The sequence below is a fragment of the Pseudorca crassidens genome, chromosome 2, assembly GCF_039906515.1.
Source record: "Pseudorca crassidens isolate mPseCra1 chromosome 2, mPseCra1.hap1, whole genome shotgun sequence".
NCBI classification, from domain to species: Eukaryota; Metazoa; Chordata; class Mammalia; order Artiodactyla; family Delphinidae; genus Pseudorca; species Pseudorca crassidens.
The window spans coordinates 168,436,940-169,013,655 of record NC_090297.1 but is presented as its reverse complement, the minus strand read 5'-3'; the positions used below and the strand labels follow the sequence as shown (position 1 = coordinate 169,013,655).

At 37.7% G+C, this 576,716-nt stretch overlaps 1 protein-coding gene and 2 long non-coding RNA genes across 6 annotated transcripts; 1 reads left to right on the top strand and 2 right to left on the bottom strand.

Annotated features, from left to right (window-relative positions):
- Nucleotides 1-24,667: 24,667 nt before the first annotated feature.
- LOC137212182 (uncharacterized) lies at nucleotides 24,668-28,176 on the bottom strand. The gene is made up of 3 exons (XR_010937386.1): nucleotides 28,048-28,176; nucleotides 27,550-27,726; nucleotides 24,668-24,820 (listed from the first exon to the last, which is right to left on the bottom strand). It is a non-coding gene; the product is annotated as an uncharacterized lncRNA (long non-coding RNA).
- Nucleotides 28,177-137,874: 109,698 nt separating this feature from the next.
- Nucleotides 137,875-487,967, bottom strand: LOC137220110 (uncharacterized). Of its 2 annotated transcripts, XR_010941473.1 has the most exons (11): nucleotides 487,662-487,967; nucleotides 484,495-484,588; nucleotides 476,101-476,162; nucleotides 354,581-354,772; nucleotides 273,444-273,526; nucleotides 175,342-175,521; nucleotides 171,131-171,192; nucleotides 170,046-170,106; nucleotides 162,100-162,170; nucleotides 140,994-141,034; nucleotides 137,875-138,677 (listed from the first exon to the last, which is right to left on the bottom strand). It is a non-coding gene; the product is annotated as an uncharacterized lncRNA (long non-coding RNA). The 2 variants fall into 2 exon arrangements; XR_010941474.1 differs by lacking the exons at nucleotides 354,581-354,772; nucleotides 476,101-476,162 and having other exon boundaries at nucleotides 137,876-138,677; nucleotides 487,662-487,965.
- Nucleotides 486,825-523,403, top strand: LYPLAL1 (lysophospholipase like 1). Of its 3 annotated transcripts, XM_067729727.1 has the most exons (6): nucleotides 486,825-486,981; nucleotides 491,454-491,553; nucleotides 505,689-505,858; nucleotides 514,960-515,075; nucleotides 515,879-515,927; nucleotides 522,494-523,403. In XM_067729727.1, the coding sequence occupies exons 1-6, from the start codon at nucleotides 486,888-486,890 to the stop codon at nucleotides 522,547-522,549; spliced, it is 585 nt and encodes a 194-aa protein (XP_067585828.1). In that variant the 5' UTR covers nucleotides 486,825-486,887; the 3' UTR covers nucleotides 522,550-523,403. The 3 variants fall into 3 exon arrangements, with proteins under 3 accessions (XP_067585828.1, XP_067585826.1, XP_067585829.1); XM_067729725.1 differs by having other exon boundaries at nucleotides 515,879-523,403; XM_067729728.1 differs by lacking the exon at nucleotides 486,825-486,981 and adding an exon at nucleotides 487,459-487,749 and having other exon boundaries at nucleotides 515,879-523,403.
- Nucleotides 523,404-576,716: the final 53,313 nt, after the last annotated feature.

Sequence of the window (576,716 nt, the reverse complement as noted above, 5' to 3'; positions counted from 1 at the left end):
TCATCATAATTAGAATTCAAATGTTTTGTCAGTTAGCTGGAAGGATTTGTCTGGTAAATGAAGGGAGAAAACGCAGTGGCAGAAGCAATTTGGATAACTTTTTGAGTATCTCATACGTGTGAAGGGGAAGAATCAAAGTGTTCTAAGAAAGAAAGAACAAATTTCTCCCCCTTTCTCCTTTGTTTGTTCTGAGTTTAAGCCTGAATCTGAAATTCTTTAAACCAGCATGAATAGCCTTTCCTTATTTCTAGTGGGACATATTTCCAAAATTTTCTTTACATCCTTGAACTTAGCTTCTTTTGTTTACATTTTTAACACACCCACTTGCTTATGAGCATATCAGGCTAGAGACCCGCAGCCTCAGAATACCTAATGATTTCATTTGACTTGATCACGTTAGTTATCAGTACCTTCTCCATTTCCATTCATATTCATGTAATAGTAAGGCCAAAATTCAGTGACATATTACGTAATTGCACAAGCTGCTATACAGTCAGCGAGAATTGGGCTTTTTCCCAGGCAGATGATAAAATCTTCTATGCAATAGCTCAAAATGTTTGATGATGGATGAATGCAAGTCCATATTTGGCACAGCAAAGGCTGGTTATAATGTCTAGAAGAGAGTGTGGGATGTGCAGTGCTAAGTGTATGAAAGCCCACCTATACATACACACCTGCACTTTTACGCACATCTACACACCTCTATGCATATACGCATGAGGCTCCACAGGTGCTCGGGAAGGATTTCATGACTCAGCTTTCAGGACCCTCTTTCCCACAATGGACATAGCGAGCACTTAGCCACCATTATTAAAGAAGAACTGATCTATAAGGATAGCTTCCCTTCAAAAGGAAAACATAACAAACCAACATAGAAAACGGCAAACGCAGTGCTCCACAGAATAATTCAGCCATCCTTCTGTTTCCTTTCAACTTCCTTTCCCCTTCTCCACAGTGGCCATTTCAAGTCTCCATGTTCCTCAAATGTCTTTTTTTCTTCTTCTTCTTCTTCTTTTTTTTTTTTGCGGTACGCGGGCCTCTCACCGCTGTGGCCTCTCCCGTTGCGGAGCACAGGCTCCGGACGCGCAGGCTCAGTGGCCATGGCTCACGGGCCCAGCCACTCCGCGGCATGTGGTATTTTCCCGGACCGGGGCACGAACCCGCGTCCCCTGCATCGGCAGGCGGACTCTCAACCACTGCGCCACCAGGAAAGCCCTTCCTCAAATTTCTTAAGCCATCATCTCCCCTTTTCAAAAGGTAATCTAACTTACCAATTTCCAACTTCACAGAGTAGGTAAACGTGGTAGGATGGGTTCTCCATCAACCTCTGCCCACCAGTCTAGGGCCTCACTGGAACCACTCCCATCATTTCTTTCTCCATCTAATTATGATGGACAGGATGTCCCTCCTCCCATCTAAGATGAATAACTTTCTGTATTCTCTCTTGCCTTCCTAGAGCCACTCTGCCCCTCTTATTTCCTCATTCACTTTATTGGAGCTCTTCACTGTAGCATTAGAGCACTTGATAGGCCCTTTCTTCCGGTCTGCAGAAATATCCTGCAAGAAAAAGACAAGCCTAGGCTGCAGGCAGCATGTCTGAAAGAGTAGTTACTGACTGTCTACTCTATCAAGCACTGTGCTCACCAGGGCACATATGGCCAACAAGTGCCTGCCCACATGAATCTTACATTCTAATTCACAGAGAGATGCTTTTAGAAAAAATTACCAAAAAGAAAGTTAGGTAGTGACAAGTTATTAAAAAAAAATAAAGCAGGATAAGGGGATAGGAAATGATATGTGCTGTTATTATAGGATGATCAGGACATCTGAGGCAAAGTTCCTGGGCAGAGATTTCAGCATGCCTCAAAGCAGAAGCATGCCCGATATTTCAAGGAATAACAAGCTAAGTGGCCAGGGTGACTTCTGTGCACAGTGAGACGGGGCGGGGTGGGGGGTAGGAATAGAGGAGGTGGACTAGATCACATGAGACATTGTAAATAAACTTAGGTCAGGAGACAATCATGATATCTGCAGAGAAGATGGTGGTGAAATAATTGGACCATCTAGAAGCTGGTAGTAGATGGGGTGAGAAGCTTTCCAAATTGGGATATGTTTTTAAGGTAGAACTGACAAATTGCCTTATGAATTAGGTGTGAAATGTAAGAGAAAAAGAAAAGTTAAGGAGACATATTGCCAGAATTTCCACCAATCTAATCTGGAATCTTGCAAGGACAGAAATGCCACCATTTCCACCTCAAGTCAAGGATGGTGACAACAGAGGTAGGGAGCTGGGGAAATTTAGGAGGAAATAAGAGTGAGACCAGGATTCTTCCAAGCCCCTCCTGCTAAGCAGTCTTTGCTAGACAGAGGGAAGAGTCATGCTGTGAAGATACAGATATGGAGTAGCCTAAATATAAGAAATATATATAGGACCTCCATCCATAAAAGTAGTTTTTCAAATCGCTTCAAAGCACAGGTCAAGAGTATGGTTGTAGCCATTAAATAAGGGACTGTGAGATGGGAAGAGAAGAGAGATATGTTTTTAGGAGATAAAGTTGCCTGGATTCATATAGCTATGAACTGACAAGGGAGTTGGCTTTGATACTAGCCCATGGAATTTATCACAAGCACATAGACCCAAAGCAAATAGACCAAGAGCCTACTAAATTTTTAAGTGAGCTGTACTGCCAAAAAAACCCTATGACTGGCCAAAAGAGCCTGTATTTCTCAAACCCTGAGATAATCCCAAGGGTCCAGGAATAACATCAACAGGAAGTGGGCTGCTCAAGTGGTCAGGCCCCAGAAATTGCATCCTTTCCAAAATCTATCTCCATGGAAGACAATGGACAAGGGAAATCCATTCACAGGTTAGAACCAGGGGTGCTCTGATTAGTTGACCAAGGAATGCCTTCCAATTGCCAGGGCAGGTTGTCCTTGTTATTTATGGCCAGGAGATGATGATATGTGCCATGTACCAGTGATTTCTGCATGTTTCACACTGCCCTCTTTTCCAAATGGAAGTTTTATTTCATGTATCCAGTTCTCTGCTAACCTTTGTTAGTGAAAGTGCCCAGATCTATTACATATTATCTTGGCCTGTATTTTCCAGAAGGCTGAACCTGAAACAAAGGCATATGTACTATCACTTTAGCAAGATGTGCAAACCTTGGGAACAGGGTTGAGAGCAAAGGAATTCAGTCAAGTAAGAAGGAAGAGCCAATGTAGGCTCTTTCAGTCGGCTGCAACTAAGTGCTTGTACGTATTTTGTCACACAGAGTTTTCCTCAGGGAATCCATATAAAGTATGTCTTATAGGTGTACATAGGTGAGGTGTTGGGATGGAGAGAGACAGAAAGAAAAGTTTTCCATTAGTTCCTGTCTCCCAGCAGTCAAAAGTTTACCCTTTGGAGTTCAACAATTTTGTATTCTAAGTTGCGTATACATGGGCACCAAGTAAAGACCCATGGTCTCCAATATCTCAGTATCAACAAGGAAGCCACAGGGCAGGGGGGAGGTGAGGTGGTGCCAGGTTGCACCTGCATGATGTTGATGGAATCCCACTTACGGTATGGTGTGATGATAGAAGGACAAAAATAGGCAAGTGAAACTGAGTGTAGTTGAAGTGCTATGTAAGAGGGGTCTGAAATACTTTAGGACTAGTTTTCAGGATTGTGAGGAACATACATGGGTCTGATGAACGGGGCTACCTATCCGTCACTGGTCCTAGACTCAGAATTGGGTTCACTAACTAGATGAGAACTTACTTGTCTCTCTTTTTTGGAGGGACGTCATGTAATGTATGTAAGTGAGAATTTTTGGAAGAGTATATACAGAAACTGGGTGTAAATGAATGCTGTGTAACCGAGAAGTAGACAGAAGTTGTCTCCCCAGCAACCATTATACTGACCCCCACGATCATGTAGTACCCATATAATTTCTGTGGCCTTGACCCTATACCCTCTTCCAGTGGTGAGTTCCAGTTGGGGTGAGCTCACCAACATTGTCTCAACCCCTATGGGCTACAGTGATTGGCTCAGGAATCCAAGCCCAAGTCAATCCAACTTACCAACAAATGTACAAGACTTTTGTTTAGTGGAGAATTTTTCCAGACTGTACGCTTTGCAGATGTGAAGCCTGGAATTACTGCAGCCATTTTGTTAATCATGAAGGAAGACAGTCTGAGGGTGAGGCCAGCTCATGGAGAAGCACAACAGTGAGAATACAACAGAAAAATATGGTTGATGCCCTGAACCAACTGCCTGCAAACTAGCCTACAGTTTACACAAAGTGATAAGTTCTCTTTATTGTTCAGACTACTTTGATGTGGGTTTTTCTTCCCTGGTACCTGAGAACACCCTAGATGATATACTAATTGGTGGGTCAAGCTGAGGATAATTTTGCCTGGGTTATAAACTACTAAATGGTGCATTTACAGAGTCACAGTAGTAACTCAGGAGATTGTAAATGTGTGGTGAAAGACGTCTGCAAACCACCAAGTTCAGTTAGGGAGACTAGGTTATAGGTTCCTGATATAGTTGCAACCAGAATATGGACTTAACTAGCTGAGTTAAAAATGAGTCAACCGGGCTTCCCTGGTGGCGCAGTGGTTGGGAATCTGCCTGCTAATGCAGGGGACACGGGTTCGAGCCCTGGTCTGGGAGGATCCCACATGCTGCGGAGCAACTGGGCCCGTGAGCCACAACTACTGAGCCTGCACGTCTGGAGCCCGTGCTCTGCAACAAGAGAGGCCGTGACAGTGAGAGGCCCGCGCACCGCGATGAAGAGTGGCCCCCGCTTGCCGCAACTAGAGAAAGCCCTCGCACAGAAACGAAGACCCAACACAGCAAAAATAAATAAAATAAATTAAAAAAGAATGAGTCAACCAAATTGCACATATACAAAGAGAGAATGTGTTATCAGAGGGATATGAGCATCACGGGACCTAGAATTGGTGTTTCTTAAGGAAAAAGGATTTTTAGTGGTTACCCAGTATTATCCATGGATCTGAAATACTGGATTTAGGGTCATAAGCACCCTCATCCCCCAGATAGTATATTAGGAATTCCAAATAGTCATCAAGCCAATCTCTCTCTCTTTGCTTGGATTCTATGCTTTCCAAACAATTTTTAGGAAAATAAGACTAGTATAACCTCACTAAAAAGAAATATCTTCCAGTGTAAATTTTTCTTTTGGAAGAGTAACTATAAAATTAATGCTAAAACTTAGGCATAATGAAACAAAGTCAGCTATTACTTTTTCAACTGAGTATTTTCACATATACCAACTAGTTACAGTGCCTTCGAGGAATGGTCATATTTTGGCATCAACTAACAAGTTAGTACTTCTAAACATTTATCGTATCCCTGTGAAATGTGAACTTCCATAATTTTAATAATGATTTGGTAAATAGGGCTCACATTGTTATGACTCTGACTTGGTAATAAATATATTCATCATCATAATCATCACCATTACCACCATTTTGAAGCTGGGAAAGGGGTTATAGTGGTGGTAGAAAAGACATACATAATTGTCTTCTCTGTTATATATGCCTCATGCATTTATGCATCGTATCACAATATACTGCATCTATTGTGCTCAATAAATATTTGAAAATTATTTGGATGCATAGGTTAATGGATGAGTGATCAAAATGAATGCATGGTTAAACCAGGATCAAACAAAAGCACTGCAAAATCGTAATATATAGAATTATAAAACTTACAAAATGCCTTTATATATATCATCAGGTTTAATCTGCACAACATGTAAGGTTATTATTATCCACATTTTATAGTTGACAGTTAGGTCTGATGAGATTGACACAAGGACACAAACTGCTGGTTAAGAAAGTGGACCCAATGAACTACTTTCATTGAAATCTAGTCCCCTCCCTTACTATCAATAATTGGACCAATGCCACAGCTCTCTCATCTATAAACGGGGAAAAATAATGAAATCTACCTCATAATTCTGTTTGAGAGGTAAAGGAGAAAATTCATGTAAATGCTTAGAACAATGTCAAAGATGTAATAAACATTAAAAAATATTAGCTATCGTTTTTGCTGCTGAGTGCCTTGTGTTATGTTGCAAGCTAGAGTTCTAATCAAGGCTTCAATAAAGAGGGATATGTTGAAAACTAAAATAGTGTCTCATGGAAATAAAGTGGACCTGAAATAAGAAAGCCATCGGGGTCTTCTGCAACTCTCTCTCATTGTGGCCACGTATTCTCTAATTTTTGGTTCTCTCTGTATGTTTATTCCATTGCTTCTTTCTGCAAAAGGAATCTTTCTTCATGCTCATCAGTAGCAAATAGCCAAAGTGGTGGTCTCAGCATTACTTTTATGTTTTCTTTCAGTTTAAGCACCTACCAATGTCTAGCTACAATTTCTGTGTCTCTAGGCTGAATTTTTCAACTTGAGAACCCCACTGGCTTTCACCACTTAAACTCTCTACTTATACTAATCAGAAATGTCTGAAGATCACAAGGTCCCAACATGAACACAAAGACCTACTCCTTCTGTGGAGCCTTTTTTTTTTTTGTCTTAGGGAAGGCAGTAACAGAGAGCTGGACAGTCCTCCCTAAAACATGACCTCAGTGAATGATTGGGTTCCGAAAACCAGATTGTCTTCCTCTTCACCATTCTGATTCCAAGACTCCTGTCATTTGACTCCATTCTGACTCCAAATACTCCTGTCTAACCTTCTAGAATGCATTTTTAAAAACTGAAGTATAGTTATTTACAAAGCTGTGCTAGTTTCAGGTGTACAGCACAGTGATTGTAATATATATATTCTTTTTCAGATTCTTTTCTCTTATAGGTTATTACAAAATATTGAGTATAGTTCTCTGTGCTATACAGTAGGTCTTATTGGTTATCTATTTTATATGTAGTAGTGTGTATATGGTAATCCCACACTCCTAATTTATCCCTTCCCCCCTTTCCCTTTTGGTAACCATAAGTTTGTTTTCTATGTCTATGGGTCTATTTCAGTTTTGTAAATAAGTTCATTTGTATCTTTTTTGTTTAGATTCCACATACAAATGATATCATATGATATTTGTCTTTATCTTGCTTACTTAGTATGATAATCTCTAGGTCCATCCATGTTGATGCAAATGGCATTATTTCATTCTTTTTTATGGCTGAGTTATATTCCATTGTATATATACACCACATCTTCTTTATCCATTCATCTGTCGATGGACATTTAGGTTGCTTCCATGTCTTGGCTATTGTGAATAGTGCTACTATGAACATTGGGGTGCATGTATCTTTTGGAATTAGAGCTTTCTCCAGGTATATACCCAGGAATGGGATTGTTGGATCATATGGCAACTCTATTTTCAGCTTTTGGAACTCCTTTTTTTGATGGAACATAGACACAGTAAAAAATCACCAGTTCCTTCAGTGGTTCAGATGTGATCCTGTGCTTCTGACAGAGAGCTCAGATCTTAGCCTCCTGCATCGGTCACCTCCTGAATTGGTGCTGAATCAAGGCAACATCTTGAAAAGCTGGTTTCTGCCTTTCCTGGACTCGTCTTCAGGCAAGCACCACCATTGTTCCTGTAGTTACACTGATACCCCTTGTAAAAGTGACAGGGCTGGTCTATCATTATTCATGAACATGCTGTAGTAGCAACACAGTTTTCTCCACCTATGAATAACTTTAATTTTCTTTTTACTTTCATAGATTTCTACATTGTTAATGTGTTCATTTACATTGAAGAACACGAAGTCAAGACTTGGACCTGTTATTATTATCATTCTAAAGTAAACATACCTTCTGTCAACACTTCAGTAAAAATAAGTGTGACACCCACATAGACTGCATATTTTAATTTCATTGGAAAAAGAAGACATTAAAATCTATCTGTTAGACTCTTTAACCATGTATCATGAAGACCTACGCTATGGATTTTATTCGGATCCTAGAGAGTTATCTCTATCTAGGAACCAGCACCATCTTTCTGAACTATTCTGACTGATGATGATTATTATTATTATCTGATTATTCTTTAATTCAAATGACTTACATACCTGTGAATGTTACTGGTTTAGTGATTTTTTTTCTCTGTGTTAACCAACTGTTCCAACAAACTGCTTGAAATGTGTTACTCTTTCAGTGTTGTGTAGGGAAAAACAATGTGAAATCTTTCAGCACCTACTCTGCTGGAGGAGTGAATCATCCCCTTAATCATAAACACCAGGATGTTCATTGAGACAGTAAGGAAATAAAAGAGCTTAAGAGGAGAAAATAAGAAAAAAAATCTCCTTAAAACTGTTTACTTGATCGAACTAGAAATGGCAAAATAAATCAACTCATATTTTAAAAGGAAAATATACCCGAGTCCTTCTATCTAAGGCTCCGAACTTAGAAAAACTGGGCAAAAGGAATGTACATCAATAGGTCCAGTGTTTGAGATAGTTAAATATGTGAGCAACTAGAAAGGCAAAAGGACAAATGAGATGTCAAGCTTTTGGCTCCAGTTTTTATAGCCCATTTATGTGTTTCCTGATTTTGATTCCTATGTAGCCTCCAATCATAGCTTATCTCAGACATAGCCTTTAGTAAAATGACATACTTGGAGTTGCTTAAATATATTATCTCTTCTCACTGCTTTCAGGCTCTTGGTACAGTCACTGTACTTGTTGCATTATTAAACCTGATGGACATTTTTTATTCCTCTCATTACTTGATCTCTCAATACTATTTGACACTGTTGTTGACATGGTTGTACAATACATGCCTTCCTTCTTGAAACACTCCTCTTCCCCAGCTTCTGTGCCTCACTACTCTTTCATTTTCCCTCCTACTCTGGCTTCTCTCTCTTGGCATCCTACCTCAACCAACCAACTTTGATCAGATCTTTAAACGTTGGAATTCCTCAAGGCCAAATCCTGGGTCTTCTTTTCTTCTCACCCTATACTGTACCCCCCAGATGAATCTATGACTCCAATTATCATGAATTCTCTCAAATTTATAGCTTTCCGCCAGATCTCTCAACTAAGCCCTAATGCCTCAATCAGTCAGACTGCCATAACAAATGCCATAGACTGTGTGGCTTAAACAATAGACATTTATTTCTCATGGTTTTGGAGGCTGGAAAGTCTAAGATCAAGGTGCCCACAGATCTGGTGTCTGATGTGGGTCTGCTTCCTGGCTTATAGATGGATGTCTTTCTACTGTATCCTTGCATGGCAGGAGAGAGGGAGGAAGCAGGTGCTCTTGTATCTTCTTATAAGGTGGCTAATACTATCATGAAGGCTCCAACTTCATACCTAATTTCTTCTGAAAGGCCTCACCTCCAAATAACATTGCACTGAGGATTAGGTTTCAACATAAGAATGTGGGGGGTGGGTGCACACAAATATTCAGTCCATATCACCTAGTATATCCAGTTGCCTCCTCAAAATCTCCACTGTGATGTCTGTCATGCACTTTTTTTTTTTTTTTGGTTGTACTGAGCAATACTTTATTAAGAACTTTGTTTTGTTTCCTAGTAGTTACATTTTTTTAAATTGAAGTACCATTGATTTACAATGTTGTGTTAATTTCTGCTATACAGCAAAGTGATTCAGTTATACATATATACATTCTTTTTCAATACAGTTTATCACAGAATACTGAGTATAGTTCCCTGTGCTATACAGTAGGACCTTGTTGTTTATCCATCCTATATATAATATTTTGCATCTGCTAATCCCAGACTCCCAATCCGTCCCTCCCCGCTGACCCCTTGGCAACCACACATCTGTTCTCTAGGTCTGTGAGTCTGTTTCTGTTTCATATATGTTTGTTTGAGTCATATTTTAGATTGTACATATACGTGATATCATGTGGTATTTGTCTTTCTGAAACTTAGTATGATAACCTCTAGGTCCATCCATGTTGCTGCAAATGTCATTATTTCATTCTTTTTAATGGCTGTGGAGTAGTCCATTGTATGTGTGTACCATATCTTCTTTTTTGTCAGGCACTTTCAACATAACTTTATGAGCCTAAACTCCCTAGTTGGAATTCAGGGAAGATCAGGGCTTAAATAAGTCTCAACTCTTCTTTACTTTCGTCACCACCCACGTGTTCATACCTAATGTACATACCTAATCCATGTGTAGCAGATTGGCAGATGTTGGGGGAGAGAATGGTTTCAGAGTCAGCCAGGCTCACAGGAATCTTGAAAAAGAGATCTGATACTTTATCCCCTTTGGTCTGGACAAGAGCTGGGGGCTTTCTTCAGAGAACCTTGCAGTAAGGATCAAAAGGTGATGGGTATAAAACATGATGAGAACTCACTCGAATGCAGAGATCTTGGGAGGAGAGACAAAAATGGCTTATAGGGGTGTAAGCGTACACCTCTCTGTTCCCCAGAAGAACCAAGGAGGACCTGAAAGGAGTGTGAAGTCCTTGAGACCTCACAAGGTGTGGGAGCAGGAGGTCTTCATCTGAGGAGGCTGGCAAACAGATAGGATTTTACACAGCCAACAAGAGTTGATGACCTGCTTGATGCAATGGCACCTACCCACCGGAGAGGTAATAATCACCATCTCCAGGTCTAACCCCAGTATTCCAACAAAGGTTCTGTCTCTGAAGGAATCCAGAGATTAGAGACAGGGAGGAAAAAAAAAAATCAACATGAAGCACATGGTTGAACTAGAGTCGCTGGGAGAAATTTAAAATGAACCGTTAGAGATGAATATTCAGGAAAAGTACAAAACAATTTTCAGGAACTAAAAAAAAAATAGGATTTTTGAACTCAAATAATACAGTCCTTGACAATGAAGATGATGACTACTAGACCTGAATTTGTAGCCTGAAAAAATACAGAAGATAGAAATATTGACAGAAAAGGTAAGAGATTTGGAAGCTAGATCCCGAGACCTAAATGTATAAATTAAAAGAATGTCAGAAGCAGAAAGAGAAAGAAGCACTTTAAAATTTTAGTAAATAACTTGACATGTTAAGCTATCTGTATATTTTGCTCTATATTTTAATTAAGTTAATATTATATTAAGATTATACTGATATAGGAAAAGAAACATAAATCTGAGGAAGAGTGAGAAGCCCCAAATGGCTGGAAGACAGTGAGGGAATGGTGTGAAAAGATGGAGTTGTAGAGGCAGTGTAGTTTGGGGTCACTTAGGACTTCATGGGTTATTATATAGACTTCCACTCAGAGTGATGAGGCAGCCACTGGAGGATTTTAAGAAGGGGGATGATGTAGTCTAACTGATGTTTTAACAGGCTCACTCTTGGTGCTTGGCTGAGAATAAACTGTGGGGAGACAAGGGCAGAAGCAAGGAAACTAGGGAGAAGGCTATTGAAATAATTCAGGAAAGAGACAAAAGGCGACCGTCATCATTCAGGCTTGAATAACTATTTGGAGTTGGCAAAAATCTAGTCAGATGCTGAAGGGAGAATTGGAAGGGTAATCTGATTGATTGGATATGGGATGGGAGTTAAAGACAAATATTCAAAGGACTCCAAGTTCTTTCCCCAGAAGAGACTATGGGAAGAACAAGTTGGTGGAAAAATCAGGGGCTAACTTATGGATTATTCATTTTTAGGTGTCTAGTAGAATTTTCCAGTGCTGCCAGAACACCAACCCTGGGTTTTCATGGGCCCAGAATCTGCCACAGTCTCTCCTATCTTCCTTTTATGTCTTCCCACCACCTACCCCTCTAGTTCAGGTATTCTTCCTCTATCGGAGGAAGGCAGGGAAGACAAAACCTATTCTCTCCCTTGCTCCTCCAATACATTCTGTCTCTCCTCACAAATTTCCCACTTATCTCCCCACAAATCATCCAAGATCTCCTAAGAACTTAAATCTCTGGGGAGAAAAATCCACAAAGACATTCAGGTACTTTGGCTAGTGTCTCACAGCTTACTTCTCTGGAGGAAATGAAGTATATCACTCAGAATATTCTCTAGACACATTAATAGTACTTAGCATGCATTAAGGGTATACTCTATTCCAGCCCTGTGAGTTATTTTATTTAATTATCTCTGTAAATCCTTGATTGAATTCTGGTAGTGGCACTTACTACTGCTCTGTGAGTTTTGGAAATTTTCCTGTTTGTTAATACTCAGCTTCCTGGATTGTTCAGTAGATGGAATATTTATCTTCTTAGCACTGGCATGAGAATGATATGTGAGCTGGGTCTAAAGCACCTAGCAGAGAACCTGGCACTTAGTAGATGCTCCTCAAATGTTAATTCTCTAGCTTATTTCTCTCAAAGTTTATGTTTCTTAAATGAAGTATTACATAGATATAGATAACACTTTTAATTAGTAGAGAGGTGATTATAGAAAATGAATTGTCAACATCCTTATTAGTTCAGAATAGTTTGAGAAACAAAAGATGGACAACATTAGAAAAGGTCATGTGATAAGTGACAGTTCAATGCAATAGTCCAGAGAAGGTGGCAGTCAGGCTTAGACAGACAAAATGGGTAGGACTGAGGTATGTGAACAGATCATGAAGGACTTTTGGACATCGGGCATTGAGTGAACCAAGATGTGGGGAGAGAATTGTGGATGATTTCTTGGGGAACAATGGATAGATAATTTGACTCGAGTGGTGTTTTCAAAGAAGGGAGCAGTGGCACTTGAGGTTTGGAAATAGTAAGAGGGACCAGATAATTAGCATCTAATTTTGGATGAAAAGTTTGGGACTTTCCTTAGTGGGAAATAGAGTAGTTATCAAAGGCTCTTGAAGCAAAGATTAATAATCATTTATAGAACACATATGTATGAAATAATTATCATGCTCAAAACTCTGCATTAATCATGAAAGTTTAATTTGGCTCTGATATTTCAGTTTGCTTGGATGGAGAAAAGAATGGAAACAGGGATCCCAGTCAGGAAACGAATACAAGAGGTGAGGTTTGAGATGCTTAGGGCTGGGCTAGGATGCTGACAATGGCCTAAAAAGGGAAGAGTAGCTGTTAGAGGCACCAAAGAGCAAGAAGTGCCAGCGCCTGGGCGGTGAACGGATGTGGGGGGAGAGAAAGGGGAAGAGGATTGTGGGAGGTTATTTCAAGGTGTTCAGTTTGAGTGATCGAGAGGATCATGATGCCATGGAAAGAAAAAGGGAAGTTAGAAGGAAATGTTGGCTTGGAGAGGGAGATAATGGACTCTTTTTGAGGTAATAGCTGTTTGTTATAGATGATAATTCGGAATAGAAAGAAAGAGTTCTTTTTCTATCCCTACACTGGATGCTTTCAATCAGATAGGAAAGAATGGTTTATAAATTAACAAGGAAAACAACGTTTATATTATTTGGTTTGCTTATAAGTTAAAATCAGGATTTGTATTACTACCTAAATTCATGAATTTTTTTAAAAAATTATTTATTTATTTATTTAATTTTGGCTGCGTTGCATCTTCCTTCCTGTGCGTGGGCTTTCTCTTGTTGCGGCAAGCAGGGGCTACTCTTCGTTGAGGTGCGCGGGCTTCTCATTGCGGTGGCTTCTCTTGTTGCGGAGCATGGGCTCTAGGCGTGTGGACTTCACTACTTGTGGCACGCGGGCTCAGCAGTTGTGGCTCATGGGCTCTAGAGCGCAGGCTCAGTAGTTGTGGTGCACGGGCTTAGTTGCTCCACCGCATGTGGGATCTTCCCGGACCAGGGCTCGAACCCGTGTCCCCTGCATCGGCAGGCAGATTCTTAACCACTGCACCACCAGGGAAGCCCCTAAATTTATGATTTTAAAACAATACATTTATTTTCAAAGCACATTTCACCACCTCCTAAATTTTAGCTAATCATACTAATCCCAGATGATGGTTTGTAGGGTCTAAGAAATGCCACTGCAATATTGATCATCCTTCCTGCCCACCATCACCTCCATATTTCAGATCTGCCCAGGCGGTATATACTTGGTTAAACATGCAGACATTTAATGAAACAATAAAAATCTCTGGAAAGGCAGTCTGAGGATCATGTGGGACCTGGAGAGAACCTTAGTGATTATCAAGTGTTGGTCCATACCAGTGGCTTTGTGTTTTTGTTTCCTAAGTTCATGTTTTTGTTTTGGGTCTAGATGGGCTTCAAAGATAAAATTTCCTTCTAAGCAGATCCTATTTGACTGATTACAGCTTACCCTCCTGTGAGTTTTTCCCTCCTCATTCATTGCCTCTGTCTGTTCTTCTCTGCCAGACTGCAGGGTTTTTATTAGCCCACAGTCCCCCGACTGCAATTCCCCCTCTACACATGCCTGGTGAACTGTTCAGTTATTACTGTTCCAGTAGAGAAACAGCCTTGTCTGAGACGATTGTGCCTCTTTCAAAGGGAGAGAGGAAAAATAAGATAAAGGGAATAAAAATTTTTACCCCTTTCAGAGGCATTTTAACAGCTTTTTAATAGTCTCTTCTTGATGTATGTGTAGCATTCAATTTTGTCCTTACTTACATTTAGAGAAGGAGGAAAACACTTCCTGTTTGTGAAAAAACCACAAAGAGCAAAATATATTTGCATCCTGTTATCTGGCCTCTTTAGCTTCTCCAAGAAGACGGGGTATAAATAACTCAATAATTTTGGTACTGGGAGTGTATTGAGTTTAATATAAGTGGCAACAGGTGGAAACATGCTGTAGCAATTGAACTGGGTATAACCATGCCCCTTAAATTTCTAATGAAAATTCCATATGCATATGTGATCACTTTAAATGTGGTGGAATTTTTGAATGTCTCTGAGACAGCTTGAGAGAAGAGATAGGTTACGTGTGTTATGATTTTTTTAAAAAGATAACATTTAGTATTCATTTGATTTGGAATGAAGATGGAGAAAATACTGTGTTTCAGCTTCACGGTCATATTATTTAGAAATGCCATACAACGTGGATCTAAAATCTTTACCAAAATGATTATTTCACTTTTTCACGTTGGTTACCTCAGGCTGAAGAGCTTTTTTGTTGGATTCTGCCTTCCCCCTTTTCCTGGGATTCCAGGGCCAAATGTAAAAAAAAAAAAACCTAAGTTCCAAATTAGGATATAAAAGGGAAAAAATGCAGATAGGTTTCTGGCACCAGCTGCCTCAGAAATTCAGGCCAGGGAGTGCTTTGCATTTTGTTCAGAATATTTGGAAGTGGACCTAAATTTCAGAGATGCCTACCTCTGGGAACCAAAGCACCAGGCAAAGGAATCTGCCAATAGTTGGGAAAGATTCTGCTTGGAGCCAACAGTGCTTCTCCTGTGGAATGGTGCAGGGTTGCTCAGAGTTGCCCACACACATTGCCATCTCCCACGCACACCACTGCAAACTCTTCTGAGACCTGAACAGAATCAAAACTGGGCAGGGCCCTTTTTCTTTGGCAGAGCTGAAAACACATGATGAGGTGCTTTCTGCCTTTTGGAAGCAGCAGGGCTTGGTGATTTACAGCTGATCTAAGATTTGGAACAGGCTCATCTTTTAAATGGAGGACATAAACTGTGTGTCCTGTCTGTAACTGGGAGGGCTGATGGCTGAGGATAAGGGCCTAAGACAGCAGGCAAGAAGAGTGCTATCTTGGTTGGTTGGTGTGGATGGAATTGGCACTGGGACCCGGAGAGAAATTCGTCTTCCAGTGCCTTGGTTTCCCGGTGCATAATGTCCCTGGTTTCTCTGAAACATGCCTGGGTATAAAGCATGGCTTAAATGTCACCTCCATTCGTTGTTTAGTTTTGCTTCCCGTTTGCTCTTTTCCCCTGCATCCTAGTCTGGCTTTAGGGGTTTATTTTCAGGAGGAAAACAATGAACCACATGAAACAAAAGGATGGGGAAAGGTGTGGTGCTAAATTTCGAACCCACTCAACCTTGTGAGTTTGGAGTTTTCAAACAACCTCCTGCCTCTTGAGATTTCAGTTTGTTTATTCTTGGTAAAATGCAGCTTACTGTTTTTAAGAAAAACAGCTTATAAAAATGCTTGAAAAGTCTTCTTGGACATCAAAACACCCTTCCCAAACAATATTGTGATGATTTATCATGTAAATGAGTCAAAACAATGTGAGCGACATTTCCTATAAAGTATGTGTGGGTTTTAAAAACTAAGGGGCTAGTGCTTGGCTAAACATACTTGGGTTATAGAAGTTCAAAAGCATCAGAAAATCAGCTTGAGATGTTTGCTGAGTCTAAAATGAGGCCAATCCAACCACTCTCAGCTGAAATGCAAGCAATTTATTAGTAAAAGAGCTCATGGATGTGATTACTCTTCAATCTCTGAGCTGTGACTCTTGTAGCCAAAGTAATCTCCAGGAAGTGATTGTAATATTGCTCTCAAGTAAGCTTGGGACCAGAGCTCCCAGCCTATCTATGAAGGTGGATCAGTGACTCAGGACCGGGCACCTCAGCCTCTAGCCTCACTCGTTCTCAGGCTCAAGGGCTCATCTCTGGTGACGTGATATTCCCATCACTGCTATTTGGAAGTGTGTTGTTTTTGTCAGATGGGAAGAACTTATTTGTCAGCTCTCAGACCCCTAATTCAAATCTCTAAGTCTACTTCTAGACACAGAAGGTGAGAAAGCTAATATCCTACTGGGATGGAGTGTTCCTCAGATGTGTAATTTCACCCATTCAGGATTCTGCATATCCATGGATGTATTGGGAAGTACCCCAAATCCATGTTATCTCCAAGAACATCTCCTATAAAGCACCCATATTGACAACTGCAGAGGTCAATAGATTTAGGTTCTGAACCAATCCACAGATTTTATTAAGTATCTCCTACAGATAAGTTATTATAATAGGTGAAATTCTTAATAAAACATGAAGGAGAGAGTCTTTTGACCTTAAAGAACCTTGAATCTAGCTGAGGGAATTCTGTGACAGTAACAATCTGAGGCTCTGTGTGATAGAACCTCATGGAGAATATCCAGGAAAATCTAGATTTTTCAGATAGGAGAGAAATTCCTCTTTTGAGGATAATTGTAATCCTTTTGGAATATATGGCATTGAAAATAGGAAGGAGGGTTAGAGTTTATAGACATAAATGTGGGAGGAGATGGAAGCATTTATGTGGAATAGATAATTGTAGTCAAAGTCCTAAAGAAATGAGGCACATGGCAAGTTAGTGAAAAGGTCTAGAAAAGCTGGACTGAAAGGTCAGTACAATGATTTCTGTGTTCCTCTGAATAATGTATGATGCCGGAGGAAAGGAGTTATATGATTTAATTTGTCTGGGAAGTTTGTGTCAAAAATGCTAACATCCAAAACATTGCAGGATTTTGGGGGAACATTTAACAGGCTTCTCTCCAAGAGAAGGCATAAAAATACAATCCATTGGGGCTTCCCTGGTGGCGCAGTGGTTAAGAGTCCGCCTGCCGATGCAGGGGACACAGGTTCGTGCCCCGGTCTGGGAAGATCCCACATGCCGTGGAGAGGCTGGGTCCGTGAGTCACGGCCATTGGGCCTGCGCGTCCGGAGCCTGTGCTCCGCAACGGGAGAGGCCACAACAGTGAGAGGCCCGCGTACCGCAAAAAAAAAAAAAAAAAAACAAACAATCCATTGGACAGAAATATGTAGTGAAAAGACAGTATTACTAGATTGGCAGATTAGAAAAATCCAGTAGCTGTAGGAGTTATTGTAAAGACTTAATGAGCTTTAATATGTAATTTGCCATTATTTGTTCTTAAGCATAGTGCCTGTGCCTAGCACATATGCAATAAATGTTTGTTTCTGTTATAATAGTCATGTTACTTGGACAAGGAGTTTGACAAAGACTTTCATGATATCTTTGTAGACAAAGTGAAAACACATCATTTGAGTGATCTGAACAATTAAGGGGCATTGTAATGAGTTGAATGGCCAGGCTTGGAGAGCACTCACAACACATGTTGTGAACCCAAAGGGGAGCCTTTAATCTTCTGCCAAAGGCTTCACTCATCATCTTTAACCTGGTCAACATATTAATTGATGACAACGTATAAAGTGTGTTAATCAAATTTGCAGATCATAGGAAGTTGGGAAAGTGAGTTATATTGGTTCACAGGATCTTAATACAATAGTCTCAACAGACTGAATACTGTTGAAAAAAAATATATAGAAAGGAAAAATATTCAGTCTTATGTTTGAACCTCAAAATCAACCCACATAGAAAACAGCAGAGAGGGACTTTGCCAGGAATAAATTAGAAAAAGACTTAAGGATTTATAGAAGACTATAGGCTAAATATGTGAAAACAGGAAAAGGTGGTTTATGGAAAGTATAATGTGATTTCAGATTGTACCAACAGATACTTGGTATCTAGATTAAGGGAGGGGAAAGTCCTATTTGATCTGCACAGGTCATACCACACATTGTAACATTTAATATAGTGCTTGAGAGAGATGAAGACTAACTAGAGCTAACTGAAGGTCTATGACCCAAAAGGGGAGTAGACTTTAATAAAATGACCCACCCACAAATAATAGGTGCATTGGGAATTTTTCATCTAGTGAAGAGTAGTTTCAAGAGAGGGTAAGGCAACTGTATTCAAATATTTGGTAGTCTTTCATTTGAAAGAGAACTTAGACTTGGTTTCTATAACACCATATGGGAGAATTAGGGCCAATAGTTCTATCAAATTCTTGTCATCAATGTGTATTGAATGCCAATTCTGTTTCAGGTATCATGCGAAGCATGGAAGCAAACACAAATAAGAGGGGCTCTTGCCCTAAAAGAACTCACAACCCATTGGATGACAGAAGCACAGGCAACTATGCATAACACAGCACGATGTCTGGGACCCTGGTCCAGCAGTGCAATTAACTTTGCCAGACAGTGATTTTTTTTGACCAGTATTATACAGCACATAATTTAAACACTAACATCATTTTTAAAAATTCATAAAAATATATTTTTTAAAGTCCAGCATTTTGTACCTCTTGTCCTGCAGTTTTCCTTTCCCCGGAGGCAACCACTGTCACCTCTTTTAACTGATTATTGTATTATTTATCTCCATGTCTTAAGTGGCATGGTTGTACCGTTACTTCTTGATTTTTCAGTTGTAGGCTTTATCTGTTGACATTCCCTTATGCAAGATGAGGGTTTAGCTCTCTCCTTCCACCATACATGGGCACCCTTACAACCTCCATCCCCTCAGTATAATTATGTTGTGTTTTGGTTAAAGCCAAAATTCTGTTATCAAGGCTATGAAAACTATTAATAGCTGTGTCGTGTAAAATGTGGTTACTCTTCTTTTCCTGCAACATTTTTTATTTTCCCTAGAATTCATATTTCTCTCATTGTTAAATTTAATTCATTTTATATGTATTTATCACTAATTCAACCCCAAACACTTCATCATTTGTCTAAACCTTTTCTTAAGACATTCAGGGTCATTTGATTGCCATTCATGTTCATCTTCCAGAATTTCTCCCAAAGCCTTCTCAGTTACTCAACCTGGCCTGGTTGCTCTATGCCTGGGGCTCCATCCTGCAGATTCTCTTTGCCTTTCTCCTCTGTTGGGACTCTTCATGGCCAGCATCCCATGTCTTCTCTTAGATAACAATCTTTTCTGGATAAGCACATGCTCTAGTAATTTTCCATGTGCAAGAAATTGAGAGATAAGCTTTTGAGACATGGAAGATTTGATAACATCTTTATTTTACCCTCATATTTGATTGTTTATCAGGGTCTATTCATCTATATTGGAAATCATTTTCCTTTAGAATTTCGAAGACATTGCTTTATTGCCTTTTACCTTTCAGGGTTCCTGAGAAGTCCAAAGTTATTGTGATTCCTGATTCTTTGCATATAATTTTTTTTTTTTTTGTCTTTGGAAACTTTCAGGATTTTCTCTTTGTTGAAATTTCACAATCTTGTGCCTTCAGATGGGTGTATTTTTGTTTATCTCACTGGGAAATTTGTAGGCTGTTTCAATCTTTTCCTTCCATTTGGGGAACTTTTCTTGAGTAATTTTCTTGATATTTTCCTCCTCTCCATTTCTCTATTCTTTCTGGAACTCCTCCTTTTTGGATTTTGGAGAACTTGTACGGGTCCTATTATGTTCATATTTTTCTCTTTTATTCACAACTTCTTTATTTTATTTTTTTAAATCTATGATTCTTATTACATAGTTGCATTTATATTTTATCTCCTTGATTATGTTAATGAAAACTTGTAGATATTGAAATTTTCTTCTCTCTGCAAACCATTGTCTCAGCGAAGTTGCTTTGTGTGTTGGGATGAGGGAGTATATTCCATACTGGAGGCTTTTCTCAAAGGTCTAGTCATTTTTAGATTTAGGAGTAGGGCACTCACAAGCTGATTTGCTACTTTGAGTGTATGAATGGGGACTGTTAACTATCAGTTTCACTGTAGAGTGATTTGGCTGAACTATTTTAATAGAGAATCGCCACTGTCAATATCTTTATATCCTTCTTTTTGGCAAAGAAATATTTCCCATGGAAGATTTGTCCAATGTCCCGCCTGGCAGTCAGTGTCTGGGAGCCAAGTGGACACAGAGAACACAGGGTGTTAGTTTTCAGTGTGCTGGGGATTACTTTTTTCAGTAAGACACCTGCACCATCCACTGTGCCTGCTGCTACTTAAGGTCCTGAGTTTTGTGCTCTATAGACGAGAAACTGACAAGGGACAGTCTGCCATAGTGAACTAGGGAACTGAAGATCTGCCCATTTCTCAAAAGATACTTTCAACCATGTTTTAAAAATCTACTACCCTTTACTCCTACTTCGCAAGGTACTTGACAAGGCCAAATTTTCAGCCTTTGGGGATTACGTAGTATAAATCTGGGTTTGTTTTCAGTTTCCCGTACTGCTGGCTTAGTACTTCTATTCCTTGGGTGTCTAAGTCAGTTACCATTCACCCATCTGATTTCTAGCTTCCAAAATTATTTTTTCCCTCTTATGTGTGATCTGGGATATTTGCAGGAAAAGTGACATTGGTGAAGATTTTTTTTTTTTTTTTGACAAGATGTCAGACTTTTTCCAAGCAGTGGAAGCAGAAAGGGAGAACAGCACAAACAACAGAAGAGATTGTGAGAACTTGATTGGAGAATTCAGGAACTGATGAGTGAGGCTAGACCATCAGGTGTTTGGGGTAGGATGAGGCAGTAATCAGGAAGACTGGAAATAAAGAGAAAGGGCACTCCATGACTGCACAGAGATGAGGGGAGAATAGAGAAGTCTAAGATATTCTGTAGCTTCTAGATTGAAAAAGTGGGTGTCCAGCAATTAAGGAAACTTATGGGGGCCATATTCTAGCCACACACTATTGGCCATATGTATCTCACAATGGACTAGGTTCCCTCAAGTAGCTGTTATGCCCTTAGGTGTAGGTGTTAAGCCCTTTGGTGGACAGAGGTAGGAAAGATTCCAGATTGCTCGTCCTATGAAAAATGCCAACAAATTTCCAATGTATGCATGCACCTCTTTTAAGCTCCTGGCCTCAGCTAAGTTTTGAGAAGTGCAGGAAGGCCGTGAAGGAGAGGGGAAGGAGAAATAAAGGGGCTGAGAAAAAAGAGACACAAAGAAAAAAAACACATGGTGATGACATCATTGCCGTGTTATAAAACTGAGCCTTAAATCTGCAAGAGTCATTTCTGTTCTATCTCAATAGGGAGAAATGTGCTGAGCTCTTGGGGTCATTGACTAACATGTCTGCCAGATGGATCCTGGGTTTGGCTGCTGGACCAGAGCATTCCGTCTCAGGGTTTAAGATACAACAATGCATTATTAAACCTGTTTGTAACACAATGTGCAAGATGACATCATATCCCTGGGTGTGTGTGACCTCACCAAAAATGTGTGCCCTGCTGTGTAAGAAAAGTGAAACTCTGGGTTACAGACAGTTAGGTAGAAGTTATTATGGAGACTTTTAAAGAGCTGCCCTTTCCCCAGTCTTGTTCTCTTTTCTCTCAAATCCAAAATATTCTTTAAAAGAGGAAGAACAAATATTTTATGCAATCCTTCATCAAAAAGATGTAATAAAAAATGTTGAGAAAAAAACCATCTGAAATGAAGGAAAAATGGAGATAGCCTCAGGAGATTGTGATTTTTAGTCTGGGATCTCAGTCCTGGTCGTTCAGGAAATAAAAACCACTGCATAGAGAGAGTGCATGGACATATATACACTACCAAATGTAAAATAGATAGCTAGTGGGAAGCAGCCACACAGCACAGGGAGATCAGTTCCGTGCTTTGTGACCACCTAGAGGGGTGGGATAGGGAGGGTGGGAGGGGGACGCAAGAGGGAGGAAATATGTGGCTATATGTATACGTATAGCTGATTCGCTTTGTTATATAGCAGAAACTAACACACAATTGTAAAGCCATTATACTCCAATAAAGATGTTTAAAAAAAAAAAACCACTGAATATTTAGAACAGTAAGACCTTAATGCAGGGAACAGGTTATAGTGGAGATAGACGAGCTATGAAGTCTAATGGGGCAGTGAGACCATTCTGATCGGTAAAGGCAAGAAGATGCTGCGTCCTGTGAGCTGGATGCGGGGAGTATGGGGAGCCTGTTAGGTGGGCAGTGGAGCTGCAGCTGCTGCCAGAGGTACTCCTGGAGGCAGAGAAAGAGGTGCTCTGGTCTCCCCTCCCCTCCTTGGACCCTCTAATCTCCCACTAGTGTTTCTTTCTTAAGGGTTGAGTCCAGAGGGAAACTGGGAGCCTGGGAAACCCGGCCTGTAGGGGTCAGTCCCCCCGAAAGCAAAGCAGAGCAGAGGAGCATGAAGAATAGATCTAAGGGCTTCCCTGGTGGCACAGTGGTTAAGAATCCGCCTGCCAATGCAGGGAACACGGGTTCGAGCTCTGGTCTGTGAAGATCCCCCATGCCGCGGAGCAACTAAACCCGTGCACCACAACTACTGAGCCTGCATTGTAGAGCCCACAGGCCACAACTACTGAGCCCGCATGCCTAGAGCCTGTGAGCTACAACTACAGAGCCTGCACTCTAGAGCCCGCATGCTGCAACTACTGAACCCTGTGCACCTAGAGCCCATGCTTGGCAACAAGAGAAGCCACCGCAATGAGAAGCCCGTGCACTGCAACGAAGAGTAGCCCCCACTCTCCGCAACTAGAGAAAGCCCACACTCAGCAACAAAAACCCAATGCAGCCAAAAATAAATAAATTAAAATAAATAAAATTTAAAAGAAAAGAATAGATCTAAAAGCAAAGAGGTCCAGAATCAGCACATCTGGAAAGACAAATGCTGCCTTCAAAGGAAGATGATCATAGTCTGCAAAATCATTAGGGATGTGGGCACAGTGAGGGCATGATTATCCATCAGATCCAAAACCAGATGTGGAAGAATTAGGAGCTGAGTTTAGCTGAACAGCACAGAGGGCAACCACCTCTACTGCCTCCACAGCCAGAACTTTGGATTGGATTTCATCCTTGGGCCTAACCAGTGTGACTCACTATATTTCATTAGTATTCACTGGTAAAACTAAGCATGGACCACAGTAACGGAAAACATTATTTTGGTAGGAAAAATTTAAATTTGTGTTTTATAGGTGTGGTTTTTGTTGTTGATGTTGTTATTGCTAATAACACTGATATCCAATACACATGCATTTATTTATAATTTGGGAACTCACTGCTGGGTGATTACCTTGTTTTCACAGGTCAATTCCATTCCCAGACATTCCTACTTCAAGATTGAAGTAATTTCTTTAAAAGTGATGTTCGACCGTTGACTGTTGATGCAATGTTCTATTATTAACTAACATGTAATTAGTTCATTAAAAAACTACCTCAACTGAATAGCATGTAACTTAATACAACCTATCAAAGTGGAGAAATCCACAGTTTCTCACAAATGGGAGCAAAATTACAGTGCAGGGAAACTGGAAACGAGAAGATGCCAGCTGGCAGGACACTAAGTGTTTCGGATTACCGTGTGTTTATGACCTCTGTGTTCTAGAAAAAAAATTAATTAGATTATGCTATTTGAGAATCTTGGAATGCCATGGCTCTGTGCCAGGCTTATCAGAACCACACATCTGAAGTTTAATTAAGCTGTTTTAAATTTCACCTGTATTTCTAAGCTTTGAAAAAGCAATAAATGTAGGAACTAATAAATAACGGTGGAAGAATGCTAAGATTCCCTCAGATGACAGCATTCAGTGTAAAATCATGGGCTGTTCCAAAGTCTACTATACACTTGTTTTCTTGAACACGAACGTGATACGAAGCAGTGCTCTTTCTTTAAGAGTATTTGGAAAGTAAACATATGCAACGTGGGAACTCTAATTATAGAAACTTAGCAAGTTGTTTTTGAAAATACAAATCATTCTTTAATAGTGTGTCTGTATCTCAGGTTGGGGTCAAGATGGAGAAAGGCAAGTGAGTTCCAGCACAGGGAAAGGGAAGAGAAGAGAAATTTACTTCTTGTTCACCTTGATGAGGGAGTCTTACTGACTGACCTTCCAGCCTGTCATCATATGAGTAGGTGTCATTTTTTTATTATTTACTTTTTCTTTATGTATTTATTTTTATTGATGTATAGTTGATTTACAATGTTGTGTTAGTTTCAGGTATACAGCAAAGTAATTCAGTTATACACACACACACACACACACACACACACACATATATATTTCTCTTTTTCAGATTCTTTTCCCTTATAGATATTGAGTATAGTTCCCTGTGCTATACAGTAGGTCCTCACGGGTTATCTATTTTATATATAGTACATAGGGTGTATATGTTAATCCCAAACTCTTAATTTGTTTACTTTTTAATTGTGGTAAAATATACATAACATAAAATTTACCATTTTTACTATCTTTAGGTTTACAGCTCAGCAGCATTTAATATATTCACACCGTGGTAATTCTTGCCACCATCCAATCCACCTGCAGAACTTGGCTTAAAGTTCTTTCATTAATCATTTTCTAAAAATTAAAAAAAAAAAAGAAACTTTAAAAAATGCTCTAGGACTATTTGGTCAAGGGCTGAAAATGTGTGGGACAGTATATCTGTGTCTGCATGTGTGGGACAGTACATCTGTGTCTGCAAGTGTGGGAGCCCGATGGTCCTGCCTCATGGTCCTACAGCTGAAGAATCTAAGGGGTTTGACTGTGTTATCAGATAAGTTAGTTGTGATTGAGTAAAATGACTGTCCAAACAGACTTAATGGAAGGAGAATATTGGCTCCTTTTGAGAAAACAAACATGACAGTACAGAAACTGATACCACTTTAAAGAAGCTATTTCATTAAATTATTAATTATTAATGAATATTCAACAAATGCTTACTTACTGAACACCTACTTGTACTAGATATTGTTTTAGGCTGTGAGGGATTCATGGTAAGCCCTGAAATTCAAGGGATTTCAATAATTCAAGACTAAGTCCTCACTCCCATAGACCTTATATTCCAGTAGGGGAGTTTCTAGATACACAGATAAGTATGCAATAAATTACGAAATGTTAAGTATGGATAAGAGAAATGAAAGCCAGTTAGGTTTCCCTTTTCCCATTTATTCCCACTTACAATATTCCAGAGACAAAAAAGAATCATGAGAGTTAAGAGAAGAGAAAGTCTCAACACAAAAGAGGTGACCAATATGTTCACCGCTGCAGAAGTATTTGGGAGGAAATAGACTGAAAAAGTCTGATCACAAGTCAGTGCCCTTTGAAACGGTAACTATATGGGTGGAAAATACCTGGCAGAAAATTAAAATTCAGTAAATAAACTGTTTTATCTAATAACATCAACTCACATATTTGGCTGATTTCACTACCTGGATTAAGCTCATCCATTCATTCAACAGATATTAACAGATTGCTTAATTTGTGTCTATCCTGGTGATACATATAACAGTGAACAAAACAGAAAAAGCACTGCTCTCATGGAGCTTTACGCGCTGGAGGAGATAGATTTTGAACATAGCAGTAAATATGGAACCTGTTAAGTAGTTACGAGCTCTATGAAGAAAGGAAAGTCAAGTACCAGGGAATGGAACCTTGGCCCTGAATTTGGAGTGTGCCTGGCATCCGTGAGGAACAGAAAAGCCCAATGTGACCAGAGCACAGAAACAAGAGGGTGAGGACAGATGATGTGGTCCAGGGAAGTAGGGATCAGATCTCGTAGAGCCCTGTAGGCTGATGTAAAGACCTTGATACTGACTGTGTGTGGGAGCAGAAATCAGTGAGAGTTTTAAACGGTAGAGTGGAATGATCTAACTTATGTCTTTGTAAGATAGCTCTGCCTTGTGTTGTGAACAAATTGAACATTTTGTATAGTTGTGGTGCAGACATACCCTGAAGGCCGTTGCTAATTTTACATACTATCTTTTGCTACTTGATTCAATAAAAAAAAAAAATCAGCCTGGCTACTTATTACCTCTAGGTCAATGATGGATGAGATGATGTATTGGTATCAGTCAGGGTAACAACCAGTAGGCTATATATTAATACAAATCTATACATTAATAATATGAATAATATTAATTATACATTAACTATATGTCATAATACACACACACACACATGAGAGAGAGAGAGAGAGAGAGCAAGGAAATGGCTTTTGTGAGTTGAGCTGTCTAGACAAGCCCCAAATCCCTAGGACAGGCTGTCAGGATGGGCAGGGTAGAAACTCGTAAGCAGGAACTGATGCTCCAATTCACAAGTAGAGTTTCTTCTTCCAGAGGGAAACCTCAGTTCTGTTCTTAAGGCCTTTCAGTGGATTGGATGAGATCCACTCAGATTATCCAGGAATCTCCTTTTTGTAAAGTCAACTGATTGTAGGTGTTAATCATACTTACTACACACCTTCACAGCAATACTGAGATGAGTATTTGATTGAATAACTGGGTACCAGAACATAGCCAGGTTGTCACATGAGGGATCATCACAGAGGACTAAGCAATTTTTACCCAGTAATAAGTGGAATGGCTTTGTGTAGACTGTGAGAACTCTTTCCTCTACCCTCTGCTTTGTAACTGGCTCTTTTGAATTATGCAGACAGCCTCAGATGTGGATTTCCTGTCTGATAGGCTACAGTCAGGTTCCAAATGACAGAACATTAATTAGGAGGATTGGTCTTGTTTGTGAACTCATTAGCACTCGGAGCCTGGCTTCTGCAGCTGGATGTTCCAGTGCCAACCGGGTAAATGTCAGCCCCAAATGGCAGCCATCTGGCTCTTGTGTCCAACTTTGTCGCCCCTCCATTCATCAACTCTTTAATAGAAGAAGAGTGGTATTGCCTGCACTGCTGTCCATATTCAGTATTCAAATGCCTCTTTTAGGAACAAAATAGTGCCTGTGTGATTTTGCGTAGGTCGCCGGTAAATTCTAAGGATGAGGAAAAACAACGCTCCAGTTCATCCTATTGACCCCAGTGAACTCCGCTCAATAAATATTTGCAGAGTGACTGAAGGCCAAAGCATGCCTTGAGTTTATGCAATTTGGTGACATTTCTACTGCGAAAACTGTGTTACTACAAACTTTATCTTGGAAAACTCCTGATAGGTGGTAAAGTTGCTCTGAACCTAGGAAGCTGCTATTGGCCAAATTATGTGCTTTCAGAGAGAAACATTTCCTGTGAATTAAAAAAAAAAGAAAAGAAAAGAGAAAAAAAGAAGGCCCCAGCATGACTAATACAGTAAGAATGTTCTCACCTTCTCCAGGAGAAGAAAGGAGTCAGGTAGAGCTTTGCAGCAATCAGTGGTCACAAACCTCAGTAGACACTCCAGTCATTAACTAACCACATGCATGTGGCACATGGAATGGAACATCCCGGGGCTCTGAAACCACAGGCATCTATCTGCTGGATGAAAGGAAGCAGTTTCACAGGCCTGGACAGAAAAAGGATGTGGTGAATTTTCAAACAGTTCTGATTTATAGGCAAGAAGGTGCAAGGTTATGGTATGCAGAGAAATGAACCATTATATTTCTCGTCACCCCACACCCCCTTCCAGAAACCCTGGCTGCTGTGGTTTCTAGACCAAGACTGTCACCATGACAATCACCAAGCCTGGTCCTTGTTCCCGTTGTCCAGCCACACATCTGTGCAGTGATCCTTCAGGAATAGCTATGAAGCCCCTGCCTTTGGTTACCAGCCAAACCAGGGTGTGATATTTTTTCCTGTTTAATTAAAAAGAAAAAAAAAGGCTTACCCATTTGCTTTTGCCAGCTATCTGAAAGTTCAAAAGGTAAAGAACATTTCCCTCCACAAATAAGCCGTGGAATGTATTTGGAAGTTGAGTTTTCATCAGCAGTTGCTGTTTTTGATCCATTTATTCCACTGCTAAGGAAGGAAAAACAAAAAAAGCAACTTTGTATTTATAATTTGACATCAGTGGGAGGGGCTCTAGTAATTTCAGGTCATCTTTCAGACATTAATAGAGGTCAGTAACACCCTCAGGTGGGAGGGACTTGTCACTCCCCCTTGGCACAGGAAGAGTTCAAGTTTCCCTTTACAGGAAATAATAAAATGAATCCTTGCTCACTTCGAGCCCTTCTGATGATGGGCTAGGATGGCACTTTATAAACCCACCTATCCTTGTGAGATACTCTTTTCGTAAAATTATATTCTTCATTTATTATCATGCAAAGCTGAATGTCCTATTTACTGCATCGGGCTGCCAACAAGGTCCCATGAAGGACCAAGGCTTCTGTCCGTGGAACTTTGCAGGATACCCTCCTAAGGATTCCCTTTCATGCTGACCCAAGGGCAGACAGGAGCTTATGGAGGAAGTGACATTTGGATGGGGGCTTGAAAGGCAGAGGATTTGCACAATAGAAAAGGACATAGCCTAAGTGTCTGCTGCCTGCCCCACCTCATCTTCTAACATGCTGGGGTTGTTTTTCAGTTGCTGAAGAAAATTGGCTTAAATCTCCATCCTCCATCCATACTGTGGAGCGTCAGCACCCTCCTCAGTATACCTCACAGGTCTTTAGGGGTTGACTTTCTCATGGTCATTTTCCTACAGTTTCTTGCTTCACTGAATTCTCAATCTCTTCTCTGCCTCTCATCTTCTCAAGCTATTTTTTTCTCTCTCTGCCCTACATCACTCCTACCCTTAGCTTCTCAAAACATCACTGACATAAGGTTGCTCCATGCCTAGATTTTAAGATAACCAAGAAGAATCACAGCCCAGCACACAGTTGGCAACATCTTAAATTTTGTATCAGATATCCCTCACCAATCTCCCTGGTCCTGTTAGATAGGAGATATCTTAATAACCATCCTATTTGGGGTGTCACTTGTCATTAATCTGGGTCCACAGCTAGAGTAAGGCAAAACTAATATATCAAGAGATCCCCTGATATTACAACTTGAAGAACCAACAAACTTTCTTTTTTCATAGCAGGATGGAGTCAGATTTCCAGGCTCGCCTTTGGCCCTGCTGCATGGGATCATTCGGGGACCCGGTTGGGAACGAGTTTATGCTTCCTTGTCCTCCAGGCCTTGTATTCACGTGGCTAAGACTGACAAACCCCAGTTGTCACAGCCACAGGAAAGGGGAAGAGAGTGGGAAGGAACACGTACCGCCCATGGCTCTCAGCCAGGACTGGCACCTACCACTTCCGCTCAACGCCATGTGTAGGAATTCAGCCTTAAGAGCAAACTAAGTGCGGGGAGCTGAGAAGTGTAGTTACTACTCAGGTAGCTCCGTGCCGGGCCCCATCTCCTTTACTACAAAAGGAGGTGAGAACCACTGTGGGTGGAAACCTGGCAGTCTCTGCCACATCCTCCTTCCACTCTTTCCCTTACACCCATCTTTCCTTCTCCACTTCTCAGCAGCCAACATTTAGATTCCTGCCACATTTTTAAGGAAAAACGATGGATGACACAGACAGATGGAAAGATATACCGTGTTCTTGGATTGGAAGAATCAATATTGTCAAAATGACTATACTACAGATTCAATGCAATCCCTATCAAACTACCACTGGCATTTTTCACAGAACTAGAACAAAAAATTTCACAATTTGTATGGAAACACAAAAGACCCCGAATAGCCAAAGCAATCTTGAGAACGAAAAATGGAGCTGGAGGAATCAGGCTCCCTGACTTCAGACTATACTACAAAGCTACAGTAATCAAGACAGTATGGTACTGGCACAAAAACAGAAAGATAGATCAATGGAACAGGATAGAAAGCCCAGAGATAAACCCACACACATACGGTCACCTTATCTTTGATAAAGCCAAAGCAATCTTAAGAGAGAGAGAGAAAAAAAAAAATGGAACTGGAGGACTCGATTCTTCATGGTTTAATGTTCTTCTCCCAGAAAAGACTCAGTGGCTGCAACTTCCATCACTAAAACAACCCGTTAAGCTCTGCACTGAAGAATCTGATGCCTCTGAGGTAAGTGCTCCCTGTTCCTACAATGCAGTCACCAAGCAGTTGTTTCACTCTGTGTGTGCATGTGCATGCCCACTTATGTGTAAGCATGTAAATGAGAATTTCTTCTTTCTGGTACCTGAGGGACTGAGGGCAAGATGGGGGGAGGGGGAAGTATTCCCTAAGAAGGAAACGCTGAAGCAAAGTAAAGGAAAGAGGAAAAGGTGGTTGCTTCCGGGTAATGGATGGTCAAATTTACTTGGCTCATAGGTTACAGGAAAAGGGATGGGGGTCTTAGTGTGGAATCTTTCCAGTCGCAAGTAAACAGAAACCAAATGCAAACCAGCAGAGGCTAAAAACGGTGATATGCGAGGTTGTAGAGGTAGGTCTGGTTCCAAGTCTGTCTTGATCCAGGGCTCCGGAAAGTGTCATCAAGTCTTCGTCTCTATCTCTGAGCTGTTTGGCCTCTGTCTTCCCAGATAGGCCCTCTCCAGAGGGGCCCTGATATCTCTAGGCCATGTGTTATCTGGAAAATGTTTAAGTTGATGTTTCCAGCCAGTCGCTAAGGTAAAATAAAGGCAAAATTCCAAAGCCAGGTCATCCGGTTCAGAACTTGCAAGGTAAGGATGGAGAGCTAGTTCTACTGCTCCTGGGTTGTCCTGACAGAATGAAGATTTTAAAAAAGGGCAGAAGTAGTGGTTGGGGGACATTTCTGAAAGTAGAGAGGGGAAGGATTTTTTTAAAGAAATTTCTCTGGAGAGAGCTCTTCTCCAAAGCCTTCTCCATGCCATGAGCGCCTCATGCGGGCTAACTCTTATGCATCAAGTTTACTGAGGACAAATCTGTGGACTGCTCTGAGTTGGGACACACAAACAATGGATGCCTGAGTCATAGACCATGAGAGCAGGATGGAGGATCTATCTTGGGATCAGCCAACCAGTCCAGAATTTGTTGAGACAAGTGATGCCTGAGTGTCTTTGAAAGACTAGGGATTGGCCAGATGGGAGAAGAGCCAGTGTGGGCTTAGCCTGGGTCCTGCCCAATAAGGCCACTAAAAGGCATGGAGGGAACTTTAGTAACATGAAACTGAAAATGAACAGTGTATTCTTGGGGGCTGCAGAAGGACTTACTTACAGGAAATCCATCATTATGGGTCAGGGGAGCTGCAGGAAGTAGGTCTCCACTAATGGGAATTTCCAAAAAACCAATGAAAGTACCTACAACAGGTAAGGATGGTTTTACACATTTGCCACCCAGAGAGCATGAAGCCAGCTCAGGAGAGGACCATTTTAAGTACGAATTTTCCTTACTTCTTAACATTCCTCCTTCTCCACCCATAACTCTGATCACAAAGGGATCAGAAACTAGTTAGCAAGTGGACAGTTAGGAGAGGTATAAGGTAGAGAAATATAGAATAAGTCAACCATATCATTTCTATTTCCCCCAGCTGCCTCCCAGCCTGAAGCAGCCCTGAGTCAGGGGATGGGAAGATATTTGACTTAAATCAAGTTCAAAGTTTTCAGGACTTCCCTGGAGGTCCAGTGGCTAGGACTCCGTGCTCCCAGTGCAGGGAGCCTGGGTTCGATCCCTGGTCAGGGAACTAGATCCCACATGCCACAACTAAAACCCGGCGCAACCAAAAAAAAAAGTTCAAACTTTTCACTAATATCTTGGACTCCACATTGCAATTTCTAAAGTGGACTCTATTTGTGACTTAAAGTGACTTTAGGATCTAAGTATGATCAGAAAATTGGCTATAGGAATTTTTATCTAGGTAGGAAAAACTTTAAAAGGATAGTGGAAAACAAAAAAATAATTTTATTTGATTGCCTTATAAATTCTGCTTGTTCAGTGTTTACATCTTCCTACAAATCATGATCCAGAGGGGGAAAAATATCTTCGCTCCTCCAGAAACCATAAAATTCCCTAAAAACACTCTTAGCGTTACTTCTTGACTCACTGCCCCACCTGCCAAACCTGAGACAAAAGAGTCAGGTTTTGTCTGACCAGAAGTAAGTTCCACCAGAGCAGGGGTCTTCTCTGCCTTGTTCACTTCCTGAGTCTCCAGGGTCTGAAAAAAATATATGTATAGTAGGAGCTTAATAAATATTTCTGGATTGGATAAAGCAGTATAATCATTGCCTTCAAGAAGCTTAAAGTCCAGTGGATGAGAAAGGCATGTAAGCACAAGAGGGTAGAGAAAGTTCAATGACACAGGAAATCATAAAGCTGTCTAAGAGAAAACAGAGGGCTGGCAGGGTCGGGGAGGTGGGGTGAAGGAGGGGTGCCTAAGACTTCCAAGATATGATGCAATGTGGGATAGTAAAGGATAAACAGAACATGGCCCCTTTAGGCCGTTGTTTTCCTGCCCTCCCCTTCTCTTTGAGGGTTTTCATTTTTTGTCTCCTCTTTTGATGGGGAGGAACAATGGGCAAAGGGTGAGTACTCTGGACCTGCTCCTTCCTGGGTGTGGTCTTTTCTGTGACTACACCAGTGGTATGACTTTACAGGATCTCAGCACGAAGCCTGTGGGACTGTAGCTCTGTGGGATCTTGTCAGATCCTACCCCAGCACTAAGGTCAGAACTGGGGAAAGATGTAGTAATCACCACAAAGGCACATGGGCTCAAAGGCAAAGCTGGCATTGAACAGAACCCTTCCTGCAAACTGCACCTGCAGGAAGCAACCGGGAGCTTTTCCTGTGTGCAGCCAGCTCAGTGGGGTTAAAATATGATTAAGCCTAAACATATAAACAGCAAATTCCCAAGTTAGTGATGATATAACATTCTGTTAGGGTTAGGCTGGATTAGAGCTGATTGTGTTGCCTCATATTGGAATCTGGCCCAAAATGTTGATTCCTTTTATAAATCCTGTAGTCATCCCCAGGAATAGCATGACCACCAAAGAGAAGCCTTTCTAAAATTTCTGGTTTTAGTGAGACATTCCTTAGCATCACCCGGGAACACCCCAAGCATCACAGACTGGCTCTTAGGGCCTCGGGAAAATCGCACACATCTAGAGAGGAGGACCTGTGGTACCCTGGTCAGGAACACGGATGGCGCAGACCCAGGTGGAGTGTGCTCTAAATCACACCCTAACAGAGAAGGAACGTGAAAGGCAGTTCAACATAAAGGAAAAATAATACCACACTTGGTTGACATCACATCCAACTGCAGCCAGGGCCCGATTTGTAATCCTTCATCCTTTCTGGTATTCATTCAGCTGCTATCGACGCCCCACAGGAAGGATTCTTCTTCCAGGGCAAATGCTCAATTCATCAGGGAACAGAAGCCCTGCTCCTGTGCTATTTCCCCAGGATCTTCAAAAGGTTTGAATATAAATAGAAACCAGAGACATATTATTTTCAGAAATGAATGTATTTTCACTCTAGTTTAAGGATGTGGATCCTTATCGCTCCCTTCCACATGGAGAGCATCCCTGCTCTGCACCATGTTCCTGGTGATGTTAAAGAGAGCCTGCAAGAAGCCCCAGAAGGTGGGCTACCCTGCTCTATTCCAACCACAGCCTTTCTGAAAGCACTTAATGCAAAAGCAAATGTTTCAACTGGGTAAGGAGCTAAAATAATGAAGCTCTTTTTTGTTTTCTCTTCTTTTCTTTCTTCCTTCCCTCTTTCCTTCCTTCTTTCCTTTCTTTCTTTCTTTCTTTCTTTCTTCTTTTCCTTTCTTTCTTTCTTTCTTCCTTCCTTCCTTCCTTCTTTCCTTCCTTCCTTCCTTCCTTCCTTCCTTTCTTTCTTTCTTTCTTTCTTTCTTCTTTTCCTTTCTTTCTTTCTTCCCTTTCTTTCTTCCTTCCTTCCTTCCTTCCTTCCTTTCTTTCTTTCTTTCTTTCTTTCTTCTTTTCCTTTCTTTCTTTCTTCTCTTTCTTTCTTCCTTCCTTCCTTCTTTCCTTCCTTCCTTCCTTCCTACCTTCCTTTCTTCCTTTCTTTCTTTCTTTCTTTCTTTCTTTCTTTCTTTCTTTCTTTCTTTCTTTCTTTCTTTCTTTCTTTCTTTCTTTCTTTCTTTCTTTCTTTCTTCTAATATTAGCTCCAAGAAAGAAATGCTGCAGGAAGTCATAACCATAATAGTTATCATGATATTAATATGCAACATCTGGGTGTCTAGGGATGATAACAGTAGGCACAGCAGTCCTCCTAAGGCCCTAGAGACAATTCCATCTCAACTCTGGGTTAATGAAAAAATGGAACACAGTTCTTTAAGTTTGAATTGGAGTCTACTTTGTAACACTGCTGGGATTGAACCAAAGCTGGTGAACCATCTCACGTTAAAAAGTGAGCTGTTTTCCTATTTGATAAAATTAGGGAGTAGACTCTAAACACTTGAATTCAATACAAGAAAGACTTCAGAATGAAATGCTTGGTGTTATCGACATCGTTCCCAGACTCATCTGGGAAATTCCCACCCACAAACTTTCTCCGGTGACCCTGATCTTGTGACTAACGTGTTTCCTGGCTTCTCCAAAGCCATCGTCTTCCTGGCCTGCTGTCAATGGAATAATGAAAAAAACAGGGATCTGAAGAATGGAACTCGAGTCACTCTCTCCCCACTGCTGATTACCCAGTGACAGGTTCGTTGGCCCTTTCAACCTCAGTGATTTCATGGTAATAATAATATTTTGCCTGTCTGAAGGCAGGAGGCTAGGCAAGATGGATGATGTATCTCAACTTGATGTATATTTTATCTACTTTACCTTAAACTAGTGCCATGAATCAACCAAATGACTATGCTCTGAACACAGAACTTACGTACACACACAAAAAGAATGAAACAAAGTTTAGAACTCATGTGACTTTGCTTATACCCACTTATTTTCATTTGAGCAACTTGGTATTTTCTCGATTGATGGTGAGGTTTTTATATCATCAAATGATTCCTTGAGGTTTCATCCAGGTGGAAGGTCCACAATTCTATTGTTTTTTTCAGAGGAATTTAAAATAAATGTGAGAACAAATGGGCCATGTATGGTCAGGCCACTCAAGATGGCTGTCCTCTTGCTTTCTGTACATTCCCTGCTGGACCAGTGCCTGCTTCACCTACACCCCACTCACATACCTGACCTTCCTACACACTTGTCCCCACCCCAGGTAGTGATTGCTCTTATCAAAAGGGTAATGAGGAATATGCACTACTGCTAGTTTTCATGGTAGCGGAGGAGACAACCTGAGTCAAATTCCGCTATAACTGGTAACCTCCCCCCTGACCCCTGGGGGTGAAGACTGTCACCATGTCCTGCCCACCATCTGCTGCACATGGTGGGGTGTCACTCCAGGACCTTGCTTCAGATGTGTAAGTTCCCCCATCCATTAAATCATTGATGTCTCTGTCGCTGACTCCTGGCTCTTTCTTTGATCTTAACGCTGGGCAAGCACAGGCTTCATAGGCCTGTGGGGTGCAGCCCAACAGGCCAAAAACTCAGTCTGGTCACTAAGATGTCTCTGGGAGCCACCACCTCTCTTTCATTTTTGCAGCACTTCTTGCCTTATTACAATAGCTCTCTTGTCAGTCTTGCTGTTTAGGGGACCACCCCCCTCTAGTTCATTGCCTGCTTCTATTATGTACTTTTCTAGACCTAGATCTAATGAATCACCTGTGCTTCACCCTGCCTCCCGCACCTGAGTGCTGGCCTTTCAGAAAGCTTCTCCAACTTGACTTTCTCACCTCACTTCCTGTCGTTCCTCAACATGAGACGTCTCACTGGCCACAGGTGACACTGGCCATCCCACCATATTCCACCAGGGAAAGACCTGCTTTCAAGCTCCTTCAGGTTGTTGGCAGAATTAATTTCCCTGTAGCTGGAGGACTCAGGTCTCCCCAGTCTCGCTAGCTGTTGTCTGGGGGTGCTGCATGCAGTTTCCAGAGGCTGCTCTCAGGTTTTATTCCATGGTCCCCTTCACACACTTCCAAAGTCTTTGACTTCAGAAAGAACCCGGTCCATTTCCAGACAAAGAAAGACAACTACTGTATGCTATCACTTACATGTGGAATTGAAAAAATACAACATACTAGTGAATATAACAGAAAATAAGCAGACTTAATGATATGGAGAACAAACTATTGGTTACCAGTGGGGAGAGGGAAGGGGGGAGGGGAAAGACAGGGGTGAGAAAGTAAGAGGTACAAACTATTAGGTGTAAAATAAGCTACAAGAATATTTTGTACACCATGCAGAATATCACCAATATTTTATAATAACTATAAGTGGAGTATAACCTTTCAAAATTGTGAATCACTATATTGTACACCTGTGACATGTAGTATTGTACAGCGACGATACTTCAGCTTAAAAAAAAAAAAGGCTCACCTGATTAGATCAGACCCACCCTCGTAGTCTCCTTTGGATCAACACAACTGACAGGGACCTTGATTACACCTGCAAAATCCTTTTTGCCATATAATACAATTATAGGGGTAATATCTTATTCTAGTAACAAGTTCTACCCACACTTAATGGGAGGGAAGTATATAAGGTCAAAGATCACAGGGGTCATCTTCAAATTCTGCCATAACGTCCTTTCCTCTTCCGCCCGACAAACTATTTATCATCCAGGAGCTAGATTAAATGCACCTCCTGTGTTAAGGAATCCTGACATCCTCAGGCTGAGGTGCTGGCCCTGTGGGTCCCTATTTGTCACAATACTATTATATGTATCACATCGTATTATGCCTAGCTGTGTGTATCTGTCTGAATTAAGATGTAAGAAATTGGGATATTGTGGGATTCTCAGTTTCATATTGTATACTGTGAATCCCATGTTTTTTGATACTGAGTTTGCTGTGTTAAACCCCTTTCTGGACACTGTACACCCTACTTGAAAGGGAGGTGTGTCAGGTTGTCTAGTAGGAAGTATTTTCCCAGGTGAGGGTGGAGGCTTCATGTCAGGTGATGCATGGGTCCTCTTTACTTCACACACTAGTCTTGCACGTTCAATAGCTCAAGCCCTTAGCGCCAGCAGTACAGACATAAGGATTCAAATGTAAGATTGGAACTGCTATTCGCATCCGTGATACATTCACGTTTGGTCATAAAAGACTAGCTTGTATGAGAAAGTAGTCTTAGCAAACTGAACGCAAAGATGATGAAAAAGAGATGTAATTTTTAAAATTTAAAATTGGACAGTTATTTTGCATCTTTTATCCGAATGAATAAAGCTGGTGGTGATTAAAAATGGAATAAAATAATTAAGCAAGACCACCTCTGGCATCCATATAAGAACTTCAGAATGGCTGTTAGTTACACTGCATTCATTTTTCCCCTGGGAAATTTTCTTTCATAAAGGAAATGGAAGGAATTCACATTTACTGTGTTTGATTCTTCCACCTGGGAGCCAGTTCGGGTCTCATCCAGTCTTTCTAGGACAAGTGAATTCAGTTTTTTGGTACCATTTCCCTAAGGTGCACACAGCAGAGATGAAAACCACATGAGATTATTGGATGGTACATAGACACCAATGTGTATTCAAGATTTGGAGGAGGTAACTGCTTTTGCCTATTTAGCAATGCAAAATATAGCCTCTCTGTCAATTTTCTGGAAAGAAAACTGGAATTTGAGTAATTTTATACTATAGGCTGAATTTCAGGATTCTTCATTTTGAAAAGAATGAGCATGGGAAATCATCCAGAACCACAGCTCTTTGCTATGACTCCCTGAAAAAAGAAGCTGGAACTTACCTCCCTATATTCTTTCAGGCAGGGTAACCTCACTCAGCAACCACTCTGCCTTCAGAATACACCCAGGAGAAAGAATAAAGAATAACACCTTACCTTGAACCATGTTTGCAGAGAATTAAACTCTCTGCCAGTGGAACGCTAGCCACAAAGGCACCCGTTAGGACAATATTTAACGAAGCATCTTGACCTGGCACCAAGCTTCCATTAATGGAATCAAGAAAGATCTGCCAGTGTTCTGGGGAAGATGATTCCTACACTTCCCCTCCAAAATGTTTTCAAATATGCAGAAGAAAAAAAGAAAAAGATGAATCAAGTAGAATACCTCGTGGACAATTTTTCTAAGCTGGGATGAATTATGTTAGCTTCTGTTCCCTGATCATTCCCTTCCCCAAGAAATGTATGGCTATTTCCACTGCCCTAATCAGCAGAGACAGTTTAAAAATTGATCTGGAAAATCGGCAGTTGACCCTGTGATCCTGCACTTTGTCGACACGTTCGATCACATCTGGTCTTGAACTGTAAAATTGTTGGCCTATTCCCCAGCATACGGCTCTGACAGCTGCAGGCATTTTGTCCACAGAATAACTCCTCTCCCAGAGACTTAGGAAACCAGGACAACACAGCTTTCATTGCTAGATCCCTTAACCACAAAGAGAATTCTAATAAGCTTCTACGGAAAGGCCCTTCGGCTTAAGATTTTCAAAAAGAAGAAGCATTAGGAAAGAGCACGGGCAATAGCGTATATTTGGGTGTGGGGAGATCTTGATTTAAATTCTGACTCTATCTTTGACCCTTGGTTATCCAAAAGGGAGTAAGAGATTCACGTTCTGTTCTCTGAAAAAGAAAATATTGTAGGGATTGAATTAAAGTGCCAGGATTTTAAAAACATTAAAAAAATAATTATGTAAGTTACATGATTTAACTCAGCAGCATCATATTGCCCCCCTAGTCTAGAACAACTTGATATTTTATAGTAAAAGACATGTGTTCACTAAGTCGACAAGAGTTTACTGAGTATCTTCCCTGTATCAAACTCCTTTCTAAAAAATATGTGATATGCTTATATGTAGAATCTAAATTATGACACAAATGAACTTATCTACGAAACAGAAACAGACTCACAGACATAAAGAACAGACTTGTGGTTGCCGAAAGGGAGGGGAGTGGAGGAGGGAAAGATTGGGAGTTTGGGATTAGTAGATGTAAACTATTATATACAGAATGGATAAACAACAAGGTCCTACTGTATAGCACAGAGAACTATGTTCAATATCCTGTGATAAACCATAATGGAAAAGAATATGAAAAAGAATGTATGTATAACTGTATCACTTTGCTGGACACCAGAAACTAACACATCATTATAAATCAACTATACTTCAATAAAATACATTTTTAAAAAAAAGAGAAAATGAGAAAAAGCCATGGAAGCTTTGATGGCTTGAAAGAGCGCACGTCGATTCTATTAATATTTCATTGGCAGGAATTCCATCCTATGGCCCCACTGAGACAAGGAGGCTGAAGATCTCTATCAGCCTCTGCTGCTCATTTATAGAATGCTTGTCATTTTCAGATCTTCCATTTTTCCTTCTTGTACCAACCTTCAACCTGTAAGGACTGAAAATTCCACCTGCATTACAGATTTTAAAAGATTAAAAATAAAAATATGTGCTACAAATCACCTCTATAGAAGGGACTAAAGACATAATTTAGCTGACTAGGAAATCAACCTTTTGATTTTAAACTATCATTTTATGATATAAATAGTTTACTAAAGGATTATCTCTTTAAAATGTTTACACTTATTGAACATATATTGAACTATCTCATTTAAATCACATAACAGGGGCATGAGATAAAATATCACTGCATAAGTAACAGACTCAGAGGTCTATAACCACATGTCCAAAGTTACACAGCTTGTTGAGTAGGTGAATCTGCCAGGATTCAAACCCCAGTTCTATGTGACAGCACAGGGTATGTTGATAGCACGCCACCATGATAACTTCTTCAGGTCTCTGACTGCTTCAAGGAGTTCCTCACAGACTTTCAAAGAGATTGACCCATTGGCAGCATTAGAATAAGCTGGCATATTTAGGTCATCTAAAAGAGGTTGTCTTAAAACAATATTAAGGCTTCCTGTAACTTAAGCTAGAAGTTCCATTTGAATTCCTTATGATGGCATCTAAGTTTGTCCTTTGACTCCAGTCTAAGTCTCCAGCTTCCCGAGGAGCTGTTTCTCCCACCCTCCTGGCCTCCATGCACTCTGCACTTTGGCCATATCATGTGACTTACTCTTCCCTGTATGGCCTGAGCTCTCATATGGCTCCATGACCCTCTTTCCAGAGAACCATTTCAACTGCTTTGTGACTTCCAGAGCAGGAATTGGGGACTCTTTTTAATTTGCTCTCATAGCATTCTGTGCCTATCTTTATTATTATACAAATTACATTTATTTTAATTATAGATTCATAGTAAACTATAAATTCACTATATTTTACCTATGTTTGTCATCCTAGTATCAAGTATAGCGTTAGCATTTGACTTAATACATGTTCCTTAAATGAACGAAATGTAACCTCTTCATGTATCCCATCACTCTTCTCTTATGTTCCTTCCAAATGATACTGAAAGTTAAATGACTTCTTATTGTATAAATATAGCTGATTCACTTCATTGTACAGCAGAAACTAACACAACATTGTAAGGGAACTACACCACAATTAAATACATAAATGACTTGTAGTTTGAATGATATTTTCAAAGCAATACTTAGGGGGATTTTCTCAGCACCCCTTGTGGTCACTCATGGAATTGCCCAATCATAGCTCCCTAAGTATAAGAAAGAAGGTAACACGAGCACTTGCAGAAAAACTCACACCCCACACACCAAGGCAAAAGACCAAACAAGCACACAATTCATCCATTTATTCAACTAATATTTGTCATTTAATTTCTAAGGCATCTCAGTCACATAGGACATCCAAACATTCATTTTCCTAAATGAAGATTTAGTACTCTCGATTCCCATGACTATGATTAATAGCTCTGATTTTTGATATTTCTAAGATACCTCTCATCTAAAAGTGTTATGGAGACTTTCTATTCCTGACAAGATGTCAAAATAACACAGGTTTTCTCCTCCATTCCCAAGTCCAATCCTGAATACGCCAAACGTGGGAGAGACGTGAGATTGATTGGTCTGGGAAAACAATGCCACAAATTTGAGAAACTCCTGAAAGACAGATGAATGGATTTTGATGTAGGAGAAAATGGTGGTTCAGAGATGACGGCTATGTACAATCAGGGGATAGGTTGGGGAAAATCTTTCCACTGTTCTCTTTTCTCACTACAGCCTTGCCCCACCAGGATTGTTGCCCATTCCATCACCACTGCAAAGCCAACACTGAGCAGTTCCATACCAGGTCTGCCCAGCTGGAGGCAGCATGCAAGTGCATCTAGTGGTGCAAGAGGTGGGGAGCCAATGGTTGCAGGAAGGTGAGCTAAAACATTACTTTCCTCTCCCTCCTTAGTTCCTAAACTCGTTTATTACAATCATGGAAAAGATCTCTTAGATAAGAGTAGTACTAAGGGTGATGGAACAGGGAGTTTTACTGAGGGGCAGGATTAACTGGTTGGGAGTGTGCCAAATGGACAATGGTTCAGCCTAGATTTAATACCAATGTTTTCCATTCTGAGCCATATCTCCCTACCTCCATTAAATGTTTCAGTAAAGGCATCAGGATTTAGGATTTAGTTTCTCTCATTGGGCATCTTATTAACCAAAGTAGCTGATACATTCAGAGAAATATGAGCTTTAGTGAATAATAAGAAATTTTATAAGTTACCTGCTATAAAAGAAAGGTAATACTTTGAATGATCTATACTGGAGGACCAGATTAATGTATTAGATCAAAAATGAATTAAAACCAAGTGTAAAAATATTCTCAAAGAGTTATGGAAAGATATGATAATTTGAAATAGGGTCAAGAAGTTTTAAAAAATAACTAATTGAATAATTGCCAAAACTTGAAAGCAACAAAGATAGCCTTCAATAGGTGAATGAATAAAATGTGGAACATTCAGATAATGATATATTATTCAGCATTAAAAGGAAATGAGCTATCAAGCCATGACAAGCTTCAAATGCATATTACTAAGTGAAAGAAGCCAATCTGAAAGGGCGACATACTACATGATTTCAACTATTTGACATCCTGGAAAAGGCAAAACTATGGAAACAGTAAAAAAATCAGTGGTTGCCAGGGGTTCTGTTTAAGGCAAGAATACAAAGTAAAATTAAAAAAATGAAACCTTACTGAATATAAATAATACCACAAAGGAACAAGAATCAGATCTGACACCAGACTTTTCTACTGATTTACAGATTTTCCTTACCACAAACTGATGTAACAAAACAACAAATTATGTTTCAAAATGTTTAAGAAAAATAATCTGAAACTATAATTTTGTACACAGAAAAGCTATTTTTAGATACAGGCATGAAATAAAGAGCTTCTCAAATATATATAAATTTAGAGTATTTCTTGCACAAAGATGTTCTTTAAGAACATTTTAGAGAAAGTAGTTTGACGAAAAGATGACATAAATCCAGGAAGATACCACAAGAAAAGGAATGAAAATATTATTAAAATTAGTAAAATTTAATGCTGACTATAATAATTCGAACTAAAATTCAAGGTGACGGGAACTGAGGGAATGTTATATATTATGCTAGTCTACTTGTCTTCTTTAGAGGGAAGATAGAGCTATCCATAAGCTTAAGAAATTGAAAAAGAAAATAATTATAACTAAGGGCCTTAATATATTTGGAGTAACTATGAGAATAATTAAACAGCAATCCCACTACTGGGCATATACCCTGAGAAAACCATAATTAAAAAAGAGTCATGTACCAAAATATTCATTGCAGCTCTATTTACAATAGCCCGGAGATGGAAACAACCTAAATGTCCATCGACAGATGAATGGATAAAGAAGATGTGGCACATATATACAATGGAATATTACTCAGCCATAAAAAGAAACGAAATTGAGCTCTTTGTAATGAGGTGGATAAACCTACAGTCTGTCATGCAGAGTGAAGTAAGTCAGAAAGAGAAAGACAAATACGGTATGCTAACACATATATATGGAATTTAAGAAAAAAAATGTCATGAAGAACCTAGGGGTAAGACAGGAATAAAGACACAGACCTACTGGAGAATGGACTTTAGGATATGGGGAGGGGGAAGGGTGAGCTGTGACAAAGCGAGAGAGAGGCATGGACATATATACACTACCAAACGTAAGGTAGATAGCTAGTGGGAAGCAGCCGCAAAGCACAGGGAGATCAGCTCGGTGCTTTGTGATCACCTGGAGGGGTGGGATAGGGAGGATGGGAGGGAGGGAGACGCAAGGGGGAAGAGATATGGGAACATATGTATATATATAACTGATTCATTTTGTTGTAAACCAGAAACTAACACACCATTGTAAAGCAATTATACTCCAATAAAGATGTTAAAAAAATAAAATAAACTGTAAAAGAAATAAGAGAGAGAGAACTAAAGAAAACCAAGTGCTTCAATTTTAAAGATAGGACTAAAATAGTAAGGTTTATTTAAATGTCTGAATGCTGGATTTGGTATCTGATAAGCAGATGATTATTTAGAGCACATTAAAATAAAAGTTAAAACTTATCTGAGCAAATTTAACTAGAGCAGCAGGGTTTGCACATAGTACAAAAATGTAGCCCAAGAGGGAAGAGATATGGGAACATATGTATATGTATAACTGATTCACTTTGTTATAAAGCAGAAACTAACCCATCATTGTAAAGCAATTATACTCCAATAAAGATGTAAATATAAAAAAAAGAAAAATAATTATAACTAAGGGTCTTAATATATTTGGAGTAACTATGAGAATAATTAAACTGTTTGTAATAAAACCTTCAGACAAAAAGAAATTCAATATTTCCAATGGAAGGCAAGACAGAAGAAAATAGAATATAAAATGGGTGATAAATAGAAAATACTAAATATGAGTGTAGAAATAATATAATGTCTATTTTAATATATATAAGGGAATCAAAATAACCAATCAAAAGATAGATTGCAATACCTGGCAATTACAATATTATAATATTAGATTATAATATTTTCATTACTAAAGATACACTTAAAATACAAGGATATAAAAAGACTAGAAATAAAGAAATGAGAAATCATAACTAGGCAAAAAGAAAAATCCAAAAAATCCAGATAATTTTAATATTGGGAAAAAATAGAATTAAAGGTGAAAAAATAACAAAGGATAAGTAGGAACTACATACAAGTAAAAATTACAACTAAGAGGTTACAACTATAGGGACCATATATTCACCAAACAATGTAGCCTCAAAATAAATAAAGCAACAACTGACAGAATTAAGTAAGAAGTAAAAAATTCAATAAAGTGGCAGATTTAAATATAACTGCTTCAGATTTAAATAATCAGCAGATGAGTAAAAATATAGAAAATTTGAAAAATATGACTAATAGGCTCATTAAGAGAGCGAGAAAAAAGTTTACACACAACAAGTGGTAAATATGCATTCTTTTAAGTGTATAAGCCTAAAATTGGCCAGGTACTAACCACAAATAAAGCTTCAACAAATTCCAAGGCTCAAACTTCATAAACACTATGTTCTCTGAACATAATACACTAAAACTGGATTAAAAACCAATACAAAAGTTTGGAGGACCTTTTTTAAATTTTGGCCACACCTCACGGCTTGTGGGATCTTAGTTCCCCGACCAGGGATCGAACCTGGGCTCTGGCAGCGAAAGCACAGAGTCCTAACAACTGGACCACCAGGGAATTCCCAGAGGACTTCTGTTTAAAATAAATGTTGACTGTATCCCTAGACCCATTAAATTAGCAGTAAAGTTTGCTTTGTTGTAGTATGTGTGTGTGTCTGTGTGTGTGTGTCCATGTATATACATATGTGTATTAAGATCTAAACCTACAAGAACAAGAAGAATGGACAAAAGTCAACAGCAAGAGACACCCCAAAAGCATATGAACTGTTGACACCAGGCACCTCTGAAAGATGATGTAAAGGTGAGATTCTGTTTAAAAGCAGGTAGATTCACCAATATCCTCTGTCACTATGTGCCATAAAGCAATGGGTTCCCTTCAACCAAGAAGAAGAAAATACGTCAATGATCTGAAGAGAGAAAATGGACTTAGGAACACTAAGCTAAGTGAGGGCTAGTATACTACACTAAAACCATGGGAACTAATTCAAAATCTACATTCAAATTTTTGGGAATTTCAAACTTCCACCCAGATCTCAAAACCAACAGCCAGGATTATACCCTCCAGGCAGACAGTTGATAGAATCTTCCTGATGAAACTGACAATCCCAAGAGGAAAACTAATGGCACTCAATTGTAGGTTGTGTAGCAAAGTGCATCAGAAAGACTAACCTACATGAAGTCCCCAACTGACAAGCCCTAACCACGTTTCAATCAACTTTTTAGTGGTTGTTTCAAAACACACCAGAAAGTCAATGACCAACAGATATTTGGAGATTCCTAAAATTAAAAATAGAGGTTAAAAAATGCTAACAAAAACCCAGCAATTTGGTACAACCTAAGATCATGAAGGGAGGAGAAAGTTTTACATAAACTATTATACCAGTAAAGAGATAAGATATTGCTTTCATAAACCAATAGGATGCTATAATACAAATAGAACACAACACAGGAACAAAACAAAAAGGGCCCATAGCAATTAAAAACACTGTAAAAGAAATAAAAGCTTAATAAAAGAGTTGAGAGATAAAACTTCTCCAAAAACACAACACAAACAAACAAAAAGCAAAGCAACAAACAAAGAATAGGTTACAGGTGAACCTCAAAATATTGATTTCTTGTCAGTCTGGAACAGCTGAAGCCCTGCTTGGTTAACTCCTAAAGGACTGGTTAGCTCCCCCAGGCTATTCAGAGAATGGTCTTAGAAGAGTAGGGTTCAATAGCATACACAGCATGAAAGACGTTGGGAATAGTTGATCTGGATTAAAAAAATGTAAACAACAATAATCAGCAAACGGAGTTAAAAATGTTTACCTGAGTAGAGGGAGTGGAACCAGGGATATGACACTTTTATAGAATTGTTTCATTTTCTATATGATGTGCTGGTGCAGAAACAGATTAAGGCAGTGCCTAGACTATGAGGTCAGCACAAACATCCCCTAGCAGATGCAATATTGTCTGAGGACAGTTCACAGCTGATTAACTTTTGGGGAATTGCCCTCAGCTGTGGGGAACTGTCCTGCCCAAGACTATGCTCTACTAAAGTGGCCAGTAGCCAGTGGCCAGTACTGGCTGGTGTGGAAACACAAAGGCCTGACCACTTCCTTCCATTTAAGACAACAGTGAACTGCCATCTCAGCTCCAGAACTCCCAGAGAATCCACTGAGGCATCAACTGCAAGTGCACTGAGGGTCAACTTCTCCCTCTGTCCAGTGTCACCTTATTCATTTTCTAACAGGTAGGTTTCTCAAGAGCACTCTCTGAAAAAGGAACTGCACACAACTTTCGGTGTCAGAATTTCTTTCCCGAGAACCTAACCTAAGACAACATCTAATGAGTATATGGAAGGAGGTCCAATCTTACTACTAATTAGAAAATACAGATTAAAAACAATGAGTTATCAATTTATACTTATCAATGGGCAAAATTAGATAGATAATACCAATATAAGTTCAGGCAAGGACAGTTCTGCCTTTTAATTGGGGTATTTAGACCATTTACATTTGGTATAATTATTGGTATGGTTAGGTTTTAACCTATCATCTTGTTATTTGTTTCTATTGTCCCAAGTATTCTTTGTTCTCTCTATCTTATACTTTGGATGGATCTTTTACTCATGCATATTTTTGTAACATGATGCACTGGCCTTTGGAAAATATTGGTTCACTAAATTATGCAGAACTTCCAAATGTTGACACATATCATTATATAATATCAAAACAATCACATTTATCAAAATTACCACCAGTCTCATCAGGAAAATCCTTAAGCAATGGGAAACTGTCAAGTTCACAGTAGTGGATACAGGTCTTTCATAATCTAATTTTCACTGGAAATCTCAAATTTTATCATTGGCAACAAATATCATCAGTTGTTCTCCTTGATGCGACAAATTCACTTTGTTCAATTTCAAGAAAATGTTTCCTAAATGACCATTATTTGAGTCTTTCTTATAAGTAAAAATTGTGTTCCATGAAAAAAGTGACTAGTTCCACTCAAACAACAACGTGAGCTTTCCCTGGAGACAACATTGCATTTCAAATGTGCAGCAGAAATGATTTATGCATAATTTTCCTTTTGTCACACAGAATGTTAAAAAGACACGTACTCAAGGGTTGGCATGTAGTACAATTAATAATTTTTATTGCTTCATCAAGGATATTGCAAAGCGAAATTTGATTTTTTTTTAAACTACAGTTAATGGCAGTAAAGAATACGACTACTAGTATGGTTTGTCACCATGAACTTGATTTGTGCTAAGGTGCCAGCAATTTGCCCACCCTGGGTTTTGCACCAGCAGTGCAAATTCCAACCTGGTGAAAAAGGCAAATAACATCTTAATACTGTGTACCTAGACCAAGTGTACCAAGTTCCACTGTGATGCCATAGTAAACTCACAGGGTGCTGTGAGAGATTTTTAAATTTCAAGGGAAACCTAGCAGTACTCAATATCTGTTGCATACTGCACAAAGTACTAGCTCCAGCTAGTTCAGTTTCAAGGTAGATTCCACTATATTCCTTTTTATGATAGTGTATTTTTGAGATTTGATTTTTCAGTGCTTCCTGTGATAAAAATTAATGTGGAATAGTAAATGAGGATAACAGTATTCCATCTGATTCCAAGGTTTGAAAAGTTGTGCCCATCTGGTACACATATCTTATTAATAAATAACTGTAGTTATTCAAGAGTAAAATAAAAATACACCATTTATTTGCATTATTTTTTCATTTATTAAGATTTTAGAACATGAATACTTATTGAGTTCTTTCAGCCTAGCTACTTAGTATACAGAAATGCTGTGGATAAATTATTGAGACACTAAGAGGGCCATGGACTGGGAACTTTTGGTTACCTCTGTCTCTGTACCATTATGAAAAAAGAATTTGAACTTTCAGTCACTCTGAAAGGGTTTCAGGAACTCTCAGTGATGTATAGACTACACTTTGAGAACCACTGTATTTGCTAAGTTCTCTAGTTCTTGAGTGTCAAAAGAAATTTTTAATAGTTATATGAATTACATGTCATCAGAAAATGTGCCCTCTCTCTATCCTGGCTTATTTTGGTGTATGCCTATCTGTTTGTCCAGGGCCTGGCACAGGCTGCCAGCTTAAGGTGAATTGATTAATTGAACTAGCATCAATTGAGTCCAAGCCTCATGCCAGACTCACTACTTTGGTTTGGAGATTTTTATCACATGAGATCTTTCCTCTGCCTTCAGGTAGCTTAAAATCTTGTGGGTGAAATTGGGAAAATATAGATTATCAACAATATATTTTTTAATTTTTTTAACAACTTTATTGGAGTATAATTGCTTTACAGTGGTGTGCTGGTTTCTGCTTTATAACAAAGGGAATCATCTATACATAGGGATGGACCTAGAGACTGTCATACAGAGTGAAGTAAGTCAGAAAGAGAAAAATAAATACCATATGCTAACACATATATATGGAATCTAAAAACAATACTTTTTAAATACTATCATAGAGGCAAAAAGAGTGCTTTGGAAACACATAAACAGGTTTTCTAGTTTAGCTTTTGTGGCTCATGGAAGATTCTCCCAAGACATACGTTGACTATGTCTCAAAGAATAAGTGGATGAGAGAGAGAGAAAGGATAGAGAGAGAGGAAATAAATGAATGAATGAGAAGGACTATATTGGTATGAATCAGGGGATAGTGATAAATGAAGCTACAGATGGAGGCAGGGCTGTACCATTGTCAAGCTGTGAAGTTAGGACTTTATTATTAACGGGGTAGTGAGAAGTCATTGAAGGATTTCAAGGAGATAGCTGACAGATTTGTTGTAAAAATCTTCCTCTGAGAGCCATTGAAGAATGGGTTAGAAGACGGCAAGCTTAGAAGGAGACCAGTTAGGAGCTGGTGGCAAAATTAAAGTGAGAAATGATGAATGCCTGAACTAAAATTTGGGTGGAGGTGGTCAGTGAAGAGGAGGGTGCATTGATTTGGCAGGATGGTGAGTGGAAGCCAGTGAGCATGGGAATGAATGACCAGCAAGGGTCCTTTTACTTTTTTTTTTTTAAGAGGGAGGAAGTGCAGGTTTGCAAAGGGAAGATAGTAAGTTCATTTAGGTCATTTTGAAGTGTCTATTGAATATCCAGCAAATAGGTACTTATGCCAGAGTAGAGCTAACATTGTTCTGGCAACACTGCCAAGTTTCATGCTATTAAGTTCATTAAGGAATTATTGCCTAAGGTAGATATACAGTATGCTTCCCAACCACTGAGCAAAGAACAGGAAGAAAGAAAACAGGAAGGACAGGCAGGGACTCTATTTTATATAGTAAACCTGAGTTCATAATCATAGTAGGATCCAATGATGCCCATAGGACTCTCCCACAGTACCTCTACTGGCAACCTCTTGTCTTATTTTTAAACACAGTACCTAAGAAGGGAGACTGCTCATTTATTTTCTTATTGAAATTGTACTCACTTCTCACTTTGTAACAAGGAAAGGGCAACATGGTTTTGCTTAGTTTCACAAAATAAATTAAATTTAGAAGTTCACATTTATCTAGTGCCAATTCAAAGTATCAGTAGGTTCTGTGAAGTAGAGAACTTCTCCAGCATCTGGAGTTCTGTTTCCTTTCCCAGAAGGGATTATGTGCAGCCTATCCCTTTTCCTTCCCATACAGATTCTCTTCTCCCAGACCAGCTCTGTGTATAACAATGAGGCAGAATGCAGGTTATTACACCTGGATGACTCAGACGAAGAAGCACTGACAATGGAGAGGCAGCCACTTGACCATTCGTCACGTGAACTGAACAATCCCCTCACCCTTAGGCTTAACCCACACTGCGCAATATGACTCAAAGTTATCCAGTCACGTGTGTCTTTGAAAAGAGCCCGGGGCTCTCTAGTTTGAATTGATCCTTGAGCCAAAGATCCAGGCCATTTGCAGAGATCTTGGCAATAGGCTCCGTAGCTGTCAACAAGCAGAAACACTGAGTTAACACGAACACTTTCAGTGAAGTGAAGTTAGGGGCAAGTCCATTTTCTAAATCCTACAGCAAGACGTCTGACATACTTGATGGTGCTTTGGACAGAATCTGGCTCTCTCAAGGATAAATCTCCCTAAAGAGTAAAACATCGTTGTCTTGGAATCCACCGATGAGAAATTCAGAAAGGAGAGTGACAGAAGTTTACTTTTGTATTATCTAAGAAAAAATACTTTGCTAAAAAAAAGAGTCATGTGGTAAAAGGACCATTGGGACTTACAATCAGAAGACAGGGGTTCTGGTGTACATTCTACCATCTGCTACTGAGACAGGACACTTTCATAAGCTGCTATAGTTTACTGACTTCATTGTCTTCCTTGTTTCCGCTTTCCAAGCTGTTTCCTAGGCCCTTGTTATTTCTTTGCCTCCAGGAATTTTGCAGGACAGAAAACAGGAGCTACACAATGTCAATGGAAACTTTTTGTAAAAGCTCAAAGTGACTGAAGAGAGGTCAGTCACAAATTCTAAAGTGCTGAAGTTTTGCCTTAAATTTCCTATCTGTCTTATTCCCTAGCACTTCCCAATAAACCAGCGCTGAGCACAGAGGGGAAGCACATTGATGTATGTTGGTAAATGTGAGAAAGTCCTATGAACATGATGGCAGACGGTGTTGGCAGAAATCTAACTTCTTTCTCTAAAAGAAACAAAACAAAATAACAGATTCCATAAATAATAATCATGTAGCATTGAGACTGACTATTAACATTGAAGACTCCTGAGCATCACAGAATGTCAGCAGTTAATGCTATTACTCCTGCAACTAGTTCTTGGTAGCTATGAACCTGTGACTGGACGCTGGAACGCTGACCACTGATTACCTCATGAATGGCCTCTTGAAAGATATGAAGCTAAGGGCTGGGCATTGGAACTCTGCTGTAGAAAACACCCACATGTCCATGACCATGCTTGGTAGCAGAAATGAACCAAAGCACGAAGAAGATGCTGTTGGTCTCAGTTCTGCATGCCAAATTTTACGTCACTGCAACTCACTGGTGAAAACAAGTCTGCAACTAACCTCCTAACTGCAAGTCAGTATGTTATTTCTAGCTTGGTAGCTTCTAAAGTACAGGAAGACTGACTAAAAAGGAGTGGAAATGGATGCTAACAACCACCATAGTATTCAACTGCTATGTAGATGTCTACTTCAGACAACATTACATATCTCAACTTATTATCTTTCTTTTCAAATATGCTTTTCCTCCTGTGTTCTATCTCAGTGGCACTAATTCCATCCAGTTTTCAAGTCAAAAACCTTGAGGTTATTTTCCATTTCTACTCCCTCTCTCCACATATCACCTGGTATGACACAAAATCTTCCTAAGCCTTTCTCACATGTGCCCCTTCTGTTTTGATTTCATGTCCTCATTATTTTTCTCCTAGATTATTCCAATAATCTCTTTTATTTTAATCCACTCTCATGGATCACCCACTCTGTAGTCAGAGAAATCTCTCCCAATGCAAATATGATCATTTATATTTCCCCTGTTCAGAACTTTGCAGTGGCTCCATGTCCAAATTTCCAGCAAGGCAATATTTCCCTTCCTTCCTTTCAAAATTTATTGGTGATACTCACCCTTCTTCATACTTTACCCTCAGTCTTTCTGGATTAATTGGAATTCCTTGAAAATGTCTTCCATCAATTCATCCATTTACCCATTTATTAAATATCTATTAAAATCCCCTACTTATTAAAAATATAATATGGTCAAAGATATAAAGAATATGATTGATAATTGTCCATAAGGAGTTTACAGTTATAGTCTAAAGTGAACAGGTGGCTACAATACAGTGTGACAAAGAATTTCCCTATACAGAAGAGTTGGATGGGGTATTCAGAGAAATTTTCCTCACATTGTGACCCCTGAGCTGAGTATTGAGGGATGAGTAGCACTAACTAGATGAAGACATAGGAAAAGAAGAAATGAAAAGCACTTCCAGATAGAAGAAGAAGTATACATGCAAAGGCCAGAGAAAGCAAGGTGTTTCAGGGTTCAGATTGTTGAATGAGTTGAAGATTGTACTTTTAGGGCTCTCCAGAAAAACAGAACCAATAGGAGGTAAATAAAAAGAAATTTATTTTAAGGAACTGGCTCAAGTTTAAAATCTACAGGGTGGGCTGGTTGGCTGGAGACCCAAAAAAAGCTAATGCTGCGGTTCAAGTCCAAAGGCTGTTGACCTGAAGAAGAGTCAATGTTGCATTTCAAATCCAAAGGCTAAAACTAGAGAGACAGCCTGGGTAGAGCTGAGCCAATGTTGGAGTTGAAGTCTGAATGCCGTCTGCTGGCCGACTTTCCTCTTGCTTGGGAAAGGTCAATCTTTTGTTGCATTCAGCCCTTGAACTGATTGGATGTGGCCCACCTACATTATAGAGAGCAAGCTACTTTACTCAACCTCTACCAGTTTAAATGTAAATCTTTCTTTTTTGGCCAAGATGCACGGCATTTGGGGTGTTAGTTCCCCAACTAGGGGTTGAACCCGTGCCCCCTGCATTGGAAGTGCAGAGTCTTAACCACTGGACCACCAGGGAATTTCCCCTAAATGTAAATCTTACTTAGTGAAATAAGCCAGATATATAAAGATAAATACTACATAATACCACTTATATGGGGAATCTAAAAGAGTCAAACACATAGAGAGAAGAATAGTGATTGTTAGGGGCTGGCAGAGGGGAAATGGGAGTTAGTCAAATAATACTGTTTCATTATACAATATGAATAAGCCCTAGAGATCTACTGTATAGCATAGCTTTGATAGTTACCAATTCTGTATTGTATACATAAAATTTTGCAGAGCGTAGATCCTAGGTTAAGTATTCCTATCACACAAAAAATAATAAAGAGTACAGTAGGAAACTTTTGGAGGTGATGCATACATTTATGGCATAGATTGTGGTGATAGTTTTATGGATATACTTATCTCTAAACTCATCAGGTTCTATACATTAAACATGTACAGCTTTTTGTATGTCAATCATGTCTCAATAAGTGGTTTAAAAATGTAAATCTCATTCAAAACATTCCTCATGGAAACATCTAGATCATTGTTTGTCTAAATGTCTAGATACTTAGGGACCACTCAAATTGACACATAAACTTCCCCATCTTGGGATAAAACTGAACCCAAGATTAGAAGGGCCAAATCATGAATGTCATGCTTCGGAATTTGAACTTCAATTTGGAGATCAGATGGAATCATTAAAGAGTTGTAAGCAGAAAGTCCCTTGAGAAGATTCATGTTTATGAAACATAATTCTGCTAAGAGAGAAGAAAACAGAATGGATCAATGACAAGAATTAAGGGAGGAGTTGTGGAGAAGGAGGGAGATAAATTGGAATCTGGTGAATTAAACACAGGAAGCTCTTGAAGCCATATAAGAATAATAATCTTCATATACCTCTGTTGTTTCAGGCTGTAATGTGTTTTCACCCATTGTCTACTTGGAAAAATCCTATTTGTCTGTCAAAACCCACTTGTAGTAAGCAGAATTTTAAGATTATTCCAAAGAATTCCACCTCATATAATCTCCTCCCCTTGAGTGCTTGTAGAACCTATGTATCTGATGGAGTATTATTCCTGTGATTAGATTAGACTAGATGGCTGAGGTGAAGGTCTTTGTTTTGTTTTTTTAACATCTTTGTTGGAGTATAATTGCTTTACAATGTTGTGTTAGTCTCTGCTGTATAACAAAGTGAATCAGCTATACGTATACATATATCCCCATATCCCCTCCCTATTGCGTCTCCCTCTCACCCTCCCTATCCGACCCTTCTAGGTGGTCACAAAGCATGAGCTAATCTCCCCGTGTGAGGAAGCTGCTTCCCACTTTCTATTTTACATTTGGTAGTGTATATATGTAAATACTATCTTCTCACTTCATCCCAGCTTACCCTTCCCCCTCCCCGTGTCCTCAAGTCCATTATCTACGTCTGCATCTTTATTCTTGTCCCGTTCCTAGGTTCATCAGAACGTTTTTTTGTTTTTGTTTTACATTCAATAAATATGTGTTTGCATACTGTATTTGTTTTTCTCTTTCTGACTTACTTCACTCTGTATGACAAACTCTAGGTCCATCCACCTCACTACAAATAACACAATTTCGTTTCATTTTATGGCTGAGTAATATTCCATTGTATATATGTGTCACATTTTCTTTATCCATTCATCTGTCGATGGACACTTAGGTTGCTTCCATGTCCTGGCTATTGTAGATAGAGCTGCAATGAACGTTGTAGTACATGTCTCTTTTTGAATTATGGCTTTCTCAGGGTATATGGCCAGTAATGGGATTGCTGGGTCATATGGTAGTTCTACTTTTAGTTTTATAAGGAATCTCCATACTGTTTTCCATAGTGGCTGTATCAGTTTACATTCCCACCAACAGTGCAAGTGGGTTCTCTTTTCTCCACACCCTCTCCAGCATTTGTTGTTTGTAGATTTTTTGGTGATGGCCACTCTGACCGGTGTGAGGTGATACCTCATTGTAGTTTTGATTTGCATTTCTCTAACGATTAGTAATGTTGAGCATCCTTTCATGTGTTTGTTGGCCATCTGTATATCTTCTTTGGAGAAATGTCTATTTAGGTCTTCTGTCCATTTTTGGATTGGGTTGTTTGTTTTTTTTGATATTGAGCTGCATGAGCTGCTTGTATATTTTGGAGATTAATCCTTTGTCAGTTGATTTGTTTGCAAATATTTTCTCCCATTCTGAGGGTTGTCTTTTCATCTTTTTTATGGTTTCCTTTGCTGTGAAAAGGATTTTAAGTTTCAGTAGGCCTCATTTGTTTATTTTTGTTTTTATTTCCATTTCTCTAGGAGGTGGGTCAAAAAAGGATCTTGCTGTGATTTATGTCATAGAGTGTTTTGCCTATGTTTTCCTCTAAGAGTTTTAAAGTGACTGGCTTTACATTTAGGTTTTTAATCCATTTTCTGTTTATTTTTGTGTATGGTGTTAGGGAGTGTTCTAATTTCATTCTTTTACAATTAGCTGTCCAGTTTTCCAGGCATCACTTATTGAAGAGGCTGTCTTTTCTCCATTGTATATTCTTGCTTCCTTTATCAAAGATAAGGTGATTACATGTGCATGGGTTTATCTCTGGGCTTTCTATCCTGTTCCATTGATCTATATTTCTGTTTTAGTGCCTGTACCATACTGTCTTGATTACTGTAGTTTTGTAGTGTAGTCTGAAGTCCAGGAGCCTGATTCCTCCAGCTCCGTTTTTCTTTCTCAAGATTGCTTTGGCTAATCGGGGTCTTTTGTGTTTCCATACAAATTGTGAAAGTTTTTGTTCTAGTTCTATGAAAAATGCCATTGGTAGTTTGATATGGACTGCATTGAATCTGTTGATTACTTTAGGTATTATAGTCATTTTCACAATGTTGATTCTTCCAACCCAAGAACATGGTATATCTCATTATTTTTTGTCTCTTGTAATAATCTTTAAAGTCTATTTTGTCTGTTATGAAAATTGCTACTCCAACTTTCTTTTGATTTCCATTTGCATGGAATACCTTTTTCCATCCCCTAACTTAAGTCTGTATGTGCCCTTAGGTCTGAAGTGGGTCTCTTGTAGACAGCATATATACGGGTCTTGTTTTTGTGTCCATTCAGCCAGTCTAGGTCTTTTGGTTGGGACATTTAATCCATTTACGTTTAAGGTAATTATCAATTTGTATGTTGCTATTACCATTTTCTTAATTGTTTTGGGTTTGTTTTTGTAGGTCTTTTCCTTCTCTTGTGTTTCCTGCCTATAGACGTTCTTATAGCATTTGTTGTAAAGCTGGTTTGGTGGTGTTGAATTCTCTTAACTTTTGCTCATCTGTAAAGTTTTAAATTTCTCCATCAAATCTGAATGAGATACTATCTGGGTACAGTAATCTTGGTTGTAGGTTTTCCCTTTCATCACTTTAAATATGTCTTGCCACTCCCTTCTGGCTTGCAGAGTTTCTGCTGAAAGATCAGCTGATTACCTTGTGGGGATTCCCTTGTATGTTATTTGTTGCTTTTCCCTTGTTGCTTTTAATATTTTCTCATTGTATTTAATTTTTGATAGTTTAATTAATATGTGTCTTGGTGTGTTTCTCCTTGGATTTATCCTTTATGGGACTCTCTATGCTTCCTAGAATTGATTGACTATTTCCTTTCCCATATTAGGGAAGTTTTCAACTATAATATCTTCAAATATTTTCTCAGTCCCTTTCTTTTTCTCTTCTTCTAGGACCCCTATAATTCGAACGTTTGTGAATTTAATTTTGTCCCAGAGCTCTCTGAGACTGTCCTCAATTCTTTTCATTCTTTTATTCTTTATTCTGCTCTGCGGTAATTATTTCCACTATTTTATCTTCCAGGTCACTTATCCATTCTTCTGCCTCAGTTATTCTGCTATTGATTCCTTCTAGAGAATTCTTAGTTTCATTTATTGTGTTGTTCATCACTGTTTGTTTGCTCTTTAGTTCTTCCAGGTTCTTGTTAAATGTTTCTTGTATTTTCTCCATTCTATTTCCAAGATTTTGGATCATCTTTACTATTATTATTCTGAATTCTTTTTCAGGTAGACTGCCTATTTCCTCATCATTTGTTTGTTCTGGTGGGTTTTTACCTTGCTCCTTCATCTGTTATGTATTTCTCTGTTTTCTCATTTTGCTTAACTTACTGTGTTTGGGGTCTCTGTTGTTTTTGGTGTCTGCCCCAATGGGTAAGTTTGGTTTAGTGGATTGTTTAGGCTTCCTGGTTGAGGGGACTGGTGCCTGTGTTCTGGTGGATGAGTCTGGATCTTGTCTTTCTGGTGGGCCGAACCACATCCAGTGGTGTGTTTTGGGGTGTCTGTGAACTTATTTTTATTTTAGGCACCCTCTCTGCTAATGGGTGGGGTTGTGTTCCTGTCTTGCTAGTTGTTTGGCATTGGGCATCCATCACTGGAGCTTGCTGGTCATTGAGTGGAGCTGGGTCTCTGCATTGGGATGGAGATCTCTGGGAGAGCTCTCACCAATTGATATTATGTGGGGCTGTGTGGTCTCTGGTGGTCCAATGTCCTGAACTTGGCTCTCCCACCTCAGAGGCTCAGGCCTGACACCCGGCCAGAGCACCAAGACCTTGTCAGCCACACGGCTCAGAAGAAAAGGGAGAAAAAAAAGAAATAAAAATAAAATTTAAAAGTTATTAAAATAAAAAAATTACTAAAATAAAAATGTATTAAAAAATAGGAGAGCAGGGCTTCCCTGGTGGCGCAGTGGTTGAGAGTCCGCCTGCCGATGCAGAGGACGTGGGTTCGTGCCCCGGTCTGGGAGGATCCCACATGCCGCGGAGCAGCTGGGCCCGTGAGCCATGGCTGCTAAGCCTGCGCATCCGGAGCCTGTGCTCCACAACGGGAGAGGCCACAACAGTGAGAGGCCCACATAACGCAAAAAAAAAAATAGGAGAGCAACCCAGCCAATAAACAAATCCACCAATGATAACAAGCGCTAAAACTATACTAAGATAAACATAAAAATCAGAAACTAGTCAGTCGCATACAGCAAACCCGAAGTCCACAGTTGCTCCCAAAGTCCACCACCTCAATTTTGTGATGATTCATTGTGTCTTCAGTTATTCCACAGCTGCAGGGTACATCAAGTTGACTGTGGAGATTTAATCTGCTGCTCCTGAGCCTGCATGGAGAGATTTCCCTTTCTCTCTTTGTTCGCACAGCTGCTGGACTTCACCTTTGGATTTGGCCTTGCCTCTGCATGTAGGTCATTCTCTGGCGTCTGTTCTTTGCCCAGATAGCATGGGTTTAAAGGAGCAGCTGCTTACGGGATTCCGGCTTGCTCAGGCCCAGGGGGAGGGAGGGGTACAGAATGCAGTGTGAACCTGCGACAGCAGAGGCTGGTGTGACATCGCAACAGCCTGTGTTCTCCTGGGGAAATTGTCCCTGGATCACAGGACCCTGGCAGTGGCGGGCTGCACAGCCTCCCAGGAGGGGCATGTGGATAGTGACCTGTGCTCGCACACAGGCTTCTTGCTGGCTGCAGCAGCAGCGTTAGCATTTCATGCCCGTCTCTGGTGTCCACGCTGATAGCTGTGGCTCGCGCCTGTCTCTGGAGCTCATTTAGGCAGTGCTCTGAATCCCCTCTCCTCACAAACCCCGAAACAATGGTCTCTTGCCTCTTAGGCAGGTCCAGACGTTTTCCTGGACTCCCTCCCGGCTAGCTGTGGCACACTAGCCCCCTTCAGGGTGTGTTCACGCCACCAACCCTAGTCCTCTCCCTGGGGTCTGACCTCCGAATCCCGAGCCTCAGCTCCCAGCCCCGCCCGCCCCGGCGGGTGAGCAGACAAGCCTCTCGGGCTGGTGAGTGCCGGTCGGCACCGATCCTCTGTGTGGGCATCTCTCCACTTTGCCCTCTGCACCCCTGTTGCTGTGCTCTCCTCCGTGGCTCTGAAGCTTCCCCCCCGTCCACCCCCAACCCCGTCTGCACCAGTGAAGGGGCTTCCTAGTGTGTGGAAACTTTCGTCCATCACAGCTCCCTCCCAGAGGTGCAGGCCCCGTCCGTATTCTTTTGTCTCTGTTTTTTCTTTTTCTTTTGCCCCACTCAGGTACGTGGGGAGTTTCTTGCCTTTTGGGAGATCTGAGGTCTTCTGCCAGCGTTCATTAGGTGTTCTGTAGGAGTCATTCCACATGTAGATGTATTTCTGATGTATTTGTGGGGAGGAAGGTGATCTCCACGTCTTACTCCTCCGCCATCTTGAAGGTCCCCCTGAAGAGGTTTTATAGATGTAACTGAATGCCCATCAGCTGACTGTTAATGGAAATTTAACAGAAGGAGAGATCTTTCTGGATGAGCCTCATCTAATTAGATGAGCTTTTTTTTTTTTTTTTTTTTTTTTTTTTTTTTTTGCGGTATGCGGGCCTCTCATTGTGTCCTCTCCCGTTGCAGAGCACAGGCTCCGGATGCGCAGGCTCAGCGGCCATGGCTCATGGGCCCAGCCGCTCCGCAGTATGTGGGATCTTCCCGGACCGGGGCACGAACCCGTGTCCCCTGCATCGGCAGGCGGACTCTCAACCACTGTGCCACCAGGGAAGCCCTAGATGAGCTCTTTAATAAAAGGTCGAAATGTCAGAGATGGGAGGAGTAGCAAATGTTATCCAGTTGGCTTTGAAGAAGCAAACTGCCATTTTTTGGAGGGGTTATGTGACAAGGAATAGCAGGTGACTCTAGTAGACAAGAGCTTCAGTCTTCTAACCACAAAGAACAGAATTCTGCCAATAAATCTCAGGTAAGATTTCAGCCCCAGCCAACACCATGGCATTCGCCTTCTGCAACCCTGAACTGAGGATGTAGTTGGGCCATGCCTGAACTTCTGACCTACAGAAAATAGCTTCTTAAGCTAGGAATGTAAGCTTTCTCCCATTTGGTAGCAGTTTATAGAGACATTTCCCCTTTTGAATGAGATGAGATAGGTGGTGATAGGAATAGTGTCTGAGCAGAGTCTGGAAGAATGTGAATAGTTGGATTTAATCCGAACAACAGATAATTGTTTGCATCCAACATTTGGACTAGAAAACGAGAGGTGTAAGCACCGACTGCCAAAAGCCATCATCTGGGGTCTGGAACTTTTTCCAGCTCCTTGAGATATCATTCAAAACTATTTGAGTTCTTTGAAGGCAGGTCAAGATGGATACATTCAGTATGCTGACTCTCAAGTCAAATGAGGGCGAAAAGTTGAAGATGTCATCCCATTAACTCACACGAATTCTAATAGTGATAATAGTAGTAAAAACAATGGTTTCTGGTACTGAAGGAAAAGAATTGGGTCATAAATGAGTTAAATGAAAAAAATAACTATTCAGACTTTATCTCCCCACTACACAACCCTGCGTATTAGATCACAAATATGAAGGGGAAAAAAGATTCTGTATTATATTCAGTGGCAAGATATTTGAATAAATGAATCTAAGTACATTTACACATTAAATTAGGCGGGTGTTTGAACTTTTCTAGCAACTCCAGGAGAGCAGCATTCGGCTTTATATGCCTCACCCTCTGTTCCCAGGGCCAAGAACAGTGCTTGGCAGATAATAGGCACTCAATAAATATTTGATGGCTGACTGACTTTCTGGGGAAACACATCCTAAAGCTGAAAATAATAACAAACTCTTCACCAAATGAAATCACTGAAATCTACAGCTGGCAAACCTCTTCCCCCTCTCTTTTTCAGGAGATTAATTACAGTACTTAACATTTGTAAAGCATTTCTGACACATCAAAATGGCCAGAGGGGAATTTGTACTGAAAATCTAATCTATTATTACTAATAAATTGCCTTGTGGTCCCAACTATCCCCTAGGGATTTGGAGATGGGAGAGAAAGGGAAAGTCACTTTCAATGTTTTTCTCAATGTCTTAATTTGGGAAAACTCAGAAGTTTTTTCAGTGGTTCATTCTGAGGTCTGGGCAAAGGTTCAAGCCCATTCCTGAGTTATCTCAACTGATTCATCCTCCCCCATCCAAAGCCAACAGTTGGGAAGGTTTGCAGCAGTACTCTGCCCTAACTGTACTTAGTGCTGAGAGATTTTTAATCTTTTTCTTGTTGGTCTCCTTATCTTCTGGTGCTTCTCTGTCTCATCCCCTTTTCCAGAGGCTCCCAACATAATCAGCATCTCCTGCAGCTGATGACAGACACAAGAAGCAGATGGACTAAAAGGTTAATGGAAGGGGAATGGTAAGTCCAGATACAGAGAAAGAAAAGGCAACTGGAAGTTAAGCTGGGTTATACACAAGCAGAGATAGCTAGTAAAGGCTTCAAAGAGCTCAGAAACAGGGTCGGAAAAAGGCTTTCTATAGGTCAGCGGGGCAGTCTCTCCACCCAAAGAAAAATTATTGTCTCAGCAAATTAAAACAAAATTATACTAAAATTTCCCAAAGTGCTATTGGGTCTTTCTTTTTGTCAATGCATTTCTAGTAATTTGTCAGCTCCATCAGTTAGAAATCTTTTCCAAGTTGTGATTATCATTTGTTAGTGTAATGTTTCCCGCCCAGTATCCATTCTTTCTTATTCTAACAAGAGAACCCAGATTTGATTTTGGAGAATGATTTCTCTGCCATTGAGTGGATTCTTGCTGAGACTGTCAATCAGAATATTCAGAGCCAAGTATGTGATCTATGGTGAACAAATTGGACTCTTTCTCTTTGGTGTTGGACAATGGAGTGAAACAAGGATTAAATTAAAAAATGATTGGAGCTATCTCAACACAGTGGTGGTACTCAGAGAAGACCAACAAAAGTTTTTGCCATGTAGAAGGAATCTCAGAATATCAAGTAGAGTTCCCTGTGCAGTACAGTAGCTCCTTGTTGATTATGACCTAAACAGGAAAACAATATGAAAAAGAATGGATATGTGTATATATATAACTGAATCACTTTGTGGTACACCTGAAACTAACACAACATGGTAAATCAACTATACTCCAATATAAAATAAAAATTAAGTTAAAAAAGAAAGAAAGAGAGAGGGAGAATCTCAGAGTTGCCCTGGTTTCTTTTCAAGTTTGTTATCTCTCCAGGTATGTGCCCTACTCCCTATCCTTCTGACAAATTTTCTTTCACTTAAGTTGGATGGAGTTAGTCCCTGTTGCTTACCACCAAAGACCCCTAACAGATGTATCCAGCTTATTCTTGTTATGTGACATTCTTGCAAGGAAATATGTAATGACTGATAACATGGGTGTATAAGATTTTAGACAATAGGATGAAGAAGACAAAAGATACTAAACTGATGAAAGTTATGGTGGCCCAAACTTTGTTTACTTGTGCCATCCTGTATCATCACAAAACTTTCAAAGTGGCATGATTACAGCAGTTAAAACACCCCCATTCTACACAAGTATTACTTGTGGTTCTAGTTCGTAAGTTGAGCCTATATAGATTAGTATCAAGCATAATTTCAGTACACATTTCCTTTTTACAGAGGGAACAACAGGCTTACTTCTGAAAGAAAACTGAGTTCAAATGTTTTCGTCGAGACACAAGTTCTAGTTGCGAGGGACATGGATTTTTATGCCTAGGTCTCTAACTACTCAGTTTTTGTCATCCCCCCAGAGTCAGTGCCTAAGGCAACCGTGGAACTTCCTGCATCCTTGTAAAAATGGCATGAAAAAAATTATGGGTAAACAATTAGCATATCTAATATTGTGAGAGAAATCTTTGTGCCTTGTGATGTCCTAGGAAGGCTTTGTGATCAAGGTGGGACTTGATTTGGAATTTAAGTGATGGATGGCATTTGAAAAGAAAGAAGTAGGAAGGCCTTCTAGGTATAATGAATGGAGTTGGCAAAAGAATTTAGGTAGAAAAATAAAAGACACATCTGGAAGACAGTGTATAAGACAGCAGAAAGAGCCAAGGTAGAGGAATTTTTAGAGGAAAAACAGAGAAGAGTATGTTCAGGTTGTATGGCCTTGAAAGTAAGGCTAAGAAGTTTGGATTTTATCTACAACTAGGCTCTTGTAAGTTTTAGAGCATAGAACTGAGGAGGTAGAATGATGTTTACAAAGGTCAATTTGTTGTGGGATATAGATGAAGAAAGCTTAGAGGAACTCACGTTAGAGATATTCTGGAAATGTTGGTAGAGGGTAAAGGTTGGAGGAAAAATATTATAACCCCAGGATATAATTTATGATTATCATTTGTTTTGTTACCAAATTCCTCCCACCAATTGATTTTCTGATGGTTCTCCCATTTCTTCTTGAAGCAAAGGGTGGGAACATTTCAATTAATAGAGGATTGTAATGGCTTAGGATCCAAATATTCAAGGTTTTACTTTACTTTTGTTGATTGACCTATGTTGAATCAAGATGGACCCCAGGTGCTACAGTGGACCTAAGCTAGCCCAGTGGACAAATTCCTGCCCTTCTTCATTACTCTTTCCTTTCAGCATTTGAAAGAAAATTCAGTAAAGTTACTAAATCTCCTTGGGTGCTATCTTAGGTTTTCTTGGCCAGATGTCAGAAATTTAGACCAATTATTCTTACTAGTTCTTACCCTTCCAATGAAGAGGAAAATAAATTTTGCCTTGCTTGTAATCCTCAGTCAGTCAGTAGTACTGACCTGAGCACTGTATCAACAGGAATTCTAAGGGTGTGTCTGGGCTCAGTGGGGAAGCACCATGTCTAAGAGCATTGTCAGCCGTATGTGAGGAGATGGGGCCTCTCTGACTTAGGAACTCTGTTAGACTAGCAGGGCTGGTCTTACACTAAGTAAAGCATTATTTTCTTCACAATGTAAGTAGTAGGTTCCAGGAAAGTCCTAACATCCCCAAATATCCATTCAAATATTCCTGGGAGAACTTAAAGTTGAACTAATTCATCTAAAGCTTAGAAAACTTACACCTTCTCTCTTATGTGCATGGGGTGGGAGGTTAAGATCTCTGGGTCTGAGGAAGAAGAGGGATCTTCATCCTGGAAATTAAAATGGAGTTGGACTTGCTTTGCAAACAAGTTTTTAATATGATGATTTTCTTTTCTAGATCAAAATGTGGGGACACTACTTGACAGGGAATTTTTTTAACTCAAAAATTAACTTACATTAACAATTTAAAAAATTATAGTGATTAAGTACCATTTAGTAATTAAAATAATTGAATAATAGGCAGTTGAGACTGTCCATGAAAATCAAAACATCTGTTTAACAAATGAGAAAGACAAACAAGATTTGTTTGACACATACAAGAGATCATGAATATTATTTGACTTGGATTTCTGAGGCATATAATGATTTTCCTGCCCATTGTTTGTTATTTTGTTGGATAGCCTTGTTCATACTTTAGAATTCTGAGATCAACAAGGAAAACCTATAGTTTAAGTGAAACTGCACGTGGCCAGATGTAAGTACTCAGTGATACAAATGGTTAAACTTTATCAAAAGCCAATATTATAAATCTTTCTAAAACAGACTGATTGGAATTGGAGATTTATATTATGAAAAGTACAAACTGTTACGAAAAGAATATTTTCATTTTTGAAGGTTAAGTTACATTCAAATGATTATTTTTTTGATATAGGACTTGGAATGAGCCAGAGACATGAGAAGGACATGATGCACATTGAAATCCATCAGAAACAAGGAAAAAACATGATCTTTATGAAGATAAAATAATTCTTTGTAAACTCGGGTTCAAGTTACAAATATTTGACTAATACAGAACATGTGTCTGTTCTAATAGTTCAACCACAGTCTAATAATTCAACCACAAATCACAGGTATTGTCATTGTAGCAATATGGTTCTTAGACGCCTACTCCATAAGCAGCACCAAATTTGGAGACTTTCATCATCGTAATTGCCTGGATTAATAAAATATTTCACAAAGTCAGTTGTCATCATCATCATCATCATCAAGAAACTTTAAAGACCACCTACAATAGACAAGAAACTCCATTTATACTCACTTTAACAAGAGCCTATATACCTAAATGCCTTGTTTAGATAATGGCAAACATGTTTTTAAAATAAATCAGTTTGCAGATAATAGGAAGGGGAGCAATACCATAACATCCAAACCAAGATTAGCTCACCAGAGTGTTCATAGAAATGCTTGTTTTAAAACGATAAATACTGTTCAGTCACGTTAAAGGCAATCCAAAATGTTTTTTTCCTAGGGTACAGTGGTGGGGCCACTTGGTTTTGTTATTTGACACCCTCTTGGCCTGGGTTCCATACCCCACACCCTCTTCCCACTCCTCCCCGTGACCAGCTGGTGTCTGGGTGTGGGGCTGAGGAGAGGCGATTGCACAACACACAGCAAGAAAGGGACAGGCTTTGGCAACAGGGCCCCCAGAGATCCAATCCAGCTGCTGTAAAAGGAATCTTATGGCATGTCCCCACCCCACCCCTGACGAAATCACAAGTGATCTTGGAAAAGTTACAAGACCAACTTGCTGATTTGTGCAGATGTAGTGAATGCAGACAGCACAGCTTGCAGCATAAAGGGGGAACAAGGAGCTCTTAGGACCAGCTCCACCGTTACAGTGTCTCCATGACCATGGGCAAGGAGTGAAACCCCTTCCGCTCAGTCTTAACTCAGAAATAGACACAAAAGTAACTCTTCACATTTCTAGAGGACATTGTGAGAACACTCCAGAAATACAAAGGGAGTACCAAAATGTTGAACATTGTCATGAAGGAAAAATGAGAAACAAGAAGAGTTATGCATACTTCAAATAGATATATTTTAAAATCAAGGAAACTTTAAAAATAAAGTATTATAGGATGAATGTGGTATTGGAAATGTGACAGTGTAAAATGAGAAACTCTGCCTATTATTATTAAGGCATCTGATTCAGTTATAATTCAATGTGTGTGTATCTGGTAGATTTCAGATCACAGTCTCAGGCATCTCATTTGATCAATTGTAGCCACGTGAGGTGAGCATGGCAGTCAACATTATTGCCACCTTGTAAATAAAAATACTGAGGTCCAGAGAGTCTTGGTGATGCAGCACAGCCAAGTAATACCAGGTTTAGAATTAAAAGTATTTAAGATATTATTGGGAAAGCTGCATTAAGAATAGATTTGTGTCCTGAGGAATATTTTTAAAGATTCTATCTGGCATTTCACTCTAAGATGTGGATCTGTAAGTAAGCCAGAGCAAGGAGGCTCATTGTAGAATTGGTCAATTGCTCCTTACAATGCTTATTAGATTGTCAGGTTGAAATATATGTCTATAAAAATGGACTTTTTAAGGATATTTACTTAAGAAGAACCCACAAGAACAGAAACTACACAGCCAATCTTAGTGTTTTATGTAAATCATTAAGATGCTAAATGTCTCCTCTAGGAGAGTTTAGATGAGATGAAAATGAACGTGTGCCCCACAGAAAAGTAAATAGGAACATTCTCTGATTGCAGGCACTCTTTTTTCCTTTGCCTTACTCCCCCTTCTCCCTGCACAACCTTTTACTTTGAAATCATTGTCAAAGGTACAGAGAGTTGAAAAAAACCCAAACTGCTGTAATAGCCTGTATCCCAACCCATTTGTGAACTATTTGTAAATTTGTTGCAGATAGTATAACATTTCACTTCTAAACATGTCAGTTTGTATCTCCAAAAAACAAGACACTTTTCTATATAACCTCAATACTCTTATCACATCTAAGAAAAATAACCATATATCCTTAGTATCATCCAATATCCTCCATATTCAAAAATTTCAGATTGTCAACAAAACCTTGTTTGTAGCATTTTTTCTGAAATACAATCCAATCAAATTTTACACATTGCATTTGGTTATGTTTCTTTAGCTCTTTTATATTGGACTATAAGGTATAGTCCCCCTACCTTCTTTTTCTGAACTTTGACTTTTTGAAGAGACAACACCGATTTTCTTACAGAATGTCCCACATTCTAGATTTGTCTGCTTATTTCTTTGTGGTGAAGTTTAACTTGTAACTCTCCCCTTTGTTTCCATTAACTGGATGTGAGGTCCAAGGGCTTGTTTATGTTTCAGTTAAACATTTTCAGCAAAATAATCCACAGATGATGCTATACCCTTTATATTGCACAATGCCAAGGGGTCCTATTAGTGATGCTAAATGGTCCAATGGGACCATGAGATATTTCTATAGTAAAGATACGTTTTTCCCTTTGGATTGGCAAGTCATGTGTGAAATGATATATTTTTTAAAAATTTTTATTGGCATATAGTTGCTTTACAATATTGTATTAGTTTCTACTGTACAGCAAAGTGAATCAGTTATATGTACACATATATCCCCTCATTTTTAGATTTCCTTCCCATTTAGATCATCACAGAGCACTGAGTAGAGTTCCCTGTGCTATACAGTAGGTTTTCATTAGTTATCTATTTTATACATAGTAGTATATATATGTCAATTCCAATCTCCCAATTCATCCCACTCACTCTTCCCTCCTTGGTATCCGTAAATTTGTTTTCTACATCTGTGTCTCTAGTTCCACTCTACAAATAAGTTCATCTGTACCATTTTTCTAGATTCCACATATAAGCAATATTATACGATATTTGTTTTTCTCTTTCTGACTTACTTCACTCTGTATGACTGGCTCTAGGTCTATCCACGTCTCTGCAAATGGCACAATTTTGTTCCTTTTTATGGCTGCATAATATTCCATTATATATCTACATATCTATATATCACATCATATATATATACACATCACATCTTCTTTATCTATTCCTCTGTTGGTGGACTTTTAGATTGCTTCCATGTCCTGGCTATTGTAAATAGTGTTGCAATGAACACTGGGGTGTAGGTATCTTTTTGAATTATGGTTTTCTCTGGGTACATGCCCAGTAGTGGGATTGCTGGGTCATATGGTAGTTCTATTTTTAGTTTTTTGAGGAACCTCCATACAGTTCTCTATAGTGGCTGTATCAATTTATATTCCCACCAACAGTGCAGGAGAGCTCCCTTTTCTCCACATCCTCTCCAGCATTTATTGTTTATAGATTTTTGGTGATGGCCATTCTGACTGGTATGAGGTGATACCTCATTGTAGTTTTGATTTGCATTTCTCTAATAATTAGTGATGTTGAGCATCTTTTTATGTGTTTGTTGGCCATCTGTATGTCTTCTTTGGAGAAATGTCTATTTAGGTCTTCTGCCCATTTTTTCATTGGGTTTTTTTTTGATATTGAGCGCATGAGCTGTTTGTATATTTTGGAGATTAATCCCGTGTAATGATATTGACATTATGAGACCATTTGGTTCCCTAGCAACATTCAATCTAATAGTTTTAGTAGCCTTTCTTGATCCTTGCACAATGGTGATTTTCTAATTCCGTCATTCCACCTACATTTTGAAGCTCACATTATTCTTTGTAAAGAAGCGCTTTCTTTAATCTTTATTTTATAAAAAAGAAAATGACAGAATAAATGCTTGATTCTCTCCTTTAGCTTTTGACCTTCAAGAAGGGGTATAATAAATTGAATCACTTTGCTGTATACCTGAAACTAACACAACGTGGTTAATCAACTATACTCCAGTATAAAATAAAAAGTTAAAAAAAAGAAGGGGTATAATAAGGAAATGTTAAAAGTTGAAAAACACCTCTAAAGTGTTCAGAAATCCGGGATTTTTTCATAATCTGCAATTAGGTCAAAACAGCAGTGTTATTGTGGGCAAAGTTTAGAGATGCTCCATTAGAGATGCATAAAAGCCATCCAGAAGAGGGTTATTAACTACAGTCTACTTGCTTTAGAGGCCATTTGGATCTAGGCAATCAAATAGTTTATCTTCCATTTGGGAAGATATTAAGGAGATGTGAAATCTAACATTATCCTTAAAAATAGAGAGACTAAAACTGTTTAAACATTGTAGAGAAATTCGGCCAAAAGTCACCGCTAAGTACAACTGGACCAGGTGGTGAGAACGTTTCCCCCATAGCTGGGTACTGGGGAAGGGACAGGAGAAGTAGCATCTGATGTAACAAGAAATAAAGTGACTTGAGATCTCTCTTACTCTCCACTGGACTCTGTCCTCACCATCTCCTTTTTTACTATTTAAGTAATTTTGATTCATGAAAAAAAACAGTACGAAGGTTCCCAAAGAATAAAATAACTACAGATTTAATCTTCCTCTTTTTAATTTATTTGCTTTTACTGTAGGACATAAAAGGCCTTTATTTCAATGCAACCCACAATCCAATGAGTAATTTCCCAGGCCAGGGCAAAGTCATCGAAAGTTCTGCGATGTCTTAGAAGATATTTCAAGGCTTTCCTTGCCTTCTCTGCCCATCCCACTCCCCGTTGCTTCCTCCCCCTGAAGACTTGTACTCAAAGCTTAGAGAGCTAATAAAACCTACTGAACATTCTGTCTTCCTTTGGAAAGTGCCAGGCACTGATTTTGTTCAAAACACCATAGGTGGTGGCTACTTATTCCATGCTATTTGCCAGTCACTGGAATGCAAACCAGTGTGAGAAGAGAAAAACCCAAGAGACTACAGCGTAGGGCAGGCAGAAGGAGGTACAGCTGGTCCCTTGGCTATCACAGTCTGCTCCATCACACAAAGGCAGCCAGAACTGTGGTTTTCAAACTTACAGTTAAAACACACACACACACACACATACTGTAGAGAGAGTGCTATAACATTCTCTCCCTCCCTGTCTCATTTCTTTCACCCTTTTTTCCCCCCAAAGAAATGGTGAGTTGAAAATATCACACTGTGTCAGACCAAAGAGTCCAATCAAACTTAACTTCCATGGATGTGGGAAAGAGGCAGTGGAGGGGCAGTCCAGGCGAGGCTGAAGGGGGGCAGTTTGACCAAGGAAAGACCACCTCAAGGTTTCACTGTGGCAACCCCACTTTGGAGAACAAGCAACAAATGAGAGCCAGCGCAAATGTTAATGTAACGGGATAAGTGGAGGGATGCTGCCCTTGGCAAGAGAACTAAGCCTGTTCATTTTTATAATATAAGAGAAAGCAGGAGAGGGAGATTGTGGGCTCGCTCACCAGGTGCATTTTGCAAGCTTTCCCAGTTCCCTTTTCATTAGTTCCTCTCATATTATTGCCAGAGGCTTCCAAGCTATATGGAACAAGGCTTGCCATCTTGCTGAACTCATTCTGACTTCTATTTGTATTGCATGGTTTGCCTACTTAAAAAAAAATTTTTTTTTTATCAGTGGAAAATAAGAAGCATCTCAGAAATTAGTGAGTTTCAGTTGACAGGGGCTAGATTCAATAGAAAAGTTCTGACGATATTTTTGAGAACCTCTGTGTGCTTGCATGCCTAATGGTCAAGTGTAATGTATTGAATCTGTGTGCTGTCAGCTTTTATTTACTATTGTTTAGAAAATTAAATAAAAGTTCCTTGGGAAGATGTTTAGAAGCACTTCACAGTTTCTCTTCATATCAATGTAGTGAGATAAGTTTTTTTTTTTTTTTTTAATTTTTGGCCTTTGTCCTAAAGAATGTGGTTTCTCTCCAATATTTTTTGACACTTGCACCTTCGAACCTCACCGCATCCACAGACTGCTCCCTAACTGTCAACTTTACCCCAAATCAGGAATTAATCATTCTGCCTTCATTTCCTCAGGGAAGCCATGACACAAAAGAAATGTAAAAAGAAAGTCAGCCTATGGCTTTGGAGCCTAAAAATAAAGATTTCAAGTTCATGGAAAAAAAATGTATGATGTGAAAGTTCTAAAAGTTTGGCTTTGGGAGATATCTAAAGCATTTGCCCAAGGGTAATTGGGTATTAAATGATCAGAGTTTTAAAATCATCCTTTTTTTTTTTGGTTCTTAGCGTATATAAAGTTTCCATGAGAAAAAGGACAGATGCAAGGAGTCATTAACAGAGTTGGAAGTTGGGATGGGTCCCTGAGAAGTAGACTTGTGTCCTGCTTTTCCCTCTTCTCCAGCAGTCCCCAGCTGGGGGAAATGAGAGTAGAGGCATGACTCTGCTCCATCTTCAGGTAAAGACAAAAGAGGCATCGAGACTCTAGCATCTCCCTGGTACACAGTTGTTCAGGAAGAGCAGATATATGCGGTAGGTCTGGTCAGAGAGGACTCAGGTAGCATGATATAGTTCCTTTCAAAAAATTATGGCCCAGACAGAGACCAGTGTTCTCTACAAACTCCACATGAGCACAGAATCAGCTGAGACAGTCAAGGTCAAGGACCTAGTAGTGAATTCTGTAGACCCAGAACTGAAGTCAGATGGTACCTAATTATATCAGCAACCTGTGAAGACCAGTGATTTGTAGGAATGTGTGTATCCTGATAAGAATTCCACAGTCATCTATGGGATTTAAAAGTCAATTGGATAGCAAAGAAAAAAGCACTCTCAAATACTCTTTAAAATTTCAAGAGCTCTAAAAACGATGGTACATTTTAGTTACACACACAAACACACACACACATACGTTGGTTGGGATGAGAAGCTACTAAACAAGTAAATACAACTGGAAATTTCCATCCATTCCATCCTTACCCTCACCTACCCTGTTTTCATTTTCAGGACACGTAGCTTTTGTGACAAGCAATTATACAGTTGATATTTACATGTTCTTGTATTACCTAGTCCAGTACTTATCCTAAACTAGGCTTTGCTGCTTCTAAGCTAAGACACAAAAACTCATGCCTGGGCTTAGCAGAGGTAGACCACTAAGAGGACAATAAAAACATTTCTTCTGGAAGACAAAAACTGAGGGAGAAAACAGGTGATGAGTTGATGAGAAGTAACTCTGAGTTTGGGAGAACACATAGTCAGCCTCCTAGTAAAGGTACCTAGAAATTTATTTTCATCCTGAACTTTAATTCAAAACAGAACAAACTATGTGTCTATATCTATATCTATATCTATGTCTATATCTATATCTATCTATCTCCATCTGCCGATCATCTATCCATCTATTTAATAGAGTGTTAAACCAGGTTACATTCCCTGTGAATCTGCAAACTTGGAACTGGCTTTCTCCACTATTAGTTGATGACCACACAGGAAAACTTATTTAATTTCAGAAACCTATAATTTTGAATGTAAACCTACTACCAAATGAGGGGGAGAAAACAATGCATTCTAAGGAAAAATAGTAAGTTTTTTGTTTTTAAAATCATCTCCTGTATCAGATTTACTGGACTGTCACTTGATTTTAATAGAGTATATAATAAAGTTGTATATTTCTTAAACTCTCTGAGTGTATAGGGTGATATAATGTGAGTGACAAAATGTTATTTTTCTAATTGCATTTTGAACCAGGAACACGAAATGAGATTACATTACATTAAGATAGTTCTAGAATAGACTTTAGGATAGTTTGTAAAACCTATTGGAAAGTGTTTTCAAACGAGGTCATGGGAATCATCAAGAAGGTAAATCCCTGAGATGGCAACAAAAATAGTAAAACTGAATAAACGTTAGATACACAACTTTCTGGGGGGATTAGAAAATCATTATCCTGGACGAAGAGAATTGAACAAATAACACCTCAAGACTCTAAGACTCCAGAATTTCCCAGAACTAGTCTTTGATGTGTTAGACCAGCCTTAATGGACAGAAGCCAATGACCTGGTGAGCCTGTGAAATCTTTTCTATCATCAAATCTGTGATTTATAAGATAATCCCAAATATTCTGAAAATATTTGCAATATTTGGCTATTTTTCCATCAATGAAACTTATGGTTGATCTTTTCACTAAATGAATGCCAAATAAGTTTAAAATAATGGAGATGTTAATGTTTTTACTCACTGTGTTCATAGAACCTCTTTTAATCTTAATTCTAAAACTTCCTTGTTCTTTGTAGAAAAATATGGTCGAGTAAAAATTTCAAAAACTAATATTCAATATCAAGCTGACTTGAGAGAGTGAAATTCTTGTCCAACAACAATTTACTTTGCCTTTTTTTTTTCCTGCAGACACGTTGCTAGAAATGAGAAAGTTCAAATTGGCTGAAATTTATCATCAGACAAGAGTGCCAAACCTTGTGTTTCTAACTTCTGTGATCAGAATTACCTGGGGAGCTTTTTAAAAACTCAGATTCCTGGACCTCAATCCAGACCTCCAATCTGAATCTCTAGAGGGCTCAAAGCTCAATAATCCGCATTTAGAAAAAGATTGCCAGATGGTTTTGCATATATTACATTTATGAAAAAAATATCTAATAAAAATCAGGTTACAAAATTTTTAGTCGGTCTCAGATCACATTTTAAGTGAAACATGGAGGTGATAAAATTCTCTTTAATGTTTCAAGTCACATTACAAACACTAGGGAGAGATGGGATCATAGAATGGACTTTAGGATGGGATCATAGGTATTTGTATAAATGCAGAGTTGTCTTCAAACTATGTCTATTGTGTAAGAGTTTTACAATTTGTGCCCCAATCTTTAGAATTATCTTGCCCCCCTCTAATTTGTCAGGCTTTTCTTCTTCTTTTTCTTCACTCTATTTTTCTTACCGACTCACCTTTATAGTGTTTCCAAAGTATTCAATTTAAATTTCAAAAGTGTACAGTCTTAAATTATACTTATATTTTATTGGTTTATATAATAGTTAAAATACATAAATACCTTAAAAACACAATGGGCATAACTGAGTTTGGAAACAAATACAACCGACCCTTGACAACTAAACTGGCAATACAGTAAGTCCCGTACATACAAACGAGTTCCATTCTGAGAGCATGTTCGTAAGTCCCATTTGTTTGTAAGTTCAACAAAGTTAGCCTAGGTACCCAACTAACACAATCAGCTATATAGTACTGTACTGCAATAGGTTTATAATACTTTTCACACAAATAATACTTAAAAAACAAAACAAACACAAAAAATAAAGAAAACATTTTTAATCATACAGTACCTTGAAAAGTACAGTAGTACATACAGTACAGCAGCTGGCATACAGGGGCTGGAATCGAGTGAACAGGCAAGAAGAGTTACTGACTGGAGGAGGGAGAGGAGGTGGGAGGTGGGAGATGGTAGAGCTGAAGGATCCTCAGCAATAGAAGACGGAGGGCGAGCTGCAGTTTCACTCACTCCTGACATGGATGGAACGCAGGTTTGCATCTTTGAAAGTTTGAAACTTGAAGGTTTGTATGTAGGGGACTTACTGTAATGGAAATGTATGAGAAGTTGACCTTCAGGTGAAAAGCATTCACCCTACCAGTGAGTGTAGTTTGTAGAGACAATCCTTAGAGAATTGGTTGACCTGATCATTTAAGAGCCTATTGTATTATGATGCCCATTTAATACATGAGCATACCATGGCACTTAGAATAATCATTAGGACACACATTCTCTGTGTGACAGAGACAGTTAACCAAGTCACTCTAAGAGCAAGATCGTGCCCCTTTCCAATGCTCCTTCACATGATGTTTTCTCTAGCATTGGCTTTAGTGGTAGTTGGAATAAGACACTTGGAGCCTCTTGGGATCGGAGGCATCTTGCAATCCTTCCATCCATTATGTACCTTGTCCCGTGGGTTCTACAGGGCCTAAAATATTCACTTTCACTCAGTTGTCTGGTTCTGTGACCGAGTGTCTCAAATGAAGTGCAAAATACATTAGCTGAGAGGGTAAGCATACTAAATCTTCAAACATAAAATGCTTGACCAATCCACTAGGAGAAAGCAGAGTTCTATGAAAAAGGAAATAAATTGTCAGCATATTTTGGTCACATGCAGCAGGCCTGGAAGCACAAGTGGTTGAAACCCTGAGCTAAGAGACATAAAAAGGAACCCAGGGGCCCAAGGAGGCGGGTGAGAAAGGGAGGTAAAGGAACAAAATCTCTTTTCTCCATTTCATGCTGAAAGTAGGGCCTGACCTTTCCAGCCTCAACAAGACCTGATGTCTAAGGATCCAAAACTTCTGCCATGAATTGGCCAAATTAAAGAAATATCTCTTGGCATAAAAACTCCATTGACTTTTTTTTTTAATTAATTTTTATTGGAGTATAGTTACTTTACAATGTTGTGTTAGTTTCTACTGCGCCGCAAAGCAAATCAGCTATACATATACATATATCCCCTCTTTTTTTGGATTTTCTTCCCATTTAGGTCACCACAGAGCATTGAGTAGTGTTCCCTGAGCTATACTGTAGGTTCTCATTATCTGTTGACTTTAGGATAAGTCTAATCCTTTTGAACTGACCGAAAGTCTGCAGCATCATCTAATGCTGTCTACCTCTTCAGCATCATCCTTCCCCAAATTCTCACCATTTCAGACATAAAACTGACCAAATAGTCCATAGATCTCAAGGAGTCTTCAAAAGAACTTGTTATAACTTCTACTAAAGAGCTGTTATCTTTGTAACTAAAGTCAGAAGTTCTTCTGGAAATCTTTTTTTTTTTTTTTCCTGGATGCCCAGAACTTAAACTTAGGACATTCTAAGATATTATCAACTGTTCTTCCTAGAAATTTAGCATCAGGTTAAAGAAGGATAAGAGCATATAAGTTCCTAGGTTTTGCTCTGTGCAAGGCACCTTTGTAAGCATTTTGCATACTCAATCCTCAGAATCACCCCAATGAAGAAAGTACTGGTATTATCCCCATTCTACAGATGAGATCAAAGAGGTTAAGCAAATCACTTAAGGCTACATAGTGGGTAAGTGGCAAAGATGGGCTCCAGATGGGCTATTCAGTATGCTAATAATTCAACGTGGCATTATTTACAAGACTTCTTATAACTTAGATTTTCAACAAGAGAGGATGGAGTTGGTAGATGATAAACTGAGGCATATTAAAAATTTTAAGAGTTTATCTGAGCAAAAATTGATTTGAGTCGGGCAGTGCCAAACCAAAAGTGATTAGGAGAACTCAGCCTACAGGAGCCAGGGGAAAAAAATTACACAGAGAAGGTACAAAAGCAAAGAAAGGAAATTACTTGATTGGCTGTTATAAAGCCTAGTTGTCTGTTTGTGACTGGTTGTCCTTAGCTATTGATTTCTGTAACCTTGAGGCATCTATAGGCTTAGATTTTGGTTTGCTTATGTAGGTTACCAGGACATTAGTGCCACCCCAGTCGAATGGGCTACTTGTTTAATTAATGTAACTGGGTACGTAAATTATGGCTCATCTATACAGTTGAAAACCATATAGCCTGCCATCAAATAATGTAGAAGTGTTTTAGTTGACATGGAAAGATAAAAATAAGTTTCAAAGCCATAGAACAGTATGCATCGATCTTTATTAAAAAAGACACATAACATTGTGTAATGTATATATTTTTAAGTGAAAATGTAAACATATAATCAATTTATAAATATTAATAAAATCTAAAAGCACATACACCTAAACGTTAACGGTGGTTATATGTAAATGATGGGAGAATGAGTATTTTTTACCTTTTTGTTTAACTGTATTTCCCATTTGATTACAATAATCACAAAGTGTTTAATTGCAAAAGTTAAATAAAGTAAAAATAGAAAGGGCATCGCTAAAAATAAGTGGGTTTGTATTAAAAATGGAGTTCATTTGTGTTAAGGTGGCAATAAACTCGGAGTTTATATTACAGAATTGCAGACTAACAACCTTGACAGAAAATGCTCTTTATGTGCTCATGGGAAACCCCAGAGAGAGGCCTGGGAGTTGGGTGATATCCCCAGCTATGACTGAGTTTTACAGACTTGCTGGACCCTGGTATCCCATGTAGGCATTCACTTTCCTAGACATCATATCTCATAAGAGATGGAAACAATCGTTCTAAATTTAACTGATTGGAAAACAGGAAGAAACTTAGACAAGTCCATTGTATAAAGAACTGTAATCTATGAAAAGCACAAAAGCCCATTTTATTATGGAATGCCCACAGTGGAATTCTTTTAGGGCACAAAAGTATCCTTGTCACTGACCCTTTACAATACTCTGAAAAAAGTTTTTAATTTTCTCAACATTAAAAAAATAGAATCATGTGTTTTTTGTCTTGATACTTAAAGAGGGAAAAAATAATTAGAAAACATGGAAGAACCATTTATTTTTGTAGTATGTGAAAGGGTTGTTATTGTTTGGCTGCAGTTGTGATGTGGTCTTTGACTTTATAAGGAAACTTGGATATCCGTAGGGTCAAAAGAAATCCTCAGTGAGAGAACAATGAATAAGGGTTCTAGACTGAGTTTGAATCTAATCCCAGTTCCATTTGTAAATACCTTCCTTGAAAATGCTCATCCCTTTTAGATTTCCAGACATGGCACCATCCTGGTCTGATCCATTTTTGCCTGTTTTATTTTCTCTTTTTGCCCCATCCTCAACATGTCAGAATATCCCAAGGCCCTCTCCTCAGCCCCCTATTCCTTTAACTCCTCTGGATTATATCTCACCTATGCTTTTGCCTTCACATGTGCACAAGTAATTGCCAAATTGATGTTGTTAGTCCTGAGACAGTCAAGGAAGACTTCCTGGAGGAGGCAGGTTTTCAGAGATAGGAAGGATTTCAGTTGGGAGGACATGGACAGGGGAAAGGAACCTCAGATAAGGGGAACACTATTAACTGAAGCACAGAAGGAAAGAAATTCCAGGCGTGTGAGGGGGACTGCTAGTTTGATAGGAAACTCATTCATTGACTCCTGGAAACATCACATTTTATTTTTTATTTATTTATCTTTTAAAATTTACTTTACTGTAGTATAGTTTATTTACAATGTTGTGTTAATTTCTACTGCACAGCAAAGTGATTCAGTTATAATATATACACATTCTTTTTCATATTCTTTTCCATTATGGTTTATCACAGCCTATTGAATATAGTTCCCTGTGCTATAAATAAATAACAGTAGGACCTTGTTATTTACCCATTCTATATATACCAGTTTACATCTGCTAATCCAAAACTCCCAATCTATCCCTCCCCCAGGCCCACTCATCCTTGGCAACCACAAATTTGTTCTCTATGTCTCTGAGTCTGTTTCTGGGTAATATCACATTTTAGGGCAAGGATTTTATTTCCTTTTATACCTCCTTATTCCTTTCCTTGTTTCTTTGTCTCCAAGCACCTGCCTGGATAAATAAATGTTCCTGACCAATTTGAACTTCTTTTACACATCGGTTGTCTCTCTCACTTCTATGCACCTGAGGCTGGGCCATCAAGGACAAATCCTGATCTTTCCCTGCTGACTGTTCAGACAGAGCTCATTTCTTTTCCTGGTCCCTAATTAACCATTAGGATTAATTCACCATTTAGAGTCATTTGCTCTTATAACATGTTTTTTGTTTTGTTTTGTTTTTGTATAACGTGCTCTTTTACTCACAATTTTTAAAACACAAAATTTAAAAATTTTTAAAAGAATAGATACATGCATATGTATAGCTGAATCACTTTGCTATACCCCTGAAACTAACACATTGTTAATCAACTATACTCCAATATAAAATAAAAATTAAAAAATAAGAATCTTACACATGGTTTTCTAGGCAATGGGAATGCCATTAATGCTGGTGAAGTGAATGAATGAATGGACACGGTTGTCCTTTGTAGCCCTGGTACTTTGTCTCAGGATCTAGGGATGATGGAAGATGTGCTTATGGGACAATTACTGCAAGTGATTCCCAGCATCCCAGGAGACCCAGAGCAGATCTCTGAAGAAACCTGCTAGGATTAGTAAAAGAAAAGAAAGGCTGATGGAAAATTTCCCTGTTGAATGAATTTATAAACAGAATATACATTAAAAACTCTCAATATTTCTGTGTCTGGGCATCACATACCATCCCCGCCCCATTACACTGAATAAATCTGTGGATGAAAAAAATTGAATGAATCTTAAAAAAAAAACCCTGGAGCTAGCAATGCCCCAGTGACACATCATATATGGCCTTATATATAGTACTTACTTAGCTTATTTTAGCCCGTAGTTGAACCAACAGGATGCTTACATATTTCTCTTATTGTGTTGTTTTAGAACATAACAGTCAAAGGCCAAGTCAGTTTAACTTGCTTGGTGCAGTGTTCTATCTCAGTATATCTATATCAGGCTGAAATAGATACCTCATAGATGCTTTTTGACAATTTTGATAATGTATGATCAAATCTGCATAAAGAACTTTCAGTTTCATGGGGAAAAAAATATCATTTAACCTTGGAATCTCACACTTGGGAACTTATTTTAAGGACTTTTTTGGAGGGGGAGGGAGGAAGGAGGAGGGGGCGGGTGGGAAGGGGCTGGGATGGGAGGGGAGGAGAGGGAGATAAATTTCTTGAATGAAGATGTTCACTAAGGAGTTATACATTTTCCAAAAAAAATAATTGTTGAAAGCTAATATATATTGAGCTCTTCTTAAGTTCCAGACACTGTTTTAAATGCTTTATATGCATTAGCTCATTTAGTCTTCCACAATAACTGCGTGACGTCAGTATTATTAGTACCACTTTACAGATGAGGTAACTGGGGCACATAAAGTTAATGCAACATGCCCAGGGTCACACAGCTGGTAAATGTCCAACAATAGTTAAGTACATTGTTACATCAACTCGATGGAACTATTTTTAATGATCATTATAAAAACTAAAGAAACATTTAAAAATTCTCATAAGTTTAGTGAAAAATTCAACTATGATATTATATATACATAATGAGTTGTGACATTTAAAAATTGTAGACCTAAACTATGTGAGTCTAGGAAGGAGAAAAAAAATGATTGATGTATTAGGATGATGGATTTGGTGTTGTTTAGTTCTTTCAGTCCAAGTTATTTTTAATGTAACTTTGTGAGTTTTAAAAAGTAATTACAGGGCTTCCCTGGTGGCGCAGTGGTTGACAGTCCACCTGCCGATGCAGGGGACGTGGGTTCGTGTCCCAGTCCGGGAAGATCCCACATGCCGCGGAGCGGCTGGGCCTGTGAGCCATGGCCGCTGAGCCTGCGCGTCCGGAGCCTGTGCTCCGCAACGGAAGAGGCCACAACGGTGAGAGGCCCGCGTACCGCAAAAAATTAAAAAAAAAAAAAAGTAATTACATAGAAGTAGGATAAATGTAAAGGGCAGTTAGCTTATTCTATGGGAGAATACCTTGTGCTTCTGTAACAGTTCTTGAGAATGGTATGATAGCATTAGATCTATCTCTTCTTAATCACTATGTTTATCCACTATGCACTCCTCTAGATATCTATTCTCTCTTGGAAAATGGAAAAAAGAGATTGAAAAGACAAAAGTTTGATCCCAAATTTCATTTTTGTCTTTCTAATGTCTCTGAAAACTGTGTTGCTTACTGCTTTGTTTATTTGTTAGGAGATACAAGAACTTAGGCTATTACCTAAGGAACCAGGTTGAGGTAGCTAGCCGATGTAGGTCTTTGTCTAAAATGGACAGAAATACTGCTTCTATCAGCCACTTCGTTTTGCTCTGTGGATGCTTTGTTTGTTGTGAAAGGAGGAGGGAGAAACAACTTAGCTGTTGAAGCTTCATTGCCTGCCTGTTGGGAAGTTTGCTATGTAATATATCTGACATTCTTTGGGGCAGAGACAATTATGGCTTTCGTTCCCCTCCCCACACACACAAAGGGAAAAGTACCAACAAACAACAGGAAATAGATTTTATATGATGCCAGAAGGAAAGTCTTCACTTATTTGTATTACAACAAGGCATAATCCAAAATAACAGAAAAGCAACATCCATCAATTGAAATGGGCAAAGACTCTTAAAAAGATAACAGCCATTTAATAATAGCCTTTAAAATAATTCAAGGGAACCAGGGTGCAAAAACAAACTCTACACCCACGGTTGCAAACCTCTGGTTCCACAGGAGAGGCAAACACATCTGTCTCCCCACACATCTGGACCTCTCTTACCCACGCCTCCATGCCTTAGACCAACACTCACAAAAGCTATGGGAATAACCTACCATCTAATAGGAGGCTTTCCCACTTGCAAGTCGTATGAAATCATAAATCCTCCATTATTTCAGATGAACAGTGAAAATGGAAACCTTTAAAGTTTGTACTTTCCACAGGAAGTCTCAATCCTCCGTGAACAGATGATTTTGATTTTGGAGTACACAATGGGCCTTTAACTTCAGCTTCAGGGAGATGTTAAATTCCAAGACTCCTTCACTATCCTAAAGAAACAGCAATAAAATGTGTTTTGGGATTCAATTCCTTCAGCTTCAGAGGCTGAGATGGATGAACTAGTTTGGGAGAAATGAGACATGACCCAACCCCTTGCCTAAACAAAAATGACTCCACATTGAACTTTTCACAAAGTTCACAATACCTTGCAATAGAAACTTTCTTAAAAAAGACATCTTGATTTTATGTTATACATTATCCTATTCCAATGGCGACTTGAAGTAGAAGACCTGAATTGAAGTTGAGAGAATGTTTGGATTCTTTTCCTCTTTCTTATACTGGTCAACGGTCCTGGAAGACCAATGAAGGACAACTACTGAAGTTGTGAGCTCTGAAATGTTGAACCAAACTGTTCATAAGCATTAATTCAGTTAAAAATGAATCATCAGAGATGTGTTTAAGCCTTTGTCTTAATAGATCCAAGATATGTTCTGACTCAAGCTATCTTAACATCAACTCACCTTAAAATTTCTTTTAATCTATAAAGTAACTCTTCAAGCCATGGGCATTGACCATATATGAATTGGAACTGACAACATAGAAGAAGTGGTCATTATCAAAATAAAGAAATGAAAACCTGCATAGATTATGCCCCCTTTTTAAATTTAATTAATTAATTATTTTATTTATTTATTTATTATTTTTTGGCTGCGTTGGGTCTTCGTTGCTGCGCGCAGGCTTTCTCTAGTTGTGGCAGGCTCTCTCTAGTCGCAGCGAGCCGGGGCTAGTCTTCATTGTGGTGTGTGGGCTTCTCATTGTGATGGCTTCTCTCATTGTGGAGCACGAGCTCTAGGCAAGCAGGTTTCAGTAGATGTGGCTCGCGGGCTCTAGAGCGCAGGCTCTTTTTCAAGGAGTGGGTGATTATTTCATCATCCCTGCAGTCTGGTCTATGAGCAAGAGCCTGAACTATAAGACAAGTGACCTCTGTTATTGTCTGTGACCATGGAAGAGATTTAACCCTTTCATTGAGGCAAAGACCACAGAACTGCCAGCTACTTGGGAACTATCATTACACAGGAGAGAGCACACTTGGAGGCAGCTAGACTGGAGGTCAATTTCCAATGCCATTTATATGAATCTGGTCAAGCTGCTTAATTTTTGAACCAATTTTCTCTCTCTCTCTTTAATCCATAGAAGTGTCAGGTATCTACTTCATTCTCTTTTAAAATGCCTACACACAATAGGTACTCAATACAGTACATGATAGCTCCATCAGATCCTGGTGGGCTAAATCAGCCAGACATTGACAGAAACAAGCAACCATTCCGGAATGGTAGTGTGAATTTTTAAGAGGATGTTTGAGCTTCATTCAAGAAAGACCTTACTCCCCTCGGTTGTTTTTAAAGGTCTGTCTCGTATATTCTTTGGCAAAAAAGAATTCAAAGCGTGCTCAGAAATGGTGGAGATAAGAAGAAAAATGGAGCCAGGGAGTGAAAGGGAGACACTCTTCAGGAATTGATGGGCTCACTGACAATGAGAATCTGTTTGTGGGTTACAATTAGAGGGAGGAGAGGATGATTGAGTGCCTGTGAAGGGGAGACAGCAAAGGAAAGCCAGGGAGGATAGGGACAATTCTTTGTAGGCGTCAGCATGGGTTAGGATGTATTATGGCTCTTAGTAGTCTTAGCGGTGACTATCTCATTATGAGGGAAGGACGGTGTGGGAGAAGATGAGTGATTCATTGTAAGTAAGAGAAGATAGTGTTTGATGTAGAGAGGATCAGAGAGACAAAGATGTAATACTGAGTTTCTAATTCAAAGAGATCATGTTATAGAAATCCCTAGTAAAGCTTCTCTTCCTTTCTTTTTAGAAAACAGAATGAGCTCACAGTGATTCCTCTAGAAAGAGGGAATCACAGAGAGGACAAAGGTATGCTGAACCCAAACCTGTAAATTCTATACTTTTTTTTTAATATAAAATTAACTTGTCTATTCAATGTCTGGGACCAACCCGATACCTTCATCAATTCTTATGTCAGATGATCTGATAACAAATTTGACAAAAAGTAAATTTTAATAAAGCTGTGTAGTAGTTACAGTGCTGTTCAATAATTATTCTCTGGACTTTTCTAAAAGTTTGAGCTATTTCAGATGTTTTTAAATATAAAGAAGAAAAGAAATGGTAAGTCTAAAAGACACACATGTTCTTGCAAGTTCAGATAATCCCACTGGGGAAGTGTTTAAGTAATTGATTTTGAGTAACTTTGGCCTGAAAGTGAAATCTTGCTGCTTTCCCAAGTAATCTGGGGACTGAATGGGAATGCAGATGGTGGGATGGAAAATTTTAAAGACTTCACCCAAAATGCTCTATTCTTTTATTTCACCTTGTTGACTTGAACAAAATAAATCTCCATGCCTGTAATTCCAAGAAGCATCTGTTTCTTGTGGATATACAAGGTCTAAAAATGTAGAGCATATGTTTGAGTTGCACCAAGAAATATGCCCACATGAACTCAGGTAAACCTCAGACCTATCTACCTCCAAGGGCTTATGCCTGCAAGTCTGCCTGTAAAGTGCTTAGGAAAGACCACGCTCATGCCAGATGTCATTAGTGTCGTAATTTCTACTCTATTGGATTTGGTTATGTTGTCCTTTCTCATTTTCATGAGGGAGTGAGGAAGGAAGAACTCATAGTTTGCTCTCAGTCAACGCTGCTTTCTCAACCTCCAACCAAGATTTTCACTGCGTTTCAAGTAATTGTTTTGCTGCTTTGCAGACAGTATATAGCAGCTTGTTTACTGTAACTCATACCTTCTTTTCCTTAATAAGTGACTTCTTGGTTCCCCCATTTCTGCACCTCGTAAGAGATGACTCATAGTCTCCACTGGCCACATCATAAAAAATTGTAATCAAAACCATATTATTGCAATGTGAGTCTTCTGGGTTAGTTAACTTTCTCAGCTTTATGTATCCCATTGGATGTAATTCTTACCTAAGTAACCTACTCTCTGTACATGTAGAGCTAACTGTGCATTTACTCTGCATGACGGTAGTCATCTTCCTTACACCAGTTATATTTTACATCCAGAAAAAAAACATACTCCCTTTCAATCCCTATGTTATGAAAGGCTGTTTTATTTTTTTTCAGAGGAAGTTCTTATCTCCCTCAAACTATTGAATGATGTCTTCAGAGAAAACTTTAGAAATGTATTCTAGTAGAATCTTCGCTGATGTCAGATGGATACAGGATTCAATACAACTCAGTTGAAATACATTTTCCATGTTGTACATCTCACGTTACTATCTGAGTTTTTAATGGTAGCCATCCTTCAAAATGTGGAACCACAGCAATAACACTGTTTATTTAATCTGTCCTGGGATTATTTAACAATTCCCAAAGTGGATTTTTAGGAATTCTTTTTTAAATTTTTTAATGTATTGATCCTTGATCTACTTAATGAACCATCTTTGAGAGAGATTCAGGGTAGAGGTGGGCATGTAGTTCTCCTTTTATTCTCTACTTCCCACTCCCAAATGAAGATTTTCCAGCTTTATGTTCCAATCAGAACTGAAATTTCCCCAAGAACGGAGGCTGATGACCTCACTTGTGTCACTTTACGGAAAGAAAAAAGTGCTTAGTGGAAATATTAGTCTATTGCTGTTGTAAAAAAAAAAAACAAATCACCATTTTAGTAGCTTAAAACAATACAAACTTAGTATCTTATTCTGTGGGTCAGAAGTCTGAGTGTCCTTGACTGATTTCTCTGCTCAAGTTCTCCCAAGGCCAAAATCAAGATGTTAGCTGGCTACTCTCTTACTAGGAGGTTCTGGGAAGAATCCACTTCCAAGATCATTCATATTGTTGGAAGAATTCAGTTGTAAGTGTTTGTAGTACTGAGGTCCCTATTTCCTAGCTGAATGTCATGCAGGAGTCATTCTAGAGAACAGCCATACCCTTGGTTTATGGCCCCCTTCTTCCATCTTCAAAGTCAGCAACAGTGGATGGAGACCTTCTCATACTCAATCTCTGTGACCTCCCCAGAGCTCCATCTCTCCTGCTTTGGCTGAGGCTGCATCTCTCAGATCCCAGCACAAGAAATCTCTTTGTCTGAAGGACTCATATGATTGCTTACATCCACCTGGATAATCCAGGATAATCTCCTTATTTTAGGTCCATACACTGACGAAGTCCCTTTGGCCATGTAAGATAACATATTCCGAGGTTCCAGGTTTTAGGGAGTGGACATTTGGAAGGGGGTGTTATCTGCCCAACACATTGGGATAGTTTTCTCTTTCTGTGAGTAGTGTTGGCATCAGGATATGAGAACTTGAGAAAAATAGAATATTTTCTTTTGCTACTTTAGATGCCAAGAAAAACACCACCTAGGTAAACTCGTGAGTCTGAAGGTCCTGGGGAAATTCTCATGATGACATTTTAAGACACAGAAGTTCAAACTTGTGATTTTTTTGAAATCAAAATAATTTTCATGATGCCTTTCTTAATAATACCTCTTCATAAGATACTGTGTTAAGACATAGACATTTTCTGAGGTGTTAAGAGGGATTTGAATCAGGTGTGTGAGACCTTGGTAAATAACATACATTCTTTGTGTGAGGGGGTACTTTTTGATTCAAGAAAAGTCATTTTTAGGCACCAGATTTGGGACTGGAAGATGGTGGTATGTGTGTCTGAAGCTGAGATCTGAGAAAATTCGAACTGGTATTGAAGATGATGGAAAGGAAACAGGCACACTGGTCAGTTCTCCCTCAACTCGTATCAAGTTTCAGAAGATATGAGTGTGGCTTAGCTGAAGGCAATAGCTGAGTGAACACTGGCCTGGTGTCCCTTGCATGGATGCATCAAGGGTGGAGATAAAGAACAGCAGACCTGAGGTCAGGCATTGGCCAGTTTTGAGGAGGAGTTTGGAGCTAGGAGTTACTTGCCTTTTTTTTTTCTTTAGGCAATATCCAACTGACTTTTATTGACCCTTAAAAACAATGGTGGGCAATGAGAATATTGATGGAAATGCATTCCCTTCATAATTCTCAACTTCAAACATTTTGATATCCTACCACCGTCTCCTATTTGTCAGGCTCACTCCCTCCAGTAGTCGGACTGCAATAAGAGCTCCTTGGCCTTTATCTTCCCCCAAACATCCCCTTCCCCCCATAGTAGTTGGATGCATGTTCAGGGTCTACATGTTGACATTCTTATTGTTCATACTTAGGTAACTCCCCTTTATCTACTCCTGTACTGCAGGACCTAAGACTTTTCTATCCGTGTTCACTATGGGCTTCCCATGGACATGGTCTATGAGAAATCCCATTAGGGAACAGAAGTAACGATTATGTAGAACCTACCATAACACATGAATTGTTAACATACATTATGAAACTTTGTTTAGTTTTAAAAATCCTCCTATAAGGCTATGAGAAAGGAATTTTTAATTTCCTCACGATGAAATTGAAATTCAGAGAGGATCAATGTCTTGTTCAAAGGCACATACATGTCAAATAGAACTGGTATGATTTGAACTCAGAAATGTAAATGGTATGAGATTGTCTGGCATCCTTTCACATAAGTAATGTCCGAGTAAACCACAAGCTCTAGCTAGGTAAAGGAGCATTAATGACATTGTCTGTCTCATGCATAATTGACTTTTTTGTTCACTGGGAACATCACAGCAGATCACTTCCTCCTTACTAATTAGCTCCTTAGACTTTGTTCTTTGAGGCCTTTCTAAGATTCTGAGTTCTTTGTCCCCATAAGTGCTAAGATACTGGTTCTAGTTGAGGTCTATTCCTGGACACCTTTGGATCACCAGGGGTTAATCCAGTCCTTCGCTGGCCTGCACACCTTCCTGCAGGGCAGTGAGCTTCTGTCCCCTCCCCCACTAGGGCCCCCCTCCCCCCAGGAGAGAGACTCAGCAACCTTGAGATTAACTGGGAGCTAAATGCAGGCAAGTAGCCAAACCAAAGTGATAAGCATCCTGGTTTTGATGGAATACTTAGAAATCATTTCAACTTTTCCAGACCTAATGCAGTTAAAGGATGCGGGGGTGGAGGTCTTGTGGGTCATACAAATAGCTTCACTCCAGCAACTCCTTTTAAGCTAAGATTAGAAAGAGTTGCCCTAATTGGGGGAAGGGGTCCCAGTCATATCCAACTGACTATGAAATGAGCTGTCTTTACTCTTAAACTTGGTATCTTGTATTGGTTTGTTTTGGTCCTTATACAAACTGGCTTATTTCTGTTACTCTATTAGAAGAGACCCCATTTCTCACAGAAAGGCTACGTGGGCACAGTCTTTCCTGGTTTACTGTATGATCTTTGGCTGCTTTGTTGGGATACCGCCTTACATTTGTCTGTCCGTTTACGGACCGTGATAAGAAGTGAGGCTGACAGACTCCAGTCCATTTCCGCAGGTACGGAGGCTGAGGAGGAAACACTTTTGGAGAGGTCTTCATGACAAGAGTTTTCTGAGAAAGCTAAACTGATTGTGTCTTTTTTTTTTTTTTAAGGATTATTAGCTTTGATTGCTGTTGTGGGTGGAATGAGCCTTAGCTAATGATGTCTGAAGGTACAAGGCTACTAGAAATCTGTGAAGGAGATCTGGAAGAGGGTGGTGGACCCAAGCCCTCATTTAAAAATAATTACTCAAGTTTCAGCCATTACTTTGAAGAAAACTATGAAATTCTTCACACACAGGCAAAGTCCGGGCATGACTGTGATCAAAGCAACACTAACAGTGCTTGGTATCCCCAGATTTCTACAGTGCCTAGTAGCACAGGCATTTCTAGGAGACTGGATAAGGCAGGGAGGAAGGTGGAACTGGTATTTGGCTTACATCCTAGTACAGCCACAAGGCTTGTTAAAGCATTGTAGCTGGTCAACAGTTTCTGTGATGGGCCTTCTAAGTATCTTCCCTGAGCATCTGCATCCTCCCATCATTACCCAGCACTGGTGTCAACTATTTTAAATGTTGTCACTGGAGAAGGGAAGGCCTTTCAAGGTCTGTGTGTACTCACTGAGTTAGAAACAGAATTCAAGAGGAGCAGGGCATGTCCACAAAGTGCTTTAAACCTGAGCTCTTCTCACCACTCTGAAGTGGTTGCAGAATTCTGAGAATCCTTATATCTTACTAGCAGTTGGAAAGGCCCAGTAGGTGGATAAGTCAGGTTTCAAAGAAAATTCCATTATGAAATTTAACCAGGTGGCCCAATATTAGGCCAACAATTCACATGTGAGTGCCTGAAGTCAGGTGCCTGGTTCAAACGTCAGAAGGACTGCATAGAGTTATTCTCTTGAGTGGAAGAGTATCTGCTTTGGAATCAGGCAGATTTTGGTTGGAAGTCTGGCCCTCTCCATCACTAGCTCTGGGACCTCAGTCAGATTACAAAACTTCTCTGCGTCTTAGTCTCATTATATATATGAGAGAATAATACGTAGCTTGTAGGATTGTTTTAACGTGGCTGGGTTTTTGTTTTCTGTTTAAAATGGAAGAATCATAGAGAATTGGGCCATGCAACGCGCTGGTACTTCCGCATCGCACAGCTCAAGTGACAGTAGCGAACGTAACTGGCCCATGAGTCTTCCTCCTAACTCACAGTCTTGCCCATTTTAGACCAGTCCCATGTGGGTCAGATCGTTCCATCACTCCCACCTTCTTCTTGGCATGTATGTGTTTAGCTCCACAGTTAAGTTAGTTATTCTACTTGAGCATATATCTCTTTAGTTCTTCTCTAACCTTTCATGTGATTGAGTTTCTTGCCTTTATGTTGGGAATTACCTAGGGCTGGGAGCATGAGGCTTCTACAGAGCTCAGAGTGCCCTTGGTCCTCAGTGTTGGTGACCGACAGAGCGATCCGTGTGCTCTGGTCTGAATGTTTGTGTCCCACGCCCCACCCCCCAAATTCATATGTTGAAATCTTAACCTCCAACATGATGGTTTTAGGAGTTAGGGCCTTGGAGGTGCTTAGGTCATGAGGGTGGAGCCCTCATGAATGGGACTAGTGCCCTTATAAAAGAGGTGCCAGAGAGATCCCTTGCCTCTTCCATCATGTGAGGATACGGTGAAAAGCCAGCAGTCCGCCACCCAGAAGAAGGCCTTCTCCAGAGCTCAACCTTGCTGGCACCCTGATCTTGAACTTCCAGTCTCCAGAACTGTGAGAAATAAATTTCTGTTGCTTATAAACTACCCAGTCTATGGTATTTCTGTTACAGCATCCCGAATGGACCAAAGCACTGTATATTCTGCCCAGCCTAGATACAGTTCACCATCCTCTCCCCAGAGAGCATTGGGCTGAGTACTAATATTGATCAGAGATGCCATTTATGGAACACCTCCCAGAGCCGGAACTCTGTTTACTCCATCTCATGCCCAACAGTGGAAGATGCTTCACAGATAGGAAACCTGAGCTCTGTGAGATTTGTCTCACTCAGCTAAGGACAGAAGACAGAGGTTTGGCCCCTGTTTCTCTTGTCTCCAAACACCAGGCTCATTTGAATGTGCATCTTGTGATCCCTAGAACCCCTAACACGCCCTTGTTCTCAAGTTGTCCAGATAAACCCTTGTTATTGGGGTCAAGCTCCAATGGATGAAATTGAAGCCAATTGTTAGGACAGCACAAAATCCCTCCTAGTCCAATCCTGAACAACTTGTTACCCAGAGTATTGCAAAAGATACCCTTGAGAAGGATAGTGATTAATGCACAGAGAGTATATGTGTAATGACACCCAGTGGGTGCAGCTGGGAAATGGGGAGGAATAAGGTGTTTCCAGGAAAACTTCAGATCACTTACATGTTATCAAATGATGGTTTTGTTTAAGAGTAGAATCTAACTGAGACACGAGAGTAACCGATTTTTGTAACAGATCTTTAAGCTCCCCAGCGAGGGTCCCATGTGTGTCAGGTCCACACAGACAGACACAGACGGCAGTGAGGCAAGGAAAGCAGACGGAATGACCGTGCTCTATTCTCCGTATGGATCAGTGAAATGTCTGAAACTAAAGCAGTGACGTCTGAGGGAGGAGACAACCTGTGACCGAATCCCAGCCAGTCATTCTTTAGGTGATGATCTTGACAGCGTTGCTTAAACGATCTGAGCCTCAGGGTTACTCATCTGTAAAATGGAACTAATAATAGCCACCACCTCCCTGAGTTATTATGAGTATTAAATGAGGTCCTATTTATAGAGCATGGTACATACTCTGCATGACTCAGGTGGTTCACCTCCCCTGCCCTTTATTCACACCCAGAGGCAAAAATGGACCGACCAAAGGCTCCATGGAAAATGAATTGGAACCAAACTCAGGACGATTGGTATGATTTCCTTAAACATGCATACAGACAGATACTACACAGAGTGTATGACAGGATGGAGAGCTGAGAATCTGAATGAGATTTTGTCCAAGGATAACAAGCCCATTGTGAGCATGGATACAAAAAAGTGTGACAAACCTACATTGTTTACTTCAGAAAGTCACTTAGGGCTTAAGTGTCACCACTACGGTCATAAATTTGTCTTGGGTCGTGAAGATCTGTACATGTGTATCTGAGGGGTCGAATTTTCCCTAGCAATGTTGGAAAAAAGATGCACAAATAAACGTGTTTCTCTGTTGCAGGCTGCAGCCGTCTCTGTTCAACAGAGCAAGAACGGTAAGCTTTAAATCTATATGTATATTACAGCTATTTTTCAGGAATAAGTGGTGAGGCGTTGGGGCCCAAAGCTGGCCTGCCTGCCAGACCTAGATCCTTCTCCCCACACCCGGCATTATAGGATTCTGCTTGAGTTAAAAATTTACATAACAGAAGAGGAAAACTAAACCTTAGCCAAAAACAGCCCCCCAAATCGACCCCACCTCTGCTGCCATAAAGCTGATATAGCAACTGGGATTAAAATGTAACTTGAACCAAGAGAGTTTTTGCAAATAAGCTGAAAGCTGCCATTTAAGGTTTTTCAATGGCACCAACCGGATTAGATCTGCTCCGGAGACAGGCGTCTTTTGACAATCCCTGGGAACTGTGTCCGCTTACTGGAAGGCAGAGCTGATGCATGCAAAGTCAATTAAAAAGCTAAATGCGTAAAAAGACAGTGGCTTGACACGATTCATGCTAGGCATTTTCCAAACAACCCAGGCTTTATTTATCAGGGTTTTATGCAGAGAAGTGGAGCTCCAGTAGTGGTTTGAAACTGAAGTCTGAAAAAGCAAGAAATAAAAACAACCAAATTAATGCCTGACTGTAGAAGAAGAGAAATTCTATACCTGCTATAGATGTTTCTATGAATAATAATTCAATCTTATGCAGGACTTCTTTTTTTTTTTTAAATGAAGTACTTTATGTATTGACATTTGAGTGTGTGTGTGTATGTGTGTGTGTTAAATTTAGGTGCTTACAATCTTACAACTTGTGTCATTTCTCACAAGATACATCCCTTTTTCACAAATGCCAGGCAAGTAATACCTTTGTTGTCGGGGGAAACAGTGATGTTTGAGTTGAAGTTTCTAGCCACGACACTGACGAGTTTTGTTTTTGAGGCTCTGATGCCTGCCTCTAGTCATCCATAGATTTAAGCCCGCAGACCATTTGTTCCCCAGTATTCCACACTTTTAGAGAATCCTCATAGGTAAAGCTTATTTAGCAGGAGCTGTAACATACTGCCCTTAAAAAGATGCCATTAGCTTTGTGGAAAGAAGAAAGTCTAGAATAAGTCAATTATTTACTGAGTGCTTTTTAAGTATCACGGAGGTAGGCCACTGCTAGTTCGTTTTCACATCTATTTCACAAATATCCTAGGGATAAACCATTACCTCTGTGTGACTAAGAACTTAAAATGATCTTAATTAGTTGTTTTGCTTTCAAAGGATAATTTGGCAATGTTTTCGCTAGCATATTCAATTCATTTTTTAATTTATAATCTTCTACTTCTTACAATACTTCATATGCCATCTGAAGTAGATTATAAAGTGTTTCTTCTAAAATCTCATCCTCCATTCTAAACTAAAATAAAACTTTGTAAACTGCAACATTGCCTGAAACACTCCAATAAATCTTTTGGCTGATGTTTTATGATATTCCTGGTCATCTGTGATTTTCTGTCAATTAGTTCTCTTATCTCAGAGCCCACAGCTCACCTTTGTACCTCTAAGCCGATGTAACAGTCTCAGGAAGAAGATGATATTTCTATTCAGTTCCGTTTTTCCTGAGTTAGAGTCAGTTCACATTTTCTAGTTAGTTCTTTTCCTATCACTCAACATGGTTAGCAAATCGGAGACTACACAGTCATGTGGACTATATTATTTGGAAAGCTTTTTAGAATTCCTTCAGCAGATCTAACTTCATGTACCATTGGTCAAACGTGTGTCGTATATTCATGTCTTAACCAATGTCTGGTAAAGAGAATGAGATCACCATGATTGGCTTAGACTGAGGTACTGTTACAGGGAAGGTGGGCATTTGATCAGACTCAGAGTTCTTTCAACAAGGAGGAAGGGGCCAGATGTGTGTTGTATAAATGACCAACAGTGTCTGCTACAGGTTGCATATGACCTGCCCAGGTCTGGCCAATCAATATCTAATATTCAGGGGTATGTATAAGTTCCTTCAGGGTCTGGAGATGCCGTAAAAATGTGCTCAGATTTCTGGGACCGGAAGTGGCCATTCTACTCTGTTAGGCAGGAATCTGAAAGGATCTAAGTTCTAAAGCTGCTGCCATCAACTTGCCTCAGGTGGTGCCTAAGGCCAAATAATACTACTGGCTCCCCCTCACTGAGCACAGAATATGTATTAAGGCAGAGTTCTAAGTGCTTTATGTGTCTTAACTCATTTAATCTTCATGATGCTCTATAAAGTATGTTCCTACTGCTGCAGCTCTCATGCTGTGGCGGCTTTCTGAACCTGTACAGTGAAAGGAAGAATGGAGACAGAAACCAGGTCCTGATGCCATTATTTGAGCCCTAAACTTGCCTTCAGCAAGCACTTAGACTTTTCCATTACATGTGGCAATAAATATTCTTTCCTTTGGGTAGGTTTTGGTTGATTTTTATGTCACTTGCAGCTGCAAAAGTCCTAAATGACACAGAAACCACTAACACAAGCCTTTCAACATGAAGCTAAGATAACTGAGTTGCACAAAGTTTAATTCACTTGCTCCAAATAACACACCTAATTTGTGAGATGGGAATACAAGTTCCAGACTTCTAGTCAAATGTTCTTTCCCTCTAAAAATGATAACTGGTATTTAACATTGATCACTTCCTATGGGCCACATATGTGGACATGCCATTACTTATTCCATCCTCAGCAAGCCTGAGAAGAAGGGATCATTAGTGTCTCCATTTAACAGATAAGTAATTTGAGACTAACCAGGATACAAAACTTGCCTATGGTTACACAGAATCCAAGTGGAAGAGCTGGGAATCAGACCCAGCCGTGTGACCTGAGAGTCTGAGAGCTTCGTAGGGGCTCTCCAGCGTCTGACTACACCACACTGCCCACTATTGGTCCCTACATTTGGGGCATAAAGCAATGACCTTGACATTGATTTCATGGGCTTGTCTGGAAGCATCCAGCCCTCTTTGGTCCTTTATTTGCATTTAGCAGATGGGCTTTACATTCTAACCTAATTTTATTTTTTTAATTTATTATAACCCCTCTAAAGGGTGCCTAATTTTGCATTCCTTGGATGTCTGGTCATAAGTGTTAATATAGTCTTTCCTGCAAGATTTTACTTAATTTTGACTCCTATTTTGCCAGAAACCAAACGCTTGAGAAGATAGCTGATGATACTGTTAGTCAGAACATATGGGCTTTAGTCTTCGTTTTCCCAATTAACACCATTTTGATTTTCAGTTGCTACTGAAGTACTAAGACCTCTGAATAATGTGAATAATACAATGGTCTTATCGACTTCAGAGTTGTTGTAAGGTTATATGAAAGCCTCACAGTGAGTTAATGTAAGAGATTATATTTTACTGGAAAATTGTTTTTCTATTTTCAGTTTTTACATTGGCATGTAAAGAGATTAATGCCTTATAGTTGTTTATGGAATGCCTATGATTTGGGAAGTAGAGAAAATTACATAAAAGAAAAAGGAAAAAAAGCATTTAATTTTTCCTAAGTTTAATGAATTACTAGAGCTCAGGCTTAGCATGTAACCTTATTCATGCCAAATTGGTGCAAAGAGACTAAACATAATCATTTGACATTTCTCATTGGCACCAACTGGATTCAAGCAACTCATCCAGCCCTAGATTTTTTTTTTTTTCCAGGATTGGGGTCTGCCTCTTTTAAACAAAACATGCAAATATAGAAAGTTTCAAATGACAGGGAGAAGCAAGTCGGGAGATAATCAAAATGTCATTGATTAGCAACTCTGGAAGCTGTAGTTTCTCTTCATTCGCAGAAGGAAAACAAGTACCAGCTGGCAAGTGCCCTCCATTGGTGTCCTCACCAGACACGGTGTCCTTGCCAGACATGGTGTCCTGGCAGAGACCCAACTGCGTAAATAACGGTAATGACAGCACAGTCTAGGGGCTCATAGTCGTGAAAACCTTTTTAATAGCATCGTCATCAGTGTGCTCATTGTAATCACATTTATCACCAGCCCATTCGTCATCATCGTTACCCCAGTATTTCCATAGTAGTCCTTGCTAGTTTAGGAAGTGTTTTCCTATGGAATGCTTACAACAAACTTGCATGGTGAGTAATGTTATTATCCCTGGTTTCATGCAAAGAGGCAAGAATTTCTTGTTAAAAGACCTTAGCTCAAGCTCTGGCTCAGCTCCGTTCAGTACATGTGAATTAACCACCTCTTTGTAACAGGAACCATGCTTGGTGCTGGGACTTCTCTGACCTGAAAAGCAGCTCCTGTCCCCGGAGAGTCCGTGAGCTGCCTCTCCTTCCTGTCACAAAGCTAATGGTCTTTGTGGTTAAACCAATGGTTTTCACCCTTGTGTCCCAGAACCTCAAGGTATTCACAGAGGTAGAAATAGGGTCCTTCAGGTTACTGTCATATTTCAAAATTATAAGCTTTACCCTGGAAATTGAACCTTAACTCTGGAAAAGACTGTCCAGGCTAACTCACATATGGAAAAGATTGCAGAGGCGAACTCACATGTGAAATCAACTTCTCTGAAGTCTGACTTTGCAGGGAGAACTTCTATTTGGCCAGAGTAAAGAGCACTTCACGTATCACAGGGCATAAGTTCGGAGCTCCCTTTAACATGCCTGTCTGATCTTTTGCTGCTGTTCCAACCAGCTCATTGCATCCATAGTGCTAAGATTCCCCAGGCAGCATTTTCCCAAACTGCCCCAAATCTTGGTGGTGTCATAAGTCTGCTTGCCGCAAACACACACCAGCTACATCATTCTCAATTTTGTTTTCAATTCCAACACAAACGTGTTTGCAGAGCTGAACACTAGCTCTTCAGAGCCTGCCAGGGATTTCTATTTAGGGAACATGAGAGGCTTCTGTAAACTGAAGAGTTAGTGAAAAAATTTCCTGGGAAGTCCACAAATACCCATTCTACAATGTCTCTTTAAGTGAGCAGTATGTTATTTGCAGAAATCTATAGTGTGATTGGTGGAGTACGGGGTGGGGATGGAATGGAGCATTTGGTCCAGGTTAAAAGAGCGGGACCGACTCAAGTACATCTGTGACTCTGGGGTGGAAAACGGCCCCACTGCACCCCAGGTCCTAGCCCCCACTACAAACCTGGGTGAGCTCCAGCCATAGCACATGTGGTGGTCAAAAGAGATCACCTGCCCTTCCCCTGGGTTCCACGGCATGTCTTAACACTTAGTCACAGAGGTGAAGGATCCAGGTCCTGTGGACTCAAATTCCTTGCTCATTGGAGTAAAAAATTATTTCAGCCACAATTAAGTAAATTCCTTGTCAACTCTTAGTTAGTGGTTCACATAACTTGCAGTACAGTGCACCAGCGGAAAAAGAGATTCACCCCGAGGGTGGCCTCGTCCCACCAATCCCAGGGTACTTATAACAGTTAATATAAGGCAGTGACAGCAAAGCTGGCTCACAAAGGACCCCACAAGGGGCTTTCTTCACTGCCTAGGCTGGTGGCCTGTGGGAGCTACCTCAGTGGCTGGACTTAGCTGGCTGCCTAAAGGTTTCTGAGTTCAGTACCTGACCCCTCATTGGCCGCCCTAGTGCTCACTGCAGAACAAGATGCCAAGAAAAATGGTACAGGAGGGCTTTCTGTGTCCCCAGGGCCTTGTGCAGTCTGATGACATTACTAGGCCCTTAATGTACAGTGTCATACACTCTTTAATATTAAATGTTGTCTATTGTTGGACTAAATAATAAATAATTTTCCAGAGGCCTAATGAATTCCTGTGTCACTCTCTTATATAAGGCCAGAAAAAATAACACTTGCTCTCATTGATATGTAGGATGTTTTTGCTTCTGTTTCTTTAAAATATTAGAAAAATCCAAAATTTCATGAAAAATAGAATAATATCCTGCAAGGAAAATAGTGCCCTTAATAACTTTTATTATTGACTTTTAAGATCTACTCTCTTAGAGGCTTTCAAATATACAATACGGTATTATTAACCATAGTCACCATGCTATACGTTACATTCCCATGACTTATTTTATTTTATAACTGAGAGTTTGTACCTTTTGACTACCTTTGCCCATTTTACCCACCACTCATCCCCCTGTCTCTAAGCAACCACCAATGTGTGTTCTCTGTACCTATGAGTTCAGATTTCTTGTTGTTCTTTTGTTTTTCTTTCTTGTTTTTTTTCAATTCCATATGACAATGAGATCATATGGTGTTTTTCTCTGACTTTTCACATTGCATAATGCCTTCAAGTTTTTGTAGAAATGAAAACAATCTAAGTGTCCATCCATGTTGTCATAAATGATGAGATTTCCTTCTTTTTTATGGCTGGATATTTCATTGTGTATATATATATATACATACATATATATATATACACATATATATACATATATATATAGATGTATATATGTGTGTGTGTGTGTGTATATATATATATATATATAAATACATACAGATTTTCTGTATCCATTCAACCATCAAAGGTCACTTAGGTTGCTTCTGTTTCTTGGCTATGGTAAATAATGCTGCAATGAACATGGAGCTGCATGTATCTTTTCGAGTTAGTGTTCTCATTTCCTTTGGATCAATACCAAGAAGTGGAATTGCTGGATCATACGGTAGTTCTATTTTTAATTTTTTGAGGGACTTCCACACTGGGTACTTTTTTAATAAGCAGAGAATTTTATAGATTTTTTAAAATTAATTAATTAATTAATTAATTTTTGGCTGCATTGGGTCTTCCTTGCTGTGTGCGGGCTTTCTCTAGTTGCAGTGAGCGGGGGCCACTCTTCGTTGCAGTGCACGGGCTTCTCATTGTGGTGGCTTCTCTTGTTGCAGAGCACAGGCTCTAGGTGCACAGGCTTCAGTAGTTGTGGCACGCGGGCTCAGTAGTTGTGGCTCGCAGGCTCTAGAGCACAGGCTCAGTAGTTGTGGTGCACAGGCTTAGGTGCTCCAGGCATGTGGGATCTTCCCAGACCAGGGCTCGAACCCATGTCCCCTGCATTGACAGGCAGATTCTTAACCACTGCACCACCAGGGAAGTCCAAGAATTTTATAGCTTTTGATGAATGTTAATTTACTAATTATTTGTTCTAGAAATCTTTGCCTAGATAAGTTTTCAAAGATACTTTCCTATTTTTTTCTAGAAGCTTCCAGAAATATTTAAATAACTAACCCCCCAAATTCAAGTCCAGAATACAGCCTCTTCTAACGCCTGAGATGCCAAGTGAAGTTTTAATGCACAAAGAGAATGTGGAGGGTTCAGTAGCTTTGTATGTCCTGAGAACCAGTCTCATCATTCCCAGCATGACCAGTGAGTGTGAGGAGTTTCAAGGCCCTAATTTTGGTGTTATTTTTGGAGATGACTTGGGTTTCTGTAGTTTTGGCTTCCTTGAGGATCAGAGTCATGCTTTGTAGCAAAGGCTGCCAAGCTAAACTTTTCTCTGGGTGAGAAAGCACGTGTTTACCCACGTGCAAACCTGAGCTTTAGTGTCTTGCTGTAATTGCATCTGTAAAACCTCTTCCTCAAATATTACTCTTTGCCTCCGTGGAAAAACAGCATCTTTAGCAAAAAAAGACAAGTGGGCAAAGGTTTCCCCCACACCACCAGCAAGGTAACATTTAAAAATGGAAGTGGCTTGTGTAACCTACTTTTCTTTGGTTTTAAAATAACAGCTCCTAGATTTGCATTTGTTTTTAATTCTTGGCCCTGTGACCCCTGCTCCTGTTTCACTTGATAAATTCCATCTCGCCTTCCACAGGCAACAGGTCAACCCTGAGCTTTTTCTAACTGTTTCATCAAAATGGTTTTAGGTAAGTTACCACTTCTCCAGACTGCAAACTTTGTATTGAGAAAAAGAAAAGTATCTCCCAGTAATACTTTACCACTTGGATTTCCCAGTTTAAATTATGTTTATTGCTGTCTAATGTTAATTACTATCCACAATTAGGTAGTATGTAGAATATAACACAAAACAGAGGCTCTGGAGATTCACCTATTTTGTCCCTGTAAACATACGTGTGTACACATGTATATATATGCATGCAGAAATCTCACAAGAATATAGAGAAAAGTCACTGTTTGAAAACAAAGAAGTGATTATGTACATTGAGAATCACTGCCAGAAACACAAGAAGAGACATTGTTATGTTATTTGCATTAATGAGAAGAAGAACAACTCCATAGAAAGATTCTGGATCCCTGACAATGTACAGGTGGATACATGACAGATAGAAATTAATATGCATATATCACACAGACACTAATTAAACACATCTTATGTTATTTTTGAACACATGAGTTTTCATTAGTCCTATTTTTTCTTAATTACAAAAGTATGCATGCTTATTGTAACGGTTCAAGCAATATAGAAATGTATAAATTCAAACAATTGGTGGCTCTTTTCCCCAGAAGTTCCATTCCTGAAGAAAACAATGTCAATAGTCTGGTATGTATCACTTTATACAAACACATAAAAAGATGTACACACAGAACTTATTATGTTTTGCTTTTTCTTTAAAATAGAAATTGAATCATACCATACATGTATTACACCAAAATTTGCTTTTGTCATTTATTAATCTACCAAAGACATTTTGTATGTGTGTGTGTCTATACATTATATAATATATATTTATATTTATATATATATTTGAATTGTTCTTTTTAATAGCAGCATAAAAAATGATTTACTTGGGCTTCCCTGGTGGCACAGTGGTTGAGAGTCTGCCTGCCGATGCAGGGGTCACAGGTTCGTGTCCCGGTCTGGGAAGATCCCACATGCCGCGGAGTGGCTGGGCCCGTGAGCCATGGCTGCTGAGCCTGTGCGTCTGGAGCCTGTGCTCCGCAATGGGAGAGGCCACAACAGTGAGAGGCCTGCGTACCAAAAAAAAATGATTTACTCACTGTGTTAGTCTGTTAGGGTTGCCATAACAAAGTACCACAAATTGGATAGCTTAAACAACAGAATTTTATTTTTTCACAGTCCTGGAGGCTGAAAGTCCAAGATCAAAGTACTTGTAGGGTTGGGGTCTAGTAAGACCTCTCATTATATCCTCACATGGCCTTTCCTCTGAGCACTCCTATTCCTGGTATCTCTTCCTCTTCATATAAGGACACTAATCTTATTGGATTAGGGCCCCACACTTATGACCTTATTTAACCTGAATTACCTCTTTCAAGTCCCTATCTCTACAGTCACATTGGGAGTTATGAATGTTGAAGGGCACAATTCAGTTCATAATACTCACAAATTCCTCTACTGCTTGGCACATTTGGTTGGGGTTTTAATCAATTTAACTGCACTTTTCAAAACCATAATTTTTATAAAAATGGTTCACATTCATCATACAAATATATAACACAAAAAATACAATGGATAGAGGAGAAATGCAATTACCCAAATTCCTTCATGACAGAATAATCACTGTTAATCCCTGGTAAACATCATCCTAGATAGATACATGCAAATAGATAAAAGAACAGGTGGGTAGGTAGGTAGATAAATAATTGGATAGATAGAAAGATAGGCAGTTCTACACAAAAGCACATGTACTCTATTTTCATTGAAAAATGCTAAATTTACTATTATTCAAAGTTAATGAAAAAAGAAACATGAAAATAAAGATATCAATGAAATTTGGAATGTTGTTTCTTCACATCAGGAATTAAGAGTTTCTAAAAATTTACTCAGATTTTTTACACTCTCTGAAAAACATTAAATGGCTATGGCCATTATGTTTAAGTACATATTTCAGCCTTACATGATATTTATCAATCTCCTATGAAAGAAAAAGAGAAAGTTCATGCTCTCTGACTTCCAACATTCATGTTCATTTAATGATATCATTAGATTTTCCTTATCAAAATTTATATAATTGATATCCATTTCTGAATCTATATTTCCCACATTCATTAAGGTCCAAAATAAAAACATTCATCATTGCTCACTAGCAATATTTTTGTTAGGGCGTCTCCAATCCTGAATTCTTTACTTGATTAACCTTTGAGAGCAGGAATTTATCTTCAAGTATGTTTATCAAGACATGCTCTGCATTCACTGAGTTCCTGCATGTCTGAGAATCTATGTCTTTTGATGAAAACTTGACTTGAGGTAAAAATTTCTGGGTCACACTTTCTTTCTTTATAAATTTGTAAATATTGTTCCCATATCTCTTGGCATCCAAAAGTCTGGTGAAGAATTTTTTCCTCCTTTTTACATACCCAGTTTGCTCTGCCTTGTTACTCACATGCCTGCTTCAATGTTTACTCTTAAGATTTGTTAACTATACAAGCATATACATGTGTCAGGAAATATTTATTTTTCTCAGCTCATACTCCCTCCATAGTTTTTTTTTAACATCTTTATTGGAGTATAATTGTTTTACAATGGTGTGTTAGTTTCTGCTGTATAACAAAGTGAATCAGCTATAGATATACATATATTCCCATATATCCGCCCTCTTGAGTCTCCCTCCCATGCTCCCTATCTCACCTCTCTGGTGGACACAAAGCACAAAACTGATCTCTCTGTGCTATGCAACTGCTTCCCGCTAGCTATCTATTTTACGTTTGATAGTATATATATGTCCATGACACTCTCTCACTTGTCTCAGCTTACCCTTCCCCCTCCCCGTGTCCTCAAGTCCATTCTCTATGTCTGCATCTTTATTCCTGTCCTGCCCCTAGTTCTTCAGAAACTTTTTTTCTTTTTAATTTCATATATATGTGTTAGCATACAGTATTTGTTTTCCTCTTTCTGACTTACTTCACTCTGTATGACAGTCGCTAGTTCCATCCACCTCACTACAAATAACTCAATTTTGTTTCTTTTTATGGTGGAGTAATATTCCATTGTATATATGTGCCACATCTTCTTTATCCATTCATCTGTCAATGGACACTTAGGTTGCTTCCATGTCCTGGCTATTGTAAATAGAGTTGCAATGAACATTGTGGTACATGACTCTTTTTGAATTATGGTTTTCTCAGAGTATATGCCCAATAGTGGGATTTCTGGGTCATATGGTAGTTCTATTTTTAGTTTTTTAAGGAAATTCCATACTGTTCTCCACAGTGGCTGTATCAATTTACAATCCCACCACCAGTGAAAGAAGGTTCCCTTTTCTCCACACCCTTTCCAGCATTTAAGGCTTATAGATTTTTTGATGATAGCCATTCTGACTGGTGTGAGGTGATATCTCACTGTAGGTTTGATTTGCATTTCTCTAACAATTAGTGATGTTAAGCATCCTTTCATGTGTTTGTTGGCAATGTGTATATCTTCTTCAGAGAAATGTCTATTTAGGTCTTCTGCCCATTCTTGTATTGGATTGTTGCTTTTTTTTGATATTGAGCTGCAAGAGCTGCTTGTATATTTTGCAGATTAATCCTTTGTCAGTTGATTCATTTGCAAATATTTTCTCCCATTCTGAGGGTTGTCCTTTCATCTTTTTTATGGTCTCCTTTGCTGTGCAAAAGCTTTTAAGTTTCATTAGGTCCCATTTGTTTATTTTTGTTTTTATTTCCATTTCTCTAGGAGGTGGGTCAAAACAGGATCTTGCTGTGATTTATGTCATAGAGTGTTCTGCCTATGTTTTCCTCTAAGAATTTTATAAAGACTAGCTTTACATTTAGGTCTTTAATCCATTTTGAGTTTATTTTTGTGTATGGTCTTAGGGAGTGTTCTAATTTCATTCTTTTACAATTAGCTGTCCAGTTTTCCAGGCATCACTTATTGAAGAGGCTGTCTTTTCTCCACTGTATATTCTTGCCTCCTTTATCAAAGATAAGGTGACTATATGTGTGTGGGTTTATCTCTGGGCTTTCTATCCTCTTCCATTGATCTATATTTCTATTTTTGTGCCTGTACCATACTGTCTTGATTACTTTAGCTTTGTTGTATAGTCTGAAGACATGGAGTCTGATTCCTCCAGCTCTGCTTTGTTTTCTCAAAATTGCTTTAGCTATTCGAGGTCTTTTGTGTTTCCATACAAATTGTGAAATTTTTGTTCTAGTTTTGTGAAAAATGCCTTTGGTAATTTGATAGAGATTGCACTGAATCTGTAGGTTGCCTTGGGTAGTATAGTCATTTTCACATTGTTGATTCTTCCGATCCAAGAACATGGTATATCTCTCCATCTGTTTGTATCATCTTTAACTTCTTTCATCAGTGTCTTATAGTTTTCTGCACACAGGTCTTTTGTCTTGCTAGGTAGGTTTGTTCCTAGGTATTTTATTCTTTTTGTTGCAATGGTAAATGGGAGTGGTTCCTTAATTTCTCTTTCAGATTTTTCATCATTAGTGTAGAGGAATGCAAGAGATTTCTGTGCATTAATTTTGTACCCTGCTACTTTACCAAATTCATTGATTAGCTCTAGTAGTTTTCTGGTAGAATTTTTAGGGCTCTCTATATATAGTACCATGTCATCTGTAAACAGTGACAGTTTTACTTCTTTGCCAATTTGGATTCCTTTTATTTCGTTTTCTTCTCTGATTGCTGTGGCTAGAACTTCCAAAACAATGTTGAATAATAGTGGCGAGAGTGGGCAACCTTCTCTTGTTCCTGAACTTAGTGGAAATGCTTTCAGTTTTTCACCATTGAGAAGCATGTTGGCTGTGGGTTTGTCATATATGGCCTTTATTATGTTGAGGTAAGTTCCCTCTATGCCTACTTTCTCAAGGGTCTTTTTTATCATAAGTGGGTGTTGAATTTTTTCAAAAGCTTTTTCTGCATCTATTGAGATGATCATATGGTTTTTCTCCTTCAATTTGTTAATATCGTGTATCACATTGATTGTTTTGCATATATTGGATAATCCTTGCATTTCTGGGATAAGCCCCACTTGATCATGGTGTATGATCCTTTTCATGTGCTGTTGGATTCTTTTTGCTAGTATTCTGTTGAGGACTTTTGCCTCTTGTTTGTGATATTGGCCTCTAGTTTTCTTTTTTTTTGTGACATCTTTGTCTGGTTTTAGTATCAGGTGATGGTGGCCTCGTAGAATGAGTTTGGGTGTGTTCCTCCCTCTGCTATATTTTGGAAGAGTTTGAGAAGGATGGTTGTTAGCTCTTCTCTAAATGTTTGATAGAATTTGTCTGTGAAGCCATGTGGTCCTGGGCTTTTGTTTGTTGGAAGCTTTTTAATCACAGTCTCAATTTCAGTTCTTGTGATTGGCCTGTTTATATTTTCTATTTCTTCCTGGTTCAGTCTCGGAAGGTTGTGCTTTTCTAAGAATTTGTCCATTTTTTCTGGGTTGTCCATTTTATTGGCATATAGTTGCTTCTAATAATCTCTCATGATCCTTTGTATTTCTGCACAGAAGTCAGTTGTTACTTCTCCTTTTTCATTTCTAATTCTATTGATTTGAGTCTTCTCCCTTTTTTTCTTGTTGAGTCTGGCTCACAGTTTATCAATTTTGTTTATCTTCTCAAAGAACCAGGCTTTTATTTTTATTGATCTTTGCTATCATTTCCTTCATTTCTTTTTCATTTTTTTCTGATTTGATCTTTATGATTTCTTTCCTTCTGCTAAATTTGGGGGTTTTTTGTTCTTCTTTCTCTAATTGCTTTAGGTGTAAGGTTTATTTGAGATGTTGCTTGTTTCTTGAGGTAGGACTGTATTGCTATAAACTTCCCTCTTAGAACTGCTTTTGCTGCATCGCATAGGTTTTGGGTTGCCGTGTTTTCATTGTCATTTATTTCTAGGCATTTTTTGATTTCCTCTTTTTTCCTTCAGTGATGTCTTGGTTATTAAGTAGTGTGTTGGTTAGCCTCCATGTGTATGTATTTTTTACAGATTTTTTTCCTGTAATTGATACCTAGTCTCATAGCGTTGTGGTTGGAAAAGATACTTGATTTGATTTCAATTTTCTTAAATTTACTAAGCTTGATTTGTGACCCAAGATATCATCTATCCTGGAGAATGTTCTATGAGCACTTGAGAAGAAAGTGTATTGTGTTGTTTTTGGATGGAATGTCCTATAAATATCAATTAAGTCCATTGTGTTTAATAGGTCATTTAAAGCTTGTGTCTCCTTATTAATTTTCCTTTTGGATGATCTGTCCATTGGTGAAAGTGGGGTTTTAAAGTCCCCTACTATGATTGTGTTACTGTCGATTTCCCCTTTTATGGCTGTTAGCATTTGCCTTATATATTGAGGTGCTCCTACTTTGGGTACATAAATATTTGCAATGGTTTTATCTTCTTCTTGGATTGATCCATAGATCATTATGTAGTGCCCTTCTTTGTCTCTTGTAAAAGTCTTTAGTTTAAAGTCTATTTTGTCTGATATGAGAATTGCTACTCTAGCTTTCTTTTTATTTCTATTTGCATGGAATATCTTTTTCCATCCCCTCACTTTAAGTCTGTATGTGTCCCTAGGTCTGAAGTGGGCCTCTTGTTGACAGCATATATATGGGTCTTGTTTTTTTGTCCATTCAGCTGGTCTATGTCTTTTGGTTGGGACATTTAATCCATTTACATTTAAGGTAGTTATCGATATGTATTTCCTATTATCATTTTCTTAATTGTTTTGGGTGTGTTTTTGTAGGTCTTTTCCTTCTCTTGTATTGCCTAGGTAGAGACATTCTTTTGGCATTTGTTGTAAAGCTGGTTTGGTGGTGCTGAATTCTTTTAACTTTTGCTGTCTGTAAAGGTTTTAATTTCTCCATTCAATATGAATGAGATCCTTGCTGGGTAGAGTAATCCTGATTGTAGGTTTTCCCCTTTCATCATTTTAAATATGTCTTGCCACTCCCTTCTGGCTTGCAGTTTCTGCTGAAAGATCAGCTGTTAACCTTATGGGGATTGCCTTGTATGTTATTTGTTGCTTTTCCCTTGCTGCTTTTAATATTTTTTCTTTGCATTTACCTTTTGATAGTTTGATTAATACGTGTCTTTGCGTGTGTCTCATTGGATTTATCCTGTATGGGACTCTCTGTGCTTCTTGGACTTGATTGAATATTTCCTTTCCTTTCCTTTCAACTATAACCTCTTCGAATATTTTCTCAGTCCCTTTCTTTTTCTGTTCTTCTTCTGGGACCCCTATAATTTAAATATTTGTACATTTAATGTTGTCCCAGAGGTGTCTGATAGTGTCCTCAATTCTTTTCATTCTTTTTTCTTTATTCTGCTCTGTGGTAGTTTTTCCACTATTTTATCTTCCAGGTCACTTATCTGTTCTTCTGCCTCAGTTATTCTGTTATTGATTCCTTCTAGAGAATTTTTAATTTCATTTATGTGTTGTTCATCATTGTTTGTTTGCTCTTTAGTTCTTCTAGGTCCTTGTTAAACGTTTCTTTTATTTTCTCCATTCTATTTCCGGGATTTTTGATCATCTTTACTATCATTACTCTGAATTCTTTTTCAGGTAGACTGCCTATTTCCTCTTCATTTTTTGTTCTGGTGGGTTTTTACCTTGTTCCTTCATCCGCTGTGTATTTCTCTGTCTTCTCATTTTCCTTAACTTACTGTGTTTGGGATCTCCTTTTCGCAGGCTGCAGGTTTGTAGTTCCTGTTGTTTTTGGTGTCTGCCCCCAGTGGGTAAGATTGGCTTAGTGGGTTGTATATGCTTCCTGGTGGAGGGGACTGGTGCCTGTGTTCTGGTGGATGAGGCTGGATCTTGTCTTCCTGGTGGGTAGGACCACGTCCGGAGGTGTGTTTTGGGGTGTCTGTGAACTTATGATTTTAGGCAGCCTCTCTGCTAATGGGTGGGGTTGTGTTCCTGTCTTGCTATTTGTTTGGCATAAGGTGTCTAGGACTGTAACTTGCTGGTTGTTGAGTGGATCCGGTCTTAGCGTTGGGATGGAGATCTCTGGGAGAGCTTTCGCCATTTGATAGTACATGGGGCTGGGAGGTGTCTGGTCAACCAATGTCCTGAACTCAGCTCTCTCACATCAGAGGCACAGCTCTGACATGTGGCTGGAGCACCAAGACCCTGTCAGCCACACAGATTCTGTCCTAAAAGAATAAGTTCAGGGAGGCAGTGGAGCACTTGGCCCACAGAGTTTTCTCTTGCTGTCATCCGACCCCTGATAAACACATGTCGTTCTACAAGAATGAAGTCACTAGCATCTGTAGTCACTGTCCTTCAACACACTCTGAAAGAGTTTCAGGGCAGAGATCAGGAATGAGACACTCTGTGCTCTGGGAAAACCTCACAGCTCAAAGGCATGACAGCTCTGGGAATTTCTTTCCTGTGGAGCTTCACCATTAACTGTTTGCCGCATCGCCAAGGGAGTCCCGGAGGCAACGGGCCTGAGGCAGTGGAGGTGGGGCCTGCGGCAGAGGGCACTGCAGATTCCGGCCCTGGGAGGGCAGACCCCAGACTCCGTGTGCACCCTCCAGTTCCACCTGGCTCCACTGACAGCCCTCGGACAACGTGCTTTAAAAATTAAAAATAAGAGTTTTCAGTGGGGGAAGTGTTCTCAGCCATCAGAAGGTTTTTGCGAACTCTCTCTTTGCATAGCTCCCTACAACCTTCGAGAGATATGGAGTATAAATTTGTCTGTTGGACATGAGTGAACTGGAGGAAAAGAATGCAAACAGATTAATCAGGAACCTTCTGCATTATCGTACACATAAGAAGAGAAGAATTGAAATTTCATAATGGCAGTAAACATGGAAATGAAGGGAGAAACAATCTGGAGAAGAAATTATTATTTTCTTGTCTGAGATAAATTTTAAGAATCTAATAAAGGATTTTATAGGGATATTTATTTATATTTTTGACTTTGAGTTTTTTCTTTTGCATGGCTCACTTTATTTCACATTCTCCAAATGGATCCTTCATTTGATATTTCTCTGACAAAAATTTAATAAAAGTCAAGTCCTTTTAAATAGATAGTCTTATGTAAATAAGGAGTTCACTATTAAAGGAGAGGGACCAGTTGTCATTATCTTTGTTATACTTTGCTCAAAAGAATAGCTTGTTCTCTTACCTCCTTGTTGCCTCTAAAAATGCTAGTGTGTGTGTGTGTGTGTGTGTGTGTGTGTGTGTGTGTGTGTGTGTCAGCCCTGGGGGTCAGAGTTGAAAGTTCCAAGCTTCTAATCATGGCTTGGTCTTTCTGGTGACCAACCCCCATTCAGGAGCCTACCAAGGATCACCTTATTAGAACAAAAAACACTCCCATCACCCAGAAAATTCCAAAGGATTTAGGAACTCTTTGTCAGACACCAGGGTCAAAGACCAAATATTTGAACAAAATGTTCTCCTAGTGTTCTTATCACTTAAGAAATTACAAGGGTTTTAGGAGCTCTGTGCAAGGGACCAGGGGTAGAGACCAATATATATATTTCCTATTATTTCACAGGATCCTCTATATTCAGTTACTGTGCGTTTTCTCTAATAATTCTCTGCATATTTTAAAATAAGTTTTTTATTTTAGAACAGTTTTAGATTTATAGAAAAATTATGAAAGTACCAAGAGTTCTCATGTAGCCCATACACCCAGTTTCAACTATGATTAGCATCTAACATTGGTATGGTACATTTGTCACAACTAATGAATAAGCAGTGATCCATTATTATTAACCAAAGTCCATACTTGATTCGGATTTCCTTATTTGTTACCTAAAGTCCTCTTTCTGTTTTGGGATCCCATCCTGGACACCACATTACCTGTAGTTGTCCTGTCTCCTTAGGCTCCTCTTGGCTATGACAGTTTCTTACTTTTTTTTTTTTTTTTTTTGCGGTGCGTGAGCCTCTCACTGTTGTGGCCTCTCCCGTTGTGGAGCACAGGCTCTGGACGCGCAGCCTCAGCGGCTATGGCTCACGGGCCCAGCCGCTCCGCGGCATGCAGGATCTTCCCGGACCGGGGCACGAACCTGTGTCCCCTGCAGCGGCAGGAGGACTCTCAACCACTGCGCCACCAGGGAAACCCTCTTACTTGTTTTTGATGAACTTGACAGTTTTGAAGAGCACTGGTCAGGTATTTTGCAGAATGTTCCCAGTTGAGATTTGTCTGATATTTTTCTCATGATTAGATTGGAGTTAAGACTGGAGAGGAAAAGTTCCATTTTCATCACACTACATCAGGAACATATACTATCAACATGACTTATCACTGTTGATATCACTTGATCACCTGGCTGAGGTAGTGTTTGTCAGATTTCTCCAAGTAAAGTTATTTTTCCCTTCCTCTCATACTGTCTTCTCTGGGAGGAAATCATTATGTACAGGCCACAATTAAGGAGTAAGGACTTATTCCCCACCTCCCTGAGGGCCAAGTACCTACATAAATTATTTGGAATTCTTCTGCATAGGAGATATTTCTATGTTCCCTATTTATTTTTTCAAGCATTTATTTATATCAGTATGGACTCATGGACATTTATACTTTTGGTTATGACTATACATTTTGTTTTTCTTAGTTAATTTTTTATTGGAATATAGTTGCTTTACAATGTTGCGTTAATTTCTGCTGTATACCAAAGTGAATCAGTTATACGTATGCATATATCCACCCTTTTTTAGATGATTTTCCCATATAGGTCATGACAGAGTATTGAGTAGAATTCCCTGTGTGATTCAGTAGGTTCTTATTAATTATCTATTTATATATAGTAGTGTGTATATGTCAATCCCAATCTCCCAATTTATCCCTCCCCCCTTTCTTCACTGGTAACCATAAGATTGTTTTCTACATCTGTGACTCTACTTCTGTTTTGTAAATAAGTTCATTGGTGCCATTTTTTTTAGATTCCACATATGAGCGATATCATATGATACTTGTCTTTGTCTGACTTACTTCACTCAGTATGACAATCTCTAGGTCCATCCATGTTGCTGCAAATGGCATTATTTCATTCATTTTTAATGGCTGAGTAGTATTCCATTGTATGTTTGTACCACATCTTTATCCATTCATCTGTCAATGGACATTTAGGTTGCTATGCATTTTGAATCAAGCCAGTTGTTTTGCCCATGAGTCCTACATCATTCAGATTGAAGACCCTTGTCCCTTCTAGAAAATCTCAACTTACATATGACTCTAGGAGAAAAACTTGAACAACTCAGAAAGCAGCATATTACCCTAAAGGAAAACCCAGTCAGGGAGGGCAGATGAAGCTGAAGGACTTGTTATTTATGTGGGTGCTTGGCATCAAATTATTATTTGCCCCCATGGACTTTGTTGCTTCAGCTATAAAAACAATTGCTTTGTATTCTAATACAAAGTATTAGAATTTGCTATTTGGTATTTCTTTTGAGTAAGTGATTCCATTTTTAGAAAGTTCACCGTATTCTGTAATGATTTTTGTGCTTATATTTTCCCAAGAACACATTTGCCCCAGCTCTATAAAGAAAATGTTCAGTTCTTAGGAGAGTGAGACATAACAGCATTCAAAAGTACATCCATAGATATGCTAGTAGTAATGTTCACATTTATGCACCCACAATTATTTTGAATTTTTGTGCACGTATAAGAAATATGCTAGGCGAGGGCTTCTTTAGGCTTCCAATGGCATATGTTTAGAGTCCTGTTACCCTTAAAATAAAAGATACTCTTGGTATTTATTCTTAAGTATACCACATTGTGTTGATGTGTATGGCTATCTGCCAGGCTACTAGAAAAAAAAAGTGCCAAGAGTTAAATTAATAGCTTTGTCATTGTTGAATTTATAACAATGAATATATTTGCTTAATGCTTGTAGAGTACCTGGGTTAATTAGGGCCTAGTAACCTTAATTCTGGTAGAAGAGGCACCTAAGGCTATACCAGGGAAGTGGGCACAGCATCGGAAGGCAGTAGCACACCCAGGGCAGCCATGCCTGCTGCCCTTGCCTTTCATTCTTGACCTTCTGGATGCTCAAGTATACCATCCTGCCTTTCCTCTCCATCCAGTACATGTCCTCATCTCTGACATTAAGCTCTTGGCTACTATCTTGGCTACTACTCCACTTCTTTACGAAGGTAACATCTTTAGGGACTACGGTGAGAATATCAAGATCGGCCAGGGAGCATCTTCCTTCATGCCTCCCACATCCCAACCTGTCTAAGCTGTGTGGGTGTAATCCACACAGGGCCCTCTTAATCTGATCTAGTATTACTGCTCATACTAATGAACCAAAGGTTGGCCCATCGTATCTTTTGTTCATCATTATGGTACCTGCAAAAAACGGATTTCTGGGAACAGCTCACGCCACAAGCTTTATTAGGTGATCCGATTCAGACTTTTCTCTCTCTCTTTTGTTTACTGTCATTCTGTGGACTTGCCTCTGATCTCTCTCTCTCCCTCTCTCTCTCTCTCTCTCTCTCACACACACACACACACACACACACACACACACACACACACACACACATTCTTCCTTGGTTCACTAGGATGTGATCTTCAATAACAATGCTGATGGAAGTGGAAAAAAAAAATGGAAAGAAATGGAGTGAACTGGCACATGTGCTCATTCTTCTCATCCCTCAGCCTGGGAACTGGTTTCTCAGGTAACCTCTCTGGTCTTGGGCCCATTTCTTCCAACTCAAGTATTTTGGAAATTAAACTCAATCTTCCTTTATTCTTCATTCACTAAAAGACTACCCTAAAACAAATATAGACCTTTATCTTTCCCTACCAGATTTCAAACAGTGAAAGTAGAGAGGTGAGAGGAACAGAGGAGAAAGTCTATCAAGTCTAAAAAACTTTATCAAGAAAACAACAAAAACCTTCTAAAAGTTAAGTACAAGAAACCTTTATAAAACACCTGTATGTGACTGTCAATGTTTGCCATGGAGTTTGTGAAGATGAACAAAACATAGAATTTACTTTCAAGGTGCTCCTCGTCTACTGGGAGAGATGGTCCCATAAAACTAAAACACAAGTACTCATATTAAGGGGTGTAGCTTGAAGAACATATGTGATTCTGTAGAAATTCATGGGTCTGAAGCAAAAATTCTTTGTCCAACTGCCAGGGCTGTGTGTGTATTTGTGTGTTTTCAGGAAAAAGAGACCACAAAGTATCATGGAAAAAAAATTGGGGTTTTGGTTTGAATCTTAGCTTTGCTATAATCTGTAACTGTGGGAAAGTTACTTAAATTTTCTTAACTTCCATTTTCTTATATGTGAAATTAGGATAATAATACCCCATTTACATCTTACATAGTTATTACAAAAATATAAACAAATCATCTGAAACCATTTCTGAGACAAAGTTGGAGCTTCACACATATTTGTTCAATTTAAAGGGATCATTTAAGTTAATGCTCAAGATGAATTTTCTCATAGAAACATTGATATATTTTGTGGTTGGTTAAAAAGGACAATTACTATGGCATATGTATGCCCATTAACTATGTCTTACATAGGCTTATAGAATGGATTAAGTACAATTAAAACTATTTTAACATTTTGGAAGGTTACTGTGTGTCCAATTTCTAAACACACAACTTAGAAATAAGTTTTTGAAAAATAAAATATCTCTGACTTGCATATATTTAAAGATTGCCTTGAAGTGTGATGTCTTCCTTTTTGGCAATATTATCTCTTTCAAAAGAAATTGGTTCTACATTTTTTTAAAAGACATATAGTCCGTAGAAAAATAGGAAAAAAAAATCTGTTGAAAGTTTCAGAAGATTAAATTAATTCTTACTATAGGATATAACTAAGCCTTCAAACTAGAAGCATATATTTTTTAATTTTTATAATTAATTATTCCTTCTATAATCCTAGTGCCAGACACCAATTCTCAATTTAAATGTGAAATTGGTGCTGTTATCATTCCTATTTTACAGATGAGAAAACTGAGACCCATAGAGATAACTTGCCCTAAGAATCAATACTATTTAGGAAAAGATTTGAGATGCTAAACTCAAGTATGTTATCAGAGTTTATGTTGTTCATCACTATCGTGAATAGCCCAGAAGATGGAAAGTTTGAATTACAGTTGCTGCTCTCTCATTATTTTCTAGAACCTTATACATACAACCAAAGAAGAAAGTGGGATAAAATGTATTGTTTCTTCAAGTTTATAATTTTGTTAGCTTTATAAAACAAATGATAGGATAGATGCTTTCCACCAAGAATTGTGTTTAGAAAATTATCTATAATATGAGCAAAATATGTAGATTATATTTAGTTTTTCAGCCTGCACCTCAGGCTCCTTGTTGGTATTCTGTACCCAATGATTAGACTGGTTGACCAGTTTGTTACTTAAGATCTGGCACCAGGACTTACTTCTTTTTGCTTCCCACACCTAGCACAATTCTTGAGCTATTATAGACATTTATTCTATAACACATTTAATGTGCCTTATAAATAGAAGATGGACAATAAGTATAGGCTTAAGTTAAAAAACCCGGCAAAGGGCAAAGCATCCTATAAGCTGTATCACTTTCTGCCAGAACCTGGCCCTTCCACCTTACCTTGTGCCATCTGCTGGCACTGTTCCCTTCACAAACCACCATCCTGCCTTTGCTCTTCTCAGACAGCCTGTGTATTAGTTTCTTTTTGATGTCATAACAAATTACCACCAACTTCGTGGCTTGAAACAACAAAACTTTATTACCTTACAGTTCCCTGGTTGGGAAGTCCGAAATGGGTCTCACTGGGCTAAAGTCAAGATGTTGGCAGAACTCTGTTCCTCTTGGAGACTGTGGCAGAGAATCCAACTCTTTGCCTTTTGCAGCTTCTAAAGGTGGCTCACATACCTTGGTGCTTGGCCCCTTTCCTCCATCTTCGAAGCCAACAACCACATCACTCTGACTTTGCTTCTGTTATCGCATCTCCTCTGATTCTGACTCTGCCTGTCTCTTCCCCTTTGAGTGACTCTTGTAATGAGGATGTGTGAGGACCACTGCCTCAGAGATAGAAGGTAACTTCTTTTATATCTAGGTGGAGTTTTCAGTAGTCCAGGGGAAAATTGATGACTAAAGAGACACATCTGGGGAGTCATCAGCAAGCAAATGACAACTGAAGCCATGACAAAGATATTACTTAAACCCAGGAATTTATACACTAACATTGAGTATGCCCACATACTCTAGAACTGATACTTTTTGTACACTATAGTACTTCTTGAAAAAGGCTGACTACAGCCTGAAATGATGGTCCTGTCTATTATTCATCTATGCTGATTTTTCTTTTCTCCAGGAATAATTTAGTGTGGAGAAAAGAAACACTGGGCAGAAAGAAGTGAAGGACGAGGCATAAGAAGGAAAACTTAGATTATTCTGTGTACATTTCTAATCTTTGATGATGCCTGTGTAGAGAGAAACTTTTACTTTGTCCACTAAATCATTTCCAGCATTAAAATAAATACCCGGCAGGTAGTGGCCTGTTTATGCAGTATTCCCAAATCCTTGTGATCCTATGCTCCAGTATCCCAAAAAGAAAATAAATTAACTGCCTCCTAAATGCAAAGAGGGAGAATTTAACACTTTGCTTTATCCCTCTTTCAGGCTATAAGTATATTTTAAGCTTGTGAGCATCTAAAGGTCAGAGATGGCCTTTCATTCTTATCCGTATTTTACAGTCACCCTAGCCTTCCACTTTGCACACAGCGATGGTATCGTATGCCTGAATGAATGAATTGATAGTTTTTATCTGGATGCTGTGTTACAACTAGTTTGTTACCTTGGTAGATAAATAATTCCCTTTTTGTGGATTTTTAACTTTTCTGTTTTTTTTTTCACAAACAATATAATATAATCTTCCATATCATTAAAACAATTCCTTTTTAATCTTTTATTCTGCCATTTAGATAGTCTCTCCTCCCATGTGTCTTACTTTCTTATAAAGATAAATAGTAACTAAATACCTATGTGCCTGGGTCTTCATTCCCAAACATTAGCATCTCCTATTCACTTCTCAGTCTCTTATGTTCCACCATTCCTTGGTCCAAGTCTCAATTATTTTTTTTTAAAGAATTTCTTCTGGCCTTCCCTGGTGGCGCAGTGGTTGGGAGTCCGCCTGCCAATGCAGGGGACACGGGTTCGTGCCCTGGTCCGGGAAGATCCCACATGCCGCGGAGCGGCTGGGCCCGTGAGCCATGGCCGCTGAGCCTGCGCATCCGGAGCCTGTGCTCTGCAACGGGAGAGGCCACAACAGTGAGAGACCTGCGTACCGCAAAAAAAAAAAAAAAAAAAGAATTTCTTCCTCCTCTTTCATATTGATTATATTCTTTCTTCAATTCTTTCTTTTTCAGTTTTTTGTTATTTATGAAATGCAAATTTATGGCATTAACTCAAAAAATCAAAAGTTTATTTTATCAAAGTTATATTTATATATAGGTTAAGAAAAGAAAAATAGTTTTAAAGGTCTTATAATGTAAAACAGTGTTTTTCTATGTCCCTCCAGATCCTGGATATTTACTGCTCGTCAGAGGCAACCACTGTTGACTATTTTAGATGTTTCCTTTGATACTTTTCTTTATATTTCTAAACGATATGCATATTTGTTTATATGGCCATTTAATTTTTTAAAGTTTTTGATATCATCTTTTGGATCTCCAACTCTGAAAAAGGAGGGATTAACTCTCTTATCCCATTTACACTCATATTTTCTCACCTATCATCTTCCCAAAAGTTACATGACAAATTTTATTATATGAATATTTGTGTTTACATTGAGTACCTAAATATTATTTACAGCTGATACGAGAGGTGTATTCTGATTGTATACCCTTAGCAATGTATCTTATTTTTTCTTGGAGTTAATAATTGCCTCTCGTTTTGGCTCGCTTACTGTTTTGTGTTCTACTCACTAATTTAATACCACACTTCCTGCCAGAAATTTAAATCTTCTTTCAAGATCTTCAAACAACTCAAGAAACCTTTCAGTTGCATTATTTTTCTCAAAAGACATACATCTCAGAGCCCTCAGTCCTTCTGTTCTAATTTGTACTGGTTATTCTCTAGGCTGCCTGGGAAGGAAAGTGTTAACAGCCAGTTTATAACTTTCATTTCCCTCCTAGGGACACCTAAGGCAAGCCTGACCTTTGTCAGGTCGGAAAGACCTTGAAATAATGCCTGAAATATAAATGTAGCTAAAAGATATATGAGTGTTCTTCAAGAACCACCATATATATTGATTATCAATCTAGGAATGCTTTCAACAGGATATACCTAGAATTTTTATTGTAAATAAACCTGCAATTTATAAATTAATGGGCTACAGCTGCATTGAGGAATGGAAATTAATGTAATCATGTAATCAAAGTACAACTTTGTGATAAACAAGGTTTATAAACAGAGAAGACCCTGAAACCTGGCAGCTTGCCTGTGCTCAGAAGTTCCTTGTTACTATAAAACCAAAATGGAAAAGGAGCACAGGAATTTGTGTCTCAAAGATTTAGGGACTCCCAGATAAGGATACGATAAACCCCGTGAGTCCCTTTTTGGTGTTCCTTGCCAATCATTACTAATACTTGTTGCTGGGTAGTGCTCATGTTTCCTCTGAGTCTCATTAGCAATTCTGTTCTTTTTGATCACACACTGTTACACAGCCACTATCCTGTTCATTCTATCAATGGGAATTCTCCTCATCTTTCTGTTGTGCTGAATTCCAGTTTCCTGATTCTTGTGTCTTTCTCTTGCTGATTACTCCCTCATTCTGGAAATAGATTTCCTGGGCTTGAGTCTTGCTATGTTCACTTAATAGGTGTTTGATCTTGGGCATGCTTCTTAATTTCTCTAGTCTCAAATTCCCTCATGTGTAAAATGGGGATAGTCATATTTTCTATCATAACAGACAGGTTGTGATAAATAAATGAAATATGTAAAGCACTGAGAAAAGTGCATGGAAAAATCGACCTGTATAAGTGGTGGCTATTATTATTATTGATGGCACATATCCTGGAAAAAGGCATGTGGGAGGGCCATTTTTTAAACCATCATACTGAAAACTTTATTCTTCCTACTTGACATGGTGATTTAGTGGAGTAGGGAACTTCCAGTTGGAAAATATTTTCCCTCAGGTTTTTGAAGGTGTTTCTCCATTATTTCTAATTTCTGTTGATGCTTTTGAGAAGACTGAACCCATTTTGAACCTAAAAACCTAAAAAGATGAAAACTTTTTTAAAAAAATTTTAAAAAAATTTCTCTAGATACAGTAAAAAGTCTCTTTGTGTGCAGTGTTAGTGAATTTTGCAATGGTGTACCTTACTATGAATTTTTCTCTTTCATCTTTTGAGCATTTGGACAGAATTTTTTAATCTAGAACTTCATATTCTTCAATTTTAGAAAAATTTTTTGAATTATTCTTGAATTATTCCTGCTTCTCTTTTTGAATATTTCTTAAATTTGAATTAGTCGTATATTGGCTTCCTAAACTGATCTCATTTTCTTCTCTGCCTTTTGTATTTTTCATCTGTTGTTTTCCTTTCTTACAGTTCTACTTTAATTTCTTCGTCTTTTTTTACAATTTTTATTTCTCCTAATATATTTTTAATTTCCAAGGGCTCCTTTTTAATTCTCTGAACGTTTTCTTAATTGCATCCTGTTCTTGCTTCATAGTTGCATAAAAAGTATGTGCTTGTATATATGTATATTTGTGTGTATATAATAAAATCCTCTGTATAAATACCTACACAAACATAGATTTTCAGGTTAAATGTTCTCCTCAAATATCTAATAATCTTTGGCCATCCATTTATATTTAAGAGGTAGGTGCTAAAAAACCAATTGGAACCTATGGCAATCAACCAATTGTGAGGATAGTAGCACCTCTGGGTTGGAAGTGGTTGGAAGAGGGCCTGCAGGAGCTTCTGAGATGCTGTTAATGCTTTATTATTTTTTGACCTGAGTGATAGTTGTATTAGTTTTTCCTTTGTTATAACTGCAAACTCATTTTGTGGGGTTTTTTTTCTGTATTATATTTCAATATTAAAAAACAAACAAACAAACAAACAAAAAACTTCTACCTGTTCTGGGTTTTGACCTCCCACTTTTCCCAGACTTCCATGACTCCATTCACAGTGCTGACTCCAGATTCCAGTCCTTTAGCTTGATCTCTCCAGAATCTCTGATTTGATGCTTCAACTTCCTTAGGCAGGGCTCTACATAAGTGAAACATGGTGCCATAAGTTCATCTTGACCAAAATAGAATCTATTATTTTACTTTTCCACTGCAAATGATTAACAGATATTTCACTTTTTCAACTCCCACATTTCTTCCCATTTTAATCCATTACCAAACCCTATTAACTTGGCCGTCATGATTTCTGGAAATTTTGACTTCTTTCTTGCTACTTCTATTGTTCTGCCTTAGATCTGGGCAATCAAAATGGCCTCCTAACCTTCCAGACTATTCTAAATATATCTATCATGTTTTGATTACTTTAACTTTATCATTATGGGTAGAATCAAATCCAAACATCCTGATAAACTGAGATCCTTTAGGATTTCACCCTAGTACACTTTTCTGATCTTATATTTTATGATACCTCTCTTAACTGACCCACAAGCTAGCTCTCACCATAGAACTTCTGTATCCACTGTAGTGGGTGTAACACTTACCCTCTGTTTTCTTAGTTGACTTCTGTTTTTCCTTCAGAGTGTACCTCAGTTGTCTAGGTCAGTTTGTTTTTTTTTTTCAGTTTGTTTGTGTATTTTTGTTTTGTTTTGTTTTATGTTGATACAGGTTCTCCTAGAGATGGTTATTTCCTTTCCTTGAGAATACCTGTCTCCATTTGCCTTTTGAATACGCTAATTGTTGATACTCTGTTGGGGGTGAGGATTGAAGAGACAGTGATTACTGTTAAGTTATGATAACATTCCTCTAGCAGTAAATTTTTCTTCAGAGAAACAAGGTTTGTTGAACAATAAGGAGATACCTTACATTTAAACTTCAGATTTATGGGAGGGGGAAGGGTAAGCTGGGACGAAGTGAGAGAGTGGCATTGACATATATACACTACCAAATGTAAAATAGAGAGCTAGTGGGAAGCAGCCGCATAGCACAGGGAGATCAGCTCTGTGCTTTGTGACCACCTAGAGGGGGTGGGATAGGGAAGGTGGGAGGGAGACGCAAGAAGGAGGAGATATGGGAATATATGTATATGTATAGCTGATTCACTGTGTTATATAGCAGAAACTAACACACCATTGTAAAGCAATTATACTCCAATAAAGATGTTAAAAAAAAACCCAAAAAACTTCAGATTTATAAGTATCAGTGGTTAAAGAAGAGCGGTTGAAGAGAATGGCAAGTAACTAGTAAATGCTGTGATTAGAAATCTCCAGCTGGTTGTAGCCTTTTAAAGTGATGTAAAAACTCAGCATCTAAATCGTATGGCTAAGAAATTACCATGAAAAAAATCTTCTGATGTCAAATCAAAAATACTCATACCTGAGTGGGATGAAAGTTTCTGAGAGAATAATCAAAACACGACTGGAAAATACCATACCACAAACTTGGTGTCATGATGCCTTTACAATTCTTTATAACTATAAACCATTTAACGTTGTCCAATACAAGCTCAGAAAAGGCTGAATAACATGCAATTTTCTTTGGCAAAAATAAAAGCCTGGTTTAAACACAGTGAAAAGGTTTGTATGGGTTCAAAAGGGGTGACAAAGACACTGTTTTTTGCTATCATTGGCCTGCTATCAACTTTTGTGTCCAAAACAAATGAATCTGTATGGAAGTAGTTAAAAGACTGAAGTGAACTAGTCCAATTCCTTTTAAGATATTATTGCTACACTATCCTCCCCCATTTGAAATCTGTGTTGGGAGATAGAGACCACTTCAACTCAATGAGTCATTTCTACTTCCTAGCCAGAACAATTAAACTTCTTGTATAAAACATGACCTGAAGCCTGCCCTTCACCACATCATCCCACCTCAGAAATCCCAGGGGTCATCTCTGACATTTAACAGCTCGCAAATTCAATTTCTTAGCTGATGAGGCCAACTTCATGCTTTTACGAATGAATATTAGGTTATTGCAAATTTTCTTCTTCAACATTTTAAGTAATATATAAAATGTGTTGTCAGTTCGACTGCCAGCCTGAATAACATTACACACGCCTCTTTATCATGATGGAGATAGTATTTGTAAGTCAGCTGCATGGAGAATAAGAAAAATCTTCCATCCTCCACTCCCCCTTCTACATCCATCGACTCCCAAGGAAAGAAAGAAAGAAAGGAAAAAAGGAAGAAAAACATAACCCAGTAAGTACAGCTGTATGGTCAATCTAGCCAGTATTCCTGCACTATCTTACCAGTTACTGAAACAGTTAATGCATTTTGCAAATTTGTTGCTTCTTTATTGTTAGCAGCTGAGCAGCTTTTTCCCTCCTTCTCTCAATTGTTATTGATCTTGTGCCATAGTTTGCCTACAGTCCCCTAACAGCATTAGCTCATTTTTACTCCAGTTTTGCAGATTAGCTCATCTGGGTTATGTTCTTTGGTATGTTGGTGTTGAGTGTTGAATACATCTTAATTTTTCATTTGTAAAGGCATTCTCAAGCATAACAGGTATTTAGTGAGTTTGATCTTCTTGTACATCATGTGTTTGACCTTCATACCAGAAGGGACTCCCAGATTTTCATTTATTCATTTTTTGATATCTAGAGCAGATGGATTTATATGGAAAGGGAGAGGGGATTGTATATTACTTTCCTTTATTTCTCAATTGCTTCTGAAGGCCATTCTCTCCTGGAATGTATAGTTGACATTATTGTAATGAAGGTTCTATTTCCATCCAGTTTCCATGGAAACAATGCAGCTTCCTACCCGCAACCCATACCAATGTACACGGTGTTAATGTAGTCTAATTGCAATTTTAGTTGCCACTCCTTTTTCCCACTTATCTCAGTTTTAGATCTCAGAGTAAATAAGAAGTCTAGTGCCATCCTGTTTTTGAGCTTTTTCTTTTAGGTACTTGAAGCATCATCTCTAGATTTCTATCACTATTTCTATTTGTATCTTTGTCTTTATGTCTTTATCTCCATCTGCAACTACATCTACATTACTATCTTTTATCTATCTACCTGCAGTATGGGCGTACAAGTTTACTAGCTACCTGTAAGGGACTAGGCAAAAAAAACTGGAGCAGGACTCAGATCCTTTCCCTCAAGAAAAGCCGAGAGTAAGAGGCAGAGTTGTTAAAAAAAAAGACACATTTCAATCAAATGGAGTAAGAGTGGGAATAAACAAAGTGGTATGAGAGCCCATAGGAAAGACTGATTAGCTCTGCTTACGAATTGGGGAAGGTTTCAGAGTGGGTGAAACTTCCTGACAGATGAGTAGGAGTTTGCAAAACAAAAATAGGGGTGGTGGTATTAGAGGTAGAACAGTATGTGCAAAGGCGCACTTAGTTAAATGTTTGGTGTGTTTGGGGAACAGCAAGAGAGCTGGGGGGGCTGGAATTTGGGTTGTGTGGGATGTAATGGCACCAGCCCAGGCTACAGGGATGGAAAAGACCTATGAGCTCATAGGCCCTTTTCTCCATCTCTTCCTTCTCTATCTCAAAGCCAAAGTGTCTATGGTGTTCTCATCCATGGCTGGCCCAGGAAAATGGATTTAATCTCTTTGAACTAAAAGAAAGGAGGTCAAGAATGGAGACAGGCTAGAAGCCAGGTCACAACCTTTCTTCTCAATAGCCAAAAACACTGGTTTTACATGTGAAGGCCTGTGTGCTTTTTAAATTTGAGTTACTCAACGTTTAGGTAATGTGCTATTTTTAATCTGTTTCTTAAAGTCAGCCATTCCTCGTCCTTAAATCCATTTCTCTAGATCTAAAAAAGGATAAAATGTCATTTGATGCACCTTCATGAAATTGCACTTGACTTATTTGAGATTCAGTTCTAGCATTAAGATGAGTGATGAAAAACAAATTATTTATTGAGTCTTTCCTCTTTCCCCATGCACACAGTCAAAACATTTTTCCCTCCCCCAGAGCAACTAAACAAGCTCTATTATACCTCCACTAGGGGACAATTTAATTTCTTATTCCATTTTGCCCAAGCATGACTGCATGCCTTTTAATTATAAAAGGTATTCCATTGCAGTGATGGCAGTGGAAATTACATAATTGGAATTCCAGATAATATTCACTAGATTTCTTGTTTACAAAAATATTAAAATTGTGCTTCAAGAGATAGCAAGAGATTAGTTCATGAGATTCTTTTACCAAGAGTCCTAGAAACTTTCAAGAGCCAAATACATTTTTTCTCTATTTGTAAATACTAAGTTAATTACTAAGTAGGTATTATACTTCGTGAGATATCAAAAAATGAAAGCCAAGTTACCCTTAAGAATTAAGAGCCACAGTTAGATTTCAAAGGTATGACAAAGAGTGTCACAGGAATAATCTAGTAATATGTAATGAAATAAGAAATCCAAAAGGAAAACTGGATTTTCGTTTCATTTTCTAATGAAAGCAAAATTAAAGATAACTTTTGGATTTCCAATTTCCTAGAAAGAGCATTTAAAATTATATAGTCTTTTCTCTTTTTCTAAGGAGATAAGAATAGAAAATTACTATACTCTTAGGCCATCAATTTGATTTTTTCTGTTTCTTACTACCCTGGCTTCTACTGCTGATAACCCACTTAATATTGCCTATTTTTATTTTAAAATAAAAAACAAATTAAGACTACTGTGTGTATCAACTAAGGATTAAACTCCCGTCCCCTCAATGGCAGAGAGGTAATACACAGCAGTGATTAAGAGTTACAAACATTAACAGATATGTTCAGATTCAAACTTTGCTGCTTTGAACTTCAGCCGATTACTTAAAACTTTCTCTGGCTCAATTTCTCTTCTCTCTTATAAAATAGGATTAATGTTGCCTATCTCCTGGAGCTGTTTTAAAGCTTATATTGAATGTATGCAATTGAAAAAGTGCCTGGCACAAAGTAGTAACTCAGTAAATGATTGTAACATAAGTTATTACACACACACAAATATGTATATGTGTATTAAATCTCATACTATGAGGGACTAACAATGAATGAATCTATGTTTATTATGTTTTGTTTTTTCTTCTTTTTCTTCGTTATATAATTATATAAAATCTCTAAGGGAAAATGAACACAGGATAAGTAAAACATAATCCTTTAATAGAGTGTTATGAGCACTAATAATGATGAATTGCACTGTGTGTTACAATAATTTTGAATAGACAATTATATATCATGAAAAATACTTTTAAGATTTATATCTTCATCTTGATGTGAAAAATAAATTTTTATTTAAAAATAAATTTTATATTAAAATAAATATCAAGTCATAGAAGATTGTGAGAACACTTTAAAAGTTATATTTAAAAAAACTATATTCTGTTTCATATTTCTAGTTTTCTGCACTATATTATCTTATTTGGCTAGATATGCTTTATAAGAAGAATTTTGCTTCATGCCATGTGCATGAAACTCATTAGTGTTTCAGCTGATTAGCCATCTATTTCATACATAAAAGCCGAAAAATCGTCAATATTTTGTTGAAAACTTCAAGTGGATTACATATTTCCCCATCTTCAGAAAGATAATATTTTGAACTTCATTGAATTCTTTTGTGATTCAGAGCCATTGCAATAATATGCGATGATGACATCAGAAACGGACTATTTCGCATGCTCTGATAGTCCTAGATTTTTATACTTTTAAAATTTTAGTGTCTCCCTTTCACCATGTTTCTCTGTTCCTATCACTCCGTAGCCATGAACACTCTGTCTTGCTGTCATTGAGTATAAGAGATGAATTGCCCCATTTCTACTTCCAAAAGTTCTATTACCTATTTTATCTACTTATGCATCAACAAATTATTAGAAAAGAAAGGAATTAACCCTCAATAAATACCCCACATGTGTTATTCCATAGAATCCTAATTACCTACCTATGAAGTAGGGGTAATTAGCACTAATTTTCAGATGAGCAGAGACTGAAGTGGCTCAATCATCTGCATATGCGCATTTATGACCCTGTGAGAATGGTGTCTAAAGCCAATGTGTATGTGCTTCTCCTCTGTGTCAAGTATATGAGTACCACTAATTTCCTCAAGACCATTATTTTGCATTCTTCATGCTTCTGCTATGACCGAGATTGTTGATGTTGCTAGATGTGTAAATATTTCTCCCATAATGTGGTATATACAGTTCAGAACTCACCCTCATGTTTTATGAAACTGCTCCCTTTTTGAGAAAATAGGGATGGGCAGTGAAAACCTGTGTACTTTTTTAATAGATTACTAACAAAAATAATAATGATACTAATAAAAATATAAGCACAGTATAAAAATAAATTTATATTAAATAAATGTCATGGAAAATATTGAACTTTAGAAATAAGATAAGAGGGAGCTTGATGGAGGGAATACTAAGGAAAAGATTGTAAAGAAGAAGCTGCTGGGTTATAGAGACAAGGCTAAAAGGCATAAAAATCAGGGAGAACCACGCAATAAGCACTTCTTAGAGCATAGCCAAACTGAGCCAGGAGAAAATAAATGGGGGTGACTGGGCTTTGGGGATCATGCTCTATTCCTTCATGCATTCAGCTGGGTTGGTGTGCTTTGCATTCTGTTGCTGTAACTATATGGCATGAAATATTAACACATTGGGAACAAATTGTACATGGACAGCAAAATTTCCACAGTATCCTGATATCATTCCCTTACTTCCTAATACTCTATCACTAAGTTATGTATCAGAAACATTTATCGTACTAGAGTTGACTGTAATGCTTTCATAAGTGAATGACATGGTATTGTCTTTTTTATATCAAATATCTGGTAGTATGACTGTGTGACCACCAAAAATATAAAAAGGCAATGCATTGGGAGAGTAAATTGGAAAGTCCTATGATTTGACAAAATACATACATCTTTCAAACAATCGTATTGATAGTGTTTTGCCCCAAATGGTTAGATTTACAAAAGTATTCCTGGGATGCTAAAAACAAAAATCCTGTGTGCGCCACATGCCAATTCCTTGGGCTTTCAGGAGTGTGAAGGGATCAGTGCATGGCATAGTCTCTCAGGAGGGGATTTCATTCAACACCTACCATTAGAAAAGAAACTCCATGCTGTGCTCCAGCATTTACTAAGCCTTACTGAACATTCATTGCATTGAAGGCCCTTCTTGCTGCTGCCCGGTGCTCTAATCACGTTGGCACCATGTTTTAGTGGAGATCAGGTGTGCTGAATAGAGTAGAACACATTTCTGTCCTCCAATGGGGATGGTAAGAGCATGGCTAGTTTTTTAAGACTGTGTGATTTTAAGCAAGTTATTTTATATCTCCAAGCCTTACTTTCCTCAACTGCAATATGGGGACTAATAATTCCCTGTAATCCCTCATAGTTATTTCAAAGTTAATTTGTAAAAATGAATATGAAGTGCTTAGTGGAAAAATTCAAAACCACAACTTAATGAAAGGTGATGGTGGTGATTACTATTACTACCGTTAGAGTTACTGATTATTACTTGGATTTTGATATGCCAGCTGTCAAATGATGTGCCCTGTATCAGAACTAATCCTCCCAAACCCTATGGCATCCTGTTTAGCTAAAGCAGACTTGTTCAACTAGTTTACAACTCCAAGGTCATAAACTTATCTCAACAAATTTATCGAATATTTACTAGTTGTGAGGCATTTTTGCTAATGCTGCATAGAGAATAATAAAACTTGTTTTTTACTCTGAATGAGCTGACTAATGAGTGGAGAATACTAAGTAGAAATTCATGCTAGAGAGCTACAAAAGTGAACATGGTAGAGAGAGCATGGATTGTAGAAGTTGATATATCTAGACTCAAAAATCTGCTCCATCGTTGACCCCTGAGAAAGTTGACTAAACTCTAGGCCTCAGTTTCTCTCACCTCAGGTAACATGGACCTACCTTTGGAGAATTAAAAGTAAAGTGTGTAAGGGGTAGGCACTTTTGCCACATCTGACATGTAGTGTCACTCAACGAATGTAACAATTCCATAAAGAAGAAGCAGATAACTTTGATGGGAACAGATTAAGGAAGGATTTTTATGCAGAAGATGGGATTTGAAATTGGTCTTTAGCTGAAAGATCATTCTAGTGTCCTCTATATGTTAATGTTTCATTTTTTTTTCTTATTTCAGTGATTAGTTTTAAATAATTCAAGATTATTTAAGAGGTCAAAAGTAAGTCCATTCAAATTCAAAAAGTTCAGATCAAAAATTTAAGGTTGACTTCAAAAAAGAATCAAATAAATCTGAGATGTATACAGTCAGTGTAGATCCCTGTAGCCCTAACGTGCATTTAGGAGGTCTTAGCTCCTACCTGCGGGAGCTCCGTGCTCAGCTCACTGGGAACCACATGTTTGCCCAGCTCCCTCTGGCTGTGTTAAGAGCATTTGGCCCTAGTCAGAGAACAGCTCTGCACTCCACGGAAAACAGACTGCAGGACAGGAGTTACAGGAGTACTGTGATTGATTTCTCCGTTTTCTTTGTTTCTTTTTTTCTTAAAGGGAGAAAAAAAAAGTGTTCTAAGAGAGACACAAGGCTCAACAAGTTGCGTCTGGGATTTATTCCCGGTATTACTTGGATTTTCAAGAATTTTTGGAAATCTTGCCTTTCAGCCACAGCACTCCTCAGCAGTATGGATTATTTGCCAAATTCATTTGAAGCTCTTGAATTTACAGTTAAAAGAGAAATAAAAAAGTCTTTCATTTGTTCCTAAGCTGTTTATTTTGCTTGTAAAACCAATCATAATGTCTACCCAATAAAAAGAGAAATGCATGAAAGTTATAACTCCAGAAAAGTTAATGTTGAAGCCTGAAATTCCCCCAGGCAAAGCCAGAAGTCATTTTACTGAGACAGAGTTTTCTCTTTGAACTTGGGAGGGCACAAGCAACACGCTCGCTGAGAAAATTCTCCCTTTATCCTTCTTTAGAATTCTCCTCTTTAAGAAAGAGTGCGGTTAACCTCGGGATTGGAGTGGCTGGGCTTTTAGGGCTTGAGCCGTAGAAAACTGTTAGCAACTTTCTGTTACTTCCTAGCACCAGGAAACAACTTAGAGCCTAGCTTGGTGTGATGCTCTGTGGTGTGTCCCGGCCAGCGTGGTGGCTGGGTATCCACTGTGACTATGGCTGTGCTCTGGGCCCTTCCCCCTCTACCCCTCTGTCCCTGCCCTGTCCCACGATCACCCATCACCACCTTTCGGCGTGGCTCATACACACACCGCTACATGGCAGGCTGGCCAGCTGCGAGTTTGGAACCAGAGATACTAAAAATGTTATAAAATGGACTTTTTCCCCTACGAAACACCCAGAGCAAGGCTGATATACACGCTGAGAAGTAAAATCCTAAAGGAAATGAGGCAAAACACAAAAGCCAAACCTAAAAACTACACCATCCAATTCGTTTCAGACCTACTAAGACCAGCACTGGCCATTTGGGATCCTGTTTTGCAGAAAATCTGGACACAAATCAGGGTTTTTGTTTCTTGGGTTTAAAAACTTTTCATCACTTTTTCCTTCTAGCATTGAAAATACAACACTAACTACTTTACCAGGAGAAGCAAAAGTGTTGGAAAAATAATTTCACCCCTGCCAGCGCCTGCTATTGAGATCAGTGCCCGTTCCAATTTGTTCCTGACTCTCCGAATATATATTGTTTTCTCATTGGGAATTTTCTCCTTATGTGAAGATGAAGACAGAGCATCTGTGACAAAAACAAATCGGTAAATAAATTAACTTTACACGTGGAAGCTCTGCTCTTGAGGACTGCTTTCCCTCCTGACTTTCTAGTATCCTCTGTGGTTCCGGCGACCATTTCCCTGGTGGGAGAGCCCCTGGGGAAGGGGCTGGAGACTCCACGCCATCCCCTCCCTCAGATGGGGCCGAGCCCATACTTCTGACTTTATCATGAAATAAAACATTAAGTACATTCTTTTCATCTTCAAAACACATCTTTAAGTCTTCATCCCTTAATTCTTCTTGTGGGGTGGGTCACTGTTTTTACAGCTCCAACCCCTCTCTCTGTAACTCTTTTTACTACCTACCCTTCACTTGTCTCACCTCCCCTTTTACTGAAGCTGAGGCATCAACTTGCAAAAAACAGAACACAACAAAAACTAAAAGACAGTCAAAAGGAAAATGCTCTCAATGCTGTCAGACACGTTCCTCTCGGCCCTTGTGTGTTGTGGAGATGTCTGGACCCCTCAACTTCTCTCTCACTGGTGGAAAGTGTGATCCTCACAGCACAGCAGAGGCATCAGAATGGAAATATGCTCTTGGAATGAGGAGGATGTATTTCTTCAGAAAAGAATTTGGGGAAATATTTCAGGGCAGGACTGTGACCCCAGAAGGACCAATGTCCTATAATAGCAGAGGGCATCCAAGTCCAGACCTTGGTGCTTTTCACACCTGACTCAACCACTTGTTCAAGTGTGTCCTTGAGAAAGTTACTTAACTGCTCTAAGTCATAGTTTCCTCATGTGCAAAGTGAGCATAATAACACCCCCCTTACCTCATGGGTTTGTTGAAAAGATTTAGCGAGATCAAGGATGTAGAATGCTTGGCACCATGCCTGGCAGAGAGAAAGAGTCCAATAGATGTGAGCTGAGGTTGGACTATGGTGCTGAATTCATATGCTGGTTGGTGCCTTTTTGCAAGATAACCCTGGAATTCCTGAAGATTTATTTGCACTTTAACACAAGGCGGTGGGACAGAGTGCACTTAGCTTACGTTTCACAGAAGTCGATTTAATATCATTCCTTCATACATAGCAGGTCTACTGCCATGAACCAATATGGTTTTTGAGCTCTATCCCTCTCAGGGTTATTTGGGGACTGAATGAGATAACATAATCAAATTGTTCAGCTGATAGTAGGCTCTCAGGAAATGTGACTTTCTACCCTACAGTTTTTGTCCCGATAAGCAGGGATAACTTAGAAAATCCCATGATTGAGAAAGTTCTTTTCTGTATTTGCTTCATGTCCTCTTTTTAAGAAACCTTTTTGATAAACCAGAGTATCAATGACAGAAATCAATCACTTGGTCAGTAACAGTGACAGATGTATCAGCACTCTGAAGCCTGAAATTCCCCAATTCCCCAATGTGTCAATGTGATTTGCAAGGTGGGGACAACAAGGTTTACACATCATATTATTGTGATAACTGAATGGGACAATATGTGACAGAAGCATAGAACAGCGCTTGATACATATTAAATTTTATCATAAGTGCTATTATTTTTATGATTAAACTAGTATATTAAAATTTTTAAAACTGTATTTCATTGCCTTGTTCAACCACATTATTCTTCTATAAAGTATTTTAGCACTTATTAGACAGTTTCTGATACATAATTATGTGATTTCTCCATCTACACTTGTTTTACCATATATGGTGTGATAGTTAATTTTATGTTACCTCGGCTAGGCTATGGTACCCACATATTTGCCCAAATGATAATCTAGACGTTGATGTCAAGGTACTTTTTAGATGTGATTAACATTTACCAACAGTCGACTTTAAGTAACGCATATTATCCTCCATAATGGGTGGGCCTCAACCAATGCATTAAAGACCTTAAGAGCAATAACTGAGGTTTCCCCAGCGTAGAAGGAATTCTGCCTCAAGACTGTAGCATCACTTACCACTGGAGTTTCCAGCCCGCTGGCCTGCTGTTTGAATTTTGGACTGAAGACTGAGACACCAACTAATTACCTAAACTTCAAGCCTGCCAGACAGCTAATACATACCAAACCCCACAGTCGTGTGAGCCAATTCCTTAAAATCTCTCTATTTTTATAACTATCTCTCTATCTCTTTTTTTTTAACATCTTTATTGGAGTATAATTCCTTTACAATGGTGTGTTAGTTTCTGCTTTATAAAAAAGTGAATCAGCTATACATATACATATATCCCCATATTTCCTCCCTCTTGCGTCTCCCTCCCACCCTCCCTAACCCATCCCTCTAGGTGGTCACAAAGCACTGAGCTGATCTCCCTGTGCTATGTGGCTGCTTCCCACTAGCTATCTATTTTACATATGGTAGTATTTATAAGTCCATGCTACTCTCTCATTTCGTCCCAGCTTACCTTTCCCCCTGCCTGGGTCCTCAAGTCCATTCTCTACGTCTGTGTCTTTATTCCTGTCCTGCCCACAGGTTTTACAGAACATTTTTTTTAGATTCCATATATATGTGTTAGCATACTGTATTTGTTTTTCTCTTTCAACTAACTTCACTCTGTATGACAGACTCTAGGTCCATCCGCCTCACTAGAATAACTCAATTTCGTTTCTTTGTATGGCTGAGTAATATTCTGTGTATCTATGTGCCACATCTTCTTTACCCACTCATCTGTTGATGGACACAGGTTGCTTCCATGTCCTGGCTATTGTAAACAGAGCTGCAATGAACATTGCGGAACATGTCTCTTTGGGAATTATGGTTTTCTCAGGGTATATGCCCAGTAGTGGGATTGCTGGGTCGTATGGTAGTTCTATGTTTAGATTTTAAGGAACCTCCATACTGTTCTGCATAGTGGCTGTATCAATTTACATTCCCACCAACAGTGCAAGAGTGTTCTCTTTTCTCCACACCCTCTCCAGCATTTATTGCTTGGAGATTTTTTGACGATGGTCATTCTGAATGATGTGAAGTGATACCTCATTGTAGTTTTGACTTGCATTTCTCTAATGATAAGTGATGTTGAGCATCCTTTCATGTGTTTGTTGGCAATCTGTATATCTTCTTTGGAGAAATGTCTATTTAGGTCTTCTGCCCATTTCTGGATTAGGTTGTTTGTTTTTTTGATATTGAGCTGCATGAGCTGCTTGTATATTTTGGAGATTAATCCTTTGTCAGTTGCTTCAATTGCAAATATTTCTCCCATTCTGAGGGTTGCCTTTTTGTCTTGTTTCTGCTTTCCTTTGCTGTGGAAAAGCTTTTAAGTTTCATTAGGCCCCATTTGTTTATTTCTGTTTTTATTTCCATTTCTCTAGGAGGTGGGTCAAAAAGTATCTTGCTGTGATTTATGTCATAGAGTGCTCTGCCTATGTTTTCCTCTAAGAGTTTTATAGTGTCTGGCCTTACATTTAGGTCTTTAATCCATTTTGAGTTTACTTTTGTATATGGTGTTAGGGAATGTTCTAATTTCATTCTTTTACAATTAGCTGTCCAGTTTTCCCAGCACCACTTATTGAAGAGGTTGTCTTTTCTCCATTGTATATTCTTGCCTCCTTTATCAAAGATAAGGTGACTGCATGTGCATGGGTTTATCCCTGAGCTTTCTATCCTGTTCCATTGATCTATATTTCTGTTTCTGTGCTTGTACCATACTGTTATGATTACTGTAGCTTTGTAGTATAGTCTGAAGACATGGAGCCTGATTCCTCCAGCTCTCCTTTTCGTTCTCAAGATTGCTGTGGCTATTCAAGGTCTTTTGTGTTTCCACACAAATTGTGGAATTTTTTGCTCTAGTTCTGTGAAAAATGCCAGTGGTAGTTTGATAGGGATTGCATTGAATCTGTAGGTTGCCTTGGGTAGTATAGTCATTTTCACATTGTTGATTCTTCCAAGCCAAGAACATGGTATATCTCTCCATCTGTTTGTATCATCTTTAATTTATTTCATCAGTGTCTTATAGTTTTCTGCATACAGGTCTTTTATCTCCCTAGGTAAGTTTATTCCTAGGTATTTTATTCTTTCTGTTGCAATGGTAAATGGGAATGTTTCCTTAATTTCTCTATCAGATTTTTCATCATTACTGTATAGGAATGCAAGAGATTTCTGTGCATTAATTTTTTTATCCTGCTACATTACCAAACTCATTGATTAGCTCTAGTAGTTTTATGGTAGCATCTTTAGGATTCTCTATGTAGAGCATCATGTCATCGGCAAACACTGACCGCTTTACTTCTTCTTTTCTGATTTGGATTCCTTTTATTTCCTTTTCTTCTCTGATTGTTGTGGCTAAAACTTCCAAAACAATGCTGAATAATAGTGGTGAGAGTGGACAACCTTGTCTGGTTCCTGATCTTAGAGGAAATGCTTTCAGTTTTTCACCATTGAGGATGATGTTTGCTGTGGGCTTGTCATATATGGCCTTTATTATGTTGAGGAAAGTTCCCTCTATGCCTACTTTCTGCAGGGTTTTTATCATAAATGGGTGTTGAATTTTGTCAAAAGCTTTTTCTGCATCTACTGAGATGATCATATTTTTTTTCCTTCAGTTTGCTAATATGCTTTATCATATTGATTGATTTGTATATATTGAAGAATCCTTGCATTTCTGGGATAAACCCCACTTGATCATGGTGTATGATCCTTTTCATGTGCTGTTGGATTCTGTTTGCTAGTATTTTGTTGACGATTTTTACATCTACGTTCATCAGTGATATTGACCTGTAGTTTTCTTTCTTGGTGACATCTCTGTCTGCTGGTATCAGGGTGATGGTGGCCTTGTAGAATGAGTTTGGGAGTGTTCCTCCCTCTGTTATATTTTGGAAGAGTTTGAGAAGGATAGGTGTTAGCTCTTCTCTAAATGTTTGATAGAATTCACCTGTGAAGCCATGTGGTCCTGGGCTTTTGTTTGTGGAAGATTTTTAATCACATTTTCAACTTCAGTGCTTGTGATTGGTCTGTTCATATTTTCTATTTCTTCCTGGTTCAGTCTCAGAAGGTTGTGCTTTTCTAAGAATTTGTCCATTTCTTCTGGGTTGTCCATGTTATTGGCATATAGTTGCTTCTAGTAATCTCTCATGATCCTTTGTATTTCTGCACTGTCAGTTGTTACTTCTTTTTCATTTCTAATTCTATTCATTTGAGTCTTCTCCCTTTTAATCTTGATGAGTCTGGCTAACGGTTTATCAATTTTTTTTATCTTCTCAGAGAACCCACTTTCAGTTTTATTGATCTTTGCTATCATTTCCTTCATTTCTTTTTCATTTATTTCTGATCTGATCTTTATGATTTCTTTCCTTTGGCTAACTTTGGGGATTTTTTGTTCTTCTTTCTCTAATTGCTTTAGGTGTAAGGTTAGGTTGTTTATTTGAGATGTTTCTTGTTTCTTGAGGGAGGATTGTATTGCTATAAACTTCCCTCTTAGAACTGCTTTTGTTGCATCCCATAGATTTTGGGTCATCGTGTTTTCATTGTCATTTGTCTCTAGGTATTCTTTGATTTCCTCTTTGATTTGTTCAGTGATCTCTTGGTTATTAAGTAGTTTATTGTTTAGTCTCCATGTGTTTGTACTTTTTTCAGATTTTTTCCTGTTATTGATATCTAGTCCCATAGCGCTGTGGTCAGAAAAGATACTTGATACGATTTCAATTTTCTTAAATTTACCAAGGCTTGATTTGTGAACCAAGATATGATCTATCTTGGAGAAATTCATGAGCAATTGAAAAGAAAGTGTATTGTGTTGTTTTTCGATGGAATGTCCTAAAATATCAATTAAGTCCATCCTGTTTAATGGGCCATTTAAAGCTTGTGTTTCCTTATTAATTCTCCTTTTGGATGATCTGTCCATTAGTGAAATTGGGGTGTTAAAGTCCCCTACTAAGATGTGTTACTGTTGATTTCCTCTTTTATGGCTGTTAGTATTTGCCTTATATTTTGAGGTGCTCCTATGTTGGGTCCATAAATATTTACACTTGTTATATCTTCTTCTTGAATTGATCTCTTGATCATTATGTAGTATCCTTCTTTGTCTCTTGTTACAGTTTTTATTTTAAAGTCTATTTTGTCTGGTATGAGAATTGCTACTCCAGCTCTCTTTTGATTTCCATTTTCATGGAATAGCTTTTTCCATCCCCTCACTTTCAGTTTGTATGTGTCCCCAGGTCTGAAGTGGGTCTCTTGTTGACAGCATATATACAGATCTTGTTTTTGTATCCACTCAGCCAGTCTATATCTTTTGGTGGGAGCATTTAATCCATTTACATTTAAGGTAACTATCAATATGTATGCTCCTATTAGCATTTTCTTAATTGTTTTGAGTTTGTTTCTCTAGCACTTTTCCTTCTCTTGCATTTCCTGCCTTAAAAAGTCCCTTTAGCATTTGTTATAAAGCTGGTTTGGTGGTGCTGAATTCTCTTAACTTTTGCTCGTCTGTAAAGTTTTTAATTTCTCCGTCAAATCTGAAGGAGATCCTTGCTGGGTAGAGTAATCTTCATTGTAGGTTTTTCCCTTTCATCACTTTAAATATGTCTTGACACTCCCTTCTGGCTTGCAGAGTTTCTGCTTTAAGTTCAGCTGTTAACCTTATGGGGATTCCCTTGTATATTATTTGTTACTTTCCCCTTGCTGCTTTTAATACTTTTTCTTTGTATTTAATTTTTGATATTTTGATTTATATATGTCTTGGAGTGTTTCTCCTTGGATTTATCCTGTATGGGACTCTCTGTGCTTCCTGGACTTGACTATTTCCTTTCCCATATTAGGGAAGTTTTCAACTATAATCCCTTCAGATTTTTTTGCAGTCCCTTTCTTTTTCTCTTCTTCTTCTGGGGCCCGTATAATTCGAATGTTGGTGCATTTAATGTTGTCCCAGTGGTCTCTGAGACTGTCCTCAATTCTTTTTATCCTTTTTTCTTTATTCTGCTCTGTGGTAGTTTTTCCAATATTTTATCTTCCAGTCAGTTATTCGTTCTTCTGCCTCAGTTATTCTGCTATTGATTCCTTCTAGAGAATTTTTAATTTCATTTATTGTGTTGTTCATCATTGTTTGTTTGCTCTTTAGTTCTTCTAGGTCCTTGTTAAATGTTTCTTGTATTTTCCCCATTCTATTTCAAAGATTTTGGATGATCTTTACTTTCATTACTCTGAATTCTTTTTCATTCTCATTACTCTGAATTCTCTGAAATAGGAAAATTCTGCCTATTTCCTCTTCATTTGTTTGGTTTGGTGGGTTTTTACCTTGCTCCTTCATCTGCTCTGTGTTTCTCTGTCTTCTCATTTTGCTTAACTTACTGTGTTTAGGGTCTCCTTTTCAGAGGCTGCAGGTTTGTAATTCCTGTTGTTTTTGGTGTCTGCCTCCAGTTGGTAAGTTTGGTTCAGTGGGTTGTGTAGGCTCTCTGGTGGAGGGGACTGTTCCCTGTGTTCTGGTGGATGAGGCTGGATATTGTCTTTCTGGTGAGCAGGTCGATGCCCAATGGTGTGTTTTGGGGTATCTGTGAACTTTTTATGATTTTAGGCAGCCTCTCTGTTAATGGGTGGGGTTGCTTTCCTGTCTTGCTAGTTGTTTGGCATAGGGTGTCAAGCACTGTAGCTTGCTGGTTGTTGAGTGGAGCTGGGTCTTAGTGCTGTGATGGAGATCTCTGGGAGAGCTTTCATCATTTGATATTACATGGAGCCAGGAGGTCTCTGGTGGACCAATGTCCTGAACTCAGCTCTCCCACGTCAGAGGCAGAGGCCTGACACCTGGCTGGAGCACCAGGACCCTGTCAGCCACATGACTCAGAAGAAAAGGGAGAAATAAATAAAGAAAAAAAGAAATAAAATAAAAAGAAATAGTTATTAAAATAAAAAATAGAAATTATTAAAAGTAAAGAAATTAAAAAATAATAAAAAAAGAAAAAAGAAAGAAAGAAGAGAGCATCCAAACCAAAAAACAAATCCACCAGTGATAACAAGTGCTAAAACTATATTAAAAAAAAAAAAAAAAAAAAAGGATAGACAGAACCCTGGGACAAATGCTAAAAGCAAAGCTATACTGACAAAAATCACACAAAGAAGCTTACACACAGGTGCTCACAAAAGGAGAAGAAGGAAAAAAAAATCTATATATATATAAAAAAAAGAGCAACCAAATCAATAAACAAATCTACCAATGATAATAAACTCTAAATAGTAAACTAAGATAAACATAAAACCAGAAACCAGTCAGTTGCATACAGCAAACCCCAAGCCTACAGTTGCTCCCAAAGTCCACCGTCTTAATTTTGGGATGATTTGTTGTCTATTCAGGTATTCGACAGATGCAGGGTACATCAAGTTGATTGTGGAGATTTAATCTGCTGCTCCTGAGGCTACTGGGAGAGATTTCCCTTTCTCTTCTTTGTTCACACGGCTCCTGGGGTTCAGCTTTGGATTTGGCTCCACCTCTGAATGTAGTTCACCTGAGGGCGTCTGTTCCTGCTCACACAGGAAGGGGTTAAAGCAGCAGCTGATTAGGGGGTCTGGCTCACTCAGGCCAGGGGGAGGGTGGGGTATGGAATGTCGGGCGAGTCTGCAGCTGCAGAACCTGGCATGATGTTGCAACAGCCTGAGGTGCGCTATGTGTTCTCCCAGGAAAGCTGTCCTTGGATCACAGGACCCTGGCAGTGGCGGGCTGCACATGCTCCCAGGAGGGGCGGTGTGGATAGTGACCTGTGCTTGCACACAGGATTCTTGGTGGCTGCAGCAGCAGCCTTAGTGTTTGATGCCTTCTCTGGTGTCCACACTGATAGCCGTGGCTCACACCCATCTCTGGAGCTCATTTAGGTGGTGCTCTGAATCCACTCTCCTCGCGCACCTGGAAACAATGGTCTCTTGTCTCTTAGGCAGGTCCAGACTTTTTCCCGGACTCCCTTCCGGCTAGCAGTGGCACACTAACCCCTTCAGGCTGTGTTCACGCAGCCAACCCTAGTCCTCTCCCTGGGATCTGACCTCCGAAGCCCGAGCGTCAGCTCCCAGCCCCCGCCCGCCCCAACAGGGGAGCAGACAAGCCTCTCAGGCTGGTGAGTGCTGGTCGGCACCGATCCTCTGTGTGGGAATCTCTCCGTTTTGCCCTCTGCACCCCTGTTGCTGTGCTCTCCTCTGTGGTGCTGAAGCTTCACCCCAACCCCCACTCCTCCAGTGAAGGGGCTTCCTAGTGTGTGCAAACTTTTTCTCCTTCACAGCTCCCTCCCAGTGGTGCAGGTCCCATCCCTATTCTTTTGTCTCTGTTTTTTCTTTTTTCTTTTGCCCTACCCAGGTACGTGGGGAGTTTTTTGCCTTTTGGGAAGTCTGAGGTCTTCTGCCAGCATTCATTAGGTGTTCTGTAGGAGTTGTTCCACATGTAGATGTATTGCTGAAGTATTTGTGGGGAGGAAGGTGATCTCCACATCTTACTCCTCTGCCATCTTGAAGGTCTCCCCCTCTCTATCTATCTCTTATTGGTTCTGCTTCTCTGAAGAGCTCTAATTCATATATATGCCGTTTCCTTATTTCTTCAATTACGCAGGGTTGGCAAACTATGGCCCATCTGCTCCCTGACACCTGTGTTTGTACATAAGGTTTTACTGGAACATAGCGATGTCCATTCATTTACATATTGTCTGTGGATGATTTTGTACTATAATTGAATAGCAGAATTAAGTAGTTGCAACAGGTAATAATGACCTACAAAGCTAAAATATTTACTATCTGGACCTTATAGAAAATGTTTACTGACACCCGAATTAGAGTGAAAGCTGCATGACATGAGGGGGTATGTCATCTTTTTGTAAGAAAAACTTTGTAGGTCTCAAGTATTGATATGATACCATAAGAACAACTAAGAAAATTATGGGATTTTGTTTCTGGAGAGAAAATGATAAAAAGGTTGATTTCTTTTCAATACTGATCAAGATGTTTACCTGTTTATGGGCAAGTCAGCTAAAGAAAATATTCTGTTGAATGGATAATCCTATTATTTTTCTTGTCATATATCTCCTTCAGGAAACTACAATATTCTATACTACTCAAAATGTAACTTCCATTTAACCTTGTGTTGTTGTCCTTCTAGGAAATAATCCTAAGGCAATAAGCCTAAAATAAACCTTAATATTTCCAATCAGTATGGCAGGCTGAACTGATCTAAGGATCCTCTCTTTTGAGTAAATTCATATAAAAATGTTGGATAAAGAATAACAAAACAAAATATATCTTTAAGATTTAAAGCCAGAAAGAAAAATCACCCAGATGTAGAAACAAAAATCTTACAATCAGAGCACTGAATGGGAGTTAAAACTGAATGACTCTCAGGATCTCAAAACCTAGTCTAAGTTTCAATGCCCACTTGCAGGAAAGTACAGCACTGAGTCTGTGGAACTTATGCTCTTTGAGGAACTAGAATTGGGACTCCCTCCATCAGGCTGAGAGTTGGAAGGGTTTGGAAAACCTCCACAGAAAAACCCTGGGAGGTATTTGAGAAGTGGCCACCTGCCTGTGGTCATGGGTTGGAAAAGAATTACCCCAAAGAAGTCAGAATTTTTACTTTAAACTGTGCACATGTCTCAAATTCTACTAACCAAGTGGGCATGGACATGGCCTGACCTGAGAAATTAACATAAATATTATTTGTAACAGAGGAAATCCATAGGTTTCTGGTTGGAGCAAACAAGAGTCTTCTCAGAGACTTTTTTCAGTGATTATTTCATAAGGATTGAGGTATAAAAGTTGCAATTGCAAACCCTCTTCTCTGCTTGCAAAAGATTATATTTATTCTTCAAGGTCCAATCCAAATGTCATTCTATGACTTTCTGTCATATGCAGACCACCTCCTCACTCCCAACATTCTTTACCTATACAAGCTTTTGCTCCCACAGTCCTTTGTTCATCCCTTTATACTAGAATTTTCATATTGCATTATGTTTACCTTTGTACTCTTTCATCTCTCTTCTAGAGGTGAACTGCTTGAGGACAGGAATCATGCCTTATTTACATTTGTGTCCTCTGTAGGGAAATTTAAAATAGCTCTTGAAAGTCACAGAAATAATCATTTCCATTAACCTTTGTGAGGGATGCAAAGAAGCAAACAACATTGACATTGATTATTTTATGAATAATAAAATTTAATGAAGAACACTTAAGGTGTTTGGGCATCTAGCAAAAGAAATCAGATAAAAACTGATGTCTGAAAACCATGTTTGATTAATGATAGGAAAAAATAATATAGACAGTAAGTTCCGTAGGATTTCAGAAAATCAGTTTAGCTAGCTCACCGTGAGGGAGTGTTAGAAGGTAAGGATAGAAAATTTGGAAGATTGAGTGGGGCCAGATTATGGATCACTCAGGAATTTGGACTTTAACTTGTAGCTAGTGGATGGGAAACCATGGATGTTTTCTGTGCAGCAGAGTTAACACAAAGATCTGGTCTAGAATTATTTATTTATTTTTTAAAATTTATTTATTTTTGGCTGTGTTGGGTCTTCACTGCTGTACGTGGGCTTTCTCTAGTTGTGGCAAGCGGGGGCAACTCTGTTGAGGTGTTCGGGCTTCTCATTGTGGTGGCTTCTCTTGTTGCAGAGCACAGGCTCTAGGCACGCAGGCTTCAGTAACTGTGGCACGTGGGTTCAGTAGTTGTGGCTTGCAGGCTCAGTAATTGTGGCTTGTGGGCTCTAGAGCGCAGGCTCAGTAGTTGTGGTGCATGGGCTTAGCTGCTCCATGGCATGTGGGATCTTCCTGGACCAGTGCTTGAACCCATGTCCCCTGCATTGGCAGGCAGATTCTTAACCACTGTGCCACCAGGGAAGCCCTGGTCTAGAATTATTAATCTGGCAGTGATGTGTAGGATGAATTGGTTAGGGATAGCAGCCTGAGGCAGAATAGCTTGGATGCAGTAATCTAGGAATGGGTGATAAGAGCTTGGATTGGGCAGTGAGGATGAAGAAAAAAGAGAGAGAGAGAAAAAGAATTTTAGCAGAGACCTCAAACACACTTTTTTATAAAAAAAAAATAGAGAATTAAAATGTTAAAATTATTATTGGGAAATCATGATAATGTTAATTCTTCACAGGGCAAGAATACTGTTAGAGATCAAACATATTAAGAAATTTATGAGATATGATGAAATAATTTTCCTTAACACTCTGCATGCTTTAGTAAGTGACAAAATAGATGTTCACAGAGACCAAGTCAAAATTTTTCATAAACATCCGTGTAACATGATTTACCTGATGATTCTTAGCCAGCTATTTTAAAAGAATTCTTTTAGTGGGATAGAGTTCTGAAAATTGGGAAAGTATGGAGGTCACATATGGTTCCATTTCATAAATTCTAGGTTATAGGAAGTTCACATATTGCAAAAGAAACATTTAGAAGCTCTGAACAGAGCAACTAAATTGATTTGTGATGTTATTGTCATTGGTGTTAGATCAGCAACTGTCATAGTCAGGCAGAACTATCATATCATTAGGAAAGAATGCAAAAATCCTGAGTCTATGTAAGGAATATAACATTCACTCTGAGGTAGAAGAACCTCAGGCTTAGCCAAATGGTTGTGGTTTAAGTTAGTATTTAACTTAGCTAGTTCCTTTCTTCCTTTAGTTCATTGCAAAGCTTTAGCTGTATCAAATACTGTTCTTTTTTTCTCTATCAGTTGGGCAGTCCAAGAATACCATTCTTAGCCTTGAGTAAGTTCCCAGTCATCTACGGAAGCCAGAGTTCAAAAGCTTTGGTACACTGTCATGAAATTCTATTTTTCTTCCCCTAATATAGTATAGCAATTTAAAACCTTTCTGCACTAATCATTGTCATCATGAGTTAAGAGATCATAATCAGTCTAGAATAGCAGCTCATCTAGTGGGGGAAGTTCTTGGTGTGACACACTCCTTAGTTAGAGTGAGCCGTGATGATTCAGCCCATAGTTATTCTCCTCTTGCGTAGGGAGTGAAGAGGGCCTCAGGTAATGCATAGATTTTGGAGTCAGACTGGCCAGAGTCCCAATCAGGTCTAGACCATTTATGAGTCGTGCACTGTGTTAGTTTGCTAGGGCTGCCACAACAAAGAATGATAGCTTGAGCAGCTTAAACAACAGAAATTTATTTTCTCATAGTCCCACTGCTTAGAAGTCCTGGTGCAGGAAGGGGGGGGGGCCCTTCCAGGGCCCAAGAGTGGGCTCTTGTCTAACTTGGAAATGAATTGCCTGAGGAGACACATGTACTGATAAAGCAAAAGAAATTGGACAGCAGCAGGGTAAATGAACCCAGGAGAACTGCTCTGCCATGTGGCTCGCAGTCTCAGATTTTATGGTGATGGGTTAGTTTTGGGGCCATCTCAGGCCAATCATCTTGCTTGGCCCATAGTATGACTCACTATCCTTCCTGGTGGCGTGTACATTTCTCAGCCAAAATGGATTCCAGCAAGAAGGACTCTGGGAGGTTGGTCGTCTCCTCCCTCTTTTGGCCCCTCCCAAATTCTGCAGGTTAGTTTTCAACAGCAGCACCTTGTTCCTTATTAGGACCTCCTGCTGTTAGACAGTTCAGGCAAGTGGGCTTGGCCAAGGTGGGTGGTTTTGGTCAGCAGTTCCCTAACAGTCCAAGGACAAGGTGGTCAGAGCTGGCTTCTCTGAGGCCTCTTTCCTTGGCTTATAGATGGTCATCTTCCTGTGTCTTCATATGGTCTTCCCTCTATAACTATCTGTGTCCAAATTTCCTCTTATAAAGACCACAGTCATATTGGATTAGAGCCACGCTCATGCTTTCATTTTAATTTGATCACCATTTTAAAGGTCCTATCCCCAAATGCTGAGGTCCTAGGAGTTAAAATTTTAACATATGAATTTAGAGGGGACACAATTCAGCTCATTATATATACCCTCAGGCAAATCACTTACCCATTCTGTGACTTGTTTATTTGGAATAAACTTTAGTTGCAGTCAAGTCTGAAGAATTGCAGTTATTGATTGTGAGGTAAAGACCATGCCTGATATACTCAAAACAGAGATCACTGTTCCTGCATAAGTGTATTCATAGCAATCTTTTTTTTCACCTTTAAAACTAAGTTGTTGTTACTGTTGTTTTAATAACACTAGGCTTATGTGACATATTGATATTCAAGATAACAATTTTTTAAAAATCTGTGTTTCTCAGAGGAACTGCCAAATCTAGCATATTACAAATACAGAGATATTTATCCAGGCTGAAGTATAAAGATGGGAAATTTATTTAGAATTCACATACCTGGAAGCTGCTGCTGGTATGGCACTGAGTCCCATCTTTCCCTGTATAATGATATTTACTGGTTACTTCATTCCTTCTTTACCTTTAACTTCCACATCAAAATAATCACTAGATCCATCAGCATCTACTTGCTAAATATCCTGATACTATATTCTTTCATCTCCATCTTCATTGCCCCCAACATGGTTCAAGTCTCCAGCAATTTTTTTGTGGCTGGAGTATTTGGTCCAGACTGTTGCAATAGCTTTCTCAATGTTTTTTACTCCTTCCATCTTGCCCTGTCAAACATCTAAACATTACTGATAGGCTAATCTTTAAATGTGCAAATGAGACTACATTTCCAATGTCTTCGTAATCTATCAATTGTTTGGTACTATATATAGCAGTTTATCAGAAACTTTTTTAGACTGGGACAAAAATTGAGGATAAAGTTCAATATGTGAAGCAATAACTAATGCTATCAGAGGTTATCCAGTAGGTAACACTGGAGTGATTGCCCCTTGCCATTCTTTTTTGTTGTGTGTGTGTGTGTGTGTTATGAATCATCTTTTTATTGACAAGAAAAATGAGGCTCAGAAAGATTAATTAATGTACTTAGGGTCATGTAAGTAAGTGGCTGGGCCAGGATTTGAACCAAGCCCTCCTGACTCCCCTGAATTACACTGGATGGGGATTAGAGCCAGGAAAGGTGACATGATGAATTTATAATCTTATCTATCTATTTATTTGAAGTATAATTGATTTACAATATAGTGTTACTTTCATGTGTATAGCACAGTGATTCAATTATACATATGTGTATATATATATATATATATATATATATATATATATTCCTTTTCAGATTCTTTTCCCTTATAGGTTATTGCAAAATATTGAGTATAGTTCCCTGTGCTATACAGTAGATCCTTGTCGGTTATCTATTTTATATATAGTAGTGTGTATATGTTAATCCCAAACTCCTAATTTAACCCTCCCTCCCCCGACCTTCCCCCCCTTTGGTAACCATAAGTTTGTTTCTATGTCTGTGAGTCTATTTCTGTTTTGTAAATAAGTTCACTTGTATCATTTTTTTAGATTCCACATATAAGCAATATCACCTGATATTTATCTCTCTTTGTTTGGCTTACTGCCATTCTGCCCTTTTATCTCACACTAATACCTGATCAGCCTAGGCCAGCACTGGCTCAGAGAATCAAGTCCAAGATCCTTGTCAGGATCTTCAATAACAGTGACTGAGATTCCTCAAGCCAGGCTGTGCCTCCCCTCCAATGGTTTGGAAATCTCTGGCATTCCCCTTGTCCCCTCTTGGAATTTCCTTCCTCTCCTTGTTCCTGGAAACATGCCACGAGCAGATAACTACCTTCCTGCCTTGCCATAGCGTTTCAATGGTACCTTTCACACCACAGATCACACCAAGCTCTAACGATTTGCTTGCCTGTCAGTCTCCCTCCTCGCCGAAGGTCTCCTCCATGGTGTTTACTTCACCCTGATGTCTCTAATGCATTCAGTAATGCTGATGCAATAACCACTTTAGATGAAAAACTCAGAAAGTAAGGATGAGAGATACTTCCTGTACCTAAATGTTTTTAATTTTCACCCTGTCTATGGATAGCTTCATGAAGAAAACACAATAAAGGAAGGAGAGAAAGAAAGCAAGAAACAAGCCTGGCAATGGAATAGGAAGAGTGAGGGAAAGGGAGGACTCCCCCTGAAGCCCACCCCAGGCTTCACCCACTGCACATCACCAAGCCTGCACCCCGAAAGCCGCGGTGCAGGCATCCCAATTCCACTCACAACAAGTATGCTGACCATTATGCTGTGTTCCTCATATCTTGCTCCATTTGAGAAGGTACCCTGCTCCAGATCTCTTCCCTTTTTCCTTCCTATTTTTGTCTCAATTCTGAATCGCGCCTAATCAAGCTCAGTCACTGAGAACCATACCTGCTATGGCAGCTCACCCATCACTCCAGAGAAGCCTTTGCCAGAAACTCCAAGAGAGTGGCTGGGAAGGGAGGGAATGAGGGAGAGAAAACGGAAGTAGATTATAGATTACATGAAAGAAAAGGGCTAAAAAGTCAAGGAAGAAGGACAAAAAGCAAGGAAAAAATGAAAAAGAAGGGGGGAAAAAAGGAGAGGAGAAGACAAAAGGCAAGGAAGAGGGAAATTCAACCATTTCATGGAGTGGATCTGCCATTCCTCTTTGCCTGAAAATTGTAATATTGCATGCTCTCCTATTTCTATTTCGATTATTCACTTAAATCCCATTCAGCATAAGAGCTGAAAGACTATTTCTTAAATGTCCCATAAGAATAGCTTTGATTCTGCACTTTTTGGAGAAATCACAACATCGTGACTCAAATGAACTTGACTAAAATTGTTCCAAACAAGAATTATTATTACAAAGTTCTTGGCTGTGAAAATGACAAAGGGAGTTTAGTCCAAACAAGGGTTTACTGGGAAAACCACACCCTTCTAATGCCTCTGAACCGAAAGGACACAGAAACTATGATGATAAGACAGGCCACACAACTTTTCGTGGCAGGTGGTTACCCAAAAGCTTAACAAATAAGAACAGTCTAGAACAGCTAGTCACAATGGGGTTCCTCGTATGCAAAAAAAAAAAAAAAAAGAAAAGAAAAGATTTTAAGGACATTTTGCCAATTCTTCAGCCCTGGGTCAGAGTATTTAGATAATCACATGGTGAATAAAGTTCATATTTTCTGGTAAAATTTTAAAGAGGGTGTCAAAAGAAATTTTTCTTAATGATCCAGACATTTACCTTCCCCAATACATCTCCCACTTAATAAAGTTATTATCCCCACACTGCTACGTTTCACACAGAACTGACTGAACAGATATTTATGTATAAGGAGAGGGACCTAAACTTAAACACTCCAACAAATCAAATTTTTATCTATTCCACAGGTGGCTTTTTCAGACTCACAGACATAAAAAACAAATTCATGGTTACCAAAGGGGAAGGGGGAGGGATAAAATAGGAGTTTGGGATTAGCAGATACAGACTATAAATTAGCTAAACAACAAAGTCCTACACTATAGCACAGGGAACTATATTCAATATCCTGCAATAAGCCATAATGGAAAAGAAAATGAAGAACTATATATATATATACACACACACACACACACACACACACACACACACACACACACACACACACACATATATATTACTGAATCACTTTTCTGTACACCAGAAACCAACACAACATTGTAAATCAACTATACATCAATAAAAAACAAAAAACAAAAAAACAAATATAGTTTTGTGGTCACAGTTTCAGCAAATGTGTATTAAGCACAAACGATATAATAAACCCTATGCTGGGAGGCAGAGAGAGTAGCCCTCTCTGAGACAACTAGAATAAAGTTCAAGTGTTGTCATTATTCCTTTTACTCCACTAGAGAACCTATGTTTTAAGAATCTGAAGTTTTTGTAATCAAGATCGATTTTACATTTAAGATTGGGCAAACACTCTCGAGTGCTTCTTAGAAAAACATTATCTTTAGCCTCCTGCCTAAGTCAACCCCCTGACTACCCAGCTGAAACGGCCTTTTCTTCAGTACTGGCGAATGTTCTGCATGCAACTTGATAACAATTTGAGGAGTCTACAGTTTTGCTGCGGAAGGTACAAGATACTTCCCAGTCACACATAAACAGGCTTTGAGGGCAGCTTCTTATTTGCCTGTTGTTGTAGAAGTTCTCTTAACTGAGCTCTATTTAACAAACTCATCAGATTAGTGATTTCTCTCCACCCTCTTTGTAAATCATGCGGACTGATAGCCATAGTTCACAGCTCTTGGCTCTTCCGTAACATTTCTGTTTGTGCCTTTGCATTGTTACCTTACAACGCTTGCTCTCAACTGCGTTTGTGCCAAATGCACTTGTTTCTGTAACTAAGTAGGGTGTAAAGCAATAAAATATGAGCCCAGAAGGAGAGTTACACTGAAAGCTACACTGAATACTTTGGAAAGTCTTGGAATACTTGGAAGAGGAGGGTCACTACAAATACTTCTGTTAAATTAGGTGTGGGTAAAATGATTGTAAAAGATCGGGAGAAATTATAAACATCTAGAAGGATTCTGGATTCAGAATACTTCACACATCTCCGTAATTTCAGCCTCACTTTAAAGGAACCAAAATTGAGAAATCATAGATGATGGATGCGTTATAGGTGTGAGTCTATGAGAAGGACTAGGTGGAATTTTAATCAGTTGACCATGCATAACAAAAAGGCATGGGTCTACAAGAAAAAGACTGGAGAATAAATGTACATTTATGAAATAGAAATAAATAGTTAGAGGTAAGCATGCATCACTTTTGTGATTCCCTCTTTATAGGGCTTCTTCAGTGAACCACCCAACTACAGATACAATTACTCCCACAGTAAAATGTGGGAGTGACAGATGTTAAGTCTGTGGTACATGCAGCAAAAAGCACACTGGTTTCTACTCTCATCTCGTCCACTTTGAGCAAGACACTCACTCTCAAAATTTTGATTTCCGTTTGCAAAATGCGAAAAACAGTACCTGTCTTGCTTATTTCACAGGGTTTTGTTTTGTTTTTTAAGAATCAAATGAAGTAATAAATGAAAATATTTTATAAATTTTAAAATGCAAAAAATAAGGCAAATAGATCTAATAGTAGGGGGTATGTCTTGTACAACTTTGTATTCTGAAAAAGCCCATAGAGAGTTAAAACAATAAGCCTTTAATGAACAAGTTAATAAAAGAATGGACCCATTTTTCTGCTACAGGGCTGCACATGGAAACATAGCGTTTGCGACATGGTATCAGGTTGGCTTGATGGACATTTTAGAATCTGTCCTCATTGTGGCCATTTGGGGCAATTTCTATAGATGAGGTACGTACCAGCCCTCTTGTATAGGTTTATGTGGTACTTGATAGGTGTTTATTTATTTATTTTTTTTGTTAGGTGCTTATTGAATAGTATTTCTTCAGAGTCAATTAATGAATGAGTGAATGAATGGAAATGTTTAGACCCTTTTTTGTCACTCTTTTTTTCTCACAACTTACTCCATCAAAGCAATAGGAATTGGTGGTTGTTCAGTTAATATAGTAGGCATTCAAAATGTTTGTTGAATGAATAAAGAAATAAATGTGTAAATGCAACGTATGAACATGGAGATAAGCCTGCCTCTTTTTTCCAGCTTTCTTGAGATATAATGGACATATAAAATTGTGTAAATTAAAGGTGTACAATGCACTGATTTGATACACATACACTGCAATATGATTACCACTGTAGCATTAGCTAACCCTCCATCATATCACATAATCACCTTTTTTTTTTTTTTCTGGTGAGAACATTTCAGGTCTACTCTCTTAGCAACTTTCAAGTTTATACTAGAATAACGTGAAGTATAATCACAATGCTGTGCGTTAGATCCCTAGAACTTATTCTTCTAACTGCAGAGTTGTACTCTGACCAACATTTCCCTGTTTCCACATATATATACATATATATGTATATACATGAATCTTCTTTATCCATTTATCTGTTTATCTGTTGATGGATACTTTAGTTGTTTTTATATCTTGGTTATTGTGAATAATGAATGATCATGAGAGTGCAGATATGTCCTTGGCATCCCGTTGTCCTTTCCTTTGGATATATACTCAGAAGTGGGATTGCTGGATCATATGGTAGTTCTATTTTTAATTTTTTAAGGAACCTCCATACTGTTTTCCATAGTGGCTACACTAATTTACATTCCTACTAACAGTGCACAAGCATTCCTTTTTCTCTGCATCCTCACCAACACTTGTTACTTTTTGTGTGTTTTTTTTTTTCTTTTTTTTGGTACGCGGGCCTCTCACTGTTGTGGTCTCTCCCGTTGCGGAGCACAGGTTCCAGACGCGCAGGCTCAGCGGCCATGGCTCACGGGCCCAGCCGCTCCACGGCCCATGGGATCTTCCCAGACCAGGGCACGAACCCACATCCCCTGCATTGGCAGGCGGACTCTCAACCACTGCGCCACCAGGGAAGCCCACCTTTTGTGTTTTTGATGATAGCCATTCTAACATGTGCTACGTCATTGTGGTTTTGACTTTCATTTCCCTGATTATTAGTGATGTTGAACATCTTTTCACGTGCCTATTGGTCAACTGTATGTCTTCTTTGGAAAAATGTCTATTCAGTTCCTCCATCCATTTTTTAATTGGATCGTTTGGGGTTTTATTGTTGTTGTCATTATTGTTATTGGGTTGTATAAGTTCTTTATTTTATTTTTGATATAATTCCTTATCAGATGTATGGTTGGCAAATACTTTCTCCCATTCTGTAATTTGCCTTATCGTTTCACTGATGATTTCCTTTGCTGTGAAGAAGCTTTTTAATTTGACATAGTCCCGCTTATTTATTTTTGCCTTTGTTGCCTGTGCTTTTGGTGTCACAACCAAAATTTTATTGCCGAGATCAATGTAAAGGAGCTGTCCCCTATCTTTATTACTAGGAGTTTTAAATTTCAGGTCTTTGTTTAAGTCATTAATCCATTTTAAGTTAATTTTTGTGAGTGGTATAACTACTACTGCAGGCAGTTATTCAGTTTTCCTAATACTATTTATTTATTTATTTTACTGCTGAACTTATTTTTTTTTAACTTTTTATTTTATGTTGGAGTATAGCTGACTAACAATGTTGTGATAGTTTCAGATGCACAGCAAAATGACTCAGCCATACATATGCATGTATCCATTCTCCCCCAGACTCCCCTCCCATTCAGGCTGCACACACACACACACACACAGATGGCATCTATAGAATGAATTCCTAGAGGTAGAACTGCTGGTTTAAAAGGGTTTTGCACCAGAAGGCAGAGAACTAGCTTATTGTATTTATTTTTTTGTGTTTTAACGATGTTTGAGAATATCAGCCCTATCCAGAAAAATAATCAATGGGTTTCTTTTTCCTTTAAAGTTAAAATTGGATATTAAAGGCACTTGGCTTTAAGATGGGATAATACTAGACAACTAGGCTCAGCTCTGTACATTAGAACTTTCTGATTTTCAACCTAAGAAAGACTTTAAGAAAAATTTGAAAAACTTCCTGGAATAAGAATATCAGGAGACCATCTTACTCTCTTTGGAGAATTTACCTTAGACATGACAGAACTGGTAGAAATGTGTTTCTTTCAGATGCATTTCATGTGCATTCTTTTGCTTTGGATGGGCTTTTTTCTTTTTCTTTGCAAAGAAAAATTGTTATTATTGATTTTCCTTAACTCTCCCTCTCTCCTTATTTTTGTAATGCTTTAAAATGATTGAAATTATGAGGAAATTTATAAATTTAACCTATTCAACAGAGAAGAAATATTCATACATGGGAACACTAATATGTATTGACAAATACAACTGATCAACAGCTAATGGTATGATTTCCACTTTGATTGAGTGAAAATAGCTACAAACATGTTAACAATCTGAGTTAAAATTGGTACAAAAACTAATCCTTCTCTAAACACAATAATAAGTCCTTGGTAGAATTCACATGGGAGATTTTCTTAAAATTAATTTATAAGGAATAGTTTTTGGAGGGATTAGCCTAGAGTTCTGTCCACAAAAATAGAGGGAAAAAAATCAATACAGAGCTATTTCATCCAAAACTGTTGGCTAAAGAGATAAATTGTCATTTGCTTATATCAGTTGTTCTCAGCCCTGATTGCATATTAAAATCAAGAGATTTTTAAAAAATACAAATGTTCACCTGGACCACTTAAATCAGAATCTCTGGCTGAGGGAGGGGAGTGGCAGATATCCACATTTTAAAAATCTTTGCTGGTGATTCTAATATGAATCAAGTTTCAGAACTGCTGGTTTCAGAAAGATAAGGAACAGAAATTTAGAATGAAACTCTTCCTGGTATCAGGACACCAAAGTGAGGTGAGACAGATCACCTCTCGTTGTATGCTGATTTACAAAGGAAAGCCTCCAAGAATCTATTACATTTTTCTGGAAGCTTCAACAAATTCAAGAATATAAAGATGGAACAGAGAAGATTTAAGGAGAACGTTATGGTGGAGACCTCTTCGGAGAGAGCTGATGCTATGCTGGCGTCTTCATTTCCCTTCTGTAAAGGAGGCATGGTGAGTGCTCCCTTTTGCTTCAAACATAGAGAAAGGGGTTACACTCAGAGAGCTTGAGATACTGTCCTGCCATCAGGAGACACAAGACTGCTGTCTGATTCGTGCATAAGAAAGCTTTATCAAGCATAGATTGGAATCTGTTTTCTACCAGCCAACTGCTCTGTTGGTGGAATCAACAGTGTTATAGTTCGGGAATCACTCTGCCTCTCAGAGTTTGTCAAGGAAAGGGGGACATCAGTGTTTCCCTGTTGGAGAAAGGCAGTGACATAGGAGAGGGATCCTGCATGATTCCTGATCAACACGGTTGACAGGAGACGTGAGCCAAACTCAGCAGAAAGAGGTCGAAGGGTGTATCCTCAGATAGAAAGTGGGAGTGGCAGGTGTTCACTTTCAATAGAGCTGTAATCCCCTGGGTCAGCATAAGAGCAGAAATCTCAAAGAGCTCACAAAAGCCACCCATGAGAGGAAGAGTCAGCCAAAATTATCTTCCAGGATGACATTTTAACCAGCTGCCAGAGAGAAGGCATGAAGCACTCCAGCTCAAGTAAAGATCAGTCTATTCTTTGTCCTCATTTCCCTTCTGCTACAGCAGGACTGAAGAGTAGAAGAGTTAGCAAAAGAGCGGTAAGTGAGCAGGAAGAGGAGGGGGTAAAGCTGTCCACGCCCCCTTTCCCACTGCAGGTTGACATCCCGAAGCCTGCCCAAGCTGGGGCAGAAGAGTACAGTGTTAAATGGACATTGGAGTTGGATTAGCAGGCACACTTGCCCTACGATCCCTCAACTTGTAAGAGCACAGCAGAAAGTAAAGACTGAGTTTTAGTCACCTGACATATTCTAATTAATGATTTTAGTCTTGACATGACTTACCCTTTTACCTACGAGACTCCCTGTGCCCTTGATCCCAAATGTCTTCTTGCTTCTTAATCTGTGGCTTCCATGCTAGAGCTTCTTCATCTGTATCTTGCTTACTTGTATTTGACATCTAGTAGCTGATCTCTTCTCAACTCTCTCTTAAGAACAGTAATTTCTCATTTGCTTCCCACTCTGATGAGCATAAATAATTCCCAGTGACCCCCATGAATACCCAAGTCTTCACCCTGTGCACTGCCAGCCTTCACCTGCAGCGAGGCATGTCTCATCATGGAATAAAACAGAACAGTTAATTAGGGATTTTACTTTCCAACTTGTTTGGTTAACATCTGGAGGTGTAGGCAAACAACAAAGAGCAACACAGTGTATAAAGCTCATTAGTGAGGCATAACAGTACCCAACAGAATGGAGCTAGAGTAAACTGTGAGCTCATCCAAATTACAGAGTTGCAAATGTAGTTTTATTTGCATTTGATGAATTGTGTGTTAGTAATGCACTGTAAATCATGGGACCTATAAGGGTGGTGTAATTTTTGTTAAAGCTACACACAAATTTGGGCACCTTAACTTATAGCTATTTACTTTGCTTTTAAAATGGAACAAAAAGTAGGTTTCAAAATGATAAAAACAGTCTGATCAATTTCTTGTTAAGGATTTGAATTTTGACAAAGTAGGGAACTCAGAAAATTATTGCAAAGATGACTTTTATATCCCTGATAATGTAATTCTTTAGTACTGGAAATTACCTTCTTTTTAGCTGCTATGCTCTTTTCCAGTCTCTCTCACAAATTACTTTGGATTGGCTTTCTAAGCCAGTCTAGTATGAAACCTCTAGGGAAGGCTCAGTTGCAATATATAAAGCAGCAGTTTTGGTTCATTATTGCATTTTTCCTTCCTAAAATATAGAATACTATTAATAGAGGCATATAGGGTGTCACATGTTTCTATGTTAATGAGAAAATTGGTAATGGTGACATTTAGTTAATTCACACAATCATTATTAAAAGTACACACAATTTAAAGTAATGAGGTATAGATTAACCTCCTTAACTGCCTTTCCATGAGTAAGATGATTCTTGTATTCCTGCCATTTTTGTTCATTAATTTATTCAACAATTATTTATTGATTGTCTAGAATGTGTCAGGCTTGGTGCTAGAGATATAAAGTAGGATAAGATACCATCCTGTGCCTGCTCCACAATCTTGATGTATTTGCAGAGAAAGGCTAATAAAAGATAATTTCAGTAGATAAGTGTTACAACAAGTGTGCACCAACGCCAGTGATGAAACTAAAAGAGGCACAATTAATTGATTGGGAGGATTTGAGAGGGGAATGTTTCAGAGAGGAGAAGATCTTTGAATTAATTTCCCAAATTAGAATAGGTATTCTAAGGCCACTCTGAGAATGGTGAAGGAAGGCGGTTTTGTGCTAAAATACTTGGGCATGAAGCAGCTTGGCACCTTCAGGAAGCTGTCAGTCATTTGATATGACAAGAGTGTAGGGTATGAGCAACAAAGTCCCAGGAAGTACACTGATAAATGAAGACAAGTCCTAGATCACAGAGTACAATCACTCTCCATATCTGTGGGTTCTGCATCCACAGATTCAATCAACCAAGGATCAAAAATACTTTTTAAAATCCTAGAAATTTCCAAAACCCAAAATATGAATTGGCTATGCACTGGTGACTATTTACACAGCATTCATATTGTATTAGGTGTGATAAGTAATCTAGAGATAATTTAAAGTATATGGGAGGATATGTGTAGGTTATCTGCAAATACTACATCACTTTATATAAGGGACTCGGGCATCCACAGATTTTCGTATCTATGGGAGGTCCTGGAATGAATCCCCCACGGATACTTAGGGACAACTGTACCTTGCAAGTATGCTGTAGAATTTGGTGTTCACTCTGTAAGCAATGGGAAGCTATTAGAATACATTTAGAAGGAAAATAGCATTGTCAGTTTTGTGGTTTTAGACAGCTTATTCTGGCAGCCATTTGAAGGATTAGTTAAAAACTCAAACTTGAATCTTTCAAATCTGTGATCATTTAACCTATAGGTTCAGAGGGTCTGTTAAACTCCTACAACTGCATACAAAATTTGTGTACCTATATACTATTTCTGGGGAGAAGGCCCATAACATACATTTGACTTTCAGTCGCTGAAAGAGGATGATATTGAAGGCTGGGAAGTAGGATGACCAACTTATCCCAGTTTGCCTGGGACTCTTCTGGTTTTAGTACCAAGAGTATTGCATCTGGGAAAGCTCTAAATTCCAAGCAAACTGTGATACATAATCACCTTACTAAGAAGTCAGAAGACTGTGGCAATAGTCCCTGTAAAAGGAAATGAGAACTTCAGTTAGAGGAGAAGGAATGACCTTGAGCAGTGTAAGCTACAGAACTGAGTGGCTAATGGGTTTAAAGTATTGGAGAAAGGATGAGCTGAGGATAAAACCTATGTATCTAGCTCTAGTTACTATATTTATCTGGTTGCCATAAAAGAAAGTGTGTGTGGGGTGTGTGTGTGTGTGTGTGTAAGGATGACTTCCATTTTGAACATGTTGATAATAAGTATTTATGAGGTTCTGATGGACATGCCTGATAGGAAGTTGGATATGTAGATTTAAAGTTGTAGAAAATATATCTAGGATGGATATGTAATTTGTAAGCCATTACATTATAAGTATTAATTGAAATTTGAATAAGCCTATTCAAAGTACCATAAGCAGATTACCAAGAGAAACTTCACTCTAAGAAACTAAGGGAAGAAAGACTGTGATTTTTATTTATAAATTTAAAGTTTTAAATATTTTCATGGAAATATTAATGTAAACAGAAAGAAATTTGAATATAAAAATTGAAAAGGAGGAAATGAAATATTACTTGAAGCTTGTATAATTATACACTTAGAAATTATTTGAAAATATGATTGAAGACAAGAAGAGAATTTAATAAGCTGGCTAGATACAAAATATACACAGAAACCAATAGTTTCTGTTTATATGAACAATAAAGAGTTAGAAGATTTAATGGAAAAAGACAATCATCTACAATAGCGAGAATGAGAGTTAATATTAAATGCTATTATTGATGAATACTGAATGTTATTATGTGCTAGGTACTCTTCTAAGGCTTTCATAGGCCTACTGCATTTAATCCTCAAAACAACTGTACTTTACAGATGAGACAATGGATGCAAAGAGTTTAAGGAACTTGCTTGTGTTTATACAGTTATAAACACATTTTAAGTGTAGGGAGTCTTAATCCATAGGCTGTGGTTTTAACTGTTATACTTTGTAGTTAGTACCCTTAAGAAAGAAAAGTAGTAAGGTAATACTCAGGAATGTACTCAACAAGAAAGGCCCAAAATCTGTATAAAGGAAATGTTAACATGCTATCAATGGAGAAAGGAAGTGTTGGACAAATAGACTTGGATGGAAAAAAATATAAAAATACAAGTTCTCCCTAAACTAATCTATAAATATAACTTGATTCCAATATAAATAACAATAATTTTTCCTGTGAAACTAGTTTTAAAATTCATATAAAATTTTTAAAAGGAAAAACTTCAGAAATGAAGAGTATTGTTAAAGGGATAGCCCATCAGATATTTTAAAACTATTAAACTTTTCAACAATTAAAAAAAGGCAGCACTGGCACATGAACAGACAGATAAATGGAATTCCAGAAATAAATAAGTGCATAAGGATTCACTATATAGTAAAGGTGGCATTATATAATATATATCATCTATCAGTGGAGGAGAAGATAGATGATTCAATAAATGGTTCTTGAACAAGAGGGAAGTCATCTGGAAAAAAATGAATTCATATCTTATCACTTAAAACAAGAGAATTTGAGAAAATTGAAGAGTCCACTGTAAAAATATTAAAGCATAAAATTAATAGAGAAAGAAATTATTTTATAATCCCAGTGTATGAGAGACCTTTATGTGTATGACACAAATGCAAAGGCCATAAGAAATTATGTTGATCTGCAAATCAGTGTGATACATCACATTAACAAAATAAGAAATAAAAATCATATATCATCTCAGTAGATGCAGAAAAAACGTTTGACAAAATTCAACATCCATTTATGAAAAAAACTCTCAACAAAGTGAATAGAGAGGGAATGTAACAACACAATAAAGGCCATATATGACAAACCCACAGTTAACATAACTAGTTCAATGGTGAAAAGCCTAATGTCTTTCTTCTAAGATCAGGAACAAGACAAGGATGTCTACTCTCACCACTGTTATTCAACATGGTTTGAAAGTCCTACATGGACCAATTAAGCAAGAAAAAGAGCTCAAATGTATCCAAATCAGAAAGAAAGAAGTAAAACTGTCATTATTTACAGATGACATGATACTATATATAAGAAAATCCCTAAAGACTCCAACAAAAAACTATTATAATTAATAAATGAATTCAGTAAAGTTGTAGGGGGCAAAATTAATATACAGAAATATGTTGTGTTTCTATACACTAATAACAAATATCAGAAAGATATCCCATTCACAACTGCATCCAAAAGAATAAAATAGCTAGGAATAAGTCTAACCAAGGAGGTGAAAGACCTGTACACCAAAGACTATAAGACACTGATGAAAGAAATTGAAGACACAAATAAATGGAAAGATATTCCACATTCATGGAAGAATAAATATTGTTAAAATGTCCATACTCCCCAAGGCAATCTACAGAGTCAATGCAATCCCTATCAATATATCCATGGCATTTTTCACAGAGATAAAACAAATAATTCTAAAATTTATATGGAAACTCAAAAGATCTTGAATAGCCAAAGCAATCTTGAGAAAGCAAAACAAAACTGGAGGTATCACACTCCTTCATTTCAAACTGTATCAACAAAGCTACAGTAATCAAAACAGTATGGTATGGCACAGAAACAGACAGGTAGATCAATGGACAGACTAGAAAGTCCAGAAATAAACCCACACATATATGGGCAATTGATCTATGACAAAGGAGCAAAGAACATGCACTGGAGAATGTACAGTCTCTTCAATAAATGGTGTTGGGAAAAATGGACAGCACACACAAAAGAATGAAATTAGACCACTATCTTACACCATACACAAAAATTAATCCAAAATGGAGTAAAGCCCTGAATTTAAAACCTGAAACCATTAAATTTCTAGAGGAAAACATAGGCTCAACCTCACCTCTGCCCCTGATGTCTGGACTCCAGTTGGTCTAGTTGTTTCTGTCATTTCCCACCCATGCACAGTGACACTGCACTGCTACCATGTTGAACAGAAAGGGTGCTGCCACAAGCGAGGTAAGAAGAAGAATTAATCCATCAACCAGAAGGCAGTTGTTGAGCAAAACTTGTGTTAGGTACAACAAAGGATATTGAAAATGCATAAGAAAAGAGTATCTTTGTATGGTGACAGATGGCAACTAGATTTATCATGGTGATATTTTGAAATTCATAGAAATATCAAATCACTAGGTTGTGTGCCAGGAACTAACATAGTGTTGCAGGTCAATTATACTTTAAAAACAAACAAACTCATAAAAAAGAGATCAGATTTGTGGTTACCACAAATGTGGTTACCAGAGATGGGGGCTGGGAGGAGGGGGAATTGAATGAAGGCAGTCAAAAGTACAAACTTCCAGTTATAAGATAAATAAGTACTAGGGATGTACTGTACAACACAAAAAAGATAATTCACACTGCCATATGTTATAAATGAAAGTTACTGAGAGAGTAAATCCTAAGGGTTCTCATCACAAGGAAAAATTTTTTTTCTATTTCTGTAATGTTGCATCTATATGAGATGATGAATGTTCACTAGACCATTTCATGATGTATTAAGACAAATCATTATGTTGTACATTTAAACTTACACAGTACTGCATGTCAATTATATCTCAATAAAACTGGGAAAAAATGTTCATTCCCAGTGAGGAATTGTTTCACGTTAAGTAAAGCAGGCTTATGGGAACCCTTTCAAAGGCTTGTACTTCAGTTTATTAATTGTCAGTCTGTTCTCTTTGTTCCTGTGACTGTCATGAACCCTTGTGAAGTGAGGGATTCATTTATTCAAGTTTAACTGAATACATGAAAAAACACGAATGAAAAAAAAAGAAAATACCTAAGAAAAATTTAGCTTTAAGGATCTTACCTATTAGAGGAATAAGGCAAAACATTAACATTGAACAAATCTAGACATGTATGAATAAGTGCCAGAGGAAGAAAAGATAGAGATTTCAGGGTGAGCTGGTGTGATTGGTATAGGTTACATGAGGGAAGAGAGATGTGATCTGAGAGATGAAGTTTCATTCAGAATTTTGACAGGTGACTACATTGAAATATCAAGAGTCGTCTTCATATTATCTCCTATTTCCCAATAAAAAGGTCAAAATAGCCAGTGTTGTCACTTGAAATATCTGCATTTAATCAAGTCACAATTATTTGTGTCAGGGAAAGAAATAACTCAAAAATAATTTACTTTGGAATTGGAATAAAATGTGTGATATTACTTGAAGTCTATCTGTCCTACTCATTTTGGTGTGTTTAGGTTAATGGTAAAATAAGCTTGTATTCTCTGAGCACACGCAAGAGAGCAGAGACCTGACTCGGCACTGGATGGTGGCGAGCGAAGCCACCCTAGGATAAAAAAAATGGCAAACGCTCCTCAATCACTTTCATGTTGTTGTGGCCAAACACAAATAGCCTCAAAACATCTGGGATTTCCTCATTTTAGTTCCAAGTTGTCAAATTTTCACACATTCTTGCTTTTTAGTGCTCGGAGGTGAGGTCTTTTTTTCTAACTTGATTTGTGTCCTCTTGCAAAATTGTTAAGAATTCCCATCAAATGGGGGCCTTAGATTTTCCCACGTCAACTGTCTCTTACAATGGCAGCTGGTGTAGACAGAGGAAAAGAAAGACTAGAGAGGTGTAAAGAGAATTTCTGGGTAAAAAGACAACGACATCAACAGCAAACTAAATTATTAAAGAAAATTTCCTAAAATCTTTCCTTTAATTTCAAAGGGATCAGTAATTTGAAATTGAGGCACACAGTAGAATGAGAGCTTTCAGACATCTTTGATCCTCCCTAGAATTTCAACTTGCCCCACCCAACTTTCACACTTTTGTCTCTCTTCTCTGCTTTAGTTTTTTCCCTTAGCACTTTTCATTTTCTAATGTACACTATACTTTACTTATTTTATCTTGTTTATACTTTGTCTTCACCACTAGAATGAATATTTCCATGTTTCTGCATGGTACAGGCTATCTGAGAATGCACACTAGTAAACTTGGTGAAAGGATGGATTGAATAAAAAGCAAGTCTTGGATGTGAAAGATAATGTATAATGAATATGATTTAAGACTTGTCTGCCCCAGAGTCATTTGTTTACACCCCAGGCTAGTGAAAACCCAGGAAATTTCTCCTCCCCTCCTCAGGAATTTGTTTATATTCTAGAGTGAAGGACTTTCTCTTTCTGGAAGGGAGGATGGGTTCATGTGCCAGCCACCCTATATAAGCTTTGAGTCTCATAATTTCCAGGCTCCTCTACTATGGTACGACCCTAATAAGTGCTCAAGAGAACATCTGCCCTTGTTGTGTTGCTCTACAGGGGACTGGAAAACTGATGCTAAAATGCTCTGTAGGTAATAAACAATCTGTTTTCTGATCCAGAGATTTGTGATTCCTGTCAGAATCTACCTATCTATCTATCTACCTATCAATCATTTATCTATCTATCTAAACTTAACAGACAAATGGAAGGAAGGAAGGAAAGAAGAGTGAGGGAGAAAAGGAGGAAAGGAGGGAGGGAGGAAGCAAGGTTGGTTGAATATTAACCTGTCAGAAATTCTTTATATTCCTGCATTGGATGGAAAATTTTACAGATAATAATGGAGGTCTATTCTATTCAACTTTTAGATATAAGTTGTTCTACATATATATTTTTCAGAGCACTCTTGGTAATTTTAAGTGATGTTTTCAGTTCCATGCCAACAAACAAACCAAATAAAATTCAATTTTTGAGAAAAAAAATTAAGAAGACTAAAGAGGATTCAATATGTTTGTTTCCAAAGTATTTACTAGAAAGTATGTGATTTGCTAAGTGTAACGAATGATTGATCATTTACCTCTGACAAAAGTCTTAGTGAAAAACTGTCCAAGAAAAGGAATGGTAGTTTGAGGCAAATTGGCTGAGGTAATAACAAAGAACTCCTTTTCTGAGATAACACATAAATCTATAAAGATGATCTATTAAAATGGCTAAAATGGGAAGAAGAATCATTTGGCCTACGTTTTCCTTGGGACACGGTCAAAATATATAGAATTCTCCTCTGAACAGAAGAAATAACAAACTCTATTAAACCAAAGATTCCAGAAACTTTTAATTTGCTATTTTGCTGACATTTGGGGTATTGAGAAAAGCTTTAGCCAAATGAGCAACTCATCAATTTATCTATAGGCGTTCCAAGGTTTTTTTTTTTTTTTTCCCCCAAGTCCATTAGGGTATGAAGTGATTCATGAAAAACTTCAAAAGAATTGATTAATGCATGTCTAGTTTCTGTAGTTAAAATATTTGAAAGTTCTTTACTCCCCCCAAGTTTTACAGTGATTCACCTAAAAAAATCTCTTTCGTTGGCAGAAACACATGTTACTTACATTTCTACACTCAAGAGAAACACTGTAGAGACCAAAATATTATGTTACTAAGTTAATGATATGCATATCTCATAGAATTTTCTGTAATCGATATCTGTGACCAAGTTGGCAACAGATCAAACAGTTCCCCAGACTGTTTGATCCCTGCTAGGCCCCTCCTCTGACTGCTTCACCCACTGACCATTACACAGTTTATTATATGCGTCACCTTCAGACAATGATTCACTGCCAGTGTATGATTTTACTACAGCTGCTGCATATATATCTGGGGATTTCTATCTTTCTCAATGTCAATCATAATATTTACTTACTCATATGCTAACAAAAGCACTATGTTTCATATATTGCATAATTAGCTATATAGATATTCTTTTAGCTGTATATACAGATATCCTGTGACCTAGGCAAAAACTGTGTACCCCAACTTTGAGAGAAGACAGTACAAGGGGGGTATGACACATGCTCAACATAATACTCTATATTTGCCTGTCACGTCATTGGACAGTTTCAAAGCAGTTTCACTGGCATTTCATCTGATCTTCAGAACTACAAGGTGACCCACCTTCTGATTTTCAAGTCTGTCACATCAGACAGGTTTAGGCTCATTCTGAATGAGCCTAGAAGGTAGAACAAACCAACAGATGAAATCTGTAGGGAGTCACATTTTAACCCCCAATTAAGGAGCATTTTCTGCCTATTAGACCTCTATGGGTACACTAGTTTGTTTTGTAGTTAGTGTGTTTCTTAATGAAAATATCCAATACAGTGTGACAAAAAAGAAGTAAGGTATCCACTGAGTAGCCAGGTGAGATGACCTTTCAAATATCTTCAAATGTTGGAACCCTTGGGTAAGTGCTCTAGGATTGCTTTAGTTTAGGAGAGGTAGCAGCCTGCTGTCCTTCAGATCCTAAAAGGGAATCCATCACCCCTCTCTTCCCTGTCTATATTCTTCAGTGCTACTGGACACATGCCCAGCTAAGACGCAGAACAGTTCAGCCATGGGCTGCAGCTGCTGCGTGGCTAATGGAAAAGGCGGCCAGGAATGCATACTCTGTCTACTCCGTGCCAACAGGCTCGCCTGATCTGAACAAAAATCCAGTCAAGCTGCCTCTTTGGCACTATGTGAGCAACACATCTGGGTGCCTCACAAGATTTCTCACTGAAGTGAGGGGCTGATTTCAAACTATGTAGACCCAACATTAAATGCTCTCTTCCCCAGTGGGCTGTGCCACAAGCCAGTGAAAGTTGGGAAAAGAACCTAAAAAAAAAAAAAAGAGTGGATATACGCATAACTGAGTCACTTTGCTGTACACTTGAAACTAACACAACATTGTAAATCAACTATACTCCAATAAAAATTAGGAAAAAAAAAGTTGGGACCATGAAATCCATGGGATCTTGGAGCAGCAAAGGGTCAGTGATCTTACCCTACATTTCTCAGAATATGTTCCATGGAAACATTGCTTTGTGAAAGGCTCCTTGGGAAGAAAATGATCTGATATTAAAGAAATTAAAGAAATATTGCACATTTGGATCTTTCTAGAAGATTCACAGTGCACATTAATTTATTAAATGTTTTGAGAAGTCCTACTGCAAAGAAGCTTCAGTAAACGCAGATCTGACAAACACAATTTTTCCCTTGCATAATGGTCATTAACATTCCATAGAAAATACACTAGGAGATAACGATATTTTAGTACCAAACCCTTCTTTCTACACATGAAGAAACTTAGGTCCAGAGAAATAAAGTGACTTGTCCCAGGTTGAATAAACTGACAGAGTTATGACTAGACTTGGGTTTCCTAATCTTAGTTTCTTTTTTTCTGAAAGATTTTCATGATCCCATTCTCGACTTTTCTACCTCATTTTATCATGCCTAGGTGTGGTGCTCATCTTTAGACTGATCAGCTCTGGCTACAGGGTAGAGTCTGGGAAAAGCCTTAGGATAAGTGACAGTTTGGCCAGTCTACTGGAGCCAAGAGCGGTCATGCTGTAAAAAACCAACAGCATGTCAGATTGTGGAGAGATATTCTACCAGATTTGGAATTATTCACAACTAAAAAGTTATGGCTGCTCTAACACATGCATTTCCTCATTTGCATACAAAATTCCTAATGAGCCCTTGCTTGACCTAATTCACCTGTTCCACACAGAACCTCAAGTCCATTCAACCCAACTCAAAATAAGACAACTAGAGATTACATCCTGTTAATGTTCCATAAGTGATATGATCATTATAAGTTCAGAAACTCAGGATTCCTTCTCTAGCTGGCTCAGTCAGATTCAAATATGGCTCTTGAGATGCATAAAATATATGGACTTAACATCCTCCCCCAATACAGCCCAGTATACAATGGTGTGTGGGGTGGGAAGGGGAAGAGGGCAGCAGTGAAAACTCCCATTTGAAAAATTAGAGAGAGGAGCACACCATACCTTGTACACTTATAGATGGTGGTAGCAAGATGGACATTGGGTGAGTGACTTACTTCTTTAACGATTAACTAAGCCTCATAAATGGTCAATATGGACCCCAAGATCAGACTCCTGGAAATATTTCCCCTGTGGTTTTCAGGACCATCCATGAAAAAGGCATTGTGGAATCCTCGGGTTGTCCCCTACCTGTTTAATTCTCTTGGTGGTCATTTTGGTGACTGTGAATTGCCTAAGATGCTGAGAAATGCAGTCATCTTCTTTTCAGCCCTAAGAATCTTTTTGATCATACAGTTACCCTAAGAATTTAAGTGGCTGTTGCTCAATATCACTATTGTAGACACTCTTTACTAATTAGCACTATAGGAAATCATATCGTCTAATATGGACTGAACTACAAACTCGAGACACTGTCCAGTTTCCTAATATTTACTTAAAGTTATCAGCCTTGGAGCATAAATAAAACACAGTAGGCTGACTTGGGGCAGCTAGATATTTTTTCCCATATATGAATTTATTTTAGATCAGAGCTATCCTATAAAATGTCCTGCAATGATGGAAATTTCTTATTTTGTGCTATCCAATATGGTAGGCACTAGGCACATATAGCTACTGAGCACTTGATAAGTGGTTAGAACCAATGAGGAACTAAATTTTAAAATTTTATTTAATTTTAATTCATTTAAATTTACATGGCTAATGGCTACCATATTGGACAGCACAGTTCTAGAATGATCCAATGCCAAGGTTAATTCCCAACCAGAACTACATAATATAGCAATTATCAAAAGGTGCTTTGATAGCAAGAGACTATGAAATTAGGGTTCTCTGATTCACCTCCTCTTTTTCTGTGTATTTATATTTTAAACTGTAACCCTGTGTTATCTTTAGCATCAGAAGCAGAGTCTATTAAAAAAACACTATACTAATATTGCAGCTCAGAAAGCCAATGATGATCTGATCTTCAGCACTTTAAGATCTTCCTTAACAAAGTTATATACTTACCCTGTTATTTCCGATTCTATTTTTCAGCAAAGTAACCTTGGACAGGAACTTCTTGCCCTCTTGAAATATGTCTATGGAGGCCATGAGAAATATTCAGTAACTCTGATAATCTAATAATTTCCCACAAAATTCTTAAACTTTCAGCCTCAAAGAGCATACTATCCAATCTCAAGAGAGAAATCAGGTAATCGTTACCAAAAATTAATTGTTTTTCATTCTGATCCTAGAATGGGGAAATACTCACTGCTCCCAGTCCTCACGAGTTAGTTCCATATTTTCTCCAAAGTTCTGTTTTTCTTTAAATATTTGCCAATTTGAGTACTAGTATTCTTTTGGTTCCAAGTGACAGAAATCCATTTAAGGCACACAAAAAATAGGTAACTACGGATATGGGAAGGCCTCATAGAAGGCAAGACAGGAATAGTCAAACATATGTATAAATAGAAACTGTATTCCAGGTATTCAGTGGCACCTAGTGAAATGGATGGCATCTTTTAAACCCCAACCTGAACATAAAGGGATAAATTGCTTTTTTTCTGTGAATAAATCTTCAAGAAGCTTCCTAAACTCTTTTTTTGTTTGTTTGTTTTTGATATAGACTGTCTATATTTTAATTTTTCTTAGTAGCTTCCAAGCAAGATTTTAAAATTTAGTTGTGCTCCATATTTATAGTTTACCAGGATCTCTTGAGGACTGAGTTTCCTCTGTCACACTTTGTTCTCACTGAGAGTCACTTTATCTCATGAATCCCATTCTTTGGATTCTCTGCTGTGACCTCCTCCATCAAATTACTTCTAGCTTCCCTTTGTAAGAAAGGACTTTCTTTTTCTGCCTGCCTTTACACTCCTCCTTTTCTTTTTAGTATTTGTTAGTATTCCCTTCACATGCCCAGAACCAAAAGGACTGAAATAGAAAACAACATGTCAACAGCAGCCCCAAAACACTGAACAGTGGGCACAGCTTGGAAAATGAGGGAGAGAAGTGGGCAACATGAAGGGTGAATGGGCTCCAGTTTTCTGCTACTGGGGACTGTCTGACAAAGACCCACAGCAGAAGTACCAAAACACTTCAGTGAAACTTCATAAAATCTGAGGATAATATGTGGCAATTAGAACAAAAAAGCTGATGGATCTGTTCTTGGACCATTTGCCTTCAGAAGAAATTGGTCATGATGGTGGATGGACATGAAACCAAGTTATCTGAAGAATGATTGAAGATACTGGAAATTTTAGCCTAGCATCAGAAAATTACATAACCTAAGAGTCAAAATATTACATAACCAAAAGTCACTTCATCCAATCTTCTGTAAAATGTTTAAATTTCCTACCAACTATTTGTCTAACCAATGCGTAAAATGAGGATTAGTTTCCTCATTCCTTAAATAAGCAAAGCAGCTTATTTAATAGATATATTTTTAAAGAGCCTTTTACCGAGTTTATAAAAACATACAAAAATTTCACAAATCATAAGTGTACAGCTTGATGAATGTTCAAAATATGAACTTTTTTTTGTTCCTAAGGATCACCTGTCTACTTGATTTATTTTAAAAAATTATTGAGGTATAATTGACATATAATATTATATTAGTTTCAGGTGTACAATATGATTCAATACTTGTATATATTGTGAAATGATCACCACAAAGTCTAGTTAACATCCATCACCTCACATAGTTACAATTTTATTTTCTTCTGATGAGAACTTTTAAGATCTACTCTCCTAGCAACTTTAAAATATGCACTATAGTGTTATTAACTATAGTCACCATGCTGTACATTACATCTCCATGACATTTATTTTATAACTGGAAGTTTGTACTTTTTTTTTTTTTTTGCGGTACGCGGGCCTCTCACCGTCGTGGCCTCTCCCGTTGCGGAGCACAGGCTGCGGACGCGCAGGCTCAGCGGCCATGGCTCACGGGCCCAGCCGCTCCGCGGCATGTGCGATCTTCCCGGACCAGGGCACGAACCCGTATCCCCTGCATCGGCAGGCGGACTCTCAACCACTGCGCCACCAGGGAAGCCCTGTACTTTTTTATTGAAGTAGAGTTGATTTACAATATTGTGCTAGTTTCAGGAGTACAGCACAGTGATTCAGTTATTTCTTCTGATTATATTCCATTACAAGATATTGAATATAATTCCCTGTGCTGTACAGTAAATCCTTGTTGCTTAAGTATATTTTGATCCTCTTCACCCATTTTGCCCACCATCCACTCCCTGACTGCAGCAAACACTAATCTCTTCTCTGTACCTATGACTTCAGTTTTGTTTTGCTCTGTTTTGTTTTAAGAATCCACATATAAGTGAGATCATACACTATTTGTCTTTCTCTCTCTGACTTACTTCACTTAGCATAATGCCCTCAAGTTTCATCCACGTTGTGGCACATGCCAGGATTTCCTTATTTTCAATGGCTGAATAATGTTCCATCATATATACATGATGGATCATAAATCTGGTGGAATATTATATATATACATATATATCATTATATTTCACTGATGAATATAATTCATTATAATGAATATTCCATTATATTTATATATATGATGCATTTTCTTTATTCATTTATCCATTGATGGATGCTTAGGTGGTTTACCTGTCTTGGCTATTGTAAATAATGCTGCAGAAAGATGCAGATATCTTTTTGAATTAGTGTTTTTGTTTCCTTAAGATAAATACGCAGAAGTGGAATTGCTGGATCATATGGTAGTTCTAATTTTTTATTTTTTTGAGGAATCTCCATACTTTTTTCCACAGTGGCTGCACCAATTTACATTCCCATCAAATGTGCACAAGGGTTCCTGTTCTCCACATCCTGGCCAACAGTTGTTTTTTCTTGTCTTTCTAATAACAGCCACTCTAACAGGTGTGAGGTGATATTTCATTGTGGTTTTGATTTTTATTTCCTTGATGATTAGTGATATTGTGCACTTTTTCATGTTTCTGTTGGTAACTTTATACATCTTCTATTGGAAAAAATGTCTATTTAGTTCCTCTTCCCATTTTTAACTCAGATTGCTGGTTTTTCTCTTATTGAGTTGTATGAGTTCCTTATATATTTTGGATATGAACCCTTTATAAGATATATGTTTTGCAAATATTTTCTCCCATCCCACAGGCTGCCTTTTCATTTTATTGATGGTATCATTTGCTCTGCAGAGGCTTTTTAGTTTGATGTAGTACCAATTGTTTATTTTTGTTTTTGTTGCCTTTGCTTTTGGTGTCAAATTAAAAAAAAAAATCATCATTAACACAGCTGTCAAGGAGCTTACTGCCTAAATAGGAATTTAGTGGCTTCAAGTCTTATGTCCAAGCCCTTAATCTATTTTGAGTTGATTTTTGTGTATAGTGTAAATTAATGGTCCAGTTTCATTCTTTTGCGTGTGGCTGTTCAGTTTTCCCAGCACCCTTTATTGAAGATTCTGTCCTTTCCCTGTTGTGTATTCTTGCCTCCTTTGTCATAAATTAATTGCCATATATGCATGGGTTGAGTTTGGGGCTCTTTATTCTAATCCATTGACCTATGTGTCTGCTTTTATGCCAAAAAACATAAACAAAATTGGCTTGGTTACTCTAGCTTTGTAGTAGAGTTTGAAATCAGAGAGCATGATGCTACCAGCTTTGTTCTTTCTCAAGACTGCTTTGGCTATTTGGGGTCTTTTGTGGTTCCATACAAATTTTAGGATTATTTCTCAATTTCTGTGAAAAACGCCATTGATATTTTGAAAGGGATTGCATTGAACCTGTAGATTGCTTTCGGTGGTATGGACCATTTTATCAATATTAATTCTTCTAATTCATGAACATGAAATATTTTTCCACTTATTTGTCTCTTCAATTTCTTTCATCAATGTCTTATAGTCTTTAGTGTACAGGCCTTTCACCTCCGTGGCTAAATTTATCCCTAAGTATTTCATTCTTTTTGATGCAGTTGTAATGAACTCTCCATTTTAATTACCAAGAAATAGATCATTAATAGCATCCAAGAAACTCCCTTCGGTTTCTTTCCCCTTCAATTCATTCCTGGAGATAACCACTATCCACTATCTGCCAACATCAGCTAGTTTTGCCTGGTTTTGAATTTTATATAAAATGAAGTCGTACAGTATGTACTCTATTGTGCCTGGCTTCTTTTATCCTCATATAGTTTTTGTGGGAGTAAATATTGCTACAAATGTTTTGGAATATTGTTTGGTATTATCTAGTAAAAATAAACATAAACTCACCCTATGACCCAGAAATTGTACTCCTTCCTAAGCATATACCAAATCTAAATGTGTACATATGTGCACTAAAAGGCATGCTAAGAATATCCATAACAGTCCTATTTATAATAGCCTTAAGTTGAAAATATCAAACGTCCATTTACAGTAGAATGGATACATAAATTATAATATATTCTCACAGTTGAATAAGAATGAATGAACTATTGTTTCACACAACAATAAGGATGGATGAATCTCATAGTCATTTGATATTTTGACAGCTTTGATTCTTGAATGATTTTTCATATTTGAGTGGATGTCTGACCCTAGCTCTTTGACCAAATTTAATTAAAGAACAAATACAATCTTGATTCCATGCTTCAGATAAGATTGTCATGTACTATTTATACTTAGATTGATCTAGAGCACGTTTAATATCTTAATGGGTAAAAGGAGATTTATAATGTACCCACTGACAAAGTCTAGGATGAGTTGAAACACCACGTGACATAAGAACTATTTAAAGGGACTGGTAAGAAGTTACACAAGACCATAACTCTGTGGCTCTTCTTCATCTACTAGGCTCTTTCCCACGCCAATGCCAAGTAACATTTAAAGGAGACAGACAGGAATAAAGACACAGACGTAGAGAATGGACTTGAGGATATGGGAAGGGGGAAGGGTAAGTTGTGAGAGAGTGGCATGGACATATATACACTACCAAATGTAAAATAGATAGCTAGTGGGAAGCAGCCGCATAGCACAGGGAGATCAGTCCCGTGCTTTGTGACCACCTAGAGGGGTGGGATAGGGACGGAGGGAGGGAGACGCAAGAGGGAAGAGATATGGGAACATATGTATATGTGTAACCGATTCACTTTGTTCTAAAGCAGAAACTAACACACCATTGTAAAGCAATTATACTCCAATATAGATGTTAAAAAAATAAAGGAGACACAATGGCTTATAACAGAAAGGGAGATAAATATTATTCTGTCCATTTAAAGATATTATTTTGTTCAGATAATCTCCCTGTTATCCAACTGGCCTTAGGTAACTGATACAAATATTGTTTCTCAATTCCTCATGTATTATATCTCTGTCTCTACTTCCAAGATCTGGTTATACTCTACTAATCATTCAGATTGTCCAATGAGGCACTGCTTCTTCAGAATAGCCTTTTTGTTTTGTTTTTGCTTACCTGACATTTTACACAGGAAGCTGCTGGAAGAAGCATCCAGAACGTCCCTGACTCTGATCTTTTAAGGCATAATTTACTTCATTTGGGGGAGACGAGGAATTTCTCTCCTACCCTCAGTTTTCACCTAACTTCTCATAAGCTCTCCTTCAAACTTATCAACCTTAAGGGAAAAAAATCTCTCTCATAAAAAAAAAAAAAAAGAAAAGAAAAGGAAAAAAAGAAGAAAAGACAATTTCAAATTAACCTGGGAAAAGATCAATATGACACCTAACATCTTACATCTGTTTGTAAAATGCTAATGTCATGAATAACTTTCCACCATACAAGTTGAACTATAATTCCATCATAATAACCAAGTCTCCCTGACATGATATAATTATGTTTAGACTTAAACTGGATTTATTATATTAGCATTTATTCATTAATTTAATCAATATTTACTGAGCATCTATCATGTGTCAGACACTGTTCTAGACACTGGAGATGCAGCACTGAATAAAATGGACAAGAAAAGTTAAATATTCATATATCTAAGAAAAAAACTAGATATTAATATATCTGAGAAAAATGGTTAGAAATGAAGGAAAAGGGGGTTAAGGTTCAAAAACAGGATGGAATCTGCAGGACCCTGGGCAAGATAAATCAGGTTAACACGCTATTAGATTAAATATTTTCTACCTTCTATCTTGACAAAATACACCTTCATAAGGACCTCCAGGGTAGGTTTGAATTTATAATTCTGGTACCCCTAGGACTCCAAGCTGCAACTTGGCAGGGCAGGGACATCTAGCTTCTCCTCCCCAGTCCTGAACCTATGACAGGACCACCACCCCGACCCCTTCTATTTCCAAATTTGCTCCAATTGCACCAAAAGAGGCCTCATGCACACCGGTGTGCGTGTCTCAGTCCACACTCTCTAAGCTCTGTTCACCCCTTGACTTCTTTGGGATCTAGTGCTGTGTGTAGCAGTGGCAGAGACCACCCTCAGGAGGACAGACCTAGGCAAGAGGCCCTTGCGAGACCTGGAAGTAGGCTCAGGGACAATTAGGCAGGGAAGTTGGGAGTTTTTAATACCTGGAGCGCTGTCTCGAACGTTGGGTGGGCATGAACTCCAGATGGCCTCACAGACTCCAAGCCCAATGAATATGGATAAGAAGTTCAGAATGGGGCCTTTTAAATTGAGGGCTCAGGGCAAAAGTCAGTCCTCCTCCTTCCCAAGTTAAAGTGTGCTACTGACTGCTAGTACTTTTCCAATCTCTACCCAAATGAAGACAAGTTATTTGGCCCATAGATTCGATTCCATGTTCTGATCCTATGGAGATATATCTCTCTCTACATATCTATTATCTATATCTAGATCATCTATATCTATGTCTATATCTACATCTATATCTATCTATCCACATGTGAATGTATGTGTATATATAATATATACTTATGTGTATAATACATATGAATGTGTGTATCTATATCTATCTATGTATATGTGTTTATCTGTCTGTCTATTCATTCCTCCATCCAACTATATATGTAACACTGTGGAAACAGATATATCTAATATTACTAGTTGGAAGGTATCAGCCCCTTGAATCATACAGCTAATTTGCTATTTTCTGATCCCATGTTAATTAAGCACAATTCTGATAACAAATTTGGCTTTATATGTGTTTTGACTTCAGGGACAGAATGTGCCATCGTGTCACAGCATATATCTTGGTCCTTGGGTCCATGTGATAGTCACATTACTTGCTATATTTAACAATTGGTAATATTTTAAAGCTTGTCTTGGAAGTTGTGTGAGCATTTGTCCATATCTCCTGAGTCCACTAAACTATGAAATATTAGCAAGATAACTTTTCTGATATTAAAAGTTTGAGGACCGGTTGCCTAGCAAAGGAGAATTCACTACCGGAAATGCTGGCCTAAGAGACCACTCAGCGGACAGCCAGCTGATCTTCCCCAGCAACATGACGAATGGAGCCTGAGCCAACCAAAACTTCCACAGTCTTTCTCTGTCTGACTTACTTCACTCACTATGACAATCTCTAGGTCCATCCATGTTGTTGCAAATAGCATTATTTCCGTTCTTTTTATCACTGAGTAATATTCCATGGTATATATGTACCACATCTTCTTTATCCATTCCTCTGTTGATGGACATTTAGGTTGCTTCCATGTCCTGGCTATTGTAAATAGTGCTGCAATGAACATTGGGATGCATGTATCTTTTCGAATTATAGTTTTCTCCAGATATATGCCCAGGAGCGGGATTGCTGGATCATACGGTAGCTCTATTTTTAGTTTTTTAGGGAACTCCACTCAATACTCTGTAATGGCCTATATAGGAAAAAAGTCTAAAAAAGAGTGGATATATGTATATGTATAACTGATTCACTTTGCTGTACACCTGAAACCAACACAACATTGTAAATCAACTATACTCTAATAAAAATTAAAACAAAAAACTTCCACAGTGAGTAGAGGGCCCACGCTTATGTAGTGCATAACTCACAGAGCCCTGAGTACTCTACTCACCTTGTCAGCTGCCAGATGTGTAGGTGGGCTTCCTGTGGTAGGAATAAGATGGGCGGGTCCCCTGCAAACAGACCCGCAGTAGGTGCAGGAAGAGAGTAGAGAGTGAGTTGCTCATGTCTTAGATTCCCTCCCCTCCTCAATCACCTAATTTTGTCATAACTAGATTCTTTTCCTTATTTCCTTCCAGTTGGTGGGACTGCCTTTACGGGCGTACATCTATGTCACAGAAACATGATATAAGCATCGTTCTCAATCAATCTAGGATCTAAGCATGAAACCACCCTGAACACTGAAATTACGCAGTTACCTAGTGTTCAGTAGTCAAAAAAGATGTACTCTTTTTTTTTTTTTTTGCGGTACGCAGGCCTCTCACTGCTGTGGTCTCTCCCGTTGCAGAGCACAGGCTCGGGACGCGCAGGCTCAGCGGCCATGGCTCACGGGCCCAGCCGCTCCGCGGCATGTGGGATCTTCCCAGACCGGGCCACGAACCCGTGTCCCCTGCATCGGCAGGCGGACTCTCAACCACTGTGCCACCAGGGAAGCCCAGATGTACTCCTTTTAAAGAAAAATTATTAAAAAGTGACCTGAGGTAGTAAAGTTCAAATGCTCTGAACACCAAATTTTATGGAGCATGCAACAGCGAATCGGACAGGTAGATATTTGTTGGAATTTGATCTTTGAAATGGTGACTGGCTCCCTAGTTGCAGGTTGTTTGTTCTAGTCACCTTAAGAACAGGACATGTCAACCAACAACACAGGGAGAGATCTATGACTATTTGAGCTACACACAGTATTCACACAATGTACACAGAACATAGAACCCTCCCTCCCTCTCTTCCTTTCATCCTTTTCTCCTCCTCTCTCCTTTCTGTGACTATTTATTGAGAGTTTACTATGAGACAGGCACTTAAGCGGGATACAGAAGTGAAACAATATGTCTCAGGTGATTGTTGGAGCTTAAAATCAAAGACAGCAAGTGCGAATTTGTCAAGGGAAAAGTCTTGTGGGAATAAACCTTGCAGACCAGCCTGGGTAGCAAGGTGGAGTTAGCTTATCGGAATGGGAGGAAGAGGAAAATGTCTTACCCTCTGTTCAATGCTAATTCACCACAGCTACCCACACACAGCAATTATTATGGAACAATCCACTGAAAACATAAAACAACACATCATAAATGTCTACATTTTTGTGCCATGAGAATACTATATAACTTTGTGACATCTTGTTTGCTAGAATATTTGAGTGAGTTACAAATGTACCAGCACATTGTCCTATGTTAACAAAGCTTCTAAGAATACACATGTTTATACATTGCTCAAGGGCAGGGATATTTTACCATGAACTCCTCCTTCACCTCATTTAGCCCAGTAACTGCCCAATATATGCTGAGAACATGCAAGTCAAATGATACCCCAGTGCTGTCAACTAAATTGAGAAAGAATTTCAAATGAAACTGATCTCTTCTACCCTGAATGTTCTAAGTATACGTGAAATTTAGAGCTTAGGTATGTTTCTCATTTCCAGGCACCAGGATTCCAAAGAGTTTTTCTAGAACATTAGGGATACATTATCAAGTTGACCAAAATAAGAAGCACTTCTTTTTCATATAGGATAATACGTATCTGCAGTTTTAATCTCAAGTACACAGTCAATAAAATCATATGCTAATTACATTTTAAGAAGAATAATTCTGTGGAACAGATCAGAAGGTTTCCACCTTTGTTCTTGTGGCATATTTCATGGTAGAAGTGTTTTATCCTAGACCTTGACCCTGCCCACGTTACTCTCCTTAGCATCCCCATTTCTGGGAAAATCCAGCCAGCTCTACTTGTGTGGCATGGGAGAGACGAACATTCTTCAGTAGAATGAGTTATGCAACTGAACGGATCAGTGATAACTGCGGTTTAAACTAAATTGAAGAGTAGCCAAAAATTAAACTGACCAAACTTCAGTTCCATCTTGGCCTTATTTGAACTTATTTAATTTGTTTATGACTGTTTAACTTTCTGCCTCATAGATTGAAAATTAAAATTTTCTATAGTAGCACAGGGAACTATATTCAATATCCTGTGATAAACCATAATGGAAAAGAATATGAAAAAGAATGTATATATCTATGAGTCACTTTACTGTACAGAAGAAATTAACACAACGTTGTAAATCAACTACACTTCAATAAAATTTTTTAAAGTTTTCTATACTAATAATCAGGGAAGACCCATAAAAACAAAACACTCTCCTAGATGAATTCAATGAATTATTATTTACTAACAATGACTATTCCTTCCTAACTAGATTTTGATGCAAATTTGTCATTTAAGGTCTAAAAGGTGCTTTAGGGTTTATATAAACATCGTATGTTATCATGGGGGCAAAAATTTGCAAAATTATACTCCAGTTCATTAGAGCAACAGAATACAAACACAAAATACATCTGGAAAAGAAGATAAAAAAGAAAGCATGGGTGGTCACTTTCCTAACCTATACTCTCCTCAATAAATCAGAGTTTGCTTCTATACAAAAATAATATATCATCTCTCACATCTTGAAAGCTGCTAGAATCATTTCATGGAAAAGTGATCTAATGCCTAAACCATCTCAATCAGTCCTAGAGCTTCCTAAAATTCCCAATGAATGACACCTGTTTACAAAACTTTTATTTGCTCCCTTGAACAATGTGAGCTACTTCTCAGCTTCCTACCCAATCTTTGCTGTAGCCTGTAGATGACCACAGTCTTCAATTGTTTTTCCAGAACATTCTATGATCTCTCCCTTTTTTGTTTCTTTTGAATCTGATTTCTGCTATTATCTTTTAGATCTTTGGTTGAAATTCTTGAAAAATCCTCCTGGAAAGCTGTTTGTTCTTTTCACTCTCTTATTTGTGCCTTGGAGAGCAATACAAATAAGAGACAAAGAGCGAAAACAGAACCATTTTGAGTTGTGTGGCCACAATCAAAATCTCATTTGTGATACATAATCATGTAATATTTTATTTTACCTTGTCAAAGATGGAACACTTTCAAAACATCTTCACTGTCTGGCTTCATTTACTAGTGGTCATAATAGTGGAGTGGGGTGGAATGGAAAAGAGGGTGAGAAAATTGAAGTTCTTGTCCCCCTTCAAAAAAGCGAATTGTTTTGGAAACAGCAACTGAATTCATAGTCAAGATATGTACATCTAATGGACCTGAGAAATAATCTTCATTTTTCAGAACAGAGAGAGAACTGATAGCAACTCATAAGAAACAACTGCCTGCCTCTCTCCAGACACATCCAATCCTTCCTAGATACGTCCCACTTGGTGAATTGCATTTGCAGTATTGGGAAAATGCTGATGTAATATGTACTTCAGAGCGTTTTCTTATGTGTCAAACAGTGCTGGAGAATTCACATGATTTTATGCACCTGTGTTGTTTGGTCATTTTGTGTGTGTGTGTGTGTGTGTGTGTGTGTGTCCTTTGAGTGGAATCAAATGGCTGCCTTGATCCAATTTGTATGCAGAAACCATGGGGAAAACAGTTCTTCCTAGCGGAATATACTGCATTTGAAAAACTGCACAAATAAAAACAATGTAAAATTTCTGGTAGGCTCACTGAGTGTGTGTTTGTGTTCCCGGACACCCCATGAGCTTTTGTACACATAGATATGAATTAACTGCCCACTTCAGAATTAGTAACTGCTGGCTCTTTTGTATAGAGGACACGGTATCTTCCACTTGGAATACACATGGAAAATGTTCTTAAATTACTTTCTGTTTTTATCATTAAATGTGGGAATATACCTAAAAACCACAGCAAAATTATTCTTCATGTGTGGTCTGAATCATTTATCCATTTTTCCTATAGGAGTAAGGAAATTCTATATTTAGCCCTTTGTGGTAGAAGGTAATAAATGACTCTGAGATCTGAAAATTACTACAAGGTTTATTCTATTAATAAACTAATAATCTTGGTATTTAAGTTTTGCATGCTTAGGAACTTTTAATTAGCAATTTGGTCTTTGTACATTAAAAAAAACTAGATGAAAATTAACATATTATTCTATAGTTCACTATTAATGAAATTGTACTAGAAGGTTCAAGATTTTTCTTTTTATTGGCAAGAAAATGAAATCCTTCCTCTGACAAAATTTAGTTTTATTTTTTAGAAAAAAAAATAAGCATAAAGCATGGGAATAATGGAGGAAACTTACAAAGGAAACTCAAGAGATTATAAATAAATATTGAGTGAAAGATACTTACTGGATATTCCATTCACACAAACTGTCACACCGAGATTTAGCAAAAACTGTACGGCTACTCAGGATTGAATATTGGTCCCTCCTGACCTGGCTTCCTCACTAACTCTTAGCCTCCTCCCTGGGCTCTCATCATAAATGCCTGATGATCCAGTCGTATCAAACTAAAGGAGCCTTTCTGTCCAACAACAGAGGCTCCTCTTGTCCTTAAGTCCAGAGAGAATAAGATGGCTTTAAGCTCTTCCGTATGAAATATTAACACTTGAAAGCTTTTAAACCTACTATACTTCTTTCCTCCATGCTGACATAATGTCCACTGTGTAACTTTCTCTAAAATAGACCTTTTGTCTATTTTCGAAAACACTAGGTAGATTATTTCCCCTCTGATGAATTCTCCAAAGCTATAAAACTTCTCACATTCATTTTGCCCCTATAGAGCCACAGTTTGTAGTCCAAAGGGGCACCTGAAGCAGGTAGTAGCCCCAGGGTATTGGATGCTGGACAAGCTGACCAGTGGGCTTGCTCTCTGTCCATCCACCAGTCCCCCCAGGTGAGAGAATGTCTCCCTCTCAAAATTTTCTTAAGGAACAGACTTAAGTATGCCCTGACAGGAGATAAAGTAACTAAATTCTGCATGCAGTAGTTCATTATGATTGATGGGCCAAGTCTGCTAGGCTTCACCACCATGGTATTGTCTTTTCCATTTATCTGCTCAAAAGCAGACCCTCCTCTGGAGTGTGGGGGAGAGTAGGGAACAGAAGTAAGTTAAGTGAGCAAATAGTTTGCTGGGAAAGTCTGGGAATACCCATATGTGAATCGCATCGTACTAACTATAAACTAAGTATAGACTCTTTTACATTTATACATTTTTATCATAATAAAGCCAAATTAAACTTTAAAAGTCTATTTTAAACACTAAAATGCAATAAAAATTCAAATTTACGACATTAATTTAATGTGAACATTAAAACTGTTCTGTTGAATCTAAGTTGGCATATCACATCTGTTACCTTAGCACACGATGGCTTTGTCTTTGGGTTTGGCGACTGGTGGTACTGACCTGAGAAGAACTGATGTGATCACCAACAGAGAGATATCCTGGCCCTTTGGATGTGGTTGATGTGAAAAACGTCAATGGTGACAGCTCTGCTAATCTGGATTTCCAACATTTTTGTTCTTGGCAAACACAACAAACCATGGATTTCTCTTAACCAAGGGAAAGGTGTCCACTTCACCATTGCTGTAGAGAGAAAGAGAATGGTGGCCAAACAGAGCAGTGGTTGAAATGATCTTTAAGTGATAGGGATGGAGAGCTCTTTGTGGCTAAGTAGAGATAATACAGCACAGAAAATAAAACAAAAACAAAACTTGAGAGATGTGGTATCTTGTCAATTGTGTGGATTCAAACTCACTCTCCTTGAATTTATGTAACTTTTGTGATGAAAGTTTCCACCACAGCACTATCAACAAAGACTTCAAATTCTCAAACAAACTCCAAGCCTTTTCTTCAATTAATATTAGATCTGTGACTTTGATGCTAATCTTCTAGCCAGATACTTAAAACCTGACTTTCAGCCACAATCTTTGTCTGTCTTTGGCAGAAAAAAATTGTTGATTTCTTTTTTTTTTTTTTTTTGCGGTATGCGGGCCTCTCATTGTTGTGGCCTCTCCCGTTGCGGAGCACAGGCTCCAGACGCGCAGGCTCAGCAGCCATGGCTCACGAGCCCAGCCGCTCCACAGCATGTGGGATCTTCCCAGACCAGGCCACGAACCCGTGTCCCCTGCATCAGCAGGCGGACTCTCAACCACTGTGCCACCAGGGAAGCCCTGTTGATTTTTTAAGTCCAGTCCTTTTTCCAGGCTAAGTTATTCTTTGTTGCTCAGAATCATTCCTTCCGTAAAATGATTCTTTCCGTATTCCACGTATATTCCTGATTTTTCATCATTTTGTAATAGGGAAGAACCTTTGTATTTTATTACAAGTTGATCACTAAAGTGATGCTGCCTATAAGCTTAAATTATACATAATGACCCATCTCTGGGAACCCTTCCTTGCAGGTAATGAGTGTTAAACTAAAATACCTTTGTTTAGCTCACAGGAAACATCCTGACCAGGCCCACCTGTGAATGACTGCAGGAAGGAAAAAATTAACGCATCCCCTCTGGAGGCTGACCGGAACCAGAAAATGTTTGACTTTACTTCCTCCCTTTTTAATATAAAAGAAGGCTGAATTCTAATACAGGGATGTTCTTTGGGACACTAGTCCACCATCTTCTTGGTCTGTTGGCTTTTCAAATAAAGTTTCTATTCCTTGTCCCAACAACTTGTCTCAATTTATTGGCTTGTCGTGCAGCGAGCAGTGTGAGCTTGGACTTGGTAGTCATTTCATGTATTTGTAATCACATCTAATTTCATTTCTGTTGTAATTAGGTACTTTTTACTGTTTTATACTTATTACCTATTCCTATATTAATATTTCTTAATATATTACATGTACTTATTACTATAGCATTTTTAGTTTTTTTACCATATATCAAAACTGGGAGGGAGAAAAACAAAGTATGGATTTTTGATCACTGTCATTATACTTACTTAACCTCTCCTTTTCTTCATCCTTTTCTACATCTTATACCAAAATGTCTATCTCCTTCTAAATCTCACCTCCTTTAGAAACCTTTAAAGACCTTGTTGATATAAGAGCATCCACTGGCCACAGGAATTGGCACCCCAGAGCTATTTTCCCCCTAGTTTTTTCCTCAGCTATGCACTGCCCTTGCCTACCACACCAACTTACATTTCATCATGTATCATGTACCCAGGTGTGGAAGACTCATCATGAGGAAGGCAGAGTGACAGAAAAAGAGCTTGGATCCCTGATATTTCAAAACTGCCTTATCGGTCTTGGACTGCTTATCCCCAGACTATAAAAGGAGAGAGAAATAAAAATTGTAATATACGAGACCCACTAAGTTTAACAAAGCTATGCTAATCACTGTTTTTTGGTTCTTTGTTATAGCATCTGGAACCTATATCATAACCAATATACAAATGGAACGGGGTCTTGAAATAGAATAGAGAAGGAAATTGCATCCATTTATGGAAAATACAGCTATGATTCTTACACTTTTGAACTTGTGACCTGAGGTTTGTATGTGCTACATGAATATGAAATTTAAAATTCTGGTAATTGCTAACATGGAAAAAAGCAAAATACTGCAATAAAAGATATTGAAGGGTAGACACTTTCCTTAGATATTGTTAACAAACAAAACCCGTCTGAAGAAGCGATATTGAAATAGTGATCTGAAGGGTAGGAAGGAACTGGCTGTGTGAGGAACAAAGAGAAAAACCTTCACAACAAGGTAATCTGCATGGGTGAAGAGCATGGGTGAAGATACTGGAAGAGAGAAACACTTAGATTGTTAGAGAAACTGAAATAATTCCAGGTGACTAGACTTTGTAGGTAGCTGGAAAGTGGCCTGAGATGAGGTTGGTGAGCTAGGCAGAGGCCAGAACATGCAGGATCTTGCAGGTGAAGGTTAGGAGTTGGATATTATTTTTGGTGCAATGGTAAGCTATTGAAGGATTTTAAGTAAGGGAGTGGATGGTCTAAGTTGTATTCTAAACAGATGAGTTTGGTTGCTGTGTAGCGGGTAGACTGAAGAGAAGGAAAATGTAAGAAGGGAGGCAGCAGAAGCAGTTATAGAATCCTGATGAGAAATAATGAGAAATGTAAGATCATGGAGGTGATACGGAAAAATGGAGAGATATGGACAGATCTGATGTGTTTTCTCATATACTTTGAGAATAAGTTGGATAAGACTGCTGAAGCACTGGATTTGGGGAATGAAGGGGAAAAAGAAACAAGAGTTCAGTTTTGAATATAGTAAGGACAAGATGATTGTAAGTTACTTTTATGAGTCAACCTAGGCTTTTGTAGGACACGACCCCCCAGTTTTGTGATTTATCAAAATGAAAGTTTATTTCTCACTTATGCAACAGACCACCATAGGTCTTCCAGGTCACATAAGTCTCCTGGGAAACTCTTCCCTAAGTGGTAGCTTGGGGACCCATCTTTTCATCTTATGGCACTGCCTTTCTCTAGGTCCTTAGGGTTTTATCTATTCAGGCTGCTAGTGAATAAAGAGAGTACGGGCAAGCAGGGAGATCTGAGCAAGAGAAATATACATATAGGCCTTTTCAGGCAATGGCATCATGTCTACCATATTGCATTGGCCAACATCAATCACATGACCTAGTCTAATTGCAAGAGATGCTACAAAATGTAGTCTAGCCATGTCCCCAGGAGGAAGGGACAAGGGTAGAGAAGGCTTGACATAATATTCAGTGGGAATGACAAATGATCTCTTGGATATAAAGTCTGGGGCTGTTTCCTCAAATAAATGTGAAGAAAAAAATAAATGTCATTGAGTCCCATTTCTAATGATCTAACTTAGGCATTTCAGAGGATGCACAGATGCACACCCCTTTCTTATTACCCACAAGGACTGTGTAAAGTAATTGAAAAAAGGAGATATAAACATCTGAAAAAGTTGTCAAAGAAAACTATGGGAGATTGTCAGAGAGCAGCGAATAATTACTAAATAAATGATGTAGACAAGTCTATCACATAGTCAGGAGAGGGAAATCCATCACAGGCTAGAGTGATATAGGGAATTTTCCTAAATGAGGAAGAATTTGAGCATGAAGAATATGTAAGAGTTGTCCAGTAAAAAAAAAAAAAAAAAAGGCACAAGGAAATGCATCAGTAAAAGTAAAATTTTTTCACTATTTAAAATAACTGAATTTTTGTAATAATTAGCATTTTCTTAGAAACAACAGATTGAAATAAGTCAAATAACTATTTAGCAATCAGCTACTAAATAACCTTATTCAAAATAATGTTTATGTGGCTTAATGTAATTTTTCTTTCCAAACAGGCTTATGCATACAGGTACAGCCTCAACTGCTAAACCAAAGATGGGCTCATTCACACTTTGAGTTTGAATCTATGACTCACTGTCCTCGGTCTCAGTCCCCTGCTTTACACAATTAGAGGGATGAGATCTCAGGACTCCCAGGGGATCCAGGTCAGGTTGCTAAGGAGGGTTTCTACATATTGTATTATATACATAGACATGATTGTGTAATCAGAAGAAAATTTGGGCAACTAGCAGCAGAAACAGAGTCAAGGAAGCGGAAGCTGGGGATGGTTTGTCTTTTCAGAGACAGACAACTTATTTCAATTGCTCTATTTCTAATTGCCTGCAGTTAGGGTCAGACTCTCAGATCAAGCAATCAAGCTTAGAAGATGGAGCCAGGCCTGAAGACAAGCACCATGATTCACCTCTTGGAGACTGCCCTTGGCTACGCGAGAAATAGATGGAGGATGATGATGACAAGGCTAATAATGATAATAATCTGCACTTACTTAGTAGCTTCAATGCTACATTTTCAAAGATGTTATAAACCTTAATTAATTAAGCCCCACAGCAGCCCCTAAGGTAGCTATTACCTGTATCGTGCAAATAATTAACCAAAGCAAAGAAAGGTTAAGTGAGCAGCCTGAAGTTATACAGGAAATCAAAGCTAGGGAAACAGACTGACTTCTAGCCACAAAGTTGGCTCACTGCTGTTGTTTCTTTGGGAAAGGAAGTGAACAGTTTGTAAAGCACATTATGGGGGAAAAGAGCCGAGATCTGAGGTCCAGGGGTATCCAGGGGGCTCTCTCAGAACTTCTCAGAAAGTCAGTAATCCAATACGGATGTGGACTTCAAGGACTGATACTCCTGCATGTTGCCAAGATTTGCCTTTCTGTTGGTGCGAGAGTCTGCACAGGCGCCTCACCACGGTGATCCGATTACACGCCTGGCTTTACCAGAATGCAGGAGAATTACATGTGGCAATGGAGTTATTTACTTTGATTCCACAGCATCTAACACAGCGCCTGGCATATCATGGATATGATATCATAAACATGTTTTGAGTAAATAAATGCATATATAAAAATTGTCTTTGTAAACTTAGCCTGAGGTAAATAAAAAGCACTGTAAAGTAAAATAATTCCAAAAAGCAACGCAATTACTGATTGAATTGAAAGGAAAAGAACCCTGATGTAGAAACCTAAGGCCTTCGCATTGATAGTAAACCCTGAGCTTGAAAGACGCGCCTGAATTTGCTCTGACAATTGGTCCTCTCTCGTCTTCAGTTTACTCATCTGCAAAAAGTAAGCAATACTATCAGCCTCAGACAGTTGTGATAAGGGCCAAATGACATAGTATATGAAGATCACCGATCTCCAGACTGTGCTAAGTCCACAATAAATATTCAGGTTCTTTCCTCCTTTTAAAAAGCAGAAGTGGGCTTCCCTGGTGGCGCAGTGGTTGAGAGTCCGCCTGCCAATGCAGGGGACACAGGTTCGTGCCCCGGTCCGGGAAGATCCCACATGCCGCGGAGTGGCTGGGCCTGTGAGCCACGGCCGCTGAGCCTGTGCGTCCGGAGCCTGTGCTCCGCAACGGGAGAGGCCACAGCAGTGAGAGGCCCGCGTACCTCAAAAAAAAAAAAAAAAAAAAAAAAGCAGAAGTATCACTAAACCTTCACAGTTGTAAACATTAAGTAATCTGCTTGACTCTAGGTTAAAAAAAGCATTTTCACAAGGAAAACCCTTTATCAGCAAGGCAAAAGATATTAAAATATTTCCCTCCCTAATGCAGTATGAGAAAGTAAAGACTAATGCCCAACAGGAATTCTATTTAAGCGGCACAATCTGAGGAACATCTAGGTAAATGAGAAATTTGGCAAGTAGCTAATCTGCCTGATACAGTCCCCAATTAATCTAAGGACCTCACATAGCTAGTATAGATAGTGATTACCTATACCAGCTCCGTTAAATGCATGATTACAAAATCAATTTCGTCTGATCCTGCAGAGTCAGTGTTTTACGATTCGACAAAAAGAAATTATTTGGAGGAAGGGGTGCGGCAGGAAGGTGGAGGAGAAAGGGGAGGAGGAAGGTCAGGGGCAGCGGTGGGTGTAGGGTAGGAAGTCAGGGGCGGCAGGGACAGAGGGTGAAAAGAATAAGAGGTAACACAAGCTGTGTGCAAGCACACACACACACACACACACACATTCCACCGCTTAACCATGTGTTTAATTTGTAGATACCTTTGGCCATTGTTAAGTCTACAGAAGGTGAGAAATGGGTCTTAATCACATCTTCCTTTGACTTGCTTCAATGAATAATCCTATAAAAGTTCATTTTCTTTGCTATTCGCAACGGATTTGAAGATAAGCCTATTCAAAATTGAAAAAACACTGGAAGTTAGCAGCTTCTGGAAAATTCCACTTGTGATAATAGTTTTTACCTTTAATTTGTATTGGGCTGGATGTTTGTAGCTTCCTCTCCTCAGCTGTCATGGGCCTAAGCTCAGTGGAGGTTCAGGAGAGGTAATGAAGGATAAACAGTGAGGGCACCCCAGAAAGCTTAGGAATCTAGAAGGCAGGTTTATATGCTGCCTTAGTGCTAGCTCTTCAAAAAATAGGAAAACAAAATATAATTCAGATTACACCTTTGATTACTACAAGGTAAAGTAATTATCTTGATTAGTTGTTGACTGACGTTGAAATCTATCTTTGGGCTTAATACAAATACAATGCGAGATCACTTTTTTTTTTTTTTGCGGTACGCATGCCTCTCACTGTTGTGGCCTCTCCCGTTGCGGAGCACAGGCTCCGGATGTGCAAACTTAGTGGCCACGGCTCACGGGCCTAGCCGCTCCGCCGCATGTGGGATCTTCCTGGACCGGGGCACGAACCCGTGTCCCCTGCATCGGCAGGCAGACTCTCAACCACTGCGCCACCAGAGAAGCCCTGAGATCACTCTTAAAAGCTTAGCCAAGCACCATGTATTAGTATGTTTGACTCTTAAACATTTTGGAAAGAAGCAATAAAATCTTAGGCTTAAGTGGCAGACAGACAGAATTTTATCATCTGTCACTGACGTTAAGACATAACATGGAATTGAGGGAAGTGAATGTTAAAACAGAATGATTATATTTTTGATACATCTTCAATGCAGCAAATGTTTTTACTGCATTAAACTTTTATTTTTTCTTGTTTGAAGTGGCAGTATCCAATTAGTAAGTTGACAGATAAAATGTGGACTTGTTAATCATCAAATATGAATAAGATAAAGACAATTGGGGCCAGAAAACCAAGAAAATGTGGTCTTTTTCTTGAAGCCAAATTGGTTCACACACCCACACCCTTCATTAGTTCGCTTGGTTAGCATGATTCAAATTCTGTTTTTAAAATTTAGGATTGTAACTTAACTGAGACTTGTAACTATTCCCATTACTGCTGTGCAATGGGATGGTGGACTTGAAGTTAGTATCAATCAATTCAAAATGCCTGCACTGCTATTCTCATATTTTCCCCTCTTTTGCCTTCATATGATTGTATTTATCACTAAGGATCAGGTGCAAAAGTCAACCCTTTACAAATGTACTTTGGTGTCACAAATATAAAAAGAGCTTAATTAAGAATTTTAAAATCAATGAAGTTTATTTCGGAAAGCAAGAGATTTATTGTTAAATATAAAAGCAAGTGAATTTAAGAAAAATACAGGGGAAATACGATGGGCTCAATAATTACATTTAAACTTATTTTTAATCAATAAAAGCATATTTTAAAAGTAACCTGCCCAATTCTTCTATAATGTCCTCCCCATTGACCAGTATACACAGCTGTATAACAATTCTTACTCAAATTCTGACTAAAAAATGATATCATTGTTCATGGCTTTAGGATATATTAGGGTGACTAAAACCATTCAGCACTAACTAAAGTATCAACATATTTGAAAACAAATCTGTTAGAAATAAAGACATTAAGTTATCTGGACAAAAAATGAAATAATGTCCATAATAAATGGAGTAGTGAGGCATTAAGTTTTTGAGAATTTGTTTTGATGACTTCTGAGCATTTTTTACCTACATGTCCCAGAGATTATTAATGGCCCTGAATAATTTCTGTCCCCATCAGGTGATCTGCAACTGCGACAATTTCCAGTGAGCCATTGTTCTATGCACAGTGTGTGTGCACAAATCCTAAACTGAGTGCCTTACATTATCTCCAAGTTGTCACATGGCTGCATTTTGCTGGTGATCTTGTTTTGCTGTTTCTGTTATATGTGGGTTACAGATATCCTTTATAAAATTGTTTAGAATGCTAAATGTGTCAAGTGGGTGAGCCACAGTGGGTATTAAAAACAGTTACTTCTCTGGAATTGGTGCCAAATACTGTTGGTTGAAATAGGTTGTCTAAGAAGTTGAGCATTTTCTACAGACTATTTAGGGCAACCTTGCCTAAAGACATGGGGATGAGTTAAGTGAATTGTCCAGCTTTCTTCTGGTTTTATGAATTTCCAAAACAATGACCACTGTTGGCATTTTTTTCTTCCAATTTTTTTTTTTGGTTTGTTTTTGCTATGACAACATTTAATTTTTAATTTAATTTTTATTTTATATGGGAGTATAGCTGATTTACAATGTGTTAATTTCAGGTGTACAGCAAAGTGTTTCAGTTATATATATATACATATATCCATTCTTTTTTCAGATTCTTTTCCCATAGAGGTTATTACAGTATATTGAGTAGGGTTCCCCACGCTACACAGTAGGTCCTTATTGATTATCTATTCTATATATAGTAGTGTGTATGTGTTAATCTCAAACTCCTAATTTATCCCCCCCACACACTTTTAATTTTTATACTGCTTAGTAGCATTTCCTTTTTCTGGATTGTTTGATAGTTGATGATATTTAATGTAGGCTAGGGGTAGGTCTGCTTTGAAACACTTCCAAATGTTTTTAAACTTGCTCTGGATTCTACTAAATGTAATTACATGTGGTTTGAGTGCCAAAAGTGTAAATCTGTTTCAAGGGAAAAATATCTTCAGTGGAATATGCTTAGAGAATAGTAAGAGACCTTTTCTATAACTTCCTTGCTAAAATGGATGTGCTGGATTCAATTAATTCAGCTTTGAAGGATCAGTGCAAGAAACTGAGGGTCCACAAATGATGAAATAGAGTTTGTGTTGACCACAGCAAGTTCAATGAAATTCAATGTTTCAACTGGGAAAAACATATAAGGCTAATGATGGTTTCACGGGTCTGAAACTTCGATTATATCACTCCTCTTATGAGAGATTTACCCCTAGGTGGGAAAATGACCACATGAATCAGAAAGTCATGATCTAAAAGGACAAGATGACTCAGCATTTCCTGGGGTAACACACTTGATTTTCAGAGCCTTTGTTAGTTACCTCATATGTAAAAGATTTTCCTATTACTATACAGTCTCCAAATTCCCTTCCGGCTTGAAATACTATGATTCCAAATGGACTATTGGGAAAATAAAGAAATTTGAGTTCTATCAGGGTTTGGAATTTTTTATGTGAATGACCAAGTTGACTAAAATAGTTTTTCAAGGAAAAGGTACTATGCAATCAATAATGAGACAAAGGTCAGAATGATGTGAATACGAAGTATTTAACTGTCATAAAAATCCTTCTGGAACATGTGTTGAGAGCTTGTGATTTCTGTGATCATGTCCACTTTTTCCAGCATTTCCTGAAGAATCAATTTATACTAATTAGCCCCTTGATGCTCATGTACGGGTGACAAAGTGGCATAACTCCCATTTGTTTTTTTCTTCTTGAAATATTGTAGGGGAGGGCAATCAGAAAAGGGGAAAATGGGTCTTACTGCTTCTCCAGAAGGCTCATTATCTGCTGTCACTGGTCTGTTGGTCCTATTGTCCTACCATCTCTGCCAAGAACCTTAGTCATTTCTCAAGGGGCTGGGACAGGGACCCTTGCAGTGATGTACACCAATGGTCACATTCCTTTCTCAAGAACTTCCCTGTCTTGCTGGTTTTCTTCACTCTTGGACATGAAGAAGTGCTTTTACTGAAAGAGTAGCTATATCTCAAAACCAGCCCAAAGTAGGATGAAGAGACATTTCAACTTTATATAAATTGTTCTCTAGTAACATACATGGAAAAAAGCCTTGGAAACTTAAGCCTTCACAAAGAGTGACTCAAAAGGGAAAAGTCCCAAGGGATGTGTCCCAGTTTCCAGATGTGTCTCTCTACCTCATCATCCCCTCATTTTCCCAAAGACCCATGAAAGCTTCTAGTCTTGTATCAACCCCACCCCCTCCCATACGGAAATTCCTAACAAATTTTCTCCTCGTGTTCTTTTTTTTTAATTCTGTCAACCATAGCACTTTGGCTTTTGCCAAAATACTACTGAAAATGTTCTTTGGCCTGGATATTGCTTGACTCCTGATGGCAAGGGGAGGATTCTGGTCCTATGGTCAATGGTGATGGTGGGCACTCTGATGCCAGTTCAGTCTCTCCATCATGGAGAGCTGTAGCTGATTTCCTCCTAGTTACAGAAGAAGCACCATGGACATTTGCCAAGGGGAGCATCACTTTTTTTGTTTTGGTAGTCATCATTCTAAGCTCATTGGAGAAAAGGATTGCTTAACATGACATTAACCCTGTACCTTGCAAAAAATGAACCTTGACACTATCATGCTAATGAATATTTTGTCCCCCTAGACCGGGGTCTCTCAACAGTGGTAGTATTGACATCTGGGCCCAGACAGTTCTTTGCTGTGAGGGGCTGTCCTGTGTACTGTATGAAGTCTAGCAGCATCCCTGGCCTCTGCCCACTAGATGCCAGTAACAGTGCCCGGTTGTGATAATCGGAATGTCTCCAGACATTACCAAATGTCCCCTATGGGGAAAAATCTCCCCCATTGAGAACTACTGTCCTAGATATATCTTATAAGACTCCTCACAATAGCCATAAATGGTTTCCTCTTGTCTATGCCGAGTATCGACATTAATTAGACATTTTTGTTCCAAATTGCTCCACATCCCAAAAAAGTGTGGGATACTCTGTGTATTTAGAAGAAATAAATACATCACCCTTACAATTAAAAAACCCAAGATCTGATATTGAATTGGTTAAGTAAAGCCTATGAGAGTGCCTTACTGTTACCATCTTTTTTTCCTGAGGACTTCCCAAACTCCAGTTTACTTTAGCCTGATGGTAAGTTAACATTTAATTGCTCAGCTGTTCGACGTTCTCTTTTAAAGCTGGGGCTCATTCAGGGAACTGAGTTGCTCACAGAAAAGACCCAGTGAGGTATCTGTGGCCCCCTCGGCTCTGCCTCTGCCCTGAACCAAAGTCTCTATCGGGTTCATATTACCATTGCTGGAGAGCCCAGGAGAAGCAAGTTTCTGCCAGTGATATAAAAATAGTTACTGAATCATGGGTATAGTATTCTGTGAATGGATATATACATATTCTTTTAAAAATATATCCAGTGATTTATATTTAAAAACTAGGAGAAAGGAAAACTGGAATTTCCTTTGTCCTTCCTTCTCAACTCTGTCAATTTCTAATATTAATTTAAATGTGATTCACTTTTGTCTTTTCTTGGAAAGTAGGAATTTTAAAAATTCAGCTTTCAAATTTCCCCTTCAAATTTCACATAGTTAAATGCCCTTCAGGCTTCTCATAGAACAAAATATTCATTATTTTTTGTTTGTGACAGTCAAGGTGGGGAAAATGTTTTGGTCCTTTTAAGGGAGAAAAGGTTTCTGAAAAAACGCTAGCAAGTGTTTAAAAGATTATGATCACACACACATAAGATTAAGCATTCTTAGAAATGCATTATGGTGCCTTTTTTTTTTTCACTGTAGGGTAAATAAGGAACAGATTTTTCATTTTTCATTTTTTTTTTTAGTTTTATTGGGGACATTTTATAAATCACAGCACAGTGAACTTCACCACATGAGTCGTGCTGGACACCTGCCATCACTCAGCTCCATAAAAGCACTCACTCTCCTTTGAATTCTGAGAACGGCTCTTGGCCCATGAGAACATCTGGGGCTCAAAGTTTTGGAAAGGAACTGTACAGGTCCCTTTAGAAAGGCTCTTTCTGCAGCAGGAAGAGCAGTGTACACACACTTAAAAAGGATTTTGCAGTACCCATTGGCCAGAGGCACTGGCTTAGAGCTTCAGGTCTCAGAGAGATCTGTGTGGGCCTAAAAAAATCCAAAAGAGCCCTCATGAAATCATTCAGTGGGACTCAGGGGATCAGAATATGCTTTGCATCTCTTTTCTGTTCTCCTTCTATGTGCGTGTGTGTGTATGTTTTAAGTGCAAACGAGTATCTTGTAGGTTGCCAGATCCTGGTGTCCTAAACTAGTGATGAGGGAAGGTGGGGCTGGAAAAGGCAGGGGCTGAGGACACTTACAGAGGATCCAAGACAAATCTGGTTCCACACATCAAGTGCTGCCTGGGGAGTTTTGACAGTGATTTTTGAGGCACAGAGTGTAGAGGTTCACAGGTGAAGAGGCTTGGCTAACAGTCATGTGAAAGGAAGAGATCTCATAAACACAGAACCAGCGGCTGTCTAATCTACCAGACAAGGGCCCCCTTCACGGCCTCTCTGTCTACCACCCAGGGAGCTCTGACTCATCCACGTCCAATAATGAAATCTCTTGTTCCTTGGAGGGGACAGGAGACAAAGGAAAAGGTGAGTAGAGGAGGGTGTGCCCAACCACAGACACAAGTATATTTATCTCCTGCAAGAATATTTCCTTTCTGACTCATTCAGGACGCCTTGAGATGAGAGATACATTATTCCTTCAACATAATTACCTGAATGATTTTAATTGCAAATCATTAAGGAGAGATAGCCTTGTGTTTTCTTAGAAAAGGAAGCACTTAAGACATCAGGTTCCTCCTTTTTCTGATCTCTTGGCTTTATGGACACATGTCAGGAGTGTTATTTGGATGACACTATGGAAGCTGTGAGATATAGAAAGTTAAATTATAGGACCAATGAAATCAGATTTCTTTGGCTCACACTTGTCCTCTGTTTTGAGACCAAAAGCCTGCTGCCAAGCGCCCCAGGCCATTATTTCTGAGACCCTTGTGTGGCTTAAGTCATTAACCCTTCCTCCCATCTGGGCCTTTTGCATCCCTCACTGGTCACTATCTTTGGTGTTTGATTACTTTGTGATTCCAAAGCCACCATGTTGCCTCAAGGCAACCTTCTCAATGCTATTGCCACTGTGGTCTGACTTCTGTCTCTTCTGTCTCAGGAGCTCAGAAAATGTCCAAATTCAGCTGCTAGAGACCCTAAAATGTGGTGACTCCTCCTTTTAATACTACAAAAAGAGGTCTGCCTTGCATTCCCAATAAGTCATGAAGATTTGAGTGAAAGCAGTTCTTCTCATTTTGTTCAACCTTCATTTTGGCCTAGGACTTCATGGGGCTTTGCTGAGTAACAAAGAAAACCATAGTCACTGGGCTCAGTGATCACTGTGGACTCATTCCCTCCTCCATTGAAGCACCTTATTCTATGGATAAATCTTCAGAGAATCCTCACACACAGACTCATGCTAGGCTACCTCCCAGGCCTCCAAACAGATCAAGGTGACAGAATTTGGGTTCAAGCCTGGGCCCCACTTCCATATGTATTAGTTGTACCTTGAACATATTTTAATTCATTCTGTCTGCAAAACAGAACTAAGCAAAGCAATCGGACTATAATCTACACATGCAAAATGTGTATAACTTACAATAAGAAAAGTGGGTGAGCCAAGATTAACAATCACCTAACATTCTAATTTTGTTTTGCTCTGATCTGTTTTTTTGTTTTTAGTCAGTATTAATCAGGGTGTATGTTCTCTATTAATCCATATTAACTGGTATAATAATGTTTTGTTTCCAGTCAAATAACATCCTAATTATTGTTATTTTTCATTCGAAAAATTTATTGCATATAGTTAATTTACAATATTACATTAGTTTCAGGTGTACAACATATTTTCAATATTTTTATTTATTATACTCCATTTAAAGTTATTATAAAATACTGACTATAGTCCCTGTGCTGTACAATATATCCTGTAGCTTATTTATTTTATATATAGTAGTTTGTACTTCTTAATCCTCTACCCCTATATTTCCATTCCTTCCTTCCCTCTCCCGCTTGTTAACTACTTGTTTGTTCTCTATATGAGTCTGTTTCTGTTTTGTTATATTCACACTGGTTTCATTTTTTAGATTCCACATATGACTGATAACATACAGTATTAGTCTTTCTCTGTCTGACATATTTCACTAAGCATAATACCCCCCAGGTCCATCCATGTTGTTGCAAATGGCAAAATTTCATTATTTTTTATGGCTGAGTACTATTCCATTTAATATATATACCACATCTTCCTTATCCATTCATCTGTTGATGGACACTTAGGTTGCTACCATATCTTGGTTATGGTAAATAATGCTGCTATGAACATTGGGGTGCATATATCTTTTTGAATTAGTGTTTTTGTTTACTTTGGACACCTACCCAGTAGTGGAATTTCTGGGTCATATGCTGGCTCTATTTTTAGCTTTTTGAGGAACATCCATACTGTTTGTATCAATTTACATTTCCACCAATAGTGTACTAGGGTTCCCTCTTCTTCACATCCTCACCAACATTTGTTATTTGTGTTCTTTTGATGATAGCCATTCTGACAGGTGTGAGGTGATATCTAATTATGGTTTTGATTTGCATTTCTCTAATGATTAGCAATGTTGAGCATCTTGTCATGTGCCTGTTGGCCATCTGCATATATTGTTTGGAAAAATGTCTATTCAGGTCTTCTGCCTGTTTTTCAATCAGGTTGTTTGGGGTTCATTTTGATGTTGAGTTGTATGAGCTGTTTGTATATTTTGGATATTAACCCCTTATCAGTCATATCATTTACAAATATTTCTTCCATTCAGTATGTTGGCTTTTTGTTTTGTTAATGGTTTCCTTTGCTGTGCAAAAGCTCTTAAGTTTAATTAGTTTCCATTTGTTTATTTCTGCTTTTATTTCCTTTGCCTGAGACAGACCCAAAAAATATTGCTACAATTTATGTCAAAGAGCATTCTGTGTTTTCTTCTAGGAGTTTTATGGTTTCCAATCTTCATTTAGGTCTTTAATCCATTTTGAGGTTTTTTTTTTTTCTTAATACAGTGTTGTTAGAAAATATTCTAATTTCATTCTTTTACATGTAGCTCTCCAGTTTTCCCAGCACCACTGATTGAAGAGACTGTCTTTTCTCTATTGTATATTCTTGCTTCATTTGTCATAGATTAATTGACCATAAGTGCATGGGTTTATTTCTGGGCTCTCTGTGTGTGTCTGCTTTTGTGCCAGTATCATGCTGTTTTGATTATTGTAGCTTTATAGTAGTCTAAAGTTAGGGGGTATGATACCTTCAGCTTTGTTCTTTTTTTTCTCAAGATGGCTTTAGCTATTCAGGGTCTTTTGTGGTTCCACATGAACTTTAGGATTAATTGTTCTATTTCTGTGAAAATGCCATGGGTATTTTGATAGAGATTGCATTAAATCTGTGGATTGCTTTAGGTATTATGGACATTTTAGAAATATTAATTCTTCCAGTCCATGAACATGGGATATCTTTCCATTTCTTTGTATCGTCTTCAATTTCCTTCATCAATGTTTTACAGTTTTTGGAGTATGATCTTTCATCTCCTTGGTTAAGTTTATTCCAAGGTATTTTATTTTTTTTGATGGGATTTTAAAGAGAATTGTTTTACTGCTTTCTCTTTCTAATAGTTTATTATTAGTGTATAGAAAAGGAACAGATTTATGTATATTAATCTTGTACCTGCAACTTTACTGAATTCATTTATTAGTCCTAATAGTTTTTTGGTGGAGACTTTAGAGTTTTCTACATACAGAATCACAAATAGTGACAGTTTTACTTCTTCCCTTCCACTAATTATTAATTGTTAACTAGACGAATTTGAAATTTCTAGTTGACAAAATTTATCTGCATTTCTTTCTTTCAAATTCACTTATGTGAGTCATCAAAGACCAAGTACTTCCTAAAGTTCATTGGTATTGTCGAATACTGTGCTTATTATGTAGCTAGATGCATAGATTTCAAGATCTATAGCAAATGTTGGATTATCTGGCATTCCATCATACACAAAACAACTACTTTTGCCTATCTATAGAGTATAAGCTGAGTGAAATTTAAAATGAAGGCACTTCAGCCTTCAGTAGTTTCTAATTCAGTAATTTTAGATCTCTCAGTAACTTCTGAATCATCAATGAGTAAATCAGGTTTAACTGAGTTTTAGTGTATTTTTAGTGCACTTGTCTTCCTTAGAAATTGATAATGTCTGTATATTTTACACAGTAACTGGGTATTAAATGATCTCTTTGAATAGCATAGCCACTACCCATAAAATGCAACATAGGCTTTTCTATGGTCTCCTTATCCGATTTCAAATGTGCTTTTGAACTGGGTATGGGTATACTGTAAATAACAAGATCTATTCACCGACTCTTGCTCCCTGCTTAGGAGTCTACTTTTGAAATTCAGTCTGTCAGTAACTAACCAGAGGCCCCTAGACAAGTAGAAAACTAAAATGCTTGCCTGCCAAAGTGGTTATGATACAATTTAAGACTGATTTGTTTGGAGTTGTCAGTGACAGTCCTGATCTTTTTACCTCCTGGGAAGAACAAGAGTAACACGTGAATGCTCTTACCTCCCATTCACCTGCAACCCTCACAAAAAATCAAAAGCCCTCCCAGCCTTTCAGAAATCTGAGAAGAGACTTAGAATTATGAGAGTCATCATACATCTGTGCTCATCACATTTGAGCCAGTTTTAAAAGCCAAAACTTGAGAGCATTATTCATGTCAGTAGTGCCATTCACATGAAGCAGAGTGAGAGGATCACCCTGGCCTCTGTACTAATGACTGTGGGCCCTGGATAGAGGGAGAGACTTGAGATCTTTCCATACAATGCTACTAAATAAAGTCAATATGCTAACAGAATTCATTGGAATTCAACAGTTGTAAAGAGAAACAGCCAAACTAACAAATATTTACAGTTCCATGGTGTTACTTAAAAGGAAACTAGTGTGAATAAAGATAACTAACAGAAAGCATGGTGACTGGGCAGTCTGTGAGCTGTGTGGTAAGCCCGGGCATCAGGAGACATGCTGTCTCCATTTCTTTGCCAGCATTCACTCCTTGTGTTCTTAGAAATGTGTGTTTTGCTTAGTTAAATAATTCTCTCTAGGAGTGTTCCATAAGATCAGATCTAAGGATTTTTCTGATCTGACTAAAACATAAGCCCCACAAGAGCAGGGACCCTTGTTTTTTTTACATGTTGGTATATCTCCAGCACTTTATTAGAATCTCTGGCACACAGTAGTACTCAATAGATGCTTATGATTGGACGTCGGACGAAGAAATGAATGAATTCCATGGTATATTTTAACCTCTCTGGAGTATTGCCACCCTTGCAGAAGACTTGAATTTGCTCCCTCAGCATCCATGTCACTGCAGGTTTCTGGTTTTCTTCTGAACCTCTCTGACTACAGTGTTTGGCTTTGTTTTGTTTTTTCTTTCCCAGATTTTCTTTCTCCCACTGCCTTCTTCTATTTATTTATTCTTACTCTTACACATCATATCTGTGCTCAAAATTTTCAAATTTTACCATAATAAGAACAAATTCCAGCTTGGTCCTCTGTCTCAGGACCTTCGCTCTCTCTCTAAACTAATTTAAGGCATAAGAAAGCAGGAGGGGAGGATGCCTTGACTCAGTAAACTGAACACTACAGAAGTAGAGTTAGTTGAAAGCAGGGCTACAGATCCTTGGAGCCGGCTGTATCCTAAGACTATGTCGTGATCCCTGGGAGCTTCAGAATCACATTCTCATCATTCCCTGCACAACCAGAGGGAGAAACTACTTCCCTGCTTGTTGTAAAACACAAACAGATTGAAATGAGAATGCATTGCTTGCCTTGGTATATGTTGCAGAATCTACCCAGCTGCCGTGAAAAGGAAATCATTCTCAACTGAAGTACATGGGCTAAAAGACGGAAGCAATTATATCTTCAAAGCAAAATTCTGTAATACATGGATTCTCTGGTAACATCTTAAGAGATGCACGCCTTAAGTAGGCTATGTAGTTAAGGCCATGATAATGGCTAACTTGGGGGTGGATGGGGGATTTGCAGTGTAATGTCTGAAGGACTTTTGGGATGCTAGTAACATTATATTTCTTGATGTAGGTGCTGGTTTCAGGTGAAAATTCTTCCAAATCTACTTATGATTTCAGCCTACTTCTATATGGATATTACACTTGAATAGAAAGTCCACTTAAAATTTATAAAAAAAGAAGGAAAATGTGTTAACACATTTTGGGAGGTAAATCCTCCCTCACACCTGATTTCTTTTTTTTTTTTAATCAATGGAGATTTACCAGTTAGTATAACCCTTACTTTTTATTATACTGATTCTGGAGTGAGGAGTGACTTATTTGATTAATGAACTTGGAAGCAGGGCTATTATACTAAAAGTTCCTTGGGGTTAGAAAGCATGTATATTTAGATATTCTTCACAGCCATAGGACTGTACTTTACTCAATAAATATTAAGAAATTTATGAGTGAATACATATAATGTATGAAAGTCAAGGGAAAGACAATAAAGCCAAGGATAGGATAACTGAGCCTCAGGACATTTTATCCCAGAAACCAGGGATTTGCTAATGGTGGTCAATGGGCCAAATACTGCCCAATGGCTGTTTTGGTAAATAAAGTGTTATTGGAACACTCCATGCATATTTGTTTCTATATTGTCTATGGTTGTTTTTGGCTACAAGGGCAGAGGTGACTAGTTGTGACAGAGACCATATAGTGCAAAGACAAAAATATTTATTTTTTAGCCCATTATTGAAAATGTTTGCTGATCCCCGTTGTAAACCATCAACTTGGACTTGGCCATTGATTAACTGATTTATTATTCATTGATTCATTCACTAGATCTTTGCTGAGAATGTAACATTATGCCAGATATTGTGCCAAGTAGCGAGGATTAGGGAATGAAGAACAAAGATGAGATTTCCACCATTGTGAAACTTACAGACTAGTGGGTTACTTTCAGTGAAGCAATATTTGAAAATGATTGCTGCTCTATCCTTCCCCCAATCCTCACGTATATGACTTAAAAATATCAAGTCTCCAAGTAACTAACCCGAACTCAGAAATGAAGGTTTGCTTTGTAACTTTTAAAGGAATTTTGTTCTTGGGCAAAATACCTAAGATAAATTGCAGGCACCGTGGGCTTTTGTTCTTTACTTTTCAACATTAACAGAAAGAGTGAATTATTGATTGGCACTGTTTTGTAATCAGAGAATGCTTTGGAAGAAAATCTGCAAACTCTTGGTCAGCACATCATGAAAATGAAGCAGTTAACCACATTTTCCTCTCTTGATTGTTAGTACAGTAGAACAAGTTAGACCTTAATCAATGTACTTTTCAAATGTAACTGTTTATAATGAAACATGGGGTTACAAAGTTCTCATTCTCTAAATCAAACCAAGCTGAAAAAAACGTTTTGGGGTCAGTGAAAACGTGCTTCTTATGCACATTGTGGCATTCTGTTGGGGAAAAGGAGTTGTTCAGAGAAGGGATTTAGCCATTAATATTACTGCACAAATGTCCTAGAATTTACAATACAGCCAACTGAAGGACTATTTTGACTTTGTTCCTTTGCCCCTGCTACAGGTATGAAAGAAAGAATTTTGTAAACACCTGTACCCTTTCCCCTGTATTAGAAACATTTAATGATCCCAAAGTGAATGTGTGAGGCAGAACATTGCAGATTCCTTGGTCTTACCCTCTACAGGCTTCTAGTGTTTTCTATGGGCTCCAAGCACACCAGGTCAAACCAGGTTATAACGGAGCATGCATGTCCTCAATACTTTCTCCCCACATTGCAACCTATATTCAGAAGCTTCTTTTAAAACTCTGCAAATCTGGATATTGCCACCATGACTGTTGGACAATCCTGGAAAATCTTGTACTATGATTTATGAAGACTCAACACCCATAGATATATGGCAGGAGAGAGGGTAATGACAAAAAGAATGAGTTCAAATGCCAAGGGGGTTATTTCCTGGACAGCAGAAAATAAATATTTCTTTCACTAACACTTGCACCTATGCTACTCCAAATGAAATTAGACTCAACAAATTTTGTCTGCTGCCTCATCGTTTAGATAGAGATTCACCGTGATAAGTGATGTCATCCCAGACTGATGGTGAGGAGAGACCAGAGACATCTCCTTAGAATCTGAAACACTCTTACAGTCTAATCAGAAAATTTCCAGAATATCTGAAAATGCACTGTGAAGCCTAACAAGTGATTTTAGAAAGAACTGGAAATTTGATCAAAAGAGGGAATGGCTCTGCAAAGGTTGTTAACCCATTTGACTTTTTAAGTTAATGGAAGATGTTGGGTATGTATTACATTTGCGTTACTGTATAAATATAAGTTACACCACACAAACAAATCAGGGCCTGGAGCATCCCGGCACCTAGGGTTGCTTCATGCGAACTGGCAGCTCTAAGCCAGAACTGCTTTTCTCTTTGAAGGTGATACTGCTCAGGGCTGAAGCCACTGCATAAACAAACTGACGGTTTGAAAAGAAACACCCCAGTTTTAATTCTATTTGGAGCTAAGTTTAGATCATAATTCATCTTGCAACAGACTTACATTTTTTAAACAGATGCTTTTGATTTAACCATTAGTATTTCTGTATATAACAGAGGCAGCCCAAACTGTGTCAAGTTCAAGTACTTTCTTCTACAGCAAAGAGACTGACAGCTGTCACTCACCCAATACAGGCAACAACGTCCAGGAAGGTTGAAGAATTCCAGTGGGAACCACTAGTGAGAGTCCTTTTGCTATTTTCTTTTCTATCACAATTAAATGCAGAGGCCACGGAGGATTATCTCCAACTCCTGTCTAAGCGAATAGCCCCCAATTAGAAGAACACATCCATTCATTCCTGCTGACATGTTTCTTAGATAAGCCAACAATGAAAGTGTTAAAAAATGGAACAAATATTTCATATGCAGACTGCTTCTCAAACTTCAAAGCACACCTAGACTGCCTAGTGAGCGCGTTTAATAAAGATTCTGACTCGGTAGATCTGAGACAGGGCCTGAGAGTCTCTGTTTCTAACAAGCTCTTGGGCAATGCTGCTGGTCTTCAGACGATACTCTGAGATGTAACGATCCAGAGCGCCAATTTTACAGTGGCTGCCTGGAATGCTATGTTGAAAAAGGAGATTCTGGGACTAAATCCTGACTTTTGGGGAAAGAGTGACCCCGCTTACAAGTGAACTTTGTCGTGGTGGTGGTGGCTACAGTGATAGCAGTGTTTTGCCACCCCTAGGCAATTGTAACAGAATCTCACCACCTGTTTTGGGGGATAGCAAGTCCTAGAGTTTACGGTATTCCTTTGTTTCCAGAAGAACTTCGAATTCCTGCATACTGATGAGATAATAAGGTGGTATAGTTACACAGAATTTTTTGCAGATGGAGGAAGTTCCAATAGAAAGGTTAAGTATGGTAGGGAAGGTTAAGTAGGAAATCAAGAATACACTTTAGATTTTCTGCCTCCTAAAATATTTCTATGATTACATTAGCCTGCAGCTCATTTGGGGTATCAAATATATGTGAAATTGAGGTAGAAGATAAATACGAGTTACATTTTTTTTAATCCTCTATATAAAAATTCATATTTTTGTTGCAAAAGATAAATTAGGGAGAAATGATTCACATTTGAAAAGGAATCTTCACAGTAAATTCAGTAAATACATTTTAGAATAAATTAGTCCTGTAAAATCTTATGCATACTTTTATGGAGCATATAATAATATCCATGTATATATCCATGTATATCCACTGGGGTACACCCATAATAATAATGCTGCTGAAAACTGGAAAGATATGTTATTGTAATGGAGAGAGCACTGGAATAGAATTTGATTTGAGTTCCTGCACTACCATTATCTAATTTCATGAACTTGGGCAAGATATCGTGTGTGTGTGCGTGCACGCGCATGTCATGTGCATGTATACATGCGTGCACCCATATTCATGCATGTGAAGAATAATAAGATTTTCCCTCTGTATATTACTGGGTTATAGTGAGAATAAAATAAGGTGATGCAAAAGACTCTATAAACTGAAAATACCTGTATAAATGTAAGTCATTATTTTTACAATAACAATCTTCTCAAGATGTTCACCCATATACTATAGCGTGAAACATTTAACAATTTGTCTTGTGTGTGTTGGTGGTGGGAGCGCTTAAGATCATTAACACAGTGGTACCATCAGGCTCTGGGATTGTTGGCAATTAGTCATTAATTTCACTGTGTGTGTGTGTGTGTGTGTGTGTGTGTGTGTGTGTGTGTGTGTATGTGTGAGTGAGAAAGAGAGAGAGAGCGAGAGAGAGAGAGAGAGAGAATGAGAGAAAATGAGAGAGACAGAGACAGAGCAGTATTGCTGAAGGATGGTATCCTTATGACAAAAGTGAAGTTAATGACACTATCCAATGCTTGTTAATCAATAAAAACCTAAGCAGTAACAAGAGGAAATAAAAGTCAGCCACCAGGTTGGGATTATCCAAAGAAACAAGGTAAATAAATAGTCAATTGGCATCAATAAGACCAGTCAAATAGGAAATACTATTAGAAAACCATACAATTAGGGGGAAAATTCTTAGTATTTTAACTGCTAAACATCACAAATTGACAACCAAATTTAAAATACCAATGTTGCACATCAGAAATTAATTTCCAGAATTAATCCAAATGCATCTGAAATGAATACAATTAAATTGAATTAATTGATCTACAGATTTTTATAAAATAATAATTAACTGAACTATAGACTAAAAAAATAGTTTCACACTATTTCCCCTTGCCATGACTATAGGGAGGACCACGAAGTCGTTTTCCGCACGATGCTTACGAATCTGCAAAAGTCCACACAGAAGCCCTCCAGAGATGGGAGGAGATACACAATCTCAGCAGGTCTCAGAAACTAACAGGCAAGAGGGATACAGATGTCTGGACCTAGGTAGGCCCTCCAGTGTAAAGGTGTTTCCATAAATCTAACTTCAGAACAGTGTTAGATGTCAGAAGTAGGTGAGACAGTATAGGTAAGATTCACAGGAATAACAAGTGGCTAGTGGACACTAGGTTGAAATTCTCTGTGTGTTAGCATATTGTGAAGGACAAGGGCAACTCTGAAGATATAGTAAGTGGTAACTATGCCATTCTGGGAGTTCAGACATTACAAATTTAGAGATCAGGCAACAGAGAATTGAAACCCAGACAGAGAGTTTATTTAGGCCATATGAGTAAAAACACAGCTTCAAGAAAGAAAGCCCTTTATCTGAGCAAATATCCTCTGTAACCTATAATTTGCCTTCCCTTCGGTATGCTACTTGTTAGGATAGGAACTCTGTCCCAAGAATGGCTGGCTTCGAATTTATACATAGAATAAGCACAAGTAAGGTAGAAGAAAATGGATGTTGCATCCTGTCGATCTAGATCTCCTTAACTTCTTTCTGTTTAGTGACAAATTGACCCCTGAGTCCATGGTTGAGGAGCAAAGACAGGCAGAAGAGAACAGGGGATACATGCAATGCACTAAACAGGTAGGCTCCCAAAGAGATGGAAAATGGACCTCTCCTCACAAGCCACACAGAAAATCCACCACCTATTGGAAGAATAATTGACAGCTGCAGACTTATAATGTAGGGGATGGAAAGGAAGGAGAGGCATTTTTGTACTGTTGACTCTCTGGGAACCCCTGATGCCATGGCACTCAGAAGGAAGCTTACTTGAGCCACATGTAAAGTTGCCTTCATGTGAGTAGATTATACGTGCTGGGATGATGATCTAGGAGATTAGACACAGGAAATATGGCTACTGAAACATCATATAGGATTAGAAATGTACTTGAACACCAGAGGAAAAAGTAATACATTTTACAATACTATTACCTAGACTTGTGATCTATTCAGACAATAAAGTAATGTTCAGTGAATTTATTAATAATCACATTAATACAAAACATTCAGGATTAGATAGTGTTTATTTTCTGTTATGAAAGAGTAGCAACTTTTCAACAGGGAAGTCATAAACATCCTACAGCCTGTTTGAGATGCCTTCTGCAAGACAGTTCAACAATGACCAGGTGTGAACTGACAAATGAACTGAGTTTCTAAAGAGAAAATGACACATAAATGCTTACTTCTTGTCCATGTCAAATAATTAACTGCTACTGGAAAAAAGTTTTAATTTCAAGGGATTTACTTTTTAAAACAGAGTCATCCCTTCGATATTACACCCTGAAATGTTCTGGAGGAACATACACCCACACGCACTTTGTTTAATTAGAGCATCCTGGGCTGTCATTTTTTATGAATAAATGTCTTTTAAAAACAGTCTTTACTAGTTCTCCATTTTATACATATTAGTGTATAAATGTCAATCCCAATCAGCCTGCTGTATAAAAAATAAATTAAATTTAAAAATTCAAAAAAAAACCCCAAACAGTCTTTACTTTTCTATAATATGTGAAGAAAAAAGCCTGAGAATAAAGCTCTAGTATTTAAAATTCTTAAAAATGACAGCTTCCAGTAAGACAAAAGGAGTCACTTGCCCTACACATGTAGGTATATCTTTATTACATTCAATAAATAAAAAGAACGGTGGCAACTGTAATTCACAGCCACACAGATGTCCTCCAGAGATGTCCCAGGGCTGGGATCCTGTGACAAAGTCAAGGGCATACCTAGAGCTCTCTCTAGTTAAACTCGGTCATGGTTCCAGTACACTGAGTCACAGGCGACGAGAATCAAGTCAGAAATTCTGACATATGTAAGTCAGTCAATTGGGGAAGCTTTTAAATTTCTGGTGGAGATAACATCAATCAATTTATCTGGGGGAAAATATTACTCACTTTTTAGTTGTTCTGAGAGGAAAAGGAATTGGCATGGATTTAACTATGTTTAAGTAGAATCACTGGAGCTTTCCTTCACAGCTTTACTTATTTAATAAAAAGAATGAGAATTGTCTTTTCAACAGCCTCTACCATGGGTAGCTATCAAGGTCAATAACTTGAAGTATTCCCAAAGTTAGTGAGTGTATGTGAATTAGGTTATAGCTTTGAGCCTGCCTCTTCCCCCTTTGACAAAAATCAAAGGAAAACAGTGTTTGAAACATCCCGAACTCTTCTTTGACATTCTTCATGATCTCAGTTAAATCACTGAATAGTTTTAGATTCAAACCTTCCTTCCTAGAGAAATGATCCTCAGCTCTCTCTTTTTGTAAATTGTGGTGGTTTGTGAAAAGCCATCTCAGTTGTTTTAGTTTTAAAATATGGTACTAATGAGTGAAAGGCCACATAGTTAATCTCTGGGTGGGCTATTTAACCTTGCTCTGGTACATGACCACACACTTTATCTTAACAAGGACTTGGACCTAATAAAATATCAATTTGGTTCAAGTTTATTTCAGAAACTATTCTGATGCTCTAGTTTAATTCTGGTTCAGTGGCTTTCAAAAATATAGGGTTGGTTTCTGTGCAGAAGTTTTCACTGGATTTTAAAACAAAACAAAAATGTTGGCATTACTTCTTTGTAAGGATGCTCAGCTCAGCTCAGTGTTCATTTAATCAGTAATTCATTCCAACTTTGAGTATAAATTGAATTTATAGTTGGAAATGGTTCAACTCTCAGCTTCTAATCTTCAGTCAGATACCTCCCCAATAGACACTTTCCACCACAAGAGAAACAAGGTAGGTGAGGGTGGAAAGATTTGGTGCATTTCTTTAACCTGCGCTGTAAAGATAAATCCTACAGAAAGCTGGGAAATCACATCATGTTACGCAATCAGGACTCCTGAGGACTCGATCATAAAAGCTACTTTATTTCTGTCTTCCGTAGTATCTTTAAACTGGCTCAGTGGGGATATCCTTCCCCTCACTTAGCATAAAATCTTGAGCAGCCTGGTTTCCTGGTCACTCTTAGGAAATAAGACAAAGGTAAAAACTATCTCAAGTCAGTAATTACTTGTGTCTAGTGACAACCCCTGTAATAATCAAAACTTCAAATTTGATTTCAATCTAAATGTTCTCCCCTCTCCCCACCCCCAGCTGGTACTGCTGCAGGTGAGCTCCTCATGCAGAAGAGGTCTGTCCCTTCCCCTCGCTCCCTGCTCGTATTCACCCTGTTTGTCCCCTTCAGCACAGCAGTGGAGAATGTAGGTTAGATGTTACTAACAGGTACTACATAAGATAGCCACCCACTCTCAACACCTGGCAGATTTTTAAAGCTGACTTTGTTGTGGAAATTTTTGTGAGCTTCAGAGAGCAGGGATCTCTTCTACTTGGTGCTTATACATAATATGAGCGGTAAACCCCACAGAATACTGTAATGGAGGTAACATAGGAATAAACATATGTAACTGAATGCATCTTTGTATGTAGTGGTAGAGAGACTGAGTGACAAAAGGGAATAATCTGACAAAGGTTTTGGAGATAATCAGCCTTGAGCAGAATTTCAGTTGACAGAGGATGAGAAAGGTCATTCCAGGCAGTGAGAACAGCATTAAATTGCCTGAGAGGGAAAGAGATATGACAGGTATGGGAGGATGATTGAGTGACTTTCCCAATGGGGGTAAATCATTCTCTAGCAGGAACTCAGAACCTGGGAGGTAAGAGAGTAATATTCATTATGAATGATCAGAAGATTTTAACTTGATTCAAGAGGGAATTGGAAACCCCCATGGGGATTTAAGGAAGAAAATTCGATGATTAAAATACTGAGGGAGATGATTTTGAGAATGGGGGAAGGGGGGACCAGAGAGGAGGGTGTTGCCTGTAACACAGCTGAAGAACCAGGTCTGGTAAAAATAGAAGAATCTTGTGAGATCTAGACGGTCTCATTATTTTCCAACTCAAAGAGATAAACCACATTTCCTTCTGTATTTTTTTCATCATTTCTTATTTCTTCCTGTTCTCCCGTACTCTATGAATAGACCCTTTCCTAGTGATTGCTGAAGTCAAAAAGGGTGAGGTATTTGACAATTTTGGTATATGGTCACATCATTTTTTCAAGTAGTGCATGAGCAAAATGTGACTTTATAGCAAAAAAGTAGTATTTGAATAATACAATTTTTAAAGTCCCAGTAGGAAGAGTTCATCGATGTTCTATAGAAATGAAGAGAGCTTTTCTTCTCACCTTGGGCAATGGACCCACTTCCCCTCTGATGGAGGGTGTGATGAGCATGAATGTGTGGATGTTTCATGGAGTGTTTGAAAGCACTGCACGGAGACCCTGCTCTCCAATCGCGGCTTACACAATTCCATCAGTCCTTCGCGGTATGCCTTCCATCGTCCAAATGGACCAACTGAAGTTCAGAGAGAATAAGCAACTTCCCCAAGTCACACAAATAAAACACTGGAAATGCAGGGACTCAAACCCAGGTCAGCTGACTCTACGTTCCAGGCTCTTTTTCGCGACACCAAACAATTGGCATAAACAACGATTCATGTGTTAGTCATTAATCCTACTCTGCTTCATTTTATTAAATCGTTACCCCATGTCCTGGGGACAATGCGTGACTACACTATTAAGGCAAATTTGTTAATATGGACATGCCATGTTAAGTCATGAGAAGGCTAACTCAATTACCCTTCCTTTGATCGATTTTTGGTAGAGATACAGTGGACTTTTCCTTGTGGTTAGTCCTATGACATGTTGTAAACATTAACACGCACTACATTAACTGTCTGAAAAGAACTGTAGTATTTTAAATGCTTGTTAAAGAATGAAAATATTAAGCTACATTAATATTAGTAGTTTAATTCCAATAGCCACAATCAGGACAACCACTAAACAGCTCCTTGAAGGACTTGGAAACTTATGAAAGAAAGACATAACTAGACAAGGAAACATCTAATAGGTAGAATATGGGATGGGCCACCAAAACTTTTACTTACGTCTTAGCAATTCAAAGTAAACCCAGATAAGGCAACACTCTATTAATAAGTGCCACTTATCTGATTTTTTTCCTTCTAGGTAGCAGAATCTTGATAGAAATTATTTAAGGAGAATGCAACCAACAGATTAAATACTATCTGATCAGTTATTTAGCTTGAGATCTTATAAATAATATAAATCAATTACTGACAATGAGGAACATACACATTTTATGATGCAAAGTTGCATACAATTCTAGTGAGGTAAAAATTCGCTTACATTACTCTTACATATGCAAAGAAAATTTAACTTCTGTAATTTTCTCTAACTCTAATCTTCCTCAGGAGCCTCCATCTTATCGTCAATAGAGAAAAAGAGATGTCATCCAATCTCATAAATATGCTCTGTCCATAATTTAATTGCAGTGTTTCAGATGTCTCCTTCTGTCCTCTGCTCCTCCTGGGGGATGATGCTTGGTGTCAGTGGGGAAGCTTCATGGCACCCTGTTCCCTGGCTGTGGAAAAGGATAGAGGCCATAGATTTTGGATCCTCTCACTTTCAGAGTGACATAGCTATTCTGGTTGGTTCCCTGGACTAGTGATGGCTGAAGTAAAACTGGTCCTGCCTGACATGTTGGCACTCACCTCAGCAGGCTGTGGTCCCAGACATCTGTCCCAGCCATTGAGTCCCCAACACATGGCAGCCTCTTTTTTCCAAACTTAGGCCCCTGCTTGTCCATTGTGCCTCTCAACACTCTGCTCCCCTTCATAGGAGCAAATGGGGATTTCTAAATTTCTTACATGCTACACATTCCATGAGGAGCCAGGATACTGTATGGGGCTCATCTATGTAGACAGCACTACCTATCAGTTGTGCTATTTTCCCCATGGTGATGAAATAGTTCCATGGCTTGAAGCCTTCATGTATTTCACTCCCCTCTTACATCTGTTTTTGATCTCCTCCTTATTAATTTGTATATATCTACCATGGCCCCACTTTGGATTCCCATCTTAAGAAAGAGAAAGCAAAGGTGTAAGAATGCTTCCACATTCTACATTTAACTCCCATCTTTCCACAGATCACTTGGCTAGAAGAGTTAGGCTTTTCACTTTTTTCTCTTTGGCACAGATTTCTCTTTTGTAAAACTTTGTGATTAAATCAGCCAAGCTTTTGATATGAAAGACTCAAAAAATATTTAAGAATCCTCTTCTCTCCTCCCAAGACAACCGGGATTCCAAAGGCCAGTGCTGATGCCCAGAGGCTAGTGATGACGTTGCCTTTGTTATAAGCGGTAAGACAGGGCTCAGCATTAGTGGCAAAGTTTATGAGGGAACATGGTTTAGTAGGGAAATGAAATACGATGGGTTTAAATCCCCCAAACCTTAAACTATAAACACATTAATGTGACGTTTTGATAGAAACTTCCAGATTCTTCTCACCAAATTTCTTGTGAAAATTATTTGGTCATATAATTCAGATGACTGCCTTCTTCTGATCTGGTCTGTCCTTCTGTTTTCTTAATTCTGATGACACTTTCCTGTCTTTCATGTAGTTTTTGTTTGTTGTCAGTCTGCACCAATCTAGAATCTCTCCCTTTCTTCCTTTATTTCCCTTTATAATCTTTCAGTTTTTTGTTTCTTCACTAATTTACATTAAAATGATATTTTATTTCCATTTATAAAAATAATGCATGCCACTTACGAGATATTCTTAATACAGAAAGATACAAAACAAACAAAAATCTCCATATTCTAATTGCTAATGTGTACTCTCCTTCTAAGCTGTATTTTCTTCACCCAGCAAGTAAAATCTAAACTGTTTTAAATCTTTTTAGAGAGAGGCATAAGCCAAGTGAAAATGGCTTCCATACATTGGGAGGCAACACAGATTTTTGACATTTCTTAGAAAACAGCATCAATGCAACATCAGCTCATTAAATGTTCCTCTTAATCCATTTCATGCTCTCTGGTACACATGTGAAAATTTGCAAGATGGATTATAATACTTAGAACTAGAAGCAATTTTTTTTAAAAATATTATTACCCAACAAACACATTCATGTGTTTTAGCAAAAAATGATTCTCGCAACCTTGCATTGATTTATGTTCTTTCATAGATCTGTTGTACTTATGTGTATTGTTTTATATGCATGGACCTTAAAATCCCTAAGCAAACAACTCTTACACAGGTATTGAAAACTGAAGAGGCACAAAGTGAACACGAAGATACTATGGAGTTGATAACTGCAGGAAGCGGCTCCCCATACCCCTTCCTTGGAAAAGAAGCCCAGTGGAGCTGACAGTCGGACCTCTGAGAAGGGGGACCTGCCCAGCTGATATTGATGTCTCTAAAGAGGCATGATGAGGCTGATTCTGAGTTCTGAAAATGCTGCAAACTATCAATAGAATCAGTTACTGCAACTTGAACGAACTACTCCTTCCAGGATGAAGAAATGTTGCTAGAATAACACTGACCAGGCACAGGAAGCAAAATAAGAAACAGAAAGTAAACAAGAAACTATGTCCTCTCTTCCTTCTCCAGCCTTGGATGCTTTGTCTAGCACCCCCTAACAGCAGAGCCTACCAGGCAGCAGCTGGAAAAGCAGAACTGTGGTTTACAGAGTCCCAGCTCTTGCATCAAAGAGCTAGTATAGGAGAGTGGGTTGAAACTGAGAGACAATAAATAGCTTAACAATTGGCTCATTTGGCTAGACTATGAATTTCTGCAGAGCAAGAACAATTTTACATGTATAATGAATATATAATTTCCATTATAGTACATGTAATAGTATTAATGAAGACAGTGGGTGTTTAATTCTTAACAGATTAATTAATAACTGTCAAATGCTCCTTTTATTTTATACTGTACTTAAACATTTATTTTGTTCCAAGACTTCCTAAAGAGTTATCAGTGTTGATTAATTCATTTGTTAATATATCATCATCTAATTCTAAAAAATTAGCAATATTATATGCTTAACTGTGGTCTGAGGGACTATAAACTAAGTGATAGCCTAAGAGAAGTGCGGTTATTAAAGAAACCTGTTGCCGTGCAAAACTATATAATACACTGAAAGTCTGATACAAACAGTGTTAGGGGTTTTCTTGTGTTTTGTTTTCTGCTGCACTGTCAATGTTATCATCCCTCCTATTCAACCTCCACTCCCTACAAAGAGGTAGATGGGTAAGATTTACTGAACAGTCAATGAAATGTCATGTGAAAGATGTGCCTAGGAAATTATTCCTAATCTAAGTCCAATACTTAGCTCAACAGTAACAAGTTATATAACTTTGACAAGTTATTTAACTTTCTAGAGTCTCAAATAAGGAGGCCTAATGAGCTCTTCCATTCATCTTCCTTCTGAGGCCATATTCTTATCAGTTCCATAGTAGAAAGCAGATAATATACAATCACATCATCAAAGGGTTAACACACCTTTATCCTCCTCACATCCATGCATGCATATGCAGTATATAAAAATGAGAAACACAATAAGCATCTTTTGGTAAATTAAGTAGCTTTTTTGACACCTGCATCTTCTGCATCTTCTCCTCCCTTCACAGTTTGCAGTGGCATACACAACCTTTGAGTCAATAAAAATGAGCATGCTAACTTAGTGCAAGAGCCAGTTTACATCTTGCTGTTCTTCAGCTCATTCCCATCTCAGTGTTTTTGAACATGTTGTTCTGCCTGAAATGTTCATTTCCATACTTGTGTTAAGTCTCTGTCCAATCGTCACTTCTCAGAAAGACCTTTCAGTTCCACTCTACCTAAAAACCACCACCACCTCTCTCTGCCTCCTTCTCCTGCTTTATTCTTCTCCACAACCTTAACAACACTAGCTGAAGCTATATTTATTTGTGTTTCCTTGTTTGTTGGGCGTCTCTCCACTAGAATCTGTGCTTACACAACAACAGGAATTTTGTCTGTTTATTGTGCTTCTGAGCTATCAGAGGGGTGACTGACACAAAGCAGGTGCTCAATAATATATGTGTTATGCCTTTTTCCCATTCTTTTATAGTTTATTCTTGGGTTATTTAAATAAATTTTGATTGAATTATTATATATGCTTGGAACTGTACTAGGAAGTAACAATAAAAATGATAATGATATAGATTTTGCCACCTAAGAATTTATGACCTAGACATTAGATATATCATTTTGTCCTTAGAATAGCTTCCATTCCATACTCCAAAAAGAGTCACAAATAAGATCTGAAAGGGTATAGAGATGTACTAGAACTCTACTAGTTACAAGAGATAGACCAAACTCAAACTTGCTTAGGCAAAAAGGAGAGTTTGTTTGGTCATGTAACTGAAAAGTCCAGTCTTCCAACTGGATATGAATGCCCAGTTGATGTCATCAACAATATTTCTTCTTCTATTCCTGTCTGCACTTTTCTATGTGCATTCTTTAGCAGGTCTTCCCCCAGAGGTAACAAAGAGACCACCAGGAGCTCTAAGCTTATATTCTATTGGCAACAAGAGAGTGTGTTTTCCTCCCAACAATTCCGGGAATACACCCATTGGCAGGACTTAGATCATAAGTCATAAGCCCATCCCTGAACCCATTATATTGACCAGTTTGGTCAGGTCTAGGTTTTGTGTTTCACCTTTGGCATGGGTTCATGTTCTGACTTGGCGAGAATCAATTCCATGGGAAGTCAGTGTTTTTCACTAAATAAGGATGCTGTGAGGGACACAGAACACAGATCTCCACTACAAACTCTGTATTTATACCACAAGCTCTGTATTTTATGTGCCCACTTTTCCTTCAATTTATTAGTAGCATCTCAGAATAGCCATTAAAGAAAGAGTAATGTCACCTAAGTGGCCAAAGGGGAATGTAAGATTATTCCAACCATTATGATTTATAAAAGAGTAGAAAATTCTATACAAGCAGTTTGCCACTAGGAATAGATCATGGTTATCTAGTTAATAAAAACAATTACATATAAAATAAGATAAATAAAATAAAATAATGAATTTAGTAAAGAAGAATGAGATTACTAACATAAGTATAAAGAAGTAATTGTTGATTAAAGACAGAAATTTGGGGGCAATGCATTTTTTGATGGCATAGGCAAGTTTAACATGTTGGTATGATGTTCAGTCCTGTCTACTTCTTATTGCTTACCTTTCCACCTCCCTAGTATACACCCTTTTTACCTATTCAAAGCAATACTAATAGCAAAGATACATTACACACTAATAATATTAAAAGCCAAAATAAACTACTAATAGCAAAAATGTATTAATATGTACTATTGGAAATACCTTACATGTATTAAATCATTTAATCCTTAAAACAATGTCAGAAGCAGATAATATTATTACCCCATTTTATCCATGAGAACACTGAAACCAGAAAGGTTAAGTAACTTGTCCACGTTTAGACAACAAGTAAGTGCCAGAACCAGAATTTAAACCCACACTACCATTACCAAAGAATAGCTTACATCTGTATCATGATGAAAATATCTCTGATTTTTCCAGCCCACATTTATTACTTCATTCTCAGCCTCATGTTATACTTATTATTGTGTAATGCAATTAGCATTTTACAATGTGTTATCCTTAACCTGCAAAGTTCTACTTTGCTATACCTAATTTTCTTTTCTGATAGTTTAATGCTTGCTCATCTTGTCTCGTCAACTCGAGTGCTAAGGTAAGTAAAAAAGTAATACCTTCGGTTTTGAATTTATTCCCCTTTTCCAAGCAACTAACATATTGCTAGGTATAAAATAGCTATTCAATATACATACAGTAATTAACTTTGCTTACTGAAAAACTTTTTATTCTTAATCATAAAGATACAATTTGGTATTTTTCAGAAATGTAATGAATTCTTATTTTCCTTGTGTTAGAGTATCATCTTATCGGTGATCCCCCATGGTTTCTGATACTATGGAAGAATGAGGGACTAACGTCAAATAAGGCAGTGAGCATGGTTTATGTGACACAAGTACGAGCAGATATGCATAGGGATGTTGTGTTTTAAAGGTGGGCATTGATGTGAGAATGGATATATGGACCACAGATTGTATGCTCAGAGGGCTGAGACCATGTCTTTACTGTCAATGCCTAGTGCTGTGCCTCGTGCATAGCAGGTACTCAATATATATTTTTTGTCAGATGAATGAATAAATAAATAATTACTGCCCTAGGAGACAGAGGTGGTGTGCCGGTGGCAATGGTGTTGTATTTTAAAAGATGTTTGTATGCTTCCATGTAAACAAACACACATACATATCAGGGTACTTGGTTGCAAACAACAGAATCCATTCTGGCTATTTTTAACAGAAAATAAATGTATTAAATGATAGGGAATAGCTCAAAGAATGTCTGGGATGGTCACAGGATTGGGCTTGGGGGTTGGACAACCAAGAACATACCTAGAAAGCTCCAGTGGTGATCACTACCTGCATTATTAGAGTTGGAACTCCAGCTTTCCAAGCAGATGCTGGGTCAGGGATGTTCTTTTCAGACTTTTGCCACTACTGCCAGAAAAATCAGTTCCAGGGAGAATCTCCTTCACATTATTATCTTGTAAATTAAACTGTTGCACGGGTACATCTGAGTGGAAGAGCCTGCACCACAGCTGCAAGAGGGACTGGAAGAGTGAGTGTCTGGCTTTTACTTTAGTGAAGTGGGATTCAAACATAGATTTCCCATGTCTGAGAAAGCTTTCCAAAAGTTTCTGGGCTCTAAATTATGATGGATTTTTTTTTTTTTACTCTTTATAGAATTTTTAGAAAATAAAGAACAACTAAAGGAGAAGAAAATAATCATTCATATTTTAAGGTAGTAATGATTTTCAATGAATATTTATGACTTCTCAAAACTGACGAATGTCTTGAGAGAGTAGCCTGAAACATATACAGTTCAATCTGTGGAACTGACTTTATCCAAGGGTTGAACTCTGATTCTGAGGAAAGGTTTACAAAATAAAGCCAGACCAAATCAAATACAAAGGCAAAAACAAACCTGATAGTCCCTTAAAGTAAATATAATGGTGATGATGATGATAATATACTCTACTTAAAAACTTGATAAAAATCATAACTTCTGACTGTTGCAACATTTTTTAAAGAAAGAAAAGTGTCTTAATAGTTTGCTTAACAGGTTTGAAGCTGCAGTCAGAGATTCGCTTCTTAATTTGGTGAGTTTTACATGCCAGGATCTGTCACCCAAAGGTAACAAAGAAATGTGGTTGAACACCAATTACAGGTATCTGTCAACACACCAGGGCCTTGGAAGAAATAACTTATGTGTAATTGACTATGTTTTATCCTCTAAGAAGTCTATGAAATAAAAGAAAAAAAAAACCCAATACCAAAACTTGGCTCAATCTAATTGCTCCAACTCCAAAACAATTCAAGTTTAATGCACACACAAAATTTTCTTTGTAGAATAAATTGCTAAAACTTTTCATTATTTTTTCAGGGGTTCTAGAACCACTATCCTGACTATTTGAGAACAAAAGTGAACACACAAAAATTTTACTTATCTTTTAGGAATTGAAATGAAAAATTTAAATCATCAAAATCACAGTATATCAAACATAATTTCTATGCCTATTAGACTTTGTTTAGAAGTGTGCTTTTATTATTAAAAAATATTGATTATAAATTTAATTATGTCCCATTTGTTTATTTTTTCCTTTTGTTTCCATTACTCTAGGAGACAGATCCAAACAAATATTGCTATGATTTAGGTCAAAGAGTGTTCTGCTTATGTGTGTGGTTTTTTTTTTTAGCAGTATGCGGGCCTCTCCCTGTTGTGGCCTCTCCCGTTGCGGAGCACAGGCTCCGGACGCACAGGCTCAGCGGCCATGGCTCACGGGCCCAGCCGCTCCATGGCATGTGGGATCTTCCCGGACCGGGGCACGAACCCATGTCCCCTGCATCGGCAGGTGGACTCTCAACCACGGTGCCACCAGGGAAGCCCCTGCTTATGTTTTCCTCTAGGGGTTTTATAGTATCTGGTCTTACATTTAGGTCTTAAATCCATTTTGAGTTTATTTTTGTGTATGGTGTTAGAGAAGGTTCTAATTTCATACCAGACATGTAGTTGTCCGGTTTTCCCTGCACCACTTCTTGAAGAGACTGTCTTTTCTCTATTTTATAGTCTTGCCTCCTTAGTCATAGATTAATTGACCATAAGTGCATGGGTTTACTTCTGGGCTCTCCATTCTGTTCCACTGACCTATGTGTCTCTTTTTGTGTCAGTACCATACTGTTGAGTACTGTAGCTTTGTAGTGTAGTCTGAGGTCAGGGAATGTGATCCTTCCAGCTCCATTCCTCTTTCTCAAGATTGTTTTGGCTATTTGGGGTCTTTTGTGTTTCCATACAAATTTTTAATTTTTTTTGTTCTAGTTCTATGAAAAATGCCATTGGTAATTTGACAAGGATTGCATTTAATCTGTAGATTACCTTGGTTAGTATGGTCATTTTCACAATATTGATTCTTCCAATCCAATTGGCATTCAATTTCTTTAATTGGCATCTTACAGTTTTCAGAGTACAGGCTTTTTGCTTCCTTAGGTGGGTTTATTCTTAGGTATTTTATTCTTTTTGATGTGGTGGTAAATGGGATTGTCCCCTTAATTTCTCTTTCTGATATTTCATTGTTAGTGTATAGAAATGCAACAGTTTTCTGTAGAATAATTTTGTATCTGCAACTTTACCGAATTAATTGATGAGTTCTAGTAGTTTTCTGGTGGCATCTTTAGGATTTTCTATGTATAGTATCATGTCATCTGCAAACAGTGACAGTTTTTCTTCTTCCTTTCCAACTTGGATTCCTCTTATTTACTCTTCTTCTCTGATTACTGTGGTTAGGACTTATAAAACTATGTTGAAAAGAAGTCATGAGAGTGGGCATCCTTATCTTGTCCCTGATCTTAGAGGGAAGGCTTTCAGCTTTTCACCATTGAGTATGATGTTAGCTGTGGGTTTGTCATGTATGGCCTTTATTATGTTGAGGTATGCTCCCTCTATGCCCACTTTCTAGGGAGTTTTTATCATAAACTGATATTGAATTTTAACAAAAGCTTTTTCTGCATCTATTGAGATGATCATATGTTTTTTATTCTTCAATTTGTTAATGTGGTGTGTCACAGTGATTGATTAGTGAATACTTAAAAATCCTTGCATCCCTGGGCTAAATCCCTGATTAAACGCAAAAGCTTTTGCACAGCAAAGGAAACCATCAACAAATGAAAAGAAAACCTATGGAATGGGAGAAAATATTTGCAAATGATGTGACCAACAAGGGATTAATTTCCAAAATATACAAACAGCTCATAAACTCAATATCAAAAAAACAAACAACCTAATCAAAAAATGGGCAGAAGCCCTAAATAGACATTTCTTCAAAGCAGACATACAGATGACCAATAGGCACATGAAAAGATGTTCAACATCACTAATTATTAGAGAAATGCAAATCAAAACTACAATGAGATATCACGTCACTCTGGTCTGAATGGTCATCATCAAGAAGTCTACAAATAATAAATGCTAGGGAGAGTGTGGAAAAAAGGGAACCCTCCTACACTGTTAGTGGGAATGTAAATTGGTGCAGCAACTATGGAAAACACTAAGGAAACTGTGGAGGTTCCTTAAAAATCTAAAAATAGAGTTTCCATATGATCTAGCAATCCCACTCCTAGGCATGTATCTGGAAAAGACAAAAACTCTTAATTTGAAAAGACACATGCACCCCAATGTTCAAAGAATCACTATTTACAATAGCCAAGACATGGAAGCAACCAAATGTCTATCGACAGATGAATGGATAAAGACGGTGCGGTATATATACGCAATGGAATACCATTCAGCCATAAAAAAGAATGAAATAATGCCATTTGTAGCAACATGGATGGATCTAGTGATTATCATACTAAGTGAAGTAACTCAGACAGAGAAAGACAAATATATGATATCACTTATATGTGGAATCTAAAAGAGTAATGCAAATGAATTTATTTACAAAACAGAAACACTCATAGACATAGAAAGAAAACCTATGGTTACCAAAAGGGAAAGGTGGGGGTGGGATAAATTAGGAGTTTGGGATTAATAGATACACAACAATATATATAAAATAGATAAACAACAAGGTCCTACTATATAGCACAGGGAACTATATTTAATATCTTGTAATAACCTATAATGGAAAAGACTCTGAAAAAGAATAGACATATATTAATATATACATATGCATGTATAACTGAATCACTTTGCTGTACACCTAAAACTAATAAAATATTGTAAATCAACTATACTTGAATAAGAAATAGTATAAAAATTTTTAAAAATATATTGATTATAAGCATCCAAAATGTTTCTCTTGAGTCACATTTAATCATTTCATAATTTAATCAGTTATATGATTTTGTAAAGTATATTTACACTTTTAAAGCATTTTAGGAAATTGGATGAGACATACCATGTTAGCTTGTATTTTTTTTAAATAAGCTTTGTTAAGACTTAAATGACCAGTTCATTTTTTTTTAATATTTATTTATTTTCCTTACTTTTTATTGGCTGCATTGGGTCTTAGTTGCAGCACATGGGATCTCTGCTGAGGCATGCAGGATCTTTTCATTATGGCACACAATCTGCTCGAGCTTCTTGCTAGTTGTGGCACGCAGGGCTCCAGGGCACATGGGCTCTGTAGTTGTGGTATGTGGACTCCAGAGTGTGTGGGCTCTGTAGTTAGCAGCATGCCGGCTCTCTACTTGAGGTGCGTGGGCTCAGTAGTTGTGGCGTTCGGGCTTAGTTGCCTTGCAGCACGTGGGATCTTAGTTCCCCAATCAGGGATCAAACCCGCATCCCCTGCATTGGAAGGCAGATTCTTTACCACTGGACCACCAAGGAAGTCCCAGATGACCAGTTCTTAACATGAAGAATCCAAGACCTTTCTCTACTGTATCTTATTAATTAGAATTAGATCTCTGGGGTTTCCCTGGTGGCACAGGTTAAGAATCCACCTGCTAATGCAGGGGACATGGGTTTGATCCCTGGTCTGGGAAGATCCCACATGCTGTGGAGCAACTAAACCCATGAACCACAACTACTGAGACTGCACTCTAGAGTCCGCGAGTCACAACTACTGAAGCCCGCATGCCTAGAGCCTATGCTCCGCAACAAGAGAAGCCACTGCAATGAGAAGCCTGCGCACCGCAACAAAGAGTAGCCCTCGCTCGCCACAACTGGAGAAAGCCCGCACACAGCAATGAAGACGCAATGCAACCAAAAATAAATAAATAAAAAATTTAAAAAAGAATCAGATCTCTGATCTTTTGGACGTGCCTATCCAGAGCCTCCAGACAATTACACTTTCAGTATAAACTCCATCCTACTGCCAGAATTCTTTCTAAAATCAAATCCTCACATTTAACATCAAAATGTCAGCAACTTCCCCTTGTCTATAAGATGAAATTTAACATTTTAAAAGACTTTGAACATGCTTCAGTTTCAGATTACAGCTCCATTTCCTGATACTGCCAGTCATGCACGTAATAGACCAGTAAACCCAACAGTTTTCTGGTCTCTGGAGCTTCTATGTTCTTTGGTAGCAATTTTCCTTTGCATATGGCATTTTTTTCTGGCATGTTTTTAATAATTATGATAATAATAATAATAGTGACAAACATTAACTGGGCATTTTCTTCCTACTGCTAACTGTTAAGCACTTCATATAGATCATCTCTTTTGATTTCATATCCTCTATGAATATCCCTACTTCATAGATATGAAAAGAGGCCTGTAGAGAATACATTGCATGAATGTTTGAAGGTTTTTTTCTCATATAAATGAACAAAATAATCTGTCATTTGGAGAGTATGCTTAAAATAAGAAGCCAAGAAACATGATTTTAATGCATTACTAAGGCATGCTTTTTGGTCTTCAGGAAGCCTATGGGCCTTGGCCTCTGTTGTTTTTCCATCTCTGAAGTAAAACAATCCTACTGTGGATCCTTCGACTTGGACTTCCTGCTACCCACTTACTAAGTGAAACTGGCCAGCTAACGAGGCAATGAGATTACAGCAGATTTGAAATATTGAGTGTAATGTAAAGACATGCAAAAACATGCATGTCTATTTCACTCTACAAATACAACCATTCCACATTTAAGTGAGTTAAGGTAGAGAGAGGTTAAGAGTGTTACATTAGTAAAGATTCCACCATATAAAGAACAAACTTATGGTTACCAAGGGGGTAGGGTGAGGGGAAGTGATAGCCTGGGAGTTTGGGACTGACAGGTATACACTGCTATATTTAAAATAAATAACCAACAAGGTCCTACAGTACAGTACAGAGAACTCTGCTCAGAATTCTGTAATAACCAAAATGGGAAAAGAATTTGAAAAAGAATAGACACACATATATGTATAACAGAATCACTTTGCTGTACACCTAAAAGTAACAACAACATTGTTAATCAACTATACTCCAATATAAAATAAAAATTAAAAAAAATAAATTAGTTGTGATTCATAGTTGGAAAAAAAAAAAGGAAAACAAAAGAAAAAAGTTTCCACCATATGGAAAGAGTGGGCAAAACTATCCCTCCTCCACCTCTTAGCTCCTGCAATACAGAAAGAGTTTCTTTCCTAACACTTGTGAATGCTATCTAGCCATAAGTAGCAGATGCTGCAGAGAAGAAAAGAAATAAGCTTTTATCAACTGCATGGGGCTGGGAAAATTTTTCCCATGACCTCTTGACGGAGTCTAGGGGAATCCATTCGAATTCTTCCGTTTGCTATAGGAACCCCCAATGGTAATTTAAAACACTTATGTGACCATATTTAGTGAAAGAAGATACCTTTTGTGAAAGAGATCCCTGAGTTACAGACATTGTATTAGAATTGTTAAACAACAATAACAATAACATTATTGTGGAATGAATGAATGGCAGATACATTTTACTGAGCTCTTACTATGTGTCAGGTTCTAGTGTAAGTATTTTTGCATGCATCAACTTTCTGAATTCTTATCATAGGTCTTTGGAGGTAAATATGATAACTAACCTCATTTTACTGACAAGGACTCAGATACAGAGAAGTTAAGCAACTCACTGGAAATCATAACTGCTAGTAAGTGGCAGAGCCAGAATTTTAACAAGGGCAGCTGGCTCCAAGTTTTCCTCTTCATCATGGAAGAAGATTAAGTGATCTAAGTTGGGCAAAGTGACTTCTTCAGACTCTCTATCTAACTACATAAAAAACTAACTGGCAGATTTTTTTTTTTTCCTGAAAGCCCAGAAATCAAGCAATCATTAGCACAGAACTGCCTTATTGTCTTCCTATTAATCTGTTTAAGCATTAAACACTGGTTGTTTTGTTGAAATTTCCTGTTTACTTATTTTTCAGTGAATGGGATCCTCTTAGTAGGTCCTGGTTTTGCAGGAAATTGTATGAACTGAAATTTCTCAAAAAGAGTAGAATCATGTCATCATTATCACATACAGTGATACCATTATTAGTTATTTGAAATGACACATTAAACTAAAGAAATCTGTTTTATTTTCTTCTCAACAGAAAAATCCTTGTCTTCCAAACAGAATTTGACATATGACAGACTATAGTGGAAAAGAATGGAAGACTAATTAGAATTATTAAAACACTTAAACATGCAATCTAAAATCCACTCATTTCTCTACCGTAACTAATAGAAAATATTGAAGAAGCTTGTATTTATAACTATGTAACTAACAAGTGTTCACACAGCAAACAGGGACAGTTTTTATGGGGAACATAACTTGTTTAGATGCTACTTGCTACATGCTTCTCATGAAATATTTATCTTAACCAAAATGATACTACTACCCGGGACAGCTTAAGGTTAACAGAGAATAGAGAAAAGCAAGTAAGTTTATCCAGTATGAGGTATAAAAAAAAAAAATGCCATGTAGTCATGGCATAAAAAGAAAGAGTGAGAGGGACCTTCAAGATGGCAGAGGATTAAGATGTGGAGATCACCTTCCTCCCCACAAATACATCAGAAATACATCTACACGTGGGACAACTCCTACAGAACACCTAATGAACGCTGGCAGAAGACCTCACACTTCCCAAAAGGCAAGAAAATCCCCATATAGCTGGGTAGGGCAAAAGAAAAAAGAAAAAAAAGAGACAGAAGAATAGGGATGGGACCTGCACCTCTGGGAGGGAGCAGTGAAGGAGGAAAAGTTTCCACACACTAGGAAGTCCCTTCACTGGCGGTAAGGGGGTGGACAGGGGGGAAGCTTCGGAGCCGCGGAGGAGAGCACAGCAACAGGGGTGCGGAGGGCAAAGTGGAGAGATTCCTGCACAGAGGATCGGTGCCGACCAGCACTCACTAGCCTGAGAGGCTTGTCTGCTCACCCTCCGGGGCGGGTGGGGGCTGGAAGCTGAGGCTCGGGCTTCAGAGGTCAAATCCCAGGGAGAGGACTGGGGTTGGCTGCATGAACACACCCTGAAGGGGGCTAGTGTGCCACAGCTAGCCGGGAGGGAGCCTGGGAAAAAGTCTGGACCTGCTAAAGAGGCAAGAGACCATTGTTTCACGGTGCGCAAGGAGAGGGGATTCAGAACACCGCCTAAACGAACTTCAGAGACGGGCGTGAGCCGTGGCTATCAGCGGAGACCCCAGAGACGGGCATAAAATGCTAACATTGCTGCTGCAGCCGCCAAGAATCCTGTGTGCAAGCACAGGTCACTATCCACACTCCTCACTGCCCCAGGAACCTGTGCATCGCGCCATTGCCAGGGTCCCGTGATACAGGGACAGCTTCCCTGGGAGAACACATGGTGCACCCCAGGCTGTTGCAATGTCATGCCGGCCTCTGCCACTGCAGGCTCACCCTGCATTCGAATTATAACTACTGTACCCCTCCCTCCCTCCCTCCCTCCCTCCCACTGGCATGAGTGAGCAAGAGCCCCGTAATCAGCTGCTGCATTAACCCCCTCCCGTCTGGGTGGGGAACAGATGCCTGAGGGTGACCTACACACGGAGGAGGGACCAAAACCAAAGCAGCACCCCAGGAGCTGCGCAAAGAAGAGAAAGGGAAATTTCTCTGTGCAGCCTCAGGAGCAGCAGATTAAATCCCAACAAGAAACCTGATGTATGCTGCATCTGGGGAACACCTGATTAGAAAACGAATCATCCCAAAATTGTGGCGGTGGACTTTGGGAGCAACTGTAGACTTGGGATTTGCTGCCTGCTACTGATTTATTTCTGATTTTTATGTTTACCTTAGTTTAGTGTTTAGCACTTGTTATCATTGGTGGATTTGTTTATGGGTTTGGTTGCTCTCTTCTTTTATTTATTATAATTATTAAAAAAATTTATTTTAATAATTTTTTAAAATTTATTATTATTTTCTTTCTTTTTTCTCCCTTTTCTTCTGAGCCATGTAGATGACAGGGTCTTGATGCTCTGGCCTGGTGTCAGGCCTGAGCCTCTGAGGTGGGAGAGCTGGGTTCAGGACATTGGACCCCCAGAGACCTCCTGGCCCCACATAAAACCAGTTGGTGAGAGCTCTCCCAGAGATCTCTGTCTCAATGCTAAGACCCAGCTCCACCCAAGGGCCAGCAAGGTCCAGTGCTGGATGCTTCATGCCAAACAAATAGCAAGACAGGAACACAACCTCATGCATTAGCAGACAGGCTGCCTAAAATCATACTGAGTTGACAGAGACCCCAAAACACACCACCAGACACGGCCCTGAACACCAGAAAGACAAGATCCAGCCTCATCCACTAGAACACAGGCACCAGACCCCTCCGCCAGGAAGCCTACACAAGCCACTGAACCAACCTCACCCACTGCGGGGCAGACACCAAAAACAATGGGAACTATGAACGTGCAACCTGTGACAAGGAGACCCCAAACACAGTAAGTTAAATAAAATGAGAAGACAGAAAAATATGCAGCAGATGAAGGATCAAGGTAACAACCCACCAGACCAAAAAATGAAGAGGAAATAGGCAGTCTACCTGAAAAAGAATTCAGAGTAATGATAGTAAAGACGATCTAAAATCTTGGAAATAGAATGGGGAAATACAAGAAATGTTTAACAAGGAACTAGAAGAACTAAAGAGCAAACAAACAATGATAAACACCACAATAAATGAAATTAAAAATTCTCTAGAAGGAATCAATAGCAGAATAACAGAGGCAGAAGAACAGATAAGTGACCTGGAAGATAAAATAGTGGAAATAACTATTGCAGAGCACAATAAAGAAAAAAGAATGAAAAGAATTGAGGACAATCTCAGAGACCTCTGGGACAACATTAAATGCACCAACCTTTGAATTATAGGGTTCCCAGAAGAAGAAAAGAAAGGATTTGAGAAAATATTTCGAGAGATTATAGTTGAAAACTTCCCTAACATGGGAAAGGAAATAGTCAATCAAGTCCAGGAAGCACAGAGAGTCCCATACAGGATAAATCCAAGGAGAAAAATGCCAAGACACATATTAATCAAATTACAAAAATTAAATACAAAGAAAAGATATTAAAAGCAGCAAGAGAAAAGCAACAAATAACATACAAGGGAATCCCCATAAGGTTATCAGCAGATCTTTCAGCAGAAACTCTGCAGGCCAGAAGGGAGTGGCAGGACATATTTAAAGTGATGAAAGGGAAAAACTTACAACCAAGATTACTCTACCTAGCAAGGATCTCATTCAGATTCAAAGGAGAAATAAAAACCTTTACAGACAAGCAAAAGTTAAGAGAATTCAGCACCACCAAACCAGCTTTACAACAAATACTAAAGGAACTTCTCTAGGCAGGAAACACAAGAGAAGGAAAAGTGCTACAGAAACAAATGCAAAACAATTAAGAAAATGATAATAGGAACATACATATTGATAATTACCTTAAATGTAATGGATTAAATGCTCCAAACAAAACACATAGACTGGCTGAATGGATACAAAAACAAGACCCATATATATGCTGTCTACAAGAGACCAACTTCAGACCTAGGGAGACATACAGACTGAAAGTGAGGGAATGGAAAAAGATATTCCATGCAAATGGAAATCAAAAGAAATCTGGAGTAGTAATTCTCATATCAGACTAAATAGACTTTAAAGACTAGTATAAGAGACAAGGAAGGACAGTATATAATGTTCAAGGGATCAATCCAAGAAGAAGATATAACAATTGTAAATATTTATGCTCCCAACATAGGAGGACCTAAATATATAAGGCAAATGCTAACAGCCATAAAAGAGGAAATCGACAGTAACACAAACATAGTAGGGGACTTTAACACCCTACTTTCACCAATGGACAGGTCATCCAAAATGAAATAAGGAAACAGAAGCTTTAAATGACACATTAAATAAGATGGACTTAATTGATATTTATAAGACATTCCATTCAAAAACAACAGAATACACTTTCTTCTCAAGTGCTCATGGAACATTCTCCAGGACAGACCATATCTTGGGTCACAAACCAAGCCTTGGTAAATTTAAGAAAACTGAAATCGTATCAAGTATCTTTTCCAACCACAATGCTATGAGACTAGATATCAATTACAGGAAAGAAAACTGTAAAAAATACAAACACATGGAGGCTAAACAATACACTACTAAATAAGTAAGACATCACTGAAGAAATCAAAGAGGAAAAAAAAATACCTAGAAACAAATGACAATGAAAACACGATGAGCCAAAACCTATGGAAAGCAGCAAAAGCAGTTCTAAGAGGGAAGTTTATAGCAATACAATTCTACATCAAGAAACAAGAAACATCTCAAATAAACAACCTAACCTTACACCTAAAGCAGTTAGAGAAAGAAGAACAAAAAAAACAAAAGTAAGCAGAAGGAAAGAAATCATACAGATCAGATCAGAAATAAATTCAAAAGAAGTGAAGGAAATAATAGCAAAGATCAATAAAACTAAAAGCTGTTTCTTTGAGAAGATAAACAAAATTGATAAACCATTTGCCAGATTCATCCAGAAGAAAACAGAGAAGACTCAAATCAACAGATTTAGAAATGAAAAAAGAGAATTAACAACTGACACTGTAGAAATACAAAGGATCATGAGAGACTACTACAAGCAACTATATGCCAGTAACATGGACAAGCCAGAAGAAATGGACACATTCTTAGAAAAGCACAGCCTTGCCCGAGACTGAACCAGGAAAAAATAGAAAACATAAACAGACCAATCACAAGCCCTGAAATTGAAACTGTGATTAAAAATCTTCCAACAAACAAAAGCCCAGGACCAGATGGCTTCACAGGTGAATTTTATCAAACATTTAGAGTACAGGTAAAAACTATCCTTCTCAAACTCTTCCAAAATATAGCAGTGGGAGGAACAATTCCAAACTCATTCTATGAGGGCACAATCACCCTGATACCAAAACCAGACAAAGATATCACAAAAAATGAAAACTACAGGCCAATATCACTGATGAACATAGATGCAAAAATCCTCAACAAACTACTAGAAAACAGAATCCAACAGCACATTAAAAGGATCATACACCATGATCAAGTGGGGTTTATCCCAGGAATGCAAGGATTCTTCAACATATGCAAATCAATCAATCTGATACACCATATTAAATAATTGAAGGATAAAACCCATATGATAATCTCAATAGATGCATAAAAAGCTTTTGAAAAAATTCAACAGCCATTTATGATAAAAACTCTCCAGAAGGTAGGCATAGAGGGAACCTACCTCAACGTAATTAAGGTCATATATGACAAACCCAAAGCCAACTTCGTTCTCAATGGTGAAAAACTGAAACCATTTTCTCTAAGATCAGGAACAAGACAAGGTTGCCCACTCTCACCACTGTTATTCAGCATAGTTTTGGAAGTTTTAGGCACAGCAATCAGAGAAGAAAAAGAAATAAAGGGAATCCAAATCGGAAAAGAAGTAAAACTGTCACTGTTTGAAGATGACATGATACTATACATAGAGAATCTGAAAGATGCTACCAGAAAACTACTAGAGCTAATCAATGAATTTGGTAAAGTAGCAGGATACAAAATTAACGTACAGAAATCTCTTGCATTCCTATACACTAATGATGAAAAATCTGAAAGAGAAATTAAGGAAACACTCCCATTTACCATTGCAACAAAAAGAATAAAATACCTAGGAATAAGCCTGCCTAAGGAGACAAAAGACCTGCATGCAGAAAACTATAAGACACTGATGAAATAAATTAAAGATGATACAAACAGATGGAGAGATATATCATGTTCTTGGCTTGGAAGAATCAACATTGTGAAAATGACTATACTACCCAAAGCAATTGACAGATTCAATGCAATCCCTATGAAACTACCACTGGCATTTTTCACAGAACTAGAACAAAAATTTTCACAATTTGTATGGAAACACAAAAGACCCTCAATAGCCAAACCAATCTTGAGAAAGAAAAACAGAGCTGGAGGAATCAGGCTCCCTGACTTCAGACTATACTACAAAGCTACAATAATCAAGACAGTATGGTACCGGCACAAAAACAGAACTATAAAATATAGATCAATGGAACAGGACAGAAAGCCCAAAGGCAAACCCACACACATATGGTCACCTTATCTTTGATTAAGGGGCAAGAATATATAATGGAGGAAAGACAGCCTCTTCAATAAGTGGTGCTGGCAAAACTGGACAGCTAAACATAAAAGAATGAAATTAGAACACTCCCTAACACCATACCAAAAATAAACTCAAAATGGATTAAAGACCTAAATGTAAGGCCAGACACTATAAAACTCTTAGAGGAAAACATAGGCAGAACACTCTATGACATAAATCACAGCAAAGTCTTTTTTGAACCCACCTCCTAGAGAAATGGAAATAAAAACAAAAATAAAGAAATGGGACCTAATGAAACTTAAAAGCTTTTGCAGGGCAAAGGAAACCATAAACAAGAGGCAGGAAAAGGCAACCCTTAGAATGGGAGAAAATGTTTGCAAATGAAGCAACTGACAAAGGATTAATCTCCAAAATATACAAGCAGCTCAATATCAAAAAAACGAACAACCCAATCCAAAACTGGGCGGAAGGGCTTCCCTGGTGACACAGTGGTTAAGAATTCACCTGTCAATACATGGGACATGGGTTCAAGCCTCGGACTGGGAAGATTCCACATGCCACAGAGCTACTAAGCCTGCATGCCACAACTACTGAGCGGCATGCTACAGCTAATGAAGCCCGTGCACCTAGAGCCCATGCTCTGCAACAAGAGAAGCCACCACAATGAAAAGCATGCATATAGCAATGAAGAGTAGCCCCCACTCGCCGTAACTAGAGAAATCCCGTGCACAGCAACAAAGACCCAACACAGCCAAAATTAAATAAATAGATTTATTAAAAAAACCAAAAATGGGCAGAAGACCTAAATAGACATTTCTCTAAAGAAGATATACAGATTGCCAACAAACTCATGAAACGATGCTCAACATCACTAATCATTAGAGAAATGCAAATCAAAACCACAATGAGGTATCACCTCACACCAGTCAGAATGGCCATCATCAAAAAATCTAAAAACAATAAATGCTGGAGAGGGTGTGGAGAAAAGGGAACCCTCTTTCACTGTTGGTGGGAATGTAAATTGATACAGCCACTATGGAGGACAGTATGGATGTTCCTTAAAAAACTAAAAATAGAACTACCATACATACTAGCAATCCCACTACTGGGAATATATCCAGAGAAAACCATAATTCAGAAAGACACATGTACTCCAATGTTCCCTGCAGCACTATTTGCAATAGCCAGGACATGGAAGCAACCTAAGTGTCCATCAACAGATGAATGGATGAAGAAGGTGCGGCACATATATACAACGGAATATTACTCAGCCATAAAAAGAAACGAAATTGAGTTATTTGTAGGGAGGTGGATGGACCTAGAATCTGTCATACAGAGTGAAGTAAGTCAGAAAGAGTAAAACAAATACTGTATGCTAACACATATATATGGAATCAAAAAAAAATGGTTCTGACGAACCTAGGGGCAGGACAGGAATAAAGATGCAGATGTAGAGAATGGACTTGAGGACACTGGGAGGGGGAAGGGTAAGCTGGGATGAAGTGAGAGAGTAGCATTGACCTATATACACTACCAAATGTAAAATAGATAGCTACTGCAAAGCAGCTGCATAGCACAGGGAGATCAGCTTCATGCTTTGTGACCACCTAGAGTGGTGGGATAGAGAGGGTGAGAGGGAGACGCAAGAGGGAGGGGGATATGTTGATATATGTATCCATATAGCTGATTCACTTTGTTATACAGCAGAAACGAACACAACATTGTAAAGCAATTATACTCCAATAAAGATGTTAAAAAAAAAAAGTGACACTTTACTGTTCTACCTAAACTTTTTCTTTAATGTGACTAAAGATCATAGGGTTCAGACTTCAGATACCATTCACTATTCTATTGTATAAGATTTGAATAATCCTCATGAAGAAATGTGTTCATGTTTGAATTACCTGTTTCAGATTCTTGTGTTTCTTTCTATATAGCAGAAAATATATATGTAAATATTACAGTGACAGTCTTTTCCTTGGTTTAAAGGTAAAAGTCTGTTTTATAAAGCAGCCTATGATATGTTATAATAGTCTACAAACATTATCTACCATATCTATGGAGTTAGGCATTGGGGTACAGTGGTGAAAATAAAACACGGCCTATGTCCTGATGTGGATTTCATTTGTTTTTATGCAATCAGGTATATAGATGTCTGCAAGAGCTGTTAAATGTGACAATGTTCGTATGAAGAGATGAAGATTATCCCTGTGTCTAAATACCCAGATAAAACACATAATTAACAGTTTTCACACAGACTTTCTCAAAGCCTACTCCCTCACTAGAATCAATATTTTTTCACTTGATATTTTGTCTAAAAAAGAATTCTGGAAAAATAAAATGAAACATAAAAGAAAATAAATTATGCAGCTGTGTCACATTATTAGTCAAGGTATAAAATAATTAGTTGTACCAGTACAGGAAGGTAAAGATCTAGTGTTATCTCAACCACTGAACACCACATCCTTCTGTTATGGCTCTTTTGGTTTCCTCTGTCCTTTGAAACTAGCAGGTACAATAGTTAGGGGATTTCTGATCAGTGAGAACTGGGTGAAAGTTCTAACTTCCTTTCTAGATGTGAGACCATGGTTAAATTGCTTTACTTCTCTGAGCCTCAGCTCTCGACTATGTAAAAATAAGGCTAATTATACCTCCATAATGGAGTTACCATAAAAAGTTAACAAGACAATTTATTTTAAATCACTTCACAAAATATATGGCATGGGCTTCCCTAGTGGTGCAGTGGTTGAGAGTCCGCCTGCCAATGCAGGGGACACGGGTTCGTGCCCCGGTCCGGGAAGATCCCACATGCCGTGGAGTGGCTGGGCCCATGAGCCATGGCCGCTGAGCCTGCGCGTCCGGAGCCTCTGCTCCGCAACGGGAGAGGCCACAACAGTGAGAGGCCCACGTACCGCAAAAAAAAAAAAAAAATATATATATATATATATATATATATATATGGCATTACATTAGGTGATCTGTATTTTTGTTTCAATGTGAATCTGAAGCATATGACAGAGATAGGTTTCACTTATTTTATTCAACAGATGTGTTAGTTATCTATTGCTGTGCAACAAACTAGCTCAAAACTTAGGAATTCAAGAGTGGCTTAGCTGGATGGATGTGGTCTGTCCAAGGGTCTGTCAAAAGGATTCAGTCAAGAAGTTGGCCAGGGTCATGGCATCTGAAGAATTCACTTCCAAGACAGCTCACTCACACGACTGGCAAGCAGTGCTGGCTGTTAGCAGGAGGTCTCAGTTTCTTGCCAGATGGACCTCAGTATAGGGCTGTTTGTGTGTCCTCACAACATGGCAGCTTGCTTCCTCCAAAACAGGCTATCCTAGAGTCGGGAAGGCAGCAACGATAATGAAATGACTTTTATGACCTTGCCTTGGAAATCATTCTCCATCACACTCCATGATATTCTATTGTTTACACAGATCAGTACTTTTCAATGTGGCAGGACACTGCACAAGGGAGGAGGAAGAGTCATTGGGGGCCATCTTGGATGATAAATATCACAGTAGACTTCAGGGATTCAGGGGTAAATGGCTTAGTATCAGGAGAAAATGTATTATTAGGTATTGCCATCATGTGGGAACTTCTGAGGTCTTCAAGGACAGCTTTCTGGTCATTGAGGGATTCTTTACATGAGGGTTTCTGAGACTCTTGAAGAACACTGTTATTAAATTTTGCTGCTTCCAGAGACCCGTATTTCCACAAGATGCAAACATTCCTTCTTCAGCTAGTTTTCTTTCGTCAGCAGGTACTCATCAAATTCCTAGGTTTTGTTTCAATGCTTAATGGACCTGTCTTAGTAGTTTCTTGTAGGTTTATGGAACTCTGACTTATAGTTCCAAGAAGATTTACCTCCTGGTTTAGAACAGCCCAAATGTTCCCTGAATGCACCACATCTTTTAACCACCAGCAATTGGTAGGCCAGTCAAAGCATCTTTACTGACCTTAATGTATTATGGAAATGCAGACGCTGGACTCTAGTCTGAGAAATCAGATTAATACAGAATTACTGAGTAATCTAGTTGAAGAGGCAGATGACTTTAATATCAAACAGCAACGTCAACGTCTATTACAGAGTGGGGAACAGCGTGCAATGGAAGCACCAGTGAAGCATACAGAGTTCTCCAGAAAGACTTTCTGTATGAGAGAGTGTCTGAGACAAATCATGAGATCTAGGTTGTCTTGACGTTACCTAGATGTCTAATGAAAGGAAGGTAGTCAGACAAAGGAAAAAAAATGAGGAGGTATGAAGGAATATGAGATTTCCAGGGAACTGTAAACAGTTCAGTCAATGGGAGTCTTAGGTCTGGTTCTCTGGGAAACAGACTCTGAGGCAGAGTTTTGTAAGTGGGAGGTTCATCGAGCACTGCTCCGGGAATATAACCTGGAAGAGAGTGAGGGAACAGGACTGGGCAGAGAGGGATGTTCAGTTGAGAAGCAGTGGTACCACAGAGACTTTGGTCAAACTTGAGGGGGACTCTAGAGCTGAGGTGGTCCTTCAGAGTCATCCCAAATTGATTACAATGGTCCAGGTCTTTGCACTGTTGCATTGATCAGTGGATGAGGGCTGCCCCAGGACAGGGGGCGTAACCTAGGGAAGGCAGCACTCTCTGACTGAAGGATTCCTGGAAAAGAATTTTTTTTGTTCTTGTTCTTGTTTTTTTGTTTGTTTTTTTTGTGGTACGCAGGCCTCTCACTGTTGTGGCCTCTCCCGTTGCGGAGCACAGGCTCCGGACGCGCAGGCTCAGCGGCCATGGCTCACGAGCCCAGCCGCTCCGTGGCATGTGGGATCTTCCCGGACCGGGGCACGAACCCGTGTCCCCTGCATCGGCAGGTGGACTCTCAACTGCGCCACCAGGGAAGCCCCCTGGAAAAGAATTTATCTGAGATTCATCAGCAGCCAACACTCCAAGCACCTGGGAAAGTGCATGTTCAGGCTTCAAGGATACATTCTACAGCCACCAGAGCATCCAGTAGAGTAGGGCATAAGATAAGCAGAGTGTGTCAGGAGAGAATGGAGGGACAGCCAGGATCCAGGTCCTAAAATCCTTGTATGCTGTTCTACAACGACGAGGGTCAAGTAGGAGTGTGGGCGCCACTGACTGTGAACGGTTTGGAAGGATTGCTATATTGAATGGAGATTCACCTGGGTGTCCACAAGTTTCTTCCAATACTAAAACTCTGGTATTATCTCATGGCTACGGGCTGCTGTCAGCTGAACGTGAGTTTTGAGCTGAGTTCACAGTGGCAGGGGTGGATTTAAACCGTCTTTCTCCTAATCGTCCCTTCTTTACAATAGGTCCCTCACATTATAAGTTCATTGCCATATCATGCATAGCCATGGGGCAGAGGGAAGCTGGCCTACACAGAAACCCAAACCATGTCCCAGGCTACCCCAGCACTACCCTGACTGAAGTCACTTTCCATGTGGTCACACACAACTGCCTTTGGTATTTTCACTTTCTGATTCATGGTTTGAGTGGTCCCTGAAGACAAAGCCTGATGATCCTATTACTTTGTCACCTCTAGGTGTTGGTGATATTCTGGGGCAGTGATTTGTAAACTTTTTACAGATCTTTTTGGCAGATCAATGAAAGATATGGCCCTCTTCCTAGGAAAATTCATGCCCATACATACACACAAAATTTTCCATGCAATTCCAAAACTCAACCAGTGACTTCCTCCTGTGGGGATTAATGTACCACAGTTCTAGAACCATTTTGCGGGGGGGGGGGGGGGGGCGGGCAGTTACTTGGAAATTGAGCAGACGACACATCCACCAAATCCTCCGACTGTAAAGGAAACCAGGGCCCCACCAAGACACTCAATACTGTCTCCAATATAAACTTAAATTTCCAGGGAAATGGTCAAGGTCAGGTTGCAAGTGGGTCACTGTTCCTAAAGGAAGAATGACCACTGAAAAAATACTAGAGTTCATTCCCACCAGAGTTATCCTCACAGCTTTTGCCTTTTTTAGAAAAACAGGTGAGCATAACTGTAGCCACTATTTTGATTTATGGCTCCTAGATTTGATACTCTGCATTTTTCTTTCCAGGATATTGATAATTAGCTTAGTTCATAGCCAGAACCAATTCCCTTAAACCAGATTGATTTTCATTGCCTTCGTTCACTTTTTCTTCTCTGCTTCGATGTTCTACATGCCATTGAGCCAGAATGCTAAATCACAGGTAAGTATATACGCACATGAGGGGCTTCTAGACAGGAGGCTTTAATGACCACCGAGCGCCCAGATAATTTGGCCTCATGATCAAAATCAGACGTTTAAAAAGTATTTCCAACCTGAGGCCATGTGCTTGCCTTTCCCCCCTCTGCATCAATGCACAGCCATGGTTTGCAAAAGATCCTATTTCTTTGATTTTATTTTGTGGTTTCAAAGGTAGGAAAGAATTCCACCTAGTTTGAAATTCCAGCTAACTGCAGGTAAAGAATGTTACTGTGTGTGCCTTGGTCCGCTAGAGCCAAGGATAATACAAGGAACCAGCCCAAGACATTAAAATGTCTGCACCAATCGTGGCCATTGTGTCTGGGTTTGGTCTCATTAGGGAGTGAACCTGGTTGACGGATCTTTGTGTGTGGGCCTCATGTCCCAAGTGAGAACCCTCAAGCTAGTGAGTGGACTGGCACTGCCAGAGGGTTTGGGTACAGCCGCTGGATCTGAAATCAGGTTCAGAAACTGAGTTTTAAACTTAATGGAACAGCTGTCTCCCTTTATTCTCAGTTCTTGAAACTCCAGAGAGAAGAAAGGCTTGGGTGGGGCAGGTGGGTGGAAAGCAGAAGCCAACGAACTCATTTCCCTTATGCCTGTGAATCGTGATCTCCCGATCCTGGTGCTGAGTCCCAGGGTCTTAGAGACCTATGGTTTGAAAGGAGCAGGTTGCAATCCACTAGTTGATTAGTGAGTCACACTGATCCTTTGTAAAAATGCAAACATACATACATAGATTAGAAAAGTATCAGAGTGTATCACAGGTAACAAGAGTAGGAATGTTCTAGATAACTTGCATTTCAATTATGTTTATGCTTATATTTGTATATGTGTGTGTTTAATTGTAATGTGAATTTTTTTTTTTTTATCATGGAGTGTTGGTCAAAAAAGTTTGAAAGCCATCTCTTTAGGTACTCAATTAGAAGCGCAAATGCCTTTCTCAGCATCTTATGGCCTTTTCTGGTGTCAACAGGAGAACAGAATCACTCATTCGGCACTCACGTTGGTTCTTTTTAAGGAAGTTATTCCTTTTAACTTTTTCTCTTTTTGGCTGGGCCAGGTGGCATGTGGGATCTTTGTTCCCCTACTAGGGATTGAACCCATGACCCCTGCAGTGAAAGCATGGAGTTTTAAACACTGGACCACCAGAGAAGTTCCAAGGAAGTTATTCCTAAATTGAATAAATTCAAATGAACGTCCCTACCCCTTCCTCCTTCCTTCCCTGAGACCACCTTTGTTCATTAAAATCCAGTCCCCACACCAGAGCCCTCGTCTGCTCCAACAATTCCCTTCATCCCTCCCTCCTTCTTTCACTTCCTTCCTTCCCTCCTTCTTTCCTCCGTTGGAAAACGGGAACGAATATTTCAGTCAGGAAGGTTTAATAGCCAAGGCAAACTGTGATTAGAAGTAGAAATTGTAGGAAACAAGCAATTAAGGTGGATACAATGCTCACCTCCTGCCCCAACTCCTTTCACAAACAACCCCATCCTGGAGCGGGTCTGCATCACCTCACACCTCAATTATTGCCATGGCTCCCAGCTTGCTCTCCAACTCCAGTCCCTCTTCACATGACTCCATCCCACCCACATATGCCAAATTAATGCTTTGAAAATAGTGTTATCATCATGTAATTTTCCTTCTCAAAGCCATTTAAGGCTCCCATCACCTCCAGGTCAGATCTGAATTCCACATATTCTGGACTCTCTTCTGGACAATCTTGCTTTGACCTGTTTGGCTAAATTTACCTCTGGATCCTTCTCAACCTGAAGCTGACTCCTTCCCCCCCACCGCCCCATCTCCTGATGGGTTGTCCAACTTCTCTTCATCCAGTGTCCCTATGTTAACTTACACAGACTGCTCCTCAATCTCAATACATGCCAAATGATCTGTAGCATTCTTTTGAGCTCTTTCCATATAATCTCATCATTGTTTCTGATGGTTTCATACTAATGTATCTGATCTCTTCAAGTTACTCAAGAGCAAGTTAATCAAGGGCAAAATCTCCTTCCATGTCTCACTTGCCTATCAAGATGCTACATGATATCAACATATTAAAACAATAGCTAATACTTATTGAGCATTACCAAAAACTGATGAGATGGAGGAAAGAGTGGTTAAGAGGAAAAGCTGTGAGAAAAACCAAGAGTTGTCTATCTCTTTGAAGAGACAGGAGTTACCTGTTTCCTGGAGAGACAGCCTATGTTTTCACCTACTGCCTTACAGTCCTAGAACTTACAGAATATTGGTTCTTAAATATTTCAAGGCTTGCAGACTCACTCAAGAATCAGATAAAAGGGGCTTCCCTGGTGGTGCAGTGGTTAAGAACCCACCTGCCAATGCAGGGGACATGGGTTCGAGCCCTGGTCCGGGAAGACCCCACATACCGTGGAGCAACTAAGCCTGTGCACCACAACTACTGAGCCTGTGCTCTAGAGCCTGCGAGCCACAACTGCTGAGCCCACGTGCTACAACTACTGAAGCCTGCACGCCTAGAGCCTGTGCTCCACAACAAGAGAAGCCACTGCAAGGAGAAGCCCGCACACCACAACGAAGAGTAGACCTGCTCGCCACAACTAGAGAAAGCCCGCACGCAGCAATGAAGACCCAATGCAGCCAAAAAGTAGATTAAAAAAAAAAAGAATCAGATAAAAGCTATGGAATGTCTTTCCAGAAAAATGCTTGTATTGCAAACTAAATGTCTGCATTCAGTTTCTAGGGGTGTGGACTTCTAAGTCCTTGGGTCTGCAGTGTCCATGGACCCAGGTTAGGAATTACTAGAACAAACATTACATGATATGACATTTTCAAATCAAAGGTTTCTATGGTGTCCCCCAAAATCGACTCCCCTTATACAAGCAAACTTTTACAGTATTACCCTAGATATTGGAGACTTGGTGTAATGCGAACGGAAGATCTGGCTCTGTGTGTGTGTGTGTGTGTGTGTGTGTGTGTGTGTGTGTGTTTTCACAGCTTACCTATAAGTACAAGTAAGCAAGTTTTCTTTAGTTTCAGCCTTATTCCTATTTTTAAAATGCTGACGCTTAGTAGGGGGATAGAGCAATTTATTATTATCTCCATTTGATCAATGAGGAAGGTAGCTCAGAGAGGTTATTTGATTTACCTATGATCACACAGCTAACTCAGTTCTCTGCTTCTTCTCTGGAACCTGCTGAAAATCAATGATCACTATAGAGGAATAAGAACCACTAAAGGTAGATTATTGAACTAGGGCTAAGCTGAAAGCAAAGAAATTGGGATGTGATGTTAAAAACCATTAACAATAAGAAGTGGTGCCTTAACAAGGATTCCAGATGTGTGGTCTTCATGCTTTCACCTGCAGGCGACGGCTGTCAATTTCTGCAGCCCATACAGGAGAGCAAAAGTGCTTTTTGAGAATGTGTAATGGTTGTTATGATATCTGTATGTGGTAAGTGAGTCCATAAATGTCAACATGCTTCTCAGCATAAACTGGATTTTCAGGTCAAAAATCACCTGGTTCACTCCACGTTAGCGTTCTGGTGTAGTAAGTGTATTTAACCACCAGAAAAAAACGAATATCAGCACAGTTTATTTATAGCTCACTTCTGGCCTTTCAAAGTCCCTGTTTCCAGAACTCCTTACATTTTCTGCTCCATGAATTTCTAATGAGTTCCAGTTGAAAGTGCTACAGTTCTACATTCAAGCTATTTTAGAAAAAAAAAAGAAGAAAAAGAGAAAAAAAGAAACCTGAAAAGTATGTTTCCCCCAACTACCAGGACTTGTAGCTGATATAGTCTACAAATTTTTCCTTCCTCTTGGCAAATGTTGGCAAATATGCTAGCAGTTGGACAGGCCAGCTATGTTTTTAAATCCTTTTAATTCTCTTTATAGTAACAGAAACATTTGAGGCTGATCTCTGAAGACTCTGTAGAGCACAGAACACCTGCAGCTCACCGTTTTGTGCTAACAAACACTCCATGTGAGCTTAACACAGTCAGGCAGGCTCAGAGCCGGCCCCCATAATCCTCCCAGAGTAATGAGGGTTTCTCTTCCCCTCTGACCTCACCTTCTCCAGCTTAAACCTGCTCTGGTAAATGGCACCCTTGCCCTCTGACCCTCTCCAAATGGCTCAATGAATCACATAAGGGCTCATAAAAATGATTTGACAATATGTCAGGAAGCAGAAAAAACTAAGTCAGTTCTACTTTGGAAATTGCTCAAATCACTAACAAACCCTCCTTCCTTCTATCCTGTTGCTAGAAAAGTTGATTATCCAGGATTAAAGCCAATGTTGATGACAGTCTCACAACCAAGTAGGGAAAAAAGGACATTATTCTCTCCCCTCTTTAGTCCTTCCCTCAAAGAATGAAACAAAACCAGTGTTGTTCACAACCTCTCTGATATAGGTTGAAATATCTTCACACATTATTAGATGTTTCTCTTAGAGTAGGGATTGTATTTGTTCCCTACCATTTATATCTATGCTCCTTTATATTAGTTGCTTTACTAGCAATATCTGAGTGGGTTAAAAGAAATCTACTCCACTTCAAACCAACTATACATTAAAAAATTCGTATTTATCCAAAGCATACATGTATGAATTAATACTGTTTAGTAAAGGGATTCACCATAATATTTTTAGATGGAAAAACACTCTATTCTGCTAAATATATGTGATGGAAAGAAATATGTGCAGAATTTTTTAGAAAAATACCCAGTATGTGAGAAACTTCTTAACTTTGGGTGTTGTCAGGTTATTCCACTTATCAGTTGAAAACAAAAAGACACACACGTTACTGACATCAATAGGGAAACCCAAGCATATATAGTGCCTCAGGTCACCTGAAAGACAAGCCAAAAAATATATATTCTTCTTGAATTTTTCTCAGCCTAATTATGGTGTTTAAATTTAGTCAATTACCTCTAGTCTAGTCAGGTCTCTGGAGCCCAATCCAAACACTAAAGGCTTGGGCATGAACACTAAAGGTCCATCCCATCTACCTTTCAAATGCAACGTAAATGTTGCCTCTGCCTGAAATTTATCCTTCACCCCCTCTCCCAACTAAAAAACAGTTCTCTCTTCGGTTTGATTTGCTTTCATGTCTCCCACAGACATTCATAAGCCACCATCTGGAACACTTGCTGTCATTCACTGACATTGAGTTTAGGTGGTAGAGCATTTTTCAAAGTGAGTTGATGAACATTTTAAAATATGCATTTTGACACATTTAACAACTGGGTTTCCCCGTGCATTCCCCCATGCATTCGATATGTTGCTTCTCTGCTGGTTGGTTAATTTGTCCAGCCAAGAAAAGAAGCAGGGAACATAAGCAGATATGTGCTCACACCTAGTGCTTTTGTAACCGTATTACTGCTATGCTGAGGTGCTGCTGACATGTAAAAAATGCAAATGTTTTGTTTCTAAAACACACAGCCATTTTGTAGTTTATTCTTCTACCTAACAAAGGGCAAGGTTTGCACTGATACTGAAAATCATTAAGCAATTCCCAAATTTCGTTAAAATATTTCTTTTCAGATAGTGCTACATCTCAGTGTTTTTATTCTACTTAACCAGGGGGATAAAATGACCAACTCTATTTTCTTTCATTTTCCATTCTCATGATCTCTTCCTTCCTGGGGTGATGGGTGGGATAAGCAATATGGTAAATTAAGAAGAATGTTTAACAGAAAACTAGAATTCTAAGTTTAGACCACTCAATATAACTGACTCTGTGAACTTGAATAAGCTACATAAATTCTTATTCTCAATTTTTGCATCTACAAAAGTATTATGGGGTTATGTTAGATTTTACCTGAAGCATTTTTGGGGCTTAAAATTCTATTACTCTATAAAACTAAAATTTGATTGAAAAAAGAGGAAAATAACTAATGTGGATACAATAGAGATTACAAATATAACTCATCTATCAATATTTACCCTGTATGTGTGGTGTGTGTGTGTGTGTGTGTGTATATATATATATATATATACATACATATGTATTTATTTATTTACATCTTCACCACATTATAAAAGAGCAGTTGAGGTGGGTGGCTTACTTTGAGAGGAGGAAGAGAAGGAGGAGGAGGAGGGGGAGGGGGAGGTGGGGAAGAGGGGGAGGAGGGGGAGGAGGGGGAGGAAGGGAGGAGGGGAGGAGGAGGAAGCGGGAGGAGGAGGGGGAGGGGGAGGGGAGGAGGGGGAGGGGAGGGGAGCAGGGGGAGGGGAGGAGGGGGAGGGGAGGAGGGGAGGGGAGGGGAGGAGGGGAGGAGGGGGAGGAGAGGGGGAGGGGGGAGGAAGAGGGGAAGGGGAGGGGGAGGGGGAGGGGGAGGATGAGAAAGAGGAGGAGGAGGAGAAGGGGAAGAAGAAATCTAACCTAGAAATAAGATTAGCCAGGGAGGGCATATTCAGATTCACTAATAAAACAGTAGGAAAAAAACGTCTGGGCACTAAATGCAAGGCTTCAGACTTGATCTGTTAATGGTAAGAATAAGAACGTATGTAATGTTCCCAGAGCTAGCATATGATGATGAAATAGTCTACCTAGGTCAATCCAGAAGTATCTGTTAGATAGATAAAGGGATAATACTGTCTTTCACTGCTTGGAAACCCCACCCAAGAATATAAGCATTGTGAAAAACTGAAAGACATTTGATATGAGGATAGAAAGCATTTGCTATAGTAATATAGATGTTATTTTCATAAAAGTAGCCTATAAGCTGTTTGTCAGAAGGAGGACACATTATGCTTTCTTAATACAGAGCACGTGCAAGTAGAAATGGAGAACTTCAAATAGCTACACAGATTCTTGCCACCTCATCCCGATAAATATCTGAAACCTCTTTGATTTTTGCCTTGATGGACTTTTTACCTATCAGATGGTAAAAATAGTCAAGGATGATATACTCCAGAATGACTTCTGTTCGTAACAAATGGTACCAATAGTTAAAATGCCTTTTAAAATCACATTCAGAATAAAAGAAATAATTAAGAAGCATTAATACTAGGGGCATATATATATATATAATATTAAGAGATAAATAAAAAGGCAGAATTTCTTAATTCCACTTTTGCTCTGTATTCTCTATTCAGGAGAACAATCTTCAAATTAAAAAGGCATACAAAATGCTGTGGTTAAAAGAACTGGATGAAGAAAGAACTTTCTCTACCACATATTCTTCTATCAGTGTAGAACTGACAGATCAATCAACAGAAGAAATAGATTATTCTAAAAGACAAAAAGTATATATGATAAAGGAGCCATTGAACACAAATGGTGAAAGAATAGATTATTAAATTAGGGATGGGATGATGATTTTCTATATAGTTTACACACACGCATACACACACACACACACACACACTCACACACAGGGAGGCTAAGCAAGGGCATGTTTTCAGGCATGGAGGCTGCTTTGACTTAATCATGCAGGGGGCTCTGAGCAGTAGAGGTCACACTTCAGAGGTGGTTGCATTAAGTACAAGAGAGCTGGGGTATTTATACTCCAGTGTATTCAATGGTCATTGGTTAAGGGCTACCCCTAGGAAAACATTTTGTTTTATTTTATTTTTATTACCCACCTCAAGTCTTTTTTTTAATTTTTTTTTACTGGAGTATAGTTGATTTACAATGTTGTGTTAGTTTCAGGTGTACAGCAAAGTGAATCAGTTATACATATACATATATCCTCTCTTTTTTAGATTCTTTTCCCATATCGGTCATTACAGAGTATTGAGTAGAGTTCCCTGTGCTATATGGTAAGTCCTTATTAGTTTATCTATTTTATATATAGCAGTCCATATATGTCAATACCAGTCTCCCAGTTTATCCCTCCCCCCCACCTCTTCTCCCTTGGTTAACCATAAGTTTGTTTTCTACATCTGTGACTCTATTTCTGTTTTGTAAATAAGTTCATTTGTACCATATTTTTAGATTTCACAGGAAAACATTAATTCCCAGAAAAGCTCGCCATGAGCACAGGCAACATGGGCTCTGATAGCCTGAGGACACAGCCCTCCAGCAAAGAGATGGCTGCTGGCTGAGAGAGGAAAAGCCTACCCGTGACCAGTGTGTAGGAAAAAGAAAGGGGATTTGGGGGGATTTGGGAGGAGTAGCGACAGCTGCCATTCCACTCCCTCGAAGGACATCTTCATTCACATGTATAGGGACCCTGTTTTTTTCAGCATTCTTGCCAGCCAACTGAAGATATATATTGAAAGCAGATATCATATCTGTGGAATGACTCAAAAACATAGGAGGTATAGCTAATAAACTAGATCAATACTGGGAAAAAGCTTGAATGATAGGTGCAAACTAACAATGAAATTTGAAGAAAATAAAAATAAAGATCTCCCACTTAGCCTCAAAAAAATCATCTGGATAAGGTGTAACATGAGGGAGAGGTTGATTACAGCAAAGAATCTGGAAAAGACAAAGGCCTTATAGTTGACTTCAAGTTCAGTATAAGTCAAGTGTGCCAAACTGGACAACCCACTGGACTTTCCACAGAGAGACAGTGGAAGAACTGAGGCTGCCTAATCCAGATGAGGAAAGAATTAGGAGAAATTGAGTGTGAAAGGAGGATTATATTTATTCCATGCTGCTCTAGAGGGAGAACTAAGAATAAGTGAAAAATCATAGGAATGCAGATTCTGGCTCAAGATGAAGAAGAACTTTCTCATCATTAGAGCTAGACAAACATGTCTTAGATGGGTGTGAACTCCCAGTGCTTGGAGTTGTCTGAGCTGAGGCTGAATGAAATTCTGCAGAGATGGCATGGTGGGGATTGTTATATGGGGTGAGGGAAAGAAGGAGTTTGGACTGAGGACTCCACATCCCCTTCCAACTTAATTATTCTATGATTCCCTAAATTTAGTTGGTGATTTTTCAATGAAATGGCTAATAGAAACGCCATGGGGCCTGGATACCCTCTTAATGGATGTATAAGTCTCTGAATTATGGAAACTGGCAACACTTATTGAGCATCATTCAAAATTCTAGCTCAATTGTGACAGCTTGGAAGGTAATGAGAAAGATTTGCTATCCTGGACACACCTATGATTATGACTAAGCAAAGAAAGCCAAGGAGAGAAAAGACTCGGAAAATCTCCTTACAGAGAAAAAGGGGAAACTTGGACAAGTATGAGGAAAGGAAACACAAGGATCCCAAAGGAAAGACATTGTGCATCTACTCACCTTTGCTCACCCCTATTTCCTACTCACTGTTGTTTTGGATGCCTTTAATTTCTTCTCCTCTGGGCCCAATTAACAGCTGACCACATCTGTTCAATTGGAAGTATACATCATCTTGGTTTTGGAATATAGGCAAGTATGCACTTAGTTTTTCTCCAAGCCAGAAGGTTGCTCAATGTTGAAGGCTTCTGCCGGTGGAGAGCCAGAAAACAGGGGAAAATGGTATTGGGACAGGGAGCTGTGCAAGAGGGAAGCTTAGATTGTTGTCATTTCACATGTCTGTGAGCCCTTTCTGTGACCTTTCAAAACAGGGGGACACCCATCCATAAAGCAGAACCTCACGTAAATTATAAAGATATCCTTACACTTTATGAAACCTTCTTCTAAGATCTCAAAGTACTTCACCTAATTAACAATTTAATCTTTACAGATTTCCTAGGGGGAGACTGCCACAACTATTATTATGTTCCCTTTATGTATGAAGAGATTTGGAGGTTAATATTTAAAGCATAAATGGAAGAATCTAGAGAGGAGAATAGAAGTCTCCTGAAACCCAATTCAAAAGCGATGTAATAGGTCATAGAGACTTTCCTGAACACAGTTTTGTAGGACTGATAACCCCAAAACAAATATGTTACAAGTCTTGGGTAATAAGTTAGTCACCTGGAAAGATTTTGGAATGACAGTAGAATTACATAATGCCTGTTAGATTTGGCAGGGGAAACTTTAAAACTTGCTACAATATAAGCTTCAAATGCTCTAGCCTCTTAGAAAAAGGACATTTAAAACTGGACTATTATCTTCTTTGGGTGTAAATTTCCAACCCTAGTAAGCACTTAGGTCCAGGGTATTTACAAACATCATTGTTTGAGGCACTATGACTGTTTTTACATTTAAACAGACACACTCACACGCAGAGAGGAATTAGTTGTTGGAAGGAAAAAGTCAACTAATCTTTTCATTTTTATGATTTTTTCCAAGAACAATTTGGAGAATTTTGAGGTTAAATATTTTTTTCATTATTAAGACACTGCCTGGGGGCTTCCCTGGTGGCGCAGTGGTTGAGAGTCCGCCTGCCGACGCAGGGGACACGGGTTCGTGCCCCGGTCCAGGAAGATCCCACATGCCGCGGAGTGGTTGGGCCCGTGAGCCATGGCCGCTGGGCCTGCGCATCCGGAGCCTGTGCTCCGCAACGGGAGAGGCTGCAACAGTGAGAGGCCCGTGTACCGCAAAAAAAAAAAAAAAAAAAAAAAAAAAGACACTGCTTGTACATTAAATAGTTCCTTTTTTTCACTTCAGGTGCAGTGGCAAGATAAACACGCAAATGATTTAGATTGAATCCATTTAGAATATTCTTGCACCAGAAGAGTGGAGATGTACTTTGAGAATGAAATCAATGGATGGGAAAAGTGCACATGTCCAAATGTTTGCTGCTTGTTTCTGTGGTTCCTGGTGGATATGGTGCTTTGAGGCAAAGGAGACTGAATGATAGAATAACTTTTTCAGGTTGATGAGCATAATAAAAATGTAGTGGGCCAACAAGTTCACTAAACTATCTGCAAGGCTAAGAAAAATAGGAATAAATTAAAGTTCATGAAACTTTAAAACCATTTTATTAGGTAAGGATGAACAAAAATGCTTGGAATCCAATGCTTGTTTGCTCTTTTGCTGTCTTCCATGTGGAACAGAATGAGGAATGTTCTATATGAAAAAGTGCAGACTCTGAAATAACCTATCTGGTTATGAACCAGGACAAAATCTGGAGCCAAACTATTAAAATAAAATTGATTCACAACAATGAAAAAGAGTGGACAACAGAAACTCCTAAAAATTTACTTTGTCTCTTTAGAGGTTTGGGATTGTAGAGGTCATTTGCATTTAATATTATTGCTGGGAGCTTGTTTTATGACAATAAAAGCTCTTTGCTTTTTAATTGTTATAAATAATATGTACACATAGGCAGTAAAGAATGCAAACTAAAGAATTTATGAATCCAAGATGGAGAAATCCTAGATATATAGGATTTCTATATATCTAGGACTTCCCTGGTGGCACAGTGGTTAAGAATCTGCCTGCCAACACAGGGGACACGGGTTCGAGCCCTGGTCCAGGAAGATCTCACATACCGCAGAGCAACTAAGCCCGTGTGCCACAACTACTGAACCTGTGCTCTAGAGCCCATGCTCCACAACAAGTGAAGCCACCACAGTGAGAAGCCCACGCACTGCAAGAAAGAGTAGGCCCCGCTCACCACAACTAGAGAAAGCCCGTGCACTCAGCAATGAAGACCCAATGCAGCCAAAAATAAAATAAATAAATTTTTAAAAATAAATAAATAAATAATTTAAAAAGGTCTCCCAGACCATTGAGAATCCATCATGGCCAAGTTTAAAAGGAAAAAAATATATGTATTTTTTATAGATATATAAAGTTGAACTGTAAGAGGAACAATTCCCATCCAAAGTTCAGATGGAAAACATGTAAATATGTGCAGTCAGTTGCTAATTAGTGGGCATTTGTTCGGTGTTGACTATGCCTTGGGTACTATCTGCAACTGCAGTTCTTAAACTGTAGAGCTAATTAGAAATCACCTGAAGAATGTGTCAAAAATTCAGATTCCCAAGGCCCATCCTTAGAAATTCTTATTAGTAGGTCTGGGATGAGGCTAATATATCTGCATGTTAATAAAACACCATAGATTATTCTGATGCATACATTCTTTTGACCAAATTCTAAGATTCACTGGGTAGATCAAAAGCACAGCCTTTGAGTCATGTTGTGCCTCTTACTATTCATATTGGACTCAAACTTGGTTTCCTCTTTTCTGAAGTGGATGACAAAATGACTCCTACCTTCTAAAATTGTTATGAGGTCATATATGTAAGGCCCAGACACATAGTTGATACTCAATTAATGTTGACTCTCTTCCTCTCTTATTAGATCTGTTGCTCTATTGAGAATCAAATGAGGCAGCAGGTGCCAATTCCTATCTTTAAGGTAGTCCTGATATGTTTAGTGGAACAAATTATTTGCCCCAAAGACATGAGGATCTTTTTTCACTTATTTCAATTAGATTGCATTAATCTCATCAAAAGACAAGGGACTGATATTCAGAATGAAATACCTTTAGGGCACTGTCAATAAATTGCATCTCTAAAACCTCCAGATATTAGTCAAAGAAGCTACCCTTTCTGTTCTTTGGTTATACAAAGTGACACAGAGCAGCAGAAAGTTGCACCTATATGCATATTTTCCCCCCAAAATCCATGAGGCTACATTATTGAGGAAGTGGTCCAATTTTTCAATGAATTTTATTGGAGTATAATTTTTCTAGAAAGAAATCAGACCATTTTAAAGTATACAGTTCAGTGAATTTTGACAAATGTATACATTCAAATAATCAACAATCTAACTAAGATATAGAACATTCCCAATATCCTATAAGTTTCCCCTATGCCCCCTTGCAGCTAATCTACACATCAGAGAGATATGCTGCTCTGATCTCTATAACCATAGATTAATGTTGCCTATTTTATTTTTTACTTTTTTTGTGGTACGCAGGTCTCTCACTGTTGTGGCCTCTCCCGTTGCAGAGCACAGGCTCCGGATGCGCAGGCTCAGCAGCCATGGCTCACGGGCCCAGCCGCTCCACAGCATGTGGGATCTTCCTGCACCAGGGCACGAACCCATGTCCCCTGCATTGGCAGGCGGACTCTCAACCACTGCGCCACCAGGGAAGCCCTAATGTTGCCTATTTTAGACTTAGTTTCTTTTGCCCAACATAAGGTCAGTGAAATTCATCCTTATTTTTGCAGGTATCAGCAGTTCATACATTGTTGTTGCTAGGTAGTATTCTGTTGTGTAACTATATCACAATTTGTTTATTCATTAACCTGTTGGTGGATATTTGGGTTACTTTTAATTTGAAACTTTTAGGGGGGCAGGCTTGAAGATGGTGGAAGAGTAAGACATGGAGATCACCTTCCTCCATACAAATACATCAAAAATACATCTACATGTGGAACAACTCCTACCGAATACCTACTGAATGCTGGCAGAAGACCTCAGACTTCCAAAAAGGCAAGAAAATCTGCATATAACTGGGTAGGGCAAAAAGAAAAAAGAAAAAAAAAGAGACAAAGGAATTGGGACAGAACCTGTGTCTCTGGGAGGTATCTGTGAAGAAGGAAAAGTTTCCACACACTAGGAACAGCCCTCACTGGTGGGGATGGGCAGGGGGGGAGCTTCGGAGCCTCAGAGGAAAGCACAGCAACAGGGGTGCAGAGGGCAAAGCAGAGAGATTACCACACAGAGGATCGGTGTGACCAGCACTCCCCAGCCCGAGACACTTATCTGTCCGCTGGGGAGGGTGGGGGCTGGGAGCTGAGGCTCGGGCTTTGGAGGTCAGACCCCAGGGAGAGGACTGGGGCTCACTGCATGAAGACAGCCTGAGGGGGCTAATGCACCACAGCTGAGGGAGTCCAGGAAGAAGCCTAGGCCTGCCAGACAGGCAAGGGACCACCATTATGGGATGCGTGAGGAGAGGGGTGGGCCCGCCATAGAAGCTTCTTTCTCCGTGCACTCACAGACAGCAGGACACCTCCTACACGAGCTCCAGGGGCAGGTGCAAGCAGCAGCTGTTATCTTGGACCCCAGAGGTGGGCGTGACAGCTGCCGCCGCTGCCACCAAGGGTCCTGTGAGGAAGCGCAGGTCACTGCCCACACCTTCCTGGAAGCCTGTGCAGCCTCCCGCTGCCGAGGGTCCCACAACCTGGGGCCAACTTCGCTGGGAGAGTGCACAGTGTGCCTCAGGCTGTTGCAACTTCCTGCCAGCCTCTGCCACCGCAGGCATTCCTCTCACATCCCAATTGTGACTGCCGTATCCCTCCCTCTCCGCAGCCTGAGTGAGCAAGTGAAAACTAATCAGCTGCCGCTTTTGGCCCCACTTGCCTGGGTGGGGAACAGACACCTGAGGGTGGCCCACATGCAGAGGCAGGCCAAAACCAAAGCTAAACCCCAGGGGCAGTGCGAACACAGAAGAGGAAGGGAAATCTCTCTGTGCGGCCACAGGAGCAGTGGGTTAAATCCCTGCAATCGGCTTGGTAAACCCTGCATGTATGGAATATCTGAATAGACAACGAGTATTCCCACAATTGATACTGTGGACTTTGGGAGCACCTGTGGGCTTTGGGGGCAAGTACACGCAGGAGTTGGGCCAGGTCAGAGTCTGAGCTGGCCCCACAGTGCCCACAGCAGGTCCAGAGACCTACCTAGAGTTTGCTTTCTGCTTCTGATTTGTGTTTGGTTTTTTGTTTTTGTTAGTTTAGTTTTTAGTGTCTGTTTCCATTTTTGTGTTCGTTCATTTGCTTGGTTTCTCTCTTCTTTTCATTTCTCTTCTCTTTGTGTGTGTGTGTGCGGGGGTGAGTGGGTGGATGTGTGTGCTTCTTGGTGTGTTTTTATCTGTTTGGTTTTGCTTTCACCATTTGTCTTGCTGTTTTGTTTGTCTGTTCTTTTTCTTTTCTTCCACGCTTTGTGGCTTACAGGGTCTTGGTGCTCCAGATAGGGGTCGGGGCTGAGACTCTGAGGTGGGAGAGTGAGTCCAGGACACTGATTCACCAGAGAATTCCCAGCGCCAGGGAATACTAATTAGCAAGAGCTCTCCTAGAGGTCTGCATCTCAACCCCAAGACCTGGCTCCACCCAATGGCCAGCAAGCTCCACTGCTGGATGCCTCATGCCAAACAACTAGCAAGACAGGAACACAACCCCACCCATTAACAGACAGGCTACCTGAGGTCATACTAAGCCCACAGACACCACAAAACACACTACGGGATGTGGCCCTGCCCATCAGAGGGACAAGATCCAGCTCTACCCACCAGAACACAGGCACCAGTCCCCCCCACCAGGAAGCCTACACAGCCACTGGACCAACCTCACCCACTGGGGGCGATACCAGAAGTAAGAGGAACTATGACCCTGCAGCCTGCAGAAAGGAGAAGCCAAACACAGTAAGTTAAACAAAATGAGAAGACAGAGAAATATGCTGCAAATGAAGGAGCAAGGTAAAAACCTACAAGACCGAACAAACAAAGAGGAAATAGGCAGTCCACCTGAAAAGAATTCAGAGTAATGATAGTAAAGATAATCCAAAATCTCAAAAATAGAATGAAGAAAATACAAGAAACATTTAACAAGGATCTAAAGGAACTAAAGAACAAACGAACAGTGATGAACAACACAATAAATGAAATTAAAAATAGTCTAAAAGGAATAAATAGCAGAGAAACTGAGGCAGAAGAATGGATCAGTGAGCTAGAAGATAGAATGGTGGAAATAACTACTGCAGAGCAGAGTAAAGATAAAAGAATGAAATGAATTGAGGATAGTCTCAGAGTCCTCTGGGGAAACATTAAATGCACCAACATTCAACATTCAAATTATAGGGGTCCGAGAAGAACAAGAGAAAGAGAAAGTGCCTGAGAAAATATGTGAAGAGATTATAGTCAAAAACTTCCCTAAATGGGAAAGGAAATAGTTAATCAAATCCAGGAAGCACAGAGAATCCCATACAGGAAAAAACCAAAGAGAAACACACTGAGACACATATTAATCAAACTATCAAAAGTTAAATGCAAAGAAAAAAATATTAAAAGCAGCAAGGGAAAAGCAACAAATAACATAGAAGGGAATCCCCATAAGATTATCAGCTGATCTTTCAGCAGAAACTCTGCAGGCCAGAAGGAAGTGGCAGGATATATTTAAAGTGATGAAAGGGAAAAACCTACAACCAAGATTACTCTAACCAGCAAGGATCTCATTCAGATTTGACACAGAAATCAAAAGCTTTACAGACAAGCAAAAGCTAAGAGAATTGAGCACCACCAAACCAGCCCTACAACAAATGCTAAAGGAACTTCTCTAAGCAGGAAACACAAGAGAAGAAAAAGACCTTAAAAACAAACCCAAAACAATTAAGAAAATGGTAATAGGAACATACATATCAACAATTACCCTAAATGTGAATGGATTAAATGCTCCAACCAAAAGACACAGACTGGCTGAAAGGATACAAAAACAAGACCCATATATATGCTGTCTATAAGAGACCAACTTCAGACCTAGGGACACATACAGACTGAAAGTGAGGGAATGCAAAAAGATATTCCATGCAAATGGAATCACAAGAAAGCTAGAGTAGCAATACTCATATCAGATAAAATAGACTTTAAAATAAAGACTGTCAAAAGAGACAAGGGGGGCCCTGAACCAAGATGGCAGAGTAGAAGGACATGCTCTCACTTCCTCTTGTGAGAACACCAGAATCAAAACTAGTTGCTGGACAATCATTGACAGGAAGACACTGGAACTCACCAAGAAAGATACCCCACATCCAAAGACAAAGGAGAAGCCACAATGAGACAGTAGGAGGGGCACAATTACAGTAAAATCAAATCCCATAACTGCTGGGTGGGTGACTCACAGACTGGAGAACACTTATACCACATAAGTCAACCCACTGGAGTGAAGGTTCTGAGCCGCACGTCAAGCTTCCGAACTTGGGGTCCAGCAACAAGAGGAGGAATTCCCTAGAAAATCAGATTTTGAAGGTTACTGGGATTTGATTGCAGGACTTTGGCAGGACTGGGGGAAATAGAGACTAAACTCTTGGAGAGCACACACAAAATAGTGTGTGCATTGGGACGCAGGGGAAGGAGCAGTGACCCCAGGGGAGACTGAACCAGACCTACCTGCTAGTGTTGGAGGGTCTCCTGCAGAGGCAGGGGGTGGCTGTGGCTCACTGTGGGGACAAGGACACTGGCAGCAGAAGTTCTGGGAAGTACTCCTTGGCGTGAGCCATCCCAGAGTCTGCCATCAGGCCCACCAAAGAGCCCAGGTAGGCTCCAGCGTTGGGTTGCCTCAGGCAAAACAACCAACAGGGAGGGAACCCAGTCCCACCCATCAGCAGTCAAGCGGATTAAAGTTTTACTGAGCTCTGCTCTAATATGTATAAAATAGATAACTAATGAGAACCTGCTGTATAGCACAGGGAACTCCACTGTACAGTAGAAACTAACACAACATTGTAAAACAACTATACCCCAATTAAAAAAAAGAAACTTTTATGAATAAAACTGCTATGAACATTCATGTACAAGCCTGTTTATGTATGTATGCAGTCATCTCTCTTGGAATAAATTACTCAGTTGTATGGGTATATATGCATTCATTTACCTTGGAAATGGAATTCCTGGGCCATATGATACTGACATGTTTATATGAAACTCTTTTCCAAACATTTTACCATTTTATAACTCTCTTCATTAATGTATGAGAGTTCCAGTTACTTCACTGCATAACCATTGGACTTATCAGACCTTTGAATTTTAGCCATTCTAAGGAGTATGAAATGGTATCTCAGTGTGCTTTTAATCTGTGTTTCCCTGATGACTTTTGACTCAATAATGTTGTGTCATTGTTAAATGTTAATCATCTTTTCATGTTCTTATTCCTCTGTTTCTAAAGTGTCTATTCAAATATTTTGCCCATATTTTAAATGGAGATGGTTGTATACTTATTGTTGAGTCTTTATTATACCCTGAGTGGAAATCTTTTGTCATATACATATCACAAATAATTTCTCACAGTCTGTGGTTTGTTTTCTCATTTTCTTAACAGTCCTTGGAGAGTAAAAGTTTTAATTATGATGAAGTTAGATTTTCCAATTTTTTCTTATATAGTTTATGCTATTATTATTATTATCATTATTATTAGTCCTGTTTAAGAAACCTTTGTTTACCCCAAGAACCTAAAGCGTTTAGCCAATGGTTTCTACTAAAATGTTTAGCATTTTAGCTTTTATATTTTGGTCTGTGACCCATTTGTATTAGTCTGGGTTCTCCAGAGAAACAGAACCAGTGGGACAGATAGAGACTGAGACATAATATACATCTTGATCTCTATCTGTATAAAGAGATTGGTTATAAGGAATTAGTTTACACAATTATGGAAGCTGAGAAGTCCCAAGAACAGCAGTTGGTAAGCTGGAGACGTGGAAACACCGATGGTGTAGTACCATCTGAGCCTGAAGGCCTGAGAACCAGGAGAACCAATGGTGTAAGTTCCAATCCAAGTTTGAGTCCAAAGGCAGGAGGCCCATGTCTCAACTTGAAGACAATCAGGTAGAGAGAGCAAACACTCCCTTATTCAGGCTTTTGTTCTATTCTGGCCTTCATTGACTGAATGAAGCCCATCCACAATAGGGAAGGCAATTTATTTTACTCAGACTAACAATTCATAGGGTAATTTAATCTAGATACATTCTCACAGGCACACCTAGAATAATATTTCACCAAATATCTGGGCCCTCCATAGACAAGTCAAGCTTACACAGGAGATCAACTATCACACTGTTTCTGATTAATTTTTTCTTATAGTGTTACGTAGGAATACAGACTCATTTTTTCCCCAAATAGATGTCTGGTATCATTTGTTGAATGAATTTGATGCCTTAGTCAATAATAAATTGACCATATACCTGTGGGTCAATTTTTAGGCTATTAATTCTGTTCCAATGATCTTTTTTGTCTTTTTCCCCCCAATATAATATTGTTTGGATTGCTATAGTTTTATAGTAAGTATGGAAATCAGGTTTATCTTTTTCAAAATTGTTTTGGCTATTCTAGGATTAATTGCATTTCCACATAAATTTTTTAATTAGCCTGTCAATTTCTATGCAAAAAGCATGGAGGTCTTGTACAACTTTTATTAAATATACTCCTAAGTATTTTATGTTTTGTGATACATTTATGAATGATATTTTAAATATATTTCTACATTATTACTCATGTATAGTGATGCTAATGTATAGTGTGATATAATTGATTTTTTTCATATTAACCTTGTGTCCTGAAACTTTCCTAAAATTCATTTAATTCCAATAGGCTTTCAAAAAATAGGTTCTTTTTAATGTACTATGTATACAATAATTTGTCATTGTACAAAGACAGTTTTATTTCTTCTGTCCAATTTGTGTACTTATTTCTTTCCTTGCCTTATTGCACTGGTTAGAACCTCCAGTACAATGTTGAATAGAAATGGTGAAAATGAATGTCCCTCCCTTGCTTAAATCTCAAGGGGAAAGTATTCTATATATCTTCATTTATCCTTATGTTATGTGTATTTTTTTTAGATGTCCTTCATTAAATTAAAGATATTCCCTCCTATTCTTAGTTTTCTTAGAGCTTTACCATAACTGGGTATTGAATTTTACCAAATCTTTTTCTATACTTATTAATAAAATTGTATGACAATTCTCCTTTATCCTACATGATGAGCTACATTTGAATGTTGAGACAACCTTGTATTCCTGGAATAAGCCATATTTAGCCATGATATATTCTTTTTAAAAGCATATTACTGGATTTGATTTACTAATATTTTGCTGACTTTTTTGTATCTATGTTTATAAGGGGTACTATTCTATAATATCATTTAATTTCTTTGTCAAGTTTTGCAATCAGAGTTATGCTAGTCTTAAAAATTAGTTGGGAAATATTACCTCATCCTCTATATTTTTAAAGAGTTTGGGTAAGGTGACGTTATTTTCTCTTTAAATATTACAAATCATTTAATACCTTTGAGGCTATTCAGATTTTTCATATAATTTTCAACCAGGTACCAAACCTGTTGTGTTATTCAAAGAATTCATCTAGTTTATTGAATTTGATTAATTTATTAGCAAAAAGGTTTTTTCTAATATTCCCTATTGTATTTTAAAAATCTACAGGATCTATAATAATAGTGCATCTTTCAAACTTGATATTGGTAAATTTTGTCATCTCTTTTTCTTGATCAGTCTTCCTAGAGATTTACTAATTTTACTCCTCTTCAAAAGAATCCATGTTGGCTTCCTTAGTTTTCTTTCTATTGCCTATCATCTCATTAACATTTTTAAAATTTAGTTAGTTAGTTAGTTATATTATTTCTATCCTTCTACTTACTTTGGGTATAATTTGTTCTTTTTCTTTTTTTTTCTAGATTTTTCTAGTTTCTTTAGCTGGAAATTTGGGTCATTGAAATTGTCTTTTTTTTTCCTTTATAATAGCTATTTGTGCTATAAATTTCTTTTAAAGCACTTCTTTTGCTTGCACACCACAAAACTGTAAATGTTTTATTTTCATTACCATTTGGTTTGAATTTTTTTCCTGATTCACCTTTTCACTTCTCCTTTAACTCACATTACTTAGAAATGTGGTTTTGAATTTCAATATATCTGAGGGATTTCTAAATAGTTCATGATTTTTTAAATGTAATTCCATCATGGTTCTCCTGAACAACCAATGGATCAAAGAAGAAATTAAAGAAGAAATAAAAATGTTTCTGGAGGCAAGTGAAAATGAAAACACATATACCAGAACTTGTGGGATGCAGCAAAACAGTTTTAAGAGGGGAATTCATAGCAGTATATACCTACATTAAGAAGCAAGAAAGATTCCAAGTAAACAATCTAAACCTTCACCTTAAGGAACCACAGAAAAGAAGAACAAACTGAGCCCAAAGTTAGCAGAAGAAAGGAAATAATAAAGAGCAGCAATAAATGAAATAGAGAACAGAGGAACAAGAGAAAAAAAATAATCTAATTAAGAGTTGGTTCTTTGAAAAGATAAACAAAATCAACAAATCCTTAACTACATCAACCAAGGAAAAAACAGAAAGAATCCTAATCAACAAAATTATAAATGAAAAAGGAGACATCACAATGGCTACCACAGAAATTGAAAGTATCATGAGAGGCTACCATGAACAACTATACACCAATGAACTGGACAACCAAGAAGAAATGAAAAAATATTTAGAAACATACAACTTACCAAGACTGAATCAGGAAGGAATAGAAAATCTGATTAGACCAACTGCTAGAAGAACATTTAACCAGTAAGCAAAAATCTCCCAACAAAGAAAAGCCCAGGACCAGATAGCTTCACCAGTGAATTCTACTAAACATTTAAAAAATTAACACCAATCCTTCTCAAACTCTTTGAAAAACTGAAAAGGAAGAAACATTCCCAAACTCACTTTATTTTCTTTTATTCTTTTTTCATTTTTTTTAAATCAAAGTATAGTTGATTTACAATGCTGTCCAAGTTCTTGGTAAACAGCAAAGTGACTCAACTATACATATATTTTTATTTTTATTTTTCAGATTCTTTTCCCTTACAGGTTATTACAAAATATTGAGTGTAATTCCCTGTGCTGTACAGGAGGTCTTTGTTGGTTATCTATTTTATATATAGTAGTGTCCAAACTCATTTTATAAGGCCAGCATTATCCCAATACCAAAACCAGAAAAGAACACTACTGGAAAAGAGAACGACAGGTGAATATCCCTGATGAACATAGATGCAAAAATTCTCAATCAAGTACTAGCAAACCAAATTTGGCAGCACATTAAAAGGTTCATATGTCATGGTCAAGTGGGATTTATCCCTGGCGTGCAAGGATCTTTCAACATACACAATCTATCAATGTGATACATCACATTAATAGAATGAAGGAAAATAATCATGATCATTTCAACAGACACAGAAAAAGCATTTGATAAATTCAACATCTATCCAAGATAAAAACTCTTAACAAATTAGGCATAGAAGAAATATATTTCAACATAAAAAAGGCCATTTTTCACAAGCCCATGGCTAACATACTCAGTGATGAATGACTGAAAGCTTTTCCTCTAAGATAAGGAACAAGACAAGGGTGCCCACTTTCACCAATCCTATTCAAAACAGTACTAGAAGTCCTAGTTAGAGCAATCAGGCAAGAAAAAGAAATAAAATGTATCAGAATTGGAAAGAAGAAGTGTCTCTGTTTTCAGATGACATGATTTTATATATAGAAAATCTGAAAGACTCAACCAAAAAACTATTAGATCTAATCAATGAATTAAGTGATGTTGCAGGATACAAACTTAACAAACAAAAATTAGTAGTGTTTCTACACACTAACAACAAATTTTCTGAAAAGGAAGTAAAGAAATTCATCAAAAAACAATAAAATACTTTGGAATAAATTTAAGTAAGGAGGTGAAAGATTTTTACTCTAAAAACTACAAGACATTGTTGAAAAAAATCAAAGAAGACACAAATAAATGGAAAGGTATCCTGTATTCATGAATGGGAAGAATTAACATTGTTAAAATGTCAGCACTACCAAAAGACATCTATAGATTCAATGCAATCCCTATCAACATTCCAGTGGCATTTTTTACAGGGTTAGAAAAAACACTCCTAAAATTTATATGGAACCATAAAAGATCCCAAATAGCCAAAGAAATCCTAAGAAAGAAGAACAAAGCAGGAGGTATCACAATTCCTGATTTCAAGCTATACTCTTAAGTTATAATCATCAAAACAGTATAATACTAGCATAAAAACAGACAAATAGACCAATGCAATAGAATCGAGAGCCCAGAAATAAGCCTTAGCATGTACAATCAATTAATATTTGACAAGGGAGCCAAGCATACTCATTGGAGAAAGGACAATCTTTTCAATAAATGGTGCTAGGATAATTGGATATTCACACGTAAAAGAATGAAACTGGACCCATATCTTAACACTACTAACAACAATTCACTCAAAGTAGATTAAAGACTTAAATGTAAGATCTGAAACCATAAAACTCCTGGAAGAAAACACAGGAATAAGGATCCTTGACATGGATCTTGGTAATGCTTTTTTGAATACAACACTTAAAAAAATAAAAAATAAACAAGTGTGATGCGTCAAACTAAAAAACTTTTGCACAGCAAAAGAAATCAACAGCAAAGTTAAAAGACAACCTACAGAATGGGAAAAAATTTGCAAATCACATATCTAATAAGGGGTTAATATCCAAAATATTTAAAGAACTCATACAACCCAATAGCAAAAAAACCCATTTAAAAATGGGCAAAGGACCTGAACAGACATTTCTCCAAAGAAGATATATGAAAGACCAACAGATACATGAAAAGATGTTCAATATCACTAGTCTTTAGGAAAATGCAAACTAAAACCACAATGAGATGTCACCTCACCCCTGTAAGAATGGTCATTATCAAAAATACAAAAGATATTAAGTGCTGGCATGGATGTGGAGAAAAGGGAACTATTGTGCACTGTTGGTGGGATTGTAAATTGGTACAGTAGCTATGGAAAACAGTATGGAGGATCCTCAAAAGTTAAAAACAGAAGAACCATATGATTCAGCAATTCCACTTCTTGGTATTTATCCAAAGGAAACAAAAACACTAACTCGAAAAGTTGTCTGCACCTCCATAGCAGCATTAGTTACAATAGCTAAGACGTGGAAACAACCTAAGTGTCCATCAATGGACAAATGGATAAAGAAGTTGGGATATATATATACACATATACACATACATATATGCTTATGCATGTGTATATACATACATAACTGGTATAAATGTATAAAACTGATACATATATATGTATACGTATCACAACTTTATCCATTTACGTATATAAAAATAAATATATATATGGATTTTCTTGTTTTTTATGGCTTAGTAATATCCCATTTTATATACACATATATACCATTTGTGACAACATGGATGGACCTTGAGGGCACTATGCTAAGTGAAATAAGTCAGACAGAGAAAGACAAATATCTTTATGATCTCACTTATATGTGGAGTCCAAAAACAAAAAACAAACAAACAAGAAAACAAACTCATAGAAATAGATGTCAGACTTTCTTGTGGCTACCAAAGGCAGAGGGTATGGAGGATGGGTAATTGGAGGAAGGTGGTCAAAAGGTACAAATTTCCAGTTATAAGACAAATAAGTATTAGAGATGTAATGTACTACTCATTGACTATAGCTAACACTGTTGTATGATACACTGGAAAGTTGTTAAGAGAGTACAGGCATACCTTGTTTCACTGCACTTTGCTTTATTAAGCTTCACAGACACTACATTTTTTACAAATTGAAGGTTTGTGGCAAGACTGCATTCGAGCAAGTCTGTTGGATCCATTTTTCCAATAGCATTTGCTCACTTCATGTGTCTTTGTCATATTTTGGTAATTCTTGCAATATTTCAAACTCTTTCATTGTTATTTTTTTTGTTATGGTGATCTGTGATCAATGATCTTTGATGTTATTACTACAATTTATTGAAGGCTCAGATAATGGTTAGCATTTTTTAGCAATAAGTATTTTTTAATTGAGATATGTACTTTATTTAGACATGTTATTGCACACTTAATAGACTACGGTATAGTGTAAATATAACTTTTATATGCACTGGGAAACCAAAAATTCATGTAATATGTTTTGTTGAAATATCTGATGTGTGTGTGTATTTGTGTGTATCTGTACAATTACATAATTTCATTAGTTTTATGCTGATAGGGCTTATGAGCAATGACATACCATTAGTAATGAGCATATCTAGCACCTAAATTCTGGCTTTAAATATCAATGCAAAAACTTCTAAAAATAATAAGAAAGGTAGGATATAAATTTAACTAGAGTAATTAGTCTGTATTCTATATAAAAATATAATCATAAAAATCAATTACATACAATTGAATCGAATTCCTCATTTACAATAATAACACAGACACACAAAATACCTAGAAAAAATAAAACAAGAAGTGTTAAAAACCATATAATAAAAAACTTTAAAACCATATGGAAAGACACAAAAATAGACTTGAATTAATGGAAAGCCATACCAGGGTCTTGGATAGGAAAATTCAACATAAAAAAGATGCAAATCTCCTTGAGTTATGTTTTTAAATATTATAAGATCACAATTAAAATACTAACTCTTTTGCAGCTAGTCAAGATCTTTCTAAAATTAATAAAGAGCAAACAATCAAAGAGGAGCAGTCAAAGTCAAGAATGGAGTTCTAATGTATTTTTCCCCAAGAACAGCATGAATCATCATCCTCACAAATGCCACATTTAATAACATCCTTCACTTTACCTTAAAATCATTAGGTGGGCTTACTTTTTAAAGCCCACAGTAGCAGGACTCTAAGGAAAAAACATATTTTAAAAGGAGTTGGGAAAAGGAAGGGAAATAATATATATTATTGTATTGATTTGATATGTTTCTGTGAACTACTGGTGATATGCTTTGAAGTAGAGGTAGAAGTAAATCTGATTAAATTAATGTAGCTGTATAAGTGAGCCAGAAACTGAAGGCAAAGGGAGAGGAGTTCTATTAGGTTCATTGAATTGATTATGACTTGCCTACAGAGGCAATTTAAGAACTGGATATCTACATGTGGGACTTTGAGTCACCAAAGGGAACATGGTGATGGCCCCAGGACTGAGTTGGAAATAGATATTTCCAAATGGCCAGAAAAGGAAATAGGAAGGTAGCAGGGGACCTTTACTCTCTCATGACCTGAAGTCAGCCAAGTTCCATATTTCACTACTCTCTTCCACCAGCATTTTCTCATTGTACTATCATGATTCCTTCTGCAAGGTTGAGTGTGGAGTAGTGAAAAAATAGAAAATTTCAGTGAGAGAATAATCAAATAATATCATTAACAATTCAATGCACTTTAACAGTGAATAATGTACTGAACTATTTTTAAGCATTTGACAGTAAACTGAAGTTTAACTTATTGAAGACCACAACAGCTAAAAGTTATTTATGATTTGGAAAACACTTTTTCTAAATCGAAAATGTAATTTGCCTTTCCTTTTTTTTTTTTTTTTAAGACACAAAGAAATCTTCATCAAAAGGCAGAAACCCTGAAGATTTATTTAAGGAGAAAACTCTGGACAGTTTCAGTACATCACAGGACTGATTTTAGCCAAATGATTCCATTTGTACCTAATGTCAACTTTATTTACAAGTCATGAGCCAAGGATACCAAAGAGCAGTCCATGTTTTGTCCTCTCTACGTTTTGTTCGTCTCTCCAGTGAAGGGAGTCTGGACTACTATTCAGCAATGGGCAGGAGGCCAGAGTTCAGGGGTTGACCAGGAAGGATGGGAACGCTCCTTAGATCAAGGGCTCCCAGTAACAGGCAAATGAAAACAAAGGAAGATGAGAAAAGGGTGGAGGCTCGATGTGAGTTGCTGACTTTCTGAGTTTCTATTTTAAATCCCTTGCACAGAATCCCTAGGGCGGATGCCGTTCCTACACTATTATGGTCACCAGAAATGGGATTTGGCAACTTGGCTCTCTTTCCACCTCAGAAAGTCCAACACTGAAGCTTAACCAGGAAAAGTGCTTTAGCTCTTATTGTGAAAACATTATCTAAAGGTGTAGCCTTACACTGCACTTTGCCAACAAACACAAAAATGAGTATAATAAAACTAGATTCCTCAAGAACATTCAGTGCTCCATTGCAGAAAATATTTATCATATTAAAGCCACTGCTATAGAATGTTAAGTTCCTTCTCTCCTGACTTAACTGGAACTACATTTTGCACTCCTATTGTTTGTCCTCTTCTTTGATGTTTTCTCTGTCTTCTTGCTGTTTCCAGATGCTAGGTCTATGTATCCCCCAAAGGACATGATTCTGTTTTCTTTCTCTATCTGACCTTCCCTATATATATCAGTGAATCTCAGCTCCACCTTCTACATAAATAGTTCCCCAATTCACATTCTGACCCTGACTCCTCCTCTAAGATTCAGACTCATATCTCCAATTAGCCAATATTTCAGTACCCTGTCTACCTAGATGAACCTGTTCAAAACACCTTAGATGAAACATTCAGGTAATATTCCTTGTATAAAAAGCATGTGTATATAGCTATAGATGTCCTATATTGGCTTTTATAATCATAACCTAAGTAGGTGCATCCTGAATGCCCCCAAACACTCAGACACCTGGAATTCTTTAATGATTAAAAGGGGAAAAAAAAAGGCTGAAAGCCTCATCCCATACAATGTTCCTCTTGATCTTTTGAAGGATTCTTGAAGAAGAGGGAACAGGTGTGACAGAATGGGGGCTTATATTTCTACTAGTCACTTCTCTAGTCATCCTGTGCTCCAATTTCCTGCTTTGGTTAAATTCTGAGTCTTAAGGGCTGCTCTCTTCTTTATGATGCACATGTGCCAATGACTCCCAGATCCGATCTCTCCCTTGAGTGCTGGAATAAATTTCTTAAATGTCTCTTCAATACTCAACTTGGGTATCTCACACTTCAAGTACACAAAGCTGGACTGTCCCCCTCCACACACCTGTTTCTGTGATTTTCCCCATCTCAGAAAATGGCAAGACCATTCATCTAATTCCTTGAGCTAAAAATCTAGAAGTCATCTTCAATTCTTCCCTTTCCCACACATCCAGCAATCTCTCTGCTCTATTTTCAAAATATATCCTGAATCCAAGCATTTCCCACCCCTTCTGATATTTTCACATTCTCTCACCTGGACAACAGCAATTTTATTGACTATTGTTTTACTCTTTTCAGGCTTGCCACTCCACATTCTAATCGCTTCACAAAAGCCACCATGACCCTCCAAAACATAAGAACAAATTATCACTCCTTAATTCTAAACTGTCCAGTGGCACCTCCTCCAAACCCTTAAGCATAAAGTCCTCTGTGATCGTGCAGACACCTATTTCTCCATCTTCATCTCCAATCACGTTCTTCATTGTTTCTTAAAGCTCCAGCCACCAGTACTTTCTTATTCTTCCTTTAACACAACAAGCTCTTTGCATTTCAGGGCATTTGTACTTGATATTAGTTTCTACATGGAATGCTCTTTCACCAGATTTTTTATTCTCTATGATTTAGTTTAGATTTCTTCAACCTAACATGATTATCTGTGATTAATTTTAATCCATACTGTGAGGGTTCTTAGTGGTTGAAATGCTCTAAACTAGAATGTGCACTCCTTACCCAGGTTCTGTTTATTCCCTTAGGCCTTAATTTCTTTCTTTATAGCATTTATGATAACTGTAAATTCTATTACATATTTACTTGTTTACTTTTTCATTGTCTGGTCCCCCATCACTCCATAGAGTATAAGTTCCACAAAGGTGGAATCCCTTGGACTGGCACACAACAGGCAACCAATACATGTTTGTAGATTGAACATGTGGGACTCATCATTCAACTTTTTTAAACTTCACTTTTCTCATTTGTAAAATACAAAAAGTGATTAAAAGGTTGAGGGAAGTATACCCCTGAATACTTGATATTCCCTTTTCTATTTGTAGAGTAATTCAGCTCTATTTTCATCTGGCCCATCTTGGCTACACTCTTGGGGGGCATCACCATTCATATCAAGGATCCTATCAGTGTGTCTCAATAAACTAAAGACAGCTTTATATGTTAAAGAAATTTTGATATTTTTACAATTTTTTAATCTATGTATTTATTCTATCTACATATATATATTTATATGGGGTTATCTATGTATGCTCTATATGTATGTATTCATGTACTCTATATTTTACAGCACAACTAAAGTTTAGTGGATATTGTTCACTTGCATATTATTTATTTCAAACTCTTCTCCAGTAAGATTAGGGGTGGCAATAACAGTACTAACTGAAGTCTTCTCTTTTGCATTATAAAGACAGTTGTGGGCTTATACAGTGCTTACTGTTTCATGTGATGCCTCAGATTAACTTGAGAAATATCAAGCTGTGTAATTCAACATCAGCAACTCTGTTAGTGCCTCCTCAGCATAAGGTTGCTACTTTTTTCTCCCCTCAGCCTCCCTCATCTTATTTAATTTTCCAGAAGAAATGTCAAGATATAGCCTGGAAAAAGCCAAGTAGGTGCAGCAGGACTTGACCAAATACTTTGGTGGCTAACCCCAAACCATTTTATTTTGCAGATTCATCAACTATGTAATATCTGTATTTTTTTTAATCTTCTCTATTGCTAGTTTCACTTTTTAATTTTTTTAGCCTGAATCAAGACTGGTTGACTAATTTCCCTTGGAAATCCCGATAATTAATTTTTTACAGGTTAATCATTTTTATGAATTCGGCTGGGCACACTCCTGTTCTTTGAAAAGATCACTTCCTTTCACTGGATACCATTTCTCCTTTGCAATGAACATTTTAGGAAATCATTTTCCATGGCTACGGTTATATATTATTTCCTATGAGTGAGTGGCATATCCCATGATAACTTGCATAATTAGGAAGTAGAGAGTAACCTTCATTGAAACAAGGGTCGGTTTGAGACAGAGCTATTGATTACCAAAGTATAGTTTGATATACTGTGGGGATCAGGATGGGGATCCACCCAAACTCAACATGGAAGAACTGTTATCCACCAGTCATCTAAGCATGATAAGAATTTTGATGATGACAATAATAATAGTTTGATAACTATATATAGATGTCTATATTTATATATTTTATTCCAAACACCCTCCCCACTCCAAACTGGATGGTAAAGCAGGCAAGAGAGCATTCACTGAGGCCAAGATGAGGAAAATATCTAGTAATAGATACTAGAGAAGGAGGAACACAGGGCTTCCTGCCCTGGCATATCCCACCTGGCTGTGAGACCACTTTATTACTTTGGATACTCTCAGTACCTCTAAAAAGTTTTTGTGTTATGTTTCAATTATTAATACCATCTTTCAATCCTTAAGTCAAGACATTTGTGGGTATTAACCCATTAATCATCACCAACATCCTTGAGGAATTAGAAGAAACCTCATTTTGCAGATGAGAAAATATATAGAGGCTGAAATCAATTAAATAACTTGCTCAAAGTCACCCAGGTTTGCAAACCCAGGTCAGGTCCGTCTTATTCCAAAGTCCAACCTCTTAAATCCTAGGCTACAGAGCTCACCTTGTCCCCACTCCACTACAATATGCTGCAGTACATGGCGTGATTGGTAGACAGTGGTGAAAGCCCTGGACCCAAAGTCACCGGACCTAGTTCCAAGCCTGGCCTGACACTTGCCAGCTATGGTCACGTCGCCTACTTTCCCTCATATGTAAAATGGATTTTGATAACATTAGCTTTACCTTCCTTATCAGCATCAAATTCAATAACACATAGGAAATGCTTGTACAACTGCAATGCACTGTTTCAATACATGCCATTGTGTTTCTTTGGAAGCATTCTTTTTTTCAGATTTTTAAAAACTGAAGTATAGTTAATTTACAATGTTGTGTTAGTTTCAAGTGTACGGCAAAGTGATTAAGTTATACGTATACACATATTCTTTTTCAGATTCTTTTCCATGATAGGTTATTACAAGATACTGAGCATAGTTCCCTGTGCTATACAGTAGGTCTTTGTTTATCTATTGGAAGCATTCTTAAGTCACTTTTTAATGCAGATATTCTTTGTCTGAAAATGGATAGTTTGCTCCTCAAGGGTAGTAATTAGGCTATCATTTCTTGGGGCTGTTTGCTCCCAGAATTCATCTTGTGCTTGACAGAAAAGCCCCTCCCATCCCACTCCACTCAGGTTCCCATATTTATTTTACCTGATTAATCACACCCTCTGTCCCTTGGAGAGAGAAGGCAGAGGGGAACTGCTGAGAGCCCATGACTGCTGGGTACTGATGCTGAGTTCTAGGATGTGCAGTGAGGTGCATATGTATTGGGGGAGGCATGGATTGAAGGAGGGGGAAGCTCAAACAGATCTAACTTGTGTAGCTTTGGCTTATGTCTCTTAAAATAAAACTATTAGCAGACTTCCCTTCTTTGATGTAATTTCCATCCCTCTCTATTAGTCAATTTACCTGGCCACGTTCCTGAGATATCTAACCATAACCATGGGAGAGACCATTTTTTCTGATTTATTTATGTATTCCCCATTTCACACACTCTGCATTGATCATCATCTGTCCTCGTGAATTGCCCATAGTGATCAGCTCAATAAGTATGAGTGAAATAATCCCTTGGGCACCTGGACATTTTCCTGATCTTCTTGCTGGCTTCACTCCAGTTAGAGGCTGGGTGAAATACTACTTCAAAAAAATTCCTTGTAGTAAAAATATCACCAGTGTCTTGGTGTGCCTCGAGACCCTTTTTCTTCCTATTAGAGGGAAATGCACTCCCAGTTTCTCTCTCATACACTTATATGTATGTGTACAAATATATGTATAATTTTTTGCTTAAATAAACATATAGATAGATAATATTAATTGCGCTGGGATTAGTCAGACCACTCTCCTTGTGCAGCTGATCACAGAATAATAGTGAAGAAGGATTTTATCCCACACAATACAGGAAATGGTTTCTTTCTCTCCTAAGTGCTAACCTTAGGATTCTCTGTTAATTTCCCAGGACTACCATAACAAAGTATCCCACATGACATCCTTTAAGCAACAGAAATGTATTTTCTCACGGTTTTGGAAATCAGAAATCCAAAATCAAGGTGTCAGCAGGCCTATCCTCTCCCCAGAGGTCTGGTGGTGGGGGATGCGTCCAATACCTTTCTCTTAGCTTCTGGTGCTACTAGCAATCCTTGCCTTGTAGCTGCACAGCTCCAATCACTGCTTCTGTGGTCATACGGCCGTCTCCCTGTGTCTCCACACTGTCTTCCCTTGGTGCGTGCCTGTCTCTGTGACTCTTCTATTCTTATAAGGATACTAATCATATTGGATTAAGGGCCCAAGCTATTCCAATATGACCTCATCTAACACATTACATCTGCAATTACTCCATTTCCAAATAAGGTCACATTCTGAGGTTCTGGGAAAGACAAGAATTGGAGGGGCCCCTATTCGACCCAGTACAGATTCCCTATGATGCGGCAGCCAGAAATCAAAACCTGCCATTTCTTTGTTGTTTTGAAGGAATATTTGCAAATAGCTAAGTGAACCTGCAGAGGCTTCAGGAGTAGGTTCTGGTGGAAAGAACAGGGTGATCAGGGCTGACCCTTCTGGCCCTACATCAGAACTCTTTTTGCACATACCTTCTACCTAAGACCTCTTCAGTCAGGTATATAGTGCTGATATATAATACTTGAGCTCTAGAACACAGAGTTTTATAATTACATTCACAATCCTTTATCCTCAATTCTAGAATCTATAAAGAACTGAAAGCTGAATTTTTTATTTTTTTCTAAATTGAGTACCAATTCTCTTCTGGTAGCAAAACCTGACCTGAATTGACATAGGCCTCTTTATAATGTGAATATTTACATGTTTCACTGAAAAATTACTGTATTATATTAAGGGGTGCTGTCCAGACACCCCTTAACACTAGGAGTTTTATGTTATATACTGTATATGCTCCCTATTACTTTTCTTAATTCTGAAAAAATTTCTAAATATGAATTCCCAAATGCATCTGGCTCGAAGGATTTTGGAAAAGAAAATACAGGCCTATTCTTTCAATTATTTTTAATCCAATCAAGTAGAAAAGCTGCCACCATTAGCTTTGAGCTCTTCTAGTTCAGTGGTTCTTAGACCTGCCTGTGTACTGCAGTCACCTGGGGAGCTTTGGGACGATGTGAGAGAGTAGCATTGACATATACACACTCCCAAATGTAAAACAGATAGCTAGTGGGAAGCAGCCGCATAGCACAGGGAGATCAGCTTGGTGCTTTGTGACCACCTAGAGGGGTGGGATAGGGAGGGTGGGAGGGAGACGCAAGAGGGAGGAGATATGGGGATATACGTTTACGTATAGCTGATTCACTTTGTTACACAGCAGAAACTAACACACCATTGTAAAGCAATTATACTCCAATAAAGATGTTAAAAAAAAAAAAAATCCTAAGGCCTGGGTTTACCGGAGGCCAATTTAATCGGAATCACTGCAGGCAGGACTTAGGCATCATCATTTCTGAATCTCCCCAGCTACTTCCAATGTCTAACCAAGTTTAAGAACAATGGCTCATCCTAACCCAGTCATTCCCACAGTCCTTTCCGGTTGAGCCAATCCGAAGTCCATTCCACACCCTCCCATGACGGGATCCTGACAACACCCCCCCATCACCACCACGAGGCACAAACAGCTGCAGACAGCAACTGAAATTGGTAAAAACAAAAGGAGTTCAGAGGTTATGGGCTGAATTGTGTCCTCCTGCCACTGTCACCAAAATATATGTCCTAACCCTGAGGACCTTATTTGGAAATATGGTCATTGCCAGTGTAGTTAGTTAAGATGAGGTCATAGTGGAATGGGGGGGGGGGTGTCTTTAATCGGATACGACTAGCATTCTTGTAAGAAGAGTAGAAGAAAGACACACAGAGAGGAGAAGGCCGTGTGAAGACACAGAGATTCCCGGGACAGCCATGTGACAACAGAGGCAGGTATTGGAGTGATGCACCTAAAAGCCAAGGATTTCTGGCAAACACCGGAAGCTAGAAAGAGGTAAGGAAGGATTCTAGATTTCAGAGGGAGCATGGCCCCAGCTAAAACCTTGATTTCAAACTACGAGGATAAATTTCTGTTATTTTAAGCCACCTAGTCTGTGGTACTTTGCTCCAGCTGTCCTATGAAATGAATACACCCCGTTTGTGGGAATGAAGCACAGCCCCGTGTTGGAATGTCCCCAAAGCTCTCAAGCTCCACCATGAACAGCAAGTCATGGATGTCAAAGCACTGTAACTAGAGGTGATTGAAGGGGACAGCTGCTTCGCCATGAGAAATGGAAATAATCGTAACTAACGTTTATCGAGGGCTTCATACCTTCCAGGCACACATGACCTACACTAGCTCATTTAATCCCAAACAACTCTTTGAGTTAAATACTATTTCAATCCTCATTTTAGAAAAGAGAAAGCTGAGGCTCCCAGAGAGGAAATAATTTGCCCAATGTATTACAATAATGAGAAGAAGAGCCAGGATTTGAACCCAGTGGTACCTGACCCTAAAGCGCCTGCTCTCCATGTCAGCTTGGGAGAAGAGTCTTGGTGAGCCCAGGGATCTCATCAAGGGCTGACTCTTTCTTTAAGAGTCAGAGGCTTAGTTCAGTCCGTTGCCGCTGCAAGAGTGGGAACCATGGCTCTGCAGTGACAAACACAGGAGTCTGGCATTTGCTCTTGCAGCTGCCAAAAAGAATTAAACCAAGTGAATGAAAGCGCAGGAAAGGCAACAACAAAAATGCCAGCACCAGCAGCAGCAGGAGGGAGGGCCCAATTACTACTGGTTGAAGTGTGAGGAAAATTAAAGTTGGTGATGGTTCAAGGTTCTGTTGAAATTCCAAAGCAGTGGGCTTGCATAACCATGAAACATGGAAATTAAAGTATTACTGATGCTCACACTGTTTATTTCAGGACTTCATTTTCTGTCTCGCTTTGTCTCAACAAGTCTCAATTCAGTCACGCACTAACCACCACAGAGAAAGGAAAAAAGATAGAGATGTGTGTGAATGTGTGTGTGTGTAAAAATGTAAATAAATTAGGAACAGGGAAAACTACAAAAAGCATAATCTACTTTGCTTCTGGCTATGCCCATGAATATTAGGAGAACTGAAACAAATTGCAACCATGATAAGGTCCCAACAAATTAAAAACATTTTTCAGGCAAAAGCTTTCTGAATTCACCAACCAAAGCATTGATAACTTCTGAATCTTTGACAATAAGTCACTAGATACACTGAGCATTTCTTATGTCCCAGATGCAGACACAGTTAATCCCCAAACGAACCTTCCAAAGAAAGCACGATTATCACCATTTTGGAGAGGGAGAAACTGAGCTTACAGAACTGGAATAACTGGCACCAGGTAATAAAGCTACTAAGAGGAAGAAACAAGAATTGAAACCGGGGTTGATTGTCTGATCTGAAAGTTAGATCTCTAAGTCACTGTGTCATTTTTCTCCCGCTGTACTTCTGCCCTCTAGCTGACACTACCCACCCTGCATTGTTCAATGCCTTCCCTCCCCTTGGCACTTCTCATAGTTCTGTAAGTGCTACGTGTGTGTTGATGACTAATTGCACAGCTCTATTTTTCTCAGACTAAAGATTTGAAGTTATCAAATCAGCAAAAGCAACCCAAGCTTACCTTCCCACACACTTGATGACAATGCCTTCTTCAGTGTGTTTGTACTATACTTGAGGCAAACAATGGTTTTTCCCATAGCCTTTTCAGAGCAGAGTGACTGCACAAAATTTCAACTAAGGCTCCTGTTCAATTTTCCTAACGCAGTACTCACTAGCCAACTTGTAGTTTGAAAATTAAAAAAAAAAATTATATCTGCACACCAAAATTTGATTTCAATTAGTTCCCTTAAACAAAAGAACAGGCCAAAGATGGTTGTTGCTTACCCTACCCTTCCCCATCACAGAGCAACAGCAGTATAACACAGTAGGTCCTGGGGAGTATGGCAAAAGTAGATTGTTTTTATGCCTCGTCCTTTCAGAATATGGATAAAAGACTAAAAGATCAAATTCAGCAAAAGAAATGCCCTTAAGTAATAAGATCATCTTTTTAAAAGTTCAGAAACTTTGTAAAGATTTAAAAAAATGAAAAAAGTAAGAAAGTGAATTGGAAAACAATATACAGATTCTCAAGTTCAGTCTGAATAAACAATATTTGGAGAAAATTTTGCCTCACTGATCATGATACTTTCTGATCAATTGACAAGGATGGTTATAGAAAAAGAGTTCTGGGTCAGAGATGGTGCTAAATGTTCACCATATCCTGTTTCATATTCCTCATTCCTGAAAATAATAAAAAGCTGTATTTTCCCACCCCTCGAAGGGTGGTGAAGGCATAGGATGAGTTCTAGCCAACAAATTGTGAACAGAAGTGACAAGTCACTTCCAGGATGAGGTGCCACATGGAGGAAATTCAATTCTCTATCGCCCTCCCTCAGTGATCAAGGAGGTCTCTTACCGAGATGCTAGAGACATAAAATCCCCTGCATTGTTGAGCTCTGGAAATGTTGCCCTGGAGAGTCACCAGAACCTGTAGCAGATTTCATGCAAGTGAGGAGTATAATTCAACAGGAAAACCATTTGAGCCTGGTGTTTTCTTTGTGGAAAGGGTTTTAATAAGGAACTTTGTTTCTTTAATAAGTGGAGTGATATCTTGAAATTAAAGTATTACTGATGCTCACAATGTGTATTTCAGGATGCCATTCTCTATCTCACTTTCTCGCAACAAATCTTGATTCAGTCATGCACTTACCACCATATTTATACAGGAAACGTTGTCCATTTTTCTCTATTTTTAATCTCTTTTTTTGTATTTCATTGACTATTTTACTCTTGTATATATTGTTTCCTTCTTTCTACCTCTTTTGGATTTGCATTATTTTTTTTCCAGCTCCCTAAGGTGGAAAGGTGTTAATGACTTCTTGGGTCATTGATATTAGACTTTTCTTTTTCAATGTGAGTATTTAATATTCCATGTGTATTTGAAAAAAAGTACATTCTCCACCTGTTGGCTGGAGTGTTTTCTGACAATTAGGTAAAGATGATTGATGGCATTGTTTATTGAAATCTATATCTGTAATATCTTTTTCCTTCAGTTGTCCTATTGATTGCTTAGAAGAGGGTATTAAGAATCTTTCACTATAATTGTGGATTTTTCTATCTTTCCCTTTGATTCTGTCAATTTTTGTTTCAGGCGTTTTGAAGTGCTGTTATTGATATTAGGTACACATATATGTCTTCCTGATGAATTGGTCCTTTCATCATTATGAAATATCCCTCTATCTCTGGGAATCTCTTGTCCTGACATATTCTTTGTCTGATATTGATAGTCACTCTAGCCTTCCATTTGCTTTCAACTTATTTGTGTTTTATATTTAAAGTACATATCTTACAGACAGAATGTAGTTGGGTCTTTTTAAAAATCTAATATGACAATGCCTTTTAACTGGAGTGCTTAGAGCATCTACACTTAATATCAGTTTTGAGATAGTTGGATTTAGGTCTACCATTTTACTATATGCTTTTTGGTTGTCCCCTCAATTTTTGTTCCTTAGTTCCTCCTTTTCTGACTTCTTCTAGATTAACTGAATATTTTTAGAATTCAATTATAATGTATGTATTGAATTTTTATCAATATCTCTTTAAATTTTTTTGTTGTTGAGATTACAACAAACCTTTGACTTTTTAGAGTCTACTTAGTGTTAATATTGCATTACTTCCCAAAAAATGTAAGAGGCTTGCAAATATGTATGGCCATTTACTTCTTTTCTTTGTCCTTTATGCTAAATTTGTCACATGCATTACATCTATATACATTGCAAAACTCCATAATAAATTATTGTTATTTTTACTTTAAAATCTTCTTTTAACTAAGAGGAAAGTATTGTCTATTATATTTGACATTATATTTATGAAGTCCAGGGCTCTTCATTTCTTCCTGAAGACCTGAGTTCCCATCTGGCATCATTTCTTTTCATCTTGAAGAACTCCCTTTAGCACTTTTTATAGTGTGGGTTTGCTGGTGACAAACTCTCCTACTTTCTTTTTATCTGAAAATGTTTTTGTTTTGAGTTCATTCATTTTTTTCAGCTTTATTAAGGCATAATTCATTCTTGAAGAATATTTTTACTCGATATAAAGTTCTGCTTTGAGAGTTTTTTCTATGTAGCCCTTAGAAATGTTGTTCCACTCTTTTCTGGCTTTCGCTGTGACTTATGAGAAGTCACAAATGGTTTTAATCAAATTGTTCACCTGAATGACTGTGTCTTTTTTCCTCTGCCTGCTTTCCAGATTTTCTCTTTATCTTCGCTTTTAGTAGTTTGACTGTGATATGCATAGTTGATTTTCTTTGCATTTATATCTTTCTCATTCACAGAACTTTTTGAATCTAAAATTAATTTTTAAAAAAATTTTATTAATTTGGTTAACTTCAGTAATTGTTTCCTCAAACTTTTTTCTCTATTATCTATCTCCTCTTTTTATGAGGCTACAATTAGCCTTTTTGAAATTGTCCCACTGGGCCCTAAGACTTTGTTCTTTCTTTTTAAAAAACTGTTTTTTCCTCTGTTGTTTAGATTGAATAATTTAAACTCATCTATTTCTATGCTTACTATCTTTTTGTTCTATCATTTCCAACCTGCTCTTAAGCCCATCCAGTGATTTTTTTTATTCCAGATATTTTATTTTTCAGTTCTAGAAGCTTATATTGATTTCTTATAGCTTATATTTCTCTGTTAGGATTTCATATCTTTTCAATAATAATGAACATACTTTTCTTTTCATTTTAATTTTTCTGCCTGCGTCAGGTCTTAGTTGTGGCACTTGGGATCTTCGTTGAGGCATGCAGTCTCTTTCATTGTGGCGCAAGGACTTCTCTCTAGTTGTGGCGTGTGGGCTCCAGGGCACATGGGCTCTATAGTTTGCAGCAGGAGGGCTCTCTAGTTGAGGCATGCGGGCTCAGTAGTTGTGGTGCGCAGGCTTAGTTGGCCCGCAGCATGTGGGATCTTAGCTCCCTGACCAGGGACAGAACGCACACCCCTGCATTGGAAGGTGGATTCTTTACCACTGGACCACCAGGGACGTCCCTGAACATCGTTTTCTTTCCTTCTTTTTTTTTTTAGCATAGTTGTAATAGTTGCTTTAAAATCCTTGCCTGCTAATTTCAAACTTAATTTTTTTTTCTGGATATTGTGATTTTTATTTTTTTGTGGTATGCGGGCCTCTCACTGTTGTGGCCTCTCCCGTTGTGGAGCACAGACTCCGGTCGCGCAGGCTCAGCGGCCATGGCTCACGGGCCCAGCTGCTCCGCGGCATGTGGGATCTTCCCGGACCAGGGCATGAACCTATGTCCCCTGCATCGGCAGACAGACTCTCAACCACTGCGCCACCAGGGAAGCCCTATTGTGATTTTTTTTTTTTATTGTGGAGACTCTGGATTATGTTATTTCCTTCAAAGAGTATTAATCATTTTATAGCAGATAGTTAAACTGGCTGGAACTCAAACTACAAATTCTCTCTACCCTGCACTCGACAGCAGCAGACTCCCTTTTCCATTCTTTTAGCCTTTGTTATGTTGTTTGGAGTCTGTTCTTGAAGCCAGAAGTCTGGTGATTTTCTAGCTAAGTCTGATGATTTTCAGCCCTACAGAGTTTACACTGGGGACTGCTGTCACCTTAAGAGTATTTAAAGATTTGGAAACTCAATCAGCGTTCTTCCCTTCTTCTAAGTGTTGAGTCCACTCTAGTATTTTCCTGGTTTGGTCATTTTCATGAGCCTTCAGGTATTAGTTCTTTAAATTTCATCCAGTGTTTACAAGTATTACTTGCTGTAGGGTTAGTCCAATAGGACCTACTTGGCTATTTTGAGAAGTAACACCTCCCATGAGTGAGGAATAAGCTTTGTGTTACCTACAGGTATTAGGAAGCGACTTGTACTGCAGCATGATTTAGGCTGTCTTGACTACTACAAGGTACCAACTACAGTATTTTTGTTTTTATTTTAAAATAATTCAGTTTGTTTTGGAAGCAGAGCTTCTTGAGTTTTTATATAAGGTGTTTAAAAGTATAATGTCATTTTTATTGGCTTTCATAAATTTGCTGTGGGACATTGATCTTGCAAAATAAAATTTGTTAGTCATGGTACTTTTCACAAGAGTAACCCTGGCAAAGTTAATTGATTATTTTATTCAACACTGATTTTCTTAATATTAGTACCATACCTTCCTGCCCATTGAGACATCCTTAATTTTTTTCCTTGCAATTTAAATTATTCTAGACATTTTATATTTTTAAAACGTAAAGCTTTAAACCAAACCAGCTAATTCTTCATGTAAGTATTTTATTTTGTTATAGAATGATGCTGCACTTCTTTCCCTCTCTATAATCTATCTCTACTCCTTCCCCTCACAGGAGCCTGCATTGATAAAGCTAATTTCATTTCAAACACTCAATAGAATTATAATAGTAATTAAATCGCTTTTACTTTGAGCTTTTATTTAACATTCACTGATAAATTATCAACGCCCCACTATTCACAAATCTATCATTTCCCTCCAATCTTTGATAGGTGAGGGTAGGGCTACCTGTGGTTCACATATTCACTGTTAGTAAATAAAACATGCAGTGTCTAGGAAATTATATAATATTGTCCAACTTCACACATTGGGATCATATACTTTAAGTTATAAAAAAATTCTCAAGACAAGTTGGGGATTTAGGTAATTGCCCAAATTCTCTACTGGATTCAAGAATCTCAATTCTCCATTCTTAAGTATCTTCCTGTAATTTAAGAAAAACAGAGAAGTTTTGCTCCCATTTATTGCCTACCTCTTCTTCCATTCATTCATTTACTCTATGTCCTTTTTGTTTCTCACCCCTGTGGTCCCACCTTTTCCAGTTGGTGTCAGTGTTGTTCCCAATGGCTCCCTACTTCAATGGCACAGGTTATTATAGGTTCTTTTTTTTTTTTTAATAGGAAAAGAGTAGAAGAGAAAGGAAACTTATTCTGCCCTCAGGGTGTGGGGTCAGTGAGAACATTTTTTTCACACTGCCTTGATTAATTATTCTATTAGCATTATGCAAGCAAGTCTGCACCCTTCTCATATTCTCACCTGGTATGCCTTCTAACCTGACAGAAGAAAGGAGAAGGGGAAAAAACTAAAACATTATGACACCTACACCAGGTGTTGCAATAGGTACATTGGAGCAGTGGTGAATGAAAGCTTGGTCTAGTGGAAAGTCAAGTATATATACAAATAATTCTAACATAATGTGGAATAGATCAGGGCTGCAGGATTTACAACATTATCAAGTACTGGGAAAGGAGTATAACTCTGTTACTTTGCCTAGAGGGTTTCAGAAAGTTTTAAACACAAGGATATGACATTTGAACTGAATTGAACTGAATCACACCATTAGCCCTTAGTATGACAATTCTTTCTACCTGCAGAATCCTTTCTCAACTCTTTCCGACACTACTGACTGACACTATTCTTCAGGCATTTGCCTAAGTGTTACGCAGTTACAAGAATCTTCATGATCTTCAAGAATCTTCATGATTCTTCAAGAATCTTCAGTGATGATGAACTCTACCACTCTCTATCACAGCTCCCTCTTAATTTTCTTCCTACAGTTAATCACCTTCTTTATTGATGATATATTTAATCATTTTTTGCATTCATTCATTTACAGTCTGTTTCATCAACTTGAATGTAGGCTCCCTGAGGGTAGGAATCTGCATCTTAGTCACTATTATATTCCTGGTGCCTAGCCTCATGTCTGGCACATAGCAACTGCTGGATAAATTTGATCAAATTAATTTTAATCTAGCTGTGTGTTTTTATGTCTATCATCTCCATTAGATTGTGAACCTCTAAATAGAAACCAGTTGTAATCATTTTGCAATTTCTTTTTTGTACAGCAATTCCTCCTGTCCTCTCATACGTGGTAGGAGCTCAAGAAGTTCTTTGTGCATAAATAAATACACAGATTATTCCATTATCCACTACTTTTATTGGAAGGAAGGTTAAAAAAAATTCTAGGCTGGAATTTAAAAAAATTTATCAGAAAGTTTAAGGAAAACATAAGTTGTGTTACTCCAACTTAAGCAAAAACGGTTCTGCCATCTCACAGGAAGAAAAACAAAGACAATCTCTGAGACCACTTTCTATATTTTATTGGGGATAAGATAGTGACAAGATGAAATATTCAAGAATGTGACCAATAAATAGAACGCTGTTGAAAATGTTTTGATTTTTATCCTTGGACATATCTTGGTATATTAGCAGTTTACAAGGTGACAAGAGATGACATTTCCTCCCTGCCAATGTTTGTACATTCTCTTTGCCTGAAATGTGGCAAACATCTTGAATTTATTCCTTGATGTCTCAATTTTAACTTCACGAGGCCCTTCAAGTGGCAATTCTACCAGCATGAAGATGAGTCAGAGCCAACAGAAGTATAAACTTTTAAGAGTAAGCACTGTCTGATTTTAAAACCTATACTTGCCCGTAATAAAACTGTTTTTTAGTTTTATGCCTTAGTAGGACTTTTTAAAGTCTAGTACCCATTTCCTATCATAATAATCTTGGAGTCCTTGACCAGGGTTAAAGAAACCGCTATAAAGGTCAACTGAATGATAATTAAACATCTGGCCAGAGCCTTTGCTGTTGAGTCCATTCAAAATGAACAAATATTGAATACCTACTACGGGCACAGCCGGAATCAAATAGATATCACTGGTTCTGTCATTGTGTGCAGTCTGGTGGGAGATGCTGGCATCAAAGCAGGCAATTACAGTTCCAACATGGTGAAGGCTAGAACAGGGTATACGTGTGATGCCATGATAGCTCTTAGGAGGGGCACCTAATCTACACGCAACCAGGAAGAGCATTCCCCAGCTGCATGTCAAATGCTATAAAAGATATCTTGACCCTGGTTTATTTTTTTCCAGAATAATCTGTATCTTCAGAGTAGCTTTTCTTTAAGCACTGCCATCACACTCTTATTTATTGAATTTTATCCTTAGAATACTCAGTGGTAATTGATACTCAATCTATCCTATGTCTAAATTAAGCTGGTGCTCACATAACAAAGCCACCTCTGAACTCCAGGTTATGAGAGTTCCCTGCTGCTAAAAAGACACATGTTTAGGCTAGTTTTTTGTCGCTCAATAACTAATCTTCAGTGTGTGAGAACCAAGACTGATCTGCTTTATATCTCCAGAGTAATTATTATAGCAAGTATCTGGTGCATCAAAATTTTTGAATTGGTGGGGTCTGAATTTATGAGATGAACTAAACTCGATACAGAAAAGCAATTAAATTTTGTAAAGCATAGGTAAGAGAGAAAAGCTTAAACCACATCAGAATAATACCAAACTCTTATGTGGCATATCTGGAGAAGTTGCAAGGTAGAGATCTCACGGAGATACTGGCCATTGGAGATAATATGGTCAGATTAAAAAATTCTATCTACCCTACTCACATGACCCACTAGTACTGAGCACTTACTCTCTCCCAGCAACCAGGGCAATTATAGCTTATTGTATGTATTGGCTTAGGTGTTTTTCTTTACTATTAGACTGAGAGTTTCTTGACAGTTGGGATCAATTGGTCGTGCAGTTGAATCCTAACACCTAACATAGTAGTAACATGACTGTGGTACATAAGGCAGGTTCGATCACCTGTATTTGACAGTATTAATTATACTGTCAAATAATTAATTGATTGGTTGAACAGTTAATTAAAAATGCTGAACATTAAGCAAATTGAATAGCTCCCTGAAGACAGCTATCTCTGTGGACTGTTTTGTTCACGTTTGATTCCAGAGCACTTAAAGACACTCAATACATATTTGTTGAATGAGTGAGCAGAGTCACTCATGTCTAAGTACAGTAATGTAGATGTGTCTCTACAGACAAAACTTTATCAACAGAGTGAGAATCCTGCAGATATCTAAAAGATGCTTAGAGTTGCAGGAAGAACCCATAGAGGCTACTTAATTCAAATTCTCATGTGTCAGTTGAAGAAGAAGAAGCTTCCTTAACCTGGATATTCCCTTTGCTTGTCCACTCTGGTGCTGAACTTCAGGAACAAGCAGTGGAAAGTATATCTTGCATAGGCAGAAGAATAAGAAATAGGGTTTTTCAGCCTCCAACCGAGAAACATAGTTTACTTATTTAGGATGGAATTTTATTTGCACGTCAAGATCTATCCAGCTAGGATTAGAGCCATGTGAGAAAGAAAAAAAAAAATCCCAGCCATCATAGCACTGGCAAAAAAACATATTTTCACAGGTTAGCAATAAAGCAAAACATTTTTCATTCTTGCCTCAAATTTTTGGCACAGTCAGGGGACAATTTTCTCAAATAGATGGGAAGAGCAAAGGGGATGGCAATATGTAAGTGGAGTGATCATAAACACTGGAAAAGGACGAATATTCTAGATGCTGGTCAAAGGCCTGATTTTTTGAGGCGTCCTTAGCAGGGTTTCTTGCTTGCTTTCCGCGTCTGTTTCTTTCTTTCCTTTTTACTGAAAGGCATATTTTCCTATCCATTAAGATTTATAGTTTTCTGCCAACTACTTCACTGGAACAAGTTTTCCCTTTAATTTAACAATGCACATATTAGACTGTAATGTACCCATAAAAACTTCTTCTCAGATAGTGCATTTCTTTAGGACTCAAGACAAATAGAAATGCAGTATATGCCATTTGAAAGCAAGTATCCCTCCCACTTATTTATTAGGCGAGTGTGTTGGTGCCACCGTCGTTTCACCAGGAAGGTCAAATTCAATAAATTAAACATCTCCAGGTTGGGACAAGCATATAATCTAATGGTTTTCCAGAAAAATAGGACTGTCATTGACTTCTCTGGCTCATTTGATCTTCTGTATGGCTTACCCGTTAGCTGGGCTCCAAGAAATCCATCTTCATTTTCCTATCGTTGCCAGACCCATGGACTTGGTGGCATTCACCACAGCACTCTAAAAAAAATGAAGGTTTAAAGAAGGGATTTAAAAGGAGAGAAAATTTCTTAATCATGCTTTCATAACTTTTGGTGAACAGTTGGTTTAAATTTCCAAATCACTCTTTTCAAAAGGATAGTATCAAAACACATGCAAAAAATAAAAGTCTAAATAAAGCACAATAAATTATTTCACTGCTAAGGTATTAGATTTCAAAGAGAGAAAAGAGTATACATAAGGATATTAGAGTGGACTCTATTGGATCTTTGGGAATTGCTGTCAGATATTGATGAAAACAGAGAGACTGTAGGAGATCAGATAAAAGAGAGAAATGATTACATTTGGAAGAACAATGTGGACTACGTGGCCAACAGAGATTTCAAATGTAAGCTAATAGCAACCCACGAAAGAACAAAGTTGGAGCCAGTCCCACATCTTTAACCACATTTACAATCATTCAGCATCTGTAAAAATTTTTACATAGCATTTTTCCTCATTTCAAAATTTTCAAAATACATATTTAATAGGTTTAGCATGTCAGTCAGTCATTTCATCCACGGGCAGTGAAAAGGATTTGTGTTTTTTAAAAATGATCTGGGTTTTGATGCCGCTGCCCTTTCAGCTCTGCCCCAGCCAGCTGGAATCACGGCTGATTCACAGCCCAGTGATGCTGTAAACAATGTGTTCTGTACATTTCAGCATCCACGCTGCTGAGAAAACCCATCATCTTATACTTTCATCTTCTTTCTCCCAAGTTTCACACCCCAGCAACCTGGAACAGAGGGAGTGCATTTTCAGATTGCTTACTGTTCTCCTTACCTTACCAAAAATCACCAAAGAGAAAAAAAAGATAAAGATTTTCCCAAAACATGTTCTCCTATCTGATAGGAATATTAACCGTTCTATTCAAAATGATCAAAGATGACTCAAACTGAAACAAAATTTGAGAAAATAATAATTGAAAAGCCAGCTGGGACAGTAATTGGGAAATTGAGCTGGGTCGGCCAGTTCTGCAAAAGCAGGGTTGTCAAGTACACCTGGACTGAAAGCCCCATTTGTGATGATCTCATTATACTGAGACAACTTGAAGTGGTCACAGCACGAGTGGCTGTCTGTTTCATTTCAACTATATAGATGTTACTTCATCACAAGATGCAAGCTTTCCAAAGTACCCCCAGTTGCATTCCATCCTTTCTTTCTATCCCTAGTTGTCTGTATTTACACCAAGTCAACAATTGAAAAGAAGAAAGATAGTATTAACAGATGTCAAAGGCACGCTAGAAGGGCATTCTGAACCAATTAATTAATAGCATAGCTCCTACTCCTCCTATAGCCTAGGATCAATTACAACAGAGATTTGCTTCTGGATGGAGCATCAGTACTTCTATTATGGGGTAAAAGCACCTCAACTAATAGCTGATTGTCTTTGAATTGGAGAGCTTTCCTATCTTTGTGGGCAATAGAAAAGAAATACAAGAGAAATTTGTAGGTGAAAGCCTCTCAATGCTACCCAAATTTTACTATCATTTATAAACCCTAAACTGACTTGATATCAAAACTTTGGTGTTGCATAAACAGAGTTTTGGAAAGTTTTTCCACTCAGCTCATTTCATCTGCCATCTGTGACAACTCCATATTGACTCCATATTTATGTGACTCTATATTCCAGAGGTTTATAACAGAATACTGTGACTTGCCGTTGAATTACAAAAAGAATTATGCAAATATGGTATAACACAGAGCATTTCCTTAGTGGAGATAGTTTAGGAAGGGGGTTTATTTTCCTGATTTTCTTTCTCAGATATAAAGTCTTCCCAATTTTACTGGAAGTAGAAAACGTAGCTCAGGGTAGTACAGCATTATTAGAAAATTTACATCTGTTGGTACTTTTCAGTAATATCCCTGGGACAGATTTTGGAATTTGTTTCAATCTTGATTAGAGTTGACAAAATGAACAACAACAAAAAATATTTCTACACAATGGCAAATCCTTATTGAAAATAATACTGTTTTAGTTTGAAAAAAAAAAATTTCAAGGATAGCCTTCCACTTTGTATTTTGAAAGAAAAAAAAAAGTACTAGCGAGAATTAATGTCTTCCTCATAAGAAGTTACATTTTCTTCTGAGATGATTTAGATGTCAAGATGGTAGGAATATGGGCAAAATAAACTTTTAGTTAAAATGCCTTGCAATTCTATAATGAATTGATGTCATGGCTCTTTGGGTGTTTTTCTTCCCGGGGTCTCTTATCACCTTCTAATTTCTAGATAACAATCTAATATTGTGATTAAGTAAAAGTGCTCTGGGGTGAGACATCCTGGGCCTGAGATCTCAACCAATTCCTTACTAACTGTGAAATTAACAAGTTACTCAACTTTCCTTAGCCTCAGTTTCCTTAACTATAAAATAGTGGCCATATTTCTTCCATCGTAAAATTGTTGTGAAATTGAGACAATGTGTAAAAAATGTTTCACTCACTGCCAAGTATATAGTAATTGTACTATATGTAATATTAAATTGGCAAAATTTTTATAAGAAGAGGGTGATTATCTGCTGCTTAGCAATCTGGCTAAGGAAAACTATAAGACTTGTAAAGTATGGAAGCTCTTTTCCCCCCAGGACAAGACCCTCAGCCTTCTAGCACGTGGTTACTGCTCATGACCTCTTCCTACACCCAGTCAATATGTTATTACTATTTTATCAAGTAAGTTAAAACTTCTCTCCTCTTAAACCCACACACTCCGCAATGGTCTAAGTTCTCCATACCTTAATGGGCAGAAGGACTTTCTCCTAATGTTTTATTTTGTTTTCACTCTACCCTAATGACCACTCCTCAAATCCAAGTTTATTATCCTGGAACTATTATTGTTGTAAATCAAATTCCAAAGAAAAACAATATCAGTAGATTTCTTTTCACTTCGTGTATTATCGAACAATATGAAACATAGATCTAACAAAAACACATGTCCTCAATCTGTGAAGAAATGCCCCTAGGTTGACCTGCAGATTTGGTTTCATATCACTGACTCCTCTAAGAAAAAGAAACAAAATAAGAACAGAGTGCCCCTGCTGATTATCTTTGAAGAACCTCCCTCATGTGATGGAGATGTGTTCGGCTGTAAGAGGTTTTTCAAATGGCTGTTGTTTAGTTGGTTTCTTATTATTAAATTGTCTTTTATTCACTTTAAGGGTGTGACAGATAAAAATATTCAGTTTTCAAAAGCTAATAGGTATCAGTTATCTTTTGCTATATAAAAAAAACTACCTCAAAACATACTGACTTACAGGAGTGACCATTTTATTTGTTTATTGTTCTGTATGTCAGCCATTTGGGCTAGGCTCGACTGGGAGGTTCTTCTGCTTCTGTTACCTAGGGTCACTTATGCAGCTGTAGTCATCCAGTGACGAAACTGGAGCGTTATGGGCTCCGTTAGCCTCACTGACATTTCTGGAGATTAGTGGTAACCGTTGCCTGGGACACATATCTCCAGTAGGAGAGCTGGGCTGGTGGTTAGTTTCCAGAGTACAAGAGCACACGCTGCAAGACCTCCTGAGAATTAGGTTCACACACCATCCCTTCTACTGCATTCTGTTGGCCAAGGCAAGTCATGTGGCCAAGACCAGGGGCATGTATGCACAGAGAGGAATCATAGCAGCTATGCTGCAAATACCCTACCATGCCACATAAACATTTGTAAGAATAAATTAAGCCATGTTTAATTTCTACTCAGCTTCCTGATTCATTTCGCTGATTTTTTTTCTTACTATACTCTGTGTTCAGGTGCCACTAATACATCTCTTGCTCTAAGTGATTGCACCGCTGCCAGAGACGGAAGTTTAGTAGATTTCCTGGATGGTGAGTGGCCCAATGACCACGTGATGCAATTAGTTGTGTTCAGCTGAATTGCTGAACCCGGCCAGTCATTGCAGAGATGTGTGCCATTCATCACAAAATGGACTGGGCAAGAAAGATTACACGTGTTGTTTATAAACTCGACCTCATTACTTCATGACAACAAATGACTAGAATCAAGCAAATCACGAAATACTTTTTTTTTTTTTTTTTTTGCTAAGACTGAGTTAATTATATTGTCATCACACTTGAATGGCAGAACAGGTTTTTGATCCCCATTTGAAGCAGATTAGGGTGGTAGTTAAGAACTTGACTATACAAAAGAAAATATATATATATATAATGTCTCCATATTCTCACCATAAAATACAGGCTGTACTAAAATCTATCTCGTACAATTATATTGTGGAATAGAGAAAAGAAAATGCGAAGTGTATAAAAATCTTCATCTTCATTTGTAACTATTATTTTATAACTAATGAAGAAAAACAACTCTCTTTTAGAACTGTTTGCAGAAAGATCCAGAATCTAAACTACTTACGTGTCCACAGTTTCTCTCCTTTACCCCCTACCTTTCAAGGATCTTGGAAAACCAAACAAAAATTAATAGAAGAAGGTAATAGATGCAGTATACTGGTTTGAATTGGGAATCAACTTTCTTTTCTTGAAACATTTTTTTACTGGATGCAACATGAAGAAAAGTGTGGTGTGTGTGTGTGTGTGTATTTACTACCGATGGTAGAAAATGACTTCTGATTTTCTTTCTTTCTGATAGAAACTCTGCTTTCTTATAATAGATGTTTTTTTTAATCCCTTACTCCGCAAGATGTATTGAGCATGGGATAATAAAAAGAAAGAATACTCACTTGACATAGTCTAAATTCATTCCAGGGTCAAGAACTGCCAGTTCAGAAACAAGGACTAAAATTCATGACATAAGAAGGAAGGTCATATTTCTGTGTTTTCAGTAAAGATATGCCAGGAGCCTGTTATTTAGGCCTAAATTTCCAATTTAAGAAATTAGTTTTCACCTATTCCAAAGTTGTGACGTTGTACAAATTAAAGAATAAACCATCTCTCTTCATCCTGGACACTACCAACCAATGCCAGAAAATTCTTGCAGCTGACAATGCCTGACTCTAGGTTGTGATTTTTGGACTTTGGTTGGTTATGTCATCACTTAAGCATTATTTAAATATGTTTCTCCTTTTAATTCAATTTCCTGTTTTGTTTTCTCAAAACCATAAATTGTCTCTTAAGAAATTTTACAAAATGCATATTGTTCTCCCGTGAGACCTGTGCTATTCTTCAGCTGGGCACTGCCTGCCAAATGACATTTTTTTTAAAAGTTTTCCCTTTATTGGTTTTGCATAATGGTTGCAACAATTTTCAAGTAATGGAAAAAATGAAGAATGTATGTCCTTTCCAGCACACAGCCACAATGTTAATGTTAAAACAAAGCAAAACAAAACAAAACAAAACCCCACCCTCTAAGTGGTCTTGGACACCCAGCCGCCCTCTTTCCAGCTTCCTTATTTGGATATAAGATGTTTCCTATCTTTTTTCTTCTTCTTGTTCAAAATAAACTATTTATGCTCAAAGAAAATCTGTCATGTAGGACATCTGTGGTAATGTTCTTGTGGTCTGGGTTGGACCCTAGCTCCACTACCAACTAGTGTAAAATCCATGCGGCACCTGTCTTAACTTTTCTGAGCCTATATTGTGTCATTTGTAAATGAGGAATAATGGAGTTTACTTCACTGCATTGTTTTGAAGATTAAAGATAAGGCATGAGAGAGTACCTCACACAGTATGAGTTGAAGCTAAATGTGAATCTGTTGTCTGTTTTAGGGATGAAATAACCATCTTCTGCCCTCAAGGCACACTGGGCAGATGGAGTGGGAGAAGGACACAGGAGAGGGGCAGTGATGAAAGGCAAGCACACTGGGGAGGCACACGGAAAGCGAGGGACCAGATCCCACCCTGCTGGATGGCAGAAAATGATAATGGATCTGCAAAAAATGGGGTCTTAACTCAGTTTCGTATCTACAACAGCACATAATAGGCACTAATGATTGTCTGCTGAATTTTTTATTGTCCACACATGTATTACCATGCATTGTAACCTATAATAGAAGTCCATAAGCTACAGCTTGTGAGCCAAATCTGGTTCACTGCCTATTTTTGTAAATAAAGTTTTATTGGGATAGAGCCACACCTATTTATTTAAGTATTGTTTATGCTGCTTTTGTGCTACAATGGAGAGTTAAGTCTTTGCTGCAGAGACTTTTTTTTTTTTTTTTTTTTTTTTTTTTTTTTTTGCGGTACTCGGGCCTCTCACTATTGTGGCCTCTCCCATTGCGGAGCACAGGCTCCGGACGCGCAGGCTCAGCGGCCATGGCTCAGGGGCCCAGCCACTCCGCGGCATGTGGGATCTTCCCGGACTGGGGCACGAACCCGTGTCCCCTGCAACGGCAGGCGGACTCTCAACCACTGCGCCACCAGGGAAGCCCTGCAGAGACCTTTTATGGTCCACAAAGCCAAAAATAGTTACCATCTGGCCCTGGTCCTGTACAGAAATTTTACCAAACTCTGGCCTATGGAATTGAGTTACCTATTCACTCCTGCCTGAACAGAGGTCTCCTGAGGAACCTCTAATTCATGTGCCATGTGTTTCTTTGAAGATTATGTTTTAATGTAAAGGGTTCATTTTCCCATGGGAATTATTGGCTTACTGCTTTTTAAAAGGAGAACCTAAGTTATTAAAAAAAAGAAAAGAAAAGAAAAAAAAAAGAATGCCTATGATGTGCAGAGCCACATCACTAGCCACAGCAGGCATCTTGAAAAGATGAAGGAAGGGTACCATAATGCAGAGGATGAACCAAGGGCCCCGGTGTGGGCCACTCCATGCTGTCAGCACAATGGCAATGCTATGGTTACCACAGGAAGATAAATGAATACCACTGACTTCATTTTCATTCCCAGCCTTCCCCTGGGTCTGTGTGTCTACCTGGACTCATGGGAAATGTCACCACATGGAGACACTGGACAACCATGTGACAAAAGACACAGGTTCATGGAAACCTGACTTGTAGATCAGAGACCCAGTTCCGTTATTCATTCTATGCCAGGGCTGACACTTCTGCCTTGGCAGAATATTGTGTACATGTGCCCCTCATTCTCCATGGTCACATTCTGGGTGCTAGAATACAATGTGCAACTGTGGTTGGCTGACCTAAGGAAGGAGGAGCTAAAGCAATCAATAATTGACTTGGGGTCGTATCCTCTCTAAATGGCAGTTACATATACTGTACTTATTGAACAAAAGAGGCCAAGTTGGCATGGCTTTTTTGACTATCTCTGCAAAATCCATTTGGATCCATTTATTTTACTACCGTCAACCTGGGGGGGCAAAGGAAAAATCAGCTCCAGGAGTGCAGAAACCACTGTACTTAAAACTATGTACTTTGGTTATTCATTTTAAGTAGAAGGCCACACAGACACAGAAAAGCAGCAGGCTCATGAAATGAGATTTAAGGTCCATTCTGGCTAAAGGGTCCTCCCTGATGGGTCAATCCTAGAGGCGGTACTCCTCAATCTTGAAGAATTTCCAAAACTGCCATGCCCAGGAGAGTTTCTCATGTTGAAAGACTGCAGGATGGGACCCCATAACAAACCCCAGAAAGTTCAGGCTGAAATTACATTCAGGCCAAGTCTGTATGGTGCACTGCTCTGTAATTGTTGGGTTTCTTCCAGAAGGCTCTCAACACATGGGACTCCGATGAAGTTCAGCATGTGGAAAGGGCTGAAGCCTGAAGCCTGTGTGTTTGTAATGGAAACACAGCAGTGACCCCGTGATCCAGGTCTGTATCTTTGCCGCCATAAATTGTGTTTCTCTCAACAGAGCCGCAAAAGTGCCCGTGATGGGTGGGGCCGGGGAGGATCAGTTAAAGGCTCCCTCAGGTAGGGAGGTAGCAGGGCCTCCTAATAAGAAAACCGTGAATTTACATAGGACTTTATAGTTTGCAAAAGTACTTTCACATTTAAGATTCTCAGAACAAGGCTCTGAAGTGGGTAAGGCAAGCATTCTTTTCCTCCTTTTATACATGAAGCACCCGAAAGAGAGAAGTCAAGGTCTTTCTCAAGGTTCATAGCCAGAATCAGAGCTAATGTCCTTTGATACCTAGTTTAATATTCTTTCTAATGAACTATTCTCTGATCTTTGTTTCTGTGTGACTGTCTAAAGCTAGCACAGATATTCAAACACAATACCTGTCCATAAAGTGAATCTGATGCAAACCCTCTCAAAGACTTGACCAACCTGAGACAAGAGTGAAGTACAGGAAACATTTGCCAGTCTTAATGATTATAGTAATAAATGCCTTGAGAACGTAAAGCTTCTTTTATAAAACATAATCTAGTATAACTAAAAGTTTGGAATGGTCCCTTCGATCTTGAATAGGGATGATTTCATCTTTATTGATGAGTACGGAACAAAACTAATCAGGCACCACTAACCAGTAATTCTGCCATCAGCCAGGGTTCAAAGAACTGTGAGTTACCTAAAAGGACCCACAGGCAGCCATAAAGACATCAGTGAGCAGAATAAGGTTAAGACCAAATGTGAGGGCCATGGGAAAGTCCACTTGGTCAGAGAAGCAGTCATGGCTCTCATCTTGGCACACACACCCAACTGAGTCCTACCATGACAAAGCAAGTAAGCCGTTTAGCTTGCTCCCCATGACTAGTTTATCAAAAATGCAGTGCATTCCACTCCCTGATCCTCCCCAAGGTGCTCAGGTGGCCTGGGACCCACAGATCTCCTTTGTGTCTGGCCCACCTGACTGTACGCTCTCTCTGCCCCATTAACAAATCCAAAGACATGGAAGAGGAAATTGGAGAGATGCAGAGTATCTTGTTTCCATAAATACTTACCAAGTGTTTCATATGGTCCCAAAAAACAAAGTCTAGCCAAATCACAAGTCAAAGAGATATGGTAGCAATCAGGCGTCAAGGAAATTCACGCTAAATTAAGGCAACTCAGGAGCCAGACCCTGCTCCAGGCTAGCTGGGTATTTTCTACCAGTCTTAGGTGCATTCTCTCCGCAGATACTTGTGTAACCATGGTGCTCCATGTATCTCCCTTAGAGAGCGGGAATAGGAACATTTTTATTGTCTTTTTGTACTTTTTAACATGAATGGAGTTGTAATTGACATAGCACTAATTAAAAATAAATGTAGACTTTTTCAGTCTCCCAATATAAAAGTATATCAAAAATTGTTTTGATACAGGTGAAACAAAACAAAAATTATACTATGTTAACCAGAAACTTCTTTTTAAAAAAATTATGTATTTGAGGAAGAGGAAGACCCAAGTGGCATAGCTTGTTTTTTAATGATGATTTCATTCGTTCAGAGTATCAGCCTTCTTTGCAAGAATAAAATGCCCCCAATTTTTGATCAGAGCCATGGTTCATCCAGCTCAAGAAATTAGCACGGTGGTTGCCCCCCATGTTGCCACTTTTCAACATCATGTTCTCCACTTAAGTAGGAGGCATCGAGATCCCTGCCAATCTGTACAATTGTTTAGGGTGCGCCCTGCAAAAGAGAGCCTGGCCTAGAGGCTGAGATCTCACTCCTGCACTCAAGGAATTCACCTGGCATCCATCTCTAAGAGGGGCAATTCTTTAAAAAAACTAGATCAAAGGTGCTAGGTGAGCTAGCTGGGGGCTTGGCCATCAGTAAACTCAACTTTGAATACAACAAAACCAGGAAAGCTTATAAAACACGACAAGAAACTTACTGTCAAAAATCTTCCTTTGAGAGTAGGGTAATAAGTGACATTGTAAGAGAATAAGAGTGAAAGAGGCTTTAGTTCATGACGTAATATGCAGAGTTTATGAGCATTACCATTTCATCAAAGGTGGTGTTAAATTACCATCACCTGCTGTGCAGGAACAGTAGCTTTACTTTGTGATAGCAACAAAAATTATTACTAAATCTGTATCTGTAGACTTCTTCTCAACTTTTTCCTCTCTTTTTCTCTCAGGATTTCCATCTCTCTGCTTACATCACCCATCTTTTCTTACACGCTGTCCACTTCATCTCTTAAAGCTCTTAGTCTATTTATCATAGTTGTTTAAAATCCCCCGTCTGATAATTCCAGCGTCCCTGCCATGCCTGGTCCTTATGCTTGTTCTGCCTCCTCGAATTGTGTCTTCTACCTTTAGATATGCTTTGTAATTTTTTCGTTGATAGCCAGACATAGGTACAGGGTAAAAGGAACTATTCTAAACAGGCCTTAGTCACATGGTGGTGACGTGGGGGGAGAAGCGATCTATAGGTCTATGATTAGGTCTCAGTCTTTTAGTGAGCCTGTGCCCCTGGACTGTGACCTTCACAAGAGTTGCTCAGGTTTTCTCCTCCCCCTTAGTTGGGGCAGGATGGCTAGAGATGGGTGGAGTTGGGTTATTTCCCTTCCCCCAGGTCAGTTAGGCTCTGATAATAATACCCCAGCAGGGTAGGCTCTGGTTAACTAGTTTCCCCTCACGGCAGACCTTGTTAAGAAGAACCAAGTGCTCTGGTGTATTTCAAAACGGTTCTTCTTCCCCCTCCCCCTGCAGGAAGCACTAGGAGATTTTCCCCTGGTATTTACTGTGGGAATCTGGTGGAGCTCTTGGAGGTGAATCTCACAATGCTGTGGGGACCATCCTATGACTGGACCCCCCTGGAGTTTTTGACTCTTAGAGTTGTCCATGCCGAGCCTCCAGCAATCCATCAATTGCCCATTCAGGATTTTGATTCCTGCAGTGGTTTCTGCCTGTGAGTCTCTGCTCTGGAGAGCCTGGACTCCCTGTACTGACTTGTCTGTCTCTCCAACCTTGGGAGAGACAGTTGGTAGTGTGCCTTGTGTCCGCCCTCTCTTACGGATCCAAGAAGAGTTGCTGCTTTTTCACTCTCTTCAGCTTTTTACTTGTTGTTAGGATGGAGTGGAAACTTCCAAGCATCTTATGTGCAGAACCAGAAACTGGAACTCTTCCTCTACTTTCTAAAAGGAAAGGATTCTGGATTTCTATGTCACCTTTCATGCTCTTTATCACACTGAAATCTGGATAACAGGCAAGTTCTCCAGACAGTCAGTGAGAGGCAGAGTGGAAATTTTATTCTCTAGCACCTAGTCTCAGAGGGGCAGGGATAGGACAATTGTGAAATAGTGAGTAGAAGGGATTATTTGAATGAGAACAACTGTGGTAGATATTTTTTACCTGTCACTCTGCGTGGGGAATTTTGGGGAAAGGGGAAACTATCCAGAGAGTATTTCTAGGAAGCTTTCCTCATGCCATTCAGAGTAAAACTCTTGCCTCACACCCTTTAAGAAAAACTGTAGGAAAAAGTTGACATTATTTCTCAAGGCTTCTGTGAAGTGACTCCATGCAAAGAGGAAGTCAAGTGGGGACAACAGTGATACTTATTAGAGTTATTCCTCTTTTGAATTTAGGGCCAACAGAAAGACATTCCAGAATGGAGTCCTTATCATCATGACATTTGCAGATTAGCAGGCTTGGAAATATAAATATTCAACTGTACAAATTACATTGTTTGAGGCAAGAAATTAATTAAAGCTCTTGAAACAATATTTTGTTGAATTCAGTGAGTTGGGTTAATTTTAAAATTAAGCCATTAAAAGAAAATAAGATAAGAACTGACACTAGTAGAGAAGGGCTTTCTAAGCATAAAGCAAAAACCAGAAAGGAAAACGATATATTGATACTTGAGAAAAAAGTTAAAATTCTCTCTATATCAAAAACACTATAAATAATATACTAGGGATGCAATATTTATAAAATATATGGTGGACAAAGGGTTACTATCCTTAATTTATAGAAAAAGAATATTCTTTTACATCAACAGGAAAAAGAGGAGTTCTTAAGTGAAAAAATATGCAAAGGACACAAAGACGCAAATTACAAAAGAAAAATAAACAAATGAGTTTATGTTCAGTTTCACCAGCATCACACAATGAGTTCCATTTTTGACTACCAAATTGGCAAAGGTTAAAAACCAAAATGAATTCCCTGTGGTGGTAAGATTATGGGAAAGCACGTGCTCTTACATGCTGCCAGTTCAATGGTACTTCTGTGTAGCAGATATAAAAGTGAGTAAGAAAGACAGACTCAGCCCCTGTGGAACTCTAGGTCTGTGGGGAAAACATTACAAACAGAGATAGGCATTCAATAGTCAAAGCACTTGAAGACTTTAAGTGTAGCTGCAGAGTAGGACACACATATATTATCCCACTGCTCACCTAACCCTGTGGTTTGGGCATGGGCTAGCAAGGCTGGCATCCAATCATTTGGGGGTGCCTGTGATGTATAAGGTATACCTTGGCGTAAAGATGCAATGTTACACAGTAGAGCATCTCTCTATGACATCCCCAGAGGCGGGGAGGGGGCAAGGTCAGGAAATGGCTAGTCAACATTAAACATGAGCAAAGAAACAAACAAGCATAAAACTATTTCCTCTTCTTAGAAGAAAAGGAAACTGTTAATATTTGTAATTTAACATGAAGGTTGACCTGACACATTGAATGCTTTAATTCCGGCATCCCAAGCCAATTCTTATCTTTAAGAATGGCTTTCCTCTCACCCACTGTTATTAGCAATTCTCTCATCTTGTGTAAAAGGGTATTTTCCTCCCTGTGAGGGCCTCCAAGCACTTCCAGAAATGCTTCAATAGCAATTAAATGGCTTCCAGGCCTTGGGGGTCTTTATTTCTAACTTAGTTCAATAGCACATCCTGGGATGTTTATTGTAATCTGGAAAATAACTCTGTCAAAGGCAAAGGGATAGAAGATCCCTGTCCTGTGTTCCATTTTCTTCAGAAATGGTATCGTGAGAAGTTGTCAGCTCTGGTAACTGTCAAACTTGATTTCTGCCATCTGCAAAACTGAGGTGGGAAGATTTTTCCAATCATTCTTTCTGATCAGTAATGAAGCTCTGTAACAACATACAATTATTATAGCTCTTTTATTTCCTCTTCATATCTGAATACGAAGTACAAAAGTGTGCAGAAATCAAAGTAGAATCTCTAGGGTTTCTTCCTGCAAGGTACTTAGCATGGGATGGGTAAAACTGTATGTATTCAACAAGGATGGGTGTATCAGCAGATACAGTCTATCAGAAGGAAAACAAAAGTGGTAATATGTGTAAATACCTTTAAACTGCCTACATATTGACCCAGTAACCCTAATTCTGGAATTTAACCTAAGAAAACAATTAAAGAGATGCTTGAAGTTTCATATGCAAACATGATCTTCTCTGTATTATTTATGATAGTAAAGTTTAATCAAAAATACAACAGCCTGAAAATTATTTAATAAAAGATTACTATGAAATGCCATTTTTGTTTTCTAAGGCTTTTCTGATACAGAAAAATGTTCTGAGGATATTTTAAATCAAAACTAGTTTGTAAAACAGTATGTTTACTAAATCTAAATATCATTAAAATGTAAGTGAAAATGACCAAAATTATATGCACTAAAATGTTAATAACAATTTTCCCTGAGTGGTAAAAGTATGGATGGTTTGGTTTATATTTTGAAATTTTCTGTACTTTATAAATTTTTAACAGGAATAATTGGTGAAAATAGATAATCATTTCAAGCATTACTTTTTTGGATTTATACATGCCATTTTATTTCTCAAAATGATGAAGTGTATAAATGATTAGGATTTTCCTTTTTATGACCATGAGTTATCAGGAAATAACTGTAAAACTTCAGTCTTTCAAAAAAAATGCCTTTGGTTCTTAGAAAATTGCAACCTGACTCTAGTAGTTTCTGTTATTTTCATTTAGGGAAGATAAAAGAGTAGAATTACATCCCAGACTGTATGAAAAGATCCACATTTTAGTGTTTAAGTAAGTTACTCCCAGGTGTGGTTTTGTGATGCCCCATCCTGTTATTTCCAATGAATATTTCTGATAGTATTTCATATTTCTCAAAGAATTATCAAAATCTGTGGACCGGTGGAATAGTCGGGAAGATGGCGGAAGAGTAAGACGCGGAGATCACCTTCCTCCCCACAGATACACCAGAAATACATCTACACGTGGAACAACTCCTACAGAACACCTACTGAAGGCTGGCAGAAGACCTCAGACCTCCCAAAAGGCAAGAAACTCCCCACGTACCTGGGTAGGGCAAAAGAAAAAACAGAGACAAAAGAATAGGGACGGCACCTGCACCAGTGGGAGAGAGCTGTGAAGGAGGAAAAGTTTCCACACTCTAGGAAGCCCCTTCTCGGGCGGAGACTGCGGGAGGCGGAGGGGGGAGCTTCGAAGCTGCGGAGGAGTGCACAGCAACGGGTGCGGAGGGCAAAGCGGGGAGATTCCCGCACAGAGGATCGGTGCCCACCGGCACTCACCAGCCCAAGAGGCTTGTCTGCTCACCCGCCGGGGCGGGCGGGGCTGCGAGCTGAGGTCGGAGCGCAGGGACAGGACTGGGGTTGGCGGCTTGAACATAGCCTGAAGGGGTTAGTGCACCACAGCTAGCCGGGAGGGAGTCCGGGGAAAAGCCTGCACCTGCAGAAGAGGCAGGAGACTTTTCCTTCCCTCTTTGTTTCCTGGGGCGTGAGGAGAGGGGTTTAAGAACGCTGCTTAAAGGAACCCCAGAGACGGGCGCGAGCCGCGGCTAAAAGCGCGAACCCCAGAGACGGGCGCGAGCCGCGGCTGAAAGCGCGGACCCCAGAGACGGGCGCGAGCCGCGGCTGAAAGCGCGGAATCCAGAGACGGGCGCGAGCCGCGGCTGAAAGCGCGGACCCCAGAGGCGGGCGGGAGACGTTAAGACTGCTGCTGCCGCCACCGAGGGGCCTGTGTGCGAGCACAGATCACTCTCCACACCCCTCTTCCGCGGAGCCTGTGCAGCCCGCCACTGCCGGGTTCCCGGGATCCAGGGACAACTTCCCCGGGAGAGCGCACAGCGCGCCTCAGGCTGGTGCAAAGTCACGCCGGCCTTTGCCACCGCAGGCCCGCCCCGCACTCTGTGCCCCTCCGTCCCCGCCGGCCTGAGTGCACCAGAGCCCCCAATCAGCGGCTCTTTTAACCCCATCCTGTCTGAGCAAAAAACAGACGCCCTCCAGCGATCTACACGCAGTGGCAGGGCCAAATCCAAAGCTGAGCCCCTGGGAGCTGTGAGAACACAGAAGAGAAAGGGAAATCTCTCCCAGCAGCCTCAGAAGCAGCAGATTAAAGCTCCACAATCAACTTGATGTACCCTGCATCTGTGGAATACCTGAATAGACAACCAATCATCCCAAATTAAGGAAGTGGACTTTAGGAGCAAGATCTATGATTTTTTCCCCTTTCCTCTTTTTGTGAAGGTGTATGTGTATGCTTCTGTGTGAGATCTTGTCTGTATAGTCTTGCTTCCACCATTTGTCCTAGGGTTCTATCCGTCCATGGTTTTTTTTTAATTTTTTTTTCTTAATAATTAATTTTAATAACCTTATTATACTTTACCTTCGTTCTTTCTTTCTTTCTTTCCGTCCTTCCTTCCCTCCTTTAGACAACGAATCATCCCAAATTGAGGAGGTGGTCTCTGACAGCAAGATTTAGGATTTTTCCCCATTTACCTCTTTTAGTGAGGGTGTATGTGTATGCTTCTGTGTAAGATTTTGTCTGTATAGCTTTGCTTCCAACATTTGTCCTAAGGTTCTTTCCGTCCCTTTTTTTTTTTTCTAAATAAGAAGTTTTTAATTCAATAACTTTATTATATTTTATTTTTACTGTATCTTCTTTCTTTCTGTCTTTTTTCCTTCTTTCCCTCCTTCCTTCCTTCCTCCCTCCCTCCCTCCCTCCTTTCTTTCCTTCTTGCCTTCTTTCCTTCTTTGCTTCTTTCTTTCTTCCTTCCTTCCTACCCTCCTTTCCTTCTTTCTTTCCTCATACTTCTACTAATTCCCTCTACTTTTTCTCCCTTTTATCCTGAGCCTGTGGATGAAAAGCTTTTGGTGCTCTAGCCAGGAGGCAGGGCTCTGCCTCTGAGGTAGGACAGCCAACTTCAGGACACTGATCAACAAGAGACCTCCCAGCTCCACATAATATCAAACGGCGAAAATCTCCCAGAGACCTCCATCTTAACACCAGCACCCAGCTTCACTCAACGACCAGCAAGCCACAGTGCTGGAAAACCTATGCCAAACAACTAGCAAAACAGGAACACAACCCCACCCATTAGCAGAGAGGCTGCCTAAAATCATAATAAGGCCACAGACACCCCCAAACACACCACCAGACGTGAACCTGCCCACTAGAGAGACAAGATCCAGCCTCATCCACCACAACACAGGCACTAGCCCCCTCCACCAGGAAGCCTACACAACCCACTGAACCAACCTTAGCCACTGGAGACAGACATCAAAAACAGGAGGAACTACAAACCTGCAGCCTGCAAAAAGGAGACCCCAAACACAGTAAGAGAAGCAAAATGAGAAGACAGAAAAACACACAGCAGATAAAGGAGCAAGATAAAAATGCACCAGACCTAACAAATGAAGAGGAAATAGGCAGTCTACCTGAAAGAGAATTCAGAATAATGATAGTAAGGTTGATCCGAAATCTTGGAGATAGAATGGACAATAGATTGGACAAAATGCAAGAATCAGTTAACAAGGACCTAGAAGAACTAAAGATGAAACAAGCAATGATGAACAACACAATAAATGAAATTAAAAGTACTCGAGATGGGATCAATAGCAGAATAACTGAGGCAGAAGAACGGATAAGTGACCTGGAAGATAAAATAGTGGAAATAACTACTGCAGAGCAGAATAAAGAAAAAATAATGAAAAGAACTGAGGACAGTCTCAGAGACCTCTGGGACAACATTAAACGCACCAACATTCGAATTATAGGGGTTCCAGAAGAAGAAGAGAAAAAGAAAGGGACTGAGAAAATATTTGAAGAGATTATAGTTGAAAACTTCCCTAATATGGGAAAGGAAATAGTTAATCAAGTCCAGGAAGCATAGAGAGTCCCATACAAGATAAATACAAGGAGAAACACGCCAAGACACATATTAATCAAACTGTCAAAAATTAAATACAAAGAAAGCATATTAAAAGCAGCAAGGGAAAAACAACAAATAACACATAAGGGAATCCCCATAAGGTTAACAGCTGATCTCTCAGCAGAAACCCTACAAGCCAGAAGGGAGTGGCAGGACATACTGAAAGTGATGAAGGAGAAAAACATGCAGCCAAGACTACTCTACCCAGCAAGGATCTCATTCAGATTTGATGGAGAAATTAAAACCTTTACAGACAAGCAAAAGCTGAGAGAGTTCAGCACCACCAAACCAGCTTTACAACAAATGCTAAAGGATCTTCTCTAGGCAAGAAACACAAGAGAAGGAAAAGACCTATAATAACGAACCCAAAACAATTTAGAAAATGGGAATAGGAACATACATATCGATAATTACCTTAAATGTAAATGGACTAAATGCTCCCACCAAAAGACACAGATTAGCTGAATGGATACAAAAACAAGACCCTTATATATGCTGTCTACAAGAGACCCACTTCAGACCTAGAGACACATACAGACTGAAAGTAAGGGGATGGAAAAAGATATTCCATGCAAATGGAAGCCAAAAGAAAGCTGGAGTAGCAATTCTCATATCAGACAAAATAGACTTTAAAATAAGGACTATTAAAAGAGACAAAGAAGGACACTACATAATGATCAAGGGATCGATCCAAGAAGAAGATATAACAATTGTAAATTGTTGGGAGCCAAGAAGTTTTCGCCATTAGAAGATGGCCGACACCCTGCTTCTCTTCCTGATTTATGAGATAGAAGTTCGCGCCTAAAATGAAAGCCCGCGCACGCAGCACCAATGATGATTAGCCAAGTACTTCCCTCATTCTGAATCCCGCCCCCCTTTCTCTGCAGTGTATAAATACAGCTACCGCAGCAATAAAAGTTTGAGGCTTGATCAGGATTTTGTCTTGCCTCCATTCTTTCGCGTCTCCTGCCCTTCCCCCTTTTTTTCAACCCCCACAGGTTCCTCCTCAGACTCACAAGGATTTGTCCTGCTGGTCGGGACTCCCGGGGACGCCCGGGGCCGTACACAATTGGCGCCCAACGTGGGGCTCGAGGAACGGATCCTGACGGAGGTAGCACGCTTACGAACGCCTGGCCAGGCACCCACTGAGCTGCCGCGAGACTTACTCGAAAGTGCAGCTTGATTAGGTCCCCGGAGGACTGGCCGCCCTTCGGCAGTCGTGACCTGAGGATAAGGTAAGCGGAGCTATAAATATGGGACAGGAATTGAGTTCCCATGAACTCTTTCTTCAGGGGATCGAGGATTCCCTCAAGATGCGGAAGATTAAGGCTAGAAAAAAAGATTTGCGTGAATTTTTTATGTTCTTGTCTGATGTTTGCCCATGGTTCCCACAGGAAGGGACAATAGATAAAAAATGCTGGAATCGTGTAGGAAATTGTTTAAATGATTATTATCAAACCTTTGGGCCTTCTAAAGTGCCTGTGACTGCATTTTCGTATTGGAATTTAATTAGGGAGATTCTCATGGGTCATTTTTTTGACCCCGATGTCCAAAAGGTTGTAGAGACCGGGGAAACAATTCTTAAAGCAGCCTCTCGTCTCCATTCAGCTTGTCCATCCGTTACCATTGATATGGGTTCAAATGAAGAGTTCCCAAAAATTCCAGAAACCGGTCATCATTATCCCACAGATGATAAAGTTATCCCAAAGATTTATCCTTCCCTTACTGCTATTAAGGGTGATCCCAATGATGACCAGCTTTCCCCCCAAGATCAGGAAACTCTCGATGAGCAGGCTGCTCGTTATCATCGCAATGATGATCCCTGGGGATTCCCCCTTTTGAAGCCTCCACCATCTTATAATACTCCTCATCAGATGCCTGCCTTTAGCGCCCCTGCTCCCATTGCCCCCCTGATTGATCCCCTTCGACAGGCTAAGATGGCCTTAACCCAGGAAATTTCCTCTTTGAGAGATGTTTTACAACAAAAACGGGAACGCTTGGATCTCCTAAAGGAGCTTAAGGCCCTTGAGGTGGAGCTTACTTCTTTTAATGTCTCGAACGGTCCCAATAAACCCCCGCTTCGACAAAAACCAGGATCCATTAAGTTAGCCTTCCCTGTTACTCGCAGTCAAAATTTACCCACTCAAGGTGAAATTCAAGCTGAAGATAGTGAGGAAGGGGAAGAGGAAGAGGGAGAAGAATCTCCTGAACCTGATGAGGGACCAGATATTCATAATTCTTCTGGGGGCGGCCCTTTTGAACATAAATATCACCGCCTCAATTTAAAACATATAAAAGATTTAAAATCTGCTGTCAATAATTATGGGCCCACAGCCCCTTATACATTGGCAATCTTGGAGGGATTAAGCGATCGCTGGCTGACCCCAAATGATTGGCTTACCCTGGCTCGGGCCACCCTTTCTGGGGGAGATTTTGTTTTATGGCGCACTGAATTTGCAGAAAATTGTAGAGAAACTGCAAAGAAATGCTGAAAACAGAACTTCCCGATCATGGACCCGAGATAAATTACTTGGCCGTCCCCCCTATGAATCCAATGAGTCTCAGGCTGCTTTTCCCCCTGGTTTGTTGGCTCAAATACAAAATGCTGGCCTTAAGGCCTGGCGCCGTCTTCCGCCTAAGGGTTCGCCCACAACTTCCTTGGCAAAAATTCGCCAGGGACCAGAAGAGCCTTATTGTGAGTTTATTAGCCGCCTCACGGACGCCGCCGAGCGTGTAGTGGGTGATAGTGAAACTGATAATGCCTTTGTTAAACATTTAGCTTATGAAAATGCCAATCCGGCCTGCCAAGCTGCCCTTCGGGCTCATCGTGGTGGTAGCCTGGCTGATTACATTAAGTTGTGCTCCGGAATTGGTCCCTCCCATTCTGTTGGTCTTGCGATTGGAGCTGCTCTAAAAGATTTTATTAAAGATACATCCGTCCTAGATAAACAACAAAAAACTTGCTATAATTGCAAACAACCTGGACATTTTGCCCGGGATTGTTCATTACATAGACAAGGACAGTCATTAAAGGCTAACCCACAACAACCCCGATATCAATCCCGGGCTCCTCCCACCACCGTTTGCCCTCGTTGTAAAAGAGGCAAACATTGGTCTTCAGAATGTTTTTCAAAAACGGATATAAATGGCCAATTGCTCCCCAAAAAACAGGGAAACTTTTCACGGGGCCAGCCCCTGGCCCCTTCCTTGGAACCAAACCAAGGGGCAATTCGGTTTGTTCCTCAAAAATCTGGACAAGTTCCCTGCACCCGGATGTTGGCTCCCTCTGTCGAGCCACACCCGGAAGCGCAGGATTGGACCTCTGTGCCTCCACCGACTCAATATTAGTCCCAGAACAAGGAGTACAACCAATTCCCACAGAAGTTTATGGCCCCCTGCCCCCAAATACTTTTGGTTTAATTTTAGGAAGAGGTAGTTCCGCTTTGGCTGGCCTCCAAATTATACCTGGTGTTATTGATAATGATTATTCAGGTCAAATTACCCTTTTGGCATCTGCTTTACAAGGCCCTATATCAATCCCTAAAGGTCAAAGGATAGCACAGTTAGTATTGTTGCCCCTAAATTCTTTAAATAAGAGCCATACTAATTGTCCTAGAGCAGATGCTGCTTTTGGCTCCTCAGATGTTTATTGGGTCCAACAAATTACTCCTGAAAGGCCACTCCTAACCCTGTGGTTAGATGGAAAGAAATTTGAGGGTTTAGTCGATACAGGAGCCGATGCAACAGTTATTTCGGAAAAATATTGGCCCTCCTCTTGGCCTTGTACAGTGTCTATAACTCATTTACAAGGCATAGGACATTCTACCAATCCTAAACGGAGCTCTAAAGTTCTTACATGGATAGATACTGAAGGTAATACTGGACAGGTACAACCTTATATTTTGCCACATATCCCGTTGAATCTTTGGGGACGTGACATCCTGTCACAATTAAAGTTAATCATGGCCAGCCCCAATGAGGTGGTGACCCAACAAATGCTAAACCAAGGGTTTCTACCAGGCTTAGGCTTAGGAAAAAATAATCAGGGTATTACACGACCTATTTCCCTGGCATCTAACATAAATCGCCAGGGCCTAGGCAGTTCGCCTTTTTCTTAGCGGCCATTGACCTTCCTGTGCCCCATGCGGACAAAATACGATGGAAAACTAATGATCCCGTTTGGGTGGACCAATGGCCTCTAACAGAAGAAAAACTTACAGCTGCCACAAAGTTAGTGCAGGAACAATTGGCCGCTGGACATTTAGAAGCCACTACTTCGCCATGGAATACCCCTATATTTGTGACAAAAAAGAGATCTGGCTCATGGCGACTTCTCCAAGATCTTAGGGAAATTAATAAAACAATGTTTACTATGGGAGCTTTACAGCCTGGCTTGCCTTCTCCTATTGCCATTCCAGCTGGCTATTTTAAAATCATTATTGATCTTAAAGATTGCTTTTTTACTATCCCTCTCCATCCTCAGGATAGAGAGCGTTTTGCATTTAGTCTCCCAGTAATTAATTTTAAAGGCCCAATGCCACGTTTTCAATGGAAGGTCCTCCCGCAGGGTATGGCCAATAGCCCCACCTTATGTCAAAAATTTGTTGCACAAGCTGTAGACCCTCTTAGGGCTCGTTGGCCTGGTATCTATATCATTCATTATATGGATGATATTCTTTTGGCTGGAAAATCAACTGATGAACTCCTTAAGTGTTATCAAGATTTAAAAGATAATCTTGCTTCCTCTGGCCTTCAAATTGCTTCAAATAAGGTACAATTAAAAGATCCATACTATTATCTTGGTTTCGAATTAAACAAAAAAAATAATTACCACTCAAAAGATACACATACAAGTATCACATTTGCAAACCCTCAATGATTTTCAAAAATTTTTGGGAGATATTAATTGGCTACGACCGTATCTTAAACTTACTACGGGAGAGTTAAAACCCTTATTCGAAATTTTACAAGGGCCATCAGATCCCTTGTCACCCCGTAGGCTGACTAAGGAGGCTAAAAATTCTCTTCAAATAGTAGAAAAGGCCATTAGATGTCAACAGATTACCTTTTTAGATTATGGTCGTCCCTTTAGTTTGATTATTTGTGCCACTGCACATACACCCACTGGAGTCCTATGGCAAGATCATCCCCTCTTGTGGATACATTTGTCCGTATCTCCTAATAAAGTGCTTAAGACCTACCCTTCCTTAGTAGCACAGGTTCTTACTTTGGGCAGAGAAAAAAGCCGTCAATTTTTTGGCAGAGATCCTGATCATTTGATTCTCCCCTATACCAAAGAAGAGCTTAGTTGGTTATTACAAACTGATGATAAATGGCTTGTTTCCTTATCCTCCTTTCAGGGTAATATTGATAATCATTATCCACCTGATAAGCTCCTTCAGTTTGCTAGAAAACATCTGTTTATATTTCCCAAAATCACTTCTGCTGTTCCTCTGGGAGATGCTGCCCTAGTATTCACTGATGGATCATCATCCGGTGTTGCTGTATTTGTTATAAATAATCAGCCCTATAGGGTACAGTCCCCCTTTTTATCAGCACAACTTGTTGAGCTTTTTGCCATTCTTCAGGTTTTTGAGATGTTACAGAATATCCCCTTTAATTTATATACGGACAGCTCATATATAGCTTTGTCCGTCCCCCTTTTAGAAACTGTTCCATATATTAAACCCTCTTCCAATGCTGTTCCCCTTTTTCAACAACTTCAAAGTCTTATACTTCGAAGACAAGCGCCTTTTTTTATTGATCATCTTAGGGCTCATACAGATCTTCCTGGACCCCTCTCTCAGGGCAATGATTTAGCTGATAAAAATGCCCGCCTGATGTGCACCGTAACCTCTGATTCTGTTTCTCAAGCTACTCAATTTCATCAGCTACATCATGTTAATGCACATACTCTTCGCTTAATGTTTAAGCTTACTCGAGAACAATCAAGACAAATTGTAAAAAATTGTCCAGGGTGCGTTACATTTTTACCTCTTCCACATCTTGGGGTAAACCCAAGAGGTCTATTACCTAATGAAATCTGGCAGATGGATGTTACCCATCTTGCTGAATTTGGAAAATTAAAATTTATTCATGTGTCCATTGATACCTTTAGCGGCTTTATATATGCCTCCCTTCAGGGAGGAGAAGCCACAAAAAACATTATTTCACATGTGCTCCAATGTTTTACAGTTTTAGGCAAGCCTCAAATAATTAAAACAGATAATGGGCCTGGGTATACCTCCCAGGCTTTCCAAGATTTTTGCACCCGGCTTCAAATAAAACATCTTACGGGAATTCCATATAACCCCCAGGGTCAAGGCATAGTAGAAAGAGCCCATCAAACCCTTAAAAATACCATTTCCAAGCTTAAAAATAATGATTTAACTGCTACAAAAAATTCCCCAAAAAATATTCTTAGTCATGCCCTGTTTGTAATTAATTTTTTACAATTAGATAATAATGGTAGATCTGCCGCCGATCGCCTTTGGCATCAAGAAACTAAAAATCAATATGCACAAGTTATGTGGAAAGACCCTTTGACCTTTAAATGGCATGGACCCGATCCACTCCTCATCTGGGGGAGGGGATCCGCATGTGTATATAATACCAAAGAAGGTGGAGCACGCTGGTTGCCTGAGCGCCTTATTAAACCTATAAGTTCTATAAAGTAATAAATTTTATCCAGGGCCCTTTTCCCTGAGATTGTATTTCTTTTTCTTTTTCAGAAAAAGATGGAGACCCTCCTAATATTGAAAGAGCGGCAGAGACGACATGAGTTATCCGTTGTGACCCTGATCCTGTCATCTTTGCTGGTTGTTGGACAGGCTGAAAGCACTCCCCACTTGCCTCAAAATTTAACCTGATACATTACCATCGCCTCGCCATTACAGAAGCAGAACCAAAGGATGATTCTGGCTGCCCCTCCACTGGAGCGGCATGAAACAGAGACATGCCTACCCCCCTCTTTGATGGAGGGTATGGGTACCGAGTTGAGTGTGGCAGCAAAGCATGCACAAGGGAAAACGTGTATATATGTATATACAAGGTAATCTCTGTTATTCCCTGTGAGTATACCTGAATTATGATAGAGGTTGGTATCTAAACATTGTTTTTGGCTTTTAGTATCTAAGATTATCTTTGGCTCTGCCTCTCCTCCCCAAAAGACACCAAGAGCCGATGAGTGTGGACACACATACCTTGTCCACGGGAGGATTCAGGTCACTACTCCCTCACTCGGTTAATGCCCACCTCCTTAAAAGAAATAAAAAGGGAGGAAATGTTGGGAGCCAAGAAGTTTTCGCCATTAGAAGATGGCCGACACCCTGCTTCTCTTCCTGATTTATGAGATAGAAGTTCGCGCCTAAAATGAAAGCCCGCGCACGCAGCACCAATGATGATTAGCCAAGTACTTCCCTCATTCTGAATCCCGCCCCCCTTTCTCTGCAGTGTATAAATACAGCTACCGCAGCAATAAAAGTTTGAGGCTTGATCAGGATTTTGTCTTGCCTCCATTCTTTCGCGTCTCCTGCCCTTCCCCCTTTTTTTCAACCCCCACAGGTTCCTCCTCAGACTCACAAGGATTTGTCCTGCTGGTCGGGACTCCCGGGGACGCCCGGGGCCGTACACAGTAAATATTTATGCACCCAACATAGGAGCACCTCAATACATAAGGCAAATACTAACAGCCATAAAAGGGGATATCGACAGTAACACATTCATAGTAGGGGACTTAAACACCCCACTTTCACCCATGGACAGATCATCCAAAATGAAAATAAATAAGGAAACACAAGCTTTAAATGACACATTAAACAAGATGGACTTAATTGATATTTATAGGACATTCCATCCAAAAACAACAGAATACACATTTTTCTCAAGTGCTCATGGAACATTCTCCAGGATAGATCATATCTTAGGTCACAAATCAAGCCTTGGTAAATTTAAGAAAATTGAAATTGTATCAAGTATCTTTTCAGACCACAACGCCATGAGACTAGATATCAATTACAGGAAAAGATCTGTAAAAAATACAAACACGTGGAGGCTAAACAATACACTACTTAATAATGAAGAGATCACTGAAGAAATCAAAGAGGAAATCAAAAAATACCTAGAAACAAATGACAATGGAGACACAACGACCCAAAACCTGTGGGATGCAGCAAAAGCAGTTCTAAGGGGGAAGTTTATAGCAATACAAGCCCACCTTAAGAAGCAGGAAACATCTCGAATAAACAACCTAACCTTGCACCTCAAGCAATTAGAGAAAGAAGAACAAAAAAACCCCAAAGCTAGCAGAAGGAAAGAAATCATAAAAATCAGATCAGAAATAAATGAAAAAGAAATGAAGGAAATGAAATGAAAGAAATCTCTGGCATTCCTATATACTAATGATGAAAAATCTGAAAGTGAAATCAAGAAAACACTCCCATTTACCACTGCAACAAAAAGAATAAAATATCTAGGAATAAACCTACCTAAGGAGACAAAAGACCTGTATGCAGAAAATTATAAGACACTGATGAAAGAAATTAAAGATGATATAAATAGGTGGAGAGATATACCATGTTCTTGGATTGGAAGAATCAACATTGTGAAAATGACTCTACTACCCAAAGCAATCTATAGATTCAATGCAATCCCTATCAAACTACCACTGGCATTTTTCACAGAACTAGAACAAAAAATTTCACAATTTGTATGGAAACACAAAAGACCCCGAATAGCCAAAGCAATCTTGAGGACGAAAGAAGGAACTGGAGGAATCAGGCTCCCTGACTTCAGACTATACTACAAAGCTACAGTCATCAAGACGGTATGGTACTGGCACAAAAACAGAAAGATAGATCAATGGAACAGGATAGAAAGCCCAGAGATAAACCCATGCACATATGGACACCTTATCTTTGATAAAGGTGGCAGTAATGTACAATGGAGAAAGGACAGCCTCTTCAATAAGTGGTGCTGGGAAAACTGGACAGGTACATGTAAAAGTATGAGATTAGATCACTCCCTAACACCATACACAAAAATAAGCTCAAAATGGATTAAAGACCTAAATGTAAGGCCAGAAACTATCAAACTCTTAGAGGAAAACATAGGCAGAACACTCTATGACATAAATCAAAGCAAGATCCTTTCTGACCCACCTCCTAGAGTAATGGAAATAAAAACAAAAATAAACAAATGGGACCTAATGAAACTTCAAAGCTTTTGCACAGCAAAGGAAACCATAAACAAGACCAAAAGACAACCCTCAGAATGGGAGAAAATATTTGCAAATGAAGCAACCGACAAAGGATTAATCTCCAAAATTTACAAGCAGCTCATGCAGCTCAATAACAAGGAAACAAACAACCCAATCCAAAAATGGGCAGAAGACCTAAATAGACATTTCTCCAAAGAAGATATACAGACTGCCAACAAACACATGAAAGAATGCTCAACATCATTAATCATTAGAGAAATGCAAATCAAAACTACAATGAGATATCATCTCACACCAGTCAGAATGGCCATCATCAAAAAATCTAGAAACAATAAATGCTGGATAGGGTGTGGAGAAAAGGGAACCCTCTTGCACTGCTGGTGGGAATGTGAATTGGTTCAGCCACTATGGAGAACAGTATGGAGGTTCCTTAAAAAACTACAAATAGAACTACCATATGACCCAGCAATCCCACTACTGGGCATATACCCTGAGAAAACCAAAATTCCAAAAGAGTCATGTACCAAAATGTTCATTGCAGCTCTATTTACAATAGCCCGGAGATGGAAACAACCTAAGTGCCCGTCATCGGATGAATGGATAAAGAAGATGTGGCACATATATACAATGGAATATTACTCAGCCATAAAAAGAAACGAAATTGAGCTATTTGTAATGAGGTGGATAGACCTAGAGTCTGTCATATAGAGTGAAGTAAGTCAGAAAGAAAAAGACAAATACCATATGCTAACACATATATATGGAATTTAAGAAAAAAATGTCATGAAGAACCTAGGGGTAAAGCAGGAATAAAGACGCAGACCTCTTAGAGAATGGACTTGAGGTTATGGGGAGGGGGAAGGGTGAGCTGTGACAGGGCGAGAGAGAGTCATGGGCATATACACACTAACAAACGCAGTAAGGTAGATAGCTAGTGGGAAGCAGCCGCATGGCACAGGGATATTGGCTCGGTGCTTTGTGACAGCCTGGAGGGGTGGGATGGGGAGGGTGGGAGGCAGGGAGACGCAACAGGGAAGACATATGGGAACATATGTTTATGTATGACTGATTCACTTTGTTATAAAGCAGAAACACACCATTGTAAAGCAATTATACCCCAATAAAGATGTTAAAAAAAAAAAAATCTGTGGACCACCTTTTGCCTCACCCACTCTTTAATCTTTTGTATGTAATCTGATGAGAGTCCTCCTTGATGCCTCTTTTTAAAATGGAATGGTTATTTTGGACAATTTTTTATAACATTTAAACTATATTTTAAAATTTAAATGATTTTTAGTTGCAAAAGCAGTTCCTGATCAGTGTGGGAAAGTTAGAAAATACAGGAAAACCAAAAGAGGAAAAAAATCATAACCCGTAGTCCAGAGAAGATCACTCTAAAACCCATGGTATGTGTTTTCTCAGGGCTTGTCACATGCATATGTTTTCACATACATATAACACAAACACATTTTTTATAAAAATAGGATAAAGTTATATATCATTTTTGTTGTTCAGTCTTTTCACCTAACAATATATGGTAAACATATTTCCAAGTCAATAAAAATATATCTATAATATTATTTTGAAGTGTAAAACACAGTCAATTTTGTAATGTTTCTCATTCAATTAATCCTGTAATGATAAAAGTTTAAATTGTTTCTAATAGTTACCATCATAAAGAGCATCACAGTGGACACCTCTGTAGTTAAATTAAAATGAATCATCTGGACTAAGCTACATTAATTTTATAAATGTTGGAGTCACAGTCCTGATGCTACAAAGCTACCAAAGAATATTAACATTTCTTTCCTTTATATGTGATGTACATTTTAAATCAATGTTTCTTAAATTTGAGAAATGTGTGAATCTCTTTTAAAGGAAAATATTTCTGAAGAACCCAATTTGAATTTAAATTTTTTTATCAAGTGCTTCCTTAATATATACAAATATAAAATAGGTATAAATTCCTAAAATGATAGTAATCTAATCAAACAAACATATAGGTAAAACTTCAGGACTGATACAATTTGAATGAATGGCTATTTAATATGTCAAATGGTGCTGCTTTTGTTGAAATTAAATACCATGGCACAGGGTACCTTCTATTAAGCATACGTGGAAAACTGTGGGTATTCTGGGATGGCTCTGTTCTCCCCACACTTTCTCAACTTAAAATACTAAAAATCGTCCATTCCTTTAGATTACCTTAATATCACTTAGCCTTCGTTTGCTAGTGACCATCATTTGAGTGCTGGCTGCCACTCATTCCCCACCTCCCTTAGCTCAACAATAAAATAGCCCAGCTTGGCTTGAGCACCATAAAAATCCTAGACATACATACTAATATAGACACTAAATTCACAAGGGGTCAGACAATGTAGTAGACACTGAATTCAAAAGGTCAGATAATCCAGGATATGGTATTATTTAGGATAGCACTCAAACGAACATGTAAAATTTTACATTTTTTATAGAAAATTCCTCAAATCCCAAGAATACTCCAGTGACAAAAGCAAAGAAATTGGGTTTCATTGATTCAAAGCAGGTTTCCTTCACCTTCTCGTGTGGAGGAGGAACATTTGATTTTTGCCAAGGAGAAGGGACAGATCTAGACCACCAGGGATGCTTAAGGGACTGAGAAGTACTTGTAATCCTGAATATGAGAGGCATAACATACATTTAGGCACATTTAAGGGCTTGACAGCATTCTGGAGGCAGGGTTCCCAGGTGGTTACCTGAACAGCAGGATTTGGAGACAACCAGAATGAGGATATAATCTGGATTTTGGGTCTTTTGATTTTGTACTTTGGGGTACAGCCCTCCGAGCCTAGTTCTCTTCATGTGAAACTACAAATATACTAACACCTTTCACGTTTGTTGTGACAATCAAATGAAGTTTTACGTGTAAGGAAACTGTCATGTTTCCTTACACATGACAGTTGTGTAACTCTTTGCTATGTATGCGCCTTGAGTCACTGTCTCTCTGATACCATCTAATCCCATTGTTTTTATAATTTATGCTGGAACTTATTCAACTCTTTGAACATTCCAAGCTCCTTTCTGCCTCAAGAACTTTACATGGGCTGCTCCCTTCTACCAGAATTAACAGAATGTACTCATTGTCTCTCCAGCCTCTGCTCAGACATCACACTTGCCTCAAATAGTCCCCCTTCTCTCACCAAATGAGTCCTTCCTGTCTTAACTTTGCTTTATTTTTTTTTGCCATAGAAGTTATTACTCCCTGAAATTATATTATGTGTTTATTTGCTTATTTGTCTGTCTCTGTTGGCTGCATGTTAAGTGTCCTGACAGTAGAAACTTCATTTTGTTCCTACCATATTTCCAGCCACAACTGTTTTCTCTAAGAGAACACTCAACATTTATTACTACCCATGAATAAAGCTTGGCATCTTTTGGAAGATTGGGATCTATTGTTTTGGTATCTAGATCCAGAAAATATAAATCTTCCATATGGACAATTACAAGATAAATTAATGTCAACTACTAAACTTCTCTCACACGCTTACCTCTGTGATAAGAGACTTGAAGAATGGACAAAACATATGTCAAGTAGCTCAAGCACAGAACATTTGAGGTATTATAAGACCAATATAACTTACTACCATATACAAGACCCAAGAATTCTTCATGTAAATTATACTAATAAAAGGAATATAAATAACAAGTGGAAAGAAGAAAATTATAAAACAATGAAACACAACCATAACAACAGTTTGATATCTTACCTCTGTTTTTGTAGGTACTTATGTCTGTAAGGATAAGAGAGCTTTAGAAAGCTTTAGAAAATTTCAGTGGCTTAACTCAATAGCAGTTTAATGATGGACTCTGTTTCATACAGTCATTCAAGGACAAAGTTTCCTTACATCTTGAGGCTCTTTCCTCTTCTATAACCTTGGATTCCTCTCTATTCAGCCAATGAGTGAGGACAAAAAAAAAAGCAAAGACTGCATGTTTTACATGGACCAGACTTAGAACTGTTGTATATTATTTCTGCTCTAATGCTATTGCTGGAACCCAGTCATATGGCCAAAGCAAATGCTAGGTAGCCTGGAACTAGTCTAGCTGTGTGATTGTAAAGAGAATGGCATAGATCTGGTGAGCAATACAATCTCTGCCACAGCATTAAAAAAAAATAGTTGTCATGCTATCTGATAATATTAACATTAACTGAAGCTTTAACTCTGAGATGCATTCTGCCTAAGAGAGAGGTTCCTGTCAGAGTAGGGATGAATGTGTCTAATCAGTTTATTTTCATAAGGTAAAGAACATGCAATGAAATTGCTTCAGTTTAATCTTCACCCAGGTCCAACAATGAAAGGCATTACCATGCTGTAAATTTCTTTACAGATTCATTTTTGTGGTCAGTTCAGTTATCTGTGATGCTGAGGTACAAACTGTTATCATAACTCCTGCAGTGACAGTTTATCATGGCTTGTGACAGTCTTGTAGGTAGATCTATCAGTCCTTTTATAGTATTACTCCTAACTTGAGCATTCGTTTTTCACTCATAGCATAGTTAAGATGGACTGTATCTCTAGGAAATTTTTCAAAATGTTCATGAGCAATTTATTTTCTGAACCCTTGTATATCTGACGATATTTTTCTATTGCTTTCACATATGAAAACTAATTGGCTGTAAATAAAATGCTTATATCACCAAATTTCCTCCTCAAAAATTGTCAATATGGGAGAGAAGTGAAAAGCCAGACTGATTTTGTTTCTTCATGCTGTCTTATATTTTTACCCAAATAACAGTCACATTTTTTTTAAGAATGTGAAGTTTTGCCAAGAATGCATTGAGGCTTTTGAATTTCATAAATAAATATTTTTCAGCTCCACAAAATTTTCTTTAATTATACTATTTCTTCTGTTCCAATTATTTTGATTTCTTGTTCTGGAAAACCCATAATCCTCACGTTAGATGCGTGTTCTCTGTCTTTCATGTCTTCTATATTCTCTTTTCATTACTTTCATCTCTTTTTTCCTTTTCTTTTGTGTTCTTGGAAAGCTTCTCAGGTTGACTGCATCCCTGTTTTTATGGAACTATGGAAAATAATGACATGAAGGAAGCACTGAAAGCATAAAGTGTGATGTGAATTATGATAGAACTCTACATAGTATGTGTAGAACCAGAAATGCAAGAGTATTTAATTCTTCCAGAAGTGTAAGTCTGGGAAGACTTCAGAGAGGAGGCACATGTGGCAGAGATCTGGAAGGATGAGTAAATTTTCATCAGGTGAGCAAAGCAGCAAGGGTCATCTTAGGCAGAAGAAAGAACATATTTAAGGGCATCTTGTGTCACTGCATAAGGTAATGTTTTCAGGGGCCACAGACAGGTTCATTGGGATAAACACATACACTCTGTGGAGAGGGCAGTGGAGAAGGAGGGCAATGGGGAAGGAAACTGTGACGTGGAGTGAGGTCAGACTGTGGGTTGGGAGTGTGATGAGGTTGGAGCAAGGCAGTGGGTGAGAGCAATCAAGGGGAGGAGGAAGACTCTAGCATTCTAATGTAGAAGATTGGCTAGATCTTTTCTTTATTAATTAAGAGAAATAAAGATAGAGGATCATATTTTCTGGAAGATAGCCGGCTCAGTTTTAAAATATTAGGTCTGTAAGACATGGGGGTCACAATGTCAGAAAGCGCCTAGAACTATGAGCATTGAACTAAGAAGAGAGCTGAGAGCAGGGGATGGGAATATGAAGGGGTATGCGGTAGTTACATCTCTGTTTGAGATTACCCAGAGTCAGCACTTAAAGTGAGAGAGGAACGAGTGTTGGACCACTCAGGAATACCTCTACTTAAGTCACAGAAGTCAAATAAACAGAATTTCATGAAGGAGAAAGCGGTCGATGGTGCAAGTGCCTCAGAGTGATAGAGTAAGAGGAAGAATACAAAATGTCATTTTCCCAACTTGATAGTCAGAGGCAACTGAAATCAGGATGAGAGCAGCTAGAGCATCGACAATTTCTGATTTCTGCGGAAGGCAGAACGCTCTGGACAGAGCAGTGAAGGGGCGACGAGGAAGGGGAGGCAGTGAAGCTCTTCCTTAGCCATAACAAAGCCCATGACATCTTTCCTGATGTATCATGTCACACTCCAAACCTTTACCATTTTGCTTCCAGCAGAGTGCATAACACTTTCACTTTTTGTTGATGAACCATGGTGCTGCCCACAAGAGAATGAAGCTGCCAGGTTCCCCAGATTCATCTATACATACAAACTCCTGCCTGGAGACCATGTTGTACGCAGAACTATAATTAGAGTAGAGAAGCACAGTGGTGTTTTTCAAATGGAGTGCCTAAAGTTTTAGAAAAACACCAGCGGAGACTATTTGCAAACTACTTTTTACGAGAATAGACTAACACCGTAGCACGTCTCACAGTCCCCCTAGGATCGCGGTCCCCACAGACCATTCTGTAGCTCTCATTCTGTCCCATATTTTCACTTTTCACTCCCATCTGTTTGTCCTTCTTCAGTCCTCTGTCCTGACTCCAGTAGGTTTGTTCCAGCAGTCAACAAAGAGCTCAGAGTTCCTTAAGAGCTTCTGGTCCACCAGAGGTGCAGAGGTACCAATCTGAATCAAGCTACAAAATTGTTTTTCCCAACCTCTTCTCCCCATTAGCTCTCCATCCTTCAATAGAGCCCATAGAGATTTCTCACGCTTTGTTGTTTTCAAGAACTTGCCCTATTAATTTTAGTTGTCAAGGTACCACAGTCTCAAGTATAAAAATGGCCTCCTCTTTCCCTTGTGCTGCTTTCTCCCCTCCCCCCGAGGAATTACAACCCACGGCTCAGGTAAATTGCTCTGTATGAAAGATATATGTCTCCACTGATGTTATCTTTTTACTTGTTTTATATCTTTTGAGTCTTAGTACAATGTAACATTGCTCATTGAGAAAGTTGGAAAATACCATAAAAGCATAATGAGGAAAAGAATTCTACAGCAATTTTACAAAGCAGAAAAATATAAATTAGTGCAGAGTTTTCAAATTTGGCTTTCATTCTTCAAATATTACACATAGAGAAAATTACACATATACACAGGTGAATTCTACCAAACATTTAGAGAAAAGTTAACATCTATCCTTCTCACACTATTCCAAAAAATTTCAGAGGAAGGAACACTTCCAAACTCATTCCATGAGGCCAGCATCATGCTGATACCAACACCAGAAAAAGATATCACGAAAAGAAGAAAATTATAGGCCAATATCACTCATGAACATAGATGCAAAAATCCTTAACAAAATACTAGCAAACTGAATCCAACTATACATTAAAAGGATCATACACCATGATCAAGTGGGATTTATCTCAGGGATGCAAGGATTTTTCAACATCCACAAATCAATCAATGTGATACACCACATTAACAAATCGAAGAATAAAAACCATATGATCATCTCAATAGATGCTGAGAAAGCTTTTGATAAAATTCAACATCCACTTTTAGTTAGCTTTTTAAAATTAGAAAGAATATGCATGGATAAAGTACCAACTACATAAAAAGTTACGCGTTGAAAGTCATCCTTTTCTCCTGTTCCAAATCCCCGGTCCTTTTTCCCAGAGGCATCCACTTTTGCAGTTCATTCTTTACCCTTCCAAAATATATTCATTTTTAAGTAAGCTTAGTATCATACTGTCATACAAAATTTTCCGGCCTTTTCACTTAGCTTTTTAACTTCTCTAAAATATTTTCAGAGAAAATGACTTTTATTATTGCATATTATTTATTTATTCATCCAACAAATATTTATTATCTATTATGAACAGGCACTTTCTTTGCACTTGTGATACAGGAGTGAACAAGACAGAAGAAAATTCCACCTCTAACAGAAATCTCTAATTGTACATTTTAGGTTGTTTCCAACTTTCCACAATGTAACTGTGAATCTTTGTGTGTTTATCATTATTTCCTTCTATATTTCTAGAAATGCTTTTATTGCATAAAGAGTATAAGCATATTTAACGTTTTTGACAATAATGCCAAAATACCTCCCTAAAGCTTATAAAATTTATATCACACACCATAAATGTACAATCACGACTATTTCAATACTCCCTGACAAACAGGATCTCCCTTTCCATTAAGACAAAATTCACCTTAAACCAAGCTAGGAAAATAAAAGTACACAGGTTATTTCAGATATGTAACCAAAGCCACAAACAAACAAACAAAAACCTCTAGTTTTCGGCCTAGGTACATTTCTATTCAACGTGAGAAATTTAAACCTACTCTTAATCACAAACAATCTTAAGCATTATTTCTAAAGAGTATCCCTATAAACTTCAGATAATCCTGCTATACAAAGACCTCATTAAAAATAATACAAATAAAGTAATAATAATAAGAAGGGAACAAAATATCTTGGCCAAGATTAAGTCATTCTCATATTTTGGGAAAACTGGAAACCTGGCTGTGTCCTACCAGCAGTGATTCATTAATACTAATTGGTGCTTTTTTCCAGGCAAGGGAGAAAACTGTTTCAGATCCTAATCATTCCTCATTACAGTAACAGCAGGCTGTATTTAATCTGCTGCTCAACTTTTCAGTTACAGAATCAGTTGACCTATAATTAAAAGACATTTAGGTCTTAGAGGGAAAGAAAAACAGTTCTTAATGACAAACAGATAGCAGTGATTTAAAACCATCCCTGCCTTGCCTGGGTCTGCCCACCTCTGCAATCCTGCTGTCCACTTGACTCAATTCTGTTCTTGGAAATGGAAAAACTACTCCTTCTCCACTCTAAAATTAAAGTCTAAGAATGAGCATGTGGCATTCAGAATGACGCAGATATCCAAATATGTTATACTGGAATTATACTTTTTATATTTAATATGATTTTTTCTTAAATATAAAAATAATACATATTCATATTAGAATTTTTGAAAAATATAAAAGATGTAGAAAGAAATTAAAAATCTTGCCCCAGGAGATAACCACTATTAGCAGTCCTGTGCGTTTCCTTTCACTCTTTTCTCTATTTACATTTATTTTTAGTAAATGTACACATAGAGTTTTGTTAATGGTTAGACAATCGAGCAGAGACAAGGCTAAGAGTTGTTAAGCATGCAGGCTCTACTGGAAGATTGTAGGATAGAACCCTGATTCTGTCTCTTTCTATATGTGCACCTTGGGGCAAGTTAACTAACCTCCCTGAACCTCAGTTTCCTCATCTGCAAAATGGTGATAAAACATAGCACAGACCTCATGTGGTAATTCTGGAGATTAAATGAGATAAATAAGTATCTGGCATGCAATAAGTATTCAATAAATGTCAGCTATAGCAAACCTTTTTAACCTGATTTTTTTCATTTAAACTTGTATCATTATCATTGTCTCTGTAGCTAAAAAGTGTCAAAAACCTCACTTTATTTTTTAAAATTTTTATTGGAGTATAGTTGATTTACAATGCTATGTTAGTTTCAAGTGTGCAGCAAAGTGAATCAGTAATACATATACATATATCCACTCTTTTTTAGATTCTTTTCCCATAGAGGCCGTTACAGAACATTGAGTAGAGTTCCCTGTACTATACAGTAGGTCCTTATTAGTTATCTATTTTATATATAGTAGTGTGTATATGTCGATCCTAATCTCCCTATTTATCCCTCCCCCCACTTACCCCCTGGTAACCATAAGTTTGTTTTCTACATCTGTGACCCTATTTCTGTTTTGTAAATGAGTTCATTTGTACGATTTTTTTTAGATTCCACATATAAGCAATATCATATGATATTTGTCTTTGTCTGACTTCACTCAGTATGACAATCTCTAAGTTTATCCATGTCACTGCAAATGGCATTATTTTGTTCTTTTATGGCTGAGTAATATTCCATTGTATATACGCACCACATATTCTTTATCCATTCTTCTGTTGATGTACACTTAGGTTGTTTCCATGTCTTGGCTATTGTAAATAGTGCTGCAATGAACATTGGAGTGCATGTATCAAAAACCTGACTTTAAATACCTCTATGATATTTTATTAGATGGGTGTACTATATTGAAGAATTTCTTTACTATTGGGCACTTATACAGTTTCCAATTTTTCATTATAAATAGTATTGTTGTGAACAATGTTATCTCATATTATTTCTAAGGAGACATTTAGATTTTGAAATACTGAGGCAAAAGGACTGACCTTTTAAAGCTTCTTGACAAACAGTCCCCAGTGGTTCTCAACAGCTGTGAGGCATCCTCCTTACAGCAGGGCATGGCAATCTCTGGTTATCCACACACTTACCAACATGGGTACTATCATATATATTTTTTTAATTTATTCATCGGACATGTAAAAAAATGAATCTCATGTTCATTCAATTGAAAATTCTTTTATTAAAGGAGCTGAACATTTTAAATCACATTATAGTCCTTTTCTGTCACTGTTTTATGAATCTTCCACTCACAATTTTTGCCCATTTTTCTTTGGGGTATTAAGTTTTATCTTATTGATTGGTAAGTGAGATTTATTTATCAAGTTTCTAGTTCTTAATTAAACATTATAAATGTCTATTTCAGTGCTTTTTGTCTTTAAACTGTGATATTGGTCTTTTTGAGGTACTGAGTTTTATGTTTTCAAGGAGTTAAAATTTTCTGTTTTTCCCTTCATGGTTTCTCCATATTTTTCATGTTTAACAGTTAGAGGGTCTTTTTCATGAAACATTTTTAACCACTGGTCGAAAACAATCAACACAATAAATTAGTACCACATTGATTTGTATCTCATGTAACAAGTATAACAACAAAGAAATTCTCCTTTTAATACGCACAAGAAAGTACATGTACATTTTTTATTAGTAAGTGGATATCTGCCAAGGCTGATCCAGGATTTCTCTGATCAGGTTAGTGTCTTCATGGTGTATACTACTGATAGTTATGGCAGCCAATTTGAGCAAACTAGGCCAATTACCAAAAATGAATTTCTTCATAGAATTTCTCTTTTGAGAATTTTTATAATAAAGAAAGTGACTTAATTTTGGTTTTCTAATAACGCTGCAGATGAGGTTGATACATATGTGACTTAGAATAGGTCAGGAGTGAAAGAATGGCGTAGATTAAAAACACAAGTCCACTTGTGAGCACCCACAGACGTGTAGTAAATTTATGGAATGAGCGTTCATTGTAAAGCACTTTCAGGCTTAGCAAGAGCACAGTGGTCAAAAAGACTGACTGACTGACTGACCTGCGAAGTCTGTTCTGGGGGTGTGAGGTAAGAGAGCCAGATGGATGCAAAATGGACACACTCATATCGATTCCTCTGAGGGTCTGTTCTATTTCTATGGCTTTATAAAGAAAATTGTCCTGTTTTCTTTATAATGAACTCATGCTTTAAAAAATCCTAGCCAAAAAAACAAACAAAAGTTTCTCACTGAAGTACAATCCTCTTCTACCAGCACTGGAGTACTCAAAATGTGCTTTTTAGAGAGGAACACACTTCCCCTAAGCCTCCTTCTGCATTCTTTTCAGGTCTTGTTAAAATAGGGACTTTAGGGCTTCCCTGGTGGCGCAGTGATTGAGAGTCCGCCTGCCGATGCGGGAGACACGGGTTCGTGCCCCGGTCTGGGAAGATCCCACGTGCCGCGGAGGGGCTGGCCCCGTGAGCCATGGCCGCTGAGCCTGCGCGTCCGGAGCCTGTGCTCCACAATGGGAGAGGCCACAACAGTTAGAGGCCCGCGTACCGCAAAAAAAAAAAAAAAAAAATAGGGACTTTAGAGTGTTAACTTCTGTCAAACCGGCAAATGGAGTTTCTCAATTGACTTTAGTAGTTATGAGATTATAGATCATAGTTAAAATGATGCTATGTGAGTCTAGGGCACACGTACTTGAAAAGCAGCTATGGATGCATCCTTTGGTGAAAAGGAAGCAGAAAGAAATAGATTGGGGGACTTCCCTGGTGGCGCAGTGATTAAGAATCTGCCTGCCCATGCAGGGGACATGGGTTCGATTCCCTGGTCCGGGAAGATCCCACATGCTGCAGAGCAACTAAGCCCGAGCGCTACAACTACCAAGCCTCCACTCTAGAGCCCGCAAGCCACAACTACTGAGCCCGCGTGCCACAGCTACTGAAGCCCGCCCGCCTACAGCCTGTGCTCTGCAACAAGAGAAGCCACCGCAATGAGAAGACCACACACCACAGCAAAGAGTAGCCCCTGCTCGACACAACTAGAGAAAAGCCCATGCACAGCAATGAAGACCCAATGCAATCAAACATAAATAAATAAAAAATTTTTTAAAAAAAGAAAAGAAATAGATTGGTGTTGGAAGGAGCCTTGAAATCATCAAGTCCAGGTACCCGGATGCTGAGGCTAACTTTACAATACTTCCACCAGGTAATGAGCTCACTGAGGCTTAAACACCATTGGTCGCTGGGAGCCCTTGTGCTGTCAGAGAACTTGCATTTACTGAGTGCCTGTCAATTTTCAGGTATTACATTAGACTCTTTACACAGCAACCTCGCAAAGGTGATGTTTTTTCCTACTTACACATGGGAAAATCAGTGCAGAGTGGTTAAACAGATGAGTAATCAGATATACAACTTTTTTTCTATGATGTCATAACTCCTAGCCTTACCCAAAACCCAAACCTCAAAAGTTATGAAAGAAAGAATAGACCTCTATTTGTTTAAGTACCTTATTTGATAAGTCAAAATCAATTTCACTGTTTTGAAGAAACTAAATGGTAGATGGACAGTGTTTCATAAAAAGTATCAAATTCCCCACCATCCTCCCAAGCTCAGGGTCAGTCTCTATTTTCCTCCCCAATATACTAAATAATTCGATCTGTACTATTCTTGCCAAACTGAAGGCTTAATTGGCTTACTTTAATGACTAAACTACATTAACTGAGTTACTCTACTGATTGCCCACGTATTGATAAAAGCTGCTAAAAGATTTGAAAAGCATTTTGAACTTTTAAATAAATGAAATATTTATAACTCCTATTCTTTTAATTAGCATGGAAAACTCTATAAAGACACAGAAAAATTCAGTTTCTTCTTTTTTTAAAATTTTATTTATTTTGGCTGCATTGTGTCTTCGTTGCTGCACACGGGCTTTCTCTAGTTGCAGAGAGCGGGGGCTACTCTTTTTTTATTTTATTTTATTATTTATTTATTTATTTTTTGGCTGTGTTGGGTCTTCGTTTCTGTGCGAGGGCTTTCTCTAGTTGAGGCAAGCAGGGGCCACTCTTCATCGCGGTGCGCGGGCCTCTCACTATCGCCACCTCTCTTGTTGCGGAGCACTGGCTCCAGACGCACAGGCTTAGTAGTTGTGGCTCATGGGCCTAGTTGCTCCCTGGCATGTGGGATCTTCCCAGACCAGGGCTCGAACCTGTGTCCCCTGCATTGGCAGGCAGATTCTCAACCACTGCGCCACCAGGGAAGCCCGGGGGCTACTCTTCGTTGCGGTGAGCGAGTTTCTCACTGCGGTGGCTTCTCCTGCTGTGGGGCACGGGCTCTAGGCACAAGGGCTTCAGTAGTGGCGTGCGGGCTTCAGTAGTTGTGGCTCACGGGCTTAGCTGCTCCGCGGCATGTGGGATCTTCCCGGACCAGGGCTTGAACCCGTGTCCCCTGCATTGGCAGGCAGATTCTTTACCACTGCGCTTCCAGGGAAGCCCTCTTACTGTTTCTTTACAAACTAGAACTTACATCTTTTTCATCCCAGGTTAGCTGATAAACTCATTCCATGGTTTGTACCTCTAATTCTTGTTTTCTGAAATACTATAGTTTGGCTCACAGCTAGATACAAGCACAAGCAAACTGGGCAGTAAGGCTTGAAATTACTAGTTTACACAAGAAACTGCTTATTTGTAGTTAACAGATGAAGATTTCCTACAAGTGATTTAGGGCAGGATTTGCCAAGTTCAGAACCCAATCAAAACTTCGCTGGTTTCAAGTTTTGAACCAAACATTAGTCCTTGGGCTTATATATAGGTGTTTTTCTCTTCTACTATTGGCAAAATAGGACTTTCTGTTTCTAAGAAAATCAGTAATAAAAATTTTGGACATTTAAATTGCTTTACTAAACAATTTTGATGAGTTAAGTATAAATGAAAAAGAAACATAAGGCTTACATTTCCCTTAAACACACAAGGGATTGTAAATAACGGGAGAATATTCATGGAAACAAGTTTGGGAATATGCTCAAACTTTGAAAAACAGTTAGGGACATCTGATGAGCCCCAGTGCAGCTGGGTCTTTGCTCATCCATGACGCTATTTTAAAGGTAATGAATTATAAATAAAAACATATATTAATAATTCACATACAGGATGATAGCAATGGAAGAGAAAAATCCCTCTGCATTAGTCATCCAGATGGAAAAATTCTCCACGACAGATTTGAAAAAACAAAACATGAGAAAACTGCAAAGTTTCATCTCTCACATAACACAGTTGCTTTTCCTACAAAACACAACAGAATTACAAAATCCAGATGATTAAAATGTTGAGGATTAACGGAGTATCAGGTATGACTGTCAAATTGAATTGGTTCCTGTTCTCAAGTGGTTCCATCTGAGCACTAGAACTTTTCCATTAGAAAATGTGAGATTACACACACACACACACACACACACACACACACACACACACACATTTGTATCTAGATTTTACAACCTTTAGGGAAAATGCAATTAAGAGCTCTCAAAATGTACCTGTGCCATTAAAAAAGCAATGAAGAAAACTGATGTTTGGACCTTATTCCAGATGGTCTCCTACTTTAGTCAGCGCAAGATTCATGCTTTCATGTAACTATAGACTTGATACGTTACAATGAAAGCTTTGATCAAAAGATCACATTGGCGTTTCTTAAATCAAGACTTCAGGTCTGTGGACTGCAGGGCTTTGGAATAACCTGCACTTTGGGGAGGTCCTGGAGGGAATTTAATGAATTAGCACTACCAAATAACACGTGCAAAGGCAAGTTCAAGTTTCCTTCCCGAAATAAAGCACAGCCTTACTAACTGACACGAATACAGCTTATTCACTCTTGTCTTCACTAATTTAATATATAATGATTGTAAACCTACTACTGGTGCTAGGCTGAATACTAGCTAGGCACTAAAGAAATATACAGTATTCTCCCAGTAGTATAATAATAATAAAAATGTATTTGGTCTTTGCCCCACATTCTTGGCACCAGAGCTCCTAAAACCCGTAGAATTTCCTGAGAGATAAGGGTGTCTTTTGTTATTCACAATGAGCCCCACTTTACCATACCTGAGTTTACACTGACTAGGTGATGCACGGGGTGGGCTCTTAGTTTCTAGGGAGAGGTTGGCTGTCTAGAAATGATACCCAAGCACCTGATTAGAAGGCCAGACCTTTCAACCTCCCTCCCTGACTTCTGGGGAAAGGAAAGGGGCTAGAGATTGTGCTTAATCATGTGGCCAGTTATTTAATCAAGCAAGCTTTAGTAAGGAATGCCCAGATAAACACTCTGAAAACAAAGAGGCTCTCAGAGCTTCTGGGGTGTGGGCACATCAGTGTGCTGGGAGGGTGGCATGCCTGGAGAGGGCAGGGAAGCTCTGCACCCAGCTCCAGCTTCCATTTGGCTGCATTCTTTATAATAAAACTATAACTGTAAGTATAGTGCTTTCAGTGAATTCTGTGAGTGGTTCTAGAAAAATACCAAACCTTAAGAGGGGTCATGGGATCCCCTGAACTTGTAGTAAAGACAGTTGGTCAGAATTATAAGTAGACTGAGGACCTGGGACTTGTTCCTGGAATCTCAAATGGGGACAGTATTATGAGACTGAGCTCCTTAACCTGTGGGGTTTAATTCTAGGTAGTTATACATAATATACTATTATTGCTAGTATTGAACTGACTCACTGGACACCAAATTGATGTCATAAAACTGCTGTTGGAATACACCCTCAAGAGCTTCTAGCTTAGGTGAGGACAGAAATTCACTGCTAGATGAAATGAATTTTTTGTTCTGAAAATTACAACTTGCCAAAATAGTCCTCAGTTGAGGCAGAAACTTTAAATAATCTCATACAATTATGAGAGATGAACGAGAAGGAGTAAAGAAGCACAAGCCCTAGAAGGTTACACAGGGAAATTTCATCTAAGCTTTAAAGGACAGAAAATTTCAATTCTACTTAAAACTATTCCAGAGGATAGAGAAAAAGGAAAAAATACTTCTAAATTTATTTTATAAAATAAATAGAACATTGATTCCAAAAACATGTCAAAGACTGCACTGAAAAAGAAAACTACAAACAAATCTCACGTGTGAATATCAATGCAAAAAATCTTAAATAAAATATTAGCAAAGAGTAACAAGTAGCACATCAAAAATAACATATTCAAGAAGTATTCACTTCAAGAAAGCAGGGATGATTTGAAATAAGGAAATCTATTAATGTAATCTGTTATATTAATAGATATAAAGATCATATCCTTATATGGAGAAAAGGCATTGACAAAATTCCATACTCACTTATGTTAAAAAACATTCAAATATTCCTATATATATCAATGCAAAATATATAGTGAGTTTAACATAAACATTCATTCATGTAAAAAAGGTCCAAATATATTATAAAAATGGTTATGTTATTGTAATCTAGATCCACTGAGAACACCAAAATGACCTGAGTATATAACTCCTAATGGATTAGTATAATATAAATGTATTTACATTTTATTTTTATTTTTTTGAATTTTTAAATTTTATTTATTTTTTTATACAACAGGTTCTTATTAGTTATCCACTTTATACATATTAGTGTATATATGTCAATCCTAATCTCCAGATTCATCCCACCACCACCATCAACCCTCCGCCACTTTCCCCCCCCGGTGTCCATACATTTGTTCTCTACATTGTGTCTCAATTTCTGCCCTGCAAACCAGTTCATCTACACCATTTTTCTAGGTTCCACATATATGCGTTAATATACGATATTTGTTTTTCTCTTTCTGACTTACTTCACTCTGTATGACAGTCTCTAGATCCATCCACATCTCTACAAATGACCCAGTTTCATTCCTTTTTATGGCTAATATTCCATTGTATACATGTACCACATCTTTAACCATTCGTCTGTCGCTGGGCATTTAGGTTGCTTCCATGACTTGGCTATTGTAAATAGTTCTGCAATGAACATTGGGGTGAATCTATCTTTTTGAATTATGGTTTTCTCTGGGTATATGCCCAGTAATGGGATTGCTGGGTCATATGGTAATTCTATTTTTAGTTTTTTAAGGAACCTCCATACTGTTCTCCATAGTGGCTGTATCAAATTACATTCCCACCACCAGTGAAAGAAGGTTCCCTTTTCTCCACACCCTTTCCAGCATTTAAGGCTTATAGATTTTTTGATGATGGCCGTTCTGACTGGTGTGAGGTGATACCTCATTGTAGTTTTGGTTTGCATTTCTCTAATAATTAGTGATGTTGAGCAGGTTTTCATGCATTTCTTGGCCACCTGTATGTCTTCTTTCCAGAAATGTCTACTTAGGTCTTCTGCCCATGTTTTGATTGGGTTGCTTGTTTTTTTAATATTGAGGTGCATGAGCTGTTTATATATTTTGGAGATTAATCCTTTCTCCATTGATTCATTTGCAAATATTTTCTCCCATTCTGAGGGTTGTCTTTTGGTCTTGTTTATACTTTCCTTTGCTGTGCAAAAGTTTTTAAGTTTCATTAGGTCCCATTTGTTTATTTTTGTTTTTATTTCCATTACTCTAGGAGGTAGAACAAAAAAGATCTTGCTGTGATTAATGTCAAAGAGTGTTCTTCCTATGTTTTCCTCTAAGAGTTTCATAGTGTCCAGTCTTACACTTAGGTCTCTAATCCATTTTGAGCTTATTCTTGTGTATGGTGTTAGGGAGTGTTCTAATTTCATTCTTTTACATGTAACTGTCCAGTTTTCCCAGCACCACTTATTGAAGAAACTGTCTTTTCTCCATTGTATATCCTTGCCTCTTTCGTCACAGATTAGTTGACCATAGGTGTGTGGGTTTATCTCTGGGTTTTCTATCCTGTTCCATTGATCTATATATTTGTTTTTGTGTCAGTACCATATTGTCTTGATTACTGTAGCTTTGTAGTATAGCCTGAAGTCAGGGAGTCTGATTCCTCCAGCTCCATTTTTTTCCCTCAAGACTGTTTTGGCTATTCGGGGGTCTCTTGTTTCTCCATACAAATTTTAAGATTTTTTGTTCTAGTTCTGTAAAAAATGCCACTGATAATTTGATAGGGACTGCATTGTATCTGTAGACTGCTTTGGATAGTCACTTTCACAATGCTGATTCTTCCAATCCAAGAACATGGTATATCTCTCTATCTGCTGGTATCAACTTTAATTTCTTTCATCAGTGTCTTATACTTTTCTGCATACAGGTCTTTTTTTTCCGTAGGTAGGTTTATTCCTAGGTATTTTAGTCTTTTTGTTGCAAGAGTAAATGGGAGTGGTTCCATAATTTCTCCTTCAGATTTTTCATCATTAGCATACAGGAATGCAAGAGATTTCTGTGCATTAATTTTGTATCCTGCAACTTTACCAAATTCATTGATTAGCTCTCGAAGTTTTCTGGTGGCATCTTTAGGATTCTCTACGTATAGTATCATGTCATCTGCAAACAGTGAGAGCTTTACTTCTCCCTTCCCAATTTGTATTCCTTTTATTTCTTTTTCTTCTCTGATTGCCGTGGCTAGGACTTCCAAAACTATGTTGAATAATAGTGGCGGGAGTGGTCATCCTTGTCTTGTTCCTGATCTTAGACGAAACGCTTTCAGTTCTTCACCACTGAGAATGAGGTTTGCTGTGGGTTTGTCATATATGGCCTTTAGTATGTTGAGTTAGTTCCCTCTATGCCCACTTTCTGGAGAGTTTTTCTCAATGGGTGTTGAATTTTGTCAAAAGCTTTTTCTGCATCTATTGAGATGATCATATGGTTTTTATTCTTCAATTTGTTAATATGGTGTATCACATTGATTGATTTGCATATATTGAAGAATCCTTGCATCCCTGGGATAAATCCCACTTAATCATGTTGTAGTATCCTTTTAATGTGTTGTTGGATTCTGTTGGCTAGTATTTTGTTGAGGATTTTTGCATCTATATTCAAGAGTGATATTGGTCTGTAATTTTCTGTTTTTGTAGTATCTTTGTCTGGTTTTGGAATCAGGGTGATGGTGGCCTCATAGAATGAGTTTGGGAGTGTTCCTCCCTCTGCTATATTTTGGAAGAGTTTGAGAAGGATAGATGTTAGCTCTTCTCTAAATGTTTGATAGAATTCACCTGTGAAGCCATCTGGTCCTGGACTTTTGTTCACTGGAAGATTTTTAATCACAGTTTCAATTTCAGTGCTTGTGATTAGTCTCTTCATATTTTCTATTTCTTTCTGGTTCAGTCTAGGAAGGATATACCTTTCTAAGAATTTGTCCATTTCTTCCCACTTGTCCATTTTATTGGCATAGCGTTGCTTATAGTAGTCTCTTAGGATGCTTTGTATTTCTCCAGTGTCTGTTCTAACTTCTTCTTTTTCATTGCTAATTTTATTGATTTGAGTCCTCTCCCTGTTTTTCTTGATGAGTCTGGCTAATGGTTTATCAATATTGTTTATCTTCTCAAAGAACAAGCTTTCAGTTTTATTTATCTTTGCTATTCTTTTCTTTGCTTCTATTTCATTTATTTCTGCTCTGATCTTTATGATTTCTTTCCTCCTGCTAACTTTGGGCTTTGTTTGTGCTTCTTTCTCTAGTTCCTTTAGGTGTAAGGTTAGATTGATTATTTGAGATTTTTCTTGTTTCTTGAGGTAGGCATGTATTGCTATAAACCTCCCTCTTAGAAATACTTTTGCTACAGCTCATAGGTTTTGGATCATCATGTTTTCATTGTCATTTGTCTCTAGGTATTTTTTGATTTCCTCTTTGATTTCTTCAGTGATCTCTTGATTATTTAGTAACATATTGTTTAGCCTCCATGTGTTTATGTTATTTATGTTTTTTCCCCTGTAATTGATTTCTAATCTCATAGCATTGTGGTCAGGAAAGATGCTTGATACGATTTCAATCTTCTTAAATTTACTGAAGCTTGATTTGTGACCCAAGATGTGATCTATCCTGGAGAATGTTCCATGTGCACTGGAGAACAAAGTGTAACCTGCTGTTTTGGGATGGAATGTCCTGTAAATATCAATTAAATCTATGTGGTCTACTGTGTCACTTAAACCTTGTGCTTCCTTATTAATTTTCTGTCTGGATGATCTGTCCATGGTTGTTAAGTAAGGTGTTAAAGTCCCCCACTATTATTGTGTTACTGTTGATTTCCTCTTTTATAGCTGTTAGCAGTTGCCTTGTGTATTGAGGTGCTCCTACGCTGGTTGCATATATATTTATAATTGTTACTTCTTCTTGGATTGGTCCCTTGATCATTATGTAGTGTCCTTCCTTGTCTCTTGTAACATTCTTTATTTTAAAGTCTATTTTGTCTGATATGAGAATTGCTACTCCAGCTTTCTTTTGATTTCCATTTGCATGGAATATCTTTTTCCATCCCCTCACTTTCAGTCTGTATGTGTCCCTAGGTCTGAAGTGAGTCTCATGTAGACAGCATATAGATGGGTCTTGTTTTTGTATCCATTCAGCGAGCCTGTGTCTTTTGGTTGGAGCATTTAATCCATTCACATTTAAGGTAATTATTGATATGTATGATCCTATGACCATTTTCTTTTTTTTTTTGCGGTACGCGGTCCTCTCACTGCTGTGGCCTCTCCCGCCGCGGAGCACAGGCTCTGGACGTGCAGGCTCAGTGGCCATGGCTCACAGGCCCAGCCGCTCCGCAGCATGCAGGATCCTCCCGGACCGGGGCACGAACCCACATCCCCTGCATCAGCAGGCGGACTCTCAACCACTGCGCCACCAGGGAAGCCCCCTATGACCATTTTCTTAATTGTTATGGGTTTGTTTTTGTAGGTCCTTTTCTTCTCTTGTATCTCCCACTTAGAGAAGTTCCTTTAGCTTGTTGTAGAGCTGGTTTGGTGGTGCTGAATTCTCTTAGCTTTTGCTTGTCTGTAAAGTTTTTGATTTCTCTGTCAAATCTGAATGAGATCTTTCCAAGTAGAGTAATCTTGGTTGTAGTTTCTTGCCTTTCATTACTTTAAATATATCATGCCAGTCTCTTCTGGCTTGTAGAGTTTCTGCTGAGAAATCAGCTGTTAATCTCTTGGGAGTTCCCTTGTATGTTACTTTTCATTATTCGCTTGTTGCTTTCAATAATTTTTCTTTAATTTTTGTCAGTTTGATTACTGTGTGTCTCAGCGTGTTTCTTCTTGGGTTTATCCTTCCTGGGACTCTCTGAGCTTCCTGGACTTGGGTGGCTATTTCCTTTCCCATATTAGGGAAGTTTTCAACTATAATCACTTCAAATATTTTCTTGGGTCATTTCTCTCTCTCTTCTCCTTCTGGGACCCCTATAATGCAAATGTTGGTGCATTTGATGTTGTCCCAGAGGTCTGTTAGGCTGTCTTCATTTCTTATCATTCTTTTTTCTTTATTCTGTTCTGCGGCAGTGAATTCCACCATTCTGTCTTCCAGGTCACTTATCCATTCTTCTGCCTCAGTTATTCTGCTGATTCCTTCTAGTGTATTTTTCATTTCAGTTATTTTGTTGTTCATCTTTGTTTGTTTGTTCTTTAATTCTTCTAGGTCTTTGTTAACCATTTCTTGCATCTTCTTGATCTTTGCCTCCATTCTTTTTCCGAGGTCCTGGATCATCTTCACTGTCATTATTCTGAATTCTTTTTCTGGAAGGTTTCCTATCTCCACTTCGTTTAGTTGTTTTTCTGGGGTTTTATCTTGTTCCTTCATCTGGTACATAGCCCTCTGACTTTTCATCTTGTCTATCTTTCTGTGAATGTGGTTTTTGTTCCACAGGGTGCAGGACTGTAGTTCTTCTTGCTTCTGCTGTCTGCCCTCTGGTGGATGAGGCTATCTAAGAGGCTTCTGCAAGCTTCCTGATGGGAGGGACTGGTGGTGGGTAGAGCTGGGTGTTTCTCTGGTGGGCAGAGGTCAGTAAAACTTTAATCCCCTTGTCTGCTGATGGGTGCGACTGGGTTCCCTCCCTGTTGGTTGTTTGGCCTGTGGCAACCCAACACTGGAGCCTACCTGGCTCTTTGGTGGGGCTAATGGCGGACTCTGGGAGGGTTCATGCCAAGGAGTACTTCCCAGAACTTCTGCTGCCAGTGTCCTTGTCCTCACATTGAGCCAAAGCCACCCCTCCACCTCCGCAGGGGACCCTCCAACACTAGCAGGTAGGTTTGGTTCAGTCTCCTTTAGGGTCACTCCTCCTTCTCCTGCGTTCCAATGCACACACTACTTTGTGTGTGCTTTCCAAGAGTGGAGTCTCTGTTTCCTCCAGTCCTGCCAAAGTCCTGCAATCAAATCCCACTAGCTTTCAAAGTCTGATTCTCTAGGAAATCCTCCTCCCGTTGCTGGACCCCCAGGTTGGGAAGCCTGATGTAGGGTTCAGAACCTTCACTCCAGTGGGTGGACTTCTGTGATATAAGTGTTCTCCAGTTTGTGAGTCACCCACTCAGCAGTTATGGAATTTGTTTTTATTGTGATTGCACCCCTCCTACCATCTGATATAGGTTTCTCCTTTGTCTTTGTATACAGGGTATCTTTTTTGGTGAGTTCTAGTGTCTTCCTGTTGCTGACTGTTCAGCAGTGAGTTGTGATTCTGGTGCTCTCGCAAGAGGGAGTGAGTGCACGTCCTTCTACTCCGCCATCTTGACCCGATCTCCCTACATTTTATTTTTAAAAGCTCAATTTACTTAAAATACTAAGATCCCTTTATAATTTTTGTTCCTATTTTTAAATGGACTTTTAAAATTTTTAATAGATTTCAATTTACAGAAGAATTGCAAAGATAGTACAGAGGATTCCCATGTACCTCATGCCCTGTTCCCCTTATTAATAATGTCTTATATTGTATACTTGTTACAATGAACCTATTTTAATACATTAACTAAAGTACATAATTTATTCAGCTTTCCTTTGTTTTTTTCCTAATGTCCTTTTTTTCCCCCCTGTTTCAGGATCCCAGCCAGGATGCTACATTACATTTAGTTGACATATCCTTAGGCTTCTAGAGTTTCTGAGACTTCCCTTATTTTTGATGACCTTGACAGTTTTGAGAAGTACTGATCAAATATTTGGAGATTATCCCTCAGTTGGGATTTATCTGATGTTTTACTAATGTTAAGACTGAGGTTATGTGGTCTGGAGGGGGGGAACCACGGAGGTGATGTGCCTTCTGTTTTACTTTGTTTTTTGTTTTCTTTGTTTTTCAGATTGAAAAAGTCTCTATTGACCTGTCTTTAAGGTCACTGATTCTTCTTTGATTATTTGTAGTTCATATATGAACCCATAAAGGCATTCTTTCTGTTAAAATGTTTCTGACGTCTTGCATTTCCTTTTAATTCTTTGAGTTTCCACCTTTCTGCTTACATTGCTCATCTGTTCTTGAATGATGTGTACTTTTTCTGTTAGATCTTTTAACATATTAATCACAGTTATTTTAATCCATTCCTAAGTATGGTTCTGATGTATGTTTTCTCTTCAGACTTTTTTCCTTATCTTTGGGCATGATTATTATTATTTTTTTGAAAACTGGATATATTATACCAAGAATAGGGACTGATGTTAACAGGCCTTTAGTGTGAGGATGTATGTTAATCTGCTTAGGAGTTGTGCTATATTTAATTTTTACTGGAGTGTCCCAAGGCTTCAAATTACTCTGGTGTTCTTAGGGTTTTCTCTGATGACGTTGGGTTTCCCTAAAAAGTGCTCATCAAAGAGAATCTGCATGATGCAGCTGTTTCAGCTGTAATCCACTGGAGTTTACTGCAGCTTTGTTGGTGGAGGGTGGTAAGATATGTGAACGGGAAAGCATTTTATAGTCTTATGACTGTCTTAATTTTTAAGTGGACCTGCATCTGCAGATGGAGACATCAGTCTTCACAAATATTTCTCCAATGGTACAGATTTGTCCTTCTCTTTCTAGGTGAGAGACAAGAAGCCTAGAAACAGTTTGTATAGGAAGAATGCCTTTCAACTAGGTAACATTCTAGAAAAATCTTGTCCTCTGAAGAGTAACCCTTTCTTATAAAGAACTCTCTGGGTATATTTTATAATGGTTATTCTTCCCATTGTTCTGTAAGAGCTATAAGAGGATCTTTCTCAGAACCTTAACATCAGAACCTGGTATGGGTTCCTGAGGTATAGCCCACAGCAGTGAGGAATTTGACAATTCACCAAAATTACTATTTAAGAGTTCCTACCAGTTTATGGCTCCAGTGGCTTCCAAACAAGCAGAACTCAGCTGTGACTTTTTAGATTCTCCTGTCTCTACATATTTCAGGGTGGTTATTTGCCCAGCAACCTCAGTTCTCTCATGGGTCTAAAAAATTTCACTGATCTTCAGTTTGTGCAGATTTTCTTGTAGTAAGAACGAGAGTGATGACTTCTGATCTCTTTATATATCAGAGCTAAAAACCAGAAGTCAGATTCATTTTTTATACCATACAAAAGAATAAATTCAAAATGAAACAGAGATTTATGTGTAAAAATAAAACCAAGATTTAAAAAATAATGATAGGTGAACTCCTTTATAACTTTGGAGTAGTAATAAACAGTCCTAATGATGAGTCAAAATCTAGAAGCAGTAAGAATAAAGTATATACATTTAATTACAATTTTTTGTATACAGAATGGTCCTTCACAAAATAAAATGAGGAAATGAGCAAAATATTTAAAATTATATCACAGAGAGTTTATGTTCCTAATATATAAAGAATTTTTGAAAATAGAAAAGAAACAAAATCTCACTCCCCTATGGAACAAATTAGCTAGCAAACAGTTCAGAGAAGAGAAAAAGATGTACAAATGGTTCTTAATAATAGGAAAAGATGACTAATTTCATTAATAATAAGAAGAATGCATATTAAAACTACCCTGTGCTACCATTTCTCACCAGATGATTGGTAACAAAATATAAAAGTATGACAACATACTCTGTGAGGCTGTGGGGAACAGGAACTTTCATATATTGCTGGGATAAATGTTAAAAGATACATTCCCTGTGGAAGGCAATATGGCATATCTAGCAAAATTATAAGTAAATAAATAAATATATGTTTATCTATTAATCCAGAAATCATGTTCTGTAATCTTCCTCATATACAGTAGCAAAACCATAAAAATATATATGAACAAAGATATTCATTGCAGGATGTTTTATAAAAAAAACAGACTGAAAACAATTCAAGAGGACGAGGGGAAGATGGCAGAAGAGTAAGACGCGGAGATCACCTTCCTCCCCACAGATACACCAGAAATACATCTACACGTGGAACAACTCCTACGGAACACCTACTGATCACTGGCAGAAGACCTCAGACCTACCAAAAGGCAAGAAACTCCCCACGTACCTGGGTAGGGCAAAAGAAAAAAGAATAAACTGAGACAAAAGGATAGGGACGGGACCTGCACCAGTGGGAGGGAGCTGTGAAGGAGGAAAGGTTTCTACACACTAGGAAGCCCCTTCGTGGGCGGAGACTGTGAGTGGTGGAGGGGGAAAGCTTCGGAGACATGGAGGAGAGCACAGAAACAGGGGTGCGGAGGGCAAAGTGGAGAGAGTCCCGCACAGAGGATTGGTGCAGACCGACACTCACCAGCCTAAGAGGCTTGTCTGCTCACCTGCTGGGGCAGGCGGGTCAGGGAGCTGAGGCTCGGGCTTCGGTCGGAGCACAGGGAGAGGACTGGTGTTGGCTGCATGAACACAGCCTGCAGGGCGTTAGTGCACCACGGCTAGCCAGGAGGGAGTCCGGGGAAAAGTCTGGACCTGCCGAAGAGGCAAGAGACTTTTTCTTCCCTCTTTCTTTCCTGGTGTGCGAGGAGAGGAGATTAAGAGCGCTGCTTAAAGGAGCTCCAGAGATGGGCACTAGCCGCGGCTAAAAGCGCGGACCCCAGAGACGGGCATGAGACGCTAAGGCTGCTGCTGCCGCCACCAAGAAGCCTGTGTGCGAGCACAGGTCACTATCCACACCCCCCTTCTGGGGAGCCTGTGCAGCCTGCCACTGCCAGGGTCCCGGGATCCAGGGACAACTTCCCCGGGAGAACACACAGCACGCCTCAGGCTGGTGCAACGTCACGCTGGCCTCTACCGCCGCAGGCTCTCCCTGCACTCCGTGCCCCTCCCTCCCCCCAGCCTGACTGAGCCAGAGCCCCTGAATCAGAGGCTCCTTTAACCCCGTCCTGTCTGAGCGAAGAACAGACGACCTCAGGCGACCTACACGCAGAGGCGGGGCCAAATCGAAAGCTGAGCCCCAGGAGCTGTGAGAACAAAGAAGAGAAGGGAAATCCCTCCCAGCAGCCTCAGAAGCAGCGGATTAAAGCTCCACAATCAACGTGATGTACCCTGCATCTGTGGTATACATGAATAGACAACAAAGCATCCCAAATTAAGGAGGTGGTCTTTGAGAGCAAGATTTATGATTTTTTCCTCTTTTCCTCTTTTTGTGAGTGTGTATGTGTATGCTTCTGTGTGAGATTTTGTCTGTATAGCTTTGCTTCCACCATTTGTCCTAGGGTTCTATCCATCCGTTTTGTTCTTTGTTTTTCTTAATAATTATTTTTTATTTTAATAACTTTATTTTATCTTTATTTTACTTTATCTTCTTTCTTTCTATCTTTCTTTCTTACTTACTTATATTTCTCCCTTTTATTCTGAGCCGTGTGGATGAAAGGCTCTTGGTGCTCCAGCCAGGAGTCAGTGCTGTGCCTCTGAGGTGGGAGAGCCAACTTCAGGACACTGGTCCACAAGAGACCTCCCAGCTCCACATAATATCAAACGGCGAAAATCTCCCAGAGATTTCCATCTCAACACCAGTACCCAGCTTCGCTCAACGACCAGCAAGCTACAGTGCTGGACACCCTATGCCAAAATACTAGCAAGACAGGAACACAACCCCACCCATTAACAGCGAGGCTGCCTAAAATCATAAGTCCACAGACACCCCAAAACACACCACCAGACGTGGACCTGCCCACCAGAAAGAAAAGATCCAGCCTCATCCACCAGAACACAGGCACTAGTCCCCTCCAGCAGGAAGCCTACACAACCCACTGAACCAAATTTAGCCACTGGGGACAGACACCAAAAACAACGGGAACTACGAACCTGCAGCCTGCAAAAAGGAGACCCCAAGCACAGTAAGATAAGCAAAATGAGAAGACAGAAAAACACACAGCAGATGAAGGAGCAAGATAAAAACCCACCAAACCTAACAAACGAAGAGGAAATAGGCAGTCTACCTGAAAAAGAATTCAGAATAATGATAGTAAAGATGATCCAAAATCTTGGAAATAGAATAGACAAAATGCAAGAAACATTTAACAAGGACCCAGAAGAACTAAAGATGAAACGATGAACAACACAATAAATGAAATTAAAAATACTCGAGATGGGATCAATAGCAGAATAACTGAGGCAGAAGAACAGATCAGTGACCTGCAAGATAAAATAGTGGAAATAACTATTGCAGAGCAGAATAAAGAAAAAATAATGAAAAGAATTGAGGACAGTCTCAGAGACCTCTGGGACAACATTAAATGCACCAACATTCTAATTATAGGGGTTCCAGAAGAAGAAGAGAAAAAGAAAGGGACTGAGAAAATATTTGAAGAGATTATAGTTGAAAACTTCCCTAATATGGGAAAGGAAATAGTTAATCAAGTCCAGGAAGCATAGAGAGTCCCATACAGGATAAATCCAAGGAGAAATACGCCAAGACACATATTAATCAAACTGTCAAAAATTAAATACAAAGAAAACATATTAAAAGCGGCAGGGGAAAAACAACAAACAAGGGAATCCCCATAAGGTTAACAGCTGATCTTTCAGCAGAAACTCTGCAAGCCAGAAGGGACTGGCAGGACATAATTAAAGTGATGAAGGAGAAAAACCTGCAACCAAGATTACTCTACCCAGCAAGGATCTCATTCAGATTTGATGGAGAAATTAAAACCTTTACAGACAAGCAAAAGCTGAGAGAGTTCAGCACCACCAAACCAGCTTTACAACAAATGCTAAAGGAACTTCTCTAGGCAAGAAACACAAGAGAAGGAAAAGATGTACAATAACAAAGCCATAACAATAAAGAAAATGGGAATGGGAACATACATATCGATAACTGCCTTAAAAGTAAATGGACTAAATGCTCCCACCAAAAGACACAGATTGGCTGAATGGATACAAAAACAAGACCCATGTACTTGCTGTCTACAAGAGACCCACTTCAGACCTAGAGACACATACAGACTGAAAGTAAGGGGATGGAAAAAGATATTCCATGAAAATGGAAACCAAAAGAAAGCTGGAGTAGCAATTCTCATATAAGACAAAATAGATTTTAAAATAAAGAATGCTACATGAGACAAAGAAGGACTATTAAAAGAGACAAAGAAGGACACTACATAATGATCAAGGGATCGATCCAAGAAGAAGATATAACAATTGTAAATATTTATGCACCCAACATAGGAGCACCTCAATACATAAGGCAAATACTAACAGCCATAAAAGGGGAAATCGACAGTAAGACATTCATAATAGGGGACTTTAACACCCCACTTTCACCAATGGACAGATCATCCAAAATGAAAATAAATAAGGAAACACAAGCTTGAAATGATACATTAAACATGATGGACTTAATTGATAGTTATAGGACATTCCCTCCACAGACAACGGAATACACATTTTTCTCAAGTGCTCATGGAACATCCTCCAGGATAGATCATATCTTGGGTCACAAGTCAAGCCTTGGTAAATTTAAGAAAATTGAAATTGTTTCAAGTATCTCTTCTGACCACAACGCTATGAGACTAGATATCAATTACAGGAAAAGATCTGTAAAAAATACAAACATATGGAGGCTAAACAATACACTACTTAATAATGAAGTGATCACTGAAGAAATCAAACAGGAAATTAAAAAATACCTAGAAACAAATGACAATGGAGACACGATGACCCAAAACATATGGGATGCAGCAAAAGCAGTTTTAAGAGGGAAGTTTATAGCAATACAATCCTACCTTAAGAAACAAGAAACATCTTATATAAAAAACCTAATGTTGCACCTAAAGCAATTAGAGAAAGAAGAACCAAAAACCCAAAATTTAGCAGAAGGAAAGAAATCATGAAGATCAGATCAGAAATAAATGAAAAAGAAATGAAGGAAATGATAGCAAAGATCAATAAAACTAAAAACTGGTTTTTTGAAAAGATAAACAAAATTGATAAACCATTAGCCAGACTCATCAAGAAGAAAAGGGAGAAGACTCAAATCAATAGAATTAGAAATGAAAAAGGAGAAGTAACAACAGACACTGCAGAAATACAAAAGATCATGAGAGATTACTACAAGCAATCTATGCCAATAAAATGGACAACCTGGAAGAAATGGACAAATTCGTAGAAATGCACAACCTGCCAAGACTGAATCAGGAAGAAATAGAAAATATAAACAGACCAATCACAAGCACTGAAATTGAAACTGTGATTAAAAATCTTCCAACAAACAAAAGCCCAGGACCAGATGGCTTCAGAGGCGAATTCTATCAAACATTTAGAGAAGAGCTAACACCTATCCTTCTCAAACTCTTCCAAAATATAGCAGAGGGAGGAACACTCCCAAACTCATTCTACGAGGCCACCATCACCTTGATACCAAAACCAGACAAGGGTGTCACAAAGAAAGAAAGCTACAGGTCAATATCACTGATGAACATAGATGCAAAAATCCTCAACAAAATACTAGCAAACAGAATCCAACAGCACATGAAAAGGATCATACACCATGATCAAGCGGGGTTTATTCCAGGAATGCTAGGATTCTTCAATATATGCAAATCAACCAACGTGATACACCATATTAACAAATTGAAGGAGAAAAACCATATGATCATCTCAATAGATGCAGAGAACGCTTTCAACAAAATTCAACACAAATTTATGATAAAAACCCTGCAGAAAGTAGGCATAGAGGGAACTTTCCTCAACATAATAAAGGACATATATGACAAACCCACAGCCAACATCATCCTCAACGGTGAAAAACTGAAAGCATTTCCACAAAGATCAGGAACAAGACAAGGTTGCTCCCACCACTTTTATTCAAAATAGTTTTGCAAGTTTTAGCCACAGCAATCAGAGAAGAAAAGGAAATAAAAGGAATCCAAATCGGAAAAGAAGAAGTAAAGCTGTCACTGTTTGCAGGTGACATGATACTATACATAGAGAATCCGAAAGATGCTACCAGAAAACTACTAGAGCTAATCAATGAATTTGGTAAAGTAGCAGGATACAAAATTAATGCACAGAAATCTGTTGCATTCCTATACACTAATGATGAAATATGTGAAAGTGAAATCAAGAAAACACTCCCGTTTACCATTGCAACAAAAAGAATAAAATATGTAGGAATAAACCTACCTAAGGACACAAAAGACCTGTATGCAGAAAATTATAAGACACTGATGAAAGAAATTAAAGATGATACAAATAGATGGAGAGATATACCATGTTCTTGGATTGGAAGAATCAGCATTGTGAAAATGACTCTACTACCCAAAGCAATCTACAGATTCAATGCAATCCCCATCAAACTACCACTGGCATTTTTCACAGAACTAGAACAAAAAATTTCACAATTTGTATGGAAACACAAAAGACCCCAAATAGCCAAAGCAATCTTGAAAACGAAAAATGGAGCTGGAGGAATCAGGCTCCCTGACTTCAGACTATACTACAAAGCTACAGTCGTCAAGACAGTATGGTACTGACACAAAAACAGAAAGATAGCTCAATGGAACAGGATAGAAAGCCCAGAGATAAACCCACGCATATATGGTCACCTTATCTTTGATAAAGGAGGCAGGAATGTACAGTGGAGAAAGGACAGCCTCTTCAGTAAGTGGTGCTGGGGAAACTGGACAGGTACATGTAAAAGTATGAGATTAGATCACTCCCTAACACCATACACACAAAAAAAGCTCAAAATGGATTGAAGACCTAAATGTAAAGCCAGAAACTATCAAACTCTTAGAGGAAAACATAGGCAGAACACTCTATGACATAAATCACAGCAAGATCCTTTTTGACCCACCTCCTAGAGAAGTGGAAATAAAAACAAAAATAAACAAATGGGACCTAATGAAACTTCAAAGCTTTTGCACTGCAAAGGAAACCATAAACAAGACCAAAAGACAACCCTCAGAATGGGAGAAAATATTTTCAAATGAAGCAACTGACAAAGGATTAATCTCCAAAATTTACAAGCAGCTCATGCAGCTCAATAACAAAAAAATAAACAACCCAATCCCAAAATGGGCAGAAGACCTAAATAGACATTTCTCCAAAGAAGATATACAGACTGCCAACAAATACATGAAAGAATGCTCAACATCATTAATCATTAGAGAAATGCAAATCAAAACTACAATGAGATATCTTCTCACACCAGTCAGAATGGCCATCATCAAAAAATCTACAAGCAATAAATGCTGGATAGGGTGTGGAGAAAAGGGAACACTCTTGCACTGCTGGTGGGAACGTGAATTGGTACAGCCACTATGGAGAACAGTATGGAGCTTCCTTAAAAAACTACAAATAGAACTACCATATGACTCAGCAATTCCACTACTGGGCATATATCCTGAGAAAACCATAATTCAAAAAGAGTCATGTACTAAAATGTTCATTGCAGCTCTATTTACAATAGCCCGGAAATGGAAACAATGTAAGTGCCCATCATCGGATGAATGGATAAAGAAGATGTGGCACATATATACAATGGAATATTACTCAGCCTTAAAAAGAAATGAAATTGAGCTATTTGTAATGAGGTGGATGGACCTAGAGTCTGTCATACAGAGTGAAGTAAGTCAGAAAGCGAAAGACAAGTACTATATGCTAACACATATATATGGAATTTAAGGGGAAAAAAAGTCATGAAGAACCTAGGGGTAAGACAAGAATAAAGACACAGACCTACTAGAGAATGGACTTGAGGACATGGGGAGGGGGAAGGGTAAGCTGTGACAAAGTGAGAGAGTGGCATGGACATATATACACTACCAAATGTAAAATAGATAGCTAGTGGGGGGCAGCCACATAGCACAGGGAGATCAGCTCGCTGATTTGTGACCACCTAGAGGGGTGGGATAGGGAGGGTGGGAGGGAGGGAGACGCCGGAGGGAAGAGATATGGGAACATATGTATATGTATAACTGATTCACTTTGTTAGGGAGCAGAAACTAACCCACCATTGTGGAGCAGTTGTACTCCAATAAAGATGTAAAAAAAATAAAATTCAAATATTCTTCTATATGGGGCTGATTAGAATAAACTATAGTACACAGTGGAGTACTATACAGTAATAAATATGGATATGATGTCTCTATGTATTACTATGGAATCATTTCAAAGACGTGTTGTAGAATGCAAATAGAAAGATGGAAAAAAGTATGTATTGTGTCCTCTATGTTAGAAATGGAGAAATTGAAAACAAATTTATATGGTAAGATAGTGGTTAAAAGAGGGAGGAAATGTGGTGGAGAGTATAGGGATAGAAGCTTGATTTCTTTTAATATACATAATTTATTTTGTAGATTTAATTTTGGATTCAGGTAAATATTTTATATAATTATGAAACTAACTAAGAAAAAAAATCGAAGTATCATTAAATAGTGAAATAGTCACTCCTTCCCACTTAACCAGGCTTACACTGAGCCTAGTGGTCAGGCCAAGGTGAAAACTCAAGGGCTTTGCAGGTCTCTATTCCAAGCACGTGCCTTGCCCTGATCATGAGCATGGCTTTCTAAATTCCCCTTTATACAAGGGTGCTTTTGAATGTCCTAATTTCCCAAAGAATCCCCCACCCCCAGCTTTCCTCTCAGGCCTCAGGTAGTTTATGGTAAATCTGTACCTGTAATCTTTTGCCACAAAAACCTAGGGCTGGTTACTCTGCCTTGCTCTTTTTTTCCAGCAATGCACAGTGCTTTTCTGGCCTGAGATCTGAGTTAGGCAAAACTACCTTGTGTCGGTTCTTTAGAGAGCCCCTAGACCAGTGAGAATGGGCATAACACAATAATTTGCAAATAAGATCAGCTCTGCTTCCTCCAGAACCAGGGACCAGGGTCCCACACTGTGAACACCGGCTGCAGGAGAGGGATGCAGTGAGAGCCAGTAAAAATGCCACAAAGCTTTCCTACCATTTTCAAGTTCCCTCTGCCTTTATTCAGCATTCACTTGTTGGCTCTAAACCTCTGACTGTTTTCCAGAGTTCTGCAAAGTTGCCTTGACAGTTTCTGCTTGTTTTTTGATCTGTGGGGGAATGAGAACATGGAGCCATTTACTCTGCCATTTTACTGAGATCACTCTACAATTGTATTTGTATATAGATTTCTTTTCTGCAGATTGTGAGTTATTGGAAGGCAGGGATCTGGTTGGCTTTTTAAATTTTTTTTGTATTTTGCCTCAGTGACCTGTAACCTTGCTAAATGCATTTATTCATTCTTGTCGTTCTTAATTAAAATCCTAAGTAAATTACTTAGGATTGTCTATATACACAAGCATCTTGTCTAGAAATAAAAACAGTTTGAATTCTTTATTTCCAATTTTTTATGCTTTTGAAAGTATTGTTCTTGGCTTTAGTGCACTAAGATCTCCAATACATGATGAACAGAATTCCCTAAAAAGAAAGCTGCATTTTCCTCAATTTCTTAACATTAGGCAGGTTCATTGTATAGAGGCCCTTTTTTCATAGATGTACTTTATCAGATTGAGGAAGCTCCTTTCTATCCTTAGTTTGATGAGAGAGTTTTTATCATGACAATGTTTAATAAGAAACAAATGTTTTTGCTTCATTTATTGAAAGGATATAGTTTCTCATTTATTTCATTAATGTGGTGAAATACATATTGGGTTTTACAATAGGAAACCAACCTTGTTCCCTATGATAAACCTCAATCAATAGTCATGATGAACTATCCTTTTATATATTGAGGAATTTGATTAATTTTTTTTTGCCAAGGATTTTCTTCATCTAAGTTCATCTAAGTTCATGAGGGCTATGTGCTGTAAATTTCTTTTCTTGCAATATCCCTCTTTTATTTTGGTATCAGGGTTATGCTGGCCTCATGAGTTGGCCTCTATTTTCAGAAAGAGTTTGTTGTAGATTGAATTGTGTCCCCCCAAAAGATATGTTGAAGTCCTAACCCCTGGTACCTCTGATTGTGACCTTATTTGGAAATCAGGCATGATTTGCATATGTAATCAAGTTACATCTAATGTGGACATTAGGATGGGCCTTAATTCAGTATGACTGCTGTATTTTTTAAGAAGAGAGAAGAGACACAGGGAGAGACACACAGAGAGAGTGCCATGTGACAACAAGGTGGAGATTGGAGTGATGCTTCTACTGGCCAAGGAACACCAAGTGTTACCAGAGGCTAAGAGAAAGGCACAAAACCGATTTTCCCCTAGAGCCTGCAGGAAGAACATGGCTTGGGTGATAGCTTAATTTCAGACTTCCAGCCTCCAGAACCGTGGGAGATTAAATTTCTGTTGTTTATAACCACTCTGTTTGTGGTAATATTTGTTCCCAGCAGCACTAGGAAACTAATGCAGGTTTTATTTAAATTGATACAATTTCTTCCATAATTATGTAAAATAATTCACTGGTAAAGTAATCTGGGCCTGAACTTTTCTCTGTAGGAAAGTTTTAAACTACAAATTTTAATTTTAAAATAGATATACAGATATTCTTCTATTAATTAACCAGTGAGCTTTGGTACTTTGTCAATATTTCTAAGTTGCTGAATTTATTGGCCTAAAATTATTCATAATATTTCCTCATTATTCTCTTAATATCTGTAGGCTCTGTAATGTGTTATCCTTCATTATTAATATTAGTAACTTCTGTTGTCTATTTTTGTTTTCTTGATCAGAGTTACTAAAGGTTTACCAAATTTATTTATTTTTACAAAGAACAAATCTTTTGACTTTATTTTCTTTCTCTATCATTTGTCTTCTATTTTATTGATACCTTCCCTTATTTTTTCATTTCCTTCTTTCTACTTACTCTGAGTTTAATTTGTTCCTCTTTTTCTAGTGTAAGTTGGAAGCTTATGTCATTGATTTTAAACCTTTTTTCTTTTCAAACTTATACACCTATAAATTTCCTTCTCATTAATAATTTTGTGATATTTTGCAAATGTAGGCAAAATTTTATCATCCAGTTCAAAACATTCTTTTAACTTCCTTAACTGATTCTTCTTTGAACTGTAGGTTGTTTAGAAATCTGTTGCTTAATTTGCAAAGATTTGAAGTTTTCTATACTCTTCTTCCTATTAATTTCTAGTTCAATTCTAGAGTGATCAGAGAACCCACTCTATGATTTAAATCCTTTGAATGTACCTGAGACATTTTACAGCTACACGTGGTCTCTCTTGGTGAACACTGCATATGCACATGAAGACTGCAGTAGTGTTTCGGAACTGTCAATTGGTTGATAATGTTGCTCAAATCTTCTATATCGTTACCATTTTTTCTCCCCTTCCTTTTCTGTTAGAGAGAGGGATGCCAAAACCTTTTATTGATATGGTTGATTTGTCAAATTGTCCTTTTAGATCTGTCAATTTTTGCTTCACATATTTTTCAGTTTCGATTTTTTAATGTTCATAAGATTGCAATAAGTTTTGGATGAATTGACCTTTCAACATTATGAAATAATCCTCTTTATCTCTGATAATACTTTTGTCTTAAAACCTTTGTTTTTGGGTTTTTTATGGTTATTCTTTTACTGTCTTTTTACTTCAACCTGTATATGTCTTTGTATCTCTTATAGACAGCATATAGTTGGATGTTGCTTTTATATTCAGTCTGGCAACCTCTGCTTTTTAATTGTAGTACTTATTCAATTATGTTTAATGTATTTATTGATATGATTGTGGTTAAGTTTACACATTGTTATTGGTTGACTTTTTAAATATATCTCTGTGCATTATATTTTCATTTGTTTCCTAGGGATAGAAATAGGCAGACAAAAGTTACCACAGCCTGCCTAGTATTAATATTACACTATTTTGCAAAAACTTAAAAAACATCAAAACAATAAAACTCCATTTACAACCCCTTTTGTCCTTTTTATTGTTGTTATATATTTTGCTACTATACATATTGATAGAGATGTATAAATACATGTGCATACATATAAACATATTTATCTGTTTATATATGTATTAACAATACATTGTTATTATTTCTGCATTAAACATCCAATTGACTTTTAAGAAGTTTAACAAAAAAGGTTTTTAAAAGTAATTACTCATGTTTTCCTTTACCAGTATTCATTTTTTCCTTTACAGTTGACTCTTGAACAACACATGTCTGAATTATGTAGTTCCACTTACAGTTAGAGTTTTTTCCAATAAATACAGTACCTGTATTTTTATTTTAAACATTTTTAAAGTAACTAAGTGTGGGAAAAACTTTGTGTTCAATTAGAGATCACGATATGAGCCCTGATTCTATCAGGGCTTCCTGCCCTTGGGTGAGTCCTTTACTAATTCCTTTTTCTGTTTTTTTTTTTGGAGGCAGAGATAGCAGTACACACATTTTTGACTGCATGGAGGGTAAGCATCCCTAACTCTGAGTTCTTCAAGGGTAAACTGTAAATTCATCTGCTATAATTTCCCTTAAGCCTAAAATTTCCTTTTAGTACAGATCTGCAAAAATTCTCCAACCTTGCTATTGTTTTTCGTATTCTTTTCAATTTCAAAGATGGCTTTAATTTACCTTCAGTTTAGAAAGGTAAATGGCTAGATACAGAATTCCAGGTTGATAGGGAGTTTTCTCTTCATAGCTCAAAAATAGTTACATTTCCTTCTGACGTGTTATTTCTCATAAGAGATCAACTGTCCTTCGCATCCTTGTTCCCCCATATGCAGTCTCTTACATGTAGTCCCCTGTAACGGATAACTATCAATGTCTCTGTCTACTTTTAACAACTTCTTTTAACAATTTTTTAAAAATCTTTTTTTTTATGTGTGGTTTTTAGCAGTTTGCCTATGATTTGACTAGGTGGGATTTTTTTATCCTGCTTGGTGATTGCTTTGTTTCCTGGATTTCTGGGTTACTGATATTAGTGAAATCTGGAAATTTTTCTATTATTTCTCCTAACGTTCTTTCTGCCCTATTTTCTACCTCCTCTACTTCTATGACTCTAATCATGTGCTTTCTAGAGCACATGATACTGTTGCATGGATCATGAAGTGTTGTTCACTTGCAAACGTTGTTTCTTTATGCTTCAGTTTGGACAGCTTCTATTTAACTGTCTTTAAGTTCGGTGACTCTTTCTTCTATAAGTTCAGATACGTATTTTAGTTCTATGATTTCCATTTCACTCTTTTTGAGTTTCTGTATCGCTACTGAAATTACCCATCTCTTCACTGACTGTATTCATGTTTCCCTTTAGATTCTCTAGCACAGTTAACATAGTTACTTTAAATTCCTTGTCATCTAATTTCAACATCTATTGATTATTTTTATTCTTGATTATAGATTACATTTTCTGCTTCTTCACATGTCTATTAATTTTTTAATGTTATACTTGGCGTACCTCACTTTTTAGAGAACATGAATGCTTTAATCATTCTATGAAAAGCATTATGTTTTATTTTCCTGCTTAAATTATTGGTATGTCATCTTAATTCTGAAGAGAAGCTTATTTTCCTTTCTGATAGGGAGTATCTATCAATATTTCCCTTACTCTTAGCACAAAAGCCTAAGAGTGAACATTATTCTCACCCCTAAAGCATAACTGTAAAAGTGTGAGGTGCTTTCCAAGTCTAACTTGGTAAGACTTGAACCCAAAACCATTTCACTGTTGTATCCAAACCACTGCCATCTCTGCTTACCCCTTTCAATATTTCAGCTGTTGTTTGTGCTCTCAGGTGCTTGGAGTATTGTACCATGCACTCACTGTTCAGTGGTCAAGGCAAAACTTTGAGGGAATTCACTTGTAGATCTTTGGGTCTCTCACCTTTATGAATTCCTCTTCACAGGGCTTTTCTTCCTCAGTTCCCAGATATTCTGGCAGCCTCTAATTCCAATTTCTGACTAGTCGGCCAGTAAGAATGACACTTTCTTGTTGACCTCTATTCCTCATATACAGCACACACTGGGAGTGTCCTCATTCAGAAACTGGTCAAATGTGGATCTCATCCAGCATGACTTTCTTCAAGCTTCTGCTTTCTTTAGTCATTCTCAGATGCCCTTAAAGAGTTATTTTCATTTTACTGCATTTTGTTTTGTCCAGACTCTATAATTTTGTCATCAAGATTAGTTTTATATAAGCTCCTGTATCATTACTAGAAGCTGGGGATCCTCTTTTGATCTTGATTTTTATAGTGCTTACCATGATGCTTGGTACATATAAGAGGTTAATAAATGAATAAATAAATGAAGAGAGGAATACATACAAATGTTCAGAGGGATACCTACATGGACTATGATACAAGCTTTCTATTTTTAGGCATTTGTTTTTCTGTTGAAGTGAGAAATTCATATTTTGTGTTAAAATAGAGAATGAGTCATCTTCCCTTGGTCATAGATATTACCCTCCCAGGTAAATAAGGATGGCACCAACTAAATTTTTTTGGTTGCATTTGCTTTTGGTTTAGAGATACAATACATGATTTATTATTTTTCTTTGAAAATCAAAGAAAATAGCTACATACTTTAATATACATTTGAAGAGTATGACAATTTCAAGTGGAATTAATTTGGATTTGAAAGTGTAGTGTTTACGATTAATCCACAACTTGATGTAAGTGACAAAAGTCAGCTTGCTTCATTAAGACTATAATAATCATATAGAATATATTCATGTGCATTTAAAAGTAATTCTTGGCTGAAATTCATGTCACCTAAAAGAAAAGTTAATGTTCTACTATGTTTAAATTCCAGTGTGACTTTTAGCCTTTTGAACAAATTGAAAAGTATACAGCCACAGTCAAAAACAACATTAAATTTTTCTGATGATTTTAATTGTGACCCATATAAAGCATATCAACCTTTGCTTTTCCAGAGTAAATGAAACTTGAATTACTCATATGTTTAATCCAGGACTTACTAGTGCTTCTTTTATGTAGTTAGTATGACAGATTTCAGCCATGGAGTGTTGTTAATAATGGTAAACAGATTAAATGCTTACTATGTTTTATTTGAAACATAATGTATTTAACTCTTGAGGATTATACTGACTTACTACAAAAGTTATATTAAATGAACAAAATAAATGTTAGTATAATTTACAAGTTACTATATACATTTGACAGCTATTTTTGGCTTTGACCATTTTTGAGCATATGAAAACACTCACGGAACCATGCTGTATTGAGAACTTGGGGAGAGAAAGTGATGAACCCATTTATATAAACTCTGCTACAGTTTTTGTTTTAAAATGTTTCTCAAAATGTAATGGTCTGTGGTGAAAGATATGATTTCTTTCAAAAAGGATTTCATCAATTTGTAAAATTACAGGATGCCAGGAGCAACCTCAACTTCTAAATGATGTGCCATTTAATTTATGTTTCAATTAACTCTTAGTAGAAGAGTTACAATCTATAAATAATTGTCAGAAGAGGGAATGCTTCTTATTTATTTAGAGTGGAAAATTAGTTCTTTTTCTGACACTACAAAGAATTATCTATTATATTCTTTGAAGCTACAAAGAATATCTATTGGATGTCAGTTGTTGTGATGTATACTGTCTTTCTACTTCTGTTCAGTCATTTAGTGACAATATAGTCAACATAAGAAAAATTACTGGGCTTCCCTGGTGGCGCAGTGGTTGAGAGTCCGCCTGCCGATGCAGGGGACACGGGTTCGTGCCCCGGTCCGGGAAGATCCCACATGCTGCAGAGCAGCTGGGCCCGTGAGCCATGGCTGCTGAGCCTGCTTATCCGGAGCCTGTGCTCCGCAATGGGAGAGGCCACAAAAGTGAGAGGCCCGTGTACCGCAAAAAAAAAAAAAAAAAAAAAAAAAAAAATTGCTGTTTGTCTTTTCCTGTTTGAAAGTTTCTTCCTTTTGCTTGTTAAGAGGAAGAGAGAAAGTCACTAGGAAGATAGAAAATTGAGTGCCTAAAAACAACTGGTAAAGAAAGTATTGTAGAATCTCTTTGGGACACTAAAAGCTTTCTAATATATATAGTTGACCTGCAATCTTAGATTTGTATAAAAGAGAATGGAATGGATATTTCTGATGTCTGAATGGAAAAAAAAAGAAAAAGTTACAACTGACAAGTTGGTGATACTAAAATAAATATGAAATAAAAACTGGAAGGCTGCTCAAAATGCAAATAAATCCTTGTTGTTGTGTATAGTTGCAATTCTTCTATTTTGATTACTCATTAGATTTCTATTTTTTCTCATTTGGGGGGGGGTCTTTTCATTCTGTTTTTCTTTTTGGCTCCTTTCATCCAAGGACATATCTGTCAACACATTTGTTGAACCTGAGAAAGGAAAACAGACTTCAGTGACCACAGGACAACGAATATAGATCTTGTAAAAATAGTTTAGAAGAGTATCTGAACTAATGGACCACAGTCTTCAACAATCAAATAAAACAAAACCTAGGGAAGGGGGAGAATCTGATCACAGAGTTATCACATAATATTTAGATGTCCAGTTTCCAACAACAACCAAAAAGTCACAAAGCATACAAATAAACAGAAAGTATACTCCATTCAAAGGAACAAAGTAAGTGGACAGAAACCATCCCTGAGGAAGCCCAGAGTTATCAAAGCAACTAGACAAGGATTTAAACTGTTATAAACATGTTCAAAGGGCTAATGGAAGTCATAAGGAAAGAACTAAAGGAAATCAGGAAAACGATGTTTGAGAAAAGTGTGAATAAAAAAAAAGTGTAGAAAGGAACCAGACATAAATTCTGGAGCTAAGATATACAATACTTGAAATAAAAAACAAATTCAACAGAGGAATTTAATAGAAGATTTGAACAGGCAGAAAAAAGAATCAGCAAACTTGAAGTCAGGGTGATTGAAATCATCAAGCATGCATAACAGAAAAAAAATGAGTAGAAGTGAACGTAGCCTAAGAGATTTGCAGGATACCATCAAGCAGACCATCACACACCTTATGAGTCCAGAAGGAGAAGAAAGAGAAAATTGTAGAAAGAATGTTTCAAGATATAATTGCTAAAAATTTCCCAAATTTGATAAAAGCCATGATTCTACAAATATAAAAAATGAAGTGAACTCCAAGTTGTATAAAAGCAAAGATACCTCACTGAGCCACATTATAATCAAACTTTTAAAAGCCAAAGATAGAGAATCTTGAAGGTAGCAAGAAAGAAGTGAGTCATCATTTATGAGGGATCCTCAATAAAATTAACAGCCAATTTCTCATCAGGAACCACAGTGGTGAAAAGACAGGAGGATATCATATTTAAAGTGCTGAAAGGAAAAAAAAAAAGCTTCCAACCAAGATTTTGACAAAACTGTCCTGCAAAAAATGACAGAGATTAATCCCTTGTCAGTTGCATCATTTGCAAATATTTTCTCCCATTCTGTAGTTTGTCTTTTCATTTCGTTTATAGTTTCTTTTGCTGTGCAAAAGCTTTTACGTTTAATTAGGTTCCATTTGGATTTTGTTTTGTTTTGTTTTTATTTCCATTACTCTAGGAGACGGATCCAAAAAGATATTGCTGCAATTTATGTCAGAGTGTTCTGCCTATGTTTTCCTCTAGGAATTTTATAGTATCCAGTTTTACTTTTAGGTCTTTATTTAAGTTTGAGTTTATTTTGTGTGTGGTGTTAGAGAATGTCCTAATTTCATTCTTTTACATGTAGCTGTCAGTTTTCCTGGCACCACTTATTGAAGAGACTGCATTTAATCTCTAAAACATACAAACAGCTCATACAGCTCAATATCAAAAAAACAAATCAATAAAAAAATGGGCAGAAAATCTCAATAGACATTTCTCCAATTAGTACCTACAGATGGTCAAAAGGCACATGAAAAGATGCTCAACATTGCTAATTATTAGAGAAATGTAAATCAAAACTACAATGAGATATCACCTCACACCTATTTCTCTATTTTCCTACTGATAGCTCCACTATGTGTATGATACACTCTTTATAGTTGTCCCTCAGTTCTTGGATACTCTATCCCATTTTTTTCACTCTTTTTTTCTCACTGCTTTTCAGTTTTGTAAGTTTCTATTGACATATCCTCAGAGACGCCATACTTGTGCCTTGTCTATTAAGGGGATCATTGAAGGCATTCTTTACTCTGTCTGATATTTTGAACTCTGGCATTTCTTTTTTATTCTTTCTTAAAATTTCCATCTTACATTACCTATCTATTCTTGCATGTTTTCTGCTTTTTCCATTAGAGTCCTTACCATGTTAATCATAGTTACTTTAAATTCCTGGTCTGGTAATTCCAACATCCCTGCCATATATGAGTCTGTTTCTGATGTTTGCTCCATCTCTTTAGGCTGTATTTTATTCTTTTCGTATGCCTTGTAATTTTTTGGTAAAAACTGGGTATCATGTCCTGGGTAAAAGGAACTGCAGTAAATAGGCCTTTAGTAATGTGTCAGTAAGTTATGGGGGGATGGAAAGTATTCTGTAGTTCTATAATTAGGTCTCAGTTTTTTTCATAATTCTGCACCCTTGGATTGAGAACTTCACCAGTGCTTCTCAGTTTCCCTCCCTTAGGTAGGACAGAATGGCTAGAACAGGATGGAACTTGGTATTGCTCTTCTCCACATGTGGAAGGCTAGAGGGAACTGGAGTGGGATATTTCCCTTCCCATACATAGAAGGCAAGACTGGGCTGTATTTGTGTATTTTCCTTCCGCAAGGTTGATTAGGCTCTGGAAAAAAAAAAATCCAGTATATTAGACTCTGCTAAAATAGTTTCTCTTGAGCCCAGGCCTTCTTAAGAAGAAAAAAATGCTCTGGAATATTTCAAAATGGCTACTTTTCCCTCCCCCTGCTGTTGTACAAGGGAATTTTTTTCCTCTAATATTCATTGTGAGATCCTAGTTGAACTGGTGGTAAAACCCACAAAAGTGTGGGGATTCCCCTATGACTGGGACCCCCCCCTGGGGTTTTAAATTATCTAATTTGTCTACACTGAGCCTACAGCAATTGATTACAGTTTAGTTTCTCCTAACCCAGCATTGCTTCATCGGGCCATTCCTGCTCATGAGTGTCTGCTCCAGTTAAGTTGTGGTTCTCTGTGTTCTCCTATGTGTCTCTCCAAGTTCTGGGGCAGCAGCTTGCCCTGTGATCTCACTTCTCTAAGTGATCTAAGAAAAACTGATGATTTTTACGTTTGTTCAGTTTTTTACTTCTTCTTAGGATGGAGTAGTGACTTCCAAGCTCCCTACATGTCAGACTGGAAACCAGTAGTAGGAATCCTTCATATAATCCCAGCATTGATATTTTATGCATATTTTGTGCATATTTTCTAAATTAAGCCTCTTTCTGCACTCACTGCCTAGTTCTCATAAAAAATGTAATGCTAACATTTATTGCTACCTGAACTTCTGCTCTCTTCCAAATTATTTTATTTAGGGAATTTTAGCCCTGTCCTCACCTTACCCCTCAGGATGTGATATGCTCAAATTAGTGTCTTCACAAGTGTTCTATGACAGGTGAGTCCTAAGAGAGAAGAAGTAGAGAGAAGGTACTCGGGTTAGCTGAAAAGCTGGTTCCTCGAAAAAGAAACTGCTGCCCAGTTTTCTGTTTAAGTGTAGACCTTAGGGCCTCTGTGGAAAAATTATGCAAAACGAAAAAAAAAATAGAATATCATCCCAGAGCCTCACAAGAATATACAATGAAGATTATTTATTAGAAAAAAGAAGAAAGTTTCTTTTTTAATGTTTACCATTATCAATGGGATTCAAGAAGAAACAATATCTTGAAAGAGGAGAAGAAATTCCATCAGAAGAAAATAAGATGCCAGCAGGAAGATTTTTGGAGAGGGAAAATTGTCCCCTTTAATGCCTGGCAACTAAAACTGTTCTTAGCAAAAGAGCATGAAAGGAGTCTTCTGCCAAGCAGACATTTCTCTCAGATCCTAGAAGTAAATTGATGCTCAGTCCAAGTGTTTGATGTTGAGGAATTTTCATTATTTTTCACAGTCTGCATAAATATTTTAATGGGAATTTGGGGGAGGCTGAGTTAGGGACTGCTAGCCAGTTGACTGTATCCATAAAATTTCTCTTTTAGTTCTGAACAGTATCTTCAGGCAAAAGCAAATGTTTTCATCCAGTGCAGAACATGGATAAGAGTCCAGAAGTTTCAGGGTCAGTGGTATTTGGTCTCTCGCTTCCTCCCTAACACCATTATTGTCAACTGAGACCAGACTGGGGCCCAGACTCTGTAGACTATCAACTTGGATAAGTAAGAACGATTCAGTTATTTGTTTATTTATTAAACATATTAAGAATTAAGATGCATTTTTCTCTTTAGGTTAGTGGGAAAAACTCTGAGGGGGAGGAACTTTAGGTCAACTATATTGGGTCTCAGATATTGTATCTATGAAATTATAATAGTACAACCCTTGCCATACCTATTGTCAAGGGTGTTGTAAACACAAACTGAGATACTAATAATTTGGGGGGAAAAAGTGAAACACAAAGTATCTTTCTCTGGAACTTAGAATATGATGTTACAGTCAATTATAGGAAGATGCTCAGCCTATGAATTCAAAGTTCCAGATTATGCAATCTGGTAAACAATCAAACATCAGAAGTAAACAGGAAACATTTTTCTTCTCTAAATCTAAGTAACTCTAATATTAAAATTCTGATTACTGAATGAAAAAAAATACATGCTGAATCAACTGTGTACTCTCATCAATGAGAAAAAAATAAACCAAAAGGAAATAAAAAACAAAACATTTTTCTCTAGTATTGACTACATTTTCCCATTGCTTAATAGGTGATCATTTCTAGGATATGGCTTGCTTTGCTTTGTGAATTTGATTATTACAGGACACATTGTGATAAAAGAAGTGCAGCACAAGGACTATCAGACCAAAGCAGACAGCTTGAAAACCCATCTCTTCTATAACTGCCTTTGACGGAGAACAGCTGTCAATACAGTAAAAATGATATCTGAAGCCTCTAAATGAAGTTTATTATTCTCACATCTTCATTTCACAACTTATTTGGTTAAATTGGGTAAAACTGGCTATTTTGAATTTGTTATAATTATGTCCATGCTTTAATTCCAAACAAACATTTTTAAAGGATGAGTAAATTCAACTATTGTCATTGCTCTCAGAGAAATTAAGTAGTAATAACTCACACACATTCTCAAAAACCATTCCTTTATTAATTTTTTTCTGACCTTTTCAGAAAACAGACTTAGTTATCAGGAGTATTAGCTATCATCAAAATGGAAACCTCAGTTTCAAGCATTTATTTCCATGATAACTTATTTTCTCATTATTTATTTAATAATCAAGCTAAACCTTCAGGCAAGGAGATAGCAATTATTTCTAATTTAAAATGTAAGGCTATAAGATGAGATCTTGTTGAGGTAATATAATACTTTACTGACAAACCAATAAAAAAATGGGCAGAAGTTTTCCAGTATAAATCAGTCCCTTATCCGTCTGCAATCATCATATCTAAACTTATGACAAGTTCAACATTCAACCATATAACTATATTCCCCATCTTTCTTTTTATTTTTTCCTGATTTTCTCCTTTAGAATTCAGTCCTGACATATAGACTGCAACCCATAGTTTTCTCTTGAATGGGATTCTTCAATCTTTCCATTTTCTTGGTTTCATTTTTAAAGTAAGACTTTAAAATTTTTCATGTGGTATACTATACTTAGGTCTTTACTGGTTTTCCCTATGCACCAGGATTTTCTTTTATAATCTACATTTAAGTTTTTAATTTTGTTTTTATTGCTCTTATTTTGTTCCTATTTGGATGTGTATGTGTGTTTCCTTTTAGTAGGGAAAAGAAAAAGAGGGGTGCAGTTAAAGTGCATGTTTATGAAGCCTCAGTTTATAGGGGTGTACAGAGGGGGATTATTAATAGCGACATGATATGCACACACTTTTTGTAAGGAGGACCATTGACCATAGACCTCATATTTTTATAAGTAAAGAATAAGTCTGATGTTACCTAGGTAGGAAGTGGTGGGGACAGGTTTAATGTCTTGTTAAAGTCTCGGTTGTTCTAACTGTCCATCAACAGATAAATGGATAAAGAAGATGGGCAGCAACACTGATGGGCCTAGAGATTACCATACTAAGTGAAGTCAGAAAGAGAAAGACAAATACCATATGATACCACTTATATGTGTAATCTAAAATATGACACAAATGAACTTATCTGTGAAACAGAAACAGATTCACAGACATAGAGAACAGACTCGTGGTTGCCAAGAGGGAGGGGAGGTGGGGAGGGATGGATTGGGAGTTTGGGATCAGCAGATGCAAACTATTATATATAGAATGGATAAACAACAAGGTCCTACTGTACAGCACAGAGAACTATATTTAATATCCTGTGATAAACTATATGGAAAATAATATGAAAAACAACATATATATATGTATAATGGAATCACTCTGCTGTACACCAGAAACCAATACCACATTATAAATCAACTATACTTCAATAAAAATAAATTTTTAAAAATCTCGGTTGTCAAAATATTAATAGTTCAGAGTTGGGCTATCAACCACATTGCTGTGCTACCTCCAGTTTGGGTGAACAAGGTTGAATGACTACTGATGATTTTTTTTTTTTTAATGAAATGAGCCTAATGGTATGCTTGTCTCTTTTTCTGAGCTCAAATGTTTCAGGGTGTAAGCCAGTTTCCTTCCTGGTTATGAGGTAAATATTTTCTTAACTCCCTCCCAGCCCTTCTCATTGGAAATAAGGATCTCTAGACAGGAGTGAGTATGAAGGCAAAAGCAATGGGGTAATGATGTAACAAAATCACAACCCCAGAGTTCAGAATATCAAAGACCTGTACAGGGACAAAAATCATGTATCAGCAATGAGGCTATTAGGAATCTAACTTTTCCTGGATCTGTAAAATTATTGCAATGATACCTATCTCAATGAAAAGGAAAATAAAATATTAAGTACTGAGGGGAAAAGCTGAAGAAATAAAATAAACAGGTCTTCTGATCTGGTTTCTTTGTATTGTATCAAAACCACCAGGGAAATGACTACTGTGGCTCTAATAGAACCTGAAAGCTTGCCAGATGAGGGTGCAATAAAAGTGAGACAAATGAACATTTTCTGCAAGACTGATCTATGGCAATTGGAGGAGGAAATATAAGCAACATTTTGAAAAGTTCATGAACATAATATGAACATATAAAGAAACTAATGATCCTCTTACATTGTTGAATATTTTAAAAAATATTCATTCATCATTTATTTGAAAACAACACTGGATGCTTTACAAAAAGAATTGAATGAAGCTTTGATTCTCTGCCTGCATCAGAAATGACACAGATAAAATATGAGAGGGTATGAAGACATGCAATTATCTTGGGAAAATATAAACAAAATGATATTGAACATTAAAAAGCCCAGTTCTTCTATTGCAACATCTCTTGGTGCAAAATCTGTCCATTTGCTCCTCGTCAGAGTAGAAAGGAACTGAAACCTCCATGTACTCAAAAAAATCCCTCTCTTGGTTTAAAACTATTTCATTTCCAAGCCACAAGTAATTCTTCTAGTGTTTGTGCCTAAATTAGAATAATACTTATTATTTTTTTCTATGATCTTATCATGCTAAAAAGATATACAGCATATCCTCTTGGTGAAAAGATACTATACCTAAACAAAACCAGAATTCATTAATAGCCTTGCAATTTAATTTCATTTCCTCCCCCTACACCAGACGTTATAGTTATAAAATTAAAAAGTTCTCTCACTGAGTAAGTTTTCTTCCTAGTCACTGTTTACTTTGCACATAACCCGGAAAAGATTGCTGGCTGCAATTCTTGCAGTGTTACTAAAATATTTCTTTAACGTCCCAAGCTAATATAGTGTATAATGAACAGATGACTAAGACAGAAGCTTAATTTTCATATTGTGCTTTATCACATGGTATACAAGGATTCAAAATTTGGCAGCTTTTGGTAAATAATAGAATGGTGTAAGAGTTTTGGTTCTCTTTACCTCCCTATTCACAATTTCCCCATTGTTCCACATTTAATTAAATTTCCTAATTCAAGTTCATGTTTGTTCCAAACCATAGAATTCCAGTTATAATTCACATATTTTGGTAAGAAAATAGAACACATGATCTACAAACACATTTTCCATCAATTATGTTTGTCAACAGCTATTGAATTAAGTATTAACTTACCTGAATTTGAAAATCTAACTCATTCCTACTCAAGCTCTTAGAAACTGAAGTTCTAAGTAATTATTCTTTTTTTTCGTCTCAGTCTAAACCTTTAAGAGGTTCCAAAATATTTCTGAAGTAAAAGAATAACTTAGAAAATTCATGTGGGAATTAGTCACTGGAGGCTTTTAATCATATCAAGGTGCTGCGCTTCAGTGAATAAGATAAGTCTTGAATAAGTATCTAAAATTTTGCTTCTGAGCTCAAAGTAAATCCTACAATAATTTTCCATCAACAGCTTTCAAATTTTATAGTCTTTGCAGTGAGAAAATTAAGGTGTTTCTAAAGACCTAAAGCAAACACTGAGAACTGCAACATAAATAAGTCCAAGGATTACCCTTGGTTGCAAGGAATCATTTCTTATGATAATTCTAAATAAATTTTCAATAATCATGCTTGATTTGTAATCTATAAATGTAAATAACCACACATTATCTGTAGGCTTTACTGATTTAGAATTTAGTTCACCCCTTACTTTCATGAGAGGAAAAAAGAGAATGTTTTAACAATCTAGACTCATACATTTTGTGTGTGTAAAGTGGATTCTGTTTAAGCACTGGTATACTTCATTCACAAAAAGATTCATTTTATACATTCACTCAACAAATGCCAGGCAGTGGCTGAACCACACAACTTTCATAGAAATGCTCTATATAGAACTTACCTTCTGATGGAGGGTATGGTGGTCATACAACCAGCCAATAAACCAATAAATAAATAATACATCTTAAAGAATGCTCTGAGGAAACCTAACAAGATTCTGAGGTAAAATAATAATAAAAAGAAGAAGAAGAAACAGGAGGAAGGTCCACTTATATTGTGTGATCAGGGACTGCCTCTCTGGTGAGGTGACTTAAGCTATGACCTGGGAAGATGAAATGTCAGCCGTGTGAAGAACTTGGAAGTGTTTTAGGTGGAGGAAACTGTTTCTTCATTTGAGGTGGGTAAGAGCTTGGCATTTTCAAGGATTCAAGAAACATTACAAACATGTAGAGGAACAGAATGAGCTAGGGGTTAAGTGTTAAAATAAGTGTTAATAGCTAGTCAAAGAATGTCTTGTACAGATCATATATTGAATTCATGTTTTGACTCACTTCCTTCACCACAAATACAATTAGTTAATGAAATAGAAAAAAATAGGAGAAAAAAGAAGCACATAGGGCAGTTCAAAAGGACCATAAACATCTTCATAAAACTAGAAATGTTGGTGAGGTTGGAAGGCCACCTCATAAGACCATAAATGATGGTCTTCGGGTCTGGAATTGGAGGTGACAACTGAGAATTTGGCCATGTCAGGTAAAGGAAACTCACTCAAAAGTCTATGTGCAAGGCAGGATCCCAAAATAAGGGTCACAGTTTGTATCAAGAAACTGTTATGTTCCCCATATCATAAAAAGAGGACCAGAACAAAAGGCGTTGACCATTGCCTCAGGTTACAGCTTTTAATAAGTTGCATATCTAAGACTGCAGAGAACACACAAAGCATCCCACCCAGGAACTGAACAGTGCCCTATTGTCTTGGAAACTGAATTTTTAACATATTCAATATCACCAGGGAGGAGTTGTGAGCTGCCTTTATATTACCGAGTTTGAACTTGGAGCACAGGGAGCTGAGAGAAGGTAGTTACAAAGTTGCTAGACAGAATACTCAGAGAAAGAGAATATAAGACATCTCACATAGGAAATAAATACGCAAACTAAAAATCCAAAACACTCGAAGAAATGAAAAAAAATTAAAGTGAAATGGACACCCAAAATCAAAAATTAAACAATATTTTACCTCAGATGAAGTTGATTTGTAGAAGTCTAATAAATAATTAGAAATAAATTGATTAATGTGTTCAAAGACATGAATGAAAGCATAATTTCTATACAAAAGGAACAAACATTTAATATGAAGCAAAAGTAGAACAGAAGCAAAAACTAGAAAAAATTGGGACTTCCCTGGTGGCACAGTGGTTAAGAGACCACCTGCCAATGCAGGGGACACGGGTTCAAGCCCTGGTCCGGGAAGATCTCACATGCCATGGAGCAACTAGGCCCATGTGCCACAACTACTGAGCCTGTGCTCTAGAGTCCGCGAGCCACAACTGCTGAGCCCATGAGCTACAACTACTAAAGCCTGCACTCCTAGAGCCCATGTTCTGCAACAAGAGAAGCCACTGCAATGAGAAGTCCGTGCACCGCAACGAAAAGTAGCCCCCGCTTGCCGCAACTAGAGAAAGCCCACGCACAGCAAAGAAGACCCAACACGGCGAAAAATTAATTAATTAATTTTTAAAAAACTAGAAAAAAAATCAGTATGAGATTTTTTAAACATTATTTTTTAGAGCAGTTTAGGTTCAGTAAAATTGAACAGAGGTACAGAGATTTCCCATATACTCCACGCCCCTACACATGCATAGCCTTTCCCATTAACAACATCTCCCATGAGAGATATTTGTTAAAACTGATGACCTAAATTGACACATCACTATCATCCAAAGACCACAGTTTACATAAGGGTTCACTCCTGGAGTTGTACATTCTATGAATTTGACAAATTTACAATGGTATGTATCCACAATTATAATATCATAGAGAGTAGTTTCACTGTGCTAAAAATCTGTGTTCTACCTATTCATTCCTTCTCCTCTCCCAACACTTGGCAACCACATTTTTTAAATTATATCCATAGTTTTGCCTTTTTCAGAATATCATATATTTGAAATCATACAGTAGGTAGTCTTTTCAGATTGGCTTCATGCATTTAGTAAATATGCATTTAAGGTTCCTGCAATTGTTTTTATGGGTTGATAGTTCATTTCTTTTTAACACTGAATAACATTCCATTGTCTATATGTACCACAGCTGTTTATCCATTCATCTACTGAAAGACATTTTGGTTGCTTCTAAGTTTTGGCAATTATGAATGAAACTGCTATCAACATCCATATGCAGATTTTTGTGTGGACATAATTTTCAACTCTTTGGGTAAATACCATGGGGCATGATTGCTGGATAGTACGGTAAGAGTATGTTTAGTTTTTAAAAGAAAGTGCCAAACTGTCCTCCAAATTGCTGTGTCATTTTGCATTGCCACCAGTAATAAATGAGAGCTCCTGTCCTCACCAACATTTACTGTTGTCAGTGTTCTGGATTTTACCCATTCTCATAGGTATGTAGGCATATCTCATTGCTGTTTTAACTTGCATTTCCCTAATGACTAATGATATGGAGTACTTTTTCATATGTTTTTTTGCCTATCTGGGTATCATTTATGATAAGGTCTGTTCAGGTCTTTAGTGCATTTTTTTTTTTTTTTTTTTTTTTTCCCGATACGTGGGCCTCTCACTGTTGTGGCCTCTCCCGTTGCGGAGCACAGGCTCCGGACACGCAGGCTCAGCGGCCATGGCTCACGGGCCCAGCCGCTCCGCGGCACGTGGGATCTTCCCGGACCGGGTCACGAACCCGCGTCCCCTGCATCGGCAGGCGAACTCTCAACCACTGCGCCACCAGGGAAGCCCTTTAGTGCATTTGTTAATCAGGCTTTTCATTTTCTTATTATTGACTTTTAAGAGTTCTGTGAATAATTTGAATAACAGTCCTTTATCAGAGAGAGCTTTTACAAACATATTCTCCCAGTTTATGGCTTGTCTTCTCCCTCTTTGACAGTCTATTTGCAGGGCATAATTTTTAAATTTTAATGAAGCAGAGCTATTCAATTATTTTTTTCAAGGATCATACCTCTGGTGTTGTATCTAAAATATCATCACCATACTCTAGGCCATCTAGATTTTATCCTATATTATCATCTAAGAGTTTTATACTTTTGAGTTTTACATTTAAGTCTATGATCCATTTTGACTTAATTTTTGTGAAGGGTGTAAGGTCTGTGTATAGAGTAATACTTTTGTTTTGTTTGTGTGTATGTCCAGTTGTCCCAGTACTATTTGATGAGAAGACTACCTATTCTCTATTGTATTGCCTTTGTTCCTTTGTCAAATGTTAGTTGACTGTATCTATGTGGGTATATTTCGGTTCTATTTGTCTATTCTCTCACCAAACCATACTGTCTTGATTGCTGTTGTTTTACAGTAAGTCTTGTCAGCCTTCCAATTATTCTTTCAATACTGTGTAGGCTATTCTGGCTGTTCTTTTGCCTCTCCATATAAATTTAAGAATCAGTTTGTTGATAAAAACAAAATAGCCTGCTGGAATTTTGAGAGGGATTGCACTGAATATAGAAATCGAGTTGAGAAGAACCCACACCTTCAGGATGTTGAGTCTTCTATCTATGAACCTGGACCCACATGAAATATTGAAAATGTGAGTTATTATTAAAATTAAAAAGAAAAACTTCTGGTTTGGGACTAGCATATAAGAATCTTCGGAGTTACCATGTAATTGGGAAGAACAAATCTGACTCCACATTGGATCTGTTCCTTTCACTTAAAATTTTGTATTCTACTGCTTTTGCTACAAGCCAATCACTAAAGGGATGTTGTCTATAACTTAAAGTACACATAATGGTCCCCCTCCAGGAACTCTGCCTCCCATGACTAAGTGTTAAGCTAAAATACCTTTGTTTAGCTCACAGGAAACACCCTGACCAGGCCCACCTGTGAATGGTTGCAGGAAGGAAGAAATAAACACATTCTCTCTGGAATCTGGCTGGAACCAGGAAATACTTGCAGCAACTTAGCACCTTTTTTACTTTACCTCCTCACCTCCCCCACTTTGTTCTATAAGCAACTAGCATCCAAACCCAGGCAAGGACTGGGACACCAGTCCACCATATTCTCAGTCTACTGGTTTTCCAAATAAAGTCACTATTCCTTGCCCCAACAGCTCATCTCTTATTTATTTAATTGGCCTGTCATGCAGCAAGCAGTACAAGCTTGGACTCGGTAACAGCCACTCTGTCCTAATAATAAATAAAAAGTTAAACGAATTGAAAAATCAACTACTCATCTTAGATCCCTCAGAGAAGTAAGGTCACAGGGGAAACCATTACCCGCCAAGGTGGAGAGATGGACAGGCAAATACACAGAATCACAACTTACCTGAGCAGAAACTCACAGGCAGAAAACTATGGGAACCAGTACTGAGGTAGGAAAATCTGAATTATAATTGATGAATATCGGAAAGCTCAGGGTGTACAAGACTGAGAGTTAAAAACTCCAGAGGGAACCAGCTGTAAGAGGGCCTCCACACTCCTCTGAGCTTTACCTCTAGGAGCTCAATCAGGCTATCACAATGAATATTGGAAGAGAATCCCCTCAGATTATAGGTAGGATAAGGGGAAAAGTAACAATTTTGAAATATACCAGAGTATCTGTTCTTCAAACAAGGTGTGTGCTCAAGTGAAATCCCTTTACCAGAGTCTAAACAACCTGGGTGAAGGAAAATATCCAACTCCAGCCTGCTCTATCCTTTCAAGAGAAATATTCAACTTCAGCTCTGCCTAGTTTTCCATGAGGGAAGAGAAACACCTGATTCCAACCTACCTACTGTAGCCATCCTGTCCCACCAAAGGGTGGGGGTACTAGAAGCATAGGTAAAGTTCACAGTCCAGAGGCACAGGATCACCAAAACTGAAACTTAATCACAGGACTACAGAACACTTCTCATTCCTCCACAATCTATCATCACATTACTAAAGGCCTATTTACTGTTGTGCTTACTACCCAATACATCATGTCCAGCTATAACTAAAAATTACAAGGCACACCGAACAGTAAAAAGACACAGTTGGAACAGATAGTTCATACATCAGAAACAGACTCAAATATGGCAGGGATGTTGGAATTATCAGATCAGAAATTTAAAATAACTATGATTCATATGCTAAGAGTTCTTAGTATATTTGCACATTGTCTACTAATGGGAAAAGTAAACAAGATACAAGAACAAATAGGTAATATAAGCAGAAAGATGGAAATTCTAAGAAAGAATCAAAGAGAAATACTAGAGGTAAAAACACTGTAACAGAAATGAAAAATGCCTTTGATAGACTCAGTTACTAGAGAGGACATGGATATGGAAGAATATGTGAGGATATGTCAATAGGAAATTGCAAAACTGAAAAGCAAAGAGAAGATGATTGAAAAAAATGATAAAATATCAGAGCTGTTGGACAACTAAAAAGGTGTATCATATGTGTGATGAGAAAACCAGTAAGAGAATAAAGAGATAAAGGAACAAAATAAATATCTGAAGCAATAATGACTGAGAATTTCCCCCAAATTAATGTCTGATAGCAAACTACATATATGGGAAACTCAAAGAAGCCCAAACATGATAAATGCCCAAAAAAGCCCTAAAACTAGAAACATCATATTCAAAATGGAGAAAATCAAAACTGAGAAAAAAATCTTAGAGGATGCTGGAGGAAAAAAACACTTTACCTAGGGGTTTCCCTGGTGGCGCAGTGGTTGAGAGTCCGCCTGCCGATGCAGGGGACACAGGTTCGTGCCCCAGTCCGGGAAGATCCCACATGCCACGGAGCGGCTGGGCCCGTGAGCCATGGCCGCTGAGCCTGCGCGTCCAGAGACTGTGCTCCGCAACGGGAGAGGCCACAACAGTGAGAGGCCCGCGTACTGCAAAAAAAAAAAAAACAAAAACACTTTACTTAAAAATAAAAACTTCATTTTTTAAGTTCTTAATTAATCTAACACATAACAGTTTCATAGTCTTAATTCATCTAAAAGATAACAATGAGTTCAAATAATAGCAAAAATGTATTCAATTACGTATGCTTCTGTATTATATGCTTGATTATGCTTTTGTACTATATGCATGATTATATCTCATGTATAAGTGAAATGAATGAAATCAATAATATAAGAAACAGATGGGAAGACTTAGGAATAGTTTGTTGATACAAAGTATTTGTACTACTGGTGAAGTGATATATATATATACTGTTATTTGAATGTGGACTGGGATTAGTTGTAAATATATATTGCAAAATCTAGAGTAATCACTAAAAAGAGCAAAAAAAAGAAATATTACTGATATGCTAGAAAAGAGAGAAAATAGAATTGTATAAAAAGCTCAGTTAAAACCACAAAAGGCATACAAAGAGCACCTGATGAAACAGGAAGTAAGAACAATGTCAGTGAATAGAAAACTGTGACAACTTTGGTAGATTTTCATCCAAATATATCAATAATCACTTTAATGTCACGGGCTAAATATGCCAATTAAAAGGCAGATAGTGTCAGAATGAATCAAAAATTAAGGCCAACTTATACACTGTCTACAAGAAACCCATTTTAAATATAAAGACACATACAAATCTATACTAAAGAAATGGTGAAACATAAACCATACTAACACTAATCCAAAGAAATTTGGGGAAAAAAAGAAAAGGAAAGAAATGTGAAGTAGCTTTACTTCAGTAGCTTTACTTTAATTTCAGACAGAGCAGCCTTAAGAATAAGAAAAATTAACAGAGAAAAAGAAGAGCATTGCATAAATTTAAAAAAGGGACAATCAACTGGATATAATGGATATCTATAGACTAATTTATCCAACAACAGCAAAATCAACATTTTTTTCAAGTTCACATGGATTATTTACCAAGATAGACCAGTTCTGGGACATAAAATCACCTTAACTAATTAAAAAAAAAATCCCATAAAGTCTGCTCTTAGACCACAATGGAATTAAATTAGAAATAAATAACAGAAAGGAAAATCACAAATTACTTGGAGATTTAAAAGCATACTTCTAAATAACATGAGTTGTAGAAGAAATCACAAGAGAAATTTAATTTTTTTGAACTAAATGAACTAAATAAAAATATAATTTATCAACGTTTGATGCATACAGTGAAAGCAGAGTTTAGAGAGAAATTTACAGCAATAAGTGCTTAAACTGGAAAAGAAGAAAGATTGAAGATCAAAAATCTAAGCTTCTACCTTCAGAAACTGGAAAAAGGAGAGCAAATTAAATCTAAAGTAAGCAGAATGAAAGAAATAAGAACCATTAGAGTAGAAATCAATACATTTGAAAAGAAGAAATAAAAAAATCAACAAAATCAAAGGCTGATTCTTTGAAAAGATCAATAAAATTGATGAGCCTCTAGCCTAGAAAATACTCAAAGGACCTGAATAAATGTTTCTCTAAAATAAGATATACAAATGGAAAATATGCACATGAAAAGATGATCTAAATCATTATTCATTAAAAAAATTCAAATCAAAACCATTGTGAGATCCTACTTCACACAAACTAAGATGGCCATATTTTTTTAAAGAAAAATAATAAATATTGGTAAAAAAGTAAAGAAATTGGACCCCTCACATATTAACACTAGCAATGTAAAATGGTGTAGCCTCTTTGGAGAACAGTTTGGCAATTCCTCAAAAATTTAAATGAAGTGTTACCACATAATCTAGTAATTCTACTCCTAGGTATATACCCAAGATAACTGAAAACACATGTTAATATAAAAATACACAAATGTTCATAGCAGCATTATTTTTTAATAGCCCAAATGTAGAAACAATCCAATTGTCAATCAACTGAATGAACAAAAGTGATATAGCCGCACGATGGAATATTATTCAGCCATAAATAAGGAATGTAGTAAAGATACATGCTACAAGTTTTGGATTAACCTTGAAAATATTATGCTAAGTGAAAATGGCCAAATACAAAAGGCAAATATTGTATGATTCCACTGATATGAAATGTCTAGAATAGGTAAATCCAAAAGGACAAAAAGGAGGTCAGTTGCCAGCAGCTGCAGAAAGGGGAGATAGAAAGTGACAGCTAACAGGCATGGGGTATCTTTGGGGGATTATGAAAATCTTCTGGAATTAGTGGTGTTTGCACAACATTGTGAATAGACAAACAAATGTTGAATTTTCTACTTTCAAATGGTGATTTTGTGGTATGTGAATCATACTTCAATTCAAAAAATAAAGACTCCAAAACCTAAATATCATCACTACCCTCAGGGAGATAAAGAGAAATATATTGCATCCATAGAAATATTTTAAATTACTATAAAAACAACTGGTAAAAAAATTAAAAAACCTTTTAGAAAGTAAAATTTCACAGCAAATTAGGGAAAAACTCAATAAAAAACAGGGAAGACACAGGTAAAAATATTCACACAAAGTAGAGCAGTAATACAGAGATGGAAAATAAAAGGGAAAATGAAAAGATATAAATAAAAAGAAAGAAAATGAAAAGACAAGACCAGAGGACATCATCCAGAGAGCACACATGAGAAAATGGCTTAGTAACCTCATTGTCAATGAAATGATTCCAAACAATTTCAAACTGAGGGACAGGGGTTTAAAATCATAATTCCCACTAATATTGGGAGCAAAGAGTAGAACCTATGAAATTCTATGTTGGAGATGGATGATATAGTAGTTCTAACAATACTGGGAATCTGAATTTTTTTTTTAATTTTGACCAACATTACTAAAAACTAGAGATGACTGAGTAAGGTGTTCAAAACTCTGAAGGAAAATATTTTCTAACCTAGAATTCTAGAGCTAGCTCAGCTAAAACTTAAGTGTGATGGTAAAATAACGACATTTTTAAACAGGGAAAAAACTTTTTAACATTCCTCAAAAAGTATATTTCTATTGCAACTTTTCTCAGGAATTTACTAGAGAATGTTATCTACTAAAATGAGAAAGTAAACCAAGAAGGAAAACATGGATAAAGAAATGGGAGATCCAATACAGGAGAAAGAGTGAAAAGGAATCTCAGGAGGGCATTGAAGAAGATCACAAGTGACAGCTTCATACCAGGTTAGACAGAAGGAAATTAGTTCATATTGGAGCAGATGAGAAACCTCCAATAAAGGTTTCTTCAAGATTATATTGGTAGAACAACTGTCTATTCTGAATGCACTGCAAAAAGATGTAGACTATTCGTATTAGGATGATTTTGTAATTTAAAAATACATAGAAAAATAAGCAAATAAAAATGTTAGTTATTAATTACAGGAAAAACAAGCTGTATAGAAAAGAGAGTACTCAAAGAATGCTAAATGATGTAGCCATGAAACACATATACATAGCTGTATGGCTGTTAGCATAACTGACACCATATTGGGGCCTTACAACTTCTCCTTTCACTGACTCTACCCAGGACTGTACTCAGCAAATCACTTCTCTGTTATCAAGTGCTTTGTAGTTAATAGACATTGTTTAATAATCATTAGGACCTGGTAGCCTCTATGCTCTGTTAGTCCTTAGGAAAACCTTCTGAGGAAAACCTTCCCTGATGTGTTCCTGGCACCCATGAGACTAGTACCCATTCATAAATCTTAAGTTAGGAATGCACATCCTGTTTCCAAGCACCTATACCTTACCCCATACCCTGTGTTAACTAAAAAATTGTCCTAATGGCCCCTCAGCAGTGTGAGTGCAGTTGTCAATGTTTCCGGATCATTGTCTACCCAATCCAGATCCCACCCTGTAAGTTACCCTATCATAAACTGATCCATTGATTGTATGGAGCTGTCAGCCTCATGTTTTTTAGTCTCAAGATGTCTTCTCAGTTCAGTGGGCACTCTTCGTTCCCTCTGTCCTCCAACAATAGTCATAAAAATGTTAACAATATTTACCTCACCAAAATTATGATCTAACTAGAATAATAAATGGGAGGCTGGGGAGATTGGAAGAGTGTGTGTTACTTGGCCAGGACAAAGTAACATCTCTGGATACTGCTGGTACGTTAAGGTGCACCTGTTTATTTGTCTTGTTTTGTGTAGATAAAAGCTGTTGCTAATGGGAATCTCAGAAGCCAAAATGCTACAAAAATTAGTGGGCACTGATTGAGCACTTAAAAGCTATTAAGGTACTTTCCACCTAAGCCAAAGACTCCCATGTCAGGGTAAGTTGGTCACCACCAATCTCAAGAAAATATCCATACAATGAGATATACCATAAAATGTCACACATTTCCCAACCCAGTGACACAACCTTTTAGGTATTAGTTTGCCTCCAAGAGACCCAAAGACTTAGCTAAAAAAAATTAATAGATAATAATAAGAAATGTGACCTTTAAGCTCTAAAGAGTCAAAGCATGACACCTCCAGCACACCTGCCTATTTTATGTCTAAGAACTATGGTTCCAGAAATTATAAATATCTTAGAAAATGACAAATTCTTACTAAAAAACAACCTGGAATTACAATGGCCATTGTGAGGAATGTTCCAATTAGACAAGATCATTTATTTAAGAAGCACACTTTAAAGCAAGGGTTCCCAAATCAAACAAACGGAATGGGATACCTATTTGAAATGGCATGCAGAAGCCTCCAAAAGGTTTCAAAAATTCCAAAATGGTTTCATTGGAAGATTTGTTGTGAAAGGCTAATGAAAAATTAAAGACAAAAGTGGGATCTACAAGACTGTCTTGTACTGTTCCTCCCTACCCCCCTTTATATGAGTTCTCTTTCTAGTAATCCTCTGTCTGAATTTTCTTTCCACTCTAAAGAGACTGCAAGACTGTAAGCAAAAGTCCACTGAGTTAGTGGCCTTATAAGAATGTCCATATCACCCTCAAAGGTGGGCCACCATTTAAGCATCTCCCAGAGCTGAAGGAATTCTGAGGGTTTTTCTGGTAAACTGCTACATTATTCCCTTAAACAGCCAAGGGAATTTTAATTAAATTAATTTTAACTAAGATTAAAATTAATGAAAATCTTTCCAGATTCTGGTAGATACCAGAGCAACACTCTACTTTTAACTGGCAGAAGCTGGCTAGGGGTGAGAATTCTCACCATAGTCAACTCTCCTGGATCTGTGTCTGTAGAAAGAGGAAAATCTTTGGGCACACTTCTTGAGTTTAAGGGATAACGCAATACTGTTGCAGGAAAGGGGGACTCTTCCAGGGCCAGAGTGTGCGCTCTTACCTAACACTCGAAAATGAACTGTCCGAGGAGACACACATGCTGACAAAGCCAGAGACTTGATTGGGAAGGGGTGCCCTGGAGGAGAGCAGCAGGGTAAGGGAGCCCAGGAGAACTGCTTTGCCATGGGGCTCAGTCTCAGATTTTATGGTAATGGGGTTCGTTTCCGGGTTGTCTCTGGCCAATCATTCTGACTCAGGGCCCTTCCTGGTGCCAAGAGCATCACTCAGCCAAGATGGATTCCAGCAAGGATTCTGGGAGGTTGGTGGGACATGTGGACTCGCATCTCCTCTCTCCTTTTGACCTTTCCCGAATTCTTCCCCTTGGTGGTAGCCTGTTAGTTCCGCATTCCTGACCAGGACCTCCTGTTGTAAGAGAACTCATGTAAGTGGCTACTATCTTGCCTGGCCAGGGCAGTGGTTTCGGTCAGTAATTCCCCTAACAATACTGTCAGAAACGTTTACTGTTTGTCCCTGCTGAAAACTGACAAGATATTTAAAAGTATTTTTTTTAAGTAGTTGGTCGAATTAAAGGCTGATATTCTGTTTCAGAGCCTAACAGAAATTTTTTTAGGCTTTCTCCCTGAAGCTAAAATAAAACTATGTACCCAGAGGGAAAGAAAAGCGTTCTAAAGCCTTTGTGGAAGAATTTACTAAAACATTCCAAAGACAAACAGCTCTAAACCCAGAACATAAAAATCTTTTGATTTCTATCTTAGTTGGAAATCTTCTCCCTGATATAAAAAGCAAATTAAAGACAATGTGGCTGAACGGGTGGAACAACATGTGATGTCATATAAGCTGCAACCCAATTATTTGAGGAATTAAAAGCAACTGTCTTTATCATACAAATCTTTGCAAAGCCAGAAATGTAGCTCTAGAAACAATTCAGAGTCAGCTATCCTTTTAAACAATTACCCTCACCCATTCATCTCAAAAGGCTTATAGGTACTGTAAAAATTCTGGCCTTAGGAAACAAGAGTCCTTCTTAGAGGAATTTGCATTCTTTCCCTGTGCCTTTGAGATGTAAATGTTCTTCTTGATCCCTCCAAGAACTCTTATCTAGTTCATCTCTTTAAAATACAAACTTCTAGGGCTTCCCTGGTGGTGCAGAGGTTGAGAGTCCCCCTGCTGATGCAGGGGACACTGGTTCGTGTCCCAGTCCGGGATGATCCCACATGCTGTGGAGCGGCTGGGCCCGTGAGCCATGGCTGCTGAGCCTGCGCGTCAGGAGCCTGTGCTCCGCAAAGGGAGAGGCCACAACAGTGAGAGGCCTGCATACCGCAAAAAAAGAAAAAAAAAAAAATCAAACTTAAGGGAGGTAATTCTTATCAGAAGAAAAACAAAAGGAGGAAAAGGTTATTTTAAAACTTAGACAAATGAAAAATCTTAAGTGTCTTCTCTACAAATATTAATAAAAAACTTTAGCCATCTGAGCAGGTAACCTTAAGTTACTCCACCTGTAAGAAACGTAACTTGGATTCAAGTTCTCTTATAACTAGTGAGTTTTGTATTATTGCACCTGATTGATGACTACAATTTTAAAATGAAAGCCTTAAGGTTTCTGTGTCTGTACGTTTATGTGTGTCTATGTATATGTGAGGTAGATATGTGATATTTTCTACCTATGAATGGTATTACTAAAATTAATTTGTAAAAGAGCTCTATTTTATTGGCTTAAAGATTAAGGGCTTACATGAATTAAGAATTCTTAAAACTCTCAGAAATATAAAAGTAACTAATCCAAAAGCCTTTCAAATCTATGTGATCTGGGAATTTATTTGGTATTAAAGCTAGTTTGGGGGGTTTAATTAAAACAGGCATGTCATTAGAGTTTTCAGCATTAAATACAATATTTTATTCTACCTTGGTTTAGGAAAGGTCAAATGAGTTCATGTTATCTCTTACAACATTTGTCAGCAAGAAAAATAGCTTGGGATGATAGCTGATTTTGTCTAGTATCTCATGAAGTTTTTATTGGTAGTCTATATATAATTATTAGGAGCAGTGAATTACATAGATGCAAGTGGTACAAAAGTATAGAAATCAACTTTTCAACGATAATGAGGCTTTAGAAAACGTTTACTTAAAAGTAGTTTCTAAAATATTTTGGTAACTTGAAAACTTAGGGTTCTGCTGAGTTAAGTCAAATGATAAAAAGTCACTTAATATCTAGATCATTTCTAAATAAGATAAAATACTAAATCATTAATTGCTACACACGGGTTTATCCACTTTTGGCTTCCTTTTTCAGAGAAACTAATTATATTGATGTCTATTAGTAAATATGTTTTGTGCCACACTAAAAAGTTTAGTATGAGAAAGCATACGTTTCTTGAAATTATAAGGACTTATAAATGTGCCAAGTTAAAGAATGCTAACATAAAAGATGATTCATAGTTGCTTACTAAATTTTCATTAGAAATTAAGGTTTTTAAGGGTTAAGAATTCTGACATACGTAATTAAAGCTACTAGAAATAATAAGGGAACATCTCCTTATACAAGGAAAACAGGATGCATGTTTTTCAGTAAAAGAAGGGATGAAGAATGGAGATGCATTTTGTTGTCATTGTTGAGGGAAAAGGAAGCAGTTTTGCCCTAAAATGAGGCTGTTTGTTTCAGAAGGTGAAAGAGAAAAAAACAGAAAATCTGAATGTAAAAAAAAAAAAAAAAAAAAAATTGCACAAAGGGTGTAGAAAAGAAATCTTTTCAAAAGATATTTTAACATGTGGTCAAACTGGCTGAGATTACATTTAATTAAGGTAAATAAACTTTAATATCAAAAATAATCTGGTACAAAACTAGATTGGAGTTTTTCTGTTAAAGACAAACTCTCCCAAATGAAAATATAAACGAAGACTTTTTTGACCTGGAAATACTTTGGGATTTCCAGAAAGCCTCTGGAACATCTCAGAAGATTTGTTCTCACCCCTTATATTGGGTTGGCCAAATATTTCATTCGGGTTATGGAAAAACTGGAACAAACTTTTTGGCCAACCCAATAAAAAAGAGATGCTAAACAAATTAGGCTTATTTGATATGTTAAATTATATGGGAAGCATTGTCAAATAAGAAACAATATTAAGTCTCTATGTTGTATTTCCATATGTTATAAGTATTCCAGAAATTGTGTAAAATTCCTGGAAATCTCATATGTCCTGGTATAACGGTATCATTTGTAATTCTAATTATTATCTTAAAATGTTATATATCAAAGATATAACTACATTTCCTTTTCAAGTAAACTCTCATTAGATCTGTAAAAATGAACATTTTTAACATCTTTTGTCATTTTTCAGACAGTTACTGTTTTTGCAAAAGTGTTCTTTCAATAGTGCATCCTCTTCATGGAGATTCATAGGAAGAACTGTGACAAGTACAGGTTTCTGAAGTACACCTTTGTAAACAAAGATGGAACATTTACTTTTTCTCTGGAAAAGAAACATTTACTTGATTCCTCCAGAATTCAGAAATTCTTGAGTATTCTTTTCATAGCAACTTAGTTATTTGCATAAGTTCAATTAGAATCTATTCTTTGTGTAATAGGACACAATTGGAAACATTGGCTATATTATCAAAGCTTTGACTGCAGTGTCACATTTGAGACAGATGTGCATAGACTCAGATACGACCAGATAGTTTTAAGAAAGTAAGGCTGACTTTATGGAGCCAGTGAAGCCGCTTGTTTCAGGTCCCAGAAAAGCAGTCTTGAAAGGGTCTTAAATGGTTGATCATTGTTCTTGCTGCATTTGTGATAATCAGGCCAAGTTTAATGCAAACAGATTAGTTTCACTGTGATTATCTTTTGTTAAAAAAAAAAAAATTGGAGGTAATGGTAGAGAGAAAAATTGTGTTTGCACTTTTGTCTATGTGGAATTCTGGCCACGTTGTTTGCCTTTGAGGTTTTGTTATATACTTATGGCTGGATTGGGTCCTGAATTCTTCTAGATTCCTCAGATGTCTGTCTACAGCTCTCCAAACGAATGCTTCCAATTTCCTCCCGTTCTTTGGATTTGTAATCACTAAGAACGACTTCCCTTGAATCTCCTTGCAAGAGAATCTCCTCACTAACCAGATGGAAGCTAAACTTCAGGGACTTGAACCTCGTGTACACATCTCGCAGTTAAAGAAGGGTCTGCTTGACATCTGGTCCTGTGCAGATACTGGAGACCTTTGAATCAAATTGACGAGGAAGAGAAGTAGCTGACGCTGATGTAGATTGCTTCCACTCATGACACTGGGTCAAGACTTCCCACTTTAACTAAACAGAAAACCTTTTCTTTTCTTTCTTCCCTTTACTCTGGCATTGGCCTGGAAAGATAATGGCATCATCCATATATCTCCGGCCACTCCTAAGGGGGGGTAATCTTTCAGACTGCTGGATTTGTCAGAAACTCTGATCTGTCCATAATGCTAGAGATGCCCTGGTCCTCCCTGTGACCAATTTCCCTTCTATTCTCAATGTTACCATAATACTGTAGTTCTTCCCATCATAACTTTCGCCCTTATTTCCAATGCCTCAGTTTCTCTGGAATAAACTCGGTCCCCTTTCTATTGTGTTAGACTCTCTAACCCTGGGGGTCTGTTTTCCTGTTTCTGGTTAACAGTCCCAAACCTAGGGAACCTTGCATCCAGATTCTATACCAGAAAGGGACACAAAGCAAGAGTAGCCAAAATAAAACTACCTGTGTGGTCTCTGACCCTTAAATTTTACTGGCCTCCTTGGCTGTCACCTTTCAGCCCTGAGCCACAGACTCAAATGGGAATTACCAAGAGGTAATCATGATTCAAAATTTGCTTCCTTTGTAAGATCACTGATCCCCTGACTAGGAGAAAGTACAAATGAAGCTATGATGGGAACCTCTCCTTAACTCTTTTTTTTAAAACTTGCTTTTAATTCTTTCTTTCTTTATTATTTTTTAACATCTTTATTGGAGTATCATTGCTTTACAATGGTGTGTTAGTTTCTGCTTTATAACAAAGTGAATCAGCCATACATATACATATATCCCCATATCTCCTCCCTCTTGCATCTCCCTCCCACCCTCCCTATCCCACTCCTCTAGGTGGTCACAAAGCCACCTCCTAGAGAGATGGAAATCTCCTTAACTCCTGAAGATATTGCTGAATCTGCTGCTAAAGCAAGAGCTGCCCAACAAAAATCCTTATACTCTCTGGACAAAGTTGTTCCTGATAACAGGATAGCCCTTGATTATCTATCTTTTAACTCCTTCCCTCCTTCCTCTACCTACAAAAGCTTTCCATTTGGTACAGCTCCTTGGAGCACCTTTCTATCTGATAGATTGGATGCCGCCCGGTTCACGAATCATTGAATAATGCCAATTAGACCTTCAAATTTACTCAGTTTTGTTTTTTAACACAAATCAAACAGTAAGTTATACACACATAATAGAAATAATTACCACGATTAAAAGATAAAACAAGGTATCACCTGAGAATTTTTCAGAATTGAATTGAAAAATGACTTGAGTCCTCGCATTGAAAGTCCAAATATCAACGAGGTAGTTTTTGTTTTTTGAGCTGTTTCAACAGTTTTCTAAATGATTATGCCTCCTTCAAGTGACCCCTATTGGTCTCCTTAAATTTTGTAAACCACTTAATTTTCTATCATCTCGTATTTTCTTAGCATCTTTTAGCTTCTCAAAATCTTGAATCAAACTCTTCTCCATTATGTTACTTTGATCTCTTCATTTTTCCTATTTAGTTTCCTTGGTCCTTTGTAGTTTTCTGGAGGACTTTTCACTGTTGTATGCGACAGACCATATCACAGAAAGAACACTGAATAAATTAGAGTTATTGAAAGGTAGAGTTGGGAGCATGTGATAGATATATTTAAATATTTCTTATAAATATCATCAATAATAACCAACTTTGGCTATTGATTATCACTGCACTATCTAGCTATGAAGCAGAGCTATCAGAGTATTTTGAATACTTCAGGAGAAATACGAAGCTCAGGCCTTCAGCTAACCCTAAAGTTCTTTTCTCCATTTACATTAGTGACATTCTCTAATCCTTAATCCTCAGACATGTATGTTCAGTAAACTCACAGAACCATGTCTTGATTAAATACAGCTGTGTAACTACCCAAAGTACAGGTTTAACAGCAATCTTCTTGTCATCGCTCAAAAATAGTTTAAAACCTTAACACAAAAGGTTACAAATTAATTATTTGTAATGTCCTAAATCCCTTTATTGCATCTCTAAAGCTCCCACATTTTTTTAGCTCTCACTTCCTAACAAGCACTTAAAAAAAATCTTAGAAACACATCATTAATTAGAAGAATCCTCAGCCTTGTTTTCTTTTCTTAGCTGATTTACGCAACCTCCTCTCTGCAATCCTCTTCTTTTCCAGGCCTTTCCTTAACCTTCCCTATGACGCCCTTTCTCCCCTAAGATCCTTTGAAACGGAACTTTCACTAGAGCAGAGAGAGGAAGTGGAGCCTTAGCCCTTCCCTGACCTCTTGGGGACAAACTACCCTTCACTGAAGGCTCTTCTCTTCCATTAGACCGAATAATGCCCTTGCCTGTAATCCTAATTGCTTAGTTTGTCTATAACAAGATTTTCTGGGATGTTAGCCTCTGAAGAACCGAAATAAAAAGCTTCCTAGAGAGTGTAGAAAGTAGAGTAATCCTGTTTTAGGGGACATCTCTCCTAGGTTTGGGTTTCTGCCAGAGGTCTCCCCTTGCTTTTGTAATATAATCTAATTAAAGATAGAAGAGTGTTTTTAGAACCTAATGCCTTGGTAATCAATTTAGGTTTGAATATTTCATAAATTTAGAACTTAAGGTTTCAGTTGTGGGTGTTCCTTATGAAAGTGGCTTCTTAAGAAAACTGGACCTGTTGACTTTCTGGACAGTGCATAGACTTTATGAGGTATGATGATGAATTAGCTATAAAAGCAGAAGGATTTACAGATTCTATTTCCGGTTAAATGTCCATCCATTAAAAAAGGGGAGATAATTGTGCTGTACAATTTATATTTCAAATTTTGCCTCACCTAGATATTTGAAAACTGGTTTAAGGTGTTAGCCAAACCAAAAATGCAGTTAAATTCACCCAATTCTGATTTATACTGTGTATTTAAGCCCATTTCCCATTGCGCTGCTTCCCGGAGTGCGCACTATCTGTCAACTGCTTTAAATATAAACGAAGTTCAGCAAAACATTATATAAACAGAAGGGAATTATTCTGTTTTCCTGCATCAGACTGAAATGCAATCCAACATATGATTTATACTCCATATTATTGGCCTTGTTTTTTAGTGTAGGTCAAAAAGAAATGTCTTTTAAGAAAACAAACTAATGGTTACCAAAGGGTACGGGAGGGGGGAGATAAATTAGGAGTTTGGTATTAACAGATACTACTATATATAAAATAAACAACAAGGACCTACTGTATAGCACAGGGAACAATATTTAATGTCTTGTAATAACCTAAAATGGAAAAGAATCTGAAAAAGAATATATATATATGTGTATAAATATATATGTCTGAATCACTTTGCTGTACACCTAAAAATAACACAACACTGTATATTAACTATATTTCAAATTAAAAATGGTTAAAAAGTATCTTTTAGGTATATAAAGATAAATTGTGAGCCATTATTTTGTACTATAATCAAAATTCTCATTGATCTGCACCTGGGAGAGATTTAAAGTTATTCTCAATGTTGTCTTAATACCTCTGATATTACTTTCAAATTTCATGAGAATATTATTTTAAAACTAAGATGTACATAAACATGTTAGTTCATTAAACACTGGGCAAACACAGATTAACATGATTATTTAATTTCACCTCTAACAAATATAATGATAGCACAAAATCTATGTATTTTCTCCATTTCGACTTTATTATAAAGAGCAAATATGAAAGGTTAGTAACTAAACATGTGGTATGAATACCATTACGGTTAGTGTTCTCAAATGAATTTTTAGTCTTTAGGAGATGAACTGCTGCATATTGTATTCAGTTTGGTTTAAATAACCACCCCCAAAGTTCAGATAAGTATCTGAACTTTATCCGAACTATCCAAACTTCCTTTAGTTTGTGATTCAAGTCTGAAAATCTCATGAGAACAGATGCTCTTGCAACTTTCCCTTACTTCCTGCTTCATTGTGAGAACCAGGTTTCCAAAGAAATTCTTACATGCATAAGAAGTTTGAATGCATGATGCTTGTTGGGGACTTTTTCTCCCATTTAAGTTAAAATCTGTTATGGCTTTTATCCAAGTGAAATTTCAGGTCTTTTCCTTCTTATTATCTCCATGATGTTCTGATAGCTTTGACCACTATTTTCAGCTTGAAACTCTTCCTCGTTAATCCTCCATGACATTAGTTTCTCCTGATGCTCCATCTATCTTTCTGGTCTCCCCTCAGTTTTTGCTTTGACATTTGCTTAATCTAAATACCCCTTCATTGTTTCGGATTTCCCATGCTCTTAATTCATACAATAAGTAAACATTGAGCACTTTCTATATGCCTAACACTGTTGTAGGTACCAGGTTTATAGCAATAAACAAAGCAGGAAAAAACAAAATCTTGCTCTCATGGAATGCAACTTTTAGTGGGGGTAAACTGATAGGCAAAACAAACAAAAAGAAATAAAATATTTAATGTACTAGATACTTTTAAGTACTATGGGGGGAAATAAAGAAGGGTAATAGGGGAAGTCCCAAGAAGGGGTAGAGTAGAAATGGGGTTGTTATGGTACATCTCACTGAGAAGATGCCATTTGAACAACAAGACCTGAAGGAGGAGAGGTCATGGGCTATCTGGACAAAGGTCACTCCAGGCAAAGGGAACAGCATCTGAAAAAGCTTGGAGACTAGCATATGTTTGGTCTGCCTACTGTCTTCCTTTTCTTCTCATGCTATACATTGTCTATTTCCATGGACTAAGTTATCAACAAAATGGTCATCACTCCAAAATCTGTATCTCTATTCTGAGTGCCATACTCTAACTTCCTGCCAGACACCTGAATGTGTTATGAGCATTACAAATTCAATATATCCCCAAACTTAACATATTTCTTCCCTCTGATTTCTTCTATTATCACAAAAATATCCACATAATGATCAAAGTCAGAAACCTAGGAATCCTTTTAAGTTTCTCCTTTTCCCCTACTTTCCACATCAAACTTGCTTTTCCATTTAACACTATTTATTAAGAAACTGTCTCTGTGCTATATGCTGTGGTGGAAAAGATTAATCAGTGTGCAAAATACCTACTACATGTTTTTTTCTTTTTTTTCCTTTATATTTGTCTACCTCTCCACAGCTACAGCCTAAGTGTGTCATCAGGTTACAGTAACAGTCTCCCAACTGGTGTCCTGTCTCAAAGTGCTCACATTTTCCTTCCTAGGGTCTTTGCTTTCAAAGTTATCCTTTAAATATGAAAATTATAAACAATCAAGGACAATGAAGAAAGGAAAATCTTGTATTGTGACATCTAGGAAACAATTCCATTTTAACTTTGAAATAAAATGCAATTTTTTTTGGGGGGGGAATCAGCAAAAAAACAATGGATGCTGCTAACAAGACAGAGGAGTGTGTCACATAGTAAACGCTCAGGAAGTGTTCCACATTATTATTTAAGTATTGACAACTTCTTATCATGCTTACTACATATCAGAGGAGCTGGACAGGTAACGCCAACAATGATGACCACACAGACATCTGCCTATCATTGGAAATAATTACAATACTCAGAGGAGTAGAGCAACTGATTAAATACTTACGTAAACTAAGAAATCACATAAGGCGATTCCACTTGAAAACTTAAAGACCAGAGCGATAGATAGATAAATGGACAGCAGCCATTTCTTTTAGAAAGTGCCCTCTACGCCAGTATCACAATCCAATTACCAAAAACTTCCTAAGAAGAAAGAGAATCACTGAAAGGTTAGGAAAACCCTGGGAAATTTTAAATCCCATTTCTCTTTCGAGAATTATTAAGGAATTTATGGAAGATTCATGGTAGTCATAAAAAATATTTAGAAACTTTTTTTCTAATTTTCTATTGAAGCTAAAAGAATTACAAATTCCAAAATTTATATGTCTACCCATACCCTCTCCCCTAAACTCCATCTCTACTCTGCTGTGTACTAAATATCTCAAAGTTAGTGTATCAAATATAATTCCTCGTTTCCTTTGCCGCTGCCCCTCCCAGCAATCTGCTCCTTTCCCTGTTTCCTCCATCTCAGTGAATGGCACCACTGAGTACCAAACTTCTCAGGCAAACAATCTAGGAGTAATCCTTGATCACTCTCCTTCCCTCACTTCCATGTGCAGAGCCAGAGAAAACTCACTGAATTCATCTCCTTCTCCACTGCCACCATCATAGTCACATCCACCTTCATCTTTTCCCTTGACTATTACAACAGCTTCCTAACTTGCCTCTCTGCTTCTTCTGTCTCCCTGTAGTCTACCTACATCCTAGTTATATTAGAGTAACCTTTTCATTTAAAAAAACCATAATTCTGATAACAGGGATTTTCTGCTTAAGCCCTTAGGATAAAATCTAAATCCCTTATCATTATCTACAAAGGCCAACATGATTTGGCCCCTTCCTATTTCTCAGCCCTTGTGTTCACTCACTATTCTACACTATTCTACTACCTCTACTGTTACAAATGGGTAGGAATGCTTTTAGCTGCAAGCAATAGAATATCTGATAAACAATGGCTTAAACCATAAGGACATTTATAATTTACTTACCCAAAATCCCAGAAATAGGTAAACTCAGAATTGGTCCAAAAGTCAATGTGATCAAGGACCCAGGCTAATTTTCAGTTTCTATTTTACCATCCTTAGCATGTTGGATTGTAGTCCCTAGGCTTATTGCCTCATGTTTACAGTGTGGCTGTTATCATGCCATTCTTCACATCTGCATTCTAGGCAGGAAGAAGAGGGAAGGGAGAGAAGTTGTAGCTATCTTTTTACTTGGAAGGTAAAAGCTTTACCAGAATTTTCCCTATGCCTCATTAACCACAAATAGACTTCTCTGTAAATATCATTGTTTCAAAGTAGGTTAATGATCAATCTTGGCAATAAGAGGTGTTGGGAAAGCTACTAACTTTCAAACACCATATTGGCAAGAGGCAGGTGAGAAAGGAATTGTCTACTGAATGAGCCAAATAATATTATTTGCCACACCGGCCTTTCTATTCCATAAATACGCCAAGGTAATTCCTCCTTTAGGGCCTTTCCATGAGCTATCCCCACTGCTAGGAATGCTTTTCCCACATAACTTTTCATGACTTCCTCCTTCTGGTCATCCAGGTCTTACTTCAAATGTCATCCCCTAAAAGAGACTCTCTCTGATCACCCTGTCTGCAACTGTCCTCCGCAAACCTAAGTTACTCTTTATTCCATTATGCTGTTAAACTTTTAAAGCACTTAGAATGAGGAGGATGGAAGAATGGAAAAGCAACTACTTCCCTATTTTCCAAAGATGGAGAAGTAAAAAAAGAAAATTACACATTAGCTGGGAAAGAAAAAAAAGAACAAAAATGAAAAAGTAAAATTTAGTTAGCTTCCCTTTTATCAAATAACCACGCTGTCCATGTCCACTAACCTGCCCACCCCACTCACATTATCCAATTTCCACTCCAGAGCTAGAAGTAACTGACCACTCTGGGAGTGCTGAGCAGATGACACAGAAACCGCCTGTAAAGGAGGTGTTGTGTGCTGACCCACTGCCAGGGAGTAATTGTTTCAAAAGGACAGCTTGCTTCTGGCATTAAATACTAAAATTAAGACTTGACTTTTCAGCCTTCAAAGCCTAAACGTTTGGCATCAATAGTAGAAACCTAGCATTTTCAGTGCTCATATGTCCAAAAGCTGGAGAGCTGGAAAACGCTAGGAGTCCCAAATTGGTGTACACTTTGGAATATTTGGCCCAGGAAAATGTATATCCTCATGCTGCAGGAAGTTGGTTTGCAAAAGAAGGCTGAATTGGGGCCAAAAAGCAAGCACCATTTGCCAGAGTGTAGATGAAATATGATAGTTTCCTGCACAAAGTTTCTTTTTAGAAGTTATTTGCAGCTGCCATGACACATCTTTAAAGCTGTAATAGGCAGAACTGTTATTTAGGAGTTCCGACGCAGGAAAACAAAACTCAATTGTTTACATTTAAACATGATATAGTGAAATACTAAGGGATAAATGTAAACATTACAGATTGGACAAAGCAATGCATGTGATGCGTGGCTCAAATCACAGCATAGACTTAATTGGTCCAGATCAAAAGCAGGAATTTTCATTTTCATAGAAAAGCTGTATTTACTATTATCCTACTTAATAGACTTTATGATGCTGTGTTGAGAGGAAAAAAATTGTCTTAGAAAGTGTTTAAAGTCAAAGTAATATGATGATGGAGCTCCACTGCTTTTAAAAGAAAGTTTTAATTCTTAATAGATAACAGTACCATTAATCATACTTTTTATTCCCTTTGAAGAAAGAAGCATAATTATAGAAATTCACTATGCAAAATTACTGGTTAACGAAAAGCATTCAGTGTGTGATTTGAAAAGTTAGAAACTATGTGTAACCAAGACTGGACTATTAAAATAGATTAAAATTTGGCAAGCGGATAGGAAACAGAGGATGTCTGCAGCAATGAAGAGTTCAAAACAAAAAGAATGAAAAAGATAAATTAATAAGGAGAGAAATGCAGAAGACAAAGGGGAGAGATTTTTAATATTATTTTTCAGTTTATTCTATTCAAGAATAATTTTGAGAGTATCAAGAGGCAATTTCCAATGAATTTTCTATTCTCTGGTGACATTAGTAGTAATTTAAGGTGCAAAGCACAGATGTAAAATATCTAAGGAAATGGGTCGTTCTAATAAAAAAAAAATTGGTTTTGAGATCCTTGCTGAATCCATACTCTTAGTTGCAGAGATGGTTGCTAATGGTAGAAACGCCTTTAGTATTCTTCATTCCCTATCTGGCCACCACCCACACAAACCTGTCCACTGATCTGTTGCTGTTTCTATGAGATACTGTTAACTGCAGAAACACAATCCTTTAGTGAGAATAAAGCCACAGACCTGGGCTGATTTGTTTTGTTTTGTTTTGTTTTTAGTGGCTTTATATTGATCTTCACCTTAAAACACAAAAGCAAAGCTCCTAGGTCTGGAGCCTGACTTCCTGGATTCAAACTTGGCTCTACCACTTACTTACGACGTGACCTTAGGCCAGTCATTGACCATCTCTTGCCACAGTCTCCTCACCTGTACAATAGAGGTAATACTAATGATGCCTAACATAAGGGCATAGATAAGGATTGCATAAGATAACGCAGATATAGTGCTTAGAATGGTTTCTGGAATTTAGTAAGTCAAAGCTATTATTATGATTACCTTATGCCATGTAATTGGTTGGGGAACAAATATTAATAAATAAACCTCAATTGAATCTGCTTCCCCTGTACCCATATGAACAAAGCACACTATCCTACTCTCTAATTCCAGTCTGAGATTGTGGCAGAGACATTTAGTCCTTACCAAATAGTCCATACAACAGACCAGATGTAGTCCCTACATTTATTTGCCAGTCACCCTTGCTGTTAATTAAAACCATATAGCTATCATCTGGCCAATGCATGAGAGAAAGTGGTAGATACCTCTTCCAGGCCTATCCAGCTCTCTTCCTCAGCCACAGCTCAAGACCATGAGCTCTGCATGGTGAAGTTGCCAGATGAAGGACGGAATCCCAACATGCATCAGAATTTTCATGAATGAGAAATAAACTGTCGTGGACACTGAGATTATTGTTTGTTTGTTACCATAACATTGCCTAGCATAATACTCACTACCACAGAGATCAAAATCATGCACAGCTCCTTAGTAAAGGAATTACAAAAACAAAACGTTGTTATTCCAATCCCTTAATAATGACCGGTGAAATCTGCTTTCTCAATTAAAGAAAATTCAGTACCTTTTTCTCTTCTTAATTTCCCACTGGCACAGTAGCCAATCTGATACATAGTACTTTTAGTTTATATCCAACTTAGTGTTATTTCAAATCTGAGGGGCATATTTACTACGGCCTCAACTCTCTAGACTGTGTTTTTGAAGCTAAAAATTTAAATATAAATAAAATTAGTGTATTTCTGCTGATTCCTCTCACTGTATGGTACAGAACACATAGCAACCATTCGAGATATTAGCAATAGTTCACATAGAAATGGTGATCCAAGAGCGTGGCACTTGCATCCTTCAGGGACTCTCTCTTCCCCCTTAGTGTTGTCTCACTGGTTTACATTTATCTCAGTATTTCTTCCTTTTATAATCACTAGGCAAGATATTACCCTTTTATTTCATATGTTTATTTGAGTCACTAGTGGATTTATGTTTAGTGAAAAGATGGATGTGCTGTGATAAAGCTCAATTGTTAACTTCATTTGAAAAATTCTTTAAGGATGTCTTGCTCTTCAGAGTTCTAAAAAGTGATCAAATACAAATACAAAATCTCTCAGAAAGACCAAAGATCTCCCTTGCCCTACCCAAAAGGCTTAGCACATACTTAAAAACAAAAACAAAACAAAACAGTGGACTGGAAAATGAGAAGTCAAGGACTAAAGCTATAATGATGACATGAAGTTTGATTTGTATGTCCTGAGGTTTTTAAGGGCAGACATTGATAAATCAGAGATCTGCCTCAGGGACCATAACAGTCCTATAATCTAAAGTACAGGAACTCGTTTAGGGAAAGAAAATACATAAAAGAAATCAGCCTGAAAGTCTCATTGGATAAGGTGTTTTGAGTATTCAAGACTAAATTTTTGAAAATGAGTTTCTGTTGCCAGGTCTATTTTTATAACTTTATTCAATTAAAAGTTTTAAGAGACATATTTGCAAAGTTCTAATAGAACCCAGGCAGCTAAGAACTCTGGTTTCTGATATTTTAGTGAAAAGCCCAAGGTACAGTCATCATTTATTCATATTAAATTGTGGATTTTACAAACAGAAATAAAAAGGACAAAATATTTTTGAAGTAATGCATTTTGAATGATAAAAAAACTGTTCTATGCTGTTCTCTTAAGCATTCATACTACTTAATAAACATAGGAAAATGTGTCACCAGAAAAGTTTCACAGTCCTTTTCTACCTGAATAACAATAATCTTCTTAAAATATGTAAAAATAATTGCTTGCTTATTTGTTTGTCTGTTTTTAGGTTAAATATGCTTTGATGACATGCCAATGAGAAATATATTAGCAAAATGAAGTGGAGCAATTGAGTGGTTGTGCAGATAATTTTGTTTTTATAACTGTTTTCATCTAAAATATTAAAGTGATTTAGTCTAAAATATTTTTAAAACACCTTCAAAAAATGAATTGTAGATCTAAGTTCAGCTGTTACCTAGACAGGAGGTATCTTGTGTGGTAAGCTACCACAAAACAAAGGATAAAGGAATTTTTATTGCTGATATAAATTATCTAGTTTTCCTGCTGACATAGTTTTTTTTCATTTTACCTCTGAGGATACAAGTTACAGGAAATTATAGCTCTTTGGGGATATTCTAAACACTGTGACTTTCTCATGAGGTATATACTTTACTCATGTTCTCTTTGCTTAGTTATTTCTTATTCTTGGTAATCCCCCTGAACACTAGTCTATACTAGGACATTCTTTGCAAAATCAGTCATTCATTTCATATTTGTTTTGTCTTCTATATGTGAATCTGGGAAACAAAATTATCCTGAGGCTTGCTTGGGTACTGTGATGGTTAATTTTATGTGTCAAATTGTCTGGGCCATGGGGTGCCCAATATTTGGTCAAACATTATTCTGAATACTTCTGTGAGGGTGTTTTTTGATAAGATCAACACTTAAATTGGTGGACTTTGCTTAAAGCAGATTGCCCTCCCTAACATAGGTGGACCTCATCCAATCAGTTGAAGACTTGAATAGAACAAAAACACTGCTCTTCCCTGAGCAAGCAAGATTCTATAGCATACTGCCCTCCAATTGGAACTGCAGCATCAGTTCTCCTGGGTGTCCAGCCTTCCACCAATCCTGCAGATTTTGAATTTGAGAACTTGACAGCCTCCAATTTTTTATAAAATTATATTAAATTTTATATTTAATTTTTATTTTTATATCTCTATTAAGCTATATATAGATAGACAAAGATATAGATATGTGTATCCTATTGGTCATGTTTCTCTGGGAAAACCCAACTAATACAGCACTAAGTACAGAAGTACATAAAGGTTATCCTCAACTATCTCTTGAGGGGAATATGTTAACAGGACAATTCAGATCAGTTCAAATCATGGCCAGCAGCTTCCCCATGGCATTACTATATTTTTATAAGAAACACCAGATAATCAAAACCATGTACAATTTTTTTTAAATTTCATGTCCTTTTTTTACCAGGTGCCTTAGATTATTCTCTTCTCTAACCATGGGGAACACTTCCTTGTTTTGCTTCAATCTCAGCTACCTAGAAAAACAATAAGAAAAGAAGTTTCTGTTCTACATATCTGATAAACCATCAGAGTATAAACCATCAGAGTATAAACTTCTAGAAGATCAATCTAATTCTATTCAGCTCTCTTGGAAGTGAGCCCCATCCATAATCATATGAGACTTGATTCTTTTTTTTAACTGAAGTATAGTTGATTTACAATGTTGTGTCAGTTTCTGGTGTACAGAAAAGTGATTCTGCTACGTATGTGTGTGTGTGTACGTGTATATATATTTTATTCTCATATATATATATTCTTTTACAGATTCTTTTTCATTATAGTTTATTATAAGATGTTGAATATATGTCCCTTTGCTATACAGTAGGACCTTGTTGTTTATCTGTTTTCTATGTAGTAGTTTGTATCTGCTAATCCCAAACTCCTAATTTACACTCCCCCTCCCCCTTTAGTAACCATATGCTTGTTTTCTATGTCTGTGAGTCTGATTCTGTTTTGTAAATAAGTTCATTTGCATCATTTTTTTAGGATTCCACATGTAAGTGATATCATATGATATTTCCTTTCTGTCTGCCTTACTTCACTTAGTATGATAATCTCTAGGTCCATCCATGTTGCTATAAATGGCATTATTTCATTCTTTTTTATGGCTAGGAGAGTTGATTCTTAATAAATGCTCCTGAGGACACAAAGTCGAGAGCACAAAACAAATCAACTAACTAAATGTTCATCTTCACAGTACACACTTTTCCTTCCATGCATTTCTTTAATTTATAAAAGGTGGAGGAGATGAAGTTAGAAGGTGAGGCTCTGTAGTATTGTTTGAACGAACAATGTAAAAATAAATACTTAGAGGATCATGGAACCATGACAGGCGCCTCTTCTCTTGAAAAGCTTCATAATGTCAACCAAGGGAATATTTCAAAGGTGAGATTCAAACAAATACAAATCTTTAGGAAATTAGACAGAATGAATGCAGTGACTGAATATGCTAGAAATGGAAGAAAAATCTTAGAGTTGAGATGTATTTTTTTCATTCAACAGACATTTATTAAACACAGACTGTGTGTCAAGTGCTATGTTATTTGCTAAAGTATATCAGTTTTGAGCTTGGATTGAAATGCCTGATGCTAGGCAAACGGAGGTGTAGTTTTTCTCTTCATTTGCTACCCGCAAGTTCTCCAGTCACAACTAGCACTCAATGTTTAAAAGCACATACTTTACTCAGACTCTCATACATAAGAATGAAATATGTGTTTTAAAAGTATTTTTCCCATCTAAATGTTTGTTTTTGAAGGAACAGTAACTTAAGCCAAAGAAAAGATTGGAAAAGAATGATAAGTTTTGAGGAAGGAAAACGGAGACAGAGAAAAGGGAGACAGAGAATGAACAAAACAGGGTAGAGAAAAATGATTACGGGAGAATATTTAGACTTTCTTGTTCTCCTTAAACACACCCAGCACATACTTAGCTATTCTACCCAATAGGCCAAAAGGCACAGGGATTGGCATCCCAAGTTCTGTATGAAAGGCTCACGTGAACAACTGTTTTTTGATTTTTGGGGTGTGTGTGTGTGCGTCCGCATGTACCTATAGCAATTAAATTCTGATTTTATTTGTGAGTGCTAAGATTTAACTTTACATGAAGATATCTAAATAACAAAGATGGGGCAATAATGAAATTCGAATTGCTTTTAAATTTAAAGTTTTCTACTAAAGAACTCTTACATCAAGAAGAAAACCAAAACACAACTGGAAATATTTAGAAAATCACAACAATGAAAAACCAAAGGCTGTTAAATAAACCAATGTTTTACTAAAATGAAAACTGATTGCCTTGTTTAAGCCTTGTTTATAGACATAAACATGTTTATTTCCCAGCAAGGAAAAACAAATAAATTAATAATTTAAATGAGAAGTTAGAAAAATGACAATATGGGCATAAGGGAACAATATAAGGAACTTCATAAAGACAAAAATGTAAATTATTTTTTTAACTATAAACAGTAAAGATAAATCTAAATGTTAGTGCTTTAAAAATTATTGGTGCATAAGGCTATACTAATATTCTAATAAAATACAAAATTTCCTAGAATACAAATTACCAAAACTGACAAAATAAGACCAAAGACGGCAAAAAGCAAACCACCAAAAACCAAGTCAAAGATGAATAATAAACTAGAAAAAAACTGCAGTAAATAAGACAAAGGATTAATGCTCCTAAAATATAAAGAACTATTTACAAATCATATCGGGAAGACAATCTAGTTAAAAAATGATCGAAGGACATTCACAAGCATATGAAAAATATGTTTTAACTCACTAGTTATTAAAGAAGCACATATTAAAACAGTAGATTTTTTTACCATTAGCAATTTTAATGAATTATACCCACTATTGATATAAATGTAATTTTTTACAACCTTTTAGGAGGGTAATCAGGCAGCAGCTATTAACATCTTATGCCTGCATGTATTTTGGTCTAGTAGTTTTACTTCTAAGGAATTTATCCTACAGAATAAAGGTGCACATGTGCACAAAGATATATATGTAAGAATGCTCATCAAAATGTTCCCAATAGTGAGAAGTTGGAAATAACTTAAATATTCATTAATATGTGGATAAAATTATAGTACATCTCTATAATGGACTACTACACAGTCTTTAAAAAGAACGAAGTAGGCTTATATGATACAATAGAACATGGAACAGTATTCAAGATACACTGTTAATTTTTCTTTCAAAGCAAGTAATGGAATATTATGGAAATAGTAATCCAATTTTTAAATAATAAGTTCAGAATACAAAAATATTCATAGATGTAAAGAAAAAAAGCCAGAAGAATATATACCAAACATTAACAGGGATATTTCCAAAGGGCAACATTACAAGAGTTTTGTACTTTGTATTATTTATATATTCCTAATCATTAAATTTTGCATAACATTTTTAAAATGGCACAAAAAAAATCTAGTAATACAAAACTAAATTTTAGTAAAACTTCTTTGTAGAAAAAATGAACAGTTACCCTAATTATCTTAACTGCTTACAGGCAAATGAAGATACCTGGTTGGCAATACCTGGATTTATTACTATGAAGAGCTAATCTAGATTTTTGTTTGTTTGTTTTGACTATGTGTAAGAAGTGAGATACTTAAACTAGAATAGGCCCTGCATTCTGAAAGGGAGATGCTTTCTGGGACTGCAGATGGCCACTGGATTGACTACTGCATGTACCACTCCATAATGAATCATGAAGTGATTCTTATTTAGGGCACTATAAAGACAAGTAAATGAAATCATCCATTGATTTGAAACCATACTATGAAAACTTTAGTAGATATGTTATATTTACAAAAGGAATGGTACATAGCTCTAATTACAAAGTAATTCTAAAGTACTTATGACAGAAAAGGCCAGTTGCCCAATGTCCATTCTCCCTTTCTTCCTTATTAAGAGAATTCAAGATTTTTTCTGGGACAGATAAACTCCACAGCTGAGCTTTCACTTTGTAACCTTCTTTGCAGTCAGGAATGGTTAATGAGACATAAGCAAAAGTCACTGAGTAGGATTCTTAGGAAAGTTCTTTAAAGGAACTACTTTATCTATGAGGTGGTGTACCCTTTTACCCTTGACCCCTTCTTCCTCTTCCTGCCTGGAATGTGGTGTTGATGGCTGAAGCTCCAGCAACCATCTTATAAAATGAGGTGATAATGAAGAGGGATGAGAATAGGGATATTGGAGCAGAAAGACAGCAGGAGACTTGGAAAATAAGTGAAATCTTAAAGTTACCATATCAACCCTAGACTGCCTACTTATGGGCTTCTTTTTCATGCAGTACTGTTACTTCATAGCCTAAGTATTTAACTGCATTTTAATGAAGTATTGTTACTTCATGGAAAAGTTACTGTTACTAGCAAATACCTATAATTACCAATGCTTCTTTATTAGTTGAAACCAATGTGCTTACAAATGTTTAACAACCAACTTTCAGAAAAGAAAGAAAGGTAAGTAAAAGTCACCATGGACAACTACAGCTTATCAACATGAAGTCACTGAACTGACAGGAGAGTTGTTCACATACTGTAATTAAAATGGGAAAAATTAAAGCTAAGGGGAGACTATTAAAAGCAGTAAGGGAAAAGCAACAAGTTATGTATAAGAGACTTCCCATAAGGTTGTCAGCTGACTTTTCAGCAGAAACTCTGCAGGTCAGAAATGAGTAGCACAATATGTTTAAAGTGATGGGAGGAAAAAACCTACAACTAAGAATATGCTCTCTGGCAAAAACTTATATTAGACAAAATAGCCTTTAAGTCAAAAACTAACAAGAGACAAAGAAGGGTATTATATAATATATGACATTACAAAGTAATAAAAGAACTAATGTACTATGAAGATATAACAACTGTAAACATATATGCACCCAACAATAGAGAATCAAAATATATGAAGCAAAAATTGAAAGAAAAAAATTGAAGGTAGAAATACACAGCATCACAGTAATAGTAGAATATTTCAATTTCATTTCAATAATAGATAGAATAACTAGGCAGAAGATAAATAAGGAAACAGACTATTTGAACAACACTATAGAACAAACGGACCTAACAGAACATGCCACCCAACAGCAATAGAATACACAGTCTTCTCAAGTGCATAAGGAACATTCTCAAGGATATATTACATGATAGGTCACAAAACAAGTCTTAACAAATTTTAAAACATTGAAATTATACCAAGTATTTTTTCTGACCACAATGGGAGGAAACTAGAAATGAAAGCAGAAGGAAAACTGCAAAATTCACAAATATGTGGAAATTAAACAATGTAATCCTGAACAACCAATGAGTCAAAGAAAAAAATCAAAAGGGAAATCAAAAATTATCTTCAGACAAACAAAAACAAAAACACAACATGCCAAAACAATGGGATGCAGCAGAAGCAGTACTAACAGGGAAGTGTATAGTGGTAAATGCCTACATTCAAAAATGAATAAAGATCTCAAATAAACAACCTAACTTTATACCTCAAGGAACAAGAAAAAGAAGAACAAATTAAGCCCAAAATTATCAGGAAGAATATGAAGAAAATAATAAACATGAGTGTATAAATAAATGGAATAGAGAATAGAAAAATGATAAAAAATAATCAAAGAAACTTAAAAGTCAGTTTTTGAAAAGATAAACAAAATTGGCAAGCCCTTAGCTAGGATTAGCAAAGAGAGAGAAGATTCAAGTAAACAAAATCAGAAATGAAAGAGGAGACATTAAAACTGATGCCAAAGAAATAAAAAAAAAGGATTATAAGCAACTACTATGAACAATCAAATGCCAACAAACCCAGAAGAAATAAATAAATCCCTAGAAATGTACAACCTACTAAGACTGAATCATGAAGAAACAGAAAATCTGAACAGATTTATAATTAATAAGGAGATTAAATCATTAACAAAAATCCTCCCAACAAAGAAAAGCCCAGGACCAGATGACTCCACTGGAGAAATCTGTGACATTTACAGAAGAATTAACACCAATCCTTCTCAAACTCTTCCAAAAAATAGAAGGGAAGGGAATGCTTCCAAACTCATTTTATAAGGCCACATTACTCTGTTACCAAAGCTAGACAAATACACTACAAGAAAACTACAAACCAATATCCCCGATGAACACAGATGTAAGAATTCTTAATTAAATATTACCAAACTGAAATCAATAGCACATTAAAAGGCTCATACACCACGACTAAGTGGGATTTATCCTTGGTATGCGAGGATAGTTAAACTTATGAAAATCAATCAGTATTATATACTGTATTAGAGAACAAAGGATAAAAATCACAAAATCATCTCAATAGATTCAGAGAAAGCACTCAACATCCTTTCATGATAAAAACACTCAATAAACTAGGAACAGAAGAAAATTGCCTCATCAAAATAAAGGCCACATATAAAAAGCCACAGCTAGGGCTTCCCTGGTGGTGCAATGGTTGAGAGTCCGCCTGCCGATGCAGGGGACACGGGTTCGTGCCCCGATCCGGGAAGATCCTACATGCTGCGGAGCAGCTGGGCCCGTGAGCCATGGCCGCTGAGCCTGTGCGTCTGGAGCCCGTGCTCCGCAACGGGAGAGTCCACAACAGTGAGAGGCCCACATACCACAAAAAAAAAAAAACAAAAAAGTCACAGCTAACATCACATACAATGGTGAAAATGTGGAAGCTTTCCCTCTAAGATCAGGAACAAGACAAGGGTGCCCTCTCTCACCTCAACTACTCAACATAGTACTGGAAGCCTTAGAGCAATTAAACAAGAAAAATAAATAAAAGACATCCAAATTGGAAAGGAAGAAGTAAAATTATCTGTACTCATATATGACATGATCTTATACATAATAATACCTAAAGATGATACTCACAAAAAAACTGTTAGAACTAATAATCAAACAGTAAAGTTTCAACAAAATCAACACTCAGAAATCAGTTGCATTTCTATATACTAGCAATGAGCAATCTAACAAGGAAATTAAGAAAACAGCCTCATTTACAACAGCAAAAAAGAATAAAATACTTGTGAATAAACTTAACCAAAGAGGTGAAGGACTTGTACAATGAAAACTACAAACCATTGCTGGAAGAAATTAAAGACACAAATAAATGAAAAGACATCCTATGTTCATGGATTAGAAGACAATACTTTTAAAATGTTCATACTACTCAAAGTGATCTATACATTTAATAGAATCTCTATCAAATTCCCAATGACATTTTTTTTTTGCAGAAATAAAAAATAATCCAGAAGTTCACATGGAAACACAAAGCACCACAATGAGTCAAAAAAAATCTTGGGAAAGAAGAGAAAAGCTGGAGGCTTCACACTTGCTGACTGATAAAAACATTACAAAGCTACAGTAACCAGAACTTTATAGTACAGGCATAAAGACAAACATACAGATCAATGGAACAGAATGGAGAGGCCAGAAATAAATTCGTGCATATATGGTCAAGTGATCTTCAATAAAGATGCCAAGATTATACAATGGGGAAAGGATAGTCCCTTCATCAAATTGCCTTGGAAAAACTATACATCTACATGCAAAAAAAAAAAAACCAAACTTGGATCTGTATCCTATACCATATACAATAACAAACTCAAAATGGATTCAAAACTTAAATAGAATATCTAAAACTATTAACCCCCTAGAAGTAAATATAGGGGGAAATCTTCATAACATTGGTCTTAGCAATAATTTCCTGGATATGACACCAAAAGCATAGGCAACAAAAGCAATAGACAAGTGGGACTACATCAAATTAAAAAGTTTCTGTGCAGCAAAGGAAATAATCAAGAGTAAAAAGGCAACGTACAGAAAGGTAAAAAATATGTGCAAGTCACATATCTGGTAAGCATTTAATACCCAAATGTATATGGAACACTTACAAGTCAATAACAAAAAATATATATAAATAGCCCAATTAAAAAATGGGCAAAGAACCTGAATAGACATTTCTTCAAAGAAGACACACAAATGGCCAATAGGTATATGAAAAGATGTTCAACATCACTATTTGGAAATGCAAATCAAAACTATAATGAGATATCACCTTTCACATATCAGGATGATGATTAAAAAAAGGAAAGAAAATAACAAGTGTTAGTAAGGATGTGAAGAAACTGGAACCTTTGTACACTATTTGTGGGACTGTAAAATGATGTCGCTGCTATGTAAAGCAAAATGGAGTTTCTTCAAAAAAGTATAAAGTAGAACTGTGATATGATCCAGCAATCCCACTTCTGGGTTTTTATCCAAAAGAATTGAAAACAGGATCTTGAAGAGATATTTCTGCTCCCTTGTTCCTTGCTGGATTATTCATAATAATCAAGATATGGACACAACCTAAGCATTTGTCAGCAGATGAATGGATAAAGATAATGTGGTAGCATGGGCTATATATATGTACAATGGAATGTTATTTAACCATCAAGGAAAAAAAAAAAAGGAAATCTTGCTATTTGTGATGACACAGATGAACCTGAAGGACCTTATGCTAAGTGAAATAAGCCAGTTACAGGAAGGCAAATACTGCACCATTATTATTTATATAAGATATTTAAAGTAGTCATACTCATGGAGCAGAAAGTGGAATAGTGGCTGCCAGGGCCTGGGTGGGAGGAGGAATTCCTGTACAATGGGTTTGTTTTGTTTCAGTCAGGCAAGATGAAAACGTTCTAAGAGATCTGCTATACAGAAATGTGTATATAGTTAGTAATACAGTACTATACAAGTAAACTTTTGTTAATAAGGTAGATTTTATGTTATATGTTTTTACCACCTTAGAAAAGATGGAAATCATATAAAGTATGATCTGTGACCACAACAAAATTAAACTAGAATTCAATAACATTAAGTTATCCCCCAAATCCATGAAAATAAAACAATGTTCTTTTAACCTTACAGGTCAAAGAAGAAATTACAAGGGAAATTAGAAAATAGTTTGAACTGAAAGAAGATAACAACACAAGTGTATCAGGTCAGGTTCTAATCAGTAGCTAGAAATTGCAGCAACAGACAAAAGTAAAGGTTAAGAATTATTAACTAGTAAAAGGTAGTTAACTATAGGAATAGCAAATACTAGAAACCATCTACTATTTCTACAGCTAAAGAAGAACACACAAGGAAGGAGCTTAGAATGGGGAAGAAATCCCCCTCACACAACTAGTGTAATTTTAAGATCTCATTGGAGAGAATATGACTTCTACGGGAAACTTCAACCTGCCTGTGACAAACAAATTTGCCAGAGGTTGAAGCCAGTAAGAGGACCCCACTGAGTGTCTGAAAAACTCAATAGAGGGTGCAGGCAGGATGGAGCTATTCTACAGAAATTACATGCAGGGTGACCATAAAGCAAGCTGAATTGTGCTGGCTAGCCAGGGTTGATCCAAATAAACAGTCCTTACGCTGGCCAAGAACTTTATTGTAGAGTGCCAATGGGCCAGAGTTGATCCACTGCCAGCAGACCAAGACTAGCTCTCTGGGGTGATGGAGTATCTCAGCTTCTCTGTAGAAAGTGGCCTCCATTGGGTGCTGGCAGTCTGGAGCTGTTCCACCAGAAACAATCCACTAGAGTGCTGAAGAAATTCACTAGTGATTGAGCATTTCAAGGCCTCCTTCACAGCACTGGTTGCAATGGGAGAAAACTAAACATCACATCAGAAAGATGGTTCTTTTGTTGCTGTCATTTAGTGTTCTTCTAGAACCCACTATTGACTCATGCTAACATTACTACAGTAACTGGCCAACAGGAAATTTTTACAGGACCCATCTTCAGTTTCTCAAAGTAGAACAAAGAAGGGTAAATATAAGATGAGAAACAACAAATTAGTAATCAGCATGATAACGTACCAAATTTGTGGACTACAGAAAAGCAGAGTTTAAAGAGATTTATAGCAAAAACAAAACAAAAGTATGTATTATAAAAGAGAACAAAGTCTCAAATCAGTGATATAATATTCCACCTTAAAAAAGGGCAAATTAAACCAAAGTGAGAACAAGAAAATGTGAATAAGGTCACACATTTTGTTATACCCATATAGAAGGAGATTACTGTTCAATACTAAAAATGGTTGAACTACTGATAAATGAATTTCAAAAGCATTATGCTAAGTGAAAGAAACCCAACACTAACAACTTCATAGTGATATACCCCCTGATCTGTATGAGTCCATTTATATGAAATTTAAGAAATGACACAATTAGAGTAACAAAAGGAAATGAGTATCTACTGAGGGCTGAGGGTTTGGAAGGACATGAAGGAAAATTGGGGGATGATGGAAATGTTTTATACCTTGATGGTGGTGGTGGTTACATAACTGAATTTGTCAAAACTCTTCAAAATCTATTATTCAAGTTGGTACATTTTTTGTATGTATATTATATTTCAATAAAAGCTAATGAAATGAAAAAAATCAGAGTAAGCCCATAGCCTCACCATCTCCTATTTATTTTTAAACCCCCAAGTGAGAGGCAGCTTCTTGATTCTCCTCTCCTTGAGTAATGAAGTTTGAGGTGCTCTGGAGTTGAGGTTAAATCTTAAAGTGTTCCTGACACCTTCAGAATGCACATTCTACCTTCAAACTCCAGTGGCCTTAGAGAAACAAAAGGAGCTGTGAGGGTACAAAGAAATTCAATAGATAATATGGTCATTATGTCTAGAGTAATGTTACAAATGAATGTTCCTAGAAAGTGTTACAATTCTGTAGACTGAAAATGTATTATCATGAATAATGTTTAAAAATAATATCAATATTTTTTTTGTTGACATACTTAATTGTTGGTCACTGGTTTCCCTGCAAAAGCATTTGATTTTCAAGTTATTTTCACTCTTTTTCACTAGGGATCCTTGAAAACTTACTCTGTTGATTAACTCTGAGAAATCTAATCCCCACATCTATCTACCAAAGCCTGGAATTTTTCATGCTAGAAAATCCTACACATTACAGATATTTTTGCCTGTCATGCTTATTAAGCTTTATATTTAATCTGTTTTGTGGTTGTATAAAATTTCAAATCACATACCATACTGGTGTTTAGATTTTCTGTGATTTAAAAATAATTTGTAATTAAATCATATTTTGAGTTAAAAAAAATGATCATCAAGACATTTAAGATGAGCTGTATGATTTAGTTTCTTAAACATTGTGTTAAAATAAAAATGAAACATGGAATTCATTAAAAAATCTTTAGAATATACTACATCAGAATTTCTATTTCTTTCATTTTACTCTTCTAATACAAGAAGGAGAGTAATTCTAAGAGTAACTGAAAATACATACTGAATGAAGACACCTATGAAATTAGGTTAAGTATTTCCAATTAAAATTGCTACTTGGATAATATGTTTTCCATATTCACATGTGCTATAACACTAAATATTTTTATGCCTAAAATTTGCATCTTCATGAAGAAAAATAATGAGTTATGAGGAGGAATAAAACAGATCTTACTAGTCCCCGGTGTCTCAACGACCAGCTTATCTCTTTCTCTTGAATGTCTGACTGCATTTTGGTATGGAAAGCTTTGTATCAAGGGAATATCTGAGGCTCAAGCTGTACACAGATGTTCACATTATAACTGTAGTTTTATTCCCATACTCAGGGCCTCGTCCATCCTCTTTCCTATTTGCAAACTAATTTGCTCAAGTTCTGCCTTTTGGGCAGGATAATCCACGTTCATCACATTTACAGACCCCCGACTGATAAATGTTTTGTCATTGTACCCAGCCCTGCGGCACAAATGCCACACCTTTCTTGTACCTTGGCCTGGCTTGGTGTGGGGGAGGCCTGAGGTCCACTCAGGGAAGAGCACTCATTGTTGGAATGGACCGTATCAGACCACAGAGGAAAGGAGTTCAGTAAACAAGCAGAACTGGCCCATCACAGGAGGAGTGGAGATGTGGCACCGTCCAAGAGAGGGTTGGGGTGGGGGGACTATTTTGCAGTGGAAACAAAGCCAAATGGACTGACGGAGTTCACTCAGGAGCCTGCAGGAAGGTGTAACTGAAGTGCCAGCAGGTGATGCCTAAGATTGAAAGTGTGGAATTGGGCTGAAGCTGTCCAAAGCAACAGCGGTGGTTTCTTTATTTCTCTTGGAGAGGTAACGTGGTCAAGACTTACACATTGTATAAGAACCATTTTGCCATTTTAAACAAATCACTCACAAATCGGATCCCTCCGTGCCCCGTGGTTCATCTGCCTTGTGTAATCCTTTGGCTACAAAAAGCACCTCAGAACAAAAAATGCAGGCTGGTTGTAAAGCCTTCTTTCACCAAGGCCCGGCCTCAGGGCTAAATGGGAGAGTTCTGCCAGCCATCAAACTTAACAGCCTTTAAACATGTGCAACATTTCTCTAAGCAAATTGGTTCCTTAATATGGTAAAATGTGCGGCACCCAAGGGGAAATGCTGGTGATCTCATAGCCCAAAACTGATGGAGTCACAGCACTGTATTCCTGAAAAGCACTCATACTTTCCACTTTGATAAAACCAGAAGCAAATACGAGAGTCAGTAAGTTTTGACATCCATTGTTTATTCTCACTGAACTTTTCCTCCTATATATCACAGCACAGTGGTTTAATTCATAGCTTATGGGATTTTTTTTTAATATAAACCATTCAAATTTTTTCTATATTAATCAGTGGTTTCTAAAGATCCACAGGGATAAATAAACCCTGCAAGCTGGCAGGGGTTTTCCGTGGCATAACCACTGGTAGTTATAAACAGTAAACAAAACATAGTAACCATTTTTAAGCACAAGAGATTGCTGTATCACAGGGGGCATAAATCATTAGTTTAATAATTTCAGCAGCAGTGTCTCCAAAGCAAAATTAAGCCAACAGTTCCCCCTGTGGCAATAATGAAGTACTGTAATGTGAAAAGAGAAAAACAACTCAGAGAAGGCATGAATGTGCCTTGGAAATGACTGAAAATCCAAGTTCAACAAATAACTGTAGAACTCTTGTTGCTGTGCTGCTCTTTTGAGAGGTGGGAAGGGGGTTGCCTCCAAACCCCAAGTCTATTCTTGTAGACATTTTGACAAGCACAAGTGTACTTTCGGTCAAGCCCCCCATGGCTAGCATGTGCTGGAGGTAGGGAATGAATGCAATGACATATTACAATTGAGAAGATGACAAATTTCTCTCAGCTGCATAGGCAGACATTATTCACAGATTTCAAGACAGCCAAAAGAATGCAAGGCCCAGGATAGGACAGACAGATGGCAAAGCTCCCCTCCCAGGGGCTCTCAAGCTAGATGGCCAACAATCTGATAGAAAACACTTTGCAGTTTTGAGCTGGGCCACTGGAATCAGCCACAAGAGTAAATCTGACATGTCTTTCCCATGAATTTCACGAAGTACCCAAATTCATTAAAAAAAAAAAAAACTGGCTAATAATTTGTTCGTTTTGGATAAGTATACTTGACAATGAGACATCATCAAACAAAAGGAGTTCAGGGAGACCTTCTTGATCCCTCTGCTGTGTTGAGTCAATACTACAGAACCTTCATTTTTTCACCCTGATTTCTTCATCTTTTTTATGAAATCAGTATAGTCTTGTCATTATCCTTACAAAAGAAAGTTCTGATTGGAGACAGATTTTTTTTCCCCCTCAATAATACCATTTCTTTAATGTAGCCCTTTGCCTACTAACAACATTCCCTATGCTTTCAGAATACTGATTATGGACAAAAATCTTTTAAGAATGTATTTGGTTTGAAAGGTGTATGATTCAATCAGGCAGAAGCTGTATTATTTGCACAAATAATACAAAAGCTGTATTATTATTTGCACAAATAATACAAAAGCTGTATTATTATCTAGCTTGACGACCTTATTCAGTGGATTAAAGTGGTGACTTTTTTTTATAACATAGGGATACAGATTGTCAACTGTGACACTGTAGATGAAGTTGTCATAAAGAACCCAATGACTATCCTTAGTAGGTTTAATTATAGATATAATAGCTTTCTTTACTTTGGATATACACATTCTCCTTTATTAATCTGAAATGAGAAAATTAGATGGACAGATGGCTCTCTCTACACCTATAGGAAAAAGCTTTTCTCCACAAGCGAAATAAATTACTGCATCTTTTAGATCTCTCTAAATAAGTAAGAGACAAATCTAGCATAATCACTATATTATACTACGTACTGTAAGTGTGTCATGGAAATAATCTTGCATACAAAGTGGTGAACAGTACATCTCATTTATGCTCAAAGGAAGGTTAAAGCTGGATCCTCAGTAAAATTGTGAGGGAAGTGTGTTTGTCCTTCTTTCTGCTCCTTTCTCCCTTCTCCAGGCCCTTCCGCTCTCCTTAGCTCCTCCATGTTCTACCTTATGTCTTCAAGGACTCTATTGATTAATGTCACCATTCTTATTTAAATTTGGTGGCTCCCAAAGGTTTCTCATATTAAGACCAGGACAAGGGCAATAATAGGATATACATAATTAGGATTTCACAAATCTTAACTCCGGTGGCCAGAGGTACAAAACACATAGAAGAGATACCCATCTGATACAAAGTGAAAGAACAGGCTAAGAATGAACCTATCCAAAGGCAATTAGTTAGAATGCACTACTTATCCTCTACTCTAACAGGCCACAAAGATCTCCCAACCTGTATACCCATCAAAATTGACTTGCTGCACCAACAGAATGAGAGAACATATTTCAAATCATACACCTGATAAGAGTCTAGTATCCAAATATATAAAGAAACCTTACAACTCAACAATAAAAAGACAATCTAATTAAAAGATGGGTGAATGATTTGAACAGACATTTCTCCAAAGAAGATACACAAATGACATAAGTACTTGAAAAGATGCTCAACATCATTCAGCATTCAGGAAGAAAATGCAAATCAAAAACAATGAGATGCCACTTCACACCTACTAGAAAGGCTATAATCAAAAGACATACAATAGCAAGCATTGAGGAGGATGCAGAGAAATTTAAACTTTTGTATCTTGATGGTGGGAATGCAAATGTTGCAACTGCTTTGGAAAACCATTTGCCAGTTCCTCAAAAAGCTAAACATAGAGTTACCATATGTCTGAGCAATTCCACTCCTAGGCATATGCCCAAGAGAACTAAAAACATATGTCTGACAAAAACTCGTACACAATTCTTAATAGTAGCATTATTCATAATAGCCAAAAAAATGGAAATGACCCAAATATCTGTCAACTGATGAATGGATATACAAAATACAGTATATCCATACAATGGAATAAAATCGATAAAAAGAAATGAAGCATTGATACATGCTACAACATGGATGAGCTTTAAAGTATACTAAGGAAAAGAAATCATTCATAGTAGGCCACATAATGTATGCTCCATTTATATGAAATGTCCAGAACAGATAAATCCACAGAGACAGAAAATAGATTAGTAGTTTTCAGGGACTTCGTGGAGGAGATAATGAGGTCTGATTGCTAATAGGTACACAGTTTCTTTTGAGGGTAATGAAAATGTTCTGGCATTAGTGGTGATATTTGTACAATTTTGTGAATATGCCAAAAACCACTGAAATGTACACTTTTAAAGGAAGAATTTTATGGTATGTGAATTGTATCTCAATTTTTTTAAGTATTAAAGAAAAAGTACTAGTTGACATTCCTATGTTTCAGCCCCCCTAGACTAAAGCTAGCAATTCCTCTTTTTTCCAGCTCTGATTTCAATGCAAAATAGGGTTTTAATTAAGCTGTATCTTTCTCTACTGCCTTGTCTATAAATGCCTCATATACCTGAGAAATCAAATTGACTAGAAAGTGTTTCTAGAAAACAATCTGGATGGTACATACCAATGTACTCAATCCTCCTTTTTTTCCTAATTCAGTGGTCACTTTTCTGGAAACCCACCCCATCATTCCTCCCTTCACTTACTTTGCTTGATTTTTCTTCTGAGAATTAATAAAGATGAGACAAATCATGTATTTATTCATTTTTTGTTTATTGCTATCTTCCTCTCTAGAATTTAAGTCCCAAGAAATGGCTTTGGTTCACTGCTGTATCCCGACAACCTGGAACAGTAGAGTGCCTGGCACAGAGCAAGGTAGGCACTGAAGAAATGTTAGATGAGAGAGAAAAAAATTGGAGTAAAAAAATTTTTTTCCCCATTAGACGATAGGGAAGAAAAATAACAGTAGAGTTATGCAATACTTAAAGTCAAGAATGTCAAGTCCTCCCCTAAGCCCTCCCTTTTTGATGGTGACTTGCCCATAACCCTGTGAACTTCGAAACTGAGCTCTTAGGCATCCCCTGGCCCTAAATGCTCCAAATGTCAGAGTTTCTGTTTTACTCAAGGATCCCTTCAAGTGTTTCTGAACCCAGTCTAAAATCCTAGCCCTTATTCCCAACTGAACTATTTGCTTGATAGTTTGGCTTGAGAATCTAAGGTCTGACCTGGAAATAAATGCTGATTACTCGTGATTTTGTGGCCAAACCAGAAGGCCAAAGGTCTTTTCCCTTTCTACTACTGTGAATTCAAAATCATATTTTGGCCAAACAAAACATTCTATTATGCACTATAAGGGGCACGTAAGTCACAGCCTTTGGCCTTAGGAACAAGTTAAACTGGTCACAGAGATCCTCTCAGAAAGACACTGCGGCCTCATTTCTGGTGATATGCTTGTTTTGTCCTAAGTTTGATCTTAAAATTCATTTTTAAATATCACATTGTATAGGTCTGTGTTGAATTATTCTTATATTTCTCCTGCCATTATGTATTTAAACTTATTTAAATTTTCTTTCAGAAAGTAGGATTTAAAGAACTAGATAAAATTTACCTTTCAAAATTATTTACCTTTAAAAATTAATTATTCAATTATTTCTAACTTACAATTTTATCACTAGCATCAAACAACTTGAAGCTACTAAGGCAAAGAGCAATAACTACTCCCCACCTTTACACAAGCTCCTCACAGGCTGTATGTGCAGGGCAATTTTATGACTTATTTCTATTTAAACCTCTATTTCAGTATGATTTCAACTGAATAAAAATATCTGGGGGGAGTGTGGGAAGACTGATATTTGCCTAACCCCACATACCCCTTAGTGATGGCCCTGATGACAACGCACATCTGGATGTTCTGAATCATCCCAGTGATTGATTCGATTTTTCCACTCTTCACCTAGACTTTTGGCACTGCATAGACAGAGCTGTATCACTTTGGGCTTTAGTCCGCAACTTGCTTGCAGCTGCATGCCTTGCACTACACTCTGCTTCACCTTTCTTCTTGGCTACACTCATCCCAGCCTCCGTATGTTTTTTGTTTTTTTGTTTTTTTTCCCCCCATATGTCATCCCAGCCTAATGGAGCACCAAGCCTCCTCTGCTTCCTGTCCAAGACACACTTCTTTCTTGAATCCTGCTGAGTCATAAGTCACTGGGTGTCTAAGTATTCTTTTATAGCTTTACAGGAGCTCGCAGTGGGTAAGGTGTGATTACAAATGCCCACCCCCCTCATCCAGCAATCAAAAGCATTTATTGAACTCTTCCTTTATGTTTAGCATGTAGCTGGGCCCTGCAGTCTGAGGGCCTAAATTATGAATTTCCACTCTCTAATCCTACCTCCTCCCAGTATGAGCTGCATGGAACAATTCAATTTCATTTAGACAAAGCTGACTTCAATGTCTATTTCTTGAAAGGCATACTGCAAAGATGCCTCAGGGGTTACAAAGATAAACTGCATATATCCCCTGACCTCACGCCAGTTTCACAATACATATAAATGGGATTCTAAATTATGAAAAACTTGAAACTATGGGATTAAAGAAATGGCTGTGCCTACTTTGAACTGATGAGAAATTCAATTTACTTATTTCTTGAAAAATTGCCTAATTTGAAAACTGAGTTAATTGCAAACTGTGTTTATGTGATTGCCATCACCAACAGCACTAGTGAAAGGAAACACAAGCCCTCCTTTGTCAGTATCATGAGACTCACTCTTGATTACTTGCCTTTGAATTTCTGAAAGTGACTTTTGGTTTTATAGCCTAAGCAAACACTGTTATTATCATTTCAAATCTCATTTTTGATAGCCTTTCACAATGTTATCCAACTTCATTCAATGGTGCTGCCAAAGCTAGTGCTGAAAACAAACCAAAAATCAATAACTCTGGAATAGAAGTAAGATGGGATAAACCACTAGAAGAAGGAGAGCAAGCAATCACCAACAATAATTTAGAAAAGAGCCCCCAGCAAAATAATAAAGAAAATGTAAAAAGTAACTTCAAAGCAAATACACACTAAAATAATTATGAATTTTTATAAGTTCCAAAATGCATTTTCCCTTTGGGAAAATTTGTTTTGAATTACTTGAGTTTTAAGTTATACAAAGTCTCCAGTAATAACATTTCTCTTATATGAAAAGCAAGCGCCCTGTACTTAAATTTTATTTCCCACTGCTCCACCTTACAATTCCTACAGTTTAGTTAGAAAAGTCTCCTTATTATTCCACACATCCTCTGCCAAGGAAACCAGTATTATTCCTTTCACTATTATTTTTATTATGTTCCTCTTCCTGTTTTAAATATCTTCACTCTTCCTACCCACTAATCCAAATATATGGCCCAGCTTCAAAGGCCCACGCAAGCTCCACCTCATCTGCAAAGTTGTACCTGACTTAGGAGAGTCATAGGATCTTATAGTTGGAATGGATCTTAGAGATTATCTAGTTCAAATATTTTCCAACTGTGCAACAGAGAGACACTTAGGAACATTTCAAAAGAGAGTCAAAAATGGAAAGAGGAGTATAAGTGGGCAGCAGACTCTTAGGGCCCTCACCCTTTTTAATCCAACATTGCTTTCATCACTTTAATTATTTTACCTCTCCAAGAAAGGAATTGTATGAGCAATAGATTCCACAGCTTTGGGGAGGGAAACCCCACAGTCTAACATGATAAAGAAACCAAGCCTGTTAATTAAATATCTTATCCTGGTTTACAATCAGTCTAGGAACAAAATGAGGCTAAAATCCTAGGATCTTCGAACTCCCAGCCCAGCTTCACTGATCTATTTTATCACTAAAATACTGAGAATTTCCTATTAAGAATTCTATGGTGTCTTCTGTTATTTACACATTTGTGTTTTGTCTGTCCAATAACACTGAGTGAGGCTGTAGCTGTCCCATGCCAAGGTATAATTTTTATTCTTCTTCTTTTAGAAGATCTCTAGGTTCAGAGAGTACACCGTCTGTCTTGCCTTCCCAGCATACATTCTTGATTCACATATAAACTTAGGCAAAACAGCATTAAGACTCAACGTTAGACTATTGACTGAAATGCCATTAGCTCCATCCTTCATAGAAACCTCTCTTCTATTTCCAAACTTCAGTTTGGACTTCAGTTCAGGGCAGTTTATGGATCTGTTTCTGCCATTTTCCCTCAAATCATCTTGGGAATCACAGAATGCAGTTAGACGGGCAAAAATTCAAGTCAGGGTGTTTAATTTTCTGTCTTGGGATTTCTATATCCTTCTGGTTTGTAGAACTAGGGACAATAAAATGCTGTGATTTTACTCAGTCAATCAATATGCAAATGAAAACCAATTGAGTCTATCAAGTATCTAGATATTAGTGACAGTATTACAAACCACTTGACAGTTCCAAACTGACTTTCATGTACATTATCTAATTTAATTCTTATTACAGTACTGTGAGGTATGTGCCCTGTTTCACAGATTGGAAACAATGGTTCACAGAATTTTTTTTTTTTCCTTTCTTGGGATCACAGAGCTAGAAAGTGGTTGAGCTAGGATAAAAGTCTTCTGAACCCAAATCCCATGAAGTTTAGCACAGTACGACATACAGGAAATAGCCAAATAATTAAAAAATATATCAGCTATCTTCCAGATAAACAATGTAATGCTTTATTTATTTGCAGAACTAAGTTATTTATAGCATAGTAAATGCTCATTCATATGTCACAAAGTGTGCTTGGGAAGAAGCACAGTTCAGTGAGGGAAAAAAGTCTAAATTGCACTGTATTAAGGCAGTTTTATGACTGATCAGCATGGTTTGTATGATAAACTAAAAAGTAGATGAATAGTAAGTAAAATATGATAAGTAAAAGACAAACGATACTTTTCACCAGGCCATTATTATTGCCTTACAATTACCAAAGTCAAACATTATAATTATTCAAACTATTTTACATATTCTATGGAAAAACTGTCATAGATTTTATAGTGCTAAAGAAAGCTCATTACAGGCTGTGTTTTGTTCAGCCTCTCATAATATGATATTTGGTTTTTCTCAGTGCAGTTATTATTTATAGTATTTCAAATATTGTTCACTATGATGCATTAAAGAATCTGACCTTTAAATATCAATTTATCAATACTAAGCCCAATTTTTAGAGACTGAGGTAATTTCAATAGTAATGATAGCAGTAATATCAATTTCTGGTATTACCTTCTTGACTTTGGGTAATAATCTGGGGTCTTTTTGTGCCTCTATTGTTTTTTCCACGTATCAGCAATAAAGTATGATTTCATTTTTCCCTGTGGGTGATAAAGAAAACGTAGAAGTGGAGAATACCCACAGTCTGTTTACATTTCCTGTGTTATGATCGTTTCCTAATTAACTGAGGGTCTATTGATGTCTGTTAATCAAATGAAGTTATTTCACCTTCCCTCTACTTTATAATAATTTACTGTTTAAATTTTTGTGGTTTATACTTGAAATCAATCTTAGCTTCTTTTCCGTATATTTTCCTTTCTAACATAAATACCTAAGGATATAAATCAATACATTGCTTTAGCAGTATTTCACAAGTTTTGGTATGTAGTATTTTCATTGACATTCAGTATTAAATACTGAATGATTGCCATTATGACTTATTTCACTCATAAATTATTTAGACATGTGTCTTCTGATGTTTAAACATACGGGAAGGGAGTAAAGCTATATATTTTTATTGATTTCTATTTTTATTTCAGTGTGATCAACGAGTATCATCTACCTAGATACTGTCTGGTATTTGTGGAGACTTGTGTTCCAATAAAGGTTTAGGTTCTTCATATTTTAAAAACAAGTCAGGAGCTTGGGATTTACATACACACACTACTATATATTTAAGATAGATAACCAACAGGACCTACTGTACAGCACAGGAAACTCTAGTCAATATTCTGTGATAACCTATATGAGAAAAGAATCTGAAAAAGAATGAATATATGTATATGTATAGCTGAACCACTTTGCTGTACACCTGAAACTAACACAACATTGTAAATCAACTATAATCCAATAAAATTTTAAAAAAATAGAAGCACAGGTGTGCTTTTAAAAACTGTGTATTGCCAAATTATACATGGTACTATACATGTTCATTAGATTGGACTTGTTAACTATATTGTTCAAATCTCTTCTAACTTCACTAATTTTTATTTGCCTGATCTATCAGTTTCTGGGAGAGTTATTTAAAATCTTCTAGTATCATTCCTTTTAATGGCCTTTACTATTATTTATTTCTATTTTGAGACTATTTTCCAGGCATGTGGACATTTAAGATTATTCTACTTTCCTAGAGAAACATTGCTTTTATCATGTATGAAAGTCTTTATTTATGAGAATGGTTTAAGCCTTGAAGTCTATCAATCTTTTTTGATATTAGTATTGCTATACCAGCTTTCTTTTAGTTAGCATTTGCCTGAAAGATGTTTTTCCATCCTTTCACCTTCAGCTTTTCTGTGCCATTATGCTTTAAAAAGTTCTCTAGAAATATTTTTTATTTATTCAATATCAGAATTTCTATTTTTTAAAAGACAAGTTTAGATGATTTACATATTTTTGTGAATTACTTATATATTTGGATTTATGACATTTTTCTTTGCTTTTTTATTTTTTCCTTTTCTACCTTCTATTAATTCAGTTCTAATCATTTCTTCTCCTTCCAGCTACTGGTTTATGTTAAATATTTGTTTCTATTCTTAATTGTTGCTCTCAAAAATTTAGCATGCATGCTTAACAGTCTAAAATTAATCAGTATTAATTCTTGTGTTCCTATAGGGAACAAAATTATTTTTATAAAATCTTTCCCCTAAATATTCCATGTTCATGTCTATAATTTAATTACTAACATTTTTCACAGATTTATTGAGATATAATTCACATATCATACAATTGCCCATGTAAAGTATACAATTCAAAGTGCTTGTAATATATTTATATACTTAGAGCTCTGCAACCATTACTACAATACATTTTAGAACACTTTTATCACCCCCCAAAAGACTTCCCACATTCCTTAGACATAAATCCACATCCCCCAACCCTTAGCCCTAGGAAACCACTAACCTAATTTCTGTTTCTATAGATTTGCCCACTCTGCACACTTCATATAAATGAAATTCTACAACACGTGGTCCTTTGTGTCTCTCACTTAACATGATGTATTTCAGATTTATGCAGGTTGTAGCATGTATTAGAACTTCATTTCTCTTAGTTTGCTGAATAATATTCCATTATATGGCTATACCCTATTTTATTTATCATTCTTCAGTTGATGGACACTTAGGTCATTTCTCCTTTTTGGCTATTATGAAAAACGCTGCTACGAAGATTTGTGTACAAGTTTTTGTGTAGACATAGGCTTTCATTTCTCTTAGGTGTATATCCAGGTAGGAGTAGAATTGCTGGGTCACACATATAACTGTATGTTTAGCCTTTTAAGGAACTGAGACTATTTCCAAAAGCAGAAAAGCCATTTTACATTCCTGCCAGCAGTTTACACTCTTACCACATCCGCTCTAACACTTGAAACTAATTGTCTTTTTGATTACAGCCTTCCTAGTAGGTGTGAAGTAGCATTTCATTCTGATTTTGATTTGCATTTCCCAGATAACTAATGACTTGAAGCATCTTTTCACGTACTTAGTCATTTGTATACGTTATCTGGAGAAATCTCTATTCAGATCCTCTGCCCATTTTTAATTGTGTAATTTTTCTTTCTATAATTGAGTTGTAAGAACTCTTTGTAAATTCTAGATACATGTATTTAATTAGATATATGATTTGTGTATAAAATAGACAACTGATGGGAACATACTGTATAGTCCAGGGAACTCTACTTAGTGCACTGTAGTGTCCTAAATGGAGGGGATATATTTATATGTATAGCTGATTCATTTTGCTGTGCAGTAGAAGCTAACACAACATTGTAAAGCAACTATACTCCAATAAAAATTAATTTAAAAAAAAGAAACCAGAAAAAAAAAAGATATATGATTTGCAAATATTTTCTCCCATTCTGTGGGCTGTTTTTGTTTGTTTGTTTCACTTTTTGGTAGTGTCCTTGAAACACAAAAGTTTTAATTTTGGTGAGACTAATTTAAATTAATCTAATTTTAATTTTTTTGTTTGTGCTTTTGTGTCATATCTAATATTCTATTATTAAATATGAGATTTACTCCTATATTTTCTTCTGTGAGTTTTACAGTTTTAGATTCTATATTTAGATCTTTGATTCATTTTGAATTAATTTTTATATATGGTATGAAGAATCCAAATGTATTTTTTTGCATGTGGCCATCCAGTTAAGCCATTACCATTTACTGAAAGACTATGCCTTCTTAATTGAATGGTCTTGGCCCACTAGCTGAAAATCAGTTGACTATAGACACATGGTTTTATTTTATTTTTCATTCTATCCCATTGATCTATAGTCTATCCTTATGTAAGTACTATACTCTCTTGATTAACACTGCTTTATTGTATGTTTTGAAATTGGGAAGTGTGAATCCTCCTACCATGTTCTTCTCTTTCAAGATTATTTTCCCTATTTTTGGTTCCCTGAATTTCCATGTGAATTTTAGGACCAATCTGTTAATTTTTGCAAAGAATCCAGATGGGAGTTTAACAGGAACTGCATCAAGTCTAGATGTACTCACTCTGATAGTATTGTCATCCTAACAATATTGTCCTCCAATCCATGAACATGGGATATCTTACCATTTATTTACAGGTTCCTTAATTTAGCAATGTTTCATAGTTTTCCAAATGTGTTTTACAGTTCTTTTGTTCATTTCATTCCTATTTCATGCTTTTTGATTCTATTGCAAATGGGACGTTTTTCTTAATTTCATTTTTACTTTGTTTATTGCTACTGTATAGGAATACAATTGATTTTTGCATTCTGATCTTGTATCTGGATGCCTTGCTGAACTTGCTTATTATTGCTAAAAGTATTTTCTGGATTTGACAGTATTTTTCATATATAAGAAAATGTCATGTGCAAATGGAGACAATTTTACTTCTTTTCCCATCTGGATGCCTCATATGTCTTTTTTTCCCCCCTAATTTCCATGGATAGAACCTCCAATACAATGCAGAATATGAGTGGTGAGAGTGGACATCCTCATCTTATTTGTGATCTCTGGAGAAAGCTCTCAGAGTTTCACCACTACGCATAATGTTAGTTGTGGAGTTTTTTTGTTGATAGCCTTTATTAGGTTGAGGAAGTTCTTTTCTGGTCCTTGTTTTTTGAGTCTGTTTTAATCATGAAAGGGTATGGAATATTGTCAACTGCCTTTCTAATTTGTTTTTAAAACCATCTCAAAATAATCACTATAATTTTAAGTGTTTTACAGTCAAGCATATTTATATTCACTGACTTGTTTACAAATTTTCAAACTTACTACTGCTTCTTGCTTTGGTATTCTTTCTCTTTGGGTTTAATCTTGCTGATGTTCCTAATAGAGAAGATCTTTCAACAACATTTTATGAGTTGCAAGCTTTCTCATTCTTTGAGAATTTTTAAAGTCTTTTTTTTCCCTATCACTCTTAAATAATTGTTTAATTGGATATAGAGCTCTAGGTTAACATCTCATTTTCCTCAGAATTTTAAAGATATCATTCCACTGTCTTCTTGTTCCTCTTACTGCTTATGAGATAAGTTGTCATCATTCTTTACTGGTAACTTTTTCTTTTTATTATTTTTAAGATTTTCTCTTTGAAGTTGATATACTGCACCAAATTCAACTGTTGTGTGTCTTTATGTGGATTTGTTTTGTTTGTCCTACTTGGTAGCTAATTTGCTTCCACAATCTGAGAAGTCAAGTCTTTCTTCAATTCTAAATAACTATATCTCTCTGTACTTCTTGAATATTGTGCCTCATCAATTCTACTAATTCTTTCTTCATTTATATTCAATTTTACACATCCATGGAAAAATTTTGTTTTTGCAATGATCATATTTTTATTTCTAATAGTTTTGTTCTTTTTCAAAAAACTTTCTTAGTATTAAAACCTGTCATTACATTAGGTTACTATTTCTTCCTCAACTATTTTAATAATTTTATATTTAAAGAACTATAAAAATACTTATTAATATCTTTTTCAAATTATTCTATTATTACTATTTCTTAGTATCTTATAGTCATGCTTGCCTCTGCTAACTCTCCCTTGAAATTATTTCTTTGTATAATAAAAAAGTATATATATGTATTTTAGGTATCATCTTCAGTGGGAGATTGCTTGCTTGCCTCTGTTAACTCACTGCAAAGATTGTGTTTGTAAATGAAAAATTATATATATAATATAAATACAGATATATGTATAATATAAATACATATATATATATGTGTGTGTGTATATATATATAAAATATATACAAACACAACACACACACAGAAAAAGATTAACTTCAGTGGGTAACTTACTTTTTCCTTTTTGTGTCCCATGCATCCAGGGGTACCGAATTGTCCTCATGGAGTAACTGAGGTTTTTGTTTGTTTGTTTCCTTAAGCATCAGTCCCACAGGATTCTTTTGGTCTCTGACAAGTTTTTTACTAATTTCAAAGCTTGTTATTTCTGCTTCATGTAGTTACTATAAGTTTTGACCACACACTTGTTTTTGATGGAGACTTGGGTTCTTGATTTTTCTCTCATACAATTACTTAATTCTGTCTAGGGCTTGGCAAGTCAGCAACATTTCTTTGCACTTGCCTGGATCTATCTACAGGGATTTCTCTTCTAATGCCCTATCCTGAAGACACTCAAGGCTGTATTTGATAGTCCTTTGGGCATCCCTTCAAGGTTCCGTTTGGATTTGAGTCATCTATTAATTTCTGGCATTTAGACTTCGAGATTTCCTTTTCTATGTGTTTGGCTATGTGTTTTCTTAATTATTTATACGGTACTATATCTAGTATTGCTCCATATTTACAGATGGAGTGATCACAAAAGAGGATTCATGCAAAAATAAATTCTGTTTGTTCTGCAGTGATTTAAATTTGAGCAATTAAATAGGAGTAATGGCTTCAACAACTATTTCACTCTCTGATTTTATAGTTTCAAGTACATTTTCTACAGTGCCTAACTCCCTACGGTGGCAAAATATGCACAGATATGCACAATATTTTAAAAATACATATTTAATTATATAAAATCTATTATCCAGTATAAATCATTTTTCACATGCTTCTTTTATTCAACAATAGATTTCTGTTTGTTTCAACCTTATAAAATACTACACAGTATTCTAACATATGAGTATGTCAGTTTAGAAATTACCTTAATTTTTTTGTTTTTTTCTTTACTTCAGTAAAAATCCTCTTTCAGATTTTGTTGCATTTATATGTGAATACTTTTCTAAGAATTTTCTTTTTTTTTAATGATTATAATTTTTATATTAATAATATTATTTGATATAAACAGTTGACATTTTCTTAATCTTAAACATAAAAGCCTCTAAGAATTTTTGCTACATTTGTCTGTAACATAAAATATAAGTAAATCACAGTGAGCAAGTACGACTTCAAGGAAAGCCCTCTAGCCTCCTACTTCCAATAATTCCAACCAGCTTGTGCCCCTAATCCCTTTGGTACAGAAATCTAGAGCCTCCACTGTTCTTGGAGAAGAGGATATGGTTCCACATCACTTTCGTAAAGTCTCTGAGGAGCAAAGGAATAGGAGACAAGTCAATTTGCTTTCTAACATAGCATGCTACACTAGTTTTTTGTTTTTTTTTTCTGTCACTATATATTTTTTAACACCTTTATTGGATTATAATAGCTTTACAATGGTGTGTTAGTTACTGCTTTATAACAAGTGGATCAGTTATACATATACATATGTCCCCATATCTCTTCCCTCTTGCATCTCCTTCCCTCCCACCCTCCCTACCTCACCACTCTAGGTGGTCACAAAGCACCAAGCTGATCTCCCTGTGCTACGCGGCTGCTTCCCACTAGCTATCTACTTTACATTTGGTAGTGTATATATGTCCAGGTGACTCTCTCACTTTGTCCCAGCTTACCTTTCCCCCTCCCCATATACTTAAGTCCATTCTCTAGTAGGTCTGCATTTTTCTTTTGTTTTTTTTTCTTAGATTCCATATATATGTGTTAGCATACGGTATTTGTTTTTCTCTTTCTGACTTACTTCACTCTGTATGAAAGACTCTAGGTTCATCCACCTCACTACAAATATATCAATTTCGTTTCTTTTTATGGCTGAGTAATATTCCATTGTATATAGGTGCCACATCTTCTTTATCCATTCATCTGTGGATGGACACTCAGGTTGCTTCCATGTCCTGGCTATTGTAAATAGAGCTGCAATGAACATTTTGGTACATGACTCTTTTTGAATTATGGTTTTCTCAGGGTATATGCCCAGTAGTGGGATTACTGGGTCGTATGGCAGTGCTATTTTTAGTTTTTCAAGGAACACCCATACTGTTCTCCATAGTGGCTGTATCAATTTACATTCCCACCAACAGTGCAAGAGGGTTCCGTTTTCTCCACACCCTTTCCAGCATTTATTGCTTGTAGACTTTTTGATGATGGCCATTCTGACTGGTGTGAGATGATACCTCATTGTAGTTTTGATTTGCATTTCTCTAATGATTAATGATGTTGAGCATTCTTTCATGTGTTTGTTGGCAATCGGTATATCTTCTTTGGAGAAATGTCTATTTAGGTCTTCTGCCCATTTTTGGATTGGGTTGTTTGTTTTTTTGATATTGAGCTGCATGAGCTGCTTGTATGTTTTGGAGATTAATCCACTGTCAGTTGCTTCATTTGCAAATATTTTCTCCCATTCTGAGCATTGCCTTTTGGTCTTGTTTATGGTTTCCTTTGCTGTGCAAAAGCTTTGAAGTTTCATTAGGTCCCATTTGTTTATTTTTGATTTCCATATCTCTAGGAGGTGGGTCTAAAAGGATCTTGCTGTGATTTACGTCACAGAGTGTTCTATGTTTTCCTCTAAGAGTTTGATGGTGTCTGGCCTTACATTTAGGTCTTTAATCCATTTTGAGTTTATTTTTGTGTATGGTGTTAGGGAGTGTTCTAATTTCATTCTTTTACATGTAGCTGTCCAGTTTTTCCAGCACCACTTATTGAAGAGGCTGTCTTTTCTCCACTGTATATTCCTGCCTCCTTTATCAAAGATAAGGTGACCATATGTGCGTGGGTTTATCTCTGGGCTTTCTATCCTGTTCCATTGATCTATATTTCTGTTTTTGTGCCAGTATCATACTGTCTTGATTACTGTAGCTTTGTAGTATAGCCTGAAGCCAGGGAGCCTGATTCCTCCACCTCTGTTTTTCGTTCTCAAGATTGCTTTGGCTATTCAGTGTCTTTTGTGTTTCCATACAAATTGTGAAATTTTTTGTTCTAGTTCTGTGGAAAATGCCAGTGGTAGTTTGATAGGGATTGCATTGAATCTGTAGATTGCTTGGATAGTAGAGTCATTTTCACAATATTGATTCTTCCAATCCAAGAACATGGTATATCTCTCCATCTATTTGTATCATCTTTAATTTCTTTCATTAGAGTCATAATTTTCTGCATACATGTCTTTTGTGTCCTTAGGTAAGTTTATTCCTTGATATTTTATTCTTTTCATTGCAATGGTAAATGGAAGTGTTTTCTTAATTTCACTTTCAGACTTTTCATCATTAGTGTATAGGAATGCAAGAGATTTCTGTGCATTAATTTTTTATCCTGCTACTTTACCAAATTCATTGATTAGCTCTAGTAGTTTTCTGGTAGCATCTTTCGGATTCTCTATGTATAGTATCACGCCATCTGCAAACAGTGACAGCGTTACTTCTTCTTTTCCAATTTGGATTCCTTTTATTTCTTTTTCTTCTCTGATTGTTGTGGCTAAAACTTCCAAAACTATGTTGAATAATAGCGGTGAGAGTTGGCAACCTTGTCTTGTTCCTGATCTTAGTGGAAATGGTTTCAGTTTTTCACCATTCAGGACGATGATGGCTGTGGGTTTGTCATATATGGCCTTTATTATGTTGAGGAAAGTTCCCTCTGTGCCTACTTTCTGGAGGGTTTTTATCATAAATGGGTGTTGAATTTTGTCGAAAGCTTTCTCTGCATCTATTGAGATGGTTTTACTCCTTCAATTTGTTAATATGGTGTATCACCTTGATTGAAGATATGTACAATTTATTCAATCTTGATTAAATTCATTCTCCTGCCTTGTTTTTGAACCAAAAGCCTGTTATTTTCACTATGTATGTGAAAAATCAGCAAGAGGTGTCTAAAGAAAAAAAACTTCACTTCAGTATTATGCCCCAAACTTTTGCTTTTGCTTTCTTGTATGCACAAGAGATGTAGACCACAAAGAGTATTTTTATGGACCATAGTCTCTCAAACTGAGTGAACAATTTCACTACTTTCCTTCCTACTACAACCAGCCAGCATGCCTGTCTTAAAATTTAAATCAGGGGCTTCCCTGGTGGTGCAGTGGTTGAGAATCCACCTGCTGATGCAGGGGACATGGGTTCATGCCCCGGTCCGGGAAGATCCCACGTGCCACGGAGTGGCTAGGCCCGTGAGCCATGGCCGCTGGGCCTGCGTGTCTGGAGTCTGTGCTTCGCAGTGGGAGAGGCCACAACAGCGAGAGGCCCACGTAATGCAAAAGAAAAAAAAATTTATATCAGATCATATCTCCGTCAATGGTTTCCCATCTCAGCAAACATAAAACCTAGTCCTTCCTATGAGCCTGAAATGGCCTGCAGATCTAGTCCCTTAATACTTCTTTCTTCTCATCTCTTATTACCATCCTAGCTCATGTCACTACAGCCACTTTGAATGGACTGAATGAGCCATTCACTCCCTAACTTTCCTCAGTACTCTGATCAGAAGTTCCCTTCCATGGCAACCCAACATAAAATAGAAATCAACACACAGTCCCCATTCCCCTGACCCTGTTTATTTATTTTTTCCCTTTCACAACCCTTGTTAGCATCTGACACTGGATCTATATACTTGGTTATTTGTTTATTGTCTGCCCTCTTCCCATAGAATACACAATCCAGGGGGACAGATTTGGTTTTTCGAGTACTTTTTTTTCTGCTCCTGTAATCTTCAGTGCCCAGAAAATCGCCTAACATATAAAAAGGTTTAATCTGAGAGTTAATAAAGGAATACTATAATATACACTTTTGAAAAACAAAAAAATGCATGTAAACAAAATTTCTTTATTGAGACTATTTACAGGATATACATACATATATATTAGAATTTATATGTACATTTAAATATATTTATTTCATTTAAATACATAAATATATATTTAATATATTAAAATTTTATATATGCATATATACATATATATGTATACATATTATATATACATACACACACATATATATGCTCATTATGTGATCCAGAAGTATGGGCTTATGAATTCAACTGATTAAAAATTCCTAAGTTAAATAATAATGGAGAAAAAGAGCTCTTTCTTTGCAATAATTTCTCCAAAGAACGTTCCATCTTCATCTAATACACGGAGGAAACACAAATAGCCACAATAAAGTCTCATTATCTGAGCCATGCTAATACCCTCTCACAATATGGAAGATAATGGTCCAGGGCAATGATCTCAGTGTAATCCCAGGAAGGAGAATCTATAGGAAGGGAGTATTACTGCATTGAATACTCCAATAAACTAGTCCATGCTGCCTGTGAGTCAGAATAAGAATTAAAATGAAGATCAGATGTTAAATATTCTGAAGGTTTTAAGTGATGACGGTTGAGGAAAATAGACATTCTCATGCCTTAATACATCTCTCAGCTATGAGTTATTATTAAGTGTTAGGGGAAAATGCTGTTGAAATACCAGCTGTACTGCCAAAGCATTAAAACTTAAATAACAATAAACAGCAGCAGATGCAAGGAGAAAAATGTAGAAATAAAGTGATTTTTAAACCCCTGATTAGCTAAGAGCTTATAACCTTTATTTAGCATTAATTAGAAAGTAGTACTTTTAAATAAATGGTAGGGTTTTTTGTTTGTTTGTTTTGTTTTGTTCTTTTACATCTTTATTGGAGTAAAATTGCTTTACAATGTTGTGTTACTTTCTGCTGTATAACAAAGTGAATCAGCTATACGTATACATATATCCCCATATCCCATCCCTCTTGTGTCTCCCTCCCACCCTCCCTATCCCACCCCTCTAGGTGGTCACAAAGCACCGAGCTGATCTCCCTGTGCTATGTGGCTGCTTCCCACTAGCTCTCTATTTTACATTTGGTAGTGTATATATGTCAATGCAACTCTCTTACTTTGTCCCATCTTACCCTTCCCCCTCCCCGTGTCCTCAAGTCCATTCTCTACATCTGAGTCTTTATTCCTGTCCTTCCCATAGGTTCATCAGAACCACTGTTTTTTGTTTTTTTTTTTTTGATTCCATATATATGCGTTAGCATACTGTATTTGTTTTTTTCTTTCTGACTTACTTCACTCTATATGACAGACTCTAGGTTCATCCACCTCACTACAAATAACTCTATTTCATTTCCTTTTATGGCTGAGTAATATTCCATTGTATATATATGCCACATCTTCTTTATCCATTCATCTGTTGATGGACACTTAGGTTGCTTCCATGTCCTGGCTATTGTAAATAGTGCTGCAATAAACATTGTGGTACATGTCTCTTTTTGAATTATAGTTTTTTCAGGGTATATGCCCAGTAGTGGGATTGCTGGTCATATGGTAGTTATTTTTTTAGTTTTTTAAGGAACCTCCATACTGTTCTCCATAGTGGCTGTATCAATTTACATTCCCACCAACAGTGCAAGAGGGTTCCCTTTTCTCCACATCCTCTCCAGCATTTACTGTTTGTAGATTTTTTTGATGATGGTTATTCTGACCAGTGTGAGGTGATATAAATGGTAGGTTTTTGAGTGAGAAAAAATTTTTTTAAAACTGAAAGAAGAGGTGCATTTTGATAACCAGCTCCCCCAACTCAGGTGGATTATCAATGGCATATGATGGAAAAACATGGAACTTGGAGAGGTAGGTTCACCACTTTCTAGTGCAGGGACTTTAGTTATGAATATATCACACAGTATATCAGATCAGTATATTAAGCTTGAACTATAAGAAAAATCAGTGGATAACTGCACCTTTCCTCTTTTCTTCAGTTATTTTCATATAAATGTATCAGCAATCTTTGTACTCCTCCCTCACTTGATTAATCTGGTTGTTGACACAAGCCAGAGAACAGTTAATCTATTACTTAGTTTGTCTTCAAGAAAAACAGAGTCTAAGCCAGAGTGAAACAATGAATAAGCAATCAGGTTGCCTTCAGAGGCCATTTAAAAAAAAATAATAAAGATTCTTGCTGCTCCCTCTTTTGCATATCCACTCCCTACCCTTATCTACTTCACTTCCTACACATTTAGGATAGATAAGCTATACTACAGACAAGTTCAACAAACTGTCTCTTTTATCTCCAAGGGAATAACAGTCAGAATGAAAAATTCTTGGTTTTCATCTCAAAATGAATTTCCCTAGGTCACTCCTGTGACACTTCTCCCTCTGTTTCTACAGATTTATACTTTGTGTGCCTAATTTTCATGGCTCTTGTTTCTATAGATTTATACTTTGTGTGCCTAATTTTCATGGCTCTTTAGGTCACGTGGAAAACACTAGTATTTTCAACAAGAATAATTCAACTGGTACATGGCAGCTGCAATGAACAATTCTCCGTTAACTCTCTTTTATCATTGTACTCTCAAAAAACAAATCCCTGTTGACAGAGAAGTTTAATTTGATTTGGGCACCTGGCTACCATTTATACAACCCTTGTTATTCCTCTCTTCTGACAAGAGTTTGAATTGCTGTGGCTTGGTAAATGTCTCCATCGACTACAAGAGAGATGAATACGAATAATTAATACTTATCTAAATTGCTTCTTGTCAAAATGTTCTTGTCAGAATGTCCTCACAGCTCTATTTCACTTAAATTTGAATGGACCACTTAAGGCACTGAAGTATTCTGCTGTGGGAAAAGCCAAGAAATAAATAAAAATGCCAGTAATGTTTGATTTGCCACCAAACATATTAAAAATTAGATTAATATATAGATATAGATATGCATTATTGGTAGAGTAAACTTGCTACATCAACAAGAGTACAGTTTTTCCATTGCAAATTAATAGATTATAAAATCAGTAGGCTTTTCATGAAAGCAATTAAGAGAAATGGGGACAGAAACAACTTCAATATTTTAAGAATACTTTGTCTTTAAAACAACTTTCTGTAAAATCACCTAAAATGAAATATAAGTTAACTCTGAGTCCATGAGTTCCGTGGAGTCAAATTCAACTTGAAAACATCTTTCATTTCTATAGCTACTTTATTATATTTATACAAGGCTACAAAAAATTAATTGGGTGATTTAAATGAGGCAACTGTCACATATATTATGAGGTCTGCATGTATGTGTTATGAAGCAATACTGACTATGAGTTTAGCCTTTTACCAATTTATTTAGCCAAGGTTGCTAGCAGTTACTTAATGAGCATGAACACACAAACTCTCAGTAAACCTACAGAAGGAAAAGTGGCCCATGACCTAAAAGGACCCCTCTGTTAGGCAGGGAGATGATGAAGGATGTTAAGTCACTGGTCCCTGTGTGTGATGCTTGTTTAGGCTGCCAAGGCACATGTGGCAAATTTGCAGAGTTGGAGTGGGGGTAGTGAAGGTGGCTAGGAAAAAAATCAGTTTTTAAAAAGTCATCTCACAGCATGTATTTTTTAAAAAGCCTGGGAGAAGTACTTTTTCCCAATTAAAATTTAAGAATGTATTCATATCTGCAGCATCTAGTCTTTGACCTCTCAGAACCTGACCTATTCTTTGGCAATCAGTATTAATTCTTTCAGTTTATAGACTATTAGAGTCAGGGGGAAAAAAGGTTAAAAATTATCTGTTGCCTATATGGAATGGTTAAGAGGTAGCAGTTCAAGAATCAGGCGAAGCTGGCTTGCATCCTGGCTCCACCATTAACAAGCTCTGTAGCTTTGGGCAAGCTATTTAAACCCTTGAAGCCCCAGTTTCTTTATCTGTTAAATAAAAATAAATAATGCCTACTGAGGAAAGACTTGTAAGGTTAAGTGAAATAAAATAGACATTAATATACTGTAACTCCCTCAGAAGTATTACCTTTTTACACTTGTCAGGGTTTTCAGTTTTAAGAAAATAGAAACTGACTTTGGTTAAATTAAATAGAAAAGAACTGATTTAGCAACATACCAATAACTTAGAAAATCAACTGAAACAGTAGAGAGCAAGGCTCTGGCAGAAAATCAAGGGAAGCTGGTTATACACACATAGTCTGCTTAGGACACAGGAACTGAGTCTGCTGCTATTGGATTCTTGATGCCACACCACTGGCCTCTCAACAACTCCATATTGGCTGAGAAAAATCTCTAACTGACCCCACTCCTGCATTATTCAAAGCCACGGGCAAGAGAATCTTACTAGGTAAACTTAAGACTTGTACACACATCTACAGACTAGAAAGTAAATAGAGACCCCTTGTGTTTCTATAGTGGGAGATGGGCCTGTCTCCCCATCTTATAACTCCTCCAAAGAGGAACAGAATGGGATATGGGGCACACCACTGGACAGTAAAGCAAGACTCAAAAAATTTCGAAGAATCAATATCAAGCAGAATGCATTCTCTGACCACAATTCCAATTCCATTAAATTAGAACTCAGTAAATAAAAAATAATTTTTAAATAACTTCATGTATCTGTAATTTTTTTAAATGTGCAGGTAAAAATAATTCAGCCAAAAAAGAAATCATGATGGAAATTATCAAATTCTTAGAAATGAATGAGAATGAAAATATCAAAACAGAGGATGCAACAAAACTAGTATTTTGAGGGAAATTTATAGCCTTAAAATGCTTATTTTAGAAATAAAGTCTGAACATTAGTGATCTAACTGTCCCGTTAAGAAGTTAAGAAAAAATTGGTAGAATAAACACACTAATGGCAGTCAATGACTAGAAACGATATAACAGGGAATAAGAATAAACTAAAAATTGGCTACTTGAAATAATTAATAAAATAGACTTCTGATAATATTTATCAACAAGGGAAAGAAAACTCTAAACAATTTTTAGGAGTGAAAATGTAGATATGTCACAAAATAATAGCGATTTAAAAAAATAAGAAAACAAAATCAATAATGTAAAGCTAATGAATTTAATAATTTAGATAAAAGAAATCAATTCCTAAATATTAATACCTTCCCAAATGGACTCAAGAAAGGAATTAAGAGCCAATAAAGTCCTATTCATATTAAAGAAATTGAATCAGGGGTTGAAACTCCTCCTACAAAGAAAATACAATACTCAGAGGATATAACTGATTTTCAAGGAGCAGGCCACTCTACTGTGTTGCAACTCCTCTAGAATACAGGAAAAGAGGGCCTATTCCCCAACTCATTCTATGAGTCCAGTATCTCGTTAGTACTCAAAGCATAACAAACACAATAGGAAAGCCAATTACGAGATTTTCTCACTCACAATGAGATTTAAACTTTTGTTAAAAAAACCTACCAAACTGAATGCAGCAAAATACAAAAAGACAATCACCCATAACCAAGTTGAGTTCACCAAATAAACAGAAAAAGTTGAAGTATATCTTCTATGAAGAAAACAACTTATAAAATTTAACTCATATTCATGATAATGCCTTCTACCAAACAAGAATGGAAAAGGACTCCTTCGTCTTAGAAAATGTGTCTACCAAAAATAAGACATCATTCAGTGTGGGAAAGCATTGGAAAAATTCCATTTAGAATCAAGATAAGTATATCCTATATCACAACTTTCGTTCAACACTTTCCTGGAGGTACTAGCCAGCACATAATACAAGAAATTTCAAAGAAATGCATACAGATTAGAAAGGAAAACAATACAAATTTATCATGATTTTTAAATGATATAATTATGTGCTCTCAAAATCTCAAAAAATCCACAAATTATTAGAAATCATGAGAACTTAGGAAGAGAGCTAACTATGAGATCAATAAGCAAAAAGTCAATTTTATTTGTACATATCCCTCAGGAGTTAGGAAGTGTAATTTGAAAAGGTGACAGCTTTCACAACAGCAATGAAAACCGTATGACACCTGAGAATAACCTAATAAAAGATATGTGAGACCTGTATGCAGAAAATGATAGAAATCTATTAAAAATATATTTTAGAAAACATTGGAGAGACACCAGTTTTGGGATAAGAAGACTTAAAACTGTAAAAACATTAATTCTTGCCAAATATAGAGTCAAGTCAAGTGGAATTTGACAAGCTAATTCTAAACGTGATGTGGAAGAATAAAAGATTGAAAATAGCCAAGACATTCTGAAACAAAAGAAGATAAGAAAATTTCTGTATTAGATATTTAGAAATATTTCTATAAAACTATGAAGTAGGACACTGGGGCAGAGAGAGATAAATTTACCAGTAAAGAAAAGGAAGATGGGACCTCAATATTTATGAAACACTGATATATGAGATATATATATTGCAGATCAGCAGAGAAAGGTGAGACTTTTCAGTACGGGGTACTATGACAAATCATTACCCATAAAGGAAAAAAAATAGAAAACATTCTAGGTAGGCCAAAAATTCAATGTAAAAAGCAAAGCATTTCATTGAAAATATAGGATAATATTTTTATGACTTAGTTAAGAAAGGCTTTTTACATACAATACAAATTCACTAATCTTAAAATAAAAAATATGATAAAAATTAACTATGTTAAAATAATGAATACATGTTCATCAAAAGATATAGAATAGAAAAAAAAAAAACTAGCCACAAACTGAGAGAAAATATTTGTAACACATACTCTTTTCTTGACAAACAATTAGAGTCCAAAATCCATAAAGAACCCCTACAAATTAATAATAAAAATAAACAACTAGAAAGTCAAAAGAAAAACTGATATGAACATACATTTCACAGATAAGAAATGGCTAAATATATGAAAAGATGCTTAACCTCATTAGGGAGCAGGGAAATAAATATTCACACCAGAATGAGAAATCTTACGTTCAACAGATGGGCAAAAATTAGGAAGTGTGACCATACCAGGTGTTGGAGAGTATTCATATAAATCGCTCTGGGGAGTGTAAATTGGTAACTTGTTTAGCATTATCTTCCAAAGTTGAGCACTGCACACTCCACTACCCAAGGATTCCACTCTTTGGCTTATATCCTAGAGCATCTCCTGCCCATGAATACCAGGTGACTGTGCAACAATGTTTATAGAAGCACTCTTTATAGTATCAGAAAACTGAAGGTCACCCAGTGTCCAAAAGAAAAATAGATATAAAATTGTGGTAGAGTCACATATTTGAATATCATATTAACAATGAAAATGAAAGAAATGTAACTGCATGCAATAACATAGATGAATCATAGAAGCATAATGTTGGACACAAAAGCAAGGCCCAGAAGACCACATACAATATGATACCTTGCTTGTAAAACTGTAAGGCTAAAGTAAAAAAAAAAAAAGATAGTTTAGGCATACATATTAATGCGATAAAAGTATTTTTAAAATGGAAGAATAAACATAAAATTCACAGGGAACACTGGGAAAGCACAGAAGCTATGAAAGAGACTCAGATATATTCAAGATATGATTTTAAAGCTCCATTATGATTTCTCTAAATTAAGTGGCATTATCCAGTAAAAATGTTTCATAATCAAGCAATATTCCTATAACACATTCTTCCCATGCACCCCAGTGTCCTCTCTCTCCTTTTCAGGCTATTGTTGCACCAGGGAGCTGAGGCTGAGACAAAGGTGAATATAACTTTAAATGCTGGAAAACAGTAAGCAAGAAACAAAGAGTTAAAAGAAATATAGTTGGCAAATAAACCATCTGGCATGTGGCTGACTTTGGGCGAATTGTCCTGGAACCATGTAAGAGAAGAAGTAGAGTTATCAGTCAGGGAGCTACTGCAATGTTCCAGGCAAGAAATGACGGTAGCCTGGAAGAGTATAGAAGGGTGGACATGGAGAAAAATGATCAGGTTCAAGAGGTGTTTTGTAGTTGTCATCATCTTTGTCATCATTATCACAGTGGTAGCGGTAATAAAAGTAGAAGTATTCTAATCATAGTAATCATCTAATTCAATGGACAGTCCCCAGGTACTGATAGAGCCTAGATCAGGTGAACAGCAGTTTACATCACCCCGGCAACAGGATGCTTAAGTCATTTGGTCTTTGGATCCTGTACTCAATCTCCACAAAGCTGCTGTGACCTCAAAGTTCCTTATACCTTTTTTTCTTCAGTTGCCCCCCTCTCACCATGCTCCTCCATATTTAACTGACTTTCCTGACCCTGACCCTGTCCTCAATGTCCCTACTCAGCTCTGAAACCTCAGAACTGCTGCTTTGTGGTCAACCAACTCTCTTAATCCTCTACCTTTGTTCAGAATATGCCCTTTAACTCTTTACCTTAATGGAATGATTCCCAATCCTGGTTACATATGTGAACTATTCAGGAAAGTTTAATATACTATTGTCTGAGTCCTAACTCTAGACTGTACAGTCATTGGAATTTCATTAAGCATCTTCTGAATTTCTAATGGGGAACCATAGGTGAGAACTATTGTCTTAATTGAAACCTGGATGGATCTCTCTTGCAAACTTCTAGATGACTATCGATCCTTTCACGTCTTCATACCTCAAGGTTGTATTCTTGACCTCCCTGCTTTTCATTGCCTCTTTGAAACCACTACTGATCCTAAACATCCCTGCCCCCAATAAGGCTCAATCCATAGATTTCTTAAGACATGACATCAAAAGCATGATTTACAAAAGAAAAATGGTAATTTGGACTTCATCAAAATCTAAAATTTCCACTCTTCAAAAGACACTATTAAGTACATAAAAAGACAAGCCACAGAGTATGAGAAGGTATTTGAAAATGAAATATCTGATAAAGAATTTATATCCAGAATATATAAACTCAACATCAAATATATAACTCAACATTATAATAAACAATAAAATGACCCAATTTTTTAAATGGGCAGAGGATTTTAACGAATATTTTACCAAAGAAGAGATATTAAATGAAAACAGAAATATACGCAAAATCATTAGTCGTTAGGAAAATGCAAATCAAAACCTCCACAAGATACCACTACACACCTATAAAAATGGCTGGAATTAAAAAGACAGACCATACCACAAATTTTTAGTGAAGATGTGAAGAGATTTGTGGGAACAAAAACTGGAAAATCACTTTGGAAAACAGATTGGCAGTTTCTTAAAAAATTAAAACAAGTATACAGTTACATGTGACCTAGACATTTCACTCCTACATATTTTCCCAAGAGAAAAGAAGGCATATCTCCATGCAAACACTGGTACAACAATGTTTGTAGCAGCTTTATTCATAATAAATCCAAACTAGAAATAACTATATGTTCATTAACAGGTGAATAAATAAATTACAGAATATCCATACAAATATCAATAATTATTATTCAGCAATAAAAAGAATGGCTAACCATACATGAAACAACATGGTTGAATCTCTAAATAACTATGCTGAGTGAAAGAAACCAGAAAGAAAAAAGAATAGATACTAAATATATTTGTGTGTGTGTGTGTGTATGTGTGTGTGTGTGTGTATAATCCAAATGACTCTATAGTGACAGACAACATAGAGCTGGTTGCCTGGGGAGCGTGGGACAGAGATTACAAAGGGTCATAAAGCGACATTTGGGGATAACGCATATGCTGTATTCATACCATGTTTGTGGTGATGGTTTCATAAGTGTACACATATGTCAAACCTTATAAAATTATACCCTTTCAACTTCTTCAGTTTATTGTATTTTTGTTACACTTCAATGATGCTATTAAAAATAGTAATTATAGGGCTTCCCTGGTGGCGCAGTGGTTGAGAGTCCACCTGCCGATGCAGGGGACGCGGGTTCGTGCCCCAGTCCGGGAGGATCCCGCATGCCGCAGAGCGGCTGGGCCCGTAAGCCATGGCCGCTGGGCCTGCGCGTCCAGAGCCTGTGCTCCGCGGCCGGGAGAAGCCGCAACGGTGAGAGGCCCGTGTACCGCAAAAAAAAAAAAAAAAAAAAAGTAATTATATAAGAAAATGACAAGTAGTTCCATTTTAGATATTGGTAAAGATAACCTCAAACTCTAAGTTACCCAATATCCATTAAAACTCAGCTAAAGATATGATGGCTGCCTTTTTCATTTTCCATTCATTCAATCAAGAAATATTTATCAAAGATCCAACGTAGAACTGGGGATATAACAGTTTGCTTGCCTTCATGGAGTTTACATTTTCGTGTAGTGAGTTTGACAGCAAATGAATAAATGTGTGCTATGTCATGGTGACAAATGCTAAAAAGAAAAATAAAGTAGAATCATTATTCCTGATACCATCAAATTTCCTCTGAATTCATTTATTTGCATTCTTTTTACCCTTAGTTGAATTGCTTTTTCAATGCACTTTTGGAATGATGTGATGAACACATACTAAAGGATCCATAAGAAACAATTTCACAGAAGTCATATATAGAAGAAAAACAGGACATAAGTTCACTTCTAATTGATTTTTACAGTATAAAAAATTTATTTACCAAATACTTATATGGTACTTCATATGTGCCAGACACTGTTCTATATGCTTTATAAAAATGTTCTCATCTAATTCTCATAATGGCCTTATGATATAGATACTACCATTATCCTCATTTTGAAATGGGTTAAGTTGACGTGCAGAAAGATTGAGTAACTTGTCCAAATCCCCCATACCTAGTAAATGCTGGAGGTAGACAGCTGCCTACAGAGCCCATGCTCTAAACCATTATTTTGTGGTACCTTCCTTGAAACAAGAAAGTTTTGATAGGGATGACCACATTTTCGATAGATTTCAGCTGTGATGTGTAGAAATAGGCATATTCCAGGAAAAGTGATAAAGAGGAATAATGAAGGTTAAGAAGAAAGGCTGTTGCACAGAAAAAGAACAGTTTGAGCAAAGAACACAAATAGGAATTGCCAAAAACATTTGATTTTTCAAACAATATTTAGTAAAAGGGGATAAAACCCATGTGCCAGAGGCAAATCTGGCATGCAGACAGGGGCAGCTTCTCACGTTTATGTTACCTGCCTGGCCATTGAAGGCATTATCTTCTCAGTACCTGACGAGGAAGACCATTAACTGCTGGGAATAGAATGAAACAATATCCAGTCCCTGTCCCCAAAAAGCTCCTCTAGGTTCATTCATTCATTCATTCATTCATTCTTCTATCCATCAAATTTGTTTCAAGTGTCTATTATGTGAAGGATCAGAACAGGCACAGGGCTATGTGGTAAACTAGGCAAACAGTCTCTGCCTTCCTGAGGGTTACATTCCACAACTTTCTACTAGGAGAAGCAAACTCTAATCTATTAATTTAATAATTACTAAATTACATTTCTTATAAATTGTCATATAAGTTCAATTGCTGAGGAGACACAAACACGATCACAATTTAAAGAGTTAAACACTAAGTGTATTAAACATAGGGGATTGAGGGAGCACAGAAAAGATTCACCAAACCCAACCTTTGTAAGACTGGGGAGATTTGGTGATTGGCAGGAGGGCAGGTGAAAGGGAAGAAATTTCAAAGAAGTGATCCATCTTAAACAAGTTATCGCGATAAAGAAGGAAAGGGATTGTGGCTTCCATTTTCCTCTCTCCATATTGGCTACAGGGAGAATTATAAAAACAAAAAACAATTATTTTCTACCCCAAATTATTTTGTTTTCCTGACATATAGGTTTGTCCCAATTTTTATATTCCATTCATCTCCATGTGAATTCGGAAGGGCGTGCAGCTAAATGTGCAGTAATGACACCACCCTTGCACCATCTGTTTCTAATTAGGTAATTCCAGCTCTCCCTGGGTGAATGACTTAGCATGACTCTGCACCCTAATTTTTTAAAGGAGCCTGATTATTTTATGACACAACCAAGCTATACTAAACAAAGCTAACCCATACTCTGTTGATGAAACTATATACCTCTTAGCCATGAACAGTAAGGTTAAATGACTTATGCAAAGTGTATGCACTGACAGCTGGATTCTAGATTTTTTAATTTACCTTTAAACTAAGAGCATGCTCTTTGATAAGTCAAGTCAGAGTTTGCATTTTTGGAGGCCTCTTCCTGTAGAACGATTTCTTTCAGCAGCCTCCACTGTTCATTTTTATGAGTTAAATCCAAGTTGCAAATAAATGGATCTGTCATCATTTCTCAGAATGTGTTGTTTTCAACGTGACCTGCTGATTTTCCCAAGTGCTCACTGTTACTGCGGAGTCATGGTAGCATGGCCCATCAACCCCTTTCGCTTGCTTTTTGGCCACTGAATCCCTTGCCTTTCCTTTGACCTCCACCCAAGTATATAGTCTTGCACCACTCTCTTCTCCAGATGTCTCTACTTTTTTTTTGATTCAAGTCCAAAGTATTCTAACTTGAATTTCTTGACTTATCCCAAGAATAAAAACGCTGCTGGAAAAAAGCCCAATCTTGCACAATGAAATCTAGGTAGCAGCACTCCCTCACGTGCACAGCAACCTCATTGTCATATTTCTGAAAACAGCCCCTCCAATGTTCTTACTCCCCGTGGTGCTGTTGAGAGAGTCAAATGAGATCAAGTATGTGAAACTTCTTTGTACGCTGTAAAGATATTTGGAGGGATAACTTTCTATGGCTTTATTCTTTGAATTAGCTCTGTTAATCTCGTAAACAATAAATTCAATGAATGGCTTAGCTTGTTAGATTGATATGGATCGACTGATGGATTGTGACACCTGCTTTATCTACTTGTGTCTCAAGGTATCACCTCCTCTAGGAGCCTACTGTGAACCTTGATTCTCAACGGAGCTGCACAGTAGAATCAGCAGGGAGATTTTTAAACTCCTGACAGCTAAGCCACACATCTCAGAGCAACACATTAGACGTTCTGGAAGCAGGATCCAGGCATCAGGGTTTTGTTTTTAAGCATCCCAAGTGATTCCAGTGTGTGGTGAAACATGAGAGTCATTAGTTTATGTGCCTAAACACCATATGCAGACCTTGTCATAGCCCTTAGCACATTGTATCAAATCTGTCTGTCCTTGTGTCCATCTGCCCTCCTGGATAATAGCCTCCTCCTTTATTTTATTTACGTCACTTCCTTTCATGTCTAGAGCCTAGCACCATGACTGGTACACACTAAGTGTTCAGTAAATGTTAAATTAAATGGACGAGAACTATAAATTGCTCCAGATTCCTCTGGATGATTTTCCTATTATACTGACCAGGAAAAGGCTCAAAAGTGGTTAGGAAAAGATGACTGGGTAACCGTTGAATTTTTGTTTGTTTTGAATATTTAAACTATTGGCTGTGACTTTTAGAAGATAGTTGGAAAAACTATTAAAATTTCATCTCTGACAGAACAACATCTTTTTGATATGCAGTCAGTGTTTAACTTTTAGAGTGAAAGTTATTGAACTGAAAACCACGTGGTGAATTTATTAATAAATTTTAACAATTTTAACAAAAATTTATTAGAGTTCTCTAAAAATAATTTTCTTTCAGTATTCTAAAACACTGGTCCTAGTACGTTAGTATACTTAAGAATAAACTTGCAACTTTGTTAAAAATTCAGTGTCCTTGGCATTAATCTCAGAATTTCAGATTCAGGAGGTCTGGGATGGAATAAACTGTTTGTTTAGATAGTTTTGGTTTTTTACTGTGCCTGAAGAATATTTTATTCTCTACCCAAATTTATACTATCTCAGTCTCTAGTCAATATGTTAGAGAAGCCATATCAGTCAGAGATTACCATTTCAAAAAATAACATACCACTATCAAAATAATAATGTCAGAATATCTCTATAGTAAAATATTTTCATGAGCAGTATCACATCAGGGGCCTTATTTTATAAGAAATTAATAAAAGACATCATCATTCAGATGCTCAAATCATATTGTTGGCCATATAAGATTAAATTAATACAGTCATAACTAGTTAGATCTCTGTCTCCTTTAAAAGCATTTCCCTTCATGCCTATGCTCTTGTTATTATACGATCTGGTTTACTCCTAGTTGAAACTGGCTGCCAATGTTGTCAATCCTACAAAAGCAATTATCAGATATACTAATATTCTAAGTTGTGATAACAGAATCCACTCTGCTTACTTTAAGCAGAAAGGCTTTTATTACGAGATTTGGGTGGCTCACAGAATCATCCAGAGGCCAAGGAAACAGATTTTAGGCGAAATTCCAGGAATAACTCCCAGGATCACACTCCCAACCGGCCCACCCAGGAAGCTGATGTGTCTGCCAAAATAAGGAAGCTAGAGATTCAGGAAGCCACTATTAACAGCTCTGTCACAGTCCACTCTGAGAAATGGAGGCATCATATCCACCGGTTGTCAGGTCCAAATCAAAATCTTTCCCAGGTGCATTTGATTTCTAGAAACCAAATTCAATGTCTGTTCCCAGCAGGAAGGGATTCTACCTTGGAAAGTGGGATTTACATTGTAGGGAACTACACAAGTATAGACAAGGTGTACCAAAGTTTTGAGGTAGCTGATGCCCCTGTACCAGATAGGCCATTAAAATAATTAACTTCTTGCATCCCAAAACACTCGTATATGCTTTTTGCTTTTTGTTGCAATATCCTCAAATAAAACATAAAAATTTCTAGTGTTCCTCTAAGCATCTCGGCTGCTTCAAAATCAATGATTGCAATATTTTTAGTTTCACTTGGACTATTCATTTCACCCGTAGAGATGCATTTATTTTCTGGCTTTATATGGGTAACGAAATGGATTTTGATAGAAATGTTTGAGCCAGAGGCTCCATGTAGATACAGTTTAGGCTGATACTTCACCTTTGAAAGTATACAGATTTTTTTTTCTTATTTCGTGAGTATACTAAAATGTTTAATTCTTGGGAGGAAGTAAGAGACAAAAAACTTGCCTAGGGGCTGGGCTGGAAATATAGTCAATGTCATTTAATTTAATAATGTATACCTATGGAAAGAAGGAAAAACTATGTCAAATGTGACATGATTACCAACATTATCCTATGTTCACCAGCATACAAGTATGATCCATAAATAAAAACATGAAAGAAAGAGAGAGAAAGAGAGAGAGGAAGGAAGGAAGGAAGGAAGGAAGGAAGGGAAGAAGGAAGGAAGGGAGGGAGGGAGGGAGGGAGGAAGAAAACAAAGAAAAGGCTGTTTACCTTAGTTTAAATAAAGCCACCTGACATTTGGGATGGATGCCAAATAAAGCAGTAGACAAAATTCAGCCAAATTTGACAATTACATAAAGCAGCAAGAGTTTCCTTTAAACAAAAAGGGAGGTGGCTTGAAATTAATACTGGGCTTATTAGCTCATTGCCTCTCTCTCGTGTGAATTATCTAGTACAAATACAATGCATGTGCAGAGTTTCTAGGAGTCCATTATCACTTGCTATTGGAATCTCTGCATGTGCACTTAATGAAAACTTTCCAAATCATCTCATGAAACACAATTTGCTCAAACTTCATTTTTGGTGAAAGTTTTTCTTTTTTTTTCTTCTTTGTTGTATCATCTGGTCAAGACTTTAAAGAAGCCAAAAATCTTTATTCTCAGTAATCTTAGTCTCCCTATCTGGGAGCATAACTAGCCTCTTTGGTCTTACCTAGGGGACCAGGATCTTTATACAGTTACCTTATCTCTCATTACAAATGTATTACATAATTTAATTCATGCTAAGAAAAAAAAAATGACTGATAGCTTATGGTTTGATACCCTATCAGGAGCTAACAGAGCCAAGTCTTACACTTAAAAAAAAAAAAAAAGGACACTAATGGTAGTCCAGGGCATCACACGATAAACAGAAGGATTTTAATATGGGTTAGGAGAAAGATGAATATACACATATAAAGAATACATCTCTCCATTTACATGTGAAGCTGAATGTGTCTGTAAAAGAATACATGTAATGCAATTGCCCTTTCAAAAAGTCTTAAGCCGCATCTTTTTAATAACAAATAATTCATAAAGTAACCCCCTATTTCCACACCCGCCCCCCAGTCACTAACTCAATTCAAACCAATACTACATATAATAGTAAGACAAAAAGCCTCCAGATGGGATTCCAAGTTTCCAGGGCTTCCATATCACCACCACAGTCATCTTCTAAAAATAAATATTATGTTTGGTCACTTCTCAAAATTCTTTAAAGATTCCCAGTTACCCAAAGGATAAAGCCCAGATTTCTTACAATGAAATAGCAGACTCTAATTAATATAACCACCGCCTATGCAGGCCCTATTCAGCCACAGGTCCTAGGGATTTTTCACTCCAAAGATTCAGCCCTGCCCAGGTTTAGAACTGATCCTGCATGAGCCAGTTATGCCTTTTAGGAGGACAGGACTGTTAGGGTCTGGAACTAGTCCTGCTGCCCTAAGATTGGTGTTCTGCTCTGTTCCCTCCAATAGGTCAGATTCTTTAGCATGTTGACTCCAACTCAGATAACACCAGCTGAGCCTTGTGAAGCCAACAGTATGGGTAATTTCCTGAATCCTAGCCCTACCTGTTCCAAGATTACTCCAACTTTACTAGTTTGTACCTAAGAGATCCTAATATGCTTTTGGCGTACTCCACATCAGTTATGGCTCCACAGTCTAGCCACTGATTCTTTAATACAACATGATGCTCTTTTGTACATCAACCCTGGCCCCTGTTACATGCACTTCTTGGGTTTTCCTTACCTTTGGCCAATCATCCAACCTCTACCAACCTTTCAAATGCCACTCCTATGAAGTCTTCATTAAAACCCTAAAGCTTGCTCCCACTTGGCACATGTTTTGATTATAGAACTTCTCAGGCTGCGTTGTAATTTTTTTGTTCTCACATATGTTTACCCCAAGAAGACTGAGACCTCCTTAAGGACTAGCTTAGCCCTTAACAGCTCCTTCCTCACTCACAGCTGAGACCATATGTGCCCTATAAAAATGTCCCTGGGGCGCCTCCAACATTTCATGGACTATGTCCAGGATCCACTCCCACTCTTTTGTCCAAATCCCTTGTCCTAGTCTAGTACTCACTTGCCTCATATCCAAATGCCTTATTCTTGGATTAAATGGTGGGTTCTTCCCCTCTGCTTTGCCTCCTAAGGTTGAGCCCTTAAACTGTCTTCCTGGCTTTTGGTTTTGGTTCCAACCTTGGAGCTACTTGAGCAACTTGCTCTTGCACCCACTGGCCAGAAACACACCAGACTGTGTCCAGTCCAGCCTCTAGAGACTCTAACTTAGGTCCTGCTTGTTCAAGTAGAGAGTTTGGACAAAATAAATTAAGATGTTTGAGTTTTACTGAAGCAGTTCCTAATGAAAGAGAACAAAAGCTTCCTCCTCACAAGGAGCAATTATTGATTAATGTCTTGAAAAGTAGGGATGAAAAGATATCTGCACTGCAACCCATGATTTCAAGCCAAGCCAAGGGCTCTAGAGGTTCCACAGATGAAACCTGAAGTGACATGAGGTAAAAACAAAGACCATATCAAATATTAATTTATTAAGTGAAAAAGAGGACCGCAATATGAACAGTCATAGAAATACTTTAATCGTCACTTCATCCTTCATACCTCCCACCCCTTCATACTGACTTTTCTAAGTTTCTCAAGCATATTATGGTTTTCTCATGCTGTTGAGTCTACTTTAAACTCTACTTCATAGGGTCTTGCTTCTACTTCTTTTTCCCCCATCATCATTTTCACCTTTCAGGTTTTAGATAAATACCATCTCCTCCTGGAATCCTTTTCTGACTTCCTTATTGCACACAGGACTCCTCTCATTAAAGACATTTCTTATTAGTTTGTTTGCAACTCCCATTAGACTTTAAACTCAGTTAAGACAGGGATTGTGAATCTAGGTACCAGAGTATCTAATATAGGATGTTCATTTAATTTATGTTCAGTAAAGTATTCATTCCGTGAATGAATGGACAACAACCCTTGCTATCTCTTTATATATTATGTGGCTGGTTACAGGCGGAAGGATGGCATGTGTACAGATGAAGCTAAAACAGATTGGAGGAACAATGGGAAGGTGGGGGAGAATAGGCAAAGACCACTGATCTGGTGAAGACACTAAGCAGAGACTGATGAGTGGCAGAAGACGTCATGGCCAGAAGAAATTGTTGATATCAAAAGGTATAGCTGAGAGAACAGAAGGTACTGGTAGATGGGAACACAGCAATAATGAACCTTGGATCAGGCAATGTTCATGAATGTAGTTAGGTAGTTAACCTTAGAGGTATCTTTGGGAAAGCAACAGGTCCAAAGTAATGAAAGTAGAAAGTCAGGACACTTCAGTAATCCTGTAGGGAGCCCACAGGTGCAATACAGAAAGACTGGGAAATTACAGAGATCAGCAGTGTCTGTGTACAGGAATGGGAGGGGGGAAGGAAAACATCCAGTTATAATAACTCTTCATAAGATAGTGATTTCATGTTAAGAGCAAGTTAGAAGTCCAGTCATTAGTGTTGGACAGAGACAACACCATGGAAACTCATCTTCCTGCTTTTCCTCTTTTCCTTAGTATATGCTGGACACAGAAGTCTGAATTATCCTTTTAAAATGTAAATCAGATCCCATTACTTTCCTGCCTAAATGCTTATAATGGCTTCCCATCATACCTAAGACAAAGTCCAAAAACTTACTAGGGCATACAAGACCTTTCATGATCTGACTCTTGCCTACTTCTCTGACTTTATCTTATAATACACTTCCTCTTCCAATCTCAGCTCCCTCCAGTCATCCTTACTCTCCTCTATTCCTCAGAAACATCAAGTTGGTTCCTGCCTCAGGGCCATTACACATACTGTTTTCTCTATCTAAAATTCTTTTCCCTAAAAATATCTGAATGACTTGCTTTCTAACTTCCTTCATGTCTTCAAGGAAAAGTCCTCTCCTCAGAGAGAGCCCTGCTAAACTAAATATCGTGCCACACTTACTCTTTATCCCCTATCATGCTTAATTTTTATAGTCCTTAACATTTCTTAACATCACACTATGTATTTATTTTGTATCTATTCTCCCAGTAGAATGTAAGCTAATGAGAGCACAGACCTTGTCTATTTAGATGATTACTCTATCTTCAGTACCTGGTACTGTAGGTACTCAATAAATATTTATTAAACACCGATATAAGTTTTCCTACTTCTTCCATTGCCAATTTGGTTGTTTTCCTTTTCTTCCAATGCTGCATTTGGAAAGGGATAATCATGATTTTTTAAAAACTCATTTCTCACTTTAAAGAGATTCCACAGGAAAACAGCAGCATCCTAAATCCAAATATTTGCACAAACTCTCCCCAAAAATCTATAAGGTCGGGGCTTCCCTGGTGGCGCAGTGGTTGAGAGTCCGCCTGCCGATGCAGAGGACACGGGTTCGTGCCCCGGTCTGAGAAGATCCCGCATGCCGCGGAGCGGCTGGGCCTGTAAGCCATGGCCGCTGAGCCTGTGCGTCTGGAGCCTGTGCTCCGCAACGGGAGAGGCCACAACAGTGAGAGGCCCACGTACCACAAAAAAAATTAAAAAAAATAAAAATCTATAAGGTCAAAATAAAGAGCACAAATAAAACCACACATGAGCTGTGCTTTCAGCCATATTAGGAGATGGCAAAGACCATGAATTTTAAATCCCCGTAAATAGAGACATAAAACTGATATTCCAGCAGAACTCCCACTGGAATGCCCACCATGGCTTCCAGCCTGTGAAAGCAAACACTGGCAGAGGGAGTTTTAAGAAGTTGTAGAAAAGAAGAGAGGAAGCAGTTGTAGACAAATGTAAAGCCCCAAACTCCTTGCTATGAAAAGAAAGACTATCACTATGTACTAAACTACAGGTCTGGTTTGACAGTTTACAGCAACAGCTATAGGGAGGCATCCTGAAAGGGAGCAAGACCCAGAGGAGGCAGCACTGAGGATAGGGGGCTTATAAGGGATAAGGAGGCAAAGACAGAAGGGTACCTTCGTGCAAGCAGCAGTAAGATGAAAATAAAGAAATAAGAGAAATATTAAGGATCCTATAGAAACAAAATAGAATCACAAAACATGCCAACCTCTACCCACTCCTACCACCAACAGTGTCATCCATTAAAGAAATTATGCTTCACTATTCTGAGAGAAAGGTTGCTATTGAACTAGGATGTCTATTTATAACATTGCTATTAGTACAGAAAAAAAAAAGCAGTCAAACTGCATGCAAAACTACTGTTGGAATAACTCAGAAAATGTGAATCAAATTATTTTACTGGATAAAAATTTCTAAAGCAAGCAAAAAAACATGAAGTATTATACCACAACTCTCCAAGCTGAATTAAAGAAACTCAAACAACCATTTAGAGACTTAAGCCAGAAATATAAAAACCAATGGCAATATCAACAAAATATCAGAAAAACATGTAACATCAGTTGTATGGTTTCCTAAAAGACATTAAGGTAAAAGACAAAATGATTTCACAAATTGAGAATAAATTCAAGTACCAAAGGAAGATTTGAATGGAATTTGAAGGAAGATATAATAAGGAGCACTGACGAAAAACAAAACAAAACAAAGAAGTACAAGAGAATGAAAAAAAAACATGGAAAGCATAAAAATGGTCCAGTGAAAAAGTGGCTGAAATGGAAGACAGCAAAAGAGAAAAAACACACATGCAACAAATTCATGGACCATACCAACATTTAACATAATAATAATAGAAAACTTTCTACAAATAAGAGAAAACCTGTATCTATCTATTGAAAGAGCTAACCATGAAGATATCAGGAAAATTGATCCGGAATGATCAACTGTAAAACAGATTCCAGTAAACTCTAAAACTTATTTAAAGAAAAAGAAATTCTTCAGGACCTTCAGGACAAAAGAAAAAAAAAATACTTACATGGGCAATAAAATTACACTGGCAGAAGGCTTCTCAAAAACAACATGCAAAGCATAACACTAATGGTACAGCATTTTTAGGAATTCATGAAACAAAAATGTGAACCAAGGATGTTTTCAATTATAGCAGAACTCTTCTTCAAGTATCACAGAGACAGAAAACAATTTGAATATGTAAGAGACAAGGTAATACTTTATTCACAAATTCTTTCTGAAAAATCTATGGGAGAAACGGCTTTATCTAACTAAAATATGATTGGAGAAACTTTGTAAAAGGACTGAAAGTGAGAATTAAATATATATAAATGCAGATCTAGAATGAAAACAAGGATGAGTCCATGGCTGCAAGAACAGTATAAAACTGTTATATGTTCTAATAAAGTAGCAAGTAGAATATGATCATTGAGTGGGAGCCAAATATATAATTTAAAATTTATAAACTAAATGATAAAATGAGGAGTAAGTCTACTATAAAAGATATGGATAAAAAACTAGCCATTAGGAAAATAAAACAAAAATTCTTCTTAAAATATTTTTAAAAAGATAAAAAAGACATCCTTCATAGAGAAGGAAACATAGTACAATATATGTGCTGAAATTAAAACAAAATTAGGATATACAAGAGGAATTGAGACCTAATATTATCAGTCAAATCAATAAATGTGAAAAGGATTAACTCACCTATTAAAAGAAAAGTGTTTTCAATTTGACTCATTAAGTAAAACTGACCTCTATGATATATAAAAATGACACTTAAAGGGATTCCAAAAGGCTAAGAGATGAGCAAAGTACAAACAAATGAAGTATAAATAGAAAGAAACACACAAATCATAGAAGACTTTAATATATCACTCCCAGGACATGACAGGTGAAGTGGACACAAAATAAGAAATTTAAACAACATAACCAATAAAGTAGATTGTATTAACATATAAAGAATATGTCTTCTTCTACCACCTGGTAATACAAATATCCCTTCTTCTCAATGACACAGGATATATTTACAAATATTGATCATGTATTAGATCACAAAGAAAACATCTATAAATTCATAAATAAAAAATTAGCAATAACACTCTAATGCAATAAAATTAAAAATTATAAACAAATTCAAAATCAAAAGGACCTTCGCCTGTAAATTTTAAAACCTATTAGAAAAGATTTTGAGTAGAAAATGAAAAACAAATAGAAATTATAGATATTCTGAAAAATAATTTAGATAAAATTACAACATATCAGAATCTATGGGTTACAATTTAAAAAGTGATGAAAGCAAAATGTATCACCTTAAACATCTTTAACAATAAAATGTAAGAATGAAAATGAAATAAACTCAACTCAAAAAGCTAGAAAGGACAAGTCAAAGTAAACAAAGAAAGCTCAAGAAGAGAAGATTGGTTTGATATAGGGGAGTAGAAGGACGTGGGCTCACTCCCTCTTGTGAGATCACCAGAATCACAACTAACTGCTGAACGGTCTTCGACAGGAAGAAACTGGAATTCACCAAAAAAGATATCCCACATCCAAAGACAAAGAAGAATCCACAAAGAGATGGTAGAAGGGGTGCAATCACAAAAAAGTCAAATCCCATAACCACTGGGTAGGTGACTCACAAACTGGAGAACACTTATACAACAGAAGTCCACCCACTGGAGTGAAAATTCTGAGTCTCACGTCAGGCTTCCCAACCTGTGGGTCTGACAACAGGAGGAAGGAGGAATTCCTAGATAATCAGACTTTGAAGGTTAGTGGGATTTGATAACAGGATTTTGACAGGACTGGGGGAAACAGAGACTCCAACTCTTGAAGGCACGCACAAAATGGTGTGCACATCAGGACCCAGGGGAAGGAGCAGTGACCCCATAGGAGACTGAACCAGACCTACCTGCTAGTGTTGGAGGGTCTCCTGCAGAGGCAGGGGGTGATTGTGGCTCACCATGGGGACAAGGACACTGGCAGAAGAAGTTCTGGGAAGAACTCCTTGGAATGAGCCCTCAGAGAGTCCACCATTAGCCCCACCAAAGAGCCAGGTAGGCTCCAGTGTTGGGTCGCCTCATGCCAACCAACCAACAGGAAGGGAACCCAGCCCCACCCATAAGCAGACAAGCAGATTAAAGTTTTGCTGACCTCTGCCCATCAGAGCAACACCCAGCTCTACCCACCACCAGTCCCTCCCATCAGGAAGCTTGCAGAAGCCTCTTAGATAGCCTCATCCACAGGGACAGACAACAGAAGCAAGAAGAACTACAATTCTGCAGGATGTGGAACGAAAACCACATTTACATAAAGACAGACAAAATGAAAAGACAGAAGACTATGTACCAGATAAAGGAACAAGATAAAACCCCAGAAAAAAAACTAAATGAACTGGAGATAGGCAACCTTACAGAAAAACAATTCAAAATAATGATAGTGAAGATGATCCAGGACCTCGGAAAAAGAATGGAGCAAAGATCAAGAAGATGAAAGAAATGTTTAACAAAGACCTGGAAGAATTAAAGAACAAACACCTAGAAGAATTAAAGAACAAAGAGAGATGAACAATACAATAACTGAAATGAAAAATACACTAGAAGAAATCAATAGCAGAATAAATGAGGCAGAAGAAGGGGTAAGTAACCTGGAAGACAGAATGGTGGAATTCACTGCTGTGGAACATAATAAAGAAAAAAGAATGAAAAGAAATGAAGACAGCCTAAGAGACCTGTGGGACAACATTAAGTGCAACAACACTGGCATTATAGGGGTCCCAGAAGAAGAAGAGAGAGAGGAAAAGGACCTGAAAAAATATTTGAAGAGATTATAGTCAAAAACGTCCTTAACATGGCAGAGGAAATAGCCACCCAAGTCCAGGAAGGGCAGAGAGTCCAAGGCAGGATAAACCCAAGAAGTAACACGCTGAGAAACACAGTAATCAAACTGAAAAAATTAAAGACAAAGAAAAATTAGTAAAAGCAACAAGGGGAAAACGACAAATAAGATAAAAGGGAACTCCCATGAGGTTAACAGCTGATTTCTCAGCAGAAACTCTGTAGGCCAGAAGGGAGTGGCACAATATCTTTAAAGTGATGAAAGGGAAGAACCTACAACAAAGACTACTCTACAGAGCAAGGATCTCATTCAGATTCCACAGAGAAATCAAAAGCTTTACAAACAAGCAAAAGCTAAGAGAATTCTGCACTACCAAACCAGCTCTATAACAAATGCTTCTCTAAGTGGGAAACACAAGAGCAGAAAAGGACCTACAAACACAAACCCAAAACAATTAAGAAAATGGTAATAGGAATATACATATCGATAATTACATTAAATGTGAATGGATTAAATGCTCCAACCAAAAGAAACAGGCTCACTGAATGGATACAAGAACAAGACCTGTATATATGCTGTCTACAAGAGACCCATTTCAGACCTAAGGACACGTATAGACTGAAAGTGAGGGGATGGAAAAAGATATTACATGTAAATGGAAATCAAAAGAAAGCTGGAGTAGCAATACTCATATCAGATAAAATAGACTTTAGGGCTTCATTGGTGGTGCAGTGGTTGAGAGTCCACCTGCCGATGCAGGGGACATGGGTTAATGCCCTGGTCCGGGAAGATCCCACATGCCACAGAGCGGCTGGGCCTGTGAGCCAAGGCCGCTGAGCATGCATGTCCGGAGCCTGTGCTCCGCAATGGGAGAGGTCACGACAGTGAGAGGCCCACGTACCGCAAGAAAAAATAAAATAGACTTTAAAATAAAGACTGTTACAAGACACAAGGAAGGACACTACATAATGCTCAAGGGATCAATCCAAGAAGATATAACAATTATAAATATATATGAACCCAACACAGGAGCACCTCAATACATAAGGCAAACACTAACAGCTATAAAAGGGGAAATCAACAGTAACACAATAATAGTGGGGGCCTTTAACACCTCACTTACACCAATGGACAGATCATCCAGAGAGAAAATTAATAAGGAAACACAAGGTTTAAATGACACAATAGATCAGATAGATTTAATTGATATTTATAGGACATTCCTCCTGAAAGTGGCAGAATACACTTTCTTCTCAAGTGCTAACGAAACATTCTCCAGGATAGATCACATCTTGGGTCACAAATCAAGCCTCAGTAAATTTAAGAAAACTGAAATCATCTCAAGTATATTTTCCAACCACAAAGCTATGAGATTAGAAATCAATTACAGGGAAACAATGTAAAAAACACAAACACATGGAGGCTAAACAATACATTACTAAATAACCAACAGATCACTGAAGAAATCAAACAGGAAATCAAAAACTACCTAGAGACAAATAACAATGAAAACACAATGAACCAAAACCTATGGGATGCAGCAAAAGCAGTTCTAAGAGGGAAGTTTATAGCAATACAATCCTACCTCAAGAAACAAGAAAAATCTCAAATACACAATCTAACCATACATCTGAAGGAACTAGAGAAAGAAGAACAAAACCCAAAAGTAGTAGAAGAAAAGAAATCATCAAGATCAGACCAGAAATAAATGAAATAGAAACAAAGAAAACAATAGCAAACATCAATAAATCTATAAGCTGGTTCTCAGAGAAGATAAACAAAATTGATAAACCTTTAGCGAGATTCATCAAGAAAAAAGAGGGAGAGGACTCAAATCAATAAAATGAGAAATGAAAAAGGAGAAGTGACCATGGACACTAAAGAAATACAAAGCATCATAAGAAAGTACTGCAAGCAACTCTATGCCAATAAAATGGACAACCTGGAAGAAATGGACACATTCTTAGAAAGGTATAACCTTTCAAGACTGAACCAGGAAGAAACAGAAAATAGGAACAGACCAATCACAAGCACTGAGATTGAAACTGTGATTAAAAATCTTCCAACAGGGCTTCCCTGGTGGCGCAGTGGTTGAGAGTCTGCCTGCCGATGCAGGGGACGTGGGTTCGCACCCTGGTCCGGGAAGATCCCACATGCCGCGGAGCGGCTAGGCCCGTGAGCCATGGCCGCTGAGCCTGCATATCCGGAGCCTGTACTCTGCAACGGGAGAGGCCACAACAGTGAGAGGCCCGCGTAGCACCAAAAAAAAAAGAAAAAAACTTCCAACAAACAAAAAACCAGGACCAGATGGCTTCACAGGTGAATTCTATCAAACATTTAGAGAAGAGCTAACACCTACCCTTCTGAAACTCTTCCAAAAAATTACAGAGGAAGGAACACTCCCAAACTCATTCTATGAGGCCACCATCACCTTGATACCAAAACCAGACAAAGATGCTACAAAAAAAGAAAATTACAGATCAATATCACTGATGAAGATAGATGCAGAAATCCTCAACAAAATACTAGCAAGCAGAATCCTACAACACATTAAAAGGATCATACACCATCATCAAGCAGGATTCACCCCAGGGATGCAAGGATTCTTCAATATACGCCAATCAGTCAATGTGATACACCATACTAATCTGAAGAATAAAAACCATATGATCATCTCAATAGATGCAGAAAAGGCTTTTGCCAAAATTCAACACCCATTGATGATAAAAACTCTCAAGAAAGTGGGCATAGAGGGAACCTACCTCAACAGAATAAAGGCCATATACAACAAAACCACAGCAAACCTCATTCTCAATGGTGAAAACCTGAAAGCATTTCCTCTAAGATCAGCAACAGGACAAGGATGTCCACTCTCGCCACTATTATTCAACCTAGTTTTATAAGCCCTAGCCATGGAAATCAGGCAAGAAAATGAAATAAAAGGAATACAAATTGGAAAAGAAGTAGTAAAACAGTCACTGTTTGTAGATGATATGATACTATACATAGAATATCCTAAAGATGCCACCAGAAAACTACTAGAGCTAATCAATGAATGTGGTAAAGTTGCAGGATACAAAATTAATGCACAGAAATCTCTTGCATTCCTATACACTAACAACGAAAGATCAGAAAGAGAAATTAAGGAAACAATCCCATTCTCCACTGCAACAAAAAGAATAAAATACCTAGGAATAAACCTATCTAAGGAGGTAAAAGACCTGTACTCAGAAAACTATAAGACAGTTGATGAAACAAATCAAAGGTGACACAAACAGATGGAGAGGTATACCATGTTCTTGGATTGGAAGAATCAATATTTTGAAAATAACTATACTACAGATTATAGTTAAGCAATCTATAGATTCAATGCAATCCCTATCAAATTACCAATGGCATTTTTTACAGAACTAGAACAAAAAAATCTTAAAATTTGTCTGGAGACACAAGAGACTGGGAATAGCGAAAGCAATCTTGAGGGGAAAAAAAACAGAGCTGGAGGAAACAGACTCCCTGACTTCAGGCTATACTACAAAGCTACAGTAATCAAGGCAATATGGTACTGGCACAAAAACAGAAATATAGATCAATGGAACAGGATAGAAAGCCCAGAGATAAACCCACACACCTATGGTCAACTAATCTATGACAAAGGAGGCAAGGATATACAATGGAGAAAAGACAGTCTCTTCGATAAGCGGTGCTGGAAAAACTGGACAGCTACATGTAAAAGAATGAAATTAGAATACTCCCTAACACCATACATAAAAATATATTTCAAAATGGATTAAAGACCTAAATGTAAGACTGGACCCTATAAAACTCTTAGAGTAAAACACAGGAAGAACACTCTCTGACATAAATCTCAGCAAGATCTTTTTTGACCCACCTTCTAGAGTAATGGAAATAAAAACAAAAATAAACAAATGGGACCTAATGAAACTTAAAAGCTTTTGCACAGCAAAGGAAACTATAAACAAGACGAAAAGACAACCCTCAGAATGGGAGAAAATATTTGCAAATGAATCAATGGACAAAGGATTAATCTCCAAAATATATAAACAGCTCATGAAGCTCAATATTAAAAAAACAAACAACCCAATCAAAGAATGGGCAGAAGACCTAAATAGACATCTTTCCAAGAACACATACAGATGGCGAAGAGGCACATGAAAAGATGCTCAACATCACTATTATTAGAGAAATGCAAATCAAAACTACAATGAGGTATCACCTCACACCGGTTATAATGGGCATCATAAGAAAATCTACAAACAACAAATGCTGGAGATGGTGTGGACAAAAGGAACTCTCTTACACTGTTGGTGGGAATGTAAATTGATACAGCCACTATGGAGAACAGTTTGGAGGTTCCTTAAAAAACTAAAAATAGAATTACCATATGACCCAGCAATCCCACTACTGGGCATATACCCAGAGAAAACCATTATTCAAAAAAAACACATGCACTCCAATGTTCACTGCAGCACTATTTACAACAGCCAGGTCATGGAAGCAACCTAAATGCCCATCGACAGATGAATGTATAAAGAAGATGTGGTACATATATACAATGGAATATTACTCAGCCATAAAAAGAAATGAAATTGGGTCAGTTGCAGAGACATGGATGGACCTAGAGACTATCATAAAGAGTGAAGTCAGAAAGAGAAAAACAAATATCATATATTAATGCATATATGTGGAATCTAGAAAAATGGTATAGATGAACCAGTTTGCAAGGCAGAAATAGAGACACAGATGTAGAGAACAAAGCAGGGAAAGTCGGGCGGGGGGTGGTGGTGGGATGAATTGGGAGATTGGGATTGACACATATACACTAATACGTATAAAATAGATAACTAATAAGAACCTGCTGCATACAAAGTAAATAAATAAAATTAAATTAAAAAAAGAAAGCTCAAGAAAAGACATAATAATAAAGCAAAAATTAATGAGATGATAAGGAAAGGGGAGAAATAGAGTAATGTAGATTAAATTAACAAACAAAAACCTGGATTGTTAAGGGAAAAGATATAAAATAAGCACATCACTAGCAAATTTAACTAAGGGAAAGGGAGAGAACACCCATACACAAACTAAGAAATTCCATTCGAAAAAAAATTTTTGATACAGAGAAAAGTTTAAAAAGTCATGGCAGACTATTTTTCATATGTCAATGCAAATAATTAGAAAACCTAGATGAAACAGATAATTTCTTAGGAAAATACAGTTTACGAAAAGTATCTCCAGGACATAATAAAAGATTAATATGGTCAATTTGCATAGAAGAAATAAGAAAGCTGTCAAAGAATGACTCCACAAAAATGTAACAGGATTGGATAGTTTCCTAAGAAAATTGTACCAACCATTTAAGAGAACGGTATTGAGCAAAGCATTCTGCCAAGAGCCCTGCACTTTATTGCTGGGTGTGCCAAGAATATAAGACTCTGACCACTCTTTACCTGGGCCATTTCTCATGACTGTGTCTGGAGTGACCAACTTTGATGAAAGAAGTAACTTCTTCTAGACAAAGAACAGGTTTGTTTCTGCTTAATTATAAAAGCGATGGATCTACCTAGTTCAGTGTTTGTCTCCTATAACCTAACCCACTGTGATTGCAGGCATCCATCTGAACCCATCAGCATTGCCCTGAGGGACTTATATAACACTGATGCGAAAATGAAACTCTAGCTGCTGCTTCTAGCAATAAAGTCCTTTGTCTCTGACTCAGGAATCTCATCTACTAGTATCCATGAGATGATAACAGGCTAACTTGTTAGCTTATAGATATGGAAAATCTCAGACTTATACACTTGTTGATAACCAGATAGTGCCAATACTACATAAATTATTTTATAGCATGGAAAATGAAATAAAACTTCTGAATTATTTTTATGAAACAAATATAATGTCAATCGGTAAACGTATCAATAACAAACAGCACAAAAATGAAAATTACAGAACAATACACATTAATATCAATGCAAAAATAATAAATGAAAATTTTACCAAGACTGCAACACCATATTAAGAAAATATTCCAGTGGAACCAATTTATGGGATTTATATCAGAAGTGTAAAAATTGTTCAATATATGTAAATATAATAATTTAGTAAACTAATAGATCTAAGGAGAAACATCATATAATTATTTCCATACATGATGAAAAGTTTTTAATAACATTCAATATCCATTCCTAATAAAACAGTATTGGTTGGCTATTTCCTTGACATGAAAGAACATATATGCCTCTTTCCTAAACCCAGCATATTTCTTGAAAGGAAAAGCAAAAAACAAAAACAAAAACTAGAGGTATTACTATTATGGATAAAAAAAAAGGTAAGGATATCCACTATCTCTACAACTACTTAAAAATGGTATTAGAAGTACTAGCCAATGCAACTAGATAAGAGGAAACAGCTAGAAACATAAAAATTGGGGAAAAACTATTTTCAGATAACATGAGAGTACAGAAAATGGATAATAAAGCTAACTACAATAAAATAATTTAGTCACATAGCAGAATATAAAATAAACATGCAGACAGTAAAATTCTTCTTGTACACAGATAATAACTAGACAGAAGATATAATGGAAGAGACAATTCCACTTAAAATATTTATATAAAAATGAATAATCAGTAATGAACTTACAAGAAATGTGTAAAACTGACATGAAGAAAATCATAAAACAGTTCTGAAGGACCAAAAACAGACATGAACACATGGAAGGCTCTCCTATGTCCTTTTTTTTTTTTTTAAGATGTTAGGGGTAGGAGTTAATTAATTAATTAATTAATTTTTGCTGTGTTGGGTCTTCGTTTCTGTGCAATGGCTTTCTCTAGTTGTGGCAAGCGGGGGCCACTCTTCATCACAGTGCACGGGCCTCTCACTATCGCGGCCTTTCTTGTTGTGGAGCACAGGCTCCAGACGTGCAGGCTCAGTAGTTGTGGCTCACAGGCCTAGTTGCTCCGCGGTATGTGGGATCCTCCCAGACCAGGGCTCAAACCCGTGTCGCCTGCAGTAGCAGGCAGATTCTCAACCACTGTGCAACCAGGGAAGCCCCCCCTTTTTTTTTTTACACCTTTATTGGAGTATAATTACTTTACAATGGTGTATTAGTTTCTGCTTTATAACAAAGTGAATCAGTTATATATATACATATGCTCCCATATCTCTTCCCTCTTGCATCTCCCTCCCTCCCACCTTCCCTATCCCACCCCTTTAGGTGGTTACAAAGCACTGAGCTGATCTCCCCGTGCTATGCGGCTGCTTCCCACTAGCTATTTTACGTTTGGCAGTGTATATATGTCCATGCCACTCTCTCACTTTGTCACAGCTTACCCTTTCCACTCCCCATATCCTGAAGTCCATTGTCTAGTAGGTCTGTGTTTTTATTCCCATCTTACCCCTAGGTTCTTCATGACTTTTTTTTTCCCCATATATTCCATATATATGTGTTAGCATATGGTATTTGTTTTTCTCTTTCTGACTTACTTCACTCTGTATGACAGACTCTAGGTCCATCCACCTCATTACAAATGGCTCAATTTTGTTACTTTTCATGGCTGAGTAATATTCCATTGTATATATGTGTCATATCTTCTTTATCCATTCATCTGATGATGGACATTTGGTTGCTTCCATCTCCTGGCTATTGTAAATAGAGCTGCAATGAACATTTTGGTACATGACTCTTTTTGAATTATGGTTTTCTCAGGGTATATGCTCAGTAGTGGCATTGGTGGGTTGTATGGTAGTTCTATTTGTAGTTTTTTAAGGAACCTCCCAACTGTTCTCCATAGTGGCTGTATCAATTTACATTCCCACCAGCAGTGCAAGAGTTATTCCTTTTCTCCACACCCTCTCCAGGATTTATTGTTTGTAGATTCTTTGAAGATGGCCATTCTGACCGGTCTGAGATGATACCTCATTGTAGTTTTGAACTGCATTTGTCCAGTGATTAATGATATTGAGCATTCTTTCATGTGTTTGTTGGAAATCTGTATATCTTCTTTGGAGAAATGTCTATTTAGGTCTTCTGCCCATTATTGGATTGTGTCTTTTACTTTTTTTGTTATTGAGCTGCACGAGCTGCTTGTAAATTTTGGAGATTAATCCTTTGTCAGTGGCTACATTTGTAAATATTTTCTCCCATTCTGAGGGTTGTCTTTTCGTCTTATGGTTTCCTTTGCTGTGCAAAAGCTTTGAAGTTTCATTAGGTCCCATTTGTTTATTTTTGTTTTTCTTTCCATTTCTCTAGGAGGTGGGTCAAAAAGGATCTTGCTGTGACTTACGTCATAGAGTGTTCTGCCTATGTTTTCCTCTAAGAGTTTGATAGTTTCTGGCCTTACATTTAGGTCTTTAATCCATTTTGAGCTTATTTTTGTGTATGGTGTTAGGGAGTGATCTAATCTCATACTTTTACATGTACCTGTCCAGTTTTCCCAGCACCACTTATTGAAGAGGCTGTCTTTTCTCCACTGTATATTCTTGTCTCCTTTATCAAAGATAAGGTGACCATATGTGAGTGGGTTTATCTCTGGGCTTTCTATCCTGTTTCTGTTTTTGTGCCAGCATCATACAGGCTTGATTACTGTAGCTTTGTAGTGTAGTCTGAAGTTAGGGAGCCTTATTCCTCCAGCTCCAGTTTTCGTTCTCAAGATTGCTTTGACTATTCGGGGTCTTTTGTGTTTCCATACAAATTGTGAAGTTTTTTGTTCTAGTTCTGTGGAAAATGCCAGTGGTAGTTTGATAGGGATTGCATTGAATCTGTAGATTGTTTTGTGTAGTACAGTCATTTTCACAATGTTGATTCTTCCAATCCAAGAACATGGTATATCTCTCCATCTATTTCTATCATGTTTAATTTCTTTCATCAGTGTCTTATAATTTTCTGCATACAGGTCTTTTGTCTCCTTAGGTAGGTTTATTCCTAGATATTTTATTCTTTTTGTTGCAATGGTAAATGGGCGTTTTTACTTGATTCCACTTTCAGATTTTTCATCATTAGTGTATAGGAATGCAAGAGATTTCTGTGCATTAATTTTGCATCCTTCTAATTTACCAAATTCATTGATTAGCTCTAGTAGTTTTCTGGTATTTCTAGTATTTTCTGGTACATTATCTATGTATAGTGTCATGTTATCTGGAAACAAGTCACAGCTTTACTTCTTTTCTGATTTGGATTTCTTTTATTTCTTTTACTTCTCTGATTGCTGTGGCTAAAACTTCCAAAATTATGTTGAATAATAGTGGTGAGAGTGGGCAGCCTTGTCTTCTTCCTGAACTTAGTGGAAATGGTTCCAGTTTTTCACCATTGAGGACAATGTTGGCTGGGGGTTTGTCATATATGGCCTTTATTATGTTGAGGAAAGTTCCCTCTATGCCTACTTTCTGCAGGGTTTTTATCATAAATGGGTGTTGAATTTTGTTAAAAGCTTTCTCTGCATCTATTGAGATGATTATATGATTTTTCTCCTTCAATTTGTTAATATGGTGTATCAAGTTGATTGATTTGCGTATACTGAAGATTCCTTCCATTCCTGGAATAAATCCCACTCGATCATGGTGTATGATCCTTTTAATGTGCTGTTGGATTCTGTTTGATAGTATTTTGTTGAGGATTTTTGCATCTATGTTCATCAGTGATATTGGCCTGTAGTTTTCTTTCTTTGTGACATCCTTGTCTAGTTTAGGTATCAAGGTGATGGTGGCCTCGTAGAATGAATTTGGGAGTGTTCCTCCCTCTGCTATATTTTGGAAGAGTTTGAGAAGGGTAGGTGTTAGCTCTTCTCTAAATGTTTGATAGAATTCACCTGTGAAGCCATCTGGTCCTGGGCTTCTGTTTGTTGGAAAATTTTTAATCACAGTTTCATTTTCAGTGCTCGTGATAGGTCTGCTCATATTTTCTATTTCTTCCTGATTCAGTCTTGGCAGGTTGTGCTTTTCTAAGAAATTGTCCATTTCTTCCAGGTTGTCTACTTTATTGGCATGGAGTTGCTTATAGTAATCTCTCATGATCTTTTGTATTTCTGCAGTGTCAGTTGTTACTTCTCCTTTTTCATTTCTAAGCCTATTGATTTGAGTCTTCTCCATTTTTTACTTGATGAGTCTGGCTAATGGTTTATCAATTTTGTTTATCTTTTCAAAGAACCAGCTTTTAGTTTTATTGATCTTTGCTATCATTTCCTTCATTTCTTTTTCATTTATTTCTGATATGATCTTTATGATTTCTTTCCTTCTCCTAACTTTGAGGTTTTTTTGTTCTTCTTTCTCTAATTACTTTAGGTGCAAGGTTAGGTTGTTTATTTGAGATGTTTCCTGTTTCTTACAGTAGGATTGTATTGCTATAAACTTCCCTCTTAGAACTGCTTTTGCTGCATCCCATAGGCTTTCGGTCGTCGTGTCTCCATTGTCATTTGTTTCTAGGTATTTTTGAGTTCCTCTTTGATTTCTTCAGTGATCACTTCGTTATTAAGTAGTGTATTGTTTAGCCTCCACGTGTTTGTATTTTTTACAGATCTTTTCCTGTAATTGATATCTAGTCTCATAGCTTTGTGGTCGGAAAAGATACTTGATACGATTTCAATTTTCTTAAATTAACCAAGACTTGATTTGTGACCCAAGATATGATCTATCCTGGAGAATGTTCCATGAGCACTTGAGAAAAATGTGTATTCTGTTGTCTGTGGAGGGAATGTCCTATAACTATCAATTAAGTCCATCATGTTTAATGTATCATTTCAAGCTTGTGTTTCCTTATTTATTTTCATTTTGGATGATCTGTCCATTGGTGAAAGTGGGGTGTTAAAGTCCCCTACTATGACTGTGTTACTGTCGATTTCCCCTTTTATGGCTGTTAGTATTTGCCTTATGTACTGAGGTGCTCCTATGTTGGGTGCATAAATATTTACAATTGTTATATCTTCTTCTTGGATCAATCCCTTGATTATTATGTATTCTCCTTCTTTGTCTCTTGTAATAGTCTTTATTTTGAAGTCTATTTTGTCTGATATGAGAATTGCTACTCCAGGTTTCTTCTGGTTTCCATTTGCATGTAATATCTTTTTCCATCCCCTCACTCTCAGTCTGTATGTGTCTCTCTGAAGTGGGTCTCTTGTAGACAGCATATATATGGGTCTTGTTTTTGTATCCATTCAGCCAGTCTGTGTCTTTTGGTGGGAGCATTTAGTCCATTTACATTTAAGGTAATTATTGATATGTATGTTCCTATTCCCATTTTCTTTATTGTTATGGCTTTGTTATTGTACATCTTTTCCTTCTCTTGTGTTTCTTGCCTAGAGAAGTTCCTTTAGCATTTGTTGTAAAGCTGGTTTGGTGGTGCTGAACTCTCTCAGCTTTTGCCTGTCTGTAAAGGTTTTAATTTCTCCATCAAATCTGAATGAGATCCTTGCTGGGTAGAGTAATTTTGGTTGTAGGTTTTTCTCCTTCATCACTTTAAATATGTTCTGCCACTCCCTTCTGGCTTGCAGAGTTTCTGCTGAAAGATCAGCTGTAAACCTTATGGGGATTCCCTTGTGTGTTATTTGTTGTTTTTCCCTTGCTGCTTTTAATATGTTTTCTTTGTATTCAATTTTTGACAGTTTGATTAATATGTGTCTTGCTGTATTCCTCCTTGGATTTATCCTGTATGGGACTCTCTGTGCTTCTGGACTTCATTAACTATTTCTTTTCCCAAATTAGGGAAGTTTTCAACTATAATCTCTTCAAATATTTTCTCAGTCCCTTTCTTTTTCTCTTCTTCTTCTGGTGTCCCCAGAATTCGAATGTTGGTGCATTTAATGGTGTCCCAGAGATCTCTGAGACCCTCCTCAGGTCTTTTCATTCTTTTTTATTTATTGTGTTCTGCAGTAGTTATTTCCACTATTTCTATCTTCCAGGTCACTGATCCGTTCTTCTGCCTCAGTTATTCTGCTATCGATCCCATCTAGAGTATTTTTAATTTCATATTTTGTGTTGTTCATTGTTGCTTGTTTCCTCTTTAGTTCTTGTAGGTCCTTGTTAAATGTTTCTGGCATTTTATCTATTCTATTTCCACGACTTTGGATCACCACGATTTTGGATGATTTTAAATTCTTTTTCAGGTAGATTGCCTAGCTCCCTCTTCATTTGTTAGTTCTGGTCGGTTATTACCTTGCTCCTTCATCTGCTGTGTGTTTTTCTGTCTTCTCATTTTGCTTCTCTTACTGTGTTTGGGGTCTCCCTTTTGCAGGCTGCAGGTTCGTAGTTCCCATTGTTTTTGGTGTCTGTCCCCAGTGGCTAAGGTTGGTTCAGTGGGTTGTGTAGGCTTCCTGGTAGAGGGGACTAGTGCCTGTGTTCTGGTGGATGAGGCTGGATCTTGTCTTTCTGATGGGCTGGTCCACGTCTGGTGGTGTGTTTTGGGTGTCTGTGTCCTTAATATGGTTTTAGGCAGCCTCTCTGCTAATGGGTGGGGTTGTGTTCCTGTCTTGCTAGTTGTTTGGCATAGGGTGTCCAGCACTGTAGCTTGCTGGTTGTTGAGTGAAGATGGGTCTTGGTGTTGAGGTGGAGGTCTCTGAGAGATTTTCGCCATTTGATATTACATGGAGCTGGGAGGTCTCTTGTGGACCAGTGTCCTGAAGTTGGCTCTCCCACCTCAGAGGCACAGCACTGACTCCTGGCTGCTGCACCAACAGCCTTTCATCCACGCGGCTCAGAATAAAAGGGAGAAAAAGTAGAAAGAAAGAGGATAAAATAAAATAAAACAAAGTTAGATAAAATAAAGTTATTAAAAGAAAAAAGAACAAAAAATTATTAAGAATAAAAGTATTTTAAAAAGTAAAAAAAAAAAAGCAAAAAACGATGGACAGAACCCTAGGACAAATGGTGAGAGCAAAGCTATACAGACAAAATCTCACACAGAAGCATACCCATACACACTCACAAAAAGAAGAAAAGGGGAAAAAATAATATATCTTGCTCTCAAAGTCCACCTCCTCAATTTGGGATGATTCGTTGTCTATTGAGGTATTCCACAGATGCAGGGTACATCAAGTTGATTGTGGAGATGTAATCCGCTGCTCCAGATGCTGTTGGGAGAAATTTCCCTTTCTGTTTTTTGTTTGCACAGCTCCCGGGGTTCAGCTTTGCATTTGGCCCCGCCTCTGCATGTAGGTCACCGGAGGGCGTCTGTTCTTCGCTCAGACAGGACAGGGTTAAAGGAGCAAGTGATTTGGGAGCTCTGGCTCACTCAGGCCAGGGGGAGGGAGGGCCGGGCCTGCGGCGTTAGAGGCCGGCGTGACGTTGCACCGGCCTGAGGAGTGCCATGTATTCTCCCGGGGAAGCTGTCCCTGGATCATGAGACCCTGGCAGTGGCGGGCTGCACAGGCTCCCAGGAGGGGAGGTGTGGATAGTGACCTGTGCTTGCACACAGGCTTCTTGGTGGCGGCAGCAGCAGTCTTAGCGTCTCATGTCCATCTCTGGGGTCCGCGCTGTAAGCCGCGGCTCATGCTCATCTCTGGAGCTCCTTTAAGCAGCGCTCTTAATCGCCTCTCCTCGCGCACCAGGAAACAAAAGAGGGAAGAAAACGTCTCTTGCCTTTTCGGCAGCTCCAGACCTTTTCCCAGACTCCCTCCCGGGTAGCCGTGGCGCACTAGCCCCTTCGGGCTGTGCGCACGCCGCCAGTCCTCTCCCTGCAATCCGACCGAAGCCCGAGCCTCAGCTCCCAGCCCCCGCCCACCCCGGCATGTGAGCAGACAAGCCTCTCGGTCTGGTGAGTACTGGTCAGCACCGATCCTCTGTGAGGGAATCTCTCCCCTTTGCCCTCCGCACCCCTGTTGCTGCACTCTCCCTCGTGGCTCCAAAGCTTCCCCACTCCGCCACCCACAGTCTCAGCCCGCAAAGGGGCTTCCTAGTGTGTGGAAACCTTTCCTCCTTCACAGCTCCCTCCCACTGGTGCAGGTCCTGTCCCTATTCTTTTGTCTCTGTTTTTTCTTTTTTCTTTTGCCGTATCCAGGTACGTGGGGGGTTTCTTGCCTTTTGGGAGGTCTGAGGTCTTCTGCCAGCGTTCAGTGGGTGTTCTATAGGAGCAGTTGCATGTGTAGATGTATTTCTGATGTATCTCTGGGGAGGAAGGTGATCTCCGCATCTTACTCTTCCGCCATCTTCTTCAACTCCTCCTCTCCTTTGTTCTTACACAATATATCTCAACATCATCGACTGCATTAAGTTCTTCCAAAATTAATTTATAAATTAAATGTTAACCTATTAAAATATCAATGGTCTTTTTCCTTGAGCTAGGCAAGGTGATAATAAAATTCATATGGAAAAATAAGCACATAAGAATAGCCAGGAAAACATTTAAAAGGAAGAGAGATGAAGGAGAACTAGCCATAACAGACATTAGAATATACTCTTGTACAAAGCTTCTTTAATAGCACTGTCCAATAGAATTTTCTGTGATGATGGAAATTTTCTATATCTGAACTGTCCAATATCATAGCTACTACCCATGTATAGCGAAATGATCACATAAAATGTAGCTAGTGTAACTAAAGAACTGGATTTTTAATTTAATTGTTGTAAATTTAAACTTACATAGCCACATGTGGCTAATGACTACTGAATTAAATAAACATAGCTTTATTAACAATTTATTATGGCACTGGTGCATGAATAAACAGACCAGTCCAGTAGAATATAATGCCTAGAAATAGATTCTCTCTTGCTCTTTTATTATATATGTATGAAAATTTGCTATATGAAAGACATGATGTCAAATCAATGGGGAAAAGATGACCTTTTAAAAAAATGGTGCCGGAACAAGTGGAGAGTCATTTAGAAAACGATAAAACTGCATTTATTCCTCACACCATTATCAAGAATAAAATCCAAATGTATCAGTGATTTAAATGTAATAAATGAAACCGTAAGTGATCAATAAGGAAATGGGTGAATTCTTCTTTATTAACTTTGGTATAGAGGAAAACTTTCTAACTATGACTCAAAATCCGGATGCAATAAATGATTGATAAATTTGATTATACAAAAAGAATTTTTTAACTTTTGAAAGGCAAAAAAATTATCTTAAGCAAAATCAAAGACAAATGAAAATAGGAAAAACTTGCAACAAATACCAGAAAAATACTAATACTCCTCTTATATAAAAGGCTTTTAAAATTGGGGGAAAAAATTTATAAACGCTATGGAAAAAGGGCAAAAATATAAAAATATGATTAACCAAAAAGTGGCTCTTAAATGTATGATAGATGTTCCATTTTATTCACAGGAAGAGAAATGAACATTAAAACACAGTGTGATAACCTTTCTCGTCTCCTGTATTGGCATAATGTCAAAAGCTTACAATACAGTGTTAGTAAGATCTGCCCAGATGTTGCTGATGAGAAGGCAAAATGTCACAACTCTTCAGCGGGGGGACAGATTTGGCAATATTTAACAAACTGTATATGTACTTGTCTTTTGACGCAGCAATCCCACTTCCTGGAATTTGCCCTTTGCATACGAAGATATATGCAAGAGATTATTCATTGCCGCAGTATCTGTAATTGCAAAATATTGGAAACTACCTCAGTGTTCAAAAATAGGAGACTGGTTGAACACACTGTTACATGCACACAATGCAGCAGCGTAGGAATGTATGGCTGCAAAAAGAGAATGCGGAAAACCTCAGTGAAGCAACAGTGGATTAAATTGCAGACTATATGAAGTGAAAAGAGCAAAGCGTAGGAGTATATACTATAGCAGTTGAACATTTCCTAAATTTGATCATTTTAATGTGGCTGTATGAGATGTATCTTTGTTCTTAGGAAATGCGCAGTGTATTAAAGAGTAGAAGGCAATGATGTATCAACCTACTAACAAGTAGTTCAGAAAAAGTAACGAGAAAGAGAGAGAAAGAAAGGAGGAAAGCAAATGTAACATGATGTTAAAATTGGTGAATCTGGGTCAAGCTTATAAGAGTTATAGGAGAGAGTCACCACATCTCTTAATCACTCCTACAGCATCCTCTGTTAGTTTCCATCTTTGTTCATCATCGCTTGTTGAGTAGCTGAATTCTCACTCACCTTTGTCTTCCCATTACTTCCAGCAGGATCTGGTACAAGGGAAGCTCTTGGTTATTGTGTGAATGACTAATAAGGAATTAGAAGAGAGAGATCATGGGAATTGGCTTCTCCAGAGAAGGTATTTCACCTCATAGGAGGTGAAACTTAAAAACGTATTTTAAAAATTGCTAAAACTGGAGGGAAAACAGAGGGTGAATATGGGCAAGGGGAACAACTTCTCCTGCCCAGAAGGAGTGATCGGATAGGGCTGGAGACAGGGCCATTATGACAGAATGGAGGCCTTGGAATGGAATGAGCGGGAAATAAGTTTGGAGAGCTACTGAAGAAAATCAGACTACAGAGACCACAGATGGAGGCAGGAAGTTTAGGGAGGCACTAGAAACTCCCCTTGGGCTCCTGGATAACAAACAACACAATATCCAAGATACATAGCTCCTCCCGTTGGCCGGTTCACACTGGGGATAAAACAGGCCAATGGTGAGGACTCTTGCTGTTTCCCTCTCCAATGCTGGTCACTGATCAAGCAGACTTCCCAGCTGTTCAGATCCCTCCTTTTGAATTTTAAGACAGGAATCTAGACAGATGGCAGCTTAGTTTGACTTTGCCATTACATAGCCACAGGAAAATGCTGCCATGTTTTCTAGTTCTGTATTTTTTTTTAATCCGCTGCCCTAACCGCATTGTTTCATGCTCTGAGAGTTTTGCTTTGATGAAACAGTATGAAAAAAGAAAAGATAATCTTAAATAGGTTTGGGCTTTAAAGGGCAGAAAGTAAGAATTTCAGCTCCCAGGATTAACTAGGCACAGCCTATACTCCATGAGGTGCCAAAGCTTAGCTTGAAAGATGTTAAACACTTCAAGCTGTGCAAGCATGTGTTTCCTCAAATGGGCAGAAGTGATGATCATGAACACTGGCAAAACTTTAATTGAGGGATATACACGGTTGCCTCAGTTACATAGGTGTTATCAGGTCTACAAATTATGCATTCACTCATTTTATTTTTCCTGTAAATATCACCATTAATCCATGGTAGGTATATGTCTATAAGAGATTAAAGATATAAAAATATAACTATAAAATACAGCCAGGGCTTCCCTGGTGGTGCAGTGGTTGAGGGTCTGCCTGCCAATGCAGGGGACACAGGTTCGCGCCCCAGTCCGGGAAGATCCCACACGCTGCAGAGCGGCTGGGCCCGTGAGCCATGGCTGCTGAGCATGCGCGTCCGGAGCCTCTGCTCCGCAACGGGAAAGGCCGGAACAGTGAGAGGCCCGTGTACCGCAAAACAAACAAACAAACAAACAAAAAATACAGCCAGTATTCAGACTGATTTCACATTGGGTAATCATTTAGAAATAAGACAGCAAACTGCTACCCTTTACTCTTGCAGGCCCAGGCAGGGGAGAAAAAAGATGAGTTGAAATTCAGAAAAAGATCATCTATATGTGGAATCTAAAATATGACAAAAATGAGCATATCTACAAAACAGAAACAGACTCACAGACATAGAGAACAGACTTGCAGTTGCCAGGGCAGAGGGAAGGGGGAGGGAAAGATTGGGAGTTTGGGATTAGCAGAGGCAAACTAGTATACATACGATGGATAAACAGCAAGGTCCTACTGTATAGCACAGGGAACTACATTCAATATACTATGATAAATCATAATGTAAAAGAATATGAAAAAGAATATATATATGTATAACTGATTCACTTTGTTGTACAGCAGACATTAACACAACATTGTAAAACAACTCTACTTCAGTAAATTTTTTTGAAAAGACACAGCCATTCATTCTTTCATTCGATGCCTGGTTATCAGCTTAACAAGGTGCTTATTTTTAAGCATGTATAGAAAAATATATCCTCAAAATATCAATAAGCATCTCTCCAAAAATTCCCATATACTCAGTTGTCTACATGCCAATGCATTTGTAAATTAATTATATAATTGCTCATTCAAAAAATATTTATTAAATACTTAGGAAGTATCAAATACTTTTCTGTGCACCCAGGATATAAGTAGGGGGATAGAAGGCAAAGACAGAATCCCAGCCCTCCAAAGCTTACATTCTAGAAGGGAGAGATAGACGTGGAACAACATAACTAAGTACAAAATACAATGTGCTGCTGGAGTTAAAGGAAAATGAAGCACAGGAGGACAGACCGTGGTGAGGAGGTAGCAAATTCAGGCTTTTGAGAAAGTCTCTCTGAGAAGATATTTGAGAAAGGACATGAAGGATGTGAGGCGATGTGAGCCACGGAGACAGCTGAGGAAAAGCATCAGGAAAGGCAGGGAACATCCAGGACCCGCCTGGCGCGTCCTCAGAGAGCAGGAGGGTGGTGTGCTTGGAGCAGAAGGTTCAACTGAGAAGTCAGCGAGGAGCCTGACCAGAGCCCTGGGCGTTTCAGGTAAGGATGTTGGCTTTTACTCTGAATAAAATGAGGACCCAAGAAGGATTTCAAGTAGAAGAATGACCACTTGACTTAACTAGAAAATCACCCTGGTGGCTGCAAAGAGAACAGATCACAGGGAGACAAAAACAGGAAAAAAAGAGACCAGTTAGGTACTGAAATCGTCCATGAAGGAGACGATGCTGTCTGCATAAAAAGATGTGCAGTGAAGTGGATGTGTTTTGAAACTAGACAGATTTTTAAAAATCAGCTTGCTTTCCTCTTAGATAAAATATTTACACTGAGGGAAGAGGTGTTTTTATGAAGTAATGGAAAGGAAGGTAGGTTCTAAGTAGCGTACTTCAGGAAAAGGATGAGCTAAAGTTAGGAGGAAATGTGGATACAGGGCAAAATAAAATCCTAGGCTGCCTAAAAGACAGCCTAAAATGGAGCATCCTAGAAGGGAAAAGCTATGAAGAGATAAATGCACTTCAAAGATAAACTGGACTTTTGTATAGTTCTTCCTAGAGCCTGTGTGGATTTTTCCACCGTCTGGATATCAGCACCCCAACTTAGCACCAATTTAAATCCTCTGGGAGACCATACTAGGTACTAGGTTCATTGGAGCTCTAAGTAAATCAAGGAAAAAGAGAGAAGCCAAGAGAAAAGAAATAGATAGAGGAGAGAGAAAGGAAGGAAAATGTTCAATAAAAAAAAACAAAAGTGACTATAGAAAATACTTTAATAGTGTCACAAGCCATTGCCCCAGCCACTGTTCTGCAACACTCATGGTCCCAGCAGCAGACATACGATCAAGGACATGCTAGAATATGACTGAGCAAGGAGAAAAGATTTCTTACTACATGGATTTGATGAACTTTGTGTATCTAGCGGACACACTGTCTGGGTATATTTCAGATACAATCACTGACTTTTTTTTGTAACTGTTATATAAAGATGCTTTATGTTATCACTAAATCATCTCAGATTGTTTTAATTCCCTTTGTACTATTATTTTCAGCTGGAGATGTAGAAAATAATTTATTATAAAAATCAGAACTGGATGAAATTCCAACAAAAATTTCATTGGATTGGATTAATCTGATCAAGTTAGACAGCTAAACTAGAAAATTCAAGCCTCTGAGTGGATTTTTTGGATCAAGTAATCATAAAAAAATGAGTAATCCAGTTTGGCTGTCTGAATTGATCAAGCAAACCAGGTAATTGCAAAACTTCTCCCTTGTTTGTGCTATGTAGATACGGTTCAATTGCAGAAAGGCAGCTTTGAAAAAATTCTAAGGGGATCATATTGGCCGTGGAGTTTTCCATGTTTTAATTCTCAGCGTCTTCTCCTAACAGCTTGTTTGAACAGAAATGTGGTTTGTGATCCAGGGTTGAGGACAAACGGTGCTGGACTGTTTATTATTATTTTGTGGGCTCTTTCAGCTTTTTTATCACAGTTCATGTCCCTGTCATGATCCTAACGTCAGGTTGCTGGGTCATTACTTTCCTTCCTCCTCTTCCTGACACATATCTGGAAACTCACCAGCCCTTTTTCCTATCCAACCGCTGAGTAGGCCTATTTAGAAAGTCAGCACCAAGCAGCAATTTTGAGGAACCGCCCTTCTCCCTGTTCTTTAATTTCTCCCCCTCCCCGGCCCCAGCACAAGCTGTGCACTCCTCCACCTGGCAGCACTTTGGCTTAGCAGAAGTGCATGCCATCAAGGCCATGCAAAGCAGCGTCAGGAACAATGGTGCCTCTACACATCCGACTACATTACACTCTCCCCCTCTACCACCTCTTTTCTATTTCATATGGGTCTTACACCCTAAATCCCATTTGATTCCTCCTCCCCCTTAGATAAATAGTTGCCTTATGGTAATAATAATAATAATAATAGCCAACACATAATGCATAATAATTGCCAGGCACTGTTTTAGCCACTGTGTATATATAAACAAAGTAGCTACATACACACACACACACACACAGACTCATTTGATCCTCATTCAAGCATTATGCAATAGACACTATTAATGACACATTGCATAAACAAAAGGAACAGAAGTACCGTTAAGTAACTTGCCCGATGTCACACTGCTCACAAGTAGGAACTCAAGGCCAGGAGGTCTGGCTGCAGAGACCAGGCTCATAAGTGCTCTGCCCCAACTGCCTCCAAGCAGAGCCTGCTACAGCAATGTACACGTCTCCTGGCCTGGCAAACAGTTGAGGGGTTTTCCTCTGCTGGTTTTCCTTGAATGGTAGAATAGCACTCATCCACTGCATTGAGGGAACGTGAAGGTTTCCTCTCTTCCCAAGGCTGGGGGGTGGTCACAAGTATCGCCCCCCCCCCACCCCGGAGCTGTGCCTGCAGAATTAGGACCAGTATTGTTATTGCTGAGCCCCTACTTCCACTAAGTTCTTCTCTCCCTCTATTCTCAAAGGCTGTGGAAGCACCAGAGGAACTAAAAGCAATTATAAATTGCTAAATTCCCATTCTAGTGGCCAAAAAAGTCACTCGTTGATGTGGGGATGCAGATTCAGAGGTCTAGTTAAAAGGAGGCTTACAGAGCTCATAGGTTCATTCAACAGCACTGACTGATGTGCCAGGTGCTGGACCAGCTGCGGTGTTCAGTACACCTGTATGTTTCATTCCATGACAATCATTAGTCCTTCTTTCTTTCATTTACCTTGTTTTATTCACTTATTAATTTGTTTGACCTTCATTAAACACCTATTGGATAGCATCAAATAATTTTCTACATTGGAGGATTTAAAGTTGAAATATAATCTCTGGGCTGCATTTCCTCACGTCAACTGAGGAATCACTGCATGATGACTCTCACCATACTCTATATCCTTTTTCATGGTAAGGCATGTGTCTTTGTTCAAACAGGCTCAAAAAATGTTAACTTCCTGAGTACCAAACCTTTGACCGTTAAGAGGTCCTTTTAATACTAAACTATAGCCAATACTTGTATGTTTTTTTTCATTTTGGGGCTTTCACCTCTGACTTTTTACAGACTTCTCCACTTTATTGTTGTTGAAGCACGAGAGAAAATAGAGGGTATCTGTGGATATACATGTCTTAGTGTTTGTCCCAATCTAGTTTCTATCTGAATCAGTTTGAGAAACTAACTTTTGAAGTCTCCATTTCCTAATTTGAAAAATGGTATAACAACGTCTAATTTGAAGATTATAGTGAAATTTAAATGAAATAATGTGTGTAAGGTGCCTATATGTAATAGATACTAAAACGGCAGTGGAGGAAGAAGAGAGAGAGGAGGAGGGAAGGTAAGTTTATGCCATGTGATTTTTGCAGGAGTAAAATAATGTAATAGTAGAGAGTAACCTACATGACAAATACAGTACCAGGATGATGACCTTCTTAAGAAACAAAGTTTTTTGTTGTTTTTTTGTTTATTTATTTGTTGTGTTTACTTCAGAGATCTTTTTAGTGAAGTACAAGAATCTTTATTATATTTTTGAGTTCTTAAGTTATGCTCTTTCTTGGCTTCCTCTTTTCTTTTAGCCTAAATCTGATTCTGCCCTGCCTGTTACTTGGGAAATTTTCTGTAGTCATTGCCCTCCCAATTCCCTCACAATATAAGTGCTTTATTTTAGCATGTGATGATTTTTTTTTTCATTTTAAAATATCCCTGGAATAAGAGATGAGCCCACATATTTCTGCTCACTAAAAAAGCATTTCAAAAAGCCATGGTGGGGGCTTCCCTGGTGGTGCTAGTGGTTGAGAGTCCGCCTGCCGATGCAGGGGACTCGGGTTCGTGTCCCAGTCGGGGAAGATCCCACATGCCATGGAACAGTTGGGCCCGTGAGCCATGGCCGCTGAGCCTGCGCGTCTGGAGCCTATGCTCCGCAACGGGAGAAGCCACAACAGTGAGAGGCCAGTGCACCGCAAAAAAAAAAAAAAAAAAAAAAAAGCCACGGTGTTTATAGCAATACAATCCTACCTTAAGAAACAGGAAACATCTCGAATAAACAACCTAACCTTGCACCTAAAGCAATTAGAGAAAGAAGAGTAAAAAAACCCCAAAGTTAGCAGAAGGAAAGAAATCATAAAGATCAGATCAGAAATAAATGAAAAAGAAATGAAGGAAACGATAGCAAAGATCAATAAAATTAAAAGCTGGTTCTTTGAAAAGATAAACAAAATTGATAAACCATTAGCCACACTCATCAAGAAAAAAAGAGAGGAGACTCAAATCAATAGAATTAGAAATGAAAAAGGAGAAGTAACAACTGACACTGCAGAAATACAAAAGATCATGAGAGATTACTATAAGCAACTCCATGCCAATAAAATAGACAACCTGGAAGAAATGGACAAATTCTTAGAAAGGCACAACCTGCCAAGACTGAATCAGGAAGAAACAGAAAATATGAGCAGACCTATCACGAGCACTGAAATTGAAACTGTGATTAAAAATCTTCCAACAAACAAAAGCCCAGGACCAGATGGCTCACAGGCAAATTCTATCAAACATTTAGAGAAGAGCTAACACCTATCCTTCTCAAACTCTTCCAAAATATAGCAGAGGGAGGAATACTCCCAAACTCATTCTACGAGGCCACCAGCACCCTGATACCAAAACCAGACAAGGATGTCACATAGAAAGAAAACTACAGGCCAATATCACTGATGAACATAGATGCAAAAATCCTCAACGAAATACTGGCAAACAGAATCCAACAGCACATTAAAAGGATCATACACCATGATCAAGTGGGGTTTATCCCAGGAATGTAAGGATTCTTCAATAGACGCAAATCAATCAATGTGATACACCATAATAACAAACTGAAGGAGAAAAACCATATGATCATCTCAATAGACGCAGAGAAAGCTTTCGACAAAATTCCACACCCATTTATGATAAAAACCCTGCAGAAAGTAGGCATAGAGGGAACTTTCCTCAACATAATAAAGGCAATGTATGACAAACCCACAGCAAACATCGTCCTCAATGGTGAAAAACTGAAACCATTTCCACTAAGTTCAGGAACAAGCCAAGGTTGCCCACTCTCACCACTCTTATTCAACATAGTTTTGGAAGTTTTAGCCACAGCAATCAGAGAAGAAAAGGAAATAAAAGGAATCCAAATCGGAAAAGAAGTAAAGCTGTCACTGTTTGCAGATGACATGATACTATACATAGAGAATCCTAAAGATGCTACCAGAAAACTACTAGAGCTAATCAACGAATTTGGTAAAGTTGCAGGATACAAAATTAATGCACAGAAATCTCTGGCATTCCTATACACTAATGATGAAAAATCTGAAAGTGAAATCAAGAAAACACTCCCATTTACCACTGCAACAAAAAGAATAAAATATCTAGGAATAAACCTACCTAAGGAGACAAAAGACCTGTATGCAGAAAATTATAAGACACTGATGAAAGAAATTAAAGATGATACAAATAGATGGAGAGATATACCATGTTCTTGGATTGGAAGAATCAACATTGTGAAAATGACTGTACTACCCAAAGCAATCTACAGAATCAATGCAATCCCTATAAACTACCACTGGCATGTTCCACAGAACTAGAACAAAAAATTTCACAATTTGTATGGAAACACTAAAGACCCCGAATAGCCAAAGCAATCGTGAGAACGAAAAACAGAGGTGGAGGAATCAGGCTCCCTGACTTCAGACTATACTACAAAGCTACAGTAATCAAGACAGTATGGTACTGGCACAAAAACAGAAATACAGATCAATGGAACAGGATAGAAAGCTCAGAGAGAAACCCATGCACATATGGTCACCTTCTCTTTGATAAAGGAGGCAGGAATGTACAGTGGAGAAAGGACAGCCTCTTCAATAAGTGGTGCTGGGAAAACTGGACAGGTACATGTAAAAGTATGAGATTAGATCACTCCCTAACACCATACACAAAAATAAACTCAAAATGGATTAAAGACCTAAATGTAAGGCCAGAAACTATCAAACTCTTAGAGGAAAACATAGGCAGAACACTCTATGATATAAATCACAGCAAGATCCTTTTTGACCCACCTCCCAGAGAAATGGTAATAAAAACAAAAATAAACAAATGGGACCTAATGAAACTTCAAAGCTTTTGCACAGCAAAGGAAACCATAAACAAGACCAAAAGACAACCCCCAGAATGGGAGAAAATATTTGCAAATGAAGCAACTGACAAAGGATTAATTTCCAAAATTTACATGCAGGTCAATAACAAAAAAACAAACAATCCAATCCAGAAATGGTCAGAAGACCTAAATAGACATTTCTCCAAAGAAGATATACAGTCTGCCAACAAACACATGAAAGAATGTTCAACATCATTAATCATTAGAGAAATGCAAATCAAAACAATGAGATATCATCTCACACCAGTCAGAATGGCCATCATCAAAAAATCTAGAAACAATAAATGCTGGATAGGGTGTGGATAAAAGGGAACACTCTTGCACTGCTGGTGGGAATGTGAATTGGTACAGCCACTGTGGAGAACAGTACGGAGGTTCCTTAAAAAACCATAAATAGAACTACCATATGACCCAGCAATCCCACTACAGGGCATATACCCTGAGAAAACCATAATTCAAAAAGAGTCATGTACCAAAATGTTCATTGCAGCACTATTTACAACAGCCAGGAGATGGAAACAACCTACGTGTCCATCATCGGATAAATGGATAAAGAAGATGTGGCACATATATACAATGGAATATTACTCAGCCATAAAAAGAAACAAAATTGAGCCATTTGTAATGAGGTGGATGGACCTAGAGTCTGTCATACAGAGTGAAGTAAGTCAGAAAAAGGAAAACAAATACCGTATGGTAATACATATATATGAAATTTAAGGAAAAAAAATGTCATGAAGAACCTAGGGGTAAGACAGGAATAAAGACACAAACCTACTAGAGAATGGACTTGAGGATATGGGGAGGGGGAAGGGTAAACTGTGACAAAGCGAGAGAGTGGCATGGACATATATACACTGCCAAACGTAAAATAGCTAGCGGGAAGCAGCCGCATAGCACAGGGAGATCAGCTCAGTGCTTTGTGACCACCTAGAGGGGTGGGATAGGGAGGGTAGGAGGGAGACGCAAGAGGGAAGAGATATGGGAACATATGTATATGTATAACTGATGCACTTTGTTATAAAGCAGAAACTAGCACACCATTGTAAAGCAATTATACTCCAATAAAGATGTAAAAAAAAAAAAAAAGCCATGGTAACAGCTAGATGGAGAAAATGCAAGTTTCAGAGGCCCAATTTTACATTATGTAAAAAGTATCTGAGGTCAAGAAAACACAAGGAAAAAGAGAAACATAAATATATTTTATCCAACTTTTAGGAAAATATACGTAAGATAACTAAGTATGTGTCCAACAGCCAGCTCCAAACATGATGGGAATAATCAGAGAAGTGACTTTGAAAGAAAGACAAAAGACCCTGATCTGGTTTTCTGAGGACTCCTGGGAAGCCTACTAAACAAAGATTAAATACAAACTGTTCAAGATCCAGCATTTGAAAATGTATCAAGTTAAAACTAACCAGAGTAAGAATAACATAGGCCACTACAGTAAAGTGGGAAAAGGGATATAAAATTTTTACATGCAGAAAGTCTTCAAAAAATATATAGAAATCTAGTACAGGGGGCTTGGAGGTGCCAGGCTTCCACTTAAAAATAAGTAGGAACAAGGCAAGAGATTTTAGCTTTAGCAATGAGTAAAAGGATTATATGCCAAACCACAGGAAAATATTTCAGTGAAAAATAATGGGCTTTTGAAATATATTTTCAGAATAAAGGAGCAAAGGTAAAAGCTGTTCTCCTGACAAAATACTAATGAGAAATTAAAGACGGGGGGAAAAAAATGACATGAATACCAACCCCAGTGATTGTTACTTCCTTGAGAAGGAGTATCAAGAAAAGGGGAGCTGGCCAGTGCTGGGAACCCATTTCCTGGAATAACTGGAAAAATGTTTTAAAGTGAGATGGTGGAAATTAAAAGAGCAGTGAAAAGGCTAGAAACAGATAAGACAAAATATACACCAGGTCTCAAAAATATATCATTATTATTACTAGATTGATAGCATACTGTTCCACTATATCAAAACCTTTTGTAGCAAAGGGATCATATAAAAGGATCAATAAAACAACCCTTTTAAACAATAAAGTAAACATATTCCACATGTTTTAGAGGAAATGAAGAAAAAATTAGTTAAGATTTAAGCTTGTTTAGGTATCTTATGCCAGCTTAGATTAGTAAAAATTCAAACCAGAAGTAAACATTATTTTTCTAAAGGTTGAGAATTTACAATCAAAGGAGGAGCCCAGGCAAGTGTGTACTGAAGATCTGGCAATTTTCTAGTTAATTTGTTTAATGTGGATAGCATCCAAGTCTTTTTTTTTTTAACATGTACTATTAAAATTATCTTTCTATAGTATTAATTATGTATTACTAGGTTCCCTCTTTGTGCTTTCTGAATATAGCACAAGAAGTATAGGTATATAATTAAAATTTTAGTAATATTTATACCAATAAATTATAAAATAAATTATACAAATATTATATATTAAATTCTGTAGATACAATAATGAATAAGAGAAACTACATACAAATCTAAGTCTTTACATATATATTAACTCATTTATTCCTTACAAAAAGCCTGTAAGGTAAATTTATCATCATCCACATCTTATAAGTGAGAACACAAAGGTCCCAAGATTTGAGTGACTTGCCAAAGATCACAGAGCCAGTTGCTCTGATTTGAATCTAGGTTATCTGGGGCCATGGTCTCTCAGCACTATATTATGCAGCCATCAAATAAACAGAGCGGTATATATCCTTATGAAACTGTACTATTAAAAGCATGAAAAACATGGTGTGAGAGCAAAGGAAGGCATATCTAATTGTGTGGTGGAAGGCAGGGTTAGGAAAGTCTTCTTTGAAAGGTAAGTAGGAATCCACTTAGGTAGTAAATTGGAGGCCATCGCTTGCAGAGATATTAATACATCGTGTGAAAGAACATTCATTTGGGGAACGGGGATATAACTATCAGTTAAATGTCACTAGTACACAAAACAGAAGCATGTATTATACATTCACTAACTCTTGTTAATTTATTTTTGCAAGTTCACTGCAAAGTAATTCTTCATATGCTAAATGTATCCTCCTTAATCTGTAGCCAACAATTTATTCCCTTCAAGTAAAGTAAACGTCCATATTAACTTCGAGAGATAATAACTAAGCAATTGATTGGTGTGCTAGAGGTAGATGACATTTCATCAGGATGGCTAAAGGGACTGGCTGATCATTTCAAATTCCAAGTATTGTGGTTTTACTGAAAAGCAAAATAGATACAATATTTGATTCAGTTGTTAGTCAGTCTAAACTGTATAGAAACAGATAATTCAAAAAAATCCTTTTTTACACCCTTATCTGTGGAATCCAATCTTAGAAATATTCTTCCTACAGAACATAGGTCTCTTTGTTTCCACTAGCATTAACTGGTTTTACAATCCCTGTTTTAAAGTTATTTGAGAAATTTTTAAAATACCACACTATGGTCTGTTTTCTCACAGAATCTTTAGTGAAGTAAGTAAGAATGCAAATATAGACAATGCCATAATGAAGTGGCTTCACCTATTATAAAGACAGACTAGCCTGTTAACAATTTTAAAATCTTTCTGGTAGTCCCTCCCATCCTAAAAATCATTGGGGTCTTCTTTTTTTTTTAATATTGTATTCTCAATGAAATAGGTTTCTTAAAATGCTTTAGAATTTTCTCTGAGTTAATGTTTAATGCTTTAGTGCATAATTGCTGTCTTAAATAAACAGAATTAGACAATTGAGACTGACCAAATTTCACGTCCACTTCTCACTACTATCCCAATACTCTATTCCTATTTGAATTCCTTGCCGTTTTCCTGGAATGAAACTGGACCTTAATGTTGAAACTATGATTGGGCCTCTTTGTTCCCACCACTATTTCCACCACTCCCCCAATCCTACCCCACCACAACAACTATTTTGCTTGCAATGATTCACACAGGTCTTCCTGATTGATAACACCCAGGCTTGCACTTCTGCCGAGAACCAAAGCTCCTTGAAGATCCAGCTGCTGCACTTACTCATACCCACTGATGAGATCTCAGTACTGATGCCAGACAAACCAGAATCAGAGTTAGTCATGCTCTTTAAAGAGCCCACAGTTTCTGCTACACAGTTCATTCCCCACAACTGCCCCTACACGTCAATTTCACAAAGCCCATTTCAAATGACGCGCTTTGTAGCTGAAAACATACTAATCATGAAAAAACCCCAACATGCTGCATGATTCCCACCATAGACTGGGAGCTCTGGGACTCCACTCCTCTACTCTTCAGGGCCACCCACAGCACTGTAGCTGCTCCCTAACTTCCTAGTATACACATGGTCCCAGCTGCCAGCCATGACAATGAGGTTTTCATGTCATGACCATCTCTCCAATGGGGCTGGACTCAATCAGAACACCTATTTCAGGGACCCTAACTGCCTAGACACCATCTAATCGCAGGGACCCTAAACTACGAACACCCCAGGAGCAGCTCAGATGGAAGGAGCTGCCTTTATCAAGGACCACTTGTAAGAGGGAAGAAGAAATCTGACTCCATATTAGATATGTTCCTTTTGCTTTAACCTTTGTGCTTTGCTGCCTGTGCTTAGTCATGCTGGCTCTGCAACTTTTGTAAAAGAATGTTGCCTATAGCCTGAAATATACAGGACAGTCTATTCTTGGGGCTCTGACCTTTAAGAGTCCATTCCTATAGAGATAAGAAGTTGCAGAATGGAGAATAACATTTGTCTTGTTGAAAGTTTACAGGAACATCATGACCTGACCTGCACAGACAGCTGCAAGAACAGAGGATTCCCACACCAAGAAGTTTGCAACAGCTAACCACGCCCCTCCCTCACCTTGCTTTTAAAAATGCTTTGCTGAAACTCTTCAGAGAGTTTGGGGTTTTTGGGGCACAAGCCACCTGTCTCCTTGCATGGCCCTGCAATAAACCTTTAAACTCTGATATTTCCATTTGTTTGGCCTCACTGTGCATGGGGCACACAAACTTGCATTCAGTAACACACTTACTGATGGATATTGTCAGCCTAGGATGTTTCCTTTTCAAAAAAAAAAAAAAAAGGTAAGAAGGTAAGAAGGAAAACAGTCTTTCCAGGGCAACTGGAAAGTCTGAAAATGATAAACACCATGATGACTGTATTTTTACATTGAGGTAAGTCCTTCAGTGGCTATACCAACATAAAGTTTAAATCAAAAATATAGCTTGATGAGATGCTTTTGTAGAGTTATCTTGTATTAATTTCTGACACCTAAGTGCGGATTTCCTCTTCTGTCTTTTTATGATTTGCATAAAACATGGTTCTGAGTGATTTTACATTAATATTAAAAAACAGATAAGAAGTTAAGTCGCCCTCTTTTCATTATGTATTCACTTCTGCATAATATTCTTTAGTGGATTTAGGGACTATCATTTAGGAGTACTCTAAAATGCCAATGACAAAAACGAAATTAATTAATTAATCCAAACTTCTCTTTCACTCAGGTGACTATTAATTAAAAAGTCACACTATCTTTAAGAATTTCCTATAGAGGATAATGTCCACTTATTTCTAGAGTGAGAAAAGATTATCTTCTGTAACATGCTAAATTACAAAAATATTAGCTATATGAAATTTTGTCACTTCCGCACATGCTTCTTTTGGGCAATAGACCCTTCCCCACTTTAGAAGAGTCACTTACAAAGAAATCCTATAATATTGTTTTAAGCTGTGTAGCAGGAATACCATATCTCTGAGTTCGTGACAATTTAGTATAGGCCAAGTCCTGTCTATTCCTTGAGAGCATGATCCATGTCTGATTTACTTACTTTTTAAAATTTTCCTGGCCCCAAAACACCTAGGGACAGTGCTTTAATACTAAATACTGATGCTGAATTAAAACAGTTAAGGTACTCGAAATGATTTAAGTTCAATATATTACTCTGACTTCCCCAGTTCACAATGTAGCCTCTTTGTAATTGACCCAAATTCCCTAGAGCTTTCAATATATTTGAATTATGTCAAACTGCTGCATCATTAGCTGAGATAAATTTTATTACATGGGATTAATATAAGGAAGTAGATGGGTAAATTCACTGTAAGATATTTATTTATGGATCTATCACATCACATGAAAATGTGAGTTTAAAGCAATTGAGAAAATCTACTATTAAAGAAGAATAAACTCGAACAGACTCACCAGAAAATGTTAAACTATTTTGGTGGATTTTGGTTTTGTCAAATTCTTAAATATGTTTGGCCTAACACATTTCCCTTTAATTCCCTTAATATACCCTGTGGATTTCCACAGAAATGTGAACCGTATGTTTCTGATTCATTTATACTTAACTCATCAACATGTTTGGTAAGAATGATTTCAAGCACAAAGCCTCATGAACAGTTTCTGTGGGCTCTTTTATTTTGGTTAGTAAACAACGAGAACCTGAACCCAGAAATCTTGGGGCCTCATTTAATACTCAAATTCCATAAAAAATGAGAGAGTTCTTAACTGGATCAGGCACACTTTGCCTTTGACGGCTCCTCGCTCCAAATCTTGCAGCTGGGAGGAATTATTTTGATATTTCCCTCTATTTCTCGTCACTTTTCTTTTAGAGAGTGTAAGCCTTTGATGGTGCAAAACTTGTTTGAGTTGGGACCAGCTGACACCCCATCAGCTCTGTTTGTTTGTGCAGGATGAGGCTCTAACTGCCAGGGCAGCCTGCTCAACCAGGGAGTCTGAAGAGAAGGCTCTTCTCTCCCAGTAGTAAACTGAAGAGGATCAAGTGGTGTAATTCTGTAATCTCTCACGACCCACCCGCTACAATTTGCTTATCTATATATAGAGAGAAATTTTTACCTGACTCTCTCCAGGATACAAGTGAACAAGTACAAAATTATCTATTTAACGACTCTTCATCAAGCGGATAATTCCTCGGGTTTCTCATCTAATCCCAGTATATTTGATAAAGCATGGGGACACATGCATTTCCTTTCTCTACAAACTTGGGAAAGCATACACTAAAGGTCTATGTCTGAGTATTTAATGAAAGGTATTTTGTTCCCACATTCGGCTAGTACCTCTCTGCCATTAGCCTACCATCACGTGGGATTTTATATTTCTCATTAAAATGGCTGACATCTCGGTTTAGGAAATTAGCAACAATACCTCCGGTTCCTCCTCCTTCTTCGTGGGCATTCCTCCAACAGCTGTCATTTTCTAGTTTCCCTGTGGTTTGTATTTATAAAGACCCTTAATGCTCTGTAATACATTTGAGATAATCTGCTTATACCAATGTCTACTTTTCCCTCCACCCACCCCTGCCATGTCCTTCATCACCAAACCCCACTCCTTCCCTGTTACTTCTAAGGACTCCTTTGGTGACAAAATCTTAGGGCTAGAGGCATTCCTTTCTTCTGCTCCTCACTGAAAAACAGAAATAAAAATCCTCTGGCTATGAGATATATGTAATTTCTGTAGAAGAAACTTAAAAACAGAGGATTAGCATACTGAAATAAGAATAATCCAAAGGAAATTCCTAGGGAGAAAAACAGCTCTCTTTCATCAACCTTCTCTGGAATTAAAGAGAGATGAAACAGATATGTGTGGTATTTGCAGAAAAGAAAAAAAAAGTGTGGTTTTCAATACAGCACATAAAATGTACCTTCTGAGTTTCATAAATGAAAGCCCTGAGCTTTTCTTTTATCAAATGAGAGTGGAAAAAAATTTTATCAGGAAAAATACACAGTGAAAGAAAACCATGCGGAAATTGGGTCCTGAGCCACTCGTTTAATAAACATTCCTGGACCAAGGTGTTGTGGAAAATAAGGCACTAGGGATGGAAGTGTTTTACCCCTCATTTATAATCATTAAGGACTTTTTATTTCCTTGCTTACATAAATCATTCTGCCCTATTAAGATAAAAGTCTGAATGGCCTCACTCCAAAGTGGGGAGAAGAAGAAATTCCTAGGGCTTCTATATATTATTTATTTTTAACTTCCTCCTTTAAATTTTCTTTTAAAAGTATAGTGTATAATGTGAACAATATACTAGTTGAATAGTACATGTATACATTTTACAGATAAATACACAGATATTGGAGGGAAAGGCTCAAAATGCCCCTTTGTTTTGTTTTACTAATAGGGATGCAGAATCAGAAACAGGTTTGGAGCCCACTGACCTATTAAAACAAATCTTGTCAGACAGAGAAAGATAAATACTGTAAGATAATCACTTATATGTAGAATCTAAAAAATGCAACAAACTAGTAAATATAACAAAAAGAAGCAGGGTCACAGAGATAGAGAACGAACTAGTGGTTACCAGTGAGAAGGGGGGGAGGGCAATATAGGGGTAGGGGAGTAAAAGGTACAAAGTATTAGGTATAAAATAAGCTACAAGGATATATTATACAACATGGGGAATACAGCCAATATTTTATAATAACTATAAATGGAGTCTAACCTATAAAAATTGTGACTCACTATATTGTACACCTGTAGCTTGTATAATATTGTACAGCAACTATATTTCAATCAATCAGTCAATCAATCAATTGAATCGAATCCTGAGCTGGTAATTCTGGACCCGACGCACAGCTCCTGACCTGTGATTATTCAGCTGCTTTCCCTTGGACAACTCACTCAGTTCTCTGAATCTCCATTTCAAGGTCCAAAATTAAATTAGATACTGCCTGTGGCAAAATGCCAATTGTACATTGTACACGTGCTTATTAAAACCAGGAACTTGAAATTCATAGTGACTTGCAACTGAACAGGTTATAAGGGTGAATAAGACTGTCATCGAAGAGCTGGGAGTCTAAGAGTAGAAGAAAATTTAAAAGCTTATTCTGTTGTAATCTTTATAATGAGGGCACCAAGAAGGGCTGTCCTACTATCCTAGACAGTTATATGTCGGATATGACACTGTCTCCTCAGGATTTTCCTGTTTTTGAATTTAAAGGCATAGTTTATGCACACAGTGGAGTAAAGTTCTTAATGGCTATAAACTGAAAGCAAATAAAGGCTCAACTATTAAAACTGAAGAAAGAAAATAGTTAACATAATTTAGAGTCAGCTTTGGTTAAGTATTCTTCTAAAACTTCCTTAGTTACATCCTCATATTTCTACCACAGAAAACTTTCTGGGTTGTATGGTTTATTCAAGGCCCATTTTCTTAAAATATTATGATTCATGTTCTTAAATTAAGATTCTTGGATGTGTCCCTTTGGAGTTCAGAGAGTCAGTTCTTATGTTCACCCAACTGACAAGTTCAACCCTCTAATTACACTGCTCAGCTATAAATAATATGGAGTATTTTTCATTCCTTTCCTTTCAAAATTAAAAGATCTTTATGTGACATACCTCTCTTACTATATTTTTGATCTCTTGAAAAAACAAAAACAGTTTTTAATTCATCTTGGATTCCCCAAAGCACCAAGCGTGATTTTTTTGCACAGAGCATGTGCTCAAAACATATATTGAATGAGTGAATGAATGTGAGAGAGGAAAGTAGTAGTACCTTACCAAAATCTAGAAGAGCTTTCCCCAAATGTAATCCTTGTACCGTTTACATCATTCACTCTTCTGAGACTTTGTTTAAACACACTGTAGCGGACTCCACTTCAAAGGTGTTGAGTCTCTCATATATTAGTAAGCTCACCAAGAGTTTCTGGGCACGCAAAGTTTGAGAAACACTGACCGGGAGGAACGTCAATTCCTCACCCTTTTCAGTTTCCAGTGAATATCAGGGGCATGAAGGATGGTTTCAATTCTGAAATTTTTTGAGACCTAAACTTTCCCTTTGCTTCTGAGTTTGTTTTGTTTAGAATCCCACCTGGATGCCCAAGACTGCAGTTTGTCGTAACTTGACAGTAGCGATCTTATTGTAGGGGTGGGGGTTAGGGGCCCACTGAAAGTAGTGACTATTAATGATTACGATGTATTGAGTACTTATGACATGCCAGGTTCTGTTTCAAGCATGTTTTATATAGATGTCTTTATTTAATCTTCATATTAGCCCTTATTTACTAGGTACTATTATTAGGTCCATTTTACAGGTAAGAAAACTGAGGCACCTAAACAGATAAGTAACATACCCTTGGTCACACAATTAGTAAATGGTAGAGCTTGGGTTCAAACCCAGGCAATGTGGTTCTAAAGCCTGCACACTTAGCCACTAGGCTAAACTGCCTGACAAGAAAAGGTGATAAAGAACAAAGTTCTAAGGAGTTCAAGAAAGAAAGAGACGATCATGCTGCCATAAAAAGAAGACTTCTGAGAAAAAATGAATGCTGTGTGTTTGTGACTCTGAGTGGTTAAAGCCACTGTGAAGGTATGATCTGACAACTTTTTCCTGAACAGCAGTGGCTTAGCTGCTCTCATATCCACTATACCCCAGCCACAAATGTCATTCTTGGAGCTGCTGCCTCTGGTTGATCTCAGTATGAGCTGTCACTCAGGAACTTGGGTTCTCGATGTAGGGGAAGTCTCAGAGCCATAGGGAAGCTTAGACAAAGGAACAGATATCCAAGTGGAACTGGAGATTCCATATACAGCATAAATAAAAATATAATTTTAGGGGAACATAAATTTATATATCTTCACTGTGGACACACCAGAAAGTGGAAGCAAGGAATTTCTTACATGCCTTGATGCCAGCCCAGATTATATGAGACTTAAAAAAATTAAAGGAATATAGAAAGACTCCAGACCAAGTCATTCTCATCAGCCTCAAGTCATAGTCCTGGAGAATCCAGTTTCCTGGGAGTTGGGAAAAGTCACTCCCTTGGGTTTAGGGTAATTGTACAGCCAGAGTAGGTGATGGCAAGTACTTGACACTTCAGTCCTTTCTAAAGAGGAAGGATGAGGGCTATTCACTTTCTTCTCAGATTAAGACAGGACAGCTCCGGTTGTGATACCGAGTTGTCATCAACAAGAGGGATAATGTCAGATACGTCTTTCTGATGCAGCCTCCTGATGCTCTGCTCGTTCCCAGTAAGAAATGAGGAACTTTACCTCAGTAGTCAGGGGAAGAGGTCAGTTTAAAAAGGGAACTAAGACCCAGACCTACCTGTGCTAGTGAGACAGACACACAGTTCAAGTCATCAAGCACATTCTGAATGTCTGCTACATGCCAGGCATAATGCTAGTCTCTTATGGGAGAATTTCCGGCAAGTCATATGGAAGAGTATCTCATAGGGCAAAGAGTCATGGGAATATGACAGATCCTGGTCACTAGATCTGGTGAACAAACTCAGGAAAAAACATAAAGTAGATCAGTCTTCTGAGGGATGACCTTGAACACTGATTAAAGTCCCATGGTAAGGTTAATAAAAAAAGAAAAAAGGATTTTCTTTCCCTCAACAAGATAGGATAACTTTTCAAAGCAAATCCTAATTATAAAATCGACAAAAGGAAAAGATTTTTCAAAAACTAGGCACCAAAAGTAGCTTTCAGCAGGAATATTTCAGTGTAACTCATCACACATTTAAAATGAAATGTGAGTTATTCACTATCAAGAAAGTTCAAAGCCCTTCAACTGAATTTGTTTGACCTGTTTGACAGCAAAATAAATTCGATGGGTGGTCTGGTTCAGGCACCTGTCCAAGTCCAATCACATTACATTTTCGTAGCATCGACACTTAAGAGCTCCATCCCTGTTGCATCAACAACAGTGCATGGGAACATCTCCCAAACTCATGGCAACTAACATGTTATACAAACACATCTGCTTCATAAGCTAGACTCTGTTGTTTTCCAGAAAACACAAACTCAGCAAATGAAGAAGGGATTCACATGTTACAACTTAAAGCTCTACCGCTTGAAATACACCACATGGACTTTGGGAGTGAGGATTCATCTCATGTTAGTCAGGATACTTTGCAAAAGCATGAACATCCTTTTCCAGCTCAAATGGCAGAGAAGCAGCTAAAATGCAAGTTTTCTAACTTTTAAACCAGTATATTTTCCATTACACAGGATGCTTCTCAGTTCAATTTTCCGCATCACTGAAGTCTGTAATAGAGTTATTGAATATCCACCAACTTTTTTCCCTCTCTTTAATATTTAAGGTGTGGCCAATAGATCATATAACCTAGATTTGGGCGCACAACTCTGCCATTAACTCGCTGTACTGAACAAATCACCTAACTTCATGCAAGTCCATTTTTCTAGCCTACAACTATATTGACTAAATTGAAGGGGCTTTGAAAGGATTTTAAGAGGAGTCTTGCAAACTATAAGCACCATGCAAGTATGTTTGTATTAATAACAATAATCTCCCTGAGGTTGAGGATTATATACACATTTGTTCAACTAAAGTACCTTGTGTAGAGTAGTAACAGTAACTGAACATTATTAAATACTTGCTATGTGTCAGGCACTGTTCTAAATACTTTACTTGTATAAACTGATGGAATCTTTACCACAAGCCTACACAGGAGTTCTTCTTCTTCTTTTCATTCGGCATGTATAATATCTGAGCCTCAGAGAGATAAATGGGGGAACTGAGATTCCAGCCCCAGAATCCCTATTTCATGACCACTAATGCATAAGGTGTACATTATAATTAATAGCACTGGACCAGGGGCCAGCAAACCTGCACTGTTTCTGCTTTAGGGACCTCCTAGCCAGAGTAAAACACCTGCTAAACTCACTGATGAGCAATGTGTTCTTTCACAAGTCTGTGAATCCTACATCACCCACCTATCTCACTGACATGCATTGAGTCTCAAGAGAAAACACATTTTATACAAGTGTAAGGGGCTTTCTACAATATTTGTTAAGAAACAAATGATAGCCTTGCACAGATAGCTAGACTAGTTTGCTCCTCTCTCTTATTTTCCCCTTCTTTGGTCTAGTCTAGTATGTAGTGAAGTAGGTTTAGCTATCAGAGTAGAAGCTGCTGTTTATGTGCCCATGTATGGAAAGATCTTGCTGTGGGTCCATCCAATAATTCTATCATGGAACATGCAAGGCCCAAGGGATGGCTCCATTGCCAGATCACTTCCTGTGCTATATCCTGAGGCCTCGACATTTTTGGCTACTCATCCTAGCAGACCTTCTCCTCTACAGCTGCTCTGGCTGACAACTTTTAAGATGTGAAATGATGCAAGCCTGAGACATTATTATTACCACTTATAGTGGACTGAATATTATCCCCCCAAAATTAACATCTATCCAAAACTTCAGAATATTACTTTACTTGGAAATAGGGTCTTTACACATGTAACTAGTTAAGGATCTTGAGATAAAATCCTCCTGGATTTCGGGTACCCACTAAATCCAATGACCAGGGTCCTTATGAAAGAAAGGAGAGGGAGACTTGGGCACAGAAGACACCCAGACACGGAGACAAAGAACAGAAACGAAGGTCATGTGAAGACAGAGGCAGAGATTGAAGAGCCTCAGTGCAAGCCAAGAAACACCAAGGATGGTTTGGAGCTACCAGAGGCTGGAAGAATCAAGGAAGAATGATTCCCTAGAGCCTTAGGAGGGAGGATAACCCTGCTGACATTTTGATTTCAGACTTCAGGGCTTCAGAACTGTGAGAGAAAAAACTTTTGCCTTTTTAAGCAATTCAGTTTGTGGTAATTTCTTGCAATGGCCCCAGGGAACTAATACACCACTTATTTGCTTATTCTATAAAGAATTAGAAAAGGTCTTTCAATGGGTTTAGAATTCACTGAAGAATCAGAGATTCTGACTCTTGAACTAAATTAAAACTTCTGTAAATCACACTCTATGTGGGGAGAAAATTCTATTAATCACACTCTACATGGAGAAAACAAGTCATTACTGGCAACATTTATTTTCACTTTTGATGGTCCAATAATGAGAACAAAATCTACTTATAGTTGGGGGACTTTTTTCTCTTGTGTAGCATACTTCCATGCAATTATAAAATAGCATGTTATTAAAAGACACAGTCTATTAAAAAAACCTTAAAGGAAATATTTTAGAAAACAATGAATTCCAAAAATATAAGAAAATACTGTCATATTTCTGCCATCAAACAACCATTTCCAGAAATATTTTCATTACTCTTGGTTACTAGTGATCTATCTAGCCCAGTCTGAAACCTATTATATAGTAAAGTTTATTTAAAATATTCATTAATCCACATTTTTCCACAACCTAAATAACCAGGGACCATCAAAGATGATTTTTTATAACCTATTTTAACTGGGCTCATTTACGCACTTTTGACTATTTTGTCCTAGATTATTATCCAAAGTGTAACATATAAGAGACCCCAAATTTTAACTTCATAGGAAAAAAAAAAAAAAACCTGTAAAAATTTTTATGCTTTTCACTCAAAGGTAGTGCTCCCAGTATGGTGCCCGCTACCCATGTGCAGCTGTGACTGAAAAAACTCAAGGTGTGATTAAACAGTCTTTTTCATATAATCCTCCCTTAAAGGTTTTTTAATTGGAACACAGCCACCATTAACAGAGCCTGTTCACCAGAAGTCTTTGCTCCAAGTGACGAAAGGAGCCACCCAACTTCTGACTCCTTCATGCCAGGCTGATGCTTGCTACTGCCATCTCTCAACAGTGCACTGCTCTGTCACACGTCAGTTTTAATAAAGCAAATAACATGATGATAACTATGTTTACAAGCCTTTGACACTTGGTGGCTTCATAAGAACCTATTTTTTCACAGCACAAACAAGAAGCACTGGCGCGCATCTTCTCAAGTGGAAACCTCTCCTGTGTACACATGCCCGCCTCTCCCCATCCCCACACAGCCCCTCCTTTTCAGTTTCCCCATATCCTCAGCTGTAGGGTTATTTTCTGGTGTACTAGCCCAAGAACTCGACCACCAGGAAATTCCCTCCTTTCACCTCTTAACAGAAGCTGCCTCCGTTCTTGTCCTGGTTCCAGCTCCTATCACCTGAGCCTTCTAGAGGACACTCCTGGGCATGCACGCCTCCCCTCTGGAATCCCTCCCACAGTCTCCATCGAGCTAAATGTGCCTAAAGCATCACTCTCTTCATGGCATTCCCCTTCTTAATATTTTGTTATGGTTCCCAATTGTCCACTAGATTCAGTGTTAATCCCATAATGGGTTTTCAAACCCCACTATAATCTAATTCAATTTATCTGTCGATCTGGCTTGTTCTTGTAAACTCCAGGACAGCAGTGTTCCCACTGCTTCCTTTCCAGCTGGACCGCCCCCCCCCCCCCGACCCCGCCATTCTCTAGGCCTCATGATGACTCTTTCACCCTGTCCCCAGTTCTTCTTTAATGCTGGGCACAGAATGTCCTCCCTCTTCCCCACCATTTAAACCCTACCCATTCTTTTTTTTTTTTTTTTTTTTTTAGCTTTTATTTTTTGTCGTACGTGGGCCTCTCACCGCTGCGGCCTCTCCCGTTGTGGAGCACAGGCTCCGGACACGCAGGCCCAGCGGCCATGGCTCACGGGCCCAGCCGCTCTCCGGCATGTGGGATCTTCCCGGACCGGGGCACGAACCCGCGCCCCCTGAATCAGCAGGCGGACTCCCAACCACCGCGCCACCAGGGAAGCCCCCTACCCATTCTTGAAGATCCTGCTCAGTCTACTTCTTCAGGGAGTCTTCTCACACTACTCTACTCTACACAGTAATACTCCACCTCTGAAATAATTAACTCTCAAAGTCTTTTATTATATGTAGCTTCCTGTCCTTCTATCTCTCTCAGTCCCTCATTCTCACGAAACTGGCTCAGACACCTTGTTGGGGACCTGCAGGCTTTATCCTCTCATTATTTTTCTGGTCTACCTGCCCTTTCTTAGTTTAATGCTGTCCCCACTTACCCTATACATTATTACATTCTCATCAATTCAATCAATAGTCCCATCTCACCTTGACCCTCTGCCTTGCCAACTCCAATACAAGATTATTAAATTGTTCATTTCTTCAGTGTCTTTTTAGTACCTACTGGTACAAATTTGATGACGACATAGACTAGCTCCTTTAAATTTTCTATATGGATTTATGGCTACTTAACAATTCTTCCCCAACCTTACCCAGCTTCCTTTTCCTTTAAGCCTTTATAGATTTTCTTAAGTCCTTAATCATTTTCCTACTCTTTTCATTCCTAGAAAATGTCCATTACTACGTACAGTCGTGCTCGGCTTCACTATCCCCACACTCAGATTTGCCTATATTCTTTTCTAGTCTTAGATGAAGAGCATCTCTACTCTGCCCACCTCTTGCTTCCTTCCCCTTCCGTCTTTGAGTTCTTGTTCAAGCCATTGTTCCAGTTCTCCCTCTCCTGGATTCTCTTGTCAATTTATAATATGCTCAAATCACCCCCATATTTTCAAATACCCCTTTTCTCAGCTCTGTCTCCTTCTTGACTTTACAAGTAAACTTTTTAAAGACTACACTTGCTGCACTCACTTTTTTACTCCAGATTCCCAAACTGAGTCACAGAAACTGGATGCCTAGCCCTACTGCTCCACAGAAAATGCTCTCCAAAATGTACATATGTACATTAGAATACTATTCAACCACAAAAAAGAAGGAAAGCCTGCCATATGAGACAACACGGATGGACTTTCAAGGCATGATGCTAAGTGAAGTAAGTCAGACAGAGAAAGACAAACACTATAATCCCTCTTATATGTGGAATCTAAAAACAAACGAACTCATAGAAAAAGAGATCAGATTTGTGGTTACCAACTTCCAGTTATAAGATAAATGAGTACTGGGGGTGTAATATACAACATGATGCCTATAGTTAACATTGCCGCGTGGTATATTTGAAAGTTGCAAAGGGAGTTAAATCCTAAAAGTTCTCACCGCAAGGAAAAAAAAATTTTTTTTCTGTATCTCTATGAGATGATATATGTTAACTAAACTTATTGTGATAATCATTTTACAATATATATGTCATTATTCTGTACACCTTAAACTTATACAGTGCTGTATGTCAATTCTATCTCAATAAAACTGAAAAAAAAACGTTGCTGGTCACCTCCCTCCTACCTACCAAATCCAGTGGCCTCATTTCATTCTCATATAGCACCCACGGGTATTTACCTAAATAACTGTCTCAAAATAATTGTCTTCTTTGCTTTCATGACATTCCTCCATACTTCCTTCTACCTTCATGATTCCTCCTGAGAGGTTTTCCTGATTTCTCTTCTTTGGCCTAGCCTTTAAATGTGGGTCTTTTAAAGAAAAATTATTCTTAGTTTCTCTTCCCTCCTACTACTAATTTTCTCTAAAAGTGATTTCTTCAATTCCTATGGTTTCATCTGATTCCTAGACACTGATGACTCCCTAAATTTACTTCCACCCTCAATCTAAGCTTTAGACCCATATTTCCAACAGTCACCAACTTCTGCTGACACCTCAAATAACCTGGGAAAAGCCAGACTCACTATCTTTACTCTATACTTGCTCCTTCTTCTATATTCTTTATCTTTGTTAATAACTTCACCAGAACACTTGGAGACAGTCATTTTAGACTTTTTCTTTCATCTCCAAGTCCAGTGGGTAACCCAGTCCTAACCCATTCCAACTTCCCAATCTGCCCTCACCTCCATCCTGAAAACCACTACCTAAATTCAGGTAATCCCTGTCTCTCTCTAGTCTATTGAAAAAGACTTCTAATGAGTCCCTCCCTATAGCCTCTTTCAATCTACCCAATACATTGTCCCTTAAGTTATTTCTGTGTTGCCAGAGCTATCTTGTTACATATATGACCACGTCACTCCTCTATTTAAAAAGAAGAATCAGCTCGGATCTGAGATACGTTTCTAAAAGCTAGTTTGTCCTTTGTGCCTTCCCAAGTTAAACTATGGTCTACAGATACAGGCTGGTTGAGAAGACCAGTGTATAACTTTGGCCATGTGGGTTTTACTTGAGAGATGCTTCCTATTTTCTTCTGTTGCTCAAAGTACCAGGTGACATCTGTGAAACCATTTCTTCCTCTTTCCAGATGCAGTTTGCTCTGCTCCAAAATGGGTTTCTCCATGTCAGTGGTGACATCCCATCTTCATTTGCCTGCTCTTGCAGTTTCCTTGTACTTCAAGGAAACAGTGGTTAAGTGATGGAATGTGGGCTTCAGTGACCTTTCTTAAAGATGTCTCATTTATTTCTATAGAACAGTCTTTCCACTTGGCATAAAAATTAATGTCTCTTTTATAAATACTGGCTGAAATTGAAATGCCCAGTGTCCTGGCTTTCCATCTAGAATAAGATTATGATTAGGATCAAAAGGACTCACCTAATTGAAGACGGCTCTGGATTTTTTAAATTATTTTAGAAGACTTCCTATTGTTATTTTGCATTTTACACGTGCGAACAAAGCTATAACGCCAATTAAAGCTGCTTCCGGTTTACTCTGACTACACATGAAGGTGCTTATTTGCTGTCAGTGCCAGCCTGGGCACTAACCAAGTCTTGATGCATGAATCTCCCTGTCCCCACCACCAACAGCTGTGGCTGGGAGAATTTAAGCATATTTTTCAAGCCTTGTGTAGGATTTGTAAAGGTTCTTCTACTCTACCTCCCAATGTAAAGCATTACTTCACAGAAGACTGAAAGCCTTATTTTATGTTGATTTTTAAGCCTTTCACACAACATAAATATAAAAAGCTTTATCTGAGTTTACTTGTACTGTCTCACTCAAGACGGATCTTAAAAATGCTTTAAGAATCTCCCCCTTGCTCGTCACGTGTTAGGGTATGTGTGAGAGCAGGAAAGAAAAAGCCAAGGATTAAGTTTGTTTATCTTAAAATTTTTAGCTTGTCGTCAATCATTTCATTTTAATGTGCTACATCATGCTACAGTAATTGTTTTAACCCGTTTCCTGCTGGCCAGACCAAACCTTCTGTGAAATCAATTTCAAGTTTTTCTTTTGAAATTTTTCTCCAGAAAATAAGGGAAATAAAGATTTGAAGTGATTATACAAATAATGACAGCAAAATCCAACTATTTAAGTAGAGTTTGAACATATTTTTCACTACTGGCTCACATTTTTTGGCATATTTGTCATGCAAGGCACTGGGCTATATGTATTTTGCAGCATATAAAAACACCTAGATTAAATGGGTCAATCAGTTCATTAACTAATTAATTAACTTCCTGCTTCACTTTTTCTCTAATTACATAGCTGTTAATATTTGTTTAGGAGAGCCAAACATGATATAATCATTTTCATAAGCTATTATTCCATGTTATAGAAGTTCTGTGATACAAAAATCACACAATTATAGTATCCTTTAAAAAAAAAACACAACCCTTCCCCCATCCAAAATTTAGGCCAATATAAACTTGTCAGAGTTCTCCCTCTCAATTTCATACCAGGGCGTGGTGCTACACAGCTGGGGAGCTGAGCTAATAAGTGTTGAAAAATGAAAAATGCTGCTTTATGCCATCACATAAACTGGCAAAAATAATACTTTTACCTCAACCCCATTTTTGACAAACAAATGCCAAAATGTAGATGCTGTAAGAATGAAACTTTATGGTATTAGACTTGTGGGACAAACGGGTCTTGTGGGATTTTCTTTTTATTGAATACTATATGTAATAAGAAGTGGCATAACATTTATAAAATCTAATCACTTTTTGTTCCTTTTTGAACCTCAAAGCAGTCATTTCCAGAAAAGCTGTTGGAAACACTGCCTAATGATCTATTTATCCAGTAGCGAAACAGGATTATCCCTTTTACAAGGAGACTGAGCTTTTCCCTAACAATATAAATACTGTAATATGAATGCACACTTTGAGGATTTTGAGGAATACCATGCTCAACAAATATTTATCGAACAACTACACAGAATTCAGAGTGAGGCTAAGTGCTCCCATGTAATTTACATTCAATACTGAAATCAGGATCCAGCTGATTTTCTTGGGCTGCTATGTTTCCTATCTGATGGCCATTCACTCATTCTTACTTCCTCGCCATTCATTCAGCACTCAATCTGCAAAGATCTAGTACAGGTTTACCATGTCCAAGTCACACAGGCCTACTAAGTCATGAGAATTTCACAATTATAGCAAGATGGCCCAAACTGATCATGAGGAGAAATCCCTTCATTCAGGGGCTAGGAATCAACCTGATGGAGCCACAACAACGTAAGCAAGGAAAGAGAGCCAAGAGCATACACTGTTAGGGTACATTCCTTCCCCACAGAGAAGCATTGAACTTCAGTGAAGAGAGGAGACAGAGCAGCTCACGACCCTCTCCTAAGGCTTCTAGGTGTTGTTAGGGTCCAGTGGCTGGGAATTTCTGATTATATTTAAAGAACTGCGATTGTCTATTCTATACATGCCTTCCCTGATTTTCCATAGCTAGAAACATACTCTTTCCTCTGAACTTATTAAAATTGTATCTGTAACCTTCTTATAGAAGTTACTAGTATGTATCTTGTTATAGATATGTATACCTCTTGTCTCACTACAAAATGTAAACTCCTAAGGGTAGGACCAAAGTCTGATGTATCTTTCATTCACCAACAGTATTTAGCATGGTGCATTTTGAATATTCTGTCATTTGGTTGAATAAATGTCCTCAATGGAGTCAAACAATACATAATCTAATACTCACAGCAACAGATAATACTTACTTCAGTAGTAAATAAAGACAAAAACATAAATACTAATTGAGAAAACTAAAAAGCATGCCTAATATTTGGGAGAAATACTATTTAGGCAGTCTAAATCATGTGCCGATCAATAAGTGATAGGAGAAATGAGGGAACTCTGATTACAGTTTTTAAAATGTGGAATTACATGAAGAAGCCACTGAAAAGTGACTTTTCCCAAATTCCCCAAAGTATCTGAATATATTTTATAGGACACAACCGAAGACTACAGTTACATGAGCAGAGACATATTATCATTTTTATGTTCCATAATTTAATAAAATGCATCACTGGAGTATTTTCCTCACAAACAAATGCAAATTCTGCAAATGGCAGATGGTTTCCAGGAGCAAATCTATTCCCCCATCACTATTATCAATCTCAGTGTTACTACTACTGAGTTACTACTCAGTTTACCATTATATACACTGAAATGGTAAAAACAAGAAGGATTTTGGTTCATTGTAGTAGGTTCTAACTATTAAACAGATGGCTTTAAAATGTATTTTTTTTCTCATCACCCTGCTGCTATACTCTGAGCGATAGAGAGGAACCATGAGTTCTTTAAGAATATAGACTTGTCAGTTATCTTTGCTTTAGTGCACCAGATATAGCTGGCAATCTACCGGTGCTATTGACATTTTGTCTAACTTGGCTAAGTAATTTCACTCCGGAAGAGAGGATTATTTTAAATAGATAGATAGGTGTGAATATCTATATATATATATGTTATTCTAAGACTCAGAATGTTCACATTGGGGAAGTGGTGAACACCAGAAAACTTTAAATGAACATGAGACATATGGATATGTGAGAAATCACTGATTTTATATCACTTACTATGAGATTTTGTTCCTCCACTTGAATTCAAATGATGACCATCACAATACAACTTCACTGGACTAGGCACAAAATAAGCAAAAGGCTTAAGTGAGCTTAAGTGAATCAACAGCTAAACAGCGAGGCATGACAAAAACACTCTTAGGGATGCAATAAAGCACTTTTTTCAAACAATGTGGGAGGTGGGCAAGACACTTCAGCAGAACATCTTGGACTATAGCCATGTGGCATGTGGTGACATCTTTTGAGGAAAGGATTTAGTCAACCACAGGTCAAGAAAGGAAATAATTATAAACAGTGACAATCTCGGAGAACAACAGCCATAGCCACAAATTAAAGTTCACTCTTCAAAGGACTTCATATTAAGCTTCAGATCCCAAAATAATTGGCAAGATTAGCATAACCTTTGAATATAAAGAACAACCTTTTTTCTAACCTGTGATATGGACCACTACAGAAAAGGAAAAAAAAGAAATAGTTGTTTCTTGTTTCTTTACAGTATTTGTGTGCCTTTTATTTTCCTTTTTTTTTTTAAACTCATATGATCTTTTAAATGAAATCCCTAAAGAAGCTCCTTGGATTGCCCCTATTGAGAATGCCTTAGAGATGTGTGGAACACAGTTAAGAAATGGTTGCTGTTGAGTACGAAGAGTCTGACTGAACTTTTAATACCGCACGTTCTATTTATCTTCTCCTTTTCCTTACTCGGAAGTGAACAAGCCCCTGAATGATGCGATGAGGGAAACTTGGTGCTTTCTTTACACAATGCACAACTTGTAGGAAAAACTGCATGTACCTTGTGTTTATGACCAGAGCCATGGGTCAAAATGAAATAATCAAGAGATTTCATTTGCAGTGCATTTTTATGTTTTCTGGAAGTTTGTTTTAAGACAAGGAACATATTTATTGATAGTTCAGTCTTTTCATTGGTCTAATGAATGGCTTAAAGACAATGATAAGACTTGAGTCTGTGTGTGTGTGTACTGAAGAAAACATGGAATTTACCTTCTCTACTCCCATTCTAGTATGTTCTCCCTGAATAAGCAACAAATTGGTGGTAGCTATTACCCCAAGTGGTTTCCAGATGTTAACCACGTGACTGAACAGAACTATTCTCTGACAAGAGAGGCAAGTGATGGGAATTGTTAGTATATGTGATGATTTTAATAACCATTAAGCACACTTTTTTGTCTATCAACTCCACCTGCACAATGTAAAAAACCTACATAAATGGGATACTTTTTATGGGAAAGAGGAAGATTTAAATCTATATAGCATATGTGAATCTTTCTTTTTTTAAAACAAAAAATAAACTAACAATGAAAGCTGGTTATTATTTATCTTTTAATGTTTTACACTTTTTTAAGACTAAATTTTGTGCTTATGCTCTATAGAAAGGCATGTACATTCTTACAGTCTATGTTAAGATATGACAAGCCCTTTTGATGTCTTATTACATAGTCTAGGTAAAAATCTGCTTTTAAATTGTTTTCAGCTAACATTGAACACTGGTGCACTTTCTATTTTTTTGTTAAGAAAAATAAATAATTCACACTTTTGCAAGCGAAGGTATGTACTTTTTCTGGCTTTCGTTAAATTATACCATTGGAAGCAAGTGCCAGCAGACTTCGTGGGTGGCATTTCTCACTGAGATGCAAGACATGAATCAGTATTTTTATTAGAGTCAACCCACTTGTCTTCATAAACAAAATATTAATGTTTTTCCATTTAGACTTCAATGCTGGTAAGAAGAACATACAAATTTTTAGAAGAAAGAAATAAACTACTCAGATAAACAGTTTTTCAAAGACTATCATTGGTACAAATTGAAGCAAGAAGTTGAGATTTTTGCCAGTGGAATTTCCAAAAGCTAATGTTTAGCGAGTGTTTTAAAAATGTAAATTATTGAATAGATTGCTTATTTCTCTCTTGTACTTTTACTATTGACACAAATGTAGTGAATGATATTTTTTGAACATCCTTTGGCTATTACACATTCTATAACAACCACGTAAATATAAACTAGTGGGGAGTATGGGAGAAAAAAGTAAATGACAATGCGTTCTCCACACATGTGCACACACACACATACACACACACACAAATACACATCTGCAGCCTGCCTTCAAGTGAGAGAATCATTGTAAATTTTGTAGCATGGTGGCAACATTAAATGGAAGCTCTTTACTTTTGTTGGCATTGTTTTTTAGGGCCAGAGTAGGGGAGTGGGAAGTGGGAAAGACAGAAAAGTAAATGGTTAAATGTGCATATGCAGTGTTTGTAATGGCCATGCGTGCTGGAGGAACAGGTAAGAGGGGCATTTGAGCTCAATAAAGACTAGACAAAGGAAGAGAAGATAGATTTGAGATTTGAAGAATGAATAGGTTAGTAAAGGAGGGGAGAGCTATGCCTGGCTGAGAGATCAGAATGGGCAAAGGCAAAGGGGCCCAGGGTGGCACAGCACATTGGGAGAACTCTTGCTGTTCAACATCATGAAAAGAGTAGAACAGATTGGCTGTCTCCAGAAATAAACGGGAAAAATAAAGAGGTATGTTCCTGAAGAGTGTTTTGAAAATTGCTTTGTAAAATCAACCTTTATACCAGACGTAAAAGCACCTAAAAAAAGGACTGTGAAGAATCCTTTTATTGTCTAGGCACTGGGACTGCAAAGATGGAAAAAATCCAATCTGCCTTCAGAAAGGTCAACGAAATATACTCAATGAAATATAAATTATGCCATATGTAATTTGTCTTGTACATATAGACTTTGAGAAGTATACGATGCTTTCTTTCTTAAAGTGAGGCATTCCCATAAAAATGACCTCATTTCCTTGTTCTTGCCATGCTCAGATCTGCAAGTATCATCTTCAAGAAAAGTGTTTCCTAAGCAGAGTAACTTGACCTCAAGAGTGTACAAGACAGTCCTTTGGAATGTGGAAAGAAGATATTAAAACTTGTTTACATCTTATTTTTATCCCAAGCTTTTAAATTTCTACTTTTATTTATGTTTTGTGTACACAGAATATATTACTAAATAATGTATTCATATAACTTATAAGTAAATAAATATACATATACAAGAGGTGTGCTAAAACTTTTTAGTGATAGGGCATATATAACAGAAAAGTTCTGGAGACGATCTCTATAGAAGTTAGTATTTTTCTCCTACCAATTAAGCTGGATGATACGGTAGCTAGCACCAGGTGGAGAGTGCTGCTTTGGTTTAGCTGAAGATATAAAGCACAGGGCTTCTCATAAGCTTTTTTTTTGCTGGGAATCGGAATGATCTTGTCACCATTAATCTTATATGTTGTTGCTTTCAAAACTATAAAAGCATGGAGCAAGGTAGTCACACCTGAGGTCCATATATTTCTAGGCAGTCCTTTGGTGGATTCAGAAAACCCCCAAAGTGCACTGGGGTGTGCGTGTGTGTGTGTGTGTGTGTCTCCCTTTCACTTGAAATGGCCCATAACTTTAAGCTGAATCTTAGGGAGACCATGACCAGCCCCTACCCAACACCACCAACAATTTAACAGACTTATCACAGGACGAAATCTTATCTTTGTGGGCTGGCTGACCCGTGTGCTCCAATCACATACGCCACATTTTAAGCAACCAGCCTTCCTGGATTATGGCTCATTCCTTGCCCTTATGACCTATTTCTTCTCATTCAGGGTTACGTCCTAGTTTTGTTTTATTCCCACTACACGATCTCTTGACAATGTGCTCTCTGATTTTCAAAAAATTCTGCTTCCCAAGTGAAGCCAGAACCAGTCCTAATATTGTGATCCTGGCTCTGCCCTTGTCTGGTTTCCTCCAAGTTTTGGCCTGTCCACCTCTCTGGCTCTTCCTGGCTACTGCCAACATGACCAATGACAGGTAGATGTCTGAAGGGGTGTAGAGTTTAATTCTTCCTTCAGGCTTTTCCTTCAAAATATAACTCAATTAAAAGCATAATTCAATTCCAACAAGTAATATTTACGATTCCATTCTAGGCATCTCAGGAAGATATAAAAATAAGTAAAATAGGTCCTGCAAGTAAAATAGGTCTTGCACTTAAGGAAACTACAGTTGAGTAGATCACAGGGATAGCAGGAAAAGTATTTAAACTTAGGTTTCATACCTCAAAGCCACTGCACCTTCCACCATACAACACTGACAATTTTGTCCAAACCAGGTGGGAACTGTGTGTGGGTTTGTAGATTTTCAACACTGTTTAATAAAAACATTTCTTTTTTAAATCTGAAGCTCTATCTGAAATCCTATACTCATTAAACAGCAACTCTTCTTTTCCCTCTTGCCTCAGCCCCTAGTAACCACCATCCTACTTTCTGTTTCTATGAATCTGACTACTCTAGACACCTCGTATATGTGGAATCATACAGTATGTGTCCTCTTGTGAAAGGCTTATTTCACTCACCATAATGTCCTCAAGTTTCCCTCATGCTGTAGCATGTGACAGAATTTCCTTCCTTTTTAAGGCTGAATAATATTCCATTGTATCATATACCTTACTCTATCCACTCATCTCTTGATGGACATTTGGGCTGCTTCCATCTCTTGACTATTTTGAATAGTACCACTATAAACATAGGAGTGCAAATATCTCTTCAAGACCCTGCTTTCAGTTATTTTGAATATACTCACTTGCATCCATTTTTAACCTATACAAAGAAAATTTTCTCCTAAAGACTTACATTTTGCCAGCATTTTATAAAAAATTCTCTGAAAGTATAATTAGACAAAGGAATGGTATTTGCCTTTAGAATATGAATTAAGGAGATTTTACAGTTTCTGTATTTTCTTAATAAAATAGAGATGACAATAGAAAATCCATTGTCATACCTTTACATAAAATATTTTCCATTGGTCAATAATATAGACAGATAGGCAGAAAATAGTCCACTTCAGAATAAATTGCACTTACTTTCTAAATTGCAAAGATTGGTTCATATGATCTGATTGTCTTCTTAAAAGATCTTTTTAAATTCTTTTTTCCTGGCTTTAGAAATCATCAGGAAGAGAGTAGAAAGAGAGAGTAAAGGTACTGAAATCAGCCACACAAGAAAGGAGGAGAATTATATTTGCTGATATTTCTGATACTACTAAATAAAAGTTTGTGCAGTACAATTAAGAGTTTTGAGCCAAGCATAATTAAATATCAGAGGTATACTTATAAAAGTGGCATGTGTCACAAATTTAAACGCCTTCATGATCTTAGAATCATAGAACTTGAGAGCTTATCAAGCCCTACTCCCTGATTTCTCAGTTGGATAAACCGGTTCAAAGAGACTAATGGTCTGTTTAATGTTACATAGCTTGTTACTCCTGAAGCTGGAACATCACTTCAATATTCTGCTCACTGCATGCTACTGTGCCATTATGCTATTATGATTACATATATATTTCATCTGCTCTTAAATGAACGTAGCAGGACATAGATGTTCAGACTGTATTAATAGGGAAATTACTCTTTCTGCTTTGCTTTGCTTTTTTTTAAAAACGTGTATGGAATGCATCATCTTTCCCTCAGCCTATGGGATGGTTTGAAGATTGAGACTTTCCTGCCCTCAAGGGAACAAGATCTGGTTAGGCGTTGCTAATACCTCTTGCTCTGAATTTGAAGAGCCATCAGGATCTGTTAGAGAAGGCAAAGAATGGATGCTAGGGTACACAGACATTCCGAAGATCAATGGAGGGATTCCCATGAGGGATGTGAGGACGTAGAGGAAGGTGACTAGGAAGCATTTCCAGAAAGTATCAAGAGCTTAGGAATATGAGAACCAGTCATGGGAAGTGCTCAAAAGGGAGGTTATCCCTTTCCTAAAGAAGAGTCATGTCGCAACGCAAACAACATTGTTGCAGTTTCCAGTCACATACACTGACCACCCAGCCTACGTCTGAGGCAGAAACTTCCATCGTCCTCAACCAAGTTCTGTACACTGCTTTGGTGTGAATCACTCTGACTGTGAACAGTCCATCAGGAGTGACAAGTGCCCATGCTCCAAGACTGTATTTAGTCTGTATCTGAGTAACTCATGTGTCATCCCCCCATGCTGCCTCAGCCTAGCTCACAATACCCCAGGTGACCCATCTGCTGTGAAATGGCCCCATGTCTGCCATGCATATCTAGCAGGAGTAGTGGGTGAAAAAAGGAGGATTCCCCACACCTGCATTTAGAAGGACTGAACTGAAAAAACTTAAGGTCCCTAGAACTGAGGAAATGGCTATACTAAAGTTTATAATCTCATATAGCCATTCATTTCTAAAAAGTTCATTCTTATTGTTTAATAAGAATTCAGGACTTTTAAGTATTTTCTAGTTTTTCTTTCATAAATGGATAAGGGAAAAGTATAAAGGAACTTACTTTGTTAGTTTATAAAATTTTAAGTATTACCTAACACTGAGATATTTTGTCCAATTTGTACATACTGTTAATGTATGTGTTTCTCTCTCTGAATGATGCAACAGATAAAAACCAACCAACGCAAAGAGGGTAAGATTTGATGCTCAAGAATGAGGAAAACAACAAATGCATAAACTGTGTATTGTCTGATGACTAAAGTGATTCCAATTAACTGTGATCATTTGAAAGTACCAAATATACTACTCTAAATGGCTTACGTTACAATCATCTTTCTGAAGCCAGTAAGTGTGTCCTAAAGGATTTCTAAACACATAGAGTCACAGCAAACTAAACTCTCACCTTACCATTTATCTTTAGATCCCAACAGATATTGAAACACTGCAAAAAGGGAGGGTTTTTGTTTTTGTTTGTTTGTTTTTCGCTTTTATTTTATTTACTTGTTTTTCTGAGGTTAAACACTGAAGTTACCAAAAAGGGAGTGCATCAATAATGGGCATATAGATTGGCTGAAAGGAAATGAGTGAAAAACAAAAAAATTAAGAGATACACAAAGAGTAAAAGAATGTATGAAGAAAAATCTTCCAGGGATAACTCTTCCCCCAAGTTCAAAAGAGCAAAAGATCCACCAGAAAAGAAGCAAACAACCATCCTGGGACTTAATTACATTGCAAAGTAATGCATGAAAGGATCATGAAAGTTACAAAACAAGTTACATGAAAGGAACAAAACATTTTTGTTCAACAGTTTCCTACCAGATGGCATTTCTAAATACAGTAATCTAAAACCTTCTGTTTGTTGTATGAATAAAGATGAAAGGAATAGCAACAATAGCTAAGCATTGAAATCACTGGAAATAAAAGAGTATTTTGATTAGGTTTATAAGAATCTGGCTTATTCCAATAATGATCCTAAATGTGGGAAGGCTCAAGTTCTAGGTGAAACTCAGAATCCCAGCATTCAGGTACTGCTTATCTGCTTGCTCAAAGTGATGCTCATTCAAGGCAAACTGGTGCTCATTCAAGGTGGAGGAGCAAACCAGGAATGAAAACCAGGAGACTTGGGGATAATCTGAAGAAACACAGAACTCCTAATCGATAGAGACTCTAAAGGGCTACAATCTAAATCCCAGAAGCATTTTTTTTCCTAAAATAGAAGAGTTGGTACATACCCTAATTTTTGTGAGCTACTGTGTAAATGTGTGTGACTGGACTTTGGCGTCAGATAGAACCAATATACAAATCAAGGCTCTACAAATGACTGGCAGTATGAGCTTGAGCCAAGTTCTTTACCCCTCTGAGCCTCACTGGCAAAAGCAGATAGTAACAGTGCACAGTTTTCTTACCGACCAGGGTTCCGACCAGGGTTCTTGGCCTCCTTAATCAATAGAAATTGATAAGAAACCAGACAAGAAATTCAGGCAAGGCTTTACTGGGGCCCCTGCGGCAGCCGCGGGCAGCAAGAACAAGCAACAGGTCCCCTTGCTTCCTCCCTGGAGGCGGCGGGGGTGGGGGGGGGAGCTAGTTCCTTATATGGGGTGAGGGAAGGGATGTGTCCAAGGGTCAGGCCGGAGGGGTGCCTTAGATGGTCTGCCTACCCCTTTGGTGGTGCTGTGTGCAGGGGGCATGTGCAGTCCCCTGATTTTGCTCCTGGCTCTTCAGAAGTGGCAATTGGGTTTTTGGTCTTTTTGTATCTTGTTGTTCATTATTTGACCCAACTGGCATGCAAGTAATTATTTTTAGTCCCTTATAGTTTCTTTGTATTTTGTAGGAGACATCTGTCCAGGTGCAAGTACTGCAGCAAAGGGTCCCAGATTCCAGCCTGTCTCAGTTTTATGGGAATGTACTTATGATACCTAGTTAAGTCCCAATGTTTTACTCTTTTTTACTATTACTATTTTACGATTATTAGCAATAATAATCATAATAATTATGTTTCTGATTTTTTTGCCATTTCAAAAGCATGGAGTAGTGCACAAAAAGTTTTTCCGGCAGTAAATGGAGTTCTAAGAGTAGAACTCAAAGCCTTACCTGGCATATCTCCAGTGGTCACTCCTCGTACAGCCCTGCCCTCTTCTCACCTGGCTCTTGAAAGTTATCGAGAATTCAAGTGGGGAAGGCCAATCTAGAGACATAAGTAATTTTTTTTTTAACTTGGAGTATAGCTGCTTTACAATGGTGTGTTAGTTTCTGCTGTACAATGAAGTGAATCAGCTATATGTATACATAAATCCCCTCCCTCTTGGACCTCCCTCCCAGCCCACCCCCCCATCCCATCCATCTAGGTCATCACAGAGCACCAAGCTGAGCTTCCTGTGCTTTACAGCAGATTCCCACTAGCTATCTATTTTACACATGGTAGCGTATATATGTCAATCCTAATCTAGAAGCAATTTTTGAGAATTGGCTATCAGACCTCTGCCCATCCCAGCCTGTCCTCATTAATGACTTCATTCTCAGTACTCTCTGCTGAAGATTTAGAGGCTTGTGAAAGAAAACAAGAGTTCCTTTTTGATCTGGTTAACTAATGGCATGTAGGGCCATTCCCAGGGACAGCATTGGTATAACACTGATAGCATACAGCTTATCTTGGTATCTGAAGACAAGCAGTTTAGTCACCTGGGAGTAGCATAATTACCTTGAACAAATAAAAGATATGTTGCAATTGCTTAAATATGGAGCAGACTACAATGAATGGAAGGCTGGTGTTTAATGGCTCTTAAAGTTCCACTGGGTTGTTTGCTGAATTTTACATGAGGAGTGAGCCACCTGCTGGGACTGAAGCCCTCAGTAGTAAAAGATGCCTATGATTAGGCTTTGATATAGAAAGCAATTCCTTTTTTTTTTTTCTTTTGGTACTTTAAAAATTGTGATAAAATATACATAACAAAAAATTTACCATTTTAACCATTTTTAAGTGTATAGTTTCAGTGGCATTAAGCACATTCACAATGTTGTATAACCATCACCATTTCCAGAAATTTTTCATCATCCCAAACAGAAACTCTGTACTCATTAAACAACAACTTCCCATCATCCCCCCCCAGCCCCCCGCCCTGGCTTAAAGCCCTTGGTAACCACTATTCTACTCGACTCTGTCTTTAAGAATCTGTCTATTCTAGAGACCACGTACAGGTGGGATCATAAAATATTTGTCTTTTATGTCCAGTTTATTTTCAAGGTTCATCTGTGTTGTAGCATGTATCAGAATTTCATTCCTTTTTAAGGCTGAATAATATTCCATTGTATGTGTATACCACATTTTCTTTTCCATCCACCCATCCATGGACACTTTGGTTGTTTCCACCTTTTAGCTATTGCGAATAATGCTATCAACACTGGTGTGCAAGTATCTGAGGCTGTGCTTCCATTTCTTTTGTATGTATACCTAGAAGGAGCATTGCTAAATCATATGGTAATTCTGTTTAACTTTTTAAGGAACCGCCAAACTTTTCCACAGCTGCTGCACCATTTTACATTCCCCTCAGCAATCTACAAGTTTTCCAACTTCTCCACAAACACTTATTTTGTTTTTTCAATAATGGCCACCTTCAGAAATAGAGACACAGAGGTAGAGAACAAACTATGGACACCAAGGGGGGAAAGTGGGGCAGGGGGGATGAATTGGGAGATTGGGATTGACATAAACCACTAATATGTATAAAACAGATAACTAATAAGACCCTGTGGTATAAAAAATAAATAAAATTAAAATTTTTAAAAAATGGCCCCTAGGGCTTCCGTGGCGCAGTGGTTGAGAGTCTGCCTGCCGATGCAGGGGACACGGGTTCGTGCCCCGGACCGGGAAGGTCCACATGCCGCGGAGCGGCTGGGCCCGTGAGCCATGGCCACTGAGCCTGCGCGTCTGGAGCCTGTGCTCCGCAGCCGGAGAGGCCACAGCGGTGAGAGGCCCGCGTACCGAAGAAAAAAAAAAAAATGGCCCCCTAATAGGTATGAAATGGTACCTCTTTCAATCAGATTATCCTAAGCAAACTATTTTTATAAACTACACAAAGAGTTATTATTACACGGCTGTCTTATCCTGTATATAAAATGCTACAAACATCCTGTGTAAGTCTCACAGGAGAAGGTAAAATACGGTTATTATATGTTAAATTTTAAACATCCTAACACCAATATTTCTCCAAATCAAAAGCAATCCAGAGTTTTCGAACTGCAGTTGAAAATCCTACAGCAAAGAAGTATATCCGTGCCTTACCGAAGGGGTCACCTGTATGATACCAGTCTTGGCAAAACCAAAGCCTCAGTACAGCCTAAACTGCCTCAGACTTGACCCGGAGGCAGGACTGCGCAGCCCGAGTGCGCATGCGCGCCTCGAGGCGCGCTCCCTGCCGGCCTACGTGCGCGGGCCCGCGGAACAGCGTAAGGGCGGGGCTCGTGGATTTCTAGTCGTGGCGGCAGTCATGGCGGCTGCGTCGGGTTCAGTTCGCCTACAGCGCTGTGTGGTGTCGCCGGCTGGGAGGCACAGCGCCTCTCTGATCTTCCTGCATGGCTCAGGTGGACTACAGTTTTCCGTCCCGGTTACTGCAGCATGGGAAACGCCCCCCCCCAACTCGGTTCCCCCAGTGTTGCCCTAGTGGGGGAAGCGCTGGCCCCAGTAGGGCGCGGTGGACTCGGAGAGGGTGACTCTCCCCTCGGTAGCCCCGCGGCTGTGGACACACGGGTCTGGTAACCTGTCCCCGGCCGTCCTTACCCCCCACCCCACCCTTGTCTTCCTTTTGCCTTTCTTGCAGTCACTGGCCCGCTGTTCTGGCCTTTGTGCCCCGTCATTCGGCCGGAGGCCCTCTGTTTACATTCTCTCCATTGCAACCATTGCCACACATTCCCCCGCCCCATGTCTCTCCCCCAAATTTAAACAGAGCAAGTTAGAAAGGTAAGTCTTTTGCTAGAGACAAATAACATTATCTAGTACTTTTCAGAGTCAGCTACTAGTGATTGGAATTTTCAACCGCAGTGGATTATTTATCTCCTTTCTGTGAGGGACCATAACAGGGCTGGAGTGCCTTTCCCCCTTCACTCTTTCCTGCTCCCCCTTTCTTCTCCTTTCCCACCCCCCTTTGTCTTTCAGACCCCAAGATAAAGCACAGAGTCAACTCTGAGTCCCAGGGGTGGTATTCTCCTTCCACCGCCTGCCTTTAGTGACGTGTTTAATTCTGTATAGCGTTTCTTACACTTACCTGTAGTTACTTCTGTCTTCCCCACTTCACTTCTTCCTCAAGAGTAAGGGCGCTTGTTTGAAGCTTTGCATCCCTAGTGCGGCCCAGGGTAAGTTCTTGGGAAGTGTTTTTTAAAGCAATGAAATGCGGCCTGTGTCCTCAGGGGGCCTACCTAAATTTAAAAACAATTCATTTAGTTTGACTCAGCAGTGGAGATCACAAGAGATCACAAGATGGTGCGTGATTTACTGCCAAGTGAATTGTAAGGAAAAAAACTTTGGATAGGCATTGTTAAGGCTTTTGGAAAATGAAGAGCTTGTTAGGTTTACCAGAGGAAGTGGTCTTTAAACTGGGACTTATGTAGGCTTAAAGAGGACAGTCATTGGATAGTGGAGAGGATTGTAAAGGTACAGGGTGGAGACCTGGAAATGGGCAGCTGTAGGAAATATTCTCATTTTAAAAATGAGTCTGGGTAGATTGAATAGTTTGTCCATGGTCACTCGGCTATTACTGTGAGTGGTGGTGGAATTGGGATTTGAACCCAGATCTCTGACTCCAGAATCAGTGCTCTGAAGAGGTAAGTTGAAAAAACTCTGAATTAGGGTGTATCATTTTGGAAATAGGGAAGAAAAAGACCAAAGATGTTTGAAGGGAAAGACTTGACTAATGAAATATACTTAGAAGATGAGGGGTCTAAGATGACAGCGATGCTTATAACTCGGAGACTAATACTAATATCATTTGGGGCTCCAAGGGTGTTTATAAGCACCCAGAAATTCCCCAATACCATAGTCCTTTTAATAAGTAAATAATTTCATAAAAAGTCTGAGACTTCTGTTTTCCCTGGACAGCTTTGCTTAAAGTTACTATCCTCACTCTTTTCAATTTCAAATTACTGACATTTTAAAATTTGTAACCATATGTCTCTGAAAGCCAAAGTTGTACATATATATTTTTTCCCTCTGTGCTTTGAACGAAGAGTTTATCCAAAGAATCCTGCCAGTTATGCAAGTATAATGCAGTTCCTGTGTATTTTGAGCTCCAACTTATTGGGAATATGATTTTACATTAGACAGTAATATATGTGGTTATGTTATAGGATATGTTTGGCTTCTGGTTAATACAAATGTGGGCAAACCGATTTTAACAGTTTTACCATACTCTTGGAATAAGGTGCTGGCTTTTTAAAGAGCGGACTTTATGAATGGATGGATGCATGTTGTTTTGTAGCATTTAGTTTTGCTTTTCAAGGTTGAAAAAGTGTTTAGAGGCAGATTTTGTTTTTTTAAAAAATCTTGAAAACTTGAGGTTCTCTTCTAGGCTGTGGCAGCCATAGAACATCATATAGGAATAGAAGTTATATCTAGCCAACTTAATTTGAGTGTTTCCAACTACTAAAATACCAAAAAAGTACCACCTTCTTTCAGGATGATGAAAACAAATGATAGCTTAATTAGCTTTGCTCAGCTTCTCAGATTAGATAAATTCACTATTATACGCTCCATTAGGACACTGTGGTTCTTCTTTCAGTGGCATTCACCGTATTTGTAATTACCTAATTTAATGTCTGTATTCCACACTGAGCTCTAAGGTTCACACAGGCCCAAATCATGCATGACTTGCTTTCTCCCCGTAGAGTAAGTCTCAGCAAATTGACTGAGTTGGCTCTTACTAAATTCGCCAGTAACCTCTGTGTTGCTAAATGTAATGGACATTTTTCAGTCATCATTTTATTTGAACTGTCAGCAGCATTCACCTTTCTTCTTGAAACACTCTCCTGGTTCTTTGTATCTTTATATGTATTTTGCACACTCATTCTCCTCTCCCTGGCCATTAATGTTGGGCTTCCTCAAAATTCAGTCGTAGGTTCTCTTTTCTTCTCCCTCTACATTTTTCTCCTCAGGCTAAATTCCATACAAGCCCACAGATTCAATTTTTATCTCCGTTCATGTGACACAAATATGTGTCTCCATTTTAGATCTCCTTTGAGCTCTAGACCTGGTTATCCAACTGCCTAATAGTCATTCATGCATTAATCTATGCATTCAAGAAATACCTGTTACATGGCCACTGTGCAAAGCACTGTTCTACGCTCTCAGCTCCTAAGAACCTGGATTTTGTCCTCCACCTGGGTGTAGGACCCTTCGTGTAGGACCCTTCGTGTAGGACCTAGAATGCATTACAAAGAGGGTACCTCACACTCAGTGTGTATAGACCTGCTGCCTCCTGTGTTTCCTGTCTTGGTGTATATAGCTCTGGCCAAAAACCTTGCCATCACCCTAGAAACCCTTCATAATTGACCCCTCATAACTAATCTGTTGCCAGTTTCTTTTAATTTTATCTCCTAAATATTTCTAGTATCTATTTCTGTATACTCCACTGCTATCACTGTAGTCTAAGCATCTGTCTTCTGAACAGTAGCCTCCTAACTATCCTTCCACACCTATCTTTGTCCTCCTTCAGGTCTGTCTTCACATAGCTTCCAGAGTAATCCTTAGAAGCATGCCCCCTTTCTGCCCCCAAAAAACCTTCATGGCTTCTCCATGCTCTCAGGCTTTGTCAGGACGTTAGGATCCATCCTGCATTCACTGCTTTTCCTCTCATTTTCTGCTTTTCATTTCAATACCATACTGCTTCCTGTACAGCATTTCAGCATTTGCCATATCCTGTCTGAGATGCTTTTCCCTGTGCACTTCAGTTTTTACCATCCTGTAGATCGCAGTTCAGACCATTCAGCGACTATCTACTGGATGCCTAGTTTGTGTCAGCACTGTCCTAGGCATCAGATGAACAAGTAACTCACTGGCTGAAACACAAAATGAACCTTGCCTTGTGGAGTTTATATTCTAGTGAAGTTATCCCTGAATCCTTAACTGGGTCAATTCTGAATCTAATAAACCCTTGAGGTACGAAGTGTCTTACCTTTGCAGTGGTTACATTTGTCTTTCACATTTATTTATATGATTATTTGACTAATGTCTGTTTCTCACAATAAACTATACACTCCATGAGTATAGGAATTCTTTCTCCCCATCACCTTCCCATCACTGCCTCTCTAGCAGTAAGCACAGTGTCTGACACATTAGTAGGTATTCAATAGATACTTTTTTAATTGCTGCCTTAATGAATTGATTGATTAAAAACTAGAGTTGTTAACTTGAAAATTTTCTCTTTAGGACCACATAAAGTAAACTTATAATTCCTTCCATTTTTTTATGGAAATACACATATATTAATTCTTGCATGAGGCTTGGTTGTTTTTCAGCCATGGGATGTACAGTCATTATTTTAGATTAAACATTGCCAAAATTAAATTCTCATTTCTTCAGGTAAAAAATAAAAGCATGCTGAATACCCCTTTTGAAGAAATTTGGTTTTTTAACCAAGAAAATTGTTTTAGGTTGTTACAATTACAAAATTTTATAAGCACTTTAGGAATTTACTATTTTTAAGAGTAAAAAAAATAAATGACAGTGTTTAAAATCAGATATGGAAAGGATTTCTTTTTTAGAAAAATCAATTGCTTTATTTGTTCCTATTGTATCCTTTAAACAAATGAGGAAACTTAAAACTCAAAGTTAAACAGGTCTTTAAAGTGAAGTCACGAGTAAAATAATCAAAATTATTTCTAACTATTGATGGCTGATCAGTTATTTCCCATTAATAAATCTGTTTCTATACAGTTATTTTTATTTATGAAGATTTTTTTATTCTGTGTTCCGGCCTCTGTGTGACATGAAAGTTATAGACTGCTTTTAAATACACTGTATTGTCAAACTGTTTTAACCTAATCTAGATTTTGTGATTCATCAGGTGATTCTGGACAAGGATTGAGAACGTGGATCGAGCAAGTTTTAAATCAAGATTTCACATTCCAACATGTAAAAGTTATTTATCCAACAGCTCCTCCCAGGTATGCAGTAATTTAATTCATTACTCAGTATAACTCTGTGGCATAAAATATATATAAATGTACCAGCTAGATGGTTTTACAGCTTAATTCTGTATTTAAAATATTTTAAATTGGGGTTCTTTTTTCCAGAACTTTTTTTTTGTTGTAGCAATTACTCTGTTAGACCAAGTTTTGCTAGGTAATTTATTCTTTGAAAAGCATTCCCTGAAGTTAACTTAAACTTTGTCCCAGGCATGGTTTACAGGACTCTGCTTTCTGTGGCCCTGCAGATTGCTCATCTTTCAAACTCTTTTCCCCTTCATTCACCCCCTAAAGAAACTAATAACTGAAACAAGGATAATCTTTCTAATAATTCAGTTAAACCAGAGTTCATAATCTCTGGAAAAAGGCTTTTGTGGCATTCTTTCTACACGTAGAAGGTTTTAGAAATAATTTTAAGCTTTTTGAATCAGTAAACCAGAATAGGAACATGGAATCAACTACTTAATCCATATTTATACAACCTGTAGACGTGTTTAACAAAATGCACAATCATGGTATAGTTTTGAAGTCAAACTGCTTTTTTATGATTATTAAATTAACATCCACATGGTCTTTTAAACTGGGATTTACAAGTTTTTTTGTGTGTGTAAGTGAAATATTGTGCTGAACTATGCAACCCAATCTGACTTCCAATAATCTGTTCTTGATTTGGTCTTATTAGCACACTGTGTGCTTATGCAAATGCTTTGATTTATTTTTCTGAAACTTAGTATTAAGGAGAAGTATTGATAGAAGCAGAACTTCAAGGACCTTTTCATATCTACTGTTAAAAATTTACTTACCTGAGTTGATAGAATTGAAAAAGGTAGAACAATAAAATGGTAATTTTGTTGTAAGATTTAAGATTCAAAGAAAAGTTATTATTTTAATATAATTTTGGAGCAGTTTAGTATTTTGGTAGTGAAGATAAAAGACCTAATGGCCAGTGGGTTATTTTTGTGCTATAAATTGAAGGTCTTTGAAAATGTCCAAAGAGCTTATTATTTACTATTGGCTTTTAGGGTGAGTGAAGTTAAGAGGGAGGAAGACAGTGGTATTTCCCATGGGAATGGGAAAGATAAGTTCAGTTTTGGCTAAATATAAATGTAATTGGCTGATAAAATTGAATGGAAGATCATTGGAAGCATGATTCTAGGAATTACTATTTTTCGCTTATGAATATCATGTCATCACCAATTATGATATGAATTCTAGACCAGTGTACCTTATACTTAGGCCACAGATGTTTCTGAGAGTCCAGAAATCTCCATGTGCTCTAAAGCATTATTTGTAGGTGCTGTTGTGATTTAATAAAATATAAAAGCATTGAAATTTTTTACTGAATTCATAGTAACTTTTTATTATATGTTTTCATAGTCAATAGCTATTTGGACAGATCAACAGACATTTTAGACCATGCTATCAATGGAATATACTATAAGCTACATATATACATTTTAAATTTTTGGCACCAAATTAAAAAAAAGGAAGAAGAAACACCTAAAATTAATTTTAATAGCTTATTTTATTTAACCCTTATATCCAAAATACTATCATTTCAACATGTAATCAATATGAAATTATTAAAATGATATTTTACATTCTTTTGTCCATTTTCGTGTCGTAGACCATTTTAGTTTTTATCCTCAGTTTATCACTATGCATACCTATTTATCTTATTTCTTATTTTCCTTCAGGAAAAATTCCTAGAAAGTGCTCAGAGGTCTTAAAGTCAATTGCTTTTTGTTTAGGGGATTAGCTTTTCCAAATTATTTTCCAAAAATGGAACAATTTGCATTATTTAACTTAGCCTGTTATTAATGTAATGTGGTTAGGTTAAAAAAATAGTAGATTGGGAATTCCCTGGCTTTCCAGTGGTTAGGAATCAGTGCTGTCACTGCCAGGGCTCCAGGTTCGATCCCTGGTTGGGGAACTAAGATCCCACAAGCCACGTGGCACAGCCAAAAAAAAAAACAAAAGTAGATAGATAGGTAGGTAGTTAGATAAATAGGTATAGATGTGTGATTTTTTTTTCTTGTACACTCAAAAATTTTTAAATATTTTTTCTTGGTCACAAAATTAATTGTTGCCTTTACAATGATACCTACTTTATAATTTAACAGCCTCTCAAAGAAGACTGAAAAGAAAAATATAGAGTTGTGTCAAAATAAGAACAGACTACTAATTTGTTGATCAATTTTAAGCTTAGTTAACGGGTATGTGCTTTGGAAATATATTTGAAGTCACTTTTATGTTATAGTTAGACATTTTTAATACCATTTATATTTCAATATATCATAAATTAATAAGAGTGAAGCATATGTAATACATATCTAAGTGACAAATATAGTAATAAATGAAAAATAAATCCACTTGTTATTCCTTGTAATTAGTTTGAATGAAAAATCTGGTGTGTACTATACAACGTGGAATCTTTGAGAAACCAGTACTTCAGTTAAAGAGGAGAAGTGAAGACTTTTAGAAATAGGTCATCTAATTCTTAATTAAAATAAAATTATAAGGACTATTAATGAAGAATTTGTCAGTTCTGTGTCTTAATTTTCACGTCGGAAATTAACAGATTTGACTAGATCTCTAAAATCACTTACAATGATTAACTTTTTGGATTTGGGGACCCTTCAGATTTTATCTAGTAAAGATAGAGTAAGAACCAGTAGTGTGGGACTTCCCTGGTTGCGTATTGGTTAAGAGTCCACCTGCCAATGCAGGGGACACAGGTTCAAGCCCTGGTCCGGGAAGATCCCACATCCCGCAGAGCAACTAAGCCTGTGCACTACAACCACTGAGCCTGCGCTCTAGAGCCTGTGAGCCACAACTGCTGAGCCCACATGCCACAACTACTGAAACCCACGTGCCTGGAGCCCATGCTCCGCAGTGAAGCCACTGCAATGAGAAGCCCATGCACTGCAATGAAGAGTAGCTCCCGCTCGCCGCAACTAGAGAAAGCCTGTGTGCAGCAACAAAGACCCAACGCAGCCAACAATAGAAATAAAAAATTTAAAAATGTCTAAATAAATAAATAAAATAAAAAACAAACTGGGTTTATATGAAGTTCAAAACCAAGCTAAACAAAAATCATTTAAAAAAAAAGAACCAGTAGTGTAATACTCATCGTCTTCTTTGCTGTACTTGTTAGGCCAGTAGGTCAGGGAAATGCCCAAGATGATAATATTATTCAGTAGGAGATTGAAGATACATGGAAGTATTGTGGTACAGTATTTAAGAATGCAGTTTTTGGATTAGGCAGACCTGTGATTGAATCCTGATTTCTCTACTTAATGCTATAAGATTTTGAGCAAAGGTATATTGCCTCCCTAATGGTGTCCCAGTTTCTTGAGCACTGAAGTAGAGATAATTGTATCTACCTCAGAGTTGTGAGAATTGGACATATAATGCACATAAATTCTTCAGCACGAAGTCTGACATAAAATAAGCACTCAATAAATGTTAGTTACTTAGAGTAGTCTATGATATCCTTGTGGGCAAGATATAGAGATATCCAAAGAATTACCGATAATCCTTGAGGAAATTTTCCAGATCTGTGTTTCCGGGTTGTATTCTTAAGCCTTATTTGGGTTTGAAGCTTTATTTTAATTTAGGTGAGGAGACAGTGCTCAAATTTCCAGATGATATCCTCAAAAGAAATGCCCAGTCATGTTGTTTGCCCATGTTTTTATTTGGTTGTCTATCCTTTACTTACTGATTTGTTAAAGCTCTGTATATTTTTAGATACAGCTTGTTGTTGTTAGATGTATGCGTTCAAATATCTTGTCCCTGTCTGGTTTGCATTGTCACTCTTTTAATGAAATCCTGTGACCAGAAGTCCTAATACGTTTCTTTAAAAGTAAAATTTACAGTGAAATGCAAACATCTTAAGCATACAGGTCAATCAGTTTTTATGAATATATGCACTTGTTTACTTCAAATATAGAGAATGTTCCCACCACCCCAGAAAGTTTTTTTGTGCCTCCTTCCAATCAATTCCTACCACACATAGATTACCATTGTTCTGATTTCTATCACTGTAGTATAGTTTTGCCTGTTCTTGAATTTCAACTAAATGGGATAATTTAACCTTCTGTGTCTGGCTTCTTTCACTCAACATAGTGTTTATGTGCTTATCAGTAGTTCATTTAAAAATTTTTGAGTAGATATTGTATGTGAATGTACCACACATTTATTTATCCATTCCACTGTTGATAGACATTTGGATTATTTCCAGTTTTTGAAAACAATGTATGTCACTGCTATAAGTACTTTTGTGTTTTTGTGAACATATTTTAATGGATTCTTACCTGAACTCTGTTCTGTTTCATTGGTCTCTTTTTTGAATTTTATGCCAATATAAAACTGTTCTGATTAATATAGCTTTATAGGGAACTTTGAAATCAAATTGTATAAGTTCTCTTTAACACTTTTTCATCCTAGGTTCTTTGCATTTGTATGTAAATTTTAGAATCCACTTACCAATTTTACAAAACACCTGTTTGGATTTTGATTAGAATTGCATGTAATCCATAGCAGGTTTATTTACAGAAAATTGATGTCTTCCAGTCCATGCACATGGTGTGTCACCATTTATTTAGATCTCTCTTCATTTCTCTCTGCAGTGGTTTAGAGTTTTCAGTATAGAGGTCTTTTGCCAAATTGATTCACAAATATTTTATGTTTTTTTGTTATTGTAAATGGAATTTTTTTTAATTTAAATCTCTAATTTGATTGTTACAAGTACATAGAAACATTTTATATTTGTATCTTGTTCTTTTATCTTGCTATCTTCCTAAATTCACTTATTTCTAGTAGTTATTTAGTAGATTCCTTATGATTTTTATATAAACAATCATATCATCTATGAATAAAGGCAGTGTTACTTTCTCCTTCCCAGTCTTCCTTTTATTTTATTTTATTGTCTTGCCTTATTGTGCTTGTTTGAACTTCTGATAAAGTGTTTAATAGAATCAGGGAATGCCTTCCTGTGTAATCTTAGAGGGGAAGTGTCCAGTATTTCACCATTAAGTATGATGTTAGTCAATAGGTTTTTTCTTTGCACCTTTTATTAAGGAAATTTATTTCTTTGCCTAATTAGCTGAGAGTTTTCTTTATGAACTAGTTAGATGCTTTTTCTATATTGTTTTGAGATAATCTTGATTTTTATCTTTCATTTTGTCAGCATGGTGAGTTACACTGGTGGACTTTCAAGTGTTAAACCAACTATTCATTCCTATTATAAACCCTGCGTGGTCATAATGTATTATCCTTTTTATATATAGCTGAATTTGATTTGCTGTTATTTTGTTGAGAAATTTTGTGTCTGTGTTCATGAGGGATATTGATCTGTAGTTTTCTTTAATGTCTTTATAAAGTTTTGTTATCTAGGTCATACTGTCTCTTAAAATGTGTTAGGAAATGTTACCTTCTCTGTTTTCTGAGTTTGTGCTATTTTTTCCTTCAATGTTTGATAAAATTCACTAGTGGAATTATCTGGACCTGAAGTTTTCTTCTGTGAAGATTTTGATAATTTCTTTCATATAATGAGAATATTAAGATTTTCTGTTTCTTTTTCTGTCAGTTTTGATCATTTGTGTTTCTCATGGAATTTTTATCTAATTTACAAAATTTATTGGCATAAAGTTGTTTGTGATATTTCCTTTTAATGCCTTTAGGATGTGTGTTGATATCTTTTATTCCATTGCTGATATTAATAATTTGTATATTTTTCTCTTTTTTCTTGCTTTATCTTGCCAAGGGGTTATTAATTTTATTAATCTTTTCATCGAACCAGCTTTGGCTTTGTTAATTTGCTCTCTTATTTGTTTTCTATGTCATTTATATTTGCTCTTATATTTATTAGTTCCTCCTATTTATTACATTAAAGCTCTAAATTTCTCACTAATTACTGCCTTAGCTAATTCCCACTAGTTTTCTCTTTTGTATTTTTAGTATTATTTATATTGAAATATTTTCTAATCTCTCTTATGTTCCCATTATTATTCCTGTGTAACAAACCACCCCAAACAACTTTTATTATGGTGAAACATCTATGGGTTAGAAATTCAGAAAGGGCATGGCACTAATGTCTTGATTCTGTTCTATGATAATTGGGGCCTCTGCTGGGAAAACTTGAAGGCTGGGGATGACTGGGCAACTGCTAGGGACTGGAATCATCTGAAGGTTCACTCATATCTGGCACTTAATACTAGATATTAGCTGGGACCTTCCTTTGGTCTTGTTACTGTGACACCTTCATGAGTTCTCATTATCTGGTGTCTTGGGCTTCCTGGCAGAGTGGAGGCTGAGTTCCAAGAACAAATGCCCTAAGGAGAACCAGAAAGGAGCTGTATTGCCTTTTAAGACATAGTCTTAGAAGTTACATAGTGCTGTTTCCTCAAGAAGAGCATGTGGGATGAAAGATATTGTTCTTGCCAGATATGGAAAACAGAGTTCTGCAAGCTTCTTTAACCCGTAAGTTATTTAGAAATATGTTGTTAATTTCCAAATATTTGGGGCTATTCTCAATCTCTTATTGCTGTTGACTTCTGATTTCATTCTACTGCTGCCAATATTCTGTACAGTTTCAGTCTTCTGATACTCTTTGGCACTTGTATTATGGTCTTGCATAAGGTCTTCTTGGTGACTGTTATTCTGTGCCTTTGTGTATAGGGTTCAATAATGTCAGTGGCTTAAGGTGGCTATAGTATTAGTCAAATGTTATAGTTTCTTAGTAATTCTAAGTCATTCTATTAGTAACGAATGGGTATTAACATCTCCAACTATGATTGTAGGTTGGTTATTTCTCCCTTTAGTCCTGTCAGTTTTCTCTTCATGGTTTTTAAGCTGTATTACGTACATTCCCAGGTAGGATTATTGTCTTCCTCATTAATAGCTACTTGTATATTTTAATGTTCGTTTTTACCTCTGGTAATTCCTCAAAGTGTACTTTGTTTAATAATAATATAGTATATATCAGCTTTTATCTTTACTGTTTATATAGCGTATATTTTTCATCTTTTTACTTTTAACAGCTATATCATTATATTTAAGGTAGGTTTCTTATAGATAACATATATTTGGGCTTTGTTTTTTCTTTAACGAATCTGTCAGTTTCTATCTTTTAAGTGATTTGTTTAGACCATTTGCATTTACTGTAACTATTGATATGTTTAAATTTATTGCTTTTTGTTACTCTTTTTTCCTTTTCCATCTTTTTTGGATTTAAGAAAATTAATACTCTATTTTCATTTATTCCTTTTTTTCCTGATTGTTCTAGGGATTATAAGATACATATCACACCTTTCACCTGTTTACTTTTTACCACTTTACACAAGATGTTGAAGCCTTACAACCATATAGTTTCCTTTATCCTCCCCACCTTTATGTTTGTTGTATATGTTTTATCAATGTACATTGAAAACTCTGTCAAACAAAGTTATAATTTTTGCTTTCAAACATCATACATGTTTTAAAGAACCTAAGAAGAGAACAATAGTCTATTATGGTTACCCAGGTGTGGCCTGTTACAACATATCAGTATGTTTTGATTAAATTGTGAATTGCCACTTTGACTATAAGGTATTCCTTTTCTCAACCCTATTTAATAGATGTTTTTAATCAGCTGAGTGAGGGGCATATTAAAATCAGTATTTAGTTGCTGTGTTGATTTAAATGGAAAATATTGCTTCATTGTTTTATTATGTTAATTTAGACTATATTTAATTGAAGTGCTCAATAAAGGTTTTTATTTTGTGACATACTTTAGCTGTATTTGTAATTAGAGGTTTTCTTGGTTTGGGTTTACTAGTAGAATTTCCATTTAAAAAATAACAGTAATTTTTAACGGGCCATCAGTAATTTATATGATGATATAGTTTCTCGGTGTTTTGAAAAATTCTAAAAGTAATAAGATTCAGTCAGTAGTGCCTCTACTTTTAGATCCACTGTTTTTCCACATGAAGTGCATGTTTATATTTTTCACTAAACATATATTCTGAAACAGGGTTAGGCACTCTTGATTTAGGTTTAGTAATGGGTTCATCTTTACTCCATCACTTAGGATTCATACCTGAAGCATGATATTAGGAGATCTCTCTCCTGAGAACGGTGGATCTGTACTAGAAGTACACTCCACTGGCAAGGAACCCTCATTAAAAAATGCTATTTTGAAGAAATAGTATACTTCTTTGGTAAGTATTTTAAATGGTACATTTAAATATCTATTAGTATGTAAAAGCTTATTTTCTTAGAAACACCTTTTTCTGGAAATCACAGAATGGATATTACAAGAATTAAAGTCAAAAGATATTCAGAGCAAAATAAAATAATTTTAGGTATTCTGCTGACAAAAATGATTCCCAAATCACAAATGATTATTGGCATTCATCGTTCAACAAATACTTGTTCTTGGCACTGGGGGTATCACTGTGGAAAAGAGCATTACAAGGAGAGGGAATGTCAGGTGCTAAGTCCCTGGATCAGTAGTGAGGTGGTCCTGAAGAAAAATGAGGGAAATGTGACTGGAACCTAGTGAATGTTGGGGGAAGAGCAGTGAAATGAGCACAGAGAGGAAGCCTGGAACCCGATGATGTTATCTGAAAGGTTATGAATGACCTTTCGATTTTATGACTTACAGGGAACAAAATCTGGTGTCAAGCTGAAATGTCAACTCTTTATTTTTTTAGACCTTGGACATTCATTCCCGCTTAATATTTTACCAGTGTATAATGGTTTGATTGATTGATTGATTGATTGAGGAGCCACACGGATGTTCTTTGCCAAACATATTTATTTATGGTGGTAATGTCTGAGCTGTTTTATACCAGCTAATAAAGTGGTTTATTTGAGGAAGAAGGTGAATGAGTGTAATATATGTGCCAGTTTGTTTACCTGCTTTAAAAGACAATCTTACTTTCATGCTTTATTGAAAGGTTTTTCTAACATCTTAGGAGAATTATACATTGTTGATGGTTTTATTAACAAAAAAAGTTCAAAATTATTCTTTGTCTCATCACATTTTTCCTATTATCTTCTTTGAACAGAATTAATTTTCTTAGAGAACTGAGAGAACAAAAGGCTACTATATTAGTAAAACTTATATTCTATGGAGCATCTATCTCTAATTAAGTAAGGTACTGTCAAAGACAAAAAGTTAAGTGAATGTCATTTTTTTTCTATTAATGGCTGAGTTCCCAGAATGATTCATATTTTAGCCTATGATATCATCCTTATTTAAGTGCTTCGACAGGCAAATAAACCCTTAGAGAAACAGAAGAAAATGAAAAGGGAAGTAGAAACAAGTCAAAAAAGTACCAGTCTAATTCAGGCTTTAGTATGAGTGTTGTATATTGTTTTCATTCAGAAGATCACTGTGATTTAAGTGACAATTTCAATAGTTTGAGAATTCTTTTTCTCTAACAGTGACATAAATGCTATATGGAAAGCACCTGCTTTCATTTTCAGAGTACTTTAAGAAAGTTAATCCTGAGAAGGGATTCTGGGAGGTGGGAGGGTAGAATGCTTTCTGTCTTCTCTCCCTTTCTGATTCCAATTTATCTACCTCTCTTGAGCCAAGCAGCTTCTGAAGTCAGAAGGCCTACAGGAATGAGGGAGAATTTAGGCTCTGTGGGGGTCCCCATAGAGAGCTGGCGCAGGATTTTATCTTTGCTGCACCCAGTGTACCCACTTAGAGCCTGGAGAACGAGGCAGGAGAAGCCTTAGGTAAGGCCCAGAATGTGGCTGATCCTGGGAAGAGCACAGTCTGCAGAAATCTTCCCACCTCCCAGATTCATGTCATAAAATGTTAATTCCCACAAGACATTTTTTTTTTTTTTTTTTTTTTTTTGGTTGCGTTGGGTCTTCGTTGCTGTGCACAGGCTTTCTCTAATTGTGGCGAGCGGGGGCTACTCTTCATTGCAGTGGCTTCTCTTGTTGCAGAGCACGGGCTCTGGGTGTGCGGGCTTCAGTAGTTGTGGCTCGTGGCCTCTAGGGTGCAGGCTCAGTAGTTGTAGCACACGGGCTTAGTTGCTCCACGGCATGTGGGATCTTCCCGGACCAGGGATCAAACCCATGTCCCCTGCATTGGCAGGCAGATTCTTAACCACTGCGCCACCAGGGAAGTCTTGAAATCCCACAAAGACTTTTAAGGGAAATTATTTAAGAATTTACTAAATATTTGATTAATTTCTTAGAGAGAGAAAGAAGATTAGATATCTGAGAATAGGCAGGACAAGTCTGGAAGACATGTGGTAATGATGGTAGGGAGAGGTGGCCCAGTGACTCCACCTCAGAACATATTCTAAAACCACTGTAAATACAGTCGACATGATCCTAACACAGGAGTAGATAAACAGATCAGTGGAACAAAATAGAGCCTTTCCCAACCAGAATTTTCCACCTGAATCACAGAACACACAAAATGACTTGTCATTTTCTTGATTTTTGCCTAGGATGGAACAGAACTAGTACCAATCTAGATGCTTTGGAGAGAAGCCGAATCATTATAGACAGTAAATGTTATTAGGTATTAGGGTTTAATTCTCTTATTTACCTAGGTTGACACAGACTAGGTAATTCAGAACTATAATATGGGAAAGGTAGAATTTCACCTTTATGAGAAAAGTTTTTGGTTTTTTGTAGTAGTGCAGGCACAACTGTCTATCCATTTGGGAGAAAATGAATTTGAACCCTTAGGTCACTTCATGTATGAAGTAAATTCCAGAAAAATTCAAAACTTAAATGTAAGAATGAAAACAAAAATCTTAGAAGGGGGCTTCCCTGGTGGCGCAGTGGTTGAGAGTCCGCCTGCCGATGCAGGGGACACAGGTTTGTGCCCCGGTCCCGGAAGATCCCACATGCCACGGAGCGGCTGGTCCCGTGAGCCATGGCCGCTGAGCCTGCGCGTCCGGAGCCTGTGCTCCGCAACGGGAGAGGCCACAACAGTGAGAGGCCCGCGTACCACTAAAAAAAAAAAAAACTTAGAAGAAAATCTTGGATTCTATATGTAAAAATGTATGGACTGAGAATACCTTAAATAAATCAGAAGACCCAGAAATTTAGTTTAATACAAAAAAAATGGACAGATTATATCAATTGTAAAAGTCTTTTATTTGGCTTTTTAAAAAAAGATAGATACTTTAAATACATTACGTCAATATACAGAAATTGATTTGAAAAAAATACTTGAAATACAAATGAAAAATCTTTATGGCAATAATACACAGATGCGGTTCTAAACTAATAAAAAAAATCAAAACCCCAATAGAGTAAAGTAGCCAACGTTATGAATAAGTAATTCCTTTATGTGGAGTTCTGGAAAGGCAGCACTAATCTATAGTGATAGAAATCAGTCAGCGGTTTCCTGGGAAGTGAATGGAACTTGCTTGTAAGTGGGCATGATGGAATTTTCTGAAGTAAAGTAAATGTTCTGTATCATAATGGAAATACATTGTCAAAGGTCTTTGAACTTTGTATTTAAAATGTGTGCATTTATATATGTAAACTATACCTCAGTAAAGTTGATTTTAAAACCATAGTTGATACCCTTCAATGGTAATATTTTAAAGTATGTTAGTACCTGTTGTAATTAAGGTAGGGCTGTTGGGCAAAAGGATGTTCTCAGACCTTTCTTGTAGAAAGGTGAATTTTTATAGCCTTTGTGGAAGCAACTTTGAAACATCTATTAAGGTAAAAATCATACCTCTCCATCCAGTGGTCCTATTTCACAGACTCTGTTCCATAGGAATAAAAGTCCCAGTATGTAAAAACATGTACGTGAATATGTTTGATGCAGAATTGTTCTTAGTGGCTAAAATCTGGGTACCAAATAAATGCCCATTAGTAGGTGAAGGGCAGATTAAATTGTGGAACATCTTTATTATATTATATAGCTGTTTAAAAGGATAGGTAAGAGCTATATCAGATGAAAGGATTTCCATGAGGTATTGTTAAAGGAGAAAAGTATGACACACATAAGAAAACCAAATAGGCTTATTTCATTTTTGAAAAGCAAATGCTCTAAAAACTATAATGTAAAGAAACATGTTTTAATGTATGTGCAAAGAAAAACATTCCAGATCATTAACATAGTTTACCTAATGTGAAGGGCAGGATGTACAATGGGGTGGGAGAGGAGAGGAGGAATGGAGAGTTGAGCAAAAAAATAAAAAGGACTTAATTGGAAGACATCAAAACAATACACACACAGACAAAATAGCCTGTATTTGCAAGATTTCATGCATGTGCATAAACTAGGAGAAAATGTTAGGGTTTTATGTACTGACTTACAGAGATATTTGTAATATACATTCAAATTTTAGAAAGTATGTTACCAAGTAAAGTTTATAACACGATTATATTTTAGTAAATACGAGGGTCTCTGAAGATGAGTTCTTGTTAAAGTCTGAGTCAGAGCAACTGCCTTGTTTCCAGATTTCTTTCACTTTCTCTGAGAAAGTTTCCAAAATATTTCTGTTGACTTTTAGGCTCCTTAAGTGGATATCCGTTTATTTTAGAGTGTTAAGACCAATACAGAACAACAGTTGTGTAGTTCTCCTATTCCCTTCAGCACCACCCTTTGGTCCTAACAGTTGGATGTTTCTGATGGTCGGATCTGCACAGACTGCAGAGTCCTTTTGCTACAGTGGTTGAGAGAATGAGAATTGAATAGTTCTATCTCCTTGGGTTTGCCAGGATTCCACTTGGTTTTTCACTAAAGAAAATGCAAAGAAGCACATTCAGATCTCAGCTGGTGTCTTTCAGCCCTCCATTTTTTTGTTCTGGCTGTACATTTTATGCTTTTATTTCACTGACTCTGGAGGGTGAGTATATGTAGCTAAATTTGAGATGGAGCAAAGTAGTAGAGGTGTTGGTCTAGGAGAAACCCTGCATCTGTGGTCATCACTGGTTTAGATTTCTTTCAAATTATAATGTATACTTTTGTCACTGTTTGTGTTTTCTGTGGTCTTCTTATAACATAAAACTTTTTCACGGTCACATGAGGAGAAAGCAAGATTTGCGAAGTGAAAAGCTGTATCTTTTATTAAACTTTCTATTCCTCATCTTTGGAAAACTATTGTTCTCCATGTGTGTCTTATATATCCCCATAAACGTCTGTGTGTTTGCTACAGGAAGCTCTAAGAGTGTTTTCATTCCCTTCATTTACCTTTACCAACATAAGACTTGATACAGGACCCCTTGACCCCATTATAATTGATTAAAACAGAATATTTGGAATACCTTGGGATACACACAAACGTGTGCATACACACATGTATACTTAAAATAACAGCATCCAGAGCAAGATTCACTAATACTGTAACCACCCCATCTCATACTTAAATGTAAAGCGTCTTATAATATCAGTCTTGTTCAACAAGACACCGAGTTCAGGGCATCTTATCACATAAAATGTTTTTAAGTCCAACAAGGCACCCAATTTGAGATCCAAATGATGCAAACAGTGTGGAATATCTGTATGATAAGCACTTCCAAAGATTATTTGTATCCCATTAAACTCATTTCAAGGTTCCTGAGAAGATTTAAAAATAAAATAGCTCCAACTCTTGATTAACAAAACAAAACAAAACAAAAATACTGAAGACTCCTATTCTAAGGATAATCTACCTGGGTGTGATCAAGAAACCTTTAAATTACTAACGTAGCCTTCATACTTATGTGCTACAAACTAACCACCTTTTGAAAAGCATTTTGGTAAATCATATTTTCTACTCTTGAGGCATTGACTTTTTGCATGGCCAGACATTATTTATTTAGCTGTAAATAGTTAAATAATCATTTAAATTGAGTGGAAAAAATAACATACACACGCAATAAATAATTACCCTTTTTTCATGGGGATTTTCTGGAGAATTTATGAAACTTAAAAGATGGAGAGAAACTAAGATGATGAACTGGCATTAATAAATGTTAATAGAACCAAGGTAAGTATAGGAGAGTTAAGGCAATCAGCATGGGAATATTTTTAATGTGAATTATTTAACTTTTAAAACTTGGAGGAAATTGTAATTATTCAAAACACTAATTTTTTAGAAATTAAAACATCTATTTTAATTTTTTCTTTTTCTTTTTTTGGTTTTAAACAGGCCATATACTCCTTTGAAAGGAGGATTCTCCAATGTATGGTTTGACAGATTTCAAATATCTAATGACTGCCCAGAACACCTTGAATCAATTGATGTAATGTGTCAGGTGCTTACAGATTTGATTGATGGTGAAGTAAAAAGTGGTATCAAGAAGAACAGGATATTAGTAGGTAAGATCTTTAGATGTTGAGAATTTAAATATTTTTTTCACTTTTGTGTAATTCTATACATTGAATTTTACTTGGAACATTATTTGGAAGCACTTTGTATATCATTTGACCTATTCACAGTTTCAGATAAACTTTACATATTAAGAATTTTAAGGGTAATAGAATTATAAGCAAAAACTAATGAAACTTTAAATGATTTTCTTTTTAATAATAACATACTTTAAGACTCCCATGGCAGTTAAAATTTTCTTTCTACTTTAATTTTCAATTAAGAGATTATTCATTCCAGTTTTTAAAACATTTTATTTTAATTAGCTTAAGTTTTATATGTTTAAACTACTATCGCCATAATTAAGATAAATTCGAGTACATAGTCAAAATATAACAGCAAATTCGTGAAAAGTAAACTCTTCAGAGTTAATACTGTAGGAATAAGGTATTCATAAACTTTTGTTAAACATGTCTTTAGCAATCTCTCTTCCCAAGGGGATATAGCATGCCTTTATATAAGCTTTATTCTACTTACACCCCTTTCCTTTTCTGCAATCATAAAATACATAAACCGTTTTATAATACATACAAAAAAAAGATAAACTGTATAGAATGTGAATGATACAGGATGGATTTTTGTTAAAGAGTTATTTCCAAATAACTATTTAATTTATAATGAGTTGTATTTAATGTTGAAATTATAAAGCAAATTAAGTATCTTCATCATGTTCTAAATAACATTAAAATGTACATTGAAATCCTGTGTAGACAGGATTTGGGCAAATTAATAAACTTCCTTTGTGTTTATTGAAGTACTAAACTATTCATTGAGTTGAGAAGCAATATGATATAATGGATGGAATACATTTTTCTGTCTTGGCTTCAGCATTCACTTTTGTTAGTTAAAAGCAGTGTGCCCTCCAGTGCAGTAACATCACCTTTCTGGGCCTCTGTTTCCTCATCAGTGTTTAACTCTATATTTCTATGTTTCTGTGTTTAACATCTGTGTCATAGAGATAAATACAGAACGTTATGGGAGTACTGGGAAGAGCATAGTGAAGGGGCACCAATTCAGTCTAGGGCATCATGAAACAGTTACAAGATAGAATTCAAAATATGTGAATGTGTAACAGATTCTGTCATTCAATGATTTAGCAAATATTTTCTAAGTTTCTAAGTACTGTGTGTCTGGCAGTAAGTTAGATGCTCAAAGAGACACACCGATAAATAGAACAGGAATGCCACAGTTGCTTACAACCTAGAAGAGCCCATGAGGTACTTAAAATGGTAACTGTAAGGCCAGCCAGCCTTGATGATTGCCCTAAAGCAATATAACTGACAGCTCTTCAAAGGGAATGATCATCTGTATGTATTTTTATTTCTCAGGACCCATCGCAACGCTTAGCACAGAGCTAAACATTTATAATGAGCAGCATGACCTGATCTGTAAATTGATGACTTAAGTAGTTAAGTATCACAGGAATTCAGATGAAAAGAGGTCATAAGTATTTGGGGCTATTAGAGAACAATTTAATAGGAAAGTATCAGAGGCATTTGAGATTTTGAGATGTGCAAATAAGTAAAATTTTAACTATTATAGTGTAGAGGTCTAAACATAGAGAGTAATATGAATGGTAAATAGAAGTAAAAAAAAAAATAATGCTTGTTTTTATCTGTCTGGATGTTAGATGGCTTTAGCAGAAAGTTTGTTGTCTGACTGGAAAATGCCTATTGATCTGTTAGCTGGACTAACAACCTGAGGAGCAAATGGTATAGTGACCAAAATGGGTCGAATCTAAAGTCCACCACTGCCTACACTGAATTTCTGCTACCTCATCTGCAAAGTGGGAATAATGATACTATAAAAATACTATTTTACTGGGATATGATGTTTGTAAAACAGTTGGCTCATTTTATACTCGCAATAAATACTTTCTGGTTCCCCTTTTATCCTTTATTCTGTAGGTAATTGAGGAGAGATGATTAAAGTAGGTCTTTGAGTCATATAGTTAGAACTGTGCTTTAGGAAAATTAATCTGGCAGAAGGGGTAAGTGAAGAGATAACAATTTGGGTATGGGAAAACCAGTTACTGAATTTATGATTATAGGGTAATGAGATCCTGAAGTCACGTAATGACAGTGGGAAAACAAAATATTAGTACTGTAAGAAATTGCTTTAAATTAAAATTATAAAGTCTTCATACATAAAAACGTAGGAAACATACAAATCGTACTTCTAATGTATATGTGTTAAAGAACGTATCACGTTGAATTGTAATTGCTTGTATGCTTGTCTCCTGCCCCATCCCTCCTCCTCGCCCTTCCCTGTATCCATCAGTTACTTCATCTTATTCATCTTTGAAAAGAGGTTATGGATTGTTGTAAGGTCGGAGAGCTGATAAGAATTTTGAATCTGGGTTTACTTCATTTCAGAGCCCATGGTTCTTCCATTTAACTGAACGTTTGTAAAATTCTTAATACATCTTGTCAAATTCCTTTTGTGAAAAAACTGTACCAGTTGATACTTCTCCCACCTATATTAGAATGTCCATCTTATTATACCTCACTGAATAATATCGTCTTGAAAAATATTTGCTAAAATTAAGTAAACAAAAGTAATTAATATGTACTTAATATATTTTTCTTTTAATTCTGTTTATGTTTTGACACAAGAAAGCTATTTTTACTTGTCTATTTTTTTCCAAATAATTTCTCAGTTTAAGAAGGTATTTCTCTAGAACTTGAATAAATATTCAAATAGGTGTTCTTCTGGCTTTTCTATAATTTTTTAAATATTTAATTATTTGATTCATCTGGAATTTTTTTTTAGTTTCTTTCTACCATATCATGGAAGGTTTTAATTATTTTCTGAAGTACCAAGAGAACCTTGTTAAAAGATGATCTTATTTATAAAGCAATCAGTAATGTAGTCGATGTTTTATCAAAGCTCCACTGAATTTTTAACAAAATTTTATTTTGGAAGGGTTATAAACTATTATAAAATTATAAAATTTGAAATTTATTACAAAGTGCGTATAATAGGATATTTATATACACTTATGAATATAAAAATTGGGAAAGAAAAAAATGCTTTTTTAGAATTTGTGAGATGAGCTTATGAACTCCTATAAAGCCTCTTTCCTAGCTTGAGATATGAAAGAGACGACAAGTGCAGATCCAAGGTTGTTTGTCCTTGTTACTTTACTTTTAGTTATTTAAGCAGTCAATGAAAATAACTCTTCACTTACATTTCTCTAGAGTTAAACAAGTGTGCCAAAATACACGTGATTCTTGACCTTCTTTTATTATGACAAAACATTACTTATACTACCTCCTTTTTCTTTACATGGATTAGCTATTGATGCATAGAGGAAATAGCATTCTAGTCCTATAGGGATTTTCTCTTGTAGTTGTTTTTTATTTTTTTGTCTTATTGATCTAACTGAACTTTTCACTTATTTGAAAACATGGCACATGAAGCAAAATATCATTATGTATTCAAATATTTGTACATGCATTTCTTGAGTTGTGAATATCATAATTGCAAATGCATGAGTGCAACTGACAGCAGTATAACATGGTTAAGAACTTGGGCTCTGGACTCAGACTGCAGGTTTCTAATCCTAGATTCACTATTTTGTAGGTATATGAGTTTCCTTAACCTCTGTGTGTGGATGATAATAATAGTACTTATCTTACAGAGGTGTGATGATTCAGTTAGTCAATTCATGTGAAACACTTAGAAATATGCCTGGCAGGTAATGTTGAAGAAATTTTCTTGCTGTTATTAAACACTCTCTATACCACCTTCCGCATGGTCTCTCCAGACAACAGAAAGGCCGTACTGGACCAGTGCTGCCTGTGGAGACTCAGGGAGCTCACTGTTCCTTCCCTACCAGCTGTTTTCTTTTCTCAGTAGTATATGTGCTGTGCTTCCCTCTTTCTTTTTCATTGCTCATAGATTCTTTAAACAGAAGTTACTGCTTCATATTTTTCTACTGGTTTAATACTTTTGTCAAGTGTCTATTATAGAACATTTTAAATTAAGTAAGATTTAAATGATATTTATAACATTTTAATGAAGGAGGGATCCAGTGGGATGTCAAAGCAAAGTGCATTTGAGATGCTAGACACACATATACAAACAACATAGGTTATTTTAAAAAATTAATTATAAGAGGAAAAACTAGAAAAATTACAAGATTAAAAAGGAAAGGAACTTCCCTGGTGGAGCAGTGGTTAAGAATCTGCCTGCCAGTGCAGGGGACACGGGTTCGAGCCCTGGTCTGGGAAGATCCCACATGCCGCGGAGCAGCTAAGCCCGTGTGCCACAACTACTGAGCCTGTGCTCTAGAGCCCACGAGCCACAACTACTGAGCCCGCACGCCACAACTACCCACACACCTAGAGCCCGTGCTCTGCAACAAGAGAAGCCACCACAATGAGAAGCCCGCGCACCGCAACGAAGGGTAGCCCCTGCTCGCCACAACTAGAGAAAGCCCGCAGGCAGCAATGAAGACCCAATACAGCCAAACATAAATAATTTTTTTTAAAAAAAGGAAAAAATAGAGATAATAGTACAAAATTGTTACCCTTGTTGATTTTGTTTAATATGTGATAAAATTTCAGATTTAGTATCACACATTGTGTCCTCATGGAACCCTTTTCTCTGAGATTGTAATTTTAACCAATATAGCTTTGTAAACAAAACTATTCTCTATATTTGCATAGGTGGCAGCCCATTCTTTTTCTGTGGTTTTGTTTTGATTAGTGATATTTTATTATATTAAACTTAGTTTAAAAACAATGTTTTTATAGAGTATGATATACCACCTTTTCTAGGTAGTTTACACAGCTTAGTCAGGTAAAAAATGAAACTTCTCATACTAAATTTAATTTCCAAATTGTTAATAAGTGCTGGAGTACCAAAAACTATCAAAAGCTTTACAGTATAATGAGGGAGATAACAGAAGTAAAGTGTTCTAAAGAACAAGTCGATTTTGGGGGGGAGCTAGGAACTGCTTCTTAGAAGAGATAATCTCCAATTGAGTTTTAAAGAATGAGTGAGAATATGACTGGTAAACAAATAGGGAAACACATTCATGAAAGAAAACAAGGGACACATTAAAATCTCTCAGGGACTACTAGTTTGATATGTGCTTCAACTCCTAGGATTATTGAATTATATACAGAGAATGACATGATCAGATGAGCATTTTAAAAAGATTACACTGACAACAGTGTGGAGGCTGGCTAGTCTGAAGTCCGGGGGAATAGGAAGATGGCAAATGCAATAGATCCAGTAGAATGGTGAAAGACCAACACGTACAGTGTTTCACGACTTTGGAAACAAAGGATGAGTAAGATTACACTAAAGAACATTGCAGTCAACTGCGAGTTTAGCTAAGAAAAATCCTTTGTTTTCTTGTTTTCAACAATGGAAATATATTTCTTTCTTAATGGCAAGAATAAACTTTGGTTAGAAAGGAGGAACTGGGCAAAAGCTTTAAATGTGTTCCTTGGAGACATTCGTGAATCCTTACTATGCATATTAAGAAGATCAGATATAAGAAAGTTTATTTATTTTTATATAATAATACCACACATGATTCTACAGAGGGTATGGTAAAAATTAGGGGAAACACAGGCAATAAAATAGTGACTTTTAAATTACTTTCTGAATTTGGCAACATAGCTATTGTTAAAACCTGGATTCAGACTCTGTATTCTGAGAAAATTATTAAGAATATAGTTTAACACTATAATGTGTTTAAAATATACACATTTTTTCATATATAGTATCTTTCTTGACCCTTGTAATAGGTGAAGTAGGAAATTATGATTCTCATTTCAGATAAGAAGAAACTAAAGTTCAAAGAGACTGCTGGCTAAAATAGAGTTGGGACTAGAACCCAGATCCTATGCATTGACTTAGGAACTTTGTACCATAATGAGATTCCTTTTTCTAACCACTAGGTGGTGATAATTTGTTGTTAAGAGAAAACTGACATAATTTAGATTTAACTTTGATCTAGGATGTATAGAACCTGACAAATGATAATGACCAGATTATTGGTATAGTTTTTCATGTTCTCAGATAATATTATCAGAATTTTGAAGCAGGGATAATCAAGTGCTTCTGGAATTACACCTGAATAATTTACATGGATGCTCTACATACCCATTATGATGCTCTAAATACCCATCATGAGGAAAGCGGTTAAGGGAGTAATGGTCTGTTAATACAACTGACTATTATGTAACCATTATATACTATATACATACATTTAGAAGGTACTTAGTATACTTAGTATGTGTTCAAGGAGTAAAAAAATAATTATGGAATTTTGTAATTCTGTTTAAAGACATTCAAATCAGTACTACATGAAAGTAAGGTATAAAATTGTACATATAGAGTGAGTTTAACTGTTAAAATGAATTTTTAAAAACATGTCAAAATTATATGTGAGTAGTGAGATTTTGGATAACGCATTTTCTTTATTTTTGTGTGGTGGAAATACTTTACACAGTGGGCATATATTCACATATTAATTTTATAATAAGATTTAAAATTAAAATGAAGGGATAGTTGCAGTTACCAAGATGAAACCTAGCTCCACAATTTCCAGGCTGACTTTCCTGACATTATATAAGTTTCTTTTGAAGCTCTTGGAGGGAACTGGAGAATGATAGCATCCTTCTACTTTCTTTTAACATATATATATATCTTAAATAATGTATGTTTCTTCAGCAACAACTATCAGAACTTTTAAGGCTTGGGACTGCTGTTTTAATAGCTTTCCATAGAAGATGATAAATATTTTGTTTACCCTGTCAATTTTATATGAGAGAAAATATACAAATATGGTGGGCATAATTTATATATTCCCAAATTTTTGAGACTTTATCACAGTTCATTCTGAAAAATAATTATATATAAAGTGGAAAAATTGTTGCAATTTGGTTGGAGGGTGGATTTTATTCCATTTTTAAAATCCCATTCAATTGACGGTAAACTTGAATTGTAAGTTCCCTGCCTCCCCCCCGCACCCCCCCACCCTTGGACTTTGTTTTCAGATAGATTAGCTTAGTTTTCCCAGTACAGTTTTTATACATTATTACTGTTTTATTTAATTTAAAGAGTTCATAAAAACTAGGTTATTTTTTAACATGTTTTTTATTCAGCCTATTAATCTTAAATGTATGTTGAAATGTTAACTCTTGACATTTTAATGCTTCACCAGTGACTATAAATATACATCATAACTATTACCTACAATGAGTTTACTCATTGGTATTTACTTATTGAGCAGTATATTTTATATTGCATTTTAAACACTTAGATGAAAATTGAAATAACTAGTCTTTTGTGTTAAATTTTCTTCCATTAGAAAAAAATACATAAAGTCCCTTTCACACCGGTGTCCGCAACGTTAAAGGTGACTGTATTGTCAAAGATCGCTGGTGAGGAATTGCAGGCTACCTCACGAGATTATAAATGGACAAGGAACTTAGATTGAATCTTAAAATAATGAGTTTTCAACGAGTACATTTTTCTTCATTATAAATTAGGAGAATTGAACATGAGGTTAAATGTCTCAAGGATGCCTTTGTTCATAATGGCATTTCATACGTGGGAAAGTGTTTTCTTTCTTAGTTTTGTTGCTGTTCTTGTTGCTCTTCTTGCTGTGAGGCTGGTCCCCCCAAGGGGCTCGGGAATCCCGTAAAGTGATTAAGTTACCCTAGTCAATAAAAGCGCAGTGATGGGGTGGGTGCATTTAATGTGTAAAAATTTTCTCAGTAGGTGTGCTTTTATAATAATTTTTAAATATGTTTTTGCTCACTGGTCTATTTTTATTCACATTTTATCTTTGTATGATTTTTTTAAAATATCACATTAAAAGATCACATTTAATGATATTAGCCACATTATGTTTTTTATGGAACATTAATTTCATTTTGCTCCATTTATGAAATTTAAAGCTTTTTTTCCATCATTGGTGCAGCTTAGATTATCTAGAACTTCATTGTCCCATATGATAACCCCTAGCCACATGTATTTAAACTCAAATTTTAACTAGGTAAAATTAAAGTAAATGTTTAATTCCTTAGTCATACTAGTCCCATTTAATATGTTACTTAGGTACATTTGGCAAAAAATATAACTCAAGCTCTTGAATTTCTCCAAAAACTAAAAACTGTGTTCCTACAGCCTTGTTATCTCTAACATATGGATTTCTTTTAAATCATGAGATGTCTCTTAACTCTCAGTCATGCTGGGGAATATCACACCGAGTCTCTAAGCTGAAGCTGGGCCATCCTCTCTGCTATGTCACGGTCAGGTCCCTACCTCCATATTCTGTGTTGTGTCGGTTTTCGCCTTTGAACAGAAGGGTCCAGGTATTTTAATCTGCATATCTCTGGTGACTGGTGTCACTCCAGTGACAGTGTTTGGCACATAAAAGACAATAAAAGTTTGTCAAGTGAATATTTTTTCCCCAAACTCTTTTTTAAAAGGACATATGGGTACCTATGTTTGAATTATACCATCACAAGTCAGTTTTCAAAATAATATTATAATACAAAGATGTTTTATCTTTCTCACCAAATTTTTGATCATCCTTCCTAATTCAGAGATCACTAAGCATCTATTATATGGCAAACTCTAGAAATATAATCCTCATGGAGCTTGTAGCTTGGCAAGTAAGACAGAAAGGTGCATGTTATTAATTGTAGCTGCAGTGTGAGGACTCCTATAAGTATAAACAAAATGTAAGTAGACACTAGAAGTTTAAATAAATAACACTTGTGCTATGACTCATATTTTGAAATATAATAAATATTTTTACTTGATGACCAAAATTTATTTTTTCAATTCTAGCTCCTTTTATAACAAATTATTTTACCAGTGATGGCATAGATAGAACAGTGTTATTTACTCATAGCAGGTTTTTTTCCATGAGATCTAAAGTAGGCTAAATTTCTCTTTAGCATTGTATCTCTTTTAGGTCTCCAAATATTTATGGAAGATTGGCATAGCTATATCTTGTTCTAAATTATCGTTACATATATTCTGCTTTTTCTGATAAGTGAATTTTTGCTTCTTTTAGGAGGATTTTCTATGGGAGGGTGCATGGCAATGCATTTAGCATACAGAAATCATCAGGATGTGGCAGGAGTATTTGCTCTTTCTAGTTTTCTGAATAAGACATCTGCTGTTTACCAGGTAAGTTCCAGATTTTAAAAACAAAACAGAAAAAAAATGAGACATTCACACATTGAAACTAAAACAACATTGATAATTACACAATAACAATTGATTCACAGAGCATTCCTGGGAATTCAAATTAGTTATATTGGTAAATTCCAGCTGGTCATTCATGTTTAGGAAGTGCCTTGTACAGAGATTATTGTTAAGCAAAGTGTCAAAGAGAAAAGGATAAAAAATATGTGTATGCTATATATGTATCCTGCATACATATTAAAAATATAGATGATTACAACTAGGTTTGCTTATTATGTCATGAACATAATCAAACCAAAGAATCAGTTACATGGCTGATACCTATTTTTCAGCAATATCCTGATTTATGAGTATGTCATATTATAGTGCTGCAGCCTCATTACCAGAAGTAGAACCAGTAGGTATGGAAATGAGAACAAGAATGCTATTTTTTCCTTGATTGTACCTGAGCTCTGTGTTCCTCCCTCTTTCCACTCCATGTGAAGAGGTTTGTCTTCCCAAGACACAAGGTTTCTGCGGGAAATGCTTTGACCATTTTTGAGACAGTCCTCTACGGAGTAAATTCAGATCACGTACAGCTGCAGCTCCAGTGGTGCCAGCAACCAGCTAAGCTCCTGGTCCTGGCCCATCAGTATATACCTCAGAGAGCTCTACCACTGCCTCTTCTTCCCCTTTAAATATTGAAGCTTTGGTTAAATTGGAGTTTTTCTGTCCCTCTGATTTCTGAGAATAATGTTCTTAAATGAATTTCTTAAACTTCTCCATTTTTATGTTCTCTTCTCTAGGCTCTTCAGAAAAGTGATGGTGTCCTCCCTGAATTATTTCAGTGTCATGGTACCGCAGATGAGTTAGTTCTTCATTCTTGGGGTGAAGAGACAAACTCAGTGTTAAAATCTCTAGGCGTGAGGACAAAGTTTCATAGTTTCCCAGGTGTTTACCATGAGTTAAGCAAAGCTGAGCTAGAAAAACTGAAGTCATGGATTCTTACAAAGCTGCCAGACTGAATGAGTCAAGATTGATTTGTTAATATATAAGCAATGTCTTTATGAAAAGTGATTTTTACTGCCAAATTCTAATTTGATAAACAATAATTAAAATATTAAAAAATATCAGCAGTTTACTGACTTATTAGTTATTGAAATGCTTAGCACCATAGAGAGTAGTATAATCTTATTAATGGTTAACGTTAATTTAGGCAAACATCTGTGTATTATTTGGCAGATACATTTTTATAAATATTTGAAGGCCTTGTAAGTAAGTAAATATTGAAATATTAGAAAGTAATTAAACTAGCTTAAATAAAGGCAATGAGAAACCAGGAAAAGTTTTAACATGATATTATTTTATCTTTGTTGTCACTTTCTTTAAATTGCCTTTCCGGAGATATTCATGCTCGTGTAGTTTTTGACAGAATAACATTAGTACCCCACATTTATAGAGTAGTTTCCCGTTACCTCACCTGACCATCACAAGAGCTTGATGAAGTAGACTGAGTAGTTGTTACTGGTATTTTATAATAGGGATAGAAGGATTGAAAACTTTCCCAAAGCCTCAAGAGTAAAAACTGGAATCCAGACCTTCTGGTCCCAGTGGAGCTCCCTTTCTCTGAGACCAGATTGCTGCTCTGCTCCAGCCCTAGGGTTCCGGTTGCTCTTCAGATCCTTGTCAGCACTCAGTATGGCCAGTCTTTTCAGTTTTATCCATTCTAGTGGGTATACAGTGGTAACACTTTGTGGGTTTAATCTGCATTTTCCTAACCTAATGGTGTTAAGCAATTTCTATATGCTTATTTGTGATCTGTATAAATTCTGATGATATCTCTATTCAGATCTTCTGCCCATTTTTTATTAGGGCATTGTAACAGCTTGCATTGTAAAAGCTGTTTATATATGCTGGATAGAAATTCTTTGTTAGCCAGATGTTTTACCTTTTTTTTTTTTTCTTAGTCTGTGGCTTGCCTTATTTTCTTTACAGTGTAATTCAAAAGAGCAGAAGTTTTTAATTTGATGACGTCCAGTTTATTCATTTTTTTTCATTTATACTTTGTGCTTTTGATGTCATATTTAAGCAATCTTAAGAAATCCTAGGTCACTAAGATTTTCTCTTATATTTTCTTCAACTAATACACTCCTTTAGTGCTATAAATCTTCCCGCAAGTATTATATTAGTAACATCCCACGATCTTTTATATTTTGTGTTTTCATTTTCATTCAGGTCAAATCTTTCTAAATTCCCTTTTGATTTCTTCTTTAACCCTTGGGTTACTTAAAATTGTGTTATTTTGTTTCAGTATATTGGGAATTTTCTAGAGATCTTTGCTATTGATGTCTAAGTTAATTCCATTGTGGGTCAAGAGAGCATACTTTGTATGGCTTGAAACATTTTAAATTTATTGTGACTTGTTTTATAGCCCAGAAGATGGTCTATCTTGGTAAATGTTTTGTGTGCACTTTAGAAAAATATATATGATGCTAGTGTTGGGTGGAGTGTTCTCTACATATCAGTCAGATCAAGTTGGTTGATATCCTTGTTTAAATCTACTATATCCTTGCTGATTTTCTGCCTGCTTGTTTTATAAATTATTGAGAGGGGAATATTGAAAGTTCCAAGTATAACTGAATTTGTTTCACTTTGCCATTCCCTCAGTTTTCGCTTCATGTACTATGAGGCTCCATTATTAGATGCGTAAACATGTAGGATTATTATGTTCCCCTGATGAACTGGCCTCTTCTTCTTTATGAAATGATCATCTCTATCCGTGATAGATTTTTTTTGCTCTGAAATACTCATTGTGTGATATTGATATAGTCCTTCCAGCTCCCTTTAGCCTAGCATCTTTTTCCATACTTCTCTTTTAACCTATTTGTGTCTTTATCTGTAAAGAGCAATTCCATCAGGCAGAACACAGTTAGGCCTTCCTTTTCTATCCAGTATGGTCATCCCTGCTTTTTAATTGATTATTTAGAACATTTTAATGTGATTGTTGGCATGTTTGGATTTCAAGCTACCATCTTAGCTGTTTATTTTCTCTATATTCCATCTCTTCTTCTTTGCTCCCTTACTCCTCTCTTTCTACTCCCCCTTTTTTCCTTGGATTATGTGTTCTTTTGCTGGCTTCTTAGTTATGATACTTTGTACTTTTATTTTAATGATTACTTTAGGGTTTATAGCATATAATTTTTATAAACTTTTTTAAATTTTGAAATAATTACAAGCTCACAGGAAGTGTTAAAGATAGTACAGAGGAGTCCCATGTACCCTGCGCCCAATGGTTACATCTTAACGTAACTATAGTATAATGTCAAAACCAGGAAACTGACATTGGTACAATGTGTGTGTATAGTTATATGCCATTTTTTCACATGGCTGCATGGATTCATGTATCCACCACTACAATCGATATACAGAACTGTTCCATCACCACAAAGATGCCCATTGTGCTGCCTATAGTCATATCAATCCCTTCCTCTGTCACCATCTAACCCATAACAACCACTGATTTGTACTCCATCTCTATAACTGGACATTGTGAGAATGTTATAGAAGTAGAACTATACAGTATGTGACATTTTGAGATTGACTTTTTTCACTCCATCCAAATTGTTGCAACCATGAATAGTTTACTTCTTTTTATTGCTGAGTAGTATGCCATGACGTGAATGTATTCAGTATTATAGTTTGTTAAACTGTTCTCCAATTAAAACACAGTTTTTTTTGGCTATTACGAATAAAGCTGCCTTGAACACTCTTGTATAGATTTTTGTCTAGCTGTAATTTTTTTTCTCTCTGGGATAAATACCCAAGAGAGTGATTCCTGGGTTGTATAATAAGTGTATGTTTAAGAAACTACCAGACTTTTCCAGAGTAGCTGTGCCATCTTATATTCCTACCAGCAAGGCAGGAGAGATAAATATTCTCTGCATCCTCATCAGCATTTTGTAGTTTCACTATTTTTTTTTATTTTAGCTGTTCTAATAGGTATATAATGAAATCTCATTGTGGTCAAAATGTGCATTCCCTAATGGCTAGTGATTTTGAGCCTATTTTCATAAGCTTATTTGCCATCTCTATATCCTATTTGGTAGATGTTTCTTCATGTCTTTTGCCCATGATCAAATTGGATTTTCTTTTTAGTTTGCGTTAACTGTTGAGTTTTGAAAGTTTCTTTTAATATCTTCTAGATGTGAGTCTTTTGTTAGTTATATAGTTTTCAAATACTTTTTCACTGTCTGTAGCTTGTCTTTGCAACTTCTTAGGTCCTTTTATGCAAAAGTTCTAAATTTTAATGAAGTCCAGTTTACTGACTTTTTCTTTCATGGATTATGCTTTTGGTGTTAGTGAGCTATTGTGAGTTAATTTTTGTATAAGGTGTGAGATTTAGGTTGACATTCATTTTATGTTTTTGCCTATAGATACCAAGTTGCCCAGCACTGTTTGGTGAAAAAACTATCCTTCCTCCATTGAATTATTTTTGTACCTTTATCAAAAATCAGTTGTCTGTTGCTTGTGTGTCTGTTTCTTGTTTATCTGTTATGTTCCATTGATCTCTGTGTCTGTCCACATAACGTTAATTACTATAGTTATGTAATTCTTGCAGTCAGGTACAGTTAATTCTTCCTAATTTATTCTCCTTTTCAAAATTGTATTAGCTATTTTAGTTCCTTTCCTTTCCATATAAATTTTAAAATACACTAATCTATATCCACCCAAGAAATCTTGCTGGAATTTTGAAAGGAAGTGTGTTAAATTTGTATAACAATTTAGAGAGAATTGACATCCTTTCCATATTGAATCTTCCAATTCATGAACATGATATATTACTCCACTTATTTAGGTCTTCTGTAGTTTCTTTCATTATTTTTTTGTAGCATTTAACATACAAGTTCTGTACATGTTTTGTTAGATTTGTACCTGAGTATTTTATTTTTTGAGGAATTATAATTGGTACTGTATTATTAAATACAGTTTCCCTGTGTACATTGCTAGCTTATTGAAATACAGTTGTTTTTTGTGTGGGTGTCTTATATCATATGATCTTGTTTAGGTTAGTTACTAATTCTAGGAGGTTTTCTGTAAATTCCTTGGGATTTTCTACAAAGAAAATGTCACTTGCAAATTGGAATCAATTTATTTCTTCCTTTCCAAATGAAGTCCTTGTATTTCCTTTTCGTTGCTTATTACACTGACTAGAACTTCCAGCACCATGCTGGATGAGAACAGTGAGAGCAGACATCCTTGTCTTGTTCCCAGCCTTAGGGGGAAAGCATTCAGTCTTTCATTAGTAAATATGTTAGCTGTAGGGTTTTTTGTAGATGTTCTTTATCAAGTCAATGAAACTCCTCTCTATTCCTAGTTTTCTAAGAGTTTTTATCATGAATGGTTGTTGAATTTTATCAAATGCTTTTTCCACAACAAGGGATAAAATTATGTATAATTATTAATGATATAATTTATTATTATATTATAGTTATTAATAATATAAAATTATTCTCTTTAGCCTGTTAATAATATGTTCTTCTATATCTGGTATGTGTTTTTACTCTTGCTGTTTTTAAGAGTTTCTCTTGTCACTGATATTGAGCAATTTGATTATGACATATATTGGTTGGTATAGTTTTTCATGTTTCTTATCCCAGGGGTTCCTGCTAATCTTTTTAGGTGGTCCTTTCTGGCCCCAGATAGTTTACTCTGTGAATACTCCAGGTGGACCATCTCTAGATCTCTGGAGTTCTGTCTCTGTGAAACTTACTCTTCTCTGGTACTCTGTCCTCTCAATTCTAGCCAACATCATCTACTCAGACTCTTAGCTCTGCATGTTAACTCAGGGAGTCCACCAGGCTCTGCATGGATTTTTCCTCTCTGTTCTGCAGTCTGGGAACTCTCTCAAGGCAATAAGCTAGGGACATTATAAGGCTCACCGTGATTCCTTTCCTTCTCTCAGTGATCACTATCCTTCATTGCCTGATGTATGCTGCTTTGAAAAACATTATCTCCAGTACTTTGCCTTTGTCTGTTTCGTTTTGTTTTGTTTTTGTTTTCTGTTTGTTTCAGGTGAAAGAATCCATCTAGTCCCTGTTTATTAATAACATTATGTCTGAATGCTAAATTATCCTTTAAAGAGATTTTTTTAAGTTTTTTAAAGTCTTTTATATTTACCCATATTCTTTCCTTTTCTAATGTTCTTCATTCCTTAATATAGCTTCAGATTTCCATATGGTATCATTTTCCTTCTGCCTGAAATACATTAACATTTATGACAGACATGTCTGCTGCTGTTAAATTCTTTCAACATTTTTCTATCTGAAAAAGTATTATTTTGTTTTTATTTTTGAGAGCTGTATAGAATTCTAACTTGACAGGGTTTTCTTTCTTTCATTACTTTAAAGATCTTATGCTGTCATCTTCTAGTTTGCATTTTTTCTACTGTTGTTCTAATCTTTTATCCTCTGGCTGCTTTTACAATTTTCTCTATTTTTAGTTTTAAGCAATTTGATTATGGTGTGCGTTGGTGTTGTTTTCTCCAGTTTCTTTCTGCTTGGAATTTCTTGAGTTTCTAATCTGTGGATTTATAGTTTTCATGAAATTTGGAGACGTTTTGGCCATTGCATTTTCAAATATTTGTTTGCCTATCTCCTGTCCCTTTTTTGTAGGATTTCAATTATACTTATATTAGACTATTTGAAGTTGTTTCACAACTTACTTGTACTTATTTTTTTCTTTTTTTAAATTTGTTTTCACTCTCCATTTTATTTTGGATAGTTTCTATTCCTGTTGTGAATTTCACTGATATTCTCTTCTGCAGTTATTTGTCATTAATCCCATCTTTTTTATCTCAGATATTGCCTATCTCTAGTTCTTTTTTTTAATTTCTTGAATTCATATAATTAATATGCTTAGTCTTTTCTCCACCTTCTGGAATATATGGGATATAGTTTTAATAGCAGTTTTAATATCTTTATTTGTTGAGTCTATCATCTCTGTCATTTTTGACTTTGTTTTAATTAATTTTTCTTTTTATTAAGAATAAATTTTTTTGCTTCCTTTATATGCCTAGTGATTTTTTATTGGATTTCAGACATTGTGAATTCTACATTGTTAAGTGCTAGATCAGTTTGCATTTCTATAAATATTTATGAGCTTTGCCATGGAATGCAGTTAAGTTACTTGGAAAGTACTTAGAAGTATTTTGATCCTTTCAGGCTTCCTTTTAAGCTTTCTTAGGTAGTACGAGAGCAGTGTTTGCTCCAGGACTAACTTTGCCCCACCGTTCAAGCAACACGTGTTTGAGTACTCTAGCTGATACTCACTGGATTGTGATGTTTTACACTCTGACTAGTGGGAAATCAAATTTCTCCCAGTCCTCTCTGAGCCTCAGTGATCATTCCTTCTGTTCCTTCTAGGTAGTTCATACTTGCCTTACACAAATCTGTTGGTTAGTACTCTGCTGAAGATTTGAGGGGGACCCTCTGAAGATCTCTGGCAGTCTTGCAGCCGTCCAGTACTCTGTCATGTGAACTCGAAGCTCCTTGACTTTCTGGACTCCCAACTCTGTCTCCTCCTTCAGCTCCATCTGGGTCTCCATCTCCATGCTGTAGCCTTGAAACTCTTCACACAGTAAGCTGGGCGTTTGTAGAGCTCACTGCATTTGCTTCTCCTTCTTAAGGGATGACTCTCCTGCACTGCTAGTGCCCAATATCTGAAAATATATATGTGGCCCATCTTTTCAGTTGTTTCAGGTCAAAAAATAAATCTGGTCCCTGTTCCACCTTGGCCGTCTTGGTCATATGTGGAAGTCCCTTCATTCCCCTTTTATTTGAAGCTATAAACTGTAAATTTGAAGAGGGAGGGAAGGAGAAAGAAAGGGTAGGAAGGAGAGAGGAAGAGAGACAGAGACTGAGACTTTAACTAATAAAGTCCAAATCCCCTCAAAGAAGACTCAGTTCGTGCAGTGTTCTAATTATCTTAAGCTTTTAATGACCTTCAACTTCTTGAAATTTTAAATGCCCTGGCTTGAATATACATGGGATCACTCATGTTTAAAGCCCTTATGGCTGCAATTTGCCTTAGGAGTAACATATATACATATCATAGATAAGGGTGTCAGGCTTATATGTGTGGAGTATATACATACCAAATATAAGAGAAAGGAACCCAGATTTTTTTGGTGAATATTTGTCCTATCACTTGATAATTGTGTATTCTTGGATAACTCTCAGCCTCTGCTACAGTATACTCTTGTGAAATTGTTGTGTGAGGATCAAGTTGTATAGCATGTGTAAGAGCCTTTAATAAAATGTAAAGTTAAAGAAATTGAAGGTATTACCTGTATTGTTTTGCCAGAAATGGAGGGATGTATGTGTGTAATGGTTATAAATCTTTCTCCACAAACTGATCTATGCATGGAAGATATATCTAAATATTTTATATGATAATCTTTGATCCAATTCTACTCCCCTACCCATTGGGCTGATAGGATATTCAATCTTAGTTATCATTTGCTGCTTTACCTCATTCCAAATCATGCCAGTCTGGGCCCCCTTGCAAAGGGCAGTATCTTTAGGGGAGGCCCTCCATTATCCAGTGCTCACTCACCGTGAGACACCTATTGTCCATACGCATGAGGTCTCTTAAAGCCAAGTATTTGAGCCTGAAAAGTCATTGCTAAGGCTAGACACACGAGGGTTTAAGGTTTTATCCTCCTAAGGAAACAGCTCAGCCATTTTCCTCATGTTCTGTTGCTTCACCCACATAAACATTTCCTAAGGCAAGAGAGTTGAAATGGTCTTGATACTTTCTTACATGGGAGAGGAAGAATAGCAACAAGAAGAAAGCATAAATCAGTATCACAGTAAATTATATATGTTTATATGTTGGGGAGACTGGAATTTTTCAAGAGAGGCGAGATAAAGCTAGTATGTAAGTGAAGGGAGATGTTTCACTTTTTACCATATATTTCTTCTGTTTGAATTTTTATAATGAGCTTTATTGGTTTTGTAATCCTTAAAGTGAAGGAAAATGTTTATTGATGGCAGTTTTTCTCAACTAAGGACTGAGTAGGAAAGATCACCATCAGTGGTAGGAAAATTAAATGTATTCTTTATAGGAAGTTAAGAATTTCAATTAACAAAATGAACTGAGAACAAAATATGAAACAGACTGGCAATTTGGCTATTGAGAATTTAAAGTACTTTAATACGTTAAAAAAAAAAGTCCAGATATCACTTAGCCAGAATATATTTAAACAATACGTCTTTATCATATAAAAGGAATTTCCTGATATACAATAAGAGAACAGAAAGCCATGTAAACATTTCAAGAAAAGTCAGATTATATGATACACAAAGACCGCTGGTTCACAAGACTTTGTATATAATTTTAATACATGAAAAGCTAGAATTATATTTACAGAGAACAAACGTACTGTTATGTACATTTTGATTCTCCTTTAAAATTTACCCTTTAGAACTATGTTTCTGGGAGTATACACATGTACAGTCTTCTGAAGGGAGTGTAGCCTCAGCATATTCCTACACTGAGGGTAAGATGCAGACCCATGCATGTGTTTTCTCTGTCATATTTGTTAAATTCTGCCATTTAGCTGCAACCAAATCAGCTCAGTTTGTTTCATACAGCAGTAAGACTATGAACAGGACTCCAAGCACCAGAATGAGGTCAACCTACAGCCCTGCTCTCAGCTGTGCTCCCCAGGGCCCTGGTGCCACCCAGCTGAACAAATTGCATGGCCTAGTAAGGATGTGCCTTAGGAGGCCAGCTGTCCTTCTCCTTAAGTTTCTGTATTAACCTTCCTACTTGAACCAAAGCATTAATCCAGGCATTGCAGGAGCAATTGCACAGACTCCACCTTGGCCTGCGAGGACACAGTCTAGGACAAGGTATCCTCCACAGCAACCATGGCCATGAACTGAGGTGGACCTGAATGCTCCCAGGAACAAGAAGGTGTCATTGATCATTTTAGCTAAAGATACACGCAAATTTCATACCAGTTTTTCCAATTGGATGGTTCCCATGATAAGGTCACAGCCCTTAGGCTGTACATAAATAGCAAACTGGTTGTCATCTCTCTAGAAAGCTTTCCCGAATGATCAAGGTAGCTTCATTTTGGAGAGATCTCCAGTCATCTTAGATCTGCATGAGCTGTTTGTGGTATTTCCTAAAACGCTTGAAAGTCTATTATGACAGGTGAAAGTCACCATGTTTTCCAGTGATACAAGTTAATACCTACTTCGCAATTCTGAGGCCCCCTCAAATGGGACCTACATCAGCCAAAGGCATAGGTGACAGTGTCTCCAGCATGACTCCTGGCCAGTTCAGTTCAGCAATTGAGTCTAGTCCTTGTTTTTGCAGAGAATGCCCAGGAGAAGTCACCCCAGCCTGTGCTGTTTGTCCACACCACGAGCTGTGTTGCATTTGTCCATACCACAGACTGAATAAGTGACAGTTATGGGAATGGGTATGGAGGAGATATCTGGGGAGTGTGCTGACAGATGGTTGGTTTTTGTCTTTTGTGAGGGAAGGGTTTGGTACAGGGGCTGGGGCCATCCTTTGCTGTTTCCACAGACTTAGTAAGGTTAAGAAGAATGGTGATGAAATCTTGAATCCTCTGTAGAGAGATGGCAGACCCGGCAGTCAGTTAAATCTAAGGTGCTTGTAACAGTGTGGGAAACCTCACCAGGGTGTTTTCCAGCTTGAGGAAAGCTCCAGGGTGGTCCTAAAAGACAACAATCATTAATGTCCCTCTCTTCCCCATAAGTTCCTGGGGTCTAAAATGCTCTCTCCTATTGCTTTCTCTCCACTTATACATAATTTATGTCCTATTCCAGTAGCTATAACTTCATCTTTTTTCTAGTTGCCCCTTACGCCCAGACCTTTCATCCAGAAGGGTTGGGTACAACAAGGGCAAAGGCATTTTTATAAAACCTACAGAGACCCATTATGCCCCCCACTTTGGGCCACATGGACCACTATAGGGGGACTCTGCAAACACTGTGCTCAACCAATTAGTCATGATCTTGTTTCTCCAAGATCATGTCATTGAAACAAATAAATCCATACTTGTAAACCAGAAGTAAGTTTAAATCTCCTTCCTGCTTTTGACTAAGCAACCTCCAGGAAGGTGTACCAACCAGATCAGCCTGGGTTGCCATTAGGGGAAAGAAGCAGCATTACACTCGGTGGTCAGGAGGAACAACAAATTTTCAAAAGCACTTTATATAATCTCCCAATAATTTTATTCTGACCCTTACCCAGGAAACAGCTGAGAGGAGATGATCCCTTTCTGAGGACAGGTGTATTCCTTGACCTTACCAAGGTGCCTGGACCAGAAGAAAGTGAAGGAGGTAGAGCCAGACATCTTTTGAGTCAATTTTTGACAAGAATCCCCCAATTCTCAACAATACCAAATCCCAGTGAATTGCAGGGAATGTTCAAAGACTACCGAATACCTGACTACCAGCCCACTGTTTTGCAACAAAAGGCACACCATTGCCAGACTGAAAGCCGTCCAGAAATATAAGCCAAAAATATAACACAGATGAGTTTCATGACCCACAATAGTGTGGCCAGTGTAAACTTATGACACTGGAACGTCAACATATAACCTGAAAAAGTGTTAATAAGTAGTGAGGCACCACCTATAACCCCAAGAAGAGGTGAAAGGTCAGATGTAATCAGTGTGTCAGGAACAAGTATGGGCAGTGCCCCCTGCTATGTGGTTGCCTTCACTGACAGACAACTGGGTCAGCTTTTGTCAGGACTCAAAAAAGTTTGGCATGTAGTGGTAGCCTGTGTATCAAAAACAGAAGCTGTTTTACCTTGTACCCAACACGATGGTTGATGTGTCACTCTGTCTGGTCTGATGATGGTTCAAGTAAGCAACACTTGCAGTCTGGCAGTGCAGACTCAACCACCAGCTTGATTCCAGTTGGTTTCAGTGCCAAAGGGGGTAGTCTTCAATCCTACAGTCTGTGGTTTTCCAAGTGACAGTCCAAATAATCAGGCCATGGCAACAACCCAAGAGTCAGTAAAAATATAATGAGATTTATCAAGTGTCGTATTTGTCAGAGCTATAAGAATGACCTTGGGTTTTGCCCCCTGAGCAGAATGACCCTGTCCACTTTGAGTTCTGAATAAGTTGGCCCTGAGCCTGAACAATTGCAGCCGCCCAGTGGACACCACCAGCTGTCAGCTTAGCCAAACCATCAGTGAAGCAGTCCCAGACATTATGGGGAACCTCTGTGAATCAAGGGCCCCGATGAGCCAGCAACTTTGCTACAGGTGGTGGAGTGGAATAGCTGCCATTTTTTCATGTAGAGCCAAGATGCTTCTGGGGCCAGGCTGGCTACATTCTTGAATGTACCATTTCCATTACCAGATCCTTTTTCACTTTGTTAGTCATTGAGTCTGAATTGATCCATCCCAAAATGGAAATACCAGGCCAGAGAGTCACAGTTGCTCCAGGGGTCAGGCACTCAGTTTCAGTAAGAGCCCAATAGTGAGCTAAGAGCTGCTTTCAAAAAAAGTAAAACTGGTAGCTGTGTCAAGGAGTCAATGAGTCAATGAGGCACCTCCAAATAGAGGCCACCTCCCTTTGCCAGAAGCTCCAACTGGCAGCATCATTACTCACAGAGACTTGTAGCTCAAAGGGATCATTGAGGATGTAGGCCCCAGAAGCATCAGTACCTCTCTACATGCAGCTCTTCCCAAACAGGAGAATCCCTTTTGGATCTTATGGGCATTTACAGTATAAGCATATAAAACATAAGTACCAATTACACATTCAGCAGTGGAAGCCAGAACAACAATACATTGCATTAACACAGAGGACTCCACTCCCTGGACACGTTAACGTTCCTTTCTTACTGTGAACCCTGTCCCGACCCCAGCAGTTGAATTTGGACATAAACTCACTAATGGGACCCAGTTGGATGGTAACTCAGGTGCCAGTATCCACCAGAGCCACAAAAGTTTGAATCCCTTCTCTTCCCGACATTCCCTAACCCCTTTGATAGATTATGGCTTCTCATCCCTTTTGGGAACACAGCAATGTCACCTAGCCCCAACCATCTTACTCCTTAAACCAGCTGAGGTCAGTGAAAGGAGACAGGATGGGTCACAGGGGTATGGAGAGGGAGGGTGACTCCACGCAGTAAGCAAGTCACATTTCACTTTGGGGAGGCATGTCAGCAGCAAGCAATAATTTATTTAGATTGTTGGAGTCAGTTTCTCATTCAGAGGATCAGCCTCATCAGCATTGTAAACCGAACCTAGGACACTAAAAGCCTGAATACCAGTCAATGCCCTCTCTGTGGTTTCCCATGGGAAATTGTCTCAGGGAAGTGGGGCCAAAACTTCCTGAAAGCAGGCAGGACCCACTGCAAAACAATAAGACAAAGCTCTGAGACTTTTTACTGCCATCTTCAAATGGATCTAAGGTTGGCATAACAGACTACAGGAGGGTCTGAGCCATAAGCCAACCCAGCTGTTCTGTTCCTCCTTAAGGAGCATCCTTGCACGATGCTCTCTATCTACCGGGTGAACCAGAGAACGTTCTAAAGATTTGCCTGGTCTCTCCTCTTAGGGATTGTGAATTTCGCTCCTTTCACACTCAAGGCAGATATGTGTCTCTGTAACTGTTGTCTGAAAGAGAAAAGATACTTCTACCCATACAGAATGAATGTTAGTATCAGTTATTCTAAAGGGGTGGACCCGAAGCTGAGGTTGACCGAGGTCCTTCCACTGAAGGAGAATTAGCAATGGATAGGGTACCAATTGGATAGCTGTCTGGATCCCCTTCCTTAGCCTGCAATGGCCGCCCCCCAATTGTTACTGAACACAAGTTTGTGTGCCCAATGCACAGCCAAACAAACTGAAAGGTTGGAGTTTGGGTCAGAGAAAGGTTTATTGCAAGGTCATGCAAGGAGACGGGTGGCTCGTGCCCAAAAAACTCCGAGCTTCTTGAAGGGTTTCAGCAAAGCACTTTTAAAGGCAAGGTGAGGGAGGGGCATGGTTAGTTGTTGCAGACTTCTTGGGGTAGGATTTCTTTGTTCTTGCAGCTGTCCCTGTTTGTCAGGTCACGATGTTCCTGTAACCCTGCAACAAGACAAATATTATTCTCTGTTCTGCAACTTTTTATCTCTATATGAATGGACTCAAAGATCAGAGCCATGAGAATAGTCTATCCTGTGTATTTCAGGCAACATTGTTTTGCAAAAGGTGCAGAGCCAGCATGACTAAGCACAGGCAACAAAACAGATCTAATATGGAGTCAGATTTGTTATTCTCTATTACATAATTTCTTTTCATTAAGAATGAATACACCGGAAGACCATTTATTGCCCAGTTGACATACAATTTCTTCAACGTGTTTGCTGCCATTTCCCATGGACTTCCCTCAAATTCTGTTCATCATCCTGCAAAGCCTTCATTCTTTCCTTTCTCATACTTCAGCATTTTAGAAAATGAGTGTGAAATTTAATTTGAAATATTGAGTGCACTTTTACAAAAATGTAAAATATTATCTTAAAATACATTTTCTTTGTGCTGTCCTCAAGTTATTATGTGCATTACCTTTGTGATTTTACTTAGGTCTTTTTGTCTTGGATTGGTTGCAAAAGCCATATGTGATTTTTATATTGGGAATAGAATTAATGAGTCTATGATGAATAGTGGACATCCTGTTTTGAAGAAATCATATTTTGGGCAAAATGCCCATAAGAGACATGTTTTTGCCAATAGTTTAGTGCAGAGCCTCAGGGATCTTTTCTTTTTTTTTTTTTTTAAAGAAATGAGAAAGTTTGATGCTTTTGCATTCTATTTTAAATTCGTTTTAGGGGAGATTTCAAAACAACTTGTTACTTCATTTTTTGTTATTGTAACAAATTCATACTTTTTTTGTTTTGTTTTGTTTTATTTTGGTGTTTCACTACCTACACTTAAGGGCAGAGTATTACTTTAATTAAAAATCACTCTGGAGACTTCCCTGGTGGTCCAGTGGCTGAGACTCCATGCTCCCAATGCAGGGGACCTGGGTTCAATCCCTGTTAGGGGAACTAGATCCCACATGCATGCCACAGCTAAGAGTTTGCATGCCACAACTAAGAAGCCCGCATGCCACAACTTAAAAAGACGCTGCATGCTGCAACTAAGACCCGGTGTAGCCTATATAAATAAATAAATATTAAAAAAGGAAATCACTCTGTTTTCATTTTCTGTTTCTCTCTTTCTTCCCACCTCAATTTTTTCTAGTCAGTTGGTGGCTTGTCCTATTGAAACTAGAGAAACACTTGACATATTAGTTACTTGACATATTAATTTTGGCCACTTCTGGTATGCTTTCTTTTGCCAATGAAATTATTGCAATTGAAAATTTGCGTGCGAGTCTCTATGAGAAACGAAGTCTTTCCCTTAGGCATTAAGTATTAAGCCAGTTTCTCTACCATATAACAAGAGAGAAGTGTTAAAACCAAAGTTCATGGCATGCAATTGGCAGAGGCAAATAAATGGTTCTCTTTAAAAATTTAACTTCAAGAGCAATAAATCTCTAGTTAAACTTAAAAACAGGATTTTTAAATGGCAAATGAAAACTATACCAATTTCAAATAGTAGCTGAAATCCTTTTTTTTTTTTTTTAACGTTTCTTAATTATCCTGTGAAATGTCAAGTGTGCTTTAGGGCATCTGGTTAACATTGTCTTAGTTCTGCCATATAATCAAACAATTTTTACTGCTGGAGGGAATTCAGAGATGATCATTTTACACATATGGAAACTGAGATTCAGAGACAGTCAGTGATGTACCCATAGTCCTGAACAAGCAGGGCTAAAACATAATTTCCCTTTCTGATGCTTTTTTCACTATGCCACATTGCCGTAGCAGTAACTGTTCAGAAAGTATAGCGAAATATTCACATAAATTTCAAATGTCTTAGATTTAAACCTTTGTAGACATTTTATATTCATGCTCCTTTTGGCTCCATTTGTACTGTTTTGCTAAAATGAATGTAGTGGTCTCTCCCTTTGCCTCAATGTAATAGCAGGCCCAGCCTCATTTTTAAGTAATGGTACAGATTTAAGAGTTTTTAAAGATTTTGAACCATTTCTATCAGAATTCTAATTTCTGAATCCCATAACCTGCTTCAGTCCTTATCTTACTCGATATCTTTATAGAATGTGACACGCTGATGAACCCCTCATTCTGGAAACAGCTCTTCCAGCCTGGTTTTTCTAATATCTCTAGACTATGATTTCTCTATCTCCTTCAATGGTTTCTTTACTGTTAGTCCCTTAATGTGGAGACTCCTTTTGGTTCTATTTTTGTCTTTATTCTCTCTCTGGATGATCTTCCACTTTTATGGCTTCAGAAGGCTGGCTTCGTATCTGCACCTCTGGCCCCAAGCTCTCTTTGTTGCTCCACATGTGCATTTTATACTTCCTGCTGGAGCTTCCCACCTTGGTTGTCAGACAACCAAGATATATGTCATATATTCACAACATTGCAAAATTTTCACACTTACCAAGTGTGATTTGGGTTAAAAAAAAAAGAAACTGATCTCTCCAAGTTCCTGTTCCCTCACCTGTACAATGGATTTGTTATGAGATTAAATGTGAAGAGCCCAGCACAGCAAGTGGAGAGTTATTGCTTTGTTGTCCACTCCAGAACCTACTTCTCCTGTTGTGGTCTGTTTTCAATGACCTTCCCTCCACATAACAATGTCTTTGTGTCATACCCTACCTACTCTTCTCCATCTCTCATCTTTTCATTATGTCAGTTAACAATTCCTTTTGATGTTCTCTCAGTGAAACATCTTTCTGTTTTCGCCTCGAAACCTCTAAATCGTCTCTGCCTTAGTTCTGGTCTCATTGTACTTTTGGACCTGTCTGCCTCTGGCCTCTTTTGTCTGTTCATTCTCCAGGATGGCCTTCTCTACTACCTAACAACCTCACTGTCTGGGTGGGCTTCCCACTGTCTTCAGAAAAAAATTAAAAATTTTTAATTAAGCAGCAAATCCCTTTGCAATCTAGTCCCTACCTACTATTTCAGCTTCATCTCCTGCCCTTAACTTTGTTAAGTTAAAATATTATATACGATGAAGTAGTTAACTGGTAAAACTAATTTAGTGTCTTCTGGTTTAGTTAATAACAAGTAGGAAGGTAGGATAGGCCAGTGTATGTTTTAAAACAATTTAAAATTTGTATAAAAATCAATTGCAAGTACCGTACAAAGAACTTTTTTTCCTGAACTATTCGAGAGTAAGCTGCCAACAGAATGCCCCATCATCCAGAATACTTTGGTGCATATTTTCTACAGACAAGAACATTCTGCACATCCATAGTACAACCATAGTAATCAAGGAGTTCAAAATAATACGTTACTACAGTTTAATCCTCATTAGACTAGACCCTCATTCAAGTTTCACCAAGTGTTCAATTATATCATTTATAGAAAAAAAATCCACACTAGATCACACGTTACATTTATTTGTTATGTCTGTTTAATTGCCTTTGGTCTGGAACAGTTCCTCACTTTTTCCTTGATTTCTATCACTTTGATACTCTTGAAACTTTTAGGCCAGTTAGTTTTGTAAACGGAATTATTCTGATGTTTCCTCACAATTACCTTTGGGTTAGTTCCTCTTGTGTAGAAATATAGAAGTGATGGTGTATACTCCTCATTGTATCCTATCAAGTGGCTCATGGATTCAATATATCCCAGTACTAGAAATGTTCATTTTGATCATTTTATCAGTAAGGATAGTAATGTAAGTGTTATTCACTGTAAAGTTACTCCTTTCCCTTTGGCAGTTAATAAGTATTTTGTGAGGACATACTTTGAGACTATGGCAGTATCATATTCCTCATTAAAATTTTCATTTGTTTATTATATCAGAATCAACTCATGGCTTCCTATTTTATTCAATGGATTGTAATATGCTTCTGTCATTTCCTTTTGATACCAAAATTTTCCCAGAATTGGCCAGTTAGTGCCTTTTTTGAGTTGGCTTCAATGGTCTTTTCACAGGTCCCTTTCATTCTTTGAACATTGTGTTATTTTACAGCTCACAAAGATGTTTCAGGTGCATCTCGCACTTTTCTTGCCCAAGCCACTGAATCAATCATTTCTCCAAAGACTCCTGGTTCCTATTTAGTGAAACATGAAATTTAGAAACCAAGATCTGGGCACTAAATAGACTCATTCTATTAGGGTATTGCTGTTCCCAGGCCCTTAGTGGAAAGAACTGGGGATAAATGTATGTGTGTGTATATATATATATATATATATATATATATATATATATATATATATATATATATACATACACACACACACATTAACAACGATATTTAGGTATATGTATCATATATACATATATGGAATGAGTTCATACATGAATGAGAGATAGTGTATGATAATGGAATACCTTCTGACTTTGCTGAAACGTATTAAAAGTTAAAGTAATCAGTACAGAGTGACTTTAGCTGCAGAAATCCTGATCAACTATGACTTAAACAGTAAAAACTGTTATAAATCTCACAAAGAAAAGTTGGAGAAGTGCTCTCTGGTTTGGTATAGCTGTCCAATGCTGTCATTAAGGACCCAGACTTTTCCATTTATTCACGCTGTCATCCCCAGCATGTTGGCCTTTTTCCTGACATTTGTTATCCTATGGTCACAAAATGGCTGCCAGAGAACCAAACAGTGCATCCTCACAGTGCAGCATTCAGTGCAAGAAGAAAGAGAAGGCATGGCCAAGAAAGACTTCATCACTTGTCTGGCTTTTCTCAAGCAACATAGTCTTTCCCAGAAATCTCCCAACTGTCTCCTCCTTCCATACTAGTTTTCAGAACTATGCTACATGGCCCCAGATCCCTTAGAAAAAAAGTCATGCTTAGCCAAAGTTTTCTGACTTTGTTAACAATATATATATATATACACACACATTTTTAGTTTGAAGTTTACACTAACTCTTCTGTCTTTCTGCTGGGTGAATATGTAGAGAAAACCACTTGTGTGCTTTCTAAACTTGTTGACACTCCAATGCAGGGACCCAGTTCCACCAAGGTGACAGAATATGTATTTATTAATTCAATGAGTATTCACTGGATAGTATTGTAAACGCTAGAATATGAAATTCCTGCCCTGAAGGAGCTTGCATTCTAGTGGCGTGCTCCATTAGAAGAAATCTAAATCCAGATCAGAGGAGATCAAAAGACTTTTCAGAATTACCTTTACTTACTTCCTATCACTCTGCTTTACTCTTTCAAAAACAGAAGTCGGCTGTTCATTTCTGGTGTATATTTGACTCTGACCTAAATTATATTTTTCCTGGCTGATATTTCTGAGTTTGTGAAATGAATTTGGGCTTCTTCCTACTTTTAAGTACTAACATTTGCAATGCTATTTTTGCATCTTTTTGTTCATTTTGGTCAATTATAGTGTTGAGAATTCTGTAGTCCTGCTCTTTGAACAGCCACTCTTCCTTAAATTTAGTGTGTCCCACTTGGGAAGAAACTCATACTTTAAATGGAAACTTTTGCTGTACAATATGGCTTTGGAAAATTGCCACAGGAATGTTTTTTGATTGTATAGGACTTGGCAATGAAAATAATTGGTTAAAGAATGACATTAAAAAATAATCCTCGGATTTTGACACCTTAGAGAAGAAAAGAGGGAATGTTATTATATCACTCTTTCTCCATGATATGCTTTTCTTAGAAGAGAACAGTATATGTTTGACTAAATAATAACTTACTGCTTAATGTCTATTTTAAAAGGACATATTATCAGTTTGGATGCTTTGGAACAGCACGAAATAGAAAACACAGACTCCGTCTTAGTCCATTTGGGCTGTTGTAACAAAATACCACAGGCTGGGTGGCTTATAAAGGACAGAAATTTATTTCTCACAGTTCTGAAGGCCTGAAGTCCAAGATCAAGGTGCCAGCATGGCGGGGTTCTGGTGAAGGTCCTCTTCTGGGTTGTGACGACTTCTCAGTGTGTCCTCACATGATGGAAAGGGCGAGGGAGCTCTCTAGGGTCTCTTTTATAAGGTCATTAGTCCCATTCATGAGCGCTCCTCCCTCATGACCTAATCACCCCCAAAGACCCCACCTCCTATTATCATTACGTAGGGCATTAGGGTTTCCAAATATGAGTTTGACTGCACCAGGAATGGGGTTGACGGGGGAAGCAAAAACATTTAGCCTATAGCATATTTTTAAACTGAGTAAAGAAATAAGTGTATTACTTCACAAAACAAGAAGTCCAGAAGTTGCACAGGCTCCTCCACCGTGCAGCCAGGCTGTTAGGGACACAGATTCATTCCATCTCATGGCACCGCCATCCCAAGAGGGCTGACTGTACTCTCAGGCCAACTCCTCTCTGGTCGAGTGATGGCCTCAGAAGTTCCAGGCATTCCATTCAGATGCAGCATCATCAAGAGGAAGAAGAAGAACCACCCTTTTTTCTGATTCTTTTTTGGAAGTGAGAAAACTTCCCTAAAGGTCCCCAGAAGACTCCCTCTCACATGTTACTGACCAGACTTGGGTCATATGCCCATTTCTAAACCAGTTGCTGGCAAGAAGTGGGGTTCTCCTGATTTGCTTAAATCAGGGTCCATTTCCCAGCACTGGGGACTGGATCATCTTCTCATGACACGCTTTGTGGAGCGCAGATACCTGAATGAAATTGGATTCTGCTAGGAAAGAAGAAGCTGGAAGGAGAGGAAATGGATGCTCAAGAAGTGACCACTTAATAACCGCCGAGTGGGTTCTCGCTGCTGTTTGATTGGTTTAGCAATGTCAATCCATTGGTCAAAAGAAAATTAGTTTAACTAGGATTGTATTGTCCTGGACCATATGTTTTCAATAGTGTCTAAAAGCAAAATATGTATGAAGTGAATCTCATGTCATTTAAAAAATCTTGGGCTTCCCTGGTGGCGCAGTGGTTGAGAGTCCGCCTGCCAATGCAGGGGACGCGGGTTTGTGCCCCGGTCCGGGAGGATCCCACATGCCATGGAGCGGCTGGGCCCGTGAGCCATGGCCACTGAGCCTGCGCGTCCGGAGCCTGTGCTCTGCAACGGGAGAGGCCACAACAGTGAGAGGCCCGCGTAACGCAAAAAAAAAAAAAAAAAAAAAAAATCTTAGGTGTAATTGCAATTAAAGTTTAGCAGACAACCTCCAATCCCCAAATGAAAAAATCTGTCTCCATCTGTGTCTCCTTTAACCTTATTCTATTACCTCAGTTGGTTTTTAATGCCTGAGACATTATCTAAATGTTCAGCTGAGATCCGCATTTGTTCACTTTAAATCCCCAATAATTGGTGCAAAGAAGCTTTTTAGGGTGCTGGTGCAAAGTTGCTTTCACTCAGGCTGTTCTAGATGAAAAGTTTAATTCTGTGGGAAAACCATGCCAGGGCAAGTCTCAATCCAATCTTTATGCCAGAGTCACACTTGGTCACTCACCCAAATGGACATTGTTCTGATTCAGAAGTTATTTTATAGGCCCTTTTAAAAAATTACTTGTCAAAATTTAGTTGTATAAATCCCTGAAAATAGCTCATAAAACTACTAACAATGACAGCTAACTTGTAGAAGGCATTTCTAAAGAAATATAATTCTACTTTTAAATTAGTCCCTCTTGCCAGTATATTGAAACGCTTGGAATTTTAAGTAAATCATCCTTAAGATCCCTTAACAATTTTGTACAGATGGAGGGCCACGCGGGTGAATATCTTGCATGCATGAGGATGAGATCCAGATGACGAGAACATAGAAAGGGTTGTTTGAAACATATTAGAGGAGAACATTGAAAACATCAAACACTGTGATTGTAAGCAACTGTCCTAACTCTGAAACAATGCAAGAATATGAAGATATCAAAACCCATGGCATCTTCATTTAGTCTTTCTCTGGACTAAAAATATTTGTGTTTCCTTTCAAGAAGAGATGAAACTTGAATATATAAATATATTCAGACAAACATGCACGTTAATAAACACATTTATGCAACATGTTACATATATTACATACATTGCATGTATGTGTGTATATATATGTTTGCATGTATTCATATGTATGTAGGATTTTTAGAGGACAGATGTCACTGGTAATTGATGGAAAATGTTCATTTTCAAACCTTTATTTTCTTAACACCACCACCAAAGCAAGAAAATATAAAAATAAAAAGGATCTTCATTTTTTTTAAACAGATGGGAAATACACTCTCTGGGGAAGTACAACCAGACTGATGTTTTGTCTGCATCAGTTTCTTTGCAGACTATCTGGCATTCCTTGATGAGCTTGGCATGCTTCCCTTCCTTGTTGAGCATCAATATCTATGGGCAACTACATATATATTCTCATAAGGGTAAAGGCTATGTCAAACAATCACCAATAAATATGTATATGTAAGTATTTCTATGTGCCATATACTAGCTGCCTTATTTTCACTAAATACTAAGCTGTCTCAGAAATAGAGATTTTTCTGATGTTCCCCATAACACATACATAGAGAATACTTAGTACAGAATTTTCATGATACTGTGGAAGCTGTCCATATATATGTAATTGAAATTCTGTATGTTTCTACCACAGTTATTTCCATGAAACTGGCTGTCAGCTTTCAGGAGACAAATTTTCTCTTGAAATTCTAAATTTTTATTTCTTCTCTGTCATGATGTTTGTTTCAGAAACAAAACTTTTTCTTTTATATAAGCAAATATTACCCATATCAGCTAAAATCTGTGAGGTTTTAGGGAGATATTTATTACACTGAGTTGGAATAAAGTGGTATTTTTTACTCTTTGCTAACTCAACAGTAATGCCCAAGCTAAGATAACCTGATTACTGTTCACTTAAGCACACACACACACACACACATTTTTTAAAATACAGTATAGCATGAAGTTGGACCCTTATCTTACATTATACACAAAAATTAACTCAAAATGGATCAAAGACCTAAACATAATAGCTAAACTATAAAATTCTTAGAAGAAAACATAGAGAAAACCTTCATGACATTTCATTTGGCAATGATTTCTTGAATATAACACCAAAAGCACAGGTAAAAAAGTAAATATAGATGAACTGGATTATATCAAAATCAAAAACTTCTGTACACTGAAGGACACAACAGAGTGAAAAAGCAACCTATGAAATGGGAGAAAATATTTGCAAATTATATATCTGATAAGGGGTTAATATCCAGAATATATAAAGAACTACAAGTCAACAACAATAATAAAAACATTAAAAAATGGACAAAGGACTTACTTAAGTAGACATTTCTCCAAGGAAGCTATAGAAATGGCCAAAAAGCATATGAAAAGATGCTCAACATCACTAGTCTTTAAAGAAATGCAAATTAAAACCACAGCGAGCAATCACCTCACACCCAATAGGATGGCTGCTATCACCAAAAAGAGAAAAAAAAGGAAGGCAAGTGTTGGCAAGGATGTGGAGAAACTGGAATCTTTGTGTACACTTGGTGTAAATGTAAAATGGTGCAGCTGCTATGGAAAACAGTATGACAGTTCCTTAGAAAATGAAAAATAGAATTACTTTATGATCCAGCAATTTCCCTTCTGGGTATATATCCAAAAGAATTGGAAGCAGGGTCTCAAAGAGATATTTGTACATTCATGTTCACAGCAACATTGTTCACAATACCCCAAAAGGTGAAGCAACCCAATTGTCCCTTGATGGATGAATAAAATATGGTATATATGTACAATGGAATATTATTCAGCTTTAAAAGGGAAGGAAATTCTGACATATATGCCACAACATGAATGAACTTTGAGGACATTATACTAAGGAAATGTCAGTCACCAAACAGTAAATACTGTATGATTCCTCTTAAGTGAAGAATCTAGAGTAGTCAGACTCATAGAAACAGAAATTAGGATGGTGGTTTTCCCAGGACCGAGAGAGAGCGTATTGAGGAGTTGTTGTTTAAAGCAGGGGTCCCCAACCCCCGGGCTACAGACCGGTACTGGTCCGTGGCCTGTTAGGAACTGGGCCACACAGCAGGAGGTGAGTGGCAGGTGAGCGAGCAAATCTTCACCTGTATTTACAGCCGCTCCCCATCGCTCGCATTACCTCCTGAGCTCCACCTCCTGTCAGATCAGCGGTGGCATTAGATTCTCATAGGAGCGCGAACCCTACTGTGAACTGAGCTTGCAAGGGATCTAGGTCACAGGCTTCTTCTGAGAATCTAATGCCTGATGATCTGAGGTGGAGCTGAGGCGGTGATGCTAGCGCTGGGGAGTGGCTGCAAATACAGATTATCATTAACAGAGAGGTTTAACTGCACAGAGACCATAATAAATCAATTGCTTGCAGACTCATATCAAAACCCTATCAGTGAATAGCAAGTGAAAACAAGCTCAGGGCTCCCACTGATTCTGCATTATGATGAGTTGTATAATTATTTCATTATATATTACAATGTAATAATAATAGAAATAAAGTGCACAATAAATGTAATGCGCTTGAATCATCCCGAAACCATCCCCCCACCACCGGTCCGTGGAAAACTGTCTTCCACGAAACCAGTCCCTGGTGCTAAAAAGTTTGGGGACTGCTGGTTTAAAGGATATATATTTTCAATTTTGCAAGGTTAAAAATTTCTGGAGATTGGTTGCACAACAGTGTGAACATACTTAACTCTACTAAACTGTACACTAAAATGTTTAAGATGGTAGATAAAAAAAGTGTAACAAAATGTAGCTAGATATAACAATGGAAGATGCTTTCCAAGTGAGTGATAATCTCTGCCTATAAGCACTGCCATGTAAAAGGGGGACAGGCTGTGAAAGGCATTTTGAAGAAGAGATGTGACATAATTGTGGGGAAAGCAGTAAATAATACAGTGGAAAGACTGTCACACCTGGGGTCAGTCATACTAGGGCTTGACCATGCTAAGTATTGTTATGTTGAGCCAAGGTCACTAAGTGTTCTGATCCTGGGTTCTCTTATATATATGGCAAATATACAAACCTTATAAGATTATTTTGAAGATTAATTGATATATGTGTGCTTGTTCTATCCTGGAACAAGGAAAATACAAATACATTGTTGTTGCTTTTACTATCATTATCACTGTTCTTCAAATCAAAATGTTTTGCTTCAAGTAAACATTGTTTTGAACTTTGGAAAATAAATAACATACCAGAGCTTATATTTAATAGATAGAATCTTATGCCTAAGTTATTAAATTGATAAATTATTGATGAGTCTAAAAATGTATAAAATATTAGATAACTTCCTTAAATAATAGTATCTTTCCCTAATCAAATAACAAATACTCATAGAATTCTAAGTGTAAAGTGTCTCACATTTACTTAGGCACAAAGAATAAACTAAAGATAATTAGAGACGTTATAAATTTGAAATTAGAGAATATTGAAAGTTATAAAAATAATAATGAAAATCTGCACATTGAACAAGAAGAAAACAATTGCTTCTATGTTAGTAACTGTCCATAACTCCATGGACTTTCTTTCCTACCTACTGCTACAAAACAACTGGAGGCTGCGGACATCTTCTTACTGTAGAATTCTTACTAATTTTTGAAATATCTTGTATTTGGTTCCTTTATAAAACACAGCATTTGATTACTGCTGACTTGGTATTTGTATCACTTAAAAATATTTATTGAGTCCACATTGTGGAGGCCCTAAGGAAGTTCTGTCTGCAAACAGATGATGGATAGTATACATGCAGCCTCTAGGTCGGAGGTAGAATGAGGGTTATATCTTTCCTTTAAATGTTGAAGATTACTTATTTCTTTATCCTTCTACTTGATGTAAATAAGAATACAACAAAGATCAAGGTCACTCAAAGTGATTTTTTAAAAGTACTAATTTTTCACACTGGCTTTCTATATACTTCTTATATAATGTAATCTGATATCTGTGTATATCATAATTCACTTTGACCAAAATATCTTGAGGAAAAGAAAAGATTAATTTAATTAACATATTATTTGGCTTTGACTGCTGAACATATGGTTTTTGATGGCTGACAAGACACTTTGCAGAGGTTGAAATAACCACACCATTAAATCACACACTAACCGGTGTACTTGCTCACGGCTACATCGGTAAGCAAAAGTGTAAACATCTGAAACATAAAGGTGACATTCTTGAAACAGAAAACTTCTTTCACTGAGAACATACACTTTCTAAAGTTAATACCGAGGCATCTTTGACTACTACCAGACCACGCTGCATGAGAGAGTGAGGTTGTCAAGCCAAGCGTTTGTTTACAGAGCATAATCTAATTACCTAAGGATCAGTGTGGTAAAATGGGCCAGGATATGACTTGACATCAGTGCGCTTTTAAAATTTCAGACAATCTATTTTACATTCAGCCTTGGAGTGAGTGTGTGACTTGACCAAAAATGTTTTTGCAGAGTAGCACAGAAATCAAGCTTGCCCCTTCTACTATGTATGCATACACATACAGAGTGTATTCAAAAATAAAATTACCTACTTCCTACATGGTTTTCTAAGACATATTCATTACGTATGTGAGCCTCTGAATTCAAGCATAGTCTTGGCATCAGGAAGACTTCTCAAAGCCAGTATGGAGATTAAGCACACCATGCTTATTTTATATAAGATTTACGCAAATTGCCAGCATTTCATAAAGTCCTTGTCTACCTTTGGCACATTTGTGTATGGAGCCAAGAGAAGAGGTTGACATTGTGAAGTTCCATTTTCAGGGGGAGGACCAAGGACGTGGCTTTAAGGTTCGGCATTTGTTTGGAGTTCCAACAATATTGTTTTCATTATAGTGAGCTTAAGTAAGTATTAACAGTCTTTCTATCAAAGAAATTAGTCCTTATGTGAATGGCCTATAAATAAAATTGTTATACAGTGGAATAATAGGAGCATGTAATGAAACTTGATTTCCAGCCAAACAAACATATGGACATTAAAAATTTTAAAAAGGAAAATGTGCACTATATGGGTCCCATGTGGAATGATTGAAGTCATCCACTATCATGTGTGTCTGGATTCTATCCACTTAGGAGTGCAAGATCCTTTCAGGCAGGGGACCACTCTTACTGTCTGGGGGTGTTGCAAGTGAGAAGATGTGGTTTCCTGTGGAGGGAAAAAGGGGTGGGGCAAAGTTTTCAACAGTTACCACAGTTTTGTTCAACACGTTTTATTGGGTAATGGGATACTGAGAGTCAGGGCATAGGAAGTATTAACAATTATAGCATTCACTATTATCTCAAAGCAACTAATGGTGCCTCTATTTTGTGTGAAGTTACCTTACCAATACCTGCATGGTTTTTGTTATTTTACAAAAGTTATCTTACAAAAAAAAAAAAGTTATCTTACAGAAAAAAAAAGTTATCTTACAAAAACCTGCATGGTTGTCTACATCAGACTTCATGTTAATTTCATACATTTACTTATAGTTTCAGACATTCATTCATTTAAAACCTTTATCAAACACCTATCAATAAAAGAGTCTCCTAATAAACAAAAATGTATAATAACTTTATGTATCTCTACCTAAACAGTCCATTCATTCAAATAACCCAAGTAACAATCCTTTTTACATACCCCAGAGCTTCCCTAGTCTTCTGTGAAAGTGTAAAGTACTGAAATAATGGACTTAATTACAGTTAAATAATCCATTTGAACTTTTTATGAATTTTCAGGTAAATGCCAGTTGAATATAAGAGAAAGAACTTTTTAGTTTTAAAACCTTAAGACTGTATGGGTTCATAGAAAATACTAACAAGAAACTAATGCTGTTAACTGAGTATATTGATAATCAGGAAATTAATGGCTAAAGCAACATAAAAAGTCAGGTCGGGGCTTCCCTGATGGCGCAGTGGTTAAGAATCCGTCTGCCAACGCAGGGGACACAGGTTCGAGCCCTGGTCCAGGCAGATCCCGCATGCCACGGAGCAACAAAGCCCGTGCACCACAACTACTGAAGCCCGCGTGCCTAGAGCCCGTGCTCTGCAACAAGAGAAGGCACTGCAAAGAGAAGCCCGCACACTGCAGGGAAGAGTAGCCCCCGCTCACTGCAACTAGAGAAAGCCCGCACGCAGCAACAAAGACCCAATGCAGCAGCAAAAAAAAAAAAAAAAAAAAAAAAGTCAGGTCAGCACAAATGAATATGCACACTTGTTGGAAATTCCCTACTACACATTGCGGTTGAGAAATTTTTGAGTGAGCTATTGTGTTAACTCAATCATCAGCAGAATAAAATTTCATTGTTTAAATGTTTTGTACTTTCTTTTCAGTACAACAGAAAATTATCTTTTTTCTTCAAGTAACATTATTTGGGGGATCATATTGACCAAACCATGGCTCATAACAAAGATTCAGACCCTGTGTGAGGGAGAAAAAAGTGGTAGGCAGAAGTTTCCAATGGTTAACAAAGATTTTGTCAACACATTGTATTGGGTAATGTGATACTAAGCTTCAAGGCAGTATTAGTAATTACAACATATGGCATTCTCAAAGCAGCAGTGATGTCTTCATTTTGTATAAAAAGTTATATTAGTTATCTTACCGCTGGGTCCAGTTTGATCATAAACTTCCTACTATCTCTGTTTTCTCTCTTCTCTTTGTCTGGTTTTCGTCTGTTCTTTTTTCAGTTTTCAGCTTAGGCTTCTCTTCTTCCAGGAAGCTTTCTGGGAGTATCAAGGCTGAGTTGGGCTTCCCATAGGTTTTCTCATAGCTCCTTATACTTCCTCTTTTGTTTCCCCTATATTATAATTCCTTGCTTAATAGTCTGTTCCGGCCTAGCCGCCCCCACCCTGGTATGCTCTACTAGGGCAGAACTATCTCATTTACCACTTTATCCCCAGCAACTAGCACAGTCCCTGGCACATAAAATTTGTCCAATGTATACTTATTGAATTAATGACATAATGAGTGAATGAAAAAATCAATGAAGAAATGTATGAATGAGAATCTGTAGACTTAGCTTCGAGACTTGCCATTAACTGTCTGTATGGCTTTTGGCAAATCACTCACATCTCTCTGTCTTAGTTTCCTCAAGTTTAAAATGAGAGGTGTGGGCAAGATGATTTCTAAAACTTTACAAATCACAATGTATATGCTTCTGTGATGAACCCTTCAGAATAACCCTTTCTTCAGAGTACCATTTCATTTGCCTGGGGAAAAACTTCAGAAATACTTCATATGCCATGTTGAGGGAGAATTGCTTCCATAAGCAAATTTGTAGCTAATAACTTAAATATGGAGCATTTGTTTAGCCTTTGAGGCAGAGTCTTTATTGCAGACTTTGTACATACCATCTGCTGTATAGTGTTGAGACTATCATAGAAAATCAAACAATAGATAATAAAATAAAATAGGACCTTATTTTACCTATACTAGCACAGATAAAGAACGATATAAACCTCATCTTATTTAAAATTTACATTTACCCATTTAAACAATAAACTTAATATAAAACGACAATTAGAGTATGAAAATGAACATACAATCTCACTACCACTATGCAGATAGATATGTTTTGTCCATTGTCTATATGCATTCAATCAGAAACTAACTAGAAAAGAGAAAGAGGGGAAGAATATGGCAGATGTCATCTTGGGTATAGAGTGAATGACCTTGAGAAGATGTTCAAATCTGTGTAGATTATGTACTGATAAGGGTCTGTCCCAGGAAATCTGTACATCAGGAGAAATTTCTTTAATTATCTTCTTATTTATCTGTCTTAACCACTCTGGCCCTGGCCCAGCCAAAGAGACTGTCAGCATTCATCCAGAGTTTGCTATGTGTCAGGCACTGTGACAGGAAATGTATTATTATCTCTAGTTTACAGATTAGGTAATTATAAAATAAATGGGAGTACTGAGATTTGAATGTGGGCTATATGAATAAAGACCAAACATGTTGTTACTGTGTGTTATCTCTGCCACCTGCTTGGTCTGCTGGTATTTCCAGCATACAACCTAGTTCCTGGCACATAGTAAGTGCTCAGTTTATGTTTGCTGAATTAATAAACGAATAAATAGTTAAATAGGTAGGATTCCAGAAGTAGCTGGGGAGCCCAGAAATGTGAAGATAGTCTGGGGAGTTGATCAAGATGGCAGTGGAATTCCCTTTATGAAAGAAGCACTATCCTAAGATATAGAGAAAGGATTTTGTCAGAAATATCTGTGTGATTCACAATATGTGTGTGTGTATGTGTGTGTGTGTTTTCTTGTGTTAGCATATATAATAGTTTTAAAATGATAACGCCTAAACTTAAAAGTGAAATTTAGGTATTATATTCTAATTTATAGCCAAACTAAATGTGACAGAATATAAACTCCTGACAAGGAAGGATTATAATGGAAATCTTGGCAGTTCCTCAAGTATGCTTCTAGAAACACATCATAATATTTTAACTCTTTGTATTTAGGCCTGGAATAAAGTTAAGTTACAGCATTTTCCCTTAAGACATTTAATCCAATAATTATAATTGAATCTGTTTGACTTGGCTGCTCATTTTGAAGTGATCATTGAACTTTTCCCTACTCATCAGACACTGATCAATGGATCTGCAAAAGACTCATTAAGATGAAATATTTTAAACTGGGACAAAGAAAGGATCACAGTATTTCCACTATCATTAAATATTTGTCAAACAATGACTCCAAATGGGAAAAGACAATTTGATTTAGTCTGAAATCTGGAGGTCCTGGTTATAAAACATATGGAAAAATAAAAACTGGATTCTGTAGCATACTGCACTAGCAGTTGTATGTTTGTGTGGTTTTCATAATGCAGTTGTGAAAGAATCACTGCTGGAAGATATTTACAAATATATATATATATATATATATACACACACATACATATATACACATATATATATATATACATATAATACTAGTTGTCCATCTTTCTGGACCTAAGAACAGCAATGTGAGTAAATTAATGTATGTACCGTGGAAATAGCTTAAAAAATAGAATTTATAAATGTGTACATATTGAAACTACATGTTTTTAAACAAGCATGAAAAACTCTTAGAATTATCAAGGCATAACTTCAATGAAACTGTCTAGGACATAATGATAGACCTAGGGTTTTACACCATTTTAAAAGATTTTCTACAAGATGCATTGGATTAAAAATGCACAATTATGACCCAAATGCTTAAACTGGGATATCTAGAGATCCTTAAGTCTATTTGCATATGGGCTACTTATCCTTTTTATTTAGAGTTATTTTAAAATGCTGTTAAAATATAAATAGCCTTATAATATCAAGAAATTAAGTGGAAATAACATTTTGCTCTCTGATTTTAAATTATGGAAGCCAAATTCCCCAAACTGAGTATTGCAGACCTAAGTTCTTATCAATTCTATTGTTTTCTAATGAAATTCTATTCAATAGTTCAAGTAATATTTATTAGGTACAGAAAGGAAACTGAGTTGACCTCCAAAATGAATAGTCTTATCTGGTATAAGCAGGACATATGTATTAACAAGGCCCCTGTGAAGCAAAATGAAAGTGGGAAATTATTTCTTAATTCTCAGTATATGAATTTGTATGATCATGGTTCCTTCTTAGTAATACTTGCTTTTTTCATCGATGCTTTACAGTGTTATTTGTATTCTATTCAGAGAATGAGATAGATTTAAATTGGAAAAGCTGTCACAAACGTGAAATTTGAAGTCATATCCACTTTTTGTTTTTAGATATTATTACTAGACAGTAAAGATTATACTTAAAGCAACAGTAGCTTTCAAAAACCCTATAAGTGAAACTTGCTCATCTGTTTCCTAATCACTAGAGTAAGATTCCATTGTAAAGAAACACCTTTCTTCCAAAGGAAGACTTGCTCTACAAAATATCAGCTGAGGTTGACTTCTTGGTCTATGCAGTGTGGAGTTCATAAAATTCAAACATGCTTATAAAAACCAATTCAATACTCATTTGAGGCACACTGTGGGAAAAATGTATATACTAAAACTCTAAGAGCTGCCATTGTCTCTGATACTCTTAGATGATATTTCTCTTATATTTTCTTTCTTGTTCATGGATAAACTCATTTACATGAAAAAGCTTAACTTTGAAAATTGTTGCACATATTCCTTGTAGAAAACTTAGAAAGTACATAGGACTTTAAGAAATAAAAAGCAAAAACAAAAATAAACACTACTCAGAGATAACAACAACAACAATATCTGCTTAGATGGGCTTAGATGTTTCCAACTCTGTTCTTTCTTCCTGTGCATACAAGAAGACTTCATTACCCTTATGGATTGTGGGCACAAATGGTGTTTATCATCTGTAGGCCTGGTCCTTAAAATGTCCCATGGGATCTTCTATGGTGTTTTTCCTGTTGACATGACTAGAAGTGAAAATAGCCACGATGGCAAAGCCACAGGATAGAAGGATCCCATATCCCTGACTTCCCACTTGGCGGAAAACAATCAGAGAACTCATCCAACCTACATAAGACTGAGACATGAGTGAGAAGTACAGTTTTATTGTATTATCCGTTGAGATTTGGAGATGGTTTGTTATGACAGCATGTGCTTCCACTCTTTCTTTTTCTGAATGGGAGATTTAATTAGGGTTTATCCGTCCTTGCTCCATAGCTGTACATTGTTTGAGGGCACTTAGTCCCCACCATATTGACCCCCAATGAGTTTCTCTGTAAGAATTATTAGAGAATAATACTCTAGGAAAAAATATACAACCAAGAAGAAAAAGAGGGATACAAAAAAAGTGAGGAAATAAACTGGTAAGGATTTGTTATTAAAACTAAATAAGTATATTTATAAAAATAAATTAATACAGTTCTAGAACTGAAATCTCATGATACTCACAAGATATTTGGAGATGCACAAGCAGCAGTGGAAATTAAAAGAGAGTTTGGCAGAGCTTTTTGTTGTTGTTGTTGTCGCATTGACAGTTTTTCTCAGCCAGATCTGCAGTTTGGGGCTTTAAACTGTTACAGCATCCCAGTCCCGTGTAGACTACAGAGCACCAGTGTGTATCAAACCAGGCATCTGCAGGTTGTGCTAAATCAACTGTCTTAAATTTTAGACCCCTCTACACTGCAGTCAAGGACAGGGAAGAGAATTGGTGGGAGAGACTGCTAGCCTCTTGGATTCGCATAGCTTGATCACAGGTTTTATGTTCCCTAAACATGTGGTCTCAATATGGCCTTACATTCATTAATTACATAAGTTCTGATCATGGCTTCAGATTCCAGAGGGCCAGACATTGGCTTCATCCACTGCAATACACTGAATGTTTAAATCTCCCCCACATTCATATGTTGGAGACTTCATCCCCAGTGTGATGGTATTTGGAGGTGGAGCCTTTGGGAGATAATTATGTTTAGATGAGGTCATGAGGGTGGAGCACAATGTTGGGATTAGTGCCCTTATAAGAGAAAGAAGCCAGACCCCTCTCCCTGTCTGTCATGTGAGGATACAGTAAGAAGGCAGCCAGCCATGTACAAGCCAGGAAGAGATTCCTCACCAGAACCTGATGGCGCTATCACTCTGATCTTGGACTTTCAACCTCCAGAACAGCGAGAAATAAATTTCTGTTGTTTAAGCCACCTATGGCTTAATTTATGCAATTTTTTACAGCAGCCCGAGCTGACTAAGACAACCATCAAAAAGGTGATGGACATTATTTATAAACAAAAGAAATGGAAATGCTTTATTTTTCAGAAATGAAGTAAAGAAACAACACAATTAAATATTTGCAAACCCAAAAGCAAAGGAGAAAATATAAAAGAACTATATCTGGAACACCGTCTCCAGGAATCAATTGTGATCAGAAAATGAATGAGGAATTAGGGTGTTTTGAGGTATATGTTTTAATCTTAATATCAGAAGGGAAAAAAGGAGTAGTAAGAATGAAAGCAAGAAGAAGACTAGCTTTATTAAGCTGAAGGGAGGTAGGGATTTCCTTAGAAATGTTGACATTTTAGGCAGACTGATCAGATAAGACAAAGAAAATGAGATCTAATAGGATAGGCTAGAATTTTGGAAAAGGAAAAGCTACCCATGTGTAGCTACTTTAAAATAAAATGATGTGGAGTGGAGGAAGAGGTTTTTCCTTTCTCTGACCAAGCTCAAAGAAATCTCCCAGAAGTAGGCAGTCAAGATCTCAGAGAGCAGACTGAAATAGTCCCCCCCAGAGGAACCATCAATAGGAAACTATTGACATGGATGATTTCAAAGTTACTGGTAGAGTCAGTAAGTGTGATTGGAAAATCAGCCCTTGAAGACTGAGCATTAATTACTAGATGACCTTTGTGGTGACGCTGATACGGTGAGTGGGCGATACGGTTGTTGCCTATGCTATGAGGAAGCATGTCCAGTAAGAAATATAAAGGAAAACACAGGGAAGTTAACATTCCTAAAGGAGAACCAGGTAGGACAATGGTTAATAGAGTGGCTCTGGGTTAGATGTTGGCCTGGTAGGAGAATTACCCAACTCCTGCCATTTGAGATAGCGTAAGTTATTTAAGACCTGAAAAATTTCTAAGGTGAAGGAGGGATTCTGCTTTGTAGAGCACAAGGTGGAGGTATAGTGCCTAATAAGAGAAACAGGCTTCAAAGCATCAATAGCTTTCAGTGAGGAATGTGCCAAAGGGGCTCCTCCAACTGATCCACCTGTAGAAAAAGTCCTGGAGAGTCAGATTTTATCATTCCTACAATTCCACAGCCAGAGGCCATGGTAGCAACCATGAAACAGGTCTTAAGAGGCCTATTTGCCATGAATTTATCACTCACTCATTCAAGTTTAAATGTTTAGGAGAGCTCATCTTCAGTATCATTTTACAGTTTCAGCATTACAGGATATAAAGGAGGAATGAAGTTACAACTTGGAAGCATTTGAAGACACCGGGTAGAGAAGATTAGCATCTCAGGATATTTTAGACTGCTCAGCTTCCGGAGTCCTAAAGGAACTTCATCCATTCTGAGCTACAGTTGTTGAAGGAATAGCTCTACCAAGACATTGAATGGACAATGATAAATTGGGGAGGATGGTTTTCAGATCTCAGTGATTGTGAACTTACATTTTACTGCAGTTTAACTCAGAACAAGGGAATTTTTACCTTAATTATTCACTTATTTGATAATGAAAGGGACTCTTTAATTAAATTGGAGGCCTCTCTATGTTGATTCACTATTTACAACTGGAGAATCTGGATTATGTCATTTTGTTTATGCATTTGTTCTGGTAAATTTTGTTGAGGTACATGTGTCAACATGATTTGAAATAGGAAGTAGAGTAAGGAGAGAACTTGTATCCTAGGATAGAACCAGCCTTGGAGTGGATTCGATTAGTATAAAATTTGACCCATTTCAGCACCTTATGATGACATAATTTAAACTGCACACTCTGGATTGAGGCGGATAAACAAAAGAGGGGTTAAGCCTTGATGAGGAGAGAAGCTGAACTATCCTGAGGGAATATCCTCTGTGTGTGCATGGTGGGGAGTTCCGGGAAGGGGAGGGGAGGCAGTGAGCCATACCTCTGGTTTAATTTAAGTTTAATGGTTAAGAAGCAAAGATGCTGGGCATATACCCAGAAGAAACCATAATTCAAAAAGATACATGCACTCCAGTGTTCACTGCAGCACGATTTACAATAGCCAGTACATGGAAGCAACCTAAATGTCCATTGATGGAGGAAGGGATAAAGAAGATGTGGTGCATATATACAATGGAATATTACTCAGCCATAAAATAGAACGAAATAATGCCATCTGCAGCAACATGGATGAACCTAGAGATTGTCATACTGAGTGAAGTAAGTCAGACAAAGACAAATATCATATATTGCTTATATGTGGAATCTAAAGAAAAGGGTACAAATGAACTCACTTACAAAACAGAAAAAGAGTCATGGATGTAGAAAACATACTTATGGTTACCAGGGGATAAGTGGGGGCAGGGATAAGTTGGGAGATTGGGATCGACATATACACACTATTATATATAAAATAGATAACTAATCAGAACCTGCTGTATAGCACAGGGAACTCTACTCAATACTCTGTAATGACCTATATGGGAAAAGAATCTAAAAAAAAAAAGAGTGGATATATTTGTGTGTATAACTGATTCACTTTGCTGTACATCTGAAACTAACACAACATTGTAAATCAACTATACTCCAATAAAAATTTTTAAAAAGTTAAAAAAAAAAGCGAAGATGCTGGAGGATATTAGGAGAGCACTGCTTTTTGCCTTGCCTCCCGATTCTCTAAAAAACTTCTGCCAGCATAGCAGACCCAGCTGCTTGCCCCACCTCTTACTTGCTCCAAGAGAGAATTGAGTTATCTGATTGGTAGATGGAGCCCATGGTTCATATTTCTCAGTTGATCCAAAGACGGCAATGAGAGATGAATGAGAGGGAGGAATTCTATTCTCTAGCTCTGAATGTTCCTGTAGGCAGGCTGGCCCAAGGTCCAGAATTGAAATGCAGAAGGAAGACCCTTTCATCAACAGATCTAAAGTCATGTTATCCAATTGGCTTTATCAGTAATACAGCTGACATGTTCATCTCCATCTGGGTCTAATTTCTCAAATGTATCTGAACATGAGAAGAGAGGAAAAGGATATTGTTTACTGCTTCCCTGAACATCGACACTCCTCCCTATGCATCCTGTGTTGTTCACACAGTTTGCTCGTGAGATTACTGAAGGGGAAGCTGGGGAATACATCTGGTCATCTGTTAATTACTTATTCTTCATTTAAATTTCTTTGATAAATCTAAGGAGAGAACCAACAGGTTAGGCAAGGCTTTGTGTGATCCTAAGATTTGAAAATTGTGCTTGGGCTGGAGGTTAGTTACAATATAACTTTGCTAAAGCGAGGAGACAAAAGGGGCCTCAGCAAAGAGCTTTTTTTTTTTCTTTCTTTTTACTCTTTAAAATTTGTTTTAAAAACTGCTATAAAGCAGGACAAAGATTTGACCAATATACAGACCTGATCTGCCCAGAAAAAATGAGAAAATTGAATTTAGACAGTTATGGTGCTTGTTTTGTAATTTTTGTTTCATCTCCTCTTTTCAAGGGCAAACTGATGACTTTCTTTGCATACTATACCCATTCTCTTCGCTAATCTTTAATTCACATTCTCCCAGGGACCCTAACTTCTGTAACTCACTGTCTAGACATCTGAATGACTTCCTTTCATCCTTGGTCTTCTAATACTATCAGTAAAATGTAATTGCTACCAAGATCTCAAGGAACAGTCTACTAATCGATGATAAGTGATACCAATATTCACTGTCATTGTGTACGAACAAGGTGATGCTTTGCCAAAATGCCTTAAATATGGAAGGAAATGCAATGTTAGAAGGCGCTTCAAGGATTCTTCCTGCTACTGCTTTGGCCTTCAGTCAAGAAAATAGTTAAATCAGTCTTAAACACAGATGGTAATTTCATTTTTTTTTTTTTTTTTACAGTTATGTTTTATTCAGTAGACAAAACTGAGGACTTAAGCCTGGGACACAGCATCTCAGATAAATCTGAGGGACGGCTCTGAAGAGGCAAGCAGGGAGCCAGGATACATAGGAGGTTTTGCAACAGGGACCAAGTAGTCAGAACATCAAAAAATTACTGTTAATTAAGAGAAACCAGATATCTCAAGTTAAGGAATTTAGCGCTTTTCTATGTATGGGAAGATGCAAGAGTCTGGGCTCACTGACATCATTCCTTTGATATGCACCTCAGCTATCTGGGGCCAGTATACTGTGCTTTCTTTTTTTTTTTTTTTTTTAACATCTTTATTGGGGTATAATTGCTTTACAATGGTGTGCTAGTTTCTGCTTTATAACAAAGTGAATCAGTTATACATATACATATGTTCCCATATCTCTTCCCTCTTGCGTCTCCCTCCCTCCCACTCTCCCTATCCCACCCCTCCAAGTGGTCACAGAGCACCGGGCTGATCTCCCTGGGCTACGCGGCTGCTTCCCACTAGCTATCTACCTTACGTTTGGTAGTGTATATATGTCCATGCCTCTCTCTCACTTTGTCACAGCTCACCCTTCCCCCTCCCCATATCCTCAAGTCCGTTCTCTAGTAGGTTTGTGCCTTTATTCCTGTCTTACCCCTAGGTTCTTCATGACATTTTTTTTTCTTAAATTCCATGTATATGTGTTAGCATACGGTATTTGTCTTTCTCTTTCTCACTTACTTCACTCTGTATGACAGACTCTAGGTCTATCCACCTCATTACAAATAGCTCAATTTCGTTTCTTTTATGGCTGAGTAATATTTCATTGTATATATGTGCCACACCTTCTTTATCCATTCATCCGATGATGGACACTTAGGTTGTTTCCATCTCTGGGCTATTGTAAATACAGCTGCAATGAACACTTTGGTACATGGCTCTTTTTGAATTATGGTTTTCTCAGCGTATATGCCCAGTAGTGGGATTGCTGGGTCATATGGTAGCTCTATTTGTACTTTTTTAAGGAACCTCCATACTGTTGTAGTGGCTGGACCAATTCACATTCCCACCAGCAGTGCAAGAGGGTTCCCTTTTCTCCACACCCCCTCCAGCATTTATTGTTTCTAGATTTTTGGATGATGGCCATTCTGACTGGTGTGAGATGATATCTCATTGTAGTTTTGATTTGCATTTCTCTAATGAGTAATGATGTTGAGCATTCTTTCATGTGTTTGTTGGCAGTCTGTATATCCTCTTTGGAGAAATGTCTATTTAGGTCTTCTGCCCATTTTTGGATTGGGTTGTTTGTTTTTTTGTTATTGAGCTGCATGAGCTGCTTGTAAATTTTGGAAATTAATCCTTTGTCAGTTGCTTCTTTTGCAAATATTTTCTCCCATTCTGAGGGCTGTCTATTCGTCTTGTTTATGGTTTCCTTTGCTGTGCAAAAGCTTTGAAGTTTCATTAGGTCCCATTTGTTTATTTTTGTTTTTATTACCATTTCTCTGGGAGGTGGGTCAAAAAGGATCTTGCTGTGATTTATGTCATAGAGTGTTCAGCCTATGTTTTCCTCTAAGAGTTTGATAGTTTCTGGCCTTACATTTAGGTCTTTAATCCATTTTGAGTTTATTTTTGTGTATGGTGTTAGGGAGCGATCTAATCTCATACTTTTACATGTACCTGTCCAGTTTTCCCAGCACCACTTATTGAAGAGGCTGTCCTTTCTCCACTGTACATTCCTGCCTCCTTTATCAAAAATAAGGTGACCATATGTGTGTGGGTTTATCTCTGGGCTTTCTATCCTGTTCCATTGATCTTTCTGTTTCTGTGCCAGGACCATACTGTCTTGATGACTGTAGCTTTGTAGTATAGTCTGAAGTCAGGGAGCCTGATTCCTCCAGCTCTGTTTTTCTTTCTCAAGATTGCTTTGGCTATTTGGGGTCTTTAGTGTTTCCATACAAATTGTGAAATTTTTTGTTCTAGTTCTGTGAAAAATGCCAGTGGTAGTTTGATAGGGATTGCATTGAATCTGTAGATTGCTTTGGGTAGTACAGTCATTTTCACAATGTTGATTCTTCCAATCCAAGAACATGGTATATCTGTCCATCTATTTGTATTATCTTTAATTTCTTTCATCAGTGTCTTATAATTTTCTGCATACAGGTCTTTTGTCTCCTTAGGTAGGTTTATTCCTAAATATTTTATTCTTTTTGTTGCAATTGTAAATGGGAGTGTTTTCTTGATTTCACTTTCAGATTTTTCATCATTAGTGTACAGGAATTCCAGAGACTTCTGTGCATTAATTTTGTATCCTGCAACTTTACCAAATTCATTGATTAGCTCTAGTAGTTTTCTGGTAGCATCTTTAGGATTCTCTATGTATAGTATCATGTCATCTGCAAACAGTGACAGCTTTACTTCTTCTTTTCCGATTTGGACTCCTTTTATTTCCTTTTCTTCTCTGATTGCTGTGGCTAAAACTTCCAAAACTATGTGGAATAAGAGTGGTGAGAGTGGGCAACCTTGTCTTGTTCCTGATCCTAGTGGAAATGCTTTCAGTTTTTCACCATTGAGGACGATGTTGTCTGTGGGTTTGTCATATATGGCCTTTATTATGTTGAGGAAAGTTCCCTCTATGCCTACTTTCTGCAGGGTTTTTATCATAAATGGGTGTTGAATTTTGTCAAAAGCTTTCTCTGCATCTATTGAGATGATCATACGGTTTTTCTCCTTCAATTTGTTAATATGGTGTATCACATTGATTGATTTGCGTATATTGAATAACCCTTGCATTCCTGGAATAAACCCCACTTGATCATGGTGTATGATCCTTTTAATGTCTTATTGGATTCTGTTTGCTAGTATTTTGTTGAGGATTTTTGCATCTATGTTCATCAGTGATATTGGCCTGTAGTTTTCTTTCTTTGTGACATCCTTGTCTGGTTTAGGTATCAAGGTGATGGTGGCCTCATAGAATGAATTTGGGAGTGTTCCTCCCTCTGCTATATTTTGGAAGAGCTTGAGAAGGATAGGTGTTAGCTCTTCTCTAAATGTTTGATAGAATTCACCTGTGAAGCCATCTGGTCCTGGGCTTTTGTTTGTTGGAAGATTTTTAATCACAGTTTCAATTTCAGTGCTTGTGATTGGTCTGTTTATATTTTGTATTTCTTCCTGATTCAGTCTTGGCAGGTTGTGCATTTCTAAGAATTTGTCCATTTCTTCCAGGTTGTCCATTTTATTGGCATAGAGTTGCTTTTAGTAATCTCTCATGATTTTTTGTATTTCTGCAGTGTCAGTTGTTACTTCTCCTTTTTCATTTCTAAGTCTATTGATTTGAGTCTCCTCCCTTTTTTTCTTGATGAGTCTGGCTAATGGTTTATCTATTTTGTTTATCTTTTCAAAGAACCAGCTTTTAGTTTTATTGATCTTTGCTATTGTTTCCTTCATTTCTTTTTCATTTATTTCTGATCTGATTTTTATGATTTCTTTCCTTCTGCTAACATTGGGTTTTTTTTGTTCTTCTTTCTCTAATTGCTTTAGGTGCAAGGTAGGTTGTTTATTTGAGATGTTTCCTGTTTCTTAAGGTGGGCTTGTATGGCTATAAACTTCCCTCTTAGATCTGCTTTTGCTGCATCCCATAGGTTTTCGGTCGTCGTGTCTCCATTGTCATTTGTTTCTAGGTATTTTTTGATTTCCTCTTTTATTTTTCAGTGATCACTTCGTTATTAAGTAGTGTATTGTTTAGCCTCCATGTGTTTGTATTTTTTACAGATCTTTTCCTGTAATTGATATCTAGTCTCATAGCATTGTGGTCGGAAAAGATCCTTGATACAAATTGAATTTTCTTAAATTTACCAAGACTTGATTTGTAACCCAAGATATGATCTATCCTGGAGAACGTTCCATGAGCACTTGAGAAGAATGTGTATTCTGTTGTTTTTGGATGGAGTGTCCTATAAATATCAATTAAGTCCATCTTGTTTAATGTATCATTTAAAGCTTGTGTTTCCTTATTTATTTTCATTTTGGATGATCTGTCCATTGGTGAAAGTGGGGTGTTAAAGTCCCCTACTATGAATGTCTTACTGTCGATTTCCCCTTTTATGGCTGTTAGTATTTGCCTTATGTACTGAGGTGCTCCTATGTTGGGTGCATAAATATTTACAATTGTTATATCTTCTTCTTGGATTGATTCCTTGATCATTATGCAGTGTCCTTCTTTGTCTCTTCTAATAGTCTTTATTTTAAAGTCTATTTTGTCTGATATGAGAATTGCTACTCCAGCTTTCTTTTGGTTTCCATTTTCATGAAATATCTTTTTCCATCCCCTTACTTTCAGTCTGTATGTGTCTCTAGGTCTGAAGTGGGTCTCTTGTAGACAGCAAGTACATGGGTCTTGTTTTTGTATCCATTCAGCCAATCTGTGTCTTTTGGTGGGAGCATTTAGTCCATTTACATTTAATGTAACTTATCAATATGTATGTTCCTATTCCCATTTTCTAAATTGTTTTGGGTTCGTTATTGTAGGTCTTTTCCTTCTCTTGTGTTTCTTGCCTAGAGAAGTTCCTTTAGAAGTTGTTGTAAAGCTGGTTTGGTGGTGCTGAACTCTCTCAGCTTTTGCTTGTCTGTAAAGGCTTTAATTTCTCCATCAGATCTGAATGAGATCCTTGCTGGGTAATCTTGGTTGCAGGTTTTTCTCCTTCATCACTTTAAATATGTCCTGCCAGTCCCTTCTGGCTTGCAGAGTTTCTGCTGAAAGAAAAACTGTTAAACTTAAGGGGATTCCCTTGTGTGTTATTTGTTGTTTTTCCCTTGCTGCTTTTAATATGTTTTCTTTGTATTTAATTTTTGACAGTTTGATTAATATGTGTCTTGGCGTATTTCTCCTTGGATTTATCCTGTATGGGACTCTCTGTGCTTCCTGGACTTGATTACCTATTTCCTTTCCCATATTAGGGAAGTTTTCAACTATAATCTCTTCAAATATTTTCTCAGTCCCTTTCTTTTTCTCTTCTTCTTCTGGAACCCCTATAATTCGAATGTTGGTGCATTTGATGTTGTCCCAGAGGTCTCTGAGAGTGTCTTCAGGTCTTTTCATTCTTTTTTCTTTATTCTGCTCTGCAGTAGTTATTTCCACAATTTTATATTCCAGGTCACCTATGCGTTCTTCTGCCTCAGTTATTCTGCTATTGATCCCATCTCGAGTATTTTTAATTTCATTTATTGTGTTGTTCATCATTGTTTGTTTCCTCTTTAGTTCTTCTAGGTCCTTGTTAAATGTTTCTTGCATTTTGTCTATTCTATTTCCAAGATTTTGGGTCATCTTTACTATCATTATTCTGAATTCTTTCTCAGGTAGACTGCCTATTTCCTCTTCATTTGTTAGGTCTGGTGGGTTTTTATCTTGCTCCTTCATCTGCAGTGTGTTTTTCTGTCTTCCCATTTTGCTTATCTTACCTTGTTTGGGGTCTCCGTTTTGCAGGCTGCAGGTTCATAGTTCCCATTGTTTTTGGTGTCTGTCTCCAGTGGCTAAGGTTTGTTCAGTGGGTTGTGTAGGCTTCCTGGTGGAGGGGACTAGTGCCTGTGTTCTGGTGGATGAGGCTGGATCTTGTCTTTCTCGTGGGCACGTCCATGTCTGGTGGTGTGTTTTGGGGTGTCTGTGGACTTATTATGATTTTAGGCAGCCTTTCTGCTAATGGATGTGGTTGTGTTCCTGTCTTGCTAGTTGTTTGGCATAGGATGTCCAGCACTGTAGCTTGCTGGTCGTTGAGTGAAGCTGGGTGCTGGCGTTGATATGGAGATCTCTAGGAGATTTTCGCCATTTTATTTTATGTGGAGCTGGGAGGTCTCTTGTGTACCAGTGTCCTGAAGTTGGCTCTCCCTCCTCAGAGGCACAGCACTGACTCCTGGCTGCTGTACCAAGAGCCTTTCATCCACACGGCTCAGAATAAAAGGGAGAAAAAGTAGAAAGAAAGAATTAGTAGAAGTAGAAAGAGAGAAAGAAAGAAAGGAGGGAGGGAGGGAGGAAGGAAGGAAGGAGGGAAGGAAGGAAAAAAGAAAGGAGATAAAGTAAAATAAAATAAGATAAAATATAATAGTTATTAAAATAAAAAAATAATTACGAGAAAAAAAAGAAAAAAAATTAAAAAAACAAACAAACAAAATGGTCGTATAGAACCCTAGGACAAATGGTGGAAGCAAAGCTATACAGACAAAATCTCACACAGAAGCATACACATACACACTCACAAAAAGAGGAAAAGGGGAAAAAATCATAAATCTTGCTCTCAAATTCCACCTCCTCAATTTGGGATGATTCGTTTGTGTATTCAGGTATTCCACAGATGCAGGGTACAAGTTGATTGTGGAGCTTTAATCCGCTGCTTCTGAGGCTGCTGGGAGAGATTTCCCTTTCTCCTCTTTGTTCTCACAGCTCCTAGGGGCTCAGTTTTGGATTTGGCCCCGCCTCTGCATGTAGGTCGCTGGAGGGCGTCTGTTTTTCGCTCAGACAGGACGGGGTTAAAGGAGCCGCTGATTCGGGGCCTCTGGCTCACTCGGGCCGGTGGGGGAGGGAGGGGCACGGAGTGCGGGGCGGGCCTGCTGCGGCAGAGGCCGGCGTGACGTTGCACCAGCCTGAGGCGCGCAGTGCGTTCTCCCGGGGAAGTTGTCTCTGGATCCCGGGATGCTGGCAGTGGCGGGCTGCACAGGCTCCCCGGAAGGGGGATGTGGATAGTGACCTGTGCTCGCACACAGGCTTCTTGGTGGCGGCAGCAGCCTTAGCTGCTCATGCCCATCTCTGGGGTCCGCCCTTTTAGCCGCGGCTCGCGCCCGTCTCTGAAGCTCCTTTAAGCAGCGCTCTTAATCTCCTCTCCTTGCACACCAGGAAACAAAGAGGTAAGAAAAAGTCTCTTGCCTCTTCGGCAGGTCCAGACTTTTCCCCGGACTCTCTCCCGGCCAGCCGTGGCGCACTAACCCTCTGCAGGCTGATGTTCACGCCGCCAACCCCAGTCCTCTCCCGGTGCTCCGACCGAAGCCTGAGCCTCAACTCCCAGCCCCGCCCGCCCTGGAGGGTGAGCAGACAAGCCTCTCGGGCTGGTGAGTGCTGGTCGGCCCTTATCCTCTGTGCGGGAATCTCTCTGCTTTGCCCTCCGCACCCCTGTTGCTGTGCTCTCCTCCGCGGCTCCGAAGCTTTCCCCCTCCACCACCCGCAGTCTCCGCCCGCGAAGGGGCTTCCTAGTGTGTGGAAACTTTACCTCCTTCACAGCTCCCTCCCACTGGTGCAGGTCCCGTCCCTATTCTTTTGTCTCTGTTTATTCTTTTTCCTTTTGCCCTACCCCGGTACGTGGGGGATTTCTTGGCTTTTGGGAGGTCTGAGGTCTTCTGCCAGCATTCAGTAGGTGTTCTGTAGGAGTTGTTCCATTTGTAGATGTATTTCTGGTGTATCTGTGGGGAGGAAGGTGATGTCCGCGTCTTACTCTTCCGCCATCTTCCCGGAAGCCTCAAAGAGCTCTTTATACCTCTGCATCCTGTGTTGTTGCCCCAGCTTGGAGTGACTGACACCAGAACTTCCTCCCTTTATGACAAACAAATGCCTAACTTATGAGTAGATTTAACCCAAATTTCCATTTTCCAGAAAGTTAAGGAACAACATGTAGTAGAAAAGCCAGAAACTTAAGATTAGAACTCTAGGTTCATCATGACTTGAATATGAGCACAAGAAACCTTCTTCTCTGAACTTTTTTTCTCTCTGGCAGAACTATCTTGAGTATTAAATTAGGCATATTAAAAAAAGCACCTAATACTATGTCCAGGGGTTGTTCAACCATAGATTATTTTTGCTAGTATTGGTAATGGCTTATTAAGCAATTTTTGAGATAATGTGTCACCGTTTCTAGTACATGATAATCAATAAATATTCTTTATTGAAGTATGGTTACTGTACAATATTATATAAATGCAGGTGTACAATATAGTGATTCACAATTTTTAAAGGTTATACTCCATTTATAGTTACTATAAAATATTGGCTATATTCCCCATATTGTACAACATATCCTTGGAGCTGATTTTATACCTAATAGTGACAACTACAAATTGGCACTTGCCATCTACCTCTGTAAGGATTAAATCATGACTCACTGCAGCTGCTGACCTTCAACACCCCCTGAAAGGAGTTCAGGGTGGAGATCAGGAATAAGGCACTCTGTGCTCTGGGAAAAACTGGCAGAACAGTCTTCAGATAGTTAGATATTTTCAGAAGATTTTATGAGCCCAGTTCTTGCATCTCCTCTTATCTAGAAAAGCACTAGAATCCTTCATGGTGACGTCTGCTCCTGGTGACTAGCAGTAACCTGCGTGAGACTAGCAGAAACCTCTGCAAAATATATGTACCTGATTTCATGGATTCCTCCTTCACCAAAATCACATACATACTGACCTTCCCCCCTACCTCTTTGGAGCAGTTTCTCAGAGCTATCTGAGATGCTGCCTCCTGGGCTATAATCCTCATTCGCCCCCAGTAAAACTTAATACTCTCACGTTGTGCATTTTTCTGTCGACGATAGTATGTACCTCTTACTCCCGTATATTGCCCCTCCCCTTTCCTTCTCCTGACTGGTAACCGCTAGTTTGTTCTCTGTATCTGTGAATCTGCTTCTTTTTTGTTATATTCACTGGTTTCTTGTATTTTTTAGATTCCACATATAAGTGATAGCATACACAATTTGTCTTCCTCTGTCTGGATAGTTAATATTAATTCCTTTTAGTTCAGACTTTGCCCCTGAAGAATGAGTAATAGAATCCAAACTAAAGAAGTTTTGCTTTATTTTTTAAATAGAAAAGTGCAATGTAAAAATCTTATAAAGAAACATCTGTCAAATGAAATTCATAAGTTTCCCTACTTGGGAAAGTTCTCATTTGTGCCCTGTTATTTATGGTGCAGGTTTAAGATCATGTTGGGTGGCCCAGCTGTTCCTCCTGTGCATTAGGAATATCAGGCACTTCTTAAATCCAAGAGCAATAGCTCTTTCCCTTATGATCCAGCTCAGAAGATGTTGCAGTCCGTTGGACCAAAAGTTGAGTAGGGCCATAAACCAAAGCTGGGCTTTTCTTCTTCCAGTTTGCATGCTTTCTGTGGTTTGTAATGTGATTGGTAACCAGGAAAGCTCAATATAACCAGCTCATTGCATCTGGGTTAAAATGTATGCAAAATTATAAACACTGGCAGCAGCCTCAGCTGAGGAGAGGCACCATGTTTATTCAAGAATATGGCATGATAGTAATCCAGCTCCTGGCATATGATACATTTCTTAAGGCCAAAACTCAAATGACCCACGTTAGAAGTCTTTTATGAAAGCCTCAGGCATGTAGTGCTTATTTGATTTTTAGGAGAAATCACAAGAAATGTTGGTGAGTAAAGGGGGAAAGTGCAGAGAGGGTTAAAAAAAACTTGTTAACATGAAATCAATTTCAGAGACTTTTTAATCTTTGGAAAAGTGATATTACTGGACCAAATGATAGTCCCTCTATAAAGAAAACACTCTACCGCTTCTCAAAGTATTTCTTAATATGCATCTAAAGTTTCGTTGTTAAACAGTCAAATTTTCCAAATTTTTTTTTCTCTGGAAAAGTATTACTTCATGGTTCCCAAGTTTCCAATCACTTAACATATGAAACATTGAAGTTTAAGAGTCAGATGCTCCAAGTGAAAAGCATCTGTTTGATGTAGGCAAGGTCTCTGACAAATTCAGTGTTAAAAGGCTCTTTGAGCTGCTCTTTGAAAATATATCACTTTATAATAAATCTCTGGGCTCTGACACAGTGATGAGGTCTGCTTTTATAGACTTAGGCAGGAGGATCTGTTTCCCACACCTGGCTCTCTGTGAGATGAGAGTGGCAAGTTTTAAAATCTAAATTCACACACAGCTTCAGGTTTAGGTGCTGACCTAAGTGCCTTTATTTTCTTTACATTCAGGACAAATATTCTCAGAAGACACCAAATTGTAAAAGATGCAAGGAGCAAAGGCTGCAGAAATATTATGACAGTTGCTGAGGCCGTGTCATCATGGCTTATGGATTTTGAGATAGTTGGTACAATTATTTCAGCCACCGTGGGGACTGGTTGATTTGCACAGAGAATGCGTTCCATGTAGAATGTTCTCTTTCAGAGCTGCTTCAGAGCATGAAAGCTATAGTGAAAATGGATATCTTTCTCGACATGGAGGACTATTGTAATGATAAATTAGACACCTAAAAGTAGCACACATCTTTAAAAAATTGCATTCTATGTTCACTATATAACCTTTATATACCATAGATAAACAAAAAGGAAGTGAATTTCACCATCTAGAAATAACCACTTTTGACATACATTGATTTCTCTTACATAACATGGACTCCATGTTATTTTTTAATATTGTTTAAGATAGTGGTTTTGTCACATAATATGTTAGGACCATCATTCAATCAATCTATTTCTCTCTCTCCCTCTCGCACTTTCTGTAGTGTGTGTGTTTATATTCATTTTAATGATTACATAATGTTCCATTATATGGATGGGTACCATCTCTTTCTAAAAGAAAGGCCAGACCTGTCTTCCCTGCACTGCTTTCAGAAACCAAAATCTAATAAACCACAGCAGAAATTGACACAACATTGTAAATCAACTATACTTTCATAAAATAAATCATATTTTTAAAAAATCTGATGAGTCAGCAAATTGCACCACAAATCATGAGCCAGACTGGGCTAGAGGCTGGTGCTGGACATTTTACTTTTGAATGTTAAATAAAAAACTTTAATTAAAAAAAAAGAAATCATCACCCAGCCAAATAACTAGATGATCACCAATGATTTATGTAGACCCTCAAGCTTCTCTCCTATTTTATTTCCTTTCCCTCCCACCAAAAGAAACCACTATCATTAAGTTTCTGGGTTTCTATCATTCTCTTCCTTTTTAAAAAACAAACTATACACACACACACACACACACACACACACGCACACACACACACATGTGCATGAGAGGGTACAATATGTGGCCTATTTTCTCTGCTATTTGGCCTTTGTAAAAATAGGATCATCTTGTTTGTGGCTTTCTTTATCCCTTAGCATTATGAATGTTTTAGGATTCATCCATATTACTGAATGTAATTAATTCCTGTGTAATATTCCACAGTGTTGAAATATTCCTATTTATCCATTCTAATGTTGATGGACATTTGTGTTGTTAGGAATGTGTGTGTGTGTGTGTTGCTCTTATAAACACCACCGATGTGAATATTCTTGTGCATGTGTCCTGACACATGAGCAAAAACATCAAGGAATGAAAATACTGGGTCATAGATTATGCTAATATTTGGCTGTACAATAAAATGTCAAATTATTTTCCAAAGTGGATTGTGCCAATTATGCTCCCACCCAAAGTACACAAAAGTGCATGAAAGTACTAGTTGCTCCATATTCTTGACATGGAGGAGTATTATAATGATACTGCTCATATCTTTTATTCATTTTCCCCTGGGTTTTTTCTTTTGTTTATTTAATTGCAGGAATTTAAAATAACACATTCTGAGTTTGTTGCTGAATAACTGAGTGGCTAATATTTTCTTCCATTCTCTGTCCTACGATTTTACTCTCTGTGTGGTGCCTTTTGATGAATAGAAACTCTTTGATTTTAATTTAGTCCAATTTAAAAATTTTCCCCTTCATGGCTAGTACCTTTTGTGTAATACCAACCTGTGTTCAAGAAATATTTTTGCCTACTCTAAAGTCACAAAGATATTTTCCTATGTTTATTTCCAGAAGTAAACCAATTAGACCTGTGTTTTGTTTAAAACTGATTTTTGTGTATGGTGTGATAGGACTCAAGTTTCACTTTTTTTCCATATGGGTATTCAATTTACCTAATCCCATCAACTGAAGTAACTATTATTTCCTCCACATTGCTCTGTTATCTTTGTTATACTCTGGTGACCATACATATTTGAGCCTGTTTCTTTCCCTCTGTTCCACTGGCCTCTTCTTACATCAGTGCCTCAAAGTATTAATTATTATCATTTTTATAATAGGACTTGAGGTCTGGTAGCATAAGTCTTCCAGTTTTTATTTCTTCTTAAAGATGGACTTGACTAGTATAGGTCCCCTGGATTTCCTTACAAATTTTAGAATCAGGATGTCAATATCCAAAAAAACAATTGACATTTTGATTGAAACTTTATTGAAACTATAGATCAATTTGGGGAGAATTGACACCATTACAATGACTTTTACTATACATGAACATGTTATATATCATTCCATTTATTTAGGATAATTTTAGTTTCTCTCAGTAATGTTTCTGGTTTCTTTCATTGTTTTTGGCTTTTAATGTAGAGGTAGTGTACATCTTTTACTATGTTTATTATATGTGCTGTTTGTTGCTCCTGTTGTAAAAGTAGTTTTAAAATTTACTTTTCTATTAGTTTATTCTAGTGTATAGAAATACAATTTGTTTTTATCAATCTGGGATGCAGCAAACTAGCTAAATTCACTTATTAATTCTAATAGTTTGGCTGTAAGTCATTTGGGTTTTCTATGTTTAAAATCATTTTATCTGCAAAAATTGCACTTGTATTTCTTCCTCTCTAATTCTTATGCCTTTCATTTCTTTTTCTTGCCTTGTTGCACAGAGGAGAACCTCTATTTCAATATTGAATAAAAGTAACAAGAGTGGACAACCTTGTTTCCATTCCCAGCATCGGGAAATCTTTCAACAAATCACAACTAAATATAATGTAGATATTTTGTAGATACCTTTCATCAGATTAAGGAAGTTTCCTTCTATTCTTAGATTCTGAGTGTTTATCATGAACGGATATTGAATTTTATTTTTCTGTAACTATAAAGATGATGAAGATAAAAGAAAATCCACATGACTTTTCTCCCCTTTTCTCTTCATGTGGTAGATCACATTGATTGAGTTTTGAATTTTGAACCCCATTTGGTCATGATGCTCTATTCCTTTTATGTATTGCTGGATTTGGTTTGTTAATATTTTGTTTAGAATTTTTTAATCTCTGTTCCTAAGATAAATTTGCCTGTAATTTTCCTATTTATAATGTTCTTATCAGGTTTTTCTATCAAAGTTTAATTACATTATAAAATAAGTTAGGAAGTGTTCCTTTTTTCCTATTCTCTAGAAGAGTTTTTATAATATTGGTTTTATTGCTTCCTTAAATGTCTGGGAGAATTCACAAGTGAAACTATCTGGGCTTAGAGTTTTCTTTTGGTGGAGATTATTTAATATTATTTAAATATTTCAGATTTATTAGCATATAATTATTAATAATTGTCTCATTATGTTTTGAATATCTGTACAAAACATAGTGATGGCCTCTTTTACTAGAGGCTAATTTGAGCCCTTTCTCTCTTTCGCGCTCTCTCTCTCCCTCTCTCCCTGCTTTTAAAACTGATTGAGACATGCCTTAAAGTCCAGCATACTGTTGACTTTAGTAAATGTTCTATGTGCACTGCAAACAAATGTATATTTTGTTATTAGTTACTAGTTTATCCATTAGATCAAGTTTCTTAATTGTTTTTTCAGATGTTCTATATATTTGCTGATATTTTTGTTTGATCTGCTTGTTCTACTTTATCTTTTTAAAAATTATATTAAAGCATTTAAAGATGAAGTAATTTTTACATTTCACTTCCTCTCTATTAGATTATAAATTATGTATTATTTTACTATTTTTAATGATTACTTTAGATAATGCAATATGTATCCTTGACTTATTACAACTTTAATGTGGATTAATCCTTTTGCCATTTCCAAGACAATGCAAAAACTTTAGGGCCAATTTATTTACTCCTCTGACACCACTTTTGCTATTTTTAAAATGTATTTCCATTCTATATGCATTTTAAGCTCTACAAGGCATTATTATTATCATCATTATTTAATACAGTCAGTATTTATTAAGATGTACATATTTACCCTTTTAATTGCTCTTTACCTCTTCCCGAATTTCCATGTGTCAATCCAGAATAAGCTTTCTTCTACCTAATGACATTTTAAATTTTTTTTCTTATTTATTTTTTCTTCTTCTTTTTATTAAAGAAAAATTGATTTACAATGTTACATAAGTTTCAGGTATACAACATACTGATTCAATAATTTTTTTTAGATTATACTCCATTTAAAGTTATTATAAAATATTGGCTATATTTTCTGTGCTGTACAATATATCCTTGTGTCTTATTTATTTTATGCATAGTATTTTGTACCTCTTAATCCCCTACCCCTATCTTGCCCCTCCCTCCTTCCCTCTCCCTACTGGTAGCCACTAGTTTATTCTCTGTATCTGCGAGTCTGTTTCTGTTTTGTTATAATCATTTGTTTTATTTTTTAGATTCCACAGTGTTAATATATAGTATTTGTCTTTCTCTGTCTGACTTATTTCACTAAGCATGATACCCTCCATGACCATCCATGTTATTGAAAATGGCAAAATTTCATTCTTTTTCATAGCTGAGTAACATTCACTTGTATATGTATACCACATCTTTATACATTTATATCTCTTTTTTTCAACATCTTTATTGGAGTATAATTGCTTTACAATGGTGTGTTAGTTTCTGCTGTGTAACAAAGTGAAGCAGTTATATCCGATGTATGTATATCCCCATATGCCCACCCTGTTGCGTCTCCCTCCCACCTTCCCTATCCCACCACTCTTGGTGGTAACAAAGCACTGACCTGATCTCCCTGTGCTATGCGGCTGCTTCCCACTAGCTATTTTACATTTGGTAGTGTATATATGTCAGTGCTACTCTCTCACTTCGTCCCAGGTTACCCTTCCCCCTTCCCATGTCCTCAAGTCCATTCTCTACGTCTGCATCTTTATTTCTGTCCTGCCCCTAGGTTCATTAGAACCTTTTTTTTTTTTTAATGCCATATGTATGTGTTAGCATATGGAATTTTTTTTTTTCTATTTCTGACTTACATCACTCTGTATGACAGACTCTAGGTCCATCCACCTTGCTACAAATAACTCAATTTCGTTTCTTTTTATGGCTGAGTAATATTCCATTGTATATATGTGCCACATCATCTTTATCCATTCATCTGTTGATGGACACTTAGGTTGCTTCCATGTCCTGGCTATTGCAAATAGTGCTGCAATGAATATTGTGGTACATGTCTCTTTTTGAATTATGGTTTTCTCAGGGTATATGCCCAGTAGTGGGATTGCTGGGTCATATGGTAGTTCTATTTTTAGTGTTTTAAGGAACCTCCATACTGTTCTCCATAGTGGCTGTATCAATTTATATTCCCACCAACAGTGCAAGAGGGTTCCCTTTTCTCCACACCCCCTCCATCATTTATTGTTTGTAGATTTTTTGATGACGGCCACTCTGTCTGGTATGAGGTGATGCCTCATTGTAGTTTTGATGTGCATTTTTCTAATAATTAGTAATGTTGAGCATCCTTTCATGTGTTTGTTGACAGTCTGTATATCTTCTCTGGAGAAATGTCTGTTTACGTCTTCTGACCATTTTTGGATTGGGTTGTTTGTCTTTTTGATATTGAGCTGCATGAGCTCCTTACATATTTTGGAGATTAATCCTTTGTCAAGTTGCTTCGTGTGCAAATACTTTCTCCCATTGTGAGGGTTGTCTTTTCGTCTTGTTTGTAGTTTCCTTCGCTGTGCAAAAGCTTTTAAGTGTCATTAGGTCCCATTTGTTTATTTTTGTTTTTGTTTCCGTTACTCTAGGGGGTGGGTCAAAAAGGATCTTGCTGTGATTTATGTCATAGAGTGTTCTGCCTATGTCCTTTAAGAGTCTTAGAGTGTCTGGCCTTACTTTTAGGTCTTTAATCCATTTTGAGCTTATTTTTGTGTATGGTGTTAGGGAGTGTTCTAATTTCATTCTTTTACATGTAGCTGTCCAGTTTTCCCAGCACCACTTACTGAAGAGACCGTCTTTTCTCCATTGTATATCCTTGCCTCCTTTGTCATAGATGGGTGGGTGGGTTTATCTCATAGTTGGTTGGGTTTATCTCTGGGCTTTCTATCCTGTTCCATTGATCTATATATCTGTTTTTGTGCCAGCACCATACTGTCTCGATTAGAGTAGCTTTGTAGTATAGTCTGAAGAAAGGGAGCCTGATTCCTCCAGCTCCTCTTTTCTTTCTCAAGATTGCTTTAGCTATTCAGGGTCTTTTGTGTTTCCATACAAATTGTGCAATTTTTTGTTCTAGTTCTTTGAAAAATGCCATTGGTAGTTTGATAGGGATTGCACTGAATCTGTAGATTCCTTTGGGTAGTAGAGTCATTTTCACAATGTTGATTCTTCCAATCCAAGAACATGGTATACCTCTCCATCTGTTTGTATCATCTTTAATTTCTTTCAGCAGCACCTTATAGTTTTCTGCATACAGGTCTTTTGTCTCCTTAGGTAGGTTTATTCTTAGGTATTTTATTCTTTTTGTTGCAGTGGTAAATGGAAGTGTTTCCTTAATTTCTCTTTCAGATTTTTTCATCATTAGTGTATAGGCATGCAAGAGATTTCTCTGCATTAATTTTGTATGCTGCTACTTTACCAGATTCATTGATTAGCTCTAGTAGTTTTCTAGTAGCATATTTAGGCATCTCTGTGTATAGTATCATGTCTTCTGCAAACAGTGACAGTTTTACTTCTTTTCTGATTTGGATTCCTTTTATTTCTTTTTCTTCTCTGATTCCTGTGGCTAAAAATTCCAAAACTATGTTTAATAATAGTGATGAGAGTGGGCAACCTTGTCTTGTTCCTGATTTTAGAGGAAATGGTTTCAGTTTTTCACCATTGAGAGTGATGTTGGCTGTGGGTTTATCATATATGGCCTTTATTATATTGAGGTAGGTTTCTTCTATGCCTACTTTCTGGAGAGATGTTATAAATCAGTATTGAATTTTGTCAAAAGCTTTTTCTGCATCTATTGAGATTATCATATGCTTTTTCTCTTTCAATTTGTTAATATGGTGTATCGCATTGATTGATCTGCACATATTGAAGAATCCTTGCATTCCTGGGATAAATGCCACTTGACCATGGTGTATGACCCTTTTAATGTGCTGTTGGATTCTGTTTGCTAGTATTTTGTTGAGGAATTTTGCATCTATGTTCATCAGTGTTATTGGCCTGTCATTTTCTTTTTTTGTGACTTCTTTGTCCGGTTTTGGTATCAGGGTGATGGTGGCCTTTGTACAATGAGTTTGGGAGTGTTCCACCCTCTGCTCTCTTGTGGAAGAGTTTGAGAGGGATAGGTGTTAGCTTTTCTCTAAATGTTTGATAGAACTAACCTGTGAAGCCATCTGGTCCTGGGCTTTTGTTTGTTGGAAGATTTTTAATCACAGTTTCAATTTCAGTGCTTGTGATTGGTCTGTTTATATTTTCTATTTCTTCCTGTTTCAGTCTCAGAGGTTGTGCTTTTCTAAGAATTTGTCCATTTCTTCCCAGTTGTCCAATTTATTGGTATATAGTTGCTTGTAGTAATCTCTCATGATCCTTTGTATTTCTGCAGTCAGTTTTTACCTCTCCGTTTTCATTTCTAATTCTGTTGATTTGAGTCTTCTCTGTTTTTTCTTCATGAGTCTGGCTAATGGTTTATCAATTTTGTTTATCTTCTCAGAGAACCAGCTTTTAGTTTTATTGATCTTTGCTATTGCCTCGTTCATTTCTTTTTCATTTATTTCTGATCTGATCTTTATGATTTCTTTCCTTCAGTTAACTTTGGTGTTATTTTGTTCTTCTTTCTCTAATTGCTTTAGGTGTAAGGTTAGGTTGTTTATTTGAGATGTTTCTTGTTTCTTGAGGTAGGATTGTATTGCTATAAACTTCCCTCTTAGAACTGCTTTTGCCACCTCCCATAGGTTTTGGGTCATCATGTTTTCATTGTCATTTGTTTCTAGGTATGTTTTGATTTCCTCTTTGATTTCTCCAACGATCTCTTAGCTATTTAGTAGTGTATTGTTTAGCCTCCAAGTGTTTGTATTTTTTACAGTTTTTTTCCTGTAATTGATATCTAGTCTTATAGTGTTGTGGTCAGAAAAGATACTTGATACGATTCAATTTTCTAAAATTTACCAAGGCTTGATTTGTGACTGAAGATATGATCTATCCTGGAGAATGTTCCATGAGTCCTTGAGAAGAAAGTGTATTCTGTTGTTTTTGGATGGATTGTCTTATAAATATCCATAAGTCCATCTTGTTTAATGTGTCATTTAAAGCTTGTGTTTCCTTATTTATTTTCATTTTGGATGATCTGTCCAATGGTGAAAGTGAGGTGTTAAAAGTCCCATACTATTATTGTGTTACTGTCAATTTCCCCTTTCATGGCTGTTAGCATATGCCTTATGTATTGAAGTGCTCCTATGTTGGGTGCATAAATATTTACAATTGTTATTTCTTGCATTGACCTCTTGATCATTATGTAGTGTCCTTCTTTGTCTCTTGTAATAGTCTTTATTTTAAAATCTATTTTGTCTTATATGAGAATTGCTATTCCATCTTTCTTTTGATTTCCATTTGCATGGAATACCTTTTTCCATCCCCTCACTTTCAGTCTGTATGTGTTCCTAGGTCTGAAGTTGTTCTCTTGTAAACAGCATACATACAGGTCTTCTTTTTGTGTCCATTCAGCCAGTCTATGTCTTTTGGTTGGAGCATTTAATTCATTTACATTTGAGGTAGTTATCGATGTGTATGTTCCTATTATCATTTTCTTAATTGTTTTGGTTTTGTTATTGTAGGTCTTTTCCTTCTCTTATGTTTACTGCCTAGAGAAGTTCCTTTAGCATTTGTTGTAGAGCTGGTTTGGTGGTGCTGAATTCTCTTAGCTTTTGCTTGTCTGTAAAGTTTTTAATTTCTCTATCGATTCTGAATGAGATCCTTGCTGGGTAGAGTAATCTTGGTTGTAGGTTTTTCCCTTTCATCACTTTAAATATGTCCTGCCTCTCCCTTCTGGCTTGCAGAGTTTCTGCTGAAAGATATCAGCTGTTAACCTTACGGGGATTCCCTTTTATGTTTTTTGTTGTTTTTCCCTTGCTGTTTTTAATATTTTTTCTTTGTATTTAATTTTTGATAGTTTGATTAATATGTGTCTTTGCATGTTTCTCCTTGTATTTATTCTGTGTGGGACTCTCTGTGCTTCTTGGACATGATTGACTATTTCTTTTCCTATGTTAGGGAAGTTTTCAACTATAATCTCTTCAAATATTTTCTCAGACCCTTTCTTTTTCTCTTCTTCTTCTGGGACCCCTATAATTTGAATGTTGATGTGTTCAGTGTTGTCCCAGTGGTCTCTGAGACTGTCCTCAATTCTTTTCATTCTTTTTTCTTTATTCTGTTCTGTGGCAGTTATTTCCACTGTTTTATCTTCCAGGTCGTTGATCCATTATTCTGCATCTGTTATTCTGCTATTGATTCCTTCTAGAGAATTTTTAGTGTCATTTATTGTGTTGTTCATCGTTGTTTGTTTGCTCTTTAGTTCTTCTAGGTCCTTGTTAAACGTTTCTTTTATTTTCTCCATTCTATTTCCAAGATTTTGGATCATCTTTACTATCATTACTCTGAATTCTTTTTCAGGTAGGCTGCCTATTTCCTCTTCATTTGTTTGCTCCAGTGGCTTTTTACCTTTCTCCTTCATCTGCTGCATATTTCTCTGTCTTCTCATTTTGCTTAACTTACTGTGATTGGGGTCTCCTTTTCACAGGCTGCAGGTTTGTAGTTCCTGTTGTTTTTGGTGTCTGTCCCCAGTGGGTCAGGTTGGTTCAGTGGGTTGTGTAGGCTTCCTGGTGGAGGGTACTGGCTCCTGTGTTCTGGTTGGTGGGGCGGAATCTTATCTTTCTGGTGGGCAGGGCTGCATCTGGTGGTGTGTTTTGGGGTGTCTGTGAACTTATTATGATTTTACACAGCCTCTCTTCTAATGGGTGTGGCTGTGTTCCTGTCTTGTTAGTTGTTTGGCAGGGGGCATCCAGCACTGGAGCTTGCTGGCTGTTGGGTGGAGCTGGATCTTAGCATTGAGATGGAGATCTCTGGGAGAGCACTCGCTGATTGATATTACATGGAGCTGGGAGGTCTCTGGTGGTCCAATGTCCTGAACTTGGCTCTCCCACCTCAGAGGCTCAGGCCTGACACCAAGCCAGAGCACCAAGACCCTGTCAGCCACATGGCTCAGAAGAAAGGGAGAAAAGATAGGAAAATAAATAGTAATAATAATAAAAATTATTAAAATAGAAAAATAATAATAAAAAAAGAAGAGAGCAACAAAACCAATAAACAAATCCACCAATGATAACAAGTGCTAAGAACTAAACGAAGATAAACATAAAAATCAAAGACAGATCAATCACAGAAAGCAAACCCCAAGTCTACAGTTGCTCCCAAAGTCCACTGCCTCAAGTTTGGGATGATTTGTTGTCTATTCAGGTATTCCACAGATGCAGGGTACATCAAGTTGATTGTAGGGATTTAATCTGCTGCTCCTGAAGCTACATGGAGAAATTTCCTTTCTCTTCTTTGTTCGCACAGCTCCTGGCGTTCAGCTTTGGTTTTGGCCCCACCTCTGCATGTAGGTTGACCTCAGGCATCTGTTCCTGCCCAGACAGGAGGGGGTTAAAGCAGCAGCTGATTAGGGAGCTCTTGCTCACTCAGACCAGGGGGAGAGAGGGGTATGGTAGTCATAATTGGAATGTGTGGCGATCCTGGGATGGCAGAGGCCTGCGTGACGTTGCAACAGCCTGAGGTGCGCTATGTGTTCTCCTGGGGATGTTGTCCCTGGATCACGGGACCCTGGCAGTGGTGGGCTGCACAGGCTCCTGGAGTAGGGGTGTGGATAGTGACCTGTGCTTGCACACAGGATTCTTGGTGGCTGCAGCAGCAGTGTTAGTGTTTCATGCCCATCTCTGGGGTCTGTGGCTTGTGCCCATCTCTGGAGCTTGTTTAGGTGGTACTTCACCTTCTGTGGGCAGATGGGGAAGGAATCCCCTCTCCTCATGTACCCTGAAACAATGATCTCTTGCCTCTTTGGCAGGTCCAGAGATTTTCCTGGACTCCCTGCCGGCTAGCTGTGGTGTACTAGCCCCCTCAGGCTGTATTCACGCAGCCAACCCCAGTCCTCTCCTTGGGATCTGAACTCTGTAGCCTCAGCTCCCAGCCCCCACCCGCCCCGATAGGTGAGCAGACAAGCCTCTCGGGCTGGTGAGTGTTGGTCAGCACCGCTCCTCTCTGCGGGAATCTCTCCACTTTGCCCTCTGCATCCCTGTTGCTGAGCTCTCCCCATTGGCTTCAAAGCCCCCCCTCCGCCCACCCCCTGTCTCCACCAGTAAAGGAGCTTCCTAGTGTGTGGAAACTTTTCCTTCTTCACAGCTCCCTCCCAGAGGTGCAGGTCCCATCCCTATTCTTTTGTCTCTCTTTTTTCTTTTGCCCTACCCAGGTACGTGGGGATTTTCTTGCCTTTTGGAAAGTCTGAGGTCTTCTGCCAGCGTTCAGTAGGTGTTCTGTAGGAGTTGTTCCACATGTAGATGTATTTTTGATGTACTTGTGGGGAGGAAGGTGATCTCCACGTCTTACTCCTCCACCATCTTTAAGTTTCCCCTCTAAAACCTTTTTTAAATTGTTGCTTTCAAGTTAGTCAACTGATGACGATTTCTTTAAGTTTCTCACTTGGGAGGGGAGTATGGTAGATGGTCTGAAAATGTCTTTATTTTGATTTTATGTTTAAGAATACATATACTGCATATATAATTCTAGGTTGGCACTTATTTTCTTTCAGCACTTTGTATAATTCCATTGACTTTTATATTCTGTTATTTCTGTTGAGAAGTCAATTTTAATTTCATTGTTTTTTTTTAAGAATAATGAGTATTTTTCCCCCTAACTTCTATTAAGATTTTTCTCTTCATATTTTGTTTTCAGCTGTTTTAATATGACAGTGTTAGTTGTGAATTTCTGCCATTCTGCTTGGTGTTCATAGTGCTTCTTGAATTTCTGTATTGATGTCTTTCTCAGCTCTCGTCTCTTCAACACTTATTTCTGTCTTGTTTTCTCAGTTTTTTCTTCTGGAATTCCATTTTTACACAGGTTAATCCTTTTCACTGTGTGCCATACATTTTACCTCCTTTTCTGTGTTATTATTATTTTTGTCCCTATGATTCAGTTTGGATATTTTCTACTGACCATCTTCCAGTTTGCCAACACTTTTACAGCTGCATTGAATCTCCTTTTAAGCACATTTATCAAATTTTTAATTTGGGGTATGATTTTTTCAGTTTGGGAATTTAAATTTTCTTTATATAAATAAATATATATATATATATATATATAGCAATTCTCTGCTAGTATTCTTGATCTTGTAATTACAACTAATTCAACAGTGATACCCAAAAACTCCAATTTTCTCTTGTGCCTCTGTTTCTACTGTCGATTTTTTCTCTTGATTTTCACTTGTTTGGTTTTGTCTCTTGTAATGCCTTTTATTTCAAGGAAAAACTTGAGAAATAATTTGAAACTTTGGATGATGTTATCTTTGTTCAGAGAGTTAACTTTATTCTAATTGGCAGTTAATCTAGGGCAATAGTATCATAATTAAATCATATATTAAGGATATTTAATTATGTCAAATATTAAATATTAGAGTTCTCAGCCTTTCTGAGGCTTCAGCTACAGAGAGTTGATTCCTAGCACTAGTGTGGATCCCTTCAAGGATCTAAGTGACGATTTTATATGTTCAAAAAAGCCCTACCTCCATGGTAGTTTCTAAACTAAAAGTTTTATTTCCAAACCCAGGAAGATTGAAAGAAGCTTTGTTCACTTTAGTGGCTTCTTCACTCATGTCTTTCAAATTAGCAAACATCTGAAGAGGAGACATGTAGATAAATGTTGCACTCATTTCTCTGCCTCTCCCTTCTGTATTGTATCTTGGCTCATCACATTCCTCCGCCTTGGTAGTCCTCCAGTGTTTTAGAACTAACATTTAAATTTGTCCAGTGTTTCTAGTTGTTCTCAGATGGATGGTTGTGCTGCCATAAGCTATTGCTATGTTTTAAAATATGAATGGGGCTTCCCTGGTGGCACAGTGGTTGAGAGTCCGCCTGCCGATGCAGGGGACACGGGTTTGTGCCCCGGTCCGGGAGGATCCCACATGCCATGGAGCAGCTGGGCCCGTGGGCCATGGCCGCTGGGCCTGCGCGTCTGGAGCCTGTGCTCCACAACGGGAGAGGCTGCAACAGTGAGAGGCCCACGTACCAAAAAAAAAAAAAAAAAAATGAATTAATGAAATACTTCAAAGCACAGAAAAAATGCAAAAAGAATGATATTATAAGATTTAACATGAAAAAATTTGAAAATAGAAAGCCTAAGGTGAGAATATGTTTCAGAGGTATAAATAAAACCCATGAAGGAGGGAAAATGATTTAATATGGGAAATTCATAATGGAAAAAATGATTTTCTCTATATTGAAGAAAGAGCTGACTCTAAAGCTTAGACACACTCATTGTATTCCAGAATGGGATGAGACAAGACCTATCTTGTCATATATGGAACAGAATTTCTGAACTCAAAGGTTATAAAGAAAAATATTCCAAGCTTCCAAGCAAAAGGAGCTTACCAGCCATCAAGGAATGCTAATTAAAGCCACAAAGAGTTGCCACATTCTTTGATCAAAATAATTAAAATAATTAAAAGGTGATTCTCTTCTCTGTAAAATAATTAAGATTTTAAGTCATAAAACTTAAAAATTAAGAAACATGCCCTTTAGGAATCCTTGGATAAAAAAGAAAACATCAAAAAAGACTGTAAACCAAGATAGAAAGTGATGGAAAGGAGAATACATTATATCAGAGTCCATGGAGCTCAGTAATACTGTATTCAGAGGAAAAGGAATAGCTTTAAATGTCTTCCTCATTAGAGAAAAAAAGATGAAAAATTAAGAAATTAGTTGTCATCAAACCCCACCATAACATTGTAAGTAAGGTTCAAAACATTCAATTACATTTTTACATAATTATTGAAATGACCTGGATGAGTCTATACATCAGTTATGGTCCAGCAATAAAATATAAATTCCTCATGGTCCTGTTTATGACTTGTCACCACTTGGTAGTGATTACCTGCTCAGGCTTAGATATCAATGGGGAGAATTTTCGACT

Coding starts and splice junctions, on each gene's coding strand:
- LYPLAL1 (XM_067729725.1), top strand. CDS start 486,888: ATGGCGGCTGCGTCGGGTTCAGTTCGCCTACAGCGCTGTGTGGTGTCG. Junction 486,982..491,453: donor GATCTTCCTGCATGGCTCAG/GTGGACTACAGT, acceptor GTGATTCATCAG/GTGATTCTGGACAAGGATTG. Junction 505,859..514,959: donor GAAGAACAGGATATTAGTAG/GTAAGATCTTTA, acceptor TGCTTCTTTTAG/GAGGATTTTCTATGGGAGGG.